Source organism: Sarcophilus harrisii, chromosome 6 (assembly GCF_902635505.1).
Source record: "Sarcophilus harrisii chromosome 6, mSarHar1.11, whole genome shotgun sequence".
NCBI lineage: Eukaryota > Metazoa > Chordata > Mammalia > Dasyuromorphia > Dasyuridae > Sarcophilus > Sarcophilus harrisii.
In genome coordinates this window covers 235,627,891-236,182,540 of record NC_045431.1, presented here as the reverse complement: position 1 = coordinate 236,182,540, position 554,650 = coordinate 235,627,891, and the positions used below count along the sequence as shown (strand labels likewise).

The following is a 554,650-nucleotide window of genomic DNA, read 5'->3' as shown; positions in this document are numbered from 1 at the left end:
CTCCCGCGTCTCCGCCCCGGCTCCCGGCGTCCAATCGCGGCGCTTCTTGCTGGGGGGAGGCGAGCGGAGAGCGCGTGCGGGGCGCCGGCCAATGGGAGGCGGCGTTGTTGGCGGCCGCGGCGGCGCAGCACCCTGAGCGAGGCAGCATTAAGGAGGGAGAGCCGAGGCCGCTGGAGCCGCAGCCCGAGCCCGAGGTGGGTGGGGGCCGCGGGGGCCGCGGGTTCGGGGGCGCAGAAGAGCCGAGGCCGGGCGGGCGGGCGGGAGGGGCCGCCCAGGTCGCGGCGTCGGGCCTGCGCTGTCTGGGCCGGCCGGTGCGCTGGGGGGTGGTCGGTCCCCCTCCGCCGCGCGGGGCCGGGCGTGGGCCAGCCTCGGAGCGCCTCCCTTGTCGGCCGGGGCGCCCCGCCCCCCCCCCGCTGCTCCGGCCCGGCTTCTCGCGGCGCTCCCGCGGGCCCGGCCGGGGCGGGGCGGCCGCGCGTGTTCGTGGGAAGTCTGGGGCGGGAAGCGCGGCTTTCTCGGGGACGGTGAGGAGGAGCAGCCCCGCCCGCCCCCCCTCGGGCCGGGGCTCCCGCCGCGGCTTGGGCCCGGATCCCCGCCAAGCTCGGGCGTGGGGCGGCGTCGGGCCCGCATCCGCGCTGCCCGCGGGGGGAGGGGGCGCCTCGGGGAGGCTCCCGGTGAAGGGACTCGGCCAAGGTCACCCGTCGGAGGCCGGCAGCCCCCCCCCCCAAGTTCCTGACGGGGGTGTGGACATTAATGGAGCGCCTGCTGCGTACTGTGAGCAGTGCTGAGCGCCGCACGCGGAAACTGAGGGAGATGCAGCCCCCGGGGGCGAGCATTGACCTGCTGGGCTCTTGTGCACGTGGGCGGGGGCTCCGGCGGAGTCAGACGGACGGGCGGCCCGCGCAGACAGACGGCAGGCGGGCGGCCCCGGGAGAGCCGGAGAAGCCGGGGCGTCTGTGGGACCCTAGGTCCGGAGAGAGGGAGGAGCATTAGCAGCGCGCCCCGGGCGCCCACGCGAGGGGGGCTTTCCTTGGGACAACCGGGGCTGCAGCGCCGGGGTTGGGAAGACTGAGAGTGTGCAGGTGTAGAAACCAAACACCCCGAACTTGGCGCGAGGCGGCGGGCCAGTGTTTCTTGTGTGCAGTTATGCACGCCATTGCCCGGGGGAGAATCGGAAAAGGGAGATGAGAGAAGACTAGAAGTAGAACATGCCTTATACAGAGAAAAGCTTATTTTTGATTCCTTGGCTTCTGCTTGCTCCTGTTAGCGCCCAAAACTTCCCGAAAGTGGGCTTTCTTGGATCAGGGTGACGTTGTATCGGTACCTTATCGGTTTCAAGAGGATTAATTTGACTTCAGGACGGGTCCAATTTATTTTTATACTGAATTTCATTACATTAGGCTTGTGACGAGGTGGGTTTGGAAAACCTTTTTATATGGACTTTTGTCATGGTAGAAATTGACTTGTGATTAATTACTCGGAGCCAGACTCGGACTTTCCTGGTCTCTAGAAACATACTTTTTTTTACGACAGCTTTTTGTTTTCCAAAATACGTGCCATGTTTTCAGTTTTCACTCTTGCAAAACTTTGTGTTTCAAATTTTTCTCCCTCCCTCCCCATCTGCCCCCTCCCCGAGACAACAGGGATCCAGAGAGGCAAAACACAAGCGATTCTTCTGGAAGCATTCAACTGACCGGGTGATGTGACTCCCAAACCTGTTGGGTCCAGAATCAGGAGGACCCCAGTTCAAATTTGACTTTGGACACTTACTGGCTGAGTGACCCTGGGCAAGTCATTCCACCCTACTCGTGTTCTAACACTGGTTCTCACTGTCCTCGCACTGCAAAGTCCAGAATGATTTATTTGAGGGAGTTTGGAAAGTTGTCCTGCAGGAGCAGGCATTAGCCTCTCTAAAGGGGGCAGGAGGGAGAGAGGGTGCGCACTTGGGAGATGGGATGTGGGGGACGGGAGAGGCTGGAGGAAGGTCCGAGCCAGGTTTGAAGGTCTTTGAGTACAATCTAGGTTTGGGTTGGACCGGGCATGGAGTCAGGAGCCCTCAGATTTTATTGGTTAGAGGGATGGTGACCAGGTGAGGCCCATGGCAGGGACCCTGATGGAGCAGGGCAGGGGAGCCCTGCTGGCAGGTAGAATTGGTGAGAAGTTTGGCCCCTGATTGTGTTGGGGGAAGGGGAAGCCCGCGCTGGGAAACACCCTTTGCTGCTCCTTCTCATTTCTCCTTGGAGAGACAAAGGATAAGTGGACGAAAGTTTGGGCAGTTATTGTGCCAGGGACCATTGAGCATTTAACACTTGGCTTTAATCCTAGATTAGGATTAAATTAAAAGAGATTCTGCTGCCTAATGGCCGGTGTCAGCTTTTGAAGACGTGTCTTGCAGATTCTGTTGCCTTGGAAGGGGTTAGATGCTGATCATCCCAGCCAAAGGGGCCGTTTGGGGCAGGTAATTTGGGCCCAGACTTATTAATGCCAGAATGAAAGGTGGCAGTTTTCATTTTAATATTCTCATTGGACAGGATGGAAATTTGCCCACCCCTTCCCCTTCATGGGAGCCATAGAAATGAGGAAGGCAAGAATTCTGGCCACAGGCAACAGAGATGGAAAGTGCCTGGAGCTGGGGAGCCTCCTCAGGTGGAAGATAATAGGGCGGTGAGGTGGTCAGGTCTGAATTGTAGGAATAAAACCAGATGGGGCAACTCCCAGGAGGCCCCATGAGCCCAGGGGTGAGGTGATGGCCAGGTGCATCAGGGGAAGAAGCCAAAGGCCTTGGCCATGGTTTGCACGGGGATGGGAGGAGTGGAGGCCTTCAGCCTCCTTTAGAGCAGTGCTCACATGCTGCCTCCTGCAGTACCACTTTCCAGACTGCCAGAGCTTTCCCTCACCCTCAAATAAATTACTCTGCATTTATTTTGTAAATGTAGAAGGAAGGAAATGACTTGGGGGGGGTAGGGTCACCCAGCCAAAGCATCCAAAGTCAAATTTGGACTTCTGACTGGGCCCAGCACTACTCGCCAACCACCTGGCACTGAATGCTTCCAGAACTGGTTTAGCTGCTGTCAGGTGGGAGAATGTCTGTGTCCTCCACAATCTTAGGAAAGAAAGGCCCGTTTGGGGAGGAGAGCCACCATGAGCTTCCTTTGGGAGATGAGACTGGGCAGGGGGATCAATAATACAGCTCCTGATCATCTGCAGAGAGATCATGGAATCCAGATGAAATTTGGGGTTTAAATTTATCTTGTCCATTTTTTTTGGTAGAGTTGATGTTGCGTGTGTGCTTGTGTGTGCGTATTTCCTGAAAGCAGTGAGTAATATACATATTAGTTTACAAACTTAACGTGTTTAAAGTGACATGTAGATATTCACTTAATAGGGGAAGTGATGTATTTGTTACATGCTCCCAAGTTTTGTTTTGAAATAACACCTTGGGCATATAGCTGTTTTCAGATGTGACCCGAGGAGTGACCTATTTCAGATATGACCTGAGGAGTGACCTAAATGATTCTCTTTTTTTTTGAAGGCTTAAGTTTAATTCTGCTGGAGAAACGGATGTCAGTTTATGAATAATCAGTAGTTGGCAGCTTGAGGCGGCATGATGGAATTCAGGTTGTTAATGGAAAGGAATGCCCTTGTTTGACACCCATTAGGTTTCTCAGGGTGACTGAGCCAATCCAGGTGTCCTTGTCAAATGTTACTAGGTCCTGTGAAGTCCAGCAGGCCACAAAGCCCTTAGTAATTCCACAAATATTTATTTGACACCACTGGGTGAACATGTCATGGGCAATGCAATGTGGCCGTTTGGCCTAGGCCATCCCGTGCACTCACAGGTGCGGTGCTTCCATGGCAGATGGGCAGGGGATGGAATGGGCCACCGGTGAGTGACCAAATCTTCTCTGACCATGGTCAAAGAACAACTTACATGGAGAGCAGAGTGCTCTTCTGGGGTCAGTGCTGGTTTTTTGTTGTTGTTGTTTGTTTGTTCTGTTTTGTTTTGTTTTGGAGGGAAGGGATGTCTTCCTGCAGGGCTTTTTAACTTAGGATGTATGGGTGCTTGGGTTTGTGATTTCCAGGTGAACTTGAGGAGAAGAAACTACATCTTCATTTTCACTAAGTTCAAATTAGAATTTAGCATTTCCTTCAGTTTAAAACCATCTTTTGAGAAGGTCTTTTAGGCAAGGAAGGCCAGGGAGCATAACAGGTTAAAAACTTGGGTCTTAGAGGCGAATGCTTGCTTTCTCCTTTAACTGGATGATGAAAGGGTTCACTAGTTTGGGGAGTTGGCTTAACTTGGGCTTGGCTGAATCTTGGATACCCCTTTCTTTACTGCCTCACAGATTGAATGTTGAAGCAGTATTTTTGCCATTCTTTATTGAAACAAAGTCACTAATGTGAAAAGGAGTTGGTCACCCAGATTGTGGCAATGATTTTCCACTCCACTGGGGCCTGCCAAGGACCTTATTTGCCTTGAGGAGAGAGAGAGGAGTTATATTCTAAGCAAGTCCTGCAAAAGATTCCTTTTTTCTCCTCTTAGCTACAATTAATTTTTCCCAACATGATTTTTGGAAAAATGTTGTATTTTGTCCATTTGTTTTTGGGGTGAGCTTCCCACTTCTTAAGAACAAGTGTTCCTCAACTAGGCGTTCTTGTCCCAATAGTATTTTCTCTTTGAGTGAGAAAGGTACCTACCACTTGTAGGTCCTGGATAAAGCAGGACAGTGACAGAAAGCTTGCTCTGCCACCTGCTTGCTGGGCAGCTTTGGCCAAGGGACTCGTGCTTGGCCTGTCTTAACTCAAGAGGTTTGAGTATTGAATGAAATAATGTGTGTAAGATACATCTGAACATTTTTAACTTATTTTTTTCAATTAAAATATTTTCTTTTCCCAGAGGAAGAAGCAAAACCCTTGTAACAGACATGTCTAGTTGAGCAAGACAAATCCTGTTGGCCATATCCGAGAACTCTGTTTCCTTCTGAGCCCCCAAGTTACTCATCTCTTTCCTAAGTGGCGAGGGGTGCTCACTGCTTCAGGAAGAGTTCTTTGAAGTTTTGTCCTTACTGTGTTGTATGACTTGTTCTGATTCCCCTCACTTCCCCGTTATCAATTTACACAAGTGTTTGCAGGTATCTTTGAAACCCTTCCCATAAGCTACATGATAAGCCAACAAGTGTCTATAGAATATGAGTTATTTTATTGAATGGAAATAGAAATGCAAATTGTATCTTCATCTTAGCTACAAAATTCATTTACCTCCCTCCCCCCTTGAAGATATTAGTGATTCAGGGATTAAACTTGCCTGAAAAGGCTCCTATTAAATAACTTAAGAAATAAACTTGGGTTCCTTGATCTGGCTCAAACTTGCCTTTCTGGTTTCATTTGTTTGTTTGTTTTTCACAAGGTTCCTAGATTGGTCTATCAGGAGACTTGGTAGCTATAATTATGTAGAGTTGGCAAGTGTCTTCTAATCTTTATGGGCAGATTGATATTGTGTGGGCTAGCCGGTTGTCCATTAGGAAAAGCACATACAGCTGTTTGCAGGCTTTACCCAAAGAGTTGTTACGATTTGATGCCAGTTTAAAAGAAGGTAGGTATTCAGTGGGTTTCTCAAGGATTTGTACTTTGGAACCTTTTTTGTCAGTGACATGAATAAAGGAATAAATGATGTGCTTATCAAATTTGCAGATGTTGCAAAGCTGGGAGGAACAGTAAATACTGGATGACAGTCAATCCAAAAAAAATCTCAGCCGACTAAAACATCAGGCCGAGTCAAACAAGACCAAATATGATGGCAATAAGTGGGAAATCTTACATTTCAGTTTAAAAAAAAAAAACTCAAACTTCTCAAGCATAAAGTAGAAAGGGGCAGGCAGAGCTAAAGAGAAATTTGTCTAAAAAAGACTGGGGTGGGGTGGGAGTAGGGACTAACTAGTAACTAATGTTGCTGCCTTTGTAGAAGGCAGTTTGGATGGGTAATGGGGGAATGAGTTAGATAAACCTCCAGAGGAAAGCAGGAAAGCGAGATAAGGGCCTCAAGGCCCTGTCGTGAGGCCTTAAGCTGAGCATGTTTATTCTGGAAAAGACTTCAGGGGGTTCCCCTGTAGCTGCCATCTGGGTGAAGAAGATTAGGCTTGTCCTTTGATCCCAGAGAGCCAGAGTGGGGTCAGGGCTGTACAGAGGGATAGCTGAAGGATAGGCCTGCTGGCCTCAGAAATGGCCTGAGCCCCCTGTGGAGGCAGTGGAGGGCTGAAAGCAAAAGTTGGTTGTGACTCCTTGTTGGGCCTGTTATTGATGAAGCCCTCTGGGAGTATGAATGACTTGGTTGAGTAGATGAGACTTTAAAGCGCCTTCCAGCCTGGAATGAGTGCGTGTGTATGTGCATGTGCGCCCACCTGAGAGCATCACTTGGGAGAACTAATTATTGGTTTTAACTTGTAGGTGGATAAAATCCTTCAGATGGCAGATAACAGGTAAGTCTGGACCAAGGTATTTTCTCAGTGGAATTCCAAAATAGAGCTAATGGAGTCAGTATGTCTCAGGTCCTGTTTCAACAGGTGCCGCTGTAGCAGGCATTCTGTCTGGGGACAAAGAAAACCAGAAAAGATGAAAACATCTCAGTTGTTCTCAAGCTCTTCGGGTTCAGAAGATGCCCTCATTCTTTTGAATACCCTACCAAGGACTTTGTCTAAAAAAGCCTTTGTCCTTTGTTGGGTTTACCCTAGGCCAAGAGACTGCTAGGTGGCCCAAGACGTGGAAAGGAGACACAGCCAGACTGAGGCACAGAGAGACATAAAGAAAACTGGGCTTAGAATCAGGAAGTGTTTGAATCCTGCCTCTGGCTCTCATTTGCTGGATGCCTGGATGAGCCACTCTGTCTGAGCCTCAGTTTCCTTAATCTGTCTAGTGGGAATAACACTACCTAACTCAGGGTTTAGGGGGGTCAAATGAAAAACATCTTGGCAGAAGGTCAGTGTGGAGCTCTATTTTGTGGTAGATATGGTATGTGGTGGTGTTTTCAATAAGTCCCTGAGAGTCTTGTAAATTTTTTAAGGGCCTGTTCTGCTATTTTTAAAAGAACGAAAATCCCATTAGAATGACTTTCCTTTAACTTAACGTTTAACATAGTCATTGTTGGAACTGTTCCAGGTGCTTTTCATTTGTTTTTGACTTTCCACCAGGATTATGTAAAATGATGAGGCTATGGCAGCTTGGGTGGGATCAGGGGACACAAGAATGTCTGGTTTTTGGAAGCTTTGACCAAAGTTGGAAAAAGAATATTTTCAAAATAGAGTGTTCCAACAAATCGTGTACCTTCCCCAACTTAAGGCACTTCATACCGCAATCTGTTATTATGGTACAATTTCTTATGGTTTTTAAAAATCCACTTTGGTTAGGGTTTTTAATTTTTCCTATTATAATGGAGCTTTCCTTTAAATTTTAATTTTTAAAATATTTTTTAGTAATTCAGAAGATGTTCCTTCAGATTCCTTTGAAACTGCTAAAACTGACAAAGGTAAGGTTATACTGAAGGGCTAATACTTAGGGGTGTGAGAACTGGGGATCAAAAGTTTCAAATATTGAAGGAATTTTATGTGTGTAGTTTCAGTGAACGTTTACAAGTTTTTATTCATCCATTTTTATACGAGATTCAGTATAATAAGAATAGCATTTAGTAAGAGTTTTACAGTGATTGGTACTGATATGGAAAGTTAGGCCTTGTTTTAAAGTACTCAACTTTTGCTTCTCTTCTACACCCCAAATGAAGGTCCCTGCCCCACAGAGCTTCTTGTCTAGTGAGCTTCTCCTTCATACTAAGCGTCAGCTCTGCATTGGTGTTTGCAGCCATTCCAGCTCTGTGTTCCCTGGTTAGGTGGGGAGGTGATGCTTGTTGAGTATCTGTCTAACCTGTAATTCTCACTTTTTTTTTTTTAAGTAAGCCTAGGGATGATGGTTTAAAACAACTCCATTTTGTTATCCCTTTCCTTATTTTCTGTGAGGATAAATAACAATGTAAGGAGAAGGGCCATATATTGGGACTCCTTGTAAAATGCTGAAGGACGAATGACTTGGGTTACCTTCGGAAGTAGCAGTTCTCCCTCACATCCCCTCCCTTTTGTCCCTGACCTAAGTTTGAGGGATCATTCCATTGGCCAAAGAAATCCATTGAGCCGAGAGAGTGCAACATTTTAATTCAGATTGGTTACTAGTGTATTTTTATCTTGCTTTTCTGCCCAAACTTCATGGGACTCTCATGTTCTCTATGGTCAGATTAAAGAGTTACAATTGAGAACAGAAAGTCTCGGGCTCTGCCTTGAAAAGCAATGCGCTTCTCCTCCTTGGAGGATTGCTCAAGTGCCACACTCTTTGCCACATCCAGTTTCTGGTTCTTTTCCACCCGAGGGAAGCTGAGTGATTCTTCAGACGCTGGCTTTTGGATGAAGGTCCCTTCATGCAGACTCGGGGCTGTGTTTTTCTAAAAATTAAGTTGTTTTTTTTTTTTTTTTTAATTTGAATTCTGGGGGTCATACCTTTTTAGTAGGGATCGTCTTCACGCAGCCCTCTGGAGCTTGTAAGCTGTGACTCTCAGACCCTCTGGTAATACGATTTAAACCACTGCATTCTTTTTCGTAGAAAAACTCACAGACCAGGTGATGCAGAATCCACAAGTGCTGGCAGCTCTTCAGGAGCGACTTGAGAATGTGTCCCATACACCTTCAAGCTACATTGAAACGTGAGTACTGGGGACCGCCTCTTACAAGCAGCCTGCAGTTTAAGGTGAAAGGGGAGAGTGCTCACAAAAGAGGAGACTTTTACTGTGATTGAGCAGAAGTAGTATGGGGGAATTTTTTTTTTTTTTAATTATATACTATCTCTTTTTTTGCTCCATCATGAGATGGAATAAAACTCTAGAATTTTTAGTGGAATGTACAGAAGGTCAGAGGACCACCTCACTGACTTCACAGGTCTTATTGAGTCTTGCCGCACTGATGTGCAGGCCCTAGGGAGAGTGTTTGTGGGAAGAGAGCCCTGCTAAAGACTTTTGGACAACTGCTTGGGTAATTGTAACGGCCTCCCTTTCCTGATCTTTGTTGTCAGTTTACCCAAAGCGGTCAAAAGACGCATCGATGCTTTGAAACAGCTTCAGGTGAAGTGTGCCCACATTGAGGCAAAGTTCTACGAGGAAGTGCATGATTTGGAGCGAAAATATGCAGCCCTTTACCAGCCTCTCTTCGACAAGGTAGGGCCCTTTTGCCAGTGAATCATCGGTGCCTTTTTTGCTATCTCAAAACTTTGGGACTTAGAGGACAGAACTTGTTATGTGTAATCTACAAAATAAGTCTACAGTTTTTCTTCATTCTAATAAGACTTCCTTCTGCAGAGACGGGATTTTGTCACCGGCGATGTCGAACCTACAGATGCAGAATCAGAATGGCCCAGTGAGAATGAGGAGGAGGAGAAATTGGCCGTAAGTGAGAATTCCTGGAAGTTTTTGGCCCTGTTTTTCACACAATTAGATTCCAATCTTGTTTTTTCTCATCATTTATTAGTTTTCTCCCCTAATGCAGAAAGAAAATGCTTGGGTTTGGGGGGGTAAATAATTTTTAGGCAAGATTTGCTAGAAATAGCAAAATGTATAAATTAGTAGCACATGCAAAAATTAAAAGACAAACCCTTGAAGCAAAGTAACCAAAAAGAAAATAGCTGGAAAGAAAGATGGCTGGGGATGTGAGAAAAGTAGGAATGAATTAGAGATAAGAAACGATACAGAGAACTTCCAACAAAGGGGTTGAAACTTGGAAGTGCTGATTTGAGGAGACTTGATGGACATTGGACTTCGGCGGTATTTGGAAAGAAAGGGAGTCTTGTGGTTGAGTGAAAGGCATTTGAAACGGCTTTCTCACCAGCCTGCTATAAAATGAGAGGCTATGTGATGGAAAGGATCAGGGACTTCTTTTGTTAGTTAATGTAGAAAAACTCCATCATGGCAGTCGCTCTTTGCACTGTTCGTAACCTGTCGACAGTCATTTTCTGATGATGGGTTCCATTCCAGTGCTACAGTAACAGCCCAGAGTTCATCCAGATTGACATGTGTCTCTCTGTGTTGTCCTTTGGGGGACAGCTTTTAATTATGCTCGTGTTGACTTCTGAGAGTGTTTGTTTGATCTTTGGCAGAATGAGCTCTGACAATGCTGGGTGTTTGCTGTGGTTTGATGGTTACCTTAGATTCATATCTTAATCCTTTATTTTTTGTATTTCTCTCCCAATAATCTTCCCCCTACTCCATTTTACCCCTGACAAAACAAAGTCCCATTGAATTTATTTGTAGAATAACTGTTACTACCAAGTGTCATCTTTTCCTGTGATCTCTGTGCAGAAGTATTCCAGCATCATTCTTTGAAACAAATACTGCGCTTTGCATTCAGTCTGAGTTATCTTTTGCCATTTTCATTTATATCATTCGTCATCTTCATAGTGAAAAGAGCATCTGTAGAATCCTAATTGTGGGCGTAGGAGAGACAGCATGGTCCATGTGGAGCTGTTTGGGCTTCTTGATCCCTGTATTTTCACATTTGGGAAGTTGTATCTCTTCTCAGTTCCCTTAAAAGTACAAACCTTGGTAGAGAGACATGAAGGATGCATCCGCGCCTGGGCTGATGGGTTACAGTTACAAGAACAAAGGCAGCCCCTGTCTTTCAGGATCTCCCAAATTAATTGGGGGGGGGGGGGATGCCGGCTAGGAGAGGGGTTGTGCTCCACTTGTCCTGCCTACTACAGGCTTCCTTCCCTCCCGCCCCCCCATCAACTTCCCTCCCTCCCGCTTGTAACACTTGGTTAGGCATAGGGTCCCCAGAGGATGCTGGTGTATTTGTGGGGGGGGGGGGGGGTGCATGTACGCAAACACACCTCGCGCCCACCTGGCAGGAGCCATCCCATGTGCATAGGGGTCAGCCTTGGCCCGTACCTGAAGTGTATGCCAAAGCCTGGGGACTCTGAGAGCCACCGCTGTGTCACTACGTGTTTTTGGAGATTAACTGGCTAGTTTTACTGAATTCTCCATTTTAAACACCTCTTCTTCTAGGGAGACCTGAAGAGCAAAGTGGTGATAGCTGAGAAAGAAGCTTCTGCAGATGAGCCGAACCCCAAAGGGATCCCGGAATTCTGGTTTACGATCTTTAGAAATGTGGATATGCTGAGCGAGTTAGTGCAGGTAACAAAAACCTTAGGGTCATTCAGCCGTGGGCTAAAAACAGCAGTCAGCAGTGTGTGGGTTCAGGTCCCTTCATTTGTGGCGGCGATGCTTTGGAAGAGGCCATCTTGGTCTTTGGGCTGATGCTCTTTTCTGAATTCCCCTTGGAAGCTGTTCATTGGAGCCGTTTGGCCCAGATGCGGCATTAAGGCCCTGAGAGAGGCCTTGGGTTCTAGACTTGCTGGTTCTTGTGATTAACTGAACTTTGTGTGACTGCACAGTGGCTTAATGGGAGGGGCCATGGCTCTGGCCATGGGCCTCAGGCTTTGCCTAGTCTTCCTCCTCCCTGTTGGGCAGCAGAGTGGGATCCTTCTGGCCTGGCTCACTGTCCTGCTGGTGACTGGGGAACTGGGCCAGTGCCAGCCACTTTCTAGAAGGATTCCTCACTGTTACTCTCTGTCTGGAGAGGTTAAGTACAAGCTGACTCTGTTCTCTGTAACCAAAATGGCAGCTGCTGTAAGGGCTTCAGTAAAGTAGAATCAAGTTTCACCTTTTGACTTCCGGAATTATTTTTGGAGAACTGTTCTGCAAGAAAAAAAATTTGACCCTAAAAACTAAGCTGGGCTGTCTCATCTCGGCCTGGGCGGGGTCCATGGTAGGGAAATGTCTACTGGTGTTTGTGTCTGCCGTGGCAGCTGTCACCATAACGTGTCAGCAGCTTTGCTCAGGGAGCCCTGAGGGGAGGATCATGCATCTCTGGCTCTTCTCCTGAAGAGCAATAAGCCACGGGCCTCGGTCGGGGTCTCCTTGAACTTGGAGGCATGACCTCTGGGCTAAGTTCTGGAAGGCCGGGTGACCATTGGTAGATGACTTAGCGTCTTTTAAGAATTCTAACATCTAGTTGTTTAGCAGGGTGCTTAACAGATAGAGATGTCAGAATTCTCTTTAGGCATGGGATTCAGAGTTAGAGGGGTCTCCAAAAGCCCCCCAGGACTGTTTTGGCCTTTGTGGGACATCTGCTGTCTTGTATCTCCTTAGACTTCCCTGATAGCACCCTGTCTTTGTCTCTGCAACTTCCATGCTCTGTTCCCAGGTCATCTGGGGATGACACTTGCTTAGTTGCTTCAGGCATAGTGCGCCTGTTTCTTCAGTCACTCCTTGGGTGACCTTTCTCTTAGGAAGCTTTCCAGTTGTTGGGTCTTTCCGATGAATGGTAGCCAGGTGACTTCACCCCTGCCATCTGAGCACCTGCTTTATGCGGGTCAGAGAACTTTGGGGAATTTGGAGTTTGGTAGAGGCTGCTCCAGAGACCCAATAAACCTGCCCAGTAGAATGTACCTGTGAGGGCAGGAGCTGCTGGAGAAGGGAGAAAAGCCTTGGAGCCCGGGAGGATCGTAGGCCCAGAGTTCCCAGCCAAGATTTGGCAGATTTCAAATCCCATGGCATTCCCAATGGTATATCCTATAGTCATTTGTCCTACAAACCATGTCACATATGCCTGCCTTGGGAAAGAAACAGGAATTGTGATTGTCTAAAATCATTGCTAGCATCAGATTCTCTCTACCACGTACGCCAATTTTTTTTTTTTTTTTTTTTTTTTTTTTTTTTGTGACTAGGAATATGATGAACCGATTCTGAAACACCTGCAGGATATTAAAGTAAAGTTTTCAGATCCTGGCCAGCCCATGGTAAGTACTGAGAACTTGAGTTGTTGTTGGCGATCTGATTGGGCTCCACTCCTGGGCGGGCAGTGACCCCCGTGGTGACTGCCAAGGGATGTTGGTCTGGAAGGTCTGGGGCGCGCATCTGCTGAGGAGATGTGAGCTCAGGATTGTGGGGCTTTGGAAATGCTTCCCTCTCGTGTGGTCAGCACGACCGGATGGGCAACCAGGGGACGTTTGGTCTTAGATTAGGGGACAGGTACTGCATCTTGAGGTCACCAGGGCAGCTAATCACTGCTTGGCTTTTGGTGCCCTTGGGAGAAGGGAGGAAGGCACAGGAGGCGGAGAAGGCGGCCCCTGCAAGGGCCGGCATTTGTGCTTCCGATGCTGCATGTGGTCATTTTGGTGTTTGGGAGTGCAATGCCTGTGGGGGGGCTGGGAAGCAAGCCTTCTACAGTCTCCCTGCAGGGTGGTTGTGACCCCCTTCTCTGACTTCCCCAGACCTTCTCCTGGTGTCTCTCATTCAGATTTTCAGTCGGGTCTGACTCTTCATGATCCCATTTGGGGTTTTATTGGCAAAGGTCCTGGAGCACTTGGCCATTTCCTTCTAATTTTACAGATGAGGAAGCTGAGACCCGCAGGCTGAAGTGGCTTGTCCAGGCTTGCCCAGCTAAGAGGGGTCTAAGGCTGGATTTGCACTGGTGCCCTTTGACTCTAGGCTCTGTGCTCTGCCCACGGTGCCGCCATCTAGTGGTCCCTTTCTTAATTGCCTTCTTTCCATCATGTGCTTTATAATCTGCTCCACACACTCTTAATCATGCTGCAAAATGTTTTTTTTAATGTTTTTGAATTTAACAGTTGTGATTTTTCCATATGCAAAGAGAAAAAAGAATTGTACATGAAGCCCAAATCTTACAGCTAGCTTTTTAAAGTATCTAACCTTTTGAGCAGGTGCCTTTCGTGTCTGTCTCCCTCTGAACTTCAGAGCGTTCCTGAACATACTGCTTGATGGTTTGCTCCTGTCCTTCCCCTTCCCTTCTTTGTCTATAAAAGCTCTTCCTCAAACCAACTAGCGGATTTATTCAAGTCAGACAGATGGACCCCGCAGCCATCTCTGAACCTGGCTGTCTCATTCTGCAGCCCTGTCCCGGCCTCTCGAACCCAGGATCGGGGGCGGAGGCTTTGTCAGTGGCGCGCGGCTCTCCTGTTTGTCATTGCATTCTTCGGCCTTTCGAAATATTCATCTTTAGACAATTCTTCTTGTGCTTCTGTTCTCTCTTCCTTCTGCATCGGCTCCTCTGGTAGCATGTGATGCTCATTTGGTCATCCCTTCCCCAGTTGAAAGACCCTGTAGTTTCTGTTTCTTTGCTACAGCACAAAGCTTTGCAGTGAAATTTTTTATTTTATTTTATTTCATTCATTTATTTTTTGCTGAGGCAATTGAGGTTTAAGTGACTTGCCCAGAGTCCCTCAGCCAGGAAGCGTTGTGTTAAGAGGTCAGATTTGAACTCAGGTCCTCCTGACTACAGGGCCAGTGCTCTCTCTCTGTCCGCCACCTAGCTGTCCCTACAGTGAATATTTTCATACCTACTCCTTGTTTCTGTCTTTGTTCCCTCTGGGGTGTCATCACAGGGTTTAGAGAATATGCAGGGTCTCAATTCCAAATTGCTTTTAGTTTGCTGCAGAATGTTTGCATTTATTTAAACCATGTGTTATTTATGGTTCCATTTTACATGGCAGTAAAGGAAAAAGGTTTCAGCACTTCCAGATACCGCACCCTATACTAGTAATCTTGGAGGCCACAGAAAGAAAAGCCTGCATGGGGAAGAGAACCCAGGAGTTTTAAACTGCACTACGGACAAGTGTCCCCAGATTTTGAGAGCAGTTTTAAGCTACTAAAGTTGTTAAAATAAAGCCATTAAGCTTTACTAAAGCCACACTAAGAACCTTTAGACACCCTGTATGTAGAGCCAGCCCAAAGGCTGACAGTTGTCAATGCCAGGGGTCCATCAGGACTCAGGAGCTTTTCCGGTGCTTTAAAAACAAGGCTTAGATTTGGCAGGGAAGGAATATTCGGTCAGTAGGAGCTCTGTCTGGGAAGGGAAGGGAAGGGCCTGACTTTGGGCGGGTCTAGGAGTATGCTGACCCTGTCCTGGTGCAAGCGGGGAGGGGGGAGGGGGAAGCCCTCTCCATTGACTCCTCAGAGTAGAAGAGTCTTCTGGAATGGATGTGGCTAGAGAGATGTGACCGAGATAGGTGGTGAGGCTGGGGGCTGGCTTGTGAGTGAGAGGCTGAGGGATACCCCCTGGAGGGAGGAGGATGGGCTCCCTTGCGGGCCCTCAGCCTAGCTCTGGGGCTGACTCCCCGGGGTTCTCTTCCCAGTCTTTCTCGTTAGAGTTCCACTTTGAGCCCAACGACTACTTCACCAACTCTGTCCTGACGAAGACTTACAAGATGAAATCAGAGCCAGATACGACGGACCCTTTCTCCTTCGAAGGGCCTGAAATCGTGGACTGTGAAGGGTAAGAAGCACCTTGGGGGCTGGCTCAGGCTTCCCTCTCTGGCCTGCTTATTCTTTCCCTCTGTTCAGCAGATGCTGGGCTGGGCTCTAGGCAGGTGGAGGCCGGCCCTGCTCTCTGGAAGCTTCCTTTCTGTGGGATTGGGCCCCCCACAGAGGCAAAGGGGAGAGAAGGAGGGAAGCAAGCTCTTATTAAGTGCTTACTGTGTGCCTGGACCCAGGGCAAGCCCTTTACAATCAGGATCTCGTTGTCCACATTTTACAGTTGAGGAAATGTGGGTAGACACAGGTTGGGCTGGGGCTTGCTAATGATTCAGTGTCTAGGGGTCCATCCTGTCTCTGAGAGGAGAGCAGGAAAGGCCTTCTGGACCAGGACTGGGGACAGGGCAGGGCCTGGAGTCCCATATGAAGGGTTTATCTTCTTCTGGGTCTTTTTTCCTCTTACTGAAAATGCTGGTAAAACTCTGAGGCGGGGGCCGGGCCACCACAGGCCTCCCCCTGTCCGACTCCCAAGCTTTTATGGAAATGCTTGGGCCAGCAGTGAAGAGATGATCTCCTCTAGAATTCACCTCTGTGCTGAGGGGGTGAGGACTCCTCCCACTCAGGCAGAGCCCACCTCTCCTTGCTTGCTGGTGGGGAGTCACAGTGGCGTCAGCCTGCCCTGTGAGACACGGGGCTTTTAAGGGCAAATGGAGGGCTCCCCGTGGTGTTGTCCTAAGGCTGTGGGATTGGGTCACTTGCTCTCATATTCCTGGGGCCCAAGATTGGGGACTTCCTACTTCACTCCCGCCTGGCCTCTGCAGATCATCCCCCCAAGCCTTCCAAGAGCAATGTGGCTTTTTGGAAAAGAGATTCAGTGGCTGATTCTTCTCATGCAATGGGTGGTCCCCAAGACCTGCTCTCCTGTGGATAGGGGGCAGTGTGACCACTCACCAAGGGTGTAGTCAGGGGGCTTTGGGTTGGCTTTAGAGCCGGGGGAGGGAGTCCCTGAAGCTGAGGGCTTGGCCCATGACTCGGCCCTACTCCCCAGGTGCACCATTGAGTGGAAGAAAGGCAAGAATGTGACAGTGAAGACAATCAAGAAAAAGCAGAAGCACAAGGGCCGAGGCACCGTGAGGACAGTCACCAAGCAAGTCCCCAATGACTCGTTCTTTAACTTCTTCAGCCCCATCAAAGGTAAGCTGCCCCACCTCCCACTGCGGCCTGGCATCTGCCCTCTGCCCTCTCTGCCACAAGTGGGGTCTGGTCCCAGTGGGGGGGCTTGCTAGAAGGAGTGGCCTTTCTACTCTGGACCAACGCCTTGCTCATCCATGTTGTCGCGGGTTTGTGTTTGTGTGTGCGCTACTAGCGACACATATGTGGATTGTTTGGCCACATTGGACTAAGTCTTCATTAGGCCTTCGGCCCGAGTGTGGACCTGAAAGGCAGACGTTGGCCTTGGCCACCTGGTCACTTTCAAAGGCATTTTTTTCTGTTTAATAATCGAAAAGGTGCTCTTTTGTTTACTGTAAATATACTGCCCATAAAGTAGATTGAAAAGCTACTGTTTTCATCTAAGTTAATTTTTGTGGCTCTAGAAACAGCGTGGCTGCACCTCCTTCAGAGCCAGTGTCCACCCCAGCCCTGCTGTACTTCGGTTAACAGGGCTCTGAAGTTCTTTCCCAGCTGCCACCTGAGATTGAGCTTCTCTTGCTCTTTGCAGCATGTCTGTCAGGTTTTTTAAGTAGTCCTACTTTTTTTTTTAAAAAAAGAAAGAAAAAAATTAGCCCTTGGTGAGCAGTTTTAGGATGCCCTGGCAGTATAAACCTTAAACCAGTCACTAGCTTGGAAAAGGGCCCTTTTTCAATGTCATGGGAGTTCTTGTAGAGCTCTGAAGGGGTAACCTCACCAAGGAGAGAATGAAAGAATGGATGACTAAAGCATTTGTCAGTTTCTGAATCAAGGGCCTGAGCTAGACCATCCTGCCATCAAGGAGCCATCTTTTGTTTTTTTCTTTCTAATGAAGTGAACATAGATTTTATTTTTGTGTATAAATAACATTTTTTTCCAATTACATGTAAAGATAGTGCTCAACATTTTTTTTAAGGTTTTGAGTTCTGAAATTTTTCTCCCTCTTCCTCTCCAAGACAGCAGTTACAGTAAACATTTCCTATTAGTTGTATTGTGCAAGAAAAATCAGAACAAAAGGAGGAAAACCACACAAAAGTGAAAATGGTCTGCTCCGACCTGTGTGCAGACCGCGTAGCTCTTTCCCAGTATATGGCATTTTCTGTCATGAGCCACCTTTCTAATGGGAAAGACAACAAAACGCTTGTTTGGGGAGAACCTCCTTTGGATGCCATGAGTGCCGAGCCCCCAGATCATCCCAGGCCCAGTCGGGGGGAGGAGAGGAGGGGGGCGCTTTTCAGTGCCACACCAACCAGATCTTTCCAACATATGATCCATGGGAGTCCCAGAGATGAAACAGTTTGGATTCCTGATTCTGCTGTCCGAGTCCCGGAGGCCCCTGGCCAGAAGTTTCACTTGTGATTTAAAATCACATAGTTGGGATTTAAAGGGTGCTGACGCCCGGCAGCAGGAGCACTCTGGGGAGGGCTTGCCTTGTCCTTGGCTCCCTGTGGTCGAGTGCTTGCGCTTAGTGCAGATGTTTGAGGGGAACCTTGGGCAGGTGAGCCGGATGAGACACCCCTGGGGGCCTGTCTTAGGACATGGTGATCTTTGGGTCCCTGTTTTACAGATGGGCTCAGAGAAGGTTTGCTTTGTTAGGATCCTGCACAGATCAAGGGGGATTTATTCCCCGTAGGATTTGACTTGTCTAGACGTCCAGCTGATCCAGGATTCTTTGCTCTATTCCAAAGCTCTGGAGTATTTATTAAGCCCAAGCTCTAGGTCCCAAGTCATGTCCCTCTATCTTCTTGTCCCCTCTCAGCTCCACCCCTTCGTTCCTCTCTGGGACCCTCCCCTTGCTCACAGCCTCCATTCACTTCATCTTCTGTGGCTGCCAGGTATCTGATGTCATCCCTCAGACTCGGAGCCAGGGCCGTGCCCTTCAGTTGGGCCTTGGAAGCCCGCTGCCTTCTGGCTCCCTCTTCCTTCATTTACTCCCAAGTCAGATTCTGGCCTACCAGCTGCTCCTCCTTTGCCCCTGCTTTGAGGCCCTCCCTCCTCAAGAAGCCTTTCTGATTCCCTCTTGAAATTGATTTGTCCTCCCTGTTGTGCTTTGAGTCCCTTCCAGAGAAGTGCTCCAAGGTAGAGACAGTAGGTGCTGACTCTGCATCTGGGCATTACGTGCTTCCTGCTGCGTCCGGGGCACTTGTTTCCAGAGGACGTAGCAGGGAAGGGCACAGGCTACACCTTCTGCTGCTCCCAGCTAGCTCCTCTCCCCAGTCGCCTTCATCTTGTCTCATCTCCTGAGTTCTGGCCCGGGGAGGAACATGCCAGGGGCTGACAGCCCCTCTTCTCATTGGGGAGATTGCCAGCGTGTGCCTGAGATCCAGCCTCAGGGTCATCCCCAGTCTTCCCTGGGGTCTCATTGACTTCTAGTTTCTGCTTCCAGGATGACTAGGGGCTACGTTGGTCCCCGAGATACTACTTGGCTGGTTCACCCATTCCTGGTGTCACTGCAGGGCTCAGGAAAGGATGCTTCCTGCTCCCTTGTTTTTGAGTGAGCCTGTCGGGAGGGTACCAGGCAGCGTGGCCTGCTTGCACCCTGCCCTATCTGGACACACTAAGAGCTGGTCACAGCCCGGGAATGATTTTCTGGCCAAATCAAGTCCAGATCCATTCCTTGGAGAGTATGGGGGTGGGGGGTGGAAAACAGACTAGCTTTGCTGTATTAGGGATTGCTCTGTCATGCCCCAGAAATCATTGGATTCATGAAGATTTAAAATGTGGTAATTTCCAGTAGGGAAAAAGTCATTAAATGGATTAGAGTTGTGAAATGTTCTCTTTCCTCATTAAGTCAGCTGGGATGGGGGCATGGCCTGCTGTGTTTAATGACTAATAGAATTTTTTCTTTCTTTTTCTAGTATCTGGGGATGGAGAATCACTGGTAAGAGTCATGTTTCAAAGCATCATTTATTCTCAAATTGCTGTTTCCTTAGACTTAGATTCTATGTTAAGTCCTGATACTATTTTATAATGGATCAGTACCTCATGCTAACCCTAGATTTGGTGCTGTGCTTCCCCCCATGGGAGTCACGGCGACTGCCTGTGCCCTAGAGGCGCAGGACCAGGAGCCAGTGCGCTCCGCTGCTACTCCTGACTTGGCTTTAAATAGCCTTGAAGGAACTTCCCATATCTGAGGTAAATATTGTAAAATCAAATGTCCCAAATGTCCTGGATCACAGTGTTGCTCCGGTTCCCAGAGCTGGCACCTGGGGCCAAAGCAGATGGGCCTCTGTTCCTAAGAAGCTGCTAGTCATAGTGTGTGTCTTGGTTTTTCATTCAAAATAGGAAATCACGCATCCTTAACAATATGTAAATTTTCCCCCCACAGGATGAAGATTCAGAATTCACATTAGCTTCAGATTTTGAAATCGGGCACTTCTTCCGTGAAAGAATAGTTCCACGGGCCGTCCTTTATTTTACTGGGGAAGCCATAGAGGATGATGATAATGTATGTATATCGATCTTGTTGGTGATACTACTGTTGTCTGTGTGCTTGTGAGCAGCTGCCAAGGTCCAGAATTGAGGGGCTGAGGCTGGAAAAGGGCCTGTTTATAGAGGAGTAAACTGAGGCCTGGAAAGCTTATTTAAATGACTAAGAACTGGGAGTAGAAATCACGTCTGCCTCTTCACTCAGATGAGGTTCCCCCCGTACTTAGAGGGATTTCATTTGGGGTAAGATTGGCGAGAGCATCATTAGTTTTGCTTTCCTTTGGACAAACATCTGGCAAAACTGTTTTGCCTGGTTTCCTGGTGAAAAATGGAAGGGAGGCTAAAGATGGCTTCTTTTTTCTGGTGTCTTCTCTGAGTCCTCTTTGTGTTCTGAGATACCCGTGGGAATCTCTAGGTTCCCTAGGAATGAATTCTTACACAAAGAAACTGCCAGAAGCTTGCCCAGGCCCAGGCGCTCCCCTGGCACTCAGACCCCAGTGCGGGCAGTATGATTATGTGTTCCAAAGCCAAGTTGGCGGCATTTGCATTTCCCCTCTAATTTCTTTTTTTCCTTTTTTTTTTTTTTGCTGAGGCAATCGGGGCTAAGGGACTTGCCCAGAATCACACAGATAGGAAGTGTTAAGTGTCTGAGACCAGATTTGAACTCAAGTCCAAGTCCTCCTGACTTTAGGGCCAGTGCGCTATCCACTGCGCCATTCAGCTGCCCCTTCCCCCTATTCTTAAGAGGAACCATTTGGGCTGCTCACACCTGCACTTCATCCATGCATAGTTACCCGTGGAGCCTTGGTCTACCTTGGCTTTTGAACCCAATTTCCCTTCCGTTGGGTGATTCCCATTAAGATTCCCTCTTTCATTGTCTTGGAAAGACCCTTGGAGACCGAGACCCCTTTTTTACAGATGAAGGCGTCGTGGCCCAAAGATTAAATGATTAACTCCAGATCATGGAGGTGGAAGAACGGCCACTTGTGTCCAGTTTCCCTGGGTCGAACCCATCGCACCACACTGTCCCATCACACCACGCTGTCCCATCTTGGGAAGACCTGGGATTGCCCGGCTGCTTTTTAAAGGCCTCCCTCATGTCGTCCACCCAACACGAGGGACCCAGACTGTCTGCTGGTTTGAGTCTCTTATGGGCAGAGCCGTGGGCTGGGCACTGAGGGCATTTCAGGTATACCTAAGACTCTGGTGCCTTCCTTCATGGAGCCTCTAGTCCTAGTCAGGGGGAAGGAGGATGAAGGGTAGGAAGTAGAATGCTGACAAGATGGCGGGGTTCTGGTAAAGTATGTGGACTCAGTAAGCACTGGGGAAGGCTTCCTGGAGGTGACAGCTGAGTCTTTAAGGAGAGGGTGGGACTCCCACTTGTTGGAAGCCGTCCCTGCTGGATCAGGGTGGCCTTTGGACCAAGGGCAGCTCTGGCGCTCTCCTTAAAACCTTAGAACATTTAAGGCCCCAGAAGGGTTGACCTTCCAATGTCCTGGAACATGTCATTATTTGAGGATGGATATCAAGGACAAAATTGCATTTGATTTCTCCAAGAAATTGTGTGTGTTATATGAGTGCATGTGCATGTGTGTGAATGAGTGTGTGCATGTGTGGAATGTATGAGTACATGTGTGTGTGTGTGTGTGTGTGCAGTGTGCACATCCACACCACTGGCACGCAGCCAGGGCGTACCAGAAGCGTCTGCACCAGAGTGCAGGGTTTGTTGTGTGTTCCCAGTGAGGCACCTCCAAGTGGGCGAGGCTTCGCATCTCGGCATTCTGGGCTGCAGAGAAGGGGCTGCTTGCATTGGGAGGAGGCGCTCCCCTCTTGGAGGGCTTCCTTGGCTCACCACCCAGTATGGCCCCTGAGAGCCGAAATTGGGGCCAAAGACTTGACTTGGTCACTGCAAAGATTTCTGCCTGAGAGTCCCAGAAGCAGCGGTTGCCTCTCCCCTGGCCAGGCAGGGAAGTCACTCATCTGTAAAACTCCCTCCCCGGGCTGGCAGGGCCCCTTAGACTAGACCAGCAGGGACCCACGACAGCCGGGGGAGCTTGGCCTCTGCCAGCCCCAGGATGGTGCCCGGTGGGCAGGGGGGCACTTAGTAACACGATTGCTGTTCTGTAGAAATCTAAACCTGTGTTTCCATTTTTCAGTTTGAAGAAGGCGAGGAAGGGGAAGAAGAGGTAAGAAAAGGGAATGAGCCCCCCTGGTGCTCTGGGTTATCTTGGGGTGAGGGGTTTGTTTGGGGGAACCAGGCTTTGGCCTGCACCAGCAGTCAGGAGATCCCTGGGTCTTCCCATTTGAACTTGCTGGGTCAGTCTGTGAATGCGGACTTGGGGTGCAGTAGTGGGGGGGCCGGTCGACAGCGTTCCCCTGGTGACTTGTCATTTTTGTGACTGCAGGAGCTGGAGGGGGAAGAAGAGGGAGAGGAAGACGAGGAGGCGGAGAATGACCCCAAGGTCAGTGTGGGAATGAAGCCAAACCCGGTGAGGGAGGGGGAGTGGTGACGGGGACATTTTCCCCAAGAGGATTCTAGGGTGCAGTCTGTGGGCTTGAGAGCTCCCCCATCCCCAGGCCTCATGGCTACGTTGGGGAGCAAGATCATTAGCACCCCCTGGGGTTGTAAGGCCAAGTTTGGGCTTTTGTTCCTTGTCCAATGTTTGGGGAAAGTTGAACCTAAATAACATTTTTAGGAATTGCGTAGTTTTAAATAGGAGGACTCCAGTGTTTAATGAAAACAGGGCACTTGGAACAAGAAATTTAGAAATGATTATTCGTTTTGGCAAGACTTGGATTTTCCTAGTTGAATCTGTAAGGCTGTCATATGTATTTTCCACCTTAGTCCCATCCTCTTCCTCACTGGCAGTTCTTGGGCCAACATATAAATAAATAGTATTTCTTGTTCTCTGGCATGAAATTAACTAACTTGGCGCCTGCCTGGCAACAGTCATATATGGGCAGTGAAATCTGCATGCCCTGACACTGGGGGGCGGTGGGGGGGTGTTTAACCTTCATCATATTCCGCCCCCTCCCCCACACACACACGTGAAAGAAAGTACTGAGTAGTTAATATCTGAACTTGGAATTTTAACCATCAACCCATCCTGCATTCTCAGAAGCTGAGGCCCTGGGGGTGGGGATAGGGCTTAAATTGGAAGGCCAGGGATTGGGGATCTGGGACGTTTTTTGGCCATGAATAGTTCTCCAGGAGGCAAATAGAAATGCTCATCTTTCAGAATGAGCCATCAGGCAGTTAAGCTCCTATTGGTCGAATCCCTGGCATGTGCTAAATGCTCACCATTTAAAGGGGGAAACGAGGCCGGGGCCTTGCAGAGCGGCAGGTCATTGTCCATTTTCCCAACAGAGGGGACGTCGACCTTAGTGTCAGAAGCCATCCCGGGTTGTTTGAAGTTGCTGGATCTCCACGTTAGCTTTGTCTACCCTGCTGGCAGAGCTCGGGGCCATAGGGCTTATTTTTACAAAATGGAGTCAAATCCATGGTTTTTCAGTCAGTCCCACTCTTGGGCTTGGTTCTCTCTCCACACCCAGAATCCTGCTCGTCAGTCTGTCACCCACAGGTCCTTGGTGTTTGCTCAGCATCCCTCCACCCCCTCCTTGTTCTTCCCCTGCTCCCAGTCTTATCTTCTAAAAGAGCTCCCTCCCCCCCAGTACCAGGTTCCCAAGGACTGCCTTCCTTGGGAAGGCAGGGATGACAGGAAGGAGAGCCTGCACAGCAGCAGGCAGGGAGGGCAAGGATTCACCCTGACCAGAAAAGAACGGGGTTTTTGGTTCACGATATAGTAAAGATGGCCCTTTGCCAGCAATCTTCTCCCAAGGGACGGGTCCAGAGAAGTTCTGTAGCCTCAGAAGAGCTCGAAGTAGTTAGTGCGCTACCCAGTGTGCGTGGATTTTTAACCCTTGATAGCCATGCTCATGAGGGGAGGCCCAGGTTGTTGGGAAAAGGTTTCGCTTAGAAGCAAAAGCCGAGGCCAGCCTAGTTTCGGGTCAGACGATGTTCTCTGAGAGACGAGAATTCGGTGATAAAAGGGTCTGTGTGTTGGAGTGGCCCCGCCGAGGCGGAGGATTTGCAGAGAAATTGTGGTTGTTTTCCTCCTGTATGATTTTGCACATTTCATTGTCTTTCATGCTGACGGTTCCTTTCAATTTTTTTTTCCCCATTTAGGTGTAATTTTTGTCTGTTTATCATTCATATCATAGGTAAGGTGGAATTCCGTTCATCCCTAACTTGAAAGTTGGCGATCTGTAGCCGATAAATGTGGGGTTGTGCCTTGTTGGTTAAAGGGAGTGCGAAGCTCCCGCAGGCAATAGAAAAGAGGCCACTCAGAGCTAGCTTCCTGAGGAGTTTGTTGTAGAGCAAACCTCTCGTAATGTGGCGCTGGGCCCGATGCCGCTGCATCGTCCCGAGCTGGATTCACTCGGGCTCCTGCCTCTTGAAGGCCAGCTTTTCTTCCAGTCAAGGCACTCGAGCTAGGAAGGTGCCATCCATAATTTTCATCTGGGACCCTCAGGCACAGGATCACCTGGGCGGGGGTGGCGGCTTCCCCGGGCACCCTCCAGAGATGGGGAAAAGGAGAGGCGTGGCAGACGAGGAGAGGGGGGCAGCTGTTTTGTTTTGTTTTTCTAATTTTCATTTTGTTCTCAAGTGCGTCAAGAAGGACATCTAGAAAATACGTCTAGAGCAGTCAGACCAGAAAAATGTGCAACAACTTAGGCAAAGAAATAATACACTCTTTGTATTGATCCCGTAATGTTTTATTTTTCATTTAATGTTGAAACCTCTCCAAGAAGGCAACTGGTGTAGTTAGGCCTTGTCGGGTGTTCTAGTGTGAAGTTTCTGAAGAATCTTGTGCTGTCAAAGGGACTCTTGCTGAGTTAAACAGTCCCACCCGGTGACCCCCTCCCACATAGGTGACACATAGGGTGTTTCTTCAAGGGCACTGAGCTCAGCTGTGTTCAGGAGCCTCCATGCTAGATGTAGTTTGCTAAGCTTGGAGTAAGGTAATAGAGGGGATGAAACAGCTCGACTATACGAGCCTGAAGCCCAGGGATGGGTCTGGAGGGAAAGAGGAGGAGGAGGATCAGCACAGAGATCCTGGGAACAGCTTAGAAAATCCACCCTGGTTCTGGGTTCCTGAGGAACCTCCAGAAGTTAGGATTATCAGCAGAGGGCTACACAGACAAAGAAAAATCCACCTACTTGAATCTTATCTGACACAGAGTCTGTTGTTATTTAACAAAATCCACTTTTTATAAGCAATATAGAACTAGAACTACATCAGGTTTTTGAAGAGTTTAGGACTTTGGACTATTAAACCCCTGTATTTTACAACAGAAAAATGATTTGGTTTATTATTGAAGGCATTATGGATCTCGTTTTAGATTGTTTATAAACTTCTATGGAAAACCAAAAGGCTTTTTTAAATTTTATTTTTACTGTTTTTTTTTGGGGGGGGGTTAATTTTTTTTTTTCCAAGTTTGTTTTAAAACATCCTTCTTACTGTAGCCAACTGATTATTTGAAACTCATTTTGTAGACCCAGATAGGGACTGCAGGAGAAAAGGTTGCTTTTGCCAAAGTCCCTTTGTGGGATTCCTTCCGTGTTCCCTCTTCCCCCTCCCTTTGCTGGGAAGACTGGTCTGCCCCCTGCTTGCTTGCAGTGCCCCTTACTTGGGCCAGCTTGGTGCAGAGCAGCGAAATTGGCCCGAGCGGCCCCATCTTCTGGCCTAGGACGGCCCGTCTGGCACAGGCCTCGCTTTGCAAGCCTTCCTCACTGAGACCAGAAATGGGATGATGGTCCCGTCAGGGCAGAATAGGGGGCACAGCGGATTTGTGCCCCTCAGCCTTAGAGATGATTACTCTTCAAACTGCCAGTGCTTGGGGTACATAATGCTCACGGCAGCACTGCAGTGGTGGAGGCCACACAGCCCGTTTTCTTAATGGCGCCTCGGCGTGTAACCGCTGGCTATTGAAAGCTCCTCCCTCCCTCGGCGAACAGGTTTGGGCCGTAACCGAGCCGACCTGAGAGGCTTTTCACAGTCGGCCCACAAAGGAGCGGACGGGCCTTGTTTGCAACCCACGAAGTTGAGGGTCAGCGGGCTGCCCTGGCCTGCGGCCTTCGGCCAGTTCTGAGCCTGGTGCGTCGTGCCAAAGGCAGGCGTGTTTAAGTCTTTTTCTTTTTTCTCATGTTTAATAGAATCTTATCTTTTCTCCTTCCCTATAAAGAGAATTTTTGCCATTCACTTTCAGAAGTGAATTCTGGCCTCCCAAATTTTTCTCCCTCCCCAAGATGTCCAGCAGTTCCAGTATAGCTTATTACATGTACAGTCATGTTAACCATATTTGCACATTAGTCATGGTTGTAAAAACAATCAGGCAGCTAGGTGGCGCAGTGGGTAGAGCACCAGAAGTCAGGAGGACCTGAGTTCAAATATGGTCTTGGGCACTTAACACTTCCTAGCTGTGTGACCCTGGGCAAGTCACTTAGCCCCAACTGCCTCAGCAGAAACAAACAAAAAAAATCAGAACAAAAGGGAAGATCCATGAGAAAAGAAAAAAAAATAAATTTTTTTCCAGACTCCATGGTTCTGCCTGTGGGTGGCGATTTCCATCACAAGTCTCTTGGCATTGTTGGGGGACCATGTTCAGTTCTTTTCAGTCAGAACGTGAGTGATCGGTTCATCTGACTCCCCGGGAGCTGGCAGGGCCCGAGCCACGGAGGAAGTAGCTCTGACGGAGCTTCTCCAGGGTTGCTCTTCCTCCAATTGCTGCAGCACCTGCTGGGCCGACCAGCTCTCTGAAGCTTTGCTTCTCCCGGACTCCTGTGGAGCCCTGAGAAGAGGCTGCTTCGGATTCCCTTTTTCCCCTCCAGCAACCTACAACTAAATGGCCTGTGTCAGATGGACAGGAGAATGCAGTTGGTCCCCAGAGGCCATTGGGCCTGGGAGTCTCTGACCACCGAGCTTGCCTTGGACAGCTACTGCTTCCGAGAATTTTGGGCGAGGTGCCCCCAAGTCAGGGCAGACCTTCTGTGGAGATCCAGAGGAAAGGCTGCTGCGGAGCCCCTTCCGCAGCCCCAGCCTGTACCCCTCAAGCCATTGCCTCACCCTTGCAGAGAAATCTCCCTTTTCTAAAAAAAAAAAAAAAGAACCTCCTTGCTGCCCCCTTGTGGCCCAACCTCTAGGCTCAGGTAAACCCTGACCTCGTTCTGGGCTGAGATGCACCCGGATTTTCTCTAGCTTTCCTCCCAGGAAAGGGGAGCCTCCTTGTCCTAGCCCTGGAAGGGCAGGATTGGACTAGAGGAGAGAGGCGGGGGCTCTCCCAGTCCTTCCTGTCTGGGGAGCTTGACCTCTCCAAGAAGTCCCCAGACCATTCCCTCAGCCAGTTTTGTGAGTGGGCTTGTTTTTCAGTGTGGGCCGGGACCAGTTCTGACTTGTCTGATGGCACGTTCAGAAGGCCTCTGGGCCTTCTGCTGGTCTCGGCCTCCTCCGTGGAGGCGAGGGAGCGCACTGACTCTTGGCCCCGTCCCCGGAAGCACAGACACGGCTGTTGGCGCTTCTGGGGGCACCCAGGCTCGGGGGAGCGTGGCTGGCTGGGTGCTGGGGGGCCGCCGCCAGGCCGAGGGCTCAGGGTGTCTCTTTCTCTTGGCAGAGAGAATGCGGCCAGCCTGCGGAGTGCAAGCAGCAGTGACGCGTGCGGACGCACGCCCCCGGGAGAGGCTGGGCCGCCTCGGACGAAGGGACGCCTCGGGAGCCCGGCCCACGGCCGGGGCCCTTCACTCACCGCGGCACAGCCTCGGTCTCACTAACAACGCTTACGGTTAACTTGTTTTCAAGTGCGTGGTTTTCACTTACACTTTTTTTCTTTTTGCCTAATTTGTACAGTGGTAACTTTGATGCGTTTCGCGAATAGAAGGTTTCAGTCAAGCGCCCTCTCTGCCCGCCGGGCCGCCCGTGAGCTGGCGGGCGCCCAGGGGCCGGGGCGCAGTGGTGACTTGGTTAAGTCGGAGGAGGTAGGACCCATGCACACACACGCATGCACGCGCGCACTCGGCGCACTCACACACACACTCCCCTGCCCTCACCTGCTTTAACGGCCTCTTTATCCCAATCATCTCAGAGCTGCCAAGTAGAGTAAAGCCACGTTGGCCGGGGGGTGGGGGGTGGGAGTGGGCCGGGGGCTCGGGCAGGACATTTTCCTATTTATTTCCTTGTGTTCGTATGTACTCTGAAGTCGGGCTCGCGCACATTTCTGAAACCATGTTTGTGTGACGGGAGGTCCGGCGGACCCGGTCCGGAGAAGAGGGGCTGGCAAGTCCCTCCCGGAGCGGAGCCCGAGGCCCCCGAGCTGCTGAGGCCCGGGGAGGTTCCCACGGAGCTCCCCAGCCTCTCCTCCTCGGGGCTCCGGAGGCTCGGCGGGTAGGATTTTGGAGGCCCCTTTGTAGTGATTCGGTCCCTGACGCCTATCTCCAGCCACCATCGACTAGCAGCTTTATCAACACTGTGACCAGGCGCGTAGAGAGTGCTCCAGCCTTACCTTAAACGATACACATTTGTAACTTAACAATACGCCGTGTTTTCAATTTGTACAGAATAGTTAGGATATTCTATTAAAGTTGTGAAACAGGAACCCGGCTCGCCTCTGCTTCTTGGGGCTTGGCTGGGGCTGCTGCCCCGTGCGCTAGTGCTTGGGGAGATGGCACTGCCCGTCCAGAGACGCTCCCGTTGGGCACCCTCTTAGTCAGCAGCTTCCCTGTGGGAATCTGCCCGGGTGAATGAAGCCTTTGGGGAGCCTGGCGATGGCCTCGGCTCGGTGTCCGGACTCCTTGGGCACGGGAGCCGGGACGGGTGAGGACCAAAAAAAAATAGGGAAGCAGCAAGGGGGGTGGGGGGGAGAAAGAAGGAGGTGTCTGAATGGGGGGCTGGCCTTGAATCTGGGTCTGCCCAGGAGACTTCATGGCATGAGCCTGGGGGCTGGGCCTGGTGGCAGAAAACAGAAGTCTTGAAGGTGGGGGTGATGAGGGGCGGGGCCAGGGGGCTGCCTCCTCCCCTTCTTTCAGTCCTCTGGTAACCAGTGTGAATGTGCACCTCCTCCCATGTATCGCCAGGCCCAGAGCCCTGCAGAGGGGCCGTGGTAGGGCTCCTGCTCTCCGTTCGTGTCCCCCATAAGGCACTGTCCCGGGGTCAGGACCACCCCCATTCCTGTCTGAGGCAGACAGCACGCCGCTGCCCTCTCTGGGCAGGTGAAGTTGAGGCAGACAGAATTTGAACTTAGATCTTCCTGATTCCAAGGCCTGTATTTTGTCCACGTGGAGTTGTTCGGGGCAGAGACCCGTTGCCCCTGGAGTGTCCCGGGGCCTGGCGTTCAGTGGACAACCCTGAGCAGCTGGAGCATTTTGTGACAGCACGCGGCCCTACCTTTATCCCCATTTCACAGGCCACTGCCAGACGGTGAGCCCCAGTCCCAGTCCTCCAAGCCTTCCCCCTCTCAGAGCAGATTCAGTGAGGTCCCTCACGGCTCTGCCCTGGGGGCAACAGCGTCGGCCCTGCACCGAGGGACCACCCTGGACACATGAACCAGTGACAAGGAACCGCTCAATTGGCAGAGATGTATTTTTATGTTGTAGCTGCATCGCTGCCTCCATGTGTCCCTCTGTCTTCCCAGAGACCCTTCCCACTGACTAATCGTATTCCAGAAAGGACCAAGCCGGACATCATTGATAACAACTAAGTCCCCACCCTGGGCCAGGGAGCATCCTGTGCCTCGCCCCTCCCCCACGGCCCCTCTGCAATTGGGCCCTACCCGGACACTCGGGGGGAAGGAGGGGGGCGCATTTTCCTTGGCTCTACTCCCTTCCCCCTTCCCTGTGTCCATCACCCACAGTGCTTTCTGATATGTTGGGGAAAATGAGAAAAGGAAAACCAGGGGAGAGAAGAGGGAACCAAGAGTTGGTTTACATTCGGTCCCCATAGTTCTCTCTCGGGACACAGATGGTGTTTTCCATCCAGTGTTGGGATCGCCCACGTGTACCACAACCTGTCCGGCCATTCATTGGTGATCATCTACTCGTTTTGTAATTCATTTTCTAATTCTTCACCACGAAGGGAGCTCCATACGTCGCTGCAGCAGGGGGTCCCTTTCCCTCTACGTCCGTGGGACATGGACGCAGTAATGGCACTGCCGGGGCAAGGGGGATACACATACATACCCTTTTGAGCGGAGCTCCACGCGGCTCTCCAGACCGGTGGGGTCATTCCACCAACTATGCATCAGTGGCCCGCTTTTCCCCCCTCCCCTCCCCCGTTTATCCCAATCTTTTCCTGTCATTTAGTCTGAGGGGTGCCAGATGGTATCTCCCAGCTTTAACTTGCATCTCAGCAATAGAGCATTTCCTCATGTGACTATAGCCTTCATCTCATCCTCTGAAAGTTACTCCTCCTCTGACCCTGTACGTTTGTGTACCGAGGCCGACATTTAGAAATGACACCTTTATCCCACACTTGGCCCTCGACCTTTCCCAGGTTTGCGCTTCCCTTTGGTCTGACCTTGCATTTAATGTAACCAAAGTTGTCCCTTTTGCCGTTCACAATATTCTCTGCTTCTCTGGGCCGACTCCTCCAAAGACCCCAGAGGCAAATTATCCCTCGCTCCCAACTCCTTTATGCCCCAACCAGGGACCCATTTCGACCTTGCTTTGGAACGGGCGCATCGCCCGCATTCTGGGCGCGGCACCGTTCAATGGCCCCGTTTTTGTGGCCATTCCCCGCTCTGAGGACGGAGACCATTTTCCTCACGGGCCTGAGCCCGCGATGGAGAGTCTGGTTCCGAGCCCGGACATTTCCGTCACTTTATTTGCAGACTTCCAGGTTACTTTTCAGAGCGGCCGTTTCTCAGCTTCGCCAATGACGCACCAGTACGGCTCATCGCCCCCCTCCCCCTCCCTTCGAGCCATTTTTGTCCTTTTTCCCATTTGCAGAGGATGAGGTAAAGCTTCTGGCCGAAGTGACATCTCTTGGCGATCTGGAGCATCTGTTGTGTGGCCGCCGCGGGGAGAACTGTTGGTCCCTTGGGACCGTCGGGCCACCGGGGAGTGGTCAGTCCCGTCTCCCCCCCAGAGCTGTGGGGTCTTTGTCCTACTTTGGTCCTTTCCAAGCCACGTGTCCATTTAGAATATCGAGGGCGGCGAGGGGTCGCCCTGGCCCGGTCTGCCGGCCGTTCACGGCTTTCCCGGTGTGGCTCTGTGCACCGGGTGACCCCCCCCCCTCCTTGTGGGGCCTTGTGGCCCCTGCTCTGAGCTGGGCCCCATCTTAGGCAGAGGGCCCCGCCTCCCACATGGCGAGATGCCCAGTGTCTGAGCGGGCGCGCGATCCAAGGCATGCTGGGGCCCGGGGGCGGCACCGGGACGGCGAGCTTGTACTCCAGGGGCTTGATGGGCGTTGAGGCAGGGGCGGGAGGACACATGGGGAGAGGGCATCTTGTGCCTGTCGCTCTCATCGAGGTCTCTGACGCGAGCCCGTCTTTCCACACGCCAAGTCTTTGTAGGCAGAGGGTTTGTTGAATGGGTGAATGAGTGAACGAATGAGGGAGCCCGACAGTGGGGCCCGGGAGGGCTCGCCCTCGGGGAGCATCGAGTGCCGAGCCAATTCAGGCGGTCCTTGTCACTGACCCGGGAAACCACAGATGCAGGAATGCAGAATGTCAGTGAGGAAAAGCCCACTCAGGCTGGTGTCTCATTTTATAGATGGGGAACACTGAGGCCCAGAGCGGGGAGGGGGCCTCCCCAGCCTCCCCATCTGGTGGGGACTCGGCCGAGGATGCGGGGCCCGCTGGCGGCTGCAGGAGACCGGGTGGAGGCGAGGCCGGGCAAAGGCCCCTGTGGCCCCAGGGTGCCCCCCCCAGAGGTGCCCTGGCCCACCCCCCACCCTGGCTCCTGGGCACCCGCAGGCCTGACGTGGCTCCGAGTGACAGAACCTGCCTTTGGGAAGATCCCCAGAAAAGCCCACGTTCCAGGGAGTGGGGGGCGGGGGCCCGAGGGTCCACCCTGACCAGCTGCTCTGGGCCCAGGGGCTTCCCGCAAGGGGCGTGGCCATGGGGAGGAGCCTTGCAGCTCTGCAATGGGGAGGGTCGTTGTTGTCTTTGCAGGTTGGGAGTCCAGCTTCTTCACTTTGCAAATCGGTAAACTGAGGCAGGAGGTTCCCCACGGAGTGAAGAAGGGGTGTCCTGAGCCTGGCATCCGGCCCCTAGGGCTGCCCAGGGCCGCCGCTCTGCCTGTTCCCCTCCGGGGCCTCTCTGCTGCTCCACTTTGGAAGCTCGGGGACCTGGGAGCTGCCTCCAGCTGGGCCGTGCGGGGAGTCTGCGCCTGCGGGGTTGCCGAGTGGACGGGCCATCAGGGACGTTGCACTGCCTCCCGCCGGCTCGGGGGGACCCCTTGGCTTCAAACACCCCCCACCATGTGTTGGGGCCGACCCGGGGGTAGGGCAGCGCCCCCTAAAAGCGTGGCCATTGTTGCCTCTCCCACCTGGGCCTGGGGGCTCCCGGGCCTCCAAGCCCCTCCGGCTTTGAGCCCCCCCACTCCAAGCCCGCCCCCACCAGCTGTCTGGGGGCTTACCTTCGCATCCCTTCCCGGGGGCCCCGAGAGGAAGTGAGGAAGAGGAGCGGCAGGGATGTTGGAGCACAAAACCTGGGGGCCGCGGGAGCGGCGGCTGCTCCGGGGCGGCCTCCGTTTTCCCTTCTGTAAGATGGGGAGAGACGATTTCCCGGGGTGTGGCCCTCGGAGCGCTTGGGCAGCGGAGCCCCCACGATCCTCCTCATCTTCTCCAGCTAAGAGGCTGGGGGATTGGGGGCTCGGAGGGAGCCGGAAGCGCCCGGGCCGCGGAGTCTGGCTCTGGGCTTTCCAGCCTCTGCTCCCCGATCGGCCCCCCGCCCCGGGCCCGGCCTCCAAACCCCCAGGGGCTGCCTTCCGGGCCCAGACCCCGGAATCCGCCTCTCCAGCCGGGCTCTGCCGGCCCGGGGCTTAAACAGGGCCCGGGCTGGGGAGCTCATGGCCCCCCCAGGCGGGCGACGAGGCTACAGAAGCGGCTGCAAACCCCCGGCTCCCAGCAGGAGCCGCCGGCCAAGTCGGGGCACAGAGAGGGCGCCCGTGGCCGGGCCCCTCGGGCTCCCTGCTCCAGGGGTCTGCAGGCCCGAGGCCGGGGGCGCCCAGGGGGGGCCAAGGGCCCCGGGCCGGGGCCGCCCCCCCTTTACCCGTGGGGTTCCCTGGGGACAGGGACTCCCCAGGGGCCCCAGCCGGGCCGGGCGGCCGCGGGGAGGCGGGTCGGCTCCTCACCGGGGCCCAGAGCCGCACGGAACCCTGGGGGCCGCTGGCAGTTGGGGGCAGTTAGGGCAGCCAACAGCCTAGGGACCGGGGAGAAACGGTCAGAAGTGGGTGGAGAGCGGGCCGAGCGGCCCCCAGGGCCGGACAATCCGGGCAGAAGCGGGGGGGCTTAGGGTCATGGGGCCCGGCCTGCGGGGCTTGGGAGAGCCGATAGTGAAACCTTCGGGTCCCACAGGCGCTGGGGAAAGTGCTGCAGGGCCGGCTTCTGCCCCCCGGGGGCTCCCGGCCCATGGGGAGGATGGGGACGTTGTGGGGAGCACTCCCGCCTGGGCCCCACCCCCTCAGCCGGACTTCTGGCCCCTTCACAAAGGGATAAACGAGAAGCGGCCCGTGGGCGGGTGACCCTGGCCCAGCGCTCCGGAAGCATAAGTCACTGGGGCTGTTTTCGCCCTTGGGCCGCCAGGGGGCGCCACGGGCTTGCGGCGCTGGAGCCCCAGGCAGGGAGACCAGAGTTCTAATCCAACTGGGGACCTTCCTGGCCGTCCCTCCCCCCAACCCCCGGCCTGCCTCAGTTTCCTCAACTGAAAAATGAAGCCATAATGGTCCCTTCCCTCGGGGACCTTGCCTGGAGCAGGTGCCGGCTCCAGGGGATTGATTCGGATTCGAGGCCGGTTGTGAGTCCGGCCCGGCGGTCCCGGGGGCTGTGCCCGCCCGGCCTCGGGTCCTTCCTGCTAAGACTGACCGGGAGGGCCCGGGGGGCTGCCTGTGCCCTCTGCCCCCCCCTGCCCTTTGGCCTTTGCTCCAGGAGGGAGCCGGGCGGAGGTCACTGAGGCACACAGTTGGGGGAGGCTCCCCACGGCGACCCGGTCCCTGCCCCTCCCTTCCCCGGGCCTGGCAGCCCAGGGGGGCGGCTGCAGGAAGGGACGCTGGGACCCAAACGGGGAGGGGGGGAAGGGGCCCTCCCTGGGCCAGCACCAGAGGCCCCTTGTCCGTGGACCTTCCGGGCCCGGGCTACAAACCCGCCCCTAACGGGGAAGCGGGCGGGACCGGGCCGCCTCCCACGCTTCCTGTGGGAAGGGGACTTTGGTCTCCGGCCTCCACCCCTGGGCCACCCAGGCTGGGAGCGCAGCACGGAGGGCTTCCCTCTCTGCTCCCGGCCAGCCGCCGCCCTCCCACCCTGCCCCCCCCCCCCGTCCCCCAGGCCCGGGCCCCCCCCCTCCCGCTCCCCCAGGCCCGAGCCCCTCCCCCGTCCCCAAGCCCCCCCCTCCCCTCCCCCAAGGCCCAAGGCCCCCTCCCCCCCCCAAACCCCGGCCCCCCCTCCCCTCCCCAAACCCCCCCCCCCCCTGTCCCCCAAACCCCCTTCCCCCAAACACCCCCCCTCCCTCCCGCTCCCCCAAACCCCGGGCCTCCCCTTCCCCAAACCCCCCCCCTCCCTCCCCCCCAAACCCCAACCCCCTCCCCTCCCCCCCCAAACAAACCCCCCCCCTCCCCCAAACCCCCCCCCTCCCCCCCCAAGCCCAAACACCCCGTCCCCACCCTCATCTCCCACACACTGCCCTTTAGTCACCCCAACAAAAACCAAAAAAGGGCTTACCTCTAGTCTTGTGTCTCCCAACCCCAAAACTCTCCCAACACAAATTAGTTAAATTTAAACTACTGCAATCCCCAAAACCCCCTCCCTAGACTCCCTAGTAGCCCAAGGGTAGAACACTCAAATCTTGAAGAAAAGAAAAAAAAAACAAGAAATAAATAAAAAATTAAAATCCATCTCAACTCATCTCCCCAACCAACCCTTTCCACCCCCTCTCAATTTCCCTCAACTTCCGAACTCTTACAATTTCCCAAAATTCTCTTAACCTAACTCAACCTAATTACCCCTAAACAACCCCGTAACCCATTAACTTAAAACCCCTTTGTAAAAAACCCAACCAACACCCAAACCAAAACCCCCAAAAAATAACTAAAACCCCCAAACCCCCCCCCCCCTAAAACCTCCCAATACCCAAAATCCAAAAACACCAAGAAAACAACAAACCAAAACCCTCCCAGCACTCCCAAAAAAACAAAAGCAAAATAACCCCAAACCCCAAAGCCGCAATCTCCAATCCAATTGCACAAATTTTCAATTAAACCAAAGTCTAAACAGGCAAAACCTAACCCCTTAAAAAATCCCAGGAAAGGAAACGCCTAGCAAACCCAAGGCAAAAATTCTCAAACCCTTTTACAAACCAAAAACCAAGAAACCTTTAATCCTTCCCAGGCCCTCCCACCCCCTCATTTACAGAAAACCAAATTTCCAGAAAAAACTCTGCCCCCTCACCCCGTAAGGAAAAAAACCCTCCGCCCTCCCAATCCCCCCCTCCCCTGGCCCCTAGGCTTGGGCCCCACAGACCCAGCCCCATTAGCCCCGCTCCCCTTTCCAAGCGCCTCCTTAAACCCCGCCCCCGGGCTCCAGGCTCAGCCACTTTTCGCCCCGTCCCGGCAACCCCCCTTGCCCGCCCTCCCTCTGCCAAGAATAGGCACCCTGGAGCCCGGCCTCGGCCTCCTCTGGCCACGCCCCCCACGGCCTCCCTTCCGGGCGGGGAACCGGGAACCGGGGCAGGTCCGCGGGCAGCGAGGGGACAGGCGGGCCCGCCGCGCGTGCCGGGGAGCTAGAGGTCGCCCAGGCCCGACCAAGGGGCCTGGGCCCATCACTGCGTTTGTCAAATTCCCAGCAGTGCACATTGATTTGGCACCTACTATTCCAAGGCACTAGGCCAAGGCACAAAACAAAAAAAAGGCGGGGGGTAAAAAAAAATCCCGAGCCCAAATTGGCAGGATCCCCTCATTTACAGATGGTCTTGGGCCCGGGGAAGCTAAGGGAGGGGCCTCTGATGGAAAACGGCCCCGGGAGGAGGGGGCGGGCCTGCGAGGCCGAAGCTCAGCCCCGAGGGTCCAGGATGGGGTTGGGGCCGGCGCCCGCTCCGCGCCACTTTCTCTCCAGCCTGGCCGGGCCGCGGGGCCGCGCGCGTTAGGCCGGGAGGGTCTCCCTCGGTACCGAGGGCAGAGGCCGAGGCCCCGCACCTTCCTGAGACCGCCCCCTAGGGCCCCGACAAGGGAACTGCCCTCATGGAGGCCTGAGCCCAGCTGTAGGGAAGGCTGGGGGAGGGGGAAGGGGCAGGCCCCAAACGTGGGGCCCCCTCCATCCTCCCTCTAAAGGGAAGGCTTGAAAAATTAATTCCCCCAAAAGGCGGGAACACGCCCAGGCCCCAACTCCCCTCCCTTGGCCCCAAAAACCCCCCCTCCCCCCCCCCCCAAAAAGTCTGGGCCAAAAAAATCCTCCCCCCCACAGGAAAAATTACAGAAAACCTTTTATAGGAGGCGGGGAATGGGTGAGAACCGGGCTTCCCTCCGCCGCCTCCTTCAAACTGCTTGTTTGGGGGTAATTAGGGGGCAGCGGGTGCGGGTCCCCAGGGCCGCCGGAGGAGGCGGTGCCGAGAGCTCTCTCCCGGGGGGACTTGGGGGAGGGGCCCTGGGTTCGGCCCAGGGAGACACCAGCGAGAGCTCGAGCCCAGGTCTGAGGGGCCCCGACCTCCATGAGCGTCTCCCGTCCCCGGCACCAGTCCTTCAGCGGTGGGGGGGGGACCCGGGACCCCGGCCCTCCCGGGGGGTGCCGCAGTCCCGGCCTCCCCGTTCTGGCCTCCAGTGAGGGGCCCTGCGGTGGCCCTCCCGCAGTCCCAGCCTCCGCAGTCCCAACCTTCCCACGGTGGCCTCCAAGTCCGGCCTCCCGATCCCAACTCCCGCGGTCCCAACCCAAGGTCCGGCCTCCCGGGTCCTGGCCTCCCGCAGTCCCAACCTCCCGCAGTCCCGGCCTCCCGCAGTCCCAACCTCCCGCAGTCCCAACCTCCAGTCCCTGGCCCCCATGGTCCCAACCTCCCAGTCCAGCCTCCATGATCCCGACCTCCCACAGTCCCAACCTCCCGCAGTCCTGGCCTCCAGTAGTCCCGGGCTTCCTGCAGTGACGGCCTCCTGCAGTCCCAGCCTCCGCAGTCCCGGCCTCCCCGGGTCCGGCCCTCCATGGTCCCGGCCTCCATGGTCCCGGCCTCCCAGTCCTTGGCCCCTCTGCAGTGGGGTCTGTGGCCCCAGGGGGCCCTCTCCAGGGCCCCTCAAACCTTGGCCGGTCAGGGTCTGTGAATGGCACCTTCTTGGACGTGGCCCTGGGAGGGCCGATGGAGCCGACCTCCACATTAGCAGCCGGGACAGGGGCTGAGCCGCGTCTCAGGCTTGTAGAGGCTGGGCCTGGAGCCCCGATTCTGAAACTAGGCCCCCTCCCAGACAGCCCCGCTGCCTTTCCTTTTAATGGCGGCTTCTGGTTGGCCAGCCCCTCGGAGAGGCGGGTGGTCCGAGCCCTGGCTCGAGAGCAGGAGCTGGGTGCGAATCTCTCCGCTCCGAGGCTTCTTCTCAGCCTCCGGAAGAGCTGGTCCCGTTTCCTGCTCTGTAAACAAGGGGCTTAGACCAAGTGGCTGCTGGGCCCCTTCGGGCCTGGGCTTGGCCCCTGTGGGCCTCAGGCCCAGGGCCAGGCTTCCCCCATGCGGAGCCCCGAGGGCAGGGGGCGGGGGAGGGGGAGCAGGGGGGAGGGATGGCCTGCAAGTGAGAGGAGCCCTTTGGAGCCTTGGGCGCGGGCCCGGCCCCCCCCAGGGGCCCGGCAAGTTCCTTCCCTTGGGGGGCTAAGCCGGGGCTGGGCTGGGGCTCCTGAGGCCCACCCAACTCTTCTCCGAGGCGCCTGGCTCCCACCCAGCCCTTCCCTGGGGCTCCTGGCACCCATCTGCCCCTTCTCTGGGCTCCTGACGCCCACCCGGCCCTTCCTTGGGCCCTGGCCCGCCCAACCTTCCTCCCGGGGCTCCTGGCCCTTCTCCCGGCCCGCCCCATGGAGGAAAAGCCTCTGAGGGATTCTGCCCAGCTCTCTCCAATCCCCAAAAGGCTCCCTTGGTCCAAAGGAATCCCACTGGGAAGGGGAGGCCCCCTTCCCTCCAGGCCCCTCCCTCAAGGAGGTCCGGTTCCCCATTTTGGCAGGGAAATTGTTAAGGCCCAGGGGTCCCCCAGTACCCTTAGTCCCCGTGGCTCCCAAAGGCCCAAAGGTTAAACTACAACCTGGCCTTTCCCCCTTTACCTTTGGGCCCAAAGTCAGATCCTAAGGTTCCCCTTTTCCCCCTGGTCCCCCTTTAACAGAAAGTCCCCAAAAAAGCATCTCCCACCTCCGAGCCTTTGCCCCAAACATCCCCTGTGCCTGCCATGCCCTCCCCCCTCTCCTTGCAAGAGGATGCCCAAGCCCTGCCTCCTCCACAAAGCCCTCCCTGATTTCTCCAAGCTCTGCTGCTGTCCCCCCATGTGTCAGGTCATCTTTATATCATTCTTGGTCTATCCCCTGTTGGGGGGGAGGGAATCTGCCTGTCCACGTGGCCCCTCTGAGGGGTCCGAGCCTTCCCCAGCTGCCCCGGCCAGCCCTGGGCGGCGCCGGCTCCTTCTCCATCCCTTGCCCCGTCCCCCTGCTCCTTAGGACTCATCTTCCTGGGAATGAAAGTTCAGGGCCCCAAGATGCCAGCTGAGATGCTTCCCAGCTGCCTCCCCACACCCCCCATTTCCCGCTTGTTTGGGCTCTGGGGCCGGGGCCAGGTCGGTCACAATTCGGTCTCTGCCTCGGTTTCCCCAGCCCAGGCTCTGGGCGTCTGCCGTGTCCTGGGATCCGGACCGGGCCCTGAGCCGTGGGCCCGGAACCCCGGCCTCATGGAGCTCCCGACGCCCGGGAAGCTGGAAAGCAGAGGCCCCAGCCTCGCCCGGGAGACGGCCCGGGATGGGAGGATTAACAGGGAGGGAAGGCTGCGCCTGAAACCAGGCGGGACCGGCAAGGCAGGGCCTGCGGGCATCTCACTTTCTTCAGGTGGCGCCCGCCCACCGCCTGCTGGGCAGTGACAGGACCTTAGTCACCAGCTCTGGTTTTCCCAGCCCTCCGTGGTGACCCCTGGGAAGCGGCCCAACAGTCACCTCCCGTGGCCTTCAGCCGGGCCAGCTGGGAGCTGTGGGGGAGCCAAAGAGGGGGTGTCTGGCCCCCTTCCCGCTGGCCCTAGGGAACAGGATGAGGTCCCGGGGAATCCCGGCATCCTCGAGAAGGAAGGGCCCTCAATGGCCCCGGTACCGGGCAACAATCTCCACCAACTCCTCCAGGTGCCAGGGATGGGGGGAGGGGGAACCCTCTCTTTCTCCCCCCTTGGGACGATTTCTAAAAAAAGCCTAAATCTGCCTCCCCCTTTTCTCCTGGTTCCGCCCTTTGGGGTCAAAGAGAATAAATTGACTGTTTCTCCCAAGCCCTTTGGGACCTTCCCGTTTCCTCCCCCTCATCCCCCACTTTCTTCTCCCAGAGAAATCGAGTCTCAAAGCTGACCCAGGGAGTGTCGGGACCAATCGATGCCCCGAGAAGAGCTGAGGCTGCTGGGACGGGGAGAAGAGGAGGGTGGGGGTCCCCGGCCCGCGCGCCCCCCCCCCCCCAGCGGGAGGCGCTTTCCCTGAGGCCCCGGAATGACACAAGCCGGGCTCGTTGGGTGAGAGGCTCCTCGAGCTTCAGGAAGTGACTCAAGATGATGAGTGAGAAGATGGGTATCTCCCTGACTCAGGCCGCTTGTTCAGCCTGCGAACAGCTGGGAGGGAGCCCGGCCTTCTCCCTGGGGGGGAGGGCTGACGTAGCAGAGAAGGGGGCAGTCACCCCAAAAGGAAGCTGTGGCAAAGGCCCGTGTGGAAGGCAGCCCGGGAAGCCAGCGGCACATCCCCAGCCGCCCCTGAGCCCCCCATTGCTCCAGGGCAAGGAAAGCTCACCTTTGGGACCGGCCCCCAAGCACTTGGGACCAGCTCCCCCCCCAACCCTGGCCCAGGAACCAGCTCCCAAGCCTGGCCCAGGGGCACTGGGACACTCCCCGCCCAACCCTGGCCCAGGAACCAGCCCCCCCCCCAAGCCTGGCCCAGGGACCAGGACCGTCCCCAAGCACTCAAGACCAACCCCCCCAACCCTGGCCCAGGAACCAGCTCCCCCCCAAGCCTGGCCCAGGGACTGGCCCTCCGTTCTCTGCTCCGCCCCCTGCTGGCTCCCTCCTGTGAGGGGCACCTGGGGAAGGCAGGCCCCGACCCCAGGGAGTGGGAGCCTGGATCTAGAGCAAGAAGGGACGCCCGAGTCCGGCCCCCGCCCAGGTCAAGCCACCGTTTGAGGAAACTGAGGCTGTTGGAGGGAAGGGCCTTCGAGGCAGGATGGGCGCCCCGGGCTTCGGAGATGGGCGGGACCGAGCAATCAGCCAATCACCAGCCTTGTATGAAGCGCAGCCCCCGGGCCAGGAACTGTCCTCGGTACCTGAGCCCCCAGCGCTGAAGGGGAGGCCCCTGCCCTGTGGGGGGCTGGGTCCCAGCCCCAAACCAGCTCACTGGGAATCTGTTAGTCCCAATGGGATGCGCCTTTGGCCCGGCACTGAGCAAAGCAAAGGAAGCCGTTCCTGCCCCCCCCCCCCATCCTACTGGGTCAGCTTCCGGGCCTCTGGCTGAGCCGCCCCCAGACCCTGCCCGGCCCCAGGGAGGAAGCGGGACAGCTCTGAGGCTCAGTTCCTGCCCCGGACTCAGGGAGCCAGGCTTCCCTCAGTGGGGGCTCATCGGCTCCTTTCTCCCCCCTCCCCCTCCCTCCGGACCCAGAGGTGACTCCTGCCTCCCCAGGAGGGAGATGCTGCAGGGAGGGCCCGGGCCGGAGGCTGGAGCAGCTGCGGCACATCTGAGGCCGGGAGGGCCCGAGCTTTCAGGGACCCTCAAAGGCCAATCGGTGCCCCGAGGGAGAGCCTGAGGGGCCCCAACAGGGGAGGGAAGCAGCAGGGGCAGCGCTTCGGCCCAGATCCCATCCCCGGAGCCGAAGGCTCCTCTGCATTGTACTGCGCGCAGTGTGAGTGCGAGTGTGTCAGTGTGAGTGTGTCAGTGTGAGTGTGTCACTGTGTGTGAGTGTCTGCTCTGACACCTGGGGGTCCCTGGGACAGCAGCAGAGCCTTCTGGGGCGCTGGGGGCCACACTTGCCACTTCTCGACCTGCTTTTCTGGGCCGCGCCCTCAGACGGGCAGCCTGGCAGGGCCCGCTTGGGCAGTGGCAGCCGCTCGGGGCTGCCCGCGCCTGGCAGGAGTTGGAGGAGGATCTCCCTTTCCACGCCGGGGCCAGAGGGCCAGGAGGAGACGCTGGTGGCTGCATCCGCATCCTGTGTCCCAGGGAGGACCCCAGCGGGGGGGGAGACGGCCCTCCCCCGACCAGGAAACGCCTGAGCGGCCCCCACTGGAGGGAGGCTTTAGAAGCAGACAGACCTCCATTGTTCTCTCGCCTCCCGGTGCCCGCGGCTGCCTCATCTCCGGAAGGGACCAGGAGGCAGGAAGGGCTTGGGTTCAAAGGCTTCGGGCCGGTGCTGCCTCTGAAGATGAGAACGATGAGGAAAAGTCCCGAACTCGGACCAGGAGGGCTCATGTGTCCAGGGGATCCTCCAGAGACTACAGGCATTCTTATGCCCATTTTAGAGATAAGGAAACCGAGGCCACAGAGGGACCTGTCTCTCTCAGAGCCATAGCTCTATGGGTCCCTGGCCCGGAGGGTCACCAGGCCGCAGGGTCTAGCACCACTGCTCTCCCTCAGAGCACTGGCCACGCTGGCTCCCAGTCTCTCATCTTCCTTTTCTTTGTAAATTTGGAGGTGGAGGAAAAATGGCTAATCAAGATAATCTCTGTTCTAAGGCTCTCCCCGCTCCACATCCAAGGTTTAAAGAACCTTTGAACTCTGATCGCCAGGGGTTCCAGAAAGGGTTTCAGGCCCACAGGTATCGGATTTGTTTTTCTCCTGTTGGGAAACACTGACTCCCCTGTCCCTGCTGCTCTGGGGGGTGTGGGGGGGAAGGGTCGAAAAGGACGCCCAGACCTAGTCTGATCCCATTATCTCACAGACAGGAAACCCCCCAAATCAGGAAGGATTAGAAGGCTCCTAAGGCAGACCCGGCAGCCAGCTTCCTAGGGCTGCCCTTTGAGTTGACTCCTGACTGGTTCCTGTTCCCCAAATGTCCCCAAAGACCCTCCTTTAAAAAAGGAACCGGGGGAACGAGTGGGGTCCTGAGCAGCGAGGAAGCCGGCGGGCTGTTTCGTTCCCCACAGAGCCCGTGTTTGGTTGGCCGGCCCAAGCGCCGGTCAGCCCAGAGTCGGCGGGATTTCAAGGCCGGACTTAGGTTCAGATCCGCTCCAAGGTTCTCTGGGAGCTCGCCTGAGGAGATGGCATTTTCCAGCACTTCCTCTATCTCCCTTCCTCCTTTGGCCTGAGGATCCAATTACTCATTCACTCATTCATTCATTCCCTCACCTGCACGGTCACTCCCTCATTCATTCATTCATTCCCTCACCTTTGTGATCGCTCCCTTGTACATCCATTGGCTCATCCATCTTCCCAGCAAGCTTTGAGTGCCCAGCCGTGACTGGGCCTTCTGCCCCTCCCCACAGCATTTTCTTGGCATGTTTCCCGTGACCCTTATCACTTATCACCTGGCTGGGAGTCGGGGAGGGAAGGGGAAGAACACTTTGAAGTCCAGGTTCCGGAGCCCGGGTAATGACTCGGACCTGACTAACGCTGCAGTCACAGGCGATTTCCCTTCCTTTCTCTGAGTCTGCTTCCACCTCTCTGAAATGGAGATCCCAGTCCTGCCAGTCCCATTTCCCAGGGCTGCTTGGGGAAAGCCCCAGCGGAAATGGAAGGTGTCATTAGTGGAACCCTCACCCCCTCCCTCCTCTCTCTGCCTTCCACCGCACTCTGAGTTCCCTTAGGGCAGAGACAGGCCCAGGGTGCTCTCTGGGGGCAAAGTGTCCAGCGTGGGAGCCCAAGCTCCCCGACTTATTAACTGGGCCCGTCTCTTCTGAGGATAAATAAGTCCGAGGAGGACAGAAGGGATACCTTGTGTCATAGAGACCAAGCAACCTGTAACTGCAAAGAATATCAAGGACAGACTGAAGGTAGAGGGGCCCATGGAACCTAGAACCTCAGCAACAGGAGAGAACATCATGTTCGAACTTAGAACACAGGATGTCGGAACTGGGAGGAACCTTAGAACACAAACATGGGATACCAGAGCTGGGAAGGGACTTCAAACTTCAGAATATGAGATATCAGAACTGGGAAGGGCCTTAGAACGTGGGATCCAGAATTTCCGAGCTGAGAGAGATCATAGAACATGGGATACCAGAACTAGAGAAAACCTTTGAACACTGAACGGTAGGCTTGGGAGGGACCATGAGACCTGGAATATCCGAGCTTGGCCTAGAACCCGGGAGATGAGCTGGAGCTTAGAACAATGTATAAATGCGGACCTGCACAGCCCCTTCCTTCCAGGGTTCTGGGGAAGATCAGATTTGCTAATATTTCCAAATACACACAAATTTATATGTGCTTAGCACAGAGCCTGAATAATTTTGCTTCCCTTCCCTTCCCTTCCCTTCCCTGTCCCTGTCCCTGTCCCTGTCCCTGTCCCTGGGGGGGGGGGGGGAACACGCGGGCCCCAGGTCCAGCACCGATGACCCATGGAGTCCAGGCAGGGGTCTCTTCCCAGCATTCCCCATAATCAGTGCTTTGGCCAGGTCTTCCCCCTCCTCCCTCAAAAGCTGGGGGTGGGGAGGAGCTCTGGCTTTCGATCAAGTCACTGGATCATAGACTGAGGGAATCAGGGGGAGGAAAGGGGTCTCAAGGCAATGGATGACTTCTGGCCACAGAGGCAGAAGCGGAACCTGGCTCCCCAATCAGACTTCTTCCTCCGTTTCCAAGATGGCCCCAAAGGGACAGAGCCATCAAAGGGTGTCGGGGCAGGGCCAGGGTCTCCTCTCCACTGTTCTCTCCTTCCCTCCCTCCCCTCCTCTCCTCAGCCCACAAGGCCGAGTCAGGGCCTGCCCTTTGAGGGACGGGGGACTGGGGAGAGCCAAGGGCAGTCCCCACTGACCCCTGGGAGCTTTCCATTCCACCAGGTGGGGAATGCTTAGGGGGGGTGAGTTAGGGTTTCCTTCTTGGATTGGGAGAGAGAGGGAGGAAGGGAGTTTTAGGTCAAAGTTGGGTTAATAAGTTTTGACTAAGCCTTTGTTGGAAAAGGGTTGTTTTGGTTCCTGCAAGGGAGGCCTTTAGAATTTGGTGGGGTGGGGGAGGTTCTGGGCCTGGGGGGGGGGATGGAGGTGGGGTGGTTGGTTGGGGTGGATTGCTTGGGAAGGGGGAGATGGAGAAAGGCGAGGGGTTTGGGGTGGGGGTTGTTGGGCAAGTTGAGTGGAGGGAGTGGAGGGGGGTTGGGAGTTTCCTCCCCATGCCCAGGAAGTTTGGAGGTTGGTTTGGCCTGGAATTGGGGGTGGGGGAAAGCCTTTTCCCAGGGAAAGTTTTCTTGGTTTGGGTTTCCTATTCAAGGGATGGGGGGAGGATGAGTTGCTTGGGTTGGAAGGGGGAGTTGGATTCTGGGGGCGTTACGTTTCTGAGAATTTGATGGGGAGGGGAACCCGGGAGCAATGGGGCAGGGAGGGAGGGGAGAATTAAGGGGGGGGGAAGAAAGAGAAAGAGAAAGAAAAAGGGAGGAAGGGGGAGGGGAGGACGGGAGGGAGGTGTGAAGAAAGGAAGGGGGAGGGGAAAGGAAGAGAGGGGAGGAAGAAGGAAGGAAGGGAGGAAAGAGGGAGGGAGGCAGGAAAGTGTGAAGGAAGGAAGAAAGGGGGAGGGGAAGGAGAAAGGGAGGGAAAGAGGAAGGAAGGAAGGCAGAGAGACAGGGAGAGAGAGATACAGAAAGAGACAGAGAGATAGAAAGATACACACACACAGAAAGAGACACAGAGAGAGAGAAAGAGACAGAGACAGAGACCGAAAGAGACAGAGACGGAGAGAGAGACAGAGAAAGAGACAGAGAGAGACACACAGAGAAAGACAGAAGGAGAGAGAGAGAAAGAGACAGAGAGACACACACACAAAGAGAAAGAGACAGAGGGAGAGAAAGAGACAGAGGGAGAGAGAGAGACAGACAGAGAAGGAGAGAAAGAGAGAGAGAGACACACACACACACACAGAGACAGAGAGAGATGGACAGAGAGAGAGGAAGGTGGAAGGGTGAAGAGGAGTAGGGGTCCTAAGGAAGAGACCCCAGAGAGCGGCTGGGAGAAGAGAAAGGCGCCGGGAGTGTTGGGCTGGAGGCTGGTGCCGGGGGAGGGAGGCCCGGCGAGGGCGGCAGATGGGGCAGGGGAGCGGGCGGGGGCGATCTGGGGCCTCGGAAAGACAAAGAGGCCGGGAAGGGGGCGGGGCGCCGGCCGGTGGCCGCGGCGCACATGGAAGGCACCGGGCCGGCCTGGGCGGGGCGGGGGGCGGGCCCTGGGGCGGGAGGATGCCGCTCTTCCATAAAGCCGGGGCCCGGGGCCGGCGGCCACAGTGTCAGCGTCATCCCGGGCCCGCAGAGGAGCCGCCGCCGCCGCCGCCGCGCCCGCAGCGCCCCCGAAGCCGCCCCGTCCGTCCGTCCGTCCGTCGCGTCGCCGCAGAGCCGGGCTGCGCCGCCCCTCTTCCCGCTCTGTGTCGGTGCCGTCGCGGGCGCCGCAGTCGGTCCACGCTGGGGGCGGACGAGTCCGAGGCAGCCGCGTCGGGAGCCATGAAGGTGCCGGGCGCCGTGCTCCGCGAGGGCGAGCTGGAGAAGCGCAGCGACAGCCTGTTCCAGCTCTGGAAGAAGAAGCTGGTGGTGCTGAGCACCGACCGCCTGAGCCTGTTCCCCGACGGCCCGGCGGCGGCGCGCAGGGGCGCGCGCCCCAAGGAGCTGAGCTTCCACTCCATCCTCAAGGTGGACTGCGTGGAGCGCACGGCCAAGCACGTCTATTTTACCATAGTCACCAGGGACCGCAAGGAGATCGACTTCCGCTGCCCCGACGAAAGCTGCTGGAACGCCTCCATCACCATGGCGCTCATCGACTTCCAGAACCAGCGCGCCATCGAGGATTTCAGGAGCCGACAGGAACTGGAGCGGGAGCGGGAGCGGGAGCAAGCGGGGCCGCCTGAGCGCCGGCTGGCCCGCGCGCCCTGAGCCGCCGGCCTGTCCGACTGACCGAGAGACAGCAGGTGAGGCTGCGGGGGACGGGCTCGCGCCGACCCCGGGGCCTTCCTGTGGCGCCCGGGCGCAAGCCGGGACCCCGAGTCCTAACCGGGGCCGGGAGGGTCGGCGGAGAGCGCGGGCTCAGGGCAGCGCCTTTCGGGTCTCGTCCCCAATTCCCACCTCCTGACTCCCGCTGCCCCGACTTTGGAGTGGGAGAGTCGGAGGGGGGCGGGGGGGGGGCGGAAAGAGAGACCCGGCCCACGCCTCCCTTAGGGAAGCGGCCCGTGGGACCTGTGTTCTACCCTCTGGAGACTGGGGATGGCTCTCAGGGCCAGCCTTCGGACTCTGCCCGGGTCGGGATCCCCAAAGCCTTTATCTCCTGCTCCTCGCCCCCTCCCCCCACCATCTACGGGTCTCCTTGTGGTTCCACCCCATGGGCCCTGGAGGATATTTTGCCTGGAAGAATTCGGGGCCCTGGGAGACCTCCTGGAGAGGGGGGGGTCTGGGAGCCCCTGGGTCTCCGCAGTGGAAGCCCTTCCGCTCCCTGGGAGGCCCCAGGCTGGGAGGAGCTGTGCCCGGCGCCCGGGTGATCTCCTAGGGGTGCCCTGCCCACGGCTCTTATCTTGAGGCCGGAAGGAAGCCCTTTCCCCCACTCCCGCTTTAGCGCTGACCCATTTCTTGTCTTCTCTTCCTCAGAGCTTTGGGTTGGAACTTGATGGGGACCTTGTGTCGCACCGAAAGCGCCCACGAAGGAAGAGGCTGAAGCTGAGAGCCAGATCTCCCTGCGGGCGGGGAGCAAGCGGAGCCAGGCCCTCCCCCACAGGACTGGGGAGCTGGCCCCTGGAGCGGCCCCCCTACCCACCCGCCCCCGCGGCCCCCGGAGCCTGGCCCTCGGCCGCTTTATTTATAATGACTCGGGAACACTGTGGCCGTTGGCTGGGGGGCCACGGCCCTTAACTTATTGTAGGATCTAGATTTCTATTTATTTCAGTGGCTTCGAACATTGTCTTAATATTTTTTCATGACGCGTCCATTCCAAATAAACTCCTTGAAATGCTGACTTTTTCTTAGCCGCGGTGCCCGAAGCTCATTTTCCGGCTTGGGATTTGGAGGGGGAGCACACGGGAACGGGAGCGGCTGCCCCGGGGGATACGGGAGCGAGCCCGGGCTGCCCCCCGGGGAACGGGAGCGAACCTCAGCGCCTCAGCCCCCTGCTTGGCTCCCTGGGGTGCCGGGCTGGGGCAGCCTGGGGGCGGGATGGTACAAAGGGCCCAGGGGAATTGCACTGTGTGACCTTGGGGCTCCCCTCCCCCCGTTTCCGGTAGCATGATTTACCTCCGGGCTCGGGAGTAAAATGATTCCTTTCAAGATTTCCAGTTCTTGGAACTGGGAGCGTCAGCTCTGGCGCAATCGGAGATCAAAGGGCTCTGGGTCATTGACTTCCTGCCTTTTAAGGGGCAGCACCCTGACTCCCAGGGGCATGAGACTGAGCCAAGGTGCTACAGCCGAGGCAAGAGCTGAGCTGGGAAGGCTCTGGGCCCCCAGCAGAGCCCGTGGCCTGTCCTTCACAAGCAACTCCCGGGTCCTCAAGGCCCTCCCTGGCCGTGGAGCAGATGTTCTAGGGAGGGAGGGACTGGTGCTTGGAACCCTGGGGAGAGGGGGAAGCCTTAGTGGGGGGAGGGAGGGGCTCTGGGTTATCCCCCTGACCAGTTGTCACTTCCCTTGAAGGGGCTCCTAGTCCTGAAGGGGAAAGGCTCTGGGACTGGGCTCCATCTCCCTCCCCTGGGGCCACGGGAGACAGTCGGGCTCCGGGAAAGCTGGAGCTGGCAGCTTCGGGCAGGCTTCCCGGCCTGGGGCTTTCTCCCTTGAGGTCTGATTCCTCCCACCTTGGCCAGGAAAGCCCAAAGAGGGCCTGGTTTTATTTCCCCCGAGCTCACGGTACCCGCAGGCACAATTCTCGAGCTCCTCACTGGGAGCACCTCAGATGCGCCGTTCACATCCCCGCTCCCCAAAGCCTGAGCGGGGCAGGGAGCCCCCGGCAGCTTCTGCTCCCCCAGCCTGGGCTTCCTCCCTTTGGGAGTCTGGGGCTTCCCTGCCCCCTCCTCCTCCCCGGGCCTGCCGTGCCCGCCCCCTGCCCGGCCCACACCCGCCTTCTGGGGCAAACGCCCCCTGCTCGGAAGCAGGGCGAGCCCAAGCAGCCCCGGGAGGGGAAGACGGGGCTGCTGAATGGGCTCCAAGACTGGGAATCGGGGGCCTGGTGCCGAGCCCTCCCTGGCTCCTTCGGCTGCCCCAGACCCCCAGGCCGGCCCCCGAACTCTCACCGGCCGCCTCCCTCCTAGATGGCCCTGGCAGATGCCGGCCTGGCGCCCCAGTCAGCTGGGCTCTCATCTAGCTCACCTAGTCATCCGGGAGCTGGGGGAGGGGGGGCAGCTAGAGCCAAGGAACGAATGAATGAGACGGGAATGAATGAATCGTCCTTGGCAAGAGTCAATGAACGAATGAATGAATCGTCCCTGAACTGGGAAGGCACTTGGGCACCCCGGGACCTGGGAGAGAATTCTCCTCTACCAGGGTTTGGGGTTCAGGTCTCTCCCCAGAGGGAAGGCTGAGCGGGTGTTTGCCTTGACCCTCGTATACAATAGGTACTTAATAAATGCTTGTTGACTGATGACTGCAGGGGCGAATGATCCAACCAAAATGGCCGGGACCTTTGCTTTGGGGTGAGGATGGTGACTCGCTGGGGCCCCCACGGTCCCCCTTAGCCACACCCACACTGGGCCAGTGTCTGAGCATGGCACTGTGGAGGGGGTGGAGCGGTGGTTTGGGGTCAGAGGCTGAGGGAAGGGGAGGGGGCAGAGCCCTGGCTGGGGTGTTCTGGGCCCCTCCCCAGTCCTGAAGGCCGGAGGGAGCCATCCAGCCCCCAGCTCTCCCTTTCCACCCCTTGGACCCACTTTGGAAAAACCGACCCTTGGGGGGGGGGCTTTTCTCTCTTGGCCCCAGGCCAATGGAGCCTTCTGTTAGGAACCTGGGGGGGCAGGGCACGAGCAGGATCCAGGGAAGCAAAGGCAAAGAAGCCCGGATGTCCCAGGGCCAGTGTGGGTGCGCTCGGGCAGAGGTGTCTTGCCTCCCTTCCTTCCGCTTCCCAGGACCCCGGGGAGGAGTCCGGGCATCCAGGGCAGAGGTCACGGATTCAGATCCTCCTTCTGGCCGTGGCCATTCCTGGAGCCCGGAGCAGGTGCCACCAGTGAGCCCTGGCAGGGTCGGGGAGGGCCTGTTCCGCATCCCAGCCCGCTCCAGCCAGAGCAGCTCTCCAGGGTCCTCCCTGCCCGCTGGACTTCAGGGAAGTGGGGGGGGGGGCGTGTTCAGGAGAAACACCCTGGCCGTGGCAGAAGTGGGTTCGAGGCTGGGCAAGCCCTTTCTCAGCCAGCCATACAGTGGGTGCTTAATAAATGCTCAGGAACTAACCTTTCCTTCCTCCTGGGACTCCCTGGCTGACCTAGAAAATAAAGCACGGGGAGCCCTCCCTGATTTCTTACATTTGCTCACTAGGGGTTTTTCAGGGCTTCTCTGGGTGATTCTCTTCTCCTTCGGGGACTCTCCAATTCAGCTCCTCCCTCTCCCTTCGTCCCAGCCTCTTCACTGACCTCCCTGCCTCCTGTCCCTTCCTCCCTGCTCCGGCTCTCATCACATCTTCTAATGTTCTGCTCCAGAGTTTTCCATGCCCCCCCTCCCCCCAATGTTGCCTAATGGTGAAAAGAGACTCCTGGCCCTGGTGCTCAATGCCTTCTCTCACTTCTGCTCTCTCCGTTCTGGCCAAACCCGACTGCTCTTGTCTCCTGTTCTTGCCCTGCCCACCTCCATGCCCTTGTCCACACAGTCCCCGTGCTTTAGGATGCATCCCATAAGTCCCAGCTCCTGCTGCCCGCTCTCCGTGGCCGCCTCGTGCTCTCCCTTGTTCCTCAGATGTCTCTCTGCATGTCAGGCCCTCCTCTGGCCGGGAGTCTTCTCCAGGGCAAAGGCCGGCACACAGTAGGAGCTCAAGCACTGTAAAGTGGCAGGACTCTGCTCCAGCCCGCCTCCTCCAGGAAGGCCTCCTCCCCATGACTCTGCCTTGAGAAGGGTCCTTTCCTTCCAGGTGACCTTGCTTCCTGGGTCTCAAGGGCCCCCAAGGCTGCTGGGAAGGCAGGGGATGCTCCAAGGAGCCCAGACAGAGGGTGGCTTGGAGGAGAAGGGGGAGGAGGAGGAGGAAGAAGAAGACCAAGAAGAGGAGGAGGAGGGCTTATGACATTTATTAGCAGGATGGGGAGGGGGAGCTCCCTTTGGGGCCAAGGTCATGGTGCCCTTTTGGTTTTCTGGGGCACCTCCTTCTTGCACAGATACAGGAAGAGGAGAAAGTTGACGGCAAACTGCAGGGAGCCGAAGGCGGCCACGCCGAATCTCTGGTAGAGGAGGCCGCCCAGGGTGGGCCCGATGGTCCGGGTCAGCGGCTGGACAGAGGCGCAGATGCCCAACATGGCTCCTGGGGGTCAAGGGAGACAGGACGAGCGTCAGGTGGAGCAGCCGGAAATGATCCTCCCCCCATGGTGTGAGCCTGGAGTCCCCCCCCACTTTACAGGAGGGGAAACTGAGACCCCTCCAGGAGGTTCCCAAGGCAGAGGGGAAGGGGAAGCAGCCCCAAAGGATGTCTGCAGAGGGCCCCCTCCCGGAGATGGCGCAAGCAGCTGGGCTCGGGGCCGGGCCCTCTGCCTAGTGAGTGGAAGGAACATGAGAGAGATTTGCTCCATCCACCATTTCCCCCCAGACCGCCTCTCCTCCATGCAGTCTGCCCGGATTCCCCTACTCCATCCCAGGGGCTGGGCCAGCCCTACCCTGTTGCGCCCACTTTCCTGAAGCTCTTTCCTATCAGACAGAGGGGAGGCCTTTGGGCCCCGGGGCCCAGACAGTGGCTGAGGGGAGCTGGAATAGAACCGGGGGACCTCGGCTTCCTCAGAGCATATATTGGTCGGCTCTGACTTTGAACCCTGCCTCAGACATTCACTTAACTGCTGCCTGCCTCAGTTTCCCCATCTATCAAATGGGTATGATGCTAGCACCGGCTCCCCAGGGTTGTTAGCACACAGTCAGTGGGTCACAAACACTTGACTCCCAGATCCTGGACGCCAGCTCTGGTGAAGGGGGCGATGTCGGGTGAGCGGCTCAGACAGACGGGGGGGGGGGGGGGGGGGGGGGGGGGGGGAGGCTGGGTCCTGGGCCGGCCCCAGAGCCAGAAAGGCGCTCGTTCTGGGCGCGGCGGCAGGTCTCTAGCTTCGTGCCCCCCCCCCCTTCCTACAGCAAGACTGGCCCTCCTGCTCACTGGCCGACCTCCCGGGAGCCGGCGAGGGGCTGGACGAGAGGCAGCACGCAAAGAACAAAGCCCGCTCTCAGGAGCTGCCCGGCAGCCGGCCCGCGGATGCGCCAGGTGCCAAGATGCCGAGCCCACGGGCGCTTCCTGCTGCCCCCGGCTCCCGGGCACCGAATGCCAGGGAAACGGGGACAGGGATGACAGGCAGTGTGACTCAGCCCTCCGAGGAACAATCACTCCGGCCAAGAAAGATGTTATCGGAGCGGAAAGCCGGTACCGTCCCTGCAGATGTTGTCCTTTCTGGGAGGGAGAGGGAGGGAGAGGCCCGAGCCTTCTGGGAAGCCGTTGGCAGGGGAAGGGGCATCTTGGCCCAGGTCACCCCAGGAGCTCCTTGCCAGGGTGGAGGTCGGGGCTGGGGCCAGCGGCTGGAGGCTGCCAGGCCCAGGGAGGGGGGGGCGACCTTCCTGGGCATCCTTCTTCCATCTGGGCTCCAAAGGCCTTGGTGCCAACGCCCCCCCACCACACCTCAGCGAGGCTGCCCCGGGCAGCAGATCTCCCAGTCCAAGCCCCTGGTGCTGCCCTGGCACTGCGCCCCGCCCAGGCTCTCCCCCTCCCCGGGCTCTCCCCCTTCCCCCTGCCCTTCAAGCCTTGCCCAAAGCCAGCTTGCTCCCGGCAGGCCGCCCCAGCCCTGTCCTGACTTCCATTTGACTATAGAAAGCGAGTTCAAATTCTGGGTCTCCCCTTTACTTCCTGTGGGAGCCGGGCCTTTCCTCCTCCTGACAGCAATTCTCTCCCCGTGACCCGAGGGCAGGACCAGGGGAGTCGCCAGATCAGGGGCGGGGGTGGGGGCGACAACCCCAGCATTGTGGGAGGGGACGTGGAGGAGGCCAGACGGCTCCCATGTCTGAGGGTCCTGAGGGGCACTGGGGACGGCCTGGCCGGGGCTGCTGCCGGCCATTGGGCCGTCCTGCCAGACTGGGCTCTGGGCTTCCTGGGCAGCAGGGGGGGAAGGGAGGGCCAGGGCCTGTGGGGAGAAGGCAGGGGGGGAAGGAGGGCCAGGGCCCATGGGGAGATGCCATCTGCCCTCTTGCTGACCAAGTCAGTGAGTAATTATCCGGCCCGTGAAAGGATGGCCCAGTCAGACCTGGGCTTATACAGGGGTGTGTGAGCCTGAGTGTGAGTGTGTGAAATCCCCAAATGGACCCAGATGCCACTGGAGAGTATGATGGGGGTGAGGAGGTGCTGGTTTGTCTGCTTGTATGTAATAGGCGCCTAATATATGCTTATGGAATCGCCTGGAAATGGCGATCAGAGAGTCTGAGGAAGGAGCGATCCGGGTGGATCCCAGAAGGTGGAGCTCCCAGTGGGGACACGACAGCCCGGAAGGACCAGGAGGCTTTTGCCAAGCCGAGGGCGGGGGGTCTCCTGGCCGGGGCCAGATTGCAGAGACTGATCTGGGGGCAGGGCTGGGCCAGGGAGGAGCCGGCCCTGGGGTCCTGGGGATCAAGGGGAAAGTGGGGCATGGGGGGGGGGAGTTCCTGGCTCAGGAGGCAGCATCCCCAGGAGAGGGGGCTGGGCATCTCCCCAGGCCTCAGGCCTTGGCAGGGGCCGGCTCCTGGAGCCCTCCCGGGGCCCTGTGGCCGGCGGTGGGGGAGGGGGCCCTGGGAGAGCCGGGGGAAGGTGCATTTCCCAGAAGCCCGAGCTCCGGCCCGGCCTGCAGAGAGCCACCCAGGCTCAGAGGTGGGTGGCAGGTATTTTAATAGCTGCTTTCTCCGGCCGCCCACGGCCCGCGCCCAGCTCCCGCCCCACAGCAATTAGTTGGAGCCCCTGCGCCTGCAGGTTCCCAGCCGGGCTCTGGGACCCGAGGAGCGGATCCCTTCTGAGGGCATAGGGCAGAGGGCAGAGGGCAGAGGGCAGAGAGCAGAGAGCAGAGAGCAGAGAGCGGTGGGCCACACAGCCCAGGCTCCCCCTGCTTCCCCACACCCGCTTCCTGGGGGCCCCGCCTCGGACAGGGCCGCCCTCTGGGCTCCCCTCGGCGCCCCCACCCGCCTCAGGCCCCAGGCTCCTGCCCGCCCTCTGGGCGCCCCACTCAGCCTGGCCCCTCTGCCAGTCCCGGGTGCTCCCCCCTCCCAGACCCCCCCTCCTCCTGTCCACAGCCGTCTCATCCCACCATCCTTTGAGGCCCGGCCCCACCCCACCCCCACACGCCTTCCCAGGCCACCTAGCTCCTTCCAGCCCTGGGGGGTGGGGGAGGGTGTGAGCAGAGGGTGCTCCTTTCCCACATGCTCCGGCTGAGCCCAGAGCTGGGCACACAGGGGGGAGGAGGAGCGCCCGAGGCCTGACCTTCCCGGGGCTCTCAGCCCCAGGACAGGCTGCCCTCGGGCCTCTCTCCCCAAGACAAGCTCCAGGCGAGGGAGCTGGAGGGAATGTGGCTGAGGTGAGGACACTGAGGCTGGAGGGGGAGGGGGAGATATCAGGGCTGGTCAGGCTGGCCTTTAAGGCCAGGGCCTCTCCCCAGCTCTGACCTCTGCCTAGCTCTGGCCTCTCCCAGGCTTCCGCCCCTCAGCAGGTTGCTCAGACCCGTGGGAGGGAGGCAGGAGGAGCAGGCCTGGGCTGGGCCCTTCTCCCTCAGGGGCAGCCGGAGGAGGCCAGCTCTTCCCAGACAGCTTCCTGTCGTCTTGCCTGCACAAAGGGCCTTTGAGCCGCCTGGCTCTCTGGCAGCTCCCTTGGGTCTCCTCCTCCGCTGGTGGCCGCTTGCCCCCCCCCCAGTACCGTTTCCTGGGGGCCCGACCCTGGGGAGCTTGGAAGGGATGTGGCCATCCTGGGCAGGGAGTCCTGGGGAGGCTGGGAGGGGCACAGGAGGGAGGGAGGAGCAACAAGGGCTTGGTTGGGCCTGGGTGCAGCCGAGGCTGGACCCTTTCCCCACCTGCCGCGCCCACGGCTCAGCTCCCCCCCCCAACCATGCCCATGGCCCTGCCCGAGGCTGCCCGAGCACCTACTGTGTGCCCAGTGAGGCAGAGGGCAGAGTGTCCGGACTCTCAGAGGTGGGCAGCCCCCCCACCCCACCCTCTGGTCCACTCTGGCCTGAGAGGGCATCCCCAGGGGCAGCCAGCCGCTGCCTCCAGTCCTGGGAGCTCCACCTTCTGGGAGCCCGACCCTGGGGGGCTGCAGTCAGTCACACCTGGTTCGAATCTCATCATTCCCACTTCCTTTAGCCACAAAGCACGACCTTCCCCATCCTGGCATCTTCCAGCTCATCCCGGTCCTGCCCTCCAAGGGCTCATGGTCTAGGAGGAAGACACCCGACTCCACTGGCTAATGCTCCCCTTATCCCATAGCCAGAAAATGGGCACATCCGGTTAGGGCAGTCCCCAGAGTCGTCAGGGGCTCCCAGAGGCCCCTAAATCAAGCCCACAGCTCAGGACCACTTTGCCCTCTGTTGTATCGCTCAGCCTTGTGGGCCAAACTGGACAAGCACCCATCCCCCGACACTCCCCACGCCTGCAGGCCGACCTCCGGGGCTTTGCTCAGGCCGTGCCCAACACCTGGCATGCCCCTCCTGGCCCCCTTTGCCGACAGAACTCCCATGAATCCTTTAAAGCTCAGTCAAATGTCACCTTTTCTGGAAATACTGCTGGGGATGTTCTTTGCCCAGGTGCCCACCCAGTTTAGTAGGGGTCCCTCTGAAGCTTGGGTCATTCTGTGCTCTGTACCCAGTACCCCAAGTTTACCTCACTCCCCCATGAGGCTGTGAGCTCCCTGAGTCAGAGGTGGGACATGACTGCTCTCAGCCCTGTATCAGCCTCCCTGGCCAGAATATATCTGTGCGTCCAGTAGGTGCTTAATTAATGCTTGCTGACCAAGGAGCATTCTATGTTCTGTACCCAGTACCCCAGCACTCCCTTTATGAGGCTGTGAGCTCCCTGAGTCAGAAGTGGGACATGGCTGCTCTCAGCCCAGCATCAGCCTCCCTGGCCAGAGTGGACCTGTGCACCCAGTAGGTGCTTAATTAAAGCTCGTTCACCAAATGGGTGGAGCAGGAAGCAGATAGCCTCCAAACTCCAGGCTGCCCCTTTGGCCCGGCCCTCATGTCTGCCCCTCAGCTGACCTCCCCCGGCTCACTCCTCTTTGGGCAGCCTCCCTGGCCCTGCCGGCTTTCTCCGAGAAGAATGGGCTATCTCTCTCTCTCTCTGCATCAGCTGACAATGGGTCAGCCCGACCTCACCTCGCCTGGCTTGGGGAAGTTTATCTGGGCGGAGGCAGCGGGGGCTCCTCCTGGGAAAGGGGGCTTGGGGGCGTGTCGGGCATCAGACCAAGGGGGCTCTGCCACGGGGCGGCCCCCCACCGGTGGGTTCCCAGGCACTCCTGAGGCTGGCAGACTGCGCCAGCCCCTGCCCGTGCCCATGCTGTGACCACTGGGCCGCCGCTTACCTGTGTCCGAGGGCGGCACCGCCTTGGTCAGCATGCTGTCCGTGACGACGTTCAGGGTGCAGAGGCTGAAGACCAGGCCGGGCACCAGCAGGCAGAAGTGGAAAACGTTGGTCATAGAGGCCTGGGGGCGGGAGCGGCTCTCAGAGAGGGCAGGGAGGGGCTCCTGAGGTCAGGGCTCCCCCGCCTGGCCCAAAGCCAGTCTGTGTGTGAGTGTGTGTGTGTGTGTGTGTGTGTGCACATAAGTGTGTGTGTAACAGGGAGTGTGAGTGTGAGAGAGAATGGAAGCATGGAACACATGATAGAGAGGACTCAGGGGAGGAGTCTGGACACTATGGCATGAAAGCGTGATCAGTCGACCTGGCTGAGAGAATGGGTGTTTTGGGGGTGGGCTCCGGAGGAAGGCCAGTGGGAGGCCCCTGACCCTGAGGATGATGGAGGGGCGGGCTGGGCTGAGGAGGCTGGCACGGAGGGGGGGATGGCCGGTTGGGAGAAACCCGCTTCCTCCATTTCCCTGGCAGGTGGGCCCGGCCCATCCAGTCTAATTGGCTCAGAGTCCATCTGGGCCCTTCTAGCTTTCGTTTCCTCTCAGTTCTCAGCCTTCGCTGCCTCCGGCCAGGGAGCAGGGGGAAGAAGTCCAGCCTGGCTCAGCCCCGGGGTGACTGTGCCCAGTCCCTGGACCAATGGTCTTCAGGGAGCCCCCGATCCTGGTCCTGGCCAGCCCCAACAGGACTCTGCACCAGCTGGGAGGGAGCCCTCCGTCTCACCCCTTGGGGGCACGTGGCCTCCTGCTCCTGGCCAGTAACAAAAGAGAAGGCAGCTCCGGGGGTGGGGGGGGCCTGGGAGGACTGACCTTCAAGCCCCAGCTCTACTGCTGACTCTGGGTGTTCCTCCCCTGTCGACCCCACCTATGAACGCAGGAGCTGACTGGCTAATCTCCAGGTTCCCTTGCAGGACCAACACCTGTGTCTTAAATTGAAGCTGGATATCAGCTCCCCATCAACGAGCTGACGGTTCTCAGGCCCTCCCTTCTACGTTTCTGGCCGCCTCCCTTCTGCCTCTGTCTGCTATAGGGGCTCGTCGGGCCCCTTCGGCCCCTTCCAGCTTGAAATTGTACGAGGATCTTGATGCTCCTTCTGTTCTCACAAGTGTAAAAGGGCATCTATGACTAAGAAGAAGCTGGATGAAGAAGGAAACAAAGAAGTGAATGAGGCAATGAGCAAGTGAGGAGATAAGTAAAGGAGTGCATCAATGAGTAAAAAACGAGCAAATGAGCAGACAGAATGAGTGAATGAGTGAGCAGTAAGTGAGTCCCCTCCGGGTGAGGGGGAGTGCTGGGCCCAAAGTGGGGGGGTCTCACCATGGCCAGGCCCACGGCACTAAACACAACGATGCTGGCCCGGAGCAGGGTCCCCTCGGAGTACCGCTCAGTCAGCCGCCCAATGATCAGGCCTTGGACCACCTAAGGAAAGCAGATCTGGGTCAGTCCTTGGTAGGGCTATTTTCAGTCGGTCAAACATCATGAGCTGGGCATCTGCTGAGATGCCAGGAGCACTCCCAGGGCCTGTGAGGCCATCCCGGGGCAGAGGGCCCCAGGTTGCAGGGCCTGCCTCTTCCTCAGTGCCCTCCTGTGATTGGAAGAAGGGCCTTCCAGGAGAAGCTGCGAGATGGGACCCACAGATGGTTTCTGGGGGCTTGCTCCCTGGTACGCTGCCTTCCAGCCTTAAGGTTCATTCCAGGCTGGTATCATAGAGTGAGAAAATGAGGAAGGTATTTAAATGTCACCGATCTGAGGCTCGGGGAGTCTTGTGTGCCTGAGAGCTGTGGAGGAACCTGGGACCTACAATTGCTTGGGGTCCCTTTCCCCCAAAGAGCTAGGCCTCCCGGCTCTATAGGCAGAGAACAAATGTCCTTCTGGGTGGAAGCTGGATAGAGGCAGGGCCGTGTGAAAACAGGCCGTCAACTGAAAGGAACCAACATTTCCATCATCCCTGCAGTCTGCAAAGCGGCCCCTCCTTTGATCTTACAAAAATCCTGAAAAGCAGGTGCTCCCATTGTCTTCATTTACAGAAGAGGAGCAAAGCGTTAAGTGACTTGCCCAGAGTCACCTAGCTGGAGTCTCTTGTCTGCTCCCGCTGCCCTCTAGACCTGCAGTCACGCTCAAATCCTGGACACTTGCTGGATGTGTCCGCAACCTGGCACCACCTGAGTTCTTAGCCCTCGTCCTCCCCCAGGACAGTCCAGAGGATCATGGGAACAAAACAAAGCAGCGGGTTTAAAATGCTGGTGAAAAGACTTCTATGAACTGACTAAAAGTGAAGCAAGGAGAACTGAGAGAACATTTATGCAGTAACGGCAACATTGTATACAGCAATAGCAATGGCAACACTGTACACAGAAATAGCAACATTGTGTATATAGCACCAGCAATAGCAACATTGTATACAGTAATGGCAACATTGTACACTGATCTACTGTGAGAGACAAGCTCTTCTCCCCCTTCCAAGACGATTCCAAGAGACCCAGGATACAAAGGGCTAGGACTCAGCCAGAAGAACTAATTGAAAGACAGAAACAAACTTTTATTTTACTTTATTGTCTTGGGTTTTTTTTTTTTTTTTTTTTTTTTTTTTTTTTTTTTTTGTGTTTTCTTTCACCACGCGGCTAATGTGAAAATATGTTTTGCATGAGCACCCATGTATAACCTCTATCAAATTTCTTGCCTTCTCACTGAGGGGGAGAGGAGGAAGATAGAGGATTTAGAAGTTAAATTTTTTTTAATGGTAAAAATGGCTTTTACACGTAAGTACAAAAATATCTGAAAATGAATTATTAATATTATAAATGGAAGTTTCCTATTTGGTTACCTACTTTGCATATTAAGCTGTCAGGGACTGACAGTTTAAGATTTCACCTTTGTTAGAGGAGCCAAAAGCCAACAATAAGTCTCCTTGGAAATGGCCAGTTGCATTGTGGGTGACCAGGAGGAGGAACAGAGAAGACACTAGGGGGTAAGTCATCCCAGCAATCTCCGGACATCCCCTCAAAGGGACATGGCAGATTTTGTTTCCCTGACTGGGGATGGAGAGGCCCTGAAAGGCCTCCCCTGACTAGGAAATGGTGAATCAGCAGTTTCTGCCACAAAACCAGGCTGGGCCCAAGAGGCCCAGAGGGATGGGCCTTTCATGTGTGTTGCAAGGTCTGAATTAAAGTGGGAGTTCTCTTTCTCATGTCTATTCCTAGTGAGATGAGTAACGGTTTCAAATCTATCGGGGCCTGAGCAAAGCCCACACCTGGGACTCATCCCCATGCAGACAAGGGGCCTCCGGTGCTCCAGGGCCTCCCCTTTTCCTGACCTGACCAAGCCCCTTGTTCATGCTGGCACCCTGGCCTTGTTGCTCCCCATTGGATGTTGCAGGTGTACAATGAGGTCCCTCCCAGCTCTGCCATTCTGCTTTGTAGGTCTCTGCTTTTTCCGGAGCCTGTGAAGGGCCCTCCAAGCCCATGCTAGGGCAGCAACGTTCTGTGCTCCCCATTCTCAGGTGGGGCCCAAGGGTAGCTTCAACTGCAGACCCCAAAGGATTCACAGAATAACAACGAACTTCTGGAAGTTTGGCTCTGGCCCCAACTAAGCGTACAATTTTGGCCAAATCTCTTCCCTCTATTAGGGCCACGATATCCTCTTCGATAAAATGAGAAATTTAGAAGTAATAATGTGGCAAAGAAAGCCCTTGACCTTGAGGATGAGATCTTAATTTGAGCCTGAGCTCTGATGCTAGTCTTCATGTGACAGACTTTGCCAAGTCCCTGGGCAGCTCCAGGCCTTCCTCTTCTATAGAATGAGAATAAGGTGACTTACAAAGTCTTTCTCTTGAGATCATGAGGGAAATAATCTGTAACTGCTTGTGCATTTGCTATGTAAATCTCTTGCTGGCTGCTCATCCAGGAAACTGTAGATGTCCCTCAGGACTGTTCTGTTCCCTTCCCTTCCTTCTCTATACATTTTCACTTAGTGATCTCATTAACTCCCATGGATTTAATTACCATCTATTTCTAGGCTGAGGTTTCTCAAATCTACCTTTCCTTCCCCAAACTCTCTGCTGACCTGCAATCTCAGGTTTCCAACTAAATATCTAGTAGACATCTTAAACTCAACATGGGCAAAGTGGGACTCATTATTCCTCCCCCGCAAAACCTCCCTTCCACTTCCAGCCTGTTGCCAAGGCCTGTCGATTTCACTTCTGCTGCACCTTAGGTTGATTTCACCTCTGCTGCATTTCTGGTTGATTTCACCTCTGCTGCACTTCTGGTTGATTTCACCTCTGCTGCATTTCTGGTTGATTTCACCTCTGCTGCACTTCTGGTTGATTTCACCTCTGCTGCACTTCTGGTTGATTTCACCTCTGCTGCACTTCTGGTTGATTTCACCTCTGCTGCACTTCTGGTTGATTTCACCTCTGCTGCACTTCTGGTTGATTTTATATCTTTATCATCTCCCCAACACTCCCCCTTCTTTCCTCCTATATTCCCCTACTCTGGTGCCGACCTTCGCCACCTCACAGTGGACTACAGTAGTAGCTGCTGGTGGGTCTGCCTGCCTCAAGTCTCTTCCTACTCTAGTCCACCCTTCATTCAGCTCATCAAAGTGATTTTCCTACAGTGCAGTTCTGACCGTGTCATTCCCCTCAGCTGGATCAATTCCAGTGATTCCTTAATGCCTCCATGAGCAAAAACACAAATGCTTTTTGACTTTTAAAGCCTTCATGACCTGCCTAACCCCAGACTCTTCCAATCTTCTTACACCTTACCTGTTCCTACCCAGTACTTGGTGGTTCAGTGACTTCTGACCTCTTAGATGTACACAGTGCAAGACCCTCCATCTCTCCTCTCACTCACCCCGCTCCTCCCCAATCCAATCAGCTGCCAGAATCTCGTCTCCAAGCTCTCCAACATTTCCTGTGTCCGAAGCCCCAGGCCATCATTCTAGGTCAGACTCTTGTGTAACCTCTTCATTGGATTCCTGGCTTCTAGCCTCTCCTTTCTCCAATCAAATCTCCCCTTAACTGCCAAAGCAATTTTCCTATAGCATAAGTTTGACGGGGCCACTCCGCACACTCAACAACTGTCCCTTTTGCTTCTAAGATAAAGTACCAGCTCTCAGTTTAACATTTAAAGCCCCTTGTGAGAATTATTACACCGGCTGTTTCCAGACAAATGTGCTTCTCCCATCAGAGGTTACATTTCCCATCCCTATGCCTTTGCATAAGCTGTCTCCCATGCCTGGAATCCCCTCACTCCTCATTTCTGCCTCTGAGAATTCTTAGCTTCCTTCCAGGCTCAGCTCGGGTGCTACCTGCTCCACTCTTCCGCCCCCCCCCCCAAGTTTTTCCAGGTTTTTAAGGCTATTATTGCTTCTTTTGTCCTTAAATGTCCTTATGTTTGCTCTTTAAGAGACTGAAGGCTCTGAGACGGTTTTTTGGTCTTTGTGTTCAGGGCATCTAACATGCAGTAGGTGCCTAATAAATGCTTGTTAAAATGAATGGATTAGGTTAGACCCGGATCTTCCCGGTGAAGCCCTGAGGGCCCGGAGGGAGTCTTAAAAATGACAAAGCTGCTGGGCTTGGCCCTGTTTTCCAGGTCAGAGCCGCTTCCTCCCAGGAGGCTCAGGTTACCAAGCTGCCCGCACTGGCCCAGCTGGGGGCCCAGCCCCTAGGGAGGATGTAACCTGAGTTATGGGAGTTAAGGCTAATTGCAGGCCCAGACCCAGCAGCGGCGGAAGCCGCAGGGAAAGGAAGAAGAGTCTTTGTATAAAGGACATGGGGACAATACCCTCATTGTCTGCACTGGCCACCGGGACAAAGGGAAGCCGGTTAAGTCTCTGCCAAGCCAGTTCTCTCTCACCTGGACTGTGTTAGCGACCTCCTGGCTGGCCTCTCCTCTCCCCATCCGTCCCCCTCACTGCGCCCTGCTGCTCTCCCTAAAACGCATTTAGGGAGCTCGAGGCTCCTGGCTGGCTCCCTTCTGCCTCCAGGATCCGCCCCAGCGCTTCCTGCTGGGACTTCTAAGGCTGCTCTGTCTGAGCTCTCCTGGAGCTGCCGCCCTGAGCTGCAGCCCCTGTCCCAGCCCTGAATACTTGCCCTCCGCTTCCCCTTAATGGAGAAGTTCCCAGCCTCAGGGCAGGGCCCCAGACCCATTTCTCTCTGCACCCCCTTTCTCCGGGCACGGGACCGGACCCCACCTGTCAGCAGCCTCAAAAAACCCTCCGAATTCACTTTGTGCTTTGTATGGCCGGGGGCCCTCCAGAAACAGCCCCGCTGGCCTCTAACCGGAGATCTTTGCTCAGGGAGTGGAGGGGTCTGGGGGCCTCCTGGGGGGGCTTTATAGAAGGGAAGGGATGAGAATGGCTTCAGCTTGGGGGGGGAGACCTGCCCCCCACCAGGGTCTGCCTCTGTGCGGGAGATCCCAGGGCCACCTGAAGCCTGGAGGGGGTCTGAGGGTGGTCTTGGGGGCATTTCCTCGTGGCTTGTCCCCAAATCCTTTCCCCATGGCGCTCGGGCCCCTCCTGGCTGGGAGAGCTGGGGTGCTGGGGATTTGACACAAGTCCGGGGACTGTCCCCCCAACACACACCCGACACACCCGGACTTCCTGTCTGTTCACTGGGCACCTGAAGCCTCCCCTCCTGGCAGGTTGCCCTCCCCCTCTCCCCTACTTCTCAGAAGCCCCTTCTCCTTTTTCTGGGGCCTTGGTCTCACTCCCAGGGCACTTGGGCTCCACTGAATGCCCGGGGAGTTGTCAGATCCCTTTGTTCAATTCATCCCCCAGACTGACCAAGTGCCTGCTGGGGGCTGGGGTGGGGGTGCCTGGCCCGGCAGCCCCCGGCTTCCCAGAAGCTGTGACCTCAGAGGAGTGGGGCCTCCCCTCCTTCCCTTCCCCCCTTCCCGGTGTCGGAGGAGGGACCGTGGCTGGTCCTGGTGCCCCCGGGGACACTCACCATCTGGAGGACCCCGAAGTAGGACATGAGGTACCCAGCCTGGGCGGCCTCCAGCTCGAAGAAGTTCATGGAGATGATGGAGAACATGATCATGAAGAGCCCTGGGGAGCAGAGGGGCCGGTGAGGAGCTGAGCGGGCGGGGGTGGGGAGCCCCCTCTCGGCAGCCCAGGCACTCTCTCTCCCCCTCCTTTTCCAGAGGAAGGCCCCGAGGCCCCAAAAGGAAGGGACTTGCCTGAGACCCCCCAGCCTCCCTGGGACCCCCTGCGGCTGCCCCCTGGCGCTCCTGGCCCGGCCCAACGGGCTAGAAGGGCTTAAAGAGTGAGGGCACGTGGGTGGCGAGCGAGGGGCCGAGGCCCAGCCTGCTCCTTGGGTCTCCAGCCACCGAAGCGTTTCCGGGGGGTGTTCCGGGTCCGGGCCGGTGGAAGCAGCCTGGGCACCTGAGGGGCAACGGGGGCTCTGCCTGTGAGAACATATGTGCCCCCCTCACACCCACACACTCACACACACACACACACACACACACATACTCACACTCATACACACTCTCACAGCTTGAGCTGTGGATCTGCCCAGGATCCAGGGGCCTGGGGGGGCCCTGATGTTACCCTGGCTTTTTACATGTGAAGAAACCGAGGCAGAGGGCAGCGCAGCAGCAGTGAATGGCAATGAATGGCAGAGCTCCTGCTGCCCCACGCTCTCCCCAAGCACATGGATGGCCCCGGGGCATCTGGACGCCAGCCTCTGCCCACCTCTAAGGCCCGGGGAGTCCGGCACCTCGTGGGGGCCACTGGGGGCTCCTGCACATCATCGGCCTGGAGGAGTGGGCCGAGGGATGGAGGCCAGGCCCCCTCTCCACAGTGGCCCCTCTGGGCTGGACTCGGGGGGAGGGGCGGAGGGCACTGGCACAGAAGCCCCATTGTCTGGGTGCTGCCCGCTCCCTGGGGTCTCCGACTGCTTCAGCTGATGGAGGGGGAGGAGCCGATGGCCCAAGCAGAGGGAGGCTGCGTCGGGGCTGCCTGGCGGGGCTCTGCCGGGGATGGAGGCGGGCACCTGTGCCAGCCAGCTTGCGGGGCTGCGGGGTACCCGGCTGGGGGAGGGCCCCTGGCGCTGCCCTGCAGACCTCCCTGGGTCAGTGAGGTCTCTCTTATGAAAAGCAGCCTGGCCACGACAGCCCTGGGGGGGCAAGCAGCTGGTGCCCCTCCTGCGCCCCAGATCGGGGCCGGCATCGCCAGACAGAGCTGCTCGTCCTGGGGTTTGAGGTTAACCGAGCACCTTCGGGAGCAGCTGGAGCTGAGGGAGCCGGCCCGGCTCGGGCACTCACTGGCCGGCTGACCCTGGCCGGGCTCCGGGACCCCGGGGACCTCCCCAACCCAAGCTTTGTCCATGGGGGCTGGGGGGGGGGGCCCAGGGCCGAGCGTGGCAGGCACAGAGGCCCAGCCTCCTGCCCCGTGGGGGACCCGCCTTCTGCCTCCTCCCCCCTTCCCTCTCTAGCTGCCACGGCCCCGGGGCTTCTTGGGGCTCTGCTCACCTGACGGGAAGCCCGAGAGGACCTTGATGAAGAAGACGGGCCGGACGCCGGGCAGCCCCAGCAGGCGTGTGATTTCCTTCAGGTCGAACACGCTGGCGGCCGGACGTTTGCCTGGGGGACAATGGGGTCAGGGAGCCGGGAGCTGGTGTGGGCAGCCCGGAGGCTCCCATGGGCTCCTTGCCCAGCTCCTCCTGGGGGGGCCCCTCTGCCAATCTTGGTCCTTCCTGGGGCTTTCTTTGTCATTCACGTGCCCTCTTACCCCCCTCCCAGGGGGCGATAATCCGATCCTCTGGCAGCAGGGCTCTCCCAACCAGCTCTGGCCCCTTGGCACCGGTCCTGCCTACTAACAGAGGGGGAAACTGAGTCCCGGAGAGAGGAACTTCCCCCTCTATCCGCCCAAGCCCAGTGCCAAGGACCCCCAAAGCACAGAAGGCGGCCCCCTGCACGCTGCTTCCCTGGCCCCGGGAGTCAGGACTTTACAGCTTTACTCTGGGTTCCCCCGGGCTGCTGCTTCTGCCTGGTTGGCTTGGGGCACCCTGACCCTCGGTCTCCTCCTCCATGAAAGGAACCCCGGACTGGGAGGGGGTTTCTCTAAGCTCATAGAACTTTTAGACCCCACTCGTGTGAAGAATCAGGCTCGGTTTTCTCATCTACAAAATGGGCATGGGAGCAGCGCCTCCCTCCCAGTGCCAGGAGACAGGAGTTGAGTTTCTCCAACCTCAAGGCAGCAGCTGCTCCAAGAACAGCTGAAGATTCTACTTGATAAGCTGAGCTGTCTCTGGCCCCCAGAAAGGGGGCTGGCCCCGGGGGGCTCCGAGTTTGGGCTCCGGAGAGCTCCCACCAGGGAAGAACTGGGGCCCCTCCCCACGTGCCTTGTAGCAATATTCCTGCAAGTTAAAATCAATATTCCAACAGCTGGAGGAATAACCCCGGCATCTCCCAAATTTTGGCACTGTGGGGCAAAGCTCTGATCACCTCCCCTTAGTTAAAGTCAGGTACAGAGTCATGGCAGCCCAGAGTCGGCAAGATGGCCAGTCTAGGGAGACGTGGAGGGGCTCGAGAAGAAGGGGCCTCATTGGTGGGGGCAGGGCTGGTCTGGGGATGGGGGGGATGGGGGTAGTGGGCGGAAGGAACGGGGGGGGGGGGGGGGGGGGGAGGAGCAACGCCCACTGGGGACACCTGTGTGCTCACAGAGAGGGACAGAACTGAGGGGGGGGGCTTGGGGCCGCCTTGCTGCCCTGGGTGTCCCCATTTGGAACACCACCAGCCGGGGCTCCCCAGAGCCAGCGCTCCCTCCGGTTTGGGGGCCTGCACCGTGTCCATCCATGGTCCGGGTGCACCAGGCTGCCCAGGCTGCCTGGCCTGTGCCATGGTGGCGGAAGCCCCCCTTAGGCGGAGCACAGAGGCTGCTGGGGCTCAGGGCCGACCGGAGGCGGCCCCTCCCCCACTGAGGAGGGCAAGGACGCCCGCGGCTGGCCAGGGGGCCCTGACTTCGAAGCTGCCCAGGCTGCCCACTTGCTGGGGGAGGAAGCCAGAAAGGGGTCCCCACCCCGGGCCCCGGGGTGCTCGCCTGCTCCTCACAGAACCCCCGCCCCCACCGCTCCTTGCTGCCTGGGAGGAGCAGCAGCTGGGGGGCCGGGGTCACCCGCGCCCCCTCTCCGGCCTGGGCCCCGTGGCAGTGGAGTGGGAACGATGCCCATTTACCCAGAGGCCCCGGGCCTGGGGAATCACAGCGGGGGCTCTGATCCTGGGGAAGGGGACCGGGCCCGCTGCTTACCCGACGCGGCCGGGCCGGGGTCCGAGGCGGCCTTGGTGTTGGCGGGGATGCAGGTGAGGCTGACGGCCGTGCCCAGGACGTTGGCCACAAAGGCCACGTAGGCGGGTGAGTACAGGCTGGCAAGGGACAGATACCCGGTCATGGGCCGGCATCGGGCGTCCCCCTCCCCCAGCCACCGGCTCGAGTTTGAGTCTTCTTGTCACTGTCCAGTGAGGGTCCTTCCAACCTCAGGAGCCCCCACGAGGACCCACTGGTGCGAGTGGCCGGGGCTTGGCCCTGCAGGACGGCGGCTCCCCAAGGCGGGAGGGCCAGGCAAAGGCCTATGTCCCCTGACCCTCTGGCAGAGAGCGCCCTCCCAGGTCACCCTGGGGCCCTGCGCCCCCCCGGGACAGAATGGGGGAAACGCTCTGGCAGAACAGGTGTTCTCTCCATCCCCGAGAAGCCCCAGGTGGGGAAACGCCCCAGGCCCTCCCTCCTCCTTCATTCCCCATCCCCTCCCCCTCCTCTGGCTCTCCTCCCCCTTCCTTTGCCCCCTCCCCCCTCCTGCCTCCTCCCCTCCCCCCCAGGCCGGCCGTTCCCCTCTGGCTGAGTCACACTCCCCGGGCCTTGCTGAGGAAGCACAATCTCGGGCCATGAGTCACCCTCCTGGGAGCCGGGCCCACAAAGGCCCCATTCAGCCGCAGGGACTCCTGGGATGCTCCCTTGTAGCCTGGGGCTCTGGGAGACGTCGTGAGGGGGCTGGGCCGGGGTCTTCACAGCCCCAAGCGTTTGGGGATCCTGGTGTGGGGCTCTCCTTCCCCAGCGGCCAGCGGGGGAGGGGCAGAGGGCTCAGGTCCTCCCCTAGGGTCTCAGCTAAATCACTTTGCCTCAGTTTACCCCAAGAAAAGGACCCGGTTGGATTCTGGCCTCCCTGGTCCCTGGGTCGGTCCCCTCTGCTCCTCTGTGGGCCTCGGTCTGTAAAACGTGGGGGAGCCCAGGGTCCCCTTCTCTCGATGTTCAGACACCCCCCGGCCCCCCCCTCCCCATCCCCTCTGCTAAATGGGCCCAATACGTCTGGGTCTAAGACTCAGGTCGTGTCCACTTGGTCAATGGTGGGCGGGATGCACGGGTGGATAGGGCAGGGCCAGTCTGGGGCCCGAGTTCGGCCTCTCAGGGCCTGTCGGTGGGGCCCAGTGAGCCCCTGGTCTGGACTCCTGCTTGGGACAGCAGAGATGGGAGGGAAGGGGAGGCTGAGAGGGGGGGAAGTGAGGGGGGGAAGGGGTATCATCAGGCCCCCCCCCCAGCCCAGGCTCATCCTTGCCTAGTAAGTGCTGGTCTGGTGACTGCTTCCAAGACCTTAGAACCTGGGCCCCGGGCAGGGATTGTGGGGCTCAGCCCCCTCCCGCTCGGGGCAGGGGTTGCCCACTTTGCCCGTGGGGCCCATGCGGGGCGTGGGGGGCCGGCTCCCCTCCCCTGCAGTCTCCGCTTGGGCCCCCTGGTGTCCACACGGACGGACCCAGATCTGGGACCAGATTCCGAGTCTGGGGAGGCCGGAGGGGAGGGGGAGGGGAGAAGGGGGGAGGCCGCGTTCTGAAGGCCCAGCCTCATGCCCAGGCTCCTCCAGGGGCTCCCGGCAGGGGCGGGGGAGGGGGCGCCAGGGAGCGTGGGGGGGGCTGCCCCCCCATGTCCCCGAGCATGAATGGAATCCTGGCTTTAATGGCGCAGCTGCAGCTGGGAGGGGGGGGGGGGAGGGGGGGCGGAAGCGGCGGATCCGTGACAGATGGGGCTGGGGGCAGCTGCTCCGCATTCCTGGAGGCCCCTCGTCATCGGAGCCGGAAGTCCGGGCCTGTTGGAGTCCGGGCCGGGGGGAGGGGGCGCGTGACCTCTGGGGCTCCCCATTCATGCTCCCGTCTGGCAGAAATCCCTCTGACAGGTGCCGCCCCTCCCCCAAAGCAGCCCGCAGGCCCAGGGAAATGCTGTCAGTCTGAGGGCCTGGTTTTACAGAGACGGAAACTGAGGCACAGAGAGGGGGGAGGGCCTTGGGGGGGAGACTCCAGACCCCCCCTCCACACGCCTCCAGGCCCCCCCTCAGGCTCCCCTTAGGCCTGGCCCTCCCCACTGGAACAGAAACTGCTCTTTTGGCCTCCCCCCCCAGCTCTCCTGCCCAATAATGGGCTGGGGTCTCCCCGACCCCCTGCCTGGGGCTCCCCCTAGTTACAGGAACCTGGAGAGAGGGGAGGGGACCCTGAGGTTGCAGGCCAGGGAGGGAGGTCAGCTGGAGAGCCCCCAGGCTGGCCCCAAGACCATCTCCCCGGGGAGCTCCCTGGGGAGGCACAGAGCCCTCCTGAGCTGCAACGAGGGGGGCCCCGGGCACCCGGCTCAGGGCGCTGCAACTGAGAGGCTCGGCCAGAGACACCCAGATGCCAGAACTGGCCGAGGGCGGCGGCTGTGCCCGTGGGAGCCCCTGGACCGGCTCCACCCCTTGTGGCCACTCACTTGTCCTAACACCCAAATCGGCGCCTAGGACTCGGTGCACCCCTGGTCCCGCATGGGAGCCCCAGCTCCGGCCCAGTCCCTCTGTGATCTCCAACAAGTCCCTAATCTGGTTTTCTCTTTCTTTCTTTCTTTCTTTCTTTCTTTCTTTCTTTCTTTCTTTCTTTCTTTCTTTCTTTCTTTCTTTCTTTCTTTCTTTCTTTCTTTCTTTCTTTCTTTTCTTTCTTTCTTTCTTTCTTTCTTTTTTTCTTTTCTTTCTTTCTCTCTTTCTTTCTCTTTCCTCTTTCTTCTTTTCTTTCTTTTCTTTCTTTTTCTTTCTTTCTTTCTTTCTTTCTTCTTTTCTTTCTTTCTCTTTCTCTTCCTTTCTTTCCTTCTTCTCTTTCCTTCCTCTCCTTCTTTCTTCCTTCCTTCCTTCCTTTCTTTCTCTCTCTCCCCTCCTCCCTCCCTCCTTTCTTTCTTTCTCTCTCCCTTCCTCCCTCTCTCCCTTCCTTCCTCCCTTTCTTTCTCTTTCTTTCTTTTTAATAGCTTCCTATTTTCAAAACACATAAAGACCTCCTGTCGACCCTTGTTCCAAATCTCTCCCCCCCAAACCACTAGACAGCAAGCAGCCTGAGTTAAACATGGGTGATCCCTCCGTGTCTTCCCAGATTCTTCCCAGATTCCAAAAATTGGATCACAAAGGGAGAAAACGGGAGAAAGCGAGCAAAAAGCAAGCAAGCGACACAAAGAAGGGAAAGGGTTGTGCTGGGCCCCACATTCAGCCTGCTCCGGGTGCAGGTGGCTCTCCCCATTCCAAGCCTCCCGGGATCGTGGGCCCGATGTTCTCGGGGGCCGAGATCCCGCGCCCCTTACTCCACTGCTGGGCTGCTCAGGTTCCACGATGGGGGCCACGGGGGAGCCTTCCTTTGGGAGGGGCTCAAGAGAAGGCGCCTTTCTGCCCGGGACGCGTCACCAGTCGCGACGCCGCCGCCAAAAACAAGGCCTGTTCCATGTCCCAGTTCCCCTGAAATCTGGGCGCCCGGCCTGCTGCTCGCTGACACTCGGGGTCTATTTGGGGGGGGGGGGGGGCTGAGGCAGGAGAACTGACTTCCAAACTTCCCTCATACCCAGTCCTGGAAACAGTCCTCCCAGAGGGAGGAAAGGCAGGGAACACTTCGACTAAGGCTGGAGAGTCAGCCCCGGGTCTGCCCAACCCCTCCCCCCTGCCTGCTGCTTGCTAGGGCTTCAGGGTGCAATGGAGAGTCCTTTGGGTGGGCTTTGGGACCCCTTGTCAAGCCCCTGGTTTATACCAAGCACCTGTGCTGGGCCTGAAGCCACAAGACAAACCCACAGAGTCCCTGCACTCCGGGAGCCTCCATTGCAGTCCCAGAGGCCCGCAGAGAAATAAGTGTGAGACCATGTGAGGAGGTAGAGAGCCCTGACCCAGGGCAATCATGGAAGGCTTCCTGGAAGAGGTGACCCCAGCTGAGCTTTGTAGGAAGTTACGGTTTCTAACAACTCTTGGGGCATCATCCTGGATCACTCTCCCAAATGGTTGGATCGGCTCACAATTCCACCAACAACGAACTAGTGTTCCGGTTTCCCACGTCCCCTCCAGCATCTGCCGCTTTCTGAGAGTTGACTTATGTTGTCAGGCTGATTAGGGGAAAAGGACAAGAATCTGCATGTGCTAAAGTGCTTACAGCAGCTCCCTCTGAGGCCGCAAAGAACCGGGAATCGCAGGGACGCTGGGGACTGGCCGAGCGGCTGTGCTTGTGACGGGCCCGGCGGCAGCCCAAGAACCAGGAGCTCAGCGATCTTAGAAAATCGCGGAGGACGCTCCTGAAATCCCGAAGGGAGAAATGAGCAGAAGCAGAGAACGCTGTTTACAGTCACAGCAACGGCGCTGGAAGAGCAACTTCGAAGGACTACGGTCTTTTGACTATTATAATAATCGTTATATAAATATGATATGTAATAATATAATAATGAGTAGAAAGGGCCTCGGAAGAAAGGCGCCCAGAGAAAGAACTGAAGAAAAGAAGCAGGCCCGGGACGACCTTACTTTACTTTACCGCTTGTGGCCCATGGAGGCCTCTCTGGGGTGGGGGGTGGGGACAGGAAGAAGAAAAAGGGATTTATAGGATGATTCGTTGTACCTTTGAAAGAAGCAGCAGATTTCCCATCTCCCTCCAATTGTCTTTTGGATTTTACTTGTTACAGAAATGCTTCTTTGGTCCCATAAGTTAGAAAAGTGAATAAGTTGTTAAATAGTAAGTTAAGGCTTCTAGATCCCAGCAATACGGCCGGGAGATGGAGTGATGGGACAAAGAGCTGCAAAGTTTGGCTGGGAGGTGGGGGGGGGGGGGGGGAAGCCATCCATGGAGGGCTTTGATGGCCAAGCAAGAGTAGCTTTTTATCCTGAGGGCAAGAAGGAGCCCTGGGAGCTTTTGGAGGAGGAGAATGACCACATCAGAACACTGGGAGGAAGAGCTAGAGGGGGTATTTCTGTGACCAGACAATGGTAGCTCCATTTTACAGATGAGAAAACTGAGCTGGAGACAGGATCTGAAGCCAGATCCCTCCAGCTCTCTGTCTGCATCCCCACTGCCTCTGGCTGGACCACCCTGGGGTTCCTCAAAGCCAGGACCAGAGTCCGCTCTGGCCAGACGCAGCAGCTGGGATCTGAGCAATTCTCCTTGAGGAGCCGGGCCGGAGAATCCCGGCCTTCTGCAAGGAATGGGGGGCAGAGGCCACTTCCCTTTTCCCATCTGTTCCCCGGGGAGATTGCCGCCCCCCCCCCCCCCCGCAGCCTGGCCTTTGAGCCCACAGTTAGTTACTGATAGCCCGACAGCGACAGGGGCCAAGGCAGCTTGTCACCGGCCAGGTTGGAGGGTTGGGTGGCTGGGCCTCCGGCTTCAGAGCCGGGCTGTCCCTGAGTCATCGGGCGCCTGGCCGTGCCCCGAGCCTTTGACCGGGTAGTAAATATTTAGGCAGTGGGCTGGTTCGCGGGCACCTTCCCCTGGCCCTGCTCTGTTACAAAGCAGCCATCGTCACTTGGTCCTGGCCAAGAATAGACTGGTCCGTTAATGGGACGGGTCCGGGCCCCAAGACTATTCCTATCACTTATGACAATACGGGATCGCAGTGGCTATAGTCATCTCGCGTCTGACAATCCCAGAGACCCCCACTTCTGGGACAAGAGCTCTGACAAAAACCGCTGGGAAACCTGGAAACTAGGGTGGCAGGAACTGGCATTGGAAACCTGGAAACCAGGAAACTAGGATGGCAGAGACTGGCATAGGAAACCTGGAAACTAGGGTGGCAGGGACTGGCATTGGAAACCTGGAAACCAGGAAACTAGGATGGCAGAGACTGGCATAGGAAACCTGGAAACTAGAATGCCAGGAACTGGCATTGGAAACCAGGAAACTAGGATGGCAGAGACTGGTATTGGAAACTAGGATGGCGGGAACTGGCACTGACCAGCACCTGCCACTCTGTACCAAGATAATGTCAAAATGGGTTCATGATTTAGACAGAAAGGGAACGCTATAAGCCAATTAGGAGAACAAGGGGCAGGCTCCCTCTCGGATCTATGGCGATCGGAGAAGTTGTGGCCAGAGAAGAACTAGAGAACATGGTGAGATGCAAAATGGGTGATTGTGATTATATTAAATTAAAGGTTTTGTACAAACAAAACTAATGCAGCTACGATTATAAGGGAAGCAGAAAAAAAGTGGGGAAAGTTTCATGCCCAGTGTTTCTGATAAATCGCGGCCTGATTTCTAAGACAGGGAATTCACTCAAATTTCTAAGAAGACGCGTCATTCCCCAGTCGACAACTGGCTGGAGAATAAGAACAATTTTCAGATGAAGAAATTTAAGTCATTTCTAGTCATACAAAAAAATGCCCTAAATCACTGCTGATCAGAAAAATGCAAAGACAGACAACTCTGGGCTTCCACTACTCGCCTCACGTCAGCTGCAGTGACAGGAAAAGATGATGACGCACGGAGGCAGAAAAATGGGGCAACTAATACATTGTTGGTAGAGTTGTGAACAGATCCAGCCATTCTGAAGGGCAGTTTGGGACTGTGCTCAAAGGGCTGTAAAACTGTGCATCCCCTTTGTCCCGGCAGTGTTTCTACTAGGCTTGTATCCCAGAGAGATTTTAAAGAAGGAAAAGGGACCCACGTGCACGTACTGTGCACAAATGTCTGTGGAGCCCTGTTTGTAGTGGCCAGAAACTGGAACCTGAATGGATGCCCATCAGTTGGAGAATGGCTGAATAAATTGTGGTATATGAATGTTATGGAATATTATTGCTCTGTAAGAAATGACCAGCAAGAGGATTTCAGAAAGGCCTGGAGAGACTTATAGGAACTGATGCTGAGGGAAGTGAGCAGGACCAGGAGATCATTGGACACAGCAACAACAAGATCATACATACGATGATCGATTCCGAGGGACTCGGCTCTCTTCAACAACGAGATGGCAAGGCCATTCCAATGGGACACAAGGTTTTGCAAAAGTAAATGTTGAAAACTACCTTTTTGTAGCCTCACACCCCCCCCTCCCCCCAGGCTGACCCTCAGCCTTATTGCCAACGTTTTCTAAGCCTCCTTTGGCCCTGGGCAGGCTCATGCTGAAGGTCGACAAGAGCAGAGCTGGGCCTTTGAATCTCTTCTAGAGGTGGATGTCGGCCTCTTTGAGCACTCCCGAGGACGGGGAGCTCACTACCTCCTGGCCTCTGCAGCGGCTCAGGCTCCTCCTTCTGCACCGGAGCCACAGGGAACAAGCCTGGCCCATCCTCCACTGAAAGGCCAGCAGGTTGTTCCGGATCGGGGGTCTCTGGACACCTTCCCTGGGAAGGCCACAGAGGGCAGGGTTCGAATTCTGGGCCAGCTGCCCCCTGCCTGTGGGCTCAGTTTCTCCTCCGTAACCCGGGGCTCGGGTAGAGCAGACCCAGCTCCCAGCTGCAGAGTCCGACCTTTGGACCCTTCCGGAGGTGCAGGTGGGGACGGTCCCTCCCTGGGCTCTTTGATGTGCTCTGGGGAGAAAGGTCAGCGGGAGCTCAAAGCGGGTTCTGTGGGATCCTGGCTGGCGAGGACCCTCCTGGAGGTGCTTCTCTGGGAGGAGCCGCTGTCAAGGGCCCAGGAAGGAGGCAGGCGGGCTCCTCAGAGGCTGGAGCCCGGGGTGACCGACCAGCCATGAGCCTCACCAGGGAGGCAGCCGTGACCAGCCCTTGGGCAAGGCTGGTTCAAAGGCTCACGGCGGGCAGAGGGAAGCCCCAGGAGCGGCTCACGGCAGGCAGCCCAGGACTTCCAGCAGCAGGTTCGGGGCCAGGGCCCCAGAAAATGGGCTGCTTCTGGTCAGCATGTCAGGCTTGTCTTTCCCTGGTGGGGGCCTCAGTTTACCCGGCTGTAGATGGGGCACAGGTCCGTTTCAGGGCAGGTGACAGCTTTACATCTCCGTGGGTCACAGCCCACCCGGCACTCAGCTCGGAGCCGCCCTCCCTGTACCTCCTGGCTAGGAGGGGGCCAGGGAGAGCGTCCCTCCTCTGAAGCTTCAGTTTACCAACCCATAAAAAGGGAATGGCCACCCAGGGCGATGAGAAGCCAGGATAATTAGCTTTGTAAAACAGTTTATCCTCCGGTTGAAAGGCACAGGGGGAGATAATTCCCCATGGGCGGCGGGGGGAGCCAGAACAAAGCCCCTCACTGGGCTCTCTCTAAGAGGCGCCCCCTGCAGATGGGAGGGAGGAGCCTGTCCTGAGGGCACCCTCCTGTCCCCCCCCCCCCAGCACCGGTCAGAGGCCCAGGCCTCTGCAGTGCCCTCAGTGCCTAAGCCAGGCTCCCCCCAGGCCCCCACCGGAAGAGGGCCTGACCAGCCAGCGCCCACCCTGGGCAAGAGCCAGCCCTGGGGCTGGCAGGGAGGGACGCTGCTGGGGGGTCTGGGACCCACGGGGGAGCTGGAGGCTCGGGCATGGGACCCAGAGTCCTGCAGATGGGGGCCTACCCCCCCCCGGGGGGACCCCTTGGGACTCAGGCATTTATTAAGTGCCGCCTGTTCCGGGGGGGGGGGGGGGGATATTCCCTCTCCAAGTTCCCGAGGCTGCTGGGGCCGCACAGAGAAGCCCAGGATTTATTCCTGCCGGGGTTTCTAGGAAAGAATCTCCCAAGTTACTGGTCAGTCTCCCCGCCCCTTAGGAGGGGCCGGAGCCAGGGGTCAGCCCGAAAGCGTGGGGTTCAGATGCAACCTCCCACAGCGGCCCCGGGGGATGGGCCACAGACAGCGCAGCCCACGGGTCCCAACTGGCAGCCCCCTGGCCCCTCGTGGGGTCAGGCCCACAATCCCACTGTCGGGAGGGCGCGACTGCCCAGGACCGTCCCTAGTATCCGAACCCAGGGAACAGCGCCAGCAAACACACTCCAGGTAAACTGAGTCACTTCCTGAGAAATGCACAAATGGGCCCCTGGAGAGGAGTGTCCTGGGCAGCTGAGAAAAGTTCCCCATCCCAGGGAGCCGTGGCTGGCGGGAGGTTTGGGTGAAAGCACTTTTTTCTTTTTTAAACAGGCGGCTGTGCCCGGGATGGCCCCGAGTTCCAAATAACAGGAGGAAACCAGCAATTCCCGCCGGAACCGAGGGGGCTGCCGGGCATCCCGCTGCTGCCTGGGGCCGATCTGACTCTAGAACCGTGCTGGCCCTGGGCGATCAGTCAGCAAGCACTTATTTAGCACCCACTGTATGCCAGCCGCTGAGCCAGCGAAGACAGAGACCTCTCCGCCTTTGCAGGAGGAGCTCAAAGTCTGACGGGAGGCTGCGTGCAGCCGGCGCTACAGAGCGGCTGCAGGAAGGCAGTTAGAGCCGGTCAGCCAGACGGGTGGGAGGTGAAAGTGGGAGCCACGGAAGTCGGGGGCAGGAGGCAGAGAGAAGCAAGAGCATCCCCGTCACCGGCCAACAGACACCACCCGGGGAATGGAGGGTGGGGATTGGGGGTGGGGGGGAGAGCAGAGGGGGCTGGGCAGCGAGGGCCCCCAGTCAGTGACCCCTGGCTGGGGGCACCCTGGGGGAAACCAAGGAGCCGGGTTCTGGGGGGCCGGCCTGGGCCAACCCCAGACTCCCATGTGCCTCCTGGGGGAGGGGGACGGCCGCCCTCTGCCTCCTGGGCGGGGGCGGGGCGCCGCCACCCGAGGAGCAGAAAGGGGGGGGGGGGGAAGAGATGGCTTGTTGGGGGAGCTGGAGCCCCCCCTCAGCCGTGGCCCCCCCATGCAAACAGGCCAGGCAGGAATAGGCAAATGAGCCTCCCAGTTCCAAGCCGCTGTTAGGGTGCAAATGGGGGCCTGGGGGAGGGGCCCCGGCCAAGGAGGGAGGCTCCCCAGGGGGCCCGGGCTGCCCAAAGCTCCTCCAGACCCGAAAGTAAAGACCTCGAGGTGCCGCGGGGTGGGGGCTGCCCCTGAGAAAGGCTCTGAGCGGGTCCACATCCGGGACCTCTGGCCCATTCCCAGCTCGGAGCTTCCCTTCCCGGGAAGCCGGGGGGGGGGGGGGGGGGGGGGGGGGGGGGGCGCTTGGGAGAGAGAGGACCCGAGTTCCAGGTCTAGCCTCCCACTTCCTGCTGGAAAAGGCTTCCCAGAAGCTTTTTCTTCCTCAGCCGTCTCCGGGGTCTGGGCCTCTCCGAGGAGCCTCGAGGAGCCTGCTTGCCCCTCCCCAGCTCATCCCCAGAGGGACCCAGCCCCCACAGATGCCCAGAGGTGGGGGGCTGGGGGAGGGGGGAGGGGAGGGATGGGGAGGGGGCAGGGGGGGCGGGCTGGGGAGGAGGGGGGTGGGCTTCCCAGCACAGCCTGGGGGGCAGCCCTAGCCTTTGGGATCCAGGGATCTTGGAGCTTTCTGATTGGCTCAGGGATTCTCCCTGCTCTGGGCCAGGGACCAACCAGCCCGGGGCCAAACTGTAAAGGGAGTGAGATTTACCTTGGCCCGGGGCGGCCTCCCTTTCTGCTCCTCGGGTGGCGGCGCCCCGCCCTGATCCGGGCACCTGCGGGGGCCCCGAGCTCCCCCAGCTTCCCGGGGGCCCCTGGGCCGGGACACAGAAGCTGAATGAACCGCTTCTGGTTCCAGGGGGAATGACTTCCCAGGTGTGGGGGGAGGGGGGAGGAGAAAGGCTTATTTAGGGGGAGTGAGGATTTAGTCACACCCAGAGTGACCCCCTCCCTTTGGGTGGGAAGGAGCACGCCCCCTTTCGTTCTCTCTGGTCTCCGGAGCGGCCTGAGAGGGAGGGAAAGGATGGGCTACCGGCTCCTTTTACAGATGGGGAAACTGAGGCCCTTCTCTCCCCCTCCCCCTCTGCCTGGCCCCAAGCCTGGGACTGGAGGAAATGGCCCAGGAGGAATTTGCTGGCCAGACCTGGGTCTAGATCTTCCTGGCTTCTCTAAGCCTCAGTTTCCCAGGCTGGAAGATGGGACTTTAGGACTCATGACAGGCCATCCAGGGATGCCCCCCCCCCCGGGGGGACCCTCCCCTCCCTCCTGGTTTAAAAGCCTGAGTGTCAGCCCCAGTCCGGCCTTGACATTCAGCCTGAATCTTGTGGATGCAGAGGTGGGGTGGGGACAGAGGCTGGGAAGTGCTCCTGCCTCCTCCCTCCCCCTCCTCCCTTCCCCTCTTCCCTCTCTCCTCCTCCCTCCCCCCTCCTCCTTCCTCCTCCTCCCAGGACAGGCTGGGGCCAAGTCTGCCCTCCCTCCCCCTGCTGCTGGGGCCTGGGTGGGCTGAGGGCCCGGTGTGAGCTCCTGGCTCTGTCTGCCCGCCCGGAAGCCTCGAGGCCCCACTGACAGCTGACCTTTCCAGCCGGGCAGGAATGACAGGGTGTGCCAGCCTGCAGACACCGGGCCCTGCCAGCCTCCCGGCCTCCTCCTCCAGGTGCGCCCCAGCCCCCCAAGTTCTCCTCCCAGCATGGACGGGGGCTGTGGGTGGGGGCCAGGCCTGCCCTGGGGCTCAGTGGTTCTAGCTGTAAAATGGGTCACTTCATGGGTGAGAGAAGGAAGAGGCTTCCGGGGTCATGTGGTCACACATTGCAGGTGGAACATGGGTCAGTTCCGGGTCCCCCCTTTGGGGGGCGGTGATGAGGGAGGAGGCAGCTGCCAGCTGTCTGCCTCAGTTTCCTCTGTGTGACCCCTTTAAAAGCTCTCTGCAAACCTTCACGTGCTGCAGAAATGCCGGCTGGGAGGGAGATGCCCAGGGAGGGCAGGGGTGAGGGAGGGGCTGGAGGGCGGCCCCTGCCCGTCGTGGGGGGAGGGCCCGACTTGGTCCCTGAGTCGGAACTGCTGGTGGGGGGGGGGCGCAGTCTGAAGGCCCCATTGTCAGGGCTGGTGAGGCTGCCCCCCCCCCCCCCCCAGGGCCGGGTCTCAGACAAAGGCGGGCGGGGCGGGCCCAGAAGCAGCAGGTGTTTCCTCCATCATTCCTTCACCTGCCGTCCTGTGGGGCTCTGAGTGACACCTCAGAAGTGATCCGCTCCTACCCCGGGCCCCATTTCCCAGATGGGGAAGCTGAGGAGCCCGGCACTGGCCCCTTCCCCTGTAAATGAGGAGGGGGATCCCTCAGTCCTCGCCCCTCAGGGCAGAGCCTCGGACTGCCAAGGGGGGGGGGGCGGAGGGAAGGAGGCGCCCTTTAGGGGGCAGAGCAAAGACCCAGAAGGCAGCGCGAGGGAGGCTGGTGAGCGGAGCAGGTGGGCCGGCAGGGGGGGGGGGCGCGCAGGGCACGGCTGGCACGGCGGGTAAGGCTGGCCCGGCGCCTCCCATTCACTGTGACTCACGCGGCCCCGCCCATCCCCCGCCGCCTCCGGCATGAATGAAAATGCACCTGGGAATTTGTGAATGAGCCGCTTCTCCTTATCGGCCCTTCCGCTGGGGGAGGGGCGGGAGCCGGGGCTGGCGCCGAGCCCGGGGCCGAGGTCCAGGCCCGCTTTGGGAGGCCCAGAAAGTCCGCGGGGCCTGGGCGCGGCGGGGCGGGACGTCCGGGGGGGGGGGGGGGGGGGGGGGGGGCGGCGGGGGGGCCGAAGCGCCCCTCCCCCCCCCCCCACCCCTCCGCCCCGGGGCTCCAAGGCCGCGGAACTGTCCGCTCAGCACCCGTGGGAGGGAGGCCAAAGGAGCGGGTCGGGGCTGCAGGGAGGGCTCTGGGCAGGCTCCCCCAGATGGGGGGCCATTCAGGGCCCCCCAAATCACCCTTTTCTAGAGTCCCCCGACCTCCAGGGAGGGCCAGACTGGCCAGAGACCAGGTGGGGGGGGCGCCCTGGCAATGATACAGAAAAATGACTTGGGTCCCAGGCCACAGAGCCCCAGCCTCCAGCTCTCTAGAGCCCCCCCCCCCTCCTCCTCTGAGCTGCTTTGAAGTCTAAATGTGAGAGGGAGGGGGGTATGGGAAGGGGGGGCTGGGAGGGGCGGGGACCGGATTTCCTGGGGGCTGAACAATGGCTTTGAAAGTGACATCTGAGGAAACTGCCTCCATCCAAGAGGAGAAAGCCGTTCCCTGACCCTGGTCCTCCCACTGAGGCTGAGCGTGCTCTCCGGCCTCCCGGAAAGGGCTCCTCCAGAAGGGGCTCCGGCCCCCCAGATGCCCACTCTAGGAACTGGGGAGCCAAGGCTGGCCTATGGCAGTGGGGAGGGCACTGAAGGGGGAGATTCTGAGCTGCCTGTGGCCGCCCAGCCTCAGCCCCATTTCACAAAGGGGAAAGCCGAGGTCTGCAGTGGGAGGGAACTTGTACCAGCCTCACGGGAAGGAAGGAGCCAAGCTTGGAGCTGCCCCGGCCCTCCCCTGGCCCAGGCGCCCCGGCTCTCAGGGCAGGGCCCGGCTTGCTCACCAGCCCCCCCTCCCCTGACCTAACAGCCCTGCTCTGGTCCAGTGTAACCCGAAGCGTCCGGCCCAGCTCTCCCCACGGGCCAGGCCCTCTCTCCCCTCCAGGTGCTGGGTGCCGGCTTCCTAAGTGGGAGCTTTACAGAGGCTCCGATGGCCTCTGTGCCCAGGAAGCTGGTGGGAGGGGGTCCCAGGGCCGGGAGCCAGTCGGGGCTGCTGCCCTCCCCACCAAGAAGGGGCTCCCCGGGCACAGGGGCTGCCTCAGAGCGGGGAGACCCGATTCATCCCCAGGGGCCCCAAGGGGCCATAAGAAAACACCCCCCGGACCTTTGCTCACCAGGGCGGGAGAGGAGCTGCCTTAAAGGTACTATGGCTGTTTCTCATGGTTCATTCAAAAGAGCCAACAGCCTTGGAAACCGAATTCCCAGAAGCCCCTTGGACCCCTCGGGCTGGGCCGGGCAAGCACCGGAGACAACATTTCTGACCCCGGGGCAGAGCCTTTCCCTGGGCAGTGGCCCAGGGCACTGGTGGCAGGGAGGCTGCTGAGGAGGAGGCCGAGGCCGGTGCCCTTGGGCTCTCTGCCTGGGGGGCTGGGGGGGCCAGAAAGCTGCCTTCCCAGGCCCCCCCACCCCATGCCCCAGCTGAGAGGAAACATGGGGCCTCCTCCACACGGGCTGGGGCAGGGACGCCGGCGGGGGTCAGGGGGGCACTGTCAGCTGGGAGAAATGTCGAGTGGGCAGGAGAATGCCTTCCCTCTGACATCAGTCTGGCTGTGGGAGTGGGTGGGGGCAGGGGGCACCGAGCATGTGCCGAAGCTCCTGATCCGGCCAGAGAAGGACCTGGAGCCGGGGGCCAGTGATGGCCAGTGATGGGCCAGCCATGAGCTCTGACTGGGCCTGGGGGCAGAGCTGGAAGGGGAGGAAGCTGGAGAGCTCTGGGGTCAGAGCCCTGAGCTCAATGTCTGGCACAGAGTAGAGGTTTTAAACACCCAGAGGATTAAACAGAAATCCCTTACTATCCTAGAGATCTTGGACAAGTCACTGGCCAGACCAGGCCCCAGCTACCCCCCCCCCCCCACAAGAAGGGGAAGGACCAGAGGGCAGCAAAGCTGATCTAGTACCAAGATCACGGGCCCCCCCCGTCCCATACCTTATCCATACCCTCATTGCAGGGCAGAAAAAGCCTCTCTGTCTGCTCATTGATGGAGAAACCAGGGGCTTCTGCCAGGGCCCAGCACAGGGGAGACAAGGCGGGGCTGCTCTTAGAGCTTCCCGGCCCATAGGGCTTCCTCCCCCCCCCCCCCCCCCCCCCCCCCCCCCCTCTGCCCTGAGATACAGCCCCTGCTGGAAACCCTGGTGCGAGCGTTAGAAAGGGCACTTCCCAGAGCTGAGCTCTCCCCTCCTTGTGAGAAGGAAAAGAGGCCATCAGAGCTTCGCGGGGGCTGCTGCTGGCGGGGAGAAGTCAGGAGCCAGACTGAGGGGTGGGGACCACAGTCCTGAGCCCTGGGCTGGAGGCCGGACAGCTCGCAGGCCGGTGCTGCCCTCTAGTGGCAAGTCTGGTGTTCCTAGGAACTGTCCCTCCCTGATCCGTCAATCCCTGATCACTCACCCATCCACAACATCCATCCCCCCTCCCTTCAGACATTCATCCATCCACCTATCCCTCTCTCCATCCCTCCCTCCCTCCCTCCATCCCTCCATCCCTTTCTCTGTCCATCTCTCCCTCCTTCCATCCATCCCCCTTCAATCCATCTCTCCCTTTATCCACACATTCCTCCTTCTCTCCACCCCTTCATCCCCCCTCTCTCCATCCCTCCTCCATCTAGTAAGAAGAGCCCCACTTCCCTCAGCATGGGGAGGCTTGCAAGGCTCTAGTCTGCATCTCCTTTGATTGCCTAAGTGTTACTGGGGCCAAGGCGGTGCTGGAGGTGGGCGTGTCGAGGAGAATTGACACTGTGCTCGTCCAAGGGCCAACTTGACCCAAGCAAGAGGAAAAGAGCAATTGTTACAATGATTCTGCGACAACGATGATGGTGACGAGGATGAGGAGGAGGCCGATGGCCGACAAATCCCCGAGTTACAGTCACAGACCCCAAACGGGTTTTGAGAATTCAACCAAAAACAATTTTCTCTGATCACAGATAAAACGCTCGTCCACAATCTCCAGCTGCGACATCCCCCGGCCATGAAAATGTCGCAACCGCGCCTTTCGGAGGCGTTGCCGTACGGAATACCCATAATGGCCTTGGAACAGAGAACTCTCCAAATGCGGCCATTCAAGGGACTACAATGAGGACCAGGAAGGAAGGGGATGAGAGACCGAGCATTTTCATCATGGCAGCTGCTTCTAGAATTCTCCTAGAAAATTCGGGAGCCTGCCCAAGTCAACCTCACATCCCACCACGTTTTTCAATTCAAAAAAGTCATTATTTTAGCCATTAAATAAAAAAAACTAACGGGAAGCAGTCTGTCCAAGGAGCTTTTTCCAGCTGTAGACTCCATCAGGAGAGAATCCCTGCACTCCATGATGATGGTAGAAGTAATAACAAAATGCCTTTATTGATGACCACAAACCTGTGCTCATGGTACATTCATGTATTAGACCCGACTACGACACAAAGGCTGGAGGACCTGAGGTCTCCATGGAGAACTTCTCTATTTAAGAGAAATAATGAGAAATGCCATTAGCAAGCCCCAAGCACTGGAACATGACTGTGGCAGGGTCTCTGTTAAGCCCAGGGACACAAGATGGAAAATCTCCGCCTTCAAGGAGCCGCCGTTCTTTCACAGGAGACCCCCATTGGTGTTTAAGTGCAAATAAAATGCAGATCAAATAGAAAGTCTCTTAGGGGAGCCCGGCAGCTTGTGGAAGCAGGAAATAGTTAAGTCCAAGGTGGCTCCTCAGCTGAGCTTTGAAGGAGCTGAGAGATTCTCAAAGGATGAAGTGAGAAGGGTCAGGTGCCCATTCTGGGCAAAGGCACTGAGACTGGAGATGGAGCATTTTGTGTGAAGAACTTAGAAAAGCCCAGTTGGGCTGGATGGTACAACGCTTGAGGAGAACAAAAAGGAGAACAAAAAGATATGACTGGGAAACAGTCCCAGACTGTCTGAAACAGACTCTGATCCGAGGGCACTAGGGAGCTTCTGGAGCTTCTGGAGCCAGAGCAGGAAGGGGGTGTAAGTAGGATTGGGTTAGATCACTTTCGGAAAGTCAAGAACAAGAAAATAACACGTTTTATTTCAATAGCCAAGAACATTTTTCAAGGAGAACATTTAAACATTAGGTTCTGCTAGGCCCTAAACTCATGATCCTTTCTCCTGAGGGTGGCCCACCATATGTCCACACCACTGCACTTATCCGTAGCCTTTGGTTTACATTCAAGGGGATTCTGGGAAAGGACTAAGATCCAAGAGTAGACCCCAAAGGTCCTCCATAGGCAATATCCATAGGAAACCTAACACCCTTTGACCAAGAACCACTGAACACGGCTGAGTCATGAGGATTTCTTTAGAGATACAGGAGGTTGGTCACACAGAGATGGCCGAGGCCGTCACCAGCAGAAATGATGGAAATCCCTATCCCTAAGGAATCTGGACCCAGCGAGCGATCAAGATAGTTTAAGCAAACATTGGGCAACAAAGCAGTGCAGGGCACAAACATTTAACATCTACTGAATACCTAGAAAGACACGATCAGGGTCAGAATTTGATGTCAGATTTGTCTGAGCTCCGTCGAGAAGGAAGGCTCAGAAGGGGAGCAGAAGTGACCCCGATGATGATGGTGGCCATGCTCGAGATCGCACCTTACAAAACAACTCTGGGAAGTGGAGTTGGGAAAAAACACAATGCAATGACTCTCTTAAGAACTTTAGAAACAATACTATAGTGGGGGAGCCCCAGGACCGCCCAGCACGGCTCCTCAGAGAAGGGGCTGGGCTCTGTGAGCAAAGAGAATTAGCCCAAAGGAAATGCAAAATGCGCTGTTAGAGATGCCCCTGATGTTCATAGACTCTTTGTGTCCGAGCTCGGCTACAGTTGGACACCATAACTCGACGCTAGTGTAGTGACGTCATTTAAAAACTGGGGACAACAGTCGTACAGGCCAGTAGGACCAGTGTCCTTTCCAATAGAACTCTGGATGTTCCTCTAGTCACATGACCATATACAAGGAGTTCAGAGGTCATTTCTCACAGAGCCCTAACTTAAACTGAGGCCCCCAGAGATTGCGTGGATGTCCAAGGTCACACAGTGGCAGGATTTGAATCCAGGGTCTTTAGATAAGTGATGGAATTTGGTCTTCATCAAAGGCTCCTGGGACAGGAAGGGCGGGTCATCTTGTCTCCATCTGACAAAGAGGCTCATGGAAGGCTGAACCGCGGGACTGGTTGGCGCCATCATGCAGGGAGCAAAGGGCCCCAGGGGTCAGCCAGGACCTCAGCACTCCGGACAAGCCCCAAGGAGCCAAGCGGCATGGGAGACGGTCTAGTGCCACCTGGTGGCCAGCCCGTGGATCAGCTCCCACCAGTTTTGTTCCCAGGAGCCTCCACTGGGCTTTGGGAAACCCAAGAGTATTTAGCTTCAGCTCAATCTACCCCTTTATGGCTTGTGGTTGAAAAGTTCAACCCTTAATGAGGTGATTGACCTTCTCCCCTACGGGAGATTGGTCCTGGGTCAGCCCTGCCAGTTTAAGAGGGCCGGGCCGAGCTCGGGCGCCCCATGGGGTCTTTAAGAGCTCAGGGACATTTCTCCCTGCCCCGGGAAGGTCGGTCAGTCAGGGTGGGGGTAAGGTCGTGGATAGGCCCTAACAGCAACAGCACGAAAAAGCGCTTTTTTCAATATTCATTTTTATAAGATTTGGGGGTTTCAGATTTTTCTCTCCCCTTCCCTCCCTCCCTCCCTCAAGACGGCAAATAATCTGGCCTAGATCACACCCGGGAAACCATTTTCATGCGCAGTGTTTCATTTGAGTCTCACATAAAGTCTTGAAGGTACCGAAAACTTGGCAGGCTTTATCCCCATTTTAAATGGAGGAAACTGAGGTAGAGAGAGGGGAGGTAATTTTATTCATGGTGATGCAACATAAGTCTCTGGTACATGTTACCATTTATGAAGCCCTCACCTTCACTCCGTAGCCTTTGGTTTTCTCACACACTCCCCTGAGGTTTGGGCGATAATATTCAGATTTTACAGATGAGGAAACTGAGGCACCTCAAAGCCAGGGCTCTTTCCCTTAGCCGATTCAGCTTTCTAGAAATCTGCAGGGACGGTGCTGGAGAAAAGCTCTAGATCGCAGAGGGATTCAGTTCTGGACCCCAAACAAAGCCCTTCACAATCAGTCACCCCCCAATTTCCCAGGCTCAAGGCCCATTACTCTTACTCAATGTGGGCTAAGTTCTAGACAGCCCAACCTCCTTGCTATTGATTTTCTGTCCAAGCCCCTCATGGCCTTGTGGGCCTGGTACTGCAGATACCGCCCTGACTTACAGCTGGGGAAACCGAGGCGCAAAAAGCCACGAGCAGCCCACCATCCTAGGAAGGGGCTTCCTGACTGCGGGCCAGCCCCCTGTCTGTTCTGTCTCCCCGCCCCTAATGAGGGGCTCCTGCTGCATATTCCCTGGCTGGGCCCCTTGGCCAGCGGCGCCTCCTCCCCCGGGAGCCCAGCCCAGCCAGCCCCCCGGAGCTGCCCAGGACAACGTCCAGCCCACCGGGCATCTGGTCACTCACCCAAACTTGGTGCTCATGGTCCCGCCAAGCAGGGAGCCCAGGATGACTCCCACTCCAAAGCACAGGCCCAGCTTCCCCAGGGCTCCCGGGCGATCTGCTGGGGGGGTCAGGTCTGTGATGACCATCTGGGCCCCTGGGAGAACGGGAGACAAAAGTAAGGGCCACCTCCAGGCCAGGCCCCAGGGGAGTGTGGGCTGCCCCTCCTCCGGGACCAGCATCCCTCCCATCCTGGTTGGTCTGCACCCTCCCGGTCCCCACGCCCTGGACATTCTCAAGTCCCCCCTTCCTTTCCCACAACCACCACCCAAGGTCATTCCTGGCTCTGGGGATTCGTCTTGGGCAAATTACTCGGGCTTCCTATGCCTCAGTTTGCCTGTCTGTAAAGTGGGTAGGACAGCGTGGCCTCTGCACCTCTTCCAGCTTTAGCTGTGTGTGTGCCCCTCTCACTGCACCCCTCCTCTCTGCCTGGCCCTGTCTCTGATCCATATTTCTAATGGCAGCTCTGACCACATCACCACCGTCCCCCCAAAGTCTTCAGTGGCTCTCCTCTTGGCGAAGGAATATGGTTCAAATGTATGTGGCACTCAAGGCCTGCCCCCATCTGACCTTGCCCTGCCTTGCCTCACTGTCTCCTCCTCACTACATCCCTAGGACCATGGGCTCAGGAGCTACAGAGTCCTGGAAGGAGCCGCTCTGGAGTCAGAGGAGCCCTGGGCTGGTGGTTGGAGCATCAGAGGAGCCATCGGCAAGGGTTCAAATCCAACCCTGACCCCCGAGGGCCTTTGATCCTGGTGCCTCAGTTTCCTTATTGACAGGTTGAGAAGTATGGCCCCGGGGGTGAGGAGTCTGGGACTCTGAGGTCTGGCTCTGGAGGACAGTCCATGCTCTGTATCTCATCTCTTCCCCTTTGGGGCCTCAGCTCCCTCCTGGACAGGCAGCCTCAGAGCTGCCTAAATGTGAGCTTCCTAGGATCCCAGGACCCACCCCCGTTTCTTTTACAGAGGGGGAAACTGAGCCCCCGGGATGAAGGGCCTGGTCTGTCCTGGATGGGCAGGAGGCTGCAGAGTCCAGTCTGCTCCCACAGCCTGGAATGTCTGCCCTTCCTCGGTGCTCATGGGAACCAGGCTCAATGCCCTCCCCCCCCCACTTTTCCGACTTTCTCTGGCTCCCACAGCACCTTCTGACTTTCCTGGCATCCCTGCGCCTGGCACATAGTAGGCACTTCATAAATGATTGGCTGATTGGTTGTTTCAGGATCAGTCCAATCTTTCATGTACGTATACACACACACAACCACATATATGCTCCACACGCACATATATAAACGTTCATTTTCCAGCCACATGTAAAGACAATTTTAAAGATTCGATTTTGAGTTTCCACTTTTCTCCCTCCCTCCCTCATCTCCCCCCTCCCTGGGATAGTAAACAACTTGGTATCAGTTGTTCATGTGTAATCATGCAAGATCTATTTCCGTATGAGTCATATTGTGAAAGAAGAAGACTCAAAAATCCCCTGATAAAAATAAAGGCAGTGAAAACAAATCTGTTTCCATCTGCATTCAGGCCCCACAAATATCTTTCAAGAGCATTTTTCATCACAAAGCCTTTGGCTTGTCTTGAGCTAAGTCATCGGCCCTTGTTAATTGTACAATTTTGCTGTTGCTGCGCACGGTGTTCTCCCGGTTCTGTCACTTTACTCTGCATCAGTCCCTGTAAGTCTTCCCAGGTTTTTCCGAGATCAGTCGGCTCATCTTTTCTTAGGGCACGATAGCATCCCATTGCAATGATATACCATAATACCAGTCATTCCCCACGTGAGGGACATGCCCTCAATTTCAAATTCTCTGCCACCATAAAAAGAGCTGCTATAAAGAAATAGAAATAAATATGAACTCCCTTCCACTTTTAAAAACTCTTTTTGGGATCCAGATGTATTTCTGGATCAAAGGATACATATAGATCTAGAACTTCTTGAGCTTAGATCAAAGGGTAGGGACAGTTTGATAGCCCTTTGGGCGTGGTTCCAAATCCCTCTGCAGAATGGTTCACACTTCCACTTACAGTGCGGTAATGTCCCACTGTTCCCACATCCCCTCCAGCATTTCTCATTTTCCTTTTCTGTCATATTAGCCAATCTGATAGGTATGAGCTAGTACCTCAGAATTGTTTTTATTTGCATCTTTTTCATCAATAGTGACTAAGAGCATTTTTCTTTATTTTTTAAATCTTTGTTTTTACTTATTTATTGTTTAAACAATTTCAAAAAATGTAAACTTAAATACAAAATGAGAAAAAAATCATCGCCATGTACACAGTAGAACAAAATAGAAGATTCAGTATAAAACAATAAATTTACATTGCACGAAAATCTATATAATAAATGTCACATTTGTTTTCAAAGCTATCCAGGTTTTCTAGAGCTCTAGAACATTTTTGCCTCTGCCTGTAGATAGCTTTGATGTCTTCATCTGAAAGCTGCCTGTTCATAGCCTTTGACTATTTGTCAACTGGTACAAGCATGGCTTGTATTCTTGCAAATGTGACTCAATTCTCTATCTATTTGAGAAATGAGGCTTTTATCAGAAATAGTCAAAATTGTTCCCCAGCTTTCTGCTTTCCTTCTAATCTTGGTTACATTGATTTTGTTTGTTTAAAACCTTGTAAAATTTATTGTAATCAAAACTATCCATTTTATATTTTGTAATGTATCTGGTTTAGTTGTACATTCTTCCCTTATCCACAGATCTGACAGTAAACTATTTCTTGCTTATGGTATCATGCTTTATGTTGGAATTATGTACCTATTTTGACCTTTTCTTGGTATATAATACAAGATGTTGGTCTCTGTCTAGTTTCTACCATATAGTTTTCCAGTTTTCCCAGCAGTTTCTGTCAAATAGTCATTTCTTATCCCCAAAGCTGAAATCTTTGGGTTTATCAAATACCAGATTATTATGGTCATTTACCATTGTGACTTGTTTTTCTAATCTGTTCCATTCATTCACTAATCTATTTGTCAGCCAATACCAAAGCGTTTTAATGATTAACATGATAACAGTTGGGCACTTTTTGTGAAGATGCCGTGTACCACCAAGAAAAGGGTCTATTCTTTTCTATTCCCATTCATTGTCTCCATACATCTATCTTGTTTAACTTTTATAAAATTGTATTCACTTCCTTAACTACTTTCTTATTTATATTGTATAATATATTTATATGTAGTGATATATAATATTTATATTTATATTTATATAAATATATATATTTAGATTTATCTAGTTTTAAGAAGGGCAAGTTAAGCCTTCCTACTAGTGTAGTTTTATGGTCTATTTCCTCTATAACTTATTTAACTTCTTTAAAAATCTGAATGTTATACCATTTGGAGCATATATGGTTAGGATCGATACTCATTGTCTATGGCATCTTTTTAGTAAAATGCACTTTCCTCCTCATCTCTTTTAATTAGATCTATTTTTTGCTTTTGCTTTGTCGGCTCGTGATTGCTATCCGGCTTTATTTTATTTTATTTTTTAAATTTTGAAGCATAATAGATTTGGTACCAGCCTTTTACCTTTACTCTGTGCATGTCTTCCTGCTTCAGACGTGTTTCTTGTAAACACAAATCAGATTTTTAATCCATTCTGCTCTCTATTTATGTTTTATGAGTAAGTTCAGCCCATTCACACTCACAGTTATGCTTTCTGTGTATTTCTCTCCATCCCATTTTCCTACTGTTTATCCTCTTCCTCTCTCTCTCCTTTCATCCTATCCCTCCTCCCTGGTACTTTGCTTCTGAGCACTATTTCCCCTAATCTGCCCTCCCTTTGCTTTTGCTCCTCATTTCCTTCTTCCTTATAGGGTAAGATATATTTCTATACCGACTGATGTTATTCCTTCTTTGGACCAATTCCAATGCCAGTAAGGTTCAGACAATCCTCCCCCATTTCCCCCCCTCACTATACACCACCTTTCGTGCTTATTCATGTGAGATAATTTATCCCATTCTATTCTTCCTTCCCTCTTCTCCCTGTGCAATTCTCTTTCTCACCCTTAATTTTTTTGGAGGGGTATCATCCCATTAAAGCCCAACTTATATCTGCCCCCTCTATGTCTGTTCCCTTTAATTGCCCTAATAGTTCTTAAAAACTTAAAAGAAAAAAAGCTTCCCATGTAAAAATATAAGCTGTTAAACTGTTTTATCTTTCTTGCTGATCTTTTTATGCTTCTCTTGGGTCTTGAATTTGAAAATCAAAATTTCTGCTCAGCTGTGGTCTTTTTATCAGGAATGTTTAAAAGTCCTCTATTTTATTAAACATTACTTTTTTTTCTCCTGAAGAATTTTGCTGAGTTTTGATAGATAGGTCATTCTTGCTTGTAATCTTATCTCCTCTGCCTTCTGGAATATCATATTCCAAACCTCCTGGTCCTTTAATATAGAAGTTGCTAAATCCTGTGTAATCCTGACCTTGGGCCTATGATCTTTGAATTATTTCTTCCTGGCTGCTTGTGGTATTTTTTTTTTTTTTTTTGCCTTGACCTGGGAAGTCTGGAATTTGGTTATAATATTCCTGGGAATTTTTATTTTAGGATCTCTTTTAGGAAATGATTGGTGGATTCTTTCAATTTTATTTAACCCCTGGAAAGAACATATCAAGGCAATTTTCCTCAATAATTTCTTAAAATGTGATGTCTATACTTTTTTTTTTAAATAATGGCTTTCAGGTGGGCCAGTAATTTTTAAATTATCTTTCCTGGATCTATTTTCTATATCAGTTATTTTTCCAATGAGATATTTTCTATTTTCTTCTATTTATCATACTTTTGAGTTGTGTAATTGATTCTTGAGGTGTCATGGAGTTTTTAATTCCCACTTGCTCAATCGTAATTTTTCAGTAATTATTTTCTTCAGTGAGCTTTTGTACCTCTCTTTCCATTTGACCAATTCTAAATGGTCCAAGTCCATTTTTGTACACTTTTTTTTCCATTGTTTTTTTCGTGGTTTCTTTATCAAGCTGTCAACCCTTTTTTATTACTCTAATTCCTCTCCAATTTTTATTTTACCTTTCATATTTGATTTTTAAATCTTTTTTGAACATATCCATGAGGATTTGGGGAGCCTGTGAGAAGAATCCATATTTTTCTTTGAGGATTTGCTTTGGGCATTTTGACATTGTTTTTCTTGTCTGATTTAGGGTTTCGATCTTCCCTGTCACCATAATAACTTTCTATGGTCAGGTTTTTGGGGTTTTTTTGGCTAATTTTAAAGTTGAAGTCTGCTCCTGGTCTTGGGAGGGCATTGTCTCAAGCTTCTTGTGCCAGGGGCTAGGGCCTGGCCCTTGGTATGTTGCTCTGGTCACTCACCTGCTGCACTTGGGTCACAAAGTCTGGGCACGGGAAAGCCAAGAACTTGAGACTTCAAGGCTGGCTTGAAACACTAATGAACTGCTGCACTGGCAGCATGGGGCCTCCATCGCTGACTTATGCTGAACCACAGGATCTTGTTCCTGTCATGGCCAGACACTGCCTGCGCTGGACTGAGCTCCCCCTTTACTTGAATGACCTCCTAAATTGTGTTGGGCTGGAAAAGTGCTTCATCCCACCTTTTTGCTGGTTCTGCTGCTCCAGAATTCATCTTAAAATATTATTTTACAAATATTTGGGAATCTATCTGCCAAGGGAAAGTCAGGAACTATATGAGCAAAACTACAAACCACTTTCCACACAAATAAAGGCAGATCTAAACAACTGGAAAAATATTAAGTGCTCTCGGATGGATGAAGATGACAATACTATCTAAACTAATCTATTTATTTAGTGCTATACCAATCAAACTCCCAAGAAACTATTTTACTGACTTAGGAAAAATGACAACAAAATTCATCTGGAAGAACAAAAGGTTAAGAATTTCAAGGGAACTAATGAAAACAAAATCAAATGAAGGAGACCTAGCTGTACCAGATCTAAAACTATAAAGCAGTGGCCAGAAAAAAAAATCTTATTTTATATTATTTGGAAGTGAATTTAGCTCAGGCAAGTTGCTCCCTTATTCCACCACCGTGGCTCCATTTCAAGCTTGCCTAGCAGATTAGAAGTTCCTTGAGACCAGGGCTTGAGAGTATTTCTCCTCTCTTTAAATGATAAGTTCTCTGGATCCAGAGCCTAGGAGAGAGAGCCTGGATCTATCTCCTGTCTCCCCTAAAGCTTTAGGTCCCCAAAGTCAGAGCTGGGAACTGCTTCTTCTCCGGAGCAGAAGCCTGGATCTGCTCCTCCTGCTTTGTCAGACCAGGTGCTCCCTTAGGACAGAAATATTCCCCCTCAGTCTCCTCTGCAGTCTAGCCAGGATAGAGTTGGATATTGTAAGTATTTGTTGACTTGTTTTCTACCACAGGATTACAGATTTAGGGTTAGAAAGTCATCCCTATCATGTGACGTCTCCCTATATCTCTCTGAAATATCCTTTTGGTCCCTCTTCTAATTCCTCCACCTTCCAATCCTCTCCCAGACCTTTACCCCTGTTTTGCCTTCATTGCCCCCACCACCCATCTCCTCTGCTCCTATTCACATGTTGCTGAGCAGAATTGGAAGAAGTTATGAATTGTGTTGACTGGGGCCACTACAAATTCATGGTATCTTACTTAAACCGGGTCCTCACTGCAGCAAGGCAATCCTCCTTCTCCTCCATTACTGCTTCACTCTCCTGCTCTCCTCAACAACTGTTCTACATTTTCTCTGCTTTCTTCCAGGCTCTCACATCTCTCACTTATCTCTACTCTCTTGGGAGAGTCACTGAGGAAATAGAAACCATTCACCACAAGCTCCTTCTCCTTTCCTGTCTTCAAAACCTTGAAACCACCCTGATTTGACACCATCTTTCCTTGTTTCCTCTTTTATTCCATTCTCTAAAGAAGACTAGACTTTCTCCTAGACAAAGCAAACTCCTGTACATTTATCCTTGGTCTCATTTCTCCTTATCTTCTCTAACAGATTGCCTCTATCATTATTCTCCCTCCCTCTCTCCCAACCTCCCTCCATTCCTCTCTTTCTTTCTTTGTTTCCTATGACTCTCTGTCTCTGTGTGTGCCTGTGTATTTCTCATTTGTTATCTCTGTCACTATATCTACTGGCTCTTTCCCAGCTTTAAAATACACCCCTGTCTTCCCCATTTTTAAAACCCTCATGACCTTATGATCCCTTAAATAATTTTCAAACAATTCTCCTTTTCTCAGTCAAACTCTTATAAAAAAAAACTGCATGTCTTACTTGCCCCCTCCCCCCCACTTTATTTCCTCAAGCCTTTGTAATCTGGCCTCAGATTTTGTTATTCAAATAAAATTATTCTCTCCAATGATCTCTTAACTGCCATATGTGCTTACTTTTTTATTCTTGTGTGCACCATAGTGAAGATTCTTTTCACATATGGTCTTTTTCTGATCTTAAATTTTCTCTCTAATCTTCACCCTTCTTGGTTTCTTTTATAGCATTTGTTAGACTTGTCTAAGTCTGAAAGGGATACATCTGAGGATGCTGACCACTTCTCTAGTTTTACTGTCTATTTAAATAGTAATGGTAATTCAGCATCTATAATACTTTCCAGCATAATGTAGGGTCCCTCTTTATCTTTTTTATTCAAGTCTATTTTTGTTATTGCCTTATGTGAAACTATGATTGTTTCCCTCGCTTTTTTATTTCTCTCTCTTTTTTCAGTTTCTCTGAACAATAATAGATTTTGCTTTCGCTCATTATTTTAATCTGTAAACCTTTAGGTTTCATATGTGCTTCTTATAAACAACTATTGTTAGATTCTTCTTTCTACTCCGTTCTGCTGTCTCCTTTAGTTTTATGGGTGAGTTGATCCTAATGACAATCATGTGATGTTAATTTTGTATTTCCTTCCACCAATTCTCTTATACTTTTCCCTTTCTTTGATCCCCACCCATTCTCTATAGAGAAGAATAAGTTGGTGAGAGGAGTGTGTATTTTTTTTATACTCAATCTATTATTCTTCTCTCACATCATAATTGCAGGGTTTTACTATTTCTTTCACTGAATTCTTTCATTTTAACTTATTTTTAAAAACCAAAAAGCATTTCTTTTCTCTCCTTCCCTCCCCATTTAAAAAGGAAAAAAGAAAAGAAAAACTGCACCTAAAAAAAAATGCCTCAGTTGACAGTGTTCCCAAACTATCCTGAGTCCATCCCCTGTCTCTCAGGAGGTGGGCAGCAAGCTTCATCATAGGTCTTCCAGAATTGTGGTGGACAATTGCATTGATCAGAGTCTCTAAGTCTTTCAAAGTGCTTTGTCTTCACAATGTTGTTATCACATAAATAGCATTCCCGGTCACTCTTTTCTTTTTTTCTTTTTTTCTTTCTTGTTCTCTCTCTCTCTCTCTCTCTCTCTCTCTCTCTCTCTCTCTCTCTCTCTTTCTTCCTTTCTTTTTTTTTTCTTTCTTCTTTTCTTTCTGAAGCCCAGGTCAAATGTCACTCCCAGTGCGAGGCTTTTAAAGATCTCTTCACCCTAGTTTCTTCCTCACCAATGCCTTTATTTAGTACCAGGTACACATTCTCTATTTATTTATGTAATCTCCCTTGGACCATGCCCATAGTACCTGCTGGCCTGCCAGACTCCCCAGAATTCTGTGGGCTCATGCTGCCCCCTGGGAACTCAGTCTCGTGTGAGGGGGAATTCTGGGTTCTCTGCACCCAGCAGGCAGGTCACACTGTGGGCATGATCACACACAGGTCATGCTTTTGGCACACCCTGTCAGCTGTGAGCCACTGGAAGGCCGGAGCGGTTGTACCCCCAATGCAGGGCTCGACACCCGAAGGAGCTTTGGTGAAGCGTCCTGATGGCCTGGGCCACAGACTAGACTCTTGTTCTCTACAAGAAGGAATGGCGCCCAAAATAGGGCAAAGCCATCTGTGACGGCCACCCAGTAGCACAGGGTGGAATGGGATCTGGGCACAACTCTTCCCGGCCCAGGGACCAGGTTCCTTCTAGCTGGCCAAGACAGAAAAGGATCTAGGGGATCCAAAGGAAGGAGGGGGCCCTGCCAAAGCCTGCTTTCCTTCTCCAGCCTCCCCCTGTCAAAGCCTGCTCTTCCTCTCCGGCCTTTCTCTGCCCGGGCCTCTCCCCCAGTTTCCAAGACCGGGCCATAGGACTTAGGGACCTGACATCCTATCCCTCCACACCCCCTGCCCAGGACATCAGGGGACCCAGTACCTGGGAGCACATGCATGAACAGAGCTGGGATCCGGGATGCCACAAGGAGAGGCACATTAGTGGCGAGGGAGAGAAGCAGGTAGAGCCCAGAACCGGCCACAAAGGAGAGAGTCAGGGCTGCCCGGGCTCCCCACTGGTCAGCAAACCTGGGAGGAGATGCAGAGATAAGGGGAGCAGGCCCAAGAGATCCTCTGCCCTCACACCTATTCTTGTGAGGAGCACCTTGGCTTCAGGGCTGCTTTGGGCCAGGTCTGCCCCAGGATGTGGGGGACCAAGATCCCAGAGGAGTCGAGAGACTTAGGAAGCACCTAGGCCTGTCTTTTGACCAAGATCCAGAACAGTAAAGTGACCTCACAAGAAAGGAGGGGGAAGGCATAGGGAAGGAGAAAGAAGGGGAGGAGAAAGAGGGTGGAGAGGAGACAGAAAGGGGAAGGAGGAGAGAGAAGAGGAGGAGGAGGAAGGGGGAGGAGTAGCTGGCTGATTCCTTTCCATTTGCCTTAGTCTGCCTGTGGTATAACCCTCCTGTCACCCCCAAATCTTCAGGGAGGAGAAGGTCAGACTTAGAGCCCTAGAAGGCAGAACAAGGAGACCGCTCAGAACTAATTGTGTCTAATCCCACCCTTTTACAGGCAGGGGAAATGTGGCCCAGAGAAGAAATGTGGTCACTTGCCCAGGTCACCCAGCAAATTCCCCTCAGCTGAAATGAGGAACTTACATCTATCGCATTAGTTCAGAGATACCCCCTCTCCCCGCTGTCCCCCAGATTCTGGGGCTCTCTCTTCTCAGGGGAGGCAGGCCAAGGGCTCCCCTACCTTGGGGGGAAGATTACATTACCTGCCAAAAATGGGGCCTCCCAGGAGCTGGAGAACCCCAAAGATGGTCTGCAGGTAGCCAAAGCCCACGGAGTCCAGGCCCAGGTTCTTCACCAGATACTGAAACCCAGAAAACAACAGCCTCTCACTGTCTGTGGGGACCAGGCCTAGAGGGGCTTCCTCGTCCCTTCTCTTAGGCGGCTACCCCAATGACCTCGGAGAAAGACTGGCCAGAATCCTCTTCTACAGATAAGGAAACTGAGGCACAGACATGGGGAGTGATCCCAGGCAGAGGGGGGAGAGAGACAAAGAGACACAGAGAGACAGAGAGACAGAGACAGAGAGACAAACACACAGAGACAAAGACACAGAGAGACCGAGATAAAGAGTCAGAGACAGAGACATGAACAGACACAGAGACAGAGACAAAGAAACACAGAGACAGAGACAGAGAGAGACAGAAACAGACAGACAGAGACAAAGAGACACAGAGACACAGAGACACAGAGACAGACGAACAGACACAGAGAAACAGAGACAAAGAGATAGAAAGAGACAGAGACACAGAGAAAGAGATGGAGAGACAAAGATAGAGAGGAATGGAAGGAGGAGGAGAGGAAGAAGGGGAGGGAAGGAGAGGGGAGAAGGAACACAAAAGCCCCAGTAGTGCTGAAGTTTGCCTTTGGGTTTTAGAATGGAGGAGATGGGGGCAGAGGATGGGAGGAACCAAGGGTAGCAGCCTCCCAAGGGTGCTAGAGGCTGGCGTTGGGGACGAGAGGGTAGGAAAGGGGGAAGATGGGGTGATAAATGGCCCCGGGCGGGGAGGGAGCCCACTGTGGGCAGCCTCAGGGAGGGGAGGGGGAAAGAGGGGAAGGCTTGGGCTGTCTCCGGGGAGGGGGAGAGGCTGCCCCAGTGCCCCAGGGATGGCCCTGTAGAGGGTACTGGGGGGCGCCTCGGTGGCCTAGCCCCTGGGTGTCCCGGCCCCTGAGTGCCCCAGGCCCTTTGTGCCCCAGCCCCTGGGTGTCCCAGCCTCTGGGTGTCCCAGCCCTTGGGTGGCTTAGCCCCTGCATGGCCCAATCCCTGGGTGTCCCAGCCCCTTGGGCTGCAGGACTCCATGGGCAGTATGGGAATGAGGACAAAGAAGGCAGACGCTGGGGCTTGACAAGCTGCGGCCTTAGGAGAGAGGGACCCGGAAACCGTTTTACACGAGGCTGTGTGGGGCAGTGGGGAAGCCCAGGAGCCCCCGTAGGACCTGCCGACCTTCCCTGTGACCTGCAGCTGCTGCTGCCCTGGGTGCCGGCTCCGCGGCCCGGGGGCTCTGGAAGGCAGACAACGTCAGGGGGCTCCATCAGCGTCCCCAGAGCCCGGCACAGTGCTAGGCTCCGGCCTGGGGCAGCTCCCGACTCTAACCCTAACTCCCAGTAAGTCCAAGCCCGGGGCTTATCCAAGGACCTGTCTAAGGTCACTCAGCCAGGACTGCCCTGGGGAAAAGTGCTGACCAGGACTGGGGGAGCCAAGCAGAGGAGCCCGGGCTCAGGGGCCCCAGCCCAGACCCCCCTCTGGGTCCCCATGCCCTGGACCCCGAAGCCACTGCTGGCCAGTCCTCCCTCTCCCCCTGGTGCCACTGGGAGCAGGAGCCCCCGACACCCGAGCCGGTCCTGCCACTTTCTGGGGGACTTTCTTCCCCCCCCCCCCCTCCTGCCCTCTCTGGCCTCAGATCAAAGGGTTGGACCTGAGCCCCTTGATGGGCGGGGCAGGAGGAGGAGGAGGAGCCCACGGTCCACAAAGTCCTTCCAGGGCCCTCTCTCCCTTGGCGCTTGTCACAACCTGAGGGCACCAGGATCCCCTTTTTACAGGTGAGGAAACAGAGACTCGGAATGTGACTTGTCCAAGCTCACACAGCCAATTCCCGGCAGAAACTGAGGTTTCCTGTCCTGTCCAGCGGGCCTGTGCAGGGGAGCCCCCGGCAGAGCTTGGAGGGCGCCCTGGGGCCGGGTAGCGCCTAGGAGACCTTTGTGTCCATTTTACAGATGAACAAATGGAGGCCCGGAGGGGAAGCCCTCCCCCCACCCCCACAGCAGCTCAAGCTCTGCCCTTGGGCCGCACCCAGCCCCCCCGCTCCCGACTGGGAGGCCCCGCCCCCCAAGACCACTCACCGGCATAATGGAGAACTGCATGAAGAGGCAGGTGAGCTCGAGCGCCGTCAGCAGGTAGGTGACCCCGAGCACCAGCCGGCGGCCGGGCTCCCCGGGAGGGGCCGGGGGGGCCCTCCCCGCGCGGAGCGGGGCGCCGTGCTGCATCCCGGCCTGGCCGCGCTCCCGGCTGCTGAGCCTGGGGAGGGGGGGCGGGGGGGACAGCCGGTGCCAAAGTCCCGGGGCGGGGCTGGACCCTGGGCTGGGCGGGGCTCCGGAGGGAGGGGACGCAGCCCCCGAGCCCGCTCCGGCCGCTGCTCCCCCGAAGCTGCCCGAGGCAGCCCCGGCTCCGGTCTCTGAGACGGCCCGTAGCCCCAAGCAGGGTCCGAAACGGGGCGAGTCGCGAGGTAAGGACGCCCCGGGCCGGGGGAGGGGCCGTCCGTGGAGGGGGCTTTGCCCCGGGGCCCCAGGGCGCCCTCCCCGACGTGAGCCCCGACGTGAGCCTTTTTACTTGGTACTTGTATCTTTAGCCCTCAGCTCGGGGCTTGGCGCGCCCTGGAGCTTAATAAACGCTTGTTGACTGACTGACTGATCGCCGAAGGCCTGGCTTTGCCCGTGAGGCTACCGAGGCAGTCACTCGCCCCTCGGAGCCTCAGTTTCCCGATCTGTCCAAAGGAGGGGGGTGGTTCTCGGGGCGCTCCTTCCCCTTAGTGCCGGGCTCCTTGGGTCAGCGTGTCCTTGGGGAGTTTCCCATCGGGCTCCTCGGAGGCTTCTGGGGCTGCTTTCCGTAGCCGGCCCCGGTGGTGCAAGTCACAGGCCAAGTTCAAGGCTTTTATCGCCGCGTCCCCCAGACTTTGTCCCTGCGGGAGGAGGGATTCCTGTTACTCATTAGCGCAGATCTGCAGGCTCACCCCGCCCCCACACCAGCGGCTGGGCCAGAGCGAGGAGCCGGCTACCCGAGCTCCCCTCCTGCCCCAAGAGTGTCCCTCGGCCGGCCCCCCGCCGCTATTTCCCCCAGTCCCCAGAGGCCACAAGGGCCATTTTCCAGATGTGGAAACTGAGGCTCGGTGGGGAGCGGCTGAGCAAGCCCGGGCTCATTGTTTGCTGGGAACCCTGCCTGGGGCCCCTCCCCCAACACAAGGGGGCCCGCACCTCAGCATCCCCGCTCTGGTGGCCCAGGGGTCTGCTGAGCTCATCCTTTGGCAGCCGAGAGGATACACACCCGGGGATTGGGTAGGACGAGTGTAGGGTATGTGTGTGTATGAGTGTGTGTCCAGGGGTGTGCAGTGTGTGTGTGCAGGGTGTGTGTGTGTGTGTGTGCAGGGTATGTGTATGTGTGAGTGTGTGTGAGTGTGTGCAGGGTGTGTGGGTGTGGGTGTGGCTCATGCCAGGGAACCGGCAGGGGCTGTTTCTTGACCCCCCCACCCCCACCCCCACCCCGGGTCTCCCCTTCTCATTTTTAAGGCGTAAGAGAAAATGAAGGCACTGAATGCCGCTGGAGCTGGTTATCAAAGTCTCAGCAGCACATCCTACAAAATGGGGGGGGAGAGGCTGCCTGCGGAGGCAGCCGCGCCCCCCCCCCCCCCAGGGTCTCTGGGCAGGGGCTGCACCTTTCCCGTCAGGCCGCTGAGGGCCGCCACAGTGCGGGTCCTGGAGGAGCCGGAGGCTGGGAGTCCAAGGCTCAGCCCCCAAGCACTTCTCCTTTCTGAGCATCATTCCCTAAACTGAGTGTGTGGGGGGGGACCCTGAGATCCCGGCTCAGCAGCTGCCTGGAGGCCCCAACCCAGTGGGTCCCCTCCCCCCCTCCCCGTGACTGCCTCAGGGACCCCCCCCCCTCAAGGGAGCTTTTATTGGCTGATCACCAGACACGGGCGCTGCTACTGTCCGGGCATCTCAGGGGCTCTTGAGCAGAGGGCAGCTCGGAGGCCGCCTCATTTTACAGAGGGGAAACTGAGGCCCAGTCTTGGCCAGGTCACTTAGCTACTCAAGCTGGGCTCTGCCTCAAAGCCGGCCTCCGCTCCCCTAAACCAGGGAGCCCGGAGGAAGGCTTAGCGCCCCCCTCCTCCCCGCTCCCCCAACTCCCGCTGGAGTTCCAACACCCCGCCTGTGGGTCCCCCCCGGGGAGACCCCCGTGCCCAGCGGAGCCTCCCAGTTTCCAAGGGGGGGGGGCTAAAGGACCCTGGGGGGGCAGGGCCGGCCCGCCTGGGCTCTACACACCTGGGCCGCTCCGGAGTCCCCAGTCGGCTGCCCCGGCTCTCCCTGACTGCGGGAGGAGGCCCCGGGCGCCTCTGAGACGCCCCAGCAGGAAGCCCGAGCTCCTAGTGCCCGCCTGAAACCTGAGCACGTGGCCCGGGTGACTTCCTGAATCCTGCGGGTGGGGGGAGACCTCGCCAAGCTGCTGCACCAGTTTGGGCCCCATGACTCACCCCCGAGAGCTGGCCCAGCCCGAGCTCAGGGCCAGAGGAGGCTCCTCCCCCCCCCCCGCCCCCCGCAGTGAGGGCCGTCTCTCAGGGCCACTGCCCCTCCCAGCCCCCGGACAGACCAGGCTGTGAGGCCCGGAGGCCCCGGCGTCCTTGGAGCTCCAGTTCAATCCGGTTCGGCTCCAGGGCATTTCCAGTGGATGTGTTTACACTGTGCTGTCATTGTGCCCAGGGAGGATACAGAGACGGAAGGGGGCACACAGAAGGTGCTTAATGAGTGCTCACTCTGGAATCATTTATTATCATTTCCTTTCAATGGGGCGGCCAGTGTGCATTAATTCAAAAGTAAACTCATCGGGGCAGCGAAGGGGATACAGTGGATAGAGCACCAGCCCTGAAGTCCTGAAGGTCCGAGTTCAAATCTGGCCTCAGACACTTAACACTGCCTAGCTGGGTCACTTAAGCCCAATTGCTTCAGAAAGAAAATGAAAGTAAGCTCCTCGACTGAGTAAGAAACCGCTTTGAGGCCCAGCAGTCAGCTGGGGGCTTCGGCTGACCCTGCGGCCTCCGGTGACCACCACTGCCCTGGGCTCCCACGCCTGAAGCTTCCAGGATGGACATTGGTCACATTTGCAGGAATCCAAGCTGCCTCTTTATTTTTATGTATTTTTTATTATAGCTTTTTATTTATAAGTTCTATGCCTGGGTAACTTTACGGCATTGACCATTGCCAAACCTTTTGTGCCAACTTTTCCCTCCTTCCCCCCATCCCCTCCCCCAGATAGCAGGTTGACCAATACATGTTAAATATGTTAAAGTCGAAGTCAAATACAATATACGTATACGTGTCCAAACAGTTATTTTGCTGCACAGAAAGAATCGGATTCTGAAATAGTGTACAATTAGCCTGCGAAGGAAATCCAAAATGCAGGCGGACAAACATAGAGGGATCGGGAATTCTATGTAGTGGTTCCTAGTCATTTCCCAGAGTTCTTTCTCTGGGCGTAGCTGGTTCAGTTCATTACTGCTCCATTGGAGCTGATTTGGTTCATCTCATTGTTGAAGGGCCACGTCCATCAGAATTGGTCATCATATAGTCTCGTTGTCGAAGTGTATAAGGATCTCCTGGCCCTGCTCATTTCCCCCAGCATCAGTTCCTGTCAGTCTCTCCGGGCCTTTCTGAAATCATCGTCCAAGCAGCCTCTTTAAGGAAAAAGCGGTTTTATTTTATGTTCTAGCATTTTTTTCAGATTTCGGGTTTCCAAATTCAGTCCCTTCCTCACACTCCCCCCCTCCCTGAGATATTCATGATTCTATATATGATATCAATGATTCTGTACAATCATGCAAAATCCATATGAATCACATTTCCAAAAAAAGCAAGAAGAATAAAGAAAGTCAGAAAATTCTACTTCCCTGCAGGTGGGCAGCCCGGGAATGGTTTTGGATCATTATATTGGTAAGAGTAACAGATAATCTTCCTTTCCCCGAGGATCAGCATTACAACGCTGCCGTTGCTATATCTCTCCACTCTTCATGCTTCACTTTGCATCAGTTTCAAGGTCTTGCCATTTTCTAGTCAAACGATCCCCCTCATCATTTCTCAGAACTTCGTATTCCCTCACAATCATGTTCAGCCATTCCCCAGTGGATGGCCATTCCCTCAGTTTCTAATTCTGCCACCATAAAAGAGCTGCTACTAATATTTTTGCCCATATGGGTCCTTTTCCTTTTCCTTTGACCTTTGGGATACATTCCCAGTAGCGTTATTGCTGGGTCAAAGGGCCTTTTGGGCCCACTTCCAAATTGTTCTTCAGAATGTTTGGATCGGTTCTTCATTGGATTAGTTCACAACTCCACCAACAATGCATCATTTTCCCCTCAGTATCCTTATTTTCTCCCATCCCCTCTAGCATTTGTCATTTCTGATAGGCATGGTGATACCTTAGAATTATTTTTAATTTGCCCTTCTCTAACCAACAGTGATTTCAAAGCATTTTTTTCATGTGACTATTAATAGTTTTGATTTCTTCTTCTAAAAATTGCCTGACCACTTCTAATGGTCTTGTGATGGAGAGAGCCGCCTGCAGCCCAGAACTGTGGGGACTGAGGGGGATCACAATATAGTATTTACACTTTTTTGTTGCTGTTTGCTCACATTTTATTTTCTTTCTCATTTTTTCCTTTTTGATCTGATTTTTCTTGTGTAGCATGATAAATATGCATAAAAGAATTGCACCTGTTTGACCTATTTTGGATTACTTGCCATCTAGGAGAGAGAGTGGGGGCGAGGGAGGGAGAAGAAAATTTTGGACTGCAAGGTTTTGCAAGGGTGAATGTTGAAAACTCTCTCTGTGTACATTTTGAAAATAAAAAGCTTAAAAAAATAAAAACTGCCTGCAAACTGTTCATTTCCTCTACCATTTATCCACTGGGGAATCGCTCTTATTTTTATAAATTTGACTAAGTTCTCCACTAAATACATACTTGAGAAATAAAGCCTCCATCAGAGAAACTTGCTGTAAAATCTGATATGACTTTATTGTCTATGGTACTGTTTAGCAAAATAGTTTCCTTAATTAGCTCTTTTAATTAGGCCTAGTTTTTCTTTTGCTTGTTTTGAGGTCATCATTGCTACTCCGACTTTTTTTTTTTTTTTTTTTAACTTCAGCTGAAGAATAATACATTTAGTTCCAGCCCTCTCTACCTTTATTCTGTATGTGTCTTTCTGCTTCAAATGTGTTTCTAGTAAATAACATATTCTGGTTTTTAATCCGCTCTGCTGTCTGCTTCCATTTTATGGGTGAATTCATCCCCATTCACATTCATAGTTATGATGAGTATGGATTTCCCTCCATTCTATTTTCCTCCACTTATCCTTCTCTCTCCTTTCAACCTGTCTTCCCTCAAAAGTATTTTGCTTCTGACCGCTACCTTTCCTAATCTTCCCTCCCTTCTATCAGTTCCCTACCACCAGTCCCTACCCATCTCTTTATTTCCCCATAGGGCAAGAGAGATTGCCTTACTCAACTGAGGATGTAAGTTATTATCTCTGAGCCAATTTCAATGAGAGTAAGAGTCAAGAATTGGCCAGCATCCTTCATCTTTCCTTCCACTGTGAAAGTTCCTTCATGCCTCTTTTTTGTGAGATAATTTACCCCATTCAACCTTTCTCCCATTCTCCTTACATCCCTCTTTCTAACTCCTTATTTTATATATTTTTGGAATATTATCATATCACTGTCAGCTTACACCTATACTCTCTATTCCTTTCAACTTTCCTAATATTGATCAAGTTCTCAGGACTTAACAAGTATCATTTTCCCATGTAGGAATGTAAACAGTTTAACTTTATTGATTCCTTAACGATTTCTCTTTCCATTTTCCTTTTAAAAAATGATTCTCTTGTGTTTTGTATTTGAAAGTAACCCTTTCTTTGCAGCTCTGCTCTTTTCATCAGGAATTCTTGAAAGGCCGTGACAATGAACCTGCTGCTAAATCGTCCACTAGAGTTCCTAGAGATGGAAGCTTCTCTGGGGGGGGGGGGGGATCCATACTAGTGACAACAATTCTGTGAAGTGGGCTGAAAGACCGGCCCAAAGGACAGTCATTAACGGATCAAAAGTGCCTTGGAAGGAAGTCTCTGGGGGAGTTTCTCTGGATTTGTGCTTGGCCCTTTGATGTCTGACATTTTTATCAGTCACTTGGAAGAAAGTCTGGAATAATAAAGAAGATTAAAGGTTGGAAGGGGAGCCAACAAGTTGGATGGCAGGGTCCGCATACAAAAAGTAATCGGCAGGCTGGGTGTTGGGCTGAAGCTAAGAGGACAAGCCTCACACTCATGTAACTGTGGTTACCCTGCCCCTCCCTTCAGTCTGAAGGCCTTGCACCCCTCCCTAACACCTTAGGGGGGCTTCCCACATTAGGGGCTTTCCACACTCCACTTCCATTTAAACACTTAGCAGGTTAGGGTTTACCAGGTGACTCTTTACTTTGAAGATGCCTTAGAAAGAAGCATACAGACAATTTCCCCTCACACTGGGGGAAGTCCCTCCCTGCGCCTCACTGCACCACCTGGGTCTCTGAGGAAGGAAGCAGAGCAGGCTCAGAGCTTGGTTCGGGTCCTTAGAGCGTGTCTTCCCCTGGTTCTGATTCCGGGGGCGCCCCTGCCCTGGCTTCTCAGGCCTTCCCTGTCGGGCTAGCCTGCAGTCCGGCTTCCAAGCCTCCTGGGGCTGGTCCAGGGGGGACTTCGCTCTCTGTGCCTAGAACTGAAAAGGCTTGAGAAGGATTTGGGTCCGCACGGCCTAAAAGGGGCGATGGTGGGGAAGGAGACCCTTGTCTACTCGCCCATCTCCCTGCAAACAAAACCTACATTCTCTCTGGACCGTGTGCAAAAGAGAGTGAGTATCCCAGACTGGCTGTTTCAGGGCTGCCGTCCCCTGGGGCTTTGCTCAGGAGCAGGTCCTTGGGGTGTTCCATGTGGGTGCCTCCACGGCAGGTGAACCCTTCCCAATCCTGTTCCTTGCAGATTTAAAGAGCCCAGGTCGTAGGGCTGGACCCTAGGTGAGCTTCCAGGAAGGGCGGAGTGACTATCCCTTTGTCCCCGTTCGTGGCAGGGGAACTGGTCAATAGGGCCTGGAGAGCACACTGAGCCACTAAGGAGCGTCCCGAGCTGAGGGCTGGACATTAGGCCAGAAGGGACCGCATTGCAGGAACTCTGAGGAGACGGGGAGGCAGCGAGGGTTACCTTTATTCTGTTTAGCTGGAGAGGGCAGAGCGGGCAAGAAAGCACAGGGGGCAGAGGCAGCTTGAGTCTGGGCACGGGGACTGTCTCGGGGCCACCACGAGTTCTGGATCAGGCTGGATGTTCACTTAGCGACCACAGGCAGGACTTCAGGCCCCTCCCTCTCCTTCCAATCTAGAGCTTGTGATTCTGTGACACAGTTGGGGCCTTAATTAAGGTTTTTATCCCCTTGCAGAGACTGACTGAATTCATAAACGAGCAAATACAAGACCAAGGCTGGAGGGGTGGAGGGAGAGTGACCACAAGCAGAGGGATTCAGAGAAGGCTTCATGGGGGAGGTGACACAGTGGAGAAGGGGGCAGCCTCTGCAGCAGAGGCTGATGGCTTTTGTTCCATGAAGCCCTTCAACAATAACAAAATGCACTATGAATCCTTGGGCACTTGAAGACTGAATATTCTTTTATATTCATTTACTAAGTCCTCACACTAGCAACGGCCCTCACTCCTGCCCCCAAAGCTCCTAATGAGCAAAACACGAAATATAAAATTCTAAAATAATCAGGACTATGCAATGTAGGACATTCTGTAAGAATCTGAAAAAGTCATAGGGAGCAAGACTTGGCTGCTACCTGCTGCAAGACTTTCAAAGGTGTGTTTTTATATATTTTGTTGAAGATAAATGAAGATAAAAACCAAGGAGTAGAGCCTCAGAGATATAGGACTGGAAGGTACCTTTGAAGTCCTCTGGTCCCTTCCCATTTTACAGTTGAATAAGTGAAGCACCAAGAGGCAGGTGCAGAATCTGAACCCAGGGGCCCCCACTGCAAGTCCAGCCTTCTTCCCATTGAGCTTTTCTGCCTTTCCCGAAAGGACAGAGCCTGAGTAAGCCGCAAGGAGTATGCTTGGACCCTTGGCCCAATGGCCTCCCGTGCCGAGATTGCTGTCTTTTGTCCCTGAAACAAGCTTGTGAAGCACGGTCCTATTTCAGGTTCAGAGGGGCTGGCCAACCTTGCCAGGGTGACCCAGCTCGTGTCTGAGGCAGGATATGAACCTATGTCCTGGTTACTCTGTCCTGACATGGGACTTTGTGACCAACCAGCACTAAATGGGGAAGGGGAGGGAAGGACTCGTTCCTCTGTCCTTCTCACTCACTGGGATTTCACTGCAAATGATGTGGGACGAGCATTTCCCTGAATCTACAAAGTAACAGGGGAGTGTCACCATTTTGGCTACATTGGTATGAACCGACCATGGACACTGAATCTGGGCTCCAATCATTTGGGCTCTTTGTTTCAGTCATTACAGTTTTATGGATGCCCTTATAGATCCTTCATTTCTTGTTAGGTCCATCCCTCAATATTTCATGTGTTTTGTCTTATTATAAATTGGATTTCTTCTTGATGATTTTTCTTACACAATTTATAGCCAGTGGAAGCTCTGAAGCTCTGATCGAGCTTTTCAAAGTTCTAGGGGTTCCCCTGAAGGATCAGGGGTGATTCTCTACTGCTATTGGCTCCAGCCCCTGCAGGTGGGTTTCCTCCAAGATTACCACTAGGGAATCACTTTAACCAGCCAATTTTAGGTAGCTTTTAGGGTATTTACAAAGATTAGTTATGAATACTTGGCACATAACAACCCAAAGGTCTGTGACATCCTTTCCCACAAGGACATAGACAGTCCAGGGGGAAAGTGGCCCAAGTTAAAGAAGCACACGTGGTAAGGGGGTAGCTCCCGCCTCCCAGTTGCTGCAAGTTCTCTTTCCCCATCCGTGGTGGGTTCAAAAAGGGTCCCTTTAATATTGTGTAATGTCCTTGCTGGACTCTGTAGAGCAGGGGTCCTCAAACTTTTTAAATAGGGGGCCAGTTAACTGTCCCTCAGACTGTTGGAGGGCCGGACTATAGTAAAAACAAAACCTTTGTTTTGTGGGCCTTTAAATAAAGAAACTTCATAGACCTGGGGGAGGGGGATAATCGTCCTCAGCTGCCGCATCTGGCCTGCTGGCCGTAGTTTGAGGACCCCTGCTAGAGATTCACAAGACCAGTCGGTCCTTGGCTCCACCTGGTATATTGGAAGGCAACAAGCTCAAATTTCTGGAAAAACTCCCCATTCTAGTAAGGTGAGGCTTTGATATAAAACAAAGAGGAGGTAACAAAATCCTCTAGACTATGGAACAGATCTCACCTGGCACTGCTTCACTTTATCCCATGGTTTTCACATTCAACTGAATGTCTCGATTGGCTGAGACATACTTTCACCTAGTTAAGGATTCAGGCTAAAAGGAGGTGCTGTGTTTTCAACCTCCCTCTTACACATTCAACCAACATTTATTAAGCACCTATGATGTACCGGGAACAACACTAGATGCCAGAGAGCCAAAGACAAAAAGGGAACTTACATTCTCCTGGAAAGGAGGAAGAGGAAGTTTATATTTTTCTGGTTTTGAGCCAAGAAAGGCTCAAATCTGGTCATTATTGAAGCTAAGGACTGAATAGCCAAAGGGTTGCAATCTACAAACCTGGTAAAGTCCTGCTTGGTCAGGATGGAAATTGTTTAAATTCCCACTATATTCTGTTAGCCAATATTTTATTTGTCACTTTTGCATTGTTTTCATCATTGAGGCAGTGTGGAGTAATAGCTAGAACTGGGCCTGGAGTCAGGGCAGGTCAGGATTCAAATTTAGCCTCTGACACTTAGCTCTGTGATCTTAGGGAATCTCATATATGATTTTCTAGGCTTCCAGTATCTCCTTAATGCTTATCCACCATTAAGCTCATCTTAATTAAATCACTCATCTTGGTCTGTACTTTTTCTTTTTTAGTGTTATCTTTGCCAGGTTTTAAGATTAATATCACATATGCTTCTTAAGAGGTTTTGGGCAATGGGCCATCTTTCTCTGTGTTGATCAGTATTCCATGAAACAATGAGAAGATTGATTTGTTCTAGGAAAATTGGAAAGAATTTCTCTGACACGTGGGTCAGGTTTGGGGTTTGTTTGTTTATTTTTAGCTGGATAATTCTCTCATGCTATGGCTTATTTCTTCCTTTACGATTGGCCTATTTAAATTATTAACTTTCTCTTAAGTGGCTTCAGCTAATTTGTATGTTTGAAGATAATATCTGTGTGCTTTAATGCCTCACATTTGCCAGACTGCATGTGCAGCATGTGTGTGTATGTGAATGCACGAATGTGTTTTTAACATGATGTTCCTGATGTCTTGTGCACTGATTGCTATCTCTCCTCTCCTACTGGTAATTTCGCTAATTTTCTCCTTTCTTTTGTATATTAAATTTAATAATAGCTCATTAACTTTCTTGGACTTCAGAAAACCAACTTTTAGTCTCCTTGATTGGATTTTGACTCACTTTTTTACATTATATGACTCCGAGAATTACAGTTAGATGAAAACAAATATAGGAGAAATACAAAAGGATGGGAGAAAAAGGAATTATATACTTAGCTTAATTATGGAAGAGAGACATCTCCCCCTTGAACAATTAGGAAAAATTACTAAGGACAAGATGGATGTACCCAATTCTACAAAAATATTAACATTTATGTACCATGTAATAAGTAAATTACAAAGAAAAAAAGAGATTCAAAAACTCTGCTCCATCTGTCCTACTGGGTAGAGAGCTCAGCCTTAGGACCCAGGAGACATGAGTTCAGGTCTTGTCTTTGCCCTATTTGAACTCTGGGGTCCCTGAAGTTGCCCCCACCCCCAGCATTCCCTCTCAAAGACTTGGAACTGCAGAGAAGGCTCTGAGCTGAGTTTCCTCATCCCAGGAGATTCTGTGCCAATACAATCATGAGTCAAGGTTCTGTCCTAATTCTTATGCCAAATGAAAACATGAGAGCTAAAATGTATTAGGCAATCAACAATGTGTTAAGAAAATCTCAAATTTCTATAAGGTTTAGGGTTCATAAAGCACTTTACAAATATTATTTATTTGATTCTCACAAGAGTCCTGGGAGGTAGGTGCTGTTATTATTCCCATTTTACTGATAAGTCAACTGAGGTGAATGGGGTTAAGTGACTCTGCCAGGGTCACATAGCTAGTAAATATCTGAGGCCATATTTGAACTCAGATATTCTTGATGTTTACTGCATCACCTAGATGCCCATATAAAAATTAGGGAATTAAACCAACTCATCAAATTGGCAAAAATAACAGAACAGGAAAACAACAAATTCTGGCAGGATTATGGAAAACGGACACATTTCTGCACTGCTGCTGTAATCAGTCCAATCATTTTTGGAAACTGATTTGGAACTCTACCTTTAAAGTCACTCAACTTTGCATACATTTTGCCCCAACTGGCCCATTACTAGGTTTACGGGGAGTGGGGTGGGGAAGGGAAAGGTTCTGACTGGGTTTAAACCCTAGAGATTAAAGAAAAAAGAAAAGGAGCCACATGTACAGGAATATTTATTTCAACTCTTTTCATAATAACTCAAATTTGGGAAGCAAGGGGCTCCGGGGAATGGAGCAACAAAATATGCTACACAAATATAATGGAATATTATTATATTATAAGAAGTGACAAAATGAACTGTTTCAACCCAAACTGGAAAGATGTCTTTGCATTTGATGGAGAGGGATGTTGGTAGAACTGGGAGAACAATTTATACAATGACCGAGAAAAACAATGTGAAAAACAACTTTCTTTTTTTTTATATATATTTTTTATCATAGCTTTTTATTTACAAGATAAATGCATGGGTAATTTTTCAGCATTGACAGTTGCAAATCCTTTTGTTCCAACTTTTTCCCTCCTTTCCCCCACCCCCTCCCCCTGATGGCAGGTTGACCAATATATGTCAAATATGTTAAGGTATAGATTAAATACAATATATGTGTACACGTCCATACAGTTATTTTGCTGTACAAAAAGAATCTGACTCTGAAATAGTGTGCAATTAGCCTGTGAAGGAAATCCAAAATGCAGGCGGACAAAAACAGAGGGACTGGGAATTCTATATAGTGCTTCCTAGTCATCTCCCAGAATTCTTTCCATGGGTGTAGCTGGTTCAGTTCATTCCTGCTCTATTGGAACTGATTTGGTTGATCTCATTGCTGAGGATGGCCAGGTCCATCAGAACTGGTCATCATATAGTATTGTTGTTGAAGTACATGATTTCTGGTCCTGCTCACTTCACTCAGCATCAGTTCGTGTAAGTCTCTCCAGGCCTTTCTGAAATCATCCTGTTGGTCATTTCTTACAGAACAGTAATATTCCATAATATTCATATACCACAATTTATTCAGCCATTCTCCAACTGATGGACATCCATTCAGTTTCCAGTTTTTAGCCACTACAAAGAGGGCTGCCACCAACATTTGTGCACATACAGGACCCTTTCCCTTCTTTATAATCTCTTTGGGATATAAGCCCAGTAGTAACACTGCTGGATCAAAGGGTATGCACAGTTTGATAACTTTTTGGGCATAGTTCCAAATCGCTCTCCAGAATGGCTGGATGTATTCACAATTCCACCAACAATGTATCAGTGTCCCTGTTTTCCCACATCCCCTCCAGCATTCATCATTATTTGTTCCTGTCATTCTAGCCAATCTGACAGGTGTGTAGTGGTATCTCAGAGTTGTGTTAATTTGCATTTCTCTGATCAATGGTGATTTGGAACACTTTCATATGAGTGGAAATTGTTTCAATTTCATCATCTGAGAATTGTCTGTTCATATCCTTTGACCATTTATCAGTTGGAGAATGGCTTGATTTCTTACACATTAGAGTCAATTCTCTCTATATTTTGGAAATGAGGCCTTTATCAGAACCTTTGACTGTAAAAATGTTTTCCCAGTTTATTGCTTCCCTCCTAATCTTGTCTGCATTAGTTTTGGAAAAAACAACTTTCTAGAGAAAAATAATCTTAACCGATTTTAGGACTCTGATCCACACCATAAATAGAGTCCAGACATGTCCCTGAAGATTTGATCTGTCCCTTACCTCCTGCTAAGAATGATTCAGAAAGAAGACCTACATTTGTGGACATGGCCTGTGTGTGTGTGTATGTGTATGTATATAGACATGGCTAGTTTGGGGGATGTAGTGAGAAGATTGGGTTATAAATGTAGGTAAAGATAAACCCATCTATGTGAAAAACGAACTACCTGGTCAATTGTTAAAAATTTACCAAAAAACTCTTAATCATATCCTAGTCAGAGGATGTGAACAGATCATTTTCCAAAGAGAAAGTATTGCTAATAATGACTCCCAAAGAGCTCAACCTCACTAATAATCAAAGTGGAAGACATCAAAATAGCATTGAGCTACCCCTTTACACTGGAGAAGGAAATGGCAAACCACCCTAGTATCTTTGCCAAGGAGACTCCCAAGGGCTCACAAAGAGTCGAATGCGACTGAACAAGAAAAACGACCACTTTAGTCCCACCTCACTATTCTGCAAAGTGGCAGAAGGGGGACTCATTCCTGGCTGGGGCCGTTGCCACCTCGTGGCGTCCTTGACAGATCTACCTGGAAATTTGCAATAAAACTTACAGGGGAGCCAGTTCTTGGATGCTCCTGTATAGAGATGGTCCTTTGAGGGATTTCATTTTTTAATTCGTCCACAGCTCCTTCTACCTTAACTCTGCCTTAACTCCTCCCACTTGGGGCTCTCCTCTTGGCTCCCTCACTGGAAAAGCAAAAATTCCCTTAGACCTGGAAGTCCCAGTTTTGGTCAGAAGGGGGAGCCCTGAGACCACGGATGGCTGTCCAGACATTGGCCATCTTCCCAGAAAGGGAGGGGAAATAGAGCTGAGGCAGCTGGGAATGCTGAGAATAACAAAACCAGGGGGACCAAAGACAAGCTGGGGACTGTCCTCATGGTGACTTTAGGTGGCTCGCTCTTCTCCCTTAAATGTTCCAGAGCCAAAAAGAAAAACTAAAACAGAAAACTCGTTCCCCTGCGCCCGTCGTCCCCACTGCAGACTTCCTCCCTGACACTCACTGCAGCCGCATTCGGAGGGGGCACCTCTAACTCTGGCACGCCATGCGGGCTCTGCTGCTCTTGCCAATGTCCTACTGCAAGGGATCACAGGGTCCCTGAATCCAGGTCCTTTTTACAGATAAGGGAACTGAGGCCCCGAGAGTGGAGATTGCTCAGGAGGGATTACGCAGGGAAGGCACCAGCAGCAGAACTGGGATTTGGAACAGAGTCTTTGCAGCAGGAAGATGATGGGGAGCTCAGTGGCCTACTTACTTGGAGTTGTACAGGGAAGGCACCGGTGACAGATTTGGGGTTGGAAACCAAGACTTTGCAGTAGGAGAAGGAGGGTGGGGGAGCTCAGTGTCCCAGTAACCGAATGAAAAGAGCCGGTGAGGAGGGGGGGCATCCTGCCCCCCTTTGGCTCCTTTGGGGAAAATTCATGCCTGCTGGAGCTGGACTTGGAGGCTTTCTAAATACCTGGTGGAAGATGGCGACCGCCTGGAAATCAGGAGTCCCAGGTCTTTCTCTACCACTCATCTGTGTGAGGCAGACGAGCTGTTTACCTCCCTGCTCTTCCCCTTTTTTTCTCTGTGCAAGGGTCTGGCTTCGGTTTCCGGGGTCCCTCCAGAGGACCTGAGTTTGAATCCTCCGTCTGTTGCTTACTACCACTGGGGAATATAGCTAGTTACTTCTCCTGGGCCTCAGTTTCCTCATCTGTAAAATAAGGGGTTTGAGCTCTGGGGTCATTTCCAGTTCTAAACCTATGGCTGAAGGACTGTGCTCTAAACTCCGCCCCAAAGAGGAATGGACAAAGCGAGAGCGGGTTCTTCAAAGGGGCTGAGGTGGCAAAAGAGGGCAAAAGTGGTCCAGGATCTCAATGACTTAAGCAAGTGGGAGCCCAGGTGGCTCAGTTACTGGGGGAGAGGGAGCACTGCTGGAACAACCTCAAAGTTCAAAAAGCCAACCACGCGTCAGATCTGAACCTGGTGCACTGGGCGGTGTGCGGTTGGGACCCTTGGCTTACGTGGGCAGCGGGAACACTCAAGTCAGTCAGGCACCGGGTGGGTGCAGTATCCTAAGTGACCACCAGGTGGAGGGCTATTTGACCCCGGAGAAGCCTTGCTGGTCACTCTGGCTCGTGCTTCCTAAGCTGCTGCTGTGCCCTAACTGACCACCAGATGGCACAGAGCTGGCAGAGCCCCAGCTGCTCCCGTCAGGGGTTTGGGCAATGGCGCTCAGCAGTTTGGTTCAGCGTTCCCCCACCTCGCCCAGAATTAATCTAGGGGCCGAAAGGGAATATCGCTCCAAATTCTAGAACATAAAAATTAGTCTCCACACTCTGTGAGGACACCTCTAAGTTCATGACATTCAGGGGTTCCGAGAGGGTACCCCAACTTTGCAGCTGAAAAGGGAGGGGCCGCACCTGGGATCTCATTGGAGTAGAGAACTCCCAGGTGGGAAAAGTCCTTCTGCAAAGGCAGGCGGCGCCCTCTCTGGAAGTGACATGTTCATAAATGTCTAGAATGCCCAGAGGATGCAGGGCTTGCCCAGGGTCCCACAGTGAGAATAGATGGGCCAGAGACAGTACCCGAACCCGGGTATCCTTGGCTGAAGGGAATCAAGAAATATGAGCGAGGAAAAGCAGGACAGTGGAGATCATTCCCCCTTCCCGCTCCCTAGTGGAATGAGGTTCTCCATTGGCAGTGTCCACAATTCGGGGTCCCCCCTGCCTCTGCTGCCACCTCAGGAGCTGGAGGTCTGTCAGAGCCTCTGGCTCTAGAAGACAAGCTCCCCGGCTCCTTCCCCGGCACCTTCCCCAGCTCCTCTCGTGCTGTAGTTCCTGGCTAGAGTGGCAACGGCATGGTGCAGCCCCCTTATCCCCTTGCTTTCCTAGGCCCAGACAAGAGATCAGATCTCGCTTAGTAGCTCATCAAAAGACATTAACTTAAAGGGATCTCACTAAGTAACTCATCAAACTCAAATCAAAACACCTTAACTTTAAGAGATCTCACTTAGTAGCTCATCAAAATACCTTCACTTGGTGAGATCTCACTTAGTAGCTCATCAAAACACCTTCACTTGGTGAGATCTCACTTAGTAGCTCATTAGAAGACGTTAATTTAAAGAGATCTCACTTAGTAGCTCATCAAAACACCTTCACTTGGTGAGATCTCACTTAGTAGCTCATTAGAAGACGTTAATTTAAAGAGATCTCACTTAGTAGCTCATTAAGAGACACTAACTTAAAGAGTTCTCAGTAAGTAGATCATCAAAACAACTTCACTTGAAGAGTTCTCACTAAGTAGCTCATTACAACACATTAACTTGAAGAGATCTCACTAAGTAGCCAAAGAGGCAGAAAATGGTGTCTTTTACTATTAAAAAAAATGAATCTGGGAGGTGGAGCCCCTTGGGGTTTCTGGCCAGAACAGGGACAATCTGAGCCATTGGAGCCCAAAGCACGATCAGTGTGGCTTGGCTCAGGACCCATGTTGGCCAATTAGTGAGAGCCAAAATGATTTGTGCTTAGATAGAGAGAGGGTGGATGGATGGAGAGACAGATGGACCGATGTACAGATGGATGGATGGAGGGAGGGTGGAATGGAGGGATAGAGGCACAGATGCATGGATGGATGGATGGATGGATGGAGCAAGAGAAGGATGGAGGGACGGACAGACAGATATATGGATGAATGGATGTAGGGAGGGAGGGATGGAGGGATAGAGGCACAGATGGATGGATGGATGGAGCAAGAGAAGGATAGAGGGGTGGAGGGACGGATGTACAGATGGATGGATGGATGGAGGGTGGGATGGAGGGATAGAGGCACGGATGCATGGATGGACGGATGGATGGAGCGAGAGAAGGATAGAGGGGTGGAGGGACGGATGTACAGATGGATGGATGGATGGAGGGTGGGATGGAGGGATAGAGGCACAGATGGATGGATGGATGGAGGGTGGGATGGAAGGATAGAGGTACGGATGCATGCATGAACGGATGGATGGAGCAAGAGAAGGATGGAGGGATTGGAGGGACGGATGGACGGATGGACGGATGCATGGAGGGAGGGATCGATGGATGGATGGAGGGAGGGAGGACAAATCAACGTTTAGGGAGAACTGGCACCGTGCAGCCCCATGCTTGGTTCACCAAGGGCCTCCATTCTAATAGGGAGAGGATCCCACAAAATGTGGAGCTGACAAAGGGAATGGAAGAGGGAGAAGGCACTTGGTGGAGCACCACAACCTCCCCTCACACCCAAGATTAGGTGAGAACTCCCACTGGTGCTGGGGGAGGACTCGGGAGTGCTGTGGAGAAGGGGCAGGGATGGAGCTCTGAGAGCCCAGATGCACTATAGAGACAGCTGGGGGGGGGGTGATCCTAGAGGTACTTGGGAACCATGGAAGGTTGTAGGGCAGAGGCGGGTGCTGGGTCACAGTGGGGGAGAGAGGCAGAGATGCCCCCCGGCTCTCATGCCCTGTCCCAGAGACAGTCCTTCCTTAGGTTCCTCCTCCTCCTCCAAGGAGAGTTAGTTGTTCCTTAGGATCAGAAAGCTTTGGTTCTGGTTCTGGGTCCTTGCCTCACCAGGAGCTCAAAAGGAACGGATGATCCCAGGCACTAGGGGGTGTTGTAGGGTCGTTGGGACAATCTGAGCTTAGCTGCATCCCTGGGTGAGACATCCTCAGTTTGCTCATCTGTAAAGTGGGAGTGATACTGCTAGAACCCCACTCCCAGGGTTATTGAGAGGACTAAGGGAGAGCCTGCGCACTCTGACTAGGATTATTGCATGGGGCCCCGGGGCTGCACAGAGCCCAGGTCCTGTCCAGCCCGGCCCAGGCCCCAAACAGGAGGCAGGGGAGGAGGGACCAAGCCAGGTGAGGACCAAACCAAGGCTGGGGGGGGCTGCTGTTAGACCCGAAAAGGGAGCAGCGGGTGGAGGCTGGAGGCAAGACAGAGAGGAGGGAGGCCCCCAGGGAGAAGGGGCTTCCACGCTGGAAGGAATGGGAGGGGGCGTCCCGTGGGGGAGGGATGAGCCTTGGTCCAGGAAGGCGGAGTCATGCATCATGGGGGAGGGGTCGAGGGGCCGCTGGAGGCAGAGCTGGGGGCTTCCTGGGGGCAACCCCTCCTCTGCTCTGCTTTGTCTCGAGGCAAGGTCTGTCTGAGTCGCTTCACTGTCTGCCTCAGTTTCCTTATCTGTAAGATGTGGGGGAAGAGCATGGCCAACTGCTCCAGAATCTCTGCCAAGGAAACCCCGGATGGGCTCACGGACAGCCCGGCGTGACTGAAGGGACCGAACCACGAAGGGGTGTAGCGGGGGTTTGGGGAGGCGAGAAGGTGGAACCGCAGCTTGGGGGGCTGGGGGGGCAGCGCCACGGGGCAGAGCCCATGGAAAGGCAGAAGATTCAGGGCCCTCATCTCTCCTCGGGGGCAGTATCTGAGTCACTGTAGGCAACATCCCCTGGCTTCCCAGGAGGGCAGAGGCAGGGGGCTGCTAGAGGGGCAGAGGTCCTGGCAATATCCCTGGCATTGACTGGCATTGAATGGCACAAGGGAAGGAGCCATTAGACCACAGTGGCTCAAAGGTCAGCAGATAGACCACCATGGGTCAAAGGTCAACAGATGGACCACATTGGGTCAAAGGTCAACAGATAGGCCATAGTGGGTCTAAGGTCGAAAGATAGAGCACAGTGGATCAAAGGTCAACAGATAGACCATTGTGGGTCAAAGGTCAACAGATAGACCACAGTGGGTCAAAGGACATGCATTTGGAGATGCTGGATTAGGGAGAAGGGAAGGGGGCTGTTTGATAGGATTGCACACAGCTGGCCCTCCAAGGAGGGTCTAGGTCTGCCCATTTGGGCTTTGGTTCCAGAGCCTTCGCAGAGGCCCTCGGACTATTAGCCAAGCTCATTTCTTCTGGACAATGCGGGGACCAGTTCCACTGCCATGCTGAATTCTGGAGGCCTTTGGGCTCCCCTCGGAGGCCCTTCCCCAAGCATTTATTCTGCCGCATCTGGATGCCAGCTTAAAAGACAATGAACAAAGAGCTTGACCCGGGCTAGCATATGTGACGTCAGAAGGAGCACACACAGGAAAAGTTCAAAGCAGAAATTCAGGGAGGAAGAGCCTTTGAATGGACGGATCAGCAAGCATCGGTTTTTAAATTTTTTTTTAATTTGAATTCCATTTTCTCTCCTTCCTTCACTTTCCTCCCCCTCCCTGAGAAGGCAAGAAACTGGATAATGTTTATACATGTACAGTCATGCAAACACACTCCATGCTAGTCACGTTGTGAAAAAAAGCACTGACCAAACAAACAAAACAAAATCAACATGAAAAAATAAAGAAAAAGAACAAGTCAGCTTTGGTTCCCAGCTGGACTCGGGCAGTCGTTTTTCTGGAGGTCCGTGCAGTCCTTGGGGATTGTCTCGGATGTTGTCCGTCTGAGAAGAGCTAAGTCGTTCTTCATGGCTCCAACCGGCTGTTGCCGCGCAGTGTTCCCCGGTCCTGCCCCCCGCCACCCACCATTTCTTATAGCCCAGTTACAGTATTGTGCCCTACTTTGGCCTTAAATCCTTCCTTATGGGCAGAACTGATCCATCGCTCTCCTATTGACCTCCCCCTTTATGGCCAAGTTTTGGGCCCTTTCTGACCTCACCTCAGCCCAGCACGGAGGATGTTGGTCTGCTCCTGGATTTTGCCCACGGCTTCCCAGATTTTCATCACAGAATGAGTTTCCGTCTTGGATCTTTGAGTTTATCAGACACTGGATCACTCGGTCTCGAGCACCCATTCTAGTCCCCTGATTCACCGCCCTCTTTCTTAGGCAGCACCAGATTGTTTCGATGATTGCCCTTGTTATATAGCTGAGATCTGGAACGTCAGCAAGCACTTACCGTGCTCTAGACGCTCTTAAAAGTGCCGGAGCTGCAGAGACAAAAAGAAGCATTCTCTTCTGCTGAGGGGCAGAATCCGGTCTCAGATGCTTGCTTGCGGTGACCACTGGACTTCGGTCTTCCTCAGTTTTCCCAACTGTAAAATGGGAATAAGAATAACTCCTCCCTCCCAGGGGTGTTGTGAAATCCAAAGGAGATAATAACTGCAAAGCCCTTAGCACGGTCCCTGACACATAGTGGGTTTTAGATAAGAGGCTTTCAGGGAGAAGTGGTGAGCCCAGGGCAGAAGGCCACTGGTGGCCAGGACAGGCGTGAGGGGATTCCAGGTTTGAGCTTTGCCTTGGTGGGTGTGGGAACGTGCAGAGGTCCAGACCCCCTTGACCTTGTGGGCACAATGATGGGGGCGCAGAGATGGGGGCGCAGCGATGGGGGGCACAGAGATGGGGATGCTTCCTCCGGCGGCAAGCTACTGCACTTTCCTGCTCTGCCAGGGACCGGCCGAAGTAATAGACCCCATGCTGAGCTCTGAGGCCACAGAGAAGGGCAGAGATGGTCCCTGTCTTCGGGGGGCTCCCCGTCTGGTCAGGGAGACAATGTGCAGAGATATGGGAAGGAAGAGACATCGGGGGAGGGGGCCAGCCTCTGAGAGAAGGCATGAAGACCAAGGGTGGGAAAGGCTTCCCGGGGAGTGAGGGGGGTCACTGGGACTGTAGGGAAGCAGGAAAGCCAAGGGCAAAGGAGGGACAATATTCAGGGGGGGGGGCAGTGCTCACAGTCTGGACGGGGGAAACCTCATGTGAGACAGAGCCCGGATATCAGGGTGGCTGATTGAAGAGCACATGGTGGGGAGGGAGGGAGGAGGGGGCAGGTGACAAAGGGCTGAGAAGAACAAACAGAGCATTTGGTGTCTGCTCCTGGGAGCTTCAGGGAGCCATGGGAGGTTATGGTGGGAGGGTAGTGTTGGAGAAAGGCCTGGGATGGGGAGAGACAGGCAGGAGGACCTGTTGGCAACTCCTGCAGGGGTCAGGGGTGAGGTGAGAAGGGCCTGCTGGGGGGGCAACAGAAGGGAGATGTGGCCGATGTAAAATCTATGGGACTCGGTGACAGATGGGATGTGGGAGAGAGAATAGGGGGTTAGGATGCCCCCGAGGCTGCGGCCCGGGCCACTGGGAGGCCAGTGATGTTCACCTCCCCGTAAGAGGGAAGTCGGGAGGAGGCGAACGGCTGTGGGAGGGGCAGGGGATCTGCCGGCTCCTGGGGAGTTTGGCCTGGCTTTGAGGGGGCCAGGAGGCCGTGTGCTGCTCCAGAGTTAGGAGAGAGGTTAGGGCTGGATGTTCAGGCCTGAGAATCCTCAGCACAGGGTAGCAACTGAGTCTGTGGAGGCCAATGGGAGAAATAAGGCCGAGGTTGGGGAGGGGCTTGGCTGGCCCCCAGGAGGTCTGCTCCCCCTCCTCATTTACATAATGGAAAGGATGGGCTGGATTGGGGGGGCTAACCCACCTGTGAATGGTGCCTTCATGATGCCCAAGCTGCTGGCTCACCAGTGCGTTACCCTTGAGATGGGTGGGGAGGACTCGCCCTCCTCCCTTCCAGGCCCTCTCCTTCTCTCACCTCCAAACCTTCAGGATGGCCTGGGCCCGAGGCCAGGAGCATGGTCCTTTCTAGCTGTGGCCCGACTTCTTTGAATCCAAAAGCAACGTTCAGCTGGCGGCTCTTCTCCCTAGTGGGCCGAGGTGGGAGACTGAGTCGGGTCAGAGGTCAGGCCAGGAGGGGTCAGCACCCGGCACAAAGCCCCAGGCTCCTCTGCATTGAGCATCTCTGCCTGATAGGACCATTGCTCCCAGGGAGGACAGAGGCAGGACAGACTCTGCTGGTGGCAGGTCCCCAGGGGGCTCCCACTCAGAAAGGCAGCTGCCATCTTCAGCTTGCTGAGACTTCCCACCGTGCTTTGCCTCTCACTGGGCGGACAGGAGGACAAAACCAGACCCCGCCAAGTCCGGTAAAAGTGGGCAAGTGTCAGCGTGGCCGCTAGGCTGCCCCTTGCAGGCCGGGTGCTCTCTGGGACCACACGAACATGTGTGTGAGAGGTACGACCGTGCCATGGGAACGCAGGGACAGGACATCCGGCTTTAAGGTGGGGAGCTCAGTGGTGGAGGGAACTCCCTGGGGGCAAACCCCCTCTACCAGTGCAGGTGGATCCCTCCGCTGCCAAGCAGGGCTAAGAGCTGGGAGAAGGGGCTGAGAGATGAAATGCTGGCCCAGAGTCACCACCAGGGGGCCTGGCTCGGTGGCCTCCTGCTGTCTCTCCACCAGCCCTGGGGGCTCCAGGGGATCTCTCATTTTTAAAGCATCCAAGGGGTCCCCATCCTTTCCTTGGCTTCCCGGAGCCTCATTAAGTGTTCCGGGCACCACAGCGGCCACAGAATCCTCGAGTTCCGGAGCTGGTGGCCGCGATAATTTGTAGGAGAATTGCAAATGCGGGGGGGCCATGCAGTGGGAACCTTTGTGCTAGGGCTGGTTTGGTGGGAGGGTGGGAGGGGATGCTTAGCATGCTCAGCCCACAGTTCACCCAGAAGACAATGGGCTCCTAGATGGGGAGGGGGGACAGCCAGAATGTGGCCAGGCCTTGTCTGCTCAGCCTGGGGCCCCAGGGCCCAGCTGCCCACGGGATGGTGTTCCTGGGGGGGAGGGCAGAAAAGAGCTGGTCTTGACTCTCTCTCCCATCTCTAGGGTTCCTGGGATCCCAGAGAGGACAGAACTCTCTCTCTGGCCGCAGATGTTCGGGAAAGAGCCTGGAAGGAAGCCAGTAATTAAAGCAATAACCGACATTTCTTGAGAGAGCAAATGTTTACAAGGTGCCTTATCTCCACTGTCTCACAATAGCCCCAAGGGGTGGGGGAGCCGAGGTGCGGAAGCTTGATTTGGCCAGGGTCACTCTGCTAGCATGCAGCCCGGGGCCACGGGGGGAGGTGGGCTCCAGAGGGAAGAGGAAGAGTCAGTGGGGATGTTGAAGCTCAAGATGCTCAAATGACTTGACCACAGTCATGGAGTCAGGCCCAGCCATTGCTCGAATCCAGGCCCTGCCCAGTTTTCCTCCCCAATGTAGCTAATGGGCTGCAGAGGTCGTGCCGCCACGTGGTGAACAATCCAGCGGCCATTTTCCAGCCTTGGGGCTCCGGGGTGACCACCGGGAGCCACCAAAGCCGCTCCCTCACTCTGGGTGCCTTTGGCCAAAGTGATTCCTTCAGAATCAGCTCGGAGGAGCCAGAACAGCGGGCGGCAGAATCAGGGGGAGTCCCCAGGGAGGCAATGAATGAGCCCAGAAAGCCCAGAAAGTGGCAGCCGAGGGGGTGGCTGGGGAACGGCTGAGCAAGTTCTGGTCTATGAATGTGATGGAATATCATTGTCTGTAAGAAACGAGCAGCAGGAGGGTCTCAGAGAGTCCTGGGGAGACTCACAGGGACCGATGCTGAGGGAAGTGAGCAGGACCAGGAGGTCATGGCACACAGAACAAGATGTACGACGAGCATGTCTGAGGGACGCGGCCTTTCCCACACTGAGGCGATTCAGGGCAGCTCCAGTGGCCTGGGGATGGAGAGGGCCGCCGACAGTCAGACCTGGGGGGGCCGAGTGCGGATCCCGACGCGGCGTCTCACTCGTTGTTGTTCGCTGCGTGTTGTTTTCTCGCTGGTTTCCTTTCCTTTTTGATCTGACCTCTCCCGGGCAGCAGGAGAATTGTGTAACTGGGTTCACACCTACAGGATTTAACACATATTTTACCGTGTTTTACACGTACTGGATTGGTCGCCATCTGGGGGAGGGCGTGGGGGGAAGGAGGGAAGATCTGACACACGAGCTGTGCAAGGGCCCGTGTTTTGCATTGTGTTGAAAATATAAAGTTTTACAATAAAAAAAATAAAAAGAAGAAAGACCCACCTGCAGACCGAGCTCCTTCCCCGACAGGTTTTCTGAGATGACCATCTCCTACACCTCGCCACTAGGGGGCAGCAGAAGCAGCCAGGCTTGGAAGCCTTAATTTGAATCTTGGATCAAATGGAGAAGGAGCCGGGAGACTGTCTCATCTATGGGGTCACAGGGACCTTGGGGTTGGATCCTGCTCTTGGCCCTGCTCCGCCTTCTCCCGAGTGTCCCGGGGCCTGATCCGGGAGCTGCCCCCGCCAGGAGCAGACTGGGGCATCTCCCCCCGGAGCTTCCCCTTCCATTAGAAGGGAAGGCAGCGAACGGTCAGTGGCAGGGAGCAGCAGGGCCAGGGGTGGGGATCAGCTGAAACGCCTGTTTGAGTCTCCAGCGAATGGAGGGTGTTAGAGCCATGAAATGCCCCGGCTCGGATTAGGTGAAACAGCTTTCTCAGCAGAGAAGGGCATCAGGGCCGGGGGCTCTCTGGCACCCCAAGTTTACAAAGGGCCCCCAAGTTCTGTGTACGAGATGAGCAGGATGGAAGGTGGGGAAGGGGCTCTGACCTGGGGAGGCAGCGGAGCGGCTGGAGCCCCGGCTCATGGGCTGCTGTCTCCTTTCCTAAATCCTTGGGCCTTCCTGGCATTCACCTGCCTCCTCCTTGCAGCCATTTGGTACATGCTTTGGGAAGGAGCCGAGTTTAGATAACATCTGAGAGCTAGAATCAGGAAGACCTGGAGTCAAATTTGGAACTTACAGTGCCACCTTTAGAGGTCACTTCTGAGCCAGCCTCCTGAGCCGAGTTTCCTCATGGGGCTGCTGGGGGGTCCTCTAAGCCTGGGGACCCAGGGCTCTCTCCACGCTGGCTCTCAGGAGATCCTCTTCCTGGCCTTGGGCCCCCTCCTCCAGCTCCTCATGGACAGAGGCTGCTGCCTTTTGTCTCCACGTGGTACACAGTCCCTGGCACATAGTAGGTACTTAATAAATAATCAAAGAACTGAAAAGCAGCTTCCCTATTTAGTAACTCTGGACAGATCCCTCAAACTTGTCTGGGTCTCAGAGTCCTCCTCTGTAAAACGCTGCTGTTGCTGTTGTGGCCTTTGGATTAAGGTGTTGAGAGATTGAGTAACTTGTCCAGGATCACACAGCTAGTTCGGAGTCAAATCCGGGGCTTTCTGACTCCAGGCCCAAAGCTCTATTCAATGAGCCACCTACCTGGGAATTAATAATACTTACACCATCCAGCTCGCTGAGTTCAACAGAATGGTTTTGTTTTTATTTCGAATAGTTCCCTATCTTTATTTTCCAAGTAACGAGCCTATGTTTATTAATCCGTCCTTCTACTATTTCTCGCTCCCCAAATTGAGCAAAAATAAAATGAAAGAATCCCTCAATATGTGATGTCAAGTCAAGTCAAGGCCAGGGTGCCTTCCGGAGTGCCTGTGGGGGTGGGGTGATCCCATCTTCAGTCCTCGGGACTCAGGACTCCCACTTGCATCCATCACCTTTCTCAGATTTTTCCTGCTTCCTAGAATTCCATCACGTGGCAGAACCTGCTCAGTCTGGGCACGGAGCTCTTCTCAGCAGTCTGGGAAACCATGCATTTCCTCATCTCCGGCGCAGTAATATTCCATGGCATTATTCATGTGCCACCATTACTCAGCCATCCCTCCATGGTTGGGCAGGTCATCGGTGCGGTTTGCCACTTCCATGATGGCATGCTTGCCAGGTTCTGGACGACAGGATGCTCTTTTGATTTCTAGTCACCAATGGAGGGAAGACCGTGTGCTCACTCCCGTGGTTTTTAGCGTGATGTTTTCAGCAGCATCGTTGGGCGCCCTCCACAAAGCCTGCTTCTACAACAGGCAGATTAACTTGAAAAGGCTACAAGCCAAGACTAAAGTAGAGGCAGAGTTGGTGTGGGGTGTTTGTTTGCAGACTGTGCACTCAGTACAGCCTCCCAGGCTGAGATACACAAACTGTGGATGACTTTCTGCTGCTTGTGCTAATTTTGCCCTAACAATTAACACCAAGAAAACACACACGTTCTACCAGCCAACACCACACCATCTACATACTGGACCATCGGTTATAGTAAATGGAGAATCTGAATGAAGATAATGTCACTTCCTTGGCAGGAAACCTTCCAGAGATGTGCACAGTGAGGGGGTTGATCACTCACTGCAAGAGCTAGCTCAGTGCTTGGGTGGCTCTGAAGGAGAGTGGGGGAGATGGGTGAGTTAGACTGACTGCCAAACAGAAGGCACAGAGCCACTGTGCCGTGAAACCTGGACAGTCTGCCGGCGCCACACCAGGAAACTGAGTCGTTTCCATGTGAATTGTCTCAGGGGATTCTGAAGCTCCCCTGGCAGGATGAGACACCAGGCACTGAGCTCCTTTCTCGAACTAAACTTCCAGTACCCCAACTCTACTGCAGAGAGCACAACTCTGATGGACTGGCCATGTTATTTGAATGCTAAAATTATACCCCCCTTTTTTGTTCCCCACCCCCCCCAAAGCTCACACAAGGTAAGTGCTCACAAGGTGATCAGAAGAAGCAATACAGAGACACACTCAAGGTCTCTCTGGAGAACTTTGGAATCAGATGTGAGACATGCAGATGCTGGCACAGGCCTGGGCAGCATGGTATGCCCACATCAAAGAAGGTGCTGTGTTCTATGAGCAAAGTAGGATTGCAGTAGCTCAAAAGAATAGAAGATGCATTTTTTTACAAGGGCATATTTTATTTTATTTTATTAAATTTCCCCCTTTCCCTCCACCTTCTCTCCTAGATGGCAAGTAGGAGAGCTTAAACATGGTAAAAAATATATGTAAATCCAATATAAGCATTCATATTTATACAATTATCCTGCTGCATAAGAAGAATCAGATCAAATGGGAAAAATGAGAAAGAAAATAAAATCCAAGCAAACAACAAAAAAGTGAGCGCATCCATGCTCGGTCCCCACAGTCCTTTCTCTGGGTGCCGATGGCTCTCTTCGCCCACAAGATCATTGGAACTGGTCTGAATCATCTCATTGTTGAGAAGAGCCACATCCCTCAGAATTGATCACCACATAATCATGTTGTTGCTGTGTATAATGATCTCCTGCTTCTGCTCATTTCACTCAGCATCAGTTTGTGTAAATCTTTCCAGGCCTTTCTACAATCAGCTTGTTCATCATTTCTTACAGAACAATAATATTCCATAACATTCATATACCACAGTTTATCCAGCCATTCTCCCACTGATTCGATCCACTCAGTTTCCACTTTCTGGCCACTACAAAAAAGGCTGCCACAAACATTCTTGCACATATGGGTCCCTTTCCCTCCTTTAAGATCTCTTTGGGATATAAGCCAGTAGAAATACTGCTGGGTCAAAGGGGATGCACAGTTCGATAACCTTTTGAACATAGTTCCAAATTGCTCTCCAGAATGGCTGAATCTGTTCACAATTCGAGGTGCACAGATCTGGAGACATCTCACCCCCCAATGTTCCCGCAGCCCGACCTGCTGCAGAGCCCATATTGGTCTGATCAGGCACAGCTGGACATGCTGCACTTTGACTCCAACACAAGGATGTCATTTTGGTGACGTCGTTGAGAAGGACAACAACCAACCAAACGCTAAAGCGGCTACTTTGTGCCGGGCGTTGTACTAAATGCTGAGGATACAAAGAAAAGCAAAAAGGCTGTCCCTGCTCTCGCAGACCTTCCAATCTAAGGAGGGAAACAAGAAGCAAAAGATGGAAACAAGCTACAGAAGAGACCATGAAATAACCAGGAGAAAAGGCACTGGAATTAAGAGGGGCTCCCAAAGGCTACAGTAGAACTTTAGTTGGTACTTAAAAGGAAGCCAGGGAGGTCAGTGGTCAGAGCAGAGGAGGGAGAGTGTTCCAGGAACGAGGGAGGGGCAGTCAGAGAAGGTGCCCAAAGCCCAGAGCTGGAGGCGCTTATTTTAGGAATATCCAGGAGGCCGAGGTCATCCCCTTAGTTCCAATTTTCAGCTACCCTGAAAAGAGCTGCTAGAAAGATAGTTGTACATGGTGGAGTTTGCTCAGAAAGCCTCTTATCAAGAGACCAGCTTCTCTGACCACCATTTCCCAGAGGAAGAAGCAGGACCCCAGAGAGGGAGAAGGCCCTGGGGCTTTCGGGATGGGGGGGGGGGTGAGCAGCTGTCCAGGGCTGAGGAGACAAGAAAGCCCAGGTGCTGGAGAATACGCTGTGCCTCCCACTACATGGATACATTTATGTTTATTGTTTCCCCTGAAGGATACATTGTATCTCTTTGAGGGCCTGGGGGGAGTGCACATGTCCACTGCTGGAGGGGGTGGGGAGAGAGGGGTATACCCTGGAGGTAGAACAGCTCAGTCCCTTCAGGGCCTCATCTTGCCAGCCAAGGCTGCAGCCTTATACAGACCCTGACCCAAAGCAAGCAGCAAGTGCCTAAATGCTCTCCCTCATGGCCAAAGAGCAGAGGTGAAGCTCTGGCCCCAGGCCTTGGGACAACCAAGGCCAAGGGCCCGGACCTGGGTGGGAGAGCTCCCATGGGAGCTGGCTGACAAGTAGCCCAGGATTCTCAGCCGGGGCCCTCTCAGCCCAGGACCTCTCAGCCCAGGACAGCTTGGCTTGAGGGTGGGTGGAGGGCTGGGGCTGGCTCAAGAGAAGGAGTAACTTCACAGACCTGCCAAGCACCAAGTCAGCGGGCTCTGCCGGGAAACCTGGAGAGGACTCCTGGGTGCTCCCTCATGCCCCGAGGTGGGCGGGCTGCTGGAGCTGGCCTGGAAGAAGTGATCACCTGCCATCACCTGGAGCCAACTGTCCCAGAGTGGCTCAAGCGCAGCAGTTCCCGCCCGCCCTTCTGATGGTTGTCTGGGGCACCAACTAGTCAGTCAACTAGTATTTATTAAGTCCCTTCTATGTGCAGAGCTCTGTGGATACCAAAAAGAGGCAAAAGTGTCTCTGATCCCAAGGGGCTTCCGTTCTAATAGGGAGACAACATGCCAACAACTATGTGCAAACAAGGTATATAAAGGGTAAACTGAGGAGAGCCTCAGAGGCAAGGCCCTAGTATTGGGGGGGGGGGAAGAGGAAAGGCTTCTTGGAGAAGGAGAGGCTTTAGCTGACACCGGAAGGAAGCCAGGGAAGCCAGGAGGGAGGGAGGAGGAGGCAGAGGGGAGAGGGGCAGGCCAGCCAGGGAGCAGAATGGGAAAATGGACTGTCCTCCATGAGGATGCCAAGAAGGCCGAGGCCATTGGATCAAAGAGGGAGTGGAGGAGGGGGTGAGAATGGGCAAGGAGTCACAGACACCAACCCAGCCTGCTGAGAACAGGATGCTGGGAGCCTGCACGTGAATAGGACAATGAACTAGGCAGAAGGAACGGGACTGTTTTATTGGGGGAGATGATGGGTCAAGTTCTGGATGTCTAGGATTGAAGACCTACAGGATCCCTAGTTTGAAATATCCAAGTGGAGACGAGAATTGGAATTGAGGTTAGACAAGGAAACCCGGGGGCTTCTGCGGTGCTAATTGTGCACGGGGCTCGAACCCTTGGTGTCCTCCCAGGTTCCTTCCTCATTCCTTGCCCCGAGCCAGTCCTGGGGTAGCTTTTGGCATCAGGGCCTTCAGAGCACGAGTCCCTGTCTCTCCCTATCCCTGGCTCGGCTCCTCATCCTTCCCTTCCCTTTCTCAGCTCCCTGCCTCATCCTTCTCTTCTCCGATCCATCTTTATTCGGCCGAGGTGACAAATTCAGGGTGACTCCTCCCCGGGCCCCAGGAGCTCCCTTACCTTCAGAATGGCCCGCAAAGTCCTCTGCCTGAAATTCCAGGCTCCTTCCTTCCTCTCCAATCTGCCCAACTCCCGGCGCTGCCATGACGGCCCCGGGATCTCCCACGTCCACAGCTTCACACTGAGTGTGTCCGGAACGCTCGGTCCCCTCCCCGCCGGCTCTCAGTCTCCCCGGCTTCCTTTAAGCAGCTCCAGCTCTGCAGGAGTCCTTTCCCAGCCCCCACCATGACTAACGCCTCCATCTCTTCCTCTACTCCGAGTGCACCTGCACGCCTACTTTGTGCATGTGTCTCGGACCGAGCAGTCCTTCACGTGGCCATCTCGCTCTCACTAGAGAGAAAGCCTGGGGAGGGCAGGGCACGGGCTTTTCCCCTTGTCTCCCTGTGTTGCTCCTGTGCCTGGGGCTAAGTGGGCACTCACCGGTGCCCGATGCTTCACTGACTTTCAGCGAGGTCTCCATCCAGGCTCACACAGCCAGACTGGGAGCCGGGCTCTCCCCCTCAGCAGAGAGCAACTGCCAGCGTCCTGCCCGCTTCAGGAAGGAGGCTCCGCCCGGTGGCCCGACACCCTTGGGTGGGGGAACGGTCACGCTAATTCTTCCTCACGTAGCTGCAAAGTCACGCCCTGAGACACATCTGATCGACTCCCATCCTCCCCCCAATATCCGCTGCTCAGATCTCGCCTCGTCCTGTCTGGCTGCTGCAGAGGGAAGGAATAAGCATTTATTAAGTGCTTACTGTGTGCTAGGGGCTTTTAGCACTATCTTACCTGATCTTCACAACAGCAGTCCTCTGAGGTTGCTGCTCTTATTCTTATGTTACAGTTAAGGAAACTGAGTCAGGCAGGCAAAATGTCACACCGTAAGCATCCGAAGCTCAGGTTTTCTTGAGTCCAAGCTCAGCTTTCTGTCCAATGCCCCTGACTGGGGCTCAGAAGGAAGCCAGACCAAGGCTAGTGGGCCTGGACTTTGGGGAACAAAAGGGAGAGCTTGCTCCCTCAGGGCCCAGCGGGCCAAGGGAAAGGGGCAGGCTCTCCCCAAGTACCTGGGCACTTCTGGGCCTCTGGGGATCACTTTCCACCCTGGACTGGGCTGCCCTCTTGCCCTTTTTGGAAAAGGCCAGACCCAGAGAGTCCAGCTGAACTATGAGGGCCTTCGAGAGCCCCCCAGGAGCCTTCAACCCCCACTTTGCTACTTACCTGTGTGACCTTAGGCAAGTCACTTCCTCTCACCCCGAGCCTGTTTCCTCACCTGTAAAATGGGAGAACGGGGTTAGCTGATTTATATTTCCTTCCCGTTTTGGATCTATAACCCTGGGAGCTAGATGGACTCTGTATCTTCACAGATCTGACAGATCCAAGTTCCTAGGCGGGTGGGGGTGAGGGTGGGACCGGAGCAGCCCCTCTGAGAGGATCCAGTGGCCACAGGTGGGGCCGGGGCTCTGTCACTGTCTTCAGCTTTTCTTTCCTGCTCTCTTTCGTTGTTTCTTCTCTGAGGTTTCAAGAGGGCGGTGTCGGGTAGCGATTGTGGGGTGGGGATGGTGGGCTACGTGCGGAGCGTTTTGGTTGCAGTTTTTGGGAGTTTTGAGTTTTGGAGAGGCAAGTGTTTTTGAATTTTTACGGAGTTGTTTGTTTTCGGAGTTTTTCGGAGGTAGCATTTTGGGTTTTGAGGTGGTTGTATTTTTACGGTGGTTTTTGTTTTGGTTTTCGTTTTGTGGGTTTTTGATTTTGTGAATTGTTTTGGTAGCGTGCTTTTAGGGAGTTGGGTTTGGAGGGGCAATGTTTTACGGTAGCGGTGTTTTCGTTATGTAGTGGGTTTTGAGTTGGAGTTTGGGATGGGGGGGTTTCTTATCATGGTTGTTGTTGTGGTAAGGGGGGATACTTTGGTTTGGTTACGGAAGGTGTTTTGGTAGGTTAAATGGGGCAGGATGATGTTTTCGTAGGTATTGCGGGTAGAGTAAGGAAGAGTTGGGGCAGGGTTGAGGGAGTGTTACGGAGGTGTTTGCATGGACGGCCGGATGGACGGATGGCGGGGCAGGCGACTACATGGAGGGATGGATGACCAGATGTGGGGAGGACTGATGGCTGCACGGTGGGTAATGGAAAGATTAATAGATGAATGCAGGGGGGGTGGATAGATGGACTGACGGATGGACAGATGGACGGACGGACGGATGGATGGATGGATAAATGAAAAGATTAATAGATGAATGGAGGAGTGGAGGGGTGGAAGGATGGATGGATGGATAAAGGAAAAGATTAATAGATGAATGAAGGGGTGGATGGACGGACGGATAGATGGATGGATGGATAAATGAAAAGATTAGTAGATGAATACAGGGGTGGGGGGAATGGATGGATGGACAGACTGATGGATGGACGGATGGATGGATGGATACATAAATGAAAATATTAATAGATGAATGGAGGGGTGGGGGGGAATGGATGGATGGATGGGCAGACAGATGGATGGATGATCATCACTCCTGCAAGTTGGAGGGCACTCTTGCCAAGGCAAGTGGAAATTATCCAAGCAGAACATGTGCCTATGGAGTGGGCAGCTAACATTTGGCACCATCTCCAGAACTTGGCATCTCCTTACGGCTGCCACAGGACCATCACTCTGCGTTTCGTGGGTTGTTCCTGTGACTTTAGTGGAAGACATTAGAGCCACAAAATCCCTTCCCCGTCCTTATTTTACAAAGAAGGAACCTGAGACAACTGGGAGAGGAGGGCACTCGAGCGCAATTGGCCAAAATTGGGGTGAAAGGGCAGACGGCCCGAGCAGCTGCTCACATGGGCGGGCTGGGCAGAGCGACCCTGTGCTGTTTAACAAGGTCACATGACAAACCAAAAATAGTGCAGAAGAGTTGACCTGGGGGAATATCCAGGGAGGTCATGCGTGGACTTCAGCCAAGGCAAGCTCGTTAAGCCCCAAGCCAGTTCCACCCAAAAGCAGCCTTCTTCCATCAACATTTCCACCCAGAGGCTCCATCCTATTCACCTGAGGCTTCCCCACTGGAAGGGGGGTGCCCCTGGGAGGGGCGGGCCAAGGGTTGGGGCAGGGGATGCCGACGTGAGCCCCAGCAAGGGTGGAGGGAGCCTCGGATGCTAGAGTGAAGGCCACCCGCTGCCCTGGGCGGTGAGGAGAAGTCGGGGGGCTCTGTTCTGTTTTCCTTTGCTAAACTAACGAGCCAAACCCCTAGGATAGTAACAGGCCAAGGGCGGCTCCATCACGTTCCTTCCTTTTCATTCAGAAACTCACCTTTTGGGAAGAGGCAAAATTCTCTTTTCTGCCACAGGGGGCCTAAGACCCCTGACTCAGCTAGTGCCCAAGTTCCCGTCCTCCTCCTCCAGGATTTCCAGACCCACTTGATTTCCTCAGCAGGACTGAGCCTCTGGAGGGACTGCTGAGCACCCACCGGTACTGAGCCTTCCCCTCTGCGTGGGCATCCCAGTTCCCACTCGGTGCTTGAGGTGCTGGCGAGCTCTTGTAAAGAATGACTCCTTTCTGTTTTTTGGGCCCCAGCCTCAGAGGAGGGAGGTCTGGCCACCTTCAGCTTGGGAAAGAAGTCTGGTGGCTTGGGAAACCTTGACCAAGGCCCTCTTCTGGAGCGCCCACGGAAGCGGGCACCCTGATTGTCCCAAAGGAAAGTTCCCTGGCAGGTCCTGACCTCTCGCTTGTTCTAAGTCAACAGCTGGTCCCCAAAAGTTTCAGTCTGAGGGAAGATCCCCCATAGCACCCGCAGTTCATGTCAGACACCTCCGTAGCTGATTTTTTCCAACCTTTGACATAAATAAGAGACTGAGTCACACATGGGTGTGAATTTAGAGATGATGGAGGTGCTAGAATCTGTGAGCCGGGCTGGACTCAAGAGGGTATGGCGGGGCTGAGGGCTCCGTTCCGACAGCCATGCCCACAGGCTGGCCAGCTCCTCTTGGGTCTCTTTGAGAAGGTGCCCTTATTACTGGTCTCCCTTCGGATGCCCACAGCGCCCAGCTTCCTTCCCCCGGTGTCCACAGCCCGATATCTTCCGGCTCAGTGGGCAGCCTGGGGCAGGGGCCGATCCGCGGGGAGAATTTGGGCCCATCCACCCTGCCCTCTGAAAACTCTTCCTCACCTCCTAGGCCTGACAAAGGCCCCGGGGATGGCTCTTGATCCTGCGCTCTGGGGAGCGCAGGCGTGGCCCAGTTTCCCCATCATTCCCAAAGGGCTACACTGGGAGGAAGAGATCTTGAAGTGGGCAGAGGAAGGCAAAGTCTCTCTTCTTCCATCCTTTAATGGGAAAGTGGTGGAGGTGGCGGGGGGGGGGCTTACCCCGGATTTCCCAGGATTTCAGTGTAGATCTAGTTTTAAAATGAGGATGCAAGGAAAGAGATGAAGCGTCTGGGGCCTGAACGGGACGGCCATTCTGCCTCTGAGCGTTTGTATGGGGCAGCTCTACAGTGGGGGCACTTCTCGCACTCTGGGAGCTTACAGGCGGCAGGGGGGGGGGCTCGTGGACGTCCAGCCTTGGGGGGGCTCAGACTTGTGCAGGGGCCAGAGTGCAGAGACACAGGCTGGGCAGTCGGAGCTCCTTAGGTGTGAAGCCCAGCCCTGGGCCTTGTGTGGCCCTCCCAGGTCTCTGACTGAATCCCCAGGGCCTCCAGGCAGGGCCCAGCAGGTTTTCCAGCCTCTGGCCTGACACCCGCCTGGAAATCTGGAGGCAAGCCTTGAAAGGGGGTAGGGGCTCCCCTGAGCTTCCTCCTCATGGGCTGAAAGGGACCTTGCCCTCCCCCCAGCCCCTCCAGTGGCCTCGACATCTAGAAGAGAGGCAGCAGGGGCCGGCCTCCAGCTTTACAAGGCCAATTAGGGACGGCAAGGGAGCACCCTCGGCCTGGGGAGCAGGGCTGCTCCAAGCTTTTTCCCCCAGAAATTTTTACCCAAGCCTGGGTGTATAAAAGAGGTGCATAAATCAAACATCGAATGACAGGAAGTCAGAATTTCACGACTCCCATGTTGAGTATCCAGACCCCACAGGGGGTGAAGAGCCGGAGTTTAAAAAGCTTTGTCACAGGCAGGTCACGCCAATGCCTGGAGAATTCTGGGGAGGGTGGACACTCTCTGCAACGGGGAGGGCCGGAGGGGGTGATGCTGGACAAGCACACGGACTCACTGGAATGAAGGCGCAGCTCCGGAGTCCCTCGGCTCCCGGAGCCACCTACTGGGGAGGGGCCCGGCTGAAAGCGGGGCCCAGGACCCCCGTCACACCAGAGCCAGAGCAGAGACTGAGGCAAAAGCCGAAGGCAACCCGGAGCCTGGGGTGCTTGGTGGAGAACTAAGCTGTCTAGTTGGGCAGTCCTGGATAAGTCACTCCCCCCAGGTCTCAGTTTCCCCCAGAGTGAAATGAGAGAGGGTGGGGGTGAAATGAGAACTGTGAAGGTTCTACACCTGGAGCTAGAGAGTGGTGAGCTGGAGAGCTCCAAAGAAAGACACAGAACACAAGGTGGGAAGAAGATGGGGAGAGAGGCAGAGACAGAGACAGACTGAGAGATAAAGAGAGAGGCAGAGAAATAGAGACAGTCAGAGAGACAGAGAGACACAGAGACAGAAACAGACACACAGAGAGAAACAGAGAGCATCAGAGAGAGAGAGAGAGAGATCCAGAAACACACACAGAGAGACAGAGAAACAGAGACAGAGGGAGTCAGAGACAGACACAAGCACACAGAGACAGAGAAACAGAAAGACAGGACAAGTGTTAGAACTTTAGGTCAGACAGAGATAGAGAGAAGCACATACCAAGAGACAGAAATAGAAAGAGAGACAAAAAAGAGGGGAGAGACACAGGGAGAGACAGAGACAAAGACCCAGAGACAGACACCAGAAGTATTGAACTCTAGGTGAGAGGGAAGTAGAGGCAGCAGGAGCAGAGGCAGAGGCCGGAGTCCGCAGAGGCCCCAGGGGAGCCCCAGGCCGGACACCTCAGTCTTTCTTTCCCTCTCAGCCTCCGAGGGGGCCCGAACCCCGAACTTCCAAGCCCTGGCAGCAGCAAAGGCGTCTGGGCCAGGGGTGGAGGAGAGGGAGGAGGAAGGCAGGGGTTTCCCCCCTCCCCCCGCCCCCTGCAGCCTCTAGGAGCCTCTCTGCAGCATTAAAAGGAAAGGGGGAAGCGCCAGCGGAGCGGGGCGGAGGGAAAGGAGGGGAAGGGAGGGGGCCGGGGGCCCGCGCCCCGCGGCCGAGCCCCCGCCTGCAGACAAAGAGCCCGGGACTCGGGGGGGAGGGGCGGGGCGGGGCGGGGCCCAGGAGGGGAGAGGGGGGATGGGGCGAGAAGGCGGGGCAGGGCTAGTGTCACGTTACCCCCGCGCCCCCCCCCCCCACTTCCAGGCTGGAGCGCGCGGCCGGCCCGCCTTCCAATGGGCCGTGGCCCCCGCCTGAGGCCGCGGGGTGCCCGCTCCCCCCGGAGGGGTGTGTTCCGGGGGCCAATGGGGAGCGGGCGGGGGCGGGGCCGCGCACGCCCGGGGGGACCAATGGCAGTCGTGTTGTCTAAACAGAAAATACTATTATGCTAATGGCGCGGGCGCCCTGCGGGGGGGCCGGGTGGGGGTGGGGCGGCGCAGGTATAAAGGGGCGCGGCGGCGGCGGCGGCGCAGCGCGGAGGCGTCCCTGTCCCCCCCGGCCGCCCTTCTGCTGGTGCTGACTCTGCAGCCGCCGCTGCCGCTGCCTCCCTGTGCCCGGTGCCCGCCTGGACCGGCGCCCGCGGCTGCCACGGAAAGACGGCTCGAGCCTCCCCCTCCCCCAGCGTCGGAGCAGACCGGACAAGTGAGCGGGGAGAGGGCTCGGGGTGCGGGAGGAGGGGAGCCCCTTGGAGCAGCGGGACTGGGGCGCCCGCCCGCTCGCCGGCGGCAGCGCCGGCCGCCGTTGCGCTCTCTCCCGCGGCCCTGCCGGCGGGCCGGGAGTAGCTCCCCGCCCCCTGCAGGGGCTGGCCCGGCCGCCGCCTCCTCCGGCCCCCCCACCCCCCCATCACCCCCACCCCCGCCCCGTCGGGTCTGCCCTGGCCCGCCCCGCCCCTCCGCGCCCGTCCCGTCCGTTTCTCGGCCCGGGGCCGCCTGACCGTCCGTGGCCCGTCTCCCCGCAGGAATGGACTTGGTGGGCGACCGTCGGGCGTTCCCGGTGGAGGCCAGCGCGGGCGTGTGCCGCACCCTCTTCGGGCCGGTGGACCACGAGGAGCTGGGCCGCGAGCTGGTGGGCAAGCTGGCCGAGATCAGTGCCGAGGACGAGCGCCGCTGGGACTACAACTTCCAGAACGACCGGCCGCTCGTGGGCCCGGGCCGCCTGCAGTGGCAGGAGGTGGACGACCACACGGTGCCCGCCTTCTACCGCGAGACGGTGCAGGTCGGTCGCAGCCGCTTCCCGCTGCTGCTGCTGCGCCCCGCGGCCTCCCGGGCCGCGGGCTGCCCCCCGCTGCGGCCAGCGCCCGGCTGCGGCCCCGACGCCGAGGGCCCGGGGCCCGACGGCGCCGCCGACGCCCCCGTCGTGGCCGTCACGGACGAGCTGCCGCTGGACGCCGACCTCGACTCGGGCTTCACCATCCTGGCAACCGCCCGGGCCGGGGCCCCGGCCAGCAACGCTCTCATCACAGGTGAGCTCGGCGCCCGCCCCGCTCCGCTCGGGGCCGCGGGGAGGGGAGGGGAGGGGAGGGGGGGGGCTGCGGAGGCACGGCCTCGCCCGGCCCCGGCAAGCGGCCCGTGGAGCCGGTGGGCGGGGCCCCAGTGGCCCCACCCGGGTGGATTAAAGGGCCCACGCCCCGAAGCCGTCGGGCCGGCTGGCAGCCCAGGAAAAGCGGCCCGTGCAGTAGAGGGAGCTGCCTCGGGGCCCAAGTTTAGGAGGAGAAAGGCCGGGGGCCGTGGTTCTCACCTCCCCCCCCCAGCCTCGCGTCTGCTCCGAGGCCCCGAGGGCGCGGGGAGGGGGCGTGTCCCCCACTACGGGGAGGGGGGCGCCTTTTCGTGGGATACTCATGGGCTTGCCCTGTTTCTCCGCAGCTTTCTTTGTGAAGCGCAAGAGGCCCAGAGCCTTCAAGCCTTTTCCCCTGGACCACGGCATGCCCCGCGGCCGGAGCCCGGAGCCCGAGCCTTCGGGCTCCGACGGCTCGGACGGCTCGGGCTCCGACAGCTCGGCGGGCAGCTCAGGCCGCGACAGCCCGGCCGGCCGCACCCGCCGCGTCCGCCGCAGCCGTCGAGCCCGCTCGGCCGCCCCTCCCTCGGAGCAGAGGCCCAGCAAGCGCAGCCGGTAAATAAGGTGAGCTTGGGCCCGGGCCGAGGTCAGCCCCGCAGCCCCTGCGCCTGCCCACTCCGGGGCTCTGACCTCGCTCTCTCTGTGTCTCCGCCAGCTTGCAGCCGAGCCGACGGCCTCCACTCAGACTTCCCTGCACCCTGGAGGAGAAGGCAGGTGCAGGGGGAGGGGGCAGCCCTCCCTCGAGCGGGGGAGCCAGCTGTCCGAGCGGGAACCGCCCCCCTTCCAGCCAGCCCTCAGAAGGACCGACCTGCTTTTGTACTTTGCCGTAGCAACGCCGGCTGAGCCTCAGCCCGCCTCGGGGCAGTGTTCAGAAAAAAATCCAGTAAAAAAAAACAAAACCGTTTGACAACCGTGCAATGTATTAAGTTTTCTCTAGACGTTGTTTATACAAAGCCTGATGTGAGTAGCTGGTCCCAAAGTGCGAGCTTTCAGAAATCGTTTCTCGGACGCGTAACGTGCCGGGAAGGCCGCGCAGCCAGCCTGTGTTTGTACAAAAGCCACAAGTTCGACGCGCTGATAACTTAATGACCTATTTATGGCAGCCCGAGCTGCCCTCGGCCCGGCCCGGGCACCCCAGCGGCCCGCGCGCGGCCGGCTCTCCAGCCAAAGGAACGCGGGCTCCGGCTTGGGGGGAGTTTTCTTTACTTGAAAAGACAAATCTGTTGCCGTGACTTCTGAGCCCGTCTGTAGCACTGCCGTTCCAGTCCCGCCACACCGTTATTAATAATAAAGACTTAAACACTTCTTTGGGTCTGGTCTCCTCCTTGGCTCCGCCCTCCTGCCCTCCAGCCGCCCCCACTCGGGCCCGGGGGCGGCCCGGCTTGCGGGAGCCCCCTGCAGGCCCTCAGCTTTCCCTTTCTCCCAGCTTGGCTCTGCAGAAAGCGGCCACGGTCTTGAGCCTTTCCTTGGCCGCCTTGGGGCAGGAGAAAGGGGGTGGGGTGGGGGAGAAGCCAGGAAAAAGGCCGGCACCTGTTGGCGGCTGGTAACCGTCTGAGGGGGGCATGTGCCAGCTTTAGCCGTGGGCTCCACTCGGACTAGGTGCGGACTGGGAAAGGGCATTTGTGGGCGGAGAGAAGGGACCTCGGACGCATGGAGGGGCGTCCTCTTCGGCCCAGCCCCCCCCCCAGCCACTCTTCAGGACCCCAGCCTTGGGCAGACCTGGCACGGCAGGCCCGGCACCTCTGTAGGGGGACCTGGTAACTATAAGGGGCCAGGGAAGGAACCCTTTCTCCTGGGGCTAGAAGGTGTGGATGAGAAACAAGAGACACGGTGCGCCCAGCTGTGTGCCCGGCTCTGGAGGGAGATTCGAAGGCCTGGAGAGCCCTGGGTCCTGCCTAGTGAGGGAAGGGAACCCCACGGGAGGGGGAGCTCACTCCGCACAGGGCTCCCGCTCTGTCTGAAGGAATCTGGCTCCCCCTCCTAGGGGAGGGTCATTTTGTCCCAGAGCCTTGGCTGTCCGGTGGGAGGGGGGGCACCGAGGATGACTATGGTCCCAGGGAGGGAGCTTCGGCCAAGGTGGTACCTGAAGGCTTCCCGAGAGCCTTAGCAGGTGAGCCTCCAGCCACAGGATCCTGCACAAGCTAGATATGGGGGGGGGGCGACTCGGGAAGTTCTGGAGGGCGCCCGGTTTGAGGTGACGGGGACTTCTGCAAGCGCCCGCAGTCACACAATTACCCTCATCTTGGCTGAGGAGCCTTTCTCTGTAGCCCAACAAGAGAAAACCACAAACTGGGGCTGGGAGTGGGCGAGGTGGGGGAGGGAGGAAGCCGGTGGGAGCCAAAGGCAGCCTGGGAACAGGCCTTGGGCTTGTGCCACAGGACCCGCCTGGAGGGCACTTTCTCTCATTTTCTCTCTGGCCCTTTCGGAGGTGACCTATTACAAGGCGGCCATTCAGAGCTCCCGTGACCGAAGGCGACGGGCCCACGGGATTTGCATGAGACTTTATTAATGGGCCAGTCACCAAACGGGCAGGCGCCCAAGTGCTGACCTCCTGGGGCCCTCCCAGCTGGCGCGGACCCCGAGCTGGGCCAGAGGAACTAGAGCAGCCACCAGCGCCCGGCCCTCCCGGGGCTCCTGCCCTCTCTCCTTGCCTGCTCTCTTGGACACCAGGCTCAAAGGCTCCATAAAGGCCACATCTCTAGCGTGGAGAGGAGCCCTTTGCCCAAAGGCTGCCCCCACGGACGTGGCAGTGGCGGCGTCTGCAGGAAACTGCCCCCAAATGACCCTTTTAGTCTGTGCTCCGTACACATGTGAAGGAACCAATGAAAAGACTCAACAGTCTCCAGCCCGCCTAGTGCTGGGAAAGGAACAGGGCTACGTAGAGAAAATCAAAGATGGCCCCTGGCTTCAGGGGGCTTCCATCTGAACAGACGGAGACACCCAGTGGGGTTGGGGTGGGTGGGTCTGGCAGGGGCGGTGCTTTTGCTTCTGAGAACCCCAGGAGGGCGAGGGGAGATTGAGGGGACGGAGTCGGATTGATCAGGGTCCCAGAACTAGAAAGGGAAATGGGAGGGAGGACATGGAGGCGTGGCACAGCTAAGGGAAAAGCCAGGAAGGAAGGAGAGAAAGAAGCATTTGTGAAGCACCTACTATGTGCCTGATGCCGTGCAAAGAGCTGCCCAAATACCCTCTCATTGGCTCCTTACAACAACCCCGGGGTGGGGGCCGCTGTTAGGGCCGTTTTATCGTTTTAGGCAGATTGTGGTCAGGTGATCCGCTGGCTCGCACAGCTGAGATGTCTGAGCTCAAATTTGCACTTGGGTTTGCCCGATTCTGGGTGACGGCCGCGGAACAGCTGAGGCTCAGAAGCAGTCGGCACAAGCCCCAGAGCGGGACGTCGGGGTGGGTGCGGAGCGTGTGGAGCAATGGGTTCCTGCCTCTCTCCTCGCTCCCCAGTGGAGCTTAAACTCACTGAAGGCAAGGATTCCTCCCCCCCCCCCCGCCTCCCCACCTTGCCTTTGTATTCCTGGCCCTTGGTAAGACCAAAATAAAATGATCGCTCCTGCCTCTAGTTGCCCTCAAACTCCCGGACACCTCAAACTGGCAGCCCAGGGGCCATCCCAGACCCACCGTGTACAGAACAGAACTCCTCCTCCCCTCCCCCACCCACCTCGTCCTCAGCTCCCCATTATCAGGAACACTTGACATGGCCTGGAACATTCCACCGCCTTCTCACTAAGGGCCGTCCTTCGATGCACAGAATTTCTCTTAAGGAAAGAAAGAAAGGAGAAAAAAAGTGAACATTAAAAAACATCTGACAAGGAAAGCAATGTTCCGCACCTGCAGCCTGCCACCTCTGCCGTGGCGTGGGGGGCAGGTTTTCTTCTGTCCCAAACTTGGGGTCAGACTTGCTCGTTTTAACGCCATAGCATTCCTTTTTTTGCTCGTTTGGTAATTATTCTCCCATTTCCAGGAGTATAGTCATTGTGTGTCTGTATTTTCTCTTGACTCTTTAATTCATTGCATCTTCACGTTGTCCCAGCCTTCTAGATCCATCATATTCATCTATCACCATTTGGCCATCCGTCCCTCAATCAGCTTTGTTTCCACTTCTCTCCTTCTACAGAGAGTGCAGTGATAAATATTCTGCCAAGGACAGTCTTTTTTTTTTTCCCCTTTGGCCAATGACCTTCTTAGGTCAGGCAGTGGCATCTCTGGGTCAGAGGGTATGGATATTTTAGCTACTCGATTTCCATAATTCCGATTTACTTTGCCGAAGGGTCCCACTAATTCACTGCTTTACCACTAATATATTAGTGAGCCTGTGCTTCCACAACCCCTCCAATGCCGACCGGGCCCATCTTTGCCAATTTGCAGGGTGTGAAGTGAGACCTCAGGATTGTTGTGTCGTTCTCTTATTCTTAACGAGTTAGTGAATTCTCTCATGTGGGAATATTCGCACTTTTTCTTCTGAGAATTCTCCTCACATCCGCTGACCACTTACTTACTATGGGAGAAATACGTGATCACACATTTCTGTTACTTGTCCATAATCTTGAATACCAACCTCTTCTCCAAGAAATGTGACAGAAAAATTTGTTTTCCGATTCCTCCTTTTAATTCCATTTTCTCCTGATTCCACTTGTGCACAAGTTTTTCAGTTTAATATAATGAAGATGCTGTATCTTTTGTAATGACCTGGATCGCTGTTGGTTTGGCAAAGAATCTCACAGCTCCAAAACATACACAAACCACTTTTCTTCTAATTCTTGAAGGTGTAATCTTGTGTTTTTATTTTGAATTTATTTTAATTATGGTGTAAGATGTTGGTCTAAACTTACTTTCTGCAAGACTGCTTTCCTATCGGGTCTTATGTCCTAATGACAAGCAAAATGCAGCTCAATTTGAGGCTAATTTGATCGTCCTGTTTCCTCAGTTTTCTTATCTGTAAAATGGGATGATAACAGCACCTACCTCGAAGAGAATTAAATGAGATATTTGTAAAATTCACTTAGCACAGTGCCTGGCACACAGTAGGTGTCATATAAGTGCTTATTTCTTTCCCTTTCCTTGGTCCTCAAGGAAAGAAATAGAATAATATGCTGTTGCAAAGAGACAAATTTATGGCTCGATGTCAGGAAAATACTTCCTGACAATTGAATCTCTCTCAGAGTGGAATGGAAGTCCCCAAGCTATAGCCAGATGGCCACTAGTTGGGTGCGTTGTACAGTATAGCGGTGATTCCTGTTTAAAAACTGGTTCAACTCATTTCCCACTTGATAAGAGGTCAAAGGATATGAATAGACAATTTTCAGATGAAGAAATTAAAGCCATCTATAGTCCTATGAAAAAATGCTCTAAATAACTATTTATTAGAGAAATACACATTAAAACCACCCTGAAGTATAACTCCATACTTAGATTGGCTAATGTGACAGAAATAAAAAATGACAAATGTTGGAGGGGATTTGAAGAAATTGGGACACTAATACATTGTTGGTAGAATTGTGAACTGATCCAACCATTCTGAAGAGCAATTTGGAACTGGGCCCAAAGGGCTATAAAACTGTGACTTCAGCAATCACATGATTCAGCAATACCACTTCTAGGTCTATACCCCCAAAGAGATTTTTTAAAAGGGAAAAGAGTACAAAAATATTTTTAGGAGCTCTTTTTGTGGTGGCAAAAAATTGGGGATTGAGAAAACGCCTGTCAGTTGAGGAATTGCTAAAGAAATTATGGTATATGATTGTGATGGAATACAACTATGTTAGAAGAAATGATGAACCAGCATGATTTCAGAAAAACCTGAAAACAGTTATGTGGACTAAAGTGAAGTTTGGAGAACCAGGAGAACACCGGACGCATCAGCAATGCTGTGCCATAAAGAACTGCAAATGATTTGGTCATTCTCGGCAATATAATGGTCCGAGGCAATTCTGAAATGCTCATGATGAAAAATGCTATCCATCTCTAGAGAAAAAACAGATGAAATCAGAACACAGATCAAATCATGCTATGCTCACTTTTATTGTTTTTTCATAGTTTTTCCTCCCTTTTGTTTTTGTCTTTCATGCCATGACTGATATGGAAATATTTCACATGATTGCATAACTTGCATCGCATTGCTTACCCTCCTAGGGAGGAGCGAGGGGAGAGAGAAAGAGAGGGAAAAACTTGGAATCCCAAACTTTATTGAAAAATGAATGTTAAAAATTGTCTTTAGGTGTAAAAAATTAGATGCTATTTAAAAGGGGAAAAAAAAGAAAACTGCTTGAGCTGATGGCTGCCGAAGTTCCTTCCTGTTCTTTGGGTCGGTATCCCCCAGAACCTACCTCTCTGGTCCTTTTGCCTTTCTCTCCCTTCTCTTATGCCCCTGATGGCTGGGCAGTTCTCCAATATAGGAAGGCCCACTATCAGCACCCTTTCATCTCTTGCATCCTTCTTGTATTGGGTTATATGAGAAGGGAAGTTATATTCCCCTTCCTTCCCCATTCCCTCCAGGGACTCTTTTCTTCTTAGAGCAATCCTTGTCCCCTGTCAGGTAGAGACTCCAGGGTATGATCGGCAGGGGCTGGGGCTGGGGCTATCCCCTTTTGGACATTTTCACTGCTCATCCGATCCAAGCCAAGGCCCAGTGCATCCCCGTGTAATCCAATGCAATCTGACAAGTTTTTATGGAGAGCTGGGGGGTGCCAAGAACTCACTGTACAAGTCCTGACAGTACCAGGGCTAGATGAGGCAGTCCCTGCCCTGAAGGAGGCAGGGATCTGCAGCTGGCAAGTCTCTCTGCTTAGAGGATGGATTCCATTTTGGGATTTGGGACCTTGGAGTCACGCTTTGAGAATGAGCTATACCTGACCCTGGGGATAGGAAATAAACTTCCTCCTAAGCCAGTAACTGGCTCCCCACACAGGTGAGTGGCAGCAGCCTGGCTGAAGAAAGGCGGCAGGCAGCCTTCCAGGTCCAGGGACCAGCTTTACTCTGGATCCTGGCAATGTTCTAGACTCCTCTGTACGGGGTTCACACCCTGCCCATCAAGCCCCATATGGTGGCCAGTGTCAGGGCTCTCTTGGAGCTGGCTCACCCTGAGAAGGCTGCAGTGCACATGAAGTCAGGGGGCCTGGGCTAAAACCACGCTGTATTAATGACTACCCAAGTCCCTCTGAGCAAGCCCCTGCTCTTTGAGACAGTTTTCTCCTCTCCAAAATGGAGGGGTTGGCTTAGGGGACACAGAGGTCTCTTCGAGCTCTGAATCTATAATCTCGCCAAAGGGAAGAGACATTGGGGGATTTACTTGACACCCATGATCCAAGGGGCGTTGGGAAATTCGTGATGGCCGCCCCAGCCCCCTGCGTTCTGTCCCATGTCTCCCGCCCCTCAGCCAGTTTCGGGATTACTCGATCCAAGCAAGTGGCTCGGTATGTCCCGAGAGCCGGGGAATGCCCCACAGCTCACCTGTGTGAGCGCTGGCCCGTGCTGGACAGCGACTGGCTGGACTCTGGGCCTTTTCCGGTAGAACGTAAACGCCTTGTGGGGAGAGGCTGTTGCATTCTTTCTCCTTATAGCCCCCTGGGACACAGGAGTCACTTAATCAGTGCGCCTGAGTGCTTGATGGATGACAAATGGAAGAAAGAATTAGCATTGTTGGAGGCCAGCTGCTCCCGACTGCTCTCCATAGCTTTGATGGGAGTCAGAGCAGAAGGGGTTTCCGGAGTCATGAAGCCCCTTCCTCTCAGTTTCCAGAGGAAGGCACTGAGGCTGAGTCTTCCATCCACCCATTCATTGTCCAGTTGTTCTCCAAAAGTCAGTTGCTTTGGCAATGAGGTCCATTAACCCAGCAACATTTCCAAGAGTTTTGTGTTAAGAGGTGAAAAATTAGAACAAGAGGTTTGGCAATTGTTAATGCTGTAAAGTTACCCATGTATATATCCTGTAAATAAAAGGCTATTAAATAAAAAAAAATTAAAAAAAAAAAAGAGTTTTGTGTTCTTCTGGTGACTCCCACCAGCTCCTTGCTCTCGTTCTTTGGCTCTGCAGGGGCTCCCACGAGGAAAGGTTGTTTCTTATTACTCAGATGGGTGACCGGTCCCAGAATCTGTTTAGATCAGCATTTTGGGGGGCATAGAATCTTCCCATAGCTTCCCAAGGCTCCTCTACTGTGAGCCTCTCTCCCTGTCTCTGGGGCCGGGAGCTGGTTTGTTTGGAGTCCTTGGATGCTGCTTTCAGAGGAAGGCGCAGCTCCAAAGGTCTGCCAACTCTGGAGACTTCATCAGGTTGTCGTGGCTTTTCACCTGAACCCTCAAAGCCAATGTTCCTCTTTTTTTCTTCCTCAAATCTTTTTGCTTTTAAAAACTGATTTAGTTTAAACTTTTCTCATTTAATGACAGAGGGGTTATCTATCCCCAAAAGCTGACCTTTTTAAGGTCAAGTAAATGTGCAGCCCCCACCTGGGACTTGACATTGTCTTGGGTGAGGGGCCTCAGATGGTCGATGGCCAGGGGTGTGGGATAAGCTGGTTTGTCTCCCGGATGGACAAGGAGAAGCCGATCTGGCCTTTGTGGGCAGATGAGGATTTTTGTTAATGTTCTCATTCATCTCGACTACGCAAGCCTGCGGGGATGTGCACCTTCACCAGACTGCTTGAATTCATTTAAATAGAAGGGGGAAAGAGGGAATGAAAGAAATGAGAGAGGAAAAGATGGAAGGAAAGGAAGGAAGGAAGAGAGAGAAGGAAGAGAAAGGAAGGAGGAAGAATGGAGGGAAGGGAAAAAGGAAGGAAGGAAGGATGGAAGGAAGGAGGGAGAAAAGGAAGGAAGGAAGGAGGAGGGAAAGGAAGGAAGAAAGGGAGAGGAAAAGGAAGTATGGAAGGAAGGAGGGAGAAAAGGATGGAAGGAAGGAGAGAGAGAGGAAGGAAGGAAGGAGGAGGGAAAGGAAGGAAGAAGAAAGGGCGGGAGGAAGGAAGGAGGGGGAGAAGAGAAGAAAGAAAAAGGGAAGGTTGAATTCTGCCAAAGAACAGTTTCAGCTGGTTTTTTTGTGGAGTTTTTTTTTTTTCAGTCCACATGTCATCAAATGGTTCCTTTGATGCTGCTCTCTTCAGGACTCCATTCTAGTATCTTAACTGCAACGAGTTCCCTTTCCCCACCTCTTTGGTATTCTTCCTTAAGCACTTGAGCTCAGGTTCTGGGGCCATCACTAATCAAGCCAGCGCTGTCACCTACAAATACAAGCAGCTTTACAGTCCCCAGGATGCAGCCAAGGAACCCCTCGACTCCCTGGCCAGTGAAAAAACTTACCACTTCATCACATTCCTGTCCCCCAGAAAAAGAAAAGAACCAAAAAATGGAAGGAGGGAGCTAAAAAAAAAAAAAAAATCAAGGCTATAAAGAGCTTTTAAGGAAGCACATTGCAATGCCCCTGGGAATCTCTTGAAAAATTTCCACAAGGAGGAGCTTGAAAGGGAGAAAGGATCCTAGGAAAGCTGGATCTTCCTCTGGAAACTGGCCATGAGGGACTCAGGGCCAGGCTAATGCTAGCACAAAGGCAGAAAGAATGCCTCAAAGAGGCTGGCCACCTGGCCACCCAAGGGGCCTCAGCCAAGCCGTGTTGTTCTCCCAGGATTCATTGCAGGTCAGAGAAATGATTTGCAACTGGTAAAAGACTTCAAAGGAAATGGGGAGGGGGGGGGAGCCCTTCCCCCACCCAGCATATCAGAAGAGTAAGAGAGGGATTAAGCTCCTGGTAATGGCGGGTCCTCCAGTATCTTGTCAGTGCGGTGGCGGTTGTGGTGGCTGTTAATCGTGCCCCACTCTTTGTGAGACTTTGGGGGTTTTCTTGGCAAGGACGACGGAGTCGTTCGCCATTGTCTTTTTCACCATAGAGCCGAGCCCACAGGAAAGGGCCAGAGAAAAGGCCATGTTGACAAATTAGGAGCCTTAATGTCACCCCAAAGGAGATGCAGCTGAAACTGGGAGCATCCACGTGGCTTGGAAAGGCCATCTCCAATGGGCGAGGGCTGGGTCCTGGCCCAGGCGGAGGGGAAACATGCTGGCTCCTAATGCCATCTTGAGAGATCTGAGTCCTCACTCTTGGGCTCAGTTTCTGCCAAACTAAGCAAATACTGGGTAGGATTCTACATGAGGAGACCAGAAAATGGCCCTGCGGAATATTCCTTTCAGAGGGGGGAGCTCGCAAAATGACAATCCCAGACCCACATTTGTGGCTCCCCTGGGACTCAGTCATTAAATCTCTAAATCTCTACTGTCCCATGTGAGGGGGCCTGCAGTTCAGTCCAATTAAATTAAATTACACATAATTCAGTACAATTCAATTCAATTAAGTTCAAACAACATTTATTAAGCACTTTCTTAATATTATCAGGCACTCTGCCAGGTGCTAGACACACAAAGGCAAAAGCCAAAACAGTCCCCGCTTGTCCTCCTTCCACCGAGCGGAGATAAGCGATTTCTCTGGGTGCTGTGTGTGGAGCAATGAGACATGTGGCCGCCAGACCAGAATGCTTCAGGCTTTTCTTGTTAACTCTGGAGAACCCGTCCCTTGGCCTCCTTATGCGGGCCTCAGTTTCCCCATCTGTAAAATGAAGGGGGTGGGCTGGATGACCCACTTTCCAACTCCAGTTTATAGCTCTTGTATAAATAAAAGGGTTAAAAATTATTGTTGTTTTTTTTTTTAAAGAGGAAAAGTAGTTCTGGGGAAGGAATCAACATTCACAAATTGGAGTGTGTGATTTTGACTATGAGTTAATATTCCAGAGTGTGTGATTAAAGAGAGATTTTGAGGACCTGGAGGAGATTCAGAGGAACTTTCTTCTCTTTTCCCCTTCCTCCTCTCCTCCTTCCCCTTCTCCACACCATGAATGGTAGCCTCCATTTCCTCTGAACTGTAGCATCCCCTCTTTCAGGGAGGTTGGTAAAAGTGCCAAACCCGGTTTTCCATCTTTAGGAAAGTGCTGAGAGCAGGATTTGAACCCCAGGTCCCGGACATCCGGCCCAGCATAACTTTGATCCAGGTTAAGTGTTAGCGGGATTATGAGGCTGAACACAAAACAACAGCTCCCACATCTCTCACGCTCAAGGTTTGCAAAGTGTTGCCTCGAGCATCCCATGGGGCCGCTGGCCTGATCTTAGAATCTGCCCTTTCCGGGGGTGACTTTCCCAGAGAGGGAGGCTGAGGACTAGTCCTTGTCTCCCCTCAGGCCCGGAGGCCGCTGCTGCAAAGGTCAGGGCTCTTTCTCTCACTGCCTCTAGGGCTCAGAAGTTTTCCTCATGCAGTGCAGAGAACGTGGACATTGGGGAACCCTGAGCAAAGTCTACTTGAAACCAGGATACTTACAACAAGGTGTTCACTCAGGGGCATTGACGAGATGATGGCTCTATGGTTCGCACATGCTCAGTGTGCTGCAATGATGTAATCATCCCCAGGTATTTAAGGGCTGAGAGCACTGGAAAGGAGACTCCATCTTTGACCAGCCTGGTGGCTCTCCTGCCTCCTGCCTCCTGCACTAAGACCAAGGCTGGTCCCGAGGTCCTCCAGAGAGCTGGCCCGGGCATTACAGTGCAGGGGGTGGGCAGACCGAAAAACAGGAGGCCCAGGACTCTGGGGCTGGAAGGGATCCCAGAGATCCTTCTCGAGAAGGAACCTAGGACTGGAAGACACTGAGTGACATGCCCCAAGTCTAGTGGGAGGTGATACAGCCGGGACTTTGAGCCCAGATCTCTGGGATTCTTTTCACATCATTAGGGCTCCTGTGGCCTCTTGCTTTCTCTCTGACTCTCTCTGCCTTTTGTCTCTCTCTGTCTCTGTTTTTGTCTTTGTCTCTAGGTCTCTGCTCTTCTCTCTGTCTCTTGCTGTTGCTATTTCTCTCTCTCTTTCTCTCTCTGTCTCTTTCTCTCTCTCTCTCTCTTTCTGTCTGTCTCTGTGTCTCTGTGTGTGTGTCTCTCTCTCTGTCTCTGTCTCTCTGTCTCTGCCTCTGTTTCTCTCTCTGTCTCCTCTGTTTTTGTTTCTCTGTCTCTGTTTCTGTTTTTATCTTTCTCTGTGTCTCTGTCTCTCTTCTCTGTTTCTGTCTGTCTGTCTGTCTGTCTGTCTCTCTCTGTCTCTGTCTCTCTCTCTGTCTCTCTCTCTCTCTCTGTCTCTGTCTCTCTCTCTGTCTCGCTCTCTGTCTGTCTCTCTTTCTCTCTCTGTCTCTCTCTGTCTCTCTCTCTCTCATTCACATTCCCCCTGTCTCTGAGGCAAGGGAGGCTCTGCCAAGTCCAGTCTGGGGCCCTGTCAGTGCTCCCCATTTCTTGCAGAGTAGCCCAGAAAAGAGCCCCGAGAGGTGGGAAGACCTCTTTTCTAAGGCTGCTTTTCTTAGGAACCAGAGACAAAAAAAGGGCCCTGCAGCAGAAGCAGGTAGAATGAGCCAGGAAGCTGGTGGGGATCTGATTAGCATTTAACAGAGAGTTCTCTTTCTGTGGCCTCTCCTTACCTGCTCTTTCCAACTGAATTTCTGTCATTGGGTTTTGTGCTCTTTCAGCCACCACTCATATAACTGGAACACATGCACTCACTCACTCACACACACTCAAACTCACACATACACACTCACACACACACGTGTGTGGGCATACCCAGGCACACACATACATGTGTTTACACACACACACACAGTCTGCCAAGATGCAGTTGCCTTGTAGAGTTCTTTGAGGGTGAAATCATGGGTGAGATCAGAGCAACAGTAAGAAGGGGTCGGACAGAGCGATGAGCTGGCACTTCTGGAGCCTCAATGAGCCAGTGGACGCCCTTGATGAAACATCTCCTAAAAGCGGGGGTTACAGATGCAAAATTGGAGCCATTCTCCAAGGGGCCCGTCCTGCAACTCAAGGTCTTCAGGCAGAGAGCCCTGTCCCCTCTCCTGGGGAGGAGGCTGTGTGCAAGACTGGTTCCTGCCACTGTCCTGGTCGGGAGTGTGATGGAGAACACCATCCCTATTATAGGAAGCCCCAAGAGCAGGGGAGGGGAGCATTTTCGTCCCTTTTAATAGCTGAGAAAACAGGCTCGGGGGAGAGGGAGGATGAAAAAGGAAAGAGACACAGATACACAGAGAGACAGTGAGAAAAGAGAGGAAGAGGAGGAGGAGGAGAACCCAATGACCAGAACAGTCTTTATTCTCTCCATGGTGGATGTTGCCACAGGCAGGCAAGAAGGGATTCTGGGTCCCTTCTTTGCTCTCCAGACTTCAGGCTTCCCAGCTTTCCCAGGGGTGCTTCGCCTTCGAATTTAACCCTTTCTCCCCAGGGAGCCAGGGGTGAATTAATTCATTCAGTTGGATCTCTTTCCCCCTTTGTTCTCCAAAAGCCCCCTTTGGGGAACGTTGTGGGGGGTGGGAAGGGGACGTTCAGGCCACGTCTGTCCTTTCCTGGCAGGGGTAGAGCGGCCCACTGAGGGACTAGAGTCACCAGCTCCCCGAAGTGCTGTGACCTTGGAGGAGATGGAGGAGATGGTGACTAGATCCAGACCTCAGTTAGTGCAGGAGGGAAGGAGTCGGGCAGAGCTGGGCGCTGCTGCCTGATCTAGACGCGTCCAACACTTTGGGAAAGCCTCTGGTCTCATTTAGGAAGGTAAACAGACATTTCCTCGGAGAGAACTGTCTCTGCTTTCCATTGTATGGAATTATGGCCAAGTGCTTCCTGCTGTTTAAACTGCACGTGTGAATTAAACTGTCCCCTTTCCCACAGGCTGAGTCACCCGCCCCATTAGCCAAGAGCTGAGATTGATTGACTTTCGATTTTCTTTGCTCCCTAACACTTCACACAGTGCCTAGCACACAGTAGGAGCTTTAAGAAGTGCTAGTTGCCTGAGGTGAGTGGCTAGGGCTGCATATCCCGGCCTCTCCTTACCTACTCTTTCCAACTGAATTTCTGTCATTGGGTTTTGTGCTCTTTCAGCCCCCACTCATGTAACTGGAACATATGCATGCACACTCACACTCACATACACACAACACTCACACTCTCACACTCACACAGACACACACACACATTCACACACTCACACTCACATACTTACACACACAAAGTCATACACACAAACACTCACACTCACTTACACACACTCATACACTCACACTCACACACACACACACACACACACACAATTCCAACATCCCCATGGCCGCCCAGTTAGATGACACAAGGTAGTGTGGCTGTGATCTGTGAAAGGTTTGTGAAAAACAGGATGGGGCAGCTGGGGGGTGCAATAGATTGAGCACCAGCCCTGAGGTCAGGAGGTCCCGAGTTAAAATTTGACCTCAGACACAACACTTCCTAGCTGTGTGACCCTGGGCAAGTCACTTAACCCCAATTATCTCAGAGGGGAAAAAAAAGTGAAAAACAGGGTCGCAGAACCTGCCTGAGAGCAGCAGGTTCTGCCAGGCTGGAGAAACTCTGAGAATGATCCTAGTCATAGCTGAACTCTGTCTGCACTGGCGCTGCCCTCTACCCTGTGGTAGCTGGAGCTGATGCGAGCAGTCCGGAGGCAGGAGGGACAGGAGTCCGGCAGAAGTTTAAGTTCAAAGGGAGGGAAACAGCTTGCATGCGAGGACACAAGCGACGTGGCCCTGCCCCTCGTGGGGGACCCGACTTCTGTGGCTAACCCTTGACACGCCCGTGGATGCGCAGAGAGCCCTGGCAACACAATGAGACAAGGTTGATTCATCGCAAGGCTTCGTGTCCAGAACACGAACGCTTGTCCGAGCTTGTCCGGGGCTCGTCCGGGAACATGGTGCTGGACCGAGCATCACAATAGCTGTGTGACTGCCAGACAGTGAGCTCATCCGGCGCGAGAGCAAAGGAGGGTGGGAGGGCACACCCCGCTTGCTGCCCTTAGCTCTGGAAAACGGGGCGTCTCCTAATAGCAGACAAGTCCAGCCTGCCAGGATTTGTACCCAAAGGCTGGTGGCCACTTGGCCCCGAAGTTTGGCCACCTGGGAAGCAAAGCCCATTGTTTCTTGTACTAAGATTGCTTCTGTGGGATCAGGGGGAGAGAGAGGTGGAGAGAGGGAAAGGGTTCCTCTATAAGGGAACCATCTCTGAGTGTCCCTTTAGATGCTGGTGCTTTACATGTTCTCACATGATGCTAGCCCCGTGACCAAGGAGTAAAGAGCCAGCCAGGAGAGCTTGAGCTCCGATTTGTCTCAGTTTTGAATCCTAGTGGCTCAGGGAACCAAAGGAAGTTACCACTCAAGGCAAGGGTCTTCCAAGAGAGGCAGCAGAAGGAACTGGCAGAGCTGGTTCTCAGTCAATTACCCATAAATCTTTATGAAGCGCCCAATACGTTTCAGGGCCAGATCGAGGGATACATCCCCAAAGCATCATGGTCACGGGGCGGATGGCCAGCTCGCTCTGCTGCCCTAGTGAGGAGCGTTCTCCAAAACCACACCAGGAAAACAATGGCATCTTTTGCAGAGACAGAGAAATGATTCAAAGACATCGACAAGACCCTCAGATCGAAATCCACACATATCGCGATACTTGATTTCAATGAGAACAGGGCGGGGGAAATGGCCGAGGAACAAAGAAGGAAAAGTGCCCAAGACTTGAGAAGGACACAAGGCTTGTGTCTGTACCTTATGAATCCTTCCTCTGAGAAAATAATCAGGAGACCTTGGGCATGGCAAGCAACGGAGAACGTGAGCCCCAGAAGGCGCAATTCCACACGGATCCTCTTGACTGATGCGGGACTTATTCCTCCATCGCCTGTGAGAAAAATGGAATCCGGGTGGAAACCATGACATGGATCCTAATCACAATGATTTCACACAAAAATTCACCAGAAACCAACTGTCATAATGAAGAGGACACAGAGAGCTTTTAAACACACCTTAATCCAGCCAGCACTTCATCTACTTCCCAAACAGAGCCACAGAGCAGCTGGACACACTATCCATTCAAAATATCCTCTCTCTCGTAAAATCTTAGGGAGAAACAGAGTAGTGGAAAATCAGCTACGGTATCACCTTCGAAGGCGGAGGAAGTTGTGCTCGCTGAAACCAATTTTAAGATGTCTTGGCAAGAGACCCAACTTAACCCAATCGTTACCAAAAAACTGAAGGATGAGATGGAAAGGACGAAAGGGAGCACTTTTATCATTCATTCTTTTCGCCCTCAAGGATCATGGAGCCGCGATATAGTCTCAGATATGCTGAGAAGGACATTAGAAATGTTGGAGAAGCCTGGCAAAATCAGGGAGGAAAACCTTGAGTCCGAGAGAAAATCCACACCAGTCTGAGGTCACGGAGGAAGAGCTTCACAAGGCCGGGGAAGGAGTGGAAGACGGCCAAAAGCCCTCCCCACATCTAATTTCCACGTATATAAAAAGGTGACAGAGATAGGCCATCCACAGCTATTGACCAACTGTCCCAGTGATCTTTTGGAAGCACAGGGCTCACCCGGTCACTCTCCCGCTCACAACTCCAGTGATTTTCTGCCAGGAAGACCCAAGTTCAAATACAGCCCGGGCAAGTTGCTTAATTTGTCTCCTTCGGTTTCTTCAACCATAAAGAAGATATGATTACATCTGTATAAAATATTATAATTATCTCACATGATCTATAACCTCCCCCTTCTCTTTAGAATCTTTCGTCTGGCTTTAAAGACCCCCCACCCTGGCCCCGGCTGACTTTTCTAAGCTTCTCATCTATTGTTCCCTTTTATGAGCTCTCGGGCTCAGCCACGCTTGTTGTCGCTAATATTCGAGTTCCTTTATTCCCGGCTTTGCCCTGGCTGTGCTCCCCACCTGGGATACACTCGTCCCCCCTCCTCTCCCCCGTTTAGACTTCCCAGTCTCTTAATTGCCCCAGCTGCCGACGTCTCCTTCAGGGCCCTCCTGTCTACTCCGTATGCTCCACATCCAGCGCTCATGCGTGTCCGTGTTGGTTCCCTCGGTAGAACGTAAGGGCCCGGAGGGCAGGGACTGTATTCCTTCGGTTTCCAGTTCTCCCAGCAAACCCTTAAGTATGTGCTACGGAGGCAGCTGCCATCCTCGTTAGTGGCCCAGGAAACGCAGGCTCCCCGGGGTCTTCGGCGGCTGATTCTGAAAGTGTCCTTCCACTAACCCCGTGAGTGTAGCCCCTTTCACACCATCACTCACCCCGGAACTGGCTTTTCTAGACACGCCCTCTTCTTCTGGACTGGACAGAACCAAAGCTTTGGGCATTTTACAGAAACACTTAGTGTTCTTGAGAGAGAGACAGAGACAGAGATAAAGACAAAGAGACCCAGAGGCAGAGAGACACAAGGAGACAAAGAGAAGAGACAGAGAGATAGAGACACAAGGAGACAAAGAGAAAGACATGAAGAGACACAGAGAGACAGAGACAAAGACAAAGAGATAGACACACAGAGGCAGAGAGACACAAGGAGACAAAGGCAGAGAAGAGACACAGAGACAGAGACAAAGAAAAAGAGATAGACATGCAGAGATAGAGAGAAACAAAGAGACAAAGACAGAGAAGAGATACAGAGAGACAGAGACAAAGACAAAGAGATAGACACACAGAGGCAGAGACACAAAGAGACAAAGAGAAGAGACACACAGAGACAGAGACAGAGATATGTGGAGAAGCGTAGTTCGCTGAGTCTAGCCTGACTGCACGCAGTCACTCGGAAAGAGGAGAAGGCTTGGCCAAAGGCAGCCGGGTGGTCAGTAACAGATCTGGCGTTTGGACCTCGGGCCTCCTCCTTCAGCTCCACTGCCCAGGCCCACGTGGGCACGGGAGGATCAATGGCAGGAACTGGGGTGTCCAGCCTAGAGAAGAGAAGACTCAGGTGGAACCTGGAAATCTCAGCATTCAAAGGCTTCCCCCATGGAGGAGGAGGAGGTGCCGTCCAAGACCCGGACAAGACAGTAGATAGAGGCAGGTTGCAGAGGCAGATCTGAACCCAGTTTTCTGACAATGAAACTGATCCCAGTGAGAGGGATTGCCCCGAGGTAGGAGACCCTTCCCCTCTGTAAGACTTTGAGGACTTTGGGTACATGATTGCTCAGAAGCCCGAGGTCCCTGCGGGCTCTGACATGACCAGGTTGGGGGGGGGGGACTGTTAACAGGATCCCAGCTGGAGGAGCTGAGAGCTTCCTGGACCAGGAGGAGGCCGGGGCTGGAGGTCGGAGACTCTCTTCCCGGAGGGGGGGGGGGCAAATAGCATTTCGGGCGCCTTCCTTCTGAGCGCCCATTGGCTGGCGGGACTAGGAAGGGAAAAGAACTGTTCCTCCCCCCTCCCCCATTCTGCATCGCTTCCCTTCCCAGCTTGGAGAAATCCAAGAGTCCAGAGCTCTCTGCCCTGTCCCGAGGAGCGAGCTCGGGCGCCCGCGGCCGCCGGCTCGGCCCGACCCGGCCCTGCCAGAGCCGCCCCCGGTCCCGGCTCCCTCCACCAGGCGCCACCTGCCCGGGGGGCCCAGCGGGGCCGCGGTGCGCGGGGGGTGGGGGTGGGGGGGCGGACGGACAAGCCGCGCGCTTCTAATCCGAGACCTTCCCCGTCAGGCTAATCCCCGCGCGGCCGAGCCGGGCCCTCCCGAGGCGCCTGGGAAGCCCTCATCTGAATGAAGCGCACACACTCCGGGCCGGCCCATCTGCGAGGGCCGCAATTAAATGCAGGACAAAAAGGGGGGAGCGAGCGAGCGGCCGCATTAGCATTTCCGTGACCATCTGGCGTGAGCAGCGGGCGAGGGGGAACAAAAGGAGGGTTAGCGAGGGGGCGAGGCGAGCGTGCCACGGCATTGACCTGCAAATGAGGCTTTGTCCCCGAATTAAAGCTGCCCGGACCCCCGGGGACCCCCCAAAACGGGCACCATTACGGCCCGCCGGGACAAAAGCCCGAGCCGCAAACCCGCGCCGCGGGAGGAAGGCCGCGACGGCTCCCCTCGGGCCCGGCCCCGAGCCCCGCGCGCGCACGCGTGGAAGCGCGCGTGAACACACGCACAAGTGCACACACACGCACACACAAGCACACACACAAGCACACACGCACACACGCACACACGCACACTCACAAGCACACACAAGCACACACACGCACACACACAAGCACACACACGCACAAGCACACACGCACACACACGCACAAGCACACACGCACACTCACAAGCACACACGCACACACACACACACACACACACACAAGCACACACACGCACAAGCACACACACGCACACACGCACAAGCACACACGCACACACACGCACACTCACAAGCACACACGCGCACACAAGCACACACACGCACAAGCACACACGCACACAAGCACACACACGCACACTCACAAGCACACACGCGCACACACGCACAAGCACACACGCACACACACACAGCCACAAGGCCGCAGCAGGACCGTAATAGCGCCTTAATTGCGCCGCGGCGGCCGCGGGAGCCCCAGGGAATTCCGGGGAAGCGCTGCCTGACACAGGCGGCCCTCGGGGGCGGCCCTTCTGCAGATCAGCACCCAGGCCTGGCCAGCGCCCGCGAGGCCGGGAGGGGGGCGGGAGCGGCTCCCAGCTCGGGCCCAGAAACGCTGGGGCCCCGCCGGGCGCACGCCCGCGTCTGCAGCCACCGCCACGCGACTTCCAGCCAAGAAAGCACGTTGGCAGCCAGGGGACCTGGGGTGGGCGTGACAGCGCCCCCCTCAAACCCCAAACTGAGGCAGCAGGAGGACGTTCCCCCCCAGCCCTGACCGCCTCAGAGCTGTGAGACTCCCGAGCCTTTGGCTTAAAAACCAAGGGAAATGCTCGGAATTGAAACGTTCCCCCCAAGCGCCCCGACTTCTGCGGGTGGGCGGGCCGTGGCCGGCGGGGAGTGTGGCCGGGGTGGGGGCGCTGGGCAGGCTGGGAGCCCAGCAGGCTGGCCCACGCCCGGCTTTCCCGGCTCAGGATTGACGGGCTTTTTAACCTTCCCAGCTGAGGGGCCGGGCCGGTAACGCGGCACCGGCAGGTTCTTTCTCCTTCTCCCCCGTGCTTGGGTCCTAGTGGCTCCCGGACCGGTGCTCCCCGCCCCCCCCAAGGCAGCACAAGGCCCGGGTTGGGGGATGGTGGTGGGGGAGGGGCGGCGGGGTTGCCCCCGCCTCGGGGAGGGAGGAGGGAGGAGGATCCTCTGTCTCTGGAGGCAACTGGAAAACAACAGCTAATGGCAATAGGAGGCAGCGCCCCATTCAGGGGCAGTCACCGGGGCCTGCTCAGTGGGAAGCGACCGGGAGGGGGTGGGGGAGATGAGGCTAATCAGAGCCAGTCAGTCACTCAGCCTCTTTAATGAGCCTCCTCCTGCCCGCGACGGGAGAGGTGGCGGCCGGGCATTCTCCGGGAGAGCCCCATCTGGTGGCCCCCACCTCCCAGACAATGGGGCTTTCCCAGCGTGGCTGCTGCTGGGCAGCGGCCAGAAAGCCTGCTCTGAGGACCCAGGCCTGGGGTTTCTGGGGGGCAGAAACGGGACCCAGCAAAGGAAGAGCTAAACTGGCCGGAAAGGAGCCTTAAACGGGGGGTGGGGGGTGGGGTGGGGTGGGGGTGGGGGTGGGGAGCTGGCGCCCTCCCACCCCTTGGAAATTCGGAGCCAGGGCATGAGGAGGAGCGTGAGGGCGTCCACTGGTGGGGGGGGCGCAGTCCCAGAAGGGACGCTCTGTGGACATGGAGAACAGGCCGCAGGGACGGCGGAGGGAGGGGGCTCCAGCCCCTCGGGCCCGCGCGGCTGCTGCGTGGGCTGGTTTCGGCCCAGGAGATCAGGAGGAGCCCGCCTGGCTCTCACGCTGCAGGAGGGCCTCGGCCCAAGCTGCTCCCGCTTAGCAAAGCCCGCTTGTGTCCGGACAAGGGGCCCAGCTAGTTTTCTCGACGGCTCCGAGCCCCAGGGATATGGGGCAGCTGCCGCTTCCCCCCCCCCCCAGGGCCGCTGGCTTCCGGCTCCATGGCCCCCGCCTGGATCATCCCCCTGAGCTCTGGGGGACCAGGCTGCCGAGACCCGGGGAACCAGTAGCCACAGCAATGTCTCCCCAGCTCAGTCACAGGGGCCTAGGGCTTGGCGGGCTGGGCTTTGGGGCAGGCCCGGGGAGAGAGGCCATTGCTTACCTGGGGGTGAGGGGCTGCTCCCTTCTTCTCATTTAGTTTGCAGAGGGAGCCGGGGGGGGGGGGCTGCTCCCCTCCTCCTCATCCCCTGACAGGGAGGTCTCCAGGAGGAAACATTTGCTTTGGGGAGTTGAGCTCACCTTTGGGAGCTCCTGGGAAGTCCTGGTGGAGGGGAGAGAATTGCTGAGCTTGCTTCCCTCTGGAGCACAGGAAAGAGCCCCCCCCCCCCTCCCCGGGGCGGGGACATTGACCCAGTTCTGCCAAGTTCTATAGGACTCTGGACAGTGTGTCTCCCTTCTCTGGACCTCAGTTTCACCATCTGGACAATGGGGATGATCAAAAACTGAAGGGGGCCTTCGAGGGCCCTCATGAATAGAAGGGGAAACTGAGGCAGGAGAACAATCTCTGAGAGCCCTTGCAGGTCTGGTTCTTGCGTCTCCCCGGAGATTTTGGCAGCAATGTGGACGCCTCCCAGGCACAAGGAGAATCCCTTTCAGTGTGACCAGCGGGGCAGAAGAGCTGAGTGACAGGGGACTCGTGGCAGAGGCCCCTGGGAGGACGGAGATAGGCAGCTGGGGGCCAGCCTTCCCCTCGGCCAGGCCAGAGGAAGCAGGTCCTGAAGGCTGGGAACGGGGGAGCCCCCAGCACAGACCCCACGACCCGGCTTCCTTTGTAGACTTAAGTGAAATCCCCTGGTCGGAGAAAGCTCAGAGAGAGGGACCTGCCCCACGGTCACACAGCGACTTAGAAGCAGATCAGGACCAGAGCCCAGAGGGGGGGCGTCATGATGAGAGCCTAGAGGGGACGTCACGCACAGTGACAGGGCCGGGCCCGGCCATTCCTAGGTCCCTCAAATGGGAGTTTTCTGAAGTTTTAAGTATTTCAGATACAAGACAAACTTCTCTCATCCTGTTCTGTTTGCAGAGTTTTTTCTCATCACAGTCCCCTGAAGGAACAGAGATGGATGAATATTATCTGCCTTTTACCGAGGGGCAAACTGAGGCCAAAGAGCAGAAAATTGGTTCCCCTAAAGTGAAACAGCTAAAAGTGAAAGCTCCAGATCTTAACCCCTGGCTTCTCACGTCGGTAGCTTCCCTGAGACGATCTGCGGTGTCTTTTTAATTTTATTTTGCTAATAGCTTTTTATTTTCAAAATACACGCAAGGATATTTTTAAGCATTCACTCTCGCAAAACCTCGTGTTCCAAATTCTTCTCTTCCTTCCTCCCCTCCCTGGACAGCAAATGATCCAACATAGGTTAACCACGTGCGGTTCTTCTAAACATATTTCCACAATTATCGTGCTGTACACACACACACACACACACACACACACACACATCAGATCAAAAAGGAAAAAAAAAAATGAGAAAGAAAAAAAAAAAGCAAGCAAACATAAAAGATGGAAATCCTATGTTGCGGCCCACACTCAGTCCCCATGGTGCTCTCTGGGTGCAGACAACTCCCATAAGCCCCTGGGAACTGGCCTGAATCATCTCGGTTTTTTTAAAAGCTTTTTATTTACAAATCATCTGCCTGGTAATTTTTCAGCACTGACCCTTGCCTTTAAGCCTTCTCTTCCAAAATCTCCCCCACCCCCTCCCCCAGCTGTCCCATACATGTTAAATATGTTAAAATATAGAATCATCTCATTGCTGAGGATGGCCCCGGCCATCAGAGGACATCCTCATACAGTCTTGTTGCTGAAGCATAGAATGATCTCCTGGTCCTGCTCACTTCCCTCAGGATCAGCTCCTGTCAGTCCCCCCCCCCCCCCCCCCCCCCCTCCCGCCCTGTCTGAAATCTCCCGCTGGTCGTTTCTCATCGAACAATCATATTCCATAACATTCACGTCCCACCATTTATTCAGCCTCTCCCCATCGATGGGCTCCGCTCAGTCTCCAGTTTCCGGCCACCACAAACATCTGTGCGCCTGGGGCCCTTTCCCCTTTTTGGGACCTCTGTGGGATACAGAGAAGGCTTCTCTTTTTTAAAAAAAGGTTTTTTATGGCCATTTTCTGTTTCTTACATCATCATAACAGCCCACGTATCTTCCCCCATTCAGAACCATTCCATATGACAAGTAGTGTTTTTTTTCAAAGAAAAAAATGGGAGGAAGTGACAGGTAAGTGAAAATCCTCTGCGACACTGGCCTTCCTGCCTCCGCCCTACGGTGTCCCACGTGTCCAAGTCGAGGGTGGGCTCCCGAGGGGAGACTGGCTCCCAGCGCCCCTCCCGCCCGGCAGCTGCCTCCGTCAGGGGCCCCTCCGGCGACCTTGCCTTTCTGCCTGTCACCCCAAAGAGAGGCAGACCCCTCCTCGGAGATCGTCGTGCACATGTCTTTGTCCTCCCTTTTCCTGACAGAGGAAAGAAACAGGTGTCGTGGGCATGGAGCTCCATTTCTCATCTCTCATCTCCCAGAAAAAACCTCCCCTTCTCCCCCCTGGAGGAGAGAGACCTCTGGCGCTTGGCCATTTTGTCCGGCCTTTCCTAGCCCTGGACCCGGATGAGGATGGCCCCTCCCCCCATCATCCTCTCTATTCCTAGATGGGGAGCCCAGCCGGACAGAGCCAGCTGAGAACCAGAGGGACTGGGCCGGCCCTGGGCTCCCCTGGGGGCTTCTGGGCCTGCTCTGGGCTCCCCCGGAGGCTTCTGGGCGGCTGCCCTTGGCTTCGGTCTCGCAGGAGCGCTTGCAGCCCGAGTGGGCTCTGAGGCCTTGTGGAGCTGCCCCATTCAGGCACAACTGGCCAGTCCAGCTGAGAATGGAACAGCTGGCAGCCTGAACAGCTGGCGGCCGTTACTTCGCAGAGAGATGGCCTCCTCTGGCTTTCTTCTCCAGTGATCCAAGCCCCACCTTTGACCTCTTTCCTTCTTTGGCAGTGGACAAAGGCCGGCTCCATGGTGCTCTCCGGCCCGTTCCGGCTAATTGCATCGGGCGCGGACCGGCCCTCGCCGCCCTTTTCTCTGAAGGCTGAAAGCTGCCACCCAGCCTGCCGTGGGGCGGAGATGGGCTGCCCAGCCGCAGGCCCAGTGGGGAGTGAGAGCCTGGGGGGGTGGGCAACCTGGGCCCAGTGAGAGCCTGGAGGAGGCAGCCTGGGCCCAGAGACCCGCTGAAGCTGGGCGGGGTTGGGGTGACCCGTGGCTCTCGGTCCCCGTGTGGCCCCCCCTCCCTGCCTGGTTGGGCCCCCCAGCCGGGACAAGGCTTGCTCACCGTGGCTCTGGGAGGAGCCTTGAGGCACGTCCGGAGGACGCTCCGTGTGCCCGGCTGGGGGACGGTTTGGGGCCTGACCTGTGGAGGGGGCGCCTTCACCTTCTCCCTGGGCAGGGTCACTCACCCACGTTCTCCCTTCCTATCCCGGGGTTGATTTGGCTTCCTTTGGCCTCCACACCACGGCCTCCTGCCCGTCCCCAGGTTCGTGGCTGGTTTTCCCGGTTCCCCAACATTGGTCTATTTCTCCTGCCCCTAAGTCCCCCTCCCTCCTCCCTGCCCTCTCAGCCCTTGCAGGCCGCCCCCCCTGCACTGGCAGCTTCCTTGATCCTCCTGAGCCCCTCTGGGCCAGACCACCCCTAAGGCCCAGGAGCCACTTTGCAGGGTCCCCGGGGCCCCAAAGGGGCTTGGCCCGTGTTTCCAGCCAGACCAGGGCGCTGAGCCCCTCTCGGGCCAAGCTGGAGGCTCCTCAGGTCTCGTGGAGCCCAGACTTCCAGCCCCCGCCCCTGGGCAGTGGGTCCCTGCCCCCCAGGAGCCGGCTCCCTCGTGCCCCCACATCCTGCCCCTCAGGCCTCCTAATCTGTGGCGTGTGATTGCCCCTCCGGAAGGGGGCCCCAGGGATGGGGGGAGGCCGGGGGGGGGGAACGGACACAGGAACAATGGAGCCTTTTCCCCGGTGAAAATGGGGAGTTAGCTAAACCGCAGACAGCTCCCATGGCCCTGTGCCCACTGGTCCTTTTCCTTGTGACTGACTGAGCTGGCAGAGAGAGCCTGGGCACCGGGAGGGGCACAGTCCAGCCCACACTGGGGGGGTCTCCTGGGGTCCGGGGCCGTCCCCTGGGCTGCTGGGAGCCTGATTGGCTTTAAAGTGGCCAAAGTTGACCAACAGCTGCCACTTTCTGGGCCGGGCACCCTGAGCTCGGGCACCTGCCCCAGGGGGGCCTAGGGGAGACCCTGGGCAGGATCAGGGAGACCAGGAAAGGGGGCCCCGACCGGGCAGCCTGGGTGGGGACATGGCACACAGTGGGTGCTTTCTGAGGGCGCGGGGGCTCGCTGAGTGCCGGGAGCCGTCCAGGAGCAGCGTGGGGTCAGCGGCACAGCCGGGCTCTGCTCCCAGGGTCTCCGGCTCCGACGTGGGCCCTGTGTGCCACCTCCCAGGGCCAGCCGGAGTCCTCAAGGCATCTGTTTTCTGCCTTGAAGAGCAGGGGAGGTGGAGGGAAAAGAGCGGGGGCTGGGTGGGGCTGACACTCGGCCACCCAGACAGGGTCGAGTTTGGGGGGTTGGGCTTGTAGGGGCCCCCCCAAAGGGCTCCGGCTCTAGCATTTGACGGTGGCAGGTCCGATCTGTGGTGGCTTCCTCAGATTTTCCTGCTGCTTTTTCCTTTGTGGACCCCTCTTCAGGGCAGGAACTAGGGACCTTGGGGGGTAGCTGGCTTCAAGAGCTCTCCCTGCAGTAGGCCGCCCCCCTCATTCTGGGGCCGCCTCCCCTCATTCCTGGGCTGCCCCCCTCATTCCCGGGCCGCCCCCCTCGCCCCCTCTCAGCCATGTGCTCCCCCCTCCCTCTCCTCAGTCAGGGACGCCTTGGGGCCACTGCTCCCCCTCTCGCTTGGTGGCCCCTGGTGGCTTGGCTTCCCAGAAGGAAAAACAAACAGACCTGGCTGATTTGCATCTGTGATTCCTGACATCCCTTGGGCAGCTGCAGGGACCAGGGCCAGAGGAGGGGAGTGGGAGGGATCCTTCCTGGGGGCCCAGCACTGGGTGGGGGGCAGGCAGTGTCTCCAGGGCCGAGAACACCCCCCAGCCTGCTCTCTGCTCAGGGACACATCAGGGGAGGGGAAGCCCTGCTCGAGGGGGCGGCCGGCCGAGGTCCACTCGCGACCCGGCCCCTCCATGGGATGGCTCCTTCCTCGCCTGGTACAGGGGGCTCGGACGCCCTGCCCTGATCCGCTGGGCCCATGAATACAGACAGGGCAAGGGACTCCGGGGTCCAGAGAGTCTGAGGCGGAGGCTCCTCCTCCAGCCCTCGCCAAGCTGAGGCTGCATGTCCTGCTCGGGGCTGGGGGAGAGGGGAGGCCTGGGGACCTTCCCACAGGAGGCTGAGGTTCTGGGGCCCCACAGAACCCGCTCATGGGGCACTTTCCTCTCCCTAGGATGCAGGTCGGGCAGGAATCACGGTTCCCATTGGACAGATGTGGAGACTGAGGCTCAGAGTGGCCACCTGGCTGAAGGCCCCAGACCCAGAGCAAGTGGGCAGATGAAGCCGCCAAACCCAAGGCTCTGACTCAGGAAGCTTCAGGATGGAGAGGGGACCCAGGCTCTTCCCTGGCAGGGCAGAGCCGGCGAGTCTCCCCCACAGGGCCCCTCACAGAGATCCCGCCCCAGCTCCAAGGGCTTGTGGGCCGCAAGAAAGTAAGCTCCCAGTCGCCAAGGCTGTGTCCCTCTGTCCCGTGTCCCTCTGTCTGCCGTGTCCTTCTGTCCCCCGTGTCCCTCTGTCCGTGTCCCCGGGTGCCACATGAGGCCCTGCCCTTCTGCCTCTCTGCAGTCCAACCCTCCCTCAGGCCAACCCCCTGGATTCCCCCCCCCAACGGCTCATCTCAGAGAAAGGCCCCCACAACCCCCCTCTCTAATGATTCCATGTCACATCCCTGTGGAGCGTCAGGGGTGGTCTGTGGTGCTGACCCTGAGGGTCCCAGGAGCCCGACTTCTCTCCCTTTCTCTCAGCCTCGGGCTGCCTCTCACACGCCTCCACCTTCTTCTGCAGGCCCTTGGCGTGGGGTGAGCCGCGGCGTCTCCGGGAGGCCGGGGAGTGGCTTGGACTGGCAGGAATCAGAGGCTGCTGGGGTCAAAGGCCGCCCGCCCCCCCCCCCCCGGGCCCCCGTGTCTCCCCCGAGAGCTGCCTCCCTGATCCATCTCTCGCCGGTGACACTCCCATTGTCTGTGTGACTGCCCAGTGACGTCCCGGCCACTGCAGGGGCTCCGACGGGCGGCCGTGTCCATCCCGCGAGGGGCTCGGGGTCTCCGTCCACTCCAAGAGCACAAAAGCGTCCTTGACACCCTGGCCCCTGCAGCTGTTCGGGCACTCGCCCGTGGCCACAATGAAGATGGCTGGGGGGGGTGGGCTTTCCCAGAAGGCTCTGCCCGGCCAGCTCAGACCCACACAGGCACAGACCAACAGCCATGAGTATATGTGCACACAGACACACAGACACTCACAGACACAGACACAGACGCTCACACATTCACAGACACAATCATGTAGCATGGACAGGTGGGCCAGTTCTAGGCCCACCCCGGGCCCGGCTTTATTTCCTTGAGGAGACGTCCCCCTTGGCGTCCGTCTCACCGTCGGGTGCCCTGAAAGCTGTTGGGGTGCTCACTCCATGGCCATAGTGAAGACGGCCAGGGGGAGGTCCTTTCCCAGAAGGCCCTGCCGAGCAGGCTCCCTGGACAGACGCCACCCACCGGGGTGAGCACGGAGCTGAAGGGCCAGGCCCCTTGTGGGCCCACTCCCCCAAAGGTCACTGATGGAAAGAGCAGCGGCGGGAGGGGGCGGGGGCTGGAAAGTGACAGAGAGCCGCTGATCCTCTGCTCCTGCAGGCCCGTGTGGCTCTGGGAGGGTCGCCCCTCTTCTGGAAAGTGAGGAGGGATGGCTGAGGAAGGACAGACTCTGAATGGCCGGTCCTGGTCTGGGGGCAAGAACTCGAGAGCTCTGGAAGAGAAGCACTCTGGGTAGTGACCCTTACCCAAAGGGGAAGAGGGGCAAGCTGGGGATCACGTCAGAGCTTTGTGGAGGAAGAGGAAAGGGAAGAAGAGAAGGAGGAAGAGGAGGAGGAGGAGGAAGAGGAGGAGGAGGAGGAGAAGGAGGAAGAGGGAGGAGGAGGAGGAGGAGGAGGAGGAGGAGAAGGAGGAGGAGGAGAATATCTAGAAATAGCACCTTTTGTCTTTGAAGAAAGCACCCCCCCCCCCATCCTCTCACTCTTTCAGCGGGCGATCAGAGATTCACGGGCTGGAAGGCAGGGACCCAGGAAGAGCCCCAGAAGTGGGACAAGGCGTCCCACGGGGTGGCCCCTTACACCCTGAGCCTGGCTCTCCACAAAAGCCCCCCAGGTGCTTGCTATGGATCCGTCAGGGAGTGACCAGAGAGGGGGCAGGACCAAAGGCCTAGAGTCGGCCCTCCCGCAGCTCCCAGGGCCGTGCTCTCACCCCCGACTCCCCCGGGCATTTCTTTAGTTCCCCTGGTGTCTGGTTATCTGGGGGCCGGCCAAACCCCCCAACTCCCCCAGGAGACTTTTAGAAGCTATGGTGCTCAGGGGAACTTCCGAACAAGCAGGGGGCTGCCCGGGGAGGAGGGGGCGCACCCCACTGGAGGGCCGAGGCCGGGTCCAAGATGTGAAGGGGTTCTGTTGGGGCGGCTTCCCGAGGCCCCTCCCGCTCCGACTCGATGCCTTTCCCAGGAGAACTTCCTGCCCTCTCTCCTTCCCCCACTCTGCCCCTGCAGCCTTTTTGGAGCCCTCTGCCCGGCCTTGGCGGCCCCTGGGGCCCAGGAGGGGGCATTGAAGACCCCATCCCCCTCCGCTCTGAAGGTGGTGGAGAATTCCTGCTCCTCCTGTAATAAATAAACGGCTCGTTTGCCTTCCAGCAGACACGTGGCCACGTCTGGGGTGACGGGGGCAACTGCTGCCCGGACAGCTGCAGGGAGGCCCCCTTCGCCTGCCTCTCTGGGTCAGAGCTGGACCCGGGCATGTAACCGGAGAGTCAGGGACAAGTGCGGAGGGGCCCGGGATCCTGTTCTGGGCAAGTAGGAGGCAGATGCTCACAGTCGGGAGGCAGGGGGCTGGCAGAATTGACCTCAGAGGGCCTCTGAGGACAGTTCTGATGCCCAGGGTACCTCCCCCGATGCAGAAGCCCCTGGCATGCCATGTCCTGGCACCGTGGTACTCCTTGGGGCCCTTGTAGGGGCCTTCTTGTGAAGGGGTGGCCCCAGCCGGCTCCGGGGCTCTCGGGCACTCCCAGCGCCGCCCCTGCCGGAATTGTGGCACCGGGACAGGCAGCCGGGGAGAGGGCCCAGGCTCTGCGAAGGGCCACGATTCCCAGTTTGTCCCCCAGAATCCAGATGGACACCGGCCCTGCACTGCTGGCCCTGCCCAGCAGCCACCCTTGGAGGGGTCCCTGGAGGGCAGAATTCTGGGCTCCTGGAGTATCCCCGGGGTGTTTCTAAGCTGGCTTTTGGGTGAAGGAGAAGCCCCGAGCATGTGGCCCCCAAAGCCTGCCCCAGCCGCCCAGCGGTCCCTGGCTCACCAGCGGCCCCCTCCCTGGTCTGCCGGGGTTCTAAAGGGCTCCTCGGTCAGCAGGTGGAACAGCAGCAGCCGGCCGGGCTCAGGTCAGAGGTGGCTGGCCTTCTGAGCGCATGCCCCAGCAGGGATCGGGAAAGTCATTCAGCGGGCGGGCGGCTGTCCTCATGCCCCTTCTTTAACCCCAAAGTCAGGGGAGGCTCACGCTCTTCTCCCCTTCCAGGCTCTCGTTGCCTTCGGCCTCCTCTGGCCTCCCCTGGCACTGAGGAAATGACCTTCACTCAACGATTCTTGCGTGGACTGTAGGGACCCTCCCAGAGCTGGCCGTGGTCCTGTGGGACCTTGCAGTGTCCCTCCTCCCTTCTCCCCTCCTCCCTTCTCCCCTCCTCCCCTCCCAGAGCTCACCCTTGCTCACAGCCTCCAAGGTTTCCCCAGTCTGGGCTAAGGAGAGGGCAGGGGGGACTTGAGGAAACCACGGTTTCCTGCCTTCTGTTCCTCGGGAACTGCAGGGGGCTAGGCCCACAGACCCAGGGCCTGTCCTGGCTCAGCAGAGATTTGTTGGACTACCTCATGGATGGTTTCGCCACAGCCTCCCAGGGACGAAGAACTCCCTCCCAATGGGAGAGCGGCCCATTCATGCCGCCGACAGTGAGGCTCCTTGGGGGATCGGCTCGAGCCCCATTCGTTGCCCTCTTGGCCTAGACCCCGGAGTCCCTGAGAGGGAAGGACTGAGGGGCCAGGTAGTCTAACCCATCTCCGAGTTCCCAGTCTGTCTCTAGGCCCCAGCGCCTCCTCTCTAGGCTGATCATCCCAGCTCATTATCCCCGAATCTTACTCCCAAAGGGTTCTGGGGGAGTCAGGCCTGAACCACCGAGGCAGGGCGGGCCACCGGCCAGTCCAATACACTTTGGGACGTGCAGCCCAAGGAGAGTGTGGCTCTAGCATCCCAATGCCGGGATCATCGAGCCTTGGTGAGCCTTGGGATGTCGATTAAGCCCGGGACTCTCCAAGGCCCCGTGGCCCAGCCCCTGCCTCGGTTCCCCCCAGTTGGGAAGCTCAGCATCCCCTCTCAGCCTCAGACAGTATCCTCTTGTGTGTTCCATGGTGGCTATGGAGACGAGCTCCCAGCCTCGGTGGCCTGAAGGCCTTGGTCCTGACCGCTCCGGCCGAGCCTTCTCACTTCCAGCCTCAGCAGTTCTTGGTCACTCCTGGCAGTTTGGCTGTTAGTCAGTCAGCAGCTGGAGAAGGAAAAGCCCCCCACCCCGGGGTCCCCAGCCCAGTCCTAAGCTGGTGAGGAGCTGGCCAGGAGCAGGGGGTCCCCAGCAGGCTTCCCTCAATGGGGTCCTTCTCAGGGCATCATAGGTGTGGGGCTGGAAGGGCATGGAAGGTGCCCTCGAGCTGAGCCTGCTTCAGGGCAGCTCAGGGCTTGCCAAGACCCCCTGAAAGGAAGCCAGGAGACCGGCTGCTCTCCGCCCTCCCCCAAGCCTCAGTGGCCGTGGGCTGGGCTCTGGCCTTTGGGACACTCAGGACGTTCTCTTCTGCCACCGCAGCCTCCTTGGATTAAGCAGGGAGCCCCTAAGGGTAAGGGGCTGAAGGGGGGGAAGGGAAGGCAACTGGCCCAAGCCGTCTCAGCCGTCCCCTCCCCCCCCCCCCCACCGCAATTCAGACTAAGATGTGATGCTCTGTGGTCCAAGGGGATGGAGAAGCCCAAAGCCCCGTTTAGCCTCAGCCCTGCGCTCTCGGAGCCCTGCCCTACCTCAGTTTCTTCATCTGGAAATGGGGGCGTGGGGCCAGCAGCCGCAAGCCCAGCCGCCCACTTTGGAGGCCCCTGCTGCACCCTCAGCCCTTCCTTTCCCTGGGGAACCTCAGGAGGGGCGGGAGGGGCGCTCCTGGAAGCCTCGGCCGAGGGGCCGCCCGGGAGCGGAGCCTGGGAGAGGCGGCTGGGGAGCCCGGGGAGCCGGGGAGCGGGAGAGTGGGGGAGCCCGGGAGCGGGGGGAGCCGGGGGGGGGGGCCGGGGAGCCGGGGAGCCGGGGAGCCGGGAGCCGGGCTCTTCTCAAAGCCCCTTATCTCCGGCAGCAGATGCTCCGGCGCCCGCCGGAGGCCGAACGCGTCAATAATGGAACAAAATTCGGAGACAATGGCGGGGCTGCGGCCAAACCAGTCCGGCCCATTGTCGGGCCCGAGTCACGGAGCTGCGAGCGCGCGGGGGGCGGCGAGGGGCAGGGGAAGAATAGGGACAAGCGCGGGGCCCCCCGAGCTGAATGCGGCCGGGGGGTTGGCCGGGCGCCGTCGCCATGGAGACGGCCCTCTCCCCGCAGAGGTCTGATGGGCCATTGTTCGGGGGACACAAGATGTGGCGTCCACCAGATGGTCGTGTGCTCCCGGACGCGTTATCGGAGGGGCCGAGTGAAGGAATGCGGCCGCCTCCCTCCGCCCGCGACGCCATCTGCTCCGGCAGACGGCCGCCCCCGGCCCCGCCGCCCCCGCCGCCCCCGCCGCCCCCGCCCGGCCGCGCCCAGCGCCCGCCTTAATTAGCTCATTCCGTCGGCCCTTTGCTCTCAGGTAAATTGCATTTCACACCCGAGGGGCTCGCAAAGGGCCTTCGCGAGGCTGGGGGGCTGCCGAGGTCCCCTTCCCCCTCCCCTCCCCCTCCCGTCCTCGGAGACTCCGAGGCGGCCAAACCCCACGAGGACACCTGGACTTCTGTCCTCGCCGAGGAGGCTCCTGGGGGGAGGGGTGGGGGGAGGCGCCCCAGCCAACGAACGGGATCCGCCCCCTACTCCCCCCCCACCCCAGCCCTTTGGAAGCTTCTCTCTCCGCTGCCTTGACTTAAAAAGGAGAGACGGCCCCGACCTCCCGCCCGGGCCCGCAGACCCTTTCCCCCTTGTAGGAAAGGGTGTCAAACGTTCTTAACTGGGGCCCCCGGCTTTTCCTCCGGGGCCTGGGGTAGGGCCCAGAGGGCTTTCCCTGGGCACCCCCTGAAGGGGAGGGGGGCTTTAGGAAGGGCTGCAGCTGGGGGGGGGCCCAAGGCTGGGGCTTTTTTGTCCCCGGGCCCGGGCAGCCCGGCAGGGAGCGCCGGGGGTCCGCCACCGGAAGCCTTAGAACCCAGACCGGCCAGGGACCGCAGACGTGGGCCGGGCAGAACGGGGCCTAGGGGGGAGGGGCGCCGGGCGGGGGCCCAGGGCCCCTCCTGCTAAGCCGGGGTTTGGGCCCTTGGCCCCCCCCTTTTCTGGGTTGCCCTCCCCGCCCCCCAAACCTTGGTATTTTCCCCTCAAGCCCTGGAATGGCCCCCCCACCCTCTCCAAGCCTCCTGGCCAAATTTAGGACAGGGGAATGGGCCCGACCGTGCAGGGGACTCTGGGGAAAAGACTAAAATGGACAAAACCAGGGGGCACTGGACAGTTGTGAGGCAGAAAGCAGGTTCAGGCCCACTGAGGCAGCCCAGCGGCCCATTAGAAAGCCTGAACTGGGGGCCGGTGGACAGAAAGGGGAGGGGAGAGGGGGGAGGGGAGAGGAGGGAAGGGAAGGGGAGAGAACGGGGAGGGGAGGGAAGGAGAAAGAAGAGAGAACTGGAAGGGAGGGGAGAGGAGGGTGAGGAGAGGAAGGGAGAGAAAGGGAGAGGAGGGGAGGGGAGGGAAGAGAGGGGATGACTCAGCTTTGCCCCCTACTCTGCTCTTCCAAACTCCCCCATCCTCATGGAGGGCACCATCAACGTTTTCCAGTCCCTCAGGCTCACAAGTCTCATCCCAGCCTGGATTCCTCACTATCTCTCCCCTTCTCCCCCAACACCGGCCCCTCCCCCATCCAGTTGATTTGGCCTCCGCTTCCCTCCTCTGAGGTTGGCCTGCCTGCCTCAGTCTCCCCTCTCTCCAGCCCATCCCCCGCTCGGCTGCCAAAGGGGTTTGCCTTAAATGGTGGGCCAGGTCACGCCCCTACTCGGTAAGTCCCAGGGGCTCCTTATCTACTCCAGGACGAAACCAAGAGCCTGGGAGCCGGCCTGGGCCGCGCAGTGGGCACCGAACTCTGCCCCGATCAGAGCTTGTTTGTCTTGCTTTCCCGACGGAGGCAGAAGGGAGGCTGGGAAGGAGTCAATTCGAACTTGAAAATAAAATGAATTTCAATTTAAAAAATGGATCAGAGCCCAAATGCAACGGAACTTGCCTAGTTTAAAAAAAGACAGTTTTAAAAACACACAGATCAGGGAAAAAAAAAAAAAAGGCTTCAGGAGGGGGCTTTAAGAGGGGGGCTTCAGGAGGGGCAGGCAGGAGGTGTTGGTGCACGTGTGGGTGCCCGTGTCTGTGAGGGGGAGGGGGGACTTAATTGGCGGGGGCAGCTGCGCCGCTGGCCCCGGTGCCAGGTTTGCAGAGTCAGGGCCGCTGCTCGGGAGCCGGCCCGGACAAAGCCGGAAGCGGGAGGAGAACGGAAAATTTTCCTCCTCAGGCCGCTTTCTGACAAGTTTGCCGAGTGCCAAAAACAGGCCTGGGGGCCTGCGGGAGGGGGAGGGGAGGAGGAGAGCTGCCTGGTTGACATCTGGCTGCAGCTGTGTAGGGAGAGGACGAGCAGCCTGCAGAGGTTGGGGGGGAGTGGAGGGGGATGCAGAGCAGGGGGGGGGGGCTGCAACCTTGTCCCCCCGAAAGCCAAGGGCAGAAGAAGCCCCTCTTCCAGTGGAATTCTCCTGGGATGGCGTGTCCCTGTGTGTGTGTCCCTGTCTCCGTGTGTCTGTCTCTGTGTGTCCTTGTGTGTGTGTCTGTCTATTGAATGTCCCCGTGTGTCCCTATGAGTGTCTGTCCCATGACTGACTGAGCTTTTCATCTGGCATTGGCGCAGAAACAGCTGAGCTCAGCCTTTGGCCAGAAGGTGTTAGAGGGGTCCCTCTCCCCAGGGCAGGCCCCCCAGGGCAGTCCCCCCCCAGGGCAGTCCCCCCCCCCCAGGGCAACCTCCCCTGTGCTCGGGTCCTTTGTCTCCCGCCTCCCCCAGCTTTGCTTGCTCCCAGGTGCTGGCTCAGTCCCTCCATCCCTGGGTGTCCCTGGGCTTGCCCCCTACCCATCTCTCGCTCCTGCCCCCCCAGCCCAACCTTTCTCTGTATTCAGAGCCCCCAGCTCTGCCCAGGGAAGCCTGTGAGCGCCCCCAAGGTCCCCGATGGAGCAGACTTAGCGCCCAAAGGTGGAGGTCCAGCCGAGTCTCCTAGCCTTGCAGCCGCTGGCTCCTCCCCCAGAGCACCCCCTGCTCTCTCAGCGCCCCAGGCTGGTCACGGGCTCTTGCTCAGTGGTCACCTCCAGGGCTTCTCTCTGAGCCATGGGGGCTGGGGGCTTCTCTGCATGACCTGGCAGGGTCTGAATCACTTCTCTGCATCCGATGACCTCTGAAGTCCTTTCTGGCCAGTCCTCTGCCGCCTTCCCTGCCTCAGGCTCTTCCCCAGACTCACCTGGGGGTCCTGCAAGGCTTGCCTCTCTCTCTCCTCCGGGACCAATATGTGGGGGCAGCTGCAGGAACCCCATGAGGGACTCCCAGTTTATGAGTCCAGGAAGGAGTCGGTGACCTGTGGCTGCTCTGGCCGAGCCGGGAACGGGTGGGTGGCCGGGGGACCCAGGGAGGGGCCCAGCTGGGGGTGGGAGGAGGAGGGGTTGGGAGGGCCTTTGCGAGGGGCCAAGAGGCCTGGCTTGGCCACCTCCTCCTCCACAGGCACTGAGGTTCTCCGGGTCCCTGGGGGCTGAGGGACCCCTTTCTGCCCTTGGCCCAGCAGGGAGGGAGGAACGGGGCACAAACCCTCCCCCTGCCCTGAGGGCGGTGGGGGGTGGGGAGTCTGGATGCTGTAGGATGGGAATCGAGGCAAGAGATGGCTTTGGTCTGGCATCGAGGGGCAGCCCTGGCACATCTGGCCCATTTCCTTGGTTCAGGCCTCCCAGCTGTTCATGTTGTTCGGGGAAGGCGGCTTCGACCCGCTGCTCTCAGGCCCTTCCTTGGTGGGTGGGGGGCCCACAGCCTTCGGGCAATCTCTCCCCAGTGGGAGCCCCCTCCCCTCCCCCAAGATGGGAGCCAGCCCAGAAACACAGACTTGGACTCAAAGCCCGGGGGGCCCACGAGCAGGGCAGGAAGAGGGACAGGAGGGACCGCGGCCCAGGTGAGCCCCCCTCCCTTTGCTGCCTTCTGAGAGAGTCTTGTCACTCCCCGGGCTCCTCGGGGACCAGGCCCCCTGCAGGTCAAAGCCCCCCCAGGCCTCCAGGGCGGAACCAGAACAATGGACGGTGCCAGGGAATTCTCCCTGGGAGGCCTCCTGAGGGGTGGGGGCTCCCTGCTCCAGGCAGGGCTGGAGGCCCCCCCCCCAGCATCTAGGGCAGGTTTGCCACAAGTTGAGTGGGATTAGGGGGACCTGAGGTCCCTCCCCCCGTGTGAGGTTCGGTCCCGCCCCCGTGTGAGGTTTGGTCCCTCCCTTCCCTTTTCTCTGTGAGAGGTTCGGTCCCGCCCTCCTCTTCTAAAGCGGGTGCGGACTTCCCAGAGGCTTTGGTTTTCCGCCCTCTGGCCCCACTCACCGTCTGCCTTTTTCGTGGAGATCCCTTGGAAACAGGACACTCAGGGAAGCTGGACTTTGTCCCCCACTCACCCTTTGGTTACATCCAGGGGTGAGGATGGGAGGGGGCTGCAAGGGGGGAAGGGGGGCGGTGCAAAACCACTAGGAAGGTGAGAGCCCAGGAACCACTTGGAGTGGGAAGAGGCTTCTGTCTGGGGGGGGCAGGAAGGGGGGGGCCAGAGAGGGGAAGCCCCTAGGGCTTGGGCAGCTTTGGGGGGGTCGATGTCTCCCCCACCCCCCCCACCCCCTGGGCATGGAAGGAGCCCCCTCCTTATGGATCAATATGGCGATGCTGTAAAGGTCAAAGGTCGGCCCTTGGGACCTTGTGGGAGCAGAGCCCCTGACCTCAGTCCTGGGAGCAGTGAATGGGAGGCTGATTCTCACGGTCGGTGGGTCTTACAGTGAGTAAACATTTGTGCAGCACCTACTGTGTGCAGAGGCAGGGGGGGAAGGGCTTGAGGTCATGCTGGGGAAGGAGTTAGAGCAGAGCTGGGGGGGGGGGTGGGTGGGAATGAACCATTTTACTTTAATCCCAAACTGAATTTAGTTTTTTCAGTTGAGAAGCATTCGTTTTCTCTCCCCCCAATAAACCACAGCAAAAAGGAAATAAATCTCTTGTCATGGATAAGCCTGGTCAAGCAAAGTCCATCCCCCGCGCCCGAGAGCTGCGCCCCCTGGCACCCCGAGGCCCTGGCACCCCGAGGCCCCGTCTCCCCCCACTGCGTGCCTGGGCCGGAGGGGTCGCTCAGGACCTTTGGGGGAGGGGGCCAAGGCAGCCGCTTCTTCCAGGGAGCCCCCGGGGTCCCTCGTGGCCTCTCACGGGTGGCCTCCCACCAGGTGCCCGTCGGCCGTGTCTCCGAGGCACCTGAGGCAGGAGCGGAGCGAGCGTTGGCAGAGACGGGGCAGAGCTAAGGGCCGGGCGGCCTCGGCTGGGACGATGTTCCTTCCCGGTCTGAGAGCCCCAGAATCGGCCTGCCCAGCAGCCCCATGAGGTCCCGCCCACTCTGTCCGGGCCCGAGCAGCCCAGGGGCAAGCGGCCCCCCCGCCAGTGCCCGGTGGGAGCCGTCCCGAGGCGAAGGGGTCGCGCCTGCCCAGGCAGCTTGTGGGGCCGGGCTTCCTTGGGGAGCTGCTGCTGGTAACCCCTTCTGCGTTCAGCACGTGTGGCCAGCCGGGGAGTCCTCAAAGCAGAGCAGGCAGCTCAGACCCAGGAGAACTGGCCCAGGGGCCCCTTCTGGGCTGATGGGAGAGTGGAGAAGGAGCAATGGAACAGCTGGGGGGGGGCGAGGGGAGCAGCCGGGGGTGGGTGCTGGGACACCTGGGCACCCTCCTCCTGCCCCTTGCACGGAGGCCATATCCTGAGAGGGGCTGCAGTCCCCGCCCCGGTTCCCCAGCTCCCCTTCTCCTCCGCCCCTGCAGCCACAGGCAACACCCCCACTTTCTGGAGTCTGTCTATGGGGCTCCGATCACCCACTCAACATTTGGTCTTGAAATGCAGGCGGGAGGGGGCCGAGGGGGCAGGAGTCATCCCCAAAGCCGGGAGACTTGGGGGGGGAGATGATGATGGGGAGTATCCTGGACATGCGGCTGTCGGGCGGATCATGGCCCGGCTGAGGTCCCACTGCTGCCCCCTCCAGGGCCCCGGGGAGCTCCAGGACTGGCAACGGGGGCGCAACTAGTGCGAGCCCCTTATTCTGCCCGCCCTATGTGGCCCAGAAAAGGCCGGAGGTGGAGGGGTCGGGGCCGGCTCTGTGTGTTTTAAGGGAGGGCAGGTGAGAGCGGGTCAGACTCCTGGGTGGGAGGAGGAGGAGGAGGAGGAGGAGGAGGAGGAGGAGGAGGAAGAGGAGGAGGAGGAGGAGGAAGAAGATCTGTCCCTTCCAACTCCCAAGTTCCTTTAAGTTCAGGGTCCCCCGAGCAGAGACAGTAAACCAACCGTCAGACTTTGGGCTGTATCTGTTTCCCAACTTCTGACTACGTGGGCAAGAGGCTTCTGCCAAACGTCACGGCCAGAGGGGATGCTGGGATTTTTCCTTGAATTTCCTTTAATTTAAATCCTGCCCATGACAGCGCCGCAGCCTCGGGGGGGGGGGTGGGGGGGGGAGAAACACAGACAGAGACAGAGACAGAGACAGAGACAGACAATGGCAGCAGCAAAAAGGGTCCCAGGGGAGAAAATGACAGTGATCGGTGGGGAGTGAACTACACTCTGACTGGTGAAAGTGAGAGAAAGGGAGCACAGACTGGGCAGGTCAATGGTCAGCACCGAGAACGGAAGCAGAGGGGGGGGGGGGGGCCCTCCCAGCCCGGGCCTCAGGGTGAGGAGCCTCCCTGTGAGAGTCCAGGGGTGCGGCGCAGAAGTCCCTTGGGGGGGGGCTTACAGAGGAGAGCTTTCCAAAGGTGGGGAATGAGGTGCCGGGCTCTGCTGAGACCCTGGGCGGGGTTGGCGCACTGGTGCCCATCCCGGTGCCCACAGATGCCCAAGCCCTGGGCACCTCTGGCGTTGTGAGTGGGCTTTCTGAGCCAGAACATCCTCCAAAGGACGGAGACAATGGCCGAGGGAAGTCGGAGGCCTGGGAGATGTTTCCACAAGTGGGCGTGGGGGTTGGGAGTGAGAAGGTGCAGCTCACTTTGGCTCATTAAGTCAGACGGGCAGGGGAGCCCGGACCCTTGGGCCTGTGGGTCTTGGCTCTTGTTGGTCACGCCCCCCCCCCCCCCCCCCGGCCAGAATCACCACAATGTACCCTGATCTTGGGACAGATTCCATTCCTCCCTCCCTCCTTCCTTTCTCTCCATTTCTTTCTTCCTTCTCTTCTCTCTTCCTCCCTCCCCCCTTTCTTCCTCCCTCCCTCCCTCCTTTCTTCTTCCCTCTCCCTTTCTTCCTTCCTCCCTCCCTCCCTTCTTTCTTCCTCCCTCTGTCTCTCCCTCCTTTCTTCCTCCCTCCCTCCTTCCCTCCTTTCTTCCTCCTTCCTTCCCTCCCCCTTTCTTCCTCCTTCCCTTCCTCCCTCCCTCTCTCCCTTCATTCATTCAGCCTGTCCCTCTCCCTCTCTACAGGCTCCACATTGGGGTCCATGGGAGGAGGAGCCCCCACCGCCATTTTCTAAGGCCTCTGTCCTCCACACAGCCTCTGAGCAGGAGGAGACCCCTCCCCCCTTATCTGGGGTGATTCCTGTGTGTCCTTTCACTCAGCCTCTGCTTGGGCCCTGCAGGGATGGAGGAGGCCGCTGGCCTTCCCGGCAGTGCTCTTGGTGGTCCCTTCCCCTCAATGAGCCTCAGTTTCCTCATCTGTAAAATGGACCTGAGTCCCTGGAAGCTCTCACTCCTTGACCCCTGTGCAGAGGAGGGGAGCCTGGGCTTGGAGCTTTGAGGGCTGTACTCTCCAGGAGCAATAAGAATGCCCCTTTCTTGTCACCTCTCAGCACTTTGGGGGGCATGGAGCAGGCGCTGGCACTGGGCTAGCACCTGGGCTTTGGGGGGCCCCGAGCCATTGAAACTGTCTCTCGGCTGGGCAGACTTGCTGTTCCCCCGGCTGCACATTCCCCCTGGCCCACGGGGAGCCGGCCGGAGCCCGGGGCCCTCCGGGAGCAGCCTGGCTGCCAGGCCTGGCCCAGGACGGGCGATGGGCCCCGGGAGAGGGGACGCCCACTGTGTCCGACCCCAGGGGCCCGGCCGTGGCCTGGGTGGAAGAGGGAAGGAAGAGGCTGGAAACCAGCAAGCACAGAACACTCTGCATTTATTAGGAAATGGAGGAAGATGAAGACCCTGGAATTACATTGTGACCCTCATTAAGAAGTGAACCCCCAAATCATCCCCAAGTGATTCTGATTGCCAGAAAGCCCAACGCCCAGAAAAATCTCCTGATCCGGCTCGGGATCCATGCCCCCTTGGACCCCGACTGCTAACGGGGCCGTGCTGGGGGGGAGTAGTCCCCCGACCCCCCCACAGGGCAGCATCTGGGGGTGCTCGGGGGGGCCCAGGAGCCCAGCAGGCCGGCGGCTGCTGCTGCTGCTGCCATGTCAGGGGCCCCCCTTTCTAAGCCCAGGGACCCCCGGCCCAGAGGGGTGGAGGGGGACAATCTGCCTTGTTTCTCCAGCGAGAAACCTTGGTTGGCAAAGCCCGGCTAGGCCAGCGCCCCCACAAGCGTCCCGAGGAACACGGGCCTCTAAGGGACTTCTGTCACCCCAATGGGAGGAGGAGGCGATCGCTCCCTGAGATGAGGGGCCCGGGACCCCCAGCCCGCTGGAAGTGCCTTTCTTGGGGGAGGAGCCGGCTTGTCCTGAGAGAAGGGAGCCTCTTGGAGCCGGAGGAACCCCCTCACATCAGGCCCCTTTATTTTTCCTGAAGGAAAGCCTTCCCAGAGAAGAGGAGGGGCGGCTCCTGCGGCCTCCCCTGGGTCCTTGCTGGGAAGGGGGGAGGCCCTGGAAGCCACCTGCTGGGCCTTGGGGGCCCCGCCGGGCCGCCCAAGAGGGAGGGAGGGTGGGGCCTTGCAAACGGCCTGTAAAGGAGCTGCCTGACCCTGAGAACCCTCCCCACCTTGGGGTCTTTTTGGATGGGAGGGCTCTGCTACTTTTCTAGCCCCACATGGGGGAGGACGGCCCAGGCGGACACGAGGATGCCCCGAACTTGGCAGGCCGGCTCAGCTCTCCAGCTACCGCGCTGTCCTCCCGGAGGGGGAGGGGGGAGGGGGAGGCTCCGGCGCCCTCCCTTCCCGTTGTCCCCTAGCCCACCTCTGCCCGGGCCGGGAGCCCAGAGGCCTCCCTCAGGAGGCTTCATCCGGCGTCCTCCGGGGAACCGTCAGCTGTTCGTAGGTGGGGAGGGAGTTATTGGCCAGGAAGAGCTCGGAGCCGGCCTGCTGGGGGGGCCTCCCGCCGCCGCTGCCGGCCCTGGGGTCCCCCTGCTGCAGGGCCACCAGGTGATGGAGCATGTCGGTGATGAGGTTCAGCTTCTGGTCCATCTGCATCACCTGCGGGAGAGAGCTGGCCGTTAGACAGGGCCCTGCGGGGAGGAGGGAGGCCCCCGAGAATCATCCCCCCCCATGGCCTCACAGAGAAGGGAGTCCCGTGGGGCAGGGAAGGGGAGCCCCATGGGCAGGGATGTGCCCCCACACCAAGGAGTCGGCCCCCAGGAAGCCCGCAGGAGCCCCACAGAGGGGAGGGGGTGGGCTGGGAGCCCGGCAGGTGGGCCTAGGAGAGTGGGGATGGGGGCAGTGAGGCAGGACCGATGGGGAGAGCACACGTCCAGGCTCAGAGCCAGATCTGGGCGATAAGCAGGAGCCCGGTGGCCCGCGGCCCCAGAAGCCCTCACGGCTCCCGCCGAAGGTGGCAGTGGGCCGGAAAGGAATGCTCTGAGTCATCCGTCTGGCTGCCGGGAATACGGAGCCGCCGCCGCCTCTCTCTGGTTCTAAGGGGCCGCCCCTGGCAAGCGTGTCCCCAGCGAGGGGATCGAGCCAGGCCCGGGCCGGGCGGGACACATGGGGCCCGTGACCCCCAAAAGCCACTTGGAAGGGGGAGTGAGGCTCCGCCGGGGGAGCCTCACTGGGCCAGCCAGGGGACCCCGTGGCCTCCCCCTCCCCCAGACCCTGGTGGCCACAGAGAGTCCCTGAGCCGGGGCTCACAGACTGGCCAGTCTCCGGGGGGCTCAGGGGGATGGACTTGCCAGGCTGGAGACAGGGAGCCCGGTGCTTGGGGAGCCTCGTCTGGGGCCATGGCCACAGGCCTGCCAGGCTCAGTGGGGCTCCGGGCTCCGGCCTTGGCTCTGCCGCCGCCAGCGTAGGCTCATTCTGGGGGGGGGGCTCATGCTCTGGCAGGTGCCATAGGCCCTGGGGGCGGGAGAGGGCTGGGCCAGCTGGGAGGGAACTCAGGTCCCCAGCAAGCGCTGGCCCAGGCGGGCAAGGCTCGCCTCACGGGACGCAGCGGCTGGGGACGCCCGCCAGCCAGAGATGAGTTCTATGTCAGTGGGCAGGCCCTGCCTGTCTCCCGGGGCTGGCCAAGGCCCTCGTCCTGCAGCTGGAGTGAGCAGGGGAGGCTGGGGGAGCTCGGGGGCCAGAGGGACCTTCCCCCCAGATTCCTGCAGTGCCTGCCCTGGGCTCTCCCCTCCGGGGCCAGCCATCTGTTCCTGGCCCAGACCTCCTGCCATCACCAGCTTTCCCCAGCTCGCCCAGCAGCCATTCAGAGGAGGAGGTGCCTCCCTGGCCCCCGAAGCCTCTCTGGGCCCCCTCTGCCCCGGGCCCTCCCCTCTGGGCCACATGTCTCTTCCTGGCCCGGGCCCCCTCTGAAGGGCTGTTGGGCACATCGACAAGCCAAGAAACCATCTTGGGGGCCCCCGGGGCAGTCCCAGCCCCCCGAGCTCCTCCCAGTCCGGCCCAGCATCCAGTGTGTGGCTCCCACTGTGCAGGGACGTGGGGACGCAGCCAGAGGGCCCGCTCCCGGGGCTCCGGGCCATGGCCAGCGGCTCAGAGGGGTTGGGTTGGTACTGACCCTGTTCTGTCTGAGCAGAGAATGCGACCTGTGTCCACGCCCTCCAGTGACGGAAAATGTCATGGAACACGCCGGAACAGCGGGCTCTGGAGCGCTCCGGAATCACCCCAAAGTGGGAGCTTTGGAGAAGCCGGGAGGGTGCAAAGGGGCCCAGCAGCCCCAGGGGAGCCGGAGCCGGAAACCCCAAAGCCCGGGACTGGCCTAACTATGCAGCCGGGCTCGGTCCTGAAGACGGGCTCAGACACTGCAGCAATGGGGGCTGGGGTGAAGGCCGGAGGCCGCAGCGTCCGGTTCCTCCCGCGGCTTCTTCCTTTCGCTTTAGATTTCTGCTCCCTCCGGAGGAGAGAACTTGGGAGCGAAAGGGGCGGGAAAACGGAACAGCTACAAACTGAGCTTGAGAAAATCCAGGAAAAGCATCTTCTTTTTAACTAGCGGCGATTAGGCCGGATTTCAGGGGAGAACAGCCACGTTCCAGGAGAAAGGAAAGTTGTCCAGCCTCCCCCAGGACACTTTCTATCGGCCACCAAGAAGAGCCAATTAGGGATCAGCAGCATCTCTGCCAAGAACACCCGAACGGGGTCATCAAGAGGGGGGCGGGACTGAAAGACTGAACAAACCTGGCTGAGGAGCCCCTGAGCCTCGGCTTCCTTAGCTGTGAAATGTGTTGTCGAATGTCTCCTATTTCCCAGGGAGGTTATGGGGAAATGGACGGGGAGGGCTCCCAATGGGGGGGGGGCAAGACGCCACCGTTACCTCCCCATTTTCTAACCCCCCCCCCCCCAGAGAGGAGCATTTTTTCTTTACAAAGAGTCTAGAATTCACTCAGAAAGATCCACAAAACCCTTCACACCATTTCCTTCTAATGACCGGGAACAAAGGAGCTTTGACTGGGTGGTAGGGAGCCAGACACGGGAAAATGGCCACAGAATTTGTGGCTTGGGCAGGGTCTTTAGGGGGCAGGACGGGGCGGGGGGGTGGGAGCCAGGCTGTGGGTCAGGGCCCATGGGGAGCACATCTAGGGCCTGTGGGGAGCACGGCCGGGCCGGGGCAGGGTGGAGGCCACACGGGGACTGCCCGGGGAGTGCTCCCAGCAGGTAGGTGAGAACGAGACCCCTTCACTCCCAGAGGTGCGGGAAGCGGGACCAGCCTGTCCAGGCAGCCTCGGCGGTCTCTCCCAGGGCCCCTCGGCCAGGTCGCGGAGCCTCGGTCCAGCCCTCATCGGCCACTCACGATTATTGCCAGAGACAAGGCCTCCTTCATGCCCTGAAGCTGCTCTCGGGATTAACAAGCGGATGACTTCGCCCTCCCAGCAGAGAGAGAGAGAGCAATTAGCAGAAGGAGCGGCCAGTCAGGCCCCAGCGGCTTCGGGTAATTAGGCCGAGGGCACCCGGCGCTGTTTGATGTGGCCCCCGAGCTGCTCTCAAAAGAAAATCTGGAAAAAGCATCTTTCAAGGGACGTGTCTGTGAAAAGGGCCATGTGGGTGACTCGGAGCAGAGGCTCTGGGGCTCCTGGAGCCCTGTGGGGGCAGGCCCGGGCCGGGAGGACGCCTCCAGCTGGGCCGGCCCTCGTGGGAAATGCCCCTTCCCCAGGCCTGGGGTCTGGGGGTGACCCGGGAGTCCGGAGAAGGGCAAGGCAGTCTGGGGGGAGGGGGGGCTGCAGGTGGGGGAGGGGTGTGAAAGGGCTCCCCCCGGGCTCTGTGACAGGACACAATCAGGACCTTATTCGACCCTGCTCCTGCCGAGCCATTCCCGAGCTGGGGTCACAAGTTCCTTATCTTGGGGGGAACAAGGGGAGAGGTCTCTGGGGGCGCCCGAGCCCCTCGGCACGCCTGCCCCGGACACCCCCGCTGGAGCTGGGAGATGCACACGGGCGGGCGGTCCCAGAGTGCCCACGGGGAAAGGGCAGCATAGACCCCGTGGCTGGGAGGAGGGGGCGGGGAGGCCCACGGGGGCGGGGGCGGCTCCTCCCCTGGGGGGGGATGAAAAACAGTGGGGAGGTGAAGAGGGAGCCCCCCTCCCCCCCTTCCTGTGCTCGGTCCACAGGATCAGAAAGTCTGTGGCTTCAGGCAAGTCTGTGGCCCAGAGTCTGCTTTCTGGGGAGCTGCAGCCCTGGGGTAAAGGACTCGGGGGCGCTGGGGGCAGAGGAGGCCGCTTGCCCCGTATTTGCTCTGGCACTGGGCATTCTGATTCCTTTTTTCTAGCGGCACAAGCTGCCCTGGCTCTCCCTCCTTGGCGCCTCGCCAGCCTCCCAGCCTTCCTGGCAGCCCGGCCCCTTCGGGGTTTTCAGTCACCCCGATTCAGCTTGTTCCCGCCCAGATATCAAGGGTGTGTCAGGGGCTCGAGGCCAGCTCTTGTTCCCGCTCAGCTCCCATGACCTTTGTTTTCGTCCCGGCTCCCTCCCTCCTTCTCCCTCCTTCTCTCTCTCTCTCTCTCTCTCTCTCTCTCTCTCTCTCTCTCTCTCGCTCTCGCTCTCTCTCTCTGTCTCTCTCTATTGTCTCTGTCTCTGTCTGTCTCTCTGTCTCTGTCTCTCTCTCTGTGTCTCTCTTTCTCTGTCTCTGTCTCTCTGTCTGTCTCTGTCTCTTTCTCTGTCTCTCTGTCTTTGTCTCTGTCTATCTCTCTGTCTGTCTCTGTCTGTCTCTGTCTGTCTCTCTCTCTTTCTCTGTCTCTCTGTGCGTCTCTCTCTCTGTCCCTGTCTCTCTGTCTTTGTCTCTGTCTATCTCTGTCTGTCTCTGTCTGTCTCTGTCTCTCTGTCTCTCTCTCTCTCTTTCTCTGTCTCTCTGTGTGTCTCTCTCTCTGTCCCTGTCTCCCTCTCTCTCTCTGTTCTGTGTTCCAAGGTCCTTCTGGCTTTTACTTTCCCTGTTCTAGGTTCGAGACCCTCTTGGCTCTGTCCTTCCTATGCCCATCCCACACCGGAAGCTTGTTCACACTGACCATCGGATGCTCCTTTGGCCCCTTCTGGGAAGAGCGGAGACACTTAAACGCTTCCCTGGCCCAGAGGATGCTTGCGGCAGTCACCAGCAAAGCCCCGGCTCATGGGGAAGGTGAGCATCGGGGAGGCGGCCCCTGCCATTCCTGCTGGGGGCTTCCTGCTGGGGGACACCCTGTGGAGGGGAGACTCAGGAGCAGGCCGCAGGCCAGGCGGTTCTGATCCCTGGCCTTCATGCCCAGGCTTGGCCCCTCATCCAGGGGACTGAAGGGCCCAGGCTAATCGCGCACAAAGGGCGCCTGCAGGCATGTGCCACGCTCTCTGGAGCTCTCCGGCACAGGCTGTTCTACAGGTGCCCCCACATGCCCAGGAGGGACGTGCACACACGCGCAGTAAACCAAGAACAAGGAGGGAATCACTCAAAGGAGAAAGGGCAGGAACGGGGGAAAGAAGGAGTAGGGCCTGGGTCAGCAGTGGGCTTCCTCCCCATCTCAGAACCAAGTTTTGTTCTCAGTGTTCCCATCTGTAAAGCGGGCACGAGAATAGCATCTTCCTCCCCGTGTTGTCACCTGCATAAAGGGAGATCACACTTGGACAAGGCCTGGCACACAGCAGGCACTTAATAAATGTTCACCAGCCAGCTGATGCACGTTGCTTGTATGGTAACTACTTCCAAAAACAGTGAAATGCAAATAACGGTTGCTTAGCACCTCAACATTTCCCCCCCGGGTAGGTTAAAGAGTCAGAGTCTATGAGGGCCTCAAAAAGAGCCTTGGATTAAGGCAATGACTACCTTGACAAGTGCAAACACAGGAGGGGAAGAACATGCCAGACAGTGCCGGGGGAGAACATCATAAGTTGGGCGTTACCCAGACGCCTTCTGCTTCTACTTTGGGAAGATTCCTGTGACAGGAGGGCCAGAGGATTGGGGGGGGGGGGCTAGATAATGTCACAACATAGGAGAGTGATTGTGTTTTAACTGGCAGGATCCTCACACCTGACTGAGGTGGGCGTAGAAGGAAAAGAAAAAGGGGTTCAGGGAGTGATGACGTGCTATTGAGACTGATGTATCCTGATCTGGTTTTTAACAAGTTATGGCTAATACATAAATGGAGGGGAGAGAGGACATGGACACCGACACTGACTAAAATCATTGAATATGGAAGTTTTACCAGTGCAAACCAAGGAAACTCAAGAGTCCCAAAGAGCTCCAGTCACCAAATACCTGAGAAATGTTCACCAAGGGAGCCTGGATTGAGTAAATTAACTTGTTTATAAAACTTCACGGAGAAAGATCAAGGAAGATTCCCTCTGATTCCATATGACAGACGAAGAGCATCCGATTCCATCTGAATGCCGTTACCTACACACACGATCCAGATAAATGTACTTGTAGGGAATGGGCAGGACTTCACAGGCGGTAACCCTAACCCCACTCTATTCCGTGACAGATCACATGTTATCATCTTACAATTTACAATTGATCAAAAAAGATTGGGTATAAGATTTTATTTAAAGAAAAAAAAAACTTCCCTAAGAAAAATCCATAGGATCAGACAGATTCACTAGTGAATTCGGCCAAACATTTAAAGAACAATTAAGCCCAAGATTATATAAACTATTTGGGAAAATAGGTGGAGTCCTACCTATGGCACAAATATGGTGCTGATTCCTAAACCAGAAAGAGTTGGTACAAGAAAACTATAGACCAATTTCCCCAATGAATATTTTTGCATAGATTTTAAACAAGATTGTAAATATAATACACCGTAACTAGGTAGGATTTATACTAGGAACGTAGGGATGGTCCAATTCGAGGACAAATATCAGCATCTCTGAGCATCTCAAAAACAAAAGCAACAAAAATCAAATGACAACATCAATGGATGCAGAAAATTCTTTGATCTATTCCTATTAAAAACACCAGGAAGCACAAGAATAAATGAAGCTTTCCTTAAAATGCTAAGTGGTATTTATTTAAAACCACTAGCAAGCATTATCTGTAATGGGGATAATCTAGAAGTCTTCCCAATAAGATCAAGATAAGCAAGGGTGTCCATTATTGATATTGTACCAGAAATGCCAGCTCTAACGATAAAAAGAGAAATTGAAAGAATTAGAATAGGTAATGAGGAAACAAAGTTATCACTCTTTGCAAATGATATGATGCTACACTTAGAGAATCTAAGAATCAACTAAAACACTAGATGAAATAATGAACAACTTTAGGGATTTTGCAAGGTGTAAAATAAAGCCACATAAATCATCAGCATTTCACTATATTCTTAACAAAGTCCAGCAGCAAGAGCTGGAAAAAGAAACTTCTTTTATTTACTTGATTTTTTGGTCAGTCCATAAGCCTTTTTTTATTTACTTGATTTTTTTGTCAAAGAAACTTCTTTTAAGATAACTATAAGCAAAAATATTATTTTTAGAAGCTTTTGATTTAAGTCAGATATTGCCACTCATAACATGGCATCAGCAGAACAATAACATGTGACAACAGAGACAACCTTGTTTGACGATCACAATAATAAATATTTATCAAGGCAAGACAGAGCTTCCCGAAAGAGTCTGACACAGGATTGGGGGACTAGAGGTCACTTTCAGGGTTCAGAATAAAGAGGGAATCAGTCTACATGCTCCTATCAAAGAATCAAGTCCTTAAACTTTGTAGAATCTTCTAGAATACAGATGAGGCTCCTCAAATGAATCCTTAATCATCCATGAAGCAAAAAATAAGTGAATGAAGAATATCTGTTGGCAAGATTATGTGTCCAGATTGTCTAAAACTCACCTATCCATATATATATATTTATATTTAATCTATATTTTTTATTTATGTCTGTTTCTATGTCTGCGTCTTTGCCTATATGACAGACCATATAAATACATAAATTGAGCCCACAATAAATCAGGAGGAGAGCAGATCTCCTCCTGGAAACAAAGAGTCATAATTTTAACACCACTCTCCTATATCCGTCCTTGACATATGGCTATGAGGCAAGTCTCCAAGGAAGCAATATCATGTGGCTGTGGAACCCCCGTGTGCAAGGATGTAGCAGCTCTTTTTGTGGTGGTGAAAAATTAGAAAACGAGTAGGTGCCCATCGACTGGGGAATGGCCAAACAAGTTATGGTATATGAAAGTAACGGAATATTATCGCGCTTATTAAAAATGGCAAAGAAGCTGATTTAGAAAGGCTTGGAAAGATTTACACAAACTGATACTGAGTGAAACAAGCAGCACCAGGAATACATTGTATACAGTAAGAGCAAGATTTTGCTATGATCAACTAGGAAAGACTCAGTTTTTCTCAGCAGTTTCGTGATCCAAGACAATTCCAATAAACTTTGGAAAGAAAACACCTTCTGCATCCAGAAAGAGAACCAGGGATATTGAGGGTAGTTAGGTGGAACAATGGGTAGAGCACCAGCCCCGAAGTCAGGAGGACCTGAGTTCAAATCTGGCCTCAGACACTTAACACTTCTTAGCTATGTGACCCTGGACAAGTCATTTAACCCCAATTGTGTGAGAGAGAGAGAGAGAGAGAGAGAGAGAGAGAGAGAGAGAGAGAGAGAGAGAGAGAGCGCTAGGAATATTATATTGAAACACATGTTATGCAGTGTTACTACTGGGATTATATCCCAAAGAGATTATAAAGAAGGGAAAGGGACCTGTATGTGCACGAATGTTTGTGGCAGCCCTTTTTGTAGTGGCTAGAAACTGGAAACTGAATGGATGTCCATCAGTTGGAGAATGGCTGAATAAATTGTGGTATATGAAAATTATGGAATATTACTGTTCTGTAAGAAATGACCAACAGGATGATTTCAGAAAGGCCTGGAGAGACTTACACGAACTGATGCTGAGTGAAATGAGCAGGACCAGGAGATCATTATATACTTCAACAACAATACTAGATGATGACCAGTTCTGATGGATCAGGCCATCCTCAGCAACGAGATCAACCAAATCATTTCTAATGGAGCAGTAATGAACTGAACTAGCTATGCCCAGAAAAAGAACTCTGGGAGATGACTAAAAACCATTACATTGAATTCCCAATCCCTATATTTATGCACACCTGCATTTTTGATTTCCTTCACAAGCTAATTGTACAATAATTCAGAGTCTGATTCTTTTTGTACAGCAAAATAATGTTTTGATCATGTATACTTATTGTGTATCTAAGTTATATTTTAATATATTTAACATCTACTGGTCATGCTGCCATTTAGGGGAGGGGGTGGGGGGGGTAAGAGGTGAAAAATTGGAACAAGAGGTTTGGCAATTGTTAATGCTGTAAAGTTACCCATGTATATATCCTGTAAATAAAAGGCTATTAAAAAAAAAAAAAAAGAAAGAAACACATGCTATGTTCACTTTTTCCAGTTTTTTCCTCTCGTGGTTTTCCTCTTTTGTTCTGATTTTTTCTCCCAACATGATTTATAAAGAAATGTGTATTAACTAAGTTAATATACATGTATAACCAGAAAAAAATAAAACAATTAATAAAAAAAAGACTGTGGAGAGACACATAATGGATGGGTGTGAGCAGACTAACGTGTTACGAATACGAAACCTTGAGATTGAGTTGGCAAAGAAAACAGCATCAGGGAACTGTGGGAGCAGAAGGAAAGATGGGCTGATCAGAGGATGAATGGGAGGGATAGTAGATGGGCAAGTGGTGAGCTCCTTCAGCATCCTGGAGATTTCAAGTGGATATAAGAGAGGTACCCAGTGACTTGGCTAGACCCCGGGGACAACCTGTGGAAGGACACAGACAAGAGCCTCATGACATGGATACCCACTGCTGGGGGCAATCTGCATCCTTAGAACAGAGAACCACAGTGGAGAGCTTGGACATTCCCTGGAGTATTTGAGTCTGCCTGGCACTGTGTCAGCACACACTGGGAGTATCAAGAAGAAGGAGCAAAAAGGAACCCCGCCTGTGCTCAGGAAGCTGACGTTCTCCTCTGGGGCATGGTACAGACACAGAACAGTTAATGGTAAGCTTGTGCCCAGTAATGATGGAGGGCTGGAATCACTTGGGGGGAAGTTTCCGAGTGAGCTTTGAAGGCCGGCTTTGATGGGAGCACGCCAGCCCTTCAGATGGTCAAAACCTGTTTTTCAATGCACCCGATTATTTTCAATCAATTCAAACCAGGCGTCGGCCTCTGACACGGACCCACAGCGCAGCCACAAAGAATCTCTGGCTCGGGTTCACCAGGACTTAGTGAGAGGGAAAATCTCCAAAGTTTTACTTTTTTTCTTTTCAGAATTTAGAAAGAAAAGCCAGTTTTTTAAATCTCTTTCCAAACCCAACCACCTTTGAGGGAGGGTTCCCAAGTACACATCCGCCATGTGTCCCTTGGAGGTTCAGGAGGCCCTGGCAGCCACACTGGTATCATTCATGGAAGACTCGCCCATTTTGAGTTTTCCCCACCTGCACTGGGCTTCTTTAGGTGGGCGTGAGAGCTGCTTGGGCACCAAAAGCATGCACATGGAGGACATGGCCCAGAGGTAGATATAGACATAGACATAGACAAAGACTTGTCCCCCAGAGGTCCAGACCCCAGCAGGGTACGGGTGTGCCGAGGGATGGGAGAGGAAGGGAAGCATCTATTAGGCACCTAAACTGGGCTGAGTGCTTTACAAATTTTATTTTACTTGATTCTCACAACAATTCTGGGAAGTGGGTGGAAGATGCTATCACCCCAGTTGATATTACAGTTGAAGAAACTGAGGCAGGCAGAGATGAAATGATCTGCCCAGGGTCACACAACTAAATAATGTCTGAGGATGGATTTAAACTCAGGCCCAGTGCTCTATCTATTGCAGCCCTCTCTAGCTGTCTGGAGATCTGAGTGGCATAACTCTATGTCTATGTCTATGTCTATGTTTATGTCCTTGTCTGTCTATGTCATCTTTACATCTATGTCTATAGCCACGTCTATGTCTGTGCTTATGTCTGTCCATGTCTGTATCTACGTCTATGTCTGTACTTATGTCTATGTCCACATGCGCATCTCCGTCTCCGGCTCCATCTATATCTCATCCATGGCTATGAGTGGGAAGCAGGGATGGTTCCAAGCTCAGAGCCAGGGCTCCGGAAGGGCACATAATTAGGGACACAGCCCGGGGAGGAGGTGATGGAGGAGCTGTCGGTCCAGCTCAGATCCCTTGGGGACTGCTTTAAGGTCCCTCCCCAGTACCCATCCCCTCCCACAAATCCTGGCTGGAGTCATCACCGCCCTTGTGGGGGGGGGATGCCCAGGTAAGGGAATGCCCCCCTCACCAGCTTGTGGCCCATCTGACACTGAAGGAGTTGGGGAGATACCTGACCTGCTCTGAACCGCTCTGCCTCGGTTTTACCATCTGTAAGATGAAGTTTGTGTTAAGTGTGCTACAGAACTCAGGTCTGCCGGGGTTGGGGAGCATCTCTCTACACCAGGAACTGCCCTGGGGAGGGTGTTTGGGGCCCTTCTTCCGCAGAGTTCTCCCAGTCTGGAAGGGGAGTCAGTCAGTCAGCGAGCATTTTTTATTCACTTCTTATTGACTTCTTCCTGAGAGCCAGACCCTGGGCTAAGCCCAGGGTGGGGGTGGGGGGCTTACGAAGAAAGGCAATAGAGCAGGCAGTTTGCTGGGTTGGCTCGTGAAGTTTCCCACCCAAAGGAGTTCAGCCGTCGCCAGGTGCTCGGCCCCAACTGGAGCCCTGATTTCCCGTGCCGGGGGCCAGTCAGCGGGGCGCCCAAGGGAAGGGCTGGGGTGCACGTTTGTACAAGGATCCTAGGCACCGAGAGGAGCTGGGGGAGTGGTGAGCCGGGAGGGACGGAGGGATCCCCCAGCTTTGCTGCTGCTGGTGCCCCCTACCCTTGACCCATCCCTCAGCTCTGCTGCTGCTGGTGCCCCCCACCCCCGGCCCAGCCGCCGTGCAAGGGTGGCATTTCCAGCACCAGAGCCATCAATCGCAAAGCCCCAATTCTCTGCTGCAGATTCAGGACAGTCTTGGGGGAAAGGGCCAGGAAGCAGCAAGCTTGCGGTCTGCCTTGGCTCAGGAGTGAGCCCGCCCCACCTGCGCCAGCCCAAGAGCCCGGAGACGCAGGAAGTTGGGGTAACGGAGAGAGAACACTTTGTACCAACGGCCAGACCGCTGCTCGGCAGCCAGAGCCCGGTTGGAATGGAGAGACTGGAGAGCGCGAGCTCCACATCTGCGCCCAGGATGGGCAGTGTGGGGGAGGGGCAGTGCGGGGGAGGGGCGCCCTTCCCAGCGCTCTCACCTGCGGAGGCCGGTGCTCGAGGGTGGGGCCCGTCCCACTCACTCCCCCCAGCACCTCCCTCACGGGCCAGAGCCCGGACTCCTGGGGTTCTTTTCTGGCCGGGTCTGCCCCAGGAGGCCGGAGGGGGCCGTGGAAGGAGATCAGGGCCGAGAAGTCGGAATCTTCCACATGGAGATGATGAATGAGTCCCGGGGCTGAGGGGGCACCAGCGGCAGGGAAGAGGAGCGAGCCGGGGCCAGAGCTCAGAGGCACCTGTGCCGGGAGATTGTGACCTGGGCAAAGGGGGCGAGGCGGGGGCACAGGCGGGGGGGAGAAGCGGGACAAGGCCGGGTCACTGACTGAGACAGACAGTGCTGCAGGGAGGGCCGGGCATGCAGGGGAGAAAGGAACAGAATCACAAGGGCAATCTGGGACCCCAACCCGGCCCTTGGGGTTAGCTGGGGGCTAACGGGGCCAGAAGGCTCATGGGCCTTGGAGACTTCTCCGGAGCCTCGGTTTCTCATTCTTCCAAATGGGTGCCCCCTCAGGTGCTGCTGGGCAGACCCACTACAGCCACAAGGGGAGGAGAGATGGAGTGCTCTGAGAGCAGAAAAGGAGGCTTCCTGTGAGGGGGGCCGCCACTCTCCCCTGTCTGCTCCCTAACTCCGTCTGGCAGTGCGACTGTGGGCCCTCTGTAGGGCCCCAGCCCCCCCCCCTCCTGCTCCCATCTCAAAGCCTGTCCTGTTTCTCTGCAGGGAGCAGGAGATGCCCCCTGTCCCTCCCCCCCGCCCTCTCCCCCGGCTCTGTCAGGCCCTTCTCTGCCCATGATGAGCCCTGAGTCACTGCCTATGTCTGAGCGTCCGAACGGCTGCCACGTTCTAGCGGAACGACCCTCCTGTCTGGGCTGTAGCACCTTCCCCTGCCCACCACAGACCCAGCTCATTGTGCTCCCGGGCGCTCCGGGTCCCAGAATACTGGTTGGCGTTTGGCCAACATTTCGCCCACACAACTTGGCGTAGCTCCGGCGCCTTCAGGGACACTCCGAGGAGTGGCCAGAGAGGGTGCCAGTGACTGGGGGGGCTCCCATCCTGCTGCCCTCCAGGCCTGCAAGCGGGGCCGCTCCTAGGGACAATGCTGAGAAACTCAGAAAGGCAAACTGAGGCAGTCTGTCCTGGTTGGAGAGAAGCCTATGTGGCGGGATGGGCCACGGGCTCAGAGTGGGAAGGGAAGGCTGGGAGGAGACCCTGCCCCTTCAGGAAGCACCCAGACATGGCAGGAAGGTGCAGGGGGCCCAACCACTCGAGGCTGGGATGGAGGGCTCCCTGCCTCTGTCAGCAAACTCCCGGGGCCAGTGGCCAGCTAACCCCAAGCCTGAGCATTGTGAGCTGACATTCCCACTGCTCCTTGGGTTCCCTCTATGGTAGCAGACTAGGGGCCAGCCCAGCGGTTCCTACAGCTCAGAACCCCCGAGCCCCAAACAATCACGCCTTCCAGGGCCCCCCTTTGGGGGCCTGGGCTTTTCCCCGGGGGGGGGGGAAGGGGGGGCCAAACCCACCCCCCCAGCCACCCCATCCCCGGCCCCCGGGTTTAAAAAGGGATCCAAGAATTCCAAAGGGGGGCCAGGGGCCCTTTTGGGTTACCCAAAGGGGCAAGGAGGTGGGGTTCTGGGGCCAAGGGCTGCTCCCGGGGAACCCTTTCCTTTTCCCTGGGCATGGGGGCCCAGGGAGAGAGGCCGGCCCGGCCCCATCCCTTGACCCTGGGGGGACCCTTGGCCCCAAAGGCGGGGGAGGGGCCCCCCCGGGCTCCCGGGTGGGCCTCCGGCCGGCCCGCCCAACAAGAGCCAGGACAAAAGGAGAATTCCCAGTTTCAAGGGGCTGCCTGGGGAAGTTCCCCAGAGGGAACTGGCCCAAGACGGGGGAGGGGTTTTCCCGTGGGGTAGAGGGGGTTGGTTCTGAGTGTACGTCCTGCCCCTTTAGGTGTGGGAGGAGTGGGTCCCACTTTGTCCCCCAGCCCAACTTGGTCTGGAAGGGCCCCTTTTGGTTGGGATTTTGAGGAGATGGATCCCGGTTTTAGAGGTTGATGGGGGGTTATTCCCAATTGTTGGGATGTGGTTTTCATGTCTTTCTTAGATGGGAATTTGAGGGAGGGGGTTTGATTTTTCGGATCCTAGGGGGCCCAAATTGGGCCTGACCTTTTCCCTTAGGAGCGGAATGAAAACCCCTTTACCGGGAGGGGAGGTGGGGAGGAGGGGAGGAGGGCAGAACAAAGACAGAATGGGGGAGATAGGGGAGAGAGAGGGGGGAGGGGGAGAGAGAAGGACAGAGAGCCAGACAAAGATGGGAAGAAAGATAGACAGGGAGAGAGAGAGAGACAAAGACAGAGAAGGGAAGAGACAGAGGCAGACACAGACAGAGATGGGAAGAAGAATAGGGGAAAGGAGAGGGGAAAAGGGAGGGAAAAAAAGTAAAGGAAGAAGGAAGAGGGAGATGGAGAGAGAAAGGGAAAGGAGGGAGGGGGGAGAAGGAAGGGAGAAAATGGAGGGAGAGGGAGGTTGAGAGGGGTGTAGAGAGAAGGGGAGAATGGGAGAAATTTTCCCTTTGGAGGGGAAATTTTGGGGTTGGAGGGGAGGGGGGTTTTGGAGATGTTTTCTTGCTGGTTTTTTAGAGGGAGTTTGGGGTTAGGTTGTTTTAGGGGGGGGGGTAGGGGGGTTTTCTGGGAGGGGGGGTTGGGGGGTTTTTGGGGTTTTAAAGTTGTTTTATGAGTTGAGATTGTGGTTTGGTGATTTGGAGATTGCGAGAGGGAGGGATAAGTTTTTTTTTTTTTTTTTTTTTTTTCTTTTCCTTTCTTTTTTTTCTTTTTTTTTTTTTTCCTTTTCTTTCTTTTTCTTTTTCTTTCCTTTCCTTTTCCTTTCTTTCTTTCTTTCTTTCTTTCTTTTCCTTCCTTCCTTCCTTTCTTTCTCTTTCTTTCTCTCTCTCCCTCTTTCTCTCTTTCTCTCTCTTTCTCTTTTCTTTCCTTTTTCCTTCCTTCTTTCTCCCTCTCTCTCTTTCTCCCTCTTTCTCTCTCTCTTCTTTCTTTCTCTTTCTTCTTTCTCTCTTTCTTTCTCTCATCTTTCTTCTCTCTTCCTTCCTCCCTCCCTCCCTCCCTCCCTTCCTTCCTGAGAGGGCCCTGAGAAAAAAGAACCTAGAATTTCTGAGCCAGAACACAGAATGGAGCCTCACAGCTGGAAGAACATTGAAACTACACTATCAGAGCTGAGGCTGAGCTTAGAACAATCAACATGGAAAGTCGGAGCTTGGAGGAACCTTAGAATACAGACCCTCGAATGTCTGAAGTGGGAAGGACCATGGAACACACTCATAGCAGGAGGGGGCTTTAGAACGTGGCCCCCAGACTATCCAAGCTGAGAAGGGGGTTAGAACATTCTTGGTGCTTTAGAATATAGGACCTAGAACCTCAGAACAGACGATCAGCTTTGGATGGAGCTTTAGAATGTGGCCCCCAGACTATCCAAGCTGAGAAGGGGGTTGGAATAGACTTAGTGCCTTGGTCCCTTGGTGTCTTAGAACACACTTTGCACTCTGGAAGGGGCTTTAGAACGTGGCCCCCAGACTGTCCAAGCAGAGAGGGATGTTCGAACACACTTAGCGCCCTAGAATGTTGGACCTAACAACGGGAGCTGGGAGGGGCTTTAGCAGCTGCTAGCCACCTCCCCTCTCCCTCCCCCCCCCCACTGGAAACGTATGGTTGGAGGAAGGAGGAGCCAGTTCCTCAGGTGCCATTCTTTGGGATCTCCCCCCCCCCCATACCCCAGCACCTGCCCAGGGGCTCGGCCTGACACCTCCTGCCCCCCCCTCCCGCTGGGGATCCACATCGGCTTCCTAGAGCCAGTGCCCTCTGAGCCAGGCCCCCGGGCCCTTCTCGGGGCTCCCTCTCTCACCCTGCCCCGCTCTCAGGGCACTGGCTGAATGACAAAGGTTTGGGGGAAGAACCTCCCTATGGGGGCACGTGCTGCCCGCACCTGCCTTTGGGACAAGCAGGGGGTTCTGGGAGAGGAATCTGTAGGAGCCTCTGACTGGCTGCTGCCTCGAGCCCCGGAGCTGGGGGGGGGGGGGACTCCCGGGGGACAATATCTCCTCTATTTTCCAGGGAGGGGGCAATGGGAGCCGTGGCAGGCCTGCTGACCGAGGAAGTCTGGCCTGGGAGGCCGGGGAGAGCGGCTGCAGGCCGGGCCCTCCCTGCAGACATTTCCCCTGGGCTGGCCGTGGGCTGCCGGGAGTCCTGCCATCCCAGTCCCCCAGTCCTGGCTTTCCCACACGATTGACCCTTTCTGCCGGGAGCGAGCCCCCGGCCAATCCCCCCCCCCCACTCATTGGGGCGGGGGTTTCTCAGCCCCGGGGACACGTGTCGGGCCAGAGTCAGGGAGGAGAGCCCGGGGCTGAGCGGCCCCTGGGGGATAGCAGCTGAGGGGGGAGGGGAGGTCAGTGCCGGCGGCAGCCACGAGACCCCGACAGGTGAGGACAGAGGGGCCTGGGCAGCTGGGAGGGGGGGGGGGCGTCCCGAGCCGACAGCTGGGGGGAGGGCGGGGGCGCGAGCGGCAGCCGGGCACAGGTGGAGGGACACGTGCGGCCGGGGGAGGGCGGCCAGGAATGTGCATCTGTGATGGGGGAGCAGAGGTAGGACCCCCCCCAGTGCTCAGGCGGGCTCCCGAACGCCCCGAAACGCTCACAGGAGCCCTGGAAGCGGGGATTAGCCCCGAAAGGGGGGCTGGCAGACAGCCCCGGCCGCGGGCTGCCTCAGGGCGGCTCCCAAGGTAAATCGAGGAAAGCCCGCTGGGAACAGTCCCCTCTGGTCCCGCCGCTGTCCGGGGCCCCGAGCTGACAGAGCCACCTCAGTCGGGTTATAGTGGTCAGTGCTCAGCGTGGGGGGGGGGACTGCCACAGGGTCCGGAGAAGTGGATTGTGGGACTCCCAGGGTTTGTGGTCTAACTCCATAGACCAACTGTTTAGAGAGCGTCCCCGACGCCCAACATGGGAGGCCGAGGTGCGGACGCCGAGCCCGGGGGCTTCCCCGCCTCCCAGACTTGGGCCGGGTCCAAGCCTTTGTTATTTGGTCCTGGGAGACAGAACCAAAAGCAGAGGTGGGGGGGGGGGGGCTTAGGGCCGGGGACGGGCAGACCCGGGGCCTTCCGGTCACTGAGTCCTCCCCCCACGGGTGCCCGGGGGGGGGGCAGCAGGCCCCATCCCCCACCCCCTGACACACACGACACCCCAGGCCTGCTGGGCGGGGCACAATCCGGCCTCAAAACTGGCGAAAACAATGGAATCCGTTAGTGCAGCGGCTGCGTGGCCCCGGGCGCCGCCTGACGCAACCACAAAAATGCTGGAAGCCGCGGGGCTCGGCCGTTAACCCTTGGGACGTGCGGGCCCGGGAAGAGGGGGGGTGGAGGAGGGAAGTGGGGAGGCTCCCCGGGAACGAGCACGGGACGGCGCCTCCGTGGGGAGCCCCAGCTGCCCCCCCCCTCCCCCCCGTCATCCCGAGGGCACGAGTGGCAAGAGAAGACTCTGCCCCTCCCCCTAAGAGGGAGAGGGCTCTTCCTCCTCAGTGGCCTCTAGAGACACACCTGGAGCCAGCCCCGGGCGGAGTGAGGCTGCTCGGCCCGCTGGAGGTCACTGAATCCGGGTTCAAGGTGTGCCCTTGGCTGGGGGGAGATGCTGGGAAGCCCCGGGGCTGCAGCTGGGCTAGTCTGAACGTGAACTTGGGCGGCGGCGGCCAAATGTGTGGGGGGGCGGCCCAATGTCGGGGCGCCAACACTCCGCCATGCGTCCGTTAGGAACAGCGATGACAGGGCCTCCGGATACTGCGGAGGGTGATTTTTTAGTCCTTCCTCTGGGAGGGAGGGAGAAGCAAGGGGTCCGAGCGCCCCCAGAGGGCATGAAGCACTGCGGGGGTTTCTGAGGAGGACCCGGAGGGGGAAACAAGGCCGGAAGCAGAAGTTAAGCGCATCCCTGAGGAAGGGTGGGGGGAGGTTCAGCAGGTGGGGACGGAGGAGAGGGAGCCCAGGAGCCGTTCTGGAGACGCCCGCGGCCGGCCTGGCAGAGCCAAGGGGTAGGACGCGGAGCGGCGGCAAAGACCCGCCGGAGTTCGGGCTGTCAGTAAGGAGGGGGGAAAAGCCGGGAACAGGGAACTCTATTAGTGGGAAGAAGGGGGCCAGTACCCAGACTCTGGCAGGAAACCCCGCGTTACTTTGCTTCGGACACTTATTAGCTGTCTCAACACTTAGTCTCTGCTTCAGTTTCCTCATCTACAAAATGGGTGTGATAACAGTACCTGCTCCCAGGGCGGCTGCGGGGATCCATGAGCCATGGAAAGCTCTGTGTACCCGCTGTCATTATTATTAAAGCCCGTGGATGGTTCTGGCACAAATGTTCCTTCTGACAATCTGCTTTCTAAGGCTCTGAGGGGAGAGGGGGCCGTGCTGTGGCTCTTCTTGTCCCCGTGGGACCAAAGACGGAGCCATCGGCGTCAGTAATGGACAGGGTGGGGCGTGAGCTGCCCCCACCCCCCGTGACCGGATCCTCTTCTGGAGGAGCCAGCACCTGGCTGGCCGGGGGCACCTGCAGCCCCCATAAAGACAGACCAGCCTGAGCTGTCAGCCGCCATTGGCCAAGCCCCCCTGCTGCCTCTGCACCCTGTACAGCTGCCCTGGTGGCCGCCGGTCCCTCAGACCAGGGCCCAGCCTCCCCTTCTCCCGGCCTCTGACATACCGGGACATCTGGTGGAAGGGGCTGGGGCCCCGGGTCAGTGCTGTGCTACCGGGGCAGAGGACTTGATGTTCAGGCCCTGCTGGTCGCAGTGATCGGCTGGATTGTGCCCTGTGTGGACTGACCTCCCTCTGGGCCCTGGGGGAGGGGGAGGGGGGGCAGGAAGTCCCTTCCCCCAAGGCAGCATGTTTGGGCTCCCTCCGCAGGCCCAGGAGGTGCTGTCTGTCAGAAGGGCAGGAGCCTGTCCGGGACTGTCTGGGTTTTTGCTCCCCTGGCTGCCCTTGGGCAAGTGGCCCCCCATCCCCCCCAACCTGGCCCTTCCCCTGGGAGAAAGTTGGGGAATCTCGCTCCCCCCCCCATTGTGATGTTTGGTCCCAGAGCTCCCCCTCCCATCAGGAGGCCTGAGGACAGCGGATGATTGGCTCCCTTCGTTTTCCCTCCACCTAGGACGGGACTGGAGCATCCCCAGTAGGGGCTTCTGACTCCCGAAGGGCAGGTAGTGCCGGCCACAAAGTCCTGGAAACAAGAACCAGACAGAGAATCAGTCTCTCTGCCCAGCGGGTCCACAGTGACCTGGAACCGGCTGCTGTAACTGATCTCCCAGCTCTCTTGCCTTTTGGATATGTCTTCTGGGCTTATCCAGCCTGGATCATGGGAATCTGGCTTCAGATTCCCATGGGATCTGAGGTCATAGGGATCTGGCTTCAGAGGGGGATTGCACCAGGGCAAGCGTGCCCTCAGGGTGGCACCCCATGTCCCTTTGTGCCTGTCAGTCCAGAGCAAGGTAAGAGGTCTTTCCTTCCAGGCTCAGAGTCTGCATCGGAAGCCCCCTGCTCCTGCCCCTCCCTCAGGCTGTGGCCTGTTGTGACACATTTTGCCCCAGCCCCATTCTCATAATTACCCCCCATTTCTTTCCCTAAGAGAATAGTTTGCTGAGACTCAGTCTGCAATGTCAAGATTCTCCTGCTTAATGAGTCCATCTAACTTCTTCACAGACAAGGACCTGCTGGGGTTTCTCTGGCTGTGCCCTGGGCCTGTCCCAACACTCTCTAGTAGGACCAGGAAAGGGACGGGGATCCCTGGGGTGGGGGTAGGCCAGCTGGGAGCAGGTCGTGAAGGGCCCCCACGCACTCCACCCTGGGGAAGGCCCCCCTCGGAACAGCTTGGATGCAGCCAGCAGGGATCGGGAAGGAGGGGTTCTGGTCCCGGGGCATCAGGCTGCTTCCTCACGCTTCCCTCTTCCACGTCCCCCAGTTTCCCATCTGAACGGGGATAAGGATTTTGCACAGTGGGTCTCCCAATGATTCCCTTCCACTCTGGGCCTGGGGTGGGGGGGAAGACCTATCCTTGGGCACAGGGGGGAGGGGCCCAGGTCAGAGGAATACGGACGAAGGACATCCCCAGGAAAGGATCGTCCACTAGAGCGGGTTTGAGGGTTGAATGTCCGGGACGCACACAGGGCTCCTGGGGCCAAAGAGAGAAAAGATCCCCCAGGAAGGCTTCCTGGAGGAGCTGGACCTTGAAGGACATGGGGAATTGGGGGAGAGTGAGAGGATCGGGGAGCTCCAGGTGATTCCTGCCCGGGAAGGGGCCTGGTTGAAGCCAGTTTGTGAAGTCAAGTAACAAGTATTTATTAAACACTAACTGTGTGCGTGGCACTTTCTAAGTAGGGGAATACAAAAATAAGCAGAAAATCAATTCCTGCCTTCAAAGAGCTTATGTTCTAATGGGGAAGATGATACCGGAAGGGAGCAGAGAAGAGGGAAACCTGCACCCTGAGAAAGAAGTCCATCAAGAGCAGGAAGGCAAGTGTGACGGCCCCCAGGAAGCCAGAGGACAGACTTTGTCCCAGAGGTATTGGGACCCACAGGAGGGGCTTGAGCAGGGCAGTGCCTGTGGAAAGTGCTGTTTTAGGAAGATTCACTCCACGTTGGATCCGGAAGTGGAGAGGGTGTGGCCAGGAGGCAGAGGCCAGGGGCCTCAGCTGGTAGAGGGAGAAGGTCACTGGGAGAGATGTGGTGGAGAGGACTTCCCCACTGGGAGAGATATGGCACATGGATAGGACTTATCCATCAGGAGAGAGATGGCACATGGATAGGACTTCCCCACTGGGAGAGATATGGCACATGGATAGGACTTATCCATCTGGAGAGACAGGGCACGTGGATAGGACTTATCCATTGGGAGAGAGATGATACATGGATAGGACTTCCTAATTTGGAGTGCCTTGGACCACAGGCCCAGCAGGAGGAGCCGCAAATCAATCCCACACAGGGAGGGCTCATAGAGCAAGGAGCTGGTGGCAGGACATGATCTGAACTCAGGACCTCCTATTCTGGCTCAGAAGATCCTTTTACTTCCAGGCTTCCCTGAAGCTCCTCCTGCTTGTCTCAGAAGGAAGGCAAGGCCATGGCCAGAGCAGGAATTTGTCCTGGGCTTACTGTCTCTTACAGGCAATGAAAAGAATATAAACAAAGAAAAAAGAGTCAGGGCCCCAGGAATCCCACAAAAATGATTTTCATCTGACACAAGAGATTGAACATATTCACGTAGAAAGAGTGTCATGTAGAAACATATTAAAGTCAAAAGGGAAATTGGTGGGTGCTAGGAAAGGGGAATTCGAGAGAATGAACTCCCAAAGGAACAAACCTTAGACTCAATTAAATTTATAAGTAAATTATTTCAAATATTCAAAGAATAATTATAGTATTACATACACTTTTGCAAAAAATAGGAAAGCAGACGTTCCTTCCAAAATTTCTCTATGGTACAAATAGGATATAGTTACATAACCAAAGAGACAAAGCAGAAAAAGAAAACTATAAATTACTATCCCTAATGAACATATGATTATTTCGATGTTAAAAATAAAAAGCTTTGGAAAAGCCCACAAACCTTTGTCAAAAACATGAAAAAGCATAGGAATCAATACTGTTTTCCTAATATGGTAACTAACCTATTTAAAAACCAAGATATATTATGTAACAAAGAAAGCCTAGAAGTCATTCCAATAAGATCAGCAGTAAAACAAATATTTCCACAATCTTCACTATTATTTGAAATAATTTTACAAACGCTAACTATAACAATGAGACAAGAAAAAAAGAAATCGATGGAGCAAATACAGGCAAAGGGTAAATAAAACTGTCACTTTTTGCAGGTGATATGATTAATCTATCTAGAGAACATAAAAGAATCAACCAGAAGATTAACTCAAGTACATCATAATTTCATCAAACTTCAGAATATCAAAATAAGCCCACACAAATCATCGGCGCTTATGCGTGTTACCAACAAAAGCCAGCAGGATGATAAAGAGAAATTCCATTCAAAATAACTATCGAATGCATGTAACATTTGGGAGTTTCACTGCCAAGATATATATAGGAACTATATGACTATAACTATAAAATATTCCTTACAGAAATACAGACTTGAATAATTAGAGAAATATGAATTGCTCATGGGTAGGATGTACCAGTACAGTAAAAATGGAAATATTACCCTTATTCAGTGTCAGACCAATTGACCTTCCAACAGATTACTTTCTAAGGCTAGGAAAAAAAATTAATAAAATTCATCTGGAGGAGCAAAAGTTCAAGAAGCTCAAGGAAAATAATGAGGGGAGAAAAAAGAAAAAAAAAAGGGGCTAGCCTTGCCAGATCTCTTACTATTATACAAAGCAGAAATTTCACACTTTTAAAAGGGGAAAGATTAGTGAGCAAACAAGGGACAGAGAGAATCAAGGAAGTTAAAGTAGACCCTTTGGATTATTAAAACTAAATGCTTTCTGCACAATCAAAAACAATGGAATTACAATTCGAAGTGAAACTGAGAAACAGAATTGAGTCAGGAAGCTTCTCGATGGTTTCATATCCAAGAGCTATAAAGGAATGGATTCAAATCGATAAGAACAGAAGCCATTTATTGATAAAAGACCAAAGGAGATGAACAAGCTAATGAACAATCAAATGAGAAAATGGTTTTAAAAAGTTGCGGGACGGCACATACCCTAATGGCAATTTACAACAGATACATTTTGATTATATGAAACTGATAAACCTTTGCACAAACAAAATTATCGCAACTAGAATAAGGGAAATGATTGCGAAAAAAATCTTTGCATCATTTTTTCTTGGATAAGGGGTTAGTATTTGGTATATATAGAAAATAAAAACATACAAGAATTAAGCCAGTCCTCAATAAGTTAAGAGTTGAAGTAAAGTTAAAGACCTCCCATGGAGCCCTATATACATCAGGAAGTCTCTATATACACTGAAAATACAGATGACAACTTTTGGGGGGAAGAGATAGCAAATAACCAGAAACAAAATGGAGGTCCAACGGGGGACGGCCAAACGGTAGGATCTTAAAGCATTATAAGGAGCGACAGACAAGAAGAACGCTCTGAAATCTGGAAAAACTCTCAAGTGCTGATGCAGAGAGAAGTCGGCAGAGCTGGGAAAACCATTCAGCCCACGGTGACTGCCACAACTGTGGCTGTGAATGAAAGCTGTGAAATGACAGAGAGCAACCTTGGCTGCCAAGGGGAGCTGGGGACGGCAGCTGCCCACACAGGGGAGGGAGGGTCCCTGGTGCTTAACATGGCACAGGAGAAGGGACTTTTCCCAATGTACCCATCAATTTTGCTGAATTTTTCCTCTTTATTTTAGGGGATGGATCCCTGAGAAGGGGAAGGGGAAAGCAGGAGGGGGAGATTTTAGGTGATACAAAAGTAAAAGACATCAATCAAAACATTTTTAAAGGTAAAGTAAACTCTGTCCCCCGAAGAGACTGAAGAGACAAAGGCCTGGTCCATACAGAGTGAGGATGGTGGCTCTTCCTGCCCTGGCAAAGGAAAGGGAACCGAGGGGCCCCGTTGGCTGGGGCCGTGCTGGGCACCCAAGGCTCCCACGCACACAAACCAGGCCCGGGAGCCATGGCAGGCGCTCCCTGATTGTGCTGGGAGAAAAGGCAGAGGGATGTCCTGAAAAGCCCAGGAAGAACCCGGTGAACTGAGACAGAATGAAGTCAGCAGCACCACAGAAATGAGCCGTACAGACACCGTGGAAGCTCCTGCCTGGCCCCTTTCCAGGGATGTTCCCTTAGAGCAGGCAGCCCCCCTCAAAAGGTCCAACCGACCCTTGATATCATGTATCAGGCACCTGCCACGCTCTGGTCAGAGCCCTGGGAGTACAAAGGCCTGCGCCCTCCTGAAGGACATACCAGGGGACCCAGGGGGAGAGGGGACTTAGAAGCTCCCAGCTCAGGGCCTAGCCTGGCTCCAGGGCTGGGGGAGGGGGCAGGGGGTCTATGGCAGCTGGACAGGGGCAGCTGTCTCTGTCTCTCTCTGTCTCTCTTTGTTTCTGTCTGTCTCTGACTTTCTCTGATTCTTTCTGTCTCTGTCTCTGTCTCTGTCTGTCTCTCTTTGTCTCTGTCTCTGTCTCTCTGTTTCTCTCTCCATCTCTCTCTGTCTGTCTCTGCTCTGCCTCTGCCTCTGCCTCTGTCTCTCTGTTCCTCCTTTCATCTCTCTCTGTCTGTCTCTGCCTCTGCCTCTGTCTCTGCCTCTGTCTCCCTGTTTCTCTCTCCATCTCTGTCTGTCTGTCTCTGCTCTGCCTCTGCCTCTGCCTCTGTCTCTCTGTTCCTCCTTCCATCTCTCTCTGTCTGTCTCTGCTTCTGCCTCTGTCTCTGTCTCTGTCTCTGCCTCTGCCTCTGTCTCTGTCTCTCTGTTTCTCTCTCCATCTCTGTTTTTCTGTCTCTGTCTCTCTCCCTGGCCCCAAGTGTCTGGCACAAAGGTCATGCGGGTCATTTCCCCCTGGGTATCCAGGTGAGAAGGGGAAATCATCCCCAGACTTTTCACTGGCAGCAGTTGTGATCCTTTACCGAGCCTGTGGCCGGGGCCCCCTCTCAGATCTGCCTCTAATCATTATACGGACATAACTTTCCCCCAAAACTCTGAACTAGAATCACCCGAGTTTTAAAACAGAGCCAGGAAGACCTTCCCCCATGCTCAGGAGCACTGAGGAGTTTTCTGGCTGACCTGGCCCAGCCGTTGGCTGGCGGGCCCTCGTCCTGCCCTTCCTGGCTTACTTGGGGCTCCCTTCTGCTGCCTCTTGCGGGCCTCTGCCACTCTCCCTGTTTCCTTTTGCATTCTCGAGCCATCCCTCGTGGTCAGCAGAGGCTCAGGGGGGCCTCCTTAGGCCCACCCCAACCCTGGCCACCTCGGCGTGCCAGGGAGCCGATGCCACGGAAGCCGATGCCATGGAAGCCACGGCACTGAGACAGGCACAGGGATTGAGCCTGGAGAAGAGGAAGGGGGAGGGAGGAGAGAAAGGAAAGGAAGAGGTGGGGGAGACGGCCACAGGGCCACTGCTCCGCTCAGGCCCCTTCGGGAGAAAGGACTGCTGGCCCACGGCGGATTCCTGGGACCATTTGCCGCGGGCCCCGTTTAGAGCACCCGCCTCCCTTGGAAGAGTCGTGGGGATCTGTGCCAATGGCTATTTTCGTCCCTGAGGGGCCCTGCAGACCTTCCTCGGCACTTGGGGAGGGTCCCGTCTATTCCAGATTCAGACGTAAAGAAAACATCACTGAATTTTCATCATGGAAGCCAGGCACGGCGCCAGGGGGCGGGGAACGCCGGGGCCATGCACGGAGCCCAGGCAGTGGGCAGCCCGTCAGCGGCGGGATCGAGGCTCCTACTGATCTGGTCACTTACGGCGAACGGACACTTGCGTCTTCCCAGGAGGGGTGGAGGGGCCGCCTGTATCTCACTGGAATGGCCACCTATGCATTAACCCACCAAAACACCCACGCGCTCATCCAGAACAGAACCTTCCACCCTCCCTCCTTCCCTCCCTCCAACATGTTCATCTTGAAAAGCTTCTGTGTGGAGGACCCAGGGCCTTGGGGTAGGAACAAATGGCCCATAATGGCTGCGTCCCCCTCAAAAAGTCCCTGCCAGCCTCGGGAGCGGGGAAAACCGCAGGATCTTCGGTCTCGGAGGCCTTCCGGGGAACCTCAAGCTGAGCCGCAGCCAATGATTGCAGAGCCTTTGCTCCCAGGCTGCTGTCTGAGGAGCCCTGACCCCTGGGGCTCCTTGGGAGAGTCTCCCTCAGCCCATTCCCCAGCACGCCTGGGTTGGCCCCGAGCAGAACAACCCATCCTGTCCGGGATTGCGGCCGCTCTCCCCCTGCTAAAAGGGGGCCCTTTCCAGCCAGGCGCGTGTGTGTGTGTGGGGGGCGACTCCATCACCAAGGCCCTGGGACTGTCCGATTCTCCTGCAAGGACCTCCCACCTCCACCTCCACCTCTGGCCGGGCCTGCGGCTCTCTGGGGCAAGGAGTGAGGGGCTCTCCTGTGTGGGTGTGACCCATGACCTCCCACCAGGATGACCAAAGGCCGGGAATGGCGGTTCCGGCGTCCCCCGCTCTCGGGCCGAGGCTGCCCGTGCCGAGTGGTCTGGGGCTGACCAGCACCAGCAGAGCCTTCAGCCTGTCCCTGCTCCCAGGAGACGCTTCCCTCTTCTCAGGAAACCCGGGCTCCGGGCTCTTAGGCTCCCTGGAGAAGGGATATAGAGGAGAGAGACCATGGGGCTCCACTGGTAAATCTTGGGGAGTTCTGGGCAAGAACCTCAGCCCTGATTCAGGACCCGGCCCCTGGCACTTCTGAGGTGGGTGCTACTCTGAACTTCAGCCTCTTCTTCTGTAAGATGAAGGATCAGGCAAGAGGGCACTCCAGTGACTCTGCTCTGTGCCTTTGTCTCCCCCAAAAGCCTTCAGCTCCCCGGGGTGGGGGTGGTCATTTAGCCACCAAGACTATTGGCGAGACGGGGATGACCCCCTTACCCTGGACCTCGTTTGGAGGGGAGAGGAGGAACCTCCTGAGGATGCCCAGGGAGGAAGGAGCTCCGAACCTGGCCCCCCACCCTGGCCCCAGCCCAACACCTCTCCAAGTCCCTCCCTCTTCAGGGGGCCCGCCCTGATCGCAGCCTCCTGGGACCCTCGCCACCGAGCGCTCTGGGACCCTGAGACTGTCTTCCACCTCTGCCGCGTCCCCTGCTCCCCCCCCTCCCCCCAGTGTTCTGGAGCCCAGAGGCCTGTTGGCTCTTGCCGAGGAGCCTTCCAGGGGCACAGGCCTGGGGGCCTGGGGGGGGGTGGCAGCAAATCCCTCCCAGAGCCTGTTCCTCGGCTGGGATCTGGGAGCCGCCGTCTCTGCCAGGGATCGGGGCAGAAAGCAGCTCCCCTGGAGGCCAGGGCCCTCTGGGGACGGCTCATTGCCAAGGGCAGGGGTCTCTTGTGATTCAGGGGCCCAGGAGGAGGCCAGACAACCTGGGCTGTCCCGCTGGGAGCGAATGAGGCGTGTCCAGCACCAGCTCCCTCCTTGGGTGCTTGCCCCCGACCCGGCAACTCCAGGGTCACTCCCAGGGGCAGAGGGAGCGAGCTTTAGCCATGTAAGAGCGGGCAGGAGGCTTGGAGTCCCTGCCCTTCCAAAGCCAGCTTGTCCCTGGCCATTCCCCCCACCTAGCCCTCCTCCACCCAGCCATCCTCCAACCGTCCTCCTTCCATCCATCCATCCACCCAATCAGCATCCATCTTTCGGGACACCCAGCCCTCCATCCATCTGGTCATCATCTATCGGTCCGAGTGGCCATTTATCTAACCATCCATGCTCCCATCCGTCCTCCATCCATCCTCCATCCTCCGTCCTCCAGCCAGCCCTGTCTTCCCCATTTTCTTGTCACAAATACACAGCGTTCCAATTTTTCTCCCTGCCAGAGTAATTAATGCCAGGAAGGACTTAATCAGAGGCCTGGGAGGATCACAATTACTCTCAGGCTCGCCTGGTCTGTTTGCAATTATGTTAATGAGGAAATGGAAAGGGAAGGAGTTGTCCCTTCCCCTGCTTTTAATTTTTTCTTTTCTTTTCAGGGACCCCAGAATAATTTGCCCATTATCCAAGAATTAGGCTAAAAATGTTGTGCAGCTGAGGGAAACCTGCGCCCAGGACCCGCTCTGGAGGCCACCGGGGAGCGGGGCCGCAGACTTGGAAGGAAGAGGCTGAGACCGTGGGCACAGGAGCCCGTGGGCACAGGAGCCCATGGGCACAGGAGCCTGGAGGAGAAGGTCGGAGGGTCCCAGCCCCCTGTAACTGAGGACTAGAGGGGGAAGGGGCTCTCCCGGGGCAGGAAGGGAGGAGGGAGGACGTGGCTCCGGGTCTTTGGACGCCAAAGCCAGGCCTTGTCCCGGCAGATGGCCTCTGAAGGCCAAGGCTGGCCCGGGAGGGCCTCTTCTTCGCCTGGACTCTGTGCTCAGCCTCTCCCTCAGCTGACCAGCAGCCACAACCACATGAGCCGGACTCTCCAGAACCAACCACCGGCCCTGCCATTATAGGCTCCCCACCGACCCCGCTCCGAGCCTGGCCACTGGGAGGACCAAGGAGGGGCATTGGAACGGATGGGCAGCTCCAGGATGGTGGAGATGTTGGGGGAACAGCTTCCAGGGCTGAGGAGGAAGAGCAGTAGCGGGGTCAGTGCTGGCACACAGACCCTGCAAAGGGAGCGACCCCGAGGCAATGGTCCAGACTGGGGGGGGGACAACTAACAGGGGAGCAGGACCCGGTTCTCCATCCCAGAAGTTGTGAGTCTCTCCTTCCTCATCCCTGAAATGTTCCCTGTTGCCATGAGGAGGGGGAATAAAGGAGTCAAGATGGAGGAGCGGTGGTGGCCTGGGGCTGCTGAGGTGGGACAGGTCGGGGCAGCAGGGGCGGGGCCTCTGGCTCTTCTAGGTGAGGCTCCAGCACAGCGGCCCATTGTGGCCGCCCAGTGGCCTCCCCCCCCCAAGCCTTCCCTCGCCTCCCCCCATCTAGTCTCCCTGCTCTGGCCCATCTGAGTTTAATGACAGGACAAGCCTCATCTTATCAAGCACAGAAACCACTTGTGCGCCAGGATCAATGGCGCCTTTATTGGCACCGAAGGGCTGACATTTCCCCCCAGCACAACTCTGTCACGAGGCACATCTGTCAGGTGCTCCCGGTGGGAAAGCAGGAAGCGGCCCATTCAAGAACTGGGAGCCACACTGAGCCAGCAGATGGAGGCCAGGACAGATGACAGCCCAGGAACAGAGAGATGGGCACCCAGAGGAGCAGGGGGGCCAGCGTTCTCACTGGAAGCTCCCTCCAAGTCCCAAGGCATGGGCTCGTGTATGTATTCACTCATCTATTCATTCATTCATTCATTCACTCATGCATTCATTCATTCATTCACTCATGCAGTCATTCATTCACTCACTCATTCACTCATTCATTCATCCCGGATTATGGCTAAGCCCCAGAGCAATGCTGATACAAAGTATAGAGATACAGAGTGTAGAACCTACTAGTCCTGCCCTCAGAGAGCTCAAGGTTGGAGAAGGAAGCCTTTTCAGCCTCTATAGCTCCTCTCTAAATTGGAAGCTTGAGGTGGCAGGATCTCTCCAGTTCTCCTGCCCTATGGCTCTGGAATTGGGGATCCATAAGATTCAACCAGAGGCCAGAGAGATGACCCCCTTTAGATAAAGACCTCGGGGGAGAACAGCTTCTTGTTTCAGGGCGGTTTCCCTGGATTTCCTCCCCGGCTGCAGCCTTGGTGCACTTCTTGGACTAGTGGCTACGGACTTTTCTTCTCCTGGCCCAGAAGAACATCCTCAAATATGGGCGGATCCAAGGGTGGAAACATTCCCTGCCAACTTGGATGGCTACGCAATCTCAGAGTGGGAGAGGCGCTGCAGGCCTGCAAGCTTGGAGCTCCTCCTGAGGCAGCCCCTCCCGCACTGGGACTGTGCTCACGGAGCAAATTTGTTCTGGCTGAAGCCTAAATCAGTCTGGTTGTGCCCTCTGGGACCAGTGGCCCAAGGCTCATCCCCCATCCGCTTGTCTCTCTCACCTCTGTCACATGTCTGGTGGATTTCACTTCTCCAGCATCCAATTGCATCTCTGTAGCATCTCTCACTAATTTCTCCTCTGTGTCATCTCTTGTCTCTTTCATCTCTGTAACATGTCTGGTGGATTTCACTTCTCCAGCATCCAATTGCATCTCTGTAGCATCTCTCACTAATTTCTCCTCTGTGTCATCTCTTGTCTCTTTCATCTCTGTCACATGTCTGGTGGATTTCACTTCTCCAGCATCTCTGTAGCATCTCTCATCTCCTCTGTGGCATCTCTCATTGATTCTACCTCTGCACCCTCTGCCCAATATGCCCTTTTTGCTCTTTACTTTGCCCCCACCCTGACCTTCAGCACCTCATGCCTCATTGTAGTAGCTGCTGGTGGGTCTGCCTCCCTCAGGTGTCTTTCCACTCCATTTCATCCTTTTTTAGCCACCAAAGTGATTTTTCTAAAATGCAGGTCTGACCATGTCATCCCCCTCATTTTTCAACAGCCTCCAGTGGCTCCCTGTTACTCCCAGGATCAGATACTAAATGCTCCGCTTGGCCTTCAAAGCCCTTCATAGCCTGCCCCCTCCTCCATTTCCAGGTTTTTTACACCTCACCCCTGGAGCAGGTGGGCTCCCGCTTGCTAGCTCCCTTTTGTTAATCCTCTGGATGGTTTTGTGCCTACGAGTTTCGGATTTCACACATAAAGAAGTGTTTGTGCTGGATAAAGAGGTAACTAGATCAGGTGCCCAAGTCAGTCAGAGGCACCCTTGTCCACAGGCTAATTCAGGCCTGCACAAGGAGCTGGGAGGAGTGTGCCAACCCCCGAAGCTTCAGATTCTGCATGGGACCTTCTGGGAGGCCCTGAGCGCAGGGCCAGGGAGAGAGCGCCATGGGCCAAGGCTGAGAAGGCTGGGGGAAGGAAGGAGGAAGCCAGGCAGCCAACAGGCATTTTAGCATTTGCTCTGTGCTCTCCCCAGGAGGCAAAGGCTCCCTGAGCATCTGAGATTCGGCTTGCTAGGCTAGAAAATGAGATGATGAAGGGCCTCCGGGGAGGTTTTAGACCAGCCGGATTCACCCCTGTGGAGTCACTCAGGGTTTGCCCATCCTTCAGCCGGGAGATTGTGCGTGTGTGTGTGCGTGTGTGTGTGCGTGTGTGCAGCTGTGCATGTGCACACGTGTGTCGGAGGAAGAGGGAGGCACCCAGGGAGTGAGAGGGGACAATGGCCTCAGGGCAACAGAATCACCAAGGCTGTGGCTCCAACCCAGAGCAGGGAAAGCTCATTCTCACCATTCCTCCACCATCAGGACACCCAGGCCCCTCTCCAGGCTTGTTTCTACCCACAAAAGTGGGGGTTGTACCCACGGTCTCCAAACCTCCTGGGCAGGGCGGGCTTCCCATGGGGAACAGCCATCCCTGGGAGCAGTTTGGACTCGGTGATCCCTGGCATCCTCCCGCTGCGGCTGAGGATTCGAGCCAGACGATGACAAATGGATTCTGTCGCGCCTCCCGATGCCCCAAGTGTGAACAGGGACTTTCCAAAGAAATGAGATGGGATGAAAAGGCCGGATTGATCTGGGCTCGGGCCTCCTTGGCCGGAGCTCGCCCGGCGGGACCAAAGGCCTTTGTATCGTGCGTCCAATTCATCTTCGGGCGCTCCTAGAAACAATGGAGCTGAGCGGCAAGGCCACTTTGTGCCCGTCCCAGCGGCCCCGATCGGCCGCCATTCATCAGGAGCCCACACAGGGCCGGCCGGGCCAGGGAAGGCGGAGGCTAATTGCTTCTGTAAGGAGGTAGGCCCCCAGACACGGGGAACAATAGCAGGGCAGGGGCGGGGGCGGGGGGCAGCAGGCGTCAGGCACCCGCCCTCGCTCTCCAGCCTGGCCCCTCGGCCGCCCTTGATGGATGGGGGCACCTGAACCCGAGCCCTGTACGTGGGCACGGGAGCTGGCAGGGGGGCTCCCAGGGGGAGCGGGGAAGCCAGTGGGAGGGCGGCAGGCAAGCTTGGACAAAAGGGCAAAGCAGAGGCCCCCTGGCTCCTGGGAGGTTTGATGTCCTGACATGTAGTCTCCACACCTGTCAGGAGAGGGTCCCTGATAGCCTCTCCCAGCCAAGGCTGCCGTCCAGGCACTGGGGAGCGCCCCTCTCTGGGCAGGGGGAGCCCACCTCCTCCTGAGTCACCCCAAGTTCCCCGGGAGTGGCTTTGGCCCGACACCTGACCCCAGAACCACAGGCCAGCGCCCACCGGTACCTCCTAAAGGCTGCCTGTGGATTGGTGGTGGCTGGTGCTGATTTATTCCCTAATTGGTGGTGCCCTGCCCTGCTCCCCCCCATCCCAGAGAGCGCCTCCAAGCCTCCGGGGATCCCAAGGACGGAGCTTTGCCAACATGGGCCCCGGAGGATCCCAGGCTCGGAGGGGCGCAGGGCAGAGCGCCCAGGCCGGGGCAGGCGATGCCAGGAACCCCGGGCCAGGTTCTGCGGTGGGGGGAAGGATACCCCGGAAGTGAATCCTTCCATTTAGATGCAGAAAAAATGGTGCCGAACAGAGTGGGTGACCCTGAGGGTCAGCCTGGCCAAGGCCCTGTCCGGGAAGCTCCCAGAGGCCCCTGGGGCCCCTGGCCACCGAGCCCGGCCCGGAGTCCCCCGGGAGTGCAGCAGGCTCAGCTCTGCCCCCAGGCCCAAGGGGGGGCATGCTGCCTGCAGCCCAGGATCTCTCTCCCGCCCGCAGCCCCAGGGCCTCCCTCCTGCCCACCCGGGCCTCTGGCTCCTGGGCACCGGCTGCTCTTCAGGCTCCAGGTTTGTGTTTTTAAGAGGAGCTGGGGGGAGGTGAGGGCGGATAAGAGCGCTTCCCCGCCCCCACCCCTCGTCCCCCAAAGCGGCTCGTCAGCAAATCTCTCCCGCTCAGGGCTTGCCAAGAATCTCCTGGCCGGGTCTGCGGGCGCACTGAGCTGGGAGGCGGGGGAGGGGCCCCAAGCTCCCACCTTTGCAGCTGCAGCTGCTTGTGTTGGCTCCAAGCCTGTCCCGGGGGCCTGGGGGGGCTGGGGCCGCGTAGAAACGACTCAGGGATCTCTGGGAGAGCGCCCCCCCACCTCTGCAGGGTCAGCTTCTTCCTCCCCTCCCCCCCACAGGGTCAGCTTTCCTCCCTCCCCCTTCTGCAAGGTCAGCTCCCTCCCCCTTTCCCCCCTCCCCTTTCCCTCCTCTCCCCCCCCCAGGGTTCCTCCTCTGTCACCCAGAGGGAGGGGATTCCTAGCTCCGACTTTGGGGCCTCTATTTGCCCATCTGTGAAATGAGTGTTCAGGACTAAATGATCTCTGAGCCTTCCCCAGAGCTGGAAGCCGCCAGTCGTAGTTACCTCACAGAGCCCTGCTGGAGGCCGCTGGGGGGGAGCCAGGGGGGGGCTTAGAAACCCATCAAACGTTGTCTGGGTTCTATGGGACTTTTCTTTCCGATGCCGTTTGACCTGGGCTGGGGGCCATCAGGGGCCCCAGGGCCCCAGGGCAGAGCCTGCTGCTGGCCCCACGGCTGCCCCTTGTGGAGGGTCCGGGGCTGGGACCTTGGGGCTGTGGGAGGATTCGCACTGGCGGCCTCTGACTCCAAACCTGCTCCATCCCTGCGTGACCCGTCCCATTCTAAGTAAGGCCCCCTCGGTTCTGACGGTCCAGGGCGCCTGTGGATTGGCCAGAGGCCCGCCCGGGGTCTGGGCCACGGCCCCTTCAGTTCCCTCCCGGGCGCGGCCCTCCCAGCCCAGGGCACCTGCCCCCCTCCCACTCTGGGCCAAGGGGAAGGGTCGGGCCGTCCCCGAGCGAGCCGGAGGCCTCTGGCCCGGCGCTGACCCTGAGTGACATCTGCTCCCGCCCCTGCAACAAGTGACGCCACTGATTCTCCCGGCTCTCCCTCACGCAGCCATGAGGTAATGGCCTCCCCGACATCTGCATCCTAACCTAATTAAACCCTAATAGCCTCCATATAGCAAGGGACTGTGATTAGCGGCAGCATCCGGCCCTGCAGACGCCGCGCAATGGCCGAGCCCCCGGGACCGGGATCAGTGTCCGCTTTGGGAAGGGGCCCGGGGGCCGTGAGAGGGGGCGGGGAGGGCAGAGCGGGGGCGCTGAGGTCCCAGAGCCTTCCAGGGACCCCTACTGGGGGCAGGGCCGAGGGGAAGCTGACCTTTGACTTTGGAGAACCCCAAACTCTGGGGAGAGGGAGGTATGGAGGGAGGGCCATTCGGTCCGGCTAACGGAGCAGCCCCAGCTCAGGCCCGGAGGGGCCACGGGGGGAGGCGTGAGCACCCAGAGCTCTTGGCAGGGTGGGGATGGGCTCCCGGTCTCCCTCCTGCCTCCGAGCTTTGCCCCCACTGACGATTCCGCTCAGGCCCCCCCTCTCCCGGGAAGCCTTCGACACCACCAAGCTTGGGCCCCACAGCTGGTGCGTGCCCATCTCTGACTTGTCGCCCCCTTGTCGCCTGCACTCTGTCCAGAGAGGGTGATGGCTGCTCTGGGGGCACCTCCCCTGGCACCCAGCAGTTCTAGCACCCCCTGGCAAACGTGGCAGCCACGTGCTGACTCAGGACAGCCTGGCAAAAGGGGGGGCACCAGAGGAGCTTGTGATAGCCAGAGAGAGAGAGAGACAGAGAGAGACAGAGAGATAGACAGGGACAGAGACAGAGAGAGAGAGAGACAGAGAGACACACACACAGAGACAGAGACAGAGACAGAGACAGAGAGAGAGAGAGAGAGGGAGAGAGACAGAGAGACAGAGAGATAGACAGGGACAGAGACAGAGAGAGACAGAGACAGAGAGACACACACACACAGAGACAGAGACAGAGAGACCGAGAGAGACAAAAGAGAAAGACAGAGAAACAGAGAGACAGAGAGAGAGAGAGAGACAGAGAGAGAGACAGAGAGGGAGAGACAGAGGGACAGAAACATACACAGCACAGAGATATGCAGAGAGAGACACACACACACAGAGAACAGACAGTCAAATTGTGCCTCTGGCCACGGCTACTTCTGGCTTTTTTAGCAGCAAACTGACCTCTCTGTCCCCTGGAGCAGGACTGAGCAGCCCAGTGTGAGCCATCCTAGAACCAGGAGGGTTTCTGGACCTTGGGCCTCCCCTGGAGCCGGCTGCTGCACCAGGTTTTCAGCAGGACAAAGGCAGCGTGGGGCAGGGGGTGGTGGGCGTCTGCTGGGCCTGGCGCCATTTGTGCTGAGTGGGCTCTCGGGGCCATTTCCCAGCTAATCTCTGCCCCCCCCCCCCCGATGCTGCAGGGAGAGGAGCCGGGAGCCTGGGCCACGTTGGGGTGAAAGAATTCCATGGCAAATGGGTTCTCCATGCCTCCCAAGCCAGGCCGTGTGCCCCCAAGGAGCCCAGGACGTGCCCCATTGCTCTAGGAAGCCCCTTGGCCCATTTCCTGCAAGGCTGGGCTCCCCCCATGCAGTCTTTGGCTAGGGAGCCCATGGTGTGTGTGAGAAGCCTCCCTGCTCTCCTGGGAACGCCCACTCAGAGCCCCTCCTCTTGGGCCCTGGATGCTGGCTCTGGGAGGGCCCCCAGAGATGCCCCAGATGACACCATAAACAAATTAGGAGAGCAAGGGATAATTTACCCATAAGACCTTTGGAGAAGATCTTATGACCAAAGAAGAACTAGAGAACAATAGAAAAGGCAAAATGGACAAGTTCGATTACATTAAACTAAAAAGTTTTTGCACAAACAAAACCACCAGAAAGAAGATTAAAAGGGAAGAACAAAGCTGGGAAAAGTCGTTACAACCAGTATTTCTGACAAGGTCTCGTTTCTATATATAGATTGTAAGTATAGATGGAAAAATGCTCTAAATCGCTATTGAATGGAGAAATGCAAATTAAAACAACTCCGAGATACCCTCCCACCTCTTAGACCAAGATCACAGAAAAGTTAATTGTAATGGGCTGAGGTTTGAGTTGATGCACTGAAGTCCCAAGTACATGAGGCTAAATAGTAATTGGGCTATACTCTATTAATATACATGACTGGATAAAGAATGGTCCCTGCCCACTCTCTGTGCAAGTCCTGATGTGTTGTATAGGAAATGACGATTTTGGTGGGTGGAGGCAGAGAGAGAGATGGGAAGAGAAGCTGGGAGAGATTGGGCCTGGGTTCGATACTCCTGGCTGCTGGTCGTGTGGCTGCTGGTCTAGCCAGCTTCTTGACTCAGCTGCACACATTGCTATCGCCGATTCTCTTCCACCTCCGATTCTTCTTCACTGAGAATAAAGACTGACGATTTTCCCCTAACCTGAATTCCTGACTCCTGCTGATTTAAAAATACACGATCTTCACAGCTAAATGATAAACGTCAAAGGGGATGTGGGCAAACTGGGACACTGATGCATTGTTGGTGGAGTTGTGAACCGATCCAACCATTCTGGAGAGCAATCTGAAGCTATGCTCAAAGGGCCATCAAACTGTATATAGTTTCACCCTTTGACCCAGCAGGGCCATTGCTGAGTCTGTATCCCAAGGAAATCATAAAGGAGGGGAAAAGACCCCAGGTGCCAAAATGTTTGTAGCTGCTCTTTTTGTGATGGCAAAGAACTGGAAAAGGAGTGGAGCCCATCAATCAGCGAAGGGCTGAGCAAGCTGTGTACATGAAGATAATGGAGTATTACCCTATAAAAAGGGATGAACAAGCTGATTATAGAAAGACCTGGAAAGATTTACATGAACTGATGCCAAGTGAAACAAACAGAACCAGGACTACACGGTGCCCAGTAACAGCAAGAATGGGCAACGATCAATGAGGAGGCTCGGTCCTTCTCAGGGCTTCCATGATCCAGGGTGTCCCAATAGACTTTGGACAGAAAATGCCCCCTCCCCCCTTCCAGAAAAAGATTTATGGAGATTGAACACAAATCAACACCTGCTCTGTTCCCTTTTTTTCTCTCTCGTGTTTTTCCCCTTTTGCTCTGATTTTTCAAGATTCATAAAGCAATGTATATTCAAAATAAACGAAAAAACAAACAAACGAACACCACCAACAGCAACCAAAAAAACCAAGCTGAGGCAATGGGCAACACCGAGCCTCGGCTCCTACCTTGTCTTCCACCCTGTTCAGTCGGGCTCCAATTGTATTATTCCCTCGATCTTTATTCTTTTCTGGAGAAAGAAACAGATATGATGATGTGGGTGAGTGACAGAGCAGACCCTAACTCAGTTAGACAGGGACTGATGCTCCCTGGGAATAAGGGGGACCAAGGCTCTCCCACAGCCTTCGGGCAACTTTGCCACCTCGGAAGCTGTTTCCTGATCTGTAAAACAATGGAGTCGGTCCAGTTGTTCTTTAAGATTCTCTGAGAGCCTCAGGTCTGCGACACTCTCATCAAAGCCAATGAGTTCTTGCTCCCCTTAAAAGTCCCCCATACCTACAATGTGGTACAGAGAACCAATGCTACCCTTTAAAATACTTCTCTGTTTCTGTATGATTCGTGGTGTATTTTCTTTGCGAACATCCCTCAATGAAACGTTTTTCCTTCCCTACAATTTCCTCTCGGCACAGATTCTACACTGTATTCCTAAAAACTGGGACTAAATGCAAATTTAATAGCCAGAACTCGTTTTGAAGATACTAAGGAAGTTCGGTCCCTAAAACTGGGGTCCTCGGTCTTTTCTGAGTGTGCCATTTGGGAGCCTGGCGAAGCCTCTGGGCCCCTTCTTGGAATGTATTGTATAAAATGGAATAGCTACAACGCGTTAAAGAAATTGTAAACACCCGGATCCACTGACCACAGATGAAGAGTCTGACGGAAGCTCCACAATTAAACCTTTCTTTTGTAAAGTGACCGTCTCCTCTCCTTGAATTCATCATTTCTTTAAATCTTGAGTTTAAATCCAGTCCTTCTTAGGGGTCTCACTTTTACTCCCTGCCCCAACTTAGCAGGACTTGGCACTTGTACAGCAGTGAGGAATGTGCCCCCCGTACTGGAGCACACCCCCCCCCCCCCCGGAGGATGCTCTTCCCCAATTAAAACCTCCCCTAGGATTGCAGCCATATCTATGGCTCTCTAGGACCTCAGTCTCCAATCTGAAGGTGAATGGAAGGTACAGAACTTTACCTGAGACTGAGATGAAAAGAGACGGTTTTCCTATAGACTGGTCCAGCCTGTAAAGAAAAAGACAGGGTCTCTTAGGCCCGGCTGGGTCACCCTGAAGGTCCGAGCCGAGCTCAGGGAGGCCGTGAGCTTGGAGGCTCAGAAACTTCCCAAAGGCTGACACCGTTCCCTGAAATCTCCCGTCACTGGGAGCTCAGCCTCGCCACGTCGGCCTCTCCAAGGCCCCCGGATCGGGTGGGCTCTTGGCCAGGAGGGGAGAGCGCCGACATGGGGCCCAGGAGAGGCCGGAGCCTCCTCCAAGAGCAAGCTCGGCCTGGGGGTCTGACTTCAGAGTCCCTGCCTAAGACCAGCACCGGTCCCGTCACGTCCCATTGCCTCTCAAAGGAGCCCGGTCACAGATGCCTTATGGCTTCCAGGGCCGTTTATCCTTAAAAACACCTCTGGCTGCCGCCGGTCCCGGGTCTGTCCCTTCAGCAGGCTGGAGGTCTTGCTCTGGGGCCCGGGGAGATGCTGCCAGAAGCAGCGAGGGGCTTGCACCCCGTGGGTAGTCGGGGCTCGTCTCAGGGTGGTCCACAACCTCGTCGGCAATGAGGCCTGGCCCAGTGACTGCCGCTGTCCTTGCCCTGCTCCCTCTGGGCCCTCAGAAGTTGGCAGGAGACGTCCTGCCAGTCTCTCCCTTTGTCCCCATCCAGCCGCCAAGTCTCTGCTCACATGGTCCCAGCTTGCGAGGGACTCAGGAGACGTCTGCCACCTTCCAGTCGGAGGGAGCAGCCGCCCTGCTCAACAGCAGCACAACGATTGGAGGTTGGGGCTGCCTTGCCCTCAAAAACTACCAACCAATAAACACTATCAGGTGCCCAGCATGTCAAGCCCTCTGCTAAGCACAGGGGACACGCCCAGAGGCAGACGCAGCCCCTGCCTCAAGGAGCTCACAAAGGGGCTTTCCTTGGGACCAACTGGGGGCCTAGAGCTAAGCAGGTTGGCACGGCTGAGCGCTCTCACCCCACCCGCTCCCAGGCTATGCAACATCCCCCCAGCATGGCCTGCTTTTCTCCTCCACAAAGACCAGGTACTTCTGCATCTAAGCCGAGTCCAGGTGGGGACAGAAGGCAGGATGGAGGAGATGACTCAAGGAGCAGAGGGGCAGAGGGGCAGAGGGGCAGAGGGGCAGAGGGGCAGGGCGATGGGAGTGGCAGGAGCACAGGGACCGGCTTGTTTGTCTTTGCATCCCATCCCCTCAGCACTTGCACAGTTATTGGGTGGATAGATGGATGGGTGGATGGGTGGACGGGTGGATGGATGGATAGATGAATAGATGTATGAGTGGAGAAGTGGATGGATAGATGGATACACCAGCCAGAGCTGGTTCAGAACTCTCATGGATGAGAAGAGGCTGAACAGGGAGACCTTACTGGCTTGACTGGCACCAGATTTGGGTGGAAAGATACACTCAGCTGGGCAGTGGCTCCTGTGTGAATTTATGGGTGGGGCTATTGGGGAGCAGGAGAAGGGGCACCTGGGCCCCCAACACAGCCTAGAGACCTTGGCCTCTGTAATGGGAGGATGGGGCTGTTAACCTCTGAAAGGAAAGTCAGAGCCAGGCCGCCGTTCCCTCGGACCCCCTTTGGCCAAGGGCCCTGGGCGATGGCATGGGGGGAGCGAGTTTGCTGTGGAACACGTGGCGTGGGCCCAGCTCCAAGGCAGCCATCAGGCTCTTGGCCAGGTGGGAGCCCCAAGCCAGGGCTCAAGAGCCCCTCCTGATGACAGTGCTCGGCCCCTTCCCTGAGGAGGAAGGTGGGGGCGCAGCCCATCCTGGCTGAGCAAGAGGCTCTTCCTAGGCTCCCGCTGCCCCCGAGGGAGCTGGGCCGAGTTCCCGCCCCTGTGGGCCGGGCCCTGGTGGTACCTTCTCTGGAGCTCCTTGATGCGCACCATCAGGTTGAGGTGGCCCTGGGAGTACTGCTCGATGACGTCCCGGACGTCGTAGGGCTTCCTGGCTTGCTGTGGACGAAGGAAGAAACAAGGGTGAGATCCCTGAGCTGGGCCCCCGGGTGATGTTCGCTGCCGGGCGTGTGGAGGCACGTGCGAGGGGCTGGCTGCGTCTGGGTGTGACCCGTGCCAGTGTGTGGCCGTGAGAGTGAGTGTGAGTGTGACTGTGAGTGTGATTGTGTGAGTGTGTGTGTGTGTGTATGTGTGTGTGAGTGATTGTGTGTGTGTGTGTGTGAGAGTGTATGTGTGAGTGTGTACACGTGTACTAGTGTGTGACCGGGGGGCTGGGTCAGTCAGACCTCTGGCTGACCACACAGGCTGTACCCTATGGAGTCTCTATACTGGGAGGACTTTGGGGTTCAGTGACTCCCACCCTCTCCTTTTAGGGGGGAGGGAACTGAGGCCAAAGAAGGGCAGGTCCCTTGTCCCTCTCTGGGTCCCTCTTTAGACCGGGGAATGGGGGGGGGCTCCTTCAGGTGAAAGCAGTGGTGGAGCAGCCCCTCCCTGGGAAATGTGGGGGACTTGCTCCACTGTGGGGTGTGAGGAGACCGGTCGGACCCGGCCTCCCCAGCCCTCCCCCTCCCCCCTGGGTGAGGCTTTCATTGTTTTTCCAGAGGGGTGCCAGCCCCCACCCATCCAAGCTGCCCTTGGCTCCGAAGGCCCCATGAGGCTTCGAGGGCCACACAAGATCCAAGGGTCCCATGAGGCTCTGAGGGTCCCACGAGGTCCAAGGGCCCCACCAGGCTCCGAGGGCTCCCGGGACTGCAGCAGCTTCCTCGCCACCAGCAGAAGCTCAGAGAAGTCGGGCATTGGACAGATAAGAAAGCCGAGGAGCCGGAGACAGGGAGGAGGGAGAGCCTGGGGCCCGGGGCCACAAGGGGGAATTAGAACCCAGAGCCAGGACCCCCGGCTCACACATGGCGCCTTCTTGTGCTCTGAAAACTCAGAGCAAAGGGCGGCAGGAAGAGCGCAGGAGGCCGGCTCTGTGTCCTCCCCGGGCAGGGCTGCAGAGTGGGCAGCGCACCAGGCCCGGCCTCGCTGGCCGACCACAACAAGTCCCTTCTCTGGAGCCCCTTCCTCATGCGGACGATGGGAGGACACATGGGAAGGTGGGGACCTCGTGGGGGAGCAGGGGTGAAGGGTCAAGTTCCTGAGCAGAAAATCCCACTGCAACTGAGGGACAGACTCCTCCCAGCAGGAGGCCTCCCCAGCGGGTCAGCAGTGCTCCCCCAGCATGGAAGGGAGGGCCCTCAAGGCCCAAGGAATGAGCTCAGGGGCGGAGACCCCTTGGGCAAGTTGCAGGGGAGGGGGAGGGGCAGGGCTGGCCCAGGGCCAGGGGCCCCGACTCCACAGCCCCCACTCACCTGGAACTTCTTCTTGGCCACGAAATACTGCATGCGCCGGAGAACCTTAATGGTGGCTCGGTGGTGCTCCCGCAGCCTGAGGAGGAGGAGGGGAGGAGAGCTGTGAGGCGGGGAGGAAGCAAGGGGCCCGGGGGAGGGGGCACTGAGAGACCACCCTGTGCTTCCCAAGGTCAAGGGCAGTCTTGCTGGCAGGGCCCTGCCAGGAAGGAGGAGGAGCCGCTGGGAGGAGGCCTGGGGCCCGGGCTGAGGAAAAGGCCCCCAGCTCCCACAGCCTCCCCAGAGCCCCCAGCCCTGCCCCCCCAGGCAGACCGCCCAGCAGGGAGAGGACCTCAGCCAGGGGGGCCCCACCCGCAGCTCAGGCCGGGATCTGTCATTCACACAAGGCCAGATCAGGGACCCCAAATCCTTCAGATCTTCCCCAGAAACACCCCAGGCTGGAGCCGCGGAGCCTGGGAGAGAGCAGCTCCCTCCTCCTCCCTCCCCCCCCCCCCCCCCCACCCCCCCGCCCGGCCCCACTGTCCACTCCTTGTTTATAGGCGTGTGGCTCCCTCCGTGCTCAGAGTGGGGCGGGGGGGGGCAGGCCATGGGCAGGGCTGCTCTCCCCCCACTTCCCCAGCTCCCACCTTCCTCAGCTCATCGGGAGCCGCCCCCAGGGCAGAAACCCATCCGGGGCCTGTGGGAGGGAGGGGGCCAGGCTGACCCAGGAGGGGCCCCCGGGATGTGCCCATGCCAGTCTCCCCCCCCCCCCCAGGCTCAGAGAGGAGCAGGCTGGGGACACTGGAAGGCTCGCTGGGCCCTCTAGCCCCATTTTACAGGTGGGAACACTGATCCTCAGGGAGGAAGTCTTTCCTCTCTGCTCATGTGGCTCACTGGGGTCAGAGAGAATTTGAACTCGGGCTTTCCTGCCTCCGAGGCCAGAGCTTGCTCCCCTCCACAGACTGACGTTCCATCTGGCTCAGTGTGTGCCCATTTTAAAGATGAGAACATTTTCTGAAGATCAAGATGCGGCGGCCCCCAAAGAGGGAGTTTTAGGGGCAAAGAAGGAGCTGGAGGATGCAGAGGCGGGATGGCTCCTGCCCTGGGCTGCCCAGCCCCCCTCGGGCCGGCCCACGGCTCTGGGCTCCCCCTCCTCACGGGGGAAGTGAGACCCCCAGACCTGCCCAGAGCCGGGTGCAGGGGGCGAAAGTTCTGGCAGGCCGGGGAGGGGCCGGGGGGGCCACTGACTCAGGGGAGCCCGCAGCCTCTCCCCGGGGCCGCTCCCCACCATGTCCCTCGGCTCCTGCAGGTCCGGGGGAGGTCCCTGAAGCGGGGAGTGGGCCCGAGCGCGTGGAGCCGCTGCCCGTTTCCGCATCACCAAATGCCAATAAATCGGCCTTTGTGGGCGGCAGTTTCTGGATAAGCGGCTTCTTCATGCCCGGCCAGCGCCTTCTTTCTGAGGCCCCATTAATGCTTTCAGAAAGGGCTCCAGTGCTAATGAGATCTGCATTTGCCCGAGGCCCCTCCCCCAGCCCTAATGGGGGGGGGGGCTTTGTAAAGGGGCCTCCCTCCCGTTCCCACGTCTGTCCCAGCAGGCCCAGGGCCGGGGAACCAGGCCGCCCTCTCAGTCTGTCTGGCCTCGTGGTTCTGGGCTCCCCCTCCGAGTGCCCACCCACGAGCGCCCGGGTCCTCTCCTCCCTAGGCCCGGCTGAGCCGCTGCCGGCCCCGACCCCGGCCCTGGAAATGTGGGCCCTCCTGCATCAGAGGCCCTCTCGGCCCCCCTCCCAGAAAGCAGCCCAGGGCGGGGCAGGGGCCGCTGCTCCCGGATCTCCCCCACGTGCAGGCCGGGAGGGGCGTGAGTCCCCAGAGGCGCCCTAAGCCCCCGCCCCACGACCTGCTGCCAGGAAGACTGGGGAGAGAGGGAGCCCGCCCCGGGTGCCAGGGGGACAGCCCGGGAAGCACTAAATGCCGCTGCCAACGATCATTGTCTAAGCCCCCTCCCCATGCCCACTGGTGCCCTCCGGCCCCCGGGGGTTCTAAAGGGCAGAAGCCGACAGCAGAAGCAGGGCCAGGCCCAGACGCTTACTAGGACCCCGGGCAAGTTATCCTGCTGTGCCTCAGTTTCCCCTTCTGTCAAAGGGCCTCTGACCCCGTCCCAGCCTGGAATCCATGAGAGGGGGCTTGCTCGGGGCCCGACTATTGGGCTTTTTAAGGTGAGCGCAGGGGCAAACCTGGCTGTTGCCGGGACTGCTTATGTCCCTCCCCCACTGCTTTGACCCCCGGGGGCCCCTCCCTCTCAGGGCGGGGCCCTTGGGCCCCCCAGGCCCACATTCCAGCGCAGCCCCCCCAGGACGGAGATTCCTCCATCTGGCCTCCAAGTGGGGACTTCCCTTTCCCATCAATCCCGGGAACCGAGTCCCATGACCCGGGGTCACCATCTGCTCCGTTACCCTGGCACGATGCCTGTCTGTCGGAGGCGCTGCCAGCCCCTTCCCTCCCCAGAGGCAGCCGGGACGGAGGGTTTTCCCTGGGATACGAGGAGCCAGCTCCTCGGGGGCACCCACCGGACCTTCTGCCCAGGCCCCCTTCAGCCATGCTGGGAGCCGGGAGCCCCCCCCCAGGGACTCCCGGGGAAGGGCTGCCGACCCCCGACGCAGCGGGACTGGCGCGGAGGCTGGAAGCCGGGGCTGGGATGGCCCAAGGGCACAGGACTGGGGGGGGCAGCCAATTGGGGGCAGGGGGCCGTAGGGCGCCAGAGCACAAAGATCAGCCTTGAGGAGCGAGCAGAGGAGCCTCAGAGCTTGGAGCCCTGGAGGTGACCTTAGAGATGGCCCCTTGTTTTAAAGAGGAAGAGCCTGAGGGCCAGAGGGGGGCAAAACCTTGCCCAAGGTACCAGGGTCTGTGCCAGAGTCAGGACTGGCACCAGGTCTCCTGCTTGGCAGCCCATAGTCTGGCGTCTCCCAGCCCATCCATGCCAGCTTCCTGACCCTGGGGTGGAGGGCAGAGGGCAGAGGGCGGAGGACAGAGGGTGGAGGGCAGAGGTCTGCCTTCCAGGCCCGTGTCCCCACAGCTTACTCAGGACAGACACGGAACAGGGAAAGTGTTATACAAGTGCCCCCTCAAAGGGGCAGCCTCCCTACGGCAGACCTAGGGGGGCGGGAGGAGGGCACTGTGGGGGGCAGCCGAACGGGCATCTGCCAGGGGGCTCTGCAGACATCCTGCACAATCACCACGTTTGTCCGAGGCAGAGCCGCCCCCGGCCGTACATTGGGGGATTGTTCCCGCTGACGCAGGCCCTGGGGCCCGAGGTCAGAGGGCCCCCATTATGGGGCGGGGAGGGGGGAGGAGCCCAGGGGGTCAGACGCACAAGCCTGCGTGCTTGCTGCGCGCTCCGCCTGCCCTCTGGCCCCCGGAGTGAGCCTGGGACGGAGCTGGGGTGAGCGAGGGCCCAGGGAGCTCTCCGGGACAAACAGAGTCTCTGTCCGGCTGCCCGGGGAGCGCCCGCAGCTGGGTCAGGGGATGGGCTGTCAGTGTCAGGCTAAGGAGGGGCACGGGGCTGGCTGATGCGGGGCTCCCGGGACCAAACCGGGCCTGGCAGGGGCACCTCCGCCTCCCAGCAGGGAAATCGGGCCTGGCTTTGGGCAAGCCCCCCAGCCCCGGGCTTCCTCCAGGGGCAGAGGCCCCTCCCCAAGCCCCATCTGCCCCCGCCCAGAGAGCCCGTCTTCAGATACTCACACCACCCCCCAGGCTGTTTCCCACCCGCTTGTGTAAACTGCAGATGAACAAGCTCATATGCAGGAGCAGGAGATGGGGGAGCGGGGGGCCCTGGAGCCGGGGATGGGGGAGCCAGGGATGGGGGAGCTGGGGCCCTGGAGCAAGAATTCTGCTCCTAGATTCTCCCTGAAAGCTGAACTGCTCCCAAGCCAGAATGGCCCTGTCTTGCAGTCCCTGCCCCCATGTGCTCAGGCATCCCGGCCAGCCGGGTTCTCAGCGGGCATGGGAGGGGGGGCTGCCGCTGGCACCCTCTCAGCCTCAGTGCCCGGGCAGGCCCCCGGCTCTCAGAGAAGGGAGGGGAGGGTGGGTGGGCGGCTGAACCAGCTCCGGTGATCACGGGGACAGAGGGAAGGGAGCCGAACCAGAACGTCCAGAGTGGAGCAGAACCAGAACATCCAGAAGGAGCAGAACCAGAACATCTGAACACCACCAACACCAAGAACGACTTGGGACCCCGGGGACACGAGGGCCGGCTGGCCCAGAGGGTTCGGGGTCGGCCTGCCAGCCACCTCTTGCTAGACAGCCCGGGGCCTGGGCCCAGGGCAGCTTGTTTCTTTGCGGGGGGAGGGGGGGGAGACACTGGTTTTCTTACTTTCTCAGTGGAAAGAGAGAATTCAGGGCTGAAGAGAAGTTTGAATTTAGCAAGAAGAATGAACACTAAGTCCCCCCACTACGAACCACGAGACCCAGATCCAGCCACTTCATTTTACGGATGGGAAAACCGAGGCCAGGAGAGGGGTTTGCCTCATTGGGAGAGAGTATCCCCATCAGAAAGCCTAGAGCCGTTTGGGGGGACACACAGGCTGGGTCCCGGGCTCCCGCCGGGGCAGCCTTTGATGCTGAGCTTGCCGGGCCAGCCCCCGCCCTGGGCGGCCTGGTTCACGGGGGCAGCCTCTGTCCCAGCCTGGGCCTTTGGGGCGGGCTCAGCTGGGGGGCTCAGGTTGGACGCGGTGGCCAGCTCCGTCCTTCCCAGCGCCTGCTAGGCCCCCGCACCTGCGGGATGCCCCCCCCTCTGCCGGCCCACAGGCCCCCACCCACCGGGGGCAGATCCCTGTGGCCCATGGAGGGGAAGGGGGTCCCACGGCCTCGGGCCCGGCCATGTGGGGAAGGGTCATGTAGGTTTGGCCGGGGCCTGGCTGTACTCAGAGCGGACGATGGCGGATCTCCCCTTTGGACGGGCCCGGGCCCTTTCAGCCACTCTGCTCTAAACAGGGCAAAGCCCAGAGCCCTTGTGGCGCCGGGTGGGGGCAGAGAGGTGGGGATGCGCAGGTTCTAGGTTCAAGGTAGAGGCAGAGAACAAGGAGTCCCAGATGGCAGCCCCCTGCGCCTCCTGGGGAACCACAGAAAATGTCTGCACGGTCCCATGTGAGTCTTCCAGAACCTTGTAAAGGCATGGAGACAGTGGTTAGTTTTTACATATGTGGAAACTGAGGCAGCAGGGAAGAGGCTGGCCCCTTAGCAGGGGCTAGTCAGTGCTGAGGTGGAAACCAAACTTTTCTGCTACCCCCCAACCCTCATCCAGAGCCCTGCCCCCATCCCATGAGGTGGTGAGATCTTCCTGGCACACAGTGGGTGCTTAATCTGTGCTCGTTGCTTTCCCTCCTCCTCCCCTCCCAGGCTTCTTCTCATGGACCGGCAGCATTCAGAGTCAGGGGGCAGAAGGCCCAAGGGTCCTTTGGGGGCCTTCAGTTCTACCCTAAAGTCCATGAGTCCCACCAGAAGACAGCAAATGGGAACAGCCTGTGGCCTCGGGGCCCGAATTGGGGCGGGATCTGGAGGCCCTCAAGAGGCTGGTCAGTCTCAAGCAATGCATCCTGGAGGCCGGGGATCCCCCGATGGGCTTCACTCAAACCCACCCCAGCAGCATTTATTAAGCACTGACTGTAAGCAGCAGCTCTCGAGTCCCTGGGAGCAGGGGTTCGAGCCAGCTGCCCAAGGGACCCAATAAATGCCCATGTGGAATGGCAGGGCCCGGGGCAGCGAGCCAGCCTGCAGGAGGCGCGGAACTCGCATCTTTTGGACCAGGGGCTGCCATCCCAGGAGGTGCAGAGGGGGGAGTGGGGGCAAGGTCGGCTTTGGGCCGGCCTTCAGCCTCCCGCCAGGAGCCTCTCACCAGGAGCCTCCCACTCTGCAGGGCCGGCCCGGCCGGAGAAAAGCCTGAGCTGAGCCCGGGCTCAGAAAGGGCCTGGGCAGGTGGGAGAGCGGCATCCAAAGGCTCTGGGCTGCCCATTAGCATTCTCTAAGCCGCAGCTGGGCCCTTTGTGAACAGTCTGGAGCACCTGCGGGAAGCACTGGAGGCCAAGTCAAGCCCTGGGGGGGCTGCCCCCCCTTTCTAAGAGCCTGTTCTGAGCCCGCGGGGCTCTCTGAGCCAGGATGGCCCTTCCTGTGGGGGGTGCGGAGGCAGTGTGGGGGAGCCGAGGACTGGGGGGGTGCAGGGGGCAGTCTGGGGGCACCCATGGCCGACAGGAGGCAGGCTGGGGGCTCTGGGGGAGGGAAGGCTGCTGCGGGGCCTGTCCCACGGGCCGGACACTGGCGGTCTGTCCAGCCTCAGGATCCGCCTGCCCTCGCTTGGCGACAGCTGGGGCCTCCGGCCTCTGCCAACAGCTGGTCAGCCCAGCAGCAGGTGAGCGGGCCAAGGGGGCGGCAGCTGTCGCAGCGGAAGGGCCGGGGCCGGGGGAGGGCTGGATGGGGTATGGAAGGAGGAAGAGCAGGGCCGGTAGATCCAGGAGACAGAAGGAATGGAAAATCTGGGCACTAATCAGACAAGGGGCATCTCTGCCGGCTGCCGGCCCCCGTCAGCCAGGAAGCGCCCCCCAGGTGCCAGGGCCGGGTGCAGGGGGCCGGACCCCCGGGCCCCTTCTCCCTCCCTGCAGCAGTTCAGGCTGGGGGAGGGGGGAGGTAAGCTCCAGGCAGGGCTGGGGAAGCCGGCCTGTCCCTCCTCCCCCGGCACCCGTCCTTGCCCGGGGGTTCCAGAGCAGCAGGTGCCAGGAGAAGCAGCCCTGGGGTCTGGGAAGCCTCCTTCCGGGGCTGGGGCTGGCGCGGGGGTGGGGGGGGGAGCCCGAGCCCAATGCTAGGAGGGGCCCAGCTCTAAAAGGTCTCGGCACAGAGTCTGGGACGCCCCAAGGCCGGGGACAAAGCCCTCTGGCCAGTGGCGAGAGCCCAGTGCAAAGGCTGGCCTGGGCCCCCTCGGGGGTTTCTGAAGACAATGACCTTGGGGCCAGAAGGAGGAGGAGAATGAATTCTGGAGAGGGAGGGGGGCTCCCCCAGGCCTAAAGCTTCCCCCCAACTTTCCCAAGGATCCCTGTACCCTTGTGTGCTCTGCCGGAAAGTCCCGGGGCCAGCAGGGGAGCTGCCCGGATGTCCCGCAGATCCCCCAGCCTCAACAACAGGATCCCACAGATCCCCCACCTCGACAGCAGGATCCCGCAGGTCCCCCACCTCCACATCAACTCAAGGCACCAAGAAGCTTTCTGCATAATAAACACTCGGGTTTGGCCCCGGCACTCCCGCCTGTCCCAAGCCAGAGAATTCTCCTCTCTGTTGGGGTGGGGGGGGTGAAGGGAGGGACCCCCCAGGCTGCTCCGCCCACCTTCCCCTCCCACCTTAACCTCGGTCCTGGTCCCGGCCCGGTTTGCTCCTGGGGTGACCCATCTCCAGCCAGAATGCAAACCAAAGCTTTTTGTCGGGAGGGGCGAGGGGGCAGGGGGCGGGGGATGAGGGGGCAGGAGATTTAATCCTTTGCTGTCTGAAAAGCTTCCTGGAAAGAGCCCAACTGCACTGTTTATCCTGTCCCTGGTCCTGACTCCTTTAGCTGTGTGTGTGTGTGTGAGAGAGAGTGTGTGTGTGTGTGTGTGTGTGAGTGTGTGAGTGTGTGTATATGTGTGTGAGTGTGTGTGTGAATGTATGTGTGTGTGTGAGTGTGTAAGTGTGAGTGTGAGCGCAACCTGCCCGTGATCTTAAAGATGGGGGAGAGCAGCCGGCTGGGAGTGCACCTGTGCTAGTCCAGTCCCATCGCGCTGACCCAGCCACTCCTCACTCGCACCCTTGGATCAGATACATGTGAAGGAGTGTCAAGCAGGAGAAAAGGGGGCCCTCAGACCCCTAAGCCGCGGGCCCCGAGGCCAGTCTGGGCCTGCTCCATTCACACCCTGCCCCCCTGCCCGGCTGCTGATCTCCAGAGACCGAGGCTGCGGCCAGAACGACGAGGAGGCCGGGGCCCAGCTCCCTTACCTGGACTAGAGGAGACTCCCTGTGGAGGAGAGAGGATGGGAAATCCTGCTCCGAGCCCAGGCCAGGAGCTGGGGAGGGGCCGGGGAACAGATTTAGGGCCAGAAGGGCCCGGGACATCACTGAGCCCTCACAGACTTCACATGACCCTGCTCAAGGTCCCAGGCAGAGCTCAGCAGAGGCAGGACTCGAACTCATCAAATGGTCAGAAAAACAGCTCCCCAACCTCCCAACACACACACACACACACACACACACACGCATACACTGATACATTCATACACACTGACACACTCACACACACTGACATACACATTCCCACACACATACACACACACTGACACACTCACACACAGACACACTTACACTGACACATTCACACACATATATACACACTGACACACTCACACACAGACACTGACAAACTTACACACTGACACACACGCTGATACACTCACACACACTGACACTGACACACACACACTGATACACTCACACACACTGACACACCCCCCCACATGCACACACACCCACACACTCAGATTTGTGCTTTAGGAAAATCATGAACTGAATGGAGGATGACTTGGAGGGGGGAGAGACTAAGGACGGAGACCTCCCTTTTGCTGCCCTGAGAGCCATGGAAATGGTTTAGGTGTGAGAGGACAAAGGCCTGAAACAGAGTGGGGGTGGGCTCAGAGGGGAGGAAGGGACAAACTGAAGAGATGCTGCAGAGGGGAAATCAACAAGACTTGGAATCCTACTGGATGCGGGAAGGGGTGAGAGAGAGTGAGAAGGCCAGCGTGATTCCTGGATTGGGAGGCTGAGGGATGGAAGGATTGGGGTGCCCTCCCTACATAGTAATAAGGAAGTGGAGGGTGGTTTAGGGGAAAAGATACTGAATTCTGTTTTGGACATACTGGGAATAAGATTTCTTGCGGATGTACAGTCTGCGATGTCTGAAAGGCAGCTAGAGATGGGAGAGTGGAGGTCGGAGGACAAGTCAGGAAAGGCAGATTTGAGAGTCATTAGCATAGAGGAAGATAATCTTTAAATCCATGGGAGCTGATCATTCAGTGAGACAGCTGAAAGAAGTCACTCATTTTGGAGCCCTGCTGTGATCCCCCAGTAGTAATTAATGTGATAGAATTGTAGCCAAATTCTGTATATAAGGTCCCACAGCTGTGAGCAGCAGCTTTTAAGTTCACTTGCTTTTAACTATAGGAAGCTAAGTCAAGGTTCTCCACCCTTGTTTGTGATGGTGGCCAAGCCCAGTGTGGCAGAGATGACATGGAAAGTCCCCAAGATATTTTTGTGCCTCCGGACCAATCAGCCGGCCAGCAGGAGCAGACGCCCACCTTGCGACCACTTGGGACACTGACTGACAGTTTGTACCATTTCTTCCTGCCTAATTTGGGAAGCCTGCCCAGCTTGTGAGGAGAGATTCCTCGCTTCATCCGGCTTGTGACTACTGACATGTCATTTAGCTTCTTTGTGGAATTATTTTACATTTGGCATCATTGGTCCAGAACGACTGGGCATCTGGCCTTATCCAAATAGGGGCCGGGAACGAGAGGGTGTCTCGGGTCATGAGGCATCTGAGGTCCACTTCATTAGAAGGGACCATGGATAAAGTGCCACTGGCTCAGTCTCCTGCCTTATTGCTTATTGTAGGTGGGACAATTTTAATTCCCACATGATGTAAAAGAATAAATGAGGAGGACCCAGGCCAGGCCTCCTAATGGGTACCTATGCTTATGTGATTGCAGGAGGATTCCACAAAGGAGACAGAGAAAGAGCAACCAGGGAGGGAGGAAGAGAATGAGGAAGTGTGGTCTGAGTGTGTGTGTGTGTGAGTGAGTATGTGAGAGTATGTAAGTGTGAGTGTCTGTGTATGAGTGTGTGTGTGCGTGTGCATTGTGTGAGTGCATGTGTGAGTATGTGTATGTATATGTATGCGTGAATGTGTATGTGTGTGAGTGTGTGAGAGTATGTGTGTGTATGAGTGTGTGCGTGTGTATGTGTGCATTGTGTGAGTGTGTGTGCGTGTGCATTGTGTGAGTGTGTGTGTATGTATATGTGTGCATGTGTGAGTGTGTGTGTGAATGTGTATGTGTGTGTGTGTATGTGAGAGTATGTAAGTGTATGAGTGTGTGTGTGTGTACATTGTGTGAGTGTGTGTGAGAGTAAGTGTGTGCGTGTGCATTGTGTGAGTGTATGTGTATGAGTGTGTGTGTGTGTGTGTGCATTGTGTGAGTGTGAGTGTGTGTGTGTGCCAAGAAAAACTGACTATAATGCTACCGGGGAGAAACAGAGGCCTTCCAAGCCTTCCTAAAGAGAAATCGGAGATGCAGAGGAAATCTGAAGCTCAAACCCAGGAGTGAAGAAAGACGGCTTGGGGCCGGGCAGCCGATTTTTGGACCCGAGGCACAGCTTTCTGTTTTCTCTCAGTTTCTACTTCATCTGATTGCTCCCAGAGCGTTCGCTGGTCCCGTCCGGGGCGCACACCTCCTCCCTTATCCAAGTCATGGATGGACACTGCTGGGCACATCCCCGCCCTCCTGCTCCCAGGGGAGAGAGCCCAGGAAGCTGCTGCTGCTGCTGCTGAGACCTCGCCAAGCTACGTGATTTGGCCGGAAGAGACAAACAGCAAGGATCCGGAGCGGGGCCCGTGATGGGCCCAGGATTCCGGGGGCCATGGGACTTGCTCAGGGTCATGGCGAATACCGGAGGCAAAGTCCAAAGCGGGCCCTGCCCTCACTCCCGGCACTGTCGGCTGTCCCAGAGCCACCCTCAGCCTCTGACTGAGGGAGGAGGAAGCCGGAGTCCAGGAGAGGAGGAGGCCCAAGAGGGTTCCAGAGGCCGGGCGGCCTGTGGGCAGGCCAGAGCTCAGCCCCAGGGAGTCCTGCCTCCCTCCTCTACACCCTCTGGTGGCTGGGGTGACCAGTCTGGTCTTGACTTTTCCCTTGGCCGGGGAGGGGGGACACCGCCTCCCTGCCCTCCCTTCCCAGCTGCCGGGCATTGTGTGGGGCCGGGGCTCTGGGCCCTCGCTCTCCTTGGCAGCTAGAGAAAGATGCCAAAAAAGAGGCCGTGGCAGCTAGGCGGGGGACGGGGGGAGCTGGCAGAGGCAGCGAGACCATGTGTCGGGGGAGGGGGAGGGGGCCTGGCAACCGGGCCGGGTGGGCTCCGTGGGAGGGTGGGCGCTGGCAAGAGAGCCAAAGCAGAGCCCCCACACAAAGCCCGCCCGCTGGGAACAAGCATTGTGTGGGCCTGAAAGCCCCTTGCCCACCCTGGGCATTGGCAGCTTGGCTCGTTTTTATCCCCTCAGCCCCTTCCCTCTGGGGAGGAGGAGGGGACCGATGATTGGGATCAGCCACCACCCCCCGGCCCGGCCCTTCTGCAGGAGCACCCACGGCTGGGCGGCCGGGCCCGGGACTGCGGGGCATCGGCCCGGCTGCCACCCTCGGCCTCAGCGGGCAGCTTTCCGCATGGCTTGGCCCCGGAGGCCATGGGAGGGCGGCATTGTGGGGCTCCCACCGGGCACTTCTCAGGCCCCTCCCTCATCCCGCCCCAGCTCTTTCCATTCTGAGAATGAAGTCTTTTTTGATTCTCCTTGGCAGCCTCTGCCAGCCAGCCCAGGGGCCGCAGGTTGGGAAGCGCGCCTTCCTCGCATTCACAGGCTCCGGGTAAGTCGGTCTGAAAGGAGGCTGGGGGTGGGGCCAAGGTGGGAGGGGCCCTCGGGGGCACCTCCATGCCACGGGGCCCCCCCAGAATGACGCATGGCCACCCCGGGCCCTCGAGCGAGGAGCCAGGTGCCAGGCTGTCCCGGGCCCGGGCCCGTCCTCGCCTCCCCTTCCTGCCGCAGGGGAGCTCCCTGCCATCCCAGCCACACTCTCCTCTCCACCAGGAGGCCCCCGGGGAGCTATGAGCCCCCTTGGCTGCGACATTCAGTGCTCTATGTTCCAAGAGCCCCCTGGAGATGGACAGTCCAGGGGAAATCAGTCCCGCCCCGCCAAGTGGGCCAGCGGCTGGAGCCTGCTTCGGGGTCACGCTTCTTTCGGCTCTGGGCAAGCACTGGCTCCGCTCCCCCAGTTTCCTGGCAAGCGCCTCCACGTGTGCTGGAACGAGCCTCCTCCCTCCCAAGCCCCGGACGGGATCCCGGTCACCTTGTCAGTGGCCGTGGGTCATTCTTCCATTCACAGTCCCCTCTCTGGTCGGCCAACCGAGCCACACTCTCACCCCCGCCACCCGTGGGGCAGCGGCCTGTCGTCCAGGGAGTGGTGAGGGACGCTGACCGGGCACTGGCTCTCCCCGCCTCTGCGCAGGCTTGGCGGGGGAGCCGCGGGGGCACTCGGGGGGGGGAGGGGCGCGGGGAATTCGGCAGGGGAGCCGTGGGGGTGCTTGGTGGGGGGGAGCCACGGGGATGTTTGGCAGGAAAGTTGCGGGGGCATTTTACCAGAGCTCCCCCACCACTAGGCACCCAAAGAGGAGACAAGCTCCAGGCTCACTCCATCTGACTTCCATGTTTTACAGAGGAGGAAACTGAGGCAGGGGAGGGGACTCACCCAAGCAAATATGACCATAAGGCTATTGAGGCCAGCCCATAACTGGCCACATGCCCTTCTCCAGCCCCCCTGCCCCCCAACAAGTTCCCATTAGCCTCTGCTCCAAGACTTCCACTGAAGAAGATGCTCCTCCCTCCCAGCAGCCCACTCCTCCTTGTCCCTGATGTCAGATGGAAATCAGCCTCTCCAGGTCTCGCTGGACCACCCCTCCCCCCAAGGCTCTCCCCCCGGGGCCCAGCCAAAGGATGGGGGGGTCAGGGAGTCACACGGGTGTCCACCAGATAGCTGAAACAACAGGCCAAGGCAGAGTCCATGCTCTCCCCCAAACCTCCCGACCCCCACCTTCCCTGGGCTTGTAGAGGGCACCTCCATCCTCCCTTCCCCGGACTCCCAACCCAGGAGTCATCCCGGACTCCGCTCCCCACATTCAAGATGGTGCAAAGAAGCAGCTTCTCCTCCTCCAAATGCCTCCAGTGCCCCCCCCCCCCCATGCAGACCCTCCCCATCTGGTGCTGAGACGGCTCCTGGAGGCGCCGCTGCCTCAGTCTCCCCCTCCGGTCCATCCTCCATTAGCTGCCAAGAGACTCCTTTGTTCCCTGCCCCCCCATTCCCTTGGGGCTACATAGAGGAGCTTCTGTTGGGCATTAAGGGCGTGGGTAACCCGGCTCCTGCCATGTTCTTCCGGATGGCTACTCTGAGTCACCCAGCCCCGGGCGGCCCTCCCCGGCCCCCCCTCCCCGCGGGCCACTTTCTGGCCGATCCCCTTCCTCTGACCCCTGACCTCCCCAGCTGGAGCCCCCCCTTCTCCAGCCCCCCCCCCCACCCTCCTTCACAATCCGGGCTCCCGAGCTCCTTCTTCATATATGTGTCTGTCACCCCCAGAGGTGGGAGCTTCTTCAGGGCAGGGACCATTTTGCCTCTTTTTGTATCCTCAACACTTACCCAGTGCCCGGCACATAGTAGGTGCTTTACAGCTGCTTCCTGACTGACTGCGCTCCCCACCCGAAGCCAGGCTCTGCATCCCCCAGGCTTGTCTCCACAGCCCCATCCCGCCCTGCAGCCGGCAAGGGCTCCCCTGCCTGAGCCTGAGTTTCTGCCCCCCACGTTGGGCCTCAGTTTACAGGCGAGTTGTGTCTGCGGCTGCATTTTAAATCCGAAAAAGGGGTGGGAATGTCTTTGTACTCGGGAACAGACCCATTTCCCCGCACCAGATTCCTGTCTGGGAAGCCTGAGGAGAACCCGGGGTTTCTCCAGGGGGTGGGCAGGAAGGAGCCTCGTGGGGGAGGGGCGCAGGTTCCCCCCCCCCCCCCCCCCCGCCCCCGTTCCCTGCCTCTGCTCTGGGATGAGCTGCATCCCAGGGTACCCTCTGCCTGCCTCAAATCAAATCAGGTGATATCTGTAGAGCACTTGACCCTGTGCCCGGCACACAGTAGGTGCTTAATTCCTGCTTGTGTCTTTCCCTTCCCCTCTGTCCTTTACTGTTTTCCCAGCCGGCCCAGCCGCCCTTGAGGAGCAGTGGAGTGTTGTGGGCCGGGGGCTGGGGGGGTTAAGTTCTTGCTCCTCGCCTCTCAAGTTCAAAGGTCGATAAAAATTCTCTCCTCGGAGGGCCAGTGGGCCGGGACCTTCTGGGGCCACTCACTCCCTACCTGCTCCCCCCCTCCCATGGCAGTGCCCCCCGCCCCCATCCTGGGGGACCTTTCTCTCTCCAGCTTTCTGGACCCCGCGCCCCTCCCAAGGTGGCCTTGAAGCACTGAAGGGGGAGGGAGAGCCAGCACTTGGGGACTGGCCGGGGGTCCAGGAGGGGCCGGGGGCTCGGGCCCAGGGAGAGCTTTCTAGAAGCTCAGGCAGGAGGGCCCGCGCTGGTGGATGCCTGGGCTGGGGCTGAATTCAGTGGCTCCACAAAGGCTCCCGGTGGGAGCCGCTTTCTGAGCCACCCTGCACAAAGGCCATGGGGGGGGGGGCGGCCCCCTAGGCACAGAGAGGGCCCTTTGTGCCTCCTTCAGCCCCCTGAGAGTTGCCTTTTAATGTTCCCTCCACAGTAGGACAAACAGGGAAAGGAAATTAGTCTTGGAGGCTGCGGATGCTTGGGTCTCCCCGGCGTCGCTGGCGTGGGCCTGGCAGCAGCAGATTTAGCCTTTTGACATTCAGCGGGACAGCCTCACACGGCCTCCCCCAAGTACACAGCCCTCCCCCAAGTGTGCGCTTCTCCCCCAAATGTGCCAAGCTTAACCCTTTACCCCACCCCAGAGGTCGACGGCCTCCCTTCTCAGGGCAGGATTGCCAGGTGGCCTTCACCACAGAGACCCAGCCTCCAAGAGCCCCAGCCAGACCCCTTGGGCCCGGGCACTCAAACCCTCCTCCAGCATTCGTTAAGGGGACTTTGTGTCCTGGGGAGCTGAGCAGGGGGATACAAGGGTGGGGGCGACGGAGGGCCTGCCTGCTGGGCTGTGAATGGGGCGGGTGTGGAGACCCGGCCAGGGGGCCTCGGGGGAGGGGGGCAGGGAAGCGCCAGAGCGGGCGCCGGGAAGGGCCCAGGCTTCTCACACCGAGGCTGGAGGGAACTCTCAGTCTGGGCAGGGGCGTCTGGGGTCTGGGAGACTGGGTTGGACACCCAGACGTGCACACGCACACACACACATTTATGCAGCACATGCGCGTGTGCACACACACACACATACAAACACACCCGCCTTTTCAGCTTCCTGCTCTGAGGCTCTGCTTAGGATCCAGTCAGAAACTTCGAGACTCTTCCGTTCAAGCTCCGTATTTTACAGACGCAGAAACTGAGGCAGAGGGGGATGGGACTCGGATTCCCCGCCCCCCCTCCCCCACCCCCCCAGCTCTCCTGGGTTTTTGATTCTCTGGCTTCCGGGGCTCAGAGCAGGCCCACAGGAAGTGCTTGTTAGGTAGCAGGTGGTCAGGCGGACAGAGCCCCGGGCCCTGCAGTCAGGAAGGCCTAAATTTAGACAGCCCAGGGGTGGGACCGTCTGCAAATGACTTTACTTCCCCTGGCCTCAGTTTCCTCAACCGGCAAATGGGGACAACCGCAGCATCTGCATCCACATCACTGACTTGTTATGAGGAACCAAGGAGAGAATGCACAAAGCGCTCAGCTTAATGCTTAATGCACTTAATGCACACAGTAGGCGGTACATAAATGCTTATTTATTCCTTTCCCTCTCCCCCGAGATTGAGAGGCTGATAAATTCAATTCCATCTCCTTTCAGGGATTAGTAGAGTGGCTAACTGAAGATTCTGGAGATGAGTCTCCCAGAGACTCCAAGGGAAGTAGGAGGAGGTCCCAGGACAAGAAACCCACCGCCGGGTCACCCTGAAAACCATTTTGTGCTCGACCGTCCCCTGCAGTAAAACCGCCCTGCCCTGGAGGCCAGGTTCCGGCCTCAGCGCACAGGGTCCCGGCACAGGGGCAAGCAAAGTGTGCCCAGAAACCAAGAGGGCGCCACCCACGGGGGGCTGTGCGGGGGCGGGGGGCTTTGGGCAACTTTTGCGGAGCCCCAGAAGGACAGCCCCGGGGAGGGGGAGAAACTCTGGGCAGCCTCCCCTGCCCTTCTCCCCAAGGCGGCCTCCCCTGCCTTTCTCCCCAGACAGCTTCCCCCCCCCCCCCCCCCCCCCCCCCCCCCCCCCCCCCCCCCCCCCCCCCCCCCCCCCCCCCGCCCCCCCCCCCCCCCGCCCCCCCCCCCCCCCCCCCCCCCCCCCCCCCCCCCCCCCCCCCCCCCCCCCCCCCCCCCCCCCCCCCCCCCCCCCCCCCCCCCCCCCCCCCCCCCCCCCCCCCCCCAGGGCGTCCTCCCGCCCAGACTTTCCCCAGCTCCCGTTTACTTTCTCCCCAAGCGCTCCCAGAAGCCCGGGCGGGTCCGGCCGCCTCCTCACCCTGGGCTTCGCCCCCGACACCGCCGCTTCCCGGCAGCAGAGAGAGGTTCGGCCATTCGTAAATTACAGGAAGGGGCTAAAGCCTCCCCCCCCCCCCCCCCCCCCCCCCCCGCAAAAACACCGATTCCGCAAGAGGCCTTTTTTTTTTTTTGCCTTTGCCTTTGGGGCCTCGAGGCCTCCGGCCCAGGGCTTTTATTGCGGACACCTGTAAATCAGCGCCCGGGGGCTGACGGGGCCTGACCGCCGATTATCCGGCACAAAGGCAAAGTAAACAGAGCCCTGATTCATGGGCCCGCTAATTGCTGCTGCCCGCGGGGAACATTCCCGGGGGTTTTGTCCGCCGGTAACGAATGCATGCAAATGCCTCCAGGTGCCCGCCGCCATCTTGGCCCGGCCGCCAGCTCCGGCAGCCGTGACCCGCCCGCTCAACTTCTGCCCCGCCGGGCTCGCCCCGGCTCTCATTAGCATTTACTTTCCTCGAGGCTTTGTACAAAGGTGGGGGGTGGGGTGGGGGAAACAGAGAAGAAAAACCATTGGAACCAGGGCTTCCACCCCGAACCCGGGGCCTTGGGGTGAGGGAGCAGAGCGGCAGCTTTCCCCCAGGCTCCGGAAAGCTCGTGCAGGGGCCTGGCCCAGACTTCTCGGGCCTCCTGAGGAGGCCGCTGGGGTGGGGGATGCCAACATCCCACGTTCTTGATCTGAGGGAGAGCCGGTGGAAACTCAAGAGGGAGGAGGACCCTGAAGGGGCTGCCCACGCCCAACGGAGCCTCCGGAAGCCCGCTCCCACCCACCTCGCGGGTCCAGGCCAAGCTCCACCTAGAACCGGAGGAAGCCTCCCACACTGGCTGCCTCTGCCCTCCCCAGCTCACCGCCCTCCCCAGCTCACTGCCCACGCCATCTTTAGACCTCTCAGGAGGACCCTGTGAGATGACCCTGGCTTCCAAGTCCTCCCAGTTGTGGGGGAGGGGCTGGCAGAGACTCGTGAACTGTGGTTCTTGGGACTGCCCAGGGACCCCTTAGTGTCACCTCTCTGCCATCTAACTTCTCAGGCTCCAGCCTGTCTCGTCTGGACTCCTCCTGAGGGCAGGAAGGCCTTCTTCCCGAGGACAGCCACTAGAAAGGCCCCCCCCCACCTGAGAAAGAAAAGCTCCCCCATCTGGGAAAGAAAGGCCTAGGGGATACCTATTCCATGGGGGAGGGAGGTGAAAGGCTCAAGGGCATCAGTGTGGCTGTTGAGGTGTGGATCGAATGTTGAGGTCTAGATTTGGGGACCTAAATGAAATTAGGATTTAGTTAAGGTCTAGTGGCAGGTTTGGGGTACAGGGAGTCAAGCAAAGCTCCCCTGCAACCCCCTTGGATTCGGCACGTATACTTGCACCAAGTAAATGAGGTCTAGTAGCGGCGCGAGTCCCCAATAAAAGCATTTATTAGCCCGAGAGCTAGATTGGTAAAAGAGGTTTATTGAGTTTAGGAGTAGGAGATGGTGAAGGGAGACACAAGGAGGGCACCAGACAGAGGGGCCAGTGGACAGAGGGTCCTCCCATGGCTGCCATGTTTGGAATCTCTGCAAAGAGGGGTTCCCAGTGTGGTCCTTTTAAGTCGGAGACTTAGCTCGGGGGCTTTGGGGTGTAGCCCCAAAGTTGGCTCAGATCCGGGTGGGGCTGGGACAGGTCCGGATCTTCTATTGGAAATCAAAGGGACCAGGATTTGGAGTCAAAGGGCAATTTACATTAATTGGGGGGGGGGGGGTTGGGAATCAAAGATTGGAATCTTTCCCGCATCATGGCCAAGCAGCCCCAAGCAGGGCTAATGGGCACCAGGGCGGTGGCGACACAACTGATCCTCCCAAGCAGTCAGAGAGCTGTAACACGTCAATGATGGCGCCGTCCCACTCATTTCATGTGGAAGGTCATCCTGGAAACTGCCCCTGCCATCTAGAAGGGACCAGAGCACTCCCACTGGCACCTGCCTTGCCAAAGAGAGAAACTGAGGCCAGAGAACAGCCAGAAACGGGGACTTGCTGAACAATACTTGGAAGTGCGACATGTGGGCACGCTGGCAGCCTGAGCTCGCTCTGTGAGCTCACTTATGCCCCCCAATGCCCGCCCAGTGCCACACACATTCACAACGTTCGCATATGTACCCAGGCGGATGCATGCGCTCTGTCTCTGTGTCTCTGTCTCTGTCACACACAATCTCTTTTCCAACCTCCACACACCTCCTTCCTACAACCCATCCTCATGGGAGATAGATTCAAAGCCCTTCCTCACCCTGGTTGTCCCCAACGATCTTTCCCTTCTCAGGGGGCATGTTAAGCACACAACTCCTCCCCAGGGGAGAGACAGGAGGAAAGTTTTCCCTTTGGATGGCCCCCTCCTTCCACCCAGGGGCCCAGCCCAGGGCTTTACGGACCCCAGTGCTCCCGAGCGTCTGTTGTGGGGCGATGGCCCGATAACGTTTCTCAGAGTGAGGATCTGGTCACTTTCGGGCCTTCCTGGGAGCAATAAGACAAAATACGGCGGCGTCCAATGGCTCAGCGTCCGGCCCGTCTCTACAAACACTTCTCAAAACACAAATTCAACTAATCGCCAAATAAGAGCCGGTTGTGAACTATCAATAACAAAGGCAATGCCCAGGAGAACCACTGGGGGGTCCCCGCCGCCAACTCCCAGCCGATGGGCAGAGATGACAAATGATGGGCTAGTCAACGCTGGAAGGTGCTGGGGGAGAGCTTGGCCGGAGCCTCTATTTGAGAAGAGCTTTAGAATTTTACTAAGCAAAGGACTGAGACTTCCCGCCCCCAAGGAGCGACCCACCCACAAAAAGGGAACGTTTACAGCAGCTTTGGGGCAAGCAAAAAACTGGAAACAAAGTGACCTGAAACTACTCATAGCTACTTTGTAGCAAGACTTTGTAGCAAGACTTTGTAGCAAGACTTTATAGCTACTTTGTAGCCAAGGAGCCGGAAAAACAATGATTGCTCTGCTACCTGGGCACTTATAGATTAGGGCAGCCTGGGAAGCCATGACATGGTGCTCAACATGTGCTACAATCACTTTTTTCTTTTCTTTTCCCCCTTTCCCCTGCGGTTTTTCCTTTTGCTCTGATTTTTCTCTCCCAACATGATTCACAAAGCAGTATGTACTAAAATGGATAAATTATAAAAAGCAAAGCAAAGAACGGCCGTGTTGAGTCCCAGAGACCAAAGGGGGAGGCACAGGGTGCGAGGATTTGCAGTGATGGGGCTGCCTTTGCAGCCCCCCTCAAATAAGAGGCTTCTCTTCCTCGGGGTTCCCACGGAAGGGAGGGATTGGAGGAAAGGTCGAGGTCTGGCTCACCAGAGCCAGGAGGGGGCCTCAGTGGACAAGGCAAATTGGTCAGTGCGAGCTTAATGAGTCCCAGCCCGAGGAGCTGCTGCCCCCCCACCCCCCAAACTGGGACCACAACCTGGGGCTGCAGGTGCACTGGCTCCCACACGCCGGCCGCTGGCAGAGGGACTCCTGGGAAATGCCAGCAGCCCCTTCTCCTCTCTCTGAGCCTGAGGTGTCTGGAGGACCTAGGACAAAGCAAGCCGGGGACGCGAAGAAACCAGATGTTCTAGCTTGGCTCTGAGCAGGCGGGTGCACACCGGCTGTTGGAGGAAGAGGAAGGCCTCGGAGCCCCTTCCCTCAGCCCCAGGATGGTCCCGGCCTCCCTCTGGGGGACCGGCACACGCCTGGCCTCTCAGCCCCCAAAGAGGCTACTTCCTTTGTTTCCTTCCTTAAAATAAAACCGGGGGGGGGGGGGTAATAGGGGTAATAACAAGGCACACGTAGCTAGTACTTTAGGTAGCTGGATCCTCACAGCCGTGACAAGAGAGACTGTCGTCAACCCAGATAGGGAAAATGAGGCTCCTGAATTTAAAGGACTCGCCCATGATCATTCATATGGAATCTATGTCAAAATGAGGTCTTTCCCACTGCAAGGCTGCCTCTCTGCCCACTGGGCTGCACTTCCTCTCATTTGGGGGTTTTCCCAGAGCTCGTTACAATTCATCCCAGATCTCTGCCGAGTCTCCCAGCTGCCCCAGCTGAGAGCCCCCGAACACGCCACTGGCCCAACCTGGCACCTGGAAAGGCACCTGGAGTTCTGCTGGGCCCCTCCCTCCCCGGCTGAGCCCCCCCACCCCCACGCCGAGCCCTCCTCAGAGTGAGCGCCCTTTCCTTTGCCAGCCAGAGGCTGGACTTGCCCCATCTCTAGCCACTCTTAGCAGCAGCTTTGCTCAGACCACAAGGAGCCGGTGGGCTCTCCCCCCGTGACTGGACAAGTGGGTACAGACGGACGACCACAGGCCTTAGGTACAGCGGGGATGGCCCTCCATCCTGGCCTGGCAACACCACGAGTACCAAAAGAGTGTAACGTTACCCCGGACACAGGTAAGGCGGGGCCGGAAGGGCCGGAAGGGCTGGGGGGGGGGGCTGGAAGGGCTGGGGGGCCAGAAGGGCTGGCCGAGGAGCCCCAGCTCGCTGGGGCGGCCCCTGCATGCCAAAAGGCTGCTCTTGTTTCCTTGGTCGGCCCTCCCTTGAGAAAGCCAGACAGACTCCTGGCATCCTGTTGTCTCTGGTCCCCAAAACTTCAAAGGAAGCCTCCTTCCGCAGACGTCCAACAGTCCTGGGATCCCAAGCCCTGGCGAGGCCAGGGAGACCACTGGGCATCGCAGCCCCGTTCGGGTCAGTAAACATGCTAAGCACCACTGGTGGGTACCACAGAACCACTGGAGAGTCCCCGTTTATTACAGGGCCCCCTCCCTGTGGCGGACGAGCCCTTCTCTAACAGGAGCCGGCCGTCCTCACCCTCCACCCCCCACTGGGCCGCTAAGAAGTCTGGGCTCCTGCATCGGCGTCTTCCAAGAACGGGAGCCCCGAGCTCGGAGCCGGGGGCCCTTCTCCTTGTCCGTGTCCCAGACTCCTGGGGCCGTCACAGGAGGGAGCCCTCCCCAAGCCACCCGCTTAAAAGTGTAAAACAGATCATCCACAGAGAGCCTCAAAGAGCCACAAAACGACACTGTCTGGGCAGCAGCTTTGGGGCAGGAAGGAGTCTGAGCTGAGCAGGAAAGGGCCAGCCCCCCCCGCCAGGGCTTTGCCATGGGGGTTCCCAAAGGACAGTGGGCAGGTCCCCAGCCTGGTCCATGTCACCCTTTGTTTTCCATAGAAGGACATGGCCCCACAGCAAGGGGCTGGGAAGAGTAACTGGCGGCTTGGTCTTGTCCAAGTCCCCGCGCTGTCGGGGCCCGGGCTCTGAGTCCCTGTTCTGCCCCTCGGCGGGTCCCAATCTCAGCCCGGGATCTTTGGGAAGCCCAGGAGGGGCCCACACCTCCTTGCTCTGGGTGGTTGGGGAGGGGAAAGAATTCTGCTTTATGAAAACCAGAGGCGTAACTCAGCTGCACACGGCCTCGGCAAATGATCCTCACAAGAGACAGACACCTCTCCTGACCCCCCTGGGACCCGACGGCGTCCAGGCCCTGTTGGGAGCCGCTCTCCTGGGATGCACGCCAACGTCCTCACACCCACGGATCTGGCAGTCTGGCTCTGTTGCGGCCCAGAGGGAAACGGAGGCCAGAGTAAGCATTTATATGGCACCACCGGTGTGCCAGGTACGGTGCCAATCACTTCACAAATCCCATCTCGCTGAATCCTCCCGAGAAGAAGCCGGGGAGACGACCCCAAGCCCCTTTTGCAGCGGGACACACACTGACTACCCAGGGCTCTCTCTGGGTGCCGCCAGCTGCCGCTGCCCAAGCCGGGTCACTTGCCAAGGCCAAAGCCCAGCTGTCCTTCCACGGCCTTGGGGGGGCTGTGGAGGGCAGCAGAGAGGCCCGGTCACTTGCTGGGAGGACCCCAGGCGGGGAGTGAGGCAGTCGGAGAAATGGGGTGGGCTCACGGAGCTGCAAGGTCACTCTGCGGTGGAAGGAGAAACTGAGGCATGGAAACAGCCAGGAATCTGGGCAAGTGGCTTGGGAGCCTTCCCATGGGCAGGACAAAACACAGAAGGTGAGCCCAGGGTCAGCCGTGCAAGGGGCGGGGGGCCACGGGCGGCCCGGAGAGCGGGACTGGGCCGGGACCCAAGGGCCCCGCCTTCGTCTCAGAGGGGGCCGGGGCTGGAAGGGGATCAGAGCGGCCCGTCGCCGTGGCTGCCCTCGGAGGGGCTGCTCTCCTTCCCCCCTTTGATATACGAGCTGGCTCCCTGGGGGAGGGGGAGGCCTGCCCTGGGAATCAGAGGTAATTTTTTTTTGTTGCAAAAAAACAATGGCGCTAGATTTTTTAAAAAGAAACAAGAGGCCGGCGGCCCCGCAGCTGGAGGACGTCCCACTTTATCCCCTTCAGATAACGGGCGGCCGGGGCCCTTCTCGGGGCTCAGGACTCCTTGCCACTCTTTTCCCAAAGCCCCCGATGCTCTGGGGTGCCGGGCTGAGTCTGGGGGTCTCCGCGCCCCAGGAGCCAATCTGCTGAAGAGAGTCACTTGTGGGCGCCGCCTCTGATCCGGTGGAGGCCCCTCACTGGGTGGGGGCGGGGAGCCTTTCCAGCAGGTGCCACGTTGGGCCCCCAGAGAGCCCAGAGCTCCTCCTTTTCTACCCAGTGGAAGACCAGAGCTGCTCCAGAGGTGGAGCCTTTCCTAACTATGCCCCCTGAGCCAAGGGTCACGCTGGCCACACGTGACACAGGCGGGGGTCTGAGAGGGATGTCCCGAGGGCACAGAAGCCTTGGGATGGCCGACCCTGAGAGATACGGTCTTGGGCTGGCTTGGGTTGAACCCAGCCCTGGGTCACGTGGCCCTGGCCTGCAGGGGAACAGAGACTGGCACCAGAGCTCCCTGCTCCATCCTCCCGCTGCGCTGACCCTGTGCCCCGAACTGTGCCAGCCTCTCAGCCCAGTGAACGGCAGCGTGGATGCCCATGGTGGGAAACAGAAGGGGGTAGAGCCTTTGTGGGAGAACCCCGGCCGACCTTCCTGCCCTCCCTTTCCTAAGGGAAGGCCCCCAAAGCCAGTCTAGAGGGTAGTCGGGGCTTTTGCCTCTGGCTGTGAAGGGCAGCCTCTCCAAGGGGCTGCTTGTGCCCCGGGCACCACTCGGAGGCTCGCTCTGGGCCCTGAGCCCCCTGAGGACAGGATTCGTGAGCCCAAGCTAGGAGGCTCCCTTGCAGGGCTTGGCCTGGTGGGCGGGGGAAAATCCTCCCAGGCCTGGCGAGAACTGGGAAGCCTCATTTTGTCTCAAGTAGTAAAGGAACCGCATTTCCGTGGTGCTTCTGGGCAGCCCGGGCCGACACCCTGGGGTCCCCATTGCCCGCTGTGGGTACAGGCCGTGAGAGCCGCCATGGGGAGCTGTGGCTCAGGCCTGGCCTGGGGGTCTCCCCAAAAACCAGCCCTGCACCCACCCACGGCCGGCCCCGGGGTCTGCACGCAGTGGGCCTCTCCTCACCTCACGCCGCCACTGAGTCCCAGGCCCTCTCGTGGACTGGCCCAGCCGGGTCCCTGCCACCGCCCCCCACGATGAGCCGGCTCCAATCCCAGAACCCTGAGACAGACTCCGGGGGTCCTGGGCTCCCCCCAAAAAGGGCAGAGGGGTTGGGAGCGGGCAGCCGGCCCTGGAGCAAGAAGCAGCAAGACCCACGTGCCCCTGGGCCTGGGGACTAAGTGCCAAAGGGGAAAGGACCTGGCCGGGGGCAACTATGGGTCTCCCACACAGAGCCCGGAGTCGGAGCCCCCTCGGCCATCTGGAAACAATCCTGGGCTAACGTAATCTGGTTGAAATGTGTTTTATTCTTTAAATAACTCGAGGAGCTCTCCCGAGCTAAGAATATGGATTTAATGGATTATCTTCCCAGTCCCTAAAAGCCTCCTGGGGCCTTGCAGCACGCCCGGCAGCCACATGGGCCAGGGCAGCAGCAGTGACAGCAGCGGGGCTGGGAATGCTTTGACATCTGCTGAGGGGCCCTGGGGGTGACCCCGGGGACACCAGGACCTCTGCACGAGGCTGGGCAAGTGAGCTTCAGGGGAGCTTTGAACCCCGGTATCCCCTGGCTCCCCACCCGGCCGATTATCATTGTCATAGTCCCTCCCCCGCCCTCACCCCAGGACTGCTGCAGGGGCTGCTGTGGGCCCTGCCCGCCTTGGCCTCTGCCCCCTTCAGCCTCTGCCCCCTGCTGCAGGCCCTGCTCTCTCACCCCCATCCCTCTCCCCGTTCCCCATCCGCTTGGCCTAGGCCTCAAAGGAGTAGGATGATGGGGGCCGGGGCCCTGGCTATGGACCCTTGGAGCTCCCTTGAGCGGAGCCAATGCCCCCTCTGGGCCAAAGCCCGGCCAGCTGCCTGATCCTAAGGAGGTGAGTGCTGGGGGGGGGGGGGAGGGAGAGAAGGGTGAGGGAATGGCCTGAGGAGGAAACCCTGGGCCCACCCCTCACAGCCAGGCTGGACTGAGTCACGCCCGTACCGAGCTCTCCTGGAGCTCCTGACTTACACCTCCCAGCCAGCCAGGGGACGGTGTCCCGAGGACCAGCTGGCAGCACGGTGAGGGGGGTCTCCCTGTGTCCCGAGGTGGGGGAGCACAGAGGGGGTACTCCCTATATGCCAAGGACCAGTGAGGAACACTGTGGGGGGCCTTTCTGTGTCCCGAGGACCAGCTGGGAGCACGGCGGGGGAGGGGGGAGGTTCTCTCTGTGTCCCGAGGACCAGCTGGGAGCACAGCGGGAGGGGGTCTCCCTGTGTCCCGAGGACCAGCTAGGAGCACGGCAGGAGGCCTCCATCCCAGCCCGGCCTTTGCTCAGGGCACAGTACACCTGTCTCAGGAAGTCTGGGTCTTCTGCGTTCTGCACCTGGGTCAGAAGCTCAGAGATTTAGGAAAGGAAGTGGGCCTTAGAGGCATGTTGTCCAATCCCTTCCTTTATAAATGAGGAAACTGAGGCCGGGGTGGGGGTGGGGAACCTGTTCAAGGTCACTGGCACAGGACAGAGACAGGATTTGAACCCTGTACAGCCTCTCCCAGGACAGCTGACTCGAGATAGATCAGACCAGTGAAGAACAGAACAAAAGCCACAGGAGCCCCAAGGTTGAGGCAATTTGGGAGCAGGTTCTGTTTTCATGGAAACGGAAGTTCCAGTTCCCAGAGAAAGGGGATGCTTCCAAGGGCTCGTGGAAAGTCAGTGGCAGAGTTGAGATTAGAACTCGGGTCCTTGACTCCCTCCCACCTTCATTTCAAGGAGCCTGCAGCCCAGGAGAGGTGAGAGCCCGGACTAGGCCAGGCTGCTGGTGGGGAGGCCCCATTGCTGCCCCACCCTGGGCCAGGGGCTTGCAGCCACCCTCCCGTCTGTATCCATGTGCCCGCATGTGGTGCTTATGTTGCCGGCTCAGCAGCTCGGATGCCTCTGGGGCAAATCCTCATTTCCCATCACCCTCTGCTTCCCCCACAGCTGGGAAAGGAGGAGGAAACCTCCCAGGCCAGGCACTGGGGCAGAACAAGAGTGTAATCTCCAACATGTCCCTTGAACAAGTGGCACCCAAGGTGCCTAGAATGGATGGGAGCTCGTCAGTCCGGGATCGCAGCTGCGCCAGTCGTGTCTCTGGGGACAACCGTGCTCCTTCTTTATCACCACGAAAACAAAGAACCCCTTAAGACCATGCCCTGCCCCCAAATCAAGGGCCATGTCCATTCATAAGTGCGCACTTAGGCGGGGCACCAAGGCAGGGTTTAACCCCGCTGTACTGGACAGCCCCAAAGGTCCCCTAAAGTCGTTTCCATCTGGTAGGATGGTTAACCTGCCCAGTTTCCTCAGAGCTGGAGCTGAGACCAACCCTTTAGGGGGAGACGAGTGGAGGCTCAGCTCGGTGGGGGCCATGACCCCCAGGCACAGGTTGGCGGTGCTCACCCATCTCCGGGTCTGGCAGCAGCCATGCACCCATGGGGGCCGGTACAGGGCTATGGGATGAATTCCTAATGCTGCATCTGTCCCGTCAGCCCAGCTGCAGAGAAGGGCACTTCCAACGGGAATTCGCATGCGGGGTTTCCCAGGAGCCCTCGGCTCTTGTACCAGATGTTTCTTTGATTCCCAACAGCTGATGTGCCGCCAAAGAGTCACATTTTCCAGAAGCGTTTCCAAAAGAAAGATGACTCCTCCAGGATGGGGAGGTGAATGGGCTCCCTAGGACCCACAAGGGGAAAGGTGAGGGGCACATATGGTGTCTCAGCTCATCGTAAAAGTCTGAAATGGATCCATTTTCTAGATTTTGTTGGTGCTTGGAAAGCAAGACGGGGGAAATGAGCACAGACTAAACGGTTAATAAAACCTTCTTGTATTCCTGATGAAAAGACCAGAGCTGAGAAGAAAATCTGATCTACAAACACAGGAGTCAAGAGGAGTTATAAAAGGCAAACACAAGGGGGCAAATATAAGGGACTAAACTGGTTATTTTCTTGTAAGAAGAGATGATACATGACTCCATCAGGGTCAAAAGGAAGCCTGATTGGAGGACCTGAGAGAGATTCTGTTATGATTCGATGATCTTAACAGAAAAATGGAAAGGCTGGGAAGAGGAGGGAAGAAAAAAAGGGAGGAAGAATGGGGGAAATGGTCTCCCAGAAATGGAATGCACAATAGAAAGTCTAGACAACAAGGAGGAGAAAGTTGGAGGGAGCAGGCAGTACTTGCATGTTACTCATCTACACTGGTCGAAGGAGACGGAGAAGAGAATATACAGACGCACAGGGCTGGGTACAGAAATACATTTCCTCTGATACAATAACAAGAAGGAAAGAAGTTAAAGGAAAGGTGGGGAGGATAAGGGGCAGAAAACTTGGATGGAGAGAATTATAGACTTAATCATAACACTGAATGTGAATGGGATGAACTTCACCCATAAAACAGAAGATGACAGTAGAATGGGTTAGAAACCAGAACTGAACAAAATGTTTACAAGAAATTGAAAGATACATATGGATTTAAAACAAGGGACTGTCCCAGAATCTATGGTGCTTCAGATGAAATAAAAAAAAGGCAGGGGTGGCAGTCATGATCGTAGATAAAGCAAAAGCAAAATCAGATCCAAAGAAAAAAGATAAACAAGGAAACTTCATTTCTGAAAGGTGCTATAGACCGTGCTAAACACATAGGCACCAAATGGCAGGGCATGTAACTTCTTAAAAGTTAAATGCATTACCAAGAAAAATTGTAAAATTATAATATGGGGGGGGGCTTAATTCTTCCCTCTCTGAAAACAAAAAAGTAACAGAATAGACTGAATGAAGAAATAAAATGAGGAGCTGTTTTTTTTTTCAAATAATCTAGTCACTGTCTCACTTAAAAAAAACAAAGAAAATCAAATTACCAGTATCAAAAATGAAAAAGATGAATTCAGAAAATTTCAGGTTTAGAAGCAGCTTGGTAGTAGAGTAGATAAAAAAGCTGTAGTTCAGTAGACCAGAATTCAAATCCAGCCTCAGTCACCAGCTGTGTGACTCTGGGCAAGTAATTTAACCTCTGCCTGCCTCATTGTCCTCATCTGTAATAAGAGAATTATAATATCCCTGTCTTGCAAGGTGGTTGTGAGAATCAAATGAAATAATTGTAAAGTATTTAGCCCAGTGCTTGGTCTATAGTAAGCATCATATGAATAGTAATTATTATTTATAGGTGAATACTATCAATTAAATTCAATACTATATAGACTGTTTTGGAACAAAGAGAAGAGATTCTCCCCAATTCCTTTCATGACAAAAATATGATTTTGATATTTGAACCAGAAAGAAAAAACCCTACAAAACAATATCCCTAATGAATACTAAAATAAAATGCTCGCGAGGAGACATATCACTAAGATTATGTGCTATGATCAGGCTGGATTCATACCAAGAATGCAGAGCTGGCTTATTACTATTAAAGAAAAACTGTTAACACAATTGACTACAGTTATAATAAAGGCAATATAGAACAAAGGCTCCTGCCTAAGCATCTGCTTTTAGCAATCCCTGCAGAAAAAGCTGTTGACATTATACATAACTAACTAATTCCTATTTAAAGAACAGGAATGTATAGAGTTTTCCTTAAAATGATAAAAAGTAGTTACCTAAAAGCAGGAGGCAGCACGAGCTGTAATGAGGATAAGCTAAAGGTCTTTTTAGTATGATCAGGGGTAAAATAAAGATGTCCATTATCCGCATCCCTATTCCAGACGGTGCTCGAAATGTTCGCTTTAACAATAAGACAAGAAAAAGAAACCGAGGGAAAGAAAATGATCATTTTTCTTGCAGATTATATGACGGCTTCCTACAGACTGACTGAAATAATTAACAACTTTAGCAAAGTGGTAGGATAGGAACTAAACCCACAATTAACACTTGTTGACCGAGTGACTAACTTCAGAGCCATCTTGACCCACCCATGCAGAAAAAAGAATCCCCTCCATGACACAGCTGCCATGTTCACCCCAAGATGGGGAGCCCCTCGTCCAATAGAGCCCCTCGCACACGAGTCCACACCAGGACGGCTCTCTGGTGAGCAAGTTTTTCCCGAGACCAAGCTGAACACGCTCCCTGCTGCGTTCTCATCGATCCTCTAGTTTGCCAGCCAGGTTCCTGGGTGATTCCCGATGCCCGAGGCCAGCCGAGGCTTTAACCTGTCTCCCTGTTTGCTCCTTTAACTCTAGACGGTATCTACCTAACCAGCACTTAGGGAGCAGGGCCCAGAGCAGACACCATAAGTGGATCCTCCCTGCCCCCAAGACCACCAGAACCCACTTGTTTACCTGAGAGATACCCAGGTACCAGGGTCCTAGCCAGGTGAGCTTAAAGCAAGCTGAGAGGGGAGCAGAATGGAGAAACCAGCTGAGCCTTCCTAAAGTCTGATTGTGATCCCTGGCTCTGAGAACCTTCCCTCACTCCCCATGGGCCTTATGGTAAACCAGCCTCCCCAGGCTGACTGAAACCGTCCCCCCCCCCCTTTGTAATTTGGCTGCTTTCCCCCTGGCTTCTCTTTATTTACAGGGAGCATGGCCAGGAAGGCCCGGGTTCAAATCCAGCTCCTTCCCCGTACTGGCCGTGTGCTAGGTAAGCTCTCAGGGGCCCAGAGACCCTCTAAGATGCTGGGGTGCAGAGGAGAAGCCTGGAACCTTGGCTTCTGGTGCATGTTCTCTCAGCTCCTGTTTCTCCTCTCCTGGCAGAGCTTTGGGGGATGTTCCATGGGGTTCGGCGTGCTCTGCAGGGCTCTTGGCCCCGTCTCCAGGACGGAGCAGCTTTGCCCTTGGGCGTGGAAAGGAACGGGCTCTCACTCGGCATCCCCTCCCCTCCTCCATCTGCCCCCGGGTCAGGGCCCTGGCGGCTGCCCACTCCAACAGGGAAGGGGAAAGAGGGGCCGAGGGGGCAGAGGGCCCACAGCACAGGAGGGAGCCATCCGGCATCCTAATGCAGAGTTCGGACGCGTCTACCCCGCCCTAACCCGGCCCAAAAAGCCGTTTCCAAACCAACCCAGCTCTTCTCCAAAAGAGCCCCAGGAGCCGGCCAAAGCCAGCATTTCCCACCCCGCCATCTGCTGGTCAATCCCCGGAACTGCAGCGCTGACCCTCAGGAGGGGCTGCGGCCTTCTCGAGAAGGGACCGCCGGGCCCAGCGGAGCGCTCGCCCGCCGGAGCAGGGGCCGAGGGGGGCCCCGGACTAGAAAACAGCGCTCACAGCAAGGGCCGGCGCGGGCTGGGCGGGGCCCTGCTCCCCTCGCTCTGGGGCCCGGCCCAAGCCCCGTCCTTGCCCGCGCACCTCCCAGGCCACGGGGGCCCGGGCATCCCGAAGGCATCGCAAAAGGCAAACGGACGTACCCGGGGAGGAAACGCAAAACGAGGCACAAAGGGGGCGGGGCGGGGCCCGAGGAAGGAGCTGGGAGCCCAGCCGGAGGGTGGGAGGGAGGGGAAGGTGCGGGGAGGACACGGGAGGCGCGATTCCGAACCGACGGCTGCAGCCTCGTACCCGGGCTCTGCGAGTGTACAAGGGCCTGGCGCCCAGTAGGCACTTAATGGGAGCCTGCACGGGGGAGGAGCTGGTCCACACTGGCCTCCAAACCGACTTCCCCCGTCCTTACACCACGGCCCCTGAGCGCCGCGGGCTGCTCGGGCCGGGGCAAAGGCAGGGCCCTGGGACACGGGGCGGGCGTCTCCGCTCGCGCCGCTGCCTGTGCGACCTCCGCCTTCTTTTCCTTCGGCCCTCGCCCACTCCCGGCTGAGATGGGGGAGGGGCGAGGGAGGGCAAAGCCAGCGGCTGCCCTCCCCCGCCAGCGCAAACACACCTGGGTTCGTCTCTGTTTACCCCAAAGCGAAAAAAAAGGGCCGGTTTTCTTCCCCGCCGCAGGCCTCATTTGCAATGTAAATATGGCGGCTGCCGGAGATGGGCCCCTTCTCCCTCTGAAAGTCCCGGCCCCAGAAAGCGATCTAATGGGCCGCCTCCCGGCTAATTGCCGAATTTGACCGGGCAAACAGGGGCCCGGGAGGCAGGGGGGTTCCGCCCTTTCCTTCGACCTCCTTCCTCCCCTCCCCAAACCCCTTTCCATTTTTTCTGGGTTCCCCTCCCACATTTCACCGCCCTCTCTGACCCTTTAGCTCCAATGAGAGAGCAAGGGTTTGAGGTGCAAGGCCTTGGTGCGAGGGCCCTGTCCGGCTCTCCAGGGCCAGGTTTGGCCAGGGCACAGCGAGGACCAGCTGGCTGAGGAATCGCACAGGGGCAGAGAGTGCAGGCCCCACCGGGGACACTGGGCGCATCTGAGAAGCGGGAATCAGTGAGCAGATTCTGGCTTCCTGCCTCCATGGCTCCCGCACAGCGGGCTCCCCAGTCAGGCTGAGAGCCACAGGTCTTTCCTTACATCTCCATCATCTTTCTGATTAATCCCTTCAAACCCCTTCAAGCATCGCAGTTTCTGAGCTCACTCTTCTCCCTGGTCTCAAACCCTCCGCTGCAGCTCTGCCTGGGGGCCCTGCCCAACTCTGCCCAGTGGCTGGCACGGCCAGCGCCTTATGGCGGCGGCAGACTGGCCAGGAAGTGGGCGGGGCTTCGGTCAAAGGCCCCCCATCCCCCACTATGAGAAGAAAACCTTCCAGTGCCCCAAAGGTCTCTTTCTCCAGCGATTCAGAAGGCCCGTTCAGCACCGAGACAGCTCCCGGGGCCAGAGTCAGAAGCCAGGCTCCGTCTCCATCTGGAGCCGGCCCGTCCTCCTCAAGGCTCTCCCTTCTCGCAGGATTTCCCCAGACTCTGGTCTTTTCTTCAAGGTCAAGGGTCAGAAAAGGACAGTGGTGGAGGGGATGGGAGCAAACAGCTCTCGGATGAAGAACAGCCAACGATCGCCAGCCCTGTGGAATCCCCATCCCCAAATCCAAACCCCTAATAGTGAAAACGCCGCTCAAAATGTCCCCGAGCTTTTAATTCACATTCAACAAATTGGTCAAGATAATGGAATACGTGAGCAAAAGAGGCGCACTCCTACATGGTCGGTGGAGTTGTAAGAGTAGTGTTCTGTTCCGGAAAGTATGGAATTATGTACATCAAGTGGCTGATATACCTGCACTCACACTTACACAGAGCCCACTGCCGGCCACCCACACAATACATACAGAGCTCCCAGATGGCAGCACTTTGGAAAGATTTGTGGTTGTGTGCCCAGACCAGTGCCCGGCTAGACTTTGGGAGGGCTGGAGCAGCAAGTGACAGGCCCCTGCTCCTGTGTCTGATGGGGAAAGGAAGGAAGGAAGGGAGTGAGGAAGGAAGAAAGGGAGGGAGGGAGGAAGAAAGGAAGGAAGGAAGGAAGGAAGGAAGGAAGGAAGGAAGGAAGGGAGGGAGGGAAGGAGGGAAGGACGATGGAGAGAGGAAGGAAGAAAGGGAGGGAGGAAGGGAGGGAGGGAGGAAGGAAGGAAGGAAGGAAGGAAGGGAGGGAGGGAGGGAGAAAAGGAGGGAGGAAAGGGAGGGAAGGAGGAGGGAAAAAAGGGAGGAGGAAAGGTAGTGTCTGGAGTGAGAAGGTGAGCCATCTGGCCCTGATGTTGGTCCGTAAGCCCCATGGGCCACTGCCGCCCCCCCAGGGCTGACTTCTAAGCCGGGTCTAGCATCAGTTCATGCAACATTTGGCCGACTGTTGGGACATAACAGGGGGGTAGCAGTGCCAATGGTGATGTCCGGGCGGACCCGGGAGAGACCAGGCTCAGAATCCCAGGGTCTTTCCTTCAGGACCTCAGAGTTCTGAGTTAGGGGATCCGGGACAAAGTTCCTTCCTGAGGCACAACATAGGGGCTAAAAGTTTCCCCTGGAGAAGAAAGCTGGGGAAACCAAGGCAAAGCAGAGCCTCCTGCCGCCCAGCAGGGCACATGCCCCTTCTAGGAAAGTCTGGGCTCGGGTTAGCCTTGGGCCCCGGGACCCCTCAGAAGCAGGCACCCAGAGGCGCTCCAAGCAACCAAGACCATCCCCCATCTCCTGTTCAGGGCGTGCCAAGGCAAGAGCCCCCAACCCCAAAGTGAGCTGGGAGAATGGAGTCTCCGGCCCCCGCAGCTGCCCGGGAAGCCCGGGGTCTGTATGGGGCGGGTGGGGGACAATGGCAGAAAGAATACTGGTGAATGTGAGAGCTGGGGGGGCTTAGAGCTTAGAACATAAGAGTTAAGAGCTCACAGGAACCTTAGAACCTTATAGCACAGCTGACGAGAACCCCAGAACACAGAAGGCGGCGGGTCCCAGCTGGGAGGGCTCGGACACGGAATGAGGGGAGAGGTCCCGGCGCCTCCAACACAGATCCTTGAGCGCCCGACCAGGGCACTTTGTGTCCCCACCTGCCCTCTGGTGAACGAAGCAGCACCGGCCCAGCAGAGCTTCTGGCCCCCAAACCCCCCGGGTGGCACACGGAGGTCGGAGAGAGGCGGCCCCGGGGCTTCAGCTCCTGACTCTCAGGACCCTCCGAGGGGGACACCGAGGCGGGGGGGGGAGGGGAGGGGGCAGCAAAGCCCTGGGACCGCAGGAGGCCGAGCTGGAGCCTCAATCCCATCACTTCCTGTGGCTGAGTGTGAGTTTGCATGTGTGTGTAGACATGTACGGTGCGTGTGGGTGTATATGTGTGTGCTCGAGTGTCTGTGTATGAATGAAGATGCAAGTGTATGTGAGTGTGTGTGCGCGTGTACATGCGTGTGCGAGGGAGTGGGCATGTCACGTAAGCGCCCATGCGTGTTGAGTGTATGTGGTGTATATTGTGGCCCAGATCGGTCAGGGTGGGCCCGGGTTGGTCAGGGTGGGCTCAGATTGGTCAGGGTGGGCTCGGATTGGTCAGGGTGGGCTCGGATTGGTCAGGGTGGGCCCGGGTTGGTCAGGGTGGGCTCAGGTTGGCAAAGGCAGAAAGGGAAACGGGCTTCCTTGTCTGGCTGAGTTCTGTGCTCGGGACTGTGGAAGAGCGCGCCTGCCCCCTGCTGTCCAAAGGGCTCCACTGAGCCGCTTCTGGAAGAGAAGGAGGAGGAGAGGGAAGGAGGGGAGGAGGAGGAGAAAGGGGAAGAAGGAGGAGGAGGAGGAGGGGGAGGAGGAAGATGAGAAGGAGAAAGAGAAGGGGGGAAAAGAGGAGGACAGGAGGAGGAGGGGGGAGCTTGGGAAGAACCTGGCCTAAGCTAGCTGGATGCTCAGGGGCCCCCCTCGGAGCCGGGGGCTGCGGGCCAGCCTGGGCACATGGAGGCCAGACCCGTGGCCACTAGAGAGCGCGGAGGGACCCCACGGGGCGCAGGGGCATCGGCTCGGACTTTCCTGGGGGCTGGAAACAGCCCCAGACCTTTTCCCGGCAGGAGGGCACTGGCCTCTGCCCACTGTGCCGTGCTGCCCCCTAGTGGCCACAACGGCATCGCCCTGTCACTTTCACTAGCAGCTGCTTGTCTCTCACCCTGGATGTTGCCTGGGGGGAGGGGGGGGGGCAGGCACAGGCGTCCATGCGGAGGACCTTGACCCCCAACTTTCCTCAGCTCCTGTCCTGGGGCCCGCCCGTGATTTTCTATCGGTGCAGGGGACTCTTCGCTAGCATGGATTGCATCTCCTGGCCAATGGCGGGTGAGCAGCCCCGCCCAGGGTGGCCTGGTGGGCCCCTCTGACCCCGGGGCTGCTCTCTGACCCCCCCTGCCTCCTTTTCCCTTTTAGCTCCGACTCCTCGCAGCTATAGTTATTCCGGCCCCCCTTTCACACGGCCACCCCTTTCTGTTTCCCTTTCTGGGGGGGAGGGGGCCGACCGGAGACACGGTCTCTCCAGAGAAGCCCCCACTCAGCCCCTTTCTGAGAAGTGCTGCCTCAGTTTACCCCACAGTGGGTAAACACACACACAATGACACACACTTGACCACAATGACCAGCTGATGCTCCGTGGCATTGGTAATGAGTTGGCATTCTCGGGAAACTGAGGCACAGGGAGGTGGGTCACTTGCCCAGGGTGGCCGTAGTGTCACAGGCAGAATTTGAATTCAGGTCTTCCTGACTGGAGCAGACTCTCCACCAGGCCACCTAGTGAAGGGCTCAGCCCTTCCTCCCAAGGCTCCAGACTGAGGCTCTGGTCACATGATGAATCAGAGGCAGAAACTCGGGGCTTCCTTGACGGCCCTATTGGGAGCTGCTATGGGGAGAGGTCCTGCGCGCTGACCACTGGGCAGCAAGCCGCAGGTCAGAGGCAGGGCTTGAGCGTGGCTGCGCTCCGGCAGCTCGGAAAAAGCTCGGGGCGGCGGGTTGGGGGGGGGGCCGGGCTGGGGCAGGGGGGGGCACAAAAGCCGAGGCCCTCAGGCTGGGCCGGACAGCTGGGAGTAAAGCCTGTGTGAGGGCTGGAGTGAGGGTGGAGGAGGTGGCAGGAGGAGGCGCCCCCTTCCCTAAGCTAGGCATGGCACCAGAACTGGGACTCAGCCTGAGGAGCAGGAGAGGCAAGACCCCCTTTGTGGAGGCAAGAGAGGCTATGGGAAGTCCCAGGAGGGAGGAGGGGAGCCCAGAAGGCCTTGGGACCCAGGCAGGAGAGAGGGATCCCAGAAGGCCTTGGGGCCCAGGCAGGAGAGAGGGATCCCAGAAGTCCTTGGGGCTCAGGCAGGAGAGAGGGATCCCAGAAGTCCTTGGGGCTCAGGCAGGAGAGAGGGATCCCAGAAGGCCTTGGGGCCCAGGCAGGAGAGAGGGATCCCAGAAGGCCTTGGGGCCCAGGCAGGAGAGAGGGATCCCAGAAAGCCTTGGGGCCCAGGCAGGAGGAGGGGAGCCCAGAAGGCCTTGGGGCCCAGGCAGGAGGAAAAGAAATGTCCTGAGAGACTGGGCCGGGCCTCTCACTCACTCCTTGGGAGCCTCCTCCCCCTGGAATGATCTTGGGTCTTTCCTGCTGGGCAGCTGGGTGGCAACCCAGGGACAGAGTGCTGGAACTCGCTCCAGCCTCAGACACTTCCTAGGCAAGTCGCTTACTCTGCTTGCCTCAATTTCCCCATCTGTAAAAAGGGCTACAGGTCCTTCCAGCTCCACCTCCCAGGGTCCTTCATCACCGGACCCTGTCACAGGTTGTGAGGTAGGGGGCAGGCTTCCTTTCATTTTATAAAGTTCCGTGCCCCAGGCCGTGCAAATGGCAGAGGGTGAAGCCGGGGGGCCATGCCCAAATGCCCCTCGTGGGCGGTCTTCCCACCCCAGGAGTCCCCTCCCCCCTCCCATGGAGGACGGGCCCTCTGCCGACCAGTCTGGGGCTAAGGGCCAGAGGCCCCTTGTGCACGGCGCCATCTGCAGCCAGAGTCCGGAAGCTCAAGCACATGAGGCTCCACTTGTGCCCAAACCAAAAGCCAGAGTCCTGATTGTCAGGGGCTTCCCTCAGCCCCGCTGGGGAGGGGCCGGCAGGGTGTGGATGGAGGCTGCAGAGTGGAACCAGCCCGGCAGGGGGCCAGCCTGGGGTCAGGAAGGCCTGGGTTTGGATTCTGCTTCAGACACTTTGCAGTCGGTGCCTTCTCTAGACTCAGTTTACCTGTGTATTTAGAGGGCTGGCTGGCACATGGGGCGGGGGGTGACCCCAGAGGCAGGCCCAGGAGGAGGGCCTGGGGGGAGTCAGAGCCCCAGAATGTCAGGAAGAGCATCCCAAGGGGGAGGGCCGTCCCAGCGTGGGGGGAGGTCTCCTTCTTCAGTGCAAGACGCCCCCTTCAGCCTGAGGGTCAGTTTGCTCCTGCTGCTGTGTTTGGCTGGGCTCTCTCCCGGGGGTAGCGGCGCTGGGGGTGGCCAGGCGGGGGTGGAGCCGGGCCCCCACAAGGCTTTGTGGGCGTCTCCTGCCCTCACCCCCAGGTGGCGAGCGTGGGCTCGGCCCCTCGGCCCCCTCAGCCGCTGCTGCCCACGTGACCTGGACACAAGGCGAGGTCCTGCCCGCCCAGGCCCTTCCCAGGGAGCCACAGGGGCTAGGAGGCCGACAGGAACAGAGGCCCGGCTTTGTGGAGGCCGGCACCGAGTTGGGAGGGGGCTGCCCCTCTGTCCCTGGTTTCCAAGCAGGGGAAGCGAACTCAGGAGCAGCTGGAGGAGGGACAGGCCCAGGGCCTGGAGGGGACGGGGCCAGATCCATGATGGCAGCCCTGGGGAGGGGGAGGGGCGGGACTTCCTGGGCCGGGGCTCTTCCAGGTGAGGATGGAGACAGCTCCAATAGAACTCGCCCGGTCTCCCAATCGCAGCCACCGGAAAGCTGCCTTCCCGTGCTTACAAAGCCACCCCTCAGCATGCCCGGGGGAGGCGGCCAGTGTAGACGGGCAGTCCCATCTGACTGGGGTGGGGGGGCACAAGGGCCAGAAGCAACCAGTGGGTGCTGGGACTGTGCCAGGGTTCAGATCTGCCTGGGGGGGGGGGGGGGCGGCTCAGCCCTTGCTGCCATACAGAAAGGTGAGGTGTGCCCACGCCCCCTGGTGGCCCAAGCTAAGAAAGGACCGGTGCGGGGCTCCCAGTGTGGGGCTCCCAGCGCCTCCAGCAGGTGGGCTGCGGCCCGGGGCCTCTCTAGGCCGAGGCAGCAAAGGGTTAAGCTGGAAGGCTTGAGCCAGAGGGACAGGCTTCTTCCCAACCGCTTTTCCCATTACTTCTCCAGAGCTCCCGCTCCCAGCCCGGCGGCCAAGCTCTCCCCGAGCCCTGGAAGCGAGCACGCATTCCCCGAGTCAGGCGCCCCCACCCACCCACAGCCCCGGCCGATCTGCTGAGGCGGCAGCTTTCTCAGGCCCAGCAGGATGGGGTTTGGGAGCGCGAGCCAGTGATGGCCTTGGAGGCCTCGGAGGAACCTGGGGGAGCCTCCCCCGGCCTCCGCCCCCGGCCCCTCGGCAGGGCGGGAAGCACGCTCTGCCAAGAGTGAATGGAATTCGCTTCCACGGCTGGCCCCGAGCTCGGGGCCCATTCCGGGAGGGTCTGGGGCCCTCATCTCCTCTCCTCCCCCGGTCACGGGCCCCAGGCGACGGCCCCCGAGTGGGGACATGAGAGGCGCCTCCCAAAAATGGCCCGTCTGTGCCCCATTCCCCCGTGAGCTTCGTGGGGTCCGAGCCCGAGCCCAGGGCGGCGAGTGTTGGGACTCCACAGGGAGTCTTGGGGAAATGGGCCCATCCCCCTGACAAAGGGCAGAACATCATGGGACTGTGCCCACCTGCCCCCGAGGCGAGACACCCTCCGGTCCTCTTTAGAGAAGGCGATGGCCCCGCCCAGAGTGGCTCCAGGGCATCACCCTCTCCTGGGGCTCTGGCCATCTCAAGGCCTTCTAGCTGTGTGCTTGCCTCCTCCTTGTGCCTCCACCCTCATCAATAGACACACTGTCCTGCTCTGACCCCATCCCTCCTTTCTTTAATGAGTTTGCAATGGCTCCCTTTGCTGAACAAGAGTCTCACTCTTGGTTCATCATTCAAGGCCTCTAGTCTGTCAGACCTTGGGGACTCAACTTCATGCCTTTGCTTCCCGGGCCCCACATCCAGAGGGTCTCCTTTGCCTCCCTCTCAAGTCCTGACTCATCCTTGAAGGTCCAGTTTGAATGTTCCCTCCTTTGTTATGCTATTTCTGACCCCAAACCTTCTCCCTCACACACACCCAACAAGCACTTGTCTGGCCTCAGATCTCCTCCTGCACTGAGTTGGCACAATCTGCTTGTCCTGTAACCTTGTGTGTAACAGTACCCTGCATTACAGTTCTCTGTGTTACAATTCTGTTATAATTCTTTGTTACACTTCCCTGTGTACAGTTCTCTCTGTTACAATTCTTTGTTACTATTCTCTGTTTTACATTTCCCTGTGCTACAATTCCCTATGTTATAATTCTCTGTATTAGTTCCCTGTGTTACAATTCTCTGTTACTCTATTGTGTATTACAATTGTTACTGTATTCTGTGTTACAATTTTGTATCAGTTTCCTGTGTTACTATTCTCTGTGTTAGTTCCTTGTGTTACTATTCTCTGTATTACAATTCCCTGTGTTCCAATTCTATGTTACTATTCTCTGTGTGTGTTCCCTGTGTTACAATTCTCTGATACTGTATTCTGTGTTACAATTCTCTGTGTTAGTTCCCCGCGTTACAATTCTGTTACTATATTCTGTTACAATTCTCTGAGTTAGTTCCCTGTGTTACTATTCTCTGTAACTATTCCCTGTGTTACAGTTCTCTCTGTTACAATTCTTTGTTACTATTCTCTGTTTTACATTTCCCTATGTTACAATTCTCTGTTATACAATTATATTTTATAATTATACAATTATACAATGTTATACAATTGTTACACAAATGTTATACAATTCCCTGTGTTATAATTCTGTGTTACTATTCTCTCTGTGTGTTCCCTGTGTTACTATTCCTTGTGTTATAATTCTCTGTATTAGTTCCCTGTGTTACAATTCTCTGAGTTAGTTCCCCATGTTACAGTTCTCCGTGTTACAATTCTGTTACTGTATTCTGTTACAATTCTCTGAATTAGTTCCCTGTGTTACAATTCTCTGTTAGTTCCCTGTGTTACAGTTCTCTGTGTTACAATTCTATTAATGTTTTTTGTGTTACAATTCCATGTTAGCTCCCTGTGTTACAATTCTCTGTAACTGTTTTCTGTCTTACAAGTCTCTGTTAGTTCCCCGTGTTACACTTCTCTGTGTTACAATTCTCTGTTACTATTTTTTGTGTTACAATTCTCTGTGTTAGTTTCCTGCGTTACTATTCTCTCTGTTAGTTCCCTGTGTTACAATTCTCTGAGTTAGTTCCCCGTGTTACAGTTCTCTGTGTTACAATTCTGTTACTGTATTCTGTTACAATTCTCTGAATTAGTTTCCTGTGTTACAATTCTCTGTTAGTTCCCTGTGTTACAGTTCTCTGTGTTACAATTCTGTTACTGTATTCTGTTACAATTCTCTGAGTTAGTTCCCTGTGTTACTATTCCCTGTGTTACACTTCTCTGTGTTACAATTCTCTGTTACTGTTTTCTGTCTTACAATTCTCTGTGTTAGTTTCCTGTGTTACTATTCTCTCTGTTAGTTCCCTGTTACTATTCCCTGTGTTACAATTCTGTTAGTTCCCTGTTACGATTCCCTGTGCTACAATTCTTTGTGTTAGTTCTCCATGTTACAGTTCTCTATGTTATAATTCTGTTACTGTATTCTGTGTTACAATTCTCTGTTAGTTCCCTATTATAATTCTCTCTGTTATAATTCCCTGTGTTACAGTTCTCTGTGACTATTCCCTGTGTTACAATTCTGTTAGTTCCCTGTGTTACAGTTCTCTGTGTCACAATTTTTTGTTACTGTCTTCTGTTACAATTCTCTATTAGTTCGCTTTGTTACTATTCTCTGTGTTAGTTCCCTGTGATACAATTCTCCATATTACAAATCCTTGTGTTACAATTCTCTGTATTAGTTTCCTCTGTTACAATTCAATGTTAGCTCCTTGTGTTACTATTCTCTTTGTTACAATTCTCTGTGTTACTTCCCTGTGTTACTATTCTCTGTGTTGCAATTCTCTGTGTTACTATTCTCTGTTATTATTCCCTGTGTTACAATTCCCTATGTTATAATTCTGTCTTATAAGTCTATATTTTTTCCCTGTGTTGCAATTCTGTTAGTTCCCTGTTACTACTCTGTGTTACAATTCTCTGTTACTTTATTCTGTCTTACAGTTCTGTTACTATTCCCTGTGTTATATAATTCCCTGTTACATTTCCCTGTGTTACAATTCCCTATGTTACAATTTTCTGTGTTACAATTCTTTGTGACTATTCTGTGTTACAATTCTCTGTTACTGTATTCTCTGTTAAAATTCTCTCTGTTACAATTCCCTGTGTTACTATTCTCTGTGACTATTCCCTGTGTTACAATTTTCTGTGTTAGTTCCCTGTGTTACAGTTCTCTGTGTCACAATTTTTTGTTACTGTATTCTCTTACAATTCTCTATTAGTTCCCTTGTTGCTATTCTCTGTGTTAGTTCCCTGTGATACAATTCTCCATATTACAAATCCCTGTGTTACAATTCTCTGTATTAGTTTCCTCTGTTACAATGTTAGTTCCGTGTTACTATTTCTGTGTTACAATTCTGTGCTACAATTCTCTGTTACTGTCTTCTGTGTTACAATTCTCTGTGTTACTTCCCTGTGTTACTATTCTCTGTGTTGCAATCTTCTGTGTTACTATTCTCTGTTACTATTCCCTGTGTTACAATTCTGTCTTACAATTCCATGTTAGTTCCCTGTGTTATAATTCTCTGTCTTACAATTCTATATTTTTCCCTGTCTTACAATTCTCTGTTAGTTCCCTATGTTACTACTCTGTGTTACAATTCTCTGTTATTGTATTCTGTCTTACAATTGTCACAATTCCCTATGTTACAATTTTCTGTGTTATAATTCCCTGTGTTACACTTCTCTGTTACTGTATTCCTTTACAATTCTGTTACTATATTCTCTGTTAAAATTCCCTCTGTTACAATTCTCTGTGTTACTATCCTCTGTGACTTTTCCCTGTATTACAATTCTCTGTATTAGTTCCCTGTGTTACAATTCTCTGTGTTAGTTCCCTGTGTTACAATTCTCTGTGTTAGTTCCCTATGTTACAATTCTCTGTTAGTAATAGAAGATCTAAGTCAGTTCCAATTGATCAGTGATGGACAGAATTAGCTACACCCAGAGAAGGAATACGGGGAAATAAATGTAAACTGTTTGCATTTTTGTTTTTCTTCCTGGGTTATTTTTACCTTCTGAATCCAATACTTCTTGTGCAACAAGAGAACTGTACGGTTCTCCACACAAATATTGTATCTAGGATATACTATAATATACTTAGCATGTATAAGACAGCCTGCCATCTAGGAGAGGGGGTGAAGGGAGGGAAGGGAAAAGTCAGAACAGAAGTGAGTGCAAGGGATAATGTTGTAAAAATTTACCCAGGCATATGTTCTGTCAATAAAAAGTTATAATTTAGAAAAAACCCCAATTCTCTGTTAATTCCCTGTGTTACTATTCTCTGTGTTACAATTCCTGGTATTACAATTCTCTGTGTTAATTCCCTGACAATTTTGTTACTATATTCTGTTACAATTCCCTATGTTACAATTCCGTGTTAGTTCCCTATGTTACTATTCTCTGTGCTACAATTCCCTGTGTTATAATTCTCTGTGTTAGTTCCCTTTTATAATTCTCTGTCTTACAATTCTCTGATACATTTCCCTGTGTTACAATTCCCTCTGTTACTATTCTCCGTGTTACAATTCCCGGCATTACAATTCTCTGTGTTACAGTTCTCTGTATGAGTTCCCTGTGTTACAACTCTCTTGTATTACTGTATTCTGTTACAATGCTCTGTATTAGTTCCCTCTGTTTCAATTCTCTGTTAGTTCCCTAGGTTACTATTCCCTGTGTTATAATTCTCTGTGTTAATTCCCTGTCACAATTCCCTGATTACAATTCTCTGTGTTACTATTCTCTATATTACATTTTCCTGTGTTACAATTCCCTCTGTTACTATTCTCTGTGTTACAATTCTATTACAATTCTCTGTTACAATTCCCTGCATTACAGTTCCCCGTGTTACAGTTCCCTGTGTCACAATTCCCTGGTTACAATTCTCTGTGTTACAATTCCCTGGTTACAGTTCTCTGTGTTGGTGTCTCCTAGACTGGGAGCTTCTTGAGGGCAGGGACTTTGTCCTCCCTAGAGTCTATACATGACTTCTAGCTGTATCCTGTGATATCATCGGTCCTTTGAAAACAAAAGTTGAACAACTTTCTGGAAGAGCCTGAAAAAGGCTTCCTGGCCAAGAAGTCCTACCAGACAGTCTGTCAGAGGGTCTTCTGCATGGAGGAGCCCTTCCTGCCCACGTGGTCTCTCTCTCTCAGTTGTAAGCTTATGATTTGGGGACTTTCCAGAAGGATTTTTCTCCTCAAAGCAGAGCCCTTAGCCCTGAAGAGCTGGCTGAGGCCTTGGAGAGCAGGGTAAGTGCCTAAAGGTCACACTGGAAGCTCATGACTAAGGGAGAGGGGACAGGGAGCCGAGCGGCTCCCTTTCTCTTCATTTCCTGGCCCATTTTCTCCTCTTTCTCACCAGAAACAGCACACAGTTCCATACTTAAGTCTAATTTCAGATCCTATTCCTAGTGTATATGTTCGTTCATCCATTCTTCGATGTCACTAGGACCCCGGGGCCTAGTATCGCACACCGGAGGTGGTCTTTGAGGCATGCAACCATGAACAAGAGCCCCTCCATCAAGGGATCGTGCTCCTGAGGAGGGACCCACGCCTTTGCAGCCAACCCTTCCGCCCTGGGACAGCTAGCCTCCGGGCAGCCTTCCTCCAGAGGTGTTCCCGGCTCTGCCACGGGGCCAAGGAGAATCCGCCTCCCAGACCGGCACACGCTCCCCTGTCCCCTCCCCAAGGCTCGGCGCTCCTAGTCTTTCACTTGTCCCACTCATGGCAAGACACGGAGGCCTTCCCTAACAGCGTCAGAGCTAGAAAGTTTCATCTCATTTAATCATATGATTTTAAAGATGAGGAAACTGGGGCCAAAGGGACAGTGGGACACGTCTCGGGTCACAGAACCTGGGGCAAACCCGGGTCCTCTGTCCTCCAGAGCAGCTGCTCTACTGTGGATGCTTAAGGGGCTCTCGGGATGGGATGGCCTCCCTCCATGATGGAGAACTGGGGCAAGGGACGGAGCCTCACCAACTCCTTCACCAGGAAGGAGACACAAACGGGTTATCTGCTTCGGTGGGGTTGGCGCCCAAGGGGACCCAGAACGCCTCCACGGTCACCCAGGACGCCGGCGAGGAGAGGTCAAAGGTGGGGGGCTACCAGAGGACAGCGGGAGAGAGCTCCAAGGGGGAGATCAAGGAAGGCTGGAGCCCTGCCCTGGGAGGCTGGAAGCTCATTGTTCCTGGACCCGGTTCAAACACCCCAAAGACCTCGAACTCTGCCTGCTGGAGCAAAATTTCATATTTGGGGGAGATTTTCCAGCCAGGCAAAACCCTCAACTCCACCTAAAGGACCAGCCGAGTCCTCAGAACCTCAGCCACTTCCCCAGCATCCTGAGGCCTCTCTGGCAGCCCCATCCCTGCCCCCGGACGAGCGCCAGCTCCCCGGCCCCCATCCATAGGCTCTGGGGGCGGCTTCCAGCCAGCCCGGTGATTTAAAGGGGGAAAAATCGCTCAAGTGTTTCAAACTGGAAAGGATTCAATTTAATTTAACAAATCCAGACACCAACCTAAGGAAAACATGAGCAAAGAAGATGGGAAAAAATGTTCCATCTCTGGATGGGCCAGAAAAGTGAGGATCCCAGAGGGGGCTGGGGAGGGGGCGCAACTCCCCATCAAGGTCTAACAGCTGTCCTGACTGGGGTCAAGGAACAGAGCAAAGGAAGGGGGGGAGACATCCCCGCCTCGATTTGGGGAAACAATAGCCGTGGCTTCTCGGGTCAGTGTCTTAGGGTGGGGGCGAGGTCCCCCAAACCCAGAACCAACCCCCGCTTCATTTGAGAAGTCGTGCCCGGCAAGATCCGGCCGACGTGGAGGCCGAAGCTCGGAGGGTGGGCTCCGGCTCTGCCCAGGGCAAGGGTACCACTGGGCTCCACGTCCGGAGAGCCTCCTTCTAGCTCTCTCCCCACAGTACCAGGCCACCTACCTATGCTGGCCACCTCCCAGAAAAGAGGAAGGCCCCTTCCCTGACACTGGCCACGCCCTCAGCTGCCCCCCGATCCCCAGACTTGGCTCTCCCTCACCTTACACTCTAGAATCTTTGTCCCAAGGTCCCCCCAACTCTGACATTCCATGTTCTAAGCTCTTCCCCAGCAATGACATTCTAGAGTCTATGTCCCAAGGTCCCCCCAACTCTGATATTCCATGTTCTAAGCTCTTCCCCAGCAATGACATTCTAGAGTCTATGTCTCAAGGTCCCCCCAGCTCTGCCATTCCATGTTCTCTGTTTTGAGAGCCCTCCCAGTTCAGATCTCACATGTTCTATGTTCTAAGGTCCCTTCTAGAGATGAAATTTCATATTCCAAAGTCTTGCTCTATCTTTTTAAGTTGTGTTCTAAGACTCTCCTTATCTCTGACATTCCAGCCTCTCTCTCTGTTCTGATATTTTCCATTCTCTGTTTGAATTCCCCTCTGCTCTGTATTTTCAGATTCTAAGGCCCCTCTCTACTCTGCCTTTCCATTTTCTGTGTTCTAAGCTCTCCTCACCTCTGACATTCTACAGTCTCGGTTCTAAGGTCTCCCAGTTGTGCCATTCCGTGTTCTATATTCTAAGGTCCCTCCTAGATATGTCCTTCTCTGTTCTCTTTCTATGTTCTGTGTTCTAAGCCTCTCCTCACATCTGACATTGTAGGGTCTACATTCCCAAATCTCCCAGTTCTGCCATTCCATGTTCTATATTCTACTATCTCTCTTGGCTTTGAAATTTCATGTCGTAAGCTCTCTCCCATTTTGACATTTTTCATTCTAAGGCCCTTCTCAGCGCTGAGATTTTGTTTCTATGTTCTAATATTTCTGACATCCCATGTTCTAAGGTTCCTTCCAGATCACATAGTCTCTGGTCTATGTTCTAAGGTTTGTGAGCCCTTTTTCACTTTGGACCTTCTACATTCAATATTCAAAGGCCTCTCCCAGCTCTAGCGCTCTCTGTTCTCTATGAGATAAGCTCTGGCTTCCTATGTTCCATGTTCTAAGGTCCGTTCCCAGTTCTGACGTTCTTCCTAGCTCTAAGAGTCTGCTTTAGGTTCTAAGGTCTATCCAAATCCTATATTCCACGATCTGTGTTCTAAGGTCCGTTCTAGATCTGAAATTCTTTGTTCTGTCTTCTAATTTCCCTTCTAGCTCTGACATTTCATGTTATAAAGTCTCTCCCCAGGCTGGTCTTCTACAATCTAAATTCTAAGCTGTCTCCCAGCTTTCACATTCAAGATTCTTTGTTCTAAGTTCTCTCCCAGCTCTAAGATGTCATGTTCTAGGTCTGACACTGTCACATGTTCTAGATTCTTTTTTTTTTAGCCCAGACATGCTATTTTGTAAGCTTTTCAACAGTTCTGACATTCCATCTTCTATGTTCTAAAGTCCTTCTCAGCATGATGTTCCTTGTTGTGTGTTGGAAAGACCTCTATAGCTCTAACAATCCATGTTCTGTGTTCTCGGGTCTCTCTTAACTCCCAAATATCACTTTCTAAGGTCTTTCCCAGCTGTCATTCCATGCTCTCTGTTCCAAGGTCTATCCAAATTTGGCTTTCCAGGTTGCAGGGGTTCTCCCAGTTCTGATGGTCTAGAGGAGTGTTCCAGGGTCTGACATGTGTTCTAGCTAGGACAGTCTGCATTGTAAGTAAGACCGTGATATTCCAGGTTAAGTACTTTAAGCTCACTCCAAGCCTGGCATTCCATGCTCTAGACTATGTTCCAAGAGCTCAGCCGCCCTCCAACACGGTACATTCTGCTGCTCTAGGACCCCTCCCAGCTGTCCCATTCTAGGATGACGCCTTAGCCTTCTGAGGCAAGGGCACAGATCTGAACTCTGCACACGTCATCTTCCTCGGAACTCAGGTCAAGGACCCTTTGCCGAGTCCCTCACGGTGACAGATGCGCTGGGTGGCGAGGATGGCTAGGTTGGGGCCGTGACCCCTGACCCAGGACCCCGGTCCTCAGCCTCCCGCTCACTCAACCCACACATCTGGAAACCCTGAGGGAGGACCCTGAGCTGGGACAATACGGGGTGCGGAGGTGAAGGCGCCCTCACCCTGCGGGGCTTAGAATTGAGTTGTGGACACAAAGTAGAGACAAAGGATGCTGGGATGTGAGAAGGCAGGGAAAATCCGGTGCCCCCAAAGAGCAGTACGGACAGGGGATGGCTCAGGGAGGCAGAAGGAAGTGGGGTCCCAAGTCCCTGGGACCCCCTGACGAGAGCTGTGATATCCAGAAGCCCCCAAAAGCCGAGGGTTCATTGGGAAGGCACGGGTTGGGGGGGAGCACGGGCTACAAGAAAACTTGGGGTGGGGGAGAACAGAGGTCAGGCCGGGGATTTTCTCATCCGGTGGGCCGGGAGGAGAGGAGCCTGGCCCCGAACAGCCCCCAGCTGCAGTTGCTGTCGATGTCATCCTGCAATCATGTTACCAGGACCCTCGAGATGTCAGGGAGTAATTCACAGCTGTGTTCCCCGGCCTTCTCTCCTCTGCCTCAAATCCCTCATTTTGAACACACCCCAGAACAACAGGGGCTCAGCCCGCCCCCGGAGACACTTGAAGCTCTAAACAATGCAATTATCTCACTCTCCCCATGTTCGGGGGGCGGGAGAGCCCCCTAATAGAAACAAAATGTCGCTTTATTTATGTTTTTAATTTTGATTCTGGACTGCGACCAGGATGATAATACATCTCACATCAGTGAAACCCTGAAGAAAAACACAACTGGGGGGGGGGGGGGGAGGAAGGGAAGAGGGGTGCTCCGCTGCCACCCCCTCCCCAATTCCAGCCGCCCCCCAGCCGCCCCCCGAAATGTGCACGCGGCCGTGCCAGACACTGTTTCCAGAGCAACCTGGCCTCCGAGAGCCCGGGCCGGGGACCTGCTCAGTGTTGCTCCGTCCCGCGGGCTCGGCGCTGTTGGCCATCCGCAGCAGCTGGATTCAAGTTTAATTACTGGACATCAATCATGAGACAGAGCAGCTCCCCGCGAGAGATGCAGGAATGTGCCGGCCGTGGTGAGCGCAACGGCGGCCCCGAGGCCGTTCCCCCTCGCCGGCCCCTCCGCCCAAAAGGTGAAAGCGCGGGCAGAAGCGGCCCTCGCCGACCGGGATGGTCTTCGGGTCCCCCCGTAGGGTCTGGGGGCGGCTGGAGGGAGCCATCTTCTGTCTCTTCTCCCTCCGAGGGGGCCCCGGCCTCTCTCTCGGTTCTGGGCTCTTCAGCAGTGTCATCCCGACCTGCCCGAGTGGCCCCGGCCTCTGCCTCTCCTGCCCGTCTTCCAGGGCCCGCTGGCTCGGGCTCCTTTGTGGGGACCAGCTTCCCCATCAGCCATGTAAAATTATGTCTTCCCAGGCCCTCGGCACTCACTGGTTTCCTCCTCTCCCACTTGGATCCGTCCCCCCTTGCCCCCTGAACCCTTCCAGCAGCACTTCCTGGGCGCCTCCAGTGGCTCGGCTCTCTGCTGGACACTAGGGAAGGGAGGTCCACGAGAACTGTCCCTGCCAGCCGGGCCCTGGCTTCCCAAGGGACCTCAAGGAAGCTCCCAGGCTCTGCCCTCCCAGAGGCCGCAGCTGGCGCCCTCGGGCAGAACCAATGGGCATCCTCAGCCTTTCAGGGCAAGGCCATGGTGGGTCCTCAAGCTGTCCCTGCCCCTCAGACCTCACCCCTGCCAGGCCCACGGTGGCCAGAAGCGAAGGCTGGACCTCTGCCATCTGCGAGGGCGGGGTTGGGCCAGTTTCCTTAAGCATAAAGTACAGGGATGGCCCTGGACAGCCTCGGACTGGCCTCCCGCTCCCAGAAGGTCCGGGAGGGCACGTCCGGCCTATGTCTGCGGGAGGGATTCTTTCCACTGGGGCGGAGCCTCCTCAGGGAAGGGCCATGTCTGACACTTCCTGGGTCAGCAAAGCCCCTGGAGGCCTCCAGAAAGCCATTTCCTCCATGGCCTCCGAAGGAGAGCCCAGGGTGAGGCTCCGGAGGAGAGGCTGGGGGTGAGACACAGGCCTGGGGAGAGCGACTCCCAGTCACTTCCTGACACTCCAGGAGCTCCACCAGCCTCAGCAAGTGTCCCAAATGTGGACCTTGCACTGCCCAAATCGAGGGGACGCAGGGCGGGGGCGACGGTGAGCCCACCTGAGGTCCAGGCGCGGTCCACGCCCAGGGTGGCGGCGGAGCCGATGGACGCCGTGAGCGCTCCGAGACTTCCAGTCCGGCCGAGCCATTTTACAAAGCCAGAAACCAAGCCCTGGAGATGAGACCAGCTTTCCCAGGGTCCCACAGGCCGGGGATCAGCTGGGATTCGAACTCCGGCCTCAGCCTCCCACCCAGAGGAGGCCCCTGTGGATTTGCAGCTGGGCCAGAGGAAAAGGCCGGGGCCGGGCGCTTCCTGGGTGGGGGACAGTGGGAGCACACGCGCCGCCGTTTGGAGCCACGACAAAGGGCGACTCGGCACGCTGACTCTGGGGCTTATGGCCCTCCTGCGGCCGGCCCGGAGCCCAGGCTCGGCTTCTCCCGGCAACCACAGGGACGGCAGGACTCGGCCTCGGTCCTCACCGCTTGGAAGCAAGAGACCAAAAGGCAATGTTTTCTCAGGCTTGGTGAGGGCGTTGGGAATAAAAGGGCGGAATTTTAAAAAAAGGGAACCGGCTTTCTAAAACGGGAGGAGCAGCGGCTGTTAGGCTGTCCGGAGGGGGCCAAGGAAACACCAGCAACTAGGCAGGGGTCAAAGGGCCGGGGCAGGAAACGGGCGTGGTGGCTGTGGTTCTCCCCCCCCCCCCCCCCCTTGTAAGTGTGGAGTGGGCCGGTGTGTCCCAAAGGTCGCCACCTCCGCTCTCAGGGCCGCCATCCTCTGCCCACGGGGCCACCATCCTCCAGCCAACCTCTCTTCTCCCCCCCAGACGCCCCAGAGGGAGGAGAGCTGGTCCCTGATGTCTCCTGCCCTGACTCCCCGGCTCTCGGCCTCTGTCCGGCCTGGCCTGGAGCCTCCAGCCAGGAGGCTGTTTTGTGGGCAGACGGACTTACATACGGCCGTGGATGTATGGGGGGAGCCCCCCCCCCAGGGGAGGCTCGTCCCAGCAAGGAGCTCAGGGCCCCGGGGGCACCCGGATGTCTCGTCCCAGGCTGTGGGGGGGCAGCCGGCTGCCCCCTGTGCCCCCCAGGCTTTTTCCAGTGGGCGAAGGTTGCCAGACAAGCCTGAAGGAGTCGGAGAAGTCCCAGGCTGGGAGCCCCGGAGCCCCTCCTGGGGCCTTCAGGGCTGGGGGGCAGAGCAGTCCTGGGGGGCCCTTCCTCTCAGGCCCCTTCTCCCGCCGGGGTCCCCACTCGTGCTCAGGGGCCGGGTTCCTTGGAGAGCCCGGACACTTCTCCAGCCTCCCACTGGGGGGCAGGGCGGGGCTGCTCCTGCCAGATCTCTCACAGTCGCCGGGACAGGGGCCTTGTCTCCCTCTCTCTAGCACAATGGGGGTGTGAGGGAGGGGCTCCACCAAGAAGACCCCGGAGCCCCAGACGAGTCGGCGGCCACACAGGAGTCGGGTCGCTTTGTCAGGGGAAGTTTGCCGGTGACCCAACCCCAAGCTGCCATCTTCCCCCAGACCAGGATGGCTCCGGGCCCCCAGCGTGTTCCCCCCCCCCCCCCCAGGCGGGTCCTCCCCTCGGGCAGTCCCCCCACCCCCATCACACACGGCGCTCCCCCTCCCCCACAGGGACCCAACAGCTCCCTCCTTCCCAACCATCTAGATCTTTATCGTCTCCTATAAACCGGGGCAGCCCAGGCTGGCGTGGGGAGGGGAGCTCCCTGCTGGGAGGACTTGTCCCAAGGCTCCTGCGCAAACTTGCTTTATCCGGGGAGGTCAAGCTGAGTCTGGGGAGGGTCTTGGGACCTCAGCACTGAGTGGGAAGGGTCAAGGATCGGGTGCAGAGGCCGCCCGAGGGGAAGGGAGGGCTGCTGGGGTTGGGGTCGGTGGGTTTTCCTCTCTGGAGGCTCATGAGCCCAGGCTGAGAACCGAGCAATGGCGGCTGGGGATGTGCGGGGGACGTGCGGGGGATGGCCTTTCCCGGCAGGGATTCCAAGCCAGCAGCCCAGGGTGGGTAAGGAAGGGGCCAGGGGCAGGAGGGGGAGGCAGCAGGAACAGCGCCCCCTGGCTGCCAGCTCCGTGCTGGGACCCCAAGCCCGGCCCCCCCAGCCAGGTTCTGCCCCGAGTCCAGCCACCACGCTGAGGTGCCCCAGGTGAGGAGGCTGGCGAGGGGACAGTGCCCGGCAAGCTCCCCCAAGTCAGGGCTGCTTCCTTGGGGCCGTTCCCAAGAAGGAGCCGCTCGTCTCCCTGTGGGACATGGCCGAAGCTTACAACAACACTGACCGGGTGACCCTATGTCAGGCCTGGACCCCCAGAGGAGAGCAGGAAACACCTGCCCCCAACATCACCTGCCCCCCAACATCACCTGCCCCCAACATGGGCGTTTTCCTGCCGGTGCCCGATGAATGGGAGGAGAACCAGGGAAGCAGAGGGGCAGCAGGAAGCAGCCCCCCCGGGGCCTCCACTGGCTCAGCCTCCAACCTCCCCAGAGCTGGGGGCGACGCGGGGTCTTCACCTCCCCCCAGGGCTCAGAAGGGGCAAATTCCCTTCCTTCCAGGGTCTGCGAGCGGCCCTGAGACGAGGCTCCCCCGGGAACCCCCCCCATACACGGGCGCTGGCACACAGCCTTCCCCCCCTCCCCCAACTCTCACGACGCCAAAACTGGGCACTCACTGGGAGATGTGGGTGATCGGGGCCAGCAGAGTCTCCCCCTCCAGGTCCAGGTCCTCCGCGAAACTGTTGGTCCTCAGGAAGTGGCCGGGGTTCACCTCCAGGGAGGAAGGGGTCTTCTTCACTGGACACAAAGAAGGGGGGGCCGTTAGGCACTGCAGGTACATCCCCAACCTACACACCCCTGCCCGCAGCCCTGCAACCTCCCCATGCCCTCCCCCAGACACTTACACTTGCACACTCACATACACACACACACGTACATTCACTCATTCACTCACACTCAGTCACACTCACACACACCCCTGCCCGCAGCCCTGCAACCTCCCCATGCCCTCCCCCAGACACTTACACTTGCACACTCACATACACACACACACGTACATTCACTCATTCACTCACACTCAGTCACACTCACACACACATATACACACACTTGCCCACACTCACATACACACTCACACATACACACGTACATTCACACACACTCACACACACACACACACTCATTCACACATACAATCACACATTCACACAAACACTCACACTTACACACACACACTCACACAATCATACACACACACACTCTAGTTGTTTTCCCACTAAAGTCAACAAATGAAACCCCGGCGAAGCCCGGCCCCATGCGCAGCCCCGGCCCCCAGAAGCTCACTTCAGAACTGGGGAGACACTAAATGGTCTAGAGCAAACGTCCCTCTCCAAGAACCCCGAAGGCCCCTGTCAGGGACCACAGAGGGGAGCAGCCGGGCAGGGCCAGAGAGGTGGCAGGGACAGAGTCCTGGGAGCCGAGTCTTTCCGGGGGGTCAGAGGGCATCATGGAGGGGGACCCGGCCGAGGGGCCGAGGCGGGAGAGGCCGTGGGCGAGTGGGGCCCCCATGGGGACCTTCCACCAACCCGGGGGGCAGTGAGAGAGACCATGAGGCCCCTGTGGAGGAGGTCAAGGACGACAGGGATTGGACAGTGAGTGACGTGGAGATTCAGGGGAGAAGTGTGTGTCTGTGCGTGTGCGTGTGTGCGTGTTGTAAGCGTGTGTCTGTGTCTGCGTTTAGAATGGGGACAAAAGCGGGTCCCTCTCACCCTGGGGGGGCAGAGCCCCCTCCCCTGGCCCATCTGCCGCCCCTTTACAGGGCACTTGTGGGGGCCCTGTCACTCAAGCAGCTCAGGGGCACGTGGAGGTGGGAGGGACGGCCACCGCCCACGGAGAGCGGCCAGGGCAGCCCTCCCCCAGGCCCTCGACGGTCTCTCCCGCGGCCGCCCAGTGCGGGGCATTCACACGTCGGCTTTCCGGCAGGAGACAAGGGGGCTGGTAGTTAGGGGGCCCAGAGGGCTCCCCGACACAGGGACACTGTCACAAGCCCAACCCTAAGAAGGTCATGGTCCATTGGCCCCCAATGGGTCTCAAGAATCAAGGATGGTTGGGACCATCTTTGGGCCCCGTGTCCAGCAATGGGGTACAGCCTTCCTGCTGCCCTGAAAGAACTGGGGACCCTGAGAGGAAGGAGGGAGGCTTCCAATGGGGGCCATCTTTGGGCCCTGTGTCCAGCACTGGGGTATAGAACTGGGGGATCCCACAAGGAAGGAGGGAGGCTTCCAACAGGGGCCATCTTTGGGCCAGCACTGGGGTATAAAAGTAGGGGGGCCTGCGAGGAAGGAGGGAGGCTTCCAACAGGGACCATCTTTGGGCCCTATGTCCAGCACTGGGGTATAGAACTGGGGGACCCCACAAGGAAGGAGGGAGGCTTCCAACGGGGGCCATCTTTGGGCCCCGTGTCCAGCACTGGGGTATAGAACTGGGGGACCCCACAAGGAAGGAGGGAGGCTTCCAACAGGGGCCATCTTTGGGCCCCGTGTCCAGCACTGGGGTACAGCCTTCCTGCTGCCCTGAAAGAACTGGGGACCCTGAGAGGAAGGAGGGAGGCTTCCAATGGGGGCCATCTTTGGGCCCCGGGCCAATGGGGTATAAACACCCCAAAGGAAGGAGGGAGGCCCAACGGGGCCATCTTGGGGCCCCTTCCAGCAATGGGTTAGAATGGGGACCCCACAAGGAAGGAGGGAGGCTTCCAACGGGGGCCATCTTTGGGCCCCGTGTCCAGCAATGGGGTACAGCCTTCCTGCTGCCCTGAAAGAACTGGGGACCCTGAGAGGAAGGAGGGAGGCTTCCAACAGGGGCCATCTTTGGGCCAGCACTGGGGTATAAAAGTGGGGGGCCTGCGAGGAAGGAGGGAGGCTTCCAACAGGGGCCATCTTTGGGCCCCATGTCCAGCACTGGGGTATAGAACTGGGGGACCCCACAAGGAAGGAGGGAGGCTTCCAACAGGGGCCATCTTTGGGCCCCATGTCCAACTGGGGTAAGAATACCCCCAAAGAAGGAGGGGAGGTCAAGGGGCCATCTTTGGGCCCCGTGTCCAGCAATGGGGTACAGCCTTCCTGCTGCCCTGAAAGAACTGGGGACCCTGAGAGGAAGGAGGGAGGCTTCCAACAGGGGCCATTTTGGGCCAATGGGGATAAAAGTTCAGGAAGGGAGGGAGGTTTTCAAAGGGGCACCTTTTGGGCCCCGGGCCCAGCATGGGGTATAGAATGGGGAAAAGGAAGGAGGGAGGTTTCAACGGGGGCCACTTTGGGCCCCTGGTTCAGAAGGGGTCAGTTCCCGGCCCCTGAAAGAATGGGGACCCTGAGAGTAACCCAATGGGGGGCATCTTGGGCCCCGGTCCAGATGGGGTTAGAATGGGGGACCCCACAAGGAAGGAGGGAGGCTTCCAACAGGGGCCATCTTTGGGCCAGCACTGGGGTATAGAACTGGGGGACCCCACAAGGAAGGAGGGAGGCTTCCAACAGGGGCCATCTTTGGGCCCCATGTCCAGCACTGGGGTACAGCCTTCCTGCTGCCCTGAAAGAACTGGGGACCCTGAGAGGAAGGAGGGAGGCTTCCAATGGGGGCCATCTTTGGGCCCCATGTCCAGCACTGGGGTACAGAACTGGGGGACCCCACAAGGAAGGAGGGAGGCTTCCAACGGGGAACATGGGAGACCTGAGGAGGAAAGAGGGGCCACAGATGGAGGCAAAGCTGGCGGGCTTCCAAAGCCCGGGAAAGGCATGCTTGACCGGAGAGCCGAGATTAAGAGCAGAGCGGAGGCTGGCGGGAAGCGGCCCCTGCAATCCCAAGTGAAAGGCAGCTGGCTATCCGCGCACCTCAGACACAGAACAGCCCACCTCCGGACGAGACACAGGACGCCTGGGGCTCCCTGACAGAACACAGGACCCGCACCGAGGCTGATGGGAAGCTGTCACTGGCGGGCTCAGCCTCGGCTCTGGATTCCATCCACCCCCTCCCCAGGAAATCCAAGACCTCATCTGGCGGGGAGCGTTCCAGGCTGAGCTCATCCTCCCCCGCCCTCCTGACACGCTCTGTCCTCCGTCCGAGGCACCCCGAATCCCACGCTCAGAACCTCTTCCTTCTCCTGAGCCCCCCTGGCCAGAGGGTCCCAGGCCCGGGCTCCCCAACATCCCACCGGGACTCCATTCTCGGGTCCATCCTGGACCTGCTCACAACAGCTCCCCCAAAACGGCTTCCATCAATGACAGTGTGGGCTTGGGGGGCAGGAGACAGTGGGGAAGCCCCACAGTGCCTCTCCCTGGCTCCCGGGGCCCGAGCCATTGACTGGGGAGGTCTCACAGCCAGTGGGGGACCGGGCCTGGGTCTGCCTGACTCCTGCCCCCTCCCCAACAGTCCCCTGTACGCTCTCGGTGCTAAGTCACTGGGAGGCAGCCCGGGGTGTGGACAAGCTCTGTATTGGGGCTCTGAGACTGACATCCTTTAAGCTCTCTCTGGGCCTCGAGGTTCCCCTCTGCAAAATGGGGGGGCCTGTCTGCCGTGGATGGCCCTGAAGCTTCTTTCCAGTTCTTAATCTATGCGCCTAGGACCCCTCCTCCAAATGGCCCTGGTTTCCTCTCACCTCCCAGAAGCTCGAAGCTGGAAGGAAGGGACCCCATGGGCACGGAGCCAGCGTGGAGGATGCCCTCGGCCACAAACCCAAAGGGTCTCCCGGACTCACGCCCAGGATGGGCCTTCCCTTCTGGGGAGCGTCTGGGGCTCCCGGCTCTACCTTGGGGGCCAAGCAGATCAAAGCTACTCTTCCCACATGGGGGCTCCTCCACACTGGGCGACTGCCAGTTCTGGGACGTCCCAGTCTTGGGTCTTGACCCTTGCATCCCTCCCCAGACGCTCCCCAGCTCCCCTGTGCCCTCTTGCAATGCCCATGCCCGGGTTTGCCTGACCCAGCCCAACCCTACTGGTCACTTGTTCATCACTCCCTTCTAAAGCTCCCTGGTCCCGTTCTCATTCTCTATGGAGTGCTGTGCTGGGCCCCGGGGGGAGGAGAAGCCGAGGTCCCTGCCCTGAGGAGCTCAGGACCAAGGTGGGAGGGAGGAAGGCAGCTGGGACTACACATGCACCACAAAAGTGGGGAAAGGGGGGAATCAAAGGAGAGTGGATGGGAAAGGGATCATGGAGCACAGACAACGGAGACAGGATGGGAAGGGGATTATGGGTGATGCATAAAGAAGAAAGGATGGGAAGGTGATCATGGACATTGGACAAAGGAGGGAGAATGGGAAGGAGATCATGGACATTGAATAAAGGAAGGAGAATGGGAAGGTGATCAGGCAGCACAGACAATGTAGACAAGATGGGAAGGTGATCATGGACATTGGATAAAACAGGGAGAATGGGAAGGAGATTATGGATCTTGGACAAAAGGGAGAATGGGAAGATCATGGACATTGGACAAAGCAGGGAGAATGGGAAAGGGATCATAGAGCACAGACAATGTAGGGAGAATGGGAAGATCATGGACATTGGACAAAGCAGGGAGAATGGGAAAGGGATCATGGAGCACAGACAATGTGCTTGGACAAAGCAGGGCGGATGGGAAGGTGGTTGTGGACTTTGGACAAAGCAGGGCGGATGGAAAGGTGGTTGTGGACCTGCTAAGATACCCTGAGAAGTCCAGAAAGGCCCGTGCCCCACGTTCCCAGAGCTGGCACGGCAGCCAGGTGCAGGATGTCTGAGAACGCCGCTCCCAGCCACCCCCAGAGCAGCCATGAGGATGTTCTCAGAGCCCCCCAGACAAGGGGGAAGGATGAAGGCCCCTGGATTCTGGGACAAACAAACAAAAGCTCCAGCCTAATTAGGGCCCTGCCTCCTCCGCTGTCTGCTCACCAGGGAGAACACGGTCCAGCTCCCCACCTCACACAAGCATCAAAGCGATTAGCCAGGGAGGAGGCTGCCAAACGGCTCCAGATGTTCTCAGAACTCTTAATGAGGAAATGAGTTACATGCGTCAGCCTTGAGAAGCCGGCCCCAGGGGCCGCTCCCTAAGCCCCACATCTGCCTCAGGCCCCGCTCCCACGCACATAGCCTTGCTCCCCCTCCCCAAGGAAGGCCCTCCTGGAAAACGTGGCCCTTTCCAGGCAACGGGGCTTAAGCATGAAGTCACACTGTGGGAGCCTGGGAAAAGGGGCCTGGGAGCGGGGCTGGGAAAGGCCTGAACACTGGCACCGGGGGCCTGGCACTGGGGGCCTGGCCGCGGCCCCGCTGTGCCAGGGGAACCAGCCTCTGCTTCTGCTCGGGAGAGCGGGGGGCCGGCAGGGAGCCTGTAACGGGGGTCCTCGGGCCGGCAGGGAGCCCATAACGGGGGTCCTCAGTCCAGGCAGCCTCTGGATCGGCGACCCCTGCCCCAGGGCTTTCAAGTCAAGAGTGGAAGCAGAGCCGGAGCTGAGGAAAAGCTTAATGTCAAAGTGACTTTAATTGTGGATGTCACAAGTAATAAAGACAGGTCCAGGCAAGTCTGAGAATCGGCAGGCCGCTGCCTCCACGAGGCTGGCCTTCGTCCTCCCCTCAGACCTAATGAGGGAGAAAGGCGGCCGGAAGCTCCTCCGGGAAAGGGGTCCCTTGGTGTTGGGAGGGGCCCCATCTGGGCTCTGGCCACACGGTCAGGCTCATCCTGACAGCTTCTACCTGAGGCTGACACTCAAAGCCAGGCTGACCCCATGGGAACTACCAATCAGTGGGGGAAACGTCTAAACAGTGAGACCAGAGTGAATATAATAAAGACAAGGATACTCCCTAAACTAATCTATTTATTTTGTGCCATTCCAATCAGCCTCCCAAGAAACTCTCTTACTGACCTAGAAAAAAGAACAGCAAAATTCATCTGGAAGAACAAAAGGTCGAGACTTTCAAGGGAACTAATGAAAAAAAAGCAAATGAAGGCGCCTGGCTGTACCTGATCTAAAACTATATGATAAAGCAGCAGTCACCAAAACCATTTGGGATCGGCTAAGAAATAGACTAGTTCATCAGTGGAATAGGTTAGGGTCACAAGACAGAATAGTCAATACTTTAATAATCTAGTGTTTGACAAACCCCAAACCCCAGCTTTTGGGATAAGAATTCACTGTTTGATCAAAACTGCCTGGAAAACTGGAAATTAATATGGCAGAAACTAGGCACTGACCCACACTTAACCAATATAAGGTCAAAATGGGTCCATGATTTAGGCATAAAGAACCAGATCATAAATAAATTGGAAGAGCATAGGATAGTTTACCTCTCAGACCTGTGAAAGAGGAAGGAATTTATGACCAAAGAAGAACTAGAGATCACTATTGACTACAAAATAGAAAATTTCAATTATATCTAACTGAAAAGTTTTTGTACAAACAAAACTAATGCAGACAAGATTAGAAGGGAAGCAATAAACTGGGAAACATTTTTAGTCAAAGGTTCTGATAAAGGCCTCATTTCAAAAATATATAGAGAATTGACTCTAATTTATAAGAAATCAAGCCATTCTCCAATTGATAAATGGTCAAAGGATATAAACAGACAATTCTCAGATGATGAAATTGAAACTATTTCTAGCCATATGAAAAGATGCTCCGAGTCATTATTAATCAGAGAAATGCAAATTAAGACAACTCTGAGACACCACTACACACCTGTCAGACTGGCTAGAATGACAGGGAAAGATAATGTGGAATGTTGGAGGGGATGTGGGAAAACTGGGACTCTGATGCCTTGTTGGTGGAGTTGTGAATACATCCAGCCGTTCTGGGGAATGATTTGGAACTATGCTCAAAAAGTTACCAAGCTGTGCATACCCTTTGGGTGCATACTCAGTGTGACTACTGGGCTTATATCCCAAAGAGATACTAAAGAAGGGAAAGGGACCTGTGTGGTCAAAAATGTCTGTGGCAGCCCTCTTTGTAGTGGCCAGAAGCTGGAAACTGAGTGGATGCCCATCAATTGGAGAATGGTTGAGTAAACTGTGGTATATGAATGTTATGGAATATTATTGTTCGGTAAGAAATGACCAGCAGGAGGATTTCAGAAAGGCCTGGAGAGACTCACAGGAACTGATGCTGAGTGAAATGAGGAGATCATTATATGCTTCAACAACAATACTATAAGATGACCAATCCTGATGGACGTGGCCATCCTCAGCAAGGAGATGAACTAAATCAGTTCCAATAGAGCAGGAATGAACTGAACCAGCTACACCCAGGGAAAGAACTCTGGGAGGTGACTATGAACCACTACATAGAATTCCCGATCCCTCTATGTTTGTCTGCCTGAATTTTTATTTCCTTCACAGGCTAATTGTACAATATTTCAGAGTCTGATTCATTTTGTACAGGAAAATAACTGTTAGGACATGTATGCTTATATTGTATTTAATTTATACTTTAACATATTTAACCTGTATTGGTCCACCTGCTATTTGGGAGAGAGGTGGGAGGGAGGAGGGGAAAAGTGGGAACAAAAGGTCTTGCAATTGTCAATGCTGTAAAATTACCCATGCATAGAACTTGTAAATAAAAAGCTATAATTAAAAAAATTACCCAGGCATACTGTCATTAAAAATTTATAATTTAAAAAAACGGTAAGGCCGGAGGCCCCCCAAGAACAGGCCTCTCCTCAGAGCCCCCCCAATAACTGGCCTCCCCCCCCCAGAGTCCCCAAGAACAGGCCTCCCCCTCCCTGGAGCCCAGGGGCATGTGGTCTATGTCACAGCCTTGGCGAGGGCCCTGGACAGCTTCCGAGGACCGGCACAGCCATCCCCCTGCTCCCAACCAGGCTCAGGGGGTGGGAGGCCTGGGGGGGGGGCAATAAGCATTGGCTGGCCCAGCCCTCTGTCCCTCCGTCCCCACAGTGAACTACAGACCCGGCTCCGGTCCCCACTCATGGCCCAAGGACAGGGAACCAGAAAGGGGCATGGGGGCTCACCGACCCAGTCCTGGGCCTCCACAGGCTGGGGGACAAGTTCCAGAGAGGAGTGAGGACCTGTCCGGCACCGCACAAACAAGACCAGAGCCCCGGCACCCGCACAAACAAGACCAGAGCCCCGGCACCCGCGGCCCAAATGCAGGGCCCAGCGCCCGGCCTGGGGGCCCAGGAGCATGGGGCGAGTGGGCTTTCTCCTGTCCAACAGTGGCCACTGCACCCATTCCTCCACCAACGAGCTGAGCTTGCTGCCCTCCCAGAAGGCCGCTGGCTTTGTGCCCACCATCCACCCATTAGCATTTTCAAAGCCCTCTCATTTGCATGCAGAGAATGGCCGGGCTCATGAATGCCGGACATGGGTGCTTTGGGCGTCTGTCCAGACAGTCAGCCTTTGTGCGGGAGCCAGTGCCCCTGGGGGGCATCGGGAAGCCCCCAAGTCTGCCCCCTGCAACAGCAGGGGTGGCGGGTATGGGGGATGCTGGGAGCTCCTGAGACTGCCCCACCCCGGCAACGGGGACAGAGGGTAGGGAGGATGATAGGATCCTCCAAGTCTGGTCCCCCTGAGCAGCACGGATTGGCAGGTATGGGGGGGACGGTGGGAAGCTTCTGAGTCTGGCTCCCCGCCCCGGCAGCAGGGGCGGCAGTTAGGAGAGGATGCTGGGAGCCTGTTAACAAGTATTCCCCCGTGTTTTGGCTCTAAAATACAGATGGGATTCGTGGGGCCGGCAGGAAGGCAGCAGGGCCCGGGCCACGGGGCACGGTGGGAGCGCAGCCCCCGGCCTTCTGGCCTCAGTGCGTACGCAGGATGCAGGCCTTGGGACCCCCAGACGGCCATGGGCAGCAAGGACACACGAAAGTGCCTGCTGTGCCCAGAAGCCGGCGTCTCTTCTGCCATCCAGGCCTGTCATGTGGCTTGTTGGCCCTGCGGGCTTGGCAGAGTCGGGGCAGAGGGGATTCACACAGAGGAAGGGAAGGGGGCGCACAGGAAGGGAATGGGGGGAGCCCCGGGACTGTGCCCTCAGCGGCGCTTCTGGAGTCAGGCCCAGGCCAGCTGCGAGGGCACACGCAGACAAAGTGCGCCAGCGGGTCCTGCTCCCCCCAGCTTCGAGGGGCAGCGCCCGGAGCAAAGGCCAGAGACGAGACCGGGAGCCCAAGCCGCGCCACGTGATCACCAAGAGCCTCCTCCTGCCAAGCGAGGCCTTGTTCCACCTCAGAGGCCCAGGCCAAAGCACTGAGCGGCTCATTAGCAGAGGCTTCCGAGAAGAACCCGATGGCTCAATGGCCGCCACTCACACAAAACCTTTCAGCTCGGGCTGCTGGGACGCCCAGTGTTTCCAAAACATGTCGCTCTGGGACGCGTGGGGAGGAGGCTGCGGGGGAGGTTGCCACAAGCTGCTGCCCAGGGCAGCTGGCGACCACCGGGGCCTCACAAACACTCCCCCGGACAGAGGCTCGCCTGATAGCCGAGCCCCTCGAGGTGGGCGCTTGTGACAGGGAATTGGAATCTGTCCCCAAGCACCTCCCCCTTTTCTTCAGAGAAAAGTCTCCCCTCAGGGGGCCTTTATCCCCCCCCCCTGCCCCTGAGCCAGTGTTGGGACAAATGGCCTCAGGCTTGTTCTGGGAGCAACAGGGGGTGCCGGCCAGGACCCCGCTGCCCAAGCGGCTCTTCGCCCAGGAAGGCTTTCCTTGGTTCAGCTCCCAGCTGCCCGACGGGGCAGTCCCCTGGCCAAAGGCTGGTGGCGAGACAAGGAGCCTAGTGCATGGCGCCTAGTCACTACGCGCCTCCCCCTCCGGGCCCTGCTCCTAAAGGCCTTAAGCACACACAAGCTAAAGGAATGACTCTCCTCAGCAAAGGTTTCCATAAAGAAGCCCCTTCCCCCATCCTCCATGCCCTGGGTGCCCCCCAAGCTCCCCCATGCCCTCTGTGCCCACTGGTTCTGTGGCAGAGGCCCAGCAGGAGGAAGCCGGTCCTGCCGAGCCCAGGCAGCCTCTCAGAGCCTGGTCCTCGGCCTCCGGCCTCCTGACCTCCCAGCTTCCTGACCTCCTGGCCTTCCAGCCTCCCGGCCTCTCTCATCCGGCGATTCTCACCAGAGTTTTCATAGCCATCCATGGCAAACTGGTCTGACTTTCTGTCCTCGGCGATGTGGTCATAAGTGATGTGTGGGACCGTCAGCGTCTTGTCTCCGGCGCTGACCCCATTGTCCTTCTCCAGTTTGAACTTTTTCTTCTTTACCTAGAGGCCACAAGACCCAGATCAGCCGGCAGCTCGAGTCCCCTTCCTCTCAGCCTCTCCCCGACCCTCTCCGTGCTCTCAGGGGCCCGACCTCCGGGGGCTCAGGGAGCTAGCCTCGGCTTCCCTCCTGCGCTTTGTCCTTCACCACCTGTGCCCTGGATATTTCAAAGTGAAAAGACCTTGTGGGCACCTGATGCTCAGCGTGACCCAAAGGGAACCGGTGACCCCCCATTGTCTGGGTCACTCCCATTCCCTCAGCACGGCAGCCCCGCCTCTACCGGCTTCTCCCTTTTCCTGAAACGTTGCTCATTTGTCACATCTGGATGCTCCCCCCCTTCCAAAAGCCTTCTGAGGGGGTGCTCTACTCGACCCGCCTGGCGCCCAAACTGTGGCACCTTGAGGCCAGGGCCTCAACCAGCTCCAAAAACTCCACTGGCTCCTTCAGGAGAAGGGCTCTGGAGGCTTAAGCTTAAGCCTCCTCCCCATGTGGGCCAGCTCCCATCTCCATGACTGGCTGCCCCCCTTCCCCTCCTGTAGAACCCTCATCTTGTTCTAGATTGGCTGAGATGTCGCCTCCTGCAGGAAGCCTTGCTGGTCCCCTCCACCGGGGTGACTGTAGTTGTTAGTTGTTATTTATCTCTCTCTCTCTCTCTCTCTCTGTCTCTGATTCTCTCTCTCTCTCTCTCTCTCTCTCTCTCTCTCTCTCTCACTCTCTGTCTCTCTGTCTCTCTCTCTGTCTCTTTCTCTCTCTCTCTGTCTCTCTCTTTCTCTTTGTCTCTGTCTCTGTCTCTTCAATGACCCCGGAAGAGTGAATGAGGCCGATGACTTTGCCCACCTCTATCTCACTTAAATTCAATTCATGCCAAGTCAAGTCATGACCCCGGGAGGTCACTGGTTCTCTTCAAAAACGAAGGAGGAACCACAACACACATGGGTTGACCCTTGCTCGCGGCCCTCCCATTTCGTCTCCATCACGTGCCCCAAGGGACAAAATCGTTTTGATTTTGTCTTTGTCTCCCGTACTGAGTCCAGTGCCAGGCACGTTGGGAGCCACCTAGGGAACCTTGCTGGTTAATCTGATTCCTGCGTGAGGGACTGTGCCCACAAATTCTTGTCTCCTCCTGGCGTTTTCAAAAGTGCCCCAAAGCACTGAATGCACTCCCCAGGGGTGCGTCTGTCTGCACAGGCTGACACACATTTGCACCTCCCCTCAACAGCACCTGTGTTTTAGAACCAAAACGAGAACCGCCCCACTTTGGAGAGGTCACCCTCATCAGAGACAAAGGAGAGTAGGTTCGTTACCATGACCGATTTCTTGGGCTTGGGACTGGGGGACAACAGGTGATAATTTCGGGCGGGCTTTCTGATGTAAATTTTCCACGTGGAAGAATCGGGGTTCTCGGCCGCGTAGCATCTCCAGGCCGTCTGAAAGCAGAACGAGAAGGCTGCTCATCCTGACACCTTTAGAAAGTCACTTTTGTTCAGGGCACAGAGACGCCCTTTCCTTTCTCTGTAATGGACAGGTGACTTAGGGAAGTGAATAAGGATGTAGGGATGAATAGATGGAAGAGTGGAAGAAGAGATGAAGTGATAGAAGAGTGAAGGGAAGAATAGACTGATAAAGGAAGGATAGAGGAGTGAAGGGAAGGATAGAATGATAGATGAAAGGTAGAGGAGTGAATGATAGCTGAAGGAAGGATGGATGAGGGAAAAGATGGATAGATTGATAAAGGAAGGATAGAGGAGTGAATAGATGGATAGAATGATAGATGTACAAAGGATAGATGAGTGAGATTGATAAAGGAAGAGTACATGAGTGAATGGGTGGACAGAATGATAAAGAAAACACCGATGAATGGACAAATGAACGGAAGGATAGTTTGATGACCTGACGGAAGGGAGATGGCAGTCGGATGGGTGTAAAGGTGACCATTTGAGAACAGAAGAGAATTTTTTAATGAAATTATGAAACTTAATAATAAACAGCAATGGAACTAATTAAACTCGCCTTGTGACTATTTACATTTAACTTAATTAAGCTCAATGCATAAAAGGGCCGGTCTTCTCAGCCCACCCGGAGCCCCTTCCCATCAGACTTCTTTGTCTTTTTCTCCAGCCCCATTTACGTTTCCTCTCATGTGGTCCCAGTCAGGGTGGACCGAGTCGCCCAAAGTCTGCTCAGCCATTGTTGTTGGGCCCTGCCTTTATTTCAGAAAGGTCGCACTTGATTTTCTTAGCTTTCTCACACTTAGTCTTAATCACATTATAATATTCCATGACATTAATGCGCCAATTGACTCGGCCATCCCTCCATTGTCAGCCGCCTGGGCGGCCTCCACTTTGTTTTGGACTTTTTGTTGTTGTTTCAGTCACAAACATCCTGAAGTTCTTGGAACAGAGAGTTCTTTGGGGGAGACGCTCAATATGGCATCTGAGTGACCTAGTCTGTGCTGGAAAAAAGCCCGGGGATATGGGTCAACGTTGCCTCCTGGTGCAGGAGCATCGAGCTGACTCAGTTTCCCCCTCGACCTGGGGAAGGGTCCTGAGACCATGACTGGCTGCCCTCCTCCCTGGGGAAGGGTCCTCAGACCAAGTCTAAAGCACAGTTGAAGGGAACTGTCCCTGACGCCCCCGCCCCAAGCCACCCAATGCCTGCGGGGCACTGGAGAGAAGGGTCCCTGGGCTCAGTGGCTCACGCCTCCCAAATCCCCTTCACCCGCTCACAGCCTCCAGCTCTTCCCGGAACTCAACCTCCAGGCTCCTGTGTCCGGGGCCTCCACCTCGTGGAGGCTTCTTCCGAGGCCTGGGCCGGGGACCCCTCCTAGCAGAGGCTGCCTTCAGCCTCCCCTTGGTCTCCTCCGGAACCAGCCCCGCCCCTCCGGCGGGCCCGGGGGAGAGAGGCGCCCCTGCTCAAAGCCGCCTTCCTAACCATCCTCTGCCCGTAGCGGCACTGACAGGTGCGGCTGAGAGCAGACACCAGCAGTCCGGGTGTGGCTGTGCTGGGCAGGTGTGGGCGTGTCAGCCGGCGGCAGGAGAGCATCTGCAGTGGGAGCCCGGGGCAAGCCCGCGGCTGGATTTAGGGTTACTGGGGCTCTGCACTGGCCACGCCCACCCCGGCCACGCCCGCCCCCCCCGCCGTCCTCTAGTCTCTCTCCAAGCCTGGTTTCTGTCCATCTGCGCGCGGGATGACCAGGCTGGGCAGCTCGGCCCCCCGCTGGAACCCTGGACTTGCCGCCGCCACTCCTGGGGCTGTGCCCCATTTGTGTCCGGAAGGCCTCAAGTTCAAGGGCCGGACACGTGTCCGCTGCCCTGGCTGAGGGGAGGAGCCCGGAAGTGCTCCCTGGCCCTTGGGCCCAGCGGCGGGGCCTCCTTTTACAACTGGAGCCTGGAGATCCCAAATGCGGGCGGAGGCCGTGCATTTCTCTGTGCTCCATCACCCTCGGGGGCTTCCTCCACCAAAGGGGCCTCCCTCAGGCCAAGTCCCTTTCCTGGGGAAGGATTCAGGGGCGGAGGCAGAGACGGAGCCCCTGTGGGGACGTGCCCTGAATGGATCTCCTAGGGCGCCATGAAGCAAGCTGATATGGGAAAACCCCAACACCAGGCCGGGAAGCCCAGGATTCGGGGGCAGGGAGACCATCCCGGGCCAGCAACCACTCGTGGCTCCTGAGGGTGCTGCCCCCAGCCAGGCCCCGGATCCCGTGATCCCGACAGTCACCCCCTCCTGCTCCCTGAAAGAGACTGCGAAAGTCCCCAGAACGCAAGGCTTTCTTCCCCATGGGTGCAGACGATGGACTTTGGAGATGACCGCAGGGGCGGGAAGGCCCACACTGGCCCCCACCAGACTCAAGGAAATGAGCTGGGATAGACGGGAACGTGCGGAGGGAGGCTCCTTCTGGAGGCCGGTCTTCCCGGGCCACCCCCCCCCCCCCCCAATGCACTCGATCCCCAGGACCTTCTTGCTCAGGAGGTGGCTTCTTCCTCCCCTCCCCCCAGATCAGGTCCCTAAAACTGCTAAGGTTTACAATCTGCCACATGATCTCAGGGCACTTCCTCAGCATCCCCTCGGCTGTCGGGCTCCGGAGAAGCCTCGGGCTGGGGAGGTTTCCCAGGCATCTCAGAGGGAGCCCTCGTGTGGATGGGGGGGGGCACGGGCTCTGGGAGAGTCCCTCCCCCCTTGGTGCTGCCAGTCGGAGCCCCTCTAGCCCTCTCCCCGCCCCCCCACCCCCTCCCCGGCCCCAGCCCAGGCGGAAGGGGCAAAGACGCTTTACCTGAATGAGAGAGGCCGCGGCTGGGATCTGGCGGTTGAAGTGCTTCTGTCTCTGTTTCTGCTGGACCTTCAGGGCAAAGCCTGAGCCCAGAATCCCCTGTGGGAGAGGGAGAGAAGTGGCTGTCCAGGGTGTTCCAGGCTCCCCAGAGGCCGGGCTCTCCCCAGCAGCCCCCGCCCCCCGCCCCGGGTCAGCCTCCTACCGCAGGAAGGGCGAAGAACGAGATGGCGAAGACCGAGAAGCACGAGGCAATGGTCTTCCCAATCCAGGTCTGCGGCACCTTGTCCCCGTAGCCGATGGTGGTGACCGTTACCTGGGGAGAGGAGAGGAGGCTCAGGTGGCCCGAAGGCCACTCTGGGGGAGGGGGAAGGAGGCAGCAGCTGCGGGAGCCCCGGGCCCGGGAGCCCCTCCCGCACCTGGACTGCGGGGCCCTTCATGTGGGCCAGACCGGCGGGGAGGGGGGCCTCCCTCACCACAGAGGGAGCCAGGGCCCCGCCCCTGTGTGCGGCCCAGACCTCATTCTCTCTCCCCAGACAAGGACCCAGGGACACTTTTTCTCAACAGGGCAGGATCAGGTCTGGGGGCTGCGGGGGCTCCGGGAGGTGCGGGGGGGGGGGCGCCTCTGACGCCGGAGGGCCGCGGCCTCTCCCAAGCACAGCCTGCTTAGGGGCTCTGTGCCAGGCTCCTGGGGACAGCTAGGCTGGCTCCCGTGGCCGCCCGCACAGTGAGGCTGGGGCTCCTGGGACGGAGGCTCTGGGCCGTCCGGTGACACGAGGCACCCTGTCCCCCAGCTCAGGGCTGAGAGCACACCCAGCACCCACGCCACCCTGAGGCCCTCACACCCCCATTCGCTCCCCAGTGGGCCAGCTCTGGAGACAGATCAGAGCTCCTGCCCCCGGGGCACCCCGGGAGTCTGAGTGCCCCTGAGAGCTCCCAGCTCTGCCTGTCCTGCCCCCCCCCAATGCCCATGTCCAGAGTGGGTCAGCACCCCCGTCCCCTGGGGACGGAGAGCCAGGCCCCCCCCCCCCCAAGCAGCTCCATCCAAGCTGGCACATCACATTCATCCCTTGCAAAGCCTCCCCCAGCTCCCCCACCCCAGACATCACAGGGACAGGGGGGAAAGGGATCAAAGGCTGCTGGGGGTGGGTGGGAGGAAGGGGGTTGGGGGGGCCGGGCCCCTGCCCTCCTCTGCCTGCAGCAGCTGGCCATTGTTCTCCCCCTGCCCCTGGAGAGCGGAGCCGGCCACCCCTTCCCCGGCCCTCAGCCCCCTCCCTTTCCCTGAGAAAATGCTTTGCTTTTGCATTTTTCCTCCTTCGTTTGGGAAGCCGGCTCCTCTGGGACAGGCCGGATCCTGCTGCTCTCTGCAGCTGCAGGCAAGGGGAAGGGGGGTGGCCGGGGGGCCCAGCTCGGGGTCACACTCAGACTCCGGACTGTCCGTGCCGGGGGAGGGGGGCCCTCCCCCTGAATGTGGGGGGCTCTGAGGACGGTACCGGCCCCCTCCTCTCTCTGAGGGTGGTGGGGCAAGGATTCTGCCCCCTGGCATTCCCAAATGGGTAAACCGAGGCCCAGAGAGGCCCGGGACCTGGGCAGCTCCCCAAGGCTGGCCCTGAGCCCGCTTTCTCTCTGCCCATCCTTGGTGTGCCCTGGGCCATTCACTGATCTGTCTCAGACCATGAGCTCCCAGAGGGCGGGGGCTGCTTCACTGTATGCTGGCATCCTTACTACCTGCATACACCAGGGGCTTACTAAATGCATGTTGCTTGGCTCCTATACATCTAAACCATTTCTTTGTTTACCAATAAACAAGCATCTGTATGTTGTACATTCACAGGAAGGCAGGGGCAGTTTGGCTCCATCCCCAAGGAAGGAAGGAAGCTAGACAATTTGGCTTTGGGTCGAGGAAATCAGCATTTATTGAGCACCTACTATGTGCTAGACTGCATACAGGTACTGGGGCATACAGAGACAGGCGAGGCAGCTCTGCCCTGAGACCCCCTCCTGAAAAGGAAACACACAGTGGGCATTCTGGGAGTCGTCTGGACAGGGGCACTGGGCAGTGCCCCCGGGCCGGGGGCCAAGCGAGACCGGAAGAGGCTTTGTGTGCCAGGTGCGAGGGAGGAAGGGAGGGAGGGAGCCTCGAAGGCCGGTTCCAGCTCTTTCCCATGACAATGGGCCAAATTCTGCGTTCTGAGAAAACCAGCGGGGATGGAAAGATGCCCAGGGCCCAGGTGCCAGCAGGAAGGCCCCCCGCTGGAGGAGAAGTCCGAGGATGTGCTTGGGGTGCCAGGCAGTCACGCCCTCTGACATGGAGGGTGGGGTCTGCGGCTGCCTGGTAAGGACCCCAAGGGGTTGGGGGCCTCTCAGAGCAGAGCGGGGGTGAGGACGTCACCCCCACCCCCTCTGTGGAAGGCTCAGGAGACTAGAGTAGATATTTTTGTAACCAAGTTGGGATCTAGGGGACCACCCCCCAGTATGTCAGAAAGCATCCCCCTATACTTTATTAAGTAGAAACTCAATGGATCTCTGCAGGCAACAAGAGAGAGAGAGAACTTGGAACATCCAAGCTGAGAAAGGTGTTAGAACATAGAACAGGGAAGATGAGAGCTGGGACACAGAGACCTTAGAACATAGGACACAGAATATCAGAGCAGAGAAGGACTTAGAACATAGGACACGGAACATGAGACACAGAATATCAGAGCTGAGGCCTTAGAACACAGAATATGGAACATGAGAGCTGGGACACAGAGTATCAGAGCCGAGAAGGGCCTTAGAGATGCTCCAGGACTCCCCCCAACCTTGTTTCCTAGAAGTTAATGGTTTCACAGAAGGGACAGCACCTAGAACTGGGAGCTTGCCCCGACCCATCACTGTATCACGTGGGTAAAATCCACAGCTTCTCTCATGGCATCCATTGTGCCCCTGCTCTCTCTGGGGGGGGGCGCGGGGCTGGGGCTCCCCAGGAGGCAGGGAGGCAAAGGGCGGGCGGGCAGTGGCCAAGTGGCTCAGGCCGCAGCAGAAAATAAAACCAAATGCAGGAGAGACCGCCGTCCCTGGCAGTGCTGCAGGCCCCAGGGGCTACCTGGCAAACACCTCCCCAGGGTGTCCAGGTCCCAGGGACTGAGATAAAAGGGCAGCCGCGGCCCCTCCCCATCTGCGCCTCCCCCAGGGTCCAGGATCCGCCGCCCCCAGGGACGGTGCCCTTGCCTCTTGGGAGAGCAGGCGGTCTGGGCCCGAGGTGCCCCTTGGAGACCGAGGTCATGTCATCGGCTTCTCCTGGAAACGGGGCCTGGAAACGTTCACTCTCCCGCCCGTTTCAGCGGAACAAGGCACCGAGTCGGCAAAAACGCAGATAAAAATAACATTTTCTCTCTGCTCATAATTCTGACATGGACAAATGCGTCTTGTTCCCAAGGTGAAAGGAAAATAAAACCTAATGGCTCCGGCACCTCGGCCGCGGGGCCCGCGGCGGCTGCCAAGTTTCGGGGAAGAATGGCTTTTTACAGTCAATTTATAACCCCCTAAAGAGCAAGATACTAATTTTACGGTGGTGAAATAGGGGGCTTGATGGAAAGACTGGCAAACTCGGAGCCGTCAGCCCACAGCTACTTCATCAGCCCCAAAGCCCCAGCTCCCAAGGAGCCCAGGAAGCAAATTCATTCATTCCCTCAGCTGTCATTCATTTGTCGATGAAGAGAATGGAGGGAGGTGGAGGGAAAGGAGAGGAACAAGAGGGGAAGGGAGGGGAAGGGAAAGGAAGGGAAGGGAAGGAAAAGAAGGAAAAGGGAAGGGAAGGAAGGAAAGGGAAGGGAAGGAAGGAAAGGGAAGGGAAGGGAAGGAAAAGAAAGGAAAAGGAAGGGAAGGAAGGAAAGGGAAGGGAAGGAAGGAAAGGAATGGGAAGGGGAAGAAGGGAAGGGAAGAAAGGAAAGGGAAGGAAAAGGAAGGGAAAGGAAAGAAAAGGAAAGGGAAGGAAGAGAAGGGAAGGTTAGAGAAAGGAAAGGAAAAGAGAAGGAAGGAAAGGGAAAGAAAAAGAAAAGGAAGGGAAGGGAAGGAAAGCAGAAGGAAGGGAAGGAAGAGAAGGAAAGGGAAAGGAAAGGAAAGGAAAAGAAGAGAAGGGAAGGTTAGAAAAAGGAAGGGAAAGGAAAGGAAGGAAAATCAAGAGAAGGGAAGGAAGGAAAGGGAAGGGGAGGGAAGGAAAAGAAAGGAAAGGAAAGGGAAGGGAAGAAAGGAAAGAGAAGAACAAAAAGAGGAGGAGAAAGGGAGAAGGAAGAAAGGAAAAGGGCAGAGAGAGTTGAAAGAAAAATAATGGAGGAAGAGAGGGTGCTGCTCACTCAGCTCAGTCCTGGGTATCAGGAGGTAACTGGAGCACCAGAAGCCCCCTAGGCCGCTGGGTCCCTGTCCCTCAGGCCCTGAATGCCCCTTTTTCCATTTCAGTTCTGGGGGAGACCCCCAGGGGGCACCTCTGGAGGTCAGCCCAAGGGTGCAGGCTCATGCTAAGGAAGCTTCTCCCCCACCCCTGCCCCATCCTCATCACGTGGTGGGGGATTCTGGATGTTTGTCCCAGTTCTGACACAGAAACTACTGAAGGGCAATGGGGACCGGGGTCATAGAACAATCTCCTATCAAAGCTGGGGGGTCCTAGAAAGTCTTGGGTCAAGCCCCTCGTGCCATACCGAGGCCAACAAGGGACTTTGGGGGCCACCCGGGCCAGCCCCATCATCTTAAAGAGGGAGAAACTGAGGCTGGGGGGGGGGGAGAAAGTGACCGGTCCGTGTCGGAGCTCCAGAGCCGAGGCCCAGGTCCTTCCTCGGCCCCGACGGCCCCTCGTCTCATTGGCCGGGGACCCCGACCCGAGATGGGGGGTGCAAATGGCCGGGGCCGCGGCCAGCGCGGGAAGATGCCGACGTGGCCTGAGATGGCAGGTTTGTTTTCTCCTCCTGGGAGTGAGAGAACGGCCTGATTCGGTGGAAATGAATGGCCTGATTGAGTCCAGGTGCCCCGCCCTCCGGCGGCCTGCTCGGGACAGCTGCAGGGAAGGCTCGTTAAGGACGGAAAGCTGTGGCTCCCAGAACTGGAACCTCCCAGGGACGGGGTGGGAGCGGCCAGGGCCGGCAAGCTCCCGCTGGGGGGGTGGGGGGGGGTGGGAAAGCCGCAGCTGCAGCGACCTCCGGGCCTCCCGGCGGCCGCCCGCGCCAAGAAGGGGCCGCTCCACACCTGAACAGGAAGGCCCACGCCCGGTTCCCAGAGGGAGGAGCAGCCCCCCCCCCCCCCCCCCCCCCCCTCCAGGGCTCGGGACTGCTGATCATCCCGGAACGTTCCCAGAATCACGGCCACATCTGCCTCCGTTCCCATCCCGTCTCTTGTCCCGTTTCCTCACTGATCACAGCCCCACTCTTGGGTCTCGGGGAGGACGCGCTTCGTGCCCCCTTATTGCCTTTGGGGACGAGTCCTTTTAGTCCCAGCGCAAGGTCGCTTTTGGGGAACGTGACACGTGATGCTGAGAAATGATCCCGCTCTCCAATGTTCCCACTCAATAGTCAGTGCTGGCCCGGGGAGCTCGCCCTTCCCATGGCCTTTCAGAGCGGCCATCTCCCTCCCTGCTGTCCTTCCACGCCCCCGGGCCCGGGCAGAACCAGGGGGAAACCGAGGCCCGGAGAGTGGGGGAGGGGCTTTCACAGTGTAATAGAAGTGAGGACGTAGGGAGAAGGGGGAAGGGGAGGCAGAGAGGGCCCAGTGGTTCCCAAGCTGGTGGTGGGACACCCAGGACCAGCCGGCAGGAAGTCCGGAGTAGGGCAGGGCTCCGGGCTCTGGGGAGGACAGACAGAAGCACTCTCCGGCACTTGGCACCATCTGTGAGATGTGGGAAGTAATCGGCGCCCCCGAGCCCCCTTGGAGAAGGATGCGCTGCTGAGCCCCCTCCCAGCTCTAAGTGTTGGCCCTCCGTGCCCACAGCCCCGAACCCCTGCCAGACAGACATGGGCAAACCCATCTCTGGGGGTCCCAGGGGCCTTGGGGGATCTGCTTTCTGAGCCCCCTGGGAGGCTTTGCCTTCCTCACACACAACGCTAAGAATTGGCGCATCCCCCCTGGGGAAAGAGCCGTCTGATTGTCCCTCTGCCCCTCCCCAGCACACAGAAGGCTTCTCTTGCTGCCCCAGGGTGCTGGCAGGAGGGTGCCCTGGGGAAGGGCTCCAGGAACACCTCCTCTCCCGGGAGCCCCAGCTGGCTTGCCGAGAGCCCTGCCCAGCCCAGACGGCTTCCCTGTGGCCGTGGGGTCCGGGGCAGGTGGAGTGAGCCTGGCCCCTGGCTCTGAGTGCACCAGGAGCTGGCCCGGCCCTCCCAGGGGCGAGTGCCCGCCAGCCAGGGCCGCTGAGTTGCACGCCAGGGACTCCAGCCACGTCCCCCCAACTTGCCAACAAACAGCTCACTTGGCCTCCACAGGCAGAGAGGCAGGGAGGCCGGGCCTGCGGCAGCGGCCAGAGGAGAGGGAAGCCTGGATATTGAGGCCTGAACCAGAGTCTGGGGGGGGGGGGTCAGGCTGGACGGCCCCGAGCCTGCACCCAGAACTCCTGGGCCCCGTCCCCCCAAGCGTCCTCCAGCCCTGGCCAGGGCGGCTCACCCTCCCTGGGCCCCGCACTCACCACGCCCCACCACAGGGCATCGGCGTAGCTGCCGAACTCGATGCGGCCAGACTCGTTCACGGCATCCTTCTCCGCCAGGTACACGAAGTAGGAGGAGAAGATGAGCCCCAGAAACCCGATGTACAGGGTGGTGATCAGCTCCTGGGGACGCCGGAGAAGGTGTGTGGGCGGGAAGGCCGGGCCCGCGGCTCTGAGACCCCCGCACCACCCTGACGAGGGCTCCCTCACTGCTGCCCAGAAACGGCGGGAGGAGTGTGGGAGTGTGTGTGTGTGTGTGTGTGTGTGTGTGTGTGTGTGTGTGAATGAGTGTGTAAGTGTAAGGAGCACGTGCTTCCAAGGGCGCTGGGGAGGCCTCAGCCCCGACCCCAAGCCCAGGCCGGGCCCCTGCTCACCTGCCGGTGTATGAACACCACAGAGCCCAGGAGCCGCCAGGTCCCGCCCTGACGGTCCACGTGCAGCATCCGGAGAATCTGCAGGAAGCGAATCCCCCTGAGGACAGAGCAGAGTAGCTCCTGTGGGCCTGTGGCTGGCTCCAGGCCGGCCCGGGAAGGGGAGGGCCCAGGGAGGGCCCAGGGAGGCCTGCCGGGCAGGGCAGGGGCAGGGGCGGGCGCTCGGGGCTGCCAGGCTCTGATTTGAGGGAGGCCGCGCTTCCCAGGAAGGAGCCTCCCAGACGAAATCGGTCCGAGCCTCAGGGGCTGGAGGGGGCTGGGAGGCAAGTGGCTCCCAGGGGCCCAAGGACGGCTTACCTGATGGCGGAAGTGGCAAAGACCTGGCCCTTGGAGCCCACGCAGAGGACAATCATGGAGGCCACCACCACAATGAGGTCTGGGGAAGGGGAGGCAGGGAGGCTGAAAGCCCGGCCTGGTCACGCCCTGGTCCCCAAAGGCACCTGTGTCACCCCGGCCAGGACCGCCTGCACACACCGCCCACAGCCCCGATGGCCACGGCCCACGGCTGCCCCAAGCACCCCCTTTGGGGAGACCCCCAAACCAGGGGGAGTTTGGGGCAGGAAGGACTCGGGGGGCCAACGACCGCCCAGTGGAGAGCCCCGTGCCAGGCACCAAGGGGGAGGCTGGGCCAAGGAAGACTCAAGCTCCTCCTCCAGGGGCCTCTGCAAAGAAGGAAAAGGGCCCTTCGGACAAGCCCTGGACTCAGGGTCCCCAAGACTTCCGCTTCCCCCCGTCTGCTTCCAGCTCTCTGGCTTGGGGGCTTTGGCCTGGAGCCTGCTCCTGCCCTTATGAGGAAGAGGCCGGGCCTGAAGATGCCCTTGTTTCTCCAGCCACGGCCCGGGCCGGGATTCTGGGCCCCATGGGGGCGGCCTGAGCGGGGCCCAGCAGTGAGCCCAGGAGGCCGGAGTGGGAACCTCAGCTCTGGGACCTTGGGACCTTGGGCCTCTGGAGCCTGGACCAGGCCCTTCCCCTGCCTGGGACAGGATGAGGCTCGAGGTCCCTTGGGAGGCCGACTCTGGCCCCATCTGCCCGCTCGGGGAGGAGCTCACTGCCCGTGGCCGGCTCTCTCCCCAAACCAGGTTTTCTTTGGCCCATAGTCCCCGAGTTACTTTATTCCCAAGGCCCGGGAAGGTGGGAGCCGCTCCAGCCCCTGTGGGCACATGCCCGAAAACCACCAGGGAGCGCCTGGGAACCACTTCCAGCCACACAAACCCCAGCGGCCTCCCTTCTGCCCCAGGCTGGGGGCCGGGGAGGGGGGGACCGGGCTCCTGCGAGTCCTGGGCAGCTGGTGGGGAGCGTGGCCCAGAGACGGAGACCGAGGCCGGCCTGTGGGCTGGGCTGGGGCCTTCAGTCTGAGGAGCCCCCAGGAGCCAGGTGAGGAGCCGGACTTCCCTCGGACACGGGAGGAAAAGGCACATGTGCTCTCCCCGGGACCTCAATTTCCCTCCTGCCCGAGCCGGCCTTGCGGTCCCTGCCAGCTTTGCCGTTCTGGAGCCTCCGGCCCAAGCCGAGCCCTCTCGCGGGAAGGCCCCTCCCCCGGGACGAGCAGGAGGGCCGGCACTCACCGATGATTGAGATGGGCTTTCTCGCGAAGCGCAGCCGGCCCCAGATGCCCACGTACTTGCTGCGGCAGCCAGCGGACCACAGGCGGACCACGTACTCCGTCCCAAAGAACACCACGAGCACGATTTCCTGCGGGGGACAGGGGGAGTGCCTGAGCCCGGGGGCGCCCAGGGAAACTCTGCCCGGGGCTGGCACAGGATCGGTGCCCCCAGGAGGAGGGCGATGGGGCAGCCGTCAGCGAGAGCCTGCTAGGTGCTGGGCAGTCCCGTGCCCAGTTCTGGGGAGGGTCCCTGCCCTCAGAGAGCTTTGCTCTAATGGGTGGGGAGAGCAGCTGGAGGCCGGAGGCCAGGGGGGGGGGGGGGGGGGGGGGCCGGGGGGGGGGGGGGGAGAGCGGCTTATTTGGGGCATCCCAAGGGGCTGAGATATGGAGCAAGTAACCATCCTGCCCTGCCCAGGACAGCCGGGGCCATAATTGCTGCCAGGGAGGGAGGGGGGCACCCGGAGATGTGGCCCATGGGAGGGGGCAGAGCCATGGGGCTCCTACCCAGGCCTCTGCCCTCCCCCCCCTGCCTAGAGTCCCCTGTGACTGCCATCCTCCCCCCCACCTCCTCCCCCTGGGGTGAGGGAGTCCGCCCTACTCCAGCCTCTTTCCCTCCTGTTTTCCAGAATGCCCGGCCCCAGGGGAAGGCGGCTTGCTTTCTTTCCTTTGCACCTCAGTGCCCTGCTCAGAGCTGGCACATGGCACAGGATGCCCGCTGGGCACCACGCCTTGGCAGGCCTGCATGGCCATGGGAGAAAGCTGCAGGGCCTCCCACTCCATCATCCTCAACATCCCAAACTCTGGGGCCCTGGCATCAATGGGCACCAGCACCCTGCCCCTGGCATTTCTGGGCACCAGCACCCTGCCCCTGGCATCAATGGGCACTAGCACCCTGCCCCTGGCATTTCTGGGCACAGTGCCCTGCCCCTGTCATTTCTGGGCACCAGTGCCCTGCCCCTGGCATCTCCTACCCTGCATTTCTGGGCACCAGCACCCTGCCCCTGGCATTTCTGGGCACCAGCGCCCTGCCCCTGGCATTTCTGGGCACCAGCGCCCTGCCCCTGGCATTTCTGGGCACCAGCGCCCCTGCCCCTTTTCTGGCCCGCCCCCCCTCATCTCCCTACCCTGCATTTCTGGGCACCAGCACCCTGCCCCTGGCATTTCTGGGCACCAGCGCCCTGCCCCTGGCATTTCTGGGCACCAGCGCCCTGCCCCTGGCATTTCTGGGCCCGCGCCCGCCCCTGGATTTCTGGGCACCATTGCCCCTGGCATCTCTCCCCATTTCTGGGCACCAGCACCCTGCCCCTGGCATTTCTGGGCACCAGCGCCCTGCCCCTGGCATTTCTGGGCACCAGCGCCCTGCCCCTGGCATTTCTGGGCACCAGCGCCCTGCCCCTGGCATTTCTGGGCACCAGTGCCCTGCCCCTGGCATCTCCTACCCTGCATTTCGGGCCCAGCACCCCGCCCTGGGCTTTTGGGCACCAGCGCCCTGCCCCTGGCATCAATGGGCACCAGGCCCTGCCCCTGGCATTTCTGGGCACCAGCGCCCTGCCCCTGGCATTTCTGGGCACCAGTGCCCGCCCCTGGCTCCATGCATTTCGGGCCCGACCCTGCCCCTGGCATTTCGGCACCAGCGCCCCTGCCCCTGGCATTTCTGGGCACCAGCGCCCTGCCCCTGGCATTTCTGGGCACCAGCGCCCTGCCCCTGGCATTTCTGGGCACCAGTGCCCTGCCCCTGGCATCTCCTACCCTGCATTTCTGGGCACCAGCACCCTGCCCCTGGCATTTCTGGGCACCAGTGCTCTGCCCCTGGCATTTCTGGGCACCAGCACCCTGCCCCTGGCATCAATGGGCACTAGCACCCTGCCCCTGGCATTTCTGGGCACAGTGCCCTGCCCCTGTCATTTCTGGGCACCAGTGCCCTGCCCCTGGCATCTCCTACCCTGCATTTCTGGGCACCAGCACCCTGCCCCTGGCATTTCTGGGCACCAGCGCCCTGCCCCTGGCATTTCTGGGCACCAGCGCCCCGCGCTCCTTCCCCCCAGGGCCGGGTGCGGCGGCCCCCTCCCGCGGAGGCTGCTCTGGGAGAGCTCGGCCGGCCCGGAGGACGTCGGGAAATTTCCCGGTATCCTTTTGCCTGTGGCCTGCCACCCGGAGGAGTCTGGGGGTTCGGGGGTCCCGGGGTCTGCGCCCCCAGCCCGGCCGCGAGCGGCGGCTGGAACACCCTGGGGCCGGCGCTCTCCTCCCGGGACCCCGGGTTCCACTTTCCCGCCGCGGCTGGGGGGGGGGGGCCTTCTGGCCGGGGCCGCAGCCCGCACAAAGCCCCCTCAGTGCCCCGGCCCTCCCAGTGGCCTGATCCGCGCGGGCCAACGAGCCCCGTCCCCGCCCCCGCCGTTGCGCCGGGGCGCTGGCGCGGGCCCAGGGCGGCCGTTTCCGCGGGCGAGCCTTCCTGAGCACAGCCCTCGTTAAGCCGCCGCACAAAGCCGCCTGTTTTCGCGGCCGCGGGTTTCCAGGGCCTCGTCTCCAACACAAACAAAGGCACAAGGGGCGGCTGTTCGGCGCAGACGCCGCGGGCTTGGCCCCGGGCCTTCCGCGCACGCCCCATCACCTCAGCCGCCGCCTCCAGGTGCAGCACAAGCGGCCCATTCATGCGCCCCCCCCCCCCCCCCCCAATTGCGCCCCCCCCCCCCCCCCGCCAGAAAAAGGCCCAGTGCGGCGGGGACTGGGGGGGGGGGGCTTTCGGGGTCTTGGGGAAGGGGAGGGGGTAGGGGCCCAGGTGGCCGCCACGAGCTCCTTCCCTGCCTCAGTTTCCTCCTCTGCACAAATACTGGCCCAGACCAGAGTCCCACACGTGTTTCTACCGGCTCGGGCCCAAAGCGACGGATCGACCGTGCCATGGAAGAGCCGCCCGGCCCGGGTGCCAGTCTGGGTGCCAGCCGGGGCTGCCTGCCCGCTTGCGGCTCCTCCGCCGAATCGCCGGGTCCTAGAGCCCGGCCCCTTCGCCCAGAGGGCTCAGAGGGGCGGCCGTGAGGGCCAGACCAAAGGCTCCCCCTCCCGGCCGGGCAAAGCTCTTCCAGGGACAGAGTCGTAGGCCCTCGGGCTCCCCCTCCCCCAGGAGTTGGGGTCGGGCCCAGAGGCCCCCTTCGCAGCCCGGGGACCTCCCCCAACCCCCACCCAGGAGCATCCCTTCTAACAAAGCTGCCCTGCCCTCTCCCTAGCCAGGCTGACTCCCCACAGCTCGCCAAGCAGGGGGCAGCTTCCCGGGGTCTCGGCCAGCATGGGACCCCCGAGAAAACAGACCCAGAGCTGGAGAGTAAGGGGTCGGTGCCCAGTTAATAGCCTGGAGGCGGCAGGGAGGGCGCTGCGGGAGGCCCTGGGAGGCGGCAGGGAGGGCGCTGCCAAAGGCTGAAGGATAGTCAAGGTCTCCATCAGCGTCCATGGGGAGGACAAGGGATTCCATCTGGGGTGAGTTGGCCCAACATCTAGATAGGACACCCCAGTGGTCGGGGAGCAAGAGAGACTAGAGGGACTGGGTTAGAGCAAGAGATCAGGGGAGAGATCACCCAGGAGCCCAGCTCGAGACCAGTCCCGCTCTCCGTTCTCTGCCGTTCCGTTCTCTCTCAGGGCTTTTTATGACAGGCCGGGCCCAGAGTTTACTTCAGTGCCGACGGACACTCCCCCCTTTGGCCGTCCACGTCCCGCTTTTTGGGCACTGGGGGCGCGGGCGCCCGGCCCCATCCTGGGGGTACAGATGCCTCGTGCCATCCTGGGGCCCCATCCTGGCAGTAACAAACACAATGGAGCCTTCCAAGCACAGGCTCGGCCAGAGGAGCCCCAGGAAGCCAGGAGGCCGGAGACCCAAGGCCTGAGTAACAAGGCCTTGTCCCCGCCTCACGTCCTCCCCGAGCACCAGCTGTCCCCGGGGGAGTAGCCCCAGAGGTCGGCAGAGAGACCGAAAGGAGCCAGACTTGGAGTGGGGGGGTTCTCTGAAAGTGTGGGTCAGGGCTAAGAGAACTTCCGGACTGTGATCTCATTGACTCTCCAGTGATACAGATAGCCATCCCTCTGAGCCTGCCATCCCCGAGGGACCTTGTCCACGTCCTCCCCTAAATTGATCTGAGAGAGAGCCTTGGTCGTCCACTTGTCCCCTGCCCTCCTCCTCACCATGTGGCCAGCCCGTGCCCCTCCCACCACGGAGTCCCCAGGTTGCCCTGTGCCCCCCATTCTCCAAGAGCTCTCATTGTTCTAGCTGCCAGTCCAGCCGCCCCCTTCAGTGTTGTATGCTTCGCAGCCTGGATGAGGAGCCCAGGGAGGACAGGGAAACCTGGGGCAGGCAGGGAAACCAGAGTGGGCAGAGAAGCCAGAGCGAGCAGAGAAGCCAGGGCAAGCAGGGAAGTCCAAGGTGGGCAGGGAAGCCTGGGGTGGGCAGGGAAGCCTGGCCCTTCCACAAACCAGCTCACTTCCTGTTGTCCAAAGGTGCCAGTCGGGAAGGACGCCTCTGGGGATGGCCACGGATGCAGCGGCGGGCACAGCCTGTCTAATTGCTTGAAGGCCCGAGGCCGTGGTGTGGACAGAGCCCCCTGGAAGAAAGCTCGGCCACCCTGACCATCCACACAGGGGAGCCCAAGTGGATGAAGACTATTGCTCAGAAAAGCATGACAGACATTGCCCGTCTGGTCTAGATCTGGGCGGGGCAGTCCAGGTGGGCGAGCTCCCATGATCCTGCGGTTTGAGGGAGACTACAAAGCCTTTCTTCCAATGATGGGGGTGGGGCTCACAGATGATATCCCCCCCCCCCCCCCCCAGGAAAGAGAAGTGACTTGTCCCACCGGGGCCTTGTGACCTTTCCCTCTAGGACTCGAGGCTGTCCCGGCTCATAGGTCTCCAAAGCATGCTGGGCTCTGGTTGATTCTCCCGCTTCTCAGCTCAAGCGGCTCCCATGTTTGGGGAGCCAAGGGGGGCGAAACCGAGACGTTGCCCGGGATGGCCAAGAGGAGAGAGGCAGGAGCATGGCCAGGCTGGGTGGGCCGGAGCCCGGGGGCTGTCACAGCCGGCCCGGGGCTGCTGACCAGGACTCTTGCTCCCCTTGGCTGGGGGAGCCCCCATGGACCCTTCTTCCCTGCCCATCCCTGCCCAGGGGAGAGCCAGCAGCCCACAAGAAAAGCGGCTCTTTCTGCAGGTCCGGACGCCTGGCTCTGTGACCCAGAGATGTGTCCCCTCTCCCCCCAGCCGGGAACACAAGGACACGGGGAGTCGGGGGGCACGGGGGGGGTAGGGGCCCAGAACCTGGGCTCTGCTCACCCCCAAGGACAAGGCCCTGAGGCTGCCTGGCCTGATCCCGGCCCGGGCCCCCAGCTTGAGCCCCTCTTCCCCCGTCGGACTGGCTGCCAGGGAAATGAGCTATGGAAAGGAGGGGGGGGTCTGTCTGCCCCTGCACGCAAATAGCAGTGAGGCAGTCAGCTCTGCACACGAATGTTTGCAGGCCCGACCGCAGAGCGCTTCCTGAGGCAGCCGCCCAGCGCCCGGCCCAGCAGAAGGCCGCTTTCATACATCAAAGGCTCTGTGGCCGCAGTACCTGGCCCGGCGAGAGGAAAAAAGCCCTCTGGCGTCCAGGGGGCTCCGGGAACAGCCGCCCCCCCCCCCAGACACACCCAAAAAAACCCCGGGAAAAAAAGGGGGGGGGGCCGGGGCCTTTAAAACCCCCCCCCCCCCGGCCCCCCCTTCCCCCCCCCCCCCCCGGGGGGCCCCCCCCCCCCCGGGCCCCCCCCCCCCCCCCCTTCCCCCCCCCCCCTTTTCCCCGTGGCCAACCCTTTTCATTTTTTCCCCTTTAAAAATTTTTTTCCCCCAAAAAGGGGGAAAAGGGGGGGGGGGAAAAGGGGGGAGAAAAAAGGGGGGAAAGGGGGGGAAAAAAGGGGAAAAGGAAAAAGGGGAAGGGGGAAAAGGGGGGGGGGGGGGGGGGGGGGGGAAAAAGGAAACCGGGAACCCAAAAAAAAAGGGAAAAGGGGGGAAAAAAGGGGGGGGGGGGGAAAAAAAAGAAAAAAAAAGGGGGGGAAAGGGGGGGGAAAGGGGGGGGGGGAAAACCCGGGCCGGGGGAAGCGGGGGTTTAAAAGGGGGGGGCCCCCTTACCCCGGGCCCCTTTTGGGGCCCCCGGGGGGGGCCTTGGGGGGGGGGGGGGTTTCCCCGGGGCCCCTTGGGCCCCGGGGGGGGGAAGCCCGGGAAAAAACCCCCGGGGCCCCCCCTTTTTTTTGGGGGGGGGGGAACCCGGGGAAAGCTGGGTTTGGGGGGGGGGCCCCCGGGTTGGGCCCCCCCCCCCCCAAAGGGGGGCCCCCCCCCTGGGGGGAAAAGGGTTTTTTGGGGCCCCCCTTTTTAAAAGGGGGGGTTTCCCCCCCCCCCCCTTTCCCCGGGGGCCCCAAACCCTTTTTAAAAAGGCCAGCCCCCCCCCGGGGGGGGAACCGGGGGGGGAAAACCCCCCCTTTTAAAACCGCTGGAAAACCCAAAGGGGGGGCCCCGGGGGGGGGAAAAAACCCCCCCCGGGGGGGGGAAGGATGGGAGGATGACAGGGCACAGGCGCTCTCGGGCCCGGCTGTGGCTGCCAGCGGGAGGCCGGAGCTCTGTGGGTGGCGGCAGGCCCGTGGCTGGGACAGTGCAGGAGACCTGGGAACCGACAGGGCCAGGGCGGTTGCAGCGCTCTGGGGAGGCTCCATCCTGCCCGGGGTTGGGGCTCCAGCCTTTCATTTCCTAACAGAACCAGGGCTGGCCCCAGGGGGGCAGGAGCCAGCTGTGACTCAGCTGAAAGGTGGGGTGTGGGTAGACAGAGCCCTCGGTGGCTTTAGGGTCAGCAGCTCTAGGTTCAAATCCTGCCGCGCTGACTCCCTACCTCTGTGACTATTTCCATGGCTCCACTTCTCAGTGTGGCCTGAGGCAGGTGGGTCCAATGGCCAGGCAGGGTTCTTTCTACCTCAGCTCCCTATGGCCCTGCTCTGTGCTGGGCTCCAGAGCACCAGAAAATAAGAGACAAAAGGCAGCCTGTCCTGCCCTCAGGGGGCTTATACTCTGCTGGCTGCAGAGAGTGAGCTCCCTGTCACTGCAGGGATGGAAGCTGCTGTTATAAACTACAAAGTGGGAGTGACTGCAGGGTCCTGGGCCCACTCCCCTCACTCCATGACCAAGGAGGTTGCCGGGTCCTCCCCTGGAGGCCGAGGGAGTGGTTTGGGATGGCCTCTGAGGCCCCGATAGCGCCACTTCCCGCACTTGATAAAGTCCAAGGTGCGCTGGCCACGGCTCCCCCCCATTCCCTCCCCCCATTACTAGCTAGCTGGGTGAGCCCAGGGCAATGGCTTCTGCTTCTCTCAAGTGCCAACTGAGCACCCCGGGGCCCGTGGGGAGCCCAAGGGAGGGAGCATACAGTACCCACAGACATGCCCCATCACCCTCACCAACTGGATCATTTGCCCAAGGCCCGAGGGGCCACGGGACTCAGGAGGGAAGAGAAGGATCCCTGCTCTCCTGAAGAAAGGGGAAGGAGGAGACCTACAGAAGAGCACACACCCCATTACAGGAGGAAGGGGAGGCAGGGAAGGGGAAAGCCAGCAGCCAGGCCCACAGAGGGTCCCTCTCCCTCTTCCCCTTGGTTCCCCAGTGCTCCCCATGACTTTGGGGCAACCGGTGATGGCAGGGACAGGGAGGGGCTGCCCAAGCGTGCCCCCTCCCCAGCGCTGCAGAGAAGGGCCGAGGCTTGCAGGGAGCCCAGCCGGCCTCTGGCCGCTCCTCCGTGGGAGGATGGCCGCCCTGAACTGCCCGAGAGCGGGCTCTGTGACAGGGATGAAGTCATTTTGGAGCTCGCCTCCCCCACCCCCGATCTCCTGATCCGGGAGGAGGGAGGAGGCCCTGGCTCAAGGAGAGGCTTGACAAGCTGCAGCCCCCGTCCACCCACGGCTCGGAAACGTTAATCCTGCCGGCACCGAGCCCCACGGAACGTGTGAGATAAAGCAGCATCTGTCTGGGCCCCAGCTCCCTGGACCAAACAAACGCCAAACTATTGATTTCTCCCATGCTCGGAGAGTGGAAGCGCTGATTAGGACAAACAAGGCGTCTTTGTTCTCCTCAGGCAGGCCAGCGTTCGGGGGCCCCAACAACATCCCGCCACTTTCCAGATGCCCCGGCCAGGGGTGCCCACCCTCACCTGTGCCAGGAGAGCCAGCTGGGGCAGCTGAGACACCAGGACCCGCGCCGGGGCTCCAGGCACCCGACTGGGCGGGGGCTTTGTGGAGCTGAAAGTGTCCCATGAAACTCCTTGTGAGGGCGAAGCCCTGGCACGTGGCACAGACTCTGGGCACTGAGTGTGTACCAAGCACTTTCTGTGGGACACATGGGCACTGGCAGGATGGAGCTGCCTGGCATGGGCACAGACTCTAGGCACTGAGCGTGTACTAAGCACTTTCTGTATGACATCTGGACCCAAGGGGATGGAGCTGCCCAGCACAACCCCAGAACAGGGTGCAGACTCTGGGCACTGAGCGTGTACTAAGCACTTTGTGTGGGACACACGGGCACCGGTGGGATGGGGCTGCCCGGCACGGCCCTGACACATGGCGTGGGGCCTCTGGGCACCGAGGGAATACCAAGAGTTTTTTGTGGGACACACGGGCACCAAAAGAGAGGCCACAGTTTCCCAGAGGCGGGGACGTGCCTCTTGCCCACTCGAACCAGTGTCACGGGGAGCAGTCATCAGCTCCGTGTAAGGTCGCGCTTCCCAGGCACAAGAAGGGGCGGCAAACGGGGCCGTGGCCAAGGACCCCCTTTCTCCAGAGGGCTCGGAGCAGAGGTGGGGGTGCTCTGAGGGAGATCCCCACCCAAGCACCAGATGGCCTTGAGCTCTCCAGGGTCCTTCCCTTCCAGCCCTCAGATCCTAGGAGGAGCTGGGCTTCCTAGAAAAACTCTCAGCACCATTAGAGATTTATGTTCCCACTTTGTAAACCTCAAGGTGCTGGGTAAATACAGCGAGCGCGTTATTATTATTATTGTTATTAGAGCCAGGCATTCATTCACGCCGGAGGAATGTGTGACATTTGGAAGGGGCCCAGGTGAGCCGAGAAAAACAAACAAGCCTCCCAAGGTGGAGAATAACCTTCAAAACAACCTTTGCAGGGGGAAGAGGGGCCAGGAAGGGCAGGTGGCTGCGGGCCTGGGGCGAAATGGGTGGGGGTTGGGGGCTCGACCATCGGGGGAGGGTAAAGACCCAATGGGCCATCGAAGAGGAGAGGAAGAGGGGAAAAGGGAAAAAAAGAAAGGAGAAAAGAACGAAAAGAGGAGAAAAAAAAAGAAAAAAGAAAATAAATTAAAAACATTAAAAAGAAAAAGAAAATTTAAAAGGGAAGAAGTGGAATTAGAAAATTATGAGGGTGGGGGGAAAGAAGGGAAGGGAAGAAAAAGGAAGGGGGAAAGGAGGGAAGACAGGAAAAGAAGGGCGGAAGGGGAGAAAGGAAGAGAGGGAAAAAGGGAAAGAGGAAAAAACAAGGGAAAGGAAGAGGAGGAAAGGAAAGGGAAAGGGAACCGAGACCCACGGCCCAACTAAGAGGCAAAAGGATAGAAGGAAAATGGGGAAGGAAGAAGGGGGTTAGGAAGGAAAGGAAAAGGAGAAAGGGAAAGGGAAGGGGGGGAGGAGCGAGGGAAAGAGGGAGAAGGGGGAAAAAGGGCGGAAGGAGGGGGGGAAGGTAAGGGGGTTGGGGGAGAGGGAAATGGGGCCGGGACATGGGGGACCCGGGGGGAAAACCCAGGAAAGAGGGAACCCACAAAGGGGAAAATGGGGGAAAGAGGGGCTCCTCCGGCCCCGGGGCCCGGCCCCCGGGCCAGCCGGCGTTGGGGGACCCGTTGGGCCACCGGGCGGGCCGCTTGGCCCCCCCTGGAGGGGGCTCCCCCCTCGGGAAGGGAGCCCGGGGGTTTCGGCCCGGCCCTGGGGGGGGGGGGGCCCCGGCCCTTTGGGGGGCCACCGCCCCCCCTGGTGGCCCCCCGAGGGGACTCCCTCCACTTTTCGCCAAGGGGCCCCGGGTCAGAACCAGCCAGCCCTGCCTCCCAGGAGGGAGGGGGGCCCCCCCATTTCCACAAAAGGGTCAGGAAAGGAAGGGGGGCCCCCCCCCCACTCGGGCCCCCCTGCCCCAGGGCCCCCCGCCTCCCCTTTCCCCCCTTCCTGCCCCTCCGGGCCCCCACCGGGGGGGAAAGGCCCAGCCTCTTTCTTCACGGAGGGGTCTCAGGTCCCCCTTTCTGGGAAGGGCAGGACCCCGCACACATTCTCTAGCTGGAAGGGCCAGGGAGCCCCGGGGACCTCCCAGTGAGGAGCTGGGCTGCGGGAGCCCCTTCCTCCCTCTCGGCTGCCCTGAGCCTCGGCTTCTCCCGGCGCGGGGGCCACCCGCCTGCTGCTCCCTGGGGTGTCGGCCCCCCTCAGGAGCACGGGGACTCCCTGCACCGTCGCCAGCCGGGACCTTGGGCCACCATATCCGAGGGCAGAGGCTGCCCCCTCCAGGCCGAGAGGGGAAGGGGGAGCCCCGGCTCCCTCGAGCTGGCCCACAGAAGTGGGGGCTCAGGGACTCTCGGAAAGGGGGGGCCCTCCCCTCCCCCACCTCAGGGCCAGCCCGCTTCCCAAGTGACCCCCAGGGCCTCCCCACCGTCCGGGGGCACAGGTTTCCTGCCCACTCCAGGAGCTCCCAGTCCCCAGGGCCTCCCTCAGGCCCAGTTGCCCCCTCCTCCTCCACACGGAGGCTCTTCCAGACCATCCCCAGCGTCTCCGGGCCGCCAGCCGGGCGCAGCTGGGGGAGCAACTCCTGCCCTCGCAGCCTCCCGCTCTCCAAGAGCAGCCCCAGGGAGGGAGGAGGCTGAGCGTGGGCACCGGGTCCCTGGAGCTCAGAGGCAGGAGCCAGTCCCTGGGGGATCAGCCGCCCCACGGGGTCTCTGGGGGAGCTTCGGGAGGGGACACTCCCCGGCCCCACCTTGGAGCCCTGGGGCTGCCCAGAGCCCCAGGGACACCCCAAGGGTGCGGCCTCCCAGGGGACTCTCCTTCCCCCCTCCCCCCCGCAGCGGCCACCCCTGGAAGGCCCACCCCGCCCTGTGAGACTGACAGGCAGGAGGAGTCCATGGTTGGGTCTGTCCAACCAGGAGGGAGCCTGAGGCCGCCAGCCTGGGGATGCGCCCCCCCCCCCCCTGAACACCCCCCCACCCCGGGAAGCCCCCCCCCAGCAAGGCCGCAGAAGCAGCGCACGCCCTCCGGGGAAGGCAGCGGGCTTCAGATGGTATCACCGGGATGCCCAGGAAGGAGCCCCGGGAAGTGACCCACGAGTCACGGGGGGGCAGCCCCCCAAACTCGGGGGGCAAAACAACCTCACAGTCTCACAAAGAAGCCCCCGATTTCTGTTGTGGTTGGAAACGCTCCTTTTGTGAGTGAGTGTGTGTGTGTGTGGGGGGGGTCTGTCCCAGCAGCCCGTGGAACACCCGCCAGGGCTGCTCGCCCACCGACATTGCCCATGTGAACCCCCCCATCCACCTGTGGGAGGGAGAAAAGGAGACTGCAGGTCACAAGCCCCTCCTTGGTGGGAGCCCAAAGGCTCGGGCGCTACTGGGGGTCAGGACGTCATTTTCCAGGGTCTTGGGGGTCCCTAAAACACAAGCCCAGAAGCCAGGGCGGAGCAGAAAGCCAGGGGCCCCCTCAGCCACGAGCTCGGCCGGGGGCAGCCGTAACACACAAGCCCACCAGCGAGTCTGGTCTGCCCGGGAAAGCGTTACTGGGGAGTCTGGGAAAGTGTTATTGGGGAGCCCAAGAAAGCACTACTGAGGAGCCTAAGAAGTGTTCTTGGGGAGTCTGGGGAAGCCCTCTTGGGGAGCCTGGGAAGGCACTATTGGGGAGCCCGGGAAGTGTTCTTGGGGAACCCAGGAAGGCACTATTGGGGAGCCCAGGAAAGTGTTCTTGGGGAGCCCGGGAAGCATTCTCAGGGAGCCCAGCGGCCCCTGGGCCGGGCCGGCAGTCACGTTTCCACCCGTGCAGCTGCGGGCGCCCCCAAGGACGCACATGTCTGAAAACGTGCCCGTTAACGGTCCTGGGCCGGGCCCAGCTCTGAAACAGGATTCCTCCAAGAAAATCATTCTTTCAGGCGCACTCAGCAGAATCTCTAATCCCCTTGGACGCTGCCTTCGGAGCGCTGAGATCATGCTGGGAGCGCAGCTTTCTGGCACCAGAAGAGCCGCTTATGAAAAGAAGGAAAAATATGGTCTCTCTGGGAAAATCCATCTTCGGAGGCCTTTTCCGCCCTCTCCAGATCGTGTTCTCGGCGTCCAGGTCGCACATTCCCCATCTGGGGCCCGGCCCGGCCCGGCAGCCCTCCAGCCCGCTCCCCGCTCCCCACGACGCTGAGAAGGGCCAGGCCTTGGCCGGCCCCCCTTCCTCTGGGCCTCGGCGAGCGGCCCACCTGCCCGGACGGCCCCGCTGACCCCGCTTGGGAACGGCCCCAGGCTGTGGGAGCCGCTCCCGCTCGCACGAGGAGCCCCCGGCCCGGCCAAGAGCCGGGGAGGGGCCCCTGTGCGGACAGGCAGGGAAACTGAGGGAGCCCGGCCCAGGCGAGCTCTCACAGACCCAGCGACACACGCCCCCGGCTCCCCGCCTGCTCCTGGCCCGGGGAGATCCCTCATCTGAGCAGGGGGCAAGCAGGCATGGAGCCGGGCAGGGGGCAAGCAGGCGTGGAGCCGGGCAGGGGGTGCAGCCCTTCCATAGCCCCCCACCCACTCTGCCATGTCCATCCTGGCCCGGCCTTGCTTGGTACTGGAGGCACCCCCCTTCCCGGGACTGTCCCCCACCCAACGCCCCCTCTGCCCTCACCAGACCAGGCTCCGACCTTCCACCCACAAAAGGTGCTGGGAAACCCACCCGGCTGGCGGGAATAGTTCGGCTCAGGAACCGGATTTCAGCCCCCGCCCCCTCAGCCAGGCTGCTGGCCTGGAACGCTCTTCTCCTCCAGCTCCTTCAGGGCAGCCCCGGGTCCCCACCCCTCAGGAGACCCTTCCTCATTGCCCACCCCCCCAAGCATGTTCTCCCTCTTTCCCTCCTCTTCCTCTCCCTCTCCGAGTGTCTGTCACTCACACACACTGTGCTCTACGGGCACTGCGGGCACCGGCCCATGCTGTGTGACCCCTTTGGCAATAGAGAAGCCCCCGAATCTCCAGCACAAGATGCGGCCTCGATTTAGAACCAGACCCGGCCACACGGGCAGGAATCCCTGCCCAGCACCCGCGGCCTCACAGCCCCATGTCCCCCACAGCCCTGCGGCCTTACAACCTGCCTCGGGGGGTCCCAGCACCCACAGCCCCCACAGCCCCGCGGCCTCACAGCCCCATGTCCCCCACAGCCCCCACAGCCCCACGGCCTCACATCCCACTTCAGGAGGTCCCAGCACTCTCAGCCTGCCTCAGGGGGATCCCGGCACCCACAGCCCCCACACTCCCATGTCCCACCTCGGAGGTCCCAGCACCCACAGCCCCCCAGAGCCCCACCTTGGAAGCTCCAGCTTTCCCCACAAAGCCCCCCTAGACTCAGTTCCAAAAACACATAAACCAGGGAAATGGCCCAGAGGGGGCGGCCTCCGCAGGAGGGCTCAGCCCCCCCCAGACCTGACTTCCTGGCCCGGGCCCACGGGCTTGGGCAGAGGTGATGCTGGGACTTGCCCCTGGCATAGGCAGGAGAGGGGGAGGGGCGCTGGCCAGCGGGGCAGGGGGGCCCAGAACCTTCTCTCCGAGAGCTCCGAGAGCCTCAGCTTTAAGGAGGGGCCCCCGGTTTGTGCCCAAGCCTGGCAGCCTCCTGACCTCTGCTCCCCCGCAGCTGTCCTCCTGGCACAGACCCGGCCGAGACCCCCCGCTGACCACCACGGGGCCAGTCCCGGGAGTCACGGGGGGGGGGGGTGGGCAGGAGGGAAGCGCTGCCCCAGAGGTTGCTGGGAGTGCGTGTGAAGGGCAGGGGCTGCGGATGTGGGCAGGGGCACCGGCCCAGGAGGGAGGGGGGAGCCCCTCTCGCAGGTACGTACCATCCAGAAGAGGGTCCCGGTGGCCAGGGCCACGTACTGCTCGATGGTGGAGAGCACGCTGAAGATGAGGCAGATCAGAACAATGAGGAAGCTGGAAAACAGCCCGAGAAAGAGCCCCGTCAGTGCGAGCCCGTGCCCCCCGTGCCTGCTGGCCCTGGCACCCCAAGGTGCCCGCTGCTCCCTGGTGGGGGCACTGGGACTCCCGGGCACCATTCAGCCGGGGAGCTTCTCAAAGCAGCCCCAAGGGGGGGCATCTCCAGTCACAGGGGGGGGCGTCTCTGGGCACATGGGGGGGCATTTCCGGGAACGCCAAGCTGTGGCCCTGGGGCTCCTTCGGCCCTCGGGGGGCGGGGGAGCAGGAGCCCAAAGCCTGCCCGGGGCTCCTTGGGACGCCCTCTCCGAAGGCCTGGAGGTTGGACTTTACACCAGGGGAAGAAAGCCCCCCCCCAGACAAAATCACGACCCCCCCCCCAATTCCTCACCCTAAACTGTAGATGGGGCAGTTCTCGGCCCCTCCCTCCTAACCCCGGGGGGGAACATCTGTCCCCATGGGGAATCTGACGAAGATCCCAGCGGGAGAAAGGGGGGCCCCAGAGCCCAGAGAAAAGGGGGGATCCCGGAGGAGAGAAGAAGGGGGTCAGGGACTGCCGGGAGGCCAAAGTCCACGGCGCAGGAGAGGCCAGGCTGGGAAGCCCCGCCCACGAGGGCGCTCCCTCGCCCCCCCTACGCCCTTCCCTGCCTCTCCCTTTAAGCCCACTACCCTTAGGCCCTCTGACTGTCCTGCAGCTGAGCACCCCATCTGCCCACTAGGTGGCAACAAAGACCAGGCTATGTCCCAGGTTGCCTCCCGCCCAACAAGTCTGGGAAGCTGGGGATGGGCCCGGCCGGGGGAGGGGGGAGGGGCTGGGGGCAGGTGGGGGAGGGGAGGGGGTTCAGGTGGGGGGGCTGGGGGCAGGCGGGGGAGGGGGGACATGGTGGGGGGCTGGGGGCAGGCGGGGGAGGGGAGGGAGCCATTGGGGGGTGTGAGCTAACAGACCCCTCTGCACCCCGCACAATCACTCCTGGGGGGGCAGCCTGCCGGGCCCCCCACAGCTCAGCCTCTCTCTGGGGGCTCCTGAAGCTCTGCTGGTCCCACCATGTGTGGGGGGATGGAGGGGGGCAGAACCTGCCCCCCCCGGAGCCCTGGCTGCTGCCCACGTTTGCCCCCCCATGTGCCCGGTGGGCAGAAGGTGCCCCTTGGCAGGGTGGGAGAGGACTCACAAATGGGGGGCTTGGGAGGCTCAGGTCTGGGCCCGGGGGGGCCCAGAGGAGCCACATCAAGGCTGCCCGCTGCTGGGGGGGGGGGCTGGTGCGGCCCCGGGAAGGAGCTGCAGATGGGGGGGGCAGTGACAGGGGACCCCCGGGAGGACGGAGGCGCGGGGTTGTCCCGGGGCAGACTGACAGCCCAAGGCCCGGGGGGAACCCCCGGACCCCCCCAGACCCCCCCAGACCCGAGCCCCCCAAGGCAGGCTGCCCTTTCCCGGCCCCCCTGGCTCCCGCCCTTCCTCCCAGGCAGAAGGGAAGTTCTCCCCTGCGCAGGAAGAGGGCAGCATTGGCCAGGAAATGGAGGCGGCCTCGGCCGGAGCCCGGGCTCCCCGGCAGTCAGTCAGCTCGGCTCCCAAGCCCCTCCTGCAAGCCGGGCCGTGCTGAGGGACGGGCCTCAGTTTATCCTTCTGCCTAATGGGGTTGGCAGGCGTCAGCGGCTCGGTCTGAGGTGGCCAAGGACCATGCGGCCCTGTCAGACCACGACCTGCGGGCCTCCCTCCGGGCCGCCCCGCCCCCCACTGCCGCCCCCTGCTCCAGACCCCTCTGCCCCCCCCTCGGTGACCCCCACCCCCGCCGGCCCTTCCAGCTGCCCGAGGCCGGGTCACAGGCCCTGCTGTCCGGCCTCAGGGCCGAGCCCGGGCCCACAGAGGGAGCGCGGAGGCTCCAGGGCCCTGTCAGCAGGAGGAGGCCCCAGACCCACCCGGGAGGGGAGCGACAGACCCGGGGCCGGGGGACTCCATGTGCGGGGGCCAGGGCGGGCGCCGGCAGGAGGAGGGGGAGGGGCTTCCGGGGTGAGGCCCCCCCCCCGACAGCAGAGGGACCCCAGCACACGCCGCGGGGGGGGGGGGAAACGGCCTTCCCTCCTCCCAGAGGTCACAGCTCTTTCCAAGGACAGGGGGCGCCGCCCTCCCCCCCCCCCCCCGGCACAGCTCAGTGCCCGCTTATCTGGGGCTGGGCCCGGGTACAGGGAAGGGGGGCGGAGGAGGGGCTTTCCTCGGGGACCCAGAGAAGGACCAAGCTGCCTGGGGGCCCATGGAGACTAGGCAGTGCAGGGCCGGCTCAGGGGCTCCAAGGTGACCCTGGAATGCCCTGCCACCCTCAACCCGGAAACCTGGATCCGGTACGGGGCGCCCCTCCCTCGGCCTGGGTCCACCCCAAGACCAAGGGATAAAGGGACGCCCGGGCACTGAAGGAGGGGGACCCCCAAACCCACATCGGGCCCCCCCCTCCTTTTACACAGGCAGAAAACGAGGGACACACCGGACGGGTTGTGGTAAACAGCCCCCATGGAAGGGAGGGGGAGGGCTCCATCCCCACCCCCGACCCCAACCCCGGGCCCCAGGGAACCTCCACTTCCCAAACATCCCCTACCCCCCCCCCCCAAAACAACAACCCCCACCCCCTCACCAAAACCCCAAAAACACACTCCCAATGCCCCCACCCCCCCGGGAAGGGTTCCCCTCCCCCCATCCCCCTCCCCAACTCCATACTCCCCTCTCCCACCTTTTCTCAATCCCAAACAAAACCCCAAATGGCCACAAAAAGTCCAAACAAAAAAAAACTTATTCCCCAAGGCCCAACCCTGGCAAATGGGAAACCCCCCCCTTTCCCAGCACATCACCCTCAATTTGACCATGGAAAGGGCCCCTCAAACCCCCTCCCCTCCCTCCCCCCCGGTGCCTGGGCCCCCCAACCCCCCTCCTGGTCCCCACTCTTTCTGCCTTACAACAAATTGGGGAGACCGGCCTCCCAAGGGCCCTGATTGGGGCCCTGGCCTTCCCTGCTGGGGGCTCCAAGGAGAGCATCCCACAGCCCGGCCCTGGGTCAATGATCCAGGTGCAGAGGGGACCCTGAGCAGGGGTGGGCCCACTGTCTGCTTCCAGGGCTCCCCAGCCGGCTTCCGGCCGAGGTCACTTCCCATGTCCCCACGGACATCCCGGGGTCCTGGGGCAGGGACAGCGCCCGACCTCCTCTCTTAAAGGAAGGCCTGGGGTGGGGTGTGGGGTGGATTCAAAAATCATCAAGAAGGAAAAAGGCCGGGCACTCCTAGGGTCCCTGTGGGTGAAAACCTGGGGCTGGGCACCCTCCCTCCACACACTCACACACCAAACCCCACACACATCGCCCACCACCCTAACACGCCACACACACCCCACACCCCACACACATTCAACACATCCACCTCAAAACACACTCAACACCTCCCTAACACACACACATCCTTCACACACAGTCACACACATACTCACACACACACTCAGACACACTCACACACACACACACACACACACACACTCACACAAACCCAAAACCTCCCCCCCCACAACACACTTTCCTATTTTTTATTATTAGCCCCTCACCCCCAACCCCACACTACAGGGCCTCAACCACGGGAAATAGCCGGGGATGGGGATCCCCACCCAAGGCCTCCCTGGTCCCCCCTGGGCCCCCTCGGGTTTCCCCCAAAAGGGCCCCCCACCCCCCTGGGAATCAGGCCCCACCTACCCAAACCCGGCCGGAAAAACCAACACCAAAACAAAACCCCCCCCCAACCCCCTCCCCTTCCTCCCCCGGGGTGGGGCCCCGGGAACCGCTTCCCCGGTTGGCCCCTTTACAAAACTCAGTCTGGGACTTGGGGATCGAAAACACAAAAACAACGGGGACAAAAGGGGGTCAACAATTTTATTTTAAAACAAAAAAACAAAAACATTTTGTCCAAACACAAGGGCCATCATTCCCTTCCCAAAACAGTTAAACAAGTCACCAAAAACCAAAGGGGGGGGCCTCAGGGCCACGAAACCCAAGGCCAGAACCAGGGACCAGGGTCAACTCCCTCCCCTTCCTACCAGACCTTAACCCGCAAAACCCCCCAAGCTAACCCACCTAAACCCCTCCTGGGACCCCCACACTTCTCCCTCACCCCCCAAACCACCCAACAAAATCCAAAATCCCTTTTCTTCACCCTTCACCACCAAAACCTTTTCCCACAATCCCCTAGAAAACCAAGCAATTTCCACTCTGGGGAGAAAACCCCAGGCCCCAAACTCCCTGAAAGGTCACCCCCTGAAAACCACCAAACCCTCCCCCCTCACGGGGCATCCCCAACAACCAACAAACCATCCCAGCCACCCATCCCAAGGGAACCCCCCAAACCCTCCTCTCACTCCACTCGCTTTCCTACCCCCCCCATTCCTCTTCGCAAACTTCCAGGGAAATTCCCTTCCCACCCCCCTCAAACCCCTCCAAACCCCACAACATCCTCCCCTTAAAACCCCCCTGGCCCCTCCTTCCACCCCATGTCCCCTTTGGACCCCCAACCTTTGCCAACCTCCTTAACCACGCCCCAACCCACCAAACGGGAAGGGAAAAAAATCCCGCCAAGGGGCTCAACAAACCTTAGGCCCTCCTCCCATCCCCTCCCTCCTCCCCCTTCCCTCAGGACCCACACCCAGGGGAAAAGGGGGGAAAACCACCCCTTGGTGGGGGAAACCAACTTAAAACAAAACCACCTCCATTCCTTCTCAATCCCCCCAACCCATATTGCCAAAAACATAACGGGCCACCCTTCCCTCCCCCGGGTTCCCACCACTTCCTCTCTTCCCCCCACAAACACTTGGCTCCGCCCACACCATCCTCTCCCCCTTCCCCCATTGGGGGAAACTGGGGGGCCCCTTTGCCCCATAACCTAGGGTCACACAAGAAAAAACAATCCGGTCCCCACTCCCTCCCTCCCTCACACCAAGGGATACCCCGGAACCTCAACTCCCCCCTCCTCTTGGTCCCCCCACTCAACCAAAAATCCTTCCCACTTTTCAAAATCCCCCCCACCTCAACCCATCTCTTCCACAACACAGGGCCCCCTGACCTTACTCTGGCCTCCATGGGGTGGGGGTGTCAATCCCTCTCAATTCCCCACAGCCCCCCACAAAACCCTTTTTCCAATCCACTTCCCCCCACCACCTGTGGAGCCCCCTGGGACAACCACCCAAACCCTATAAATAGGGGCAAAGAAACATACACAAAACAAACAGATTTCAAGGGGAAAGGAAGGGAGGGGAAGGGGAGGAGGGGACAAGGGAGGAAAAAGGGGAAAGGGAGGAAAAGGAAATTATCCTTTTTTCTCCAAATCCGTCTCCCCTCACCCAACCCTCCAACCTAGAACTGGGAGGGACCTTCTCATCCAGCCCATCCCCCCCTTTGACAGAAGAAGAAACTGAGACCAGGAGAGGGGCGGTCTCTTGGCGAAGTCGCCCAAGCTGGGGGGGGGGGCGCAGAGGGGGCATTTGAACCCGGGGCTGGGCCTCCAGCTCGGGCTCTGCCCTCCGGGTCCCTCCAGATCTCCCGGATCTCTGCAGACTCCAGAACCTGAGACCCTCAGCCCGCTGCGACCCTCGGCCCGCTGCGTCCCCGCCTCGCGCTTCCGGGGCTTCTCTCCTCCGCCCCCCAGGGCCCAGCACAGGTCAGTCGCACGCCCAGCTGGAGCCCCCCCCATGGCGCACGCTCCCCATAATGGGCTGTTGGACACCAGACGGAGCCCAGACTGCTCAGGCCCAGAGCCCCGCGGGCGCTGCCCACGGGTTCCCAAGCTCCCTGAGAACCCTTCCCACAGTTCCCTGGCTGAGCAAGGAGGGAGGTCACCCCCAGGCCCCGGCGCCGGGGCCCCCGTCTCCCAAGCCCCACCCCCCCCACCTCTCTCTTCCACTGGGGCAGCGCCCCTGCCCACGGTGCGCTCTGGGGAAGCTGCCTCCCCCCCCCCACCCCGGAGCTCAGGCACCCTCCAGAGCAGGGACAAACGGACCCAACGGCAGAAAGGAGTCCCGGCCCCAGGGAAAGCGCAGGGCCCGGGCTCAGCCAATGAGCATTGAGTAAACAGCCGCCAGGTGCATCAAGGAGGCCCATAGAAGCTGACCAGCTCAAAACAAGCTCCTGTCCCCACCCCCTTCCTCCCCCCAGCTCTGGGCACGAGCCACAGACCCTCGCCCTCCTCCTCCGGGAGCAGAATCTGGCCTCACGCTCCTGGCCTCCCCTGGCAAACTCCCCCCTCCCCCCCCTGTCTCCATGTGGACCCAGGCCCCCGAGGCCTAAGCCCCAGGGCAAGGTTTAGCAAGGATGCTCCCCTGTATCCGGATGGGTCACACCACTGTCCCATGATGCTTCCAATCCCAGCCCTGCCCCTTAGGAGCCGCACGTGATTCGGTGGGCCTCAGTTTCCCCATCAGTAAGCCAAGCGGATGGGCTTGGAGAATCCCTCTGCTTCAGAGCCTAAGCTCCTCCCTCATCACCTCCTGGGACGGGCCCTCAGCACTTCCTGGGACGGGGCCCTCAGCACCTCCTGGGACGGGCCCTCACTTTCCGTGCCAGAAGTCCCCCCATCCGCATTCAGCAGCTTAATCGGGGTGATGGGGGGGGGGGAAAGGCAGGTCCATGGGGCCGGGTGTCCCCCAGGAGTGGCAGATGATGTCACAGTGGCGGGCCCTGGGGGAGCCCAGGGAGGCTCCCACTCCCCATAGACCCAAGCAGGCTGAAACTCGTGGGGGCAGAGTATGGAGGCGGGGCAAAGATCAGTCGGCACTTTCTTCTCTTCCAGATGCTGCGGGCTCTTTCTGAGGCTCTCTGTTCCTCCCTCCCCACCCCCACCACACGATCTCTACCCACCCTGGCCACGTCAAAAATCACCATTTTAAATAAGTATCGAAGCCCCTCAAGGAATCGCCTCCAAGATGCCCGGCCACTCCCGATGGGCCCCACCCTGAGGAGGAGCCCCGGCTCCCCCTTCCCTGCAGCCTGGGGCTGAAATATGTATTCTCTCATTCCCCGAGTCCCCAAGGAGGGGTCGGGGGCATCTTGAGGCAGGGGACACCTCTCCTCCCCTTCAGCCGCCTTTGGTGGCCCCAGCTCTACCAGCCCCAAGTCTCTGCCTGAAACAAGGGTCCATTTCATTTAAAAAAATGAAATCCTTCCAGGGACATTGGCTGCAAATCAAGCAATCCCAGGACTTCTGAAGAATTCACCTTTGAGATCACCCAAGGGCATCATCAGAGAGGGGGGACAGCGGGCATGAGTCAGGCAGACCTCATGAGAGAAGAGAAAAGGTGCCAGGTCAGGAGAGGGCCGGGTGAAGATCCAAGAGAACGGGCCAGGCCTGGAGCAAGAGGCAGGGACAGCCGCCAGGAACTAGCTGCCCACGGGGCAGGCACAGCCGCCAGGTCCGAGCTGCCCAAGGTGGACACTCCCCTGGTATTCCCACTATGCCACAAGGTCCAGAGGGAGCCCAGCTCCGAGCCTCGCTGTTTCCAGGACTGTGCCTATCCAGCTGCTTTTGCCGGATTCCCCGAACACAGCAGGGAACAGATGGTGGATGACTTGTTTAGAGGAGGAGCCCAGACACGAGTCAGGATGAGGAAAATGAACCTTCCATCCGCCTACAATGCCAAGAGCAGGTGCCCAAGGGCCCTCCCTTTGTTCTGAGGCACCCCAGCAACTGGGGAGACCTGGCTCTTGGCTGGCATGTACTGGGACACTGATAACATCCCTACTGGCGCTTCTATGCCGGCCCTCCTGCCCCTGCCCCTCACTGATAAGCAACCTCTTGAGAGCGTAATTTTGGAAGGTGCTGTCGAAGGCAGCAGTGAGATGACCCACCACAGATCAAGGAATGCACGGCCCTTACCTTCCTTGACAACTAAGTATGCTCCAAAAATAGCCCGATCTATTCTTAGAAGGCTCTCCGCTCTGACACAGGGGCCACCACCCATTATGAGAGCCTACAGTCAACTCCTCATCTCTCTTGCCCAGAATTCTCTCTGCCCCTTTCCGAAGCACCAGGAGAGATGAAAATGACTCCTGCCCAACCTAATTTCTGACTGCTATATGAGACATCTCTGATTTCAGTAACCCAGAATCTCAGCGGCTCACATCAGCTGGAAAGGACTTCACAGCATCTGGTCCAATCATCCTGAAGCATTGCTCTCGTCTACAAGAACCCGACCCCCAAAAGTGTTGCATCCAACATCGGCTTGGAGATCTCTAATGAGGTGGAATCCACCACCTACTGAGGCAGTCCACATCACCTTGGGATACTGTTATAACCTCTATGTTCATCCCCACTCTCATTTCTTTCAGAAATCTCCAATTGGCTGGTCAGTATAATTTGGACTCCAGCTGTCTATAACCGAATTTATTATCATTCCCTACCAAATCCTCCCATTTTCCCAACTTCCCTATCTCTACTAAGGGCAACATCATCCTCTCAAGCCCTTGGATTCACAATCTGGAAGCATCCGGGACTCCTCATTATCTCTCACTCCCTAGATCCAATAAGGTGCCAAGGCCTGTCCATTTCACCTCTGCAACATTTCTGTTTCACCTCTGCAGCATCTTTCTAAACATTTCACTTCTATAGCATGTCTGGTCAATTTCACCCCTGCAGTATCTCTATCTTTTTCATCTCTGCAGCATCTCTGTTCATTTCACTTCACCTCCTTGTCCATTTCACCTCTGCAGCATCTCCTTGTCCATTTCACCTCTGCAGCATTTCTCTAAACATTTCACCTCTATCGTATCTCTGGTCAATTTCATTCTGCAACATTTCTCTATCCATTTCACCTCTGCAACATCTTTCTGTCCATTTCAACTCTTGATCATCTCCTTCTCTATTTCACCTCTGCAACATCTTTCTGTCCATTTCACCTCTGCAGCATCTCTCCAGTCCTCCCCCCCTTCTCTCCTCTGACATAATTCCCATCCTGATATAGACCCTCATCATCTCATGCCCAGACTATTGCTACAGATACTGGAGGGTCTGTTAGCCACAAGTCTCTTCCCACTCCAGCCCGTCCTCCACTCAGCCTCCAAAGTACTCTTTCCAAAGTTCAGATCCCACCACATCAACCTTTATTCAATAAACTTCAGCATTTCCCCATCACTGACAGGATCAAATACAAAATGTTTAGCCTTCAAAGCCCTCCATCACCAGCTCCCTCCTTCCTTATTCCCCTCCACATCCTCTTGGATGCAGTGTCCCTGGCCTCTTGGCTGTTCCACAACAAGAAGCTTCATCTCTAGAGCACCAGGCCTGGAGTCAGGAAGACCTGAGTGCAAATGTGAACTCAAGGCATTTACTCTGTAACTTGAACAAGTGTTTTAACTACATCTGCCTCATTTTCTTCATCTGTAAAATGAGCAGAAAAAGAAAATGGCAAACTGCTCCAGTATCTTTACTAAGAAAACCCCAAATGGGGTCATGACTGAATGACAGCATAGAGCTCTTACTATATGCAGGGTACTGACTAAGTGCTTCACAAATATCTATTTTGATCCTCACAACATCTTGGAAGAGAGTTATTATCTCCATTTTATATATGAGAAAACTGAGGCAATCAAGGTCACATAGTAAGTGTCTGAGGTCATATTTTAACTCAGAAAGATCTCTAGGCCTAGCACTCTGTGCACTATCCAAATTCCCCTAGGGAATAAAATAGAAAAAACTTTCCAATAAGATTAGGGATAAAGCAAAAATGCTCATTTTCACCACTATTATTTTATTAAAATGTTAGCTATAGTAATAAGACTATATTTGACTATATTATATGTAATAAGACTATATCTCCAAAATGAGAGAATAAGTATGGGCAAAGAGGAAGCAAAATTATGACTTTTTATAGATGATATGATGGTTTGCGTAGAGAACTTTAGAAAGTTAATAAAAACTTAATTGAAATAATTAAAATAAAAATAAATAAATTACCTTTACTATAAATAAATAATCATTAATAGTATTATATTATATATAAATAAAATATAAAAATAAAAATAAATCCACATAGATCATAAGCATTTCTGTAGCTAATAGCTAGCATTCATACACTGTTTTATAGTTAGTACAGCAATTTATAAGTAAGTTTATTTGATCCTTGATATTACCAACACACTCCAGAATGAAGAATTAGAGAAAAAAATCTCATTTAATATATAAAATACATAGGAGTCTATCTACCAAGTACACAGAGGAACTATAATACTCTTTACATAAAGACAGAACTAAATTAATTGGTCATGGGTACACTGAGCCAGTCTAATAAAAATGACAACACTACCTAAATTCCTTGATTTATTCAGAGCCTTACCTATCAAACTGCCAAAGGATTAGTTAATAGAGTCACAGAGATCACTAGGAAGAATAAAAAATTAAAATTTCAAGGGAAATAATAAGAAGTTGGAAGAAAAGAGGTCCAGCCACACTCAGTCACAAACTGTACTTTGTCGTTTAGTCATTTTCAGTCATTTCCAATCCTTTGTGACCTCATTTGGGGTTTTCTTGGCAGAGATCTTGGAGTAGTTTGCCATTTCTTTCTCCGGCTTATTTTAAGGATGGGGAAACTGAGGCAAACAGGGTCTGAGGTGCGAATTTGATTTCAAGCCTTCTAGACTCCAAATTTGTACTCTGTGTAGGATGGTCACATAGCTGTAAGTGTCCAAGGTCACATTTGAATTCAGGAAGACGAGTCTACCTGACTCCAGTCCTAGCATTCGTTCCCTAGTTTCCTCTAGGGAATAAATTAGAGAATTTTCCAATAAGATCTTTATTGGAAACTATACTACTATATGGTGCTGTTAAAAAAAATAGAGAAATCAATAAATTTAAGAGATTGATCAGGTACAGAAACAAATGCACCCAGTAGCCTAGAATTTGACTTCAGTTAACATAATAAAAACTCACTATTCCCCAAAATCTTAAGTTTAGACCAACAAATCTCACTATATATCAAGACAAGCTGAAAAGGGATATATATGGCTTAGGCAGAAAAGATGATATCATAAACAAATTGAAGAAGCCAGGATGAAATAGCTTTTCTGATTTATGAAAAAGCAAAAAGTACCTGACTAAACAAAAGATACAAGGAAGATGGGAGGTTAAATGGATAATAGTGATCCAAAAGTTTCTATACAAACAAAACCAATGCAGCTAAAATTAGAAAGGAGACAAGTGATTGGGAAAAGTCTTCACAGGAAATTTCTTCGATAAAGGTCTCATTTTCAAGATATATAATGAATTGATTCAAATTTATAATAAGAGCCATCCCCTAATTGACAAATGGTCAAATGATACGAATAGTCTTGTTTGCTTGGGGGGGGGGGGGGGGGGGTGTTGGATTATTTTTTTATCTTTTGGGAGGAAACAGGGATGAAGTAAGGTCAGCTTTATAGAAATTTTTCCCTTCAGGTCTGGTTGGGACAAGCTGGTTTTAGGAGATCTGGGAGACAAATCTGATGGTGATCCAGCCCCTTCAACTGGATTCATAATATTTTAGTGAAGCACCATTTTTTTCTAAGTAATATTCTCAAGCTAAGCAGTTTTAGGCTTACATTTAGAAGATATCACTGGACTTCTTTTACGAGCACAAAGGTGGACAGACATGAATAGTCTATTTTCAAAGAAAGAATTCTAAGTTCTCAATGACTATATGAAAAAAACATTCCAGCTCATGAAGAGGGTAACGTAAATCAAAATTACTTCAAGGTTCCACCTCACCATTATATCGGTAATGTAGCCAAAAAGGAAAAATAGCAAATGGCGGAGGATTTATGGGACAGAACAGGTATATGGTCGAATGAGATAAAATATGCAAAGTGCTCCATAAACCTTAACAAGCTCTATATGTACTTGCTGTTATTGTTGCCATAATAACAGACATAATAATGATATGATGTTCCTATTATGACTATTAGTGGAGTTATGTATTGGTCCGGCCGCTCTGAAAAGCAATTTGTATCTGCTCCCCAAACGCACTAAGAAGTCAACTTCCTGCTGTCCCAGTGATATCCCTCCTTGACCTTTAGTCCAAAAGAGATCCCAGAGAGAGGAAAAGGCCCCGTGTGAAGAAACACATTTTCAGTGATTCTCTTGGCAGTGGCCAAGAGCCGAAATCCGAGGCGCTTGGCACCCACTGGAGAACGGCTGAACAAATTAGGATCGAATGAACGGAGTGGAATGCCATCGTGCCCCTAGAAATAACGAAAAGATGGGAACTCACGGATCGATGCCGAGTGAGGTGACCAGAGACGGGAACACGATTTACATAAAGTATAATACAGACATTTTTGAACATGGATGGGCTCTGAGCAACCCAGTGGCCAAGCGGGGCTCCGGAGGATTCTGGGAGAAACGCGCCACTCCCCTGAGAAGGTGCGTGGGACTCACGAAGCTGGCCGGCAGGTACACGGCGCCTGGGAGAGCCGCCTTACCTGATTGCCACCATTGTTGCAAGGAATTTGTTTTTCCTCTTTTATTGGAGGGGGAGGGGGAAGAAAACACATTTTGTTCGCTGCAAAAACAGTTTTCAAAACAGCCGGCTCCTCTAGGTGGGGACCGGTATGCCGAGAATCCGTGCCGTGGGCTGGGACGAGGATGTCCCGCTCGGGCCGGGGCAGGAAGCCAGGGCAGGAATGATTCCTTTAGCCTGCCTGGGGAGTGAGTCAGGAGGGTATGTGAGGTACAGGAGGCCACAGAGAGGGGGAGCGGCTGCCGCCCACCTCCCCTCCGCAAGGCTTCCCCTTTGTTCTCCTAGAAGCTGTGGACGTGTGTCATCGAGGCGCGTCCACACGGGCAGAACCGGGGCACCAGCTGCCAAATCCAGTTGTTGCCTGGGTCGGGACAGGCCAGCTTTGTCTTGGACCTGGGGCCCGGGCAGCCGCCATCGTGGCTCCCACCTTAGCCAGGGTTCCCTGGCGTCCCACTCCATTGCTGCGATTCCTTGGGGCAGCTTCTCTTTGGGATCCCATTTTACAGATGAAGGCACTGAGATTCCTCTACAGAAGAGAGCGGCTCTTAAGGGCTTGAGGCTGGAGGTCCCAGCTGCCTCCGTTCTGGCTCTCCCAAGGTTACTGGGGCAGCCGAGGCCCCTGAGCAGAGACCTCAGGCAGCAGACAGTGGGCGCCTCCTGTTTTCTCAGGCGCAGTGGGAAGATGCTGATGAGGTCACCTCAGGAGGCTCAGAGCGGGGGCTGGGGACTCTCTGGGCCCTCTGGTCTAACCTGCGCTTGACCCCGAGCCCCTTCAGGGCTGCCCCATGCAGGGACCTTCCGGCCCAAATCAAGGCCCACAAAGTTCTGCCCGTTGGAAAGCTGTGGCCCTCAGAGCCACGGAGCCCCTCCCTCTCCCAGTCTCCAGGGACCGGGCCACGGTGAAGCAGGAGACCTCGCCCAGGGCACCAAGGCCCAGGAGACATCGAGGAGCCCTTGGTGATCCTGCGTGGGACCGGGGAGCCCACCCCGAGATCCAGGAGCCCACCCCGAGACCCCCCAGGCTCAGCTGGAATGCGGGGCCATGCGGTTCTTGGGCCTGTCGCTCTGCTCCCCGCCCCCCAGGAATACCCCGTCCTTTCCTTGCCCGCCCCCTGCCCAGCGACTGTCAAAGATGGCCGAGGACTCAGGAAGCTGACGAGGAAACCTCGGCCCCGGTCGCCCAGCGCTCACCGTGGCCAGCTTGCGGAGGAGGGCGGGGCCGAGAGAGGCTGGGCGCCCCCATCCCCAAAGGCCCCTGGCTCAGACTCCAGCCTTGGTCCTCACCCTCGGAAAGGGGCCAAGAAAAGGCGTGAGTGTGGAAGGCGGAGATTCATCAGCCACAAGGTTGCTGGGATGGTTTCAGATTCTCATTCGATCAACATTTATTAAGTTCCTACTGTGTGCCAGGCACTGTGCTACACGCTGGGGATAAAAAAAGAAGTCCCTGCCCATGCTCCGCTGCTCCTCACGGCCTTGATTTACAACTAGGGAAACTGAGGCTCGGAGGGCCCGGTCCCAGGTTGCAGTGAGGAAGCAGCAGAGTCAGGGGACTCACCCTCCGTCCTTCAGGAGAAGCACCCTGCCTGCCTGGCAGCTCTCGGGAAGGTGCCAGGAGGAAGCGGCTGGCACGGGGCTGACCGAGGGCCCCCACATAAGTCCTCACTGGAGCTGCAAGGGCTACTGCCGTCAGTGAGCTCCATCTTCCCTATGAGAAAACTGAGCTTTGTGGTCACATGATGTGCCCACAGCCACCCCACCCTGGTGAGGAGAGATCCAAACTCTGGACCCCCAGAGCTCGTGAATCCCAGAGCCGAGAAAACTCAGGGGAAGGGGAGGCAGCAGCCATCAGAGGTGAACGCCCTAGGGGCCCCGACCCCGACAACGTGAATCAGACCATTTCCAGAAAGCTGGAAGAAGCAGCTTTGTGCCCAGGACACCTGGGCTGGGACCCAGCACAGCCACATAGGGGGCCCCTCAAAGCCCCCTCTTCCAGGAAGCCTTCCTGGGTCAAGGCTCTCCCCCTCCCCCACTCAGAGATGCCTGCCTCTGGTCTCCACCGCCTCCCACCGAGCCGCACTCACCGGGGCCGGCTGCCCCCCAGGCCCCCCACAAGGAGCACAGGCCCCCCAGGCCTGGGACCAGCACGTTCCCCTCCCCCCGCCTCAAGCAGAGTCAGCCGAATGGGACCAGGAAGAGTCTGCTTTGCTGTGGCCGGTGCTGACACCCCTGGGCGGGGGCAGCTCCCAGAGCCGGGCCGGGGCCACCACCTGGACGGGGCCAAGCGCCCGCAGAGCCTCGGAGACCCCTCTGGCCGCCGAGCGGAGCCTTGGAGACCTTCTCTGGCCACTTCGCGGCTGCTTTGCCCCCATTTCCTGGCCAGTGCAGCTCATGCGGCCGGGCCGGGCCTTCGGAAAAGAGAACTAAGAAAAAAGGGGCTGATGGGCAGGAAACGGAAGCCGCCGCATCCCCAAGTCCCGGAGACTCTGATTCACTCAAGCAAAGGAGTCCTCAGGATGCGAGCTCCCCCCGAACCCCCAGGAGAGCTCAGGCCCAGAGTCGGGGTTTCCGGAGCCTCGCATCCTTCTGACCCTGGTGCGGGCAGGGTCCCCCATCCCCGAAAGCCCCAGGGTGCCGGCTGTGCCCGGGAGACCTCCCACTGCCGCCAGCCAGCCAGCCCCACCAAGGTCAGGCCTGGGCTGCCCCTCCGGCCAGGGGGCAACTTCCTGAATTACATTTCTGTATTCATTTGAGGGGGGATGGTAGCAAAGCCTCCCCCTACGGGGCTCCATCACCTTCCCCACGGGGCTCCTTCCCCCCCCATGGGGCTCCATCACCCTCCCCTCAGGGAGCATGGCCACTGTTCACATGTGTGTATTACCCTCATCACCCCCTCCCCCAGCCTGAGGACATTGGTAAAGAAGGTTCCTTTTCACCTCAAGAAGCCCCGGATACACAGTGGGGACCCAGCTCAGGGTCACAGGCTCCGCCCCAACACTGAGAGCGAAAGTGATTTGGGAAGAGAGGCGATGCTTGGATGGAGGACAGCGGTGGGGGAACGCAGGTGCCGAGTGTGGCTTACACTATCGGGCATGGGCAGCCTCACCCCCCCCCAATGAAGAAGGGAGAGAGCCCGGGGCCAGTGACCCCCAGAGGGGCCCCTGAGACCTGTACCAGTGGGCCCAACGCCGGGCCTCCCTCCTGCTGTGCTCCCCTCCACCTCTGGGCCCGCCCTGCACGCGTGTGCTCATGTGCACCACACACGTACACGTTCTCACATGTCCCTCCCCCCACCCCGCAGGTGCACTCCTCCCCCTTTCCCTCCTCCCCGCAGCCCTGCCGGGAGAAGGGGGGGGCTGGGCGGCCACAGGGAGCAGCTGTCCCCACTGTCAGCCAATGGCGGCCCCCCTGCCCGGGCCCCGCGGCCGACAGACAGACAGCGGGCACCAGAGGCAGCTAAATTATTCAGGAAGCTGGCAGCGCCTCCTCCTTGGGGCCCACGAGCCGTGGGCAGGCAGCCGTCACCACTGCTGGGCCCGGGGGAGGGGGGAGGACGCCCAGGACCCCAGGAGGGGCCCCCAAGGCCCTCGCAGAAGCGAGGCTCACAAGGAGGGGAGGGCCTCCAGGCCCCCAGAAGGGAGCGGCGGGATGGCCCCCAGGTCTGCCCGGCTCCAGGGCCCAGCACGCCGCCCCCCACAGCCCACCCTGCCCTTCCGGGGAAGGCTCCCGGGATCACCCCCCTCACAAACTCTGCGTTGTCTCCAAAGGTTCCCCCCCATGGCACCCAAGGGACCCCACCCCCCTGTGCTCCTCTTCCACTGGGGCCCCAAGGAGGCCCCTAGCAGTAGTCCAAGGGCCAGAGTCAAAGTCCCAGGGGCCGGGGGAAGCCAAACTCTCCTCACAGCGGCCGTGCAAAGGCTCATGGGGGTGGGGCCGCTTCTCACGGGGGATCCCTGCCAGGCCCTGAAGGGCCCCTTCTCCAGACCTCAGTTACCTCATCTGAGAAACAGGAGCAGGGATGCGGGGTGGGGGTGGGGATGTCTATGACTTTCTCCCTCCCTCCAGGTCTCTGTTAGCCCTTCCTCACGTTCCCAAGTCCAGGCTTCTCCGAGGCTCTGTCTCTGTGCACAGGACGTGCTCTCTCTCCCCCTCTGGCTCCCTGGGGAGCTCCCCTACCATCCTGTGCATCTCGGTCTGCCCCCCACTCAGCCGCACAAACTCCCCCTCCACGGTCCCCTCGTGTCAGCCCATGGCTTCTGTGGGGTCCGGGAAGGAAGAGAGCTTCGCTTCTCCCTTGGTGTGCAGAGCGCCCGACACTTAGTAGGCACCTGATAAATGTCTGACTGGGACACAGCCGCTCTCCTTCCTCCCCACCGGGGAGTCCCTTCACTGGCCCTCGCCCTCGCCCTTGGCCCATCTCCCTCACGCTCAGCGGCAGAGCCGCAACCTGGCTCCCTCTGTAAGCAGGAGGGAAGGGAGGGAAGGGAGACGGAATGGACGCCCCTCAGCTGGGCAATGGCTGAAGAAGTTCTGGTAGACAAAGGTTACGAAGCAGATTGTTCTGTAAGAAACGAGGACGTCAGAGAGGCTGGAGAGACTGACAGGAACTGATGCTGAGGGAAGTGAGCAGGACCGGGGGATCATGGTACCCGGCAACAGCAAGATTGTAAGTGATCACCTGGGACAGACTTGGCTCTTCTGAGCAATTCAGTGACTTGGGATGGAAAATGCCCCCCAGAGAGAGCTGTGGACACTGCATGAGGATCAGAACAGTCTCCTCACCTTTTGTTTGTTTGCTTTTTCTTTCTTGTGTTGTTTCCCTTTCGGTCTGATTTTTCTTGCACAACATGACAGATATGGAAATATGTTTAACCTGTATCATGTTACTTGTGCCTTTGGGCAGACGGGAAATAAGAGAAGGAGGGGAAAATCTGCAACAATAAATCTTTTTTTATTTTTATTGTAGCTTTTTATTTACAAAACATATGCATGAGTGACCCTTGCCAAACCTTCTGTTCCAACTTTTCCCCTCCTTCCCCCACCCCCTCCCCCAGATGGCAGGTAGTCCCATACATGTTAATATATGTTAAATCCAATATACATATACATATCCATACAGTTATCTGGCTGCACAAGAAAAATCAGATCTAGGAAAAAAAAACCTAAGAAAATAAAATGCAAACAACTAACAACAGAAAGAGTGAAAATGCTATGTTGTGTCCCACACTCAGTCCCCACGGTCTCTCGTTAGGTGTAGACGGCTCTCTTCATCACTGAACATGATCTGAATCAACTCATCGTTGAAGAGAGCCACGTCGACCAGAACTGATCATCGAATAGTCTTGTTGTTGCCATGTATGATGACCTCCAGGTCCTGCACATTTCACTCAGCATCAGTTCATGTAAGTCTCTCCAAGTCTCTGTATTCATCCCGCTGGTCATTTCTTACAGAACAATAATATTCCATAACATTCATATACCACAATTTATTCAGCCATTCTCCAACTGATGGGCTTCCACTCAGTTTCAGTTTCTGGCCACTACAAACAGGGCTGCCACATTTTTGCACATATGACTCTCTGTCCCTTCTTTAAGAGCTCTTTGGGATATAAGACCAGTAGAAACACTTCCGGGTCAAAGGGGATGCATAGTTTGATAACTCTTTGAGCATGGTTCCAAATCGCTCTCCAGAATGGCCGGATCCATTCATAGTGGAACACAAAATCTTAGAAAAACGAATGTTGTAAATGATCTTTATGTATATTTAGAAAAAATAAAACACTATCGAGGATAAAAAACAAATACTTTGCCAATTATACAGAAGCCAGCACTGAGGTCCAGAGAAGCCAACAAGCAGAGGAACTAAAGCCCACCCAGGCAGGCACTGGAGCGGACCCAAAGACAAAGAACCGGACAGCCCCAGACCTGGACCTGGGGCCAGCCTGCTCCCTGAAAATGACCAGGAGGTGGGAGACGTGCAGAGTGGGGAAAAAACCAAATTGTTGGGCCTATTATAGCCAGTTACACATGGAACATTTGTTCACATTTGAACAAATTAATGACGAAGAAGGGCTGGAACCCTGACTTTCTTTCCTGCCTCCCTCTGAAACGGGCACCTGGGCAGCCATTCATAGCTTGGACGCCTCGCCTCATGGCGGGGACCCCTTCAGGTCTGCTGCGCCAGGAGAACAAGGAGCGGCAGCCAGGCTGCCTTCTCCATCAGCGGCTGGTGCCCAGGGCCAGGCAGAGACAGTTTACGGGCAGGTCACTAGGCAGCTTTGGGAATGGACCCCAAGCAAGGGGGCTGGGAACCAGGGGCCATCTAGTCCTGCTGCCTCTTTGTAGAGAGGGGCCAATGAGGCCACCGAAGGGAATGGGGACTCACCAAGCTCATGCACAACTGGGGCAGAACTAAGTCCAGAACCCAGGTCTCCTGTCTCCATCCACTCGCTCCCCACCCTCCACCACAAGGGTTACCGTATGCATTGACCGCAGATTCCCAGACGATTCCTGTTTGTACGTGTGCTCATGTAACAGAAAGAACTTGAAGTAGAATTAATTAGTGAAGGAGGATTAAGTTCTATGTGCCAGACACTATGCTGGGCACTGAGACAACAGAGACGAGAAGTGAACAGTTCCTACCCTAGGGGAGTGTTCTTTCCACTGGGGGATGCATCTGCCCAGGTAATGCAACGATAAAAAAAAAAAAATAAGAAAACGAATGGGGGGGGGGGGCGGGATACTGATAGGTCATGTGCAGGAGATAATACGTGGTTTGACTTTTAAAGGAAGTTAGGGATTCCAGGAAGGAAGGCTGAAGAGTGACTGCTTTCCAGGCAAGGAGGGCAGGGTGCAAAAGTGACGAGATGGGGGGAAACATGGCCTGTGAGAAACACTGCTTCCCCTGGACTTCCTCATTGTCTCCCATGCTAATCTTCCTGGAAGGGCACATCAACTCTGAAGCTTACATTTCCTCAGTAGCCCCTCCCCAAGCATTTTACCCTGCCCTGCGCCTAGCCACCTCCCCCTTTGTGGATTGTGCTCCCCTTTCTTTGTATCCCCAGCCCTTAGCACATAGTAGGCACATTAAATGTTTATAGAATCTGACCCTTTAGCGGGACTACAGAAGGCGCAAAGAGTAGCCATGCGTAATTGGGCTTGAAAGGAAGGCTGCCAAACAGGAGCTTCCATTTTATTCCAGAAGCAATAAGGAGCCACGAGCTTATCGAGGAGGGGGTGACACGGTCAGATCTGCCATTGGGAAAATCGTTGCATGGAACGGAGATTGGAGAGGGGCCTCGAGGCGGGCAGCCCCACCCAGAGCTCTAACCGTTGTCCAGGTGTGAGAAGATGAGGCTTTGCCCCCAGAGCAGGGGAGGGAAGGCAGCTGCACTGGGGAAATGGATGAGAGATGCGGGAGTAGGATGGACAGGAAACTGACAAGTACAGGTGAAACCTACCACAAATGTTGCAGAGGTGAAACTGATGAGAGATGGGACAAGAGAGAGAGAAGTGAAATTGGCAAGAGATGATTCGGAACCGAAATCTACCAGAAGTGTTGCAGAAATGAAACTGATGAGAGATCCTGCAAGGGAGGGAGGCAGGAAATTGACAAGGGATGCTGCTGTTGAAATCTAGAGGCCTTGACAAAGGCTTAGATTCAGGGTTGGGATCGAAGAGACCCGCATAATGGGGCTTGTGACTCTCGGCCCTGGGAGGTGCCCTGAGCATATGGTGGCAGTTGGCAGAGGATGAGGCCCGGCTGGGACGCTCTGAGTTTGCAGTGTCCAGAGGCCATCCAGCAGGTAGCCCACTGAGCCTGGCGCTGAATCCTGGGGAGCTGGGGAGCAAGATCCAGCTCGCAATCCTGGCTCTTGCACTTACTTGCTGAGAAACTCATTGATCCCTCTGAACCCGATTCCTACACCTATAAAATGCCAGCCTCTTGGGCTTGCTCAGCTGCTGTCTCCCCTTGGAACAGCTCCCGGGGCCTCCCTCCTCCCCCTGGAGCATCCTCGGTCAGATCAGGCTTTTCTCCCATTGGCAAGTTCCTCCACTTGGGGCTCAGGCCAGCCAAGCGTCATTCCCCTCCTGGCTCTGGCTCTGACTTTCTAGAGCCTGACACCATGCCCTAGGAGGGCACCTTCCCTCTCCACCTGCCTCCCTTTTTAGTACCCTTTTATGCCTGGTCTTCCCCTGTCTGTGTATATATATCTATATACATAAGTCTAGGAAGCTTTTGAATAGGACCTCCCTTTCTTTCTACTCATATTTGTAGCCCCACACAAGGCTCATAGTAAGAACTCATTCAATGCTCGTTGCTCCTCCCCAATAAAAAGAAACCTGAGAACACCGAGTTCTGATTCACAGTCCGTTGGGAGACCAGGACTCCAGGCCCCAGGATCCCCAGAGGATTAAGAAAGACTCCTCCCATCCAGGAGCACCTAGCAGCAGAGCTAGAGGCTTTCCTCTCCACGGGTGAGCCCAGAGATACATTACACAGCAGGATAAGCCTGGGTCAGCTGGGCCCACTCTATTCCTAACTCCCCGATCCTCCCCACAGACCAGTCCCTCCCTGTCCCTGGCACGCTGACTTTCCCAGAACGTCCCTGCCCCTCCCCCAGGGTACCCCTTCTCTGCCAGTGGGTCTCTTGGGCAGCTCAGCCCGGGAACAGGGAGTGTTCCATTCAGACCCTTACACAAGACTCGAATTTTATTTCCTCATTATTATGGGGGAGGGAAGACAGGATTGATAAGGACAGACATTCGTGCTCCTAGAAGCTCCCAAAGCTCAGACCCCTTCAGTACAGCACCCAGACAATTCCCCTCTGCCGAGACCCGCCCGCTTGCCTGCCCCGTTCTCGTCCGGTCTAGTCCCAGGCCAAGGGGTCACAGAAGAGCCGCCCTCCCCCAAGTCCTCGGCTTCCCAGCAGCCTCCTCTACTCAGCCGCCTGGCTCCCATCCCCAACAGCAGCAGAAAAGCAAAAACAAAGCTCTGCCCCAAAAGGGGTGTGTTTGGATTTCAGATCTGGAAATGAAAGAACTGGCCTATTGCAACATCCTCTGGTTTCATGAATCCAAAACAGTGCCCAAGCCAATTCAGCTGGGCCCCTGGCCCTGCTGCCTCATCCCGGGGCTCCCCCACTCTTTCTGGGGCTCAGTTCCCTGATTTGTTAAAAGAGGACATTGGCTAGAGGCTCCCTCAATCACGGCTAAGACTGGGATTCAATAAGGCCTTTCCAAATCCTTCGGGTGCCACCTCAAATCTGAGAAATCGCTTCAGATCTGCTCCTCGGAGCCAAAAGGTTCTCTCCCCATCGGCTGCCCGGCCTGCCCCGGAGAAACCCAGTCTGAGATCTACTTGCCAGCCTCAGACATTTCCTATCTGCACAACCCCAGGCAAGTACCACTGTTTACGTCAGTTTTCCTCAATTGTAAAATGGTAACATAATAGGACTAACCTCTAGGGTTGTTGGGAGGATCAAATTGATGTAAACTTTTTGGGGGAAAATGATGTAACCTTTGGGGGGCCAGATGTAAACTGTGTCTCCTTTGAGACTCTCAAGATGTTTGTAAAGTGTTTCACAGACATAAAAATATATAAGTGCTGCTGTCTCCATCATCATCATCACCATTAGAAGGCCAGGATCATCCTTGCAGTTTCTCATCCCCAGAGCAGCTGGAACCTAAGAGGCACCTTATCGATTGCAGAATTAAATTATTATCCCTATTTTTACAGAAGAGGAGGTTGAGGCACAAGAGCTTAAATAATTTGACCAAAGTCACATGGGGGCCAGGACTAGGACCCAGCCTCCACACTTCGAGGTGGGGGTGAGGGTCGTCTTTCCTGCACATCCCACAAGGATTACCACCCACTGCTTTTGCCCAGCAGAAGAGTGAGGCAGCCAAGAGAAAACTGACCCTGCAGGGACTCATTGAAGCTACTCCATTCTGAACTGCCTCAGTCTCCCCATCCCTAAAATGGGTGAGACCATATGGTTGGACCAAAGAGAACATTCTAGCAGCAGAACTTTCCAGGGTGCCAGACCCACCTGCCAAACTTGGAACAAAGACATCAGCAAGGAGCCCTTCCTTCCTCCATCTCGTCCAATGAAAAGTCAAAACTGAGCAGTACCAAGACGCAGGCAGGAGCGAGGCGCTGAGGTTGAGGGAGGATGGGGGAGGGAGACACTAAAGAAACAAAAGGCTGTGTGAAGTCTTGGGGGGTGGAGGGGGGGAAAGGGTGACTCCAGAAAGATGGAGCAAACCCCCAGCCCCACCCCCTTCTGGAGCTCCACCAGCTCCAACTTTCCCATTTACTCCTCTCTGGTCAGTCACCCCACCCCTACTCAAAGTGTGCTGGGGGAGCACAGCTCTCACTCCCACCTCCCACATACATACATACCACCCCCAGAAACCACAGACCCCCCCCGGATATTCTGGGTTCTTGGGAGCTTTGCCCCAAGCATGACTTTGAACTTCAAAAAGCCGAGACTCTCCAAGCTAGAGAGGACCTGAGGGGGCCATTCACACAGGCCCCCTGCCTCCAAAGCCAATCAGTGGGCATCTGGCCTTGGCACATCTCCTTTGGTGCCCATTCAGAAATCCTTTCCTGACCCTTCCTAAAAACGGTATCTAGAAGTGAAGCAGAGATGTGCGACCAGTGCCGAGGAGGAGCATGGGAAGTCCTACTGTGTGCAGGAGTACGGACTGGAACCAGCCTCAGGATGCTAGAAGCAGCCCCAGGGGAGCCTGCTGGGCTGGGCTGGCCAGGAGAAGCCCACATGGGCCCCTCTGCCATCCTCTTTGGCAGCCTCCCCATTGCCCCAAGGAGGACAGGGAGGATGTTAGCCTGGAAAACGGACAGTGGCGATCCTGGCCCCAGCGGTATCGGGGCGAGTGTTGTGGGCCAGGACAACAGGGACTGAGGAGCCCAGGTTACCCATTTCTGGGGAGGCTCAGGAAGCAAAGCTGTGCCACAGGCTGGGGGAGGGCTTAGTTTTTACAGGGTGGGGTTGGTTGATCCAAGACCCAGGTATGGGCTCTTTGGGCCAAGAGAGAGCAAGAGTCGGGCTCTTAGCCGTCTCCCAGGAAGTCTCACTGCCCTTAGCTTTTCGACCATTAGTCCTCCTTCATCCACCTCTCCCGGGCAGTATGAGAAGGCTTTGGTCAAAGTGTTGTTGGGCCCTTGCTCCAAATGAAGAAAAGCAGTCTAGTGAAGGGCAAGAAAGGAGTTTCTGCTCCCGGGAGGCTCCTTGGGGGAGCTATGGTGATACGGAGGCACGTGTAAGGCAGAAGGGCTGCTCAGCAGGGAGAGCATCTTTAGCTGGAGGGACCAGGAAATGCCCCCCAGCTCCCGCCTCCCTCCGGGGTGCACCAGGACCCCCTTACTGTCCAAGGCTGCCTTTCTGGGTCTCGTCCCCACACCACAGTTAGCCCATGCTTGGGTCTGTAATCCACCCAACCATCATGGGATCTACGTTCCCATCTTGCTCTTGTCAAACCAAGTGTGATACTTGGCATTGTGTATTGTATTTTAAATTCCCTCTTGTTAGAGTTGGCCCCACGTCCTCCTGGACCGTCCAGACGGTTTGGACTCCAGACTCTAATACACATGAGTATTAGCCGTCCTGCTCAGCTTTTTATCAGCAAATTTGGGGCGCCTGCCACTCATACCCGATACCAAGTCATTGATGCCAATATTGGCCAGGACGGTGTCGGCCCAGATGCCCGGGGCGCTGCCCTCTAGATCTTACGGTGGTCCGAGTGGACAACGAACCCCCGGTGAGCATGTGGGAAGTCTCCCCCGACAATGTCTCTGAGAAAGATCTTTAAAAAGCCAGAGGCCTCCTCGACCCCACAAATCCCAACCCAGCCCACCCTGGCGGCCATCGAGGCCCGTGTTTGCAGAACTCTGGCAGGCTCCGTGCCATTATTCCCTTTCTAGAGATCTGCAAACCATCCCTTTAATAGTCTAGAACTTTTCCAGGAAGCTAAAAGGGGCTCATCAGCCTCTGGGTGAGATTCTAGCATCTTCCACTTTGGGAGAGAATTTGGCCCATGTTTGTCCTTCAGGCCCACAGTGTGGGGAACAATATGGAACTTTGTTTTACCTCGGCTAGAGCTTTTCTTCTCCTCTTGTGAGAGGATGATGGTGATTCAAGGAGACTGAGAGGCCGTTGCATTGTCTGACCTCCCTCTGCTCCCAATTTATCTCATTCCCAGCCCACAAGCAGCACCTGCGTCAGCAAAAGCTCCTTCAGACGTCCCCAGCTGTGGGGGCTCTGGGAGGACTGACCCGCCCCTTACGGTGCACGGAGGCATGGTCCCTAACGCCCGGCACCCTGCTGCCCTTTGCCAGCCTTCCACAGATTTCCCCTTCACACCCCCTGGCTTCAGGGATAGCAGCTGCCAGCTCTTTCATGGCCGAGGCTGCTGCAGCTCCCCCAGGCCCGACCACCTGCGTGCACCTAAGGCAGCGTCCAAAGTGCCCTCCTCTCATCACCTTTCCCAGAGGCCCTGCCAAGGCCCACAAGGCCCACATTCATACCCACTGACCTGGCAGCTCTGAACTCCGGAGGAAGCAAACACTGGCTCTCTGATAGCAGGGCCTGGCGTGAGCCCCGGCACTGGGCCTGTGCCCAATCTGATATTGCTGAGGTGGGGAGGCTGGTGAAGGTCACTGAGCCTGAGGGGCTCCCAGAGGTGGTCCCGGGCAGGCCCGGCTGCTGCTGCCGCCCCATCTGACGTTTCCACACTGGACTCATTTCAGGGAGTCCCCGTCATCCCACAGACCCCACCAGCTCTCACTGGACCAAAATTTAAGGAGGGAGGGAGGGGAATCGAGTCAGAGAAGCCAGAGATGGGAAGAGAGGACAAAATGCAGAGGCCGGTCCGAGAGAAAGGAGCGGGAAATCCCTGGGGCCCCTTCAGAGCCCAAATCTCCTGCCTTGCCAAGATCTCAAACCCCGAGAAACTCAGGCATGAGGCTCCAATGGGAGAACTCTGAGGGCAGTGACCATGTCTTCTTCCTTTTGTACCCCTAGCACTTAGCACAATGCCTGGCCCACAGTAGGTGCTTAATAACTACCGTTTTTGCATCCCCAATGCTTATTGCAATTCTTGGCACACAGTAGGTGCTTAATAACCATAGTTTTTGCATCCTCAATGCTTAGCACAATGTCTGGCACACTGTAAGTGCTTAATAACTATAGTTTCACATCTCCAATGCTTAGCACAATGTCTGGCACACTGCAGGTGTTCAGGCTGTGCTCCCTGGCACATTGCCAGGCTGGGGCTCCCAGGCCCCTCAAGGATGGCCGTGTCCTTGGTGCCCGATGTCTGGCAGGCCCCACCCACCGAGTTGCCTCAGGCCCTAGAGGCTGAGGCCTCAACAAGCTTAGCTCCCAGGATCACCTGGCTGGGGGAATGCATTTCAAAGCCTCTGAACTCTCAAGGGAGGCTGTGGGATGGCTGGAACTTGAGGGGAGTGGCGATTGCGGAGACTGGAGGGAGGACCCCCTCACTGCTCTCTGAGAACCTCCCCGCTCCCCATCCTGCTCTTGCTCACCCCAGAGTAAGAGTTCACATTTGTCCCCATAACCTTCCATCATTGGCCCGATTACATGGTGGAAGGTGCTGGCCCAGGAAACTCAGATCCAAGTCACACCTGTGCTACCTGCTGGCTGGGTGACCCTGAACAAGTCATTTAACCTCCTCAGCAAGGCCCGCCTGCTCTCCGGCCTAAGCGGAGGGCGCTTCCTCATTGGTCAGGCTTTCTACCTTCCCTGTGGCCCAGGGCTCTCCCTCTGACCTCCAGGGTGCGAGTCAGCCTTCCCACCTAGACATCTGACACCTACGAGAGTCACTGGCAAAAAGTCACACATCACAGGAACCCCCACAGATCCCCGGGGCCTCCGCTAGGGACCCCTTTCCCACAGGCCACAGGGAGATGTCCCTGCTCAGAGCTCAGCTAATGCGCCCCTTCTGCTCAGGCGCCATCATGGAGCCGATGTCCCGCAGCCATGGGAGGCTTCCCTGCACGTGCTGGCGGCCAGGAAGGGCAAGGACCCGGGCCAGCTCGGAGGAGGTGCCGCTCAGCCCCTCACGGGCACCTTCTGAGAGGCCAGAAGAGGGACAGGCCGAGCAGACAGGTTCGAGTTGGCACATGTTGGCTCAGCCTCCACCAGCTGCGCACCCAGTGCCCATTGGGGGGAACCTTGCCAGCATTGCCACAGACCCTCCTTGGGCAAAACCCCTTGGGGAAGGTGGGCGGTTAGCAGAAGCCTGGGCCAGCCCCTGAGCCTTTCTCAGGGGCCACCTCCCCCTTTCTGGGCCCCAGCAGGCAGGTGCTTCACCGCCCTTGCCCCGAGCACCCAGAAAAGCACAGGCCTGGAAGCAAGATAAATAAAAGCCACTTGGGAGGCCCCATGGCCATTGCAGGTCCTTCCTGATTGATGGGGACAGTTCTGTCCCCCCCAGGCAGGCAGAGCAGCTGAAGCTGGGAAGGACGGAGGCAGCAGGAAAGAGGCGGGAGCTCACCGGGCTCAGCCAGGCATGCCCGTGCCCGTGCTACGTGCCCACCTTCCCCGCGTGACGTGCCCACCTTCCCCACTGGCGCCTTCATCTCCATCCATAAAATGGGGAGAGGAGCTGCCTGCTGTGTGCAGAGGCTAATGGGAGAAAGCAGCTGACACGCAGCCCCGGCCTCTTGCACTGAGCTGGAGGCGAAAATGAGCCCAAGATGTTCTGAGCCGGACAACAGTGGGAGCATGAGGAGCCTGCTCTGCTGAGCTCAGGCCTGGGTGTCTGGTGGGCAGCAACCAGCCTGGGAGGGAGCTCCCACCCCCTACAGGGAGAAGGCACCTGCCCCCACCGGCAGGGAGGGAGGGAGGCTACTGGTGGGCCTAGCACGCCCAGGGCACTCGGCGCCTTGGCACCAAGTGCATCCGCCATCCTCCCTGGCAGATGTGCCTGCTGTGCCATGTCCCCACATCTCAGCCTTCTGCGGCCTGCAGGCAGCAGCGGGCATCTGCCCAGGAGCAGGGCCCTGGCCCCAGAGACTGCAGAATCCTGGACTCCGAACATGAGCTGCGGCCACCCTCCCTTCCCCGGGCTCCTTTGCCCCAAACATATCCCGGGAGGCTGCCCAGCGCCTCCCGAGCTTTGTCAGGGACAGAGGCTGAGGCTCAGGGTGGCAGGGGGTGGGGGAGGTCGGTGACCAGATCCTGGGTCCAAGAAGACTTGGAACCTTAGCATTGGAGAGGACGGGGGGCCCAGTGGGCGGGGACATGGAAGGCTGGGGCCCGAATGCCTTCAGACACCAAACGGTCAGTGAGGGCACAAAGCCGATCTGGCTCAATCTGACAAACACTGATGGGGAGGGGGCACCCAGGCCATGGAATGACCACCCCAGGGCCATGGAATGACCCCCCCCTGGCCATGGAATGACCCCTGGGCCAGGGGGAACCCATTATGATCCCCCAGCGTAACCCCGAGGTAGCTGATCCCGAGAAGCAGCGGTCAGGAGACCTGGCCCAGGGAATGGTCCTTGGCCCTCACCCAGGAGCCCTTGGGGCTGGGGTTTGTTCTGGAAAAAGCCTCTTGGCAGCTGCTGTCACAGCAGAAAGTCCTTCTCAGGTGGGGCAGCTTTAACCTTGGGATCCCAGAGCAAGGGCAGCGCCTCCCACAGGGCAGAGGCTGGCCGGCCCCCCGGGTCTCAGAGCTGATCAATAATGTCCCCTCCTGTGAAACATGACCTGGAGGAGCGAGGCCAGCAGATTGCACACAGGCTCGGGGGAGAGACTCGGGGCCGGCCGACGGCACGGGTGCGAGGGGAGCCAGTGGGGCTCTGGGTACGAATCCCACCTGGGGCTCCCAAGAATGGCCTTACCTCAGTTTCCTTATCTGGGCACTTCTATTTGTGCCATGCCCAGGGGTGGAGGGAGGGAAGCAAAGCTCGATGCTGGAGGAAGCTCTAGCCCCCGCCCCGGCTCCGGTCCCTCCTTCCAAGGCTGTTCCCACAAGCAAAGTGAGAGATGAGGGACAGGAGGGCTGCTGCCCTGCCCCTCTCCCCGGGAAGCTCGGCTGGGGGCCGGCCTGAGCGCTTCCACGGCCGCCTAGATGACATGGTGGGGGGCTCCCAAGGCCTCTGGGAGGTCCCGGACCTGGAACCCTCGGATGGGGCTGGAGGAGGATGGCCTTCGTCTCTGGCTCGCCCGGGGCCTCACCCTCAGTGGGCTCTCGGGAGGCTGTTGGGGACGGGGCAAGAGCCCCTCGGCTTGGCCACCTCGGCCTGGCCCCTTCCCCTGCCCCTGGGACAGAGCGGAGCCAGGTGCAGATCCTGCCCCCCACAGCCTCCTGTCGCACCAGCTCGGGGCCAGTCCAGGCCACCTTCCCAATCTCTCCCAAGGACCCACGAGTCTGGCAGCACCCAAAAGCCCGGAGCCCAGAAGCAGCTCCCTGGCCACCCTGCCCCCCAGCCCGGGCCTCCGGGCCCATGGAGAAAGCTCCATGATGTTAAACAAACACCGACTCCCTGCCAGGGCGATAAGAGCAGGGAGCTGGGGGAGTCGCCTGGCACTGAAGGGCTCAGTGACTTTGCTTCCCAGTAGGAACCGGTGGGGACCGATAAGCCCGGGGGGTGCCAGCTCGGGGCCCGGCCTGTGGCAGGGGGTGAGCAGCCGGGGAGGGCTGGCGCCCACAGGACCTCCCCCCCAAGGACACGCAGGGACGTCCAGCCTTGGCAGCTCTCCCTGGCCTTCCAGGGGCCCCGGGGAATGGGCTAGAGGATCCTCTGGGCTCCTGAGGGGCATCTGGGAAACTGAGGAAACCGAGTCCCAGCGACACGTCTTGGGTCACACGGCTAGCTGGTGGCCAGGCTGAAATTAGGACCCAGGACTCCCACGTCCCAGCCACACTCTATGGGGGGCCCTGCATCTGTTTGCAGCCCATCCCCTCTACAACAGTCGGGGGGGAGGAAGCATTTATTAGGCACCTCCTGCTTTGGGCACCCAAGCCAAGGCCTGCCCCCAAGGAGTCTGGGGGGGTCAGACTGGGTCCAAACAAGCAGGTCCTCCCTGGGGATCTGTGGCACCAGTGCGGGGGGGATGCGATTCCCCTTCCCCTCTCCCCGGGCGCTGGCTGAGGGCAGGTCCCGGGCCCATGGAAGGGCCTCCTAGAAGCCACGGGAGCCACCCTGGTCCAAGAAGGACCATTGTTCATGTGGCCCCCGCTACTCTTGCCATGAAGGAAGTCAGGGATCGGGACACTCGGGGCTGCCCAGAAAGGCCTGGGTCCCTCAGCCGGGTCCGGCAGCCCTGGGGGCAGAGCTCTCTGATGCCCAGGGGCTGGGGGGGGAGGCGCTCTCAGGAGGAATGGGGAGCTCCCCCCCACAATGCTTCCCATTGGTCAGGAGACACACCATGGGAGGGGCAAGAACACCTGGGACAGAGGGGGCTGCCCATAGAGAGCATCCCCTGGCCAGGAGGAGGATTATACAGACACACACACTCTCTCACACTCACTCACTCACATACTCACACACAGAGGATCCAGCCCTGGATGTATAATCCAAAGCTTGCAGTTGGGGAGTCCCAGGCAAAGTCCTCTTTGACCCCCTAGAAGCCTGAAGGTCGCCCAGGGTCAGGCAGGTCCCTGCTATCTCCAAGTCCTGGGCCCTGGTCAGGTGACTCAAGCTGTCCCGAGGCCTGAGAAAATGGGGCCCGGAGCTGGCCACACCCTGGAGAGGGGGAGGAGGCCCCCCCTCTTTGCCTTCATTTATTCCAAGATCCCAGGAAATGGATCCTTTTCTGGAGTCGAGAAGATTTATATTCAAATTTGACCTCAGGCAAGTCACTTCTGCTCTCTCTGCCTCAGTTTCCTCATCTGTAAAATGGGAATCATAAGAGCGCCTACCTAGCAGGGTTTTGAGGAAGACCAAATGAGCCATTTGTAAAATGCCTTGTAAGCCACACATTATGGCACAAGTGGCATTGTTATTATTATTACAGGATGAGAGGCTGCTGGCTGAGGGCCTGCTGGGGAGAACCAACCCCAGGAGAGAGCAGGAGCCCAGGGACTTGGAGCCTGCCTGGGGGAGGAGGCCCAGGGATGCCGCACATGGGGGAGGGAGTAGCTCGAGGTCCTGGAGAGCATTTGGGCGCCCGTTCGTTCACGGACCCAGGGGGTTCTTGACCACCTACTATGTGCAGAACGAAGCAGGGGGGTCCGGAACAACAATCCTTAAGTACCAGCTCAGCACAGACCCCGCCTCCTGGGGGGGAGCTCCGGGAACTCTGTGCCTGCCCCCCATCCATGGGTGAGACTTCCCTCAGGTGCATCCGAAGCAGGCCCTTCTCGGCTCTAAGTCTCCCCGTTGACACAGACGACAGGGTGACCTTTCTCTCTCAATGCTGGAGCGTCTCCGAGATCAGGGCCGGGGTCCGGCTGCACTGATCGCCTGGAGCGCCAGGACACTGGGACAAACCACCGGGGGATGGTTAAGGGGGGACGAAGTCTCCATTCACCACTTAGCTTTGGGAAATCCCATCGTCACAGGCGGAGGAGACGTCATCGTCACAGAGACCCGGCCTTAGACGGACCCCGAGTCCCATGGAAGCCCACGGCAGTAGCACTGAAGGGCGACAGAGGGGGGAGCCCAGACAGACCCCCCGATCTGCAGCCCTGCTCGCTTCTGGGCCCACGGAAACATGAGGCATGAAGAAACGGGTGTTTAAAAAGTTAATATCCGTGTATAACCAGAAAAAACATGAGCAAACAAAAAACCTGCTAGGAAGGGCATTGAGATCCTGGGGAGTGCCACACTGGGGCAACCGAGAGCCGGGGGGGGGGGGGGCTTGGCCCGGAGAAGAGGCCGAGACCTCCAGTCGTATTCCAGATTTGGAGCCCCCGAGAGAGAGATCTGACTTCTGGACCTCAGTGAGGAAAAGGAGCGGCAATGTCGGGGGGGGCAGAAAGCTCCCGGGGAGGCCTTCCTAAGCAAAGATGGCCCAGAAAAGCCCAGGCCCCTCCAGGAGGCAGGGGGGCTGCAGGCAGAGGTCGGGGGCCACAAGCAGAAGTCGGGGGCCACAGGCAGAGGTCAGGAGACCGGGGGTAATGTCGGGCCGTTCTGTCCCAGTCTCAGAGGCCCTGCCAGCTCCAGGGCTCAGTAAAACATGAAGTGGAGAAAGCAGGTGCCAGCTGAGTGCCTGGAGATGGCAGAGGGGCAGCCCTAACAACAACGAGCGAGGCAGTGGGTGGCCCGATGGGCAGCTGCTGGTACCCGGAGAAGATCACTGGACCAAGGGTTCAGGAGAGATCCACTAATGGCAGAGCTCAAAAAGGGGAAATCCCCATCCCAATGGCATCCTGGACAATGTTCCTTTCTACCCATATGACAATGGATTGGTCCCTTTGAAACTCGGGGAGTTTCCTCAGTTTCCTCCCCTGCAAAATCAGGGTGGGCCGGATGAGCTCCAACCCCCACAGCCTGTGCCGGGGACCAGGAGCCCCTGCACTGCAGAGCCTGTGTCCAGATGCCCCTGAGGTAACTGGGGAGCAATTTCAGGGAGGAGGGAGGCTATGAAGAGGTAAGGGGGGAGGCTGAGCCTTCAAGCTTCCTTCCACCCTGACTAGGCCCCTGGAAGCCTCTGCCTGAGATCTCTGCTGAACGCTGCCGGGCTCTGGGCTGGGAGTGTGGGCGACGGGCACCCGCAGGCCGGGCAGGGGTATCACCTGGTGCGGTGAGGTGCCCCGCGGGCATGGCGGCCCAAGGCCCAGGCAGACAGAGGGGCCCCTGCAGTGGCCCCCTCCCCTTTATCTGGGTGTTTTCCTTCGGGGGATATTTGAGCCCTGCTCCTTGGGAGTGGCCCCTGGGCTTGACTGAACTTGGCTCAAAGACACTTTTTTTCCTCCTTTCTTTTGTCACATTCAGCCAGCACCCTTCCTGCCCCCTCCCTCTTCTCTCCCTTCCCCCTCAACACACTCCCTTCTCCCATCCCTTGAGCTCCAGGGGCCCAGCTCCTCAAACGCACCCTGCCCTACTACCCAGGAAAGGAAAGCAGACTGCGGATCTGGCCTTTCAAGGCTCTGCCAGACCCGCTTCTTACGCCCCCTCCTACCTGACCCTCTGAGAGTCTGTCCCTTTTCATTCCCTGCACACCAACCGGTCCCTGGAGGCCCTTCCTGCCTCTCGCTTGGCTCTGGCCGGTTCCCTCTCACAGGACTTTCTCCACCCTGTCCTTGGCCTGACGGGATTCTACCATCCTTTGAGGCCCTTGGAACAGGCCACCTTCCTGCCCCCTTCTCTAAGGCCGAGCAGTCCGGTGGGAAGAGCCCAGGCTCTGAGTCCGGAGCCTCTGGGGTTTCCTAGCTTGGAGACCCTGGGCTTCCGCATAACCTCCTGGAGCTTCCCTTTCCCAGTTACAGGGAGCGCTGGTCGCTCCCAGCCTCAGAAAGTCATGTCAGGCCACGGTCTCCTGACCTCTGCCCCCCTGCCAACCAAAGGGGCACTTTTCTGGGCCATCTTTTGCTTAGGAAGGTCTCCCCCAGAGCTCTCTCTGCCGTTCCCCTGCCCCGACATTGTGGCTCCTTTTCCTCTCCAGGGTCGAGAAGTCAGATCTCTCTCATGTAGGATGGCTCCAAAGACAATGGGGGGTCCCTCAGTCTCCTCCAGGCTGAGCTCCCCCAATTCCCCTAGATCCCCTAATAAAACCCAGAAGAAGAGGGCCACGGTTCTCTAGGGTTCTGGAGAAGGCGCCTTCCTTCCTGAGCTCATCTGATCCTCCCACCATTTCTGTGATGGATTTTACAGATGAGAAAACTGAGGGTAAGAGAAGTTAAGTGACTTGCCCAGTGAGTGCTGGAGGTGAAAGTCTAACCCAAGTTTTCCATCCCCTATGGCACAGATTGGAGACCAAAGATACGCAACAAAGCCCCAAAGCAGGCGTGAGATCACTGATGAGCTGCGTGTCGCTCAGCTGTACCCAGCCCACACTCACGGAGACCCGAAGCCAGGGCCCTTCAACTCCTCCAGCAGTGGATATTTTGGAGCAATATCCCCCTCTGGTGCACCCAGAGGCTGCCCTGCCGGCTGCTCACCCACTGAACGGGGTAGGGGGCACAGAGAGGCTGAACCCCAGGGGGCTCTGCTCCTCCAGCCCAGCCCAACCCAAAGAGGTACCCACTCGTGGCCCCTGCAGAGACATCTCCCCTTGCCAGGTTCTCAAGCAAAGAACCAAGTCCCGGTCCTGCCACTAAGTATCCTGGGAACTTGGCCAAGCCCCTTCCCCTCGCTGGGCCCGATGATCTCTGAGGTTCCACCCAGTACTAAACCCTGGGATCTTACCATGTCTGTGATGAAAGATAAAAAGGCAGCGTGCGCAAAGTGCCCGGAAAAGCAAGAGGATCTTTGGGGGACGTTTAGGAAGGAGGAGGCTTCAGCTTTGTGAGCCTCTCATCCTTGTCACCAGTCTTCGATCTCCTCTCTGTAAATCTAACAGCACCTGCCCCCCAACTAGCAAGAGTCAAGGTTCTGAGCACCACAGTTTTGGGAGGTGGTGCTGAGATGGTGGAGGAGCAAGTTTAGCCTCCCTCCTCCCCAGAGATGGAGAGAATGCGCCAGACTGAGCCCCACCAAGGACAAGACAAAAGCACAGTCAGTCCGTCTTCAGCCCGGGCCAGCAAAGGGTGAGCAACAGAGGGAGCTGTGGATACTGGGGATAGACAGGACCGATAGTGAAGAGCATCCCCACACAGGGAAAGGCTGAGCGCCCGGGCCAATGAGGTTTCATGCCCAGCAGAGTCACCTAAAGGCTGAGATGAGGGCGAGGTGAGGATGAGGGCCAGTGGGTGGCTTTATCACGCATTATCCCATTGTAGGTGACTCATTCTGGCTGAAGGGGGTGGATCCAGGGGTGGATGACATGAGATGCTGAGCCCTAGCCTGGGTATCAACAAGAAACAAGTTTAGCAATGAGGAGCCACTGATTGGTTCTGATTCTGGGAGCGCAGCAGAATCTCATTCCCAAAGTCTACAGAGGAATAACCTGGGTAGGAATCCCAAACCCAAGGGAGCGAGCAAACAAAGTCAAAGAACATCACCAGAAAAAGCTCTTATGGTGATAGGGATGCTCAAGAAACAAACCAAAAAGAAGAAAGTGGCTCCAAAAATACCTACAAGCAAAGACTCAGAGAAGCATCACTTGGGAACAAATTCAGAAACAGAATTCCAGGAAGAGATGAAACAAGAATTTAAAAACAAAAGAGTTAAAAATGCTTTTTTGGCAATGGAAGAAAGGATTATAAAGGGAATTATCAGCTGGGCATAAGCAACAAACTACCTGAAAATTGCAATGGATCATAAAGAAGCCAATGACTATGTAAAGCAGCAAGAAATAGTTAAACAAAATCAAAAAGGAGAAAAAAACTATAAACTACCTCCTAGAAAAAAATAACTGAGCTGAGAAACTGGAAAGATAATATAACCATCATTAAACTATATGAAATCCCTGGCCAAAAGAAGTCGAGGCATCAGATTTCCAAAAATTATAAAACCACTCATTGCTCAGAACCTGGGGGCAAAGTGGAAATAGAAACTATCCACCTCATGAAAGAAATCCCCAAATGAAAAATCCCAGGACCATAATAGCCAAAATCCAGAGTTCCCAATTAAAACAAGCAAAACAAAACAAGAAAACCACTGTAAGCAAAAGAATTTGTGAACTGAGGGGCCAGTCAAAATCACACAAGATTTATCAGTTATCACAATAAAGGAGCAGAGAGCTTGTAATGCAATATTCCAGAAGGCAAAAGATATGACCTTATGTCTAAGAGTAACTTAACTTGTAAAACTGAACATAATTCTATAGGGAAAAAAATTTACCTTTCAAGAAAGAGTAAAACATATATATATATATATATATATATATATATATATATATATATATATATCTTTTGCCATGGCAAAGAATTGGAAACTGAAGGAGTCAAAGTGATGACATGTTTCCCATTTCCTGACACGAGGTAGACCAGAGTGAGGAGTGAGAGACAACATTTCAGACACAGTTGGTGTGACAATCATTTTCTCTAACTCGACAAATTTGTAACAGAATTTTACTTTTGTTTCTCCCTCAAGGGAATGGGGAATTGGGAGGGAAGAAAGCTGGGAGTTTGTTGATTTGTTAAAAAAATAATAATAAATATTCATTTTTACAAAAGAGCTCTGTTTGCTCAGACCCATCCATGCAAATGTCAGTGCTATCAGCAGAGACACTGAAATCCTTGGCTGGGGCTGCCGCGCCTCTGCCCATCAGGACCATGTGAGAGTGACATGAGCACGGATCAGGAGCACAATTCCCTCCCTCAGGAATGTGGCTGGATAAGGCTATCGGAGAAGGCAGGATGACAAACCAGGGAGGGAGTGGAAAGAATCCGAAGGGTCTTAAGACTTGGGCGCAGGAGCTGGTTCTTCACCAACTCACTGTGACTTGGGTCAAGCCCCTTGCCCTGCTTGGGGCTTCCTTAAAATAAGGACAAAGGACTGAAAGTACCCGAGTTCTCTCCCAGGCACAAAATTTTAACCTGCCCTGCGTTCTGTCCTCGAGAAGCTTCAAGCGCAGCAGGGGCCAAGAGAAGCCTCGTTCTAACATGCTGAAGAAAATAGAGAAGGCAGGACTTGCCCACTGAGGAACCCCAAAGTATAAGGAGACTATAATAATATATGTATATATCCATATATGTATGTGTGTATGTGTATAAAACTAGAAGGAGCTTCCCCAGCTGCTTGGTAGGGGGGCATGGGAAGGCTTCCCAAAGGAGGGGACATTTGAGTTGAACCTTGGGGGAAACAGGCAGAGATGAGGAGTTTATGTGAAATGGCTAGAGAAAGGAAGAATATCCATGTGGTTTCCTAGATTTTATCTTTGCTAGACTCTCAAAGGACTCTGGGTCATCGCTGCAATCCTTGGCATCCCTAAAACTTGAACAAAAAGGGGCCCCCAGGACCACCATTATCACTGTTACTACTACTTCTCTTCTCCTCCTCATCCCTTTTCTTCTCCTGCTTTTCCTTTTCTTCCTCTTCCTCCTCATCCTCTTTCTCTTTCAAGATTTCCTATTATTAACCAAAGCTACCTCAGAGGCACCTGGAGCCCATGCCAGTGACTCGGCAGCAGGAATGCTGTGTTTAGACCCCCTTCTGATGGATCATGGCTGCAGGCCTTCCTCTTGGAAACCCTAACTCAAAGTATCAGGAGTTGGAGGAGGAGATGGGATTCAAATAGAAAGGCTAATTTACATACTTTTTACAAGGAAAAACCACTATGGGGGTAAAATCCAGGGGCATCCCTATTTACCAGAGTCTTCAGTGGACACACATAGGAGCATCAAACAGGTAAGGTGTGAATTCTGGGCAGGCGTCAGCCCCGGATTGAGCTCAGGGCTGTTCCTTCATAGGCTAAGTCTAAAGCTAGGTCCCAGAAGGTTCACGAGGTAGGAAGGTAACCAGTAGTAAAGGGACCGTGGACAGGTCTAAAGTGGGCTCATAACCCACAAAGCTCCACGTCACCAGGTTCTGAACCAGATCACAGGGACTCAAGCCATATGCTCCTTTTCAAACATCACTGTCAGCCTCCTCTGGCGTGATCCCCCAAACTGCCCTCATTGATCAACTGACTTGCCATGTGACAAGAACTGAAAGTACAAAGCTGCAGTAGACCCAGATCTCAAGGAGATTGCCCTGCGTTACTATGGGAGCAGAAGGTTGTTCTTTAAATCAATACAAAATAGCTCAAGTGGATTTGCATCCTGTCATATATTCAATAGAAGACAAGAACAACCTCACAGGGCAGGTGATTCTTAGCTGATTTTGAAAGGAAATGAGAGATTATAAGAGGGAGAAGATGGGAGTATTTCTGATGTGGGGGGATATTCTAGGCAAAGGTACAGAGACGGGAGATGGGGTATCAGCTGAGAGAGCCAGCAAGAAGGTCAACAGGGTGGGACAATGGTGTATGTGAAGGGGCATGATGTAGAACAAGGCTGGAAATATAGGTGGGACGAAGGCTGCTTTCAAGGCCCAACTCAAGAGTAATAGGGAGCCACTAAAGTGTATTAAGCAAGAAGGTGACATAGTCAGAATTGCTTTTTAGGAGATGTTGCTTCTTCTGGAGGCATTTGCATTTCTTCAAGGTCTACTTTAGGAGACATCTCTTCGCATCTGACCTGTTCCAGCCACTCTGGTCTGGTCTCTTTTGTAACCTTCTTCTTTCTGCTGTATGTTAGAAATAGATGGATAGATAGATATGCACATGTATATGTCTGTATATACCCACCCCCACACACATTGTTGTTATTGTTGTTGTTCAGTCAAGTCTGACTCTTTCTGACCCCATTTGGGGTTTTCTTTGTAAGGATACTGAACTGGTTGGCCGTTTCCTTTTCCAGCTCGTTTTACAGATAAGGAAACTGAGGCAAATGGGTTTAAGTGACTTTGCCAGGGTCACACAGCCAAGAAATGTTTGAGACCAGATTTGAACTCAGGAAGATGCGTCTTCCTAACTCTAGGCTTAGCACACTATTCGTTGAGCTACCTAGCTACCATATATGTGTGTATTTGTGCACGTTTGTGTGCGTGTGTGTGTGTGTGTGTGTGTATAAAGATAAATATGTATCTTAGCCTCAGGTTCTTCATCTGCAGAATTTTAGATGGCTCTGAAATCCATTCCAGTTCTAGAGCTATTGTCTTAGGATTCCATGGGTCTAGGATTCTTATCTTTTCTGCTTCAATTCCTCAAAGACAGACATCTTTGTATTCTCACCACGAAACAGAAGGTCTTGCACACAGCAAAGGCTAAACATTTATTGAATTGGATTTAAATAACAATTCTATTCCTATCAAAAAGCTTTTTCCACAATCACTATAATTAAGCATATTGAAAACAAAAATATTTCAAATCCCATGATCATCTCAACAGATGCAGAAAAGGGTTCTGACAAAGTATAATACTTATTCATGCTAAAAATCCTACAAAGAACATATAAGCATAAAAGATCCCTTTTAATTTTTTTGGAGGGGGAATCTTTTTAATGTCATAAATATTAATATCATAAAAAGTATTTATCTAAAACCCAAAGGCAAGAATTATATGAAATGGGAATACTCTAAAAACTTTCCCAATAAATATGAGAATAAAGTCAGTACATCTATTCTCCTCACTCCTAATTGATATAGTTCTAGAAATACTAGCAAAAGCAATAAGACAAGAGAAAAAAAATTAAAGGTATAAAGGTGAAGAGGAGCCAAAACTATCTTTATTCGCTGATTAGATGATAAAATACTTAGGAAAACCTAGAGAATCAACAAAAATACTAATTGAGAAAATTAATAGCTTCAGGATATAAAACAAACCTTCAAAGCTCAACAGCATTTTTATATAATAACAAGATCTAAGAGTCAAAGAAAAGGAAATTCCATTCTGAATAATTACAAAATGCATAAAAGTACCAGTGAATAAACCTACCAAAGCCCACAAAATACTTGCAAAGATTCAATTACAAAGTGCTCTTTAAAGAAACTGATTTTTTTCTGTTTCTGGAGACATTTGCATTTCTTCAAGATCTAGTTTAGGAGACACCTCTTCGCATCTGACCTCGTTCCAGGCACTCTGGTCTGATTTCTTTTGTAACCTTCTTTCTATTGCATATTAGATACAGATGGATAGATAGATATGCACATGTATATGTCTGTGTATACCCACACACAGGTTGGTGCTATTGTCGTTCAGCCAGGTCTGACTCTCTCTGACCCTATTGGGGGTTTTCTTTGCAAAGATACTGGACTGGTTGGCCATTTCCTTTTCCAGCTCATCTGATAGAAGCTTGTTCCTTCTCAATGAGCCTTAGATTTCTCATCAGTAGAAGGGAATAACAATAAGACCCACCTCCTTGGATTTTGGGGAAAAAATAAAGGAAAAGGAAAAGGTGAAATTAGGACACAAGATTTCAGACTCCAAATCCTATGCTTTTCCTCTGTATCACACTACCTCTCATTATAACTTTATGGAAAACCCAATGGTCAAGTGTGTCCAGAATGTTCATGAGCAATAACCAAGGAATTCATGAGTAAATCTGGCTTTGCAGACCCGGGGCAGACCCAAAGTTATAGTCAACAGAGAACAGACCTCAAGCAGAGAAAGGAGATATCCTCCATCCTCACTAACCAACGAACTCTGACCACCATCTGAGATGCCTCATGTCAGGGGAAGGTCAGAGCTGATACTCTTGGCCAAGGGCTTACTTTGGAATCCCTTTCATTCATGGTGGGTCACTCTCTGTCCATCATAAAATTCAAAAGGATCAACCAGTGATCCTTAAAGCCTTAATACCCCAACTGGACTCTTTGAAATGTCCTTCAGTGGCACAGCATCCATTGGGGCCCACAATGCATAGACCTTTCCAGGATCAAGGGTGGAGCTCTGTACTCCATAAGCACTGCATAAATGATTGATATGAATAAATGGATTTATGGATGAATGCCTAGATGGATGAATGAATAAATGTATGAATAAATGAATGGATACATGGATGGCTGGATGAGTGCATGGATGAATGGGATACATATATGAATGCATAGATGGCTGAATGAATATATGAATAAATGAATGTATAGATGCATGCAAGCATGGATGGTTGAATGAATGAATGCATGCATGAAATGGATGGGCGGATGCACGGGAGGACAAATGAATGAATGAATGAATGGATGCATGGAAAGTTGAATGGATGGATGGATGGGCAAATGAATGAACGTAATGCATGGATGCATGGATAGATGAATAAATGAATGGATGGATGGATGAGTGGATGGATGGATGGATGGATGGACAAATGAATGAATGTATGAATGAATGGATGCATGGATGCATGCAAAGTTGAATAAATGGATGGATGGATGGATGGACAAATGAATGAATGGAATGAATGGATGCATGGATAGATGAATAAATGAATGAATGCATGGATAGATGAATGGATGTATGAATGGACAGATGGATGGATGCATGAGTGAATGCTGAAAACTAAGCATATATAAAACTAAACATGGGGCCCAGCATTGGAGCAGACACAGTTCACGTCCCATCTAAGAGCTTAGAGACTGGCTCAGGAAGCCAAGGGGAACTGAAAGTGGGAAGGAATTGCAATGGGAAGGAGCAGCCCCAAAGTGTAGATGTGTCCTTAAAATAACTGTGGCAAACTGTTAAAATATCTGTGGCTAAACTGTTTCTAAGAGCAGATCCAACTTCAAGGACGGGCTAACCAGGGCTCAGGATTTCACATGCAGCCGGGACCATCCCAGGCAGAGATAATTCCGTCTCCTCAGACGAGGGAACGCAGGCACCATGTATGTTTGGGCTTCCTGGGGATCCTACTGCCTCCTGAGTCCCATGGAGGCACAAGACCTGGGCAAAACATTGAAGCTGGATGAGATTTCAGAGGCCACAGAGTCCAGTCTAGTGCTGAGGAAGGAGTTCTGGGAACAACTTTTTAACAAAGCCTTTCACCCATTTCCTCAGCAAGCCAGGGAGCCCTCATTGCTTCCCGTGACTCTGGGTGACCCTTGACCAGACCTCCCTATGACAGGGCCAGATCCAGTCCCTGCCACCTTACCTTGGTGGACAAGGCAGCATCCAAATGACCACAGATGTAAAGCACTCTGACCCTACCATCTGTCTGTGCTGCCTCAGTTTCTCCACCTGCAAAATGAATTGACTATGTCTGTTTTATGTGCCAAGGTCACCCCCCATTAAAGCAAACACCTCCCCCCATTTGAGGGTCATGGGCCAATAGATAAGCACCTTCTGCAGAGCCGATGGTTTTAGCTGTACTTCTTAAAGAACACCCCAGCCTTTCTTCCCTGCCTGTTATCAACCCCTTAATGCCAGTTCTTGCTGCAGGTGGCTCCCTTCTGTCTGAGGTAAATCACATTTCCTAATAAGTCCCATGGCTCACCATGGCCAAAGGAGCCGACTTCCCAGGGTCATTCTCCTGGTGATGAGCCTCCTGTCTTGGCTGGGGTGGCTTCCAGATCCCCTCACAACTTCCCTGATTTAGCCTCCTAGAGGCCAGGGACTTCCCCACTGGCATCAGGGGCTGGCTCCCTTCTGCCCCTGCCCGCCACCTGCCCGCCAGGCCGCCCTCGGCTGCTTCGGCCGCACCACCCAGCGGGAGCACGCTCAGAAAAGGGAAGCTCCCAGTTTTTTCATCAGCCTGAACCGAACGTCCAGGGTGAGAGGAACCTCCACAAAATGAAATAGAGACGTGCCCCCCAAACCCACGCCAGGGAGCTCCGGGATGGGCCACTCAGCTGCCCCTCCTGCTCCCACAGAAACCGGAGACAGAGTGGCCGTGGGGAGAAAAGCACTCCCATCCCTGTCCCCCTCCCCCATCCATAGCGATAGCTGCTACTGGAGGAGGGGAGACCAGAGGGGAGAAGAGGGGAGGGGAGGAAAGGGGAAAGATGGACAGGAGAGAGGGAGGGAAGAAGAAAGGGCGAAAGGAAAAGACAGAGAGAGACAGAGACACACACAGAGAGAGAGAGAGACAGTCAGAGACAGAGACACAGAGTTGAGTTCATCCATGTCTTTAATCTATGGTTGCTGTCCTCCAGGCTATATCTGATGAAAGCAGAGCCCAGTTTTACAGTCAAAGGTTCTGATAAAGGCCTCATTTCCAAAATATATAGAGAATTAACTCTAATTTATAAAAAATCAAACCATTCTCCAATTGAAAAATGGTCAAAGGATATGAACAGACAATTCTCAGATGAAGAAATTGAAACTATTTCTAGTCATATGAAAAGATGCTCCAAGTCATTATTAATCAGAGAAATGCAAATTAAGACAACTCTAAGATACCACTACACACCTGTCAGATTGGCTAAGATGACAGGAAAAAATAATGTTGATTGTTGAGGGATGTGGAAAACTGGGACATTGATTCATTGTTGGTGGAGTTGTGAACTAATCCAACCATTTTGGAGAGTAGTTTGGAACTATGCTCAAAAAATTATCAAACTGTGCATACCCTTTGATCCAGCAGTGTTACTACTGGGATTATATCCCAAAGAGATCATAAAGAAGGGAAAGGGACCTGTATGTGCACGAATGTTTGTGGCAGCCCTCTTTGTAGTGGCTAGAAACTGGAAACTGAATGGATGTCCATCAGTTGGAGAATGGCTGAATAAATTGTGGTATATGAAAATTATGGAATATTACTGTTCTGTAAGAAATGACCAACAGGATGATTTCAGAAAGGCCTGGAGAGACTTACACGAACTGATGCTGAGTGAAATGAGCAGGACCAGGAGATCATTATATACTTCAACAACAATACTAGATGATGACCAGTCCTGATGGATCAGGCCATCCTCAGCAACGAGATCAACCAAATCATTTCTAATGGAGCAGTAATGAACTGAACTAGCTATACCCAGAAAAAGAACTCTGGGAGATGACTAAAAACCATTACATTGAATTCCCAATCCCTATATTTATGCACACCTGCATCTTTGATTTCCTTCACAAGCTAATTGTACAATAATTCAGAGTCTGATTCTTTTTATACAGCAAAATAATGTTTTGGTCATGTATACTTATTGTGTATCTAAGTTATATTTTAATATATTTAACATCTACTGGTCATCCTGCCATTTAGGGGAGGGGGTGGGGGGGGTAAGAGGTAAAAAATTGGAACAAGAGGTTTGGCAATTGTTAATGCTGTAAAGTTACCCATGTATATATCCTGTAAATTAAAGGCTATTAAATAAAAAAAAAAAAAAAAAAAAAAAGAAAGCAGAGCCCAGGGAGACTGACACGTTCCCAAGCCTGTAACCTCAGCCACAAATCCCATTTCTACAGAGCCCAAGACCTCATCAGCTGACTCCTTTGGAGTTTGTGGTCCACACAGACCCCAGACCTTTTTTCAGAACTCCTGCTGCCCGGCCCCACCTTCCCCACTTGCAGAGCTGACTTCGGAGCCAGGCTTTGCTCTTGTCCTTGTCGAATTTTATTCCACCAGATGCAGCCCAGCGCTCTGGCCAGCCGCCCCAGAGCCTTGGGGAGCCTAACTCTGACATGGTATCCATGAGCATGTCAGCCCTGCCCCTCCAACTTGACTTTGAAGACAATGCATTTCATCTCCGCCTCCTACTGAGCCTCTGATAAAAATATGAAGCAGCCTCAAGCCAAGCCGGAGCCCTGGGCCCTTTGCCGGAGCCCCCCCCAGCCCTTCCCTGGAGACCCCCACAGCCCTTCGCCAGGGACCCCCTGCTCTGCTGACCCATTAATATCCACACTCTTAGGACTGAATCTCTGATGAGATTTTCTTCTCCTCCACGTCTAGGTCTCCAGAGTAGGATGAGAGCCTTCCCCCCTCCCCCCGCGATGCTCAGGAAAGGCTCTCTGACCCTTCATGAGCCATCCGGAGTTTTCTTGGCAGAGACACTGGCTGTTTGGCCATTTCCTTCTTCAGCTCATTTTACAGATGAGGAAACTGAGGCAAATAGGTGAGGTGACTTACCGGGTCAGACAGTACTAAGTGACTGAGCTTTTCCTGACTCCAGCCCCGGGGCCCTTTCCCCTGAGCCACTGGCTGGATGGCTTCAGCTAAAGGAGGAGGAACAGGCCCACAAGGCCCCTTCCCCACGGTGGAAGCGCCGGGGGGGAGAGAAGAAGAGCCTGGCACCATGGAGCACCACCAGCCCAGTCCTGCCCAGCCTTCGGGGGCTTCGGCACTGGCTCCTCTCCCGGGAGGCTGGGGGGGGGGACAAGCTGCAGTCATTAGTCTTCCAAGCATGTTTCTGTTGACAATAAACTCTGGGAGGACCAAGAGCCAGCCAAGGAAGGGGGCAGGGCAGGCCTGAGAGCCCAGTCAGTGACTGACCGGCCCTTGGGGGGGGGCTCTCCCCTCCCCCCAGGAGGTGCTGGGGACGCACCTGAGCCAGGAAGGGCAAAAGAGACTGGGGGGGGAGGGGCCCACAGGACTGGCTGGTTCTGGGTATTATTAGGAGGCAGGCCTCAAACAGAGGAGGTTCCTTCGGCCTCTGCCTCCTCCCTGCCGGCCTGGGCAACCACTCAAAGGGGCCCCGATGGGGAGCCAAGGGCAACTCCTCGGTCAAAGGAGAGGGTAGGACTTGAGGTTGCTCAATAAGCATTTATTAAACACCCACTATATCCACTAGGTGCTGTGCTAAGCACTGAGGAGACAAGGAAAGGCAAAAGGCAGTTTCTGCCCTCGGGGAGCTTAGAATCTGGCCTGGAAACAACATGCAGCAAATCTGGACTGGATAAAGAGGAAGTCCTGGCAGAGGGAGGGCTTCCTGGAGGAGGAAGCCAAGGAGTGCAGCAGTGGGAGCTGGGACAGCCAGGAGGCCGGGCCCCAGCTCCCAGAGAACATGGGGGGGAGTCGGTTGGGAGAGCGTGTTAGGAAGGGCCTTGAAGGCCAAAGCATTTTGGATTTGCTCCTGGAGGTGAGAAGGAGACACTGAGGCTGATGGGGAGGGGGTGATGCCGTGAGACCTGCTTCCTTCCTCCTTTTTTCCTAGGTGGCCCCTCCAAGACCCTTCCAGCGTGAGAGGGTCGTGCCCTGGGGAGGGCAGAGTTCACACAGTGGGGGGACGGGGGTCTGGGGCTCAGATACACACACAGCTGAGCCCAAGGTCTGCCCCAGCCCTGGGGGGGGGGAGGGGGGGAGCGCGAGGGGAGGGGCCTCTCATCTGGGGGAGGGGCCTCTGGTCTGGGGGAAGGGCTTCTGATCTGGGGGAGGGGCCTCTGGTCTGGGGGAGGGGCTGGCTAGAGAGGCCCGTCGCTTCAGGGACAGGATATCCTCCCTGGGAATGTTTGGGTTAACTCCTTGGCCCCATTAGATGCCACTAGAGAAATGTTTATGGAAGGCGGCTGGGGCCTCAGGCCAGGCAGGGGCACCTGGGGGCCGGCAGGGGTGGGGTGGGCATCAGGAACCGGCAGGGACCAGATATGACCCCATCAGACTCTCCCAGCTGCCCCAGCTCTGGCCAACCTGCGAGGCGGCTCAGCTCGTGGGGCACCTGCTGGGGGCAAGCCCTGCGTGGCCATCCTGCCGAGGGGCTGCCGGCCTGGGACAGGAGGCTGGAGGACAACCCGGCCCGGGGCAGGCCAGCAAATATGTGAGCGCTGAGCACAACCCAGCCAGGAGAAGAGACCAGGCAGGGCCTGGAGGAAGCCTTAGCCAAGGAAGGCTGGGATTTCCTCCAGCAGACAGGGAAGAAGAGTAGGGCCGGAGGCCGGGGTCAGAGACCCCAGCCTCAAATCCTGGCTTTGTCGTTTACTTCCGGTTTGACCCTGGTCAGTAAAGCACATGAGGGAAGCTCTAGATTTTGCCTGGAGGACCTGAGTTCGAATCTCAAGTCAGTGGCTTAAAAGCTGTGTGACCTTAGCAAAGTAGCCTTCCTTCTCTGGGTCTTGATTGCCTTTCCCTGTATAATGAGGGCAGCTGGGCAGAAGGCCTCTGGGCCCCTCCCAGCACTGATGACCCCACCAGCCCAGGCCAGAGACACGCCCATGGAGGCGGGCCTGGAAGCAAGGCCTTTGTGTCCTTGCCCTAAGCCCATGCCAGGCCTCCAGCTCCTGGGGACAACTGCCCACCCTGGCCCAAGAATATGGGCCTTGCCGGGCCCTGCCTCCGAACTCAGCCTCTGGAGCTGCAGCTCAGGAAGCTTCTCTGAGCCCGCAGGCCTGTCTGACCTCCCAGTCTGACAGCCCGGAAACCAGCCCCGAGGGGGCACTTGCCCAAGGCCCCACAGCCCAGCACGGCCTGACCTTGAATTCAAAGCCCTGCTGAAGGCTCTGGGCCGGCCTTGGGAGGGCAACGGGCCCAACTCCCGCCCCCCCCCCCCCCAGGCTTACTTCCCTCAGCAGAGCAGGGCAGCCACAAGGCCCTCACCTCCCTCCAGGCCAGAAATGCTCTTGGTAAGAAAGTTCCCAGAGTAAAAACAATTGAAATCAGGAAGAAGCCCACTTGTACAGCCTGGCTTCCTGTGGGCGGGCAGTGGGAGGCAGGGCAATGAGCTGGCCGGCGGGATGGCAGAGGAGGCTCTGCGGCCCGAATGGCACGGGCCGGCCGCGGCCCACAGAGAAGGCCGGAGCCTCCAGCCCGGGCACCCCCACTCAGCCCGGCCCCAAGCCTCTGCCACGAGCCGGGGAGGAGCCAAGAATCCCACTCGGCCTCCCCTGGAGTCCCCCCCACAAAGAAACCTGCTCCAGCAGTCTGCCAGTGGGTATGTGGCAGGTCTCCAATGTGCCCAGCTCTGGACCAGGCTTCCTTGGGGTGGGGGTGGGGATGGTGAGGGCTCCCATTCCTGGGAGAAGCATGTTCTGGGAGCCCAGAGACAGAGCAGCAGCTGCCCGCGCTCCAGCCAGAGGGAGCTGGGCCCAGCGGGGCAAGCCGGCAGCCCCTGCCTCCGACAGCTAATCGCCAGCCCCGGCATCAAGAACCGAGCCGCGCCCCTCACGGCACAGGAGGGGCCTGGAGACTCAGAGGCCCCTGCCCAGGAGCACAGCTAATAAAGCAATCAGCTAATCAACATTACTGTGGACCAGCACAGTTCTGGGCACCGGGGGGGGGGGGGGGGGGACGCACAGAGAAGGTGCCTCCCCTTCTAAAGGAGAGGAAATTCTACCAGGGATGTATATAGGTCAGGCTGCCGTCACCCTGAGCCCAGAGCTTCCTGCCCTTCTCACTTCCTGCCGGCCCTTTCCCCTCCCCCAAGCATCTCCTAATTCTGGGCAGAGCTTGAAGGTCACAGGAGGACATCAAAGAGCCCAGAACAAGAGAAAGAAGGAGAGAAGAGCTGGACTTGTATCCCTGCTCCGCGATCTCAGGCAAGTCCTGTTCCCTTCCTAAGCCTGCGCCTCAAAATGGACAAAATGGGGCCTTAAAGGCCCTTCCTGGCTCCAGGGAGCCTCGGGGGCTGATCGTGGCAGGGAAGAGGGACAGTGTGGCCAGCAACGTGACAATCCCTCTCCTCTCTAACTCTAAAGCATGATGGGTACATTTGCCCCCCCCTCCAGAAATCACCTTCTCCACAAGTTGAGGGGCAGGAAGGAGGGCAGAAAGGCCTCAGCCGGGATGGGGGAAGGGAGCTGAGAGGACAGGCCACCCCTTCTGTCTCTAGGACTCTCTTAGAGGCAGGAGCCCTAGCAGGAGTCCTAGAGCAGGGGTCACAGCACCTGGCTTGGAGTCCCAGTCCTGCCTTCTATTACTGAAAGTGTGATTTCACATGGGTCCCTTGTCCTCTTTGGGCAGAAATATTCTAAACTGTAAAGTGACCAGTTTGGTCTTTGACTGCAGGATCCCACCGAAGGCCTGGACCCCAAGACCATTAAAAGCGGCAGAGAAAAGGCTCATTCCCATGGAAATGCACCCAACCCTTCTGGGGACAGCAGTAAAGTGCTCTGGGGAAGGGCTACCCATAGTCCAGAAGAGAAAGGTCATAGGAATCACTTACTGGCTGTAAGAAATAAGGAAAAGATAGGGAAGGACTAAAGCAGAAAAGTCAGCCAAATAAACCCAGCTACTCTAACAATATGAAGAAAAACCACCCCACAAGACATCGGCATCCAGATTAACGGAGTGGTCAATAGCAGAAGCCGAATGGTCCAGTTTACTTCCTTCTACCCCATAGGGAAGTGATGGATTAGGGGGCTGAATGGTGTGACCACTGTCCAACCAGCAAGATGAGGCCGTTGAAAAAAACAACTGGAAATTTGAGGGGATGCGGGTCAATTGGGGAAATGCTGAATCAGTTGAATTATATGATTGTGAAAGGATATTATTGTGCTATAAGAAATGATGAGCAAGATGATTTCAGAAAACCCTGGCAAGACTTGGATGAACTCTTTGCAGAGTAAAGTGAGAAAAACATTGTATATAGTAATAGCAACATTGTATGATGATCAACTACAATGGAACATTGTAGCCAGTAATAGCAACATTGTATGATGATCAACTATAATAGAACATTGTATACAGTAACAGCAACATTGTATAATGATCAACTAGATTAGAACATTATATATAGTAACAGCAACATTGTATGCCTCAGCATTACAATGATTTCATTCCAAAAGGTTCTACCTCCAAGGAAACTATCACAGTCTGAGTTCACATCAAAGCAGACAATTTTCATTTTTTTTTTTTTGTGGTTTTCCCCCTTTCTTCCATTTCTTCTTTCACAACATGATTAATGTAGAAATATGTTTAACATGATGGTATAAGTATAATCTAGATTGGAGTGTTTACTTTCTTGGGGAAGGGGAATGGAGAGGAGGGAGGAAGAAAAAGTTGAAACTCAAAATCTTACAAAGATGAATGTCAAAAACTATGTATGTAATTGGAAAAATAAGATACTATTGAGAGAGAGAGAGAGAGAGAGAGAGAGAGAGAGAGAGAGAGAGAGAGAGAGAAGAAACTGGCTTTAGTCAACTGTCCTTGTTTCAAGGTCCTTGGCACCGGAAGGCTACCGAGAAGGAATAATGATGTGAACAAACACAATCAGTAAAATATTTTTGAATTCTAGAATATGTAGAAGGGGGCTAATGCTCCCAGGTCTTGTCTAGCCCTGACTCCGACTCGGGGGAGATAAGCAAAGACACATTCCCTGCCCAACAGAGCCCAGAACATCCTTCCACGCTCAAGTCCTCCCAAGGAAAAGCTCTTCAGTGCTCTGGACCTGTTCATCTTTACAAATTAGCAAGCTTACTGAAGGAGCCAAAACAGATAGGGCCCCTGAAAAACCCGATCAGATAACACACTTCATCTGGACAGGTGGCAAGGACAGGTGACTTACAAGTCTCAAGTTTCCCATCAGTGAAATTGAGCAGCCATTACAATCCGAGCCTCAGAATCTTTGAATCAGCTCCCATGACCCCCAAGACATAATCCCAGCATCTGGCTGGCTCAGGGATCTGAGGACCGGCCCCTTCCCCCTGCCATCCCCACCTGCCAGTTCCAGGCTAGAAACAGGCTTTCCCTTCCCTCCTCTCATGGGAATTTTCCCTACCCTTGCGGCCCACTTGAATGAGGCTGTGGTTTCAGGGCTCAGTTTTCAGATGTTCCAGACACTTCATTGTGTCTTTATCAATAGATGCCCCCTCCCCTTTAAAAAATTAAAAAACAATCCAGGACCGTCAGCTCCCTACAAAAAGAACACCTAGTTCATCTTACTTCTTGGAGCCGGATCATTGTGCTAAACTTGGAGTCAGGAGGTGTGGGTTCAAATCTGCCTTTGACAGTTGACCCAGGCAATCCCTCAACCTTTCTGAACCTCAGTTTAATCATCTTTCCAATGGGAACAAGAGCATCCTTCTCACCCAGTTCTTTGTGATGCGTGCCTGTCAGAAGCTCTGCAAATCTGAACAGAATGTCCCACAGCAATATCAGCCTCTAGTCTCCCGGGCTGGATCTTCTTCCATCCAGGTCATCCCCACTAGGTCCGGCCGCCATCTCCCGGTCAGCCAGTTCCCAAGGGCAGTACCATCCCTGCCTCTGTTCTCTCACCCTCCCAAGCCACTCTGCTGACAGAGCTTGCAGTCTCCTAGTTTCTCTCACATCCATCCCATTCTGTCTACTCCCAGGATCACACCATCCCCCTCACCTGGACTATGGCAAAAGCCTTCCAAGGAGTCTCCCTTCATCCACCCCTCTCCTCTCAAACACTCCACAAGTGTTTAGCCAATGGCTAACCTTAAAGTGTGGGCCTGACTTAGCATGTCAAGAACCTCCATAATCCCCGGTGGCCTCCCGTTACCTGCAAAATTAATAGCCAAGGCAAAGTTTGGCATTAAAAGTCCTCCCCAACCCACATCCTTCCTCCCTCTCTTCCCCGCACCCAGGGATCCCCGCACCACAGGCTGGCCCCTCCTGGCTCGGGCCCACTCAGCTTCCAAGTCTTGGTCCGGGTCCTTCTGGAGCCCTACAACGCTCTCCCTACGGACTCTACTCCATGGAAGCTCTGGCTTCCTTCGAGCCCCGGCCCAAGTCCCACCTACTCCCCGAGGTCCCCCGCTGCTAGGGCCATCCTTTCTCAGGTAACCTCCATCCCCTGCACAGTTTTCTGTTGCCTTCTGATCTGAAGCACTTGTCTCTCCCAGTTAAATATAAGCTCCTTGAGGACAGGAACTGTTTGGGGAGGGAGGGAGGGAATGAAAGGAACTCCTCTGTGACCCTGGAGTAACTTGTCATTGTATCCCACCCCCCACCCAACACCCTGGGAAGCTCAGGGTGAAGTGCAGGGGCGGGGGAGGGCCAGAGGGACAGGGCTGGAAACCTACAGCACCTCCTAGCCCCCATGACCCAGAGGTCTCTCTCCCTCTCTAGGCATCAGGATCCCCCAAGGCACCCCCCTGAGGGGGAGAGGAGGGGGACAGGAAGGAGGGAGAAGCTTAGAGGTCACTATTATCATCTCCATTTTCCAGCTGAAGAAACTGAGGCTGAGAAGGTAGATGATTTCACACAGCCTGCAAATAGCTGGTGAAAGATTCTGAGTCGATCTTGCTGATCCCAAGTCGGCATCCTGGTCACTCCATCTCTTTCCAAAGTGGCCAAACCGACCCCAGACCATCTCCCCCCCCCCCCCAACTGGACAGGGACCGGACCCTGACAGCAAAGCTGTTCCTCTCCCAGCAGAAGCCACACTACCCCTGCCTTTCTTTTCCGGGTGTCTCCCCCCCCCCCCCCCCCCCCCCCCGACAATAATATTACAGACAACATGCCGGCGGCAATTCCAGTGAAAACTTCCTTTCTCCCTAGTGAGCAGGTGCTTCTGAGTGAACTAGACTCGGAATACGCCCAGATTCCCAAGAACAGAGAGACAAGAAAAGATCGCTGGCACTGGGCCGGGGCCAGGGAGGGGACGCCCCACCAGGAGGGAGAAAATGGCTGGGTGGGCTGGCTGGCGGGAGGGCGGGAGGGAGGGGCCGGGTGCCTGGATGAGGAGCTGGCTGCCTGGGGAATGGGCATCAGTCCTTGCTCCCCCTCCCCCATAAAACCAGGCCCGACGCCTTCCCTCCTTCGCCTGCTCAAGGGAAAGGGCCCTTTTCTGTGGCTGGCTGGAGGAGGCTGAATGAAGGCAATAAAGGCGCAAGACCCCCCGAATGGGGCTAGAGACGCAGCGGTCCAATCAGAGCTCTTGCTCCCGTTCAGTCCCCACCCCTTTCAAGAACCACTATTTCCTGGCGGTGCTGACAGGCTGGGACTCCGGCAGCGGCTCGGCGGGGAGAGCCCACCCGGCGTGGGCTCCACGGGGAGAGCGGCTCTTCCCCTTCCCACCCCCCAGGAGGCCGGCAGCCGGGCAGCCTTGCCCTCTGGGTGGGGGAAGGGCTGCCGCTGGCCCAGACGGTCACGCAGGGTTCAGAGCCAGGGGCCAGGCTGCCCCACGGTGCCCAGCAAGCCTCCCCGGCCCCCCAGCGGCGACCCCGGGCGGGAGCGCGCAGGGGCAGGCGACGTGGGACACACCGCAGTCCCGTGCCAGGGCGGAGGGGGCGGCGCGGACACTTACACCGTGAAGTGGTAGAGGAAGCACTTCCAGCCCGTGGGTCTCTCGAGGAAGTTGTAGACGCGCCCCTGGACGTGGGTGCGGGTGAGCAGCGGGCGCCACATGCTGTAGATGGACATGCGCGGGTCCAGGCTCACAGTGGGGGGCGGCGAGGGCGACGGCGACAGCGGGGCCGGGGGCCCCCGGGCCCCCGGCGCGGCGGCAGGGGGAGGGCCGGGCCCCGGCGCGGGGATGGGCGCGTAGAACGCTCCGGCCGCCGGGCTCACCTCGGCCAGCTCCGACGGGAAGGCGGCCTTGGGGCTGAGGCTGAGCCCCAGGGACCCGCTGGCCCGACGGCCCCACCCCCAGCGCCGCCGCTCCGCCTGCGGGGGGGAACCGGCCGAGGACGCCATGGGGCCGGCCCGGGAGCGCGGGACGCTGGACGGCGGCGGCCCGGAGGGGACGGGACGGCCGGGAGGGAGGAAGGAAGGGGGCCGGCGCTGCCGCCGCCGCCGCCGCTGCCCTGGAGACTGGGCTCCCACTCCCGAGGGGAGGCACCGAGCGAGCCAGGGAGGCGGGAGCTGTCCGTGCCCGCCGCCCGGGGCGGGGCCGGCCCGCCTCCCCCGCCCCTTCTCCTTCAAGAACCCGCAGTGGCTCCAGCCCCAGTTCCCTGCCCCGCCCCTCCCCGTGCCCGGCGTGGGGGACCCGAGCCACAGACCGAGGGCGCCCCCTGGATCCCCGGGGCGCGGCCCCGGCACCTTCCAGGTAGCCTTAATCTGGACCCTTAAACCCTGCGCGCCCCCGCCCCCGCAGCCACACCTAGCCCGCGGGGCCCCGGTCTTCTTGCGCGCACTCGTAGAGAGGCCCCCAAAGCTCCTCCCTCGGAGCCTGCGGGTCTCCGAGGGGCAGCGAGGAGCCTGGCGCAGCAGGTGCGGACAGAGGCGCCTCCAGAGACAGAAAGCGAGCGGCTGCCTCTCTGCAGCCTGGAGGCGTCGGCCCCTGGGGAGGCCCGGCCTCCCCTAGTAGGAGACCAACCGGGGACTGTGGGCTCCCACCCGCCGCCCCCTCCTCCTTGGTCTTCAGCTGCAGCTGGGACTCGGCTCCCACCTCCTCAGCCCGCAAAGGGAGTGGGGACGAGGAGGCGACCCCGGGGCCTTGGGCCAGGCCGCTCCCTCGTGGCCTGATTTTTGCTTTGTAAAGGAGCCCAGGCTTAGGGCTGGCAAGAACCCCAGAGGCCGGCTGGTTGGACGCCCTCACTCTGCGGATGAGGAAACTGAGCCCCAGAGAGCCGGGATTTGCCCAGGATCACACAAACAGAGAATGTCTGCGATAGGATTTGAACCTCGATTCTTCTCCTCCAAAATCAGGGCCTGGAAAGGCCCTTTCCCACCCTTATTTAGTAGCCTGAGAGGCAATGGAGCCCAGAGCAGGGATTACAACTTGTCCTCCTGTGGATGCCCCATAAGTGCCTAAAAGGTTCCTTGAGAGGGATGAGCCTTGACTGGAAATGAGCATCTCCACTCTGCCTTCCCCTCCTCCACCCTCTCCTCTTCTCTTCTCTTTTCTGCCTCAGACTCCCTGGTCCTCTGACCTCAGCCCAGGTGCGGCGGCTTCCCTGGTTCCCCCCTGGCAAGATGTGGATGGGTCAGCTTGGGGGGGGAGGGCTGGAAGACAAGAACTCAGAGGCCAGTTTGGGACATGTTGCGTTTAAGGAAACCAGAGGGAGACAACAGGTAGCTATGGAAGACAGAGCAGGAAAGAGGCTGGCTCTGTTGGTTTGGGAGTCATCACAGAGACGGTAATAAGTGCATGAGAGGTGGTGAGATCACCCAGTGAAGGACAGAGAACGGAAAAAGAAGAGAAGGGCCAGCAGAGCCATGGGGGCCCCTTTGGTTAAAGAGCGTGATCCCAGGGAAGAACCATAAGAAGCATTCAGCTGGGTTTGACAACTGGGGGAGCAGAATCATGGGCAGGGGGAGCAGAATCGTGGGCGGGGGGAGCAGAATCATCAGGTGGAGGGGAGCAGAATCATGGGGGGGGGAGCTATTGCTATTGTCGGGGTCGCCTTCGTTCTCAGGTATGACCAAGAGGGAGTTCGTTAATCATTGAGGAAATGTGGATACTTCACTTTTCTGTTCAGTTTCCATCTTTGTAATGTAATGGCAACACCCTGCCCCAAACCATGGAGACGTGCCATAGGAAACGAATGGAGCATCGTGGAACTCGGACACGGCCCGAAGCCTCAATGTCACCACCAGACAGAAGCTGGAAGGACCAAAGTAGCTCCTGGGGGAGGTCCCTGGCCTCACGTTAAGGTGTGTGGGCAGACCTCTAAGGCTCCTCCCAGCTCTGACCTTCTGAGTTCTAATTCTCCTCTCTGGACATTCTATGAATCATGAGCCGAGTGGAGAGTGACTGCTCTTTGCAAGCCCATGAGTCCTCGTGCCCAAGCTCAGAAGCTTCCCAGCTCCCTGGGCCTCGGGCTGAGGCTGGGGAGGGTGTTTGCTGTGAAAAGTGCAGAGCAGAGAGATATCCAGCAAACAGCTTGTCTAGGAAGTAGGTGATTTGAAAGGAAGCTTGATTAATGAGAGAGCTTGGAACAATGAGTGACCCTCACAGGTGGCCTTTTCCTTCTTGGTTTCACTCAGACTGGAGGCAGTGTTTGGGACGCCTGGAGAGGCAGATCCTTCATGCTGGGAGTCTCAGGTCCAAGAGTGCCAGGGGTCGGAGCTGACCCTCTGAGAGCCCTGCCTGTTAGACCTTGACTCGGAACTGATCTCGGCCCTTTCCTGCTTCAGCCTAGTTCCATCCTCCTGCAGGTGTTCGCCCAGTGCTCAAGGAACTGAATATCGGGAATGCCTGACCCGGGAAGGAGTGCCCAGGAGGCCTGGGGAATTCTGACTCTGCCGGTTGAACGAGTAGCTGGCAGCTCTCCAGCTAACAACCCCCCATACACTCCCATCCCACAGCTCATTGGTGTTAATCATCAAATCAGAGGCCTTGGAGATCTTTGAGGCCAACCCCCCCCCCATTTTAGAGATAGGGAACTGAGGTTCAGAAGAGCCAAGTGATTTTCCCAAGGTCCCATGGGGATTATGAGGAGCGGCAGCATTGGAATGGAGGTGCTGTGCCTCCATTCGTCATCCCCCTTGCTCCTTACAGTTCACAAATCCATCTCATGACAATTCCTTTGTGAGGCAGGAAGCTCAGCTCTTTCCCTCATTGACTGATCAACCAATGAGGATATTCAGGCTGAAGGGGGGAAAGTCCCACCACAATCATACTAGGAAGGAAGGGTCAGAGCAAATCCTGATGGAGGAAATCTAAGAAAAGGGCACAGTGAGTCACGTTTCCAGCCAAGACTGGCACTGGAAGACAGGTCTTCAGACACGGAGGGCCAGGTCTGGCCAAGAGGGGTTATGGGCAACCCTGCAGGGCAAGGAGAAGCTATGCAAGAAGAGGCACCAGAGCCATACTAAGGCCCAGAAATGGGAACGAGTATCAACTGGCAGCATGGTCACCCACTGTTTATTCCAGATCACAAATACAAGTAGACTGAGGAAGAAATCTGTGCCCAGAGGTGGCACTCAGCTGCGGGGTAAGAGCAGTCTTTGCCCTAGCATCAAGTCCAGAAGTCAGGAGGCAAGGCGGAAGGATGAGGAAACAAAAAAAAGAACCCCGCCATAAAAAGCTATTATGGTGTCGGAGACACTCAAGTCACAAACTTAGAAGGCGAGAATGACTCCCAAACATCTACAAGCAAAGGAAAATAGAGTGTGGGCACAAATTCAGCTAAAATCCAGGAAATCATTGAAATTAAATTTTAGAAAGAGTAGAAAATATTTTTATAAGTAGAATGAGAAATCTTAAGGAAAATACTGAAAAAGAAATGAGAGACACAGGAGAAAAAAATGGATGGGGAATTAAAAGTTTGGCACCAGTAGTATAAAACTTTGCCCAGGCAACAAACTCCTGAAAATAGAATGAACCACATAGAAGCCATTGACTCGATGAAGTAATAAGAAATATTAAAACAGTTTTAAAAGACTAAAAATATTGGAGAAAATGTAAACTATCTCATAGCAAAAATAACTGACCTTGAAAACAGTCCCAAGAGAGAGAATCTGAGAACCACAGATTACCTGGAAGTCATGACCAAAAAAAACCCCATGTATCCTATTTCAAGAAGTCATAAAAGAAATTTGCCCAGATCTCTTAGAACCGGGTGGCAAAGTAGAAATAGCAAGAATCCACTGGTCATTTTTTGAGAGAAACCTCCAAATGAAAACCCTCAGGAATATCATTGCCAGAATCCAGAACTCCTATCCCAAATAAAGAAAATGCTGCAAGCACCCTGAAAGAAAGGATTTAAGTAATGAAAGCCATAATCACTCATGATCTGGCAGCTACCACGATCCTGGAGCAGAGAGCTTGGAATATAATATTCCAGAAGGCAAAGAACATGGATTTACCACCCAGAATCATTTGCCCAGAAAAACTTAGTATAATCTTTCAGGGAGGGGAAGAAAAAGATCTTTAATGACGCAGAGGGCTTCCAGGCCCGCCTGATAAAAAGACCAGAGCCAAGGAGAAACTGTGAAGTTCAAACACAGCTATGAAAAGAAACAAAGAAGTAAACATGAATAAACAGTGATAAAGATTAAACAAGGATCAGCTGCTTCGTTCTAATTTTGGGAAGGGAGTCCCTTCTGAGACCTCTCATCATCAGCGGTCATAGGAAAAGACTAATTAAACAAGAGAGGTTCTGTTATGTCTTGGTTGAGGAGAAGGGAAGAAGAAGGTTAGGGGAAATTATATCACATAAGGAGCATATATACATAGACATCTATAGAAACAAGAAGTGAGGGGGTGGGGAGGGACTGAAATTTGAACCTCCCTCTTATCTGAACTGGTCAAAGGAAGAAAGAACACACACACACACACACACACACACACCCACCATGGGGGACAGAAATATAATTTTAAAAATATAATAAACATTTATATAACACTTATTATGTGCCAGGCACTGTGCTGAATGCTTCCCAAATAGCATTCACTTGATCCTCACAACACCCCTAGGAGGTAGGTGCTATTATGATTCCCCATTTTACAGATGGGGACATTAAACAGGATTAGATGCCCCCCCTAGTGTCTGAGGTCCTCCTCAGGCTCCTCCTGCTTCTAGATCCAGCACTCTGCTGTGCCAGTGCCGGTGCCACTCGGTGTGAGTCTCTGGACAAGGTACTAGAGACACGAAAGCAAAATCCAAAGCAGGCCCTTTTCTCAGGAAAGTCCATTGTCCAGGTGAGGAATTTCGAACTGAAAAATCAGCACCTCCCCTCCCTTCTCCTGCCCCGCCCCCCGCCCGTTTTGAATCCTTGTGGCCGCACTCAGAACTGGGCCAGACTGGTGCTGATGTCCAGGGAGCCGGGGGGACCCCGCACAGGGAGAGACCAACCCTTTTTCCCAACCAGATCATCTGGAAGCAGGGAGAGACCCTGGGGGGTGGGGAAGGGACTGGGGCCTTCTTGAACCTGCTCCAGAGAGATAGTTATTAAGTCTTAGTGTTTATATTTATACCTCAAAATCGTCAAATACAACAAAGCAGGGCTTGATTTTTGCTTTGTTGATTGTCTAGATTTAAGGATACGATGCAAATTAACCTAAATGGGCTCTGTGTTCATTCTTTCACAGAGTTAGTTGTTAAACATTTACCAGCACACTCCCTTGGTTTAGTGCCTTCCCAGAGCATGTCCATTCATAGTGACTCTGGGAAACAAATCAATCTACAAATATGTATTGAGCACCTACTATGTGCCAAGCACTGCTAAGCTCTGGGAATTTAAATTCAAAGACTGAAACATCCTAGGGGACTACTCTCCATAGGTCCTATCTACCAAAGAGTAGACCCTGAGCATGCTTAAACCTCAGTACTATTAGGAGCTTAGGACATAGAACAGACCTGAGGGGAACTTAGGACTCTTTTAATTCAGCCACCTCATTTTACAACTGAGAAAATTGCCCCCAGAAGAAGGCTGGGATTTATTCAAATTTCCATAGTCCTCTTGGAACCTCCGAGCCAGAGGTCTATGTTCCACATCCAAGGCTTTGAAGAGGCCCCAAATAAGGGTTTAGGAAACAGAGAAGCCAGCAAGGTTGAAATGATGGAAGTGCCTGGAGGCCCAGAGTTTGGCTCTCAGAGTGCTCCATGCCCACACTTTCCCAGTGTGGCCACAGCTGTAGAACTGCAAGCTTTGTGGAAGGGGAAAACCTGCTCCTGTTCCCCTCCTTCCTCTGTTGTCACGGAGGGGGCAACCGGAAGCTCAAAGTGGCCAATTCTTGGGGTTAAATGTTCTTCAGGGCATATGTAGTTTCTTCCTTTCCCTTCCTTCTCTCCAATAAGGGGGGTCCAGGGTCACCATTTGGGGAGCCTGCAGACTGGGGCATAGATTCTATTTCTGCTCTCTGTTGTGTGACCTCGGAGGCACAGGTCCCTTCCCATCTATGGGACTCGGTTTCCTCATCTGTAAAATTAAAGGGTCCAAATTGGTGCTCTGAACATTGCCTGGGAATGAAGCAAAATTGTGAGAAGACCACAGACCAGGCTGCAGAATATTGCTTGAAAAAACTGGGAAGGTTTTAGGCTGGAAAAAAGGAGAGTGATGGAGGCAGAGATGGGGTGGGGTGATAGTGTCGATGAGTCTTCAAATATCTGTAGGACCCTCATGTGTGGATGAGAGGATGGCTTTGTCCCATTTGGCTCCTAAGGGCAGGAGAACCACTAAGAGATGATAGAAAAAGAAACATTGGACTCCTTATTGGGCAAGGAAAGGGCTGCCGGGATGGGGGTGAAGGGACTCCCTTTCTTGGAGGTCTTCTAGCAGAGGCTAGAGGACTCTTGTCAGGGCTAGTGTTAGGGGAAGGCATAGAGGAGACGGGAGGTCCCTGAGGTGCTTAACAACCCTTGGGATTTTGCAATTCTCCTCTACTCCTGGGGCTCCCTCCAGTGGCCAACCAATCATGGTGCACATCAGGGCAGAATTTCCCAAGGAAGGCAAAAATGCTTTGCCCTCTGGCCTGGGGTGGGGATAGGCTACACCTTTCCTGAGAATAAGGAGGCAAAGAAGAGAAGAGAAGGACCTGTAGGGTAGCATGAGTCACTTCCTTAATCTGACTCTCAGTTTCCTCACTTGTAAAATAAGAACAATAAGTCTTTCATGCCCAACCTCAACAAGTTATCAAGAGGACTGCACTTTGTCACCCTTAAAATGTCAAATAACTAAGATAGGCAAGAGTGTGGCCCTACCCAGAACTTGGTGACCTTCCTAGATCAAAAGGAGCCTTTAGAATCTTCCAGAGCCAGATAAAGCTGGATCTGAGCTCCCTCCAGCCAAAAGATTCCAGATCCCCCAGTACCAAGAAAGCATTACACATTTTTGTGAATTTTCAGAACTCTAAGAGGGACAGTAGGTATGAATCTGGGCTTCCTGGACTCCCGAGATGTCTATTCATGGTGCGGGAATAACACTGGAAAAGCCAGAAATGAGAATGAGCTTAATATTTCCCAGATCTCTATATCCAGCCCTTACTTCTAATCTAATATTACCAGGTAACTTAAGAATTTCTCAAACTGGATGAATCAGAAACATCTCAAACTCAGTATGTCCAAAACTGAACTTATCTTCCTTCCTTCACTCACCCCCACCAAAGAAAACAAAACAAAACAAAAAACTCCCATCTTCCCAATCTCCCAAGCTTAAAACGAGTCATCCTGTACTTCTCACTCTTCATATCCAAATTGGTGCCAGGCCTCTGCACTTCATTTATGAGCATCTCTTATCCATTTTATCCCTTCAGCCTCTCTGGTTCATGTCACCTCTGCAGCATCTCTGGTCCATTTTACCTCTATATCATCTCTGGTCCATGTCACCTCTGCACCATCTCTGGTCCATGTCACCTCTGCAGTGCCTTTCAGTTATACCCCTTCTCTTCTCTGACACTGGTCCCAGCCTGTTGCAAGTCTTCATCTTCTCACACCTGGATTATTGCAATATCTCCCTGGAACTCCATCTGCCTTGGCGCTCTCCCCACTCTAATCTATCCTCTGTTCAGCCATCAAAAAGCCATTTTCCTAAAGTGCAGGCTTGACTACATTGCTCCCCTATTCAATCAAGTCTAGTGACTCCCTAGCCCCTGCAGGAACTCCTCCACTTGGCTTGCAAAACTCTACCAGCTGCTCCCTTCCTATCTAGCCTTCTTACGCCACACTCTTGCCCTCTCGGCATTCTGGAAGTAAGCTACGCTGACCTCCTCACTGATCCTGCACATGATGTGCCATCTTCGGCCTCTGTCTTTGCATTGTCTGTGCTCTATGTCTGCCGTGCTCTCCATCCTCATCTCTGCTTTCTTGGTTTCCTTCAAGATTCAGCTCAAGTCCCATCTTCTATAAAAAGTTTCTCTGTTCCCTCCCCAGCTTTGCTGTTAGCCCCCTTCCTCTGACTACACCTTCTACTTACCTCGTCTATAATTTGTTTGCACATTCAGTCAGTCCATCAATAAACATTGATTAAGCACTTACCATGCTTGGGATACAGAAAGAAGCGGAGGGTGAGCATCGTCCTCAGAGAGCTTGCGATCTAAAGGTGGAGGACGGGGTTATTTGCTGCTTGTCTCCTCCGCCAGACTGAGGACTCTTCCAGGGTAGGGTCTGTCTTTTCTGTTTCTTTGTAATCCCGGGTTTTCTTGGCAAAAATACTGGAATGGTTTGTCATTTCCTTCCCCAGCTCGCTTCTGGCAAATTGAGGCAAAGAGGGTGAAGTGACTTGCCCAAGATCACACAGCTAAAAAGCATTTGAGAACTCAGGTCTTTCTGGTTCCAGAACCACTGCACCACCCAGCTGCCTCTTCTCTACTTCCAAGAGGCATAAGGAGCACTCTCCAACAATGTTATCCTCAAGAACTTTATTAGGGTTTATTTTGTGGGGGGTTGTTTCTTATTGTATTTGTTTTGTAATAAAATGTCAGGTCCTTGAGGGCAGGGATTGTTTCATTTTGTTTTGATATCCCCAGCACACTGAGCACATAGTAGGTGCTTAATAAATCCTTGGTGATCGACTAACTGCTTTTTTGAGGACATAATCTGGGGAGATGGCAGGCTCTAGAACCATCGGGCTTCATGACATGGTGGCTCCCCTGCCATGGCCCGGGTGGGCAGTATAAGTTATGGTCAGGAGCCCATCCCCAAAGTCAGGGGGGCAGAAAGCCTCCAACGCCATATCCCAGGGTCTCAAGGATTGGAGGCCCTCCAGCTCGAGGGGCAGTCCGAGCCCACTGGCGGCCAGCATGGCGCATGGGCCCAGTGTGATTTGTATAGGATTTGTTTACAGCCCCTGCCCCTCCTGGAAGGTCGTCACAGGTGGCGTGGTGGGAGAGTCCCCTCCTCCTTTCTTTTTGCCACTTCAATAGGCAGGCCGGTCTGTCCGGACCCGGCTCTCTCCACGGAGAGACAAAGAATCGGCTTTTTCCGCCAGGACTGGGCTGGGTGACCGACCTGCCGGCCTCCTGCATCATGTCAGGCTCCCGAGATGTCAGACAGGTAAGGGCAGGCCCGGCGCCGTGCAGCCTCAGGACCCCGGGAGCCCCTCAGGCCGGGCCCGGTCAAGCCAGGCTCGACAAATCCTGGGGACTTTGGTCGGGAGCCAGGGACAAAGGCATTGGGTGTCATTCTGCTCTCCCCTGGGGATGGAGTCAGGGTGGGAGAAGATCAGGGAGCGTGGTCCTGGTCAGAAGCTCAAGATTAACAGTGACCTGTCTGTGAGCCTTTGGCCCTGCTCTCAGTTTCCTTATCTGCAGAGTGGGAGATCATAATCCCCTGCCTTGCTCTACTTTCCAGACCTCCTCGGGGCACTTCCAGGCCACCGAACTGGGAAATATGGGACGCGGGAGGAGGGGGCTGTGGCCTTGTGGACAGGGGAGGCTCTGGGCATGGTTCGGGCCAATGGGGGAGCTGAGGTTGTCTTGTCAGAGGCTGCCAGGGAGCGCTACCCTCTGTGGAGAACAGTCTGGACTAGAAGGAGTCCTAGGGCCCAGGGAGGCCAAAGCCCTCCTAAAGAGGAGGAGACAGAAGGCCAGATGGGGCAAGACACTGACTTAAAGATACCCAGCCAGTGACTGGACTCAGAGCCTGGCCACCCCCAAGTCCAGGGTTCTTCCTAGTCCCAGGGACAGCTATGGGGTTCAGATGACTTCCTGGCACAACCCCCCAACTCTTAGTGCCTCCAGTTGCCCTCGGGGCATTTCTGGGCCCCCAGGAGCCCTGTCCCGCTCAGGTGGGATTCAGCCAGTCCTGCAGAGGAGCCTCCCCGACCTCACTGCCCCAAACTTTCCCAGCCTGTGTTTGGGACATTCTCTGGCCGCCAAGTACCCGTCCACCCTGGAGCGGGGCCTGGGGGGCCTCCTGCACCTGCATCATGCAAAGGAAGCCTGCCTTTGCATACACTTCTCTGGGTGCTGCCCGGGGTATTTGCATGGCCTTCCAAGTCAAGGCCAGGGCCCAGGCCCCACCCTGTGGACATCCGAGCCCCAGGGCCCCCCAGCCACCAATACCTGCCCCATCCACCTTCGGGGAAGCTGGGCCCCACTGCCCGGGGGAAAGAGATCAAAGAACCAGAAAACAAAAGCCAGAAACTCAAGAGAGAAAAGAGAATTCTAAACCAAAGGTGCCCCAAAGGGAGGGCAGCAAAGCCGGGGTGGGGGAAAAGGGGGAGGCCAGAGGACCTGGCTTCCCTGGCCCTTCTGGCCGCCAGCTTTGGGGCCACAGGCCAGTTTAGGGATGGCCCCAGAACAACTGGACAAAGAGGAAGGAAGGAAGGAAGGAAGGAAGGAAGGAAGGAAGGAAGGAAGGAAGGAAGGAAGGAAGGAGGGAAGGAAGGAAAGGAGGAAGGGAGGAAGGAAGGAGGGAAGGAGGAAGGAAGGAAGGAGGGAAGGAGGGAAGGAGGGAAGGAAGGAAGGAAGGAAGGAAGGAAGGAGGAAGAAGGAAAGAAGGAATGGAAGGAAGGGAAGGAAGGAAAGGAAGGAAGGAAGGAAAAGAAGTGGAAGGAATGAGGGAAGGAGGGAAGATAGGAATGGAAGGAAGGAAGTGGAAGGAATGGAAGGAAGGAATGGAATGGAATGGAATGGAACGGAATGGAATGGAATGGAATGGAAGGAATGGAATGAAGGAATGGAATGGAAGGATGGAATGGAATGAAGCGAAAGAAGTGAATGAATGGAATGGAATGGAAGGAAGGAAGGAAGGAAGGAATGGAAGGAAGGAAGGAGGAAGGAAGGAAGGGAAGGAAGGAAGGAAGAGAAGGAAGGGAAGGAGAAGGAAGGAAGGAAGGAAGAGGAAGGAAGGAGGAAGGAAGGAAGGGAAGGAAGGGAAGGAGAGGAAGGAAGGAGAAGAATGGAAGGAAGGAAGGAAGAGGGAAGGAAGGAAGGAAGGAAGGAATGGAAGGAAGGAAGGAGGGAAGAAGAAGGAAGGAGAGGAAGGAAGGGAAGGAGGGAATGGAAGGAAGGAAGGAGGAGGAATGGAATGGAATGGAATGGAAGTGAGGGAATGGAATGGAATGGAAGTGGAGATGGAAGGAAGGAATGGAATGGGAAGGAAAGGAATGGAAGAGAAGGGAAGAAGGAAGGAATGGAATGAGAGGAAGAAGGAGGAAGGAAGGAGGGAAGGAAGGAAGGAAGGAGGAAGGAAGGGAAGGAAGGAAGGAGGAAGGAAGGGGGAAGGAAGGAAGGAGGGAAGGAAGGAAGGAAAGGAAGGAGGAGGAAGGGAAGGAAGGAAGGGAAGGAAGGAAGAAGTGGGAAGGAAGGAAGGAAGGAGGGAAGGAAAAGGAAGGAAGGAAGGAAGGAAGGAAGGAAGGAAGGAGGGAGGGAGGGAAGGAAGGAAGGAAGGAAGGAAGGAAGGAAGGAAGGAAGGAAGGAAGGAAGGAAGGAAGGAAGAAAAGGAAGGAAGGAAGGAAGGAGACCGGAACAGAAGAGTTCATTTCTTTTCTCTGTCCTAGTCCTAGACTCTGAGTTTCTCACTGTGAGGGGGGTGAGCAGCTCGGGCTGGGTGGGGCAGACGGTACTGGCCCTTGTTCCCCCAGCGCCCCCAGGCCTGCCCCTCTCTTTGATTTCTTTCCCTCTCCTCCATTCCTCCCTTGCCCTTCACCCTGTCGGCCCTGCCCCTGCCCCCTTCCTGCTGCCTCCGGCTCTCTTTAACCTTGCCAGGGAAGCCTCCCTCGCATGTCCGTGACACTGAGCGCTCAACAACCCCAGGCCAGAGAAACCATCCTTGGGCGCTGACTGGGAGACCCGGCCTCCGTCCGAGGTGCTGCTTTTCTCAGGGCTGGAGCTGAGCTCGATCCTGGGGCCTGGGCCGGGTCTCGGGCCTGCTTGGAGCCCCCCCAAGCAGCTTCCGTGAGCCCTCAGTCACAGACCTTGAGCTGAGGCTGTGCCAAAACGCAGGTGGATGGGCTGGGGAAACTTGAGCCCCCTCAGGGGCCGTCCATAAATTATGAGGCTGAGAAGGGATTGATCACCGGCCTCGAGAGCAGGTGAGGCTTTTCAGCCCAGCCCTAAAGCAGCAGAATTGTGGCCCCGACTTGTGGCAGAGGAGGGCGCTGTGGAGGATGGGGACGAGTGGAGGACGGGAGCGCGCTGTAGGGAATGGGGGCGTGTGGTAGAGGACGGGGGTGCACTGTCTAGTTTATCCTGAGCAAAAGCTCCGGCCCAAGGAAAGCCTGGAAGAGCGGCTGCTCTGGTCCCTCCCAGTGCCCACCTGTCCACACTCGCTCCAGAATAACCCATTGTTTCTCCTCAAACATTAGAGAAAATCAAATTGTCTCAGCTTCAAAGAGCCCGGGGCTCAGCTGCAGACAGAAGAGGGAGGGGAGGCAGGGAGGCCGGCCTCTGCTCAGACGTCAGCAGGGTGTCCTAACTGGGGGCTCACGGACACGGGGGATGAACTCTGAGAAACTTCTTAGCGCTGAGGAGCCCAGGGACGAGGAGCTGAGGATTGTGTCTGGGCGGCTCCTCTGCCTGCTCCAGGGGGCGGCTGCTACTGCCCTGGGTCACCCCGGCCCATACACCGTGAGGATGCGGCCAGATTGTGGGCTTTGGGCAGGGGAATGGGGGGGGGGAGACTTCCAAACTAACGGCCACTAGGACAAGCCCCCCCAACAAATTCATAAAGGAAGGTGGGCACCCTCTGCACCTCCAGGTCCATCTCTAGCAGTCCAGGCTGCAGGGAACATGCAGATTTCCCCCCAAATAAAACCAGGAATAAAACTCAGGTTCATAAGTACAAAACGGGAGAGATTTGTCTAAGGTCACAGTTCATCTGCCAAAGATCTACAGGTCTGGGTGGACCACAAGCTCAGTATGAGTCAGTAGCACATGGCAACCCAGACAACAAAAGTGACCTTAGGCTGCATTAAGGGAGGGCCAGGGTCCAGCTCTAGGGAGGTGACAGTCCCCCCTTCTCCAAGTGCATCAGATGCCGAAGGAGGATTGGGGTCACTTCTGGGCGCCACAGTTAGGGGGTCCAGTGGTGAATAAGAGCCTGGAGTCTGTGGCATCGGGTCAGGAAAGACCTGGGTCTGGGGGTCTTCGATTGTCTGAAAAGCTGAAGAGGGCCCGGGTAGACAACTTCTGCTGGGGGGGGGGGGGGGGAGGGAGGACAGAGCCAGGGGCAGGTTCTTACTTGGTGAGAGAAGAAACTTGCTAATAACGGGGTGGGGGAGGGGGTCCTGGGCATCATCACCCCCATTTTAAGCCCGATGCTGTGCCAGGCATGTGCTGAATGGCAGGGATGCAATTAAAAAAGGAAAGACAGCCTGGCCCTAATGGGGCCTAATGGGGAGAGAGGGAGGGAGAGGTGGCTGATGGGAGGAGGTTTGTGGAAAGGCTTGTGGGGGGGGGGTGATGGGGGAGGGTAGTGAGGGGGAAGGGGATTGAGGGAGGGACGGTAGACTCTCTGGAAGGCTTCAGACAGAGGCAGGACGATGCCATTGCAGGCAGGACGGTTGCGGGGGTAGGGATGGGGGAAGCCAGAGGTCTCTGACAGGCGGGATCGGAGCCCACAGTTCTTTTTCATGGGGTTTCCTGGGGGGGAGCTCTCCACCTCCTGGTGCGGAATCCACTCCTCCATCCATCATCCATCACCCCCAGCCCCCACACAATCCTAGGCACTCACCTAGAGCCTGCTCCGGGCGGGGGCCTCTTCCTCCCTCTGTAACTTAAATCTTACAAAAGCATCAAAGTCCAGCCCCCTCTTCCAGGAAGCCCACCCTGACCCCCTCAGGCCACACTGATCTCGGGTGCTTTGGGACAGCAAGGAGGCTCCCCCTTGGGGGCCCCCCAGAATGGGCTCCCCTGGGCCATGGTCCAAAAGTGAGGGAGGGATCCTCCTTTCTAACAAATTTACTTTGCTCTGCTCAGTTGCTTCTAATTACAAAGTACACAAGTGGTGTCTCCGAGTTCTGGCGCTCTGGGACAAAGCTCCGATGGTCCTGCCCTAGTCCTAGAGAAATACTTCTATCGTTTCTTTGAAGTCTGTACTTTGATGTGTGGGCTTTGTTACACATGTGTGCAACTGTCTCCCCCCAGCCCTCATCCCCAGCCCTGGAGGGTTCCTCTTTCTTGTGTCCCCAGAGCCTAGCTCCGTGCCTCTCACACAGTAGGTGCCTAATAAATGCTTGTTTATGGGTTGGTAGGAGAAATGATGAACTTACAGCAGAGCAATACAAGCTTTCTCCCACTATTCTCAAGGCAAATCTGGCTGGCGTCCATTCCCCTGCCGGGGATGGGGGTGAGGCTGCAGGCGCTGCCCCTCTGGTCTTTGGGGGAGGCCTGGAGCCTCAGGGGGGTCCCGTTGTTTTCAGAGCCTGAGCCTCAAAAGTGTCCGGTGGAAAAGTGGCAGCACCAGAGACAAGCTGGGCGCGTCCTCTCCCAGGTGAGCCCCTAGACGGCTTTGCCAGAAGTGGGGGGCAGCGGGGGGAGGAGCGTGGGGCGGCAATGGGCTCTGGGCTGGGCCTTGAAGGACAGGCAGAAACCACCCATGAGTGAGGCCCGTAGGACCCTGGGATTAGAGCTGCCGTGGCAGGAACCCTCCTCTCTCAGGGCCTCCGCCTGCACTGGCCAGCCGGGCCTCTGGCTGCTCAGCTCCTGGACCTTCCACGAGCCCTGCGGGCTCTTGAGTGGGCTGGGGTGGGGGGCAGGAGCAGCTCTCCTCTCAGGGTCCCTTGCTCTGCCCCCTCCCCTTTCCTCCCTTCTCGCCCTGCCCCACAGAGAGCAAGCCCCTGTGGCTGCCCAGGGGCCCTGTCCAAGGTACCCGCCGACGGCCGGGAGCAAGAGGGAGGCCGGAGGCTGGCGAGACTGGCGCTGTCGGCAGGGAGAGATCCGCTTCGTGGGCGCGGGAAAGAGCCACGCCAAGGTGCGGCCGGGCCTGGGCCGGGCTTCCCCGCTGGGGCCTTCCCGTCTGGGGCTGTGCTCCCTGCCCCTGCAGGAACCCCTGGGACGGGCCCTGGGAGGAGGATCTGGGCCTCGGCTCCCCGACTTTCGCTTGGTCGCTCGTCCCTCTCTGCCCCGTGGGTGCTGGGCCCCGGGGGGGGGCATCTAGGAGAACCGGACTTCCGGCTCATGGGGCCCCAGAGGGTTCTGGTCTAGCCTGCTCCCGCTGCCAGCAGTGCCCCAAGGCCCAAGGAGGCACCTTGGGGCTGAGCCAGTGCCAGGAGATCCCAGAGGGCTTCTCAGAGGAGGGGGCAGCTGGGCCCAGAACTTGAGAAGGCGGAGAAGAGTAGGAGGAACATGGGGGGAGGGGGGAGCAAAATCAGGGGCGGGGGAGTGGCCGTTGTTCAGGACCTGGTGTGGAAACCCAAGGAAACAGGCAGCCTCCTGGCCCTTGCTCAGGACTGAGGAAAGCAAACCTACCCAAGGGCCCACGTGAGCCCCCAGGGGGCGGCATTGGGCAGGAGGGGCTGGCGGCTCCCGGCTGGTCCCCTCCTCCTCCCCACGGATCTGGGGCCCTTCCCCAGGCCAGCGCACACCCCCTGGGCTCGGCCCCCTTTTCACTCAATCGCGCTTTGAAAAATGAAAAGAATAAAAAGGAAGTGGAGGCGTCTGGGGCCGGGAAATGGGAAGGGAGAAGTGGGGAGGGGGAACAGCCCGGGGGCTTCCAGCCCGGAGACAGGGTGGGGTGGGACCAGAACCCAGCTCTCAGGCCAGACAAGTAGGGAGCTGTCTGGGTGCTGACGTGCAGAGCCAGGCTGGGCAGAGTGGGGAGAGCCGGGCTGGGCAGAGCCAGGGATGCCACAACTGGACAAATCACAAAGAGCCTCAGGCTTGGTCTAAGGAAGAACTTCCTGGACAATGGAGCTGTGTGGAAAGTGTGAAAGGATTGCCTGGGTCCTGTGTGCCCTGCCCCGCCCCCTTCCCCCCCTCCCAGGAGTCCCCAGGGGCAGCACCAGCCCCCGCCCAGCTGCGCCCCTGGCTCCCTGTGGGCAAGGGCAGTGCCAGCTTTCCCCCAGCGGGCACTCACCGGCTCTCCTTCGCCATCGGCAGTTCCTGAGGGTGCCCAGCGCCCTGCCCCCCGGCGTCCTCTTCGAGTTCATGGTCAGCGAGTGGCACCTGCCCACCCCCAACCTGGTGGTCTCCCTGGTGGGCGAGGAGCGCAGCTTCCCCATGAAGCCTTGGCTGCGCGACGTCCTGCGGAAGGGGCTGGTGAAGGCCATGCAGAGCACAGGTCAGCCATCCTTGGCGGGGACCCCCCCTCCCAGCAGCCTCTGGGGCACACGCAGACTCCCGCAGGGCCGGACGGCACGCTCTCCCGGGTGTGTGCACACCGTCACACGCACACTCACATTCACACACATTTACAGATGGGGGGCCTGAGGTTCAGACTCCCAGGGTCACTCCAGGCCAGCTCCATGGCCATCCTGTCACAGCTGCGTGCAACAGTGAAGCAGGGGACTGGCTGGGGCGGTGGGCAGAGAACTGAGTTAGAAAACCCAAATCTAGCTTCAGGACACTGAACTGGCCACTTAGCATCGTCTACTTCGGTTTCCTCATCTGAAATATAGGAACAAGAGTAGGTGGTCCAGGGGCCCAAACGAGAGGTTTTGGAAAAGTGCCTGGTACACAATAGGTGCTACATAAATGCACATTCCCGCTCCCTCCCCCCCTCTCCCCCTCACCCTGTAGTTCCTGAGGTATCGCCTCCAGGGCTTACAGCCCTCTGTGTCTCTATCAGTCTTGTATATGTGGCTCCCTCCTCAGGGAGATGCCCAGCTCTGAGGGGGGCAATGGCACAATGGCTGCCCCTCCCCCACCAGGGGCACTGCCAAGGACAACAACAGGAGCCCAGGGGAAAGTGCTCAGGAGCCAGAGTGCTGACCATTGTCCCTTCTGGCCCTCTTGTGGGCACAGCTGCCCCCTGTGATCCTGGGCTGTGATCCTGCCCCCTCAGCAGCCACAGTGCCAGGGAGGCTTACATCTGGCGGGGGCACAGTCCCGGTGCCACTTATGCTCCAGCTCCACGTGCCCACATCGGCTTTTCTCGATCCCCGAGTGCCCTTTCCAGGTCACCTGGCAGGGCCGGCGTCCATTTTATGGGATTTTTGCTCCTTTCGTCCCCTGCTTTCTGGTTTGCAAAGCACTTTGCTGGCAAGTCGGGAGGCCAGGAGAGGGTGAAGGCAGCTCCCCAAGCCGGGGCTGGGAGGGACCCGGGCCTCGAGCTCCCTCAGCTCCAATGGAGAACTCTTTCTCCAGGATGGAGAGGGGCCCGCTAAAGCCTCTCCCTCCTCCTCCCTCCTCCCCCCTCCTCCCCACCGGTCCTCCCCCGCCCCCTCTCCACTGTGGGCTCTGGCTCAGCTTCTCCTCCCTGCCTCTGGGCCTCAGTTTCCCCATGATACGTGGCTCCACACCTGGGTCCGAGCCCACCGTTGCAGAGGGCACGGGCCCCCTTCTCACTTCCCCTCCCCTGGCAGGGGCCTGGATATTCACCAGTGCCCTGCGGGTGGGGCTGGCCAGGCACGTGGGGCAGGCCGTCCAGGACCACTCCCTGGCCAGCACGTCGAGCAGAGCGAGGGTGGTCACCATCGGGATCGTGTCCCTGCCCCGGGTCCTGCACGCAGAGCTTCTGGACAGCTCTCAGGTACGGGCGCCGGGACGCACCGACTCCAGGAAAGCCCCCTCAGCCAGAGCCGTCCTCCGAGTGACCATCCTCCGAGGGGCTGCCCCGGGAGACTGAGCTCCCAGCTCCGGAAGGGGTCGGGGAGGGGCCGCGGGACCCCCAGTCAGAAAGGCTGCGCAGTGTGGGAGGCAGGCACTCGCTCACTGAATTTGCTGCTGGCAGCGGCTCCCATGCCCTCCACATGCTAAGCCATGTGGGGGGGGGACACCCTGAGAGTGGGGGGGGGGAGCCCATGCATGTGCTGGGGGAGGAGAGGCTGAGGGTCCGACTCACAGAGGGGAGGTAACAGATCCTAGGAACACCCCTCTGCTTGGTCCGGCCTCCCGGGGCAGGGATGGACTGGCTTCGAGGAGCAGGGGCATGTGGGACAAAGCCCAGGGGGTCTGGATGTAGAGGGCCCTTCTTCTCCCCAGGAGGGGCTCAGTGTCCACATTTGCACAATGGGACCCCTTTGGGCTGTGGCCCTTGATGTTCTCTGTTCCAAGGGCCTCCAGCCCTGACAGCCCCATTCCCTGTTCCAAGGGCCCTCCAGCCTCCTTCTTGTGTTCTAAGGGCTCTTTAAGTGCCTCCAGTTTCCATTCCATGACAGAAGGGCCCCTGCGCCCCCATTCTGTGTTCCTAGGACTCCTCCAGCCCCATTCCATGCTCTAAGGGCCCTGTGGGCCCCTCTAACGCCCGTTCTGTGCCTTTCTCATGCCCCGGCCAGCTCAGGGGTGCCGTGGCTTGTCCCGGGGTGGGGGACGCATCCAGCAGGTGGCAGTGATGTCCACAGAAAACATGGCCAGTGTCCAGGGCCTTCGCCTGGAGTCTCACTCTTGGAGTGAAGGGACAAAGGGGCCGCCAAGGAGCCCGGGCAGGGGCCGCCCGCCGCTCACCGTCCCCAGCCCGAGGTGCCCCGGCTCCCAGAGCCTCCCAGCTCAGTCCTCCCCACTCCAGAGACTTTCTCTGGGCCTCAGGCTCCCCATGTGTAAAATCAGAGGGGTTCTTCCAGCTCCCTGACATGATGACTGACAGTCTTTCCTGAGCCCCTTGTGTGCCTCGGCCTGTGCTCAGTCACACTAGAAATGGGGAGCCTTGAGGTGCTCCTGCCAAAGGAGCCTGTGAGCTCTGAGCGCCGCCCCAGGGTTAATGCCAACTGCCCCAGGACGGTGTGAGCTTTCCAGGCCGGGCAGCAAGCGGGAGGGAGGGGAGGGGGAGGCGGAGGGGGCACGGGCCGGGTGCCCTTAGGCCTGGGAGGGGGCCCGGCTCTCATGGATATGGCCTCTCCCGCTCATGTGACCTGCTCCAGGAGGAGAACCCCATCCTCTACAAGGCGGACGACGGCGGCCAGGACAGTCTCTACTCCCTGGACAGCAACCACTCCCACCTCATCCTGGTGGACCCCAGGCTGGACAGAGCCCCCCCTGCGGCCGGCACCCCCGGCCTTAGGGACCCCACCATCAGCTTCAGGCTCGTGCTGGAAAAGTACATCTCTGAGCAGCGGACGGGTTACGGAGGCAAGTGGGCTCCGAGTCAGGGGGCGAGTGGGCTCCAGGTTAGGGGGCGAGTGGGCTCTGGGATAGGAGACAAATGGGTCTTCTGACCAACTTTCTTTAGAATATTAGCTGAGAATGATGGAAAGAGAGAGAAAAGAGAAGGGGGAAGGAAGAGACAGAGATGGAAAGAGACATAGAGAAAGAGGTAGAAATAGAGACAGAGACACAGAGCCAGAGCCAGACGAATAGAGCAGAGCAGAGAGAGCCCCAACTTGAACAGACAGAAGCTCCCTTAGTTCCCAGCTGTTTACAATGGCCACCGCCATCCCAGTTTCCAAAGGCCCTCAGGGACAGGACCCGCTTTGACCCCCATTTTGGGGACCCCGGCTCCCCCTGGCCTCAGGGCAGAACCCCCCCCCATGGATGCCACCTTTGCCAGCATCCTCTCCCTTTTCAGGCAAAGGCAGCATCGAGATCCCCGTACTTTGCTTACTGGTCAATGGGGGCCCATGCACCCTTGAGGTAAGAAGCGTGACCTTATGTCGCCCCTTTTCGGGGCTTCAGTCATACAACAAAAGGGGCCTGGCTGACCTCTGGGGCCCTCCCAGCATGGAGCCCCCCTTCAGTGCCCGGCTCATTCTCCTTCCCCGACCCCTGGGCAGAGGGAGCCCCTACGGATCTCTGGGGGAGCCGGGGGGGCTGCTCCTCTGCCGCTGGGCCCTTCTGCCCACGCCCCCCCCTGACCAGGCCGGGGGGGGCAGCGAATTTCCCAGGCGGTGGAGAACTCGGCCCCCTGGCTGATCCTGGCGGGCTCCGGCGGCGTGGCCGACGTCATGGCGGCCCTGGTGAGCCGACCCCAGCTCATCGTGCCCCCAGTCATGGAGAAGCAGCTCAGGGAGAAGTTCCCCGCCGAGAGCTTCTCCCGGGAGGACGTGCTGCACTGGACCGAGCTGGTGAGTCCATTCTCCGGGCAGCGACCCTCTGCGGAGGCCGGCGGGTGCCCTCAGGGCGGGGGGAGGCGGGCCAGGCTGCATCCGTGGGGCTCAGAAGGACCCAGCGAGAGTCTGGGGGTGACAGCGGCACCCCCCGGGCCTCGGGTCCGAATGCCCGACGCCCCTCGCCACAGCCCTGGGGAGGAGGCAGGGCGGGTGCCACTATCCCCATTTCCCAGATGAGGAGACTGAGCCTGAGGAGTGGAGATGTGTGGGGCCCCACAGCCAGGAAGGGGCAGGGGCAGGATAGGAACCCCCCAACCGTACCCCACCCCCGCCCTGCACCCCAGCCCGGCCCTGGCCCGATAGCCCGGCACCCGAGTCCTAGCTGTGGGACACTGAGCGGAACTGCGCCTTCTCTGGGCCTCAGTCACCTCATTCGTTCCCTGAGGGGCTGGAACTAGGTAGACTTGGGTCCCCTTCTTAGAGGATATTTATTCCACCTGTGCCCATTATTCAGATGAGGAAACTGAGACCCAGGGAAACCAAGGGATTTGGCCAGTGCCACACGGACAGATCCTCTCAATGCTGTGAGAATCTAAGGGGGTCATGAGGATGGAGAGCATGGGCAGAGCCCCCATTATGTCCCCCCCATTCTAGAGTCCCCATTATGGTACCTCCCCCATTCTAGAGCCAGCCTGGCTCCCCGTCCAATCACCCCTAAGTACGATGCCGCCCTGTGCCTCCCCCTTCCCCAGAGTCCCCGGCCCCCCCCCCGGCAGGAGCCCCCTGACCCCCGTCCCTGCCCCGACAGCTCCAGGCCATCGCCGCCCAGCAGCACCTGCTCACTGTCCACGACTTTGAGCGAGATGGCTCCGAGGAGCTGGACACGGTCATCCTGAAGGCGCTGGTTAAAGGTGAGGGCGGGCAGGAAGCCTCCGGCTCCTCCGTCCGGTTTCTGGCCCAGACCCTGTGCTAGAGAGCGCCCTGAGCCTGTGCCCCTTCATCGGCCCGGGGACTGCCCGGAGGTCACCGGTCCGCACCCTGACTTCAGCATCGATGGGGATGTTCCCTGCCACTCATGGAACCTTCTCCCCCTCCCCTCAGCCTGTAAGAGCCACAGTCAGGAGGCCCAGGAATACCTGGACGAGCTCAAGCTGGCCGTGGCCTGGAACCGCATCGACATCGCCAAGAGCGAAATATTCAGCGGGGATGTGGAGTGGAAGGTAGCGGGTGCCCGCCCGGGCTCGGGTACCCGCCCGGCCTTGAGTGCCCACTTGGCCTTGGGTGCCCGCCCGGCTCGGGTGCCCACTCGGCCTCGGGTGCCCACCCAGCCTCGGGTGCCTGCTTGGCCTTGGGTGCCCACTCCATTACCCACCTTTCCATTTTCTGTCTTCCCTCTCCAACCTCAGTCCCTTCCCAGGGCCCCAGCTCAGAGGCCACTATTGGGGGTGGAGCCTCTGGAGGAGTCCTGAGGGAAAGCAAGCCCAGTGGGCACAGCCTTCAGCCTGCCAACAGGCAGTGCCCCCCAGCAAGCCCTCAGAGCTGCCTCCCAGGCCACTGTCTGCCCACTGAGGTTCTCCACCCGGGATCCTGAGAGTGGCAGAGCCCATGGCCAGCAGAGGATTGTCTGGGGCTGCTCCTTCCTTGATTTGCCCCCCCTTTGCCCCCCAAGCCCTGGAGCCCTGGCTCCCTGTAACCTCTAGCTCCCCATGACCCCTGGCTCGGTTGCCCCCGCAGTCCGGGGACCTGGAGGAGGTGATGATGGACGCCCTGGTGAACGACAAGCCGGAGTTTGTGCGGCTCTTCGTGGACAATGGCGCCAGCGTGCCTGACTTTCTGACCTATGGGCGGCTGCAGGAGCTGTACCGGGCCGTGCCCCAGAAGAGCCTGCTCTGCCACCTGCTCCTCAGGAAGCACGAGGAGGGCAGACTGACACTGGCGGGACTGGGGAGCGGGCCGCCGGGGAGTCCCCCCTCCTTCTCCCTGCATGACGTGGCCCGGGTGCTCAAGGACTTCCTCCACGATGCCTGCCGGGGCTTCTACCAGGACGGCGGGACGGTGGGCCGGAGGAAGTCCGTGAGTCCAGGGCCCCCGGGCCTGCCCCTCAGGATAGCCCAGCCCGGCCATCCCAGGGCCAGAGGAGAGGGCGGAGACTCCCCCAAGGCCCGTGGGGAGGCAGGACCAGTGCAGGACGCGGAGCTCTGGGTTCTAGATCCCCCCCTCCCCCCTCCCCGGCTAGGGCCCATCTCCTTCCAAGGAAGAGGCCTCAGCCCAGTGTCAAGGTTCAGGCTCAGAACTTGCCTAAGCACTTATTAAACACCTGCTGGATACCTTGCAGTGGGCTGGGCAGACCCGGAGCACTCGGGGAGGGGCAGAGAGATTGAGTTGGACTCCAGGTCCCAGACAGCTCCTCACCAGGAGAGCGGTCCCCCTGTGGGAGGGGCGGGCTCCCCTGCCCTGAAGGTCATCAGTCAGAGATCAGATGGCCCTTTGGCAGAAGAACCCAGTGGATGGCCCTCTGGGCCCAGGATGCACTAGGCTGTTCCATCGGGGCTCTCTGGCCTTGGGGGCACCGGCCCAGCAGCGGCAGAGCAGGGAGGGGGGAGGTAGGGGGACAGCCAGTTAGGCCTCCGAGTCCCTCCTTGTGATCGCTCCCCTGAGGCCTGTCCTGCTCTTCCCTCTCAGGACAAAGTGGCCGCCAAGCGCCTGGCGGGGCCAAAGTGGGCCCTGGACCTGAGCCAGAGGAGCTCAGCCCCCTGGAGGGACCTGTTCTTGTGGGCAGTGCTCCAGAATCGGCACGAGATGGCCAACTACTTCTGGGCCATGGTGGGCGAGCTGGTGCAGGGCTGGTGTGAGGCTGGCATGGGGGCTGGCACAGGGGCTGATATGGGGGGCTGGTGCAGGGCTGGCATGAAAGCTGGCACAATGGCTGGCACGGGAGCTGTCACAGGGACTGGTGCAGGGCTGGCATGGGGGCTAGCATGGGGGCTGGTGGGAGGCTGGCACGGGGCTGGCACAGGGGCTGATATGGGGGCTAGCACGGGGGCTGGTGTGAGGCTGGCACAGAGGCTGGCACAGGGGCCCTCCCTAACTCTATCCCTAAATCTGCCCGCCCCTCCAGGGGCAGCGGGTGCTAACGGAGGGGCCAGGGTGGGGAGCGGGGAAGGCGCACGGGGTGCACACAGCAGCCCTTGGGGGAGCGGGCAGCCTGACGCCCCCATCCCCCAGGGGCAGGAGGGCGTGGCTGCTGCCCTGGCCGCTTGCAAGATCCTCAAAGAAATGTCCCGCCTGGAGACGGAGGCCGAGGCCGCGCGCAGCCTGAGGGAAGCCAACTACGAGCAGCTGGCGCTGGGTGAGGCCCCAGTTCTGGGGGGGGGGAATGAAAGGGGAGGGAGAGGGGGAGGGCCCCCGTGGGCAAGCGAGGAGCCTGAGACCCCTGTGGGGAAGCTGCGGGAAGGAGAGGAGCAATTTGAACTCAGATCCTGGGGAGCCAAGCTGCCCGTTCCTGCTGGGGGAGGGGTGTCCGTGGGACGTCCTGTAAAGGCCATGCGCTCAAATCCTCCGCCGCCGCTAGGCGGCCGGGGTGGGGGCTGGGGCGAGGGGGGGGCCTCAGGCTGCTGAGGGGGGGGCTCCTTGTGTGTGCGCGTGCAGGAGGGGGCCAGGCACAGGCCCCGAGCCCCGCCCCCTCCCCCCCAGAGCTCTTCAGCGAGTGCTACAACAACAGCGAGGACCGAGCCTTCGCCCTCCTGGTGAGGAGGAACCGGGACTGGAGCAGGACCACGTGCCTACACCTGGCGGCCGAGGCCGACACCAAGGCCTTCTTTGCGCACGACGGCGTCCAGGTGAGGGCCTCGCTGTGGGGGGGGGGGAGGGGGGAACCTGTCCCCTCCCCCCCCCCCAAAGTCCGGGAAGCCTGCCTGGGAGAGGAGGCCATGGGGGGAGGGGGGGAGCTGACTGAGGGACCCTGGGTCCCTGCCCTCTGCCTGCCTCACGGCCTCCCCGCGCACGGGGCACAGACTCCGGGCCGAGGCCCCGCCCCATCCTCCCTATCAGGGGGTCCCAGGTGGGGAGGGTGAAGAGCCCCTCCCGACCCGGGGCAGCTCACAGCCCAGAACCCGCACACAAATAAGCGGCCCCTCTGGGGGAGGGGAAAGTCAGGGACAGGGGAGAAGGGGGGGGGAGGAGGAGGAGGAGGAGGAGGAGGAGGAGGAAGAGCAGGGACACCAAAGCTGGGTCAAGTGATGGAAGGCCCTGAATGCCAGGGAAAGAACTTGGGAGTCTGGTTTTATGACTGAAAAACAGCCCTGAGGTCACTCAGGAGTAAGAAGGACCTTGAGAGAAGGCGGCATGGTTAAAATTCCGGCTCTACCTCCTAATGGACCTCAGTTTCCTCATCTGCAAAATGGGGTGCTTAGGGGCTGTCTCTGATTATGAGGATCTCGGTTACAGTGAGAAGGGTTAGGGCTTGTCCAGGCTATCTCCCCACTTTACATCTGGGAAAACTGAGTCCTTCCGGTGAAGGGATTTATCCCAGGTTAGGCAGGTTGGGTGTCACTGGCCCAGGGCCCTGAGCCTGGCCCGCCTCCTTCCTTTGCACCTGGGCCCTTTTCCAGCTCCTGCCCCTTCCAGGCCCTCCCCCCACTCCCGGCCCTCCCCACACCTCCAAGAGCCTCCTGCTGGGGTCAGGACCTCGGACAGGGGAAGTCTTCCTGCAGCCGCTCCCTCTGCTTTAGGCCTTTTTGACCAAGATCTGGTGGGGAGACATGGCCACGGGCACCCCGATCCTGCGGCTGCTCTGCGCCTTCTGCTGCCCCATCCTCATCTACACCAACCTCATCACTTTCAGGTAGGAGGCGCCAAGGTGGGAGGGCAGAGCCTTGAAGGCCAGATCCCTGCGGGGAGGGGGCCAGACAGAGGGGGAGAGGAGAAACCGGGCTCTGGCGGGCAGGGGAGGGCACTGAGGGCAGGGGAGGGCACCGAGGGCGGGGGAGGGCACCCTGGCCGGGCACTGGGTCAGAGCCCAGGCTGCTGCAGGGCCCAGAGTCAGGGCCCAGCTGTGGGCGGTGGAGGCCCAGGATGGATGCCGCTGGCTGGGAACAGGCTCCTCCCAGGGGCCCCCGGGAGGGACAGGGGCCTCCAGGGAAGGGTCTGCCCATGGCTGGACCCGCCGGCCGCCCTCCCCCTCCTCACCTCCAGCTCCCACGTGGACCCCCCTTGCTCCCAATCGACACCAGTCAATTTAATGAAAAAGCCACTGACCCTGAGCTGCGCCGTGGGCAGGAGACGGGCCTGGTGTCGGGGCCCGAGGGGGCAAATAGGACGTGGCCATGGGAGCCACATGTGAGGGAGTGCAGGGAGAGCCAGACTGGGCTGCAGGGCGAGGGAAGGGCGAGGCCGGGCTTGCGTCCCGCTCCCTGGTCCCTTGTGTCCCTGGCACCCGGCACAATGCTGGGAAACGCTTTGGAGACGGTCCCTCCCCTCCTCTGGTTGGACTGCTCCCACCACACCCCGGGACACTCGGGGGGCTTCAGGGGCCCCTAGAGCTTCTAGGAAGCAGCTCCAAAGACCCTGAGCCCCTGACCCCTTCTTCCCCGCTCTGGTCCTTTGCAGTGAGGAGCCCCCTCTGGAGAGTGGGCTGGAGCCCTTCAGAGAGCTTGACAGCCTGGACATGGAGAGGACGCTGCTTTTCCCCTCCCCCAGCATCAGGTGGGGCGAGGGGTTCTGAGCCTGATGTTGGAGGCCTGGGGACGGCAGGGACCCAAGGGTCACCCTGGGGGATGGTGGGAGCTCCCCCAACGCAACAAGGGTGGGGTCTGTCAGAGGCTCCTCCTGAGGGCTCCCCATCTTCGGAAAGGAGGCCGGGCCTCAGTTTCCAAATCTGTAAAATGCCAGTATTGGACAAGGTTCTTTCTAAGGAACCCCCCACCCCGTTCCTGTGCCCCTTCTGAGGTTGGCCACCCCCCATGTTCCTCTTCCCCTTCCAAGCTGTCCCCCATGTTCCTGCCCTGCCAAGAACAGCCACCCCCTGTTCTTGTGCCCCTTCTGAGGATGGCCATTTTCCATGTTCCTGTGCCCCCTCTGAGAACAGCCCCCCCATTCTGTGCCCCATCCGAGACCGGCCACCCCCACAGCCACTTCTCACCAGCTTTGGGGCACCTCTTGCTGCCCCGGGAAGGGCGTCTTCAGCCGCCCCCGGTCCCGCCAGACTTTCTCACCCTTTGTCAGTAGGAGGGCCGAGGCGGCCGAGGGCCGGAGGGCCGTGTCCAGCCGCTTCCTGCTGTCCCGGTGGAAGAAGTTCTGGGGGGCGCCGGTGACCGTGTTTCTGGGGAACATGATCATGTACTTCGCCTTCCTCTTCCTCTTCGCCTATGTGCTCCTGGTGGATTTCCGGCCCCCCCCGGATGGCCCCACAGGGCCCGAGCTCGCCCTCTACTTCTGGGTGTTCACGCTGGTGCTGGAGGAAGTTCGACAGGTCAGTGGTGAGCGGCCGGGGCTCCCCGAAGGAGGCGGGGCCCGAGGATACACCTCCCATCTCTGCTACTAGATCTTGGCCCTGGCTGCCTCTCTTAGTGCCTCGGTTTCTCCTGCTGTCAAACGAGGGGATTGGACAAGCTGTCAGGTCCCTTGGTCTCCTCGATCAATAAGCAGCACTAATGCAGCCCCCACCGTGTGCCAGGTCTGGGCTAGGTGCTGAGGGTACCACAAAGGTGGAGATGGGGCCTGTGCTCCAGGTCGCTCTGGAACCGTGCTCCTGGGAGGCCCAGGGATGGGGGAGATCAGGGAAGGCTTCCCGGAGAAGGCGGGCAGAGGGAAGAGGAGCAGGGAAGACCTCTGAGTGAGGGAGGGGGCTTGTGGGTAGTGTGGCTCCGAGTCTGAGCTCAGGCTGGGTGACCCTGGACCAGTCACGGGTCTGAGCCAGCCACAGAGCGCTCCTTGGAGGGGCAGGGCACCCCCCCTGTGGCTCCTGAGGGCAGAGACCCCAGGACCACACTCCCACCCCAGGGGTTCTTCACTGACGAGGACACCAACCTCCTGAAGAAGTTCAAGGTGTATGTGGAGGACAACTGGAACAAGTGCGACATGGTGGCCATCTTCCTGTTCACCGTGGGCGTCAGCTGCAGGTGAGTCCCAGGTGCCCTCGGTCCGTCTCCCGCCTGGCCGCACCGCCCCCGGCTGGCCCCCGAGCACCCTCCTCCTCCTCCCCCCCCCCCCCCCCCCCCCCCCCCCCCCCCCCCCCCCCCCCCCCCCCCCCCCCCCCCCCCCCCGCTCCTGAACACCCTCCTCCTCCTCTCCCGCCCGTGGCACCCCAGGACGCTGAGCTCCGCCTTCGAGGCCGGCCGGACCGTGCTGGCCATGGACTTCATGGTCTTCACCCTGAGACTCATCCACATCTTTGCCATTCACAAGCAGCTGGGGCCCAAGATCATCGTGGTGGAGAGGATGGTGAGTGGGCGGGGCCACCCCTGGGCTGCTTCATGGCCTGACCCCGCCGGCCCTCATCTGCTCAGACTCGAGTGGGCTCCGCCACCGTAAAAGCCCGAGCTTCCCGCTGGGGGAGGGAGGCCCCACGAGGAGCAGCTCTTCTTGGTCTGGCCGGTGGCTCTGGGGCCGATCCTTGGTTCTGGGGCCGATCCGTGGTTCTGGGGCCGCCCGGGTGAGAATGGGCGCTGAGACATCCTCAGGGTGGCAAGGCCGGGGAGAAGGACCATCCCCTCCCCCCCGGGGAGCTCGGCCAGTCATGGCGGCAGGAACCAGCTGGGGGGACGTTGCTCACAGAGACCCTCAGGCTGAGCGGGATCTCGTCAGACCGACTTCATCCCACAGACCACCCTGACTGCCCCGGGCTCCCCCCACAGTGCTGGGGGGTCCTGGGAGGGGGGAGCGCTCCTGTGGAGTGTCTTCAGCACCCTGGCCAGTTCCACAGCTTCAGGAATAAGCCAGTGGCTCCATGATGGCCACTCAGCCCTCCTAGGGCTGGGGTCCGAGATCCCTGAGGCTCCTGCTCCCAGACCTCCGAGGAAAGTCCTCCACAAGCCAGCCCCCTCCTCCTTTCGCTCTCTTTTCACACCTGACGCCCTTGCGGATCCTCTGCACTCCAGACCGCAGCTGTTCACTCCATCTCCAGCCTCCACACCTTTGTCCGGGAGAGCCTCTCTCTCCTCATCTTTGCTCCCAACCTCTTTGGCTTTTTCTGCCTTAACTAAAGCTCCCTCCCCACCCCCCCATGTCCAGGCCCTTATTTCCAAAGTGTCCTCTCTGTAGCTTCCTGTTTCTCCCTCCTTTGTGAACCTGGTGCCTGGCATATAGTAGGTGGTTAATAAATGCTTGATTTCAGATCAAACCCTTCCTCTTCCTGCCTACAACAGAGCTCACTCTCTGAGCCCAGCCGGGAGCCCCAACCCCCATATACTGGAAGAAGGGAGACCAAGAAGCGCCGCTCTGCCTTGACTTCCCTCTGTGCCTCAGACAGGCCCTTTCCCTTATGCTTGAAGCTCTCCGTTCCCCCTCCCCTGCTCTTGTAGCAATGGAAGGACTGGAGGCAGCTGACCAGAATCCCGCCCCCATCGGCCCCCACTTTCCCCCGGTCTTTACAGTGTCAGTTTTAGCTCTGTGCTCTTGCCATCTAAATGGCTGGCCCTGGTTCGGTCCACTTTCCTCTGTATCTGGGTCCTTCCCCAGCCCCGCTTCTCTGTCCCTTCAGGACTATCCCTCCCTCCAGGGTCAAAGCTGTGAGATGAGCTTGGGGGCTGAGGGCGGGGCTCAGGTGGAGGCGGGGCTAACCTCCATGAGGGCGGGTCTTAGAAGCCCAGGTGAGGGCGGGGCTCAGATGTTGCCCCGCCTCCTTCCTTCTCCCCCTAGATGAAGGACGTCTTCTTCTTTCTCTTTTTCCTGACCGTGTGGCTCATTGCCTATGGGGTCACCACGCAAGCTCTGCTGCACCCCAGGGACAGCCGCGTGGAGTGGATCTTCCGGAGGGTCCTCTACAGGCCCTACCTGCAAATCTTCGGGCAGATCCCCCTGGACGAAATTGATGGTGAGCTCTCCCTCCTTTCCCTCCCCAGGTCCCAATCATCCGCCCCTTAGCCTCTTCTTGTTCAGTCTTCTCCGACTCTTCTTGACCCTTTTTGGGGTTTACTGGCCCTCTCCAGCCCATTTTACAGCTGAGGAAACTGAGGCAAAGCAGATGGAGGCCTTGCCCAGGGTCAAACCGTTGGTACATGACTGAGACTGAATTTGAACTCAGACCTTCCTTCTAGCCCGTCCTTTGACCAGTAAAACCCCACCTGGAGTGAAAGTTTCAAAGTCCCGGGGGGGGGGGAGCCACGGCATGAACCCCACCTCAGATCCTTGCTGGCTGTGTGACTGTGGAGAAATCAATTAACCTCCCTGAGAATTCCATCTTCTCCCCTGCAAAATGTGGATAAGATGAGCCTGCCTCGGTCTTGAGCTCTCTCAAGGCTGGAGGGAAATTGTCAACTCATTTGCTCGTTTCAACACCTGTGTAAAGATCAATAGATATCGTTGAAATGACTGCATTTCAGACATAGGCTCGTGGGTCCACAGAAAGGGGGGAGGCCCGGCATAAGGCTGGAAATTTTTTTCCTTTCATTTGTTTTTCAGTCCTTCTAACCTTTCAGTTTTAGGTAATAGCATTTTCCCCAATTACACGTCAAGACAAGTTGTAGCTTTCTTATTACATGATTTCGAGTTCCAAATTTTTCTCCCTCCCTTCTTCCAAAACCGGTCGGCAATGTGCCGCCCTTGTAAAACATCTTTCTATATTATTCACACGTGAAAGAAGAAACAGTTCAAAGGAAAAAACACTCCAAAATAAAATAAGTGGAGAAATATGCGTTTTTCTGTATTTAGAGTCCAGCAGTTCTTTTTCTGGGTTGGTACAGTTAGCATTTCTTTTCCTGAGTTCCTTGTACTTGCCTTGGATCATTGTGTGGTTGAGAAGAGCTAAGTCATTCAGAGATGATCATCACCCACATCGCCGATTCTGTGTACAATGTTTTCCTAGATCTGCTCGTTGGACTTTGCTTCAGTTCCTATAAGTCTTTCCGGTTTTCTGAAATCCACCTGCTCATCATTTGTTATTGCACAATAGTATTCTGTTACATCCATAGACCAGAGCTTGTTCCGTCATTCCCCGATTGAGGAGCATCTTCCAGTTTCTTATATTTTGCTATCAGGAAAAGGGCTGCTATAAATATTTTTGCACACATGGGTTTTTTCCCCTTTTTTTATTATCTCTTTGAGATAGACTATCTCAAATAGTGTATTTCTAAGTCAAAGAGTATGCATAGTTTGTTTTCCCTTTGAGCATAGCTCCAAATTGCCCTCTACCAGTTCACAATTCCACCAGCAATGCATTAGTGTTCCAGTTTTTCTCCATCATTTATCACTTTCCTTTTTTGTCATCTTGGCCAATCTGATTGATAGGTGTAAGATGGTACCTCAGAATTATTTTAATTTGTATTTCTACAATCAAAGCAGATTTAGAGCACTTCTTCATATGCCTCTAGAATAGCTTTGATTTCTTCATCTGAAAACAGCCTGTTCATATCTTTTGACCATTTACAGTTGAGGAACGGCTTGCATTCTTATAAATTTGACACAGTTCTGTATTTATTTGAAAAATGAGGCCTTTATCAGACATACTTGACATGAAGATTGTTTCCCAGTTTTCTGCTTTCCTTCTAATCTTAGTTGCATTGGTTTTGTTTGAACAAAAGCTTTTTTAAGTTCATATAATTGCAATTATCTAGTTTAGCATTTTGTAGTATTCTCTCTCTTGGTCATAAATTCTCCTCTTCTTCATAGATCTGAAAGATAAACTATCACTCTTTATGTCTAAATCATGCACCTATTTTGACTTTATCTAGGTATATGGTGTGAGATGTTGGTCTCTGCCTAGTTTCTGCCACACTGTTTTTCGGTTTTCCCAGCAGTTTTTGTCAGATAGTGAGTTCTTTTCCCAAAAGTTAGGGTCTTGGTATATATCAAACATTAGTTTACCACTGTCATTGACTACTGTATCTGGTGTACTAAATGTATTCCACTGATCTACCACTCCATTTCTTAGTACCAAATAGTTTTAAAGACTACCATTTTGTAATATAGTTTTAGAGCTAATATGACTAGGCACCTTCCTTTGTATTGTTTTTCATTCATTCCCTTGATATTCTTGACCTTTTGTTCTTCCAGATGAATTTTGTTATTTTTCCTAGCTCTATGGAATAATTTTTGGTAATATGATTCATATGGCACTGAATAAGTAGATTAATTTAGGTAGAATTGTCATTTTATTGTATTGGCTCAGCCTATCCACAAGCAAGTAATATTTCCAATTGTTTAGATTCGGCTTTATTTGTGTGGGAAAAGTCTTTTGTAATAGTGTTCATATAGCTCTGGGGTTTTTCTTGGCAGGTAGACTTCTAAGTATTTTGTATTGTCTACAGTTATTGTTTTTTCTCTTTCTCTTTCTCTCTCTTGCTGGCCATATATAGAAATACTAATGATTTATATGGGTTTATCTTAAATCCTGCAACTTTGCTAAAGCTGTTAATTTCAAGAGTTTTTAAATTAATTTTCTAGGATGCTCTAAATATACCATCATATGATAGTTTTGTTTCCTCATTGCCAGTTCTAATTTCTTCTATTTTGTTTTCTTCTTTTACTGCTCTAGTTAACATTTCTAGTACAATATTGAATAATAATGATGATAATGAGCATCCTTGTTTCACCCCCGATCTTATTGGGGAGGCTTCTAGGTTATCCTTATTACAGATAATACTTGATGATGGCTTTAAATGCTGCTAATCACTTTAAATAATGCTCCCTTCATTCCTATGTTCCCTAGTGTATTTGATAGGAAGGGGTGCTATATTTTGCCACATCCTTTTTCAGCATCTATTGAGATAATATGATTTCGTTGATTTTGTTATTGATGTGATCAATTATGCTGATAGTTTTCCTAATATTGAACCAATTCTACATTCCTGGTATAAATCCCACCTGGTCATAGTGTACAATCCTTGTGATACATTGCAATAATCTCCTTGCTAGTATTGTATTCAAAATTTTTGCATTGATGTTCATTATGGAAATTGGTCCACAATTTTCTTTCTCCGTTTTAGCTCTTCCTAGTTTAGGTAGCCACACCATTCTTATCTCATAAAAGGAGTTTTGTAGGACTACTTTTTTGCTTATTTTTCCTAACAGTTTATATATTATTAGAATTAGTAGTTCTTTGAAAGAACTTGTTTGTGAACCCATCTGACCCTGGGGATTTTTTCAAAATGGAATTTCCTTCCTTATCTCTTTTAATTAGGCCAAATTTTGCTTTTACTTTGTCTGAGATCAGGATTACTACCTCTGCGTCTTTTATTTAACTTCAGCTGAAGCATAATAGATTCTGCTCTAACCCCTTACCTTTACTTTGTGTCTCTCTGTTTCAAGTGTGTTTCCTGTAAGCAATATACATAGGACTCTTTGATCATCTCTGTTATCCACTTCTATTTTATGGGGAGTTCATCTCATTCACATTCACAGTTATGATAACTGTTTCCCTCCATTCTATTTTTCTTCCTGTTAATACTCTTTCTTCCTTCACCCTCTCTCTCCTCACTAGTGTTTTGCTTCTACTACTTCCCTCCTGTCAATCCCGCACCCATGTCTTTACTTCATCTCCTCCCCTTCTAATTTCCTGTCAGGTAATGATTACTATAACCAACCTGTTAGTTCTTTTTTTTATATTTCTTTTGCATCACTCTCATTTCTTTTTCCAATTTTTCTTCTACTTCTCTTATAGGATTTTTAAGCTCTTTTTTGAGCTCTTCCGTGAGTTCTTTCTGGGCTTGAAACCACGTCCCATTTTCCCCTGGGATTTTACCCATGGGTGTTTTGATATTATTGTTCCCTTCTGAGTTTTGGTCTTGATCATCATCATCATCATCATATTTACCATATGTGAATACGGTCCCCGATATGTCACCACAATAATAACTTGCTACGGTCAGATTTTTTTTGTTTGTTGGTGGTGTTTTTTGGTTCATCTTTTTTGACTTTTTCCCTTTCTTTTGAAGTTGAGCTCTTGTGCCCTTGGGCCAGAGGCTGCAGGGTGAAACTGATGTTGCCCTGAGGTCCTTGGGGAACTCTCCTGCCTGGTGCTGATCTGAGTTGAGGAATGGGGGTGGTTGGAACTGCGGGAGCTCATATAGATCTGGCAACTTACCCGGTCCAGAGCTGGACTCATGGTGCTGGTGTCCGGCATGTGCCGACCCATCGGGTGTTTCTGAGTTTCCACAGGGCAGTGCCCAAGCATGAGGTGGTCTGGCCTCCCCAGGATGCCCAGGGCTGTGCCCAAGCACGAGGTGGTTCTCAGAAGTGGCACCTGCCCACTGTCCCGGCTATGCTGAGGCATGTGGAGGGCGCCTGATGTGGGGTTTGCCCGTCTGGTGAATGGGCCTCCAGATCTCCCGCTGGCTTGCTGGGACCTTTCCTCCCGCCCTGCTCTCCCCTTTTACCCAAGTGAGACAGACCTTTCCTGCAGATCTTCCAAGTTTCTTGGGCTCAAAGATTGTTCCCCCTCCTCCTTTTGGGGTTTGGCTGTTCTAGGGTTTGTTTTGGGAGCTGGTTACCTGCAGGCAAATATGGAAGTTACAGTGACTTACTGCTCCTCTCTCTGGGCTCCTGAGAGTTCCTTGGCAACGTTTTAGAGGGAAGGGGGCTTCCTGGAGGGCAGAGTAGGCGGTGCTGGGGGGGGGAAGAATCCCCACCATCTTTGTCGCCTGTGTCGGGGACCCTCTCACGGCCCCGGGCCGTGTGTGATGGGGGGGGAGGGGGATTCCCCACCCTTCATCAGCAGGGCTATGACCGAGCAGAGCCGGGGGCTGATGGAGAGAAGCAGGAACCCGAAGCCTGTGCTCCTTCCAGGGGCTCGGGTGAACTGCTCCGCTCACCCCCTTCTGCTGGAGAACTCGCCCTCGTGCCCCAACCTCTACGCCAACTGGCTGGTCATCCTGCTTCTGGTCACCTTCCTGCTGGTCACCAACGTGCTCCTCATGAACCTGCTGATAGCCATGTTCAGGTGAGCGGGTCTACAGGCCCCCGCGCACTCCAGGAGCCCCTCCCCACAAGGCTGCTCTGGGCAGCTGAGGGGAAAGTTCCTGACAGAAGGAGGGACCATGGGCGCCCCCAGGCCCCGGAGAGCCGGCAGGAGCCTTGATAGCCGCCAGCTCTGAGGCCTTCGGCTCCCACCGGCCAGGACTGCAGGGAGCCTGCCTCGCGCTCTGGACCTCGGAGAACGTTCTCCTCCCATCACCCCCCCCCCCCGAAGGAGAGGAGCACCTAGAGCCTCCCCATGGAGGGAGGGTGTGGGGAGGGGGCTGGACACTGAGAGGCAGAGCCCGGCTGCCAAAGGTGGGAGGATGCCCTCTGGGCCCGGGCGGAGAGCGGGAGCCCCCAGGCTGGCAGCCCTTGGGGCCTGGCAGCAAAGAGCCTCCTTGGCGCAGACGCCCCCTGACCCCAGCTTTAGGAGGTCAGAGCTGGGCCGGCCCTGGCCACACATGAGGAAGCAGCGCCGCTGCCTCGGGGCCCTCCCACGGGACCCTCTAGGGGCAGCTTCCCAGTACAGCCCCTGCCCCCCAAGTCCTTTGTCCCTTCCATCTGGCCAAGGCTTTGCGGAGCAGTTCCGCTCCCAGCCCCCTCCCCCCCAGCTACTTCCCTTCTCATGCTCTGGAGACCCCATTCCCCCTCCTCCCCCTCCTCCTTCTGTCCCGGCCCCTCCCTGGCCCCCAGCCCCGAGCAACCGCTTTCAGATGACATTCACATCTCATTCTCCAGCCAGGCTGGGAGCTCCCCCAAAACGGGGGGACCGGGCCTGTCAGGTGGGCTCCCCCAACACCCCCAAGCTTGGGGCTTCTCAAGCTCTCCCAGTGTTTCTCTCTGTCTCTGTTTCCCCCTCCTCCTTCTGTCTCTGTCCCTTTTTCTGTCTCTGTCTCTGTTTCCCCTCCTCCTCCCTCTGTGTCTCTCTCTTCCTGTCTCTGTCTCCCTCTCCATCTCTGACTGCTCTGGCAGACTTTAACTCAAACAGTTGACAAGCCCATCCCCCCAAGGGCCGCCCCGGAGGGTTTCTGTTTGAGCCTCAGTTTCCTCATCTGTGACCCTGGAAAAGCCCCTTGTGCAGAGACCCGGGTTCTGGTCTCACCGTCCCAGAACATCCTCCCTGTACAATAAGGCAGCCTTATCACATGGAGGGTCCAGTCCTGACCAAGATGTTTGAGGCGCCCAGAGGGGGGTCATCTGTGGCTTAGAGTGCACGTGGCCAACAGGGGGGATGGAAGGCCAGGGCCGGGTGGGGCCACGGGGGTGACAGACAGACGGGGGGGGGGGGCGGGGGGGAAGCGCTCCCGGGGGCATCGGGGCTCGGCCTCCCCCCTGACTGTGGTGTCTCGCTGGCTGCACCCAAGCTACACCTTCCAGGTGGTCCAGGGCAACGCGGACATCTTCTGGAAGTCCCAGCGTTACAACCTGATCGTGGAGTACCACGAGCGCCCGGCCCTGGCCCCCCCTTTCATCCTGCTCAGCCATCTCAGCCTTGTCCTCAAAAAGGCCTTTAAGCAGGAGGAGCACAAGAGGGAGCACCTGGGTGAGCTGTGGCTGGGGCACAGCGGGCACAGGGGCATGGTGGGCACAGTGGACATGGGGAAGGCACCTGTCAAGGCCCACACATTAAGGAAGAGCACAAAGCCTCGGGCAGGCCCGCTTGTCTGCTTCCAGACAAGGAGATGGCCAAGGGCCTGGGCTGGGGAGGGAGGTCACCCCCCCTCCCCTCACACCTGGGGGGCAGAAGAAGCACCCAGAAGGAGGTTTGGCTACCCCTGCCCCCGGAACACATCAGTCCCCTCCCAGGTTCATGTGCCCGCTGTAGCCCTGTCCAGTCTTGAGCCCCCCGCAGTGGGTCCCGAGCCCCCAAAAGCGAGTCCTGAGCCCCCAGAAGTGGGTCCTGAGCTGCTGCACGGGCTGGGCACAGGCTGACCAGGCTGAGGCTATGTGGAAGGTTCAGATATTGGGCTTAGCCGGGCTTCAAATGGATTGAGCCCCAAAAGAAAGAAGAGACAGAGAAAGGGTGGAAGAGAGAAAGCCATGGGGGGCAGACAGGCAGAGGGAGAGAAAGGAAGAGCGAGAGGGAGGGCGGGCGAGTGCAGCGACTCAGCTCCGAGGTGACTCCGGCGTGCTGGGTCCGCAGGCCTGGGGGCCCTTCTCCCCCTGCCCCCAAGCTTGCTGCCCCCGATGCCCTCAGGGTCACGGTCCCTCCTGCCGTGGTGCTGTGCCCCTCCTCCCTGGAGATCAGGCCCCCTTCCAGCCTCACTTTAGTTTCTGACCCCCAAGTCTACCTTCTCCTTCTGAAAAACTCACCCCAAGTCTTCCCACTAGAGAGAGACTTGCCTGATAACCTGGACCAGAAAATCGTTACCTGGGAAACCGTTCAGAAGGAAAACTTTTTGGCCAATCTGGAGAAAAGGAGGAAAGAAAGTACCATGGAGACCCTAAAAAAGACGTCCCACAGGTGAACGTCTGTCTCCATCTTTTGGGAAACTGCCCGGACACGGGGCTCCCCGACAGGAAGCAGGGCCTCCGGGGCCCCTCTTTCCTATCGTCCCTAAGGTCGGCCTGGTGGTGACTTGGCCCGGGATCCCCAAACATCCCGGGGTCAGGGCTGAGCATGAGCAGAAGCCCCCTGAGTGCTCCAGCCGGCGTTCCACGGGCGTGGGAAAGGCCTAAGGCGCTCCTTATCCAGGAGGGGCGATGATGCTGCTGAGCGCGGCGCCTGGAGGTCCAGAACCTCCTCAGGTGGACGTGTCCCCAGGGCTCTGGGCTCCTTGGGACGAGCTTCCGCCCACTGTGCTCGGCCAGCTGACTTTCCCATGTGGTCGGGGCCGCTTGTGGACTCCGGCTCCCCCTCCTAGAATCGGCTCCTCGTGAGAGCATAGATTTGGCGCCAGAAGGAACCTCAGAGGCCCTGGAATCCACCCCCTCGTTTATGGGTTGTCAAATCAGTGAGCGTTTAGTAAGCACCTACTGTGTGCTAAGCACCCACTGTGTTCCAAGCCTGCACCAAGTACCGAGGAACTCCCGGAGACAAAGTACAAACAGGTGCATCCAGACCAGCAGGGAGCCGATAGGGGGAGAGAGCCGGGGATCAGGCAATCCTGGGGGGCTCCGTGGTACTGCCGGGGTCACAGCCCATGAGCTTCAGGGGGCAAGGCTCGATCCCAGGGCTGCCAGGGCTCTGCCCCCTGCACCGCACTGCCCCTTCATCGGGGTTGGCCCCTCCCCCTCCCTTCTAGGCCCCAAACTTTGGGGGTTCCCCTGAGGTGAGGAGCACAAAGATGATCACATCTTTCATAGTCGAGGGAACTGGGGTTCAGAAAAGCCCAATGACCCGCAGCTGGGGACGTCGCTGGAATCACAGTCAGGAAATTTGGGTTCAAATCCTAGCACTTGGGCCTCCGTGTCCCCATCAAAAAAACAAGAAGTCGGAGTCTGCGTCGTGCCCCTCGAGAAGCCTGGGCAGGAGACCTGGGGCCGGCCAGACCTGGGGCCCACTGGGGCCGTCCTCCCCTCAGAAGCCCCAGAGTGCCTGCCAGCCGCATTCTGGGAAAGCGGCCCCTCCCCCTGCCCTGGGATCAAACCCGGTGTGTCTGGCCCGGTTCGGCCCGGTCTCCTGAAGGCCTTGGGCCGGCTACTCTCTGCTCCTAAGTGAACAGCTACTGCCTGACTAGCCGGAGAGCCCCATAGCGGAGGCCGGCAGCCCAAGGGCCCAGAGAGGCAGCCGGAGGCCGTCAGGTCCTGGCTCAGGGCCCCAAGGAGCTCCCGGCTCACCCTGAGCATACAGGGGGACCTTTTTATACAGGGGAAACTGAGATCTGAAGGGGGGATGGTCGGTGCCCCACCCACGTCTCTGTGGGCTAGAAAGGCGCTCAGAAGCACAGTGAGGGAGGTTCTGTGCAGGGAGCGGTCACTCTGCCCCTCCCTCCCTCCCCTCACACAGCCTCAGTTTCCCTCCCTGTAAGATAAAGGCCCAGGTCAGAGGCTCTCTTTTCTAAGGGCCCCCAGCTCTGAATCTTCCCCTCGCCAGAGATCCTGGGGGAGGGTCCTGGGGCCCCTCCGGGGAAGGGTCTCACCCCTGACGCCCAGAAACGGGTCTTTGCCTTTTTCCTTAGAGTGGATTTCATCAGCCAACACGTGGCAGGCCTGAGAGAGCAAGAAAAGCGCATTCGAGCCCTCGAGTCACAAGTAAATACCCAGTGCTGGGCCAGGGCCTTCTCTTCCCCCAGCTCTGGGGGGGGAAGGGGAGGAGGGGGAGAGGGGAGAGGGGAGGGGGAGAGGGGAGAGGGGAGGGGGGGAGGGTAAATGGTCAGCGCAGGCAGCAAGAACCCCGGGGGGATGGGTTAGAGTTTCCAGCCAGCACCGGGTGGAGCACGAGCTCTGTATTTCAGGTCAATTACTGTACAGTCATCCTGTCCACCATGGCGGACACACTGACCCGGGCCAGCCTCGCAGGGCACCAGCCGCCTCCCAAACACCCAAGTAAGGCCCAGGGACGGGGCCGCGACTCGCGGTGGGACCTGGCGCTCTGGCCGGGGAGGTCGGGGCCGCCCTCTCGGTGTCCTCTGTCCGGGGAGGTCGGGCCGACCTCTCTGTGTCCTCTGTGAGGCAAAGGTCCCTTTGTGGTCATCAGGATGAGGGGGGAGTCCCCAGGGGTTTCAAAGCCAGAAGTGCTGACCTTCTCGTCCCCCGGGGGCAGAGGCAGGGGCCTGGCTCTGGACTCACCTGCCCAAGGGACCTTGTACACAAGCAGCCGGTCCCTTTGGGAAAGTGAGGTCAGGCTGGAGCAGGAGGGAAGCTGGCCCTCGCAAGGCCTCAGCCTGCTGGGCTCTCGGGAGTCATGTCGTTCACCTCCCACCATCGCCAACTGCAACTTCTGCAAAATCCTTTCAACAAGCCTGGGAGGGAGTGTCATTACCCCCATTTTACAGATAAATAAGCTGAGGACAGAGGTGGGAAGTGACTCACCCAATCAATGAATAACAAGCACGTATTGTCACACAGCTACTGAGTACTGACTCCATGTCCTCAAGCTCCAGATTCCATTTTATCCCCTAATCATGCTGCCTCCTCTCCCAAGGTAATGGCGGCAAAGGAGGAGGGGGCCAAATCCCTCTCCAGGAGGAGGCCCCCAGCCCGTGATGCGCGAGGGGCAGCGGCGGGCACGTTTTCTGGCTCTGGTGACGGCAGTTTCTCCAGCCTGAGACATACCGTATCTACAAGTTGGGTCTTCACTCTCCAGCCTTCATGAGTGAGGTCAGGCAGCTCCAACCCGGGAGCCGGGGACGAGAGAGATGGCAGGTCCCATGCAGCCGGTCAGAGGGACCCCAGCATTGCCCCCGCCGTTCCCTGGCCTTTAGCATTTGCTGTCAAACCTACTGGCACCTTTCTTCTTTTTTGTTTGCAAATTAACTTGCTTGTACTAAGAACTTCATCAAAAAACATGAGCATTCACTTTCTTTTTGTGATCTGATTTTTCTTATGCAGCAAGAGAATTGTATAAACCTGTTTCTACATATTGGATTTAACATCTATTTTAGCATGTATAACACATATGGGATTGCTTGCCATCTAGGGGAGAGGGTGGGGAGGAGGAGAAAACTTGAAACACAAGGCTCTGCAAGGGTCAATGTTGAAAAATTATCCGCGCAGATGCTTTGAAAATAAAAAAGCTTCATAAAAAAAAGCAAAGAAACACGAGTATTCCAGCATTCAAAGAGCAAAAAAGAAGAGATGAATTTTAAAGGGAAATAGCAAAATGGGACGGCTTACCCATCTCCTGAGCCTTTTTTTTCCTCTGTCTACACAGAATCACATTGAGTCCCTGGGCACACAGCACATCTTTCCCAGACTGTCCTGGGGTGTCCTGTCATGCATCCAGATGACTGATCCCTTAAGACCTTATAGTATCAGCCTCTGTGGCTCTGGTCTCACAATTCCAGCTTAGTTTTCCCATTAGCAGGATTTAGGGTCCCAGTTGGCCTGCTTTTCTGAGAGATCCCAGGCTCTCTTCTGCTTCTCTTTCCACCCCAGTAAACGCAAGCGGCTGGGTCTGAAGAGACTTCACAAGAAGGCCTGTCATGTGCAAAGGGATGAGGCCTCTAGAAAAACTCAGGAGGGAATTGCTAAGAGGGAGAGTTATCCCAAGTTACTCTTGGCTCCATAAGAGAGTATAGACTTTTTCCTCAATGGATATAGAGGCTAAATGGCCACTTGTCAAGTCGAGTCAAGACAATAAGTATTTATTAAACACTTACTGTATGCCAGGCTTGGTAGGTACCAAGCCCTAGGAATACAAAGGAAGGCAAAAGATAGTCCCTGCTTTCAGGGAGCTTAGAATCTAACAGGGGACAGAGAACATGCAAACCACCATGTACAGCTAAGTAGCAGACCCAAAGATGAATGAGAGGTCATCACTAGAGAGAAGGCATTAACATTAAGGGGAAGGGCTGGTGGTGGTCAGGGAAGGCTTCCTACAGAAGAGAGGGTTTTTGTTGAGACTAGAAGGATGCCAGAAAAGAAAGTCAGAGGTGCCTGATTTCTACTCATATTCATGAAGTCCAGTGAGCAAAGAAAGAAATTTTCAGTTCCAGTCATGAGGGACAGCCCATGAAAATGCTTGGAGTTGGGAGAACCGCCAAGAGACTGGTGCTGCTAGAGAGGAAGGTGGAAAGGGACTGGAAAAGGAGGAAGGAGTGGGTTATGAAGGGTTTTGAAGATCAAACAGCATTTTGTGTTGAATTCTGGGGGTAATAGGGAGCCACTGGGGTTTACTGACTAAGGGGATATCAGTCACATCTGGGCTTTGGAAAAATTGCTTTAATGGCTGAATAAAAGGATGGTTTGGAGTGGAAAGAGACTTAAAACAGGTAGATTCCCTCCACACACACCCCCACCACCCAGAAGTTATTGCAATAGTTCAGGCATCAGATGATGAAAGTCTGCACCAGGATCGAGGGAGTGTCAGAGAAGAAAAGGGGAGGGGGGGGGGTGTTCTAGAAATGCTGTAGAAGTGAAATCAACCAGAGGTATTGCAGAGGTGACATCAACCAGAGATGTCACAGAGGTGAAATCTACCAGAGATAAAATCAACAAGAGATGTTGCAGAGGCAAAATCAATCCAAAAATGCTGCAGAGATGAAATCAACAAGAGATGTTGCAGAGGCAAAATCAACAAAAGATGTTGGAGAATCAAAATCAATAAGAGATGTTGCAGAGGCAAAATCAATGAGATATAGAGACCAAATCAACAAAAGATGCTGCAGAAGTGAAATCAACAAGAGATGTTGCAGAGGCAAAATCATTAAGAGATGTTGCAGAGGCGAAATCAACAAGAGATACTGAAGAAGTGAAATCAACCGGAGATGCTGAACAGATGAAATCACAGATATTGCAGAGCTGAAATTAGCCAAAGAAAATGCAGAGGTGAAATCAACAAGAGATGTTGCAGAGCTGAAATTAGTCAAAGATATTGCAGAGGTGAAGTAAACAAGAGATGAAATCTACCAGAGATGAAACCAACAAGAAATGTGACAAAAGTGAAATCAACAAAAGATATGATCGAGATGAAACTGACAGGCCTTGGCACCATCCTGCACTGTGGGGTAGGTTATCTAGGAGTCCAGGATGGTACCTGGGGTAGGCTCAGGGCTAGAAGGATGCCGTTGTCCACCCCAGCAACAGAGAAGATAGACAATCTCCCTAACTCAGCTATGGGTTTGAGGACAGTTGGTTTAGCCAGTTTGCTGAGATGTTTTTGCCAGGTTATGGTCACTGCATACAACATAGCTTCTTGTAGCCACAGATGAGAGATGGGTGAAGGTAAACACCAAAAGGTCGATGAGCAGCCCTGAAAAGGCCTTGGCAAGCCCTCACACAAGAGGAACTGGTCCTCCCTTAACTTCCCTCAGCAGATGAGAACAACTTGTTCCAAGGGCCGTGAAGCAGGCGCCGTGGAGCGCTTCATCCTGGCCCATCATCAGTAGCCGTGACTTGTTTTACTACTCAACGTCAGTGACTCAGAGTGAAGCTGATGGCTTTACGCTCCCTAGTCTCACTTAAATCTAATTCCCACACAAGTCAAGACATGACCCTATGGCGTCTTGGTCCTCAAAATGAAAGACAGTGTAGGGGAAAAGATGGTGAATTTGGTCACGGAAATGTTGCGTTTCAGATGTCTGTGGGACATCTATTTGGAGATGTCCAGTTAACGGTTGGAGATAGGAGACTGAGGATCCTCAGAGGGTTGGACAAAGAGCTTTGGCTGGTATATTAGGGCTGGGAATGCTTAGCAGGACTACATAGCCCCTGAGGGCCCTCCAAACTCCCCCAATTTATCATTCTGTCACTCCTTGGCCTTGAAATACAGGACAAATTGCAGAGAAGGCCTTGACTGAGGAAGGGAGGGAAACTTCTCCACAATGCTGGAAGGGTCATGAGCTCCCCTCAGATTCTCATTCATAATGTAGCAGGATACCAAGAAGGTGGTAAAGAGGGGATACAAAGGGACCCATATGGCTTACCGTTTCTGGTGACCTGAGGGCCAGGAGGGTCTTGCCTCTTATTTTCACTTAGTCCCAGTGCTCCTTAGCCCTCATCCACCTTGCTCTGACTGCAAAGACACCAACGGCAGCTTTTCTGGAAAGGGGCACCTGAAATACACTGAGATGTTGGTAACTAGAAACATTTTCTCACCGAATTAGACAAAAGCTAAGAACGATGAACGCGCACTAGGTCTGCCTCTGGATCTGGCCTCCACTTCCAAGGCAATACACAGATGAAAAGTTCCCAAGGGCAGGGGTCGTGGAGCTTCTCCCATATCCCCAAGCCAGAATGTATACAGTGTGGGGGCTAGCTTCAGGAGTCAGTCCATCCTTTCCTGGAAGATAAATTCAAACCAGACTCGGTTCCTTCCAGAGCACTGCTGCTTCCCCCACACACACACACACCCTGCCCAACTGTGCTGAAAAACTGAGGGTCTGAGCCCTCAGAGCAATCAGCCTGATTGCCTGGAGATGTTGGCAGCCCCACTCCCCACACTGCGTCTTCCTGACAGCCTTTGGATTAATGCCCCTTTATTAAATGGAATTTCTGGGAAATCCGCCCCCCGGCCCCTGCTCCTGATTGGCTCAGCAGAGGGCACAGTGCCAGCAAGGCACTTGGCAAAGCTGACTCACTTTCATGCTTAGCACCCCTGGCCTTCCTCCTCCAACTCCTTGGAGAACCCGCACTAAAGGGATTACAACCCTTTAGGATGTTCATCGATAATGGACTCAGCTGCGGCCCGTGGCCCCTTTGAGTGAGCCATGGCACTAAGCCCAGCAGCAAGCTTGCTGGGGGGGGCTGACAGTGCTGGCAGCCCCCAGGCCCACACTGACACACTCCACTGTGGGGACTCGGGTCCCGAACCCCAGCTCCCAAGATCCCTTTCTCTACGCCTGAATCCTCTACCTATTAAGGGGGGAACCTGAAGTCCCTTCTGAAGATTGGGGTGGCAGGAAGGCAGGTGCGCAATCGTCGGGGACGGTGGGTTCCCCTCTCTGGGGGTCTTTAAGCAAAGGGTCAGAGAACCCTTGGTGAGGGTGGGTTGTTCTCATTGTCCTGTCCAGCTCCAAGACCGTGGGAACAAGGGTCCAAGGGCAAGGAAAAGGTGAAGCAGACCAGCAGACACCGGGGCCTGAGCCAACCGGGCCCTTCTGCCTTCAGTGTTCTCCCCTGCACAGCTGAAGTCCCCGGGCACTGACTGCCTGCAGCAGGGGGCACAGCAGGGGTGGGCTGACATTCACTGACCAAGTGCCAGGAAAGCCTGGCCCCGTGAATCAGGGCTTCTCTCAGAGAACAGGCCTCCTCTGTTGTAAGCCTGGGGGGAGGGGGAGGGAACAGTCCCTCTTTGGCCCCAACACGGGGGTGGGGACCTGGGTCCCAGCTCTGCCCCTCTTGGCTAAGCTTCCAACAGCTTCCCCACGTTCCCCTCCAGGAAACCCCTTCCCCTCCTCCACACCTGCCTGGGGCCACCCTCAGAGAGCAGGACTTGGACTCACTCTGGGACTAAAACCCCCCCCTGAGGGCTGAGGATGGATGCTCCAGGCCCTCGGTGCCCCCCTCTGGCAGGGCTGCACCCTCTGTCCCCGTGTGACCCAGCCAAGCTGAAGAGGGGCTGGTTTTTCCCAGTATTGTCCACGGCCAGCAAGAGAATGGCCGGGGACGGTGGGGTCCCTTCTCGGGTCTTTAAGCAAAGGGTCAGAGAACCCTTGGTGAGGTTCTCTCCGGGGCTGAGGGAGCCTGCTGAGGCCGAGGCCCTTACCCACCTGGCCAGGGAGACACCAGAGGCCCAGACTTCAGAGAAACCTTTTATTGTCTTCACAAGGACAAAGCAAGCCAGAGGCCTGGGGGAGGGACGGACAGCGAGAGGCTGGGGGCAGCGAGAGAGGCCGGCGCATTCCCTTTCCCTGCTTGTGCCGGTCAGGGTTTGCTTTGGATCCCTTCCACAGGAGCTCCTTGTCCTGGGGGGCCTGGGGGAGGGGGGTGGGGCAGTCAGGCGGGTACAAGAAGTGGGGCATGGGCAGGGGCAGAACGGGCCTCCAAGGGCTGGAGCTCGGAGGCCGGAGAGCCCCGCTCAGGCTTCCTCGTTCTCTTCCTCCGCAGGCCCCTTGGGCCGGAGGTGCTCCCTGCTGCGCTTTTTGCTGCCATGGAAGCCCACGGGCTCGGGCTCGCTGGGCTCCGGGTGGGGGGCCTCCTCCTCCCCCATGTCCGCATCCTGGGGCTCCTCTCGCCCCCTGGGGGGCTCCTCTCCCTCCCCCTCTCCCTCGGGACCCCCCGCCGAGCCCAGGTGGCCCAGCGCCACCGGCTCGTCCCCCGGCTCCCTGAGGTCCCCCGGGGGCCGCTTGCGCTCCCCGGTCTTGGCGGGCTTGGTGAACACAATCCTGCCGGCCCCGCGGCTGGAGGGGTCCTGGTTGAAGGAGGGGGAGCAGGTGTCTGGGGGAGCGGGGCTCTGAGCCCCCGCCCGCCTCCTCAGGTCCCCGAGGAACTCCAGGGCCACGGCGCGGTTGCTGCGGTCGCTGGTCTCCGGGACGTCGTGCAGGCTGTACTTGGTCCAGCGCTCGGGGTGCGCCACGTAGTCGGGGAGCGGGGGGCGGCTGGGCGCGGGCGCGGGGGGTGGCAGGGGCCGCTTGAACGGCTCCCCAAGGGGCCGGGCCGCACCCTCCAAACCCCCGAAGATGCTGTGGCTGCGCAGGGAGAAGGTGGGGCTCGTGCCGCGCAGGAGGAAGGGCCGGGAGGGCGCCGTGGGGGGCTGCGGGGGGGGCTGCGGGGAGTCCCCCTCCTCCTCCTCCTCGTCCGCCGCCTCCGTGTCCAGGTCCGGCCGCTCCCCGGGGGCCAGCGCCGCCGCCAGCCCGTCCTCATCGTCCGAGTCCGAGTCACTGAGCGCGCCGGCGGCCCACGGAAGCAGCCCTACCGAGGCGTCGCCGCCCCCTCGGCCTGCCATCACGGCCGCCCTGCCGACGCCTGCCTCAGTTTCCCGGCCGCGACCCCTCTCCTTCCCGCTGCGGAAGGCGGGCGGCCCGGTCCTGGCTCGGGCCTCTGCGGCTGACAGGACGCCGCGCTAGTGGGAGGGGAAGGGAGCGGAGCCTGTGCAGATGGGGAAACTGAGGCTGAAAACAGACACTCTCTGACCAGGGTCAGTCACAGGGAGGGAAACTGAGGCAGGGCTGCTCCGGGCTCGGCCCCAAGTCGTAGACCTGCCTCGGCTAGAGCAAGTCTCCCCAGGACGGCAGCCACCATCTTGGGCCTCGAGGATGAGATGGCCTCGCCCTCTCCCGCACGGTTTTCTGGGAAGACGAGTCCGCGTCCCCCAAGCACAGCGGCCATCCCGGCCCGAGGATCGTCCAAAGGAAAACGACAACCCCCACAATGCAACGCTGGTGATGTCACAGCCAGGGATCTTGGCACGTGACCTGCCGAGAAAGCGAGGCCCATGGCCTTGCGCATGCGCTTTGGCCTCCGGGGAAACGTCCTCGCGCAGCTTCCGGATAACGGCTTTTCGGTGTTGGGGCGAAGGGGGAGGGGCGGAACGAGCGGAGGATGCCCACAATGCCTCGCTAGGCTGGGGGAGGTGTGGGTCGTGGCAGCGCTTCCGAAGTACTGGAGTGCAATAGCTCCGCCTTCTGGAGCCGCCCAGGGCTGCATCCTCCCCGCCTCGCGGGACGGGGAAAAGAGACCTTGTGCTGGGATGATTGACTATCCTTTTTTCAAAAAAAGGAAACTGAGGTCTGCACAGGGGGAGGGGAAAGAGGAAGCGGAAGGACTGAGGAGAAGCTGGGATCAGGGGGAGGAGCTGTTCTAGGCCCGGATGTTTTCCTCTGCGCTCCCGCCTTTCGGGAGCTGACGTCACTCGCCGTCTGAGCGCCTGGAGGGGGTCCGGCGAGAGCACACACTCGGCGGCCCCGCTGGGACTGGGAAGGGGCTGAGGAGTGAAGGAGGGGTTCAAGCCGCCCTTTGAGTGGGAGGGGACTTGGAATGGAGAAATGGAAGGATTCTGACGTCACCTAATACAACCCCCTTCCCCGACAGATGGGAAAACTGAGGCACGGAGATATTAAGTGACTTGGAGTCCGTAAACTGTGCGGCCACAAAAAAAAAAAAAGGAGGGTGCCCTGTGACCGCTGTGCAATTCCCCCCCTGCTCAAACGCGGCCCTGACGTCAGCCCTTTCAGCAAACTGCTGTGACTCCCCTTGGCCTCCAGGATCCAGCATTCGAAGAAACCTTCCTCCCTATGACTCCGGGGTGCTCCGCCTGAACCCCGCCTCCTCCTTCCCCGGGAGGTCCAATCCTTATTTACACATAGCAGGGACCGCTGTGGCCAGCATACAGTAGGCGCTCAATGAGCGCCGGCACCTCGGCCCCACCTTTCTCCCCTCCCCCTGCCTGGGCGGGCCTCGGCAGCTGCGCCCGAGCAGCCACAGAAAGCCGCGGGAGGCGGGACTTAGCCAGGCTTCCGTCGCTCCATTGGCTGGCGGGCACCGCGTCGCTACATTGTTGCCTCTTGCTTCCGCCCCAGGAGACGGAGACGGTGGGAGGAGGGATTGGGATAGAAGCGGCCTGGGGGGAGAGGAGGGGAGGGGAGCGGAGTCTCGGGTGAGGCTGGGAGAGGGGCGGGGCCTTCTTGTAGTTACTGTAGCCCCTTCTTGTCCTCAATGTAACTCCTTGTGGTTACTATAGCCCCTAGTAGTTACTGTAGCCCCATCTTGTAGTGACTGTAGCCGGCCCCGTGCGTAGAAGCCCCGGGGCTGCCCCGCCCGCCTCCCATAGGCCCCCAGCTCAGGCTTCTAAAGCGGGGTGCCCAGAAGCGAATGCGGGGAGATCGCCTAGGAGATCTAGCGCCTAGGAGAGGCCCTAGGGACCGGCACCTCCTTGCTGGAAGCCGTGCTTCGCTGTCTAATCCCGGCGTTCCAGGCCTTCCCAGCCAGTGGCGCCGATGTGCCCCCATTCCAGCCTGATGGGGAAGACTGAGGAAGTGCTTGCTCCTCATTCCCCCTCCCCCCATCCCCCATTCTCCAGGCCTCTCTGAAAGCCCGCCCTGCCCCCCCTTCCCACTGCCCCGGTCTGGAGGGAGCTGGCTTCCCAGAGACCAGGACCGCGTCCTCAGTCTCCCTCTCCCCATCAGGGAGTCATCATTGGGCAGAAGGGCCCGAGTCCTCACTGGTGCCCCCCCACCCCCACCCCATGCTGGAGAACCCGAGGAAGGACACAGCGGGGTGGAACAAGCCCCAAACTCGCTCCTCTGTGGCCTCAGTTTCCATTTCTGTAAACGAATCCTGGGCAAAATTTCTCTGGTTTTGCTTTCTGTGGTGACTCTGTGGCCCCATTTGGGTTTTTTGGGTGGAGATGCTGGTGGGGGGATGGTCTGCCCATCTTACAGATGAGGCAACTGAGGACTTGCCCAGGAAGTGTGAGGTTGCATTTAAACAAGCAGGGGAGCCTTCCAGACTCCAGGCCCACTCTGGGCCCAGGGATCACCTTAGCTGGTGGCTGTTCCACTGAGGCCCAGGACACCCCAACCCTCCTGTGGGAGGGGGCCCTGGGCCAAAGTGAAGAGGAGATGCCCCGACCCCTCCAAGAAAAAGCAGCAGGCGACTCACCAGAGTGCTTGTTTTATTGGATACATGGATTGAGGAGTCACATGGGGGGTGAACAGGCAGACAGACAACAGCAGGAGCAAAGGGGGCGGGGGACCCTCGGGCCATGCTGTCCCCCCTCCCCCAGGCAAAGCCGGAGAGGGTAGGGTGGGCTGGGGAATCACTCGAGGCCCCTCCTTTCCCTGATGGTCATTCCTGGGTCCATCCCAGGCCCCTCCTCCCCGGGAGTCCTGGCCAGGGAGTGGCATCCCAAGCACAGAGACTGCTGGGGGCCAAAAGCAACAGGCCCCCCCCCACCTTCCTGGCCTGGGCGGGGCAGCAGGCCAGGGGCCACCCCTGGCTGGGATGGCGGACACCTGGGGCACTGAGAGCCACAGCCGGGCGAGGGGCCGGGGGAGACAGGTGTGGGGCCGGGGGGACACGGGGTGCAGGCCGGGGGAGACAGTGCGGGGCAAGCATTACTTGGGTCAGTGTGAAGCGCACGGGGGAGGGAGGGAAGGAGGAGAAAGGCAGAATCTGGGCCCAGTGGGCTCCAGGGAGGGGAGGGCCGAGCTCGGTGGGCAGGGGAGGGCCGAGCTTGGTGGGGGTCTCCTCCCTGGCCTCTCGCCTCGGGCTGGGCAGGTCCAGGAGCTTGGCGGCAGGAAGGGATCTGTCTCGGGGCATTGGCCATGGCCCGGACTCCAGCCCTGGGCAGCCAGCCGAGGCGAGGAGGGGTCAAAGGCCTACCCCCTAGCCCAGCACCTTTGACCCCTCCCAGCCGGCCACCCTCGGAACAGACGCACGGGAAGGCCTGGCTGCTGCCCCTGGGCCAGATCCGCGGCCCGGAACATACCGAGAACATACAACATCTATGTAAACATATATACATGCATGCCCAGGGCGGCACCGAGAGACACTGAGAGCCCCTGCCCCTCCCCCCACAGACATTCTGGGCAGTTTTCCTTTAAGGCTTTCTAGGACTCCATCACTTGCTGCCCCCCCCACCCCCTCCCACCCCAGGCAGGGCACCCGGGGCAGGTCTGGTGAAGCACTGGGGTGGGCTGGGCTGGGCCTGGGGCCGCACGTGGTCTTGCAGCCACCCTCCTGCCAGCCCCCTCCCAAAGCAGAGCCCAGAGGGAGGGCTGGCAGGGCTATGGCCGCCCGGCCCCAGGAGCTCCCGCCAGGCACAGCTAACAGCCTGGTTCCGGTGCAAAGGCCGGTGGGACGCCCGAGGCCGGGAAGGGCGAGAGTGAGAAATGCTGCTCCAGCAGTAGGTGGGGACCAAATAATGCAGATGGGTTAAAAAAAAAAAAAGGCCACAGCTGTGAGGGGGAGGGGGCCACAGGCTGGGGTCAGCCTGGGAGGGCGGGGCTGCTGAGCCTGCCCTCCTCCCAGGACCCCCCTCCTGGAGGCCCCAGATCCACCAAACGCCCGCAGCCCAGCCCGGGAAGGGACCTGTCACCTCTATTCCAAAGTCGCCCCCCCAGCCCAGCCCCCCCAAAGTAAAAATGCTAGTAAGTACTATAGGGTAATATCAGAAACATTTCTATACATAATTCTCTCAACTTCCTTCAGTCGCCTTCTGGTCACTCGGTGCCAGTCTGGGGGCGCCCCCTCCTCTCCCGCCCGCCCCTCCCAGCAGCCCCAGAGGCACGGCCCCTCAGTACACGGAGCTGTTCCGGATGCCGCAACACAGGACCATGCTGAGGATCATCTCGAAAATCTGCAAAGGGAGGGGGCGCATTAGAGGGGGGCCCGGCCCCATCACGGCCCCCCCTCCTTGGCTCCTCCAGCACGGTCCCCAGAAATGCCCTCTGACCCCGAGGCCGGCCCGGGCCAAGCCCGCTCCAAACGCAGCCCGGGTCACTTGGGGCTCGGCACTCACCATGATGACGGCCACCACGATGGCGGCGATGCCGATCAGGTACAGCTTCCCCGAGAAGAGCTCGTCGATCTTCTGGTGACAGTTTGCCTGCAGGAGAGCAGAGGGGACCCGGTCACAAGAGAGGAGGGAGAGGATGGGGCGAGGGAATGGGCCGAGGGGAGCGGGCCCAGCCTCTGGGAGCCAGAAGCTGCAAACGGGAAGGAAGCACCCAGACCCAGAGAGAGCAGTGCAGAGGCCCAGATGGGTGCACCCACGGGGGAGGAGAGCCAGTGAGAGGAAGGGGCTCCTGGGCAGAGCAGGGGGCGCAACCCACGCGGAGATCCCAGGCACAGGCCCCGCTGGGCAGCGCCCTGGCCGCCCCGCCCCTAGCCTGGATCCCCACCTGCCTGGGACCTCACCTTGAAGGGGACGGTGAAGACGTTGCTCCCGCTGGGGCAGAGGTCACTGTTGGAGGCTGCTGTGATCAAGGAGGTAAAGGAGTCGGAGCCGCAGCAACCCAGCTAGAAGAGAGGACGGAAGTGGCCCCGGAGTCCCTGGCCCGGCCAACAGAAGCCCCGCCCCCTGATGGGCACCGTGGCCACACCATCCCCTCCAACACCCTCCACCCTCCCTCTCCTGCCCCCTCCCCCTTCCCTGGGGTTGCCCCTTTATCCCTTTCCCCATCCCCCCACCTCCCCCAGTCCTCACCGTCTCATGGAAGGACTTCACCACGGTCTTGGCGTTGCCCGAGTTGCTCTCCATCACGGCCTTCTGCAGCGCCTGGTCATAGAACTGCTTCACGTCCTTGGCGATCTGGGGAGACAGGGGGCGGTGGCAGCCGGGTGGGGCCCGTGGGGGGGCCGGCGGGTGGTGGGGAGGGCCAGCGGGCTGCGCACGGGACAGGGCCCGGGCCTGGCAGACACCCCTGGAGCTGGGAAGCCCGACCTCGGGCCGATAAAGTGCGATAAAGTGACCGTGCTCGCAACCTCGCTTCCAGGTTTGTGATTAAGGGAACCAGAGACCACGGCCAAGGTCACACAGCTCTGACTGGCAGCTACAGCCAATGGGGGCGGGTGGGGGTGGAGCATGGGGCTCTGGGAGGGGGAGGCGGGCACCCTATTTCAGGAGCCCCCAACACTGACGGGCCAATTGGCACACGTGCCCTCTCCTGAACCCCGTCCTGTCGGCTCCCGATGCCCCACAGCCGCCCGGCCTCGGCGCACCCGAGCCAGCCTCCTTGGGGGGGCCGAGTGTTGGAATCCTTACAAAGTGTTAACTCATTAGAGTTGATAGAGACAATAGTTATGGAGCTTAGCCTGGTTCAGTGTGATTGATCTGATCCTATGAGGAGAAGTTATAGGCCAGAACCTGAAACAAGGCACTAAGGGGGATTGAGGAGACAATGGTTAAATCTAGTTTAGCACTGATTTAATCCTACAACAAATAATGGTTTCCCAGTGATATGATCATGGGTGTGTACTCAGTGTACAGCATATAAGCAAGAAGTTCTCAGGGCCAAGGAGCACTCTGGGAGACACAGAAGCCCACAAGCCCACTCTGGGAGGCGGACACAGATTCATTCCATACTCCACCTTTGTGCCGGCTGGAGGAGGGGCTCCTTCGCAGGGAGCAAGGGACTGAAGCTCAAGACTTTGAAGGACATGATAAAGGACTGGATTTTAACACCTGGCTGCATTTGGGGTGATTATTACTTGGAACCGAAAACTAAGGCTGCCTCCAGAGAACCTCCCCAAGAAACCTGCTCCCAGAGAGAACAATCATATATTATAGAAAAAGAAGAGAACGCCACAGCCAGGGATCCCAAAACCTCGGGAGGATGGAGGGTTTCCAGCCCCACCCTGCCCGGCAGGGGCTCATACCCCAGACGGCCCCGGGCCCTGCCCTGCCCCACAGCTTTGCCCCCAAAGCAGGAGCCAGTAGCTGAGATTTACAAAAGGAAGAACCTTCCCTGGGCCGGGCAGGGGGTAAAGGAGGGAGAATCGAGAGATCTGACGGGCCCCCTCCCCAAAGTCCTCCCCTGAGGAGGCCCCATCTGGGGCGGGCCGGCCACCCTCTGCCCGGAGCCCACCGGGGATACCCTCGCTGCCGCCAGACTCAGGGGCTGCCAGGATGGCCCCAAGGCCCTCATGGGTTTGATAGCCGGCCCGCCCAGCCTTCTACCCAGCGGGGGCCCCCCAGCCTCAGCCCAGCTCCTTAACCCGAACCCCGAGGGCTGGGCCCCGGGCCGACCCCCCAGCTTACCTTGTCCCGGTTGACGAAGCCCCAGATGCCAGCGGCCACCTCACAGGCAAACAGGATCACCAGGCAGGTGAAAAACTGTGCGAAGGAGGAGGGAGGGGTCACATGAGCCCTGGCTGGGGGGAGGGGGGGAGGAAGGGGCGGGGGGAGGAGGAGGTGGGGGGTGGCAGGGATCAGGCTCCCCAAGCTGCCTAGTGACTATCCCCAAGTTGGGGGGCTGGTTCCCCTTGGAAGGGGGAGGGTCTGCACTGAATGAGCCCTGGGGTCAGCGCTGCTGATCTGGCCCCTCACAGGGCCATCCACCTGCCGGTCTGACAGGAGGACTTGGGTTCAGAGACCCTGGAGGCAGGGGCAGCCTTGGGCGGGAGCTGCTGGTGAAATCCAGAGGCTGATGAATCCCACGACCCGGCTCAGTGGGACCACCCCCCCACCCCCCCCCCCACCCCCCTGGCTGTCTAGCCCTGACTGGCCAGGTGTGGCCGGCCTCATTGGGGTCACAGCAGCCCCTCCCTCCCAGGATGGGGGGAAGAGGAGGACGCCTGAGGGGGTGCTCGGCCCTGGCTCCTCCCCCTGTCCCCGCTTCCTGCCCATGCCAGGCTCGCTCTCCCAGCACCCCCCAGCTGACCCCAATGGTGAGCGGGTCCCACCAAGATCTGCCGAGGGCCGGGGGCGCCCCACGCCTTCCCAGGTCCGGCCGTTCCTCCTCTGGGGGTCTTCCTTAGGCGGCGCCCACACCTGCCCGCCTGCTCCCGCCAGCCGGGGCCCGACCGCGCCCCAGGGGCCCGGCTCTGTGCCTGCGGGTGGGGCCCCCGGACAGTCCTGGGCCCCATGGTCCTGGGCACGCCCAGGGACGGGAAGCGGGTCCTGGGCACACCCAGGGACGGGAAGCGGGTCCTGGGCCTCCTCGGGGGTTGGGCAGGGTCCATGCAGGGAGGCGGGCGTTCCTCCGTGGGAGGCGGCTGGCCCCTTACCGTGCCCAGCAAGCATTGGGACTCCTGGATGGCTCCATAGCAGCCGAGGAAGCCCACGAACATCATCACGGCGCCCACGGCGATCAGGATGTAGATGCCTGGCAGGGGGCGTACGGGCAGAGACGTGAGCTGGATCCCCCAGGGCTCCCCCAGACCCCACCGGGATCCCAGAAACCCCGGAGCCCCAGCTCTGTCCTGATCCATCAGCTCAGGGATGGATCCTCATAGAGCAACACGAGGAGCCGGGGGACTGCCAGAGAGCAGCATGGGGCGGGCTGGAGGGCCCGCCCAAAGGCCCCGGGGCAGGATGGCAGGCCCACACCTCGGGAGCCTGCCCCGAGGGGTCTCGGCCACGATCTCAATCGGCCTCTTTGGCCCGTGGCCCGCCTTGGGACTCAAACCCGCACTCCATGGCCTCCCAGGCAGAACGAGGGGCCCGCCGGCCTGTCTTGCCCATAAGCGGGCCAGGACTACCTGCGGCTCTTGCCTGGCCCAGTTTGCTCTTAGACATGCCAGGCGACGGTGAAGGGGGGAAGGGGACCCCCGCTGGGGAGGCTCCGCCAAAGACCCCTCAGTACAGAGGAAGTGCGCTGGGACGGCCCAAAGGCGGCGGGCACGGCCCACCCCCCAGCCCCCGCCTCCCTCAGTCTCTCTCTTTTAAAAATAACTAATGGAACGGGCTGGCAAGCCTCTGGTTGCCATGACGATGCCCCAAAATCACAGCACCGAACTCTCCCAGGGTGGTCAGATGCTCTCTGGGCCGGGGGAGGGGGAGGGAGGAGGCGGGAGGCCCCAGAGACTGGGGGGAAGGGCCTGCCCCCCCAGGGCTCCCGCTCAGTCTGCATCAGGGGCAAGAGGGACCCAAAATAGCCCGTCTGGCCCCACGACGCTTCCTGTTCCCAGTGCCACTGAGAGCACAGCGTGGGCCAGAATGGGGGGGCGGTCCCCTGCCCCTCCTCCCCAGCCCCCCCACCCGCATCTTCCTCATCTGGCCCCTGAGAAGGCTAGACCGGCCCTGCAGAAAAGGGGGTCTCAGACCCAGCACCTCCCCAAGGGAGAAGGATTGGTGGGATCAGCAGGGGAGGGGGGACCAAAGGGGGAAACTGAGGCCGGGAGAGCTTTCAAGGTAGTTACAGGGAATGGGGATGGGGGTGGGGCGGGGAAGGGGACAGAGGAACTCCACAGGGAAGGCAGAGGGGGAGGGCACCAAGTGGGGGGCAGAGCTGGAGCAAAGGCTCAATGGTGGGGGCACAGACCATGCTCAGGGGCCAGGGGCTCTCGCACCGTTAGCTGGGGGATATGGGGGAGCATAACAAGAGCAGAGGCAGGGTGACCCTCAACACTGAGTGTGAGGAAAAGGAGGGGAGGCAGGGAGGCGCCACGGGAGAATCCAGAGAAGGTGGACAGAGCTGAGAGACAGAGAGAGAGAGAGACAGAGAGAGAGAGATACAAAGACAAAGACAGAGAGAAACAGAACAAGAGACAGACAGAGAGAGAGACAGAGAGACAGATAACAAGAAAGACAGCAAGAAAGAAATAGAGATAGACAGGCGACAGATGGAGAGAGACAGAGACAAAGACAAGGAGAAAGAGACAGATGGAGAGAGAACAAGAGAGAGACAGAGACAGAGAAACAGATAGGGAGAAGGAAGACAGAAACAGGCCAACCCGCATTCAGATCCTGCCTCAGATATTCACTGCAGGACTGTGGCCAACTCACTTCCCTTGTGCCTCAGTTTCCTCCTCTAGGTCCAGGCCGGGGGTCCCCTGAGAAAAAGACAGGGGAGCAGGGGCCCCCGTTGCTCTTCCCCCAGAGCCAGGGCTCTCCCCCGAAAGCTCTCCAGGCCGGCACAATGCAGCCATTGTCCTTCGGACACCAGGGCCTCCCCAGCTGTGGGGAAGTGGAGCTGGGCTGCAGGCTCCCGGGCCCTGCCCCCCCCAACCTTGCTGTTCCACGAGGCCGGGGACCCCTCCACAGCTCAGCTCTGAAGAGGACTCGCCAAAGGCCCAGCTCCCCCCCACCCCCACCCCCCGGAGGGCCAGCCTGCTTGGCCCCAGGGCTCACAGGGGCAGGGCGTCCGGTCGGACATTCCCCCCAGAGGCCCACAGAAGGCTTGGCAAGGGGCAAGGCCCAGGGAGGGGCTCCTGGGGTGCTGTGGCCACCCTTGGGACCCGGGAAGTCCCTGACCTCTCTGGCCAGCTCCGAGGCCCCTCCCAAGGCTGCCCTGGCCAGGCCCCGGCTCCCTCTGCAGGACGGCTTCCGCTGCCCTCGGGTGGCTGGGGGACCTGGCGCTGGGGCTGATGGAAGGAGGGGCTCTGAGCCTTGTGGCCCCCTGCCGGCGCCCCTGCCTCTCCAGGGCACGCCCCAGGGCCTGGGCGCCCGGCCTGGTCTGCCTGCTGCATTCGGGGGACACAACTGCCTTCTGCTGCACCACAGCCATGAGGAGAAAGTGGGGGCTCCTCTCAAGGACAAACAGCCCGGGGGGCCCCCCCCATCCAGCCCCCCATCTGACCTAGGGGAGGACGGTGGGTGGGTTGCTCTAAGGTCACACAGCCAATGAGCACTGGGATCGGGCACTCCCAGAGAAAGGCATTGGGGAAGGGCCCCCGCTGCATCCCCCAGGCTGAGCATGCTGGGGGCCAGAGCAAGGACTGACCAGAGGGGCTCTGCCTCCCAGAACCCACTGTCCCTTCCAGCATCCTCTCTGTTCCCCAGCAGCCTCTCTGCTCCCCCTCCCCCCAACAGCCGCTCTCCTGGAGCAGCCAAGAAGCCAAATAAGGCTTTGGGAGAGAGAAGGCCAGGGAGGCCTCCGCGGCTCAGTCCCGGCTCCTCCCTCGGGGCCGGGCCCAGCTGCCTCTCTCCCTCTCTGCAGCGACCCAGCCTGGGCAGGGTCCGAGCCGGCTCCAGGGGGCTCCCGAGGGGACCCAGCTGCCAGGCCGGGGGCTCCCACAAACCCCCCATCACACAGATGGGAAAACGGAGACCCGCCAATGAGAGGCAGGCAGGCCCTCCCACCCCCGCGGGACCCCACTTACCCACGTAGAAGGTGCTGGGGGCCGGCTTGTCATCGAGATTCAGGTGCAGGATGCTGGTGGTCTGGGAGTCATGGCGGAGCCAGAGGGCCACGCCGAGGATGACGCCCCCGGCCAGCTGTGGACGGAGAGAAACCACAAGTGATTCTGGGAAAGGGGGACGGCTCCTCAAAGCCCAGCCCTGCCCCCGGTGCGCACACCCCGCCATATGCGCCAGCCCCCTAGGAGCGGCCGGATGCTGCCCCGGAAGGGCCGAGACCCTCGGCCAGGGCCCACCCCCCGAGATGGCTGTGGTCTTCCGACCCCCCCAGAACTGGGCCTGTGGAGCAGACTTTGGGTCTGAAGGCCAGCTGACAGGAGGGCACCCTGCAGGAGGGGCCACCTTAAAAGAATAGCTTCTGGGGGTCATCGGGCGGCACGTGGAGGAGCGTCGAATGCCAGAGGAAGACCGAGGGGCAGGGGCCCCACACCAGCCCGTCAGAATAGATCTTGGACCAGTGCTGGCCTGGCCCGAGCCTCTCTGGGGCCCTGGGGAGGACCAGGGCACAGCGAGTCATTGCTGTGACTACATCCCCAGAAACGGCCCCCGGGGGCCGCTCCGAGGCCGGTGCTCCCTGGGGAGCACTCACACACTCACATGTCACAGACAAGCTGGAGACTCCCCTCCCCACCCCCACCTGCTGAGACCTGGGCCCACTGGGGCCTCTCCCTCCCCCCACCCCAATTTATCCTCCCTCTCCCTCTGTCTGGGCTCCTTCCCTTTGACAGACAGACATGGCCGGCTCCCACCGACCTCCCAGACCCTCCCTCTACCCCGCCATGACCACTGTCCTCCTAGACCTCTCCGGCCCCCACCACAGGGCCCCCAACCACAGGAACCCCACTCTCCCCTTCTGACGCTTCTGAACCCCTTACCACACCTTCCCACCCCATCATTCGACCAAACTCCTCTCCAAAGTGACCAGTTTTCTCACTCTCGTCCTCCTTGACCTCTTGGGGGCCCCCTCCCCAACCCTCTCTTCTCTGAGTATTCTGGGCTCTCCCCAAAAGGCTCCCTCCCGGCCCCCTCCTCCTTCTTCCATCACTCCTCTGCCTCCTTGGCAGGACCCTCCTCCCTCTGACCCTAAGGGTCTCCTGCCCATCATGGCCCCTCCCCCTCCCGGGCAAGCGGTGGGCAGCCGGACGACCCCAATCTCCCGCCCCGGCCCTTGGCTCTGCCTTCGGTGGAGAGAAGGCCGAGGGGGTGGGCCCCGAAGGCCAGACCGAGTCCCTGGACGCGGCAGCGCCGAGAGGCCCGCCCTCCCCTCATGGGCCCCTGGGAGCCGCCCGATACAGTTACAACCCCAGCAGTTACAGTTACTAAGCTTCCTTCCCCTAAGCCGGGCTGATCAGGCCCCTCCAAGGTTGTGTCACAGAACACTCGCCGTTTACTGGAGCAACCGCAGCCCCGGGATCTCAGCTGTGCTGGGCCGGGCCAGAGCCTCTGCTGGTCCTGCCCCTCCCCCACTGGTTTCCCCCACACACATCGGTCCTGTCCCTCCAAGTGTCTGTAGCCCCAAGCCTGGCACACAGTAGGTGCTTAATCAGTGCTTAGTGACGACCAGATTGCTTTTGCCTTTCCCTTCTTTGCTATCATGGTCCCAATTTGTGGTCGTATTCCATAAGGCGTCGCATCCGACTGGTTCACTTCAAAATGGGCACCAGTTTTATCAGACGGGCACAGGGGGGCCCGAAAAGGACCCGCCTTGGGCCTGCACTCTCTGTGCAAGGACATTTAGGGCTCCATTCAACCTCTGCTCTGAGATGGGATGATTCTGGGGTCCTGGAGGCCCTCGGGCCAAAGAGAAGGGATATTCTGGTGGCCGAGCCAGTCCTGACAGGCTTCTCTGTCTCTCTCTGTCTCTGTTTGTCTCTTTTTCTGTCTCTGTCTCTCCATCTCTGTGTCTTTTTCTGTCTCTTTCTGTCTCTTTCTCTGTGTCTCTGCCCCTCTCCAGCCCCTCCAGCTTGGGGCGGGCCTGGCAGCTCATTCAGAGGCATGAAGCGGGCATGAAGAGGGCACCCCCCCCCCCCCCCCCGCTGCGAGGAGCCTGACGGGAGTAAACAGGTGGCCTCCCCGGGGCCCAGCTTCCTCTGGGAACCACCTGCTTTGTTTGGGGACAAGCCCCGCCCCCGAGTTCTCTTCTGAAAATCTAAGCTCCTGGTTCTCCGCGGGTAGAGCTGAGCCCTCGAGGGGCCTCCCAGGTATCCCCGGGGCCGTCCGAAGCCGAGGGGGCACCCGGCCCGCCCCTCACGGAGCAAGGTTCTACTTTTGCTTCCGAGTACGTCTGAGCTCCGGTGCTCCCCGAATCCCAGCCCCCCAGGAAAACTGAAGGGGGGAGGGGGCCTGAACGTGCTCCCTACACACATGGGGACAGGGGCTCTTCCAAGGGAGCGGCCCCTTTACCATGTCTTCCCTCACAAGGTCGCGGCGGGTCTCTCTCTCCAAAGATAATTATCCCCATTTTCCAGAGGGAGAAGCTGAGGAGCTCAGGTGGAGAGTGAGCCTCCCGGCAGGCAGGCTCTGACCAGAGAAAAGCGGCAAGGGGGGGAAGCAGAAGGGAAACCTCAGCAAGTGAGCCCAAGGGGCGGCGCCTGGGCGGAACCAGGGGTGGGCCGGGAGCCCGGGGCCAGGGCGGGAGCGCAGATGGAGGCCCCTGGCCGGCCTGTCCAGGCCACAAGCAGTCCCTGTCCTCCCCGGGGACCAAAGGGCCTTAGTGCAGGGAGGCAGGTCACCTCGGCCGCGGGAGCCAAGCGGGGTCAGCGGCCCTGGCCGGCATCAGCCTCTGGGCCCAGAGCCGGGCTGGCGGGCGGCAGCGCCGGGCTTGGCCCCAAGGGGGCGCTGGGCCCGGAGCCAGGGCTGATGGACGCGGCTCCCGGGATGGACGCGCCTCTGACGGGAGCCCGGGCCGGGCAGGTGCTGGGCACCGAGGGCACCCATTCATGGGCACCGGGGCGGGGGGGCCTGGGGGCAAGGCTGGGCTCAGGCCTCTGGCAGGAGTCACAGAGACAGAAAAGCAGAGATGGAGGCAGGGCGTGAGTGTGTGCGATTGTGAGTGTGTGTGAGTGTGTGTGCGATTGTGAGTGTGTGTGAGTGTGTGACCCCGCCCCCCAGGAGGCCTTCCTTTCCGGGGCTCAGGAGCCCCCATTCCCCCTGCCCAGGAGCCCCTGCTCCGTTTCCCAGGTGACAAATGGGCACTTTCAGTTTCTGTTCCAAGGATTAAATCAGAAAAATGAAACAAACCCGAAAGCCCAGAGCTCTGGGCAGGGAGGCAGGGAAGGGAGGCTTCTGTGATCTGGGCCTGGAAAAGAACATTTTGTTCTTTGCCCGCCTCCCCCCCCCCCCCCCAGTGGAGGATCCTTGGGAGCAGGGAGCAGCTCTGCAAGGAGAGAGGAGATTAATCACCCAATTAATGAGGAAGGGGGAGGGGTGCCCAGGCACTTTCTGGCCAGGAATCTTAGGGCTGCTGGGCAGAGGCGGGAGGGACAAGGGGTCAGGGTTAGGCTCCCAAACGGAAGACTGAGTAACCCAGAGAGGAAAAGTCTGTGAAAAACGGAGGCTCCCAAGGCTCCCGACTCTCCGGCCACAGCACCAGGGAGTCAGGGAACCGCTGGCTTTGGGTCTCGGGCTCCGGCCCAAGGTTCCTGGTGACCGCTTGGGTATCTTTTGATCTCTCTGACCTTAGTTTGGGCTTAGTTTGTCCATCTTTAAAATGGGTGCCATTCTGCAGAGGCTGCTGTGGGGCTCCAGCCCCAAAGCGGCTCCTGTGGGTGCCGGGGAAAGCAGAGGGCAAAAGCGGTTCCAGCCGCCGCGGCCATAATCTCGTCCTCCAGAGGGCGAAGGAAGAAGTCCACGCTGGGCCTGTGTCCCCCCCAGAGAGGACGGGCCGCTGGGAGCCTGCGAGGGGAGGGACCTCTCCCTCCCGGGGACGGGGATGGCCAAGGAGGGGAGAGCTGGGCCGTCCGCCCCGGATCTCGAGGAAGGGCCGGACCCCGAGCGACCCTGGCCATGGCCCGTGCACTCGAGGTTATTTTCCGATACACATTGCTTTCTGAACCGTGTTGGGAGAAAAAAAATCAGAAAAAAAGGAAAAACGGGGTGGGGGGGGCGGGAGAAAGGCAGAGAAAAGGAGGGAACCTCCAGCAAATCCGGCAAATTTCTGGGTCCAAATGGCATTTTCTATCTAAAGCTTATTGGGATTGCGGGCGATGCCTTGTTCAGTTAAATATAATAAACCCTATTTACAAATATAAGAGCCTTCTCAGCTGTCCCCCTCCCTGCCAGAAGCGGGGGGGGCACTGGGCCCCTGGGGGGCGGTTTGCTGATCCCCGCTCCTGTGGGCAGTCTGTCGGCAACAAGGAGAAACATCAGGAACTGTCCCAGGAGACGAATGTGGCCACACAGGGAGCTCCCCATCCTCTTGTAGAGAACGGACCCAAAGAACCAAGAGCACAGAACGGACCCAAAGCCAGAGCCAGGAGCACAGAACGGACCCAAAGAACCAAGAGCACCGAATGGACCCAAAGCCAGAGCCAGGAGCACAGAACGGACCCAAAGCCAGAGCCAGGATCAGAGAACGGACCCAAAGCCAGAGCCAGGAGCACAGAACGGACCCAAAGCCAGAGCCAGGAGCACAGAATGGACCCAAAGAACCAAGAGCACAGAACGGACCCAAAGCCAGAGCCAGGAGCAGAGAAGGATGTCCTGGGTCAGCCATGGGCCCTGGGGCACCAGCAGCTAGCAGACCCTCCCTCAGAGTCGTGCCTCCACTATCTCTACATTGGGCAGCATGGACCGCGGGAGCTCTGCAGGTAACGCTGCCCGGCCTGGAAGCAACGGCGGGTGGGGCTGCCGAGCCCCCGTCGGTGACGTCCCAGAGCGGGAGCGGCCGAAGGCTGAGAGGGACAAACACTCGAGGTCCGAGGGGACCGGCCCGGCCGGCTCACACCTGGCAAAGTAAGTGCAGCCCGTGAGCGCGCCACCCCAGGCCCCCAGTGCCACATCTCTCGTGGGAGAGACCCTCGGCCGCAGAACTGGCGGATACCGAACAAAGGACCGAGAAGAAGACGCCCGAGGCAGCTTCTGCATGTCCAGTGGAGACAGTCGGTCCTGACTGAGCCCCTGACACGCCGGGAGGGAGAGGAGGAAAGGCTGGACAAGGGAGCCAGGATGGGAGGGGGGATGGGCTCCTCATGGGGGCCCCAGAGCAGTGGCAGTTGCTCCGGGGGGTGGGGGTCACACAGAGTCTGGGTCTGGAGCAGGCAACCCTCCCGGTCTCTGCAGAAGAAACCCAAGCGGTCACTCCCTCCCATGTCCGGCCCTAAGGCCTGAGAGGAAGTCGGGGAGGGCTCGGCTCTGCTTGAGGAAGGCTTCCCTGAGTTCCTGAGGTGGGGGGGAAGGAGCCCTGCAGCCGGCCTGAACTGGACACAGAGGAGGGGAAGTGGGGGGGAGGGGCTCAGGGGAAGTGGGCCAGGGGATCTCTGCAGGACCTGGAGTGAGAGGGGGGAGATCTCTGCAGGGCCTGGGGGGGGGGGGGGGGGCGGGGGGGGGGCGGGGGGGGGGGGGGGGGGGGGGGGGGGGCGCGCGGGGCCGGGGGGGGGGGGGGGGGGGGGGCGGAGAATCTCTGCAGGGCCAGGTACCCAGCCAGGCCCTGGGGTGACAAAGCTGGCTGGGGTCCTGGTCCCTAGAATCCACCCCCAATTCCCCAGGGGCCATGATGAAGATTGAAGCTTAAGAACAACTGCTCCCCCCCACCCACTGCCAGGGGCGCAGGAGTTCTATTAGAGCTGGGAGTCGGGGCTATTTGAAGCCTCCACAACATACAATAAGCTGCTCCCAGGTCCCCCTCCCTCCCAAGGATGGATTCAAGAAGACAAATGGAGAAGGGCGTGGGGGGGGGGCAGAGGGAGAGCCCCTGCCGCCTCTGGGCAGCCAGAGCCTACCCAGAAGCCCCCCAAGATGGGCCTGGCAGATGGGGCAGCCTTCTCTGAAGGGGGGGGGGGCGGAATGGCCGTGAGGTCACACCACCCAGAGCCGGCTGTGGGGATGGGACCTCAGAGAACAGAAGCCTCAAGGAGGCCGAGCATAGACTCCCTGCCATTGGGAAGCATCCCCCTGTTCTCCATTCAAAGGAACATGGCGCATCCCACCAGGACCTCCCCGGGACCTCCAGCACCGTCCGATGCCCACCGGCTAGCAGACCCTCCCTCAGAGTCCTGCCTCCATCATCTCTACACTGGGCAGCCGGACCCCGGGAGCTCGGCAGGTAACGCTGCCCGGCCTGGAAGCAACGGCGGGTGGGGCTGCCGAGCCCCGGTCCTGACGTCCCAGAGCGGGAGCGGCCACAAGGATGCTCTTGGGGACAGTGGGGGTGGGGGACATGAGTCCAGATCTCCTTGGATGGCAGAACTCAAATAGCAAAGCATCAATGCTGGGGCCTCCCAGGGGCGCCCCAAGGTTCCCTGACCGGCCCTTCCTGCTTCACACTCACCAGCACCTCAGAAAAAGGGAGCCCCAGACCCAAGGAGCCCCAGACCCAAGGAGCCCCAGGCCCAAGGAGCCCCAGGCCCAAGGAGCCCCAGGCCCAGGCTCAAGAAGTCCTACACCCAGGACCCCCAGGCCCAAGGAGCCCCAGGCCCAGGCTCAAGAAGTCCTACACCCAGGAGCCCCAGGCCCAAGGAGTCCTACACCCAGGACCCCCAGGCCCAAGGAGCCCCAGGCCCAGGCCCAAGGAGTCCTACACCCAAGGAGCCCCAGGCCTAAAGAGCCCCAGGCCCAAGGAGGCCCAGGCCCAATGAGTCCCAGGCCCAAGGAGTCCTACACCCAGGAGCCCCAGGCCCAAGGAGCCCCAGGCCCAATCTGCCGAGTAAGACTCAATGCAAAGTCTGGCTCCTGGGCTCAAGGAATGAATTTCCTCAGGGTATATTTCAAAGCGGATGCGGGGCAGGCGGGGCTGAGAGACAATGGTTGTTTAGGTCAGAGCTGAGCAGTTCTGGGGTTCAGTGCATGTCCTCGGTACTTACTAGAGTCCACAAAATTCACACTTGATAAGAGACCATATATAAGGCCAGGAAGGAGGCGGCAGCTCCGCTCCAAGGGCAGACTGAAAGGCCTCCAGAAAACAAGCCCAGCCCCAAGTGAAGGAGACAAGACTCTGAAAGAGGCAATAAGGGATCGGACTCTGACCGCTGGTGCATTTGGGGCCGTTACTGAACTGAAACGAAGGCTGCTCCCAGAGACCCCAAGAAACCTGCTCCCAGTGAACGTTACATTTTAGGGCTGGGCAGCAGCTTGGGGGGCAGGAAGCCGGGATCGGGCTGGGGCGGGCAGTGTGGCCACGGCCTCCCCGTGTCCGGGCCACATCCAGCCTCCCATCCTGGCCGGGCCCAAAGCCCTGCGGGCCACAGCTCGGGAAGGCCGCTCGGGGACCCAGAGAGTCCCGAAAGGGTGGGGGAAACATGGAGGGCGTTCCTCTCAGCCCGGGAGAGGGGGGGGTGCTGATCTTCAAGCACTGGAGGCCCCCAAGATTGGGAGCAGTTTAAATGTCCTTCGGCCGTGGCTTTCCTCCATGACAGGAGTCGGGAAGGGGTCCTCAGCCCCTCCCAAGGGGGGGGGGGTGGAGGCAGCATGGGCCGGGAACAAGGGGACCCCCTCCTGAGCTGGGGAGCAGTGGCTGGCCCGAGGCATCCTGCCCTTCTGGAGCTCTGGGACCTCCGAGGGCATCTGGCCAGCTGACTCATGCTACAGATGAGGCAGGTCCAGGAAAGGGACCGGCCCAAGGCCCCCAGAGCTGGTCACAAGCTCTGGGCCTCCAAATCCTATGTTCTCCCCTCCCCCCGTGGCCCGGCCAGCTTCCTCTCAAAGGTGGGTGTGGGGGAGGGCGCTGGCAACATGCGTCATCCTCCCATTTCCACAGACAGAAATAAAAAAGGGGCCCCGGGCGTGAGACCATGGGGGCCCTGCCGGGTTTGGGGGCCCTGCCGGATTCGGGGGCCCTGCCGGGGTTGGGGCAGAAGGGCACATGACATCTGGAGGCCCCGGTGTCCCCACCAGGACAACCAGGGGAGGTGAATGGTTTCAATTTCACTGGGAGTCCTGCCAAGGGCCACGCCCCGCCCCAAGGATTGTTCCAGGTGGGCCCCCTCGGGGCACAGCATCCCCCCTGGGGCCCCGGGGCTCAGCAGGTGATGAGGGGTTGGTTCCAATCCCAGCTGTGCTGGAGGCCTGCTCGCTCCCCAAACACCCACGTCAGTTCTGCTCTCACTTCCTCCAGGAAGCTTTCTTAGACTCACTACCCCAGACACCCCAAATGCCCTTCCTGACCCCGCCCGGGGTCGTCTTGCTGGGGTGGGGCCAGTGTCCCTACCAGGGAGGAGGCGAGGCCCGAAGGAAGGGAGGGGGCTCCTCTACCCTCTCCCATGGGTCCCATGGGTCCCATGGGTCTGAAGACCCACTAACCCTTCCCAGCCTCCCCTGCCCTCAACACGGGGCCCAGAGTGAGGGATTCTGGGCCAGCCTCAGCGCCAGGGCCCAAGAACTCAGCCCTAGGGCTCGGCCCTGATCCCGCCCCCCTCCCTGCACCTGGCCGGCCCTCTCCCCTAGAAACGCCCCCTCAGAATCCGAAGCTTTGGCGCAAAAAGGGGAAACCAAGGGTGTGAAGGCAGACGGGCCCAGCTCCTGGCCTTCTGTGTTCGGAGAAGAACTGATGCAGTCCCCACAAAACTGGGGGAGACCCAAGAAGGGGGAATCACCTGGGGCTGGGCAGGAGGAAAGCCCCCCCAAGCTTTCTGTGCAGCCTGGCCCAGCCAGACAGCCCAGGAAGAAACTAGCTAAGGAGGCCGGAAATCCCCTGCCCGGCCCCGGGTGCGGGCCAGGTGGGCGGGGCCTTTCCCCAGCCTCCCGGGAGGGGGCCGGGGCTGCTGGGGGCCAGCTCCCAGCCCATAGTGCTAGCTGACCAACCAGCATCGCGGGGATCGGGCAGGCGGCCTGGGCCTGGCCCACTGCCACCCGACAGACGGAGCCTTCCCAGGCCAAGGGAAGCCTCCTGGGGAGGGCAATGTCGGGAAACTGATCCCAGGCTCCAGCAACCAGTTCCACGGGACCTTTCAGCAAGAGGCCCACCTCCAAGCGAGGGCCCGCCCCAGGCCGGGACGGGGGACCCAGAAATGAGTGGGGAGGCTGCCCCTCCCTGGGTGGCAGTGACCCGACGAGCCCTAGCCGGAGACCCAGGCTCTCCACAGGGCTGACCCGGAGCCGCCCCCCACCCCCCGCCTCAGCCTTCGGTCCCGAGCAGGAAGGTGCCAACGAGAGGAGGTGGCAAGCGAGCTCGAAGGTGGGCCTGTTTATCTGCCCGGCCACCTGCCCTTCCCGAGGGCGCTGGCCCAACCGTCATGGCCATGGCCCGGGAGCCCCTGCCCCCGCTGTGGCTCCCCTCCCCCCAAGCCACCAAGCTCCAAGCAGCCCGCAGGTCGGGGTTTGAGGTCCGGCACATCCCCTCTGCAGGCTTCTCCCCTGGGGTCCCGCATCTGTACCAGCAAGTGTGGGCCAGAAGGTAGACGGAGCGTCCCCGGTTAAGAGAGGCCCCGAGACTCAAAGCAGACTACATTTCCCGTCCCCTGCTCTTAGGGGCCACTGAGATGCCTGCAGGCCACAAGGCGTGCCAGGGCCCTCCAGCTCTGTGCCCCAGGCCTCCTGCCCCAGGGCTTCCCTGCCACGAAGCCCAACAACTCAGCTGAGACACAGTCAAGCAAGGGGTCCCCGCAAGGGGCTCGCTTCTTGGTGCCCCACCCCCTCCAGGCCCAGAAGTGCGGCTCCTTCCTCAAGCTGGACCTTCCCTGATCACTCCAGGAGGAGAGGAAGGCGGGGTTCATACCCTCCGTGGCCATTGGAAGAGGGAAGTGACTTGAGAAAGGAAGAGGACTCTGATTATCTCACATGCGGGGAGCCGAGACCACAGACGGGCAGACGTCCCACGCCTGTCTCGGGCCGCGCCACGGTCACAGCTGGCACTAGACTCCAACACCCCTGCACCAGCCACGGGCGAGCCGGCTCCTTACTGCCCGGGCCCCGGCTGCCAGGTGAGGGCTCCACTGTTTGCCCACCCCGGGCGGCTGGCAGGGAAGCTGTCCAAGGGATAGCTGGGCATCGGTGTCCAGCAGCAGGGCTGGAGCCCAGGCGCCCCTGGGCCACAGAGGGACTTCCAGGCAGCCCCGTCCCGGCTCCATCCCGGACCTGCCGAGCCTGCCCCACTCGGCTCAGCCCCAGCTACCCCAGATGCCCTCTGGAAGGGGTGCAAAGGGATAAGACGGCAGCGTTCCCCGGGACATGAGGCGGGGGGGAAGGAACAGGCCCACAAGTGGGACAGTCCCGCCTCCCTCTGCCCCCAGCCTGCCCCCAAATTAAGCCACAGAACCTGAGAATGACAGGAAACCCAAGCGCAACACCCCGCCCCCTCCCAGCAGAGCCACAGGAAAACAAAACAGAATGCCAGGAGGAGGAAAAGCCCGAGGGGCCCCAGCAGGTAACTCCCGCCCCAGGGGGGCAACCAGAGGAGCAGCCCCTCCAGGGGGTGCAGAGCAGAGCAGGGCGCGGGCACAGCCCGAGCCCTCAGCAACACTGAGCGGGAGGGGGCATAGGAGAGCACAGCCCCTGAGAGGAAGAGGGCACAAGATGGCACAGCCCCTGAGAGGAAGAGGGCACAAGAAGGCACAGCCACTGAGAGGAAGAGGGCACAAGAAGGCACAGCCACTGAGGGCAAGAGAGCACAAGAGGGCACAGCCCCTGAAAGAGGGCACAAGATGGCACAGCCACTGAGGGGAAGGGGGAACAGGAGGGCACAGCCACTGAGGGGAAGGGGGAACAGGAGGGCACAGCCACTGAGGGCAAGAGGGCACAAGATGGCACAGCCCCTGAGAGAAAGAGGGCACAAGATGGCACAGCCCCTGAGAGGAAGGGGGAACAGGAGGGCACAGCCACTGAGGGCAAGAGGGCATAGCCACTGAGAGGAAGATGGTATAAGAGGGCACAGCCCCTGAGAAGGAGCATAGGAGGGCACAGCTCCTGAACTGGAGAGAGCATTGGAGGGCACGTGGAGGCCTGGATTCAAATCCTTCAGAGACATAGGCTTCAGGACCATTTGCTCACTAGTAAAAAGTTAGAGGGGGCTCTTTCCCTCCCCAGCAACTAAGAGCAGGCAGGTCACAGGCTCTGTGACCTCGGGGAGGCCCGAATGGCGAACCAGCCGCCAGCACCGTTAGCGTAAGTCCCCGATATGTGTGCGCAACCCCCCCCCCACACACACACACACACATACACACTCAGGCCAGGCCCCTCCCAGGGCCCTTCACCCTTGGAGAGAAATGGGAAGATTACACAGAACTCGGCGGCCTTCAGGGCCAGGATCCTGGCAGGCAGGACAGGGTGGCAGGGGGCAGGGCCCACGTGCCCGTCCCGGGCACACCGACTTGTTTGCTCACCCTTAGAAGGCAGCTGGAACCCAGCGGGGCTACAGGGTTGAGCTGCCCCGGCCCCAGGAAATGCTCATGGAGGAGGGGGGTCTTTCCTGTCCCAGGCCCCTTTCCCTCCTCCCTTGTGGCTTTAACAAACATCCCCCCAGTCCCTTCCTGCCAAATTCTGGTGCACATGTGTGAGTGTGTGAAAGTGTGTGTCTGTGTGTGTGTGTGAGTGTGTGTGTGAGAGTGTGAGAGAGAGCCTTGGGGCCGGGGTGAGCCCACGAGGGCAGCTGAAGAAGCCCAAGGGGCGCCCCCTCCCCTGGCAGGCCCAGGACCTCGCATAGGAGCTGTCCAGCGCCCCCCTCCCCCCCTCCCCTCCCTGGAAGAGGGCACAAGCCTGGCCCCCTTCCTGACACAGGCCCCTCTGAAGGGCTGGGAGGAGAAGGGGGACAGGGTGAGCCTGGGCTGGGCTGGGCGGGCCCCAAGGGGAATGCAGGGGCCAGAGCCCTGCTTCTTGGCTCCACTGGGGCCAGCCCTGAGATGGGGGGAGAGGGTTGCAGGGCCCCCTCCCCACCGCGACCTTGCCTGGTCTCAGATGAGTGAGAAGCCCTCTACCGGCTCTCCCAGGGGGGGTCCCAAGTCCTCCTCCTGCTCCCAGAGGCCGGAAGCTACACAGGCGCGGAAGGGGGGGTGAGGAGGGGCTCCCCCAGTTCCCCCCCAGCTGCCCGGAGAGCCTGGGAGGGGCCCAGGACCCCCATCTGAACACCCCCCAAAGCTTCCGCGGGGAGCAGCCAGATTCGGAGGCTCCCCAGCAGCAGCTGCGTGGGATCCGGGAGCTGCGGCTCCCGCCTCCGGGCCGCTCCCCCCTCCCTCCCCCCCACCGGGCGCTCCCCCACCGCCGGGCCTCCAGCAGCCACGCAGGCCGAGGAAGGAAGGACGGACAGACAGACAGACAGACAGACGCTCACAGGTGGTTGGACAACTTCACCTCAAGGCCGCCGGGGACGCCCCGCCCTGGGGCTGAGCTGGGGGCGGGGGGCGGCGGTGGGGGGGGGGCTTCCCTGGCAAACCGCCCCCGCCCGAGGACGCCCGCGGAAGCAGCTCCATTGTCTGTGCCCCCCCCCCCATATCCCCACGTATGGCCTGCACACCCTGCATACCCCACACTCACGCGCTCTCACGTAGGCGACGGCGGGCGCAGGCAGCGACCCTCCCCAAGGCCAAGGGCGGCCGGCCGGCCCGTGGGGCCTCTACCCCCCGCCCCCGCCCCCGCCCTTCTGATCGCCGCCCCCCGAGGCCGGCCCGCGGCCCCCACTCACCCAGAAGACGAAATTGAAGACGAAGAGCAGGTATTTGATGCACTTGGTGCAGCCCTCCACCCCCATGGCGGCGGCGGCGGCGGCGGCGGGGACGGGGCCGGAGCGGGGCGGGCGGGCGGGGCGCGGCGCGGCCGGACGCGGGAGCCGCGGCAGGCGGGGGCCCGGAGCTCGGGAGAGGCTGGGGGGGCGCTCGGGGGGCGCGCTGGCTGCTCGGCCTCGCTGGCCTCCCACACTCCGCAGAAGCCGCCGCCGCGCTCGCTGAGCTCACCGCTCTGGCTCGCCCCTGCCCGACTCTCAGTGGCCACCCTCCTCCCCCGCCCCCGCCCCGCCCTCCCGGGACAGGCACCGCCCCCGCCCCCACCCCCAGCCCTCCGGCGCCCCTCCCCCTCGGCCAGCGGCTCGGCGTCCGGCCTGCGGGGGCAGGGCCGGGGAGAAGGGCGGGCGGCGGCCCGAGGGGCGCCCGCGCCCCCCTGGCCCGGACTGGACCGTGTCCCCCTTTCCCTTCCCCGCAGCGGGCCCGGGCCTGGGGCGCCGGCGTCCCGGCCGAGCTCCGGACCGGCAGACGGAGGCCGGAGGGGCCCGGCGCGGCGCTGTCCGAGATAAGGCCGGGGAAACCCCGGCGGGTCCCCAATCACTGCAGCCCGCGGTGGGGCGGAAGGGATTACCCAGGCGGGGGCCGGCCGCGGGGCCGGGGCCGGGGGCCGCAGGGGAGGCCTCTCCCGGGCCTAGCCCGGCCCTTTGGGGGTTCCGCATGAAAAGCCTAATGGCTTCCTGGGCCCGGCGCCCCCCTCCCCCCCCACTCTCTGTCTCTCTGTGTGTCTTCCCATCTGCATCTACACACACACTCACACACACACATATACACAATCACACACTGACATACTGACAATCACACACACAAACACACACACACACACAGCTCTCATAACATCATCAGTTCTGCAATGACATCCTTAGACACTCAATGACAATAATCTACATACTCGGGACACAGAGCCATGCTCAGATCCACTAATGACATCCCCAGACACCTCTTCCAAAGGTGTTTCTGTCTCTACCTGTCTCTGTCTCTCTCTCTCTGTCTCTCTCTGTCTCTGGCTCTCTCTGTCTCTCTGTCTCTGCCTCTGGTTCTCTCTGTCTCTGGCTCTCCCTGTCTCTCTCTGGCTCTCTGTCTGTCTCTGTCTGTCTCTGTCTCTCTCTGTCTCTGGCTCTCTCTGTCTCTGTCTCTCTCTGTCCTGTCTCTCCATCTCCATCTCTCCCACACACACACACACTCTCAGGGCCCACGCTCAGCCGGCTCGGGCATCTCTGTACCTCTTGGGGCTTCCATGCTGCTACCCGGTAGAAAGAGGAGGAAGGGCCGAGTTCTCTCCCTCAGGTGCCCTGCACACTGAAAGTGCCACAGAACTGCAGTCACTCTTTATTCCTGCCTGGGGCTGGGGAGGCTGGGTTTTTTTTTTGGGGGGGGGGTTGTGTGGGGCTTGGGGGGTTTTTTTTGGATTATTTGCTAGGAAATGAAAACATAAATCCCAAACCCAAATTGCTAGAGTGGGGGAGGGGAGAGCCTCCCCCACCCCTTGGAAAGCAAAAGGAGCAGGCGAAGACCAGAGTTGGAAACTGGCTGCGATGATGCAGGCATCCTCCTTCCCAGGGATCCCGTCAGCTCTCATGGATTCATCCCCATCTCTTTGCTATGGTTTCTCAGACCCATTTATCCAGCCCTAACCTCTCTCCAAAAGGCTTAGTTAGAGATACCTTCAATTGAGGGCTCAGACCCACCCCCAGGCCGAGGCCTAAGCGCTGTCCTCCTTACACAGGGGCCTGAGATTCTAAGTCTGGGCCTGCTCTGCTGTGCCTGGGGGGTGGGGTGGGGGGATATCTCCTGATTTGGGGGCGAAGAACCTCCTACTCCTAGAGTAGACCTCCGCACTCAACACTTGGCTAAAAACTGGTCCCCAGTGGGGACCCCTGAGCCACTGGCCTAGGAGTCCGGGCTCCCCCTCAGGACGCCGGGAAGGCTCCAAGGTGGGCAGCCTGGCGTCCCCAGGGAAGGGCCTCTGGCTCAGGGAGAGCAGAGATAAGGCAGGACCAGATAAAAGCTGACCTTTGGCCTGTAAAGAAAGGAATAATACAGGCCAGTGGACAGCTGATCCCCCACAGGGAGATAAAAGAGGAAGGAAGAGGCGCCCAGGACCCAGAGGGGGCCAGGGATCGGGGCGGGATGTCTGAGAGATCCCTGAGCAGGGGAGAGACCCCCGAAGGGCATGTGATGGTCTGGGGGGTTGGGAATGAACGGAGTCGGGAGCTGGGCCCTGATTCCTGGCACAACTGTAGGCCCTGGTAAAGAAGCACACGGAAAAGGAGGCGGACGGAGCACTGGACTGGGGAGCACTCATGGCCACACTCAGAAATCAGTTCTGGGCCCGGCTGCTCCGGCTTTCAGAGATTTTCATATAGACCCCATTGCTCTAATCTTTGAATCTCTCTGATTCTGTCTCTGCTTGTGTCCCTGGCTCTGGCACTCTCTGTCTTTCTCTCTTTGTCTCTGTCTCTGTCTCTCTGTCTGTCTCTCTCTGTCTGTCTCTCTGTGTCTCTCTCTCTGTCTCTCTCTCTCTGTCTCTCTCTCTCTGTCTCTCTCTCTCTCTGTCTCTGTCTGTCTCTGTCTCTGTCTGTCTCTCTCTCTCAGTCTCTGTCTCTGTCTATTTCTCTGTTCCTATCTCTGTCTCTCTCTCTTGGTTTCTTTCTCTTGTCTCTATTTCTTTCTCTCTCTCTTGGTCTTTCTCTCTCTGTCTCTATCTCTGTCTCTCTGTCTCTGTCTCTGTGTGTCTCTGTCTCTTTCTGTCTCTGTCTCTCTCTGTCTCTGTCTCTGTCTCTCTCTCTCTGTCTTTCTCTGTCTCTCTGTCTCTCTCTTGGTCTCTCTCTCTTGGTCTCTGTCTCTGTCTCTATTTCTTTCTCTGTCTCTGTCTCTCTCTCTGGCTCTGGCTCTGCCCTTTTCTCCTAGGGAGGCTTCCTGAAGAAGATGGGATTTGACCTGGAAGGAAGCCGGGGAAAAGAGGGTGGAGAGGAGTCACGGGGGCCGTGTCTGCTGGAGACGGGAGAGGGTGGGACGGAGCGGCGCAGCCCCCGGAGTAAGGAAGCCCTGTTCCCACCCTCTGCCCTGATAAGCCCCCAGCTGTGTGTTCTGTTCAGTCCCAGACTTACAAGGTCATTCCTTGCTAAATGGACACCCAGCATGGAGAGGGCTCCCGGGGCGGGGCGAGCGCCTCCTCCTGGCCCGGCATCAACAGTGGCCAACAACTCGCTCCCTTTGTCGGGGCTGGCCCGTTCTCCAACTCTGTGGCTCCCCAGGCCCCCGGGTGTCTGGATGGAGGACGCCCAGTTCCCTGTCCCATTAAATAGGCCAAACGAGAGGCTGCATTGATTTCAGCGTTAATCAGCTCTTCTCGCCAGCAGGCCGCTTCCATAGATGGCCAGAGGCTCAGTGGTCGGGGCCATTGGGAAGCCCTGATTCCGAAGGACCCAGGTCCTCCCCGGCTGGCAGAAGTAGAGATGTTTCACTGCCTCAGTTTCTCGACTCGGGACAACGGCAGCACCGGCCTCCTAGGGTTGGTCATGGCGGGAGTCTTCGGAAAGGGCTCTGCGGGCTTTGTCTGGGGATTTTGGCCACCTCCGCCTCTCTGCAACCCGCTGGGGGTCTTCTTGGCAGAGACACTGGAGCAGTTGGCCATTTCCTTCCCGGTTCATTTTACAGATTAGGAAACTGAGGCAAGCAGGATGAAGGACTCACTCAGGGTCACAAGCCGGGACCCATCCAAGGCTGACTTTGAACTCGGGCCTTCCTGCCTCCAGAGCTGGTGCCCTCTGCCCCATTAGCTCTGTCTTGGGGAGGTCGTTTCCTGACTGGGCATTCTCTCTGGCTGATCGATTCTGACAGATGTGGTTCTCCACAATGAGAAGATCCAGACTAGCTCCAATGGCGTTGAGATGAGAGCCGAGTGTGGACACGGCACAGTGCGCTCACTCTTCTTGTTGTTCGCGTGTTTGTTTCCTTCTCTGGCTTTTTTTCTGGTTCTGGTTTTTCTAGATTTGGGTTTTCTCCTGCGGCAGAACCTGGTAACTGTATAAGCCTGGGTGCGTGCATCGGATCTAACCCATATCTCTGCCAGGGTGAGCATGTATTGGAGGACTTGCCATCTAGGGGAGGGCGTGGGATAGAGGGGATTGGAACACAGGGTTTCACAATGGAGAACTGTCATTATTGAAAAATAAAAAGCTTTAATTAAAAAAAGCTTTCCTCAGTCCAGCCCCCGCCCTGCGGGATTACCGTCACCACCATGGTGCACATCCACAGGGCTGCGCATGAGCTGGGGGCTCCTTATGGGTGGGGAAATGCCCAAGTACTGCTCTTGCTGAGCCCTCTGGGGCCAAGAGAAGAATCCCACTGTCGCAGTCACTGTCCAGACGGCTCAGGCAGCCCGTGCTCAGATAAGGAGGCCCCAGACGCTGGGAGTCACGGACCCAAACTTTAACATGGGTGGAAGCCGAGCCATGGGGCACCTGCTGCACACTGAGCGCCCTTCCCAGGTTGGGGGGGGGGTGCTAAATCTGCTTTTCTGCCCGCACAGCGCCCCCTCATCTACGGAGCTCTGCTGCCTGGCCCCTAGTGAGCGGGCAGCAGGCTTCGGTGGGGCAGCAGACTTGTGAACGGTGCTCAGGGCAGCAGGTGCGAATTTAGGGATATGGGGCAGCATGGGGGCTCGGGGCAGCAGGCCCACGGCGGGCATATGGGGAAGCACAGGCACTCAGGGCTTCAGGTCCTTGTTCTCTTGGCCACTACGGTTCCTGGATGGAGTCCCTGACCTCCCTGCACCCACAATCCCAAGATGTTTCTCATCATGACTCACAGCAGCCCTTTCAGGTCCTGCAGGCTGGGGACTTGTGGATCCTCCCGGGCAGGAGATGCCCTCCCTCTGCCCGTACAAGACATCCCCTCCCTTGAGGGCATCCCCTTCCCCAAAGGCATCTCTCTTGTCAGGCACACCACCATCCCATCATAGACTTTGGCCAACCAGAAAAATCCCCCTCCCTGTCCCCGGGGGGTCTCCCCTGCCCCGGGAAGGACCGGAGGCAGGAGCCTGGGGTAAGTGAGATGACCTTGTGAAATTTGGGGCTCTTGGCCCCTCCCCCACCATTTGTGGCAGGGATCTCTCTGGGCATTTCCTCTCCTGTCTGTTCTTCTCTTGCCTAATCTGCCCCCGCTGCCTCCCTCCTTCTGCATCTGCCTTGGCTCCCACCTTCTCTCTCCTGCTCCCTCACCCTCTCTGACTCGGCCTTTGGCTCTCTTACTTCTCCCTCATCTTCCTGTCTTTACCCCGGGCCCAGAGCGGGCTGGGGAGGCCTGCGGCTTCTGCATCTCAAGGGCCCCAGAGCCCCCTCCCAAGTGGGGGGACCGGGAGGCCTGGCCACAAGGGGGGGGGTGGCCGAGCCCCCCGGGCGCCTTCTGGGGGAAGTCGCTGGTCCTGCCCATGTGAGGCAGAGGCAGAGCAGCCCTGAAGCCACGGCGAGATGGACGGCGGCCCGAAGTTCGTGGAAAAGCCCTCGTTGTCGGTTGGGCTGTCATGGGAACCAAGACACAACTAACAGGAGAGGCTGGAGCCAGAAACGCAGATAATGGCAGAGAGGGACGGAGACACATGGGCCCTAGGGCCCCCACCCTGCCAATGCCAGTTGCCCAGGGTCCCCACCCTGCCAGTGGGGGCCTGTGGGGACCCCCCTGCCACAGGCAGCCCCTGAAGACAGCTCTGTCCCGCTCCCCATGAGGTCTTGCTGTGATGTCAGCCAGGATGTATGGGGGGGGGCAGATTCAGCAGCAATCCCAGAGCCCCCTTGGCCCCAGCGCCTTTCTCTCGCTGCCCTGAGGGAGTCGAGGCGCTCCCCACCCGGGCAGGGGCCGGCCTCTCTCAGCGGACCCAGGGCCGGAGGAGTTTGCCCCAGGGCGGCCTGGCCAAAATGCCCCCTCCCGGGCAGCGCCCGCTGTCCCTCCCCAATCCAAATGCGGGGGAGAAGGTTTTGCTTTCATTTCTTTTGCAGGTTTGGAGGTTTCTTTCCAGACACCAGCAGCGATCTCCCCTGAGGGGAGTCAGGGCGGGGTTTGGGGTGCAGCCCGAGGGTCCCTGGGAATCGGCCGCTCTGGCGCCTGGGGAGCAAGCTAAAGGCTCCGGGTCAGGAGAGGCGCCCCCTCCCCCCTCGCCCCCCCTCCCCCCCCCCCCCCCCCCCCCCCCCCCCCCCCCCGCCACAGGTGACCAGATCCCACGCTGTGGCCGCCCCCTCCCAGCCCCCTCCCCGCCTGACAGACTGACGGAGGGACAGACAGCTCCCTGCGGGGGCGGGGCGGCCGGGGCGGGATGGGCCCCTCCTATTCTCGGAATCCGAGGGTGGCCGCGCTCCCGGGAAGGAGAGGGGGAATTCCGGCCCTCTCCTCCAAGGTGGGGGGAGGGGGGGCTCGGAGCGCGCGCTGGGGGCTCAGGCCGCCCCCTCCCGTCGGGGTCCCCGCTGTCGGGGCGGGGGCGCAGCGGAGGCAGAGCCGGGCCCTCCGGGGAGCCCCCGGCCCTGCCTGCGTCCTCCTGGGCGCCCCAGCCCGCAGCGGGAGGAACAATCTCTGTTTCCAATCAGCAACAAATGGTTTCCGTCTGCCCCCGCCAAGTCCGCTTTTGTGTCGGATTTAAATATTTATATCCACATCCCCATGGTTACTGCTTATGTAAGGGGGGAGGGGGAGGGAGCGGAGGAGCCCTCTCAGGGAATGGAAGCGCCTCCCCGGGCCAGGGCTCTCCGCTCCCCGCCCCCCGCCCCGACACCCCCAGCAGAGGACCCGCCGAGAGGGCCGTTTTACAGAGGGAGAAACTGAGGCCACAGGAGAAAAGGGGATTTGGCTGAGCAGTTAGACAATTACCCAAGCAGCAGAGCCGGGGCCGAGCTTCCGAGGCTGCTTTCTCTTGGGTGGGATGATCTCTGGGCTTTGATCCCTGCCCACCTTTCCCCCTTTTATCAGGTCGTGGGGGAGCAAAGGCAGCAGGCCGAAGCTCAGAAGGATCCTGTGACTTATTTCACACACATCAGGGCCCTTTAGAGCATCATCACCATCACCATCACCATCATCATCATCATCACCACCACCCCCCCCCCCATCATCCCCATCCCTATCACAGCACTGGGGCAGTGGCCAAAAGTTTCCCCAACACGTTACAGACAGCGCCTCCCTTGATCCCCACATCTCTGGATGCAGGAGCTGTCGTTCCCCCCACGTTGTTACCCCCAATTCCCCAGAAAACTGAGGCAGACGGGGGGGGGAGAGGCGGGGGGCTCACACCGCTGGGAAGCGTCTGAAGCAGGATCTGAATTCAGGCCTTCCCCGCTCCCCGTCCTCTACCCTGTTCAGCTGGCAGGCGGACTAACGAACGAACTAACTAACTAAAATGGTTTCATTCCTCTGGTCTATGGGCTAGGGAAAGAGAAGTCCTGGGCAGCCGCGCAATTCAGTGAAAAGAATTCTGGTCTTTGACCACGTCATAATCAGCTGGTCTCAATTTTCTCACGTGTAAGGCAATGAGCATTTATTAACTGGTCTCAATTTTCCCACGTGTAAGGCAGTGAGCATTTATTAAGTGCCTACTGTATGCTAGGCACTGTGGTTCTATAAACCCAAACAGTTCCTGCCCGAGATGTTCCCGCTCTCTGGGGAGTGGAGGATGAGAAGGAGGACAGACAGCAAATTCAGCCCAAAGATCAAAGGAATCAGGTGGGAGGATGGGGACGCTGGGGAGAGGGCTCCAGCCCCCAAAATATGTTGGGGTCTTGGGCTGCTGTCCTGGGCCGTCTCAAAGGCATTTATGAGCTGAGACCTTCTCCAAATCAACAGGCAGAGAGTTTGTCACGATGCCATTGACTGGGAGGGAGTTAGCCTTCCCCAAAGGGAGAGGTGGGGGCCGAGAGTCCCAGTAGATCTCACCGTTACAGAAGGAAGACCCCGTAGCCTGGCAATACTCACAGGCCGGAAGGCAGACTAAGTTCCGAAAAAGGAGTTTAACAGCAAGGGGGCTGGGATACAGACAGCTTCTTTTGCAGAGGAAAAGTGACTTTGGGGGCTGACATCATGACTTGGCTTTCTGATCGGATACCGAAAATTGTGGGGTCACAATGACTCTGTCAATGTAAGGAACCGTCAAGGGCCCGTAGGTCCCCTTCAGGCTGGGATGATCCTGTCAGTGCTCCTCCGGCCAGCCTGGGGGTAGCAGGATTCCCGGAGTTTCCAGTGATTCAGGCTCTCTCAGTCAAAGCCCATCTAGCTACCAGGATCCCACGCGGAGGCCTGTGGGGGAGGGGGGTGCAGATGTGATGGGCATAATAAAAAGGGGGCTCTGGAAGGCACAAAGAAGGGGAGCATAGAAGGGGAAAGGGATGAGGTAGTGAGGGGTGGTGGCCAGGGAAGGGTGGCCTACCGGGATATCATTGTGGTATAATGCGCCCTCTGGCAGCGCTCACGCTCCTGGGTCGGGGTCCTGGAGCGCTGCCTCTGGGCGTGGCGGGGTCTCCTTCCATTGCTGCAGCTCTTGAGTCCCCAGCAATGCACTTCCCCAAGAGGTGCAGCCAACACGGCAGAAGAGAGACGGCAGCCCAGCTGAGGTCTCCCATCAATCCCCTTCAAACGACTTGAAAACGATGCCTGAAATCGATTCTAGAATAGAATAGAAACTTTGAGATGCCCAGAACTAGCTCTGAAAACGGCAGCCCAAAAAGAGCCCAACAAGAATTTCTGAAACAGCTAAAAAAGTTATGAGTAGTAGAGGAAAAACTGAACCAAAGGGTAAAAGAGGCACAAAAACTCATTGAAGAATATAATTCCTGAAAACTGGGACACTGATGCGTTGTTGGTGGAGCTGTGAACGAATCCAACCATTCTGGAGAACAATCTGGAATTATGCCCCAAAAGCTATCAAACTGTGCATACCCTTTGATCCAGCAGTGCTACTACTGGGCTTATACCCCGAAGAATATAATTCCTTAAACATTAGAATTTGGCAATTGTTAATGCTGTAAAGTTACCCATGTATATATCCTGTAAATAAAAGGCTATTAAATAAAAAATAAATAAATAAATAAATAAATAAACATTAGAATTTGGCAAGTGGAAGCTAATAACTCCATAAGACATCAAGAAACAATAAAACTGAATCTGAAGAATGAAAAAATAGAAGAAAATGAGAAATATCTCGTTGGAAAATTTGATTAAGAAAAGATCATTTAAGAATTTTTCCCAATAAGATCAGGAGTGAAACAAGGTTGCCCACTATCACCGTTACTATTTAATATTGTATTAGAAACGCTAGCTTTAGCAATAAGAGCTGAGAAAGAGATTAAAGGAATAAGAATAGGCAATGAGGAAACCAAATTATCACTCTTTGCTGATGATATGATGCTATACTTAGAGAACCCCAGAGATTCTACTAAAAAGTTATTAGAAATAATCCACAATTTTAGCAAAGTTGCTGGTTATAAAATAAACCCACAAAAGTCATCAGCATTCTTATATATCACTAACAAAATCCAACAGTCAGAGTTACAAAGAGAAATCCCATTTAAAGTAACTACTGATAGTATAAAATATTTAGGAATCTCTCTGCCAAGGGAAAATCAGAAACTTTATGAGAAAAACTACAAAACACTTTCCACACAAATTAAGTCTGATCTAACTAACTGGAAAAATATTAAATGCTCTTGGATTGGGTGAGCAAATATAATAAAGATAACAATATTACCTAAACTAATCTATTTATTTAGCGCTATACCAATCAGACTTCCCAAAACTATTTTGATGACCTAGAAAAAATAACAACAAAGTTCATATGGAAAACAAAAGGTCAAGAATTTCAAGGGAATTAATGAAAAAAATCAAATGAAGGTGGCCTAGCTGTACCAGATCTAAAATTATATTATAAGGCAGCGGTTACTAAAACTATCTGGTATTGGCTAAGAAATAGACTAGTTGATCAATGGAATAGGGTAGGTTCAAAGGACAAAACAGCCCATAAGCTTAATTATCTAGTGTTTGACAAACCCAAAGACCCCAGTTTTTGGGACAAGAGTGCATTATTTGACAAAAATTGCTGGGAAAATTGGAAATTAGTATGGCAGAAACTAGGCATTGACCCACACTTAACACCGTACACCAAGATAAGGTCAAAATGGGTTCATGATCTAGGCATAAAGAATGAGATTATAAATAAATTGGAAGAGCATAGGATAGTTTACCTCTCAGACGTGTGGAAGAGGAAGGAATTTATGACCAAAGAAGAACTAGAGATCACTATTGACTACAAAATTGAAAATTTTGACTATATCAAATTGAAAAGTTTTGCTAACAAACAAAACTAATGCAGGCAAGATTAGAAGGGAAACAATAAACTGGGAAAACATTTTTACAGTCAAAGGTTCTGATAAAGGCCTCATTTCCAAAATATATAGAGAATTGACTCTAATTTATAAGAAATCAAGCCATTCTCCAATTGATAAATGGTCAAAGGATATGAACAGACAATTTTCAGATGATGAAATTAAAACTATTACTACTCATATGAAAGAGTGTTCCAAATCACTATTGATCAGAGAAATGCAAATTAAGACAACTCTGAGATACCACTACATACCTGTCAGATTGGCCAGAATGACAGGGAAAGATAATGCAGAATATTGGAGGGGATGTGGGAAAACAGGGACACTGATACATTGTTGGTGGAATTGTGAATACATCCAGCCATTCTGGAGAGCAATTTGGAACTATGCCCAAAAGTTATCAAACTGTGCATACCCTTTGATCCAGCAGTGTCTCTACTGGCTTATACCCCAAAGAGATACTAAAAAGGGAAAGGGACCTGTATGTGCCAAAATGTTTGTGGCAAGCCCTGTTTGTAGTGGCAGAAGCTGGAAAATGAATGGATGCCCATCAATTGGAGAATGGTTGGGTAAATTGTGGTATATGAATGTTATGGAATATTATTGTTCTGTAAGAAATGACCAACAGGACGAATACAGAGAGGCTTGGCGAGACTTACATGAACTGATGCTGGGCGAAATGAGCAGAACCAGGAAATCATTATATACCTCAACAGCAATACTGTATGAGAATATATTCTGATGGAAGTGGATTTCTTCAACAAAAACAAGATCCAACTGAGTTTCAATTGATCAAGGATGGACAGGAGCAGCTACAACCAAAGAAAGAATACTAGGAAATGAATGTAAACTGCTTGCATTTTTGTTCTTCTTCCCGGGTTATTTCTACCTTCTAAATCCAATTCTCCTTGAGCAACAAGAAAACTGTTTGGTTCTGCACACATATATTATATCCAAGATCCACTGCAATCTATTTAACATGTATAGGACTGCTTGCCATCTTTGGGGAGAGGGCGGAGGGAGGGAGGGGAAAAATTGGAACAGAAGTGAGTGCAAGGGATAATGTTGTAAAAAACTACCCTGGCATAGGTTCTGTCAATAAAAGTTATTTAAAAAAAAAAAAAAGAATTTTTGGACTCTCTGAAAGTCATGATCAAAGAAAGAGCCTAGACATTGTATTTCAGGAAATCATTAAGGAAAACTGCTTTGGTGTCTTAGCTCTAGATGGTAAAATAGAAGTTGAAAGAATTCACTAATCAGGTCAAGGAGAAAATATTGCAAGCAATCAAAAAGGAACGATTCGATATTATGGAGCCAGCCAAGGATCATGTAAGAAAGATTTTGCAACTTGTAGAGTGGAGAGCTTGGAATATGATATTCCAGAAGGCCAAAGAGCTAGATTACAACCAATACCTTACCCAGCATAATTAAATATAACTTTTTGGGGGAGGGGGCAATGGATATTTAATGAAATTCCAAGCATTCTAGATGAAAAAACCAGAGCTGAATAGAAAATTTGCCTTTCAAATAAAAGATTCAGAGAAAAATAAATACATAAATGTGAAAAGAGAAATCATAAGGGACTTACTAAGGTTCATTTGTTTATGTTCCTACATGGAAAGATGATTCTTGTAATGCCTAAGAACTTTATCATTAGGACAGTTAGACATAGACTGAGGGCATGGTTGGGTTGATTATAGGGGGATCATTTCCTACAAAATGAAGAGTAAGAAACAGGGGGAAAGAGGGAAAGAATGGAGAAAATTATCTCACATAAAAGGGGCATATAAGGAAGAGTTTTTATAGTGGAGGTGAAAATGGGGGGGGGGGTAATGGTGGGTAACATTTGAATCTTACTCTCACCAGAATTGTTTCAAAGAAGGAAGAATACACATTCAGTTGGGCATAGAAATCTAACCCTAACCCTTGCCCAAACAGGAAGGGGGAAGTTATGATAAAAAGAGAAAGCAGATTAAGGGATGAGTAAAACAAACAGACTTTTGATAGGATGGGGTAAAAAGAGAAAGATAAGGATAAACAGAAGAAAAGAAGATGGGAGAAAATATAGTTGTTAGAAATGATAATTATCCATACGAAGGGGATAAACTTATCCATAAAATGGAAGAGGATAGCAGAATGGATTAGAAACCCAAATCCAGATCCAACAAGAGATAAACTTGAAACAGAAAGACATACACAGAGTTTAACTAAGGAGATGGAACAGACTCGATTATACTAAAGCTCAAGTTAAAAAGCAATGTAGCAATTATGATCTCAGCAAAGCAAAACCAAAACTAGGCCCATTTGAAAGAGATAATCAAGAACCTACATTTTGTAATCAGGAAACTATATTTTGCTAATAGAAAATGAAGTAATATCAAAAGGTTTTTTTAGCAAATTTTTAGCAAATTTTAGCAAATTTCTCTTATTATTCTCTTATTCTCTTCATTTCTCAAATATAAAGGAAATTGAGTCAATTTTTAAAAAATGAGCCATTCCCCAACTGAGCAATAGTCACAGAATATGAATAGGAGCATTTCAGAAGAAGAAATCAAACTCATCTATGGATATATGAAAAAAATGCTCTAAATCACTATTAAGTAGAGAAATACAAATAAAACAATCCTGAGGTACCACTTAGTCAGGACTGACCAAGATGACAGAACAGGAAAATGGCAAAAGCTGGAGAAGGTATGGAAAAACAGGCATGCCCCAAACTGCATATCCTTTGACCTAACAATACCATTACTAGGTCTTTATCCCCTAAAGATTAAAAATTAAAAACAGGGGAAAAGGAAAAGGACTTTTTTTGTCCAAAGATATTCATTGCTGCTCTTTTTGTAGTGGTAAAGAATTGGAAATTGAAATATATCAATTGGGGGAATGATTGGACAAGTTGTTGTATATGATCGTGATGGATTACCATTATACTACCAGAAATAATAAGCAGGTTGGTTTCACAAAAAACATGAAAGTTCTGCATGATCAGTGTACCAAGTTGCAGCAATATTATGATGATAGTCAACTATTTAAGTCTTAGTTACTTTGATCATTATTGACCTAAGATAATTTCAAATCGTTCATGATGAAAAATGCTCTTCACCTCTCCAGAGAAAACTGATGAACTCAAATGTGAATTAAGTGTACTTTTAAAACATTTCTGTATTTTTCTTGGTGTTTTTCTTGTGACATGACAAAAGTGGAAATGTCTCGCATGATTTCACATTTTTGATTGATATGATATTGCTCGCCTTCTCCATGGACAGTAGAAGAGCTGGAGAGGGAGTTTTTTTAATGTTTTAAAATAAATAATACTTTTAAAAATCAGTCAGTGGACTTAATTAACTTTTAGCAAAGGCATTTCCTAAGACGGTCTAATAACAGAAAGTCTTTGGTATTGGCAATGGTCAGGGCAGGGTCAGTAGAGTCTTGGATGTTTTGAGGGGGTGATGAGGCAGATTCTCTTTTAACAGACGACCAAAATGAAGAGGTTACCCACCCAAATGATGGGATACAGGGTGATAGTGATGGGATTCAAGCCTTGGCTTGGAAACAAGAAAGGCAGAGCCAGGCGAGTTCTTGCGACAAGAATTCACTAAACTGAGTTATCTATGGCAAAAATATAGGAAAGTTTATTTCTGAATGTCACCTAGAAAGAGACTCTCAGTGGACAAAAGCCCCTAATGCAATCAGGAGATTTTGTAAAGAGGTTTGCCTCGAGTGGGGTGCAGAGGTAAAGTTCAAGGTAGCTTTCTCCTTGAGAGAGAAAGTTTCTTCAGGCTTCCCATTTCAATAGCCCAAAAGGAAGTTGGGTTTATGGTCTGGTGTTGTGGGTCACCTCAAGCAAATCTGTAGGCTTGGACCTCCTCCGAATCGAGATTTTATTATACTGTTAAAAGTGGGCTAAATTCCAAGAGAAGTTAGCAGATGACCCCCCCCCCCCAATATATAGCCACAGTTAGCCTTAGCAAAGGAGAATTCTGGGCTACATTCATTGAGAAAATAGCTATTGGAACCGGGCTACCTCCTGAGCAAGGTTCTACAACGTGAGATCTTTTATAGGGGAAATTTAACCTGGGAGGGTGGGGGGGAGTTGGCATCCTAACTTGCCTTTCTGGGATAAGTAAACTCCGAGGTTCAGATGATGCTGTGAAAGGCAGGAACAAAAGGACCGCTTCAGATTGAGATAATCCTATCGGTGCTCCCTCCCTGATTGCCTCGGGCCACAGCCAGGCTTTCAGATGGTTTGCAAGGATTTCCCTGCTGAAGCTCACCCAGGATACCCGGATCTCCTCGTTTCTCCCCTGAAGGGGAGAAACGGACCCAAAAGTTTTGGGGGCGAGGGATGGAAATCTCTTCTTCTGAAGCTACTTCCTGCTGAGATTGTCCCTCCCTCGCCTTTTAGCGGGAGGTGGGAACCGGACGGGGGCCAGATCCAGTAGGTGGTGAGTCCTTGCCTTGAGCCAGGTTTGGAGAGAGGCATCCTGGAGTCTGAAGGAAACATCCGGCAAACCTTGGCCAGAAAGGAGCGGGAGAAAGGGGACTCAAAGTGGGGGGGTCTTGGAGCCAAGGCCCCCATGAAGAGGACTGCTTTGGGAGCTGAGGTTATATTTAATTTCACTTAAAAGCAAACTTCAGAGAAGGGGAAATTCTACTAGGCTGAAAGAGCCAGACACAAACCCTTCTAATGCAATGCCGGAGAAACTGAGGCAGGATAGAGATTAGAGAGTATTTCATAATTTATTAAATGGAGAGATTTACTGGGACCAATGGATCCATGTTTGGTCCCGGGGCTGAATGAGACTGTGCTCTCAAAGACTCCAGCCGTGAATGTCAGATACAAGAATCTTTTATAGGGTAACAAGAACAATGACCTAATGGGGGAGGTGCCTGGGTGGGGATGACCTAATGGGGGGCGGCACCTAGGATGACATAATGGGAGGTTCTGCAGAGGCTCCTGATATTCTAATGGCTAAAATGGATAAAGACCTTTATAATGTCAAACATTAGGAGGGAATGGTTATAACCTGAGGCAGAGTAACTGAATGGGACAATTAGGGAAACTGTGTCAGGACATTAAAAGGGAACGGTGGCACAACACTAACTGGGGTCTTGGACCACTTCGTGGCTGTGGAGATTGATTTCCAAGCAAGGGAATGATCCCCTATCAAGAGGGTTCTTGCCAAAAAAAAAAAAAAAAAAAAAGCATTTGGGCAGGGATACTGCCCACCCTGTGGATGTGGGCCATAAACCCAACAATCCTGGGCCCCCTCGGGCTACTGAATTTTGACAAAGGAATTTTCCACCCACCCGTGGGGACCAAATGAGCAGAGAGCGCTGGCCCACGGTCCCTCTGCAGGAGCCAGGCAGACCAAAGCCAGGTGGAATCGACTTTACTAAATCTGTACTTTCTCGGTCCTGCAAGGAAAGGCTCTACCCAACTGGCGAAGGTGTCAACAAAGGCCAGAAGCAACTGGAAAGCCCTGCGTGGGGGCGTATGGGTAAAATCTATGCGCAGGATGATTTCTGAAAGACGCGGAGAGACATGAACTGACGTGAAGTGAGTAGAACCGAGAGAATGTTGGACACAGCCACGAGATTATGTAACCGTAACCCGCCTGCCGATGGACGATTCGGACCAATTCCAACCGACTTGTGATGGAGAGAGCCACCTGCATCCCGAGGGAGGCCCAGGGGGACCGAGTGTGGATCGCCACCTGGCGTTCCCACCTTTCTGTTGTCCGCCTGCTTTCCCTTTTCTTTCCTTTCTGATCTGATTTTCCTTGTGCAGCCAAATGTGAACTGCACGTGGTAAACATACATTGGATTACTTGATGTCTAAGGGAGGGAGAAAAAATCTGGAACTCAAGGTTTGGCAGGAGTGAATGTTGAAAGTTATCGACGCTTATGTTTTGAAAATAAAAAGCTAAAAAAGGACAAAGAAAAAACTCTGTGCGTCCTGGCCTGGATCCGGTGCCTTCTCCGAACAGACTTTAAAGGAGAGAAGGCTTGAACGGCATCTCCAGGATTCGCTGCAGCATGAATTGGGCGGGAGGACCGAGTTGCCTCGTGAATTTTCCTGGTCCGTAACCAGTGAAAATAGGGACGGGAGAGCATTTTTTCCTCAGTGAGTGGCTTGGTGCCGGTCCAAGAGAAGTTTCCACTGGCTCGCTTGTGGGACTGGCAGCTGGCTGAGGGTCTGGGAGACCACCCAGGGGAGGGAGGGCACGTGGCCCCTCCAGCAAGGGCCATTCCTGGGACTCGAGGAAGAGTCTGGGTGCCGAGGGAGTCGTGCCGTGGGTTCCCGAGCTGCTGCAGTCCGCCAGCCTCTTTCCTGCAGCGGGCCCGCCTTTTGAAATCCTTTCCGAGATGTTACAGAAAGCTCTCTGGACAGCTTGCAAGGCCGGAGGATTTCCCCTGCACGCTTAGAGGGGGAATGTTTAACTGTCCGAAATCCCCTTTCTTTCCCAGCAGCCCTGTGGGCAGGGAAACCCAAAAGGTTTTTTTGGAGTCAGGATAGATGTGCGCTCTCAGGCCTTCCCCCATTCTAAAGCTCTGGTCAGGGCAACGAGTTCGGCCTGCACAGGTCCCGGGGGATGGTTTAGCTGCTAAGGTGCTATTAAGGCTGACCACAGAGCCGTCTGCTTTCCTTTCCCCATCTGGCTTCTTAACTGGGCGAATAAGAGAATCCCCAGGAGACTGGCATGGAATCAAAAGCTTATACGTTAGACACTTTTCAGTCTCTGGCTTCAGGCTTCACAGATGGGGAAACTGAGGCAAATGGGGCTCACACAGCTAGGAAACATTTGAGGCCGGACTGAGCCCCCTCACCAATCAATAGGGCCGTCTTTCTTTTAAAATGAATAACTATAAGCCTATATGTGAATAACCGATGAGCAAATAACAAGAATAGGTCGCTATACCCGGGTGCCCAGAGTGCTGAGTCGGAGAAACCTAAATTCAAATCTATCCTCTGACACTTGCTAGCTGTGTGACTCTAGGCAAGTCACTTCACCCTCTTTGCCTCAGTTTCTCCATCTGTAAAACAGGGGTAATATTAGCACTTATATTGGGACAATCAAATTAAAATAATAATTGTAAATCATTTAGCACATTCCTGGCATGCAGTAGGCGCTTAATAAATGTTTGCTATTATTATGACCTCAGAGACATATAAGCAAATGAACAATAACAGTAAAATAATAAAAACAGCCTAGCCAAGCAGGCAGGAAACAGCTATGATTATGTACAGGGCACATTGCACATGGGCAGTCCCGTTGCCGCGTGTTTGCACTTGTAGTTTTGCTTTGTTCGTTTTAGTCTCGTCCAACTCTCCTGAGCCCATCTGGGGTTTCCCTGGCAGAGGAACCGGGGGGTTTGCATTTGCCTCCATTTTGCAGATGAGGAACCTGAGGCCTGGAGTGGCTCAGGCCACGCAGCCGGGAAGTGGGGCTGGACTAGAACGCTGGAAGACAGTGCTCCTGCCTGCAGGGCACCCTCCTCTCTGCCCCACTACACGGCACGGACACATACGATTCCTTTTTCAGGTCGGCCGTCCAGTTCTTTGCCACCGATTGACCTCCCCCTTCCCCTCCATCTGAGTTTACTGCGGAGGGGACCGATCGTTGCAGATGGTCTACACAGGCTGCTGGGCGGGCTCTCCCAGGATTGTTGTTGGCAGGGTACGGCTGGACACTTTGGACAAGGACGGGCCCTGCCATCAGCCCTGCCTCAGAAGGGCACACAGCCTCCCTCCCTGGAGATCTTTCTTCCAGCGCCCACATGGGGGTCACTCTTTGTCCACCTGGGGGAGCTGGACACCAAGGCGAGTGCCCATCATTCCCGCCTCCTGCTTGTTAGAAGGTGGCTCTCCAATGGGCAACGGGCGGTCTTCCATGGAGGCTTCTGGTGAGCCCCCTCTCCGGGGCACCAACTGCTTGCACCCTCCAGGGCTTCGGAAGGTTGCTTCACTCAGGGGTCCTTTGATGGCCACGTTTCTCCACAGAACGCTGTCACCTCGCTGGGGGTCTGAGTGTCGCCATCGCCTTGCTGGGGGTCTGAGCGCCATTGTCACCTTGCTGGTCGTCCGCTCCTGTATCTGAGCTGCAATAGGGGCCGGCTGGCGGTCGTCCATTAGCACCTCCCTCCCTGAGAGGCGCAGGGTGTGAGGAAGGCGGCCCCCCCTCATACAAGCCTTGGCAGGAGCCAAGATGGTGGAAGGCCGGAAAGGGCATTCGTGGGGCCGAGCTCAGAGTCCCCTGAGGGGGGGTGCCAGTGTCCTTGGGGCGGGAGCCCCCGTCCCAGCCTTGGGGTGCCCGCTCTGAGCTGCTCCCGTTCATCTTTCTTTTCTGGAGAAGACCGATGGCTTCCGGGAGGTGTCTTGACTTGTGTGTAAATTGGATTTGAGCGAGGCCGACTTGTTCATTTGGCTTTATTCTGCCCGAGTCAGCAAACTCCAGGGCGGCTCACCAATCCAAACGCCTGGCAACGGCCCAGCATGCAACGGACGACCGAGCGTCTACGCCAGACCGAGCTCCCACCTTCAAAGGGCCCGCTCCAGCGGCCTCCATGGGCGAGGAACACGTTGTTCTCACCCACCCTTCTGCCGGGCCGGGGTAAAGGCCCCAACTCACTGATAGGCTTGAGGTCTGCCCGTTACGGGGCCTGGTGCAGCCCGTCTGCCCAGGTGGCTTAGCAGGGTGTGGCCCGCCAACAGGGCCCGAGCTTGTGGAAGGCACAGGGGAGAGTGGGCACCGGAGGGGGATGAAGGCCCCCCCCCAAAGGGGGATGAAGGCCCCCTCCCCCAGCTGCTCGTCTTCCCTGGGTCCTCCCAGAGCTTCCTCCTGAAGCTCGGTCCCAGCAGCCCCGGCGGGCGTCTAGGCCAGAAAGCCCCCGGCTTTGTCACTCACTTCCTGTTTGCAGCTGCTCACGGCCCTTTCTGGGAAAAAGATGGCCAGCACTAAGGCATGAGGCCAGTTTTACTACTTCCTTCCAGCCCAGCTGCTCAGAAGGCCCCAAGGCACCCAGAGCCCGGCGGCTGCAGCAAAGTTGAAGCCTTTGCATGCCCGGGGCAGGAGCTCCCCGTCTCTGACAGGACGTTCCTCCCCAGCCGAGGGGCCTTTCCCGTGTCCACAGTCATCACGAGAAGCTCCCGGACAGGCTCCAGGTCGCTCCGGCTGCCCCTGGCTCCGCGGGGAGAGCTTGTCCCAGGCCCGTCCAGTATCCTTGGCCCAGCTCCAACCTCCGCCGTTGTCTCAGCAGTCAGGGGTCTTCTGCCTCCTGGAGCTAAAGCTTTGGGGGCCCCTTCCCTGCTTTTTAATTCTTTCTACCTGAGCTTACAGTGGGTGGCATAGAATAAGCATCATAGGCTTGTTTGTCCACTCTTGGGTGGTGGTTGAGCCGGTGGTTGGGCCGGTGGTTGGGGCAGTGGTTGGGCCGGTGGTCGGGGCGGTGGTTGGGCCGGTGGTCGGGGCAGTGGTTAGGCCGGTGATTGGGCTGGTGGTTGAGCCAATGGGTGGGCTGCCCTTGGCACATGTGAATTCTTGCCCAGGTAGGCTCTACCTCTCCTGGTCCTTTGTCGGCCATCTCCCCACGACTGTGGGAGCAAGATCGCTCCTGCCACGCATGTTGGGCATCTTGTCCCCAAGCCCCAGTCATCTTTCTACCTGGGAGTTGTCCGGCTCCTTGGGGGTCCCCGATCGCCCTCGCCCCTCCTCCTGGTATCCCAGCAGTTGTGGCATCATGTGACCTTCTGGACAAGACCCCTGCCTCCGCGTGGGCTTCCCTGCTGTTGAGTTTGCAGGTCGGCTGGTGCTGCCTTGGCTCTGTCCTCATCTGCAGTCTGTGCCCGCTCTGCGCCAGGCCAGAGAGCCCCAGGCTGCTTCCCAGATGGCTCCGGTACCTTGAGCCGGAGGAGGGGCCACTTGGGCGCTCTTGTTCAGCTCTGGCTGGTCCACACACGTTTCTGGGCTGGGGCAGCAGCTTCTGGGGGAGACCAGGGTCCGGTGCCATCCCATGGGCGCCCCTCAGTGACCCCCACATCAGCATTCCCCACATGGACGTCTCTGCGCTGCCAGCAACCATGCAGGGGAAGCTCAGCGGGCCCTTCTCTGGGTGGGGTTTGTCCCCACCACCCCGACCTGAGGATTCCTCCTGGTCCTGCCGGGAAGCTCTGGGCTCCATCAGAGCGCACATGATCACTGGGGAGTTTCCTCTGCGACCACCAGGCCATCTGACCCCCTTTTCTGACCCAAGTGGACTCTGCTCCTGAGGCCACAAGTGCCCGCCTGGCCCTGGCCTTCCAGTGCAGGCTCTGGGAGCAGGGCCGCCCCAGGAGGATGCCTTGGGGTCTGTCTGGCACAGGGCTGGTGGGCTTCACGATGGTGCCTCCAATGGGGCCCCTCTGGGACATTCTTCTCCAGCAGCTGCCTTCATCATCTCCCTCCCCAACAAGAGAATGGGCAGCAGGGAGAGCCCAGGTCTGAGGTATATCTGCCTGCCTTGAGGCCCACTGGCTTTGGGCACTCTCAGTCCTCTCTCATTTCTAGACACTATCCTAAAGATGCCATCGTTCTTTTTAAAAGAAAATGTTCCTTACTCTTTTTTTGCACATGGCCTCAGTTTCACCCTGTATCTATCCTTGGCTCCTGAAGAGCCATCCCATATGATAACAATTTTTAAAAATGAAGAAAAAGAAAGGAAAAAAATCAACAAAAACAATCCCACCATAAAAAGAAAGAAAGGAGAGAAAAAAGGAAAAAAAAGGAAAAAGAAAGAAAAAAAGAAGGAAGGAAGGAAGGAAGGAAGGAAGGAAGGAAGGAAGGAAGGAAGGGAGGGAGGGAGGGAGGGAGGGAATCACAGCTCCCTTTCCTGGGTCGCCAGCCCAGGCACCTTGTTTTCCTGGCTCTGATGACTTCCCTAGGTCTCCCTTCCTGGAAGTCTTCCCGTTTCTCTGCGTTCACGTCAGGCAGTTTGTTCAGCCATCCCCTAATTTGACGATTCCCAGTCGCTTGGAAGGCTCGCCCCCGAGACAAGAACAACCTCGACAAATATTAAGGCGACTTACACGTGAGCCCGATCGCTTCCATCATCCCCGGGATATGTCCTGCAGGTTCCATCACAAGCACGCAGAGGGTCCAAGCCCATGGGTCTCCAGCCTTTTCACAGAATGACCTCTGGTCAACATCGGGCAGAGCGGGCGCTCCGGCCGCCTCGGAGACACCAGACACGTTAGCGACAGAAATAACATTCTTGTGCGAGCCGGGAGGGATGGACAAGGGACGGGGTGGTCAGGAAGCCCTGTGGACACACCCCACGGCGGGCAGCCTCCCCACGGACTTGGGGGGCCTGGCCCTCATGTGAGAACATTCAGCGGTCACAAGGTAGGAGTTTTCAAGGTGCCCCTTGGGGACTAGGAAACATCCTGAAAACAAGTTCCGGGAAGCAGCGCAAAGGCTGCAGAACCTTCCGCCCAAGGAACCCATCAGCCATCACAGGCCCCAAGACCTGTCCCCCAAATCCTGGAGAGCACTTGTATAATCCTGCACCGAGAATCCCACCGCAGCCCCGGGAACAAGCGAACATGCTCCCCCTTGCTCCCTTCCCACTCGGGATTTATGTACGTGACCTTGGCCTTTGCTGTGGCCGGAAAGAGCCTTTTCAGGAGAACTTCTGGTTTACAAACGGGATCCTCACTCTGAACTTATTGAAATTAAAGCCCTACTTGAGGGCTGGCGTCTCTGGCCATTGCCAGGGTAAAGGTCAGATTCTGATAGCGCCTCCAAAGCCCTCCCTGCGCCATCCTCCATCCTCCTTTACTCCTAATTTTTATTTCTTTTCTATCCAGGCCGGTGTCTCCCAGTTATTCTTCTCAAGCCAGACGGAAAGTTTGCTTTCAGGGTTTCTAGATGAAAAAGGAGCGGCCCTGAGGCGGGCTCTTGGCTCTGTCACTTCCCAGGGACCCTCTGATCCCTCCAGGCCTCAGTTTTCCTCATCCATAAAGTGAGGGGGTTGGACTGGATGATTTCTCAGACCTGGTCCAGCCCCAAGTAAATGAACCTGAGAGTTCAGAGCCAGAAGATACTGTGGCAAATGAGGGGAAGGGGATGTTATTTGGGGAGGGGAACGCGGGATTCGGAAAAATGGGGGGAGAATTTCTGAGCTGACACAGAACAGAGCAAGCGGGGTCAGAGAACCCCCTCTGCCTCTAGCAGTGAAGGCCTCTGGCAATGAAAATATAGAGCCGCAGGGGCAGAGGAACTGAGGCCTGAGGTGGTCCTGGAGAAGTGGCCCCCCACCGGCGCAGGAGGAGACCCCAGAGCGGGCAGAGGGGTCACCTCTCTCCAGCCAGGTTTCTGTATTGGGCGCTTTTCCTCTGCCCCAAAGGAAGGTTCCATCTGAGGGGTGGGAGGGAGACGCTCCGGAGCCAATAAAGCCTGTTTATTTTTAACCATTGCGAACAGAGAGCGCAAGTCCCTGGTTAGATCCAGGTGCGCCCGAGTGGGAGCGATGCTCGGTCTGGGAGCTTGAGCAGGACTATCCAGGCCGGGGCTGGCCCCGAGTTCCCTTTCCTTGGCCATTTCCTCTGGTGTGGCTGGCCAGGCAGCGGCATTTGCCATCCCAAGGGAGGCCCCTTAGAGGAAGCGGAGCTGCAGACTTGGGGGCCTCTCAGGAAGCGGGGATTCCAGGAACCCTTTCTCCCTGCGGCCCTGAAGGTGGAGGACCCTTCACCTCCAGTTTGAATGAAATAAACATGATAAACAGAAATCACAAAGGAATTTACGGAGAGAATTCTTACAAGATCCCAAGTTCCAAGGATCCCAGAAATTACCCACAGTCCCTCTGGGAGGTCCCATGGGGAGACTCCTCATTTAGTTCCCTGGAAGGGCACTGAGGTCCGGACCCGGGGCCAGGAGGGGAGGGGGAGGGGGGGCAGGGGGGCAGGGGAGGGGTGGGGGAGGGGGGAGGGGACAGGGAGGGGAGGGGGGCAGGGAGGGAGGGCAGGGGGACAGGCAGGGCAGGGGGGGCAGGGAGGGGGGCAGGGGGGAGGGGAGGGGCGGGGAGGGGCAGGGAGGGGCAGGGGGGCAGGGCAGGGGAAGAGGGCAGGGGGCAGGGGAGGGGCAGGGGCAGGGGGGCAGGGGAGGGGCAGGGGACAGGGAGGCCCGGGGAACCCAGGATTTAAGCAGGACCCAAAAGGGGAGGGGGAGGGGGACGCCAGGGAGGGCGGGCCCCGGGGGCCAACCTCCCAGGTGGGGCCTGAAGGGGCCCATCCTCACCTTTCCCGGCCGGAGGGAAGAGGAAGGACCTCCCGTCGGGGGGGGCGGGCTGTCCCGGGCCCCGCCAGGCCCCAGGTGGGCCGGGAAGGGGGGCTCCCATCCTGGGGGGGAAAAGTTCCGCTCCGGGGCCGGGGGACGGGGGTCCCGCTGGGGCGGGCCCCCGGGCGGGCCTTACGGGGCCTTTGTCCGGGCCCTGCGGGCGGGTCCTGCTGGGGCGTGGCCCCTGCCCGGGGGCGGGGCCTGCTCTGAAGCCCCAGGTAGTTCAGGGGGGGCAGGGGCAGTGCCCGGGACCTCTGCTGCTCCCAGATGGGGTCTTCCTTGGGCAGGACCCCCTACAGGAGGCCCCTCCCCCTCTCAGTCACGGCCCTCCCTGGGGCCTCAGTCTCCCCGTCTGTAACACACAGGCTTGGGTCTGATGGAGCTCGGGAAGCCCCCGCGGTTTCTTGGACTTAGCAGCTCTCCCTCCTTCAGGGGGTCCCAGCCCGGCCGGGGGAGGGGTGGGGGTCTTGGGCTGAGCGGGGGTGGTGGGTACCATGAAGGCCAGGGTGACGCCGAACAGGAGGCTGACCAAGCTCAGGTGCTCCCTCACGAAGCTGCTGATCTCCCGGAGGCAGCCCTGGAAGGCCAGAGGGAGGCTGAGCGGAGGCCGGCCCGCCCCCGCCCCCCCCCAGGCCCCGCTCCAGGCCGGGCCCAGACAGCCCCTGCCCTCCCCCGCGCTGGGCCCTGCAGCTGCCCCCGGGGCTGCTCCCGAGCCCGCCGAGGGGGAGGCTCAGCCATGGGGCCGCGGGGTGCCAGGCACCGACTGGGCATTAGCTCATCACGCAGGGCAGAGGAGGCCCTCCGAGGGATGGGGAGGGGCAGCCAGGACAAGGACACGGGGCCAGAGGGGGAGGGGCCCCTGTCCTGGGTGAGGAGTCAGCCCCGTGCTCCTGGGCCCGGCTGGCAGCACCGGGGAGGGAGGGGGACGGCGCCAAGAGGGGACAAGTTCCCCACTGGCAGTGGCCCCCGTGGAAGTGGGCACGGGCAGGCGAGGCCGCCCCTCCAAGGAGGCAGGGACCCCTGGCAGAGGCGCGGGCCTTGTGGCAATGTAGGCTGGGGCGGCGGGTGTCCGAGGCGCTTCCCACTCTGGGATTCTGGGCCCCTGGGCCCCGGCCCTGCCAGCTGAGGCCCAGGGTCTGGCTTACTCACTGCCCAGCCCCCCGGGGGGGCCTCAGTCCCCCTCCCTGGGAGGAGAGGCCGTCCCGGGGCTGCCGGGCCCAGACCTCCCCCCTCCGCGCCCTCGGCGCTCTCCTACCGCTCTCTGCCGCACCGCCTTGCACAGGTCCTTCTCCTCCTGTCCCAGCCAGCTCAGAGGGGAGCTCTTTCCACAACAGCCAAACTGAAAAAGGCCCAGAGACCCCGTGAGGGCGGGTTCGGGAGGAGACTGTGGCCGCCCCCCACCATCCGCCCGGGGAGGAGCCTCTGGTTTCCCCCGACCATCTGCCTGGGGCTCATCTGGGCTCGGGAGGCCGGAGGATGCTCAAACTCTCCTCCCCCGCCAGCATCCGGAGCCCCCCTGGGGGCCATAACATCCCCCCCATTTCAGGGGGGGACCCGGAGGCTCCGCTGGGCCTCAGAGCCGGACCAAGCCTTGCTGACGCTCCCTTTCCGTCCTCCCCAGAGCCCTCCGGGCCGGGGCTCACCGTGTCGTGGATGGCCACCAGCTTCTGCCACCAGATGTCCGAGACGTTCCGCGTTGCCTGTTCGTAAGCCAGGTCGTAGGTGTCAAGCATGGTGTCCTCCACCTGAGAACCAGAGCCCGCCAGGAGGGCCGTGAGATCGGAGCCCCTCGGCTCCTGCTCTCACCTCCCCCTTCTCTTCCCAAGGCTTCTCGCCATTACCTGCTCCCCCCCGAAGCTTGGCTGCCCTCAGTGCCCCACGGCGGCGCCTCTCTACCCTCCGCCTGCCCCCCGAAGCTTGGCTGCCCTCAGTGCTTCACAGCAGCACCTTACCATCCCCATCCCACCATGCCCGTTACCAGCATTATAACCACCCCGATACTAAACAAGCATCACATTTTCCTGAGAAGTTGACATCTGGCTCTGTCTTGCAGTTCATTCCATGTCTCTCCCGGTTTTGTACGACCCCCGCGCCCCCCCCCCTCCCCATTTCATCCCTTAGGAGCTTTACTTCCCTCTGGGAATTAAGTTTCAAAGTTCCCCCTCCCTCTGAATCATTAAAAAACCAAACCAACCTGTTATTTGTGGCCCACCGCCTGTCCTCGACCAATCAGAGGTTCTTATTCTCCCTCAATTAGAATTTCTATGGCAAGGGGGAGGGGTCCTTGCTAACGGCCTCCCTGAGTGCCTGTCAATCACATTGTCCCCCACACCCATGATCCTCTTCCCCTCCATGCTTCTGACTCTGGGTATGGTTTTCCGGCCTCTGAGGCTGCCTCCCCGTGCTTGGATGAGCCGTTTTTTGACAAATTGGGGCTTTGTTAAGAAATTGATCGTGTTCAGAACTTGTGCCCCCGTTTACCTTAATTTTACTCTCGAGAGCATGAGGAAACACACACTGCCCCCACCCCCACCCCCACCCCTCGTCTGGACCATCTTCCTTTCACCTCCGGCCTCCTGAAATTCTCATTCTTTGAGACCCAGCTCAGGTGCTGCCTCCTCAGGGAAGCCCTCCCTGATTCCCTAGATGCCAGCGATCTGAGGCGCCTGGGTGCTGCCATGGTGCACAGAGCATGGGCTTTTGTCAGAAGACCCGAGTTCAAATCTGGCCCAGACCCTTGCCAGCTGCGTGGCTCCGGCCAAGGGACTTAACCTCTGTAGGTGGTCCCTCTTTGGCATCTCAGTCCCGAGATCATGTGAGGGTCACATGAGATGTTGGTAAAGTGCTTAGACCAGTTCCTGGCACACAGTGGGTGCCGCATAAATGTCGGCTCTGATGAGCACCACCTTTCTTTCCCCGGAGCACTCCGCCTGGTTTTCTCTACCCCGGAGCCGGGCACACAGTGGGTGCCCCATAAATGTGCTCTGATGAGCACCACCTTTCTTTCCCCGGAGCACTCCGCCTGGTTTCTCTGCCCGGGCCGGGCACACAGTGGGTGCCCCATAAATGTCGGCTCTGATGATCACCACCTTTCTTTCCCCGGAGCACTCCGCCTGGTTTTCTCTGCCCCGGAGCCGGGCACACAGTGGGTGCCCCATAAATGTCGGCTCTGATGAGCACCACCTTTCTTTCCCCGGAGCACTCCGCCTGGTTTTCTCTGCCCCGGAGCCGGGCACACAGTGGGTGCCCCATAAATGTCGGCTCTGATGATCACCACCTTTCTTTCCCCGGAGCACTCCGCCTGGTTTTCTCTGCCCCGGAGCCGGGCACACAGTGGGTGCCGCATAAATGTCGGCTCTGATGAGCACCACCTTTCTTTCCCCGGAGCACTCCGCCTGGTTTTCTCTACCCCGGAGCCGGGCACACAGTGGGTGCCCCATAAATGTCGGCTCTGATGATCACCACCTTTCTTTCCCCGGAGCACTCCGCCTGGTTTTCTTTCCCCACTCCCCGATTCCCTCCTTAGCTGTGTGCAGCTCGTCTTCAGGCCGTGGCACGGGGCCAGGCACAAAGGGGCTTAGTGACTAGCATACTAATGGAAGGGGGTGGCGCTGGCGGGCAGCAGGAGCATCCAGTGGAGAGAGTGGCCACACAGCCCGGAAGGTCCTGCCGAGTGGGAGGCCTGAGGATGCCCCCACGGCCCCCCGAGACCCCCTTTCTCCAGCTGCATGGGGGATGGTCACTGTCCCAGGGAAAGGGGCCCCGGATCTAACAGGAAGGCCAGGGCAGCAGCCCCTCTTCCTTCTGTTCTCCCGGGCCCAGGAGGCCATTTTTGCCCTGATTTCTTGCTGATTCCAGCCCTGGGGGCCGGAGCCACCCGGCAGCCGTGAGGAGGGAGAAGCTGGGGGCGAGAACTTCCTTCTGGGGGCTCTCTGGGCAGAGCCCCCGCCTCAGCTCCCTGCTGCTTCCTGCACCGAGCCAGGCTCTGAGGGGCTCTGGGAGCAGGGCGAGCGCCCCCTGCCCGGCTCAGGCTGCCGCACGGGAGGTCGCTGCACCTGCCCCCATGGGAAATCAGGGCCCTACTGTGCGCCAGGCCCTGGCCCAGCCTGAGACGTCCCCGCCCTGCAGAAGCCCCCCCCCCCCCAATCTCGGTTTGCTGGCGAGTCAGAGGCGACGTTCCGAGGGTCGGGGCGGCCTGATCCCCCATCCGGGCCCTCGTGGCCCCTCTGTCCTTTCTGGCTCTTGAGCAAAGGCTTCTGGGAGACTCTGTGGAGGCCGCAGGCCCGGCTCTGGCAGGGAAGTCTTGGGAAGGGTGAGAGTGCCAGGAAGCTGCTGCCCCTCCCCCCAGCACTTCCTGTGCCCCGCCCCCATCAGCCTCCGCTTCCAGACCTGCATCCGGGGAGGTCTCTGGCCCTCACTTGGCCCCACGGGGGCTTCCCCCCAATCTCTCGGTCCCTTCATCCCGGGCCACAGGGTCCGAGCCCAGCTGCAGACTCACTGCGCGGGCGCATCTGGCCAATTCAGCTCCCTCCCAGGGCTCCGCAAGGCGCTGCCCAGCCCCCAAGGGCCTTCAGGCGGGCACCGGGCTGTGGCTCTGGCCCTTCCCAGCAGGAGGGGGCGGCTGCCACTCCCCCCGCCCTTGTTCAGGTCCAGACCTCCTGCTCTCACCGCTGTCCACGGCGGGGGGAATTCGGGGGGGGCTGGCCGGACATTTGGGGATCCCCTCTTTTGAGAGCAGGCGCTGAGGCCGAACACGCTCCGGGAGCTTGGAACAGGGGACGCCTCTCCCGCTGTGACCCTGGTCCTGGGGCAGGGACCCCGTCCGCCGGGCCCCAAAGGGCAGCGTTGGCTGGAGGGCTCCCCTGCCTCTGCCAGGCGGGGCTTCTCCCTGGCCAGCTCTGCCTCCCCTCTCCCAGCACCCTCTCCTCTGCCTCAGGCAGCGTCCTCCCCTTCTCCGGCCTCCCTCCTCCCGGCCTGGCCCTGCCTCGGTGTCCCGACCCTGCGCTCCCGTCACCCTGGACGGCCCCCTCGTGTCTGCCCCACCCCTGCCTCCCTGGCAGCTCTCCCCCACCCAGGAAGGTCCAGCGCCTGCGTCCCTTGGGCCTGTTCCCCACGGCCACCGAGGGCCTTTGGGAGCCTCCCAACGTTCCCTCCCAAATCTGGGGCACGTGACTGACCCGGCCGCCCCTTGGTCCTCCCGTCCCAGGGGGCTCCTCTACCCCGACCCAGCCTCCCTGACTTCTCCAGCCACAGAGAGAGACAGAGAGGGAGAGACAGAGAGAGAATGTGCTAAAGAGATAAAGGGAGAGACACAGAGGCTTTCCATTAGCCCTGTTCCTTTGCCAGGTCCTTCTTCTGGCCCCTGAACATTGTGGTGCCTCAGGCTGGGCCACGGCTTGGCTCCGGGCCACGGGAGTCTCTGGTGCTTCCAAGGGCAGCCCCCCCCCCATGTCAATCCCCTTTGCTCATCCCCTCACTTTTGAATGAGACGTGCCCTGCGCCAGTTGCGGTGGAGTTTGTCTCCAGCTCTGCAAAGTTTGTCTCTTTGTGTCTCTGTCAGTGTCTGTCCCCGTGTATCTCTGTCAGCCTCTCTCCTTTCTCTGTCTCCCTCCCTGTGTCTCTGTCTTTATGTCTTTGTCTCTATGTCTCTGTCTCTGTCAGTCTGTGTCTGTCTCTGTGTCAGTCTGTGTCTCTCTGTCTCTCTCCGTTTCTATGTCTTTGTCTTTCTGTCAGTCTGTGTTTCTCTCTCTCTCTCTCTCTCTGTGTCTCTCTCTGTCTCTGTCTCTTTTTCTTTCTGTCTCTGTCTCTTTTTCTTTCTCTCTGTCTCTGTCTCTGTCTCTCTCTCTGTCTCTGTCTCTTTTTCTTTCTCTCTGTCTCTGTCTCTTTTCTTTCTCTCTCTCTGTCTTTTCTTTCTCTCTGTCTCTGTCTCTTTTTCTTTCTCTCTGTCTCTGTCTCTTTTTCTTTCTCTCTGTCTCTGTCTCTTTTTCTTTCTCTCTGTCTCTGTCTCTTTTTCTTTCTCTCTGTCTCTGTCTCTTTTTCTTTCTCTCTGTCTCTGTCTCTTTTTCTTTCTCTCTGTCTCTTTTTCTTTCTCTCTGTCTCTGTCTCTTTTTCTTTCTCTGTCTCTTCTCTTCTCTCTCTTCTCTGTCTCTTTTCTTTCTCTCTGTCTCTTCTTTTTTCTCTCTGTCTCTGTCTCTTTTTCTTTCTCTCTGTCTCTCTCTCTTTTTCTTTCTCTCTGTCTCTGTCTCTGTCTCTTTTTCTTTCTCTCTGTCTCTGTCTCTGTCTCTCTCTCTGTCTCTGTCTCTTCCCTGCCCCCTCTCTCCCCCATGGCAGCTGTCTCTCCATTGATCCTTCTTCTGTTATTGTTATTTTCACACCCTTCTGGGCCCCTCTTCCTCCCCGAGGAGACAGAGATGCCCACAAGCAGCAGGAGGTGCCCCAGAGGGATCCCTGCCCCCCGGGCCTGGCACTGCTGCCAGCTTGGCGGCAGGAAGCCGAGTCTGCTGGTGCAGAGTCTTGGCTGGCCGCCGTCGTGCCCATCACCAGTTACAGGAAGGGCTCTGGAGCCAGAGCAGGATGCGATTCCCGCCCCTCGGGGGCCGGGCGGAGGTTGGGGTCCACCCCACGAGCTGGAAGGCCGGAGCCCCCCGGGCCACAGCGGCTGCTCCTTTGTGCCCCCCACGGCCTCCAGGAAGGGCCCTGGGACCGCCCCGAGGAAGAAGACAACTGGCCTCCCCTCCTGGGGCCCAATCTGTCCCCCCCTCCCAGAGCCTCCTCCCCCAGCGCTGCCCGTGGGAACCCCTGAAAACCAGCACATGCTCCAAGTCCGGGCCCAGGGAGTTTGTGGGAAGTTGCAGAGAACGCTGGCCAAGTGTCCCGCCATGCGGCCCCACCGCCGGAGAGCCGGTTGTTAAACATTTACGAGTCGGCTCCTGGGCCAGCTTCCCCCCCGCCCCCCGAGCTGGTCCCACTCACCTGGGAGGGCTCCCGGTACCTCCAGAAGGTCACCTGCACGGCCACCAGGAACACCAGGGTGAAGGAAAGGAAGCCCTGGGGAGGCAGCAAAGGCAGGAGGTCACTTGGGAGCCGGACCCAGGGAGGTGGAGGAGCCGCAGTGGGGGAAGGGGGGCCCCTCCCTCAGGGGCCCTTCTGGCTGCACCACCGGCCCCTGCCGGGTCTCGGCACCAGGACAGCTCCTCCTCTGTCCTTGGTCCCCAGCGCAGGCCAGCACTCAGGTGGGGCCTAATAAATGCTCGTTACGGCACCGAGCCTCGGGACCCGCCGGTCGGCGGCTTCCCTGGTGCGCCTCCGCATAAGGGGGAGGGGATCCCCACGTGACAGGGTCTCCAGCCTCCCAGACCCCCGAGCAGACGGACGGGACCTCTGGCCCCCTCCCCCCCTCCTCCCGCCCCTAGTTCTGTGACCTTCAGAAATGCCAGCTCCTTCCCTGGCCTCAGTTTCCCCCTCGGTCCCCAAGGCCCCGGCCAGAGGACAGGAAAGACTTCCCTGTGGGGGGGAGACTGGGGGGGCTGGGAGCTGGAGGTGGCCCCTATGGGGGGAGGGCTGGGAGCTTGGGGGGTCTCTGTGGAGGGGCTGGGAGTCGGAGGTGGCCCCTGGGGGGGGAGATGGTTCAGCCGATGCCCATCCCCCGAGGCTCCTGCTGCAGGGCAAAGGGAAGAGGCTCCAGACCCTGGGACCGTCTGCAGACGAGGAAGCTGCAGGCGAGCGGAAGCTGCCGGGCACATGCTGGGCGGGAGGAATAGGAAACACAGCCGGGGGAAGGGCCCGAGAGGCAGCTCTGGCCACGTGGAGAAGCGGGCTGGAAGAGGCCAGTCAGGGCCTGCCCGGGAGTCCCAGAGCAGTCCGGGCGGGGCCGGCCATAGAGCAGGCAGGGCCGGCCATAGAGCGGGCAGGGGCCAGGCGGGCAGGGGCCGGGCCCAGAGCAGGCAGGGCTGGGCACAGAGTGGGCAGGGGCCAGGCGGGCAGGGGCCGGGCACAGAGTGGGCAGGGCCAGGCACAGAGTGGGCAGGGCTGGGCACAGAGTGGGCAGGGGCCGGGCCCAGAGCGGGCAGGGGCCAGGCAGGCAGGGGCCGGGCACAGAGTGGGCAGGGCCGGGCAGAGCTGAGGGTCAGACCCAGAAGGTGCCCGCGCGCCTGGTGTCCCGGCAGCCCACGGCCATGCCCACAAGACCCCAGGGTGGGCAGCTCCTCTGCCCAGAGCCCTTGTCCCCTGGTCTGCCCAACAACCCCCAGAGACCGGCGCTAGGGCCTCCTCTCTGCCGGGCCCCCTTCCTGGGCACACGCATGCCAGCTGCCCAGCCCTTGGGTCAGGCTCTGTTCCCCAATCTTCCCTGGCAGGTCCGGAGGCCGCTTCCTGCAGCCGAAGGCCCCTGGGCTCAGAGGGCCCACTTGGGGGCCCCCACACGTGGTCTCTCTAGCCCAGACAAAGGAGGAAATGGGAGGGGGAGGGGTGGGGGAGGGGGGGTCAGGGAAGGGCTAGCCCCGGCCCCCCTTGGTGCTGCCTTCTCCGGCTCTCCCCCGTGCCTTCCACGAGGACAGTCTGTGACTTCTCCATGAGGAAAATCCCACAGGGAGGAAGACAGACCCCCCCTCCGGGGCCCCACCAGCAGGGCCCGGGGGCTGGGCCAGGAGCCCCTGGGGAGGTGTCTGCCCCCCTTCCCCCATGAGCTCCCCTCCCTTCCTCCACTGCTCCTCCAGAAGGCTCAGGAATCCCTGACAGCTCAAGGACCAGGGGGCCGAGGGGCTGCAGGCCGGGGGCTGCTGGAACCAAAGTAGCCTCTGGCCCTCAGCCCCGACGGCCTCCGCCCTCCAAGGCCTTCGCTTCCTGAGGAAGTGACCCAGAGAGCGGCAGCCTCGGGAGGTCGGGCAGGAAGAGCCCCCAGCGGCCAATGGGGGGGACCCGGCAAGGAGGCGGCAAGAGAGCTGTGGGGACCCAGAAGGGCCGGCCCAAGGGGGCCGTGTCCGAGGCTGCTGTGTGACCCTGGCGGCCCCCGGGGGACAAAGGAGGAAGCGCTTCCCTCTCTCTCTTCTCCTGGTTCTCTCCTCCCTGCATTGGGGTAATAGGAATAATGATGGAGGACAGCAGGGCCCAGGGAGGATGGCAGGGCCCTGGAGGACGGCACAGTGGGGAGGACGGCACAGTGGGGAGGGGGGCACAGTGGGGAGGGGGCACAGTGGGGAGGGCCAGGGGAGGGCAGTGGGAGGGGCACAGTGGGAGGGCACAGGGAGGGCAATGGGAGACACTCAGGGCCAGGAGGACACAATGGGAGGGCAATGGGAGGCAACAGTGGGAGGGGCCACAATGAGGGCACACAATGGGAGAAACCAAACAGGGGAGGCGGCACAGTGGGAGGCCACAGTGGGGAGGCGCCCGGGGCCAGGAGGGGGACCACAGGGGAGGGGCACAGTGGGAGGGGCACAGTGGGAGGGCACAGTGGGAGGCGCACAGTGGGAGGGGCACGGGGACCGGGCCCAGGAGGCGCACAGTGGGACACGGGAGGACGGCACGGTGGGAGGCCGGCTTGGGGGCCCAATGGGAGGGCCCCGCACAGTGGGAGGGAGGGCCTCGGCCCAGATTCGCCCCCCTTGCTTTGGTCCGGGCCCAAGTCTGGGCGGGCCTCCCCCAGGCCTGCTCTGGCCCCCTTATTGTAAGCCGGGACAGCAGCGCCGGCCCTGAGGAGGGTTTCTCAGTCGTTTCCTGCCCCTCGTGTTTGGTCTCGGAGACGGCATTCAGGAACGCGCCCAACAAGGGCACTGGGAACGGCAGGGCACGGCCCCCGGAGGACTAGTTTCTGCAGCCTCAGGGGCCTCCCCCCCCAGTGCTCCCCGGCCCAGCCCGGCCCCCCCAGGGCAGCCGGCCAAGGGACTGGGGGAGGCAGGAAGGGCAGCGGGGCCCGGCCCGGGCGGCGGGCGCGGGCAGCGCGCACCGCCCACCCTGCCCCGAGCGCCCCATTCCGGGCCCGCCCAGCAGACCGGCCCTCGCGCCCCCGTGGTCAAGGAGGGCCAGCTCTTCGGTGCAGCCTCCCCCGCCATTCTTCGGCCCTGGCCCCGGCCCCCCCGCCCCACTTCCTCCTGACCAGCCTCCCAGGGCCCCCCCTCAGTTTCCCCTTGCCGCTCCCAGCCTCCACCCTGCCCCCTCCCTCCCCTCGGCCCCCCTCTCTTCCCCCTGCCCCAGCGCCGGCGCACTTCCCCAGCGCAGCTACGGGCATCGCCCCCCGGCCCGCACCGGGCACCCGGCCCCCACCCCCCCACCCCCGGCCCCGATCTCGTCTCCCCAGGGCTTCCCCTCCCCGCCTGGCCTCATCGCCTCCCGGTTCCCTTAAGCCCCTCAGGGGCCCCACCGGCTTCCCCCAGTCCCGGAGGGGCCTCAACGCCCAGGCCTCCGGACCCTGAGGCGCGGCTGCCCCCGCTCCCAAGGCCCGCCGGTGCCGGGCACCTGGCTCGGGGAGGGCGGCCTCCTCCCCGGCCCTTGGGCCCCCTCCAGGGCCCCCTGGCCTCAGCCTTCGGCTGCCCTTCCTTCCCGGGCCCCCAGAATTGGGCAGACTCCCAAAGGTTTGGTCTCTCGAGCCCTTGGGAGGCGCCCGCCCCTCTGCCCCTCGCCCCCGGCCCCGTCCCCCCCCCAGCCCTTCTGGCCCCTCCCGGCTGGCCCAGCCCGCCTCTCAGAACCTGGCCCCTGCGGGAGTCCTGCCCCTCAAAGCCCTTCCCCCCCCTTGGGGAGCCTGGAACCCCACCAGGGCCCGACCCCAAGCCCTAAGGAATCATGATTTTAGAAGGGAAGCCTTGGGAGGACGGCAATGGGGCTGGGGAGGGCTGGCCTCCATTGCCAGCCTCTGAAGCTCCCTTGCTCCAGGTTAGCCCCGGCCTGGACCATAGTAAGCACATGGTCGGCCTGCCTTGGAGGCCTGGGGATGAAAAGAGACCCAAGGGCCTCTGCCAGCTGGAATGAGGTAGTAGTCCTCCCCAAAGGATGGTCTGACTGGGGAGCCAAGAGGACAGGAGGTGTGACGGAGAGCGGCGCATAGCCCCGGCCCCTCTGCAGCCCCAGCCAGCCCTGGCCCCTCTGCAGCCCCGGCCAGCCCTGGCCCCTCTGCAGCCCTGGCCCCCCAGCCCCTTGGCCAGCCCCAGCCCCTGGACCCCAGGCCAGCCCTGGCCCCTCTGCAGCCCCAGCCCCTCAAGGAATCATAAAGAATATGGAGAGAAGAGCAGCCTTGGGGAGGACACGGGCAATGGGAGCTGGAGCAGGAAGTGGCCCGAGCTCTCCCCAGCTGTCTCCAGCACTTTTCAATCAAGCCTCAAAACAGGTTCTGGGGGGGGGGGGGGAACAAAGCCCAGCAAAGGATGGAGTAGAACCATTTCCCAGCCCAAGATAACTTAGAAGTGTCTCTTGGGCAAAAGCCCAGCAGGAGGCCCCGAGCCCCAGCACAGGTCAGTCCCCGAGGCAGAGTGGTCCAGACTCGGCTGAGCAGCGGCTGGCAGCCAGCAATGACGCATCCAGCCCTGGCGGCAGTGGCCGGCCCGCCAGGCCCGGAGGCCCCCTCACAGCCCTGCAAGTTTCGGTGCAAGAGGCCCCCTATCTGTAATCTCATAGCAATAGAAGAGAGAAAGAACATATCAGTGAATTGGGCACATAACTAAAAACATAGAAAAATTTTTTTCACACGTCCAATTAAATATCAAATTGGAAATCCTGAAGATCAAATGAGAGATTAATAAAAGTGTTTAAATTGACTCAAAGAGGGATTAATATACACAGTTGGGTATAAAAATCTATCTCTTTCTCTAGAAAAGTAAAAGGAGAGAGGGATAAGAAAAGGGGGAGGGCAAATAGAAGGAAGGGCAGATTGAGAAGTAAAATACTGGTGAGGAGGAAAGAAAGAAAAGAAAAAAGAGGTAGGATAAACAGAAGGATAATAAGATGAAGGTAAATATAAGGTAATTATAAATGCAAATGAGATGCACTATTCCATAAAACACACATGGATAGCAGAGTGGATTAAAAAATAGAAACCTATATTACATTGCTTACAAGAAACATTTAAAACAGAGACACACACACAGAAGAAAGGTACAAAAGGCTGAAACAGAATATATTATGCTTCAGCTGAAGTAAAAAAGAAAAAAAGCAGGGGTAGTAATCATGATCTCAGACAAAGCATTAACAAAAATGCATCTAATTATGAGACAAGAAAGAAAACTATATCTCGTATAAAAAAAAGTTCGTAGGCAACGAAGTAATATCATCACTAAATATATATGCACCAAATGGCATAGCATGCAGCTTTCTAAAGAAGGTATTAAATGAATGACAGGAGAAAATAGTAAAACCATACTCAAAAGGGGGCTTGACTTTCCCCTTTCAGAACTAGATAGATCAAGCCACAAAATCCACATGAAAGAAGTTAGATATGTAAAAGTTCGATATGATAGGCCACTGAATGGGAATAAAAAGGAATATACCTTTTTTTCCTATGGTACGTGACACCTATACAAAAATTGACCGTGTATTATGGCATAAAAACTCAATCATATTCAAAAAGGCAGAAATATTAAATGCATCCTTTTCTGATCATGATGCAATAAAAATTACATTTAATTAAGAATTATGGAAAGATAGATTAAGAATTAATTGGAAGCTAGATAATCGAATTCTAAAGAACGAGTGGGTCAAATCATAGAAATGATTTAAACTTTCATTAAAGGGAATGACAACAATGAGTCAACATATCAAAATTTATGGGATGCAGCCAAAGTTGTACTTAGGGGAATTTTTTAAAAATCTCCAAACTCTTACATCGATACAGTAGAGAAAGAGCATATCAACGTATTGGGCCATTAGCAAGCATTAACTGTAATAGGGGTAAGTTAAAAGCCTTTCCAGTGAGATTTGGGGTGAACCAAAGGTGCCCATTATCCTCGCTATTATACAATATTGTGCTAGAACTGTTATGACAATAAGAGTGGGAAAATGAATGGAAAGAATTAGATTAGGTGATGCAGAAACAAAATTATCACTCATTTCAGATATGATGATATACCTAGAAAATCCTAGAAAATCAACTTAAAAATTAGCTGAAATAATGGACAGCTTTAACAAGGTTGCAGGATATAAAAAATATAAAATAAACCCACAAAAATCATAGCATTTCTATCTATTATTCACAAAGCTTTGTCGCAAGAGATAGAAAGATAAATTCCATTTAAAATAACAGTAGACAATATAAAATAATTGGGATTCTACCTGCCAAGGCAAACCCGGGAATTATATGAACACAATTGCAAAACACTTCACAAAAATAAAGTCAGATCTAAACAACTGAAAAACCATCCATTGCTCGTGACTAAGCCAAGTTAATGTAATAAAATGACAATTCTACCTGAATTAATTTATATATTCAATGTCATACCAATCAAACTACCAAAAATGATTTTATCAAGCTAGGAAAAAAATTTCAAAATTCATCTGGAAGAGTAAAAGGTCAAGAATATCAATGAAATGAAGATGGCTCAGCTATACCAGATCTCAACTATATTTTATCTGGTACTGGCTAAAAAAAAAAAAAAATAGAGTGGTAGATCAGTGGGAAGACATGGTACACAAGAAACAGTAGTCAATGAGCATGATAATTCATCTATCCAGTAGAGCCCACCTTCTGAGATAAGAATGCATTATTTGACACAAAACTGCTGGGGAAAGCAGAAAACACCATGGCAGAAACTGGGTCTAGACCAACATTCACATAGATCACTATCAGTCAAATTGGATACATGATTTAGACATTAAAGATGATACCATAAGCAAAAAAGGAATAGTTTACCTACCGGATCTATGAGGAAGGGAAGAATTTTGACCAAACAAGAGTTGATTGTATTAAAAAAGTTTTTATACAAACAAAACCGATGTAGCCAAGGTTAGAATGAAAGCAGGAATTCTTTCACAGCAAGTTTCTCTGATAAAGGTCCTACCTCTCAAATATATAAAGAACTGAGTCAAATTCACAAGAATGTGAATCATTCCCCAATTGGCAAATGATCAAAGGATATGAGCAGGCTAGTTATAGTCACATGAAAAAATTATCTAAATCATACTATACTTTAGAGAAATGCAAATTAAAACATCTCTGTGGTACCACCTCACCTCTACCAGATCGATTAACACGACAGAAAAGAAAAATAATAAATGTTGGCTGGTGGGAATGTGGGAAAATTGAGTCACTAATTGATCCAACTCTTCTGGAAAACAATTTGGAACTATGCCCCAATGCTGTAAAACTGTGTATAACTTCTGATATAGCAAGGGCCACTACTGGGTCTGTATTCCAAAGAAATCATAAAAGACGGAAAAGGACTCACATGTGCAAAAATGTCTTTAGTAGCTCTCTGTGGTGGCAAAGAATTGGAAAGTAAGTGGATGCCTATCAATTAGGCAATGGATGAATAAATTATGGTATATGAAAGTAAAGGAATAGTATTGTTCTACTAAAAAAAAAAAAAAAAAAAAAGATAAACTAGCAGATTTTAGAAAAGCCTGGAAATATTTACATGAACTGCTGCTGACCGAAGGAAGCAGAACCAGGAAAACACCGTATACAGCAACAAGACTGTGTGATGATCAAAAATGATAGACTCGGTTCTTCTCAGCAGTTCAGTGATCGAAGGCAACTAAACTTTGGATGGAAAACACCATCCAGAGAGAGAAAACTATGGAGACTAAATGTGGATCAATGTATCCTATTTTTGCCTTTTTTCCCCCTCGTGATTTTTTTTTCTGTTCTGACTTTTTTCTCCCAATATGACTCACATGGAAATATGTAAAAAAATTAATGTACGCATATGACATAAAAATAATAATAATAATAAATGGGCATGAAAAATTAAAATGAAAAAGGACCCACACAGACAAAAAATGTTTATAGCAACTCTTTTTGTGGTGGCAAAACATTGGAAATTGAGGGGATACCCTTCAACTGGGGGACGGCTGAACAAGCTGCGGCATAGGAATGTAATGGAATACTCTTGTTCTATAAGCAATGTTGAGCAGGTGAATTTCAGAAAAGCCTGAGAAGACTTACATGAACTGATGCAAAGTGAAATGAGCAGAACCAAGAGAATATTGTAAATAGTAACTCATACAGTGATCAACTATGAATAACTTGGCTCTTCTCAGCAACACAGTGAACCCAAACCATTCCAGACCATGCAAAATGCGATCCTCTTCCAAAGAAAGATCTATGGAGTTTGAATCCAGATTGAAGCAGACAGACTATTTTCACTTTCTTAACTTTTTATGGCCTTTTTCCTTTTGCTCCTTTTCTTTTTTCACAGCATGACTAATGTGGAAATCTGCTTTCTATGACTGTATATATATTGCTTACTGTTTTTGGGAGGGAAGGGAAAAACAACTCAAAATTTTATTAAAAATGAATGTTGAGGGCAGCTAGGTGGCGCAGTGAAGTCAGGAGGACCTGAGTTCAAATCTAGTCTCAGGCACTTAAAATTTCCTGGCTGTTGACCCTGAGCAAGTCACTTAACCCCAATTGCCTCAGGAAAAAAAAGAGAAAAAGAAAAAAAAAATTAATGTTACAAAAGATATGGGCAACAAACTGGATGAGCAAGAGAATTCAGTGCAGAGAGAACAAGCTGATCTCCCCGATATCAGGGAGATGTGGGAGGGGGCTCAGTCCTGGAATGTGGCTCTAGTTTCCTTTTGATCAAGGACCACCCGCCTAATCGATAAAAGGGACAGGAAGAGGGTCAGGGCCAATGGGCAGCGCAGCTGTGAAGTAAAACATGGCGAGAAGCATTTGAGCGACGCTCATACCCATGGAGGAAGGAGCAGAAAGGAAAATGCTATAGCAGGGAGCTGGAGCACCTCGCCTCTCCCCCTAACAAAGTGCATCCCGCCTCACCTCCCACCGTCTCATTCAGCACTTTATCCTCTGTCTCCTTTCCTCAGGCCAACAAACAAGTCTTCCCCAAGCTGCAAAATGCCACTTGACCCTTCCATCCCCTCACTTTCTCTCTCTCTGTCTCTCTGCCTCTGTCTGTGCGCCTCTGTCTCTCCGCCTGTGTCTCTCTGTCTCTCTCTCTCTGTTTCTCTGTCTCTCTGCCTCTGTCTCTCTCCCTGCTTCTGTCTCTGTTTTTCCATCTCTCTTTCTTCCCTCCCTCTTTTTCCCTCCTGTCTTTCGCGCTCTCCCCTCTCCATCTTCCAGAGTAGAACAGTCAGTGAGATACATGTGTGGCTCGCCCTAAATCCTTTGTCATCCTTGGGGGGGGGGAGTTAGCACGAGAGGGACCCTTCTGCTCTGCCCCCACTTGGGATCAGCCGGGAGGACGTAGCCGCTGCAGAAGCCCCAGTAGCTCTGAGGGCGAGTGAGCCCACGTAGCCTGGGCTTGTGCCAGGCCAGAGGGACACAGGGACACAGCTCAGCCTCCACCTGGGGGACACAGGGACACAACTCAGCCTCCACCCCAGGCCGGAGGCCAGAGAAGGCTGGGTTTGGAGGGGCTGGAGTCCAGAGGCGGGCAGAGGCCAGGCTGGCTCCATCAAGCCCAGCCCCCCACACTTCAGGGGGAGCAGAGATGGGGCCCATAAATCAGCGGGGCCGCTGAAGTTGTTCCCAGGAGAATGGGGAAGGTCCCAAGCACGAAACCCTGAAGATGCGAGAAGGGGGAGCGTCCTGAAGGGAGCGTTGCTCAGGCTGAATTCGGGGACCTCCTCAGGCTCTAGCAGAGCCCAGAAGGGGGTGGGGCAGGAGCGCCGAGGACCGGCTGGAAGGGTCTCATCCGGAGAGAGCCAGGCCTGGGGCTGGACGGGAAGGACAACAGGGGGTAGGGGAGGCACGAGGGGGAAGGCCCTGACCAGCTCCCAGGAAGGCTCGGACAGTTAGCAGGGAGCTGTCCCTGAAGGGTTCTAACCACCACCCCCCCTGCCTCCGGGGTATATGAGACCTGCTGACCCTGGGGAGCCCAGCGAGTGCTCCCTGAGGGCACTGCGGGGGTGGGGGGGAGCCCGGGGCAAAGAGGAAGGATGGCGGCCCTGGTGCAATAAAAGGGAGACCAGCAGGGCCTGCAGAGCCCGAGGCTGTGGGGATCCAGGGAAGAGACCCCCAGCTACTTTCTGACAGCGCTGCTGCCTGAGCCGGCTTCCCCGGGGGCAGGGGTGGCTTATGGTCCCGGGGTTGCCAGTGAAGCCCCTGGCAGGTAAATGACCCAGGCCCGAGGGCTGGGGGGGGGGAAGGCCCCCAGCTCAGCTGCTGCCCCTGGGGGGGGGGGAACGGCCCCAGGCCGCCTAGAGCACTTGAGCAGGGAGGCCCTGGCTGCTTATCTGGTCCCCATCTATTGCCCCAAAGGGTGGCAGAAGGGGGGGGGTCCTCTCCCAGCTCTCTCACCAAAGCTGCAGACGGTACTGCCCAGGGGGATGCAGGGTTAGGGCCAGAGCCCGGCTCTCCTGCACCCCCCGACCAGCTTTAAGCGTGACCCTCCCTGGACTGGACTCACTGGTCTGGTGAGCGTTTCCCAGCAGCCTTTTAACAGGCTCAAGGCCAGTCTCAGGCCTTCAGTCTCGGGCCGTCCGGGGCAGGGCACCCACTGCCGGGGGGTGGTGGGAGGGGGGGCTGGAGCCCCTGGGAAAGGACGCTCTTCCCGAGGGACAAAGTTTCATGTCTGGGTTCCAACGCTCAGCCCCCAGTGAGACTGGCTACAAAGCCCTTCCCCTCAGTCTGAACCAGCACGTGCCCACCCCCGGGGGGGGGGGGCTGCAGCTGGCGGGGGTCCCGGCCCAGCCCGGCCCACATCTGGCCTTGGTTCTGGTTACGGAAGGGCCTGGGCAAAGTGACCAGGACCGCGGGGGCAGCGGAGAAGGGGAGGCACCTGCTTCGTCGGGCCCAGGCCCCGGGCAGGAGGTCACAGCCTTGGAGTCCCAGTGATCCCAGAGGGGAGCAGAGAGCTCTGGGGACCTGCCTCCCTGCCTGGCTGCTCTCCAGGGTCTCCTCCACTCCCAGAGGAGGATCAGGGAGGGCCCGAGGCGCCCAGGGTGGGGGCAGCCCAGCTCTGTTCTGCCTCTAAGCCTTTGCCCCATCCCGCTGTTCTTGGGGTTTGGGACTTCTGCGGGGGGCGGGGGGGGGGGAGCCAGCCACTCCCATTTTCAAGACGAGGAAACCAAGGCGGGAGCGGGAAGGCCGAGCCGGATCCACAGCTCGGGCTCCTCTCTCTGAGCCCAGGGCCCGTCCGCGCCCGTCTCGGCCCCGCTGCTGCCTGGATGCTCGTGGGAAGGGGCCCGATCCCTGGCTACTCACCCCAGCCATGAGGCCCTTGGCTTCCCGAACCACGGCCAGGATGCTCAGAACAACCCCGAGGGTCAGCAGCAAGGTCAGGAAGATGCCCAGAGAGAAAGCTGTGGGGAGGGAGGGATAGTCAGGGGCTGGGAGGGGGGGTCGCCGTCAGGGGACGGGAGTCCTGGGGGACAGAGATCTCCCCTGGCCCCTTGGCAAACCCCGGCTCAGTCTCACCATCTGTCTGGCTCCAGCTGCCATCTTCATTCCCCTTTCAGCCCCCAGAATGCCTTCCTCACAACAAGCCCAAGGGACTGTCCCCTTGTACAGGAACCGGAGGCTGGGCAGGTCCTGGGCCCCAGGGTCAGCTCCTTTCCTCCGAGAGCCCCCCTCCCGGAGACCCCTCAGTGCCCGGCGTGGGCCGTGGCTCCTCTCCCCCAGCCTGGCCCTTGGTCCCCACTTCCAGCCCCTCTGGCCGGGCAGAGCCCCTGACCCCTCGGAGAGGGAGGGGCTGGCCGGGGACAGCTGGCCCCTCCCCCTCAGTCTGCCCTGGGGCTGACTCTTCCCAGAGGGCAGCCAGGGGAGGCCCAGGAGCTGGGGTCTAGGAGCGAGCTCAGTGTCAGAACTGGACGTCCAGCTCATCCCCCTCATTTCCCAGACAAGAGCCGGAGTCCCAGACTTTCCCACGGCCACACAAAGCAGCAGTTACCGCTTTGCAAACCCCCACTCATCTTCCAAGCCTTGTCTTTGCTCCGTGCCTCAGTTTCCCTGAAACCTCAGAACCCCAAAAGTTCAGAGGTCGCCGGGGGAAACGAGTCCGAAGCTTTGAGACTGGAGGGGAAGCTCGGGGGCCCCGGAGGACTCACCCAAGTGGTGCATGGGCCCGTACGGGTCCTTCTCCGGGGAGACGGCGAGCAGGACGACAAAACGGTCCCCGAACCGGCCCAGGGCGGTCAGGGCACCCATGCTGAGGCTCAGCAGCTGCAGGGAGGCCATGAGAAAGGAGGGGCTGGGGGGGCTGGAGGGGGGCTGGGGCGGCTGGGGAGGGGCTGGGGAGAACGCTCTGGGCCCTGGGGGCCGCCTCGGCCCCAAGTGAGAGAGGCTCCCAGGGTGCTCTGGGGCCCCGCCAGGGGGAGGGAAGAAGCCTCCTTCTAGAGCCACTGTTGGGACCTCGAGAAAACCACAGAAGCCTCAGTTTCCCTTTCTGAACCATGGCAGGAACAGAGGCAGAACATGAGGTTTGCCATAGAAATAAAGGAACAAGGCAGATGAGTAATGGGGGGGGGCAGCTTCCCCAACGGGCTTAATGGGACCAGTTTGGTTTGGGGCTGGGGGGCAGGGACCCAGAACCGGGCTCAGGGGGGCAAGATGCAGGTGTGAGGGGCCCCGGGAAAGCCACGTTAGCCCAAACCCAAAACCACGGGGGGGAGGGGGTCATCCTTAGAAAGTCGACTAGAACCTGGGCCTTCAGCCCGGAGGTATTTCTCCGATGATTTGCACAGGTATGCCGACTTGAGCCCGGTGTTGTCAGAGCCTGGGCCCCTGAAATTCTTCGGCGGTCTGCTCCTAGGGAGCCCGAGGAGCAGGGGGGGAAGAGGAGGGGGAAGGAGGTGGGCCAGACTGCCAAATAAGTCACAGGCTCAGGCCTTTGGGGAGATCTGGTTGCTGCCCTGTTGCTGGTCCTTCTTGGCCGGTCTCTCCTGGTTCTGCCCCGGCTCCTGCCCTGGTCCATCTCGCCCCGGCCTCAGCCTCCTTCCTGCCTCCAGGGCCAGCCCGGCACGTGATATGGGTTTCGGTGGCCTGATAAGACCTGTGGAGATAGGTGAGGCTTCCCAGTTCCTGCCCTGACTTAGGAGCTTGGTTGCCAGGTTGGCTCATCCTGCCCTCAGCACCTGGCCACGGGCCCTGACCGAGCCCGGAAGTTACAGACAAAGAAGCGGGGCCAGAGTGGCACTTGGCGGCGGCGGGGTATGAGGCCCTCTCCCCAGGACTCCAGCGACCGCCGGCCCCGGGCTGTGGTTTCCAGCAGAGCCGGACCCGCGACCACAACGTCCTCGGCCGCAGGGCACGGTGGGAGATGTAGTTAGGGTGGGGTCCTGGGGAGTCCGTGGAAGGAGGTGCTTGCCCTGAGGGCAGCCTCCAGTCAGAGGGGGAGACAGACAGAGAGACAGAGACAGAGAGAGACAGAGAGAGAGACAGAGACAGAGAGAGAGAGAGAGACAGAGAGAGAGAGAGAGACAGAGAAGGACAAAAAGAGAGAGAGAGACAGAGAGAGAGGCAGAGAGAGAGACAGAGAGACAAGAGAGAGAAACAGAAGAGAGAGACAGAGAAGACAGAGAGAGAGAGAGAGAGAGAGAAGAGAGAGAGACAGAGAGAAGACAGAGACACAGAGAGAAAAGAGAGACAGAGAATAGAGACAGAGAGAGAGAGACAGAGAGAGACAGAGGGAGACAGAGAGATGAGAGACAGAGAGAAGAGAGAAGAAGAGAGACAGAGACAGACAGAGACAGAGAGAGAGACACACACACACACACACACACACACACACAGAGCCCTGCAGGCTTAGACACAGGAGCCTGGGCTCAGTTTTTTGAGTAAATTATTTCCGTGCCCACAGTGACTCCCGTTTCGATGTCCTGCACTACAGGAGAAAGGTGGCACCCAGCGCGCTGGGTGGTCCTGGACCCCGAGTTCACCGACGCACTATGACCCTGGGCAAGTCCCATTACCCGTCTACCTCAGCGGCTCGACTGGAAAATGGGGACCCCAGCCCTTGTCTCCCAGGGTCGGTTTGGGGGCCAAATGGAGTCAGCTCTGTCTGGAGCCAGCAACGGGGGCTGGAAAACTCGCTGTGTGAAAATCTGAATTTTTTACGGAACCTGCCAAGCTGCCCCCCCTTCCCCCTCCCCCCAGCGACCTTTTCATTTCCCACTGAAGCCGCTTTGGGTCTTTTTTCTTCCCCCGAAGTTCGCCATCCACCCTCCAGGAGCTCACACTGCGGCCGATCCTGTCCCTCTTCCTCAGTTTACCCAAATGCTCGGGGACGGCCGCAAGCCCAGCTTTCCCCCCTTTCCTAGGGGGCAGCTATAGCCCGTCCCAGTCCCAAAGCAGAAGGGGAGCAGCGGCCCCCACCCGAGGGCACCTTTGTCTCCAGCTCCCTTACACCAAAGAGCCCCCCCCCAGCACCATCGTCTCCTTGGGTGCGCAGCCCGTACAGGCTCCAGGACAGCTCCAAAAGGGAGGAGAGAGCGAGGGGCTCGGCACGTGGCTGGATCTGGAGTCCTCCAAGGGCTGGACAAGCCAGTCCTCCATCCTGGCTCTGCTCCCTGGGCTGGGGCTAACCCACAGACTGGCCAAGGAGGAGGGTGGTGGGGGCTAACCTGCAGCTGTTGGGTGAGAGGACTAACCTGTACCCATGGCCCAAGGTCCATTCTTCCAGGTTCAGGCCAAAGAGATTGGGGAAGATCAAAGGCCTGTGACAAGGATGGAGGGAGCAGGTGGGGGACCGCACAGAACTCTGCCCTCCCACTGCCATCCCACCCTCAAAAGGCCCAGCTTTCCTCCGGCTTCAGAGTCCAGCCAATCCCGAGGGGCTCGAGCCCTTGCCAAGTTCCCCCCACAGCCAATGGCCACTGCTGGAGGCTCCCGAGATCCCCACAAGCCCAATGGCCACTAAGTCCATTGTGGGATGAGGGCCATTCAGCCACTACTCTCTCCCTCTCCCCCTCCCCCTCATGTTCTCCCTCCTCCTCTGAGCCCCATTTCATCCTAAGCCCCCACAGGGTGGCTCAGTAGGGTCAGGGCTTAGAATCCTTCTCCCTCCAAGGCTGACCTGGGTAAGTCAGCCGGCCCAGCCAGGGCAGTGCTCCCCTTCCCCTTCCCCTCCTCCTCCTCCATCAGATAAAAGGGAACTGTCCCAGCTCCTCCCCCACCCCCAGGCCGCTGGCCCAGACCCTCCATTCTCTGTCCAGCACAAGGCCCCATTGTGCTCCTGCCGCACATTAATATGCAGCCCCCTTCTCCCGGCAGCCCCCCCATCCCTTTTCAGGAAGGCCGGGCAGCAGCGAGCAAGAGGCGGGGTTGTGGAGGAGGGTCCCACGAGGACAGTGTTTGTCCCCCAAACTAAAAGGAGGGAAGATGCTCAGAGCTCTGCCTGCTGCTTCCCTGGGCCTTCTCCCCTGAACCCCCGGCTCCTTGGAGACCCCCAGCCCAAGGCACACAGAGAGTGGGGGCATCTTCAAATGGATGTGAAAGAACAAAGGGGAGGGCGTTATAGGGAGGCTGGGGCAGAGACAGAGAAAGCCGGGGAAACAGAGAGAGACAGAGACAGAGTGAGGGAGAAACAGAGAGAGGGAGTGAGAGACACAGAGAGGGAGAGGGAGGGAAAGACAGAGAGAGGGTAGGAGAGATAGAGAGAAGGAGCAAGAGACAGAGAGAAGGAGCGAGAGACAGAGACAGAAAAAAATAGATAGCCAGAGACATAGAGAGACAGAGAGTCAGAGAGAGACAAAAAGCCAGAGACAGGTGGAAAAAAGAATGGAAGGAAATAAAAAAAATAATAAACATAACTCTAAATATAAGTGGGATGAACTCATCCATAATACAGAAGTAGATAGCAGAGTGGATTAAAAATCATACGTACTTGGGGAAACTTTTATACTTCTAAATGCTTACAACAATAGAAAAAGACTGTTCTTGATCAATAAACCGGGTATGCACCTAAAAACACTAGAAAAAAGAAAATTAAAAAAATTTAAATACTGAATTAAAACTCCTAAAAAATCAAAGGAGGGATTAATTCAATTGAAAGTAAGAAAACCCCTAAATTAATAAAGAAAACTATGAGTTGGTTTTATGGGAAAATAATATAAAATATTGATTAATTTGATTTAAAATGGAGCTTCCCTTAAAATGATAAATAGTATCCCTCTAAAATAATCAGTAAATATTATTTGTAATGGAGATAAGCTACAAGCTTTTCCAATAAGATCAGGAGAGAACTAAGGATGTCCATTATTACCATTATTATTCAATATTGTGTTAGAAATGCTACTTATGACAAGAAGAAAAGAAAAAGAATTGAAGGAATTAAAATAAGAAACAAGGAAATGAAATTATCATTGTTTGCAGATGATATGATGATAAACATAGAAAAGTCTTAGAAAATCAACTAAAAAACTAGTTGAAATAATTAGCAACTTTAGCAAAGTCACCAGCATTTCTACAGCATGCCAACAAAGCCCAGTACTAAGAGATAGAGAAATCCCATTTAAAGTAACTGTGGGCATTATAAAATACTTGGGAATCTACCTGCCAAGACAAACCCAGGAACTATATGAATACAATTACAATACACTTTTCATACAAAGAAAATCAGATCTAATCAGTTGGGGAAAATGTTAATTGCTCATTCAATAATTAAGAAGCATTGAAACATTCTTAGGGGGAAAAAAAACCAGATCTGAAGATAATTGTTTCTTGAGCTCCTTAGATAACAGAAATTCAAAAGCCGTGAACAAAAGCAAAAGCCAAAGACAGCAACAGTCAGAAAGTGATAGCAGAGAGAACAATTAAAAAAAAAAATCATTCTAAAAGTACTCGAGGAGACAGAGGTAAAGGCAAAGTCAGATAGAGGTAATAGTTAAAAGTAGGCTTGGGATATATTAGACAGAATCTACCAACACCCTGCCTCTAAATGAATCAGTGTTAGGGTTTCTCTCTCCCCCTCCTCCCCATAGTGGGACTCCATCACAAAATGGAAAGGTGCATGAGAGGAAGAAAAATTAGGGGAATAGAGGGGAACATGTGATGTACTTGACCTAGATTGAGAGCTAGCATGAGATAAAGATAAAACATGTGGTTTCTCAAAAAGAGAAGAGCTTGTAGGGGAATAGGTAAGGAGGAGGGGAAAAGATTTGGGGGAGGATTATGACAGATCCTCAGGAATCATTGGATTCTCTGAGACATGATGAACATAAGATTGTTGTAGGACCTGAAAACCCTCAGGAATCATTGGATTCTCTGAGACATAGGACTTGAAAACCCTCAGGAATCATTGGATTCTCTGAGAAATGATAAGACTGTTGTAGGACTTCAAAATCTACTGGAATCATTGGATTCTCTGAGACATGATGAACATAAGATTGTTGTAGGACCTGAAAACCCTCAGGAATCATTGGATCCTCTGAGACATAGGACTTGAAAACCCTCAGGAATCATTGGATTCTCTGAGAAATGATAAGACTGTTGTAGGACTTCAAAATCTACTGGAATCATTGGATTCCCTAACACATAAAAAGACTTTTGCAGGACTTCAAAAACTTGGGGGGATCATTGGATTCCCTGACATGTGAAGCAATGGACAATAGGTTGGTTTTGGATTATCTCTTGGCTGCTGAAGAAGGTGTATGTGTGACTGTTGTTTACATACCCTCCTTCTAGGACTTCTGGCAATCTTTTACAACACCATGTTGATTTATATTGTTTGCTATTCCGCTACTTGCGTGTACAATTCATGTTTGTTACACCACATCGAGCCTGCACTGACTGAGGGGAAGGTCATCACTAATAGGCTCTGCGTTATTGCTATGTGCTTGTGTAATACCTCCCATGCTGATGGGTTTGTGCATAATAAGACCCTTCAGCCCAGAAAACCGCTAGCAACCCCCACTTCCCTTTGGTGCTTTTCATCTCCCTTCCTGAGATGTCAGGGAGTTGTGATCACCTCCCCTTGGGGGCTCTGACCTTCCTGAGGAGTCAGGGATGTCATGATCACCTGTGTTCTAAAACAAAAGAAAGTGGGCGATGTGATGGGCTGAAGCTTAAGTTGATGCACTGAAGTCCCAAGCACATGAGGCTAAATAGTAATTGGGCTATACTCTATTAATATATGCTTGGAGAAAGAATGGCCCCCGCCCACTCTTTGTGCAAGTCCTGATGTGTTGTATAGGAAATGACGATTTTGGTGGGGGGAGGCAGAGGAGCGGAAAGAGGAGTAGAAAGAGGAGTGGAAAGAGACAGCTGGCTGGCTCACATTGCTATCGCAATCCCCCTTCACCTCTGCTGAGTGGGTCCTGTCACAGCTGCCCATGTTGCTATCGCAATCCCCCTTCACCTCAAAAAGAATAAAGATTGAAGATTTTCCCTTAACCTGAATTCCTGACTCCGGCTCATTTTAAAATACACGGTCATCACAACAGATTGATTTGAAAAAAAAAATCTATAATTCCTTTCCTTATAAGAAGCACATTTTAAAAAATACACAAAATAAACCCGAGAGAATGGAAAAAAAATTATTATCCCATCCTATGAAGCCAAAAAATAAGGAATTATAATCATGCCATATGACAAAGCAAAAACAAACAAAAAAATAAACAAAGAAACTATTATGCCGAAAGGAACCTTAGACAATAAAATAATATCAGCTATAAACTATATACTCTAAATACTTTATCATCCAGATTCTTAAAGGAAATAGTTGATCTACAAAAAGACACAATAGTAACACAATAATAACAGGATAGTTCAATACACCTTTCTCAATTTTGGATAAGTCTAATAGAGAAATAGAAATGTTAGTATATTGCTTCATCATCATTTTATTTTACATGGTTATTGTTTACATAATTTGTTGACACACTCATTATTTAGTATTTCATGTTTAATTTCTATCTATATCTGTATTTTTTATGGCGCCTCAGGAGAAAAAAAATGACATTCCTAAAAACATACATTAACAAAATAGAAAAAAAATAAATGAACTGCACATATATACATAAATAGTATATATTTGTAAAACTGGAAAGCCAACAATTAAACCTAAAATGAGCTTAAAAGAAAAGATATTAAAAATTAGAGGGGAAATAGGAAAATTCAAAAGAAAAATCATAGAAATGATATATGTAGCAAAGCTTAAAGCTGTTTCTTTGAAAAGACTAATAAAATTGATAAACTTTAAGCTAATCTAATTAAAAAGAAAACAGGAAATCAAATCAACAAAAAAGTAAACAAGAAAATAAAACATAATAAAACTAGGAAAAATCAAAATAACAATAAAACATTATACGTTATTTCATGCTAATACAATTGAGAATGCCAAAGAATATCTTGAAAAAATATAAAACTATCCAAAGAACACAGAGAGATATCAAATAGCCCAATTTCAAAAAAGGAAACAGCCATAATTGTAAAGGAAGTACCAAGGTGGAGCTGGGTGGAGTATACTACTAAGCAGGAGGGGAGTCCTGATCCTGATGTGTTCACCGGAAAAACCAATCTATACTTAGCAAATTATTCTCAAAACTTGGGAAAGAAAGCACTCTACCAGAATTTTCTATGAGACAAATATGGTCCTAAAACCAGGGAAGGATAAAACACAGAAAGAAAACTATAGGTGAATATCATTCATGAATGTTCACTCAAAAATCTTAAACAAAAATCATGTCCAACAGACTACAGAGAAACATTTATATAAAAAGTCATTCATCATGGCCATAACCAATGATGCAAAGATGATTTAAGTTTAAGGAAACAATCGACATAATTAATCATATTAAAAAACAAAATATCCATAACTACATGATCAGCTTATAATGCAAAAAAAAAAAAAAAAAGCCTTTAACAAAGTACAACACTCTTATGCTAATAACTATGAAATACAGTTATAAAAAGAGACTTTTTACTAATGTAAGAAACAAGCATCTTATCAAGAACTCCGCGAAGCTGCTGATGAATCAGGAAGGATCTTTATTAAGTTTCTCGCAAGAGCTGGCGTTCAGAAAAAAATGAGCGCTTCACTAAGACAAATAGCCCTTCATTCCCAATTCTTTTCCCTCCGTTTCCCTATTGGCTGGATACCGCAGGGTCTGCCTATCTGGAGCGCGTAGACACCATCCCCACCCATTTAAGTGCCTTCGCCTTATTTTAACCCAGTTTATTCACAGGTGCTAAACTGATAAACCCACTTAAGGAGGAGGTTTGATCAGCCTCCGGTGATTTTAATTTAAAGCAATCTAGACTCTGGAATTAGCTAGATCTCTCCCTTGGAATGTCCAGAGGGAGACTTTCCCTCCAGCAGTTAGAGAGTTCATCCCTTGATAACAACGCTCCCAGATAACATTTTGCCCCGATCTCCGATATGTAAATTGGCCCACTCTCAGGGGTGGGGGGCACGAAAGAACTCTCCCCCCTCCCCCAAGGGCACTTTGGAGCACAGTCTCCCCTCCAGTGGGAGCACATCTTCCCGCTGGAACACTTCCTTCCTGCTCCCCAGTGTGGTGCGGCCCTCCTGTGAATTCTAGCCCATGTAAATATGGGGACCTGACTGTCAGATTTCCTTTCCCTGTCTCTCCTTGCCCCTCGTCCCCACAGTTTGCAATAAAGCTTTGTACTGAACGCATTCCCATTGTTTTACCTGCGATTCTCAGCATCCGAACTCGTTAAGGGGCTGTTTTCCTCAAAGTCTCTGGACGGCCCATGGACTTCTCATGGGACATTAAAGGGGTACCTGGTCAAAGATTTAGCCTGATGAAAGCCACACCTACACACAGAGAATTTGGTGCTGTGAGCTCGGCTGTAGAAAGCAAGGCTCAGTAGGGGAACCCCATACCCCTCCACAAAGGATTCCCTCATGGCAGGTAAAACCTCCAATGTCTGATCAAAAGAAAAACAGAAATTGTCCAGCAAAAACTCTTTACTTGATAAAATCTATTGGGAAAACTGAAAAGTTATCGGGCAGAAATTAGGCTCATACCAAGCACCTTAAACCACACTCTTCAGTATATTCTAAATGATGTCAATTTAACTTAATATTAAAGGTCAAGTAGAAAAAAACAGATGAGAAATGTCATAAAGCTCTTATAGCTATGGGTAGATGTATTTTTAACCAAACAACAGATAGAAACAATTACACAAAACCAAAATTGGTCGATCTGATTACTTAAACTAGAAAAGCTTCTGCACAGACATTAATGCACTTAGGTTAAGAAAGGAAGTGGTCAAATGGGGAAAAAACCTTGGTATCGGATTGGTCTGATAAGGGTTTGCATCATTTATATAGATTCTGTAAGCTACCTACCTGGCTATCTATCCATCTGTCTAATAGCCACTCCCCTGTAGAGAAATGGTCAAAGAACATGAACAGCTTATGCAGAAATTAAATGGAAAGATGAGAAGGCAGCCCCAGCTAGCCCTTTGTAGGGGAGGGAGGTCCCCGGGCCTTACACTCTGCACAGGTTTTCCTCTTTAAATGTATTGACCAGGTACTGATTTTTTCTCTCTAAGAATACATTTTATCACATGGGATATGGCTCTGAGAGGGGGAAAGAAGGGGATGTACCCCCCAAGTCTCTCCCCTTCTTAAAGACCCTCTCAGTCTCCCCAGCCGCTAGCCTATGTCCTTGTGCCCCTTCTCACCGATTTTTCCCCATCGTGGTGATGTTCTGGCACCAGGTACCCTCCGCGTCTCCAAGCATTTCCTCTGGTGTCACCCACTAAATCCCAGAGAAAATCCCACTTTGGACAGGGAGCCTCTGGCTATCTTTCTGAATGAAGCTGTGGACTCTCTGTTGATTATTTCCCATCTTCCCTGTCCCAGCCAGCCTGTAGGTCGTTTCCCCCATTAAAGTGTGAGCTTTCTGAGGACAAGGAAGGGCTTTTACCTTTCTTGGTATACCTTTCACTTAGCACTGTGTTCGTACACAGTAAGTGCTTAATAAATGCCATCTGCTCCCGGTTCGGACAGTGGCTCTCCTTCGCTGGCTCCGGGCCCCGGCCCCCTCCCTGACCGCTCCCTGCCCACTCCTGGGTCCTCTTCTCCTTCCATGGTCTCTCCCTTGGGTCCCCATCAGGTCCTGTGGGTTTAATTACCTTCTCTATGCAGAAGCCTGACTCCGGACCCTCCGGAGGCCCTGCTGGACATTTCAAACTCAAAGCCCCAGAGCTCTCTGGAACCGCAGCCTCCGCCTTTTGCCCACGTTTTCCCCCTTTTTGAGCTTCCCGAGTTTTGTAGGTTTAACCTCCTCTTTTGTGTCTGGGCTTTCGCCCCCAGCCCCTTGTCTCCTCCCATGCCTCCGTCATTTGGGGGCCGGGGTCTCCCTGGCTCCCTTCTCTCTGGAGGCCATCCTCCTCTCAGCTGGGCTGAGGCTCCTTTTCCTTAAGCTCGGGTCTGACCACGTGACTCTTCCAGCAACACCAGTGGCTTCCAATTATCTCCAGGACAAAAAGTAAAGCCCTTCACAACTGGCTCCAAGCCGTGTTTCCAGCCTTGGTGAACTTTATTCCTTTGCCCAAGGGCAGCTAGATGGGACCATGGATAGAGCCTTGAGCCTGGGGTCAGGAAGATCCGAGTTCAAATCCAGGCCCAGACACTTCTTGCTGCATGACTTGGGCAAGTCACTTAACCCTGTTTGCCTCAGTTTCCTCATTTGTAAAATGAACTGGAGAAGGAACTGGCCAACGACTCCAGGATCTCTGCCAAGAAATGGGTTTATATCTTTTCTCAGTGCCTGGTAGGTGCTTAATAAATGCTTGTCGATAGATTAATAGGGGGTGTTGTCAAGGTTAAATCAGAACTTTGCATGCAAGGCTCAGTATAAGTTTCCACCCTTCCCTTATTCCTGCTCAAAGGAATCAATTTCAAACAATCAATCAATCAATGAGCATTTATTAAACACCTACTGCATGCTAGCTACTGTGCTGGGTCCTAGGGTTTCAAGTACAAAGAATGAAACAATCTCAACAAGTTTACCTTTCTATCAGGCGAGACAAGAACCTAATAGAACGTATATTGATCTAGCATAAATATATATAGCCTAGATATGAGTGTACATACACACACACACACACATTCACACTCACACACACACACACACTCACACTCTCACACGCACACTCACACACACACACTCTCTCAGATACATAGGGAGCATAAGGAGAAACTGAGAAGATCCAGGCGATGTGACCTGGGAGCAGAGGGAGAGGGGGAAGCCACACTGGCAGCGGGGGGGGATCAGGGAGGACTTGGGCAGAAGTGGGGAGCCCCCTCCACGGGGGGAGAAGTGGGTGCACCGCAGTCATGGCAAGCGGGCTGTTGCAGAGGCAGTGGGAGAGCCGAGGGCCTTGTCTGAGACCCGGAGTGAAGACCGGGCTGTGGGGGCCGCAGGGGGCCAGATACTGGCTATTGTGATGAGCTCACAGTCCCACCGACCTGCCCCAGCTGCCAGCGCTTCCCCCAGAGGATTGGGGGGGGGGGACTGGAGGCTGAAGTACTCATCCACAGGCTTGGGTGGGAGGGGGGTGACTGGGGCCAGGGCTACCGGGGGGGGGATGCGGGGGGGGGGAGGCAAGGGACAGGAGTGAGTCCTACCTAAGTCTGAGGCCCTGAAGCTCCACAGACATAGCGAGTGAACGGCGAGAGGTATCCTTGAGCCCAGTTTACAGAGGACAGACTGGTATTACTTTGCACTGGAAATCTAGGTGCATAGTAGGACTTCAATCCATGTTTGTTAAATGGATGCAAAAGCAGGAGGTGGGTGGGGAGAAAGGGAAGCAGCATTTGTGGGGCACAGAACGGGCTTCCTGGTGGATTTTCCTTTTTTTCCCCTGAGACAGTTGGGATTAAATGACTTGCCCAGGGTCACAAGTCAGGAAGTGTGAAGTGTCTGAAACCACATTTGAACTGGAGTCCTCCTGCCTTCAGGGCTGGTGCGCTCTCCACTGGCCCCCTCGCTGCCCTGGATTTACCATATTCCCCGTAAGGTGAGAGCATCATCCCCATTGTACAGATGAAAGGACTGAGGCTGGAAGAGGCTAAAGTCGCTGGTGAAGAATGGGATTTGGATCCAAGTCATTCCAAACCAAACGCCAGCTTCCCCCTCCCGGGCTGCGTGTCTGGCAGGAGCAAGGCCAAGAGGCTGGGGAATGGCGCTCATGGAGCTTGGAGCGCTAGGGCAATCCCTGAAGGGCTCCTCAGTGCTTACAGACTCAGGGCCCTGAGCTGGGAGGGCGGGCGCCTGGTTCCGCTCCCGGCCCTTCCTCGTTCCCTGGTGGCCCCCGGGCCCCCGAGAGGCAGAGGCCACGGGCAAAGCCCTGCGTGTGGCATCCTGGACGTGGACTCCGACCCCGGGGCTGCCCTTTACCGAGGCTCAGTGACCTGGGCAAAGGCGCCATCCCTTTCCCGATACACTTCCGCCTACAAAGTCAGGGGGTCGGCCCAAGGCTCCTGGAGTCCCCTTCCAGCTCTCCACAGTTTGCAAACCTTCCCCTTCCCCGTGAGGCTGGGCCACATCTCGCCGGGGCAAGCACGCGGAGGAAGCAGGTCCCCGGGGGCTCCGGGCTGGCAACGTCCCCCTACAACCAAAAGCCAAGTCTCCCCTTCCTTTGGGAAGGGGGACTGCCAAGCGCTTTCCAGACTGGGAGCTCCTGGGCCCGGCCACAGCGAGACGTGAGAAGGACAGAGTCACGGCCCCCCTGGAGAGCCCGGGGATTCCCACCTAGGGACGTTAGAGAGCATGTCATTCAGCTTCCTCAATAGTCCGAGAAAGGAGGAAACTGAGGCACAGAGAATGGAGCAGAGCCAGGCTTCCTGAATCCCCCAGGGGACAGAGCACAGGCCTTGGGTCAGGGAGACCAGAGCTCAAATCCAGCCCCAGACACACTAGCGGCGGGACTCTGGGCCAGTCACCTCATCCTGCTGGCCTCAGTTTCCTCATCTGGAGGTGGGAGCGCTGACCTCCTGGGGCAGGAGGGTCCAAACAGAAGATGTAAAGTGCCGCCTGCCCATGCAGAACGCATTAACTGTTCTTCTGGTCAGGATCCTTTCCATTGCCGTGCCTTGGGGAAGGGCGGAGGGTGGAGGGGTAAGGCCGCGCCGGCTCTCTGCCCCAACCCTTGGGAAGGAGAGTCCTTGGCTTATGGGGCTCCGTCGGGGCACTCGGTTGACGAGGAGGGAAAGGGCCCTTTCACGGGACCGCTAGTAGAGAGGCCAATCCTGCACTTCCCGAATGAGCGAGGGATTTGCCGACTCCTATTTCTGACAACCTGGTGGCAGGAGGGCCGGTAGAAAGGGCCTCGGGAAGGGGAGGCCCAGGGTTTGGGGGTGAACTGGAGGGAAGAGAAATGGGACAGGAGGCAGGGAGGCGGAAGGGCAAAAGAGCACAGAAATTGGAAGAAGAGAAAGAAAGGAGAAGGATAGGAAGACAAAGAGAAGAGAGAGAGACAGAGACAGAAAAGAGACGGAGAGAATAAAGGACAGATAAAGAGAAATGGAAGACAGGAAGGAAGATAAGGAAAGAGATAGAGAAGAGAACGAGAGGAAGAAGACATAGAGAAAGAAGACAGAGACAGAAAAGATGGAGAAGAGATAAAGAAAGGATGAGAGAGAACCATAGAAAGAGAATGAGATAGGAAGGGAGAAGGAAAGAATAGAGACAGAAACTAGGGAGAGAAGATAGACAAGAGAGATAGAGATAAGACAGAGAAGAAGAGATGAGAGAAGAGATAGAGACAGATAAGAGATAAGACAGGAAAGAGATAGAGACAGAGAGACAGAGACAGATAAACCTAAAGGAAGAGGACAGGGGAGAACCCAGAGAAACTTGTGGGGAGGAGGGAGAGAGGGAAGGGGACAGGAGGAGGGGGATCCGGAGAAGGAGACAGAGGCAGGGATGACAGGAAAAGAAGGAAAAGGGAGGAGGTGGCGGGGAGAACCAAGAGGAGGGAGGGCCAGCGGGCGCGCGGAGAGGGAGGGGGAGGGGAGCGGCACCTGCCCCTCCGGGCCCCTGCGCCGGCGGCGGAGCCCCGCACTTGCCCCAGCCCCCCCCGCCGTGGCACGGACCAGGAGAAGGAAGGGGGGGAGGGGCGGGCGCCAGGTGGGCGGAGGGCAGGCGCCGACCCCGCCTCCTCCCCAGGTGAGCCTCGAGTTCCGCTTCCCCCCCCCCTCCCGCGCCCCTCCCCCCCCGCCCGGGCCAGACCCCAGACCCCGGGGCCAGGTATTGTTTGGGGAAGCTGGGCCGGCAGCCACGCGCCGGGGCCGGGTCTCGGGGGGGTTGAGCTGCGGGGGGGAGGGGGCGGTGGACGCTGCCAACTCTCCAGGCGGGGCACGATTGGGGAGGCCAATTGCAGGAGAGGAGGAACGAGCCGAGGCGGGGAAGTGGGGCTGTGTGGGGTGGGCCGGCGGCGAGGCGCGTGCGACCCACCCCCAGCACTGCCGGGGACTCGTGCGGCGGAGGCGGCCGCAGCCTCCGGCGCCACCGCCCCGACAGCCGCCCCCCCCTTCTTCCTCCCCGCCTGCCACCCCGGCCCCCGCCCCGCCCCGCGCGCGCCCAGCGCGTGGGGATGAGAAAGGGGCCCGGGAGGAGGGCGCCTGGCCAGCGCCCAAGACTAAAGGGAGGGGAGAAAGGAGGGGGGAGCAGGGCGGGAGCGCCCGCCCCAGTGGGGCTCGGCACGTTTGGCTCCCGGGAGGGAGGGCGTTGGGGCTCCATGTGCATTTAAAAACAAGACACCGGGGCCGCGGCCCGGAAAAGCGCAGCCACGAGCGAGCGCCCGCCGGCCGCCGCCGCACGCGCGGGACGCGAGAGCCCCACGCGCTGCCCGACCGCCGCGGCCACCTGCGCGCCCCAGCGATCGCCCGACCTGGCCGTCCTGCCCGTCCGCTCCCCGCGGGCCCCGGCTGGGCTCGGCAGCTCCGTCCTTCCGACCGCGGCGGGGAAGCATTGCCCACGGAGGAGGCGGCCTCGGCGGCCCTGGCCGGGGCCGCTGCGTGGACGGGCCGCACGGGACATGGACGGTTGTGGAAGAGCGCTGCGCCAGATGGTGCCCCCCTCGCGACCTCTGGCCCGGGGCTGCTCGCTGGGCTCGGACGGTCAGAGGTCGCCACCCCGCGTGGCCCCCGGCGCCTACTCTCCGCCCGGCCCGGTGCCTCCCCACGCGTCCCCGAGGGTTGCCCGGCGGCGGCGGCCCGCGTCCCCGGAGCTGCTGCGCTGCAAGCGGCGAGCCGCTCCGGCACCCGGGGCTCCGAGCCCTCTGGGCCTGCAGCTGCAGCCTCCGGCCCCGCAGCCCCGGCCCGACCCGAGCCCCGGGGTGGGAGCGGCCGCCGTGGCCCGGCGCAACGAGCGCGAGCGCAACCGCGTCAAGCTGGTGAACCTGGGCTTCCAGACGCTGCGGCAGCACGTACCCAACGGCGCGGCGAGCAAGAAGATGAGCAAGGTGGAGACCTTGCGCTCGGCCGTCGAGTACATCCGGGCGCTGCAGCAGCTGCTAGCGCAGCAAGACGCCGCGGGCGCCGCCTTCCCCGCCGGGCTGCTGGGCGCGGGCCCCACGGGACCCGCGGGGTCCCCCCAGCCCCACGGGGCCCCGTGCGGGGGCACTGGGGGCCCCTGCCCCTACCCCAGCGCCTATGCGTCGGGCTCGTCCTGCTTCGACTCGCCGTCCCCAGGCCGAGAGGGCAGCTCGGTACCCGGCTCCCCCCACTCGCCTTACTCGTCAGACGAGAGCGGCTACGAGGGGGTGCTGAGCCCCGAGGAGCGGGAGCTGCTGGATTTCACCAGTTGGTTCGGGGGCTACTAAGAGGGCGCGTGCGCTGCCCCCCGAGGTAACTAGGACCTGTGGACAGGCCGAGCCGGGGCCGCCGCCGCCCCATCCCTTCCCCCTCACACATACACTCTCGGCCGCTCATCCTCGGGCCCGGGGCACGGAGGGCCTCCCAGCGGCCGCGAGTGGGGCGCAGCCGCTCCCCCGGCGGGCTCCAGCCGCTGCCCTTTGTTGCGCTGCTGATTGCCAAACTTCCTTTTGGCGCTGCTGGGCCCCGGGGAGCGGGCGCCCCCCCTCGCAGCCCTTCGGCCGAGAGCGCCGGCGGCGGGCGACTTTGCAATGCAAATGGGCCTGCGGAGGGAGGCCGGGCGGGGAAGGCGCGGCAGAGGAAAAACTGCGCCCCACGTTGGCTTTGAAGCCCCCGCCTCCGGCTCGGGGCCCGGGCCGCGAAACGCCGAGTCAACAGGGCCTGTGAAACCGCCTGGCTAGTCGTCGGGGAGCGGGCAGGGAGGGGGCGGCCGGGCGCGGGCTGCGCCCGCCGCGTCCCGGTGCCCTGCGGGACGAGGGGGAGGGAGAGGCGCTCGCTTCCCGGGGGCCCCGGGGTGGAGCCGAGGCCGTTCCGGGGAGAACAACTGGTTCTGCCGGCTGCGCTTTATGGAGCTGGGATTCATTCTCCTTTCCTGTCTCCCCCTCCCCGCCCCCCCGCAGCTCGACTGAACGCCGAGAGGACCCAGGCGTACCTCGGCGCCTTCCCGAGGAGAAGCCGCGGAGCCTGACCTTGCCACCTGCCTGGCTGCTGGGCGGCGAGGGACCCAGGAAGCCTCTACTTTGAGCACTGCCTGGAGCCGGCTGTACAGACTTGGGGGGCGGGGAGCGGGGGCAGGCCAGGGGCTAGAGCAAGCTCGCGCCCGGGAGCCAGTCCGGAAGCTCCGGCCTCGCTTCCACCGGGAGCTTCCCTTCCACCGGGAGCCTCCCTTCCACCGGGAGCCTCGCTTCCACCGGGAGCCTCCCTTCCACCGGGAGCCTCCCTTCCACCGGGAGCCTCTCGCTTCCACCGGGAGCCTCGCTTCCACCGGGAGCCTCCCTTCCACCGGGAGCCTCGCTTCCACCGGGAGCCTCCCTTCCACCGGGAGCCTCCCTTCCACCGGGAGCCTCCCTTCCACCGGGAACCTCGCTTCCTTCTCTCCGCCCTGACTTTTGTTACTATTTTGAGCGCGCTCCCCCTGCTTCTCGGCGGGGCCCGGGGCTTCCGAGGACGTGGCGACCACTCAGCAGGAGGGGGGTTTGGGGAGCTGGAGCTTCGGAACCGATCACGTGACGGCGCCCTCGGCGGCCCTCTCCCCCGGCTCCTGGCAGCCCACTGGCCTGGCCCCGGCTGCGGCGGCTGAACGATTGAAGGCACCGGGCAGGCGGCCTGGCGCGCGCGGTCTGTCCTGTACATAAGAATACCCTATTTTATGGAAAGTGGATTTTATAAATAAAACAGAATCTATTTATGCCCGTGATCGGAAAGCTCAGTGCTTGGCTCTGAGGGAGGGGAAACTTGTTCGGGGGGAGAAGGGGCAGGCGGCCTCCCTTCCGTGACCATTAGACGGCTGGGGAGACTGAGGTGCCGAGTGGGTCCCGGGGCCCTCGGCGGGGTCTGACGGGAGGTGAGCCCTAGCTCCTGGCGGCGGCCGCCCGGTCCTCGCCCCGGGGCCTCGGGCTCTGCAGGGGGACGGGCGCGGGCACCTGGCACCGTGGGCAGATGGCACAGTGCCGAGTCCAGGCCGGAAGAATGGCCCTCCGGGCTCGCAGCCCCTCGGTGCAAGGGGGAGAGGGGACCCGGGAGGGAGCCCGCCCTCCCCCTCTCCCTGCCTGGCCCGGCCAACCCCTTCCCTTCCCTCTGGCCCGATGAGTAAGCTGAGAAACTAGGCCGCCTCTGACTCTCCCGGAGCGGCTCCTGTGGGAAGGGGCAGGGCAGCTGCTACCGGAGCCCCCGGGCTGCTGAGCCCGGAGGAGGCGCGCGCCCCCCCCCGACCCGGTCTGGCGGAGGAGCTTGGGGCTCAGCCAGGGGCCTTCAAGGGCAGTTCAGCACCCCCCCCGCCCGCAAACAAAGCGGCTGCAATTAAGGCTGAGTCGGGGTGTTCCCCGCATAACCATTAGCAAGGAGCGCCCAGGAATCCTGGCCCGGGGCGGCGTGGGGAAGAGCCCCGGCAAGCTGGAGGAGGGCGGGGCCCGCAGCCCGGAGGAGGAGGCGCTGCCCGGACCTCCCCAAGCTCGGCGGAGGAGGCGCTGCCCGACCTCCCCAAGGCCGGGCCTCCCTCCGCCCGGAGCTCCCCAAGCCCGGACCTCCCCAAGGCCGGGCCTCCCTCCGCCCCGACCTCCCTCCGCCCGGAGCTCCCCAAGCCCGGACCTCCCTCCGCCCCGACTCACCCGCAGCCTTGGCCTGGACCCCGATGGGGGCGAGCAGAGGGAGCCGCCTTCCGATTGCCCGGCGCCCAGGTTCTCCACGTGCGGAGCTGGCCAGCGCCTCCGGCCGCTCCCGGAACTCAGTTCCCGCGTCTATGCGGGTGGTTCTCCCCCCCCTTCTCGAGGGTCAAGCTCCCCGCCGATCAGGCAGCCCCAGCTGCCCGCACCCCACCTGGAGGGCTCGGGGACGTCCCAGACAGGAAACATCCCAGGCAGAATTCGTTTTCTCCCCCCCCCCCCCCAGGAAGAAACCCCCACCTCCTCTCTTCTCCTTTCCCTGAGACTGGAGAGGGAGTCGCTATCCTCCCAGGAGCCGGCTCCCAGCCCTGGGGCTTCCTCCCCCACTCTGCCTTCTCCCCCCTCCGAGCCCTCGGGGGCTGCCCAAGTGCCTCGGGCCTTGCCGGCTCCCGCATCTTCTCCAGGTCGGTGATCTCGGCCTGTCCCTGCTGTTCCTCCAACGGGAGCCTCCAGCCCCAGCTCCTCTGCCTTTCTCTGGCTGCCGGGCCTGGTTCCCCCTGCCGGCTCTGCACCCCAACTTCCCTGCTCCCCCAAGGAATCCCACCTCTCCGGCCCAGGGCCTCCCTTCTCTCCAGGGACTCCTCCTTAGCCTGTCCAGAGCTCATTGCCCATATTTGTCTGCTTGGGGCCTTTCCCATCCACTTGTAAGGTCTTCCAGGGCAGGGACTGTCCTCAGCACCGAGCAGTGTCTGGAAAACAATCTTGGGAGAAAGGGGGAGTGGAGAGAAGGAAGGGGAGAGAGAAAAAGAGGGAGGGAGGGAGGGAGGGACAGAGACACAGAGAGACAGAGACAGAGAGACAAAGAGAGAGACACACACACACACACAGAGACAGAGACAGAGACAGAGACAGAGACAGAGAGAGGAGGGAAGGCGGGAATGAACTGCCTGGCCCTGGAAAAGCATCACCAAAGGATCCCAAGGTCTTTGGGATTGGACCTGGTTTCAGAGATGGCTGCTCCTCAAGCCTCAGTTCCCACATCTGGAAAGTTGGGCCGGTGATACATGGGGGAAGTCACAAGCAGCCTCGGACGATGTCAGTTCTTTGTGTGGGGCTCAGTTTCCTCGGCTGTAAGAATTGGGACTGGCCATCTCTAAGGATTCCTCTCACCTGTCACTTCCAGAATTCTGCTAAGGGGGCGCCCGCTGTGCCAGGCTCTGCTGAACAGGAGGTGGTGGGTGAAACCCTGGCCACGGTGAGGGCCCGGCCCGTGTGGATGGAAGTGATTTAGAGCTGCTGATAGAGGGGAACTGAGCCGGATATTTGCACTATGCAGAAAGTTTGTTAACTGGACCCTGTGGATAAGATTGCAGGGGGGATGTTTAAACTGCTGCAGGAAACAAAGTACATCCAGGCCTGCCGGACGCTTTAGAAGCACCCAGTCAGTGGGGTTGTTAAATTGAGGTATCATCTCTATTTTTAAAAGCAGATCCTTTAAAGACGCCATTTTGTCAGGCTCACGGCCACTTAGAGGTGCTGAGAAGTTGTGGGTTTTCAGAATTATCCAAGACTCCCAGGCTGTCCTTCATTCCTATTTGCTGCTCCCCGACATTGGTTAGAAGACACCCATGGGGAGTGCTGGAAGGAGAGAGTGCTGGCTCTGGAGTCAGGAAGACCTGAATTCAGATCCTGTTCCAGATATTTACTGGCCCCACGGTCCTGCACAAATCATTTACCCTCTTCCAGCCTCGTGTTTCCTTTCTGTAAAAGGGTCATGAGGGCTGCAGAGTTGTGAGGTTTAAATGAAAAATCTTCTCCGCAGGCTTGAGGCAATAAAGACCTGAGGGCTTTGGGGTCCAGCACTCTCCTTGCAGGATGGACCCAGCACGAGCCCAAGATGGGAGGCGGAGGCCGGAAGAGCTAAGTGCCGGACGCCTCCTGGGCCGGGGACACGATGATCCACAATCCTCTGCTCAGACCATGACTGCAGGTTGCTCAGGGAAGGAGCTGGAGAGGGTCTGCAGGAGGGCACTGAGGGAGGGAAAGGCTGGGCTCCAGCAAGTTTGAGTGCAGTGGGAACATGGAGAAGCCTCGGGGGCTGCAGGGGAAGCCCCTGTTCTCTACCCGCAGAGAGGGAGTGGAAAAGGGGGGTCAGCTTTGCTTGGAGCAGCGTGTGTGTGTGTGGGGGGGGGGGCAAGGAAACTTCCTGAGGATGATGTCAGAGAGGCTGGAGAGACCTACGTGCACTGATGCTGAGGGAAGTGAGCAGAAGCAGGAGATCATAGTGCAAGGAAACAAGAGGATAACGATGATCGATCCTGACTGACGGGGTTCTCAACAGCGAGCTGATCCAGGCCATTGCGGTGGTCTTGGGATGGAGAGAGCCGCCTGCAGCCAGAGAGGACTGTGGGAGCTGAGCGGGGAGCACAGCGCGGCGCTCCACTCTCTGTGTTCGCTGCCTCGCGTTTCCTTTCTCATTTCCCCCCTTTTTGATCTGATTTCTCTGGTGCAGCAGGAGAATTAGGGACACGGCTATAGAAGCGTTTAATGTATACTGGATTACTCGCCATCGGGGGAGGGGTGGGGGAAGGGGGGAATTTGGAACCTAGGTTTGGCCAGGGTGAGTGTGGAAAACCAGCCATGCATTTGTCTGGAAAATAAAGAACTTTAATTAAAAGAAAGAGAAAAGAAAACTTCTGAGACTTTGAGCTTCCAAAAAGTGGCTGCGGGGGCAGGCGGAGAGCACCTGATCACTGGCAGCCTCTGAAGGAAGGCTGCTGCCCACCTGTGAGCAGGGACTCCGGGGGGTGTGAGCGGGGCTCTGAGGGGTGTGAGCGGGACTCCGGGGGGGGGGGGGAGCGGGACTCTGGGGGGTGTGAGCGGGGGCTCCGGGGGGTGTGAATGGGTCAGCTGCCTTTTTCAGCTGTCAGACTTCGAAGCGGGAGGCCGAGTTCCCCTTCCTCCTCCTGAGAGAGGCAGGGAAAGCCTTGGCCAGAGCCCTTCCCAGTAGCCCCTGGCATCCTGGAAACCCCACATAATGTGACGGCTCCTGTCGGCTCCTGCTCCCACCCAGGTCCTGGTGAAGCTTGGAGCTACCATTAGGACAGGCGCGCGACACCCTCGCCCCGGGGGCCCCTGGGTGCCTTGACAAAATATAAATAAACTCAAATTACATAAAGCAGGGCAACATGCCCTGACAACTGTCCCTGAGCCAGCAGGGAGAGAAGCCGGCGCATTGCCACCCAAAGGAAAAGGTGAGAGCCACGTGAGCTCCAGGAGCCCCGGAGTGACCTAGAAACCCTGAGCAGCATCTCCCCAGAACGGAATTGGGCTGAGTTACCCGGCCCCGGGGGCTTCTGGGAGAGTCCTGCCCCTTCTCGGAGCTGCCCCAGGGCTCTCCTCTGGAACACCAGCCTGGGGTCCTCAAGAGCCACATCCCCCAAGGCTCTGCCTAATTTGGAAGGGGGAGGGTGGCCCTGCAGCTGAATTCACAGGAACTGTTTCTCAGCCAGACCAGTGGGGGTCTTGCTGGGGACAGAGAGAGGACTGGAAGAACTTGTGCCCAGCTCCAGCACCCGCAGCACCACGGCCCAAGGACCCGCAGGGACCCAGCTACCGGCGCAGCTCTGGGCTAGCTCACGTTAACAGGGCGGCCTTCTGGTCTGCAGAGAATCCGAGTCTCAGAGCTCAGAGGGGCCCCGACCCAAGCAAGAGCCCAGCTCGGCACACTCAGCATTCCCTCAGCTGCGGAGAAGCTTTCTGCTCCTGGGGCAGGCCCCTCCACACTGGGACACCACTGACCACCTGGCCCATTCTGTCTCTTTGCACCCCGCCCCCAGATCCTGGTTCTGCTCTCTGGGACCAAGGAGAACAAGGCTAATCTCTCCTTCAGAAGAGTCTTTCGAACACTGGAGGGCAGCTGCCGGTCACGAGCCCTTGGCATCCCACTTCTGCAGGTTAAATATCACCATTCTTTCAGTTGAGTTCCCTCTAAAACTCAAAGGAGAAATAGTCTGGGTAGTGACCAATTTATTCCATCTATCATTTTTCTTTAGATTGTCAATTAAGAATTAATCATCTTTTAAAAGTGAAAGTCTGACCATATCACAACTTTGTTCAAGTGTCCATAAGAGCTCCCTAGTGCTGGACTGAAGATAACGTTTGTCACTTAAAGTCCCCCCAATCTGGGATCTTCCTCCCTTTCGAGTCTTCTTGTTGCCTTCACATACTCTAATTTCCAGCCAAACTAAGCCACGTTTTCTTCCTGAGTTCCGCAGTCCCTCCCCTGCCCCCTCCCTAGGATTTTCCCCGCAGCTTTGGGGGCTTCTGGTGGGGCTCCCTCAGCTGTCCCCTTCCGGCCTTCTCGGGGACTAGTGGCCTCTCTCTCCTCACCCGACGGCTCAGGTTTACTTGAATATTACTTTGCATTTTGCATGTTCTGTTACCTAGTAACAGGGAGGCTTGAGGCCGGGACCTCTGTGATTCTTGTCTCTGGGAGCAGAGAACGGGGTCTGGGGCAGCCCGGCTGTTTAACGGATATTCCCGTCCTGGCCAGGCCGCCCATGAGCTGGGGAATGGCGGGACAAGTGTCTGCAGGGGATGAAATGGCTTCAGGGAGGCCCGGGAACATCTGAACAACTGAGGCAACAAGAAGCCATCGGGAACCAAATCAGCTCCAATAGAGCAGGAACGAACTGAACCAGCGACACCCAGGGAAAGAACTCTGGGAGGTGACTAGGAACCACTGCATAGAATTCCCAGTCCCTCTATTTTTGTCCGCCTGCATTTTGGATTTCCTTCGCAGGCTCATTGTGCACTATTTCAAAGTCTGATTCTTCTTGTGCAGCAGAATAACTATTAGGACATGTGTACTTATATTGTATTTAATCTATACTTTAACATATTTAACATGTATTGGTCATCCTGCCACCTGGGGGAGGGGGTGGGGGGAAGGAAGGGAAAAATTGGAACAAAAGGTTTGGCAATGGTCAGTGCTGAAAAATTACCCCTGTATATAACTTGTAAATAAAAAGCTATAAAATAATAAAAAAAAGAGAGAGAGAAAGTAACATATCAAAAAAAAGAAAAGAAAAAAAAAAAGAAGCGACCAGAACATCGTTTATGGTGAGAGCAACCTTGTAACAATGACCACACGACAAGGACTGAGCTGCTCTGATCCACGCGGACAGTTCCCAAGGACCCGGATGGAAAGCGCCCTTTACCTTCCGAGACGGAGCGGCCACCTCCCAGTGCCATTTTTCACTTGCTAGTTTTCCTGCTTTTTCTTTTTGCATTTCCCAGCATGTATTCGCGGGCATAATCTATATCCTGCCGCTCACCTTCCCAATGGTTGGGGAAAGGCTAGGAAAAGGAGAGGATTTGGAAGCCAGAGTTTCAGTTACGCTGAAAACAAACAATTCATTAGAAAAATAAGTGATTCCAAAGATCAGCTAGCCAAGCCGCAAGGCTTTGTGAAGTACCTACTATGTGCTGTGTACTCGGTAAGGGCTGAGGGTGGAAGTGAAGCTGTCTCTTCTTCCAAGGAATTCTTTCTTGGGGGCAAGAAAATGTGCACACGCAAAATGGGGGGGGGCGGCTTCCTGGAGGAGGAGATAAGGAGAGTGAGCTCTGAAGGACACCAGGGATGCTCAGAGACAGAGAAAGAGAGAAAAGAGAGAGGAGAGAGACCAGAGAGAGAGATGTTGTCTCTATCTATTTATCTTTCTATCGAGAGAGAGAGAGAGAGAGAGAGAGAGAGAGAGAGAGAGAGAGAGAGAATATGATTAAGACAGGAGGGGACAAGAGTCCATGGAGAGGGGCTGGTCTTGGTAAGGAATGGGCCGCCTCCTCATCGGCCATTGGGGGTTTTATAACAAGCTGAAGATCTGGGTTGGAAATGGGTTGTAAGGAATTTAAAAGCTTATACAGAGAAATTAAATTAAAAAAAAAAAAAAACTCTTATCAGTAATAGGGAGCCAGGAAAGTTTCTAGAGCAGTTTAGGGACAATTACATTAAGGAAACTCCCTAGAAGCTGAGTATGGGACAGGCTGGAAGGGGGGGGCCTGAGACGAGCAGACCACAGGGTGCTGGGAACCGGAAGCCCGCAGAGGGAGGACATCTTCACGAAGCAGAGGGAGCACTCCTCTCTTAGCTTGGAGGTCATGGTCAGCCATGGGCAGTTGCTGAGGAGGGGAGTGACGAGGTCACGCTGTGCTTTACAGAATCCTGGCCGCTAAATGGAGCCGGAATTCACAACTCTCGCAAGGTTTCAGGTACAAAATATCTCCTCAGAAATCCCCAGCATTTCTGTCATCAAGAAAGTCTAAGAGCCAGAGACACAAAGGCAAATTCCATGGAAGATAACTGGACACTATAAACTACTTTTAAGTCGACTTGTCAAGATAAAGTCAGAAACAAACACACACACACTCACACACACTCACACAGACACACACTCACACTCACACACAGACACACACTCACCTCACACACTCACACAGACACACACTCACACTCACACACAGACACACACTCACTCTCACACACTCACACAGACACACACTCACACTCACACACAGACACACACTCACTCTCACACACTCACACAGACACACACTCACACTCACACACAGACACACACTCACTCTCACACACTCACACAGACACACACTCACACACACACGCATTCACACACACACACTCACACACACATCACACGCACTCACACACTCTCTCTCACACACACATGCCCACACACTCACACTCACACACAATCTCACACACAGACACACGTGGGGTTTCGGGGGGGATTTGCCCTGCTTGGGCAGGACGTGACAAAAGGGGCCCAGGACTCCCCTCGGCTTCTCTTCTCCCATCTTCCCACCTGAGAAGGTCCAGCCTGCCCTGGCGGAAAGGACGTCGGCCGTGCCGGACTGAGTCAGATCCTGGTCCCCACCCCTCTGCGTTGTGGGCAAGCACGCCCGCTCTGGGCCTGTTTCCTGCCAGTCACGCTCGTTCCTTCTTTCAGTGAGGGACCCTAGGTCTCTGATGGGGAGGGAGGTGGGGGGGGGCTCTGATGGAGTGGGCCAATGGGAGAAAGCCCTGTCAGGCCAGTGAGCAGGGAGGCAGCTGTGCATTGCCCAGGTGCCAGTCTGAGGGGGCAGATGTGCATGTGCCCAGGTACCAGTCTGGGGGCAGATGTGCATGTGACCGGGGCAGATGTCCATGTGCCCGGGTGCCAATCTGGGGGGCAGGCACCCACAGGTGGGTGGGGAGTCCCTCCCAACAGCATCAGATGCTCTGAACTTTCCCAAGGAGGGGAGGAAAGCCCCGGGGTTTCTGGAAGTGACAGCCTTGGAAAGTGGGCGCTGTCTGTGTTTGGGATCCCCTCTCCTCCTCACATCCTGTCCTGAATCCGTTCCCACCTGACCCCAACTCTAGTTCCCTTCCCAGAGGTTGGGAGCTCAGACTGAGAGGGTGTGTGTGTGGGGGGGCTGCCCCACGGACCGAGAGGAGTGGCGGAACTAGAGTTTTCCTTGGGCACAGGGAGGCACCTTGGGGACAAGGCCACGGAAGGGGGGCCAGTCTGGGCCAGGTGTGGCTCTGCCACCTGTCCTCGAGGGAGCGCAGCCTGTGGGCCAAGGGTCCCGGTGGGGAGGCCCCTGAGCAGGCGGAGCTTGGAGTGGGCTCTTGGGTCCCCCCTGCTCCAGGCGGCTCGGGTCCCGGGCACTGCTCACAGGAACGGCCCCATGTCTGCCACCCACCCGACACCCCTGCTTCCTCCCGCCTCAGGCTCCTGGGTCATGACCGAGGATGGGGGCCTTGTCTGGGGTCCTGGAGCCAGGATTTGATCAGGAGGGTGCCCAGGGGCCACAGCCAGGGGGAAGGGGGGAAAGGGGGAAGAGGAGGGGTCCTGAGCTCTGCCCGGGGGCGCCTGTCCCACAGTGGGACCCGGGGGGGGGGAGATCTCAGCAGTGACTGCCCCCCTTCTGGGCTGGAGCTGGGGCCGGCCTTGCTGAAGGCCCTTTCTGCGGGGCTCTGGGTGACCACCGTGCTGGGGCATCTTCCTCCAGCTCAGCCCCAAGAACGGAGCGGACAGAGGGCTGTGGGGCACCGGGCGCTCCCGAATCCGCCCCCTGCAGGACAAGGGGACCCCTGGCCCAGCGCAGGCATCTCACAGGGGAGGGCTCCGAGCAGACCCAAGAACGGCACACACTCAGGCCCACAGCGGGGACAGTGGCCTCCCCCAGCAGGTGCAGGGCCCACAGCCAGGTGCCCTTCTGCCCGTTCCCCTCCTCCCCCCAAGGTCCCCAGGCCCTGCAGAGCCCCTTGGCGTTCCCCCTCTGAGGGGCCCTGTTGCCCCCCCTTGGCCAGTGATTAATGGGGCCCATCAATCAGCCCCCGGGCCCCGAATGAATCAGGGCCCTTGGGACCGATCCAAACCTGGCCCCACCCTCGGGCCCCCTGCTGCGAGGCCTCCTGGGAAGAACCAGCCCATTCAGGGGGTCCCTGCCAGGCTGGGGGAGGGGCTCTGGGCCAGAGCTTAGACCCGGTGCCAGGGAGGGGGGAGGGGGGTCAGACAGACCCAGTGCTGGGGAGGGGGGAGGGGGCGGGGCTTAAACCTTGGGCACAAAGGGCATTCAAAGCAGAGACAAATATTTGAGGTGCAGAGGCCGGCTCCCCCCCCCCATTTGGATATTAATTGGATTCCGTTTGGGAATTTGCATGCTTATCAATGAAGGGCCAGCAGCGAGGGGGGGAGGGGGAGGCCCTGGGTGTGCCCAAAGCTACCAGCAGTTTAGGCAAATGAGAGGGTGGGGAAGGAAGAAGGGGGGAAGGGGGAGGGGAGGGGGGCTAAGGAGGAGGGGAAACGGGGTGGGGGGAGAGACCTACATCCCCTCTCTGCTCTTCACTCGGCCTGGGCCGGAAGCAGCCTGGGTGGGGGGCTCTCAGGCAGCCTGACAAGCCCGGGGAGACGCCCCCCCCAGGCCTCTGCCCCCACCCTCAGGGAGCTCTTGTGAGTCTCCCGGAATCTCCATGGGGGGGGGGAGTGTCCCACAGGTGCGCGGGCGGCCCTCACAACCGGGGGCCGCGCTCGCCCCCTTTGCCCAGACTCTGTGCCCAGAGATGGGCCCGGCCCAGAGGGAGCAGCGAGGGGGGAGGTGGCGTCGGGCCGGGGGCCTCGGCGACCTCTGGCAGCCAGACCCGCCCCTTACGCGGCTGCTCATTAAGGGACCCCACAGAGGGCCCCAAAGGCAGTGGAGAAGCGAGGGGGGACATGGGAGTGAGCTGGGGATCATTAAGGCCTTGGCAATGTGAGCCCATGATCAGAGCCTGGGCCTGGAGTGAGACAAACCATGTCCCACATTCTGGAGAAACTCATCTCCAAAGCACTTTCTGAGAAAAGGATCCGGGGATCTCAGGGGACTCCTCTTTGAGCCCACCCAGCGACACCGAGACCAGAGAGTCCCACGGGATGTTGGGCGGCCAAGGAAGGATGCGGGAGGTTGAGTCCAGCCTTTTCTGCCTCAGCCCGGCCCAGCTGGAAGGACCGTGGCCGTCAGTCAGGGACTGGAGAGGCCCCGAGCAGCTGCTGGTTGGGGTCCTTTGTTCTCCCAGAGGACCAGCCAGGGAGAGTCAGGTCACGACGGCCATTGCAGGGGGTTCCTGGCCCTTTGTGGGGGGTTCCTGGCCCATCGCGGGGGGTTCCTGGTTCATCAGACCCAGCTGAGCACGGGGGGCTCTGATCAGACACTCAAAATCCCTGGGAACACTTGAGGGGCTTCTCTAACCGCCCATCTCAGTTTCTTTGGGGATGATTCGTTCTGCTTTGCTGCTAGAGCACCACCCTTCTCTGAGGAGCATGAAGAGGGCCCCAGGGAGGACTGAGGAGGACTGGGGAGGACTGGGGAGGATTGGGGAGGACTGAGGAGGACTCCAGGCACATGTGGCCTGGAGGCAAGAAGCTGCACCTCTCCCTGCATTTGGGGGCCACTGTGATGGGCAGGAGGAGGCCTCTGCTTGGGCAGGGAAGGATGAGGGGTCGGGGCAGCCCGAGTTTGCCTGGGGCCGCTGGGGCTTGGCTCTGCTTGGTGCTGAGCTCGCCTAGAGAGGATCCCAGGGCCCACGGGTCCCAACGGGCCAGGAACGTGAGCACCGTGTCCCGGCAGCCCCGCGGCCGACCGGCCTCCTGGGGGGGGGGGTGCAAGCTCCCCGGCCCGGCCCGGCTGCCTCTGCACAGGGGCGGGGGTTCTCCTGAAGCAGCTCCCAGAATTCTGCTCTGCAAGGGCCTGAGGATGGGGGGGGGGTGTTTCAGAGCCAGGAGCCCCATGGGCCAGGGTCCCTGGGGGCGACGAGGGGCAGCTGAGGGGGCGGAGCCTTGGGAGCCTGGGCAGTCCCCCTCCCCCATATTTAAGCCCTCATAAAGATTACAAGACCTCACCATGGGTGGGGAAGTTGGGCTTGAGGGGATTTGTGCCCAGCGGGTCCTCCCTCTCCTCCCCCTGCCTGCAAGATCAAGGGTGGGGAATGGATTGGGGGGGGTGACCTCATTGGGACCAGGATGGAGTTGGGGCTTGACACAGGGACCTTTGTCCTGGAGTCTGCTGGAGAGGGGGGGCTGGGGGGGGTGGGGGGCCCGGGGGGCAGCTGTTCTGGAGCAGGGTGGGCCAGGGATCTGATGGGGAGTTTTAGTCACACTTGGAAAATGGGAAAAGGGGTCAGGAGCGCCTTGTTTCCCGCAGATTCCAGCCTCCGTCACCCTAACAGGGCGCCCCTTTATCCGAGCCCTTCACCCCTTAGCCAGACCAGTGACAGGGACGGGGGAGGCGGGGTGGATTTGGGTCCGGGAAAGCCCCCCGGTGCCATCCCCGGGGGGGCTTGCCCCCCATCATGGGGGGGCGGAGGGGGCCTCCGGCAGCCGAGGGGGGCCCCCAAAGGGGGATCCGGGCCGGGCGGGAAGTGCAGCCAAACGTGAAGGTTGTGAAACCGCCAACAAGTCTGGATTCGTTTTTTTAACTCGTTTTTATTATGAACTTTCCGTGAAAAGTTCTGTCTGGAAGGGGGGGGGGGGCATCGTGCTGAAGGCAAAAGCCGATTTAGCAAAGCACCCACAGCTCCTCGGGCCGGGAGCAGGGGAGGGGAGGCCCGGGCTCTGAGGAAGGAAGGGGGCCGGAGGGGAGCAAGCCGCCCCCCTTCTGGGGGCTGTCAGGGGGCCCCTCCCAGGCCAGGGGTCTTCAGGAGGCAGAGGGAGGGACCGGCGGGGGGTGGGCTATGACCCTGATTTGGGGAGATACAGGCCCTTTCTCTACCGCTCCAGGGGCGGCACAGGGGGTGGTTTTCCATGAAGAGAGGAAGAACCTGCCTTTGTCTCCCTTCATTGAGTCTGATGGCCCAGTCTCTCCTTCCCCATCCATAAAATGGGGCTAAATGCCGTGTTCTAAGGCACCTCCCAGTTCAAACCTCCCCTTTGAGATGCCGAGTGCCTCAGTTTACCCATCTGTAAAAGAAAAGGGTTTGGTCCAGCTCTGCTGCCCTGGCTCTGAGGCCCCTCCCTCCCAAGTTCTGGTCCAAGCCCGGGCTTGGCTACTTCCCGGGGAGATCCTCCTCCGGCAGTTGACCTCCCCCTCCCCACCTCTTCCCCCCCCCCCTCCCAGCGTGGTCTCTGCTCCTGTCGGTCTCTCTTGTGTCTCCCCCCTCCCAGGGGGCTCCCGGGCTGGCCATGCTCCCGCCCCTCCCTCCCTCTGCCGGGCAGGATCCGGTTGGACACGTTTAGGAGCCGCCCGGCCCGGGTCCCAGTGGTCTGAGCTTCTGCTTCACTGCGCATCCTCCCTCCTTCGGCCCCAGGGGAGGGGGGAGGGAGAGGGGGGGAGGGAGAGGGAGGGAGTGGGAGAGAGAGGGGGAAGGAGAGGGAGGGGGAGGCAGAGGGAGGGGGGAGGCAGAGGGAGGGGGGGCGCGGGCTCCGGAGCAGCAGAGGGCCCCACACGTGCGCACACCCCTGCGGCGGGGGCAGGGAAGGGGCAGGGGGAGGCTGGGGCAAAGCCAGCCCAGGGGCTACTGGGGGGGGGGGTCACTCTAAACAGCCGCCGTCAGCCCCTCGCCCTGGGGCCGGGGAGCCGCTAAGGAGCCGCCCCCACCATGGCCCCCAGAGTGGACAAAACCCTGCTCCGGCTCCCCCCTCTTCCCTGGGACACCCGGGGACCATTGGGCGCGTCCCTGCCTGTGTCCAGGTCCTCTGACCCCCACCTTCTCCAGGCCCCGCCCCTCGGGGACTTCCACGGTTCCCTGCGGACGCTGCCCTGGCCTGCTTTACACGGAGAGAGCCTGCACACAGTAGGTGCTTACTGAATACGGAATGACTTGCTGGGCTCTGCCGCGGTGCACGCAGGAGTCAGAAGGCAGGTGGTGGCTGGGTCTTGGGAGGCCTTGAATGTCACTCCAGAATCCCTGGGGAGGGTGGGGGGAGGGAGGGAGGGGCTGCCTCTGCCCAGTCCAATCGGAGCCCGAGAACAGCCCACAGGCCCGGGGAGGTTGGGGGCAGGGAGGTCCTACAGTCGGACCCCACGCTGCGGCAGGACATGGCTCCCCCCCGCCCCCCCGCGCCCAGGGACCGTAGATCTCAGATGTAGGGCTCAGAGGGTCCGCAGGGACTCGCTAAACCAACTCTCTTTTCTACAAAAGGGGAAACTGAGGTGGGGAAATAGCCCGGCCCGACAGCCAGCAGCTCTTCCTGACCAGAGTCCAAAATCTAGTCTCATACAGCCTGAGATGCCTCCCTCTGTTCAGTGAGGATTTGTGTCCATCATACAGACGAGGAAACTGAGACCCAGAGATGGCAAATCGCTCCGCTAAAATTAGACAGTTAGCTGCAGAGCCCCAACATCCCCGGGAGTGGGGGGGGGCACCGGACTGGGCAGAGCGCTTCCTTCTGCCTCCCCTTCAGCCGACCGGAACCCGGGCCAGAGACCAAGCTGAACACCCGCCTTTTTAGCATCCACCCTCCTGGACCCCGGCCCTCCCTGGGTGGGGGGCAGTGCCCGCTGACCCCTCTAGCTCTGCTCCAGCTCCCCGTGTGTCCCTGGGGAGGCACCTTGGGGGCGGGGAGCTGGACTCAGTGATCCCCAGGTTCCTTCCGGCTTCGGCGTCTTACATTGCATGGTCTGGCTGGGGGGCTGGGACACAAGTGGGCCTGAGACACCTGGGACTTGGCTTTGTAGCCTTCCTCCTCTCACCCCCTCCCCCCTCCTTCCATCCCTTCCTCCCCACTTTCCCTCCTCCTCCTCTTCTTCTTCCTCCTCTTCCACTTTTCCTCTTCCTCCTTTTCTTCCTCTTCCTCCCCCTTCCTCCTTCTCCTCCCGCCTCTTCTTCCTCCTCTTCCACTTTTCTTCCTCCTCCTCCTCCTCCTCCTCCTCCTCCTCCCTTCTCCTTTTCTTCCTCCTCCTCCTCGCACCTGGTAAATCCCCAGGAAATCTGAGGGCTGGGCAGGGCCCCCTTGGGCCCTGAGATTGCCCCTCCCTGGGCCCCTCTGTCCTGGAGGAAAGCCGGAGCTCAGAGCTCCCCCAGCCTCCCGTCCTTGCTCTGGGGTCTCCCGGGCGAGGGGGGTCCCCCTCCCAGTCCCGGCGCTGCCCCCGGCCCCGCTGCCGGGCTTCCTCCTCCCCCCTCCCTGCCCAGCCCTTGCCCCTGGTCTTTGAGGGGCGGATGGAGCAGGGGAGCCCCCCCCCCAGCTGCTGGGCCCTCTGCTAGCCCGGGTCGCCTAGTGGGGGCTCTGGGGCCCAGCCATCCCGGGGGGGGGGGGCGCTCCGCGTCTGGGGGGAGGGGAGCGCAGAGCCCCGCCCCGCGGGGTGAGTCAGCCGGCCGCTGGCTCGGGTCCTCACGCTTTAATCCGCAGCCTCGGCGGCCTTTGAAGTGCTCCCGGGAGGAGGCTGCGCCCCGGGCCGCTCCTCCCTCCCTCCCTCGGCTGGAGGCTTGTCCGGGCTCAGCCTCTGCCTGCACCGCGAGCCTTCGGGCTGTCCCGTGTGTGCGTGTTCCCAGGCACATCCGTGAGCGTGCGTGCGCCCCCCCCCCCCCCCAGTCTCCCAACCTTCCTTTGCTCTTGCCTCGGGGAGGGAGGGAGGGGAGGAGGGGGCGCCGGGAAAGCCCAAGTTCCAATCCCGCTTCAGACTGTGATTCCGGGCAACGCACTTTGCCGGCCCGGGCCTCACTTTGCTCATCTGTCAAATGGGAATAACCCCCTCTACCGCCCCCCCCGTGTTCCCAGGGCTGTTGTGGGGATGGAGCACTTTGCAGGCGTTTAGGGCTTTGTGAGGATGAGCCGCGCTTCTCGGGCGGAGGAGACTGAGAGGGGAGTCAGGCTGCGGGAGTGAGGGAGGGGCCAGGGCGGCGGCGGGAGGGGGCCTGGAGTCCCTGCCCAGGGATCGTGGCTTCTGGGTGTCTGGCACATGGTGGGAGCTGGATAACGGGCTTCTGTGTCGCTCAGAGAAGAGAAGGCGGGTCGGGCGCTTCTTGGGTCCGGTGACCGGCCACGCGGGAGGCGTCGGGCCTTTGCCTGGCCCCGATAGAAGAGCAGTCTGTGAGGCCCCCTCCCAGTCGGGGCAAAGGCTGGTAGCCTCCGGCGGGGGGAGGGAAGCCCCTAGGGACGCCCTGGGGATGGATGAGCAGCATCTGGCTTCGGGAGGGGCAGGGGAGGCTGGGAGCGGGAGGGGACTGGGGGCTCCCGGGGTGCCCCCGCCCCGCAGATCCGGCTCAGTGGGGCCTTCCCCGGCCTTAGTGTCCCGGACTCAGGCCCCGGTCCCTCTGAGCCCACGTGCCTGGGCTGGAAGCTTTCCGCTTGTTCTCTTTTGTGCAGCCCAAGAGCCCCCGGGGCAGCTGGGAGGGCCGATCCACCCACTGACAGATGAGGAAGGTGAGGCTGAGAGTGGAGGCCAGGATTGGAGGCCAGGCCTCTTCTGAATCCGGCCGGCTCTCTTTCCGCTGCAGCCCTGCAGATTCCCCAGTTTCTCACCAGGAGCTCCCGACCCTCCTCCCCGCCATTATCTCCCACTGTCCTCTTCAGGCGAGAAAGGAGGAGGGGGGGGGGAAGTCAAGGCCACGGAGCTTCAGCTGCCTCTGGACCACGGTGCTCACAACTTTGCTGGGGGGGGGGGCAAATGGAGAAAGACCCAGAGGGCACCTCTCGGCCCAGGAGCAGCAGGACTGGGGCTCAGAGACGGGGAGTGCTGAGGGAGGAAGAGGAGGAGGAAGAGGAGAGCACTCTTCTCTGCAGCTCCCCTGGGAGACAAGCCCCAAGCTTGAAGGAGATGGGGAAGATGCCGGGGACTTCGAAGCCAAAATGTTTATAAGCAGAGGCTGCTAAGTGTGTGTCTGTGTGTGAGTGTGAGTGTGTGAGTCTGTGTCTGGGTGAGTGTGTGTGTGAGTGTGTCTGTGTGTGTCTGTGAGTCTGTGTCTGGGTGAGTGTGTGGTGAGTGTGTTGTGTGTGTGAGGTGGAGTCTGTCTGGTGAGTGTGTGTGGAGTGTTCTGTGTGGAGTGTGTCTGTGTTCTGGGTGAGTCTTCTGGGTGAGGTGTGTGGAGTGAGTGTGGAGTGTTTTGTGTGAGTCTGTGTCTGGGTGAGTGTGGTGTGTCTGTGGAGGTGTGAGTCTGTGTCTGGGGTGGTGTGTGGAGTGTGAGGAGTGTGTTTTGTGTGTGAGTCTGTGTCTGGGTGAGTGTGTGTGAGTGTGTCTGTGTGTGTCTGTGTGTCTGTGTGAGTGTGTGAGTCTGTGTCTGGGTGAGTGTGTGTGTGAGTGTGTCTCTGTGTGTGTCTGTGAGTCTGTGTCTGGGTGAGTGTGTGTGTGAGTGTGTCTGTGTGTGTGTGAGTGTGTGAGTCTGTCTGGGTGAGTGTGTGTGTGAGTGTGTCTGTGTCTGGGTGAGTCTGTGTCTGGGTGAGTGTGTGTGAGTGTTTTGTGTGTGAGTCTGTGTCTGGGTGAGTGTGTGTGAGTGTGTCTGTGTGTCTGTGTGAGTGTGTGAGTCTGTGTCTGGGTGAGTGTGTGTGTGAGTGTGAGTGAGTGTGTTTTGTGTGTGAGTCTGTGTCTGGGTGAGTGTGTGTGAGTGTGTCTGTGTGTGTCTGTGTGTCTGTGTGAGTGTGTGAGTCTGTGTCTGGGTGAGTGTGTGTGTGAGTGTGTCTGTGTGTGAGTGTGTCTGTGTCTGGGTGAGTCTGTGTCTGGGTGAGTGTGTGTGTGAGTGAGTGTGAGTGTTTTGTGTGTGAGTCTGTGTCTGGGTGAGTGTGTGTGAGTGTGTCTGTGTGAGTGTGTGAGTCTGTGTCTGGGTGAGTGTGTGTGTGAGTGTGAGTGAGTGTGTTTTGTGTGTGAGTCTGTCTGGGTGAGTGTGTGTGAGTGTGTCTGTGTGTCTGTGTGAGTGTGTGTCTGTGTCTGGGTGAGTGTGTGTGTGAGTGTGTGTGTGAGTGTGAGTGTGTGAGTGTTTTGTGTGTGAGTCTGTGTCTGGGTGAGTGTGTGTTTCCTCTGCTCCCAAGAGCGGAGGGACTTCCTGAATTAATGAATGAGGCGGTGAATGAATGAATGACTCAATGTCCCTGAGTGAAAGGACGGGGAATTCACTGAGTGACTGAATGAATCTGGGCACAATGAATGAAAGGGGGGGTGGGGACTGGATGAAGAAGTGAATGAACGAATAGCCAATGAATCAATGGCGATCGAATGAGGGAATGGGAAAAGCATGAATGAGCGGAGGCGGGACTAAGCCAGAGAACCAAGGCGCGGGGAGGGTCTGAGTGGGGGAGCGAGCCCCGAGGCTCCCGGGTCTGGGCATCTGGGCCATCCAGAGCCTGGCAGAGGTTCCAGAGAGGCCCCCCCCAGCCTCCTGTCTCGTGGTCTCTCGCCCCTGGCTGCCCCCCCCCCCCAGTTTAACTATTAACAGGCTGGCCGCCCCGGGAGGACAAAGCCGTGTTTGTTCAGCTCCCCGGGCTAGAAAAGGGCCGCCTCGGGGCCCTGGCAGATTTATCAAAGCTCCCGATTAGCTCCATTCGAGGAGGGATTTGTGTCAACAGAAGGACAGGTGCGCCGGGCTGCCCAGCTGGCGCTGGGGGGCAGACCAATAAAGCTGCTGGAAGGAGAACACTCCGGGGGATGGAGGGGGCGGGGGGGGGGGGTTGTGGTCTTGGCTTTGACCCTCTTCAGGGCTTGACCCGCCCCGTGCCTGCAGCCTCTCCCTGCCCGGGGCACAGAGGTCAACGGCTTTTGGGTGCCCTGGGCCAGTCCCTCCTCCGGGCTGGGCCTCGGGCTCCCGGCCCGCTTTCCCCAAGCAGCTTTTCCTGGACATCCCTGGTCTTTTTCTTTCCTTTCAGGCTTTCCCCAGTTTCTCCTGAATCCAGCTTGTTTGTAACAGCTGATCCCAGAAAGCCTCTGGGTGAGAATGTATATATTTCTTGGGGGCAGGAACAGATTTCAGCTTTCTTTGTATCCCAGGGCTTAGCCCAGGGCCTTGCACACAGTAGGTGCCTAATAAATGCTGCTGCCTTGCCATGACACTCGCAGTTGCCCTGTTTTCTCTCCCTCCCTCCCATCTCCCATCTCCCCGGACTCGGCTGCACCCCTCTCCGCTTGCCCCCAGTCCCACTTTGGGACACCCCAAGTCCGAACCACCGACTGCAGGAGCTCTGTTTGCCCCCCAATTTCCTAGGGGCTCATTTCCTAATCTATCTTCCAAGCAGCCGGTGAACAGCGAGATTCTGCCCCCAGACCAGGAAACTTCACGGAGTTCCCCAAAGACCAAACACAAAGCCCTCTGGCATTCAGAGCCCTTCGGGTCTATCCTTCCTTCCCCGCGCTCCTCGAACCCTCCCGCCCCAGAGTAGCCCCATCCCAGCCCCTGCACAACATCTCATTTCCCACCTCTGCTCTTTCCCTGGGCTGTGCCCCGTGCCTGGGCCCTCCGGGCCCTCCCCATCCCTCCCCAGGCCCGGCTTGGACTCACTCTGGGCTCAGTGTCAGACCCAGCGAGGCCTCTGTTTGGGGAGCCTTGGTTTGCCTCCTTCATGCCCCCTTCCGTAGGGACCCTGTGCCTTGTCCGCCATGGTGCTCCCTAGCGGGGGACCCCGGGGCTGGGGGAGAGAGCGGGACCCCGGCGGTTTTCCGCTGTCCATGGTCCCGGGGCTCCCTCACTGCCCACGTGCAAATAGGGATGGGCTGGTTCCCGGCCCTTTCCTTACCAAGGGTTGGTCATCGGCTGGTAGCTGTGAACTAGATTGTCCTTTGGGGGGGGTCTGCGCCCGTGTTACTGTGGGGGCTGCTCCGGGGAGTCTACAAGAGACAAGCGGGGGAGGGGACCGCCAGGAGAGGGGTGCACAGGTGGAGCCGATGGAAGCTGGACCAGAAGGGAGCAGCTTAGTCTAGCGAAGGGGAGCAGAGCAAGGTCGTGGGGGACCCTCCCAGACTCCTCTGACCCCTGACTTCCAGACCCCTAGACGCCTCTCTGACCCCTGACCTCTCTGGCTTCCTTTCAGTCCCAACTACAACCCCCCTCCTCCCCCTCCATCATTTCCCTCATGCTGTGTAGAGTCCTTTGCACAGATCTGTTGGGGAGCTGTCTTGCTGTTCTTGGGGTCCTTCGCTTCTTTTTGTGCCCCCAGGGCACATATTACTATGTGCATACTATGTGCAAGCTCGTAGTGGGTTGGTTTTTAGAATATTCAGAATCAGTAATGATCACAGAAGTGCAATTAAAGCCAGACCGAGGCTCCGCCCCCAGCACCTCGGCTCCCAGGCTCCGCCCCCAGCACCTCGGACCCCAGGCTCCGCCCCCAGCACCGAGGCTCCCAGGCTCCGCCCCCAGCACCGAGGCTCCCAGGCTCCGCCCCCAGCAGCGAGGCTCCCAGGCTCCGCCCCCAGCAGCGAGGCTCCCAGGCTCCGCCCCCAGCACCGAGGCTCCCAGGCTCCGCCCCCAGCACCTCGGACCCCAGGCTCCGCCCCCAGCACCTCGGACCCCAGGCTCCGCCCCCAGCACCGAGGCTCCCAGGCTCCGCCCCCAGCACCGAGGCTCCCAGGCTCCGCCCCCAGCAGCGAGGCTCCGAGGCTCCGCCCCCAGCACATCCCATCGGACCGTTGACAAAGAGGTGAATGGGTAGAGATGGGGGAGAATGGGCGCGCGGACGAGCTCCGGGCCGGGTGGTGAATCGGCCATTCAGAAAAACAACGAGGAACCTGCTCCAAAGTCAACAAATTATGGGCGTCGCACCCTTTGAACCCAGAGATACGGCTCAGAAGCCGGAGAAGATCAAAGGAGGGAAAAGGCCCACAGAGTCTTTGTAGCAGCGCCTTTTATTGGGGCCAAGCACTGGCAAGAGGGGCTGCCCATCACGTGGCAGGGAAAGGCCCGAAAGTTGTGGGGTTGGAAGGTGAGGGTCCGCTGGGGCTGCAAAATGGTGGGAGGCACCGGCCCACAGACCCGGGGAAGCGTCAGAAGCGCCCCAGAGCGCCCCGGAGAGCAACTTCCCCAACGAGAGCAACGCTGCAGAAATCTCTCTGGCCGAGAACATCTCAGAGGGTCCCGCCCGCGGCCAGTGGTGCTGAGGGGTCCGAGAGGGAGCCCTCGCTCCAAATACCTTTATAAAGAGCACACTGTGCGCAGAGCACAACCACTGTGTGAGTGAGTGACATCAGAGACAGAGACAAAGATACAAGTTGAGGAGAGAGACCAAAACACTGAGGCAGAGAGAGATACAGAGATATAAGGTACGGAGGAGACCCGGCCTTTGAGCTCTTAGCTAGTGGGGACCCGTACCAACACCCACCTCTGAGAGACACCTAGAGCTAGAACAGTCTCCGGGCCGTCCGTTCTAGCCGGGCCCAGATATTCCCCCAGCCCAGTGTCAGAACAAGGTTTGCATACGGACTCTGCTTGGAGACTCCTATTGGAGAAAAACGCATCACCCTGAAAAGCCAGTCCATTCGACAAGTACTGCTCTCTCTCTCTGTGTCTCTCTGTCTCTCTGTCTCTGAGTCTCTTTCTGTCTCTCTGTGTGTCTCTCTGTCTCTGTCTCACTCTGTCTCTCTCTCTGTCTCTCTCTGTGTCTCTCTGTCTCTGAGTCTCTTTCTGTCTCTCTGTCTCTGTCTCTCTTTCTCTGTCTCTCTGTTTCTTTCTGTCTCTCATTCTCTGTCTCTGTCTCTGTCTCTCTGCCCCCCCCCCACCAATGGTGGTGGTCCCACGAATGACTTTCTAGTTTACTCTGAAGATCTCATTTGTCCTTCAGTGACCCCAGAAGGAAGTGGCTGTTGTCAAGTTCTCTAAAACTCGGCGGCTCTCCCTGAGCCCCCTGGGACGGGAGGCACCTGTGCCAGGCAAAAGGCAGGCCCTGCGCTCAGGGAGCGTGTGATTTCCGGGGGGGGGGCGGTCTGGGTGCCCCCCCATGCACAGAGCGCTCGGGACAGGAGGAAGGGCCGTGCAGAGCCAGCTCTCGGTGCATTTCCGTTTCTACTGAATGGGGGGGTCAGGAAAGCTCACTGAAAACTTAGGAAACCCAAGGTTAGGGAAGGGGAGCATCAGGGGCCGGTTTCTTTGCTCCAAAGGATGCTCTTTGGAAGGAAGGGGGAATGATGGGAAAATCAAAGAGAAGCGATTTCACCAAAGAAATAAGTCTGATGTTGGATGTGACCCACAAAGTCAGTGGCCAGACCGGACCGCCATGTGCCAGACTCCAGTTCTGCTCAGGGGAAGCCGGGAAAAGGGGGAGGGGGAGCTGGGGGCGCCGCGGGGGGGGGGGGAGAGGAGGGGGAGGGCTGGCCGGCCAGGCTCCTCAGGAGGCCACACCCTGCAACACAAACCACACCCGGGTCTTTCATGGGGGATTCCACCGGGGCCTCTCCCCTTGACCTCTGCCCAGTTATCTCCAGCCTCTCCCCGTTCCTGCGGGGCTCACCAGCATCCTTGCACAGGCCGCATGCACTCCCACCCACACCTTTGTTTGCAAGCTCACCCCTCATCTTCCCCTCCCTCCCCAGCAGCCCCCCTTCTCCCCCCCCCTTTACCCACTCTGTAGAGGCTTGGGAGCACTTGGTGGTTGGAGTCCTGGAGTCCTGAGCCCCCCTGAGCCCATGGCTCCTCACCCCAGCCCTCGGTCTCCACCGGGGCACAGGACACTGTTTCCCATGGCTCGGACACTGCCCCACCACGGGACCAGAGCAGGTGTCTTGCAGACCTCAGTATTCTCATCTGCAGGATGGGGGTATGGAGACCTGCTGGGTCTATCCTGTAGTGGGACGCTGAAGCCGTTGGAGCTCTGGGAATGGGGGAGCTGTGTGTGTGTGGGGGGCCTGAATGGCGTCCAGGGATATGATCCCACTGGGGGAAGGGGAGCGGGCCAGCCTGGACCCCGGTACGGGGCCCCTCCGTTTCTCAGTCACTGTTGCTGGCAACATTCACCGAATCTCCTTAAGCGTCCCTGGCAGCGGGAGCCCGACCGGGCACCAGGGGCTAGACTGGCCTGAGAAGGGCCAGCCCCCCGCCCCCAGCTGCTCATTCCCAGGTGCCGGAGGCACAAGCCCATGGAAGGCAGGACGGGACAATTGCCTTTTCACTCTCCTTCCGTCCCCCCATTTTAAGGAGGGGGAAACTGAGGACAGCAGGAGGAAGGGGCAGGGCGGGGCCTGCGGTGTCCTGCTCAGGGAGCCTCTCACCTGCAGCCCGCACCTCCCCCCTCCCCCCCTGCATCCCAAGTGGAGGAAACACCCCCCGTGCTCCTCTCCCCCCCTCCCTCAGGGGGGATGGGCCAGGGAGCCCGCGGCTGCAGCTTTGGGCGGGTGAGGCCGGGGGCAGGGAGGGCAGCCGAGGGGAGGCGGGTCTGGACCTGCAAGGGCCGGAGGTCTGGGATTACGGGGTTCTTCAGGAAGGAGGATGACATCATGGGGGAGGGGAGCTGACCCGCTCGGAGTCTGAGCCCTCCGACTTGTTGGCCCGCTTCCAAGCCCCCGGAGCCCCCGGTCTGGGGCAGCTGACCTTGGCAGGAGCGATGGGGGGGGCCCTTCCCCTCCCCCACAGCCAGGGGGAATGTACCTGCCTCCCGCCCCTCCCGATTTCCTGGAAGAAAGAATTGCTTAATTGTCCGGCGGCCCCTGGCCCAGCCTTGGGGCTCCTGCCTCTGACACAGGAGATGGGGGGCCTGCCCCCCCCCAGCTCTGAGTCAGCTTCCTGTGGCCCAGGCAGGTTCCATCACGTCCCTTCCCCGGGTCAGCCCCCGCAGCCCTGGCCAGTCCCGGTCCCCCGGTGGGCCCGCTTCTGGTCGGGCTCCTGGGGGTGGGGACCCTCTCCCCGGTTGCCCCGCCCCCGCCCCTGGGAGCGTGCCCCCCCATCCCTGATCTCCTCTCTTGGGGGGGGGCCTGGTGGGAGCTGCGGGGGCGGGAGGCGGTTGGGGAAGCGGCCCAGGGAGCACAGGCTGATCTCCTCGGGAAGGGCCGGGTCTGGACCCTTCCCCGACCCAGGGGCCCCCTCCAGGCGCTGCTTCAAGGCCACCCCGGGCCCCTGCCTTCGGGAGGTGACTTTCCCATCACCCTCAGCGCAGGCCGTCCTGGGCAAGCGCAGCAGCTGGGCCGCCTGGGGGTCCCGCTGCCCGAGTGACGCAGACCCTTCCTAGCTGTGGGACTCGGGCCGCTTGGCCCTGCCTGCCTCAGTTTCCTCATGTGTCAAACGAGCAGGAGCCGGCGAAGCCAACCAAGAGAGCCCTCGCTGGGGCGGCCGCGGGTTAGCGGCACCCGGGCAGCCGAGCGGAGAGGTGCTTAAACTGGAGCAAAGTGAGCCTGATGTCGTCGTTCGTACTAGTCCTGATGTCGAGCGAGCAAAGGCCTCAAGGCTGGCAAAGGCTCCGCTTCTTAGCGACTGAATCTTTGTCCTTTCTTTGTCCAGAATAAGAAGCGGCAGGAGTGGCAGGAGTGGCCAAGCAGCAGTTCGCAGAGAAGGAGCTGGGGGTTAGAGCAGACCACAAGCTCAGTAAGAGGGAGGGCAGAGTCTGGGGCCATCAAGAAAGTCCCAAGGGCTGCCAGAGAGACAGACAGAGAGAGAGAGACAGAGACAGAGAGAGAGACAGAGAGAGAGACAGAGACAGAGAGAGAGAGACAGAGAGAGAGAAAAGAGACAGAGACAGACAGACAGAGAGACAGAGAGAGACAGAGAGAGAGACAGAAAGACAGAGAGAGACAGAGACAAAGACAGAGACAGAGATAGAGACAGAGACAGAGAGACAGAGACAGACAGACAGAGACAGAGACAGACAGAGAGAGAGACAGAGAGACAGAGAGAGAGAGAGACAGAAACAGAGAGAGAGAGAGACAGAGACAGACAGAGACAAAGACAGAGACAGAGATAGAGAGAGAGACAGAGACAGAGAGACAGAGAGAGAGAGAGAGAGACAGACAGAGACAGACAGAGAGACAGAGACAGAGAGACAGAGACAGAGAGAGACAGAGACAGAGACAGAGACAGAGAGAGAGAGAGACAGACAAAGAGACAGACAGAGACAGAGAGACAGACAAAGAGACAGACAGAGACAGAGAGACAGACAAAGAGAGAGAGAGAGAGACAGAGAGACAAAGAAACAGACAGAGACAGAGAGACAGACAGAGAGAAACAGAGAGACAGAGAGAGAGACAGACAGAGACAGAGACAGACAAAGAGAGAGAGAGAGAGACAGAGAGACAAAAGAAACAGACGAGACAGAGAGACAGACAGAGGAAACGGGTGTAGAGAGAGAGACAGAGAGAGAGAGACAGAGAGAGAGAGAGAAAAGAGAGAGAGCGAGAAGAGAGAGACAGGGCCAAGCAGGAAGGGGACCCCAAGCTCCAATTCTCCTCCTGACACCCACTAGCTGACTGGAGGCAAAAGAATCAGTTTCTTTCTCTGTGAAATGGGGCTGTTATATCTCCTGTCCCAATGCTCATTTATATATTCTATATAACAGTCACAATTGTTTCCTTCACCCCCCCCTCCACCCCGGGGGGCCTGGAGGACCCCCGCCCCTCCCCCCAAGCCCAAAGCTCGGCCCCGCGTCCGCCCCAGGGCCCCCTCCCCCCCCCCTCCCCCGCCTTCCCCTCCTCTCTTCTGGACCTGAGGGCAGGGAGGGGCTCCCTGAGGGCCGTGGGGGCTCCCCGAGGGCAGGGAGCGGCTTTGAGCCCGTCTCTCCTTCCCCAGCATCTCAAAAGACTGACTCACTGAGTCAAGAGCCCGGAGCTGGAGTCAGCCCGGTGCGTTCTGGGAAGCTCCAGCGGGCAGCCCCCGAGCCCTCAGGGAAGCTGCCTGAAGGGGGCCCGAGGCGCCCCCTCCCCACAGCAGAGGGCGGGGTGCGGCCTCCCATCCCTGGCGGGTCCCCGCAGCCCCTCCCCCCCGTCTCCCCGCAGGGGGGCTCCTTCCAGGGCTTTGCGGCCCCCCCGGAGCAGGAGTCGGGGCGTGGGAGCCGCAGGGGGGCGGGAGGGGTCCCCCATCCCCGCCCTTATCAGAGCTCGCCTCCTGGCCGGGGGGGGGGGCTCCCGAGAGAACAATGGGGAGGCCGCCAGCCCCGGGCGCCGCCACTTATCTTTTTAACTTTGCTATAAAACCACGAAATCTCAAGGGCGAGCGCGCATTTATGGTCCAACGACCGCCCCGATTTCCGGGGTGAGCCTCCGGGCCAAGGGGCAGGCCGAGCGCGGGGGGGGGGCTGGGGGGCGCTGGCAGCCCCCTCCCCCCCGGGGGGGCAGAGATCAGGGAGCTCCGGGACAGGTGCGGGCGCGCCCAAGGTCCGCGGGCCGGGACTGGAACCCAGCTCCCCGCCCGGAGCCCGCAGCAAGGGCCCCGGGAGCCGAAGCCAGCGGGAGCGGCGCGTGCGCGCGTCAGTGTGAGGGGGGCCTCCCCAGCCCCTCCCAAACAGGTTCGGCCCCCTCCCCGTAACTGCCGGGGGGCGGGGGCGGGGGCGGGGGCGGGGGCGGGGGCGGAGGCCCCCTCCCTCACTGGGGAGGGGCGGGGGCTTTTCTGCCTCTTTGACCTGGGGCTCCAGAGACCTTGACTCCCCTCCAGTCCCTTCCCTTGCCTTTCCTACCCCAGATCTGCCCTTCAGGGTGGAGTCCAGACGGAAGCGGCCCTGGGCATTCTCCCCCCAAGGCCACGCGGAGCTGTTCCTTTGCGGAGGCCGAGGCTCTGCTGGCTTGGAGCTCCTGGGCCCCCCAGCTCCCCCTGGGCCCCCCCCCCTGGCCCCCAGCTCCCCAGGGCTTCCCACCTCCACACATCCACCTGGGAGTGAATTCAGGCCAGGGGTGGCCAGAGGAGAGGAACTCCCCCCCACCCCCAGGCCGGCCCCCCTGCCCCCTCCGGCTGGCTGCCTCCCCTCCCCCCCAAGCAGCCCCCACCCCCCAGACTGTGAGCCCCCTGAGGGCAGGGACAGGAGCTAGGTGACCTTTGCCCCTTCCTTAGCACCCAGAAGCTGCTGGTGTTGGATGACCGCGGGCCCTCCCTTCTCCCTGGGACCCAGGCCTCCCCTCTGCGGCCCCCCCACCCTGGAAGCCTGGCGAGCCGGCTGGTGCCCTTGGGAGCCCCCACCGCTCCCACGCGGAAAGCCCCGGCCTCACCCAGGGGCCACCGGGCCAGGGACTCACCCCTTGGAGGAGCCCCAGGAAGGGCTGGGAGGGTCTGGAGGGAAAACCACGGGCTCAGCCATGGGGCAACACCCGGAAACGAATAGACAATGTCATCGGGCAGCTGGGGAGGGCCCCCCCCAGGAGGACTCAGTTCGAATCCAGCCTGAGACTCCTCCCGCTGTGTGATCCCGACCCCTTCGCCCCTGTTCCTCAGCTGTCAAATAAGCGGGAGAAGGAAACGATAAACCCCTCCGGAATCTGCAGAGGAAATCCCCAAGGGCTCCAGGAGCCGGGCGCAAGAGCAGACACACTGTGTGCAGGGTGGGAAAAATAGTGGGACCCGTGCGCGCAAAGCCTGGGAGGGGCAAACGGAGGGTGACCCTGCTAGTGTCTGGATTTGAACTCGGGGCACGAGCTTAGAATTGGGGGGAGCCAACGTTGGGACGTCTGGCCCACATGGTGTTGTCCAGAGTCAGTCTTCATACCCACCCACGCCTTACATTTATAGGCCTGGCCCCTGCAGGGGGCAGGATTAGGGTCACTCTCCTTGTTTTGGAGTCTCCCCCAATGCAGGTCTCTGTCTGTGTCTCTCTCTGTATTTTTGCCTGTCTCTGCCTCTGCCTCTGTCTCTGTGTCTGTCTCTTCCTCTCCCTCTGTCTCTGTCTCTCCCTGTCTCTGTCTCTCTTTCCCCCTCTGTCTCTTTCTCTGTCTTTGCCTCTGTCTCTTGTGTCTCTGTCTCTCTCTCTCCCTGTCTCTGTCTTTTCTTCTGTCTCTCTTCATCTCTGTCTCTCCCTCTCTCCCTCTGTCTCTATCTCTCTGTCTCTGTCTCTCTCTGTCTCTTGTGTCTCTGTCTCTCTCTGTCTCTGTCTCTCTCTTTCTGTCTCTGTCTCTGTCTCTCTCTGTCTCTTGTGTCTCTGTCTCTCTGTCTCTGTCTCTCTCTGTCTCTGTCTCTCTCTCTGTCTCTCTCTGTCTCTTGTGTCTCTGTCTCTCTCTGTCTCTCTCTTTCTGTCTCTGTCTCTCTCTGTCTCTTGTGTCTGTCTCTCTCTGTCTCTTGTGTCTCTGTCTCTCTCTGTCTCTGTCTCTCTCTGTCTCTCCCTCTGTCTCTCTCTGTCTCTTGTGTCTCTGTCTCTCTCTGTCTCTCTCTTTCTGTCTCTGTCTCTCTCTGTCTCTTGTGTCTCTGTCTCTCTCTGTCTCTGTCTCTCTCTCTGTCTCTCTCTTTCTGTCTCTGTCTCTGTCTCTTTCTCCCTGCTTAGGTCCGGGGCTTGAGGAGCTTCAGGGAAGCTGAGCCTGGGAGCCTCTGGAGGAATGAGGAAGTTGGCTCCCTCCCAGCCCCCCCCCCCGGGGGTCACCAGGGCTGGGAGAGGAAGTGCTTCCATCCCCTTTGAATTGACCTTCGGTTGTTTCCCGGTTAGAATAACTCCTCCTGGGGGCCAGGGACCCTCCCGGGCTCTCCTTGGCCCGCGGCTGGCGCACAGTAGGTGCCACAGAAGTGGCCGCTGCCCAGAGGACTGGGCTGGGAGTCAGAAAGACCTGAGTTCAGATCTAGCCACTGGCTGCAAACCTGGGCCAATCGCTTTAGCTCTCCGTGCCTCAGTTTCCTCAGCTGTAGAATGGGCGGGGAAGGAAGGGGTGAGCGCTGTCAGTACCTTTGCCGGGAAAGCCCCAAAGGGGCCACAACCGAACCCAACCACAAGGTGGCGGGTAAATCTTCCCTGAGAGACCCGGTGACCAAGGTGAGTGCGCCGGCTCCCAGAGCTCGGGATGGGCTCCAGGGCCCAGGAGGCCGAGACCCTCCCCGGGTTTGCCGCCTCCATTGGCGAGGTGGGCGGGGCCCCTTCGGGACTCAGGAAGATCAGGTCAGTCAGTGAACACTGATTAAGCGCCTGCTGTATGCCGGGAACTAAGGAGCTCTGGGGGAGGCCGCTGATGGGGGGGTCCCTCCTCGCGGGGCGTCGCTGCCTTCTCCAAGGGGGGGGGAGGTGGGCGGGGCCAATGATGGGGCAGAGTTGTCCGGCCCGGCTCGAGCCAGCCCCCCTTTCCTTGCCTTGGGGAGACGGCTCCCCGGAGCCCCAGGCGGGCAGGCGGAGGGGGCGCGAGGGCGCGGGATCAGACTGGGAGGGCCGGGCTCCCGGGAAGGGCGGCTGCCCCCCCAACCCCCTCCTGCCGGCGCCACAAGGGGCTCCGAGCCCGAGGCGTGCTTTGAGATCTCCCAGGGCCCGCTCTCCGCAAACCTCTGCCCTCCCCTCCGTCTGAGCCCGCTCCCTTCTTGGGAGACTCCTCTGGGCCACCCCCCAGAGAGCCCAGAGTGCCCAGTGCCCGGGGTGCCCAGTGCCAGGGTGCCCAGAATGGCCAGAGTGCCCAGAGTGCCCAGTGCCCAGGGTTCCAGAGTGCCCGGTGCCAGGATGCCCAGTGCCCGGGGTGCCCAGTGCCAGAGAGCCCAGTGCCCAGTGTGCCCGGTGCCAGGGTGCCCAGGATGCCCAGAGTGCCCAGTGCCCGGGGTGCCCAGTGCCCAGAGTGCCCAGGGTGCCCGGGGTGCGGGCCCGTTCCCGCTTCTCCCGCTCCCGAGGGCAGGCAGGCTGCTCCCGCTCAGGGCGCTCTGGGCCAGACTTGGGGAGAGCCGAGTCCCCGTCGCCCTCACTTTTGGATCCCGGGGCGGGCCCCGTCAGCTGCTCAGTCTCCCCCATCTACAACAGGGCCGCCCGGGACTCCAGGAGGGGCAAGCAGAAGGACAGCCCTTGGGAGCCGCCCCTCCCCCAGCCCACTCGGGGCCGTCGGGCTCAGGTGCCGCCTCCCCAGGAAGGCCCGCCTGGTGCCCCATATACAGCGCCGGGCCTGCAGACTCTTCTTCACGGACGGGGACAGGCGGCAGGGCCCGCGGCCTCCTCCCTCCTCCGCGGGAGCCTTTTAAGCGGGACGGGGAGCCAGAGCGAGCAGGCGCCCCTCAGTGAGATGGGGTCTGGCAGAGCAAGAAAAGCGGCCTCCAGGGGCTGGGCAGGGTCCCCGTGCAGGTGCCCGCTCGGCGGGCAGCCCCACCCCTCCCCTCCCCGCTCGACAGGTGGCCCCGCCCCTCCCACTCCCCCGCTCTGACAGGCGGCCCCTCCCCGCTCCTGACAGGCTATTTGCTCCCCTCCCCCGCTCCTAATGGGCGGCCACCCCCTCCCCGCTCTGACAGGCATTGCACGTCCCCACTCTGACAGGCGGCGCCCCCGCTCTGACAGGCGGCCCGCCCCTCCCCGCTCTGACAGGCGGCCTCCCCCGCTCCTGACAGGCCTCCCCGCTCTGGGCGGCCCGCCCCTCCCCCGCTCTGACAGGCAGCCCTGCCCCCCACTCTGACAGGCGGCCCCTCCCCGCTCTGACAGGCAATGCCCCCACAGTCTGGTTTGGGAGCGCGGCGCAGGGCGGGAGCAGCCTGGGCTAGCACCTCCCCACCCTGGGCAGGGCAGCCCAGCTCCCCCCAGCCCCGCCGCTCTCCCGACCCCGGCTCCCCTGGAACCCTTCCCTTTTCTGCAAGATGTGGCCCTCAGCTCGCATGATCCCTCCCTCCTCCTGCCCCGCCGCCACCCCAATCCGGGCAGGGGACCCGCGGGCAACGCCGGGCTCGCAGACCTCTCCGAGGCCGGGGAGCCTATGAGGGGCCGGGGTTGCCGCCTCCCTGGCAGGCCCCGGGGAGGCCGCCGGGCTCAGAGGGGCCGCGGGCTGGGCGCTGGCCCACCAGCGGGGGCCCGGCCGCGCCCCGGCCCCGGGCTTTCCGCCTCAGTGACCGGCCCGGCCCGAACAAGCCCGGCTCGCCGGGGGCATCTTGTCAGTGCTCCTGGGGGCAGCGCCAGCCTCCCCGACTCAGCAGGCGCCTCCCCCACACAGCCCCGGCCCGGCCTCTCCGTCTCCCATGGGAGGGGCGCTGCTTTCTGCCCTCGCCGCGCACTGGCCCGGGAAGGTCGGATCTCGGGGCAGGGACGTCGTCATCGCCTCCTTGTCTGAGAGGCGGGGCGGCATCCAGGCCTGCCGACTCTGACGGGCGCGCGAGGCCCTCATCTCACTAATGGGCAGAATCTTGTGAACCGTCCACCAAATGTCCCAGGCCCCATTCACTTGCGCAGCGCCCACTCGAACCCCCAAGCCCGAGGCCAAGCTGCCACCCTCCTCAGGGCCCCACTCCAGAATTCTCCCTCCCCCTCCCCCCCAGCGCGTCCTTCCTCGGGTCTGATCCGGAGCCCCCCCACTTTACGGGCCAGTGTGTCGCCGCCTCTCCAGGGCCTCAAGTTCTCCCTCTCGCTCCCCGCCCACGGGCCAGTAGCCTGCCGCCTCCTCTGGGGCCCTCCGGGATTGTCCCTCTTACACCAGAGACCGGCTCCAGCTGTTGCAGGAGCCCCAAGAAGGGAGCCAGCGCCGGCCTGCCCCCTCCCCAGCTCCCACCGTCTCCTGGAGACCAGCCCGGAAGTAAGGGGTGGGAGCTTCATTAGCTCGGTCAGGAGCGTGGGCGAACAGGTCAGACTCGGGCCTGGGGCTCCAGCTGTAGGTCTGTCCCGAGGCTCTGGGCAGGGGACAGAAAGCGGGGCTCCAGGGCCAGGACGGGCTCAGCCTGCAAGCCTCAGTTTCTCATTTGGCGAAAGCGGCCTGAGGCCAGCACCTGGCAGACTCTCCCAGCAGCTGACAGGCAGGGTCCCGACCACAGGGTCGCGGCAGCCAGAGGGGGCGCTTCCGGCCAGCTCAGCAGCTTTAGGAGGGCTGCCGGGAGAAGGTGGGAGTGGGAAGCAGGGCCCCTCCCCCAAAAGCTATTTGAGGGCCAGCCGGCCGCTCGGATGTTAGCTGCAGCTGGGCTCACATTGCCGCAGGCAGGCGAGGAGGCGGGCTGGATGACAGAAGGACGTGCATCGGCTGGGGCTGGGAGACTCTGGGGAGGCAGGCTTTACAGGAGGCTGTTTGCTTTGAGCGTGGGGCCGGAAGATGGAGTCAGGATACTCCCGCCCAGCCTGCTCTGCAAACACCTGGCTACCGGCGGGCCCCGGGGTCGCAGGAGCTTCCCGGGACTCCGGAGAGGAGGGATGCTTCTCTGCCTGGACACCGGGGCCTCTCTGAACATCAAGACTCTCTGGACACCGGGGGCTCCGGAGCTGCCCTCCGTCTGCCTGGGAAGCGGGTCCCCTGTCCAGAGCCGCCGCTGGCCAGCTGTGGCGAGACCCCAGCGGAGGCAGAACTAGGGAGAGAGGCAATTGCTTTGAGGGCTCCGTTGCGCAGGCCAGGATTAGTCAGGATAGTGGAGGAAGCGGCCCGCCGGCTGGGCGAGGGCACTGCCAGCAGCCCCAGGCAGGCCTCAGCTAAGCCCCCTCCCCTGCCCGGGGAACACCTGGGTTCGGGGAGGGGGCGGAGGCCCCTCGGTTGTGGCTCAGCTTTTCAGAACAATGGGGCCCTTGGGGGAGGGACCAGCTTTGGAAAATGGGACCAAGGGGTGGGGGCCGGGGGGGGGCCCAGGGACAGGAGGCTCGGAGGCAACTGGGAGGGACGCTTTGACTCGGGCCAGGCTCTGGGGACTTGGGGCCGGGTGGGGCCCTGGGGGGGTGGGGAGGGGGGGGGCCACCGGGGTGCGGAGGAGGGTCAGAACAGGGCTCCCTGACGGGAGGGCAGTTGGGAGGGAAGGGACGGTCACACAGGGGTCACTTCTGGCCTCAGGGCCCGGGGACGGGCGGCCCCTGCTCCGGGGCGGAAACCCCCCTGTCTTTGCCAGCGGGGGCCGCGTTCCCTGGGGCGCTCAGGCCCTCCTTTTCCGGCAGTTCGTGAGTGTCCTCTCCAGCTTCCGACATCAGCTGTGGGAGCTCAGGCAAATCCAGTACTGACCTTTCTGAGCCCCGGCGCCACATAAATGTCAGCGTGCCCTGGGGCAGGGGGCCGGGGCTGGGTGGGCCCCTCCCGCGGGCCCTGGGGGGGGAATCCCCCGTCCTCTCCCCCCGTTCTTCCCCAGTTTCCCCTCCCGCTCCCCCAGTTCTCCCCCCCCCCTCCCCGTTCTCCCCCCCAGTTCTCCCCCTCCTCCGCTCTCCCCCCCCGTTCTCCCCCCAGTTCTCCCCCTCCCCCGCCCCCCCAGTTCTCCCCTCCCCCGCTCTCCCCCAGTTCTCCCCTCCCCCGCTCTCCCCCCAGTTCTCCCCCTCCCCCGCTCTCCCCCCCGTTCTCCCCCCCAGTTCTCCCCCCCCCCCCCCAGTTCTCCCTCCCCCTCTCCCCCAGTTTTTCCCCTCCCCCGTTCTCCCCCCCAGTTCCCCCCTCCCCCCCCCCCGTTCTCCCCCCCCCTTCCCCCCCTGAGATGGCAGCCGGGCAGGTCAATTTCCCCTTTGTCCGCGAAGGACCAGGCCGACGTGGCCCCAACGGAAGGGGGGTCTCAACCCCTCGGTCAGGCTCCGGCCTTTGCCCGTCCCCCCAGGCAATCAGTCAGCCATTTCATCTCCATTTGGTTGCTCCCCTCTAATGGCGGCGCGGAGCGGGGCGCCGGGGCGGTTCCAGGCCCGGCCAGGGGCCCCCTTCCCTCTGCGGCTGCCGGGGAGAAGCCAGATGCCCGGCAGCCCCTCGGGGCGGGCCGCGTGGCGGGACGGAAACTGCCCCCCCCGGTCTGGCAAGGCAGCCCCCCTCCCCCGCGCCAAGGCTTCGGACACACGCGACAGCGCCCGCGCCCGAGGCACCAACGGGGCCCGTCCGCACCCTCCAGGAGGCCGGATCCCGGCGGGCCCCGGCGCGGGCGGTCCCGCCCCCGACACCTCCGGATCCGGGCGCCCGCGCAGTTATTAGGCGCCTGCTGCGGCGGGGCCCGCGCCAGACTCTGCGGGCGGCCCCGGGACCCCCCGCGCGGTGGGAACCCGCCGAGAGCAGAAGCGGGTCCGGGGCGAACAGGGGATAATAAATGGGGGGACACTGTCCGTGGGGCTGCCAGGAGGCCGCGGCTCGGGGTCCGAGCGGAGCGGGGAGAGCCGAGGGCGGGAGGGGCGGCAAAGCGGGGGTGAGGCCGGCTGGGACCGAGGAACCAGGGAGTCCCTTTCTCCCTTCTAAGCCTCAGTTTTCTCGGCCGGGTGAGGGGCTGAGGGCCCTCCCCTGGGGGGCGGGGCACAGCAAGCAGCCCGGGAGCTGGCCTTGGTGCTTACTCACCCATTGACACTCTTGGGGCCCCTCCCCGGGGTCTCCACTCTCCGGGGTCTCGGGCCCCTCCCCGGGGTCTCAGGCCCCTCCCCGGGGTCTCAGGGCCCCTCCCTGGGGTCTCCGCTCTCTGGGGTCTCGGGCCCCTCCCCGGGGTCTCAGGCCCCTCCCCGGGGTCTGGGGCCGTTCCCAGGGGTCTCGGGGCCCCTCCCCAGGGTCTCCCGGCCTGAACCGCTCTTTGCCGATCTCCTCGTTCTCTGAGCCCGGGTGTCCCTGGGAGAGGGGAAGGGGCTTCGGGTTCTTATTTTGCAGACTGGGACCCAAGGCTGAGGGAGGCCCGGGGAGGGGAGACAGCAGGGGCAGGGGGGCCCTGACCCTCCCCTTCCGCTACCGTTCCGGGTGTTCCGAGATTTCTTTTGTTCTTGGCTGAGACTTAGGGTCGGCCTCATAACCCCCAGAAGGGGGGGGGGATAAAAAGCGTCAGGACCGATTTTCCGGATAAGGAAACTGAGGCTGTAAGAGGGAGAGGCGCAGTATCGCCGGCCGGGCTCAGAGCAGAGCTGGGGGTCGCTGGCTGCAGGGCCAGAGCGGGGCCTTCCACAGAACCTGGGGTCCAGCCGGCTCGCGCCGGAGTTTGGACACAGGGAGGGCCGGGGCCCAAACTAAAGCCGGAACCGAGTCCAGGAGCGGCCCGGGCCCGAGGGCCAGCTTCAGAGGCGGCAGGGCCGCCAGGTGGGGGAAGGGGTGCGCGAGCCGGGCCCAAGAGCTCGTCTCCCAGAAGCCCAGGGCTGGAGAGGCCGAAGCGGGGAGCAGGCAGAGGGGGCTGGGCGTGGGGGGCGGGCACTGGGCGGGAGAGCCAGAGGAGCCCCCGGGGCTTTAGCCAAGTGGTGAGCTGGCAGGGGGAGGCGGGAGGGGGGGATGACTTATTAAAAAGTTCCACATCAAAGCGGGCCAGAGGGGAGCGCAAAGTGAGCCAGCCAGAGATCCCAGAGCCGCTAATCTCTGTCTAAATATCAGAGGCCGCCCGGGGCTGCCGGCTTCGCTCTGGAAATGTCAGCAGCCGCCCACTGGCTCCCAACATAAGGAGCTTATGTGGATGCGCCTCCCTCAGCCTCCCCTCTCTCTGAGGTGGAGGCTGTCTGTACTCCCCCCCCCCCCCCCCCAGCACAGAGGGTCAGAGCCCGCAGGACTTTGCCAGGATGTCCAAGAAGCCGCTTTCTGACGTCCCGACCCCTCCCACTGCCAGAGCCCGGGGCGCTGACCCCAAATCCCACAGCCCTGGTGCAGCCGCCCAGGAGCTGGTCCTCCTCAGTGCCCCATCTTACAGATGAGGAAACTGAGGCCCAAAGAACTTGCTCGAGGGGTTGGAACTCCAGGACTCCCCCCCCCCCCCCCCCCCACGATGCTTTCCACAGCATTATCGAAGCCTCGGGTGGCCGTTCCTTCCTTGCCCCTAACTGTCCATGTCTGCGATGCACAAACCTGACGTCCCCATGGGCGACCCTAGGCCCCACAGCCGGTTCCGGGGGTGTCCACCCCCCAGCCCCCAGCCCCTCCACTTCCTTCTTGCAGACATCACCGCCGCTCTGACCTCATCACAGCCGAGCCCACAGTGACACACTCACCTGCACACTTTCCGGCCCAGTCCTCGTCCCGTGGCCAATAAGCGGATTTGGCTGGAACAGCCCCTGGCAGAGGGGGAGCCCACTCCCCAGCGTGGAGCCAGATCACCACGGCCTTTAAGGGCCATCACGGCTGGCTTTTCATCCCAGAGGCGATGGGGAGCTGGCCCCAGGGTTACTCCCCCCCACACCCCCCCGGGCTTTAGGCAGGTCCGGCTGCAGGGAAGAGAGATGGGAGGGGAGACTGATGCAAGAGACCAGCTGGGACCCTATTATCCCCGACAATAATGTGGCCCTGAATTAGTCAGGTGTCCCTGTTGGCAGGAAAGAGGGACCATAGGAGATGTGGAGAGGGAACAGAGCACTTGGGACTGTCTGGGTGAGGGAGCGAGTGAGAGGAACCCAGGGTAACTCTGAGCCTACAAAGCTCGGGGGCTGGGCAGGCGGTGACAGCCCTGTGACACCCCCACCAGGGATAGGGAATCTGTGGGGGGGGGGGCGATTGGGCAAAATGCTTCGGACAGATCAGGGTTGGACATATTGTAGCCATGGGACGCCCAAGTGGAGCCGTCCGACCCCTTGGAGGACGTGGGACCGGAGCTCAGGACATGGCTGTGGATCTAGAACAGGGAATTACCAACGTGAAACTGATAACCAAATGGATGCGCGCTTGAGAACTGAGGAGGTCACTGAGACCCTAGGGAAGAGGGCCCCTGCAGGTCCTTGGGGGAAACCCCTGCATGAGGGCAAGGCCCAGGCAGTCCCAGGGGCCGAGACTGAGAGCCTGGGCAGTCCCAGGGACTGGGACTGAGGAGATCCCGGGCAGTCCCAAGGGCAAGGCTGGTCAGAGAGGTAGCAGGAAAATTAGGAGGGAAAACCAGTGAAAAGGGCAGCTGAGGAGAGAAAAGGCTGGTCCAACAGTCCTGGAGCGCAGAGCTCAGGGGGGTGCGGACTGAGAGAAGATCCAGGGCTGGCCCTCGGAGCAGGAGGGCAGAGCCGCTGCATCCGCTGCCAGGTTTCAAGGGCGAACAAGTGAGGAGCGGGAGGAAGGCGAATCCCAGGCAGAAACGCGGCCGTGCTCTCTCCCTGAAGCAGCAAGGACTGCTAACGCTCTGCCCAGCATGGCACTCCTCCTGGCACGGGGAGAGCTCCTGCAGGGGGCAGGGGGCAGGGGAGGGGGAGGGTTAGTGTGTGGGCCTGCCCAAGGCTCGGCAGCATCACAGGTGATTATAATTACGTATGTAATATGGTAATAACTGTCAGGCTGCATGGATCCCAGCCCAACACCCCCAAAAGCCCGATCTGGGAGGGGACTCAGGGGCCTCAAGCCCGAACACTTGCACCCTCCCATGTGGCCGTCCGAACTCTGCCTGAAGATGCCTAAGCATGCCCGACCCCTCGCCTGTTACCCCATCGAAGGGGAGGGTCAGGGAGAGGCGACAGGGGCCAAGACCGGAGCAAGGTGGGCCAGAGAAAAGCTCTTGGAGGCGCTGGGGGACCCGAGAACTCATTCCCAGGCCAGAGTGGGAGGAGGCTGGCATGCTCTCCCCTTCCACCCACAGAAGCCTTTATTTCTGGTCCCCCCTTTGCCATCCACAGATATTTCTCCTGGGAGGAAAAAAGTCTAACCACAAAATGATCAATTCAAACATAACAAGGCAGCAAAACAAGGAAAGCCCCACACGTAGAGGAAAAGCAGCAGAATGGGGAGTGCGTGTAGGCAATCCTTTGACATATTACCTCCCATTTCTAAAGCAATTTCGGTTCCTTCCTCCTTCTTTCCTTCTTTCCTTTCTCCTTCTCTTCTTTCCTCTCTCCCTTCTTTCTTTCCTTCCTCCCTCCTTCCCTCCCTCCCTCCCTCCCTCCCTCCCTCCTTCCTTCCTTCCTTCCTTCCTTCCTTCCTTCCTTCCTTCCTTCCTTCCTTCCTTCCTTCCTTACTTCCTTCCTTCCTTCCTTCCTTCCTTCCTTCCTTCCTTCTATTCTTCCTCCCTCTTTTCTCCTCTCGTTTGCTGCATCCTTCCTTTCATCTCTATGGAATACCTACTGTGCTGGACACTATGGAGGACATGATCTCTGCCTCTGAGAAGTCTCTCTAGTAACAACACTAAGGCCCCCCAAACAACCAGAGGAAAACGAATGTTACCCCTCTCTGGGTCTCTGCTTTTCCGTTGTTGTGGAATGAAGTTGGAGGAAATGGTCTGGGGTCCTTGCAGTCCTGCCAGGCTGGGCGGTGTCAGAGGCTGGGAAGGAAAGAGCTTCGTGTGGATGGAAGGGAGGGCAGGGGCACCCGGGAAGGCTTCCCGGAGGAGGCAGATTTGGAGCTTCTCTAGAATGGGAGAAGCCCAGGACAGGCAGTCAGAAGGCTGGAGGGTTCCCAGGTAGGGAGGCAGGTACACAAGGGGAAGCAGCCAGGATGCGGGCAGAGGACAGAGGAGGGTTCTGGACTCACTGGACCAGATGGTGGAGGAGACAGAACAAACCCAGAGGGTATTGAGTGTCAGAGAGAAAAGCCCGGCCTTAGTCCTGGAGGCAGCAGAGACCCCTGCAGGTCTCGGTGACCCTGCCTCAGGTCCCCTTTGCCCCCCCAGGCCCCTGGGTGCTGTCTGGTTGTGCCCCCCCTCATTCTCTGGGTGCTGTGGGGCCGCCTGCCTCTGGCCGCCCCCCCTTAGGCCCCCGGGCGCTGTCTGGTTGTGCCCCCCCTCATTCCCTGGGCGCTGTCTGGCCACCTTCTGGCTGTGTCTGTTCGAACTCCTAAATGCTGAATTAGAGGTAAGTGGGTTCCAATCGATGCAGAGGAAATCAGCCCCTTGGAGTGGCCGCTGTCCCCGGGTTTGTCAATACTGTCCCCGGCCTCCTGGCCCGAGCGCCTCCAGCCCTGGTTAGCGGTAATTGCACTGACCTTTCTTCTCGCGCCGGGGCTGACGGCGGTGGGGGCCGGAAGCAGGCGGACGCTTCATCTTCGGCAGCCTTTGCTCCGTCAGAAGCTGGAAGCGGCATTTTTCCCCTTGCCCTGGGTCAGGGGTTGCGGCCGGGCCCTGTGGGTGGGAACCTTCCCGCCCCTTTCGGAGCTTCCATGGCACTAGCCGCCTGCCTGGGCCCTTTTGCGGAGGGAGCAGGGGGCCCCAGGACGGCCGGACCGCTCCTGGGAATGAAATCTGGTCCAGAGAAAGCTCTAGCCTGGCTAACGGGGACCTGACCACAATCCTCCATGGTGGGGGTGGAAGCTCCCACCAGAGGCAGGGTCTGGCAGCAGGAGCCTCTGCTGAGTCACCAACTGGCTAAGCCATCTCGGGCAAGGCCCCCCGCCCCAGTCCCATCCTGTGCCCAAGGGCCCCCCCTCTGGGTCCCATCCTGTGCCCAAGGGCCCCCCCTCTGGGTCCCATCCTGTGCTCAAGGGCCCCCCCCTCTGGGTCCCATCCTGTGCCCAAGGGCCCCCCCCCTCTGGGTCCCATCCTGTGACCAACCCCCCCTCCCCCTGGTCCCATCCTATGATCAGAAACAAGGTGGTTTCCAGGGCCCTGATCTGAGACTTCAGAGCTTAGCACAGGAGAGAAGGTGCAGGAAGTAATTACCGAGGAGGGTCAGAGCCAGGCCGAGGGGGCTTTGAATGCCAGGCTGAGGACTCCATGTTCTACTTGAGAGGCCTCCGGGAGTCACCTATGGAGACGGATTAAGGAGGGGAGAGACAAGGCCGGGACCAGTGGGGAACGGTTATAATGACCCTGAACTAGGTTAGACCCTGTGACTGAAGGAGATGCAGGTACTAAACATCGAGGGAGGCTAGGACCTCATTCATTCATTCGTTCATGAAGCATAAATTGGGCACCTCCTGCCCCCCATCCTGGTGAGCTCAGTAGTCAGTCAATAAACATTTAACAAGTGCCTACTGTGTGCCAGGCTCTGATCTCAGCTCCTCCCACAGATCTGAATGTTATTATCCTGAAGACCCGGACGGGCTCTGAGCCCAAGGGCTGGCTTCCTGCTGGCCCTTTCACCCGCTGGCCGCCTCAAACTCGGAAGGTCCCAAATAGGGTTCATTATCTCCCCGCCCCGGGGAGAACCCTTGAAGTCCTTTTTTTCTGCTCGCATCCAAGACACCCGAGGAACAAATTCAAAGTGACGAGAAGAGGAGCCGTTCCTTCCCTCCCCGAGAAGCGGCCACGCCACAGAAACAGGGAATTACACAGGAAGCGGTTCCAGTTATCGAGCAGCATATAAAATGCTTCAAATAACTTACTGCTTAAAAAAGGCAAATTCAAACAACTCTGAAGCGCCCCCTCCTCCCATCAGACCCAAAGTTGGCCAAAGGGGAAGATGGGCCACGAGGAACCCAGGCTCACTGCCGGGAACTGGCCCAGCCCTTCCGGGAAAAGCCGTTCCAACTATGAGTCCCTAAGCTCTGCATCCCCTTTGGCGGCTCCCAGCCGGTCCCATCTAGGAGGAACCCGTCTAGGAGGCAAAATCAAGCCTGGACAGTCACATATTGGGAGGAACCTGGGTGAGAGCCGCCCGGGGGGAGGGATGGACGTCGTTGGGGTGGGCCCTGGAGCCCACCCCGGGGCTCCGGCAGCAGAAGGAATGAGGGAACAGAGAGGGTGGGAGGGGATCATGGAGAGGGGACGGGGCAGGGTGAGAGATGAGAAGGGGGAGGCTAAGGTGAGGGCGCATCTCACCGAATGAGGCTGCGGCCCTTCCCAAGCTCGCGGCCAGGAGCCCGGGACGTCAGCGCTGCCACGAGCCAAGCTGGCAGCGGAGGGGGCAGAGCTGACTGACCACAGCCCGCTGACATTTCTCTGGCTGGGGGGGGGGGGCCCACTCAGGGCAGGAAGCTGGCGGATCCCGAGGGGTGGGTGGCCTGTCATTATAGGCTATTAAGCCCTTTGTGGCAGCTCTTGGGTGCTGAATGAGGCTGTTAAGAGAGAGAAAACCACCTTGAGATTGAGCTGTCTAAGCTGGGGCTAATTACCCCCGACTGGCGCTCTGCAATTACTCCCAAACACAGGAAGAGGAGGAAGGAGAAAGGGGAGAGGGAGGCGACAAGAGTGACAGATGAGGCAGAGGTAGGGGAGGCGAGAATGGAGGAGGGGAGAGAGACAAAGGAGAGGAAGGCAGGGAGAAGAGACCCAGCCAAACAGAGAGAGACAAAGAGATAGAGAGAGAGAGAGACAGAGAGAGAGACAGAGAGAGAGATAGAGAGAGACAGAGAGACAGAGAGAGACAGAGACAGAGAGAGATGACAGAGACAGAGACAGAGAGAAGAGAGACAGAGAGAGAGAGATGACAGAGAGAGAGAGAGAGAGAAAGAGAGAAAGAAAGAGAGAGATGACAGAGACAGAGACAGACAAGAAAAAGATGATAGAGATGACAGAGAGAGACAGACAGAGAGAAGAGGATGGAGAAAGAGAGGGGGAAGAGTACGTGTATGGTATGTGGAGGGGGATGGAGAGAAAGAAAGAGACTGAGGCAGTCACAGAGACAGGCTGGTTTGGGTCAGCACCAGATAGAAAGCAGAAACTAAAGAGGGTTAGTCCCAAAGAAGGGCTTTAAAAGCAGACCATTATAGAATTTTCTTTGGGGGATGGGGGGGTGGGAAGGTAGAAAAGTCTTTGCACCCTTGGCATGAGGCACACAGTAGGTGACTAATAAGTGCTCGTTGGAGGCTCACATCTCAGAGGGTCTTAGTGTCTCTGCAAGCAGAAGCAATGGCTGGCAAGCAGCCCATAGGAAGTGTTAGAAAGCTGGGACGTCCAGGGTCCGAGAGCCTCCGTTGCATGTGAGGAGAAGCTGAGGAGCCTGGCAATGAGCCCAAAGGGTGGGTGCCCCGTGTGGAGGAGGGGAGCTCCTTTGCTCGGTGCCAGAGTGCCGGGGAAGCGGCAGGGAGGCAGGTGGAGGACTTTCTAATGAAAGCACTCCCAGGTGCCTTGGAAGGGGTCGGGGTTCCCCACGCCAGAGGCCCCCAAGGCCTCCCCATGGGCCTATTCAGTGCTTCAGAGATGCTCCCACAAAGATGCAAACAGATATGCAGGCCCACAGATCCCCAAAGCCTCCCCCTCCACGTGTCCCCCCCTTCGGCCCCACCTGACTCTTCCTCCACTTTTCTCTGCACACGGCCCAAGATCACCCTTGAGCTAGTTCCTGGTCCCAGCCAACAAGGGCAGCTCCCAGGAAGGGCATTTCCTAGAATCTCCGGGCTCCAGGGCCAGAAGGTGCTCTGAGGTTTTGCAAGACGGGCTGGGGGTGGGGGCTGGTGGGAGGAGAACAGCAAAGGCTGCCGGTCCTCAGGAGGAGTGGGGACAGCTCTGGACACGGGGGGGGGGGTGTCAGAAGATCTCAGGGTCTGGTATTTGTAGCTGCATGACTCTGGCCAAGTCCTCTCCCTCCGGTCCCACAGGCCTCCTCTGATTTTGCCCCCTGTCTTTTTGGGTTTTCCTTCCTCCCCCTTTTGTTCGCCCTTTTTGCCCCTATTTTGTCTCTTTCCCCATTTTTTTCTTTTGTGTTCTTTCCCCTTGCTCCCTTCTTCGTTCCCTCTCATTTCTGTTCTTCTCTGCCCATCTCCGCCCACTTCTCTCTTCGCCTCCTCTTCTCCTCCATTTTTGTCCGTTTCCCTCCTTTGCTTTTCCGTCCCATTTCCCCACCGTCTCGCCCATTTCGTCCTTAGTCCGTTCCCCCACACCCCGCCTTTCCCTACCCTTTCTCTCGCCCTCCCCCATTTCGCCGTCGCCCTCCCGCCTCCCTTTCCCTTCCCCCTCTTTTCCTGTCTCCCCATTTTTTCTCTGCCCCCAAATACCCTTGCTTTCCTTTTCCCCCCGCCGCCTCCCCCATTTCTGTCCCCGTCCCCCATCCTCTTGTTTTTTGCCCACTTCCCTTACCGTCCGCCTCATCCTCTGCCTGTCTCTCATTTCTTTTTGTTCCCTTTTCTCGCCTCCTCCCCTTTCTCCTGCCTCCTCCCCCCTTTCTTTCTTGTCCCCCATTTTCCCCCACTCGTTTGGCCCCATCCCGCCTTTCCTCTGTCCTCACTTCCGCTCGCCCCCATTTTCCCCCCCCCATTTCTTCCGCCGCCTCACTCCCTTGCCCGCCCTTTCCCTATCCTTCCCTCATTTCTCTTCTCTCCCCATTTTGTCCGCTCGCCTTTTCTCTTCTTTCCTGCTCTTTTCTCCTCCTTTCCCGCCTATTTGTCTCCCTCCCTTCTTCTCCCTCCTTTTCCTGCTTTTGCCCATTTCTTCTCTCTGCTCTTCTATTTCTCTTCCTCTCCCATTTCTTCTTGTCTTGCCTCATCTCTCCTTTGTCTTTCTTTCCCTCATTTCTCTCTCTGTCTCCCTCATTTCTGTCTCCCTCTCATTTTGTCTCTTCTCTGCCTCCTTCTCTTTTTTTCTCTGTTCTCATTTCTCTCTCTTTTCCTCTATTTCCTGTCTCTCCTCTTTCTGTCTTTCTCCCTCATCTCCCTTTTTCTTTCCTTCCCATTTCTCTCTTTGTCTCTGCCTCATTTCTCTGCCCCTCCATTTTGTCTCTTCTCTCCTTTTTCTCCGTCTCTCATTTCTCTCTCTTTCTTCCTCATTTCTTTCTCTCCTCTCATTTTTTTCTTGCCTCATCTCTCTTTTTTTCTCTTCTCTTTTCTCTCTCTGTCTCTCCTCTCATTTCTGTCTCTGTCTCTGCCTCTATCTCTCTCTTTGTCTTTCTCTGTCTCTCATTTCTCTCTCCTTCCTCATTTTCTTCTCCTCTCATTTCGTCTCTGTCTCGCCTCCTTCTCTTCCTCTTCTCTCTTTCTTCTCTCGCCTCATTTCTCTGTCTCTCCTCTCATTTTTTCCTTCTCTCCCTTTCTTTCTCTGTCTCTCATTTCCCCTTCTTCTCCACCTCCTCCTCATTTTTCCTGCTCCCCTCCCTTTGTCTTTCTCTGTCTCCTTTCCTTCTTGTCTCTGCCTCTTTTCTGTCTCCCCCATTTCTGTCCTGTCTCTCCTCTCTCCTTCTCTCACTTCCTTCTCTCCTCATTTCTCTGTCTCCTCCTTTTTCTCCCTTTCTTCTCTTTGTCTTTCTCTGTCTCTCATTTCTCTCTCTGCTGCCTCTATTTCTCTGTCTCTCCTCTCATTTTTGTCTCTGTCTCTGCCTCTATCTCTCTCTTTGTCTTTCTCTGTCTCTCATTTCTCTCTCTCTGTCTCTGCCTCTATTTCTCTGTCTCTCCTCTCATTTTTGTCTCTGTCTCTGCCTCTCTCTCTTTGTCTCTCTTTCTCTTCCTTCTCTGTCTTTTCCTCCTCCATTTTGTCTCTCCCTCATCTCCTCTTTTTTCTCTGTCCCCCTTCCTCCTTGTCTCCCCTTTTCTCTTCCTCCTCTTTTCTGTCCTTCTCTCCCCTCTTTTTCTTTCTCTGTCTCCATTTCCTCTCTGTCTCGCCTCATTTCTCGTCTCCTCTCTTTTGTCTCTGCTCTCCTCTTTCTCCGTCCTCATTTCTCTCTCTCTGCTCTCCTTTTCCGTCTCTCCTTCTTTTTTCTCTCCTCTTCTCTTTTCTTTCTTTCTTCTTTCTCTCTCTCTGTCTCTGCCTCTATTTCTCTGTCTCTCCTCTCATTTCTGTCTCTTCTCCCTCTTCTCTTTTGTTTTCTCTGTCTTTCCCGCCCATTCTCTCCCTTGAAGGACGAGTTTTTGCTGGTTCTGTTAACTTTTGGGACGGGCCAACCCCTCCCAAAGCAAAAAAGCCCCTCCCATGACAGCTCCGCCCTCAGAATGGCAGCCCAGGTGAGCCCCTTGGCCTGGGCCTTGGATTCCCCCACCTCCTTCCATCTGGTCTGAGTCCTGTTGGATCTTTTGTCCCTTGTGGCTTCGAAGCAATTGTTTCCCTGGCTCCGTTCTGCATGGGCGAACATGGCTCTTTCCACGAATCTCTGCCTTCGTTGTACATGTTGTTTCTTACAGATCTGGTTGCCCCCCCCCTCCCCGCTCCCAAGCCCCGCCCGCCCTCTGGCTTCCATCTCCTGTCCAGAGCTTGCTCTGTAAGCCTGTTTGCACGTTGTCCCCCATTCGATCGGAAGCTTCTCGAAAACTGCCTTTTTCCTCTTTGTATCCTGGGCACTTAGCCCAGTTCCTGGCCCAGAGTAGGTGCTTAATACACTGATTCTTGATTGACTATTATCCCACCACATTCAGGTGCCACAACTTGCTTAGCCCTCGCCCAACTCCTCTCCTTTGCTTCCAATCCTTAGTTATCTGAAAAATGTTTGGGGTTTTCCTGGCCCCCGGGAGCCTCCTTTAAGGGGCTTTAATTTTTTTTTTAATTTTAAAAGGTTTCCCCTTAAACCACATCCCCAAAATTCTTAATTTTTACTTTACATAACCCTTCCAAATTCCTTCCTTTTTTCCCTCCCTCCTCCTTTTTCCCTTCCTTTTCTCTTCCTCCTCCCTTTTCCTTTCCTTCTTCCCCCTTTCTTCTTTCTTTCCTCCTTCCTTTCCTTCCTTCCCTCCTTCTTCCCCTCCTTTCTTCCTCCCCCTCCCTCCCCTCCTTCCTTTCCTCCTCCTCCCTTTTTTTTCCTTCCTTCTTTTCCTCCCTCCCCCCCTTCTTCCCCCCCCCCTTCCCCTTTTTTCCCTTTTTTTCCTTTTTTTTCCCTTTTTCTTCTTTTTTCCTTTCTTTTTCTTTTTTTTCTTTTTCTTTCTTTCTTTCTTTCTTCTTCTTTCTTTCCTTCTTCCTTTCCTTCCTTCCTTCCTTCCCTTCCTTCTTCCTTCCTTCCCTTTCTTTCTCCCCTCCTCCTTCCTTCCTTTTTCCCCCTCCCCCCCCCCCTCCTTCTTTCCTTCCTTCTTCCCCCTTCCTTCCCTTCCTCCTTCCTTCCCTTTCCCCCCTTTTTTTCCTTCCCTTCCCTCCCCTTTTCCCCCTCCCCTTCCCCTTCCTTCCTTCCTTCCTTCCTTCCCTTTTCCTTCCTTCCTTCCTTTTTTTTCCTTTTTCCCCCCTTTCCCTTTTTTTTTTTTTCCTTTTTTTTTTTCCTTTCCCCTTCCCCTTCCCCCCCCCCTTTTCCCCCCCTTTTCCCCCTCCCCTTTTTTCCCTTTCCCTTTTTTTCCCCCCTTTTTTTTTCTTTTCCTTTCCCCTTTCTCCCCTCCCTTTCCCCCCCTTTTTTTTTTTTTTTTCCCCCCCTTTTTCCTGTCCCCCCTTTTTTCCTTTCCCTTTTTTTTTTTTCCTTTTTTTCCCCTTTTTCCCCTTTTCCCCCCCCTTTTTTTTCCTTCCCTTTCTTTTCCCTTTCCCTTTTCCCCCTCCCTTTCCCCCCCTCTTCCCCCCCCCTTTTCCCCCCCCCCCTTTCTTTCCCCTTTTTTTTTTTCCCCCCTTTCCTTTTTCCCTTTCCCCCTCTTTTTCCCTTTTTTTTTCCCCCCCTTTTTCCCCCTTTTGCTTTTTCCCCCCCCTTTTTCCCTCCCCCCCCTTTTTTTTTTCCCCCCTTTCCCTTTTTTTTCCCCCCCCCCTTTTTTCCCCCTTTTCCTTTCCCCTTTTTCCCCTTTTCCCCCCCCCTTTTTCCCTTTCCCTTTTTTTTCTTTTCCCCTTTTCCCTTTTCCCCTTTTTCTTCCTCCCCCTTTTCCCCCCCCCCCGGCCTCCCCCCCTTTTCCCTTTTCCCTTTCCCTTTTTCCTCCCTTTTCCCCCCTTCCCCCGGGGTTTCCCCCCCTTTTTTGGGGGTTGGGCCCTTCCCCTTGGGGGGTCTGGGGGAAAGTGGGGCCCCCCTTTTTCCCCGGGGGGGGGGAAGGCCCTTTAGGGCCCGGACCGGGGGGAGCCGGCCCAACCGGGGGCCTCCCCCACCGGGGGGAAAGTTCGTTTTAAACCCTGGGGGCAAGGCCCCAAAATGTCTGGCCCCGCCCCTGGGGAATTCTTAAAGGGATGGGAAAGGGCGGGGGAAGATTTTCCGGGTCCAACCTGGAAGGGCCCGGGGCCCGGGGGCGGGGGGGGGTCCGGGGCCAGGTCCCCCCCGGGCCCCGGGGGCCTTCCCCAGGGGCCTCCCCCGGGGTTTTCCCCCGGGGTGGTTTACCCCGCCCGGGGGGGAAAGGGGGGGCCCTTAGGGCTGGGGCCCCCCGCCCCCCTCCCAAAGGCCAAAAATTTGTCTCCCGGGGGCTTTGGGGGTTAACCCCCCGCCCCGCCCCCGGGTTTTAAACCCCCGGGCGCCCGGGATGGGGCCGGACCTGGGGCTCGGGGGGGGGGGGGAGGGGGGGCCCCCGCTTGGTGGCCCCCGGAGCCGGGAAGGGGGGGGGCCCCCCCGGGGGGTTAGGGGGGGCCCCCCCAGCCCCACCCCAACAAACCCCCTGGGTTACAAACCAGCTCCCCCAACCCGGTTAAGGACCCCGACGGGAGCCGGGAGGAACTTTCCGGGCCCGAACCCCTTTAAGGCTGAGAGGGGGGGGAGGGCTAGCCCCGCCCGCCCCGGGGGGAAGGCCCCTTTCCCCCGGGGCCCGCCCGCCCCCCGCCCCCCTTTTGGGGGGGGGTTTCATTTGGCACCGCCCGCCGGGTCCCGCTTCCCGGGGGGGGGGAAGGGGGGGTGACCCCGGGGGGCTGAAACCCCAGGCTAGATAAGGAACCCACCCCCGGGCCCCCCCCCCCCCCCGAGGGGCGAGGGGGGGCAGAGTGCCGGGGGCAAGTGCCCGGGGCCAACCGGGGGCCCAGGGTTCCTGGGGCCCAAGGCCGGGAAAACCCGGGGCAAACCAAAGGGGGGCCCCGGGTCCAGAATTCCGGGGCCCACCCGGGGTCCAAATGTTGGGGGCCCGGGGGGGGCCAGGGGCCTTTCGCCCGTCCCCCCTTGTTTTGCCCCCTTGGGTGGGGATGGGGGAGGGGGGGTTTTAAGGGAAAAAGAGGGCCCCCCTCCCCCCCCCCATTTCTCCTTTTGGGCCCAAAGCCCCCTTTTGTCCCGGGGGAAAAGAACCCCTAAGGCCGAGAAGCCCCCAGGCCCCTTGGGCGGGGGGGGGGGCCCCAGGTTTGGGGCCCCGGGGTAGGGGGGGGGATGGGGCCCCTTGATGGGGGCCGCCCGGGACCGGGGGGGGGGGAGTGGGCCTTTGGGAGCGGTTTTCAGGTGGGGCGGGGGAAGGGGGTTCGCCCCGGCGGGCCCCTGCCCTCGGGGCCCCAAACTCTGTGGGCCCGGGAAGCCCCGCCCCTGGGGGCCCAAGGCCGCCCCGGCCCGGGGGGGCGCCCGGGGGTTTTCCAGGGGCCCCCGGGGGGCAACTGGAAAGCCCTCTGGGCAGGGGGGGGAGGCCCCTCATTTGGGGACCCCCCCAGGGCGGGGGCCCCCCCCCCGGGGGGGCCCGGGGGTTCCCCAAAGGCCAGGCGTGGGGGGCCTGGGGTCCGGGGGGGGGTACCGCCGCCCCCCCCCCCCCCTGGCGGGAGATTCGGGGAGGTGGGGCACTGGCGCCGGGGCCCTGGAAAGAAAGCCTCCCCCGGGCCCCCCTCCCTTCCCCTCCCCGGGGCCCGAGGGCCGGGAGGCCGGGGGGGAGGTGGGGGGGGGAGGCCCCCCTCCTTTGAGGGGGGGGGGGGGATCCCCCCCCCCGTAGGGCCCTGGAGGGCCCACCCCCCCCCCCCCCGGGGGGCTTGGGGGGCAGTTCCCGGGGCCCCCCGGGGGGGGCCCGGGGGGCCCGGGGGGGACGGGCGTTTCCCTCCCCGGGGGGCCCCCCAACCCTAAAACCTTGGGCCCGGGGGGCCGGATGGGGCCCGGGGCCTCCATTGGGTGGGGGAGGAAGCCCGCCGGGGAACCTTCCTGGAAATGGGGGGGGGGCCCGGAGGCTGGGGAAGGGGGAGCTGCCCGGCCGTCCTCGGGCACCGACTGGCCCAGTCTGCACTGGGCTCCTGGCGTGTCGGCCCCTGGTCCCGGCGCTGACCAGAGAGCCCCCATGTCCCCCAGCTCTGTCCTCACCTTTGGCTTCAGCCCCACATCTGGGTCACAGAAGTGAATGGGGCTCGTCTGCCTCCCATCTCATACCTGGGGAAACTGAGTCTCAGAGAACAGGGAGGTCCCCACCAGGAGCGGGTGCAGGGGGGACATGAAGAAGCTGCTTAGTCCCCCCCCCCCCGCTGAGAGCCCTGAGCTGGGGCTAGAGAAGCCCCTGCCACCTTCTCCTGCTCCTGCAGACACAGGGGTGGGGACCAGCCGCCCCTTTCCTGCTCCCAACTGCCCACCTGAAGGGTCCCCTCTGAGATGGGGGGGGGGCAGTGCAGGTCCAGACCCGGCAGGGGAAACCGAGCTCGGGCCCTTCCGCAGCCTCAGCCAAGCCCGGCCCCAGGGTCAGGCCCCCGGGGGAGGGAGGCGCCCTGAGCTGGGGACACTTCTGAGGGGACCCAGAGCGGGCAGAGGCAGCGCCCTCAGGCACGTGAGCCCCTGGGTGGGCGCCGCCGGAGGCCTTTCTGAACCTCCCTTCTGAAGCTGGGGGGGGGGCTGGGAGGCCGAGCTCTCCCTCCCCCCCCACCGCAGTCCCAGGGCTCCCTGGGGGAGGGGGCACCACCTGCCTGGCGCCAGCTGTGCTTCTCCTGCCAGTCTGGGAGCCTGGGGGGCCGCAGCTCCTCCTCTGGCTGGCTCCCTCCCAAGGCAGTGAGAGGGCCCAGATAGTGTTTCTCTTGGGTTGGGGGGGGGGGAACGCTCCGTGTTCCTGCTGCAGTCACAGGGGGGGATCGGGCCCCTCAGACAAGCCCACGGCAAACCATCCTCCAAGCGGGAATGGGGGGGCCGCCAGTCCCCCGCTCCCCCGGGGCCTGGCCACAGACTTCCAGGGTCCAGGGCCAGGGGAGGAAGACTTGGCCAAGAAGAGCCCTTCCATGCGGGAGAGAAGATGGGGGCGGAGAGGAGAGCCTTGGAGGGGCTGGGGACCGGGCAGTGCTTGGCCACTCTCTGCCCCGGCGCGGGGCTGCCCCGGCTGCAGTGGGCGCTTGTCGGCTGCCTCGGCCCCCCAAGCTCGGCCCCGTGGGGTGTAGGGAGGCTCCCAAGGTGGCTGCAGGTTGGGGGGATGGGCGGTGAGCTCTCCTGCTGCCCCCGGGGGTGACCCCCCGAGCCCGGGCCCCCTCACTTGGCAGATGGGACCACGGAGGTCCTTCCTGCTCTTTGGCCCCTTTATCCCATGAAACAGTTGGCAGACCCCCTGGGACCCTCCCTTGTCTGGTGGGGGGCGCCCCCTTTAGGCCCCTCATGCCCCAGAGAGCCTCAGGGAAGAGGTGCCGAATGGCTCAGTGGGTAGGAGCGGGGGGGTGATGGAGGAGGGACCACAGCTCGTACCCCCAACCCTCTGGTTCCCCGAGACCCCGAGAGCAGAGTCTGGGAAGCCCCAAATGAGCGAGGAGCCAGACAGGCAGTTGGCTTAGCCAGCGTAGCTGGACCATGTGGCCCCCACACTGGCTTTGGGTTTGCCTGAGACACCCGGTCGGGTCCCCCACGATGCCGGCTCCTGGCTCGGCCTGAATGTGGTGGGTAGAGGTGGGAAGGCCGGTGGGCACTCCCCGGTTACCCAGGGCGGGCCGGGTAGCCCCCCCTTCCCCACTCGGCCTTGGCCCCGCCCATCCCCACCTGGGAGTCTCTCCCCCTCCCCGGGCCCCGAGCCAGAGGGGGCTGGCGGGGGCCTGGCCCACTGTGTGACCCCCCCGCCCCCGGTGCAGTCCCCGAGGTTCATCGGCAGGCGGCAGAGCCTCATCGAAGACGCTCGCAAGGAGAGAGAGGCGGCTGTGGCGGCGGCGGCGGCCGAAGCCTCCGGGGACCCGCTGGACGCCATTGTCTTTGAGGAGAAGGACGGGAAGGCCCTCCTCAACCTCTTCTTCACCCTGAAGACGGCCAAGTCCACGCCGCTGTCCCGGGCCCTGAAGGTGTTCGAGGTGAGACAGCGGGGCTCTCCCGGCCCCGGGGGCACAGGCCCCTGTGCGGTTCTGGGGCGAGCTCGGACAGGTCCGGGAGGGGCCGGGGCGGGTCAGGCCGGGGCCGGTGACTGACCTCCCTAACGGAAGGCTATCAGACTGAAAGATGGCCAGCGTAGACACGGGAGGGACTTGGCAGGTTGTGGGAGGAGCCCCCTCCTCTCAGGCACTTAAGGCTCGAGAAGGGAAAGTCGATGTGACAAAGGTCACACAGCCCATAAACAGGCAGATCTGGGATTCGAACTCGGCTCCTCTGTGCTTGGGTCCCCTTGGCTGAGACGCCTCCCTGGAAGGGTGGGATTTGCCTGGGAAGAAAAGGCTTTGTGGGAAGCGGAGGAAGGCCCTGGCCACTGTCCCTCTGTCGCCCTGCCCCCTGCCCTGGGGAGACAGCCAGTCCTCCTGTGACGAGGTGGGGGGACATGATGTCACGTGGTGGGGACTGCAGGGCTGAGGGGCAAGCTGGGAAGGGAAGAGTATGTGTGTGTGTGTGTGTGTGTGTGTGTGTGTGTGTGTGTGGAGAGAAGGAGGAAGGGAGGACAGAACGGGAGGAGAAGGACAAACAGAGGAGAACAGAACAGAGGGAGGGCAAGGTGGGAGGAACAGAGACAGAGAAGACAAGAGGAAGGGGGAGGACAGGGAGGACAGAGAAAGGAAGGAAAGGAAGGAGAGGAGGAGAAGAGGAGGAAGGAGAGGAAGGAACAGAGGACACAGGAGGCAAGAGGCGGGACAGGGGGACGGAAGGAGACAGGAAGGACGGAGGGGGACAGGAAGGCAGGGGACAGGAGACAGAGGAAGGGAAGGAGACAGGAGACAGAGAGGGGAGACAGGGGGAGAGGAGGAGGAAGAGGAACAGGAAGACAGAAGAGACAGAGGACAGAAGAGAGAGAGGACAGAGGACAGAGGAACGGAGAAGGGGACGGAAAGAGAGGAAGGAGAGGAGAAGGAAAGAGGAGAGACAGAAGAAGAGGAGAGACAGAGACAGAGAACAGAGAGAGAAGAGAGACAGAGGCCAGAGGGAGAGGAAGAGACAGAGAAACAGAGACAAGACAGAGAAGAACAGGTGCCGGTGTCTGTGTTAGGTACATGTGTCTGCACATGTCTGGGGGGGATTGTGCCCTTTGTGCAGCAGGGAGTGTGTCTGCTGTGAGTGCCAGAGTCCGCCCGGCCCCGCGTGGGAACGGCCGCTGCCTGGGGCCGCGCAGGTGCCAGGTTGGACCCCCCCTCCCCCCCCTAAGTTTCGGTCCGCCGGGGACCAGCCGCTAATGGGAAGTGGCTGTCACGATGGCCGGTTATGCGATGAGCGCGGGCAGGCGGGGGGAGGGCCGCCGCCTGCATGGGTGGGGGCGGGGAGGGCGCGCGGGGCTCCGGGCTCTCTCCGCCCCACCCGGGACAGCGCCCGCCCTTCGGCTGCCACAAAGGAGGCTCTCGATCAGCTGCCCAGCGGCCCAAGGGCGGGTCCTGGAAGCCCGGAGACAGTCCCGACCCCGCCAACAGGAAGGAAACTAGGGCCGGGGGAGGGGGGGAGGGGTGGCAAAGACCCACAGATGGCAGGACTCAAACCCGGGCCAGACCCCGCTCCCCCCACAGGCTCACCCCCTCCCTCCCCCCTTCCTCCGGCTTGGGGCTGGTGGCGCAGGGACCTGGGACTCAGACCGCACGGGCCCCCTGCCTTCCCCCCTCAGGCCGCAGCCCTTTCACCCATGACCTGCCTCCGGCTGCGCCCAGGGAACAGGGGGGTCTGGGGAAGCGCCTCGGAACACTAGGCAGGTCTTTTCTTGGGGGCGGGGGGCAGGATGAACCGCTCGCTTTTCCCTCTGGCCCAACTGCCCTGACAGAGAAAGAGCGGGGCGCAGGCCGCTGTGCCTTTGGAAGGCGGGCCCGGTCTGCGCCAGCGCCGCCTTCCCCGCGAGCGGTGCCGGCCCCACTCCGGGCCGCCCAGAGGAGCAAAGTGGCGGGAAGCGGCTCCCACCTTCCTCTGTCCCCCCCAGACGTTCGAAGCCAAGATCCACCACCTGGAGACGAGGACCAACAGGAAGGCCCAGGAGGCGCGTGAAATAAATTCTTCGTGCTCGGGGTCCCACAGCAGCGACCTGGGCACCTTGGTCAGCTCCGTCCGGAGGGTGTGTGACGAAGTGCGCAGCGCCAAGGAGGACAAGCGTGAGTCCCGCTCTGCCCCGCACCGCGCTCCAAGCTGGAAGTACCCCGCGCGCCCGCCCTTCCTTCTCTCCCTCCTTCCTTCCTCCCTCCCTCCTTCCCCTCCCTCCCTCCCTCCTCTCTCCCTCCCCCTCCTCTCTCCCTCCTCTTCCTCTCTCCCTCCCAACTCCCTCCCTCCTCTCTCCCCTCCCTCCCTCCTCCTCTTTCCCTCCCTCCTTTTTTCCTCCCCTCCTTCCTTCCCTCCCCTCCTCCCTCCCTCCACCTCCTCCCTTTCCCTTCCCTCCTCCTCTTTCCCTCCCTCCCTTCCTTTTTCCCTCCCTCCTTCCTTCCTCCCTCCTTCTCTCCCTCCCTTCTTCCTCCCTCCTCCTTCTTCCCTCCTTTCTCTCCTTCCCTTCCCTCCCTCCTTCTCCCTCCTCCTCTTCCTCCTCCCTCCTCCTTTCCTTTTCCTCCCTCCTCCTTTCCTTTCCCTCCTCCCTTCCCTTTTTCCTCCTTTCTTCCCTCCCCAATCTCTCCCCCCCCCCTTCCTTCCCTTCCTCCCTCCTCCCCTTTCCCACTCCTTCTTCCCCTCCTCCCCTTCCTTCTTCCCCCCCCTTCCTTTCGGGACCGCCAGAAAGATGGGGCGGGGTCTGCCCCAAGGAGGCCGGGTCTCCCCTCAGGCCCCGGCCTACCCCCGGTTTGCCTATTTAAACATTTTGGGCTTTGTTGCAACCGCCCTTGCCGGGGGGACCGTTCGGGCCCCCCAAACCCCCCCTTCCCCTTTCAGGAGGGCCTACTTTCCTCCCAGGCCGGGGGGGATCCCAGGGCAATTAGGAAACTTGCTCAGGGAGACCCAGAGGTTTTCCCAATGACCTTTTTGGCTTTCCTTGGGCGCCTTTCTTTTCCCCAAAGTTCCTGGGGGCCCAGGTTCAGAAGGACGTAAACCCTAATTACCAACCCCACCTTACCAAGGCCCCGGGGTTTTCCTCCCTTAGTTCCAGGAGGGCGCCCAGGGGAAACCTGAGGCCCAGGGAGGGGCCCGTTTCAGGCCTTTTCCCTCCTGGCAAATTTGCCAAGGCCCTTTAAATTCGGCCCAGGGAAAGATCCGAATGGCCCAATTGCAAACCATGGTACCCCAAATTCCGGGCCCTCCCCTGGGACCTGGCCCCACCCAGTGGTCGGCCCAGTCCGGGGGCCCCCTTGAAGGGGCTCCGGGCCGGGCCCGGGCCCTGGGCCACCCGGCGCCTCTCCCCTCCCAGGTTTTGGGCCATCCCAGCCCGGGGAGAGGCCCCTTTCCCGCTGACGGAATCCCATTTGGGGAATTTGGGTTACAAGGCCCCCTGGCCCCCAAAAGGCCCCAGTCCTTGGCCCCTGCCCCTTGGGCACCCACCCGGGGCCCGGGAGGAAGGGCCCAACCCATTTGGTCCCCACCCCTAAAAGGGAGGGGGCCTGGCTTGGGAAACCTTGGGAGGAAGGAAGCCCCCTGGGGGCTCTTTCAATGGAGCCCATCCCCAAGTGGAGTAACCCGGGAGATGCCACCCTGGGTGGGAGGGGCCGGGCCGGGGAGGTCCGGGGTGGGGGGCAGGGAGCGGCCTGGAGAAAAGGGCGCAGCCAGGAGGGGCCTCGGGCGCGCCTCGGAAACGGGGGTTGGGAGCAGCCGGTCGGCCCCTCATGGGGAGCTTTGGGGGAAATGGGGGAGACAGCGAGGTGTCAGCATCCACCGGGGCTTCTTGGGCACCAGCTCTGGGGCCGGGGCGGGGCCGAGGCGTAGATGAGACGGGACCTCGGGAGCTCACGCCCCCCACCCTCACCCTCCTAGGAGAGAGGTCTACACCACCCTGAAGAGCCTGTACCCCACCCACGCTTGCCGGGAGCACCTGGAAGCCTTCCAGCTGCTGGAAAGGTTCAGCGGCTACAGCGAGAACAGCATCCCCCAGCTCGAGGACGTGTCCCGCTTTCTGAAGGGTGGGACCACCTGTGTCTCTGGGGGGCAGATGGAGGGGAGGGGAGGGAGGCCTCTCCGGGGGCGGCGGTCGGCCCAGTCCCCCCTTCGAGGGATGAGCAAGGAAGGCGGCTCGTGGGGAGATGGGCGGGGCCTGAGGAGGGCTTTGGGGGAAGGGGGGGCTCGGAGATGGAGGCAGTGAGGCAGCCTGAGGGGGAAGGAAGGGGCCACCGGAGGGGAGGACAGTGAGGAGAGCAGCCTGACTGCGTGGAGGGCAGCTTTCTCATTGGTCGGGCCTCAGGGATGCCCCTCCAAGGCCTCGGGCCCGGTGCAAGCCTTGGGGGCTCCAGCGTCCCTGGGGCCGCGCCAGCTTTGTCTGAGCCTGCACCCATCCCTCCCGGCTGTTTCAGAGAGGACGGGCTTCCAGCTGCGGCCGGTGGCCGGCCTGCTCTCGGCCCGAGACTTCCTGTCCAGCCTGGCCTTCAGGGTGTTCCAGTGTACCCAGTATATCCGGCACGCCTCCTCGCCCATGCATTCCCCGGAGCCGTGAGTATGGCGGGCCTGGCGATGACCATGGCCCCCGACTGCCGCAGGCCCCCCCAGACTGCTGCCCCCCGCTCAGAAGTCTGTCCATCTCTGTCTGGCCTCAAGGACTAGCCCGTGGGCCTCCGCCCTGACCCTGACTCTCTGGCCCAGGGGCCCCGTTCTCCGGGAGTGCCTCAAAGCCCAGGGAGGGACCAGCATCCCCTGGTGTTGGGGTGCGCCACTTCCCACCCAAACCGCCGCTCTTTACAGGCTGACAGATGGGGAAACTGAGTCCCAGAGAGCTTGCCCATCTTTCACATTCACCCAGTGAATGCTTTTTCTTGGTCTAGGGCTGGGGGGGGGGGGCGATTCCACGTTCAATGCAGTTTTGTCCAACAAACATTGTTTAAGCGTTGGCCACACCACAGAACTTGGCGCTGGGGAGGGAGAATGTGGAGGGGAAGCCAGGGTCCCTTCCATCGACCCTCCCCCCAGTAACTGATAACCAGCTCCCCTAGTAAGTGCCTCCGGGAGGCAGGAAAGGGGGGACCCCGTCACAGACCAAGGAAGGCTTCCTGGAGGAAGTGGCCACCAGTTGGACTTCTGTGGCCAGCCACTGGTTAGGGAGACGAGTGTTCTGGGCCCAGGGAGGAAGGCAAGGCAGAAGGCCGTGGGCAACAGCAGGGCTGAAGAAGGGGTCAGGTGGTGGGAGGTGGGGTTAAGATTTCGGGAGCAGCCATCGCTAGGGCCAGAGGGTGGGCGGCGGGGGTCCGGTGTGTCCCGGGGCGGACTGGCAGTCCCCACAGCCTCTCACCAACACCATCTGTTCCTTTATCCTGCCTTCTGGACACCCGTGGGCACCGGGCACAGGGACTGCTGCCATGAGCTGCTGGGGCATGTGCCCATGCTGGCAGATAGGACTTTTGCCCAGTTCTCCCAGGTAAGTCCTGCCATCTTGGCTTTCACAGCCCCAGCACTGCTGCCTGGCATTTAGACTGACCCCTGGGCACTTCCAAGGGCAGGTGCCCAGAAAAGTGCCAGGAGATACTTCCAAGGGCAGGTGCCCAGAAAATTGCCCGGGATACTTGCAAGGGCAGGTGCCCAGAAAAGTGCCGGGGGATACTTGCAAGGGCAGGTGCCCAGAAAAGTGCCCGGGATACTTGCAAGGGCAGGTGCCCAGAAAAGTGCCAGGGGATACTTCCAAGGGAAGGTGCCCAGAAAAGTGCCTGGGATACTTCCAAGGGCAGGTGCCCAGAAAAGTGCCCGGGATACTTCCAAGGGCAGTTGCCCAGAAAAGTGCCTGGGGATACTTCCAAGGGCAGGGGTGTGTGGAGGGAGGGGCAGGCAGGGGTGAGGGGAGAAGCAGGCAGAGTCCAGCTTGGCCCCATGTCACCCTCGCCCCCTCCCAGGACATCGGCCTTGCCTCCCTTGGAGCCACGGACGAGGAGATCGAGAAGCTGGCCACGGTAGGTCCGCCTGGCCAGGGCCAAAGGCCGGGGTTCACGGAGGCTGCTGCGGCGGAGAGGGGAGGATCTGGCTTCGGGCTGGGGTTCTGGGGGTGGGGGGTTAGGGTTAGGGTTGGGGGGTCACTTCAGCCAGAGTCTGACTTTGCAGACTTTAGGACAGAAAAGTTAACCGTTAAGGCTCCCAGAGGGAGGGAGGTGGCCCTGTCTGTCCCAGCCTGGCGGCCCCTCGAGGGCCGGGCTCAGGGCGGCTCCGGCCCTGCTTCTCTAGCATACGCAGTTGAGCGTGGGGTGCACAGGATGTACCTGGAAGGATTTCTTCCTGCTTTACTTTGGGAGGCAGGGGCAGTGGGACCTGACCTACGGAGAGCCCTGAGCTGGAGGGCACAGGAGCAGGGAGGGGGTCCCGCGGGCCAGAGAACGGGCACCCAGTGGTGTCCAGGGGAATGAGGGGGTCCTGTGAGCCAGAGAACGGCGCCCAGTGGTGGCCGGGGGGACGAGAGGGGCCGGAGAGTGAGTGTCCAGCAGCGTCCAGGGGTCCCGAGGGCCATAGAGCGGGCTCCCAGCAGCATCTGGGCGATCTCCTTTCCAGCTCTACTGGTTCACGGTGGAGTTCGGGCTCTGCAAACAGAACGGAGCCATCAAGGCGTACGGGGCCGGCCTCCTGTCCTCCTACGGGGAGCTCATTGTAAGCCTGCCCCTCCCAGCCCCTCTGCCTATGGGCTCCCCCCTTATTCCGAGCCCTCCTCGACCTGCCCGGTCCTCGGGGGCTTTCGCCTTCCTGGGGCGATGGCGCTGAGGCAGAGGGCTGAGGAGGGGGCACTGGGCCGGCTGCCTCCGCGTCCCTCCTGGGGGCACCGTGCCCGCTGCTTTCCCTGCCGGCCCCTGAGCCGTGGCCCACCAGGAGGATGGGATCCCTTGGCACGTCCTCCCCCTGCCCACCTCCCCCGGCCCACCTCCCTCCCTCCCTCTCTGGAGCCCAAGGGCCTCTGCTCATGGAGTGTCTGTAAGTGGAATCCCCCTTCCCAGGTTGGGAAGCGGAGCCCCCAGGAGTCCCCCAGCCAGCTCAGCCGCTGCACACAAACTCCGGGGGCTTAGAACCCCCCCCCCGGAGCTGCCCCAAGCGGAGGGCAGAGCGCCCTGCCCCCCCCCAGCTGCGCCCCGGGCTGCCCTCCCCGCCCGTGCCCTCCGCCAGTGGGGGCGGGGCTGCCTGACGGCCGCGGGTCCTCTTTAGCACTCGCTGTCGGAGGAGCCCGGGTTCCCCAGGTTTAGGCCCGAACCCGCCACCCCGTGCCTGTGCAGGACCAAGACCCTACCAAAGTCCGTGTTTACTTCGTGTCCGGGCTTTAGCAAGACAAAGCTCCGGTGGGAAAGGCCGAGGCGGGGGCCCGCAAGGGCCCGGGCCCCGGGACAGGGCCGGGGGACCGGGGCGGGGGGAGCCGGGGGGGGGGAGCCGGGGCAGGGGGAGGGCCCGGGGCGGGGGGAGCCAGGGCCGGGGAGGGCCGGGAGCCAGGAGCCAGGGGCCGGGGGGGAGCCAGGAGCCGGGGGGCGGGAGGCCCCGGGGGAGGGCCCGGGGGCCCCGGGGCCGGGGCCCAAGGAGCCGGGGGGCCGGGGGCGGGGGAAAGGGCCGGGGCCCGGGGCCCCGGGGGAGGAGGAGCCAGGGCCGGGCGGGGCCGGCCAACCGGCCACCCGCCCAACCTTGGGGCCAACTCCAGGCCGGGGCCTGAGGGGCAAGGGGCCCCGGCAATCGGAACCTCCCCGGGGGCGAGGGGGCCGCCCCTTCCCCCGCACGGAAGGCCGCCGCCGTCCGGGGCCCTTCCCTGGAAAGGTTCGCCCCCTTCCCCTGGGCCCAAGGGTCCCGGAAACCCCTTCCGGAGGAGGCCCCTTGCAAGGGGCGGTCCCGGACAAGGTTCACCTGCTTGGCCCCTTCCAAAAGGCCAAATGAGCCAAACGGCCTTTAGGGTCTTTCCCCCCGGCCTCCCCGCCCACCCCAGGCTCCCCCGCCCGCCCTCCGGGCCTGGACCGGGCACCTTTCCTGGGCCCGGGTTTCGCCACCGGAAATAGCCCCCGCACTGGGCCGGGCTGGGTTCGATTGGAAGGCCCCAGGGGGCCCCGTGAGGGCCCCGACCTTCCCTGGGCCGCCCCCAAGCGGCTGGCCCATCCTGCCCCCCCAGGGGCCCCGGGAAGGGGTTCCCGGCCCGGGGTGCAGACCCTCCCCTTTTGGGCCCCGCCTTTCAAAGGGCCCCCGCCAACGTTCCCGGAACCAGCCGGGGGAGGCCCCCTCCGGGGCCCTCCCCTTTGGCTCCCCGGTCCCCGCCCCAGGGCCCAAGGGCCCGGGGGGGGCCCATTTGGCCCGTGTGTGTTGTCCCGGCCAAGCTTGGGGCCTTTCCCTTGGGCCCCCCCTTTGGTTCTCCTAGGCCCGCCCGGGTTCCTGGCCACGGGTGGGGGGCCCCTGATCCCCCCGCTGGTTTGTTTCCCGGTTACCGCGCTTTCCCCCAGCTTCCTTTCTTCGGGGGCCGCTTTGCCACGGGGTGGGGGCCCCAATGGCAACCCCGACCTTAAGGCCCCAGCCCGGGCCTTCCCCCGCGGCCCCCAATTCCCCCCAGGGGCCCCTCCCAACTGGGGGCAGGGCCCCCCCTGCCCCGGGCAGGCCTCCCAGCCCCCCGGACAGAGGCCCCCCCAACTTCCCCGGGACCAGGCCCCCCCAACCCCCGGGCGGGCCCCCCCAACTCCCCCAGGACAGAGCCCCTCCCAACTCCCCAGGACCAGGCCCCCTCCCAACTCCCCAGGACCGAGCCCCCAACTCCCCCGGGACCCCTTTAAAACTCCCCAGGACAGAGCCCCTCCCAACTTCCCCAGGAAGGCCCCTCCAACTCCCCGGGGACAGGCCGGGCTCCTTGTTGCCCAGGGCCCTTTCTGGGCCGGCCCCAGGAGGGTGGGAAGGGGCCGGAGACCCCGGAGGCCACAGGGCCAGCGCCTCCTGCTGGCGTCCGTCCCAACTTTCCCCAGCGCCTCCCGCCACCCTGCGCGGTTGCCTTTCCTTTAATGGAAGCCATGAATCCAGGCCCCGGGTTCCTTTTCTGTGGAGGGGGTTCCCAAGGCCGGGGCCTCCCTGCCTCCCAGGCAGCCTAAGGCTGCCTCTCAGAACTGGGTTTCCCAGGGTCCCGTGGGCCGCCTCGTCCTTCTCCGAGGGGAAACTGCAGCGGGCACGGCAGGGGGCACGGCGGGAGGCTGCCAGGCTGGCTTTGTGGCCCTGCCCCTCTCTGACCGCCGTGTAGTCAAGGGGCGGCTGCTGATGCCCGGAGGTGCCAGGGAGGCAAAGGGCAAGCCCCGGCCCCCGCCCTCCTGGGCTCTCTGGGCAGTTGGAGAGGTGACACGTGTGCAGTAGGGGCAGGGGGAGTCACACAGGGCACAGCAGAAGCTGCTCCGGAAAACTGGGGAAAGCTTCCAGGGGCAGGGGCTGGAAGGGAGCCAGCCTCAGTTTGCCCATCTCTCAGATGGGCACAGGCTTCGCAGGCACCTCCTGGGGTCACTGGGAGAACCCAGCCCGAGGAGACGGCGCGGGTAAAGCGCTGTGGAAATGCGCCGGGGACCTTACTGTGGAGAGGGGAGCAGAGCCCCGGCCTCCATCGCACCCCTTGCTGGTCCCAGTTGTCCGGGGGAGCCTCTGGGGAGGGCTCAGACGGCGGCCGAGGAGCCTGGGCCCAGGGCACAGGGACAGGAAGGAAGGGGGCCTGGAGGGCTGCCGGCCCCCCAGCTTTCCTAGTGGGCCAGCAGAGGGGGCCGCAGGCAGCTTGTGAGAGTGGCCCATGATGACACTGACCCTCTCCCAAGATCCTCCAGGGGGGTGGTCTCTCCTTCCTCCTATGCATCAGAGGCCCAGGGGGGTGATCCCCCAGCTGCCCTGTCCTCCTCCCATTGCTGGGGGGGGGGGGTGACAATCTGGAAGGAGCCGGATGAGGCCCCAGGGGACGCTGAAAGGGGCTCAGGGCAATGCCGCCCCTCCCCTGAAAGGGCCAGAAGCAATAAGCTTGGGCTCTGATCCCCTGGAGGAGGTGGGGGCTGCCCTGGAGGGGGGGAGAATCACCTCCCACCTGCCTCCGACACCCTGACAATGAAGCCCCTTGGAACTTGGACAGCTCCTGAGGTCCAGCCCCGCCCCCTCCCTTGTGTTTCAGTTCACTGACTCTTTACCTGGTCAGCAACATCAGGGAAATGGACCATTCGGGGGTGGGGGGGCCCTAATTTTAGGGCTCCATCAAGCATTGTCAGGAGGGCCAGCCCCTCATTAACCTGCTCATTAGCAGCCGCTTCCCCTGCTTCCCTGGGTCCCCGCTCGGCCAGGTCCAGTGCCCTTGTCGGTGAGAGCCGGGAAATGAGCCGGAAACGCCGAAGCGGGCCTGGAACCATCTGGCGGCCCCCCCACCGCGGCCGCTCCGGAGCCCTAATGAGCCCAGTTAGCAGAAGTTGGGCCACTGGCCCAGTGGGGGGGGGGGAGTCAGCCCCCAGCCCCTCCCGGACAGGGGGACCCAGAACCATTTAAAAGCTGTGAGCACCCAGAGGCAGGCAGCAGCCTCGGACCACAGAGCCCCAGCCTCGTCTCTCTGCTGTCCCTTCTCTGAGTGAGTCTGCCGGGGGCCCAGGAAATAGGGGACGTCCTGGCATCTGTGGGCAGTGGGGGTGATGGGCAGAGCGGGCCAGGCTGGCAGTAGCAGCTCAGTCCCCCCAGCCTCTCTGCCTCCTGAGCCAGTCCTGGGTGGGGGCTGGAGGGTGTGTGTGTGTGTGTGTGTGTGTGTGTGTGTGTGTGTGTGTGTGTGTGTGGAGAGAAGAGAGAGAGAGAGAGAGAGAGAAGAGAGACAGAGAGAGAGAGAGAAGAGGAGACGGGGAGGAGACAAAGAGAGAGACAAGACAAGAGAGGGGAAGGAGAGACAAGAGAGAGAGAGAGAAGACAGAGAGAGAGAGAGAGAGACAGAGAGAGAGAGAAGAGAGAGACAGAGAGAGAGAGAGAGAGAGAGAGAAGAAGAGGAGAAGGAGAAAAGAGAGAGAGGGAAGGGAGACAGAGGAGAGAGAGACAGAGAGAGAGAGAGAGAGAGAGACAGAGAGAAGGAGACAGGAGAAGGGAGGGAGGACAGAGAGAGACAGAGAGAGAGGACAGAGAGAGGAGAAGGAGGACAGGAGAGACAGAGAGAGAGACAGGAGAGAAGAGAGAGAGACAGAAGAAGAGAAAAGGACAGAGAGAGGGAGGAGAAGAGAGAAGAGAAGGACCAGGACAGGAGAGAGAGAAGAGAGGGAGAGACAGAGAGAGGAAAAGAAAGAGACGGAGAAGAGGGGGACGAGAGGGCAGGAGGAGACCGGAGACAGAGAAGAGAGAGAAGAGAGAGAGAGACAGAGAGAGAGGGAGACGGAGAGAGAGAGGAGACAGAGGAGAAGAGGAAGAGAGAGAGGACAGAGAGAGAAGGAGAAGGGGACAGACAGGAGAAAGAGGAGAGGAGAAGAGAGGACAGGAGAAGAGAGAGAGGAGGACAGAGAAGAGGAAGAGAAAGGAGGACAGGAGGACAGAGAGAGAAGAGAGGAAGGAGAGAGAGACAGGAGAGGGAGAGGGAAGACAGAGGAGAGAGAAGAGACAGAGAGAGGAGAAGTTGAGAAGGGAGAGAGAAGAGAGAGACAGAGAAGAGAGAGAGACAGGAGGAGGAGACAGGAGAGACAAGAAGAGAGAAGAGAGAGAGGGAGGAACCCGTGGAGACAGAGAGGACAGAGGAAAGGAGAAGGAGGAAAGGAGGGGAGACAGGGAGAGAGAGAGGAGAAGAGGAGACGGGAGAAAGGAAGAGAAGGACAGAGAGGAGAGAGAGGGGAGGAAGGAAGAAGACAGAGGAGGAAGACGAGAGAGAGGACAAGAGAGAGGGGAAGGGAGGACAGAGACGGAGAAGGAGGAGAAGGGCAGAGGACAGGAGGACAAAAGAGACAGAGAGAGGGGGAGAAGGAAGGAGGACAGAGAGGGAAGAGACAGAGAAAGAAGAGAGGGGACCAAAGGCAAAAAACAGGCCCCAGGGGCCAGGGCCCCAGAGGGGGACAGGGGGTTTAGGCAGGGGAAGGAGACCAGAAAGGAGGAAGAAGGGAAGGAAGGGTGAGCCAGAAAAAGACCCAAGGAGGGGGCCAGGGAGGCCCATTGAGCCGGGGAGGGAGGGGGGAAGGGAGGCGGGAGGGAAGGAGAAACCCGAAGGAAGGGAGAAGCCCGAAGGAGGGGACCCAGTGAAGGAACAGGAGGGAGGCCCCCGTGAACCCCAGGAGGGCCCGGAGGAAAGGAACCAAGGGGGGGGTGGGGAGGGGGGCGGGGGGAAGGGCAAAAGAAGGGGCCCAGTTTAAACCCCAGGGAGCCAGGGGAAGCTGGCCCGCCAGGAGGGGGCCAGGCGGAGAAGGGGAAACCAGAGGGGAGGGGAGGCGGACCGGGGCAGGGGAGAGGGGCCCAAAAAGGCATGGGACAGAGAGACAGGGGAGGAGGCCCAAGGGGCCGGAGAAGGGGGGCCCGGGAAAAGGCGAAAATCGGGCCATCTTGGCTTCACCACAGGGGCCCCCAGTTTGGGTTGGGCCCCTTTCCAGGGGACCCAAGGTGGGTTTGGCCTCCCAGGGAAATTTCCCCCCCTTCTCTTGGGTATCTCCCGGTAAAGGGAAGCCCCAGAAGGGACCTTAAAGGTGGGCCTCCAAGCTCCAAGAAATCTTGCAAAGACCCAACCCTTTGGGCAACCAGCCCCCATCCCACCCCGTTTTCTCTAAGGCCCAGGGGGCAGCCCCTGCACGGGGTGGGAGGGCGGGCCCCCTACCCGTCCCCCTCTGAAGGAAGGAGGGAAACTCCTTGATAAGTGAAGGGGGGCCTCTGGAGTGGGAACAGCATTTCTGTCCCCAAACTGGGCTCCTTCCTGGGGCCCGGCAGCCCCTCTCCCTCGGGACCCCGGGCCCAGGGGGCCCCCCAGGCCCACCGTTATTTAGGGCTTTCTAGGGTTTACCAATTGGGGTGGGGTTGCCTTGGGGGAGGGGCCCTTGAGGCCTTGTAGAGTCCTCCCCAAAGGGCCCCTCTTCCACCCCCCAGGAGGGCCCTTCCCTTGGCTCCTAAGGCCCCCTTCGGGCAGGGTTGGGGGTGGGAGGTTGACCCTGGAGGGAACCCGGATGGGGTCCCCGGGGGGAGGGTTACCTTGTAACCTGCTCACCCCGGGGGGCCACGAGGCCCAGGATTATTTGCCCCCGGGCCCCGGGCGGGGCCTGGGTTTGGGGTGGGAGGCAAATCGCCTTGGCGGCTTCTGGGACCCGGGGGCCCCAAGCCCCCATTAACCCCAGTCCCAGGCCCCCCTTCCTTCCCACCCCCCCCTGGCCCCTCCCTCGGCTTTAAGAAATGGGGCCTGGGGGGAATTCCCTGGGTCCAGTGGGCCCCCCAAGGCCCCGGGGAACCGAAAAGGGCGGGGCTTGAAACCCAGGGGGAAATTTGGCTTAAAGCAGCCCTGCCCTGGCCGCCCGGCAAAAGGCCCCCATTTGGCCTTCCCGTGGCCTGGGGCCCCAGGGAGGCCTCTGGGTGGGAGGGTCTCGGAGGCTGTGGGTGGGGGCGCCGAGGCTGGGAGGACTCACGCTCCAGGCCCGGCCCCAGCCCGGGAGCCCTTTGAGGACGAGGATTGTTGGGGCCGTTGCCGCATCCAGCAGGCGCCCAGTTAGGGTTCGATGATCGGCCCCCCCTAGACCCCAGAAGGGAGAGCCCCCAGGGGAGAGCGGGTGGGGGGCCCAGCCCTGTGCAGTCCCTCAGTGAAGCCTCTAGAACGAATCTAATCGGCCAGAGGGCCCAGAATGGGCAGCCGGGGAGGCATTCCTCGGACAGCTGGAGAAACTGAGACCGGACGTGGGTCAGCACAATCCCAGGACCCCCGGAGCCTCTTTCAAAGGCCCCTCCCTCTGGGCCCCTCGACAAAGAGCAGCCTCTTGCCAGGGAGAGGTCAGCCCCGGAGCCTGCGGGCGGGGAAAGGATGAGCAAGGATAACAAACAGGGGAGCGGACCCCCCCAGGCCGGCCTCCCCCCCCCCCCAGCGTTATTGTTTCTGGCCCCGGAGAAGGAACAGTCCTGCGGATTCCTTCGAAAGTGTGTCTGGGGGGCCCGGCCCCGCCCCCCGCGGCTGGGAGAGAGGGGCCGGCCTCCTGGGCTCCCCCTGCCGGGCCGGGTATGTGGGCTTGCCGAGCAAACAAACAGGCGGCTTCCTGCCGCTCTTTCCCTGGCCGCCCTCCCTCTCCCAAGGCATGCTGGGGCTGTTATATAAGGCCCTCGGGGTCTGCCCCTGCTGGGCCCCTTCCCATACTTCCCATATTTCTCAGCCTGGGGGGGGCAGCGGGGCTGTTCTGGGAAGCCCCCCCGGGACCTGGAGCCGGAGCCCAGCTCCGACCTCCCCCCGCTTCAGCTCTCGTTTCCTCTTGGGCCTGAATTTGGCCCTCGAGGCCTCTCTGGGCCCTGACATTCCCCGTCCCGAGGACTTTCCTGGGGCTTCCTTCCCAGATCTGTCCGGACTCCCTTCCTGAGAGAAGTTCTAGGTTCCGAGCTTTCTCCGGGCCGGGGCGTGCCGCGTTCTAGGTTTGTGGGTTCTTCTCCTCAGACCGGGCTCCCTCCCGGGTTTCCTCATGGAGCCTTTGAGGTCACGGATGGCGTATTTTGTGTGCCAGAGGCCAGAGGCCAGAGGCCAGAGGTCAGGGTTTCCCGTGAGTTGGGGGCCGGGCCCGGTCCTAGAGCGCAGCCAGACTGGGCCGGCCACCAGGAGGGGCCCAGGGCGATAACGCAGGAGGATGGCCCGCTGCCCGCCCGAGGACCCTGCCCCAGACGCTGGCACTGGCCTGAGCTTCCTTTCTTTGGGCTGGCACTGCCCTGTGAGCTGTGCCAGGCTGCCTGGATCTGGGGAGCTGGGGCATCTCCGGGAGGTGGTCACCCCCTCTGCCCCCCGGGCCCTCAGACTGGGGCCCTTCCAGCCTCCCCTTTCCCTCCTTCACTCCAGTTTGGACCAAGGGGTCCTGGCCTTGTCCCTGGGAGCGCCAGGTTGGTCCTCCCGCCCTCTAAGATTCTCTCACAGGTCTCACCCCCGGGTCTGAGGGGGAGGCCCCTCCCAGGGTCCTCCAAGAGGAGCTGGGCCCACGGAGCCCTCGGGGCCCACGGCCAGATTCCCCAGTTCTGGGCGCCTGGGGCACGGGCCGTGCTTCCTGCCCTCTGTCTCTGGCACTTCTGGCTGCCTTCCTGGAGAACAAGGGGAGGGAGGGCAGTGCCTGACGGCTCGGGCACCGCACCTGGTGCAGAAGGAGACAGACCTCCAGCCCATGCTCTGTTTTACAAATGGGGAAACTGAGGCCCAGCGAGAGGAGGGGGTTTGGGGGCAGCGTCATTAGCCATGAACCTTTGGTGTCCCACAGCAGGGGGGCTGGAAGGGAGGAGAGGCACGCGCTCGCCTGAGGCGCCAGGCCCTGGGAACGCCTGCCATGTGTCCGCTCGCCCTGCAAGGGATCAGCACCAAGCTCTGGGGCCAGATGCCAGCCTCAGGCCCCGGGCCTCCTCTTCTCCCAGGTCCCCGGCCCCCTGACGGGACCCCGGTCGTCCCGGGCACTCTCCCTCCTCCGGGCCTGACACATGCAAACTATTGTTTGTGATGAGAAGAGCCGCCCGCTCCTCCTTCCACCATTTTTTTTTAAAACAGCCCCCACAGCCTCCCCCCAGCCCAGAGAGTTCGGCTCACGCGGTTGAGGTCGGGGCTCAGACCCTGCAGGGCCGCCTGACTCGGGGTCCCCATTTCCCGCTCTGCGGCCGAGGGCTCCCCACCGCAGGAGCTGCCGGGCCAGCCCGCCCCCGTCGGAGCCGGAGGTGGTCCTCCCCCGGCCCCGGCCCCAATTTAACAGGTCTCTCCAGGAAAAGGAAGAAAGGGTGTTTTTTAATTAAAAACAAGAGTGAATTTCTCTTGAAGCTTCTAAATCAGCCCGGCCCCATCTGGGGCGCCCGAGGCCCCGGGCCCGCGTTTACACGGGAACCAGTTAGGATCTGTGTGTCTTAGCACCTCGTAAAATGCCTATTAGGAAATTTCTGGGCAGAGCAGGTCTAGGGAGCAGGCGGGGAGTTCCTGAGGTCGTGGGGCTTAGCCCTGGGAAAGGCCCGCTCCCCTCCCCCCACCAGCCTTGCCTTTGGGGGGCCCTCCCTGCCCCTCAGTTTCCCACCTCGGTCAAACCCTTCTGTCCTTCCTGGGAGGGACATGGAGGCCACCTGGGGGGGAGGCAGCCGGGGCCCTGCCTGGGCACAGAGGGGGAGGCCAGGGCAGCCCTCCCAAGGGGTCTGGGGGGCACAGGTGTGGGCGGGGCAGGGGGGCTGCTCCCGGCCTTCAGAGTGGCCCCCGTCAGGGTAAGGCACAAATCCCCCCCCACGGCCACTCACCACGACTCACCTTGTATGTCTTTGTCCTTTGCACACTCACTCCTTACAAGTCCCCCTTTACACACTCTCTCCTTAGACTCATTTATTTACACTTTTATACGTTCTCCTTTGCACCTTTGCCCACACAGCCATCCCTTGCACACTGTCCCTCACACACTGTCCCTCGCACACTGTCCCTCGCACACTGTCCCTCACACACTGTCCCTCGCACACTGCCCCTCTCACAGTGTCCCTTGCACACTGCCCCTCTCACACTGCC

General features: G+C 57.6%; 13 protein-coding genes, 2 long non-coding RNA genes and 1 other non-coding gene across 20 annotated transcripts; 9 read left to right on the top strand and 7 right to left on the bottom strand.

Annotated features, from left to right (window-relative positions):
• The first annotated feature begins 96 nt into the window (after positions 1–96).
• Positions 97–28,618, top strand: NAP1L4 (nucleosome assembly protein 1 like 4). 4 transcript variants are annotated; one of them, XM_031942544.1, is made up of 16 exons: positions 97–194; positions 6,442–6,473; positions 7,464–7,516; positions 8,635–8,734; positions 9,100–9,241; positions 9,383–9,469; positions 11,084–11,212; positions 12,808–12,879; positions 15,235–15,374; positions 16,401–16,546; positions 19,399–19,421; positions 19,869–19,988; positions 22,126–22,155; positions 22,375–22,431; positions 24,156–24,190; positions 27,641–28,618. In XM_031942544.1, exons 2-15 carry the CDS (start codon positions 6,460–6,462, stop codon positions 24,159–24,161), a joined length of 1,119 nt encoding a protein of 372 aa, XP_031798404.1. In that variant the 5' UTR covers positions 97–194; positions 6,442–6,459; the 3' UTR covers positions 24,162–24,190; positions 27,641–28,618. The 4 variants fall into 4 exon arrangements, with proteins under 4 accessions (XP_031798404.1, XP_031798405.1, XP_031798403.1 ...); XM_031942545.1 differs by lacking the exon at positions 27,641–28,618 and adding an exon at positions 24,637–24,733; XM_031942543.1 differs by lacking the exon at positions 24,156–24,190.
• Positions 10,000–10,125, top strand: LOC111719585. The gene has a single exon (XR_002769669.1). It is a non-coding gene; the product is annotated as a small nucleolar RNA SNORA54 (small nucleolar RNA).
• Positions 28,619–45,769: 17,151 nt separating the features above from the next.
• PHLDA2 (pleckstrin homology like domain family A member 2) lies at positions 45,770–47,474 on the top strand. Its single transcript, XM_003774149.4, has 2 exons — positions 45,770–46,430; positions 47,101–47,474. Exon 1 carries the CDS (start codon positions 45,970–45,972, stop codon positions 46,393–46,395), a length of 426 nt encoding a protein of 141 aa, XP_003774197.1. The 5' UTR covers positions 45,770–45,969; the 3' UTR covers positions 46,396–46,430; positions 47,101–47,474.
• Positions 47,475–50,677: 3,203 nt separating this feature from the next.
• Positions 50,678–100,004, bottom strand: SLC22A18 (solute carrier family 22 member 18). Its single transcript, XM_031942542.1, has 11 exons — positions 99,869–100,004; positions 97,676–98,511; positions 95,542–95,639; positions 94,708–94,853; positions 85,487–85,619; positions 66,471–66,586; positions 64,694–64,804; positions 63,166–63,266; positions 57,534–57,635; positions 56,177–56,297; positions 50,678–50,923 (listed from the first exon to the last, which is right to left on the bottom strand). The coding sequence occupies exons 2-11, from the start codon at positions 97,817–97,819 to the stop codon at positions 50,736–50,738; spliced, it is 1,260 nt and encodes a 419-aa protein (XP_031798402.1). The 5' UTR covers positions 97,820–98,511; positions 99,869–100,004; the 3' UTR covers positions 50,678–50,735.
• Positions 100,005–124,974: 24,970 nt separating this feature from the next.
• LOC111721501 lies at positions 124,975–128,771 on the bottom strand. The gene is made up of 3 exons (XR_002770661.2): positions 127,373–128,771; positions 126,268–126,364; positions 124,975–125,303 (listed from the first exon to the last, which is right to left on the bottom strand). It is a non-coding gene; the product is annotated as an uncharacterized LOC111721501 (long non-coding RNA).
• A 5,007-nt stretch (positions 128,772–133,778) lies between these two features.
• On the top strand, positions 133,779–135,826 carry CDKN1C (cyclin dependent kinase inhibitor 1C). Its single transcript, XM_031942565.1, has 4 exons — positions 133,779–134,168; positions 134,485–134,988; positions 135,389–135,644; positions 135,736–135,826. Exons 2-3 carry the CDS (start codon positions 134,487–134,489, stop codon positions 135,637–135,639), a joined length of 753 nt encoding a protein of 250 aa, XP_031798425.1. The 5' UTR covers positions 133,779–134,168; positions 134,485–134,486; the 3' UTR covers positions 135,640–135,644; positions 135,736–135,826.
• A 26,508-nt stretch (positions 135,827–162,334) lies between these two features.
• On the bottom strand, positions 162,335–164,634 carry LOC116420086. The gene is made up of 3 exons (XM_031943602.1): positions 164,271–164,634; positions 163,741–164,092; positions 162,335–163,091 (listed from the first exon to the last, which is right to left on the bottom strand). The coding sequence occupies exons 1-3, from the start codon at positions 164,632–164,634 to the stop codon at positions 162,722–162,724; spliced, it is 1,086 nt and encodes a 361-aa protein (XP_031799462.1). The 3' UTR covers positions 162,335–162,721.
• Positions 164,635–175,735: 11,101 nt separating this feature from the next.
• On the bottom strand, positions 175,736–367,340 carry KCNQ1 (potassium voltage-gated channel subfamily Q member 1). Its single transcript, XM_031943601.1, is given in 21 exon segments — positions 175,736–176,198; positions 212,646–212,707; positions 213,664–213,710; positions 215,564–215,658; positions 217,011–217,086; positions 268,299–268,419; positions 278,686–278,830; positions 280,133–280,255; positions 283,099–283,194; positions 283,298–283,408; positions 289,736–289,876; positions 290,128–290,224; positions 290,482–290,560; positions 291,750–291,876; positions 305,845–305,935; positions 358,018–358,494; positions 358,496–358,628; positions 358,712–358,910; positions 359,029–359,266; positions 366,575–366,632; positions 367,193–367,340. Coding segments are annotated over 21 exon segments (2,868 nt in total). The 3' UTR covers positions 175,736–175,994.
• Positions 192,826–204,523, top strand: LOC116419921. Its single transcript, XR_004230244.1, has 2 exons — positions 192,826–193,585; positions 203,587–204,523. It is a non-coding gene; the product is annotated as an uncharacterized LOC116419921 (long non-coding RNA).
• A 3,640-nt stretch (positions 367,341–370,980) lies between the features above and the next one.
• TRPM5 (transient receptor potential cation channel subfamily M member 5) lies at positions 370,981–397,880 on the top strand. The gene is made up of 26 exons (XM_031943599.1): positions 370,981–371,109; positions 372,903–372,973; positions 373,066–373,453; positions 374,581–374,761; positions 376,005–376,171; positions 377,499–377,706; positions 378,143–378,207; positions 378,447–378,638; positions 379,432–379,534; positions 379,725–379,843; positions 380,358–380,696; positions 381,306–381,446; positions 381,849–382,203; positions 382,272–382,462; positions 383,354–383,466; positions 384,231–384,326; positions 384,849–385,092; positions 385,623–385,741; positions 385,931–386,063; positions 387,480–387,654; positions 392,562–392,715; positions 394,097–394,275; positions 395,064–395,196; positions 396,854–396,926; positions 397,130–397,220; positions 397,819–397,880. Exons 1-26 carry the CDS (start codon positions 370,981–370,983, stop codon positions 397,878–397,880), a joined length of 4,221 nt encoding a protein of 1,406 aa, XP_031799459.1.
• A 5,194-nt stretch (positions 397,881–403,074) lies between these two features.
• Positions 403,075–404,645, bottom strand: TSSC4 (tumor suppressing subtransferable candidate 4). The gene has a single exon (XM_031942561.1). It carries the CDS (start codon positions 404,218–404,220, stop codon positions 403,354–403,356), a length of 867 nt encoding a protein of 288 aa, XP_031798421.1. The 5' UTR covers positions 404,221–404,645; the 3' UTR covers positions 403,075–403,353.
• Positions 404,646–406,870: 2,225 nt separating this feature from the next.
• CD81 (CD81 molecule) lies at positions 406,871–428,078 on the bottom strand. The gene is made up of 8 exons (XM_031942568.1): positions 427,784–428,078; positions 414,981–415,095; positions 411,945–412,042; positions 410,977–411,051; positions 409,423–409,527; positions 409,134–409,235; positions 408,736–408,822; positions 406,871–408,573 (listed from the first exon to the last, which is right to left on the bottom strand). Exons 1-8 carry the CDS (start codon positions 427,847–427,849, stop codon positions 408,511–408,513), a joined length of 711 nt encoding a protein of 236 aa, XP_031798428.1. The 5' UTR covers positions 427,850–428,078; the 3' UTR covers positions 406,871–408,510.
• Positions 428,079–430,733: 2,655 nt separating this feature from the next.
• Positions 430,734–436,758, top strand: LOC116419910 (translation initiation factor IF-2-like). Its single transcript, XM_031942556.1, has 2 exons — positions 430,734–431,388; positions 431,535–436,758. The coding sequence occupies exon 2, from the start codon at positions 433,631–433,633 to the stop codon at positions 434,717–434,719; it is 1,089 nt and encodes a 362-aa protein (XP_031798416.1). The 5' UTR covers positions 430,734–431,388; positions 431,535–433,630; the 3' UTR covers positions 434,720–436,758.
• A 14,983-nt stretch (positions 436,759–451,741) lies between these two features.
• Positions 451,742–471,254, bottom strand: TSPAN32 (tetraspanin 32). Of its 2 annotated transcripts, XM_031942566.1 has the most exons (6): positions 470,698–471,247; positions 469,856–469,953; positions 458,518–458,592; positions 453,189–453,290; positions 452,801–452,884; positions 451,754–452,122 (listed from the first exon to the last, which is right to left on the bottom strand). In XM_031942566.1, the coding sequence occupies exons 1-6, from the start codon at positions 470,825–470,827 to the stop codon at positions 451,865–451,867; spliced, it is 747 nt and encodes a 248-aa protein (XP_031798426.1). In that variant the 5' UTR covers positions 470,828–471,247; the 3' UTR covers positions 451,754–451,864. The 2 variants fall into 2 exon arrangements, with proteins under 2 accessions (XP_031798427.1, XP_031798426.1); XM_031942567.1 differs by lacking the exon at positions 458,518–458,592 and having other exon boundaries at positions 451,742–452,122; positions 470,698–471,254.
• A 14,276-nt stretch (positions 471,255–485,530) lies between these two features.
• On the top strand, positions 485,531–487,146 carry ASCL2 (achaete-scute family bHLH transcription factor 2). Its single transcript, XM_031942563.1, has 2 exons — positions 485,531–486,419; positions 487,067–487,146. Exon 1 carries the CDS (start codon positions 485,609–485,611, stop codon positions 486,392–486,394), a length of 786 nt encoding a protein of 261 aa, XP_031798423.1. The 5' UTR covers positions 485,531–485,608; the 3' UTR covers positions 486,395–486,419; positions 487,067–487,146.
• A 48,904-nt stretch (positions 487,147–536,050) lies between these two features.
• TH (tyrosine hydroxylase) lies at positions 536,051–544,761 on the top strand. The gene is made up of 8 exons (XM_031943598.1): positions 536,051–536,146; positions 537,651–537,863; positions 539,891–540,110; positions 541,809–541,997; positions 542,385–542,520; positions 543,370–543,439; positions 543,909–543,965; positions 544,555–544,761. Exons 1-8 carry the CDS (start codon positions 536,051–536,053, stop codon positions 544,759–544,761), a joined length of 1,188 nt encoding a protein of 395 aa, XP_031799458.1.
• The last annotated feature ends 9,889 nt before the right edge of the window (positions 544,762–554,650 follow it).

What these genes read in the sequence shown, in the direction of transcription:
- NAP1L4 (XM_031942543.1), top strand. An exon ending in AGGAGGAGGAGAAATTGGCC is followed by an intron (nt 9,470 to 11,083) that starts GTAAGTGAGAAT and finishes CTCTTCTTCTAG; the next exon opens with GGAGACCTGAAGAGCAAAGT. An exon ending in CAGATCCTGGCCAGCCCATG is followed by an intron (nt 12,880 to 15,234) that starts GTAAGTACTGAG and finishes TTCTCTTCCCAG; the next exon opens with TCTTTCTCGTTAGAGTTCCA.
- PHLDA2 (XM_003774149.4), top strand. Translation starts at nt 45,970, where the DNA reads ATGAAGGTGCCGGGCGCCGTGCTCCGCGAGGGCGAGCTGGAGAAGCGC.
- SLC22A18 (XM_031942542.1), bottom strand. Translation starts at nt 97,819, where the DNA reads ATGCAGCACGGCGCCCCGCTCCGCGCGGGGAGGGCCCCCCCGGCCCCT. An exon ending in TGCAGTTCTCCATTATGCCG is followed by an intron (nt 95,640 to 97,675) that starts GTGAGTGGTCTT and finishes TCTGGGTTTCAG; the next exon opens with TATCTGGTGAAGAACCTGGG. An exon ending in ACTTCGGGGTCCTCCAGATG is followed by an intron (nt 57,636 to 63,165) that starts GTGAGTGTCCCC and finishes TGCTTTCCTTAG; the next exon opens with GTGGTCCAAGGCCTGATCAT.
- CDKN1C (XM_031942565.1), top strand. Translation starts at nt 134,487, where the DNA reads ATGGACTTGGTGGGCGACCGTCGGGCGTTCCCGGTGGAGGCCAGCGCG. An exon ending in CAGCAACGCTCTCATCACAG is followed by an intron (nt 134,989 to 135,388) that starts GTGAGCTCGGCG and finishes GTTTCTCCGCAG; the next exon opens with CTTTCTTTGTGAAGCGCAAG.
- LOC116420086 (XM_031943602.1), bottom strand. Translation starts at nt 164,634, where the DNA reads ATGCTCGGGGCTTCTCCTTCACCCAAAAGCCAGCTTAGAAACACCCCG. An exon ending in GGGCTTCTGCATCGGGGGAG is followed by an intron (nt 164,093 to 164,270) that starts GTACCCTGGGCA and finishes CCAGAGAGGCAG; the next exon opens with GCGAAGGGGGCCTCCCTGCA. An exon ending in GGCCTCGGCCCTCCAGTGGG is followed by an intron (nt 163,092 to 163,740) that starts GTGCGCCCCCTC and finishes CTTCTCTTCCAG; the next exon opens with AGCTCTCGAGTTCTTGCCCC.
- TRPM5 (XM_031943599.1), top strand. Translation starts at nt 370,981, where the DNA reads ATGAACTCTGAGAAACTTCTTAGCGCTGAGGAGCCCAGGGACGAGGAG. An exon ending in CTGGGCGCGTCCTCTCCCAG is followed by an intron (nt 372,974 to 373,065) that starts GTGAGCCCCTAG and finishes CTTGAAGGACAG; the next exon opens with GCAGAAACCACCCATGAGTG. An exon ending in TTCCCCTCCCCCAGCATCAG is followed by an intron (nt 384,327 to 384,848) that starts GTGGGGCGAGGG and finishes CTTTGTCAGTAG; the next exon opens with GAGGGCCGAGGCGGCCGAGG.
- TSSC4 (XM_031942561.1), bottom strand. Translation starts at nt 404,220, where the DNA reads ATGGCAGGCCGAGGGGGCGGCGACGCCTCGGTAGGGCTGCTTCCGTGG.
- CD81 (XM_031942568.1), bottom strand. Translation starts at nt 427,849, where the DNA reads ATGGGGGTGGAGGGCTGCACCAAGTGCATCAAATACCTGCTCTTCGTC. An exon ending in TGAAGTCCTTCCATGAGACG is followed by an intron (nt 409,236 to 409,422) that starts GTGAGGACTGGG and finishes CCTCTCTTCTAG; the next exon opens with CTGGGTTGCTGCGGCTCCGA. An exon ending in TCTTCACCGTCCCCTTCAAG is followed by an intron (nt 408,823 to 409,133) that starts GTGAGGTCCCAG and finishes GCTCTCCTGCAG; the next exon opens with GCAAACTGTCACCAGAAGAT.
- LOC116419910 (XM_031942556.1), top strand. Translation starts at nt 433,631, where the DNA reads ATGGGGGGGGGCAGATTCAGCAGCAATCCCAGAGCCCCCTTGGCCCCA.
- TSPAN32 (XM_031942566.1), bottom strand. Translation starts at nt 470,827, where the DNA reads ATGGCCTCCCTGCAGCTGCTGAGCCTCAGCATGGGTGCCCTGACCGCC. An exon ending in CCAAGGGCCTCATGGCTGGG is followed by an intron (nt 458,593 to 469,855) that starts GTGAGTAGCCAG and finishes CTGCCTCCCCAG; the next exon opens with GGCTTCCTTTCCTTCACCCT. An exon ending in AGGCGGTGCGGCAGAGAGCG is followed by an intron (nt 452,123 to 452,800) that starts GTAGGAGAGCGC and finishes CTGGCCTTCCAG; the next exon opens with GGCTGCCTCCGGGAGATCAG.
- ASCL2 (XM_031942563.1), top strand. Translation starts at nt 485,609, where the DNA reads ATGGACGGTTGTGGAAGAGCGCTGCGCCAGATGGTGCCCCCCTCGCGA.
- TH (XM_031943598.1), top strand. Translation starts at nt 536,051, where the DNA reads ATGAAGAAGCTGCTTAGTCCCCCCCCCCCCGCTGAGAGCCCTGAGCTG. An exon ending in CGTGTCCCGCTTTCTGAAGG is followed by an intron (nt 541,998 to 542,384) that starts GTGGGACCACCT and finishes CGGCTGTTTCAG; the next exon opens with AGAGGACGGGCTTCCAGCTG. An exon ending in CTTTTGCCCAGTTCTCCCAG is followed by an intron (nt 543,440 to 543,908) that starts GTAAGTCCTGCC and finishes GCCCCCTCCCAG; the next exon opens with GACATCGGCCTTGCCTCCCT.